The sequence below is a fragment of the Sphaeramia orbicularis genome, chromosome 5 (genome assembly GCF_902148855.1).
Source record: "Sphaeramia orbicularis chromosome 5, fSphaOr1.1, whole genome shotgun sequence".
Classification (NCBI taxonomy): Eukaryota; Metazoa; Chordata; class Actinopteri; order Kurtiformes; family Apogonidae; genus Sphaeramia; species Sphaeramia orbicularis.
The window spans coordinates 52,526,769-53,008,737 of NC_043961.1; the positions used below are offsets into that span (position 1 = coordinate 52,526,769).

The window sequence follows — 481,969 nt, forward strand, 5'->3', positions numbered from 1 at the left end:
CAGTAGACTTGGCTTTATATGATTATATTAAACACATACCCTTTTATTTTTATTTTGCGTTAGTATTTTGTTTGTTTTTTTTTGGACCTAATTTTGCTTCTCTGATACTGCTTTTAACACTTATTGCTTTATTGTTTCTTAGGCCCCTTCCACTTTTTTAATGGTGCAATGGGTTAATTAATGGATTCCTTCCATATTAGACTTATAAAGCAAACATGTAGTATGTGTTGAGATGAAAAAACTGAAGGCTTTAACATTCACCATGTTGTCATGGTAGCCTAATTATTTCCAAGGCTGTATGTAATATCTACATATATATTCAAAGACGCACTTCCATTTAACTATTGTAGTGTTTTTACTGAATACAATTAAATTACACTTGTAAAACATCCAGAGTAAAACAAGCTTTGAAACACTAATTAAGAAACAATAAGTCAAAAATACTTATTGGTTATGCTTTCCAAGATACAGTCTTGGGTTAAAATGTGAAATTCTGAGACTTAATAAGAGAATTGGTTTTACTCAAAAAGAATGTTTGTCTCAAAGCTATCAGATCTACTTCAAAACACTGTCTTCACATGAAAATATATTCATTTTTCAGGTTATTTCTAGTGGAAGATTTATAATTTTATTGTATAAATGTAAATAAGCTAATATCACTGTCAGTCATATGCATTGAAACCATCAGCTAATTAGCACTTTTGTCATTTGTTTTCCAGTTCATTTTATTAAAGTATCGATCTCTGAGGTTGATCATTTGTGGGGAAAAAAGTCTTTAAAAGTTAAACAGGACACAAAAAAGTACATTTACAAAGTAGACATCAGCATGTAGAAGTGGATGTTAAATGATTAGGTAGTGAGTCGGACAGGAATTAGTCAAATTGTCGTAGAACTGCTGTAATTTCTCATTACATAGCCTGTATTTGTATCATTACACTGTTTCAAATACATTTATTATCAACATGAGCTCACAGCATATTCAACTGTATAGATATTGTATTATTTATTTATTTAAGAGATTGTAGATTTGTAGTTATAAAACGATCCTGATTTACTTTGATATGAGAACTCTCTTTGGCTGTTTGATGTTTTAACTCAGGGGTGTCAAACATAAGGCCCGTGGACCAAAACCAGTCCTCCAGAGGGTCCGATCTGGCCCACAGGAGGAATTTGCAGAGAAACTGGCAGTCAAGTTGCATTGATCATAAATTTAAATGTTTTATATTTCAGTTCCAGATGCTGGTTATTAAATGTGTTGTGCATTTGTAGATCCACTGTGATTTGGAAGTTGTAACGCACATGTAAATTATATAAATTATATGGCACAATGTTGTTAAAATTCACTTATTTTCCTTAATAAATCTCAGTTTGTTTATGAATTTTCAGGTTATTCACATTTTTTGTTAAAGGATAGTTTGTAAAGGTTAACATTTTCATACTGTAATTTTACTTTTTGCACTAATACACTAAAAAAAATTGTTGCCATTTTTTAAAAGTTATTACGCTATTATTTCATTGGTCCAGCCCATTTGAGGTCAGCCTGGGATAAATGTGGCCCCTGATGAGTTTGACACCTATGTTTTAATGTAATATATGTATGTAATGCAGGAATTATACTGATTTTTCTCTTACTTTGCTAGATTGTAAAATAACTTCTCTAAATAAAAATAGATAGATAGATAGATAGATAGATAGATAGATAGATAGATAGATAGATAGATAGATAGATAGATAGATAGATAGATAGATAGATAGATAGATAGATAGATACTTTATTGATCCTGAGGGAAATTCAAGTATTCAGCAGCTTTACATACAGCATAAGAAGACAAAAAACAGAGCAGAAGACTATATATCCGTGATTTTCAACCTTGGGATCGGGACCCCACATGGGGTCACCTGAAATTTCTAGAGATTGATAAAAAATTAAAACTTACTAATAAAAATGTACATAATATAGGCTAAAAGTGCCTAAAATTAACAATTATTTGCAACATAGTATAGCAAACAATTACACGATCAAAACCAAATTTATTTTAGCAAATAAAATGTCTCTGTTTTGAATGTCTGGGGTCGCCAGAAATTTCTAATAATTTATTTTAAAAAATTAAAACTTACTAATAAAATTGTACATTATATAACCTAAATGTTGCCTAAAATTAACATTTATTTGCAACATAGTATAGCAAACTATTACATGATAAAAAACAAATTCATTTTAGCCAAAAAAAAAAAGTCTTTGTTTTGAATGTCTTGGGTCACCAGAAATTTGTGATTTTAAAATGGGGTCATGAGCCAAAAAAGGTTGGAAACCACTGGTATATATACTCTAAAAGACACTTGCTAAAGAACTACTCTAAAAAGGCTTCCTGTACAATACTGTAATAAAGACTTCTGATTGTATTTACACATTTCAGGGCATTGATATAAAGTGAAACAGTGATTTAACCTTCTGGTATCCGGGTGCGCTCTTTAGGCACACTTTTCACTTTGTTTTAAAAAACTTCATATTATTTTTCACAATTTAAATAAGGTCAGAATTCAAAAGTTGTTCATTTTTGCATGATCTTTAAAATTCTGGCCACCAACTAAAATTTGCACATTGTAAACAAAAGAAAATTACAAGACTAGCATCTGTCTCCCAAGTGTGCCTAAAATGCACTATTTTTTCCATTTGATATGTATGATTAAGGCTGACCTTGATTTGCAAAAATAAAATCAAATTAGAGCAGAAAAATAAATCAATATGTAATATTTAATAGTTTGATTTGTAGGTGTGCCTTTTTGGCACACTTGGTGACAGATGCTAGTATTTTCGAACATTTGACCTAGCACCAAAAATAATCATGCAAATTAACCAGTGTTGGAGTTAATCATTGACATATGCCAGGCTGCAAAAATCAAATAATATGTGATCCACTTTTTATGTAGTATATTGACAAAAAATAATTTTTTGGGTTTTTTACATCTAAAAAAATTGGTTTGTTTACATTACAAACACGGCATTGAAAGGGTTAAAAAATGTGACAATTATTGAGTATTTGGTATTTTTATTTATGGCTCAAGTTGATGAAATAGAAAAAAGTGTAAAAGAATTAAAAACTAACTATGAAATTTTTTTTGACATTATTCCACAAGTGTGCCAAAAAGGCACACTTGGTTAGTACGTGGTTAGTACGGACCTTGCTGGACGGGATACCGGAGGGTTAAGAGTAACAGTTATTTAAGTGATCTATGGTGGTTTGAGAAATAGGTGTAGTCCAATTACATAAGACGCTTGGATTATTTTCTTGTATTAGCACATATTTGTGATGTTGCAACTCCCTATGTTCTTCTTCTAATGTGTAAATCCTCTTTACCTTGTGGTTTCTATCAGATTTCTCAGCTTGTTTCCTGAAATACTCGGTGTCAGCAGGTCTGGTGTGGGGCCGTTCTCCTTCAGCTGTGATGGATGCTCTCATCCCGCCGTGGTCACAGAATCACAGGTCAAGTTCCGGTTTTAATTCTGCTCTCCGTTACAGGCGTGTGTGAGAAAACATGGTATCTGTCTGATCTGCTGCCACTCGTTGCTTCACGTTGTCACGCAACCGTTGTCCCAGCGACAGCACGTGTACAGCGATGGCTCAGTTTTCTCCAAATTCCTTGACCCACATGCCAACGGGCTCCTTCCAACTGTCTGCCTCTGTTTCTAATGGACTGTCTCATAATTCACACTCCACCTCCTCCAACTGCCTGTTGCCACCCTTCCACTTCATTTACCATCCGTATCTACCTGTTCTTTGATACTACAGTCTGTCCTTTGAGTCAGCTCCCTCAAGCAAAGTCTTATCTATCTGGGTTTGTATAGTATTTTACCGCTACATTACTGTCAGTCACGGGTGTTTTTCTTTGATATCACACTGCAAAGCATTCACGGGTTCGTTACTTGAAATCCGCGTAATAATTAACCTGCTTAGCACAAAATAGTTGAGGAAAATTATAGCGTAATGACAGCTTTTTGTTCAGGCAAGTGACAATTTTTGGTCATTTCCACATGCATTACAAGACAATGACAGCAACAGTTCCAGTGAGGACAGTGAGTCAGCAATCCCAGGTCAAATATACCGGGTCTCCAGGGTCTGTAAGGTCCACCTCTGCATGAACAGTGAGTGTACCTGCTTTGTTCGGTACCATGAAGTAATGGTACTAATGTAAGGAATGATGTTCAAAGGGATAATGTGGATGTGGACAGGGGTCTAGATCAGCACTTGTGTTGTAATGTTCTAAAAGGGATGTTCTAATGTTCTAAAATACATGTTCCTAGCACTTTACATGTGTTTTTCCTGTATTTTGTATATGTACTTCTTGGATTTTTTTTTTTTTTTTTTTTTGCCATTTATGGGCAAGGAACCAGATATGGTAACTTCATTAACCTTGATGTTCTACATAACAAGAAACTAGAAAAAAAAAATCACAAAAGTAATAAAGTCCTGTTATGTCCTCCAATAACACACTAAGGTTGAAATTTTGAATTTCAGAGTATTTCTGAGTGCCCTATAAAGGGTTAAAGTGGCTTTTAATGGTGCAAAGAATGTAGAATGTAGCCAGAAAGTAAACAAATGTAGCCTATGGCCATACTGTAGCAGTCAGCCTGAATCTATCTGCCCTGTTATATCAATACTATCAACCTGGAAGTTCACCTTTTGTTGTTGATGTTTACAGGTGTCTGGATCAGCACTTATGTTGTTGTAATAAACTAAAAATGATGTTGTAATATTATAAAAATACATGTTCCTTGCACCTCACATGTGTTTTTCTTGTTTTGTTTTTTTTTTTATATATACTTGATGGATATATATATATATATATATATATATATATATATATATATATATACAGGGTGTCCCATAAGTCTCCATACATAGGAGACATAATACATATGGTTCTAACATGTATTTCTTTATATTTCTTCTTTATAGTTCTTCAGCAGTGGATGACACGCATTGAAATGTGTTCCCGACAAAATGGCAGTCATACAGAGCATATTATATAAAGAAAAATGGTTTATGTCAAGAAACGTTTATTTTTCCTATGTATGGAGACTTATGGGACACCCTGTATGTATGTATATATATATATATATATATATATATATATATATATATATATAAAATTAGTTCATAAACTTTGATTTTCTACGTAGCAATAAAACATTTTGAAAATTTTCAAAAAAGTAACAAAGTCTTGTTATGTCCTTCAATAACACACTAAGGTTGAAATTTTTAATTTCAGAGTTTGTATGAGTGGCCTATAAAGTAGGAATGCACCAATGCTGATACCAGTATCGGGTATCTGTCCAATACTGAGCGTGTTTACTTGTACTTGTACTCGTACTTGTAAAGTAATAATACAAAATACTCCAATGCGACCGCACTGATACCACTTACAGCAGCGTAATATTCACAGTTAAGTGCAGCAGGTACACAGCGGAGGAGTAATGTCAGCAGTGTGGAGATTTAACTAAATAAATGATGGTGACAAAAGTAACGCTGACTGCAAGTAATGTTAAAGAATACGAATACGGATGGAGTGTTCTGTCTGTCCTCTGCGTACATTCCATCTGTTTTCCAGATACTTGCGGATGCGTACCCAGATGGAGAATACCACCGGGAACCGTGGAGGTAGAAGATATTTTCAAAAAGCGACTGTGTGAGTTAGTGACAAACTACTGACATATTTTTGACAACTACCCAGGGCTGAGCCGGTTTCTGTTCTACTTACAGTACTGTGGGGGTAAGGAACGGTGCTGCCAGCGGAAGTGAAAATGAAATGTAATGCTCATTTATCTTTTCCCTACCTACTAAAACTTCACTTGTAAGGTTTTGCCAAAAACCTTACCAGCGGAAACACTGCAACATTAGTATCCACATTAGTGTTACCTCTGTCGTGTTTGTTATTACTGACTTCTTCTTCTTCTCTAAAAACTTTTTCTTCTTGGTATTTGTCCAGTATGGTTAATTCAGAGCGGCGCCCCCTGGAGGATTGATTGAGAAACGCTCATTCCAACACATTAAATGTCAGTAGCAGCACTTTGTTCCAGTCAGACTAATGACAACGACAATAAAACACATTTACAAAAGGAACTAAGAACTGGAATGGGATTATTAAGTACTCAAGTACTCATATTGGTACTCCATATCAGCAAGTACTCAAATGTAAGTGCTTGTGCTCAGCCTGGAAAAAAGTGGTATCGGTGCATCCCTCCTATAAAGGTTTAAGAAGATGGGGTGTTTTCTTCAGACTACCCCCCTCCTCCTCTCTCTCTTCTTTTTCCTCCTCCTCTTGCCCCATTTTTATCTGCGTAATTTTAATAATGTCAGATTCAGTAACATTTTTATCAGCTATGGACAATGTTTGGAGCTTCAGGGAATGCATCATGGGATCAGACAAAGTAAAGCCCACCCTCCTCTCACACAGCTGTTTGATTTACTACAGTCACATCTCACCGCAGCGTATAGAAATATGGATGGATACATAACTAAAAAATGAAAGTCTGTTATCACACATTTGCTGAGTTCATACTGGGTTCATTTATGATCCTCTGAGGGACTATAGTTTGTTTGTTTTTTTTCCTTTACCTTTTTCCTTTACCTGCAAACTCTTGCAAAATATACATACTGATAGTATCACAAGAAAAGGATATATGTTACCACAATTATTCCCATCATTAGGGAGATAAAATGACTTACATATATGTAAATTACAGTTGTGATCATTTTAAAAGCTACGGTGCAGTAATGACATTTTGCATGTGAAGGAACTACATCAGTGACCGCATTTTTATCTACATTTTTAATAATGTCACATATGATGGTGGACAGTGGACAGCTCTTATTAGGATGCTCAATGTGACTAGGAAACAGCCTTTTCAGAACCTGGAAGCTGATGAAGTCTCACCATGTGTCTGATTTACTGCCCTGCCAGTTCATCCGCCTTGGATAGAACCCATCTCACAGCAGCACACATAAATAAGGACATATTTTTCATACTTCTGGTTGTAATAGTTCAGAAATGAAAGGTTGTTACCACACAATGACTGAGTTCAAACTAGGTTCATAGCTTTCCAGGCCTCTCGGGAACTGCTTTTTATTCCAGTTTTCTCTATTTTTGGCATGCAAAGTTACACACATGTTTTTTCCCCAGTAGTATGAAAAAAAAAAAGTTTCATCATTTACCGCACTTGTGTGTTGAGCGTCAGCCCCCATTTGACCTCTGGACCAGAAAAGTTCAAGTAAACAAAACCTTTTTATCCTTTCACATAATCCAGTGAAGTAGAAGAAACATCTAAACTTCTTACTTTACCTCCAGAGTAAGTGACTGCTGGCTGTTCACACCTCCCTGACTCTAAAGTGGTGTTCCCACATCCGTCATGGACTCAGCAGCATGGAAAAGTCATTTTTGGCTGGATTATACTTTCAAAGGAAGACTGTTCTGGAAACCAAATACAGACAGACATTGACCAGAGGTGAGCCTTCCACTGGATCCAAGGAAAACCTGTGGCCTGGTGTCAATCAGATGTTAACCAATTAATCAGCACCAATAGGATTTTTCACAGACTACAGGGATTATTTTGGACAATATTACTAGCTTCGAGGTAAAAAACAAACGAACAAAAAAAAGAAAACAAATGAAAAAATAAATAAATAAATGAATGAATAGAAAACCTACTTAGATTTATTGCACTTACTTTGCTTTTCATGTCAATATTCATTGATAAATTGCAATTTATCAATGACTGTTGAATGAATGTTTATTTTAGTTCAACAGTTATTTGGTTTCTAATTAATGTAAAGTTACTTCCAGACCAGTGGCGGCTGCTTGTCTTTCAGACAGGGGAAGCTCATTGTCGGCTTACATCAAAAAAAAAAAAAAAAAATCAAGTTATTTAAACATACATTCGGCTTTCCGTTCCTTTTTAAGAAAATGGTCAGTGACCTTATCAAACCAAGTAGGCGTCTTTTCCAGGGACTGGACCAGTGTCCTCTGAATGTCCAGCAGAGCTGGGCTGCTTAGACTGCCTTGGCCCATTGTGTTGTGGGTGTCAGACTTCAGCCTTTTTAAACAAGAGATGCTCCTTTCACTCCGACCTAGCAGACATTAGGATTGATTTAACTATCTACAAAACGATATTAAACTCAAACAAGAAATGATTAAATTATGTAACTGAAACAAGAAAACGCTGAAATTATGTTAAATTGAAACAAGGAAGTACAATGAGTGTGTTTTATTTACAGTGCAAGAAATGAACGAGTAATTTCGTAGTGGTTTCTCTCTTGATTTCACAGCAGAATGTGCGACGGTATTAAACTGAACTGTGTCAGTGAAGGAGGAGATCTGAAAATAGCTGTCAATCAAATGGGATTCAGCCTTTCTACTGATCCTCCAATCAGCACGTGGGATTCTGGCGTCCAGCCTGGCCGAGCTCCGCCCACAGCTCCATTCACCCCCAGAGACGCCCGGCGTCCGGGGGCGGGACAACATCGTGGCATTTATCCAATTACCATCCAATTTTGAGGCAATGAAAAAAACTGTTCCACTCAGTCCCATTGAAGCCCAGAGACGCCTGCAGTCTACAGACAAATGCACTGAGCAGAGATGGAGGAGAAAACAGCGCAACGGGAATGGATGAGAAGTGAACAACATCGCGTCCATTGATTTGTGATAAAGCTGATTCTGAACGAACTCATCTTTGAGATGAACGTGTTCTAACACATTTGTAGTCAATGAAATGTCAACACAACCGAACATATTTAACCATTTAATTTTCATAATTGTATGGGAAGCTGGGCTTCCCTTGCAGTCTGTGAGAAATCGCCACTGTTCCAGACCTGAAAGAATGTTCGTGTCAACATCTGGGGAGGGGGATTGTTGGGAGAGATGATAGTTGAATGAGTCATTCTCTTTTGGCTTTTTCCTTCTGCAAACTATCTATCCATCCGTCTGTCTGTCTGTCTGTCTGTCCATCTGTCCATCCGTCCATCATTCAGTCATCCATCCATCTGTCCTTCCATCCATCCATATCCATCCCTCCATCTGTCTGTCCATCCATCCATCCATTCATTCATCCATCCATCTGTCTTTTTGTCCATCCATCTCTCTATTCATCCATCCATCCATCCATCCATCTTTCCATACGTCCATTCATCTGTTCATCCATCTAACGCTCCATCCATCCATCTGTCTGTCCGGCCATCCATCCCTCCATCTGTTTGTCCATCCATCCATCCGTTCATCTATCCATCTGTCCGTCTGTCCATCCATCCATCCATCTGCCCTTTTGTCCATCTGTATGTCCATCCATCCATCTGTTCATCTATCCATCCATCCATCCATCCATCCATCCATACATACATACATATGTCCATCCATCTAACGCTCCATCCCTCCATCCGTCCGTCCGTCCGTCCGTCCATCCATCCTGGATCTGTCCATTACCATTCAACCTCTAGATCAAACACAGTCTGTGTTTATTGCTTCCACATATTCTTTTATGATGAACACTCTCAGAACTGACAGCTGTAAATTCTACTGTCTCTCTCACAAACCATGGAGTCAGAAACATACCGTCCACTACTTCAGAGCATCTGTTCCCTAAAGACTGGATAGGTAGGTAGGTAGGAAGGTAGGTAGAGCACAAGGCATGTTGGATACAAAATATATGTCAGGGCTTCAACAAGAAGCAGGGAAGAATGTGAACAGTATTTCCACATAAAGCTTTTATGCGTACATCATCTTGTTAATGAGAGGAAATAAAGCCAATGAGCTAACATGTCACCCCCAACTAATTGAATTTATATAGCCTCATTTCATGTCTAAATGTTTTCAATAACATTTGCATAAAGTAAAGTTGTTATGCCAAAATGACTGTCAATAGTTCACATTAATGCTTTTTTGCATCACTTTATATGTATATGTGACAGTTGTTATTAGAATAAATCATGCAAATATGGTAAATACTGAACTTATAGACAGTAAGTAGGCTTAATCTTCATCTTTCTTGAGGTCCCAGGGTGAAAAAACTAATTAGACCCTTGAGTTATGTGAAAAAAGCAATACTGTGCTCCATTACAAAGGAAAGCACCATGTATTATTTTGTCTCGTAGAAGTATTTTTCTTCTTTCTGGCACCTGAAAGAAGAGAAAATGGCCTTCAATCACAACAGGTGATAACTTAAAGGAAAAACCTAATGGAAGTGGTGTCCTCCAAGATGACAGTGACCCCATATAGTGCATGAAGTCTGAATTACCAGATCTCAAACTATAAAAACAGCTGTGGCGCATGTTGTCCTTTTGTGTTAGTGCTCTCCACCACCTTCATCCAAAGGCCAAATGAGGAATCTGTTTTGGAGGAATGGTGTTAATTTGTCACCAGTCTGTTCATTATGCATTGTAAAGCTGTCCCATGTTGTAAATAGTCTGCAATGTAACTTCTGACGTCAGTAGGGTGTGTATGTAGGACAACAAAAAGTCTAAGTCGAAACCTAAAGTTGCACAAAATATGAAAAATAAAAATCTTCTAATTATTTAAATCTCTGCCCTCTGCTAACTATATGTACAACTGATGAAGATATAAGAGGCTGCAGTATATTCACATGCATACATGATAGGACATTTTAGAAGGTGATAATTATATAACACTATTAAAATAAGTTAGTGTAAAGAGGAAAGATTTCCGAGCTGTGAATCTTGAGATCATAGTCTCTGACTCTGAGTGTAATGAGGGCTCTGTTTGCACAACAGAACCTGAGCGCTCTGTTTGTGTGGCTATAACGTATATAACAGATGGTCGAGCAGCCGCGCACAGTCGTTTAAGAGACGGTATCGTTCTCATACATGTTAATTGACAATTTAGCAGGACTGTGAAGTGGTCATGTCTTGGCTCAGTGCCACTTCATGAGGAGGGGCTGGTGTCAAGCTCTCAACATGGGACACGTTTTCAAGGGTCATCGTTCAAAGATGGCATTTGAAGTCGGTATTAATTAGATACTTTGTTATGTAGATTTGAACTGGTGATGTGCAGTCTGTTCCTCGAATGCATCCATGCTGACCTCAATACTTTGAACTGCAACATAAAACACTGACTTATACACACGCCTGCTGTATGTGACCTATATTTGATGCTTCAGGTGCACGTTTAGTCCACAAAGCAATAATAAACAGGTGCAAAATGGGGTCCTTGCACATTGACCATGTATATCTGATGACTGGGAGTAATCAGATAATCCTCATAGTCAGATCTAATGCATATACACCAAGGCTATTATCGTTAACGAAAACAAACGAAATGACGAAAACTAGAATTGAAAAAAACATTTTTGTTAACTGAAATAAATAAAAACTAGAATTAAAAGGGAAAAAAAAATAAAACTAACTGAAACTGTATTGTGTGCTTACAAAACTAACTAAAACAGATTAAAAATTATGGATAAAATTCCCTTAGTTTTCGGCTTTGTCAATATGGGATTGATATGAAATCGATTTATTTCGCTTGAGTAATTTTATCTAGCGGCACCACACGACACTTCACAGTCCGTCACTTGTGGTTTACAGTCTTCTTCTGGTTCCCACTCTACCTGGAAACATGGAGACTAAAGTTGGCAGAAAGCAGCAGAGTCCTGTCTGGGATTTATTTGAATACGACAGAAAAGAAATGAAAAGATATAAAAAAAAAAACTAAAACTAAACTAAAACTAAGCATTTAGAAAAAACCAAAAAACTAATAAAAACTAGCAAACCTGCTCTAAAAACTAATTAAAACTAATTGAATTAGAGGGGAAAAAAGTCAAAACTAAATAAAACTAAACTATAATGAAAAATCCAAAACTATTAGAACCTTAGTTTACACTTCAGAAATGTGATGATATAAAAAAAAAAAAAAAAAAGGTTTACATGTTTTGATCCACTGTTGAATTTCTTTTGAAGCATGTATCTCCATAGTGACGGTAGACTCAATCTTCCTGTTATTGTCCTCAGTTCACATTGTAACTACATCACCCAGGCTTTTTTTTGTACACACACACACAGTAATAAAATACTAAAATAAATCACATTAGCGTGTATAAATACACAAAGGCATCAAAGTGCTGGAAGTTGTTAATCCGATTTCTCACAAACAGATAACTGCCAGTGTCTTTTAGAGCATATCATATTATGCTGTTTATGATCACTTGAATAATCTGATAACTCCAAAAACTGGATAATAATCAGATCTTTAGTGTGCATATAAATGGGCTAATTCTGTAATTTCTTCATTTTCCCTGAGTTTTTCTAAATATTCTTATTAGAAAGCATTTTTAACCCTTTCATTCATGAATTCTTAGAACCTTGATCAAGATTTTTTTTCCTCTTCCTCTTCAGGCATAAAAATAAACAATTTGATTGATTTTTTATGAACATATTTTTCATGAAGTTACAAAAATGTCCACTCAGCTGGACACCATGTGTTTAATTCTAGAAGCAAAGAAACATGTATTTACTGAAATACTATGTGAAAACTATGAAATTAAAATGCTGCTAATCTGATGTATTCTCACATTACAGCATTCCTGCATGGAGCTAACATGCATAAAAAAAAAACTTTTTGTTTAAAAAAAAAAACAAAACAAAACACTATCTATTACAGTCTAATAACAATTAGCTTTTTTTTTTTTTTTTTACACTCAAACATGTTACTGTAGATCAGGTTTATCTAGAACAGCACAGTTACAGTAATGGTATGAATTTCAGTGTGTGGGATGATGTATAAGCATCCACTATGTTGGCTGATATGGAACTAAAACAACAAAATCCATGATTATTCAAGAGAGCCTCTTTGAACAGCTGTCTACTGTAGTGACCACTGTGCATGAACGGGTTAAAAATCTCCATTTTAGTGACATAAAACCCTGTGTATGTGGACGAGAGTGAAAAATATCTGTTTTTCTAAGTATCTGCGGTGGTGTGGACAGAACAATAGATGATGTCTAACTAATGCTTTAAAAACATTCCTTTTGCTACATTTACACCTAGAATCTGAAGAAATGCTATTAACCCTGTTTTAGACAACACATTCCAGGGTTGTGCTGTAATGTGGACAAGTGATACATGATCTAGCTCACGGTTGAAATCAATGGATTTCATTTTAATATGTTTGATTTAAAGACTAAGTGACTTATGGTGACCTGCCTGAGCATTTGGATATTTTACATTTAATATTTTTCAATGTTGATTTACAGTCACTGGGGTTGGATTGGACCATTGTACCATTTGTAACCAGGGTGTGATTTGTCAAAAAAACAAAGGGTTTTTTTTTTTTTTTTTTTTCTTCATTGGAGCGGGGGAGTTATTATCAAGGTTATAATAGTTTTGGATTTTTCATTATAGTTTAGTTTTATTTAGTTTTGACTTTTTTTTTCTCTAATTCAGTTAGTTTTGATTCGTTTTTAGAGCAGGATTGATGGTTTTTATTAGTTTTCGTTATTTTCTAAATACTTAGTTTTAGTTTAGTTTTAGTTTTTTTTTTTTTTTTTATATCTTTTCTCTTCTTCACCATCAAATTCAAATAAATCCCAGACAGGACTCTGCTGCTTTCTCCCAACTTTAGTCTCCATGTTTCCAGGTAGAGTGGGGACCAGAAGGCGACTCTAAACCACAAGTGACGAGAAATGACAGACCGTTAAATATCATATGGTGCCGCTAGCTAAAATTGCTTGAGGGAAATAAATCGATTTCGTATCAATCTGACGTTGACAAAGACGAAAACGAAGGGAATTTTATCCATAATTTTTATATGTTTTAGTTAGTTTTGTAAGCACACAAAACAGTTTCAGTTAGTTATCTTTTTTTTCTTTTAATTATAGTTTTTATTTATTTCAGTTAATGAAAAGGTTTTTACAATTCTAGGTTTTGTCATTTTGTTAGTTTAACCTCGGTTATTATACAGTGGATCTTACACGACATTTTCACAACTTCTAACCTGTATCCACTGGACCCCCTCCACTGCTCTATGCCTCCCCCCCAAATGCTGGGCCCCATGAATTTGTCACATTTACCCCCCCTTTACAGTGCCCCAGCGCATGGGAAAGTTCGCAAATCCTGAGACTGCCGACAGTTCGGTCTAGGTGAACGTTAGTGCCGGTAATGTAGGATATAGGTGTCAGAAAACCAGTCACAACCTGCCTGTTATTTCAGTTGGTTGGTTACCCCCCCCCCCCCCCCCCCAAGGATGGAGTTTGTTGAGCAGAAGTAGGGATGTAAAAACCAGAGGGGGGGTGTTGTTTCTAACTGTATATAACAGTTTATCGTAGAATCCTTTTTTTTTTTTTTTTTAGATGTGTGATTGGCTTTGGTTTGTTTGGGGTCACTGCCCGGTCGGAGTCCTGATCAGAGGTTCTTGAACACTCATGGGTCAGGGGTCGAGGTTACTGTGGCCTCCCTGGAATTCTCTGTCCATCATGTGATTTGGCTGCTGAGAAATGTTAACTGAGATGTCTCTATTTACAGCCAAGCAACAATCTGCCTCTTTTTTTCACACCGAAACAAGAGAGAAAAAAACTGCGTCGAAACATCTCATTTATCGTCATCTGGGGGTTTGTTTTTCCTCAGACTCCATTCACTTTCAGGCATTTCGTGCACCTTTACTCTGTGGCCCGCTGACATTCAGCTCCTGTTCCTTCTCCCCTCCACCATAGTGATAAACCCATGGCTGTCACTGTCATGCAACACCCACGGCACTCGTAAAGGCGCCACCTGTTGCGTATGCATGCCGGGACGCTTTACTTGGAATACTGCAAACTTGGCACTACACAGTCATTTAGGCTCCGCCCCCGTATCTTTTTCCTCGTGACATGTGTCCAATTAATGCTGCTCAATCCACTGCTAACAGAAGCTCGACATATATAACAAACAAAAAATGGAGTCACTAGGCAGTTTAGGATCAAAACAGTGCACCTTTAATGTTATGTACTGCTGATTTCAAGCTTAAACTAGATTATAACAACAATACTAATGCTTTGCTACTGCACTAAGGTGCAGGACTGTGTTGCAACAGCTTTCTACTTACAAAGCAATGTATCTCATACTATTTAGGAGCAGTATAAGAAGATATCACAGTATTTAGGAAATCTAGGGGATTCCTTGTGTCTGGGTTAATTCAAAGTAGCACTAGCAGGAAGTCTTTATGTATTAAAACTTGAAATTTGCTGATATTATTTTACTTCATGCAAACACTTAGAGCAGGGGTGTCAAACTCATTTTAGTTCAGGGGCCACATACAGCCTAATATGATATAAAGTGGGCCGGACCAGTGAAATACTATCATAATAACATATAAATAATGACAACTCCAAATTTTTCTGTTTGTAAATGCAAATATTTTCATGTATTTACACCAAAACAAAGCATAATTTTGAAAAAAAAAAAAAAGGTGAATAAAAGGATAAGAACTTAGAAATAATATCAACTCCAAAGTTTTCGCTATGTTTTTTAATGAAAAAAGGAAAATTAAAATGTTTACATCTACGAACTGTACTTGAACGTAACATGAACAAATATGAACAACCTGAAAATTCTTCAGAAAAATAAGTGCAATTTTAGCAATATTACACTTTAGTTTATCATTTATACATGTGCATCACAACTTACAGATCACAGTGGATCTACAAATACACAAAACATTTGATAATAGAATATTGTTAAAGTACTACAAACTTCTCTTAAGACATTTCAGGTTGTTCATATTTTTGGGAAAAGCCAGTCTATAAATGTAAACATTTTTGTGTAATTTTACTTTTTTGACACTAAAAAGTAAAGAAAAAATTAGGTTTTTTTCATTATTTATAGGTTATTATGATAGTATTTTACTGGTCTGACCCACTTTAGATTGAATATCCTTGATTGTTCGTATCTTCAGTTTAATTTTGTATTTCACAAATTCATCCCAGGAACCGGATTGGAGCCTTTGGCGGGCCGGATTTGGCCCCCGGGCCACATGTTTGACACCTGTGACTTGGAGTCAAAAACATGTTTACGTTGTGGTAACATAAAGCAGACGATGTCCTTAAGTGACTCTGAATTATGACAGTGATACAGATAGAAGCAGTTGTTTATTAGTCCAGCCAGTCTTCATAATATATTTAAAAAGGTCAGTGTGAGTTCTTTTACAGAGTGCTTTTAATGCTCACACTTCTAGTAAATTCATTTGCACAAGCTGCATGTTTGTTCACAACTACTCTAAAAAAAAGTTTGGTGTCAAATCATTTGGCTGCACAGCTGTTATGAAGTTATTATTGTCATTTTACGTCAGTTAAATATGATCACAGATAATGACGCTCTTAACAGCTTTGCCCCATGTCACCGTTTCCTGTGACATCCAACAGTTTTACCACATGTATTCAATGTTACATAATGAAGCATGAGTGCACATGAAAACTGAAAGTTAAAATCTTCTACCCCAGCTTTAATGGCAAGCTCTGTTGGCCAGCCTTAGTGATAATTACAGTGCTTTTTTGTTGTAATTACATGTATGGTGTCTGGGACCTGACAAATAAAAGTCATACAAGCCTTGAATTAAAAAGCCAACATCCTACTGTTTAATAATACAGTCGTGTTCACAGGTTGTTGCAATGACACAAACTGACTGCGTAAATGGGATTTGTTTGCCGATAAAAGACTTTAAACTAGGGCTGTCAAAATTCATGCGTTAACATGGATTAATCCATTGTTATGATTAATGTGATTAAAAGTTTTAATGCAATTAACCCATCTGGAGTGCAGAATGACTCTGAACGTCTCAGGGAAAGCATTTGGGTCAGTTTGTCCAAGTAGAGTTAACGTCACACATGTGCAAATGGGCAGTTGATCCGATACTGACAGGCAGCAGAACCAACCCATAAAGATGGAAGACACTAAACAGCACGTTGGCCCTCTAGATGGAAATATGAGAACAAAAAAACCTGAGGCGGAATAGTTGTTTCAAGTTGTTTTGTTTCAAGTTGCTTTGTTGAAACTGTTGAAGGTGTTTAATAAACACTTTAAGTGCTGTTACGACCCATAGGTGGGTCGTAGTGTCACTCTGTGGGTGTGTCCTTTGTGAGTGGATAATATGTTGCAGGTGCCGAGCCAAATGCACCCCCGTGATTGGAGCAGCAACGGGAGGTGGACCTTTAAAGACCGCGGAGCTGGGCCGGACCTGTGTCGCTCTTCCTCCACTCCCAACCCTGCCTCCATTCCGCCAGAAGTCCTGTTCAGAAGTAGGGGTGGGCTGCCCTGTTTGTTTTATCTCGTTTTCTCCTGTTTTTTGGTAGGAAGGTCAGACCTTGTATTTTGGTTTCTTTTGTTTTGCAGGTCAGCCTAATTTCTTGTTAGTGCAGTTTTGTTTGTTGTTTTGGCCAGAGCCCACCCTGAAGTTTCAGTTACCTTTCTGTCTAGTTTTCAATATCCTTATGTTGCACCTTGTAAAATAAATCACCTTTTTGTTAAACTTGCAAAACCCGTGTCCAGGGTTTCCTTCTCTATGGCTTGGGAGTGAGGAAAAGTGATCACAAACTTCGTGTTGCACCCTGGGTCCCCTAGCCGGGGCGTAACAGTGCATATATATTCCCTTCTTTCTTGAGTCTGTTTGCTCATGCAAAATGAAACATGATTAATATAGATTAAAAATGAATGATTTTTAATCGTGATTAATCAGAATTAATCCCGTGAATAATCTGATTAAAAATTTTAATGCAATTAAACCATCTGCAGCGCAGAATGACTCTGAACATCACTGGCAACACATTTAGGTCAGTTTGTCCAAGTAGCGTTAGCGTCACAAATGTGCAAATGGGCAGTTGATCCGGTAGTGACAGGCAGCAGAACCAACCAGTAAAGATGGAAGACACTAAACAGCATGTTGTTGATGGGAAATTAGAATACCAAAAAAAACCCCCCAAAAAAAACAAGGACCAAGGTGTTTCAAGTTGTTTTGTTGAAACTGTTGAAGGTGTTGAATAAATACATTATATATATATTCCCTTCTTTCTTGAGTCTGTTTGCTCATGTTACATGAAACGCAATTAATATGGATTAAAAATGAATGATATTTAATTGTTATTAATTTAAAATAATCCACGGCAACCCTGTGATTAATCTGATTAAAAATTTGGACAGCACTACTTTAAACATATAAAATGCTTATAATTGTTGTAGAAACAAGGGGGAAAAACCAGAGCAGCAAAACTTAGGAAACAAAAAATTGCCAAGACTTTTGGCTCCAACTGAACACATAGTCTCTGTTAAATATTCAAGCAGATGTGGCGTTACTTTTAAAGTTACAGTATGGCTATGACAGAAATTGGGATTGGGTTAAAAGTTCCAGAAGAGTTGACTATAAGTTAAGGTATAGTCAACGCTTTTATTTGTAAGGTTCAGAGTGAATATAAGCAAGGAAATATAACACATAATCAACTTATTTATAGTATAAATGTTACATTGTTTTGCGTCCGACTGCTGCCTCTTGGCCAGGTTGTCATTTATGAGAAATGCATCTCAACTGACCTGTCTAGTTAAATATATGAAAAATAAAATAATAAATGACATAAAGAATTTCATTAATCACTGAGACAAACACCAGAAGGTGTCTTTATGTATGAAGTCAAATTGTTATTATTTAGAGACTTGAGTGACAAACAATCCATACATAATGAACATCCCATTGTTGTATTTTGATTGTTTGTGAGCTTAGTGTCTCAGAAAATATAACAATTGAAAGATAATAACAAGTGAGCCTCAAACTTGCTGAACTTTATTTATTTAATACTACTGTGTGTATTTTCCACACAGTAGTATTAATGCAAGAATTAAAGCAAATCTTGCCATTCAACACTTATTTTTATAAAAAATCAACCACTTCACACACCCACTACAGTTCAGCCAAGTTTTGGACAGTTTTTAATTTTAAAACACTAGCCGTGTTCTCATATAATATCAGGTGAATTTGAAATGAGCTTTTGAAAAGTCACGAAAAAAGAAAATGGGAGTTCAAAGTGTTAACATAAATCAGTTTGGAGCCAGTTTAGTAAGTATCATATGGTGGCTCTGTGGGCTGTTACACATGGCTCTGATAAACAATAGACTGTCGATATTAAAGGCCTCTCCAGATTACCACTCTACCTTTTGTACTACATGTTTTCACACTTGATCAAATTATCTTTGAAGATGCCACTGACAGCTGATCAGTCACATTAACTCATATAGATCCAGCGCTACTTTTATGTCAGTGTGGCAGGAGGATTTGCTCCTCCCTTCTCCCCGTGTGCCAAATCGGCATTGATTGAAGGGAGGCGCTACCTGCCATATATATACGCAGGTGAAACTACTTTCTCTCCTTTCGCTCTTCCTCATCAGCAGCAGCGTTGGCTGTGTGGCGTTTCTTTTTAAAATCCAGTGCAACGCTGGTGGCTGGTCGGCGAGGCTGAAAAGGTAAGCCGCTTTCAATCCACCGTTGGTCGGTTGCGCGAAAGCATTCTAGTACCTCCTCATTTATTATGTTACCATTCGTTGTAGTGCGACTGACTTCCTGAACAGCGTGTGGAAGCGTGTTTCCTTGTTGGCGTCTCATCGGGTGTGTGTATACCGGTAGGTCGCCGTTGTCCGTCTGTCGGTGCAGTTTTGTCTTTGTTGCCTGGCTCCCGGAGCTAATTATGTTCTTGTTTATGCCGCAGTGTGGTGAAGCCGGGTTTAAGAAAAAGAGTTCCACTCTGCACGTAACGTGACTGTGGAGCCGGCGGACATTCCCAGAGTCCACCACCGCCATTTCCTTCACCCTCCGAAGCACTGCTGTTCTGGCTGTTTTGACCGATTTTATGATTTTATTTTAATCTCGCATCCGTGGCCCCTGTGCGGAGCGACACGGATGCGCCATCCCCCTCTTCGGCGGTTCCTTTTCATTTGGTTAATTTGTATTCCGTTGTGTTAAGTGTTTGTTTGTTTGTTTGTTTGTTTGTTTGTTTGTGTTATATTGAATTGGTTTTGTTGAATCTTTTGTTACAATATCTTTTGTTTTGTGTTAGTGTATTATTGGGTTGTGTTTTATTATAATTGTATGCATTCCATTTGTGTTTCATTGAATCTTGGTTTATTGAGTTTGTCTATTCTTAGTTTGTTATTGTGCTGTTTAATTTTGTGTATTATAGTCTGATTAATTGTTTTTTTTCTTTACTTTAGTTGAGGGGTTGGGGGCAGCACGTGGCCTTTTTTTTAATTGTTCTCTCTTTTCTTTTGAACAGGTGCCGTGGGCCTAGGGTGGCAGCGTGATCCCTGGTGGTGGAATTTTCTTCACAAAGCTTCCAGTTTTGTTGGTGTGCAGTTCACGGGTGTTGGTTTGCGGTTCCCTTCTTTTATATTTTGTTGGATCCCTGCCATAGTGGTAAGCCCCGGCCCTGTTCACCCGTATGGGCCACGTGCTAGCTTTTTAATTACTTGTTTTTTTAATAGCAGTCTTTTTAATAATAATTCATTCAATAAATTGTTTTAAATCGAAACCGTCTACACCCCTGTGGTATTGTTGTCAATTCGAACCTGTGAGCCTCCTACTAATTTCCTGGGGTGTAATTCCCCAGGTGGCGTTGTCACCAGACTTCATCCTCCAACTCTCTCTCTCTTGCCACATTCTGGCGTTGTCGGCAGGATACCACAGTTAAAGGGGCAGAGACGTGTTTCATTTCTTTTTTTTTTACTTTTTGTGTGTGTGTGTGTGTGTGTGGTACACATTTGTGAGCCAGAACAGCAGTGTTTCTTTCCAAATCAGAAAACAAACCATTCCTTAGGCTTCTTACGGTTCTTCTGATCAGTATGGAGGAAGAGATGCAGCAGCTCCGGGAGCTGGTGTTGCAGCTGAAGGCGGACAACGAGCGGCTTCGCCAGGAATGTGCTGCACCCCGGGGAGACGTTGCTGGGCCTTCTTCCGCTGGCCCCGCCACACCGGTTGGTGTCACCGCTGTTACTGAACGGTTGGTCGTCATTCCTCGGGACCGTAAGTGCCCCATGTTCAATGGTAAGACAGGTATGGGGATAGTTGAATGGGTAGAGGAGGTACAGGCGTGTATGCGCGCCCGCCATGTTTCAGTCGCCGACCAAGCCCTTTTTATTTTTGACCACTTAGAGGGAGAAGCAAGGGAAGAGATTAAGTATCGCCCTGGTATAGAGCGGGGGGATGCGGCCCGGGTTCTCACTATCTTAAAGGAGCTGTATAGCTGCCCCAAAGCATATGTCACCTTACAGCAGGCCTTTTTTTCCCGACACCAGCTTGAGGGTGAGACTCTGCAGGAGTTCTCTTTGGCCCTGATGGCTTTAATGGAAGAGATTAAGCAGAGTGCACCTGATGGTATGCCAAATGCTGATGTGCTTCTTCGCGATCAGTTTATGGAGCACGTTAGTGATGGTTCTCTTCGCCGTGAGCTCAAGCAGCTAGTGCGGCGTCAGCCCACCATTAGTTTGTTGGAGCTCCGCAGTGAGGCTATTAGGTGGGAAAGGGAGGGTTTACCTGGGGGTGCTAGGGGACGTAGCTTTTCATTGCCATCAGCTTATGGCCTTCAGTGTGGTATGCAGGGTAGCTCTCAACCTGCCCCTTTGGCTCCTTCACCGGAGCCGGGTCTGAGTGAGCTGATGAACCTCCTGAAGCGTCAGCAGGAACAAATGAACCAGCTCACCCAGACAGTTGCCTCCCTGCAGGCACCTCGCCCCCAGGGCCGGACTCCCTTTAGGGGACCTATAATCTATAGAAGGTGTCAGCAGCCTGGCCATTTTGCCCGTGAGTGTGAGGGAGAACGTGCCCCTCGGCAGGGCCGTGCTAACACTTCTGCTGCGGCGAACTGTGTTACAGCCATAGTGTCCCATCAGAGTCACCAGTCGGAAAACTGAAGCCCACTGAGTTGCTGAGCCACAGCTCAGATGGGGGACCCATAGGCTCACAGAAAGTTGCAACCCCTGAGTTAATTGCCCCGTGTCCAAACACTGATGTCTTGATGGGTGGTGTTGTTGTCCCTTGTTTGGTGGACACCGGTTCCATGGTGTCCACTATTACTGAGAGTTGTTTTCGTATGCAGTTTGTACCTCAGGGTAAGGATCACCTTCGCTCTTGTAACTGGTTAGAGCTGCGGGCAGCTAATGGCCTAGTAATTCCATATATTGGCTATTTAGAACTTGATGTAGTGTTATGTGGCAAGGTGGTGCCCCGCTGTGGAATCCTGGTTGTTAGGGACCCCCCTGGTGCTGTGTCTTCTGTCCCGGGGATCCTGGGAATGAATGTCATCCGTAGATGTTATCAGGAGCTCTTTAGTGCATTTGGCATGTCGCTGTTTGACTCACCCTCAGTGTTACAGGCGCCTGGTTCAGTCATTACAGCTTTGCAGATGTGTCAGCAGTCTGCTACTCAGACTTCAGAGAACCTAAATAACAAGGTGAGGGTTAGGGGTAGGCGACCAGTGCGCATACCGGGTGGGGTGATACAGCTGGTGGCTAGTACCTGTCCAGAACAGCTTTCAGGGCAGAATGTATTATTTGAGCCCCCTGAGTCAGGGCTGCCTGCTGGGCTTTTGGCATCACCATGTCTTGTGCAGGTTGTTCGGGGTACTGCGTATATCCCAGTGGTTAATGTCGGGACGTCTGAGGTGCTGCTCCACCCACGGACCGATCTTGGTATTGTGAGTACCGCCCTGATTGTTAGCCTACCCACAGGGGTGACTGAAGTCAGGCCCACTGCAGCAACCGTTTCTACCCAGACAGCTGCCACCTCTGTGGCTGATAGGGTGGAGGCCTTGGGCCTGCCTGCGTTGTCAGAGCAGGGACAGGCCCAAGTTAAGTCTTTGCTGCAGGAGTATCAATCAGTCTTTTCAGCCCATGATGGTGACTTGGGCTGTACTAATTTAATTTCTCACGACATCCCATTGTTAGATGACGTCCCTGTTCGACAGAGGTATCGTCGTATTCCCCCCTCAGAGTATGAGGCAGTGAAGGCCCACATTAATCAGCTGTTAGAGTCCCAGGTCTTTCAGGAGAGCAGTAGTCCATACGCATCACCTATTGTGTTGGTGCGGAAAAAAGATGGCAGCCTGCGCTTGTGCGTGGACTACCGCCTCCTTAACAGCAAGACCAGAAAGGACGCCTTTCCTCTTCCTCGAATTGAGGAGAGTTTAGATGCCCTTTCAGGGGCTCAATGGTTTTCCACCATTGACCTGGCCAGTGGCTACAACCAAGTTCCTGTAACAGAGCAGGATCGGCCCAAAACTGCCTTTTGCACCCCATTTGGTCTTTTTGAGTTTAATCGCATGCCTTTTGGTTTATGTAATGCTCCAAGCACTTTCCAGCGTCTGATGCAGAGGATGTTTGGTGATCAGCAGTATCAGACCTTGCTGCTTTACCTTGACGATATTATCGTCTTTTCATCCTCCATCGAGGAACATCTCCAGAGGCTGGAAATTGTGCTTGGTCGGCTTCAAAAGGAAGGTCTAAAGGCCAAATTGGAAAAGTGTGCATTTTTCCAGCAGGAAGTCGGTTATTTGGGCCATGTCATTTCAAGCCAGGGTGTCTCCACTGACCCTAAGAAGATTGAGGCCGTGGCCAGTTGGCAGCGACCCGCTCATGTTTCAGACTTGCGTTCATTTTTGGGTTTCGCCAGCTACTACCGTCGCTTTGTGGAGGGCTTTGCCAAACTTGCAGCCCCGTTGCATCGGTTGGTGGCTGAGCTAGTGGGAACCAAGTCAAAGAGGGGGTCAGGTCGAATTTTTAGTGAAGCATGGACGCCTCAGTGTGAGGACAGCTTTCAGGGCTTAAAGGCCAAATTGGTATCAGCCCCGGTGCTGGCCTATGCAGACTTTTCGCGTCCATTTATTTTGGAGGTTGATGCCAGCTACGGTGGCCTTGGGGCTGTCCTCTCACAAGAGACGGGTAGTGGGGTTAGACCAGTGGCCTATGCCAGCAGAAGCCTGCGGCCCACCGAGCGCAACATGACAAACTATAGCTCTATGAAGCTAGAATTTCTTGCGTTGAAGTGGGCCATGACAGAAAAGTTTTGTGAATATTTGTTGGGGCACAAATGCATTGTCTACACAGACAATAACCCCCTTAGCCATTTGCAGTCAGCTAAACTTGGTGCCACAGAGCATCGTTGGGCTGCTCAACTCGCTGCGTTTGATTTTGAAATCAGGTATCGCTCTGGCCGTAGCAACAGGAATGCTGACGCACTCTCACGTCAGCGTGTATCTGGCACCCAGCTGATTGCTGGTGCTTTGCCTGGAACCATGGTTCCTGAAGACCTGCAGCAAGGCTCTCAGCTGGGTTCTTTAGTGCCTGTAACTCAGTCTCTGGTTTCTGTTCTTCCAGGTCACTCTGTGTCTGCTCTCTGCTCCTTACAGGAGGATGATCCTCTCCTGAAGGTTGTGTTGGGGTTTTGGCGACGGCGGGTTCTGCCCACTGCCAACGAGAGGCAGCAGCTCCCCCAGCCAGTTAAGACCATTCTGCGCCACTGGGACCGTCTAGTGGAAAAGGATGGGGTTCTTTTCCGCAGGGTCTTTCGTTCAGATGGGGGAGAAGAGTTTCTCCAGCTCATCCTGCCTGTAGCCCTGAAACGGGAGACGTTGACCCAGCTCCACCAAGAGCACGGCCATCAGGGTATTGAGCGGACCATGGAGTTGGTCAGGCAGCGCTGTTACTGGCCTGGGATGTCCACTGACATTAAGAAGTGGGTCCAAGAGTGCGAGCGTTGCCAAGTCTCTAAAGATTCTGGGCATGTGTCTCATAGTTTTATGGGTCATTTGCTTGCCTCCCGACCCAATGAAATCTTGGCCATTGATTTCACTCTGTTGGAACCATCCTGTGGTGGTTTTGAAAATGTACTAGTGATGACTGATGTGTTTAGTAAGTTCACAGTGGCAATACCTACCCGGGACCAGCGTGCTGCTACGGTAGCCCAGGCCTTGGTCTCAGAGTGGTTTTATAAGTACGGGGTCCCGAGCCGACTCCACTCAGACCAGGGAAGGAGTTTTGAGAGCGCATTAATTCACCAGCTCTGCTCCTTGTATGGTGTCACCAAATCCCGGACCACCCCATACCATCCTGAGGGAAATGGTCAATGTGAACGGTTCAACCGAACCCTCCACAACCTCCTTCGTACTCTGCCGCCATCCCGAAAGAGGGACTGGGCCTCATGTTTACCTCAGGTGTTATTTTGTTATAACACTACACCCCACCAAACCACCGGTGAGTCACCCTTTTATTTGATGTTTGGGCAGGAGCCTCAGCTCCCTGTTGACTTTCTCTTAGGCCGTGTCCATGAACCACTGCCTGGTGAGGTACAGAACTGGGTGGTTGAGCATCAGGCCAGGCTTAGAGTTGCATTCGAGGGGGCCCGTGAGCGGTTGGTGGCTGCGGCCGGTCGGCGTAAGGAGCAGCACGACCAGCAGGTCCGAAATGCACCTCTATCAGTGGGTCAGTTGGTTTATCTGAGAGACCATGGAGTTCGGGGTCGGCATAAGATCCAAGACCTCTGGAGCCCCGTGGTCTACCAGATTATTAGAGTACCATCTGGAGAAGGTTCAGTGTACACTGTTGCCCCTGCAGATGATTTGTCTAAGGTGCGGAATGTGCATCGGGGCATGCTGAAGGCAGTGGTTCGTCCTGAGGCAATCATTGCCCCACCTAGACTACCATCTTCATCTCATTCTGCAGCATTGGCCGACTCCTCCAGTGACAGTGACCTTTGGTTGTTTGTCCCTGAGACCTGCGGTCCAACCCAAACCACTGGTCCAACCGCTGCCTGCTCAGCGGGTTCTTCAGTCGCCTCGACTTCACAGGATAGGCCGGCACCCATAACTCCTGTACAAGTAGGTCCCTTGGCACCAACTCTTTCTGTGCCCCCAGCTAATCAGCCAGGTACGAGCCATCAAGCCTCTCGCCGTACAGCGCGTTCAACAGCTGGCCACCATTCCAATGTTCACCACCTTCCACGGTCTGCTGGTCATAAAGATGTGGCAGCTACAGGGATCCAAAGTTGTGTGTCAGGTTCCCAATCTGCCATTTTTAGACCCTGGTGCTAGTTAGGACATGTTTATTTATCGTCGGGACGACGATGCAAAAAGGGGGGGTAGATGTGGCAGGAGGATTTGCTCCTCCCTTCTCCCCGTGTGCCAAATCGGCATTGATTGAAGGGAGGCGCTACCTGCCATATATATACGCAGGTGAAACTACTTTCTCTCCTTTCGCTCTTCCTCATCAGCAGCAGCGTTGGCTGTGTGGCGTTTCTTTTTAAAATCCAGTGCAACGCTGGTGGCTGGTCGGCGAGGCTGAAAAGGTAAGCCGCTTTCAATCCACCGTTGGTCGGTTGCGCGAAAGCATTCTAGTACCTCCTCATTTATTATGTTACCATTCGTTGTAGTGCGACTGACTTCCTGAACAGCGTGTGGAAGCGTGTTTCCTTGTTGGCGTCTCATCGGGTGTGTGTATACCGGTAGGTCGCCGTTGTCCGTCTGTCGGTGCATTTTTGTCTTTGTTGCCTGGCTCCCGGAGCTAATTATGTTCTTGTTTATGCCGCAGTGTGGTGAAGCCGGGTTTAAGAAAAAGAGTTCCACTCTGCACGTAACGTGACTGTGGAGCCGGCGGACATTCCCAGAGTCCACCACCGCCATTTCCTTCACCCTCCGAAGCACTGCTGTTCTGGCTGTTTTGACCGATTTTATGATTTTATTTTAATCTCGCATCCGTGGCCCCTGTGCGGAGCGACACGGATGCGCCATCCCCCTCTTCGGCGGTTCCTTTTCATTTGGTTAATTTGTATTCCGTTGTGTTAAGTGTTTGTTTGTTTGTTTGTTTGTTTGTGTTATATTGAATTGGTTTTGTTGAATCTTTTGTTACAATATCTTTTGTTTTGTGTTAGTGTATTATTGGGTTGTGTTTTATTATAATTGTATGCATTCCATTTGTGTTTCATTGAATCTTGGTTTATTGAGTTTGTCTATTCTTAGTTTGTTGTTGTGCTGTTTAATTTTGTGTATTATAGTCTGATTAATTGTTTTTTTTCTTTACTTTAGTTGAGGGGTTGGGGGCAGCACGTGGCCTTTTTTTTAATTGTTCTCTTTTCTTTTGAACAGGTGCCGTGGGCCTAGGGTGGCAGCGTGATCCCTGGTGGTGGAATTTTCTTCACAAAGCTTCCAGTTTTGTTGGTGTGCAGTTCACGGGTGTTGGTTTGCGGTTCCCTTCTTTTATATTTTGTTGGATCCCTGCCATAGTGGTAAGCCCCGGCCCTGTTCACCCGTATGGGCCACGTGCTAGCTTTTTAATTACTTGTTTTTTTAATAGCAGTCTTTTTAATAATAATTCATTCAATAAATTGTTTTAAATCGAAACCGTCTACGCCCCTGTGGTATTGTTGTCAATTCGAACCTGTGAGCCTCCTACTAATTTCCTGGGGTGTAATTCCCCAGGTGGCGTTGTCACCAGACTTCATCCTCCAACTCTCTCTCTCTTGCCACATCAGTTCCAAAACAGATTTTTCACTCTATTTATCCTTTCTTTAGTGATTTATCACCATTTTATTGTAATATTACCCTCTTTATATTGCATATTTTCAGTGTAAATCAGGTATTTTCCTATGTTTTAATTGACTGGTTATGTAGATGTTCATAAAAGCTCACATTAAAGTTGAGGGTTAGTGTATTAGAAACAAAATAAACTTAAGAAAAAGTGGCTTTTTAAGGAAAAATATCAATAACTGAACATAAACACAACTGTCTCCATCCACTCTCATTTATCAAACTCAATGTGTTTTACTGGTGAATCAATGTTGTAGAAGATGACGGAGCCTCTGAACATCCAAATGGGTCATATCTGATGACCATGAACAGACAACAAACTGTATTTTACCTGAATTATTTCAAAGTATTGATAAGTTTAGTAGGTCAGAAGTTATTAAACATTTTAGATCAGTAGATGCTTTTGATTGCCAGTGGCTGTTTGGGTCTTTATGGGTTAAATGATCATTATTTAGAGTTAAATTATCACTGTGTGAGAATTTATTTCCCCATAATGTGTTTTTACAGTCTCTCCTTCAAACAAATGAAATTCATGATGATTTTTTTTCACATTTTCCACCAACATTTGTTCATGCAAAACGTCGAGGTTTTATGGGTGAAGACAACTATTCTCAAAGAGTCATAGCCTTTTTATTCAGACAGTGCACAGAATCTCACACAACACAAGAACTGTGGTGGAGGAGCTTCCTGAGCGGAGAAAAACATCAGTATTTAAACTCAATACATGTTACACCCATAAGGTCATGGTTTGTGTGCAGCTATAGACAAGTTATCTCCTAACTGAGATTGAAGTGACCTTGGTCAACAACGAACTTTTACTGGGTGCAGTTTTGAGTGTGGAATACCAATAAGGCAACAGTTCTTTGTTTTACTCCCATTGGCTTTCAGACTTATGTGAGTTAAAACACATAATCCTTACAGACATACTCAGCTAACGTCAAGTCATTCTAAATTCCACAATTCTCCTTGTCTAAGTTGATACTTAAACATGTAATTCACAACATTTGCGGTATCCTCTAAAGTTTTGGCCATAGGAGTTGCTTTACGTGCATTTAATGGTTATTGCAGCCTTTCTCGCAGAATGACAACATTTATATAAAATGATGAAACCAACACAGTGTAAACTTTTTAAGTGTCCTCCTTTTGGAACCACTCGGCCCACATGCTGTAATCATTATTGCGTCAGTCCAGCAGTTTTATAGCAATCATTTAGAGTTCAGTCTTTTGGGATTGTGATGATTTTTTATCATCTGCCATTATATTGTCACCAGTTTCCCCCCGTCTTACGGTGCCCTGCTGATGATGGATGATGCGCCGGTCCAAAGTGTCTGACCCATTTCAACCTAACTCCTCTGCAACAGTAAACACAGGCGCCTTTCGACATTTGAGCTGCCAGCACATTCTCACATGAACAGCCTCTATTTTTTTCTATAGCTCTAGAATTTCTTGAAGATGCAGCATCTTTCCAGAACATCTTTGACATGGAATGATAATCCTCTATTTAAATTCCTCATTATGTGTATTCTGTCATTTTCACACACTGGAGAACATACAGTGTGTATTAAGGTCATAAATGCTGTTACAATTGCTGTTAAACATTTTCACCTGTATTATAGAACATCTACTTGCAACAAGTAATTATCCAAACATTTCTGGGGAAACAATAAATATAAGTATGAATTAGTGAGGCATTATTTACCAGTTAGGTTGAGCAGAGTCACAAATTTCATTAAAAGACAATCCATTTAAAATGGTACACAGTGCAGATCTGGAAAAAAAAAAAAAAACTTCAACAGAGTTGTGCAATTAACTGCACTGATTATCCTGTAAAAACACCAGGGCATGTAATCTGTAGAAATAATACACAATAAATCAAAATGACCATTGTAAATAAAAGGGTATCCAATAGAAGACCCTAGCTAGACCTGTGGGATATGGCCATAAAACTCTACATTCATTATGATCATATTCCAAGAATCCAACAGGTTATTAGAATTTTGCAGATCAAGAAATGCCTCCATTGGAATGATCTAAATTTGGCAACCTTTTCAATATTTTCATAAAATAAAACTTTCATTAATCAAATGAACTTAATATATTTCCTTTACCTAGCCCAAGGGTTCCCAAAGTGGGGTACGTGTACCCCCAGGGGTACTTGGAAGAAGCCCAAAGGGTACTTGATTTTTTTTTATTTTTTTTTTTAATAAATTAAATAAGTCATCATGTACCTAATACAAAACAAAAATAATGAGAATTAATGCTGAAATATAAAACACAATAAATACATTCATATAATAGTTTTATTGTCAATCATCTTGTTTAAGATTTGGTAACATTTTAAGAACATTTCTATTTTAAATTATTCAAACTGAGTTTATTTGAGTAGCTAAGTAATTATTTTTTGTTGATGAAAGGTTCATGTATTAATTAATGACCAATTTATTTATTTTTCTTATCAGTGAAAGAGCACACAAAATGTACTTTAAAAATGTGTTATTTTTTTATATATTACAGTCAAATACATGTTGTTTGTTCACAAAGTTGTGAAAATATGAACAGACACCTTTGGCACAGGAACTAATTTTGTTTAATTTTTTTCAATCAAAAATGCTGAAGCAAGAGTTGGGGGTACTGGTGCTAAAAAAGCGTATTCCAGGGGGTACTCCACTGTAAAAAGTTTGAGAACCACTGACCTAGCCCAACCCCAAACATAGTGTAGTATGACAAATAATCAAGAGAGTCGTGATTATTATACAGTTGTAGTCGGCCAAAGCAGTACTTAACATGATGTAAAGTCTTGTAGATCATGGACTAGATGATCCTGAATGATCACTACGTCAGTACTTCTGTGTGTCACCCATTGCAACGTGGGAAACTGTCCAAAAATATCACAGTTTAGGAGACAACAGTTGTATTTTGGCTTGAAGAAATCTGAGTAAAACCTTTTCCGGATGTGTCCTTGTCCCGCTCTTAGCTGCAGTCACGCTGCAAACAACATCACAATAGTTTATGTTGCGTTCCCATGACGACCAGCCACAATGAAGGAATACTTCTTCCACAGTGGAAATGCAAAGTGCATGGAGCCAAACTAAGCCCAGCTGAGTCAAGCTGATGCCTTCAGTGGAAAAGCAGCACTCGATGTTATGCTACGTCTGTCTTTACACTAGAGCTGCAAATAAGGATTCTGTTCATTGTCTGTTAATCTGATGACTAATTTCTTGATTAACTGATTAATTGATTGTCTGATAAAATGGCAGAAAAATGATCATGGTTTCAAGAGGACTTGCTCTTAATCCTTGGTTACTGTGCAGTATTGTAGTATAGTTGAACATGACAACATTATACTACAGTGTTTTTCAACCTTGGGGTCGGGACCCCCTATGGGGTCACCTGGAATTCAAATGGGGTCGCCTGAAATTTCTAGTAATTGATAAAAATAAAAATTAAAAACTTACGAATGAAAAATATATGTGAGTTGACAGAGACAATCCCAATCCATAAAAGACATGACAAACTGTGAAGCTGAAACTGAAGCGCTGTGGTTCTGTTTATCTGTCAAATGTTCATTGTGGTCGGTTTCAGATGTTGCAGCTCTTTCATAATTCATATTTTTGAGTTCTTGTTTGTTCAGTATTAATTATCAGCCTTGTAATTAACAGCTGGACTGACTGTACATATCCTGACCAAGGAAAATAAAATTCTCACTTTGTGCAGTAATCTACACCTGGCTTTTCTGCCTCCGTCCATAATAATATACATTAAATAGACTAAATGTAATCAAAAATTAATGTTTATTTGCAACATAGTATAGCAAACTATTATATGATCAAAAACAAATTAATTTCAGCCAAAAAAAAAAGCCTCCGTTTTGAATGTCAGGGGTCACCAGAAATTTGTGATGTTAAAATGGGGTCACAAACCAAAAAGGGTTGGGAACCACTGTTATAGTATGTCTATAATTATTATGACTTTTTTTTTTTTTTGCATACTGTCAAAGGTTTGTTTAATGAAGTCCTGGTAGAGTTTGAGAAGATTAAATCAATATTTTTCATTCACATGTTGAATACATTATACAGTTAATGTTGATACCTGTGGTTTTCATTGTCATAAATGTAATTACCAGTTTCTCTCATGTTATGATTGAAAATAAAAAATGGAAACAGTAGTCGGGTTAACCTTGCTTTTCATGTTTACAACCAGATGTTCTGTCTTAACCCATATTGACTCAGTGTTACTTTTGTGGCAGTTCCCAAATTATTTTTTCTTTATTTTTAACCTTTACTAAGGGATTTATCACTTTTGAAAGGTTATGCTTATGCTCTGTATTTTGCATTTGTAAGTGTAAATCATGTATTTCCTACATTTAATTCACTGATCACGTCGACGTTCATTAAAACTCATCTTAAAGTTGAGGATTATTATATCAAAAACAAAGGAAACTGAAGAAAACGTGACTTTTTCGACAAAATATACAGTTAACCCAGTGTGTCCGTCCACTGTCACTGATCCAACTCCATGGGTTTTACTGGTGAATCAGTGTTGTAGAAGATGACAGTGTTTCTATGATAACAGAGCCTCTGAACGTCCAAATGGGTCATATCTGATGACCATGAAAAGACAACGAACTGCCCAAAGTGACTCGATAGCTTTTTGTACACTATTAGCCCGTTGTATGATTCTGTTTAAGTAGAAGGATCCTCTGCCACCTACTTTTGCACAATGGGTGCATGATTTACTTTTCTTTTTAAAGTTGGAAAAGAGTAAGTTTTCTGTTCGTGGACAAATTAATTTGTTTTATCAACAATGGAATCCTTTCTTCTCTTCTGTCAACAAGAGTGTCCTGCTGTCTCCTATGTCCTTTTGACGGAGAAATGTGTTGTTGGTTTGTATTGTATTGACTCGGCCCTGAGTATTGTAAAGAGGAGGTGATAACGTTATTTATCTTGTTTTTTTTTTGTTTTGTTTTGTTTTTTTTGGGGGGGGGTAGGTTTGTTGTATAATTTGTTTGTATATGTTGTGTCTGTGTGGTTCCCTATGTATGGGTGCACGTTTGTGTAAATGTATAATTTGAAATAATAAAAAATATTAAAAAAACAAAAAAAAACAAAACCACAACAACAAACTGTTTTACACCAATCATTTACATGTATTGATAGGATTAGTGGATCAACATGTATTAAACAGTTTAGATCAGTAGATGGTTTTGGTTGCCGGTGGAGGTTTGGGTCTTTATGGGTTAAAATAGCACAGATTTCTCCTCTGAGTGACTCTGTATGATCCCTGTAATTCTCCGTGGTATCCATGGCTACAAGACAGGTGATCCTTTTTGTTTTCTTCTCTTTTCTCTTGATATGATTAGAGCAACAGTTTGGTACAGATAGACAGATTTTCTACAGATGTGGTTTTGTTTTTCGAGGGGATGGGAAGAGATCACAGATCAGGGTGGATTAAAGTTGTTTTGGTAGCCTACATGATGGCTCTCATTGACCAGGAAACTTTATTTCACCTTAAATCTCTCAGTGGAAATGATAGGGCTGTGGCTGTGAGTCATCGCATTGCGGTGGGTCTGGAAGAAATGGAATATGACCTCTTGTGGCATGTTGGGATTAACTCCTGAGGAACATTTAGGAAAAACCTCATCTCGGTTTGACCTCATCCTCCATGTACATACATCAGTTTAAGCTGTTGAAGTGACAGAATGGTGGTGCGGTTGGTAAATTCTGTGTGTGTGTATATATAAAGAAGGGAGACACGTTAAATGAAAATCACAACATAATAGTAAAGCATCTGGGGGCCGTGTGCTGCCAACACAACTTGGTGTTGACTCTATAAGTCAGGGATGTCAAACTCATTTTGGTTCAGGGGCTATATTTAGCCCAATTTGATCTGAAGCAGGCCAGACCAGTAAAATAATGACTGAATAACCTATAAATAATGGGAAATCCAAGTTTTCTTTTTATTTTAGTGCAAAAAACCCTCAATTACATTATGAAAAATATTTACATTTTACAAAAAAGATGTGAATAACCTGAAAAAACAGAAATTTCATTTGAAAAATTAGTGCAATTTTAAGAATATTATGCCTCAACTTATTATTTATACATGGACATTAAACACAATGTTACATAAACATTTGGTAACAGGCAGAATATTGTTGAAATTTTGGATTTTGGAACTAAAATTTGCACAATTTCTACAATATTCCATCTCTTATTATTAACACAACTCCAGACCACAGTGGATCCATAAATGCACCAAACATTTAGTAACAGGCAGAATATTGTTAAAATTGCACATTTCAGGTTGTTTATCTTTGTTTTTATTTATGTATTTATTTGCATTTTATTGTGAAAGAATAGTTTAGTAAATGTTAATATTTTCACAGTGTAGTGTTATTTTTTTTTCACATTTTTTTCCACATAATTTTTCACAAAGAAAATTTGTAGTTGTCATTATTTATGGGTTTTTGTGTTGTTATTTTTACTGTAGATCACATTGGTCTGTTTGTGGAACCTGAACCAAAATGATTCTGACAACCTTGCCTGTTCAGGTTCATTTTTGCACTTTCATCCCGCGGGCCGGAATGGAACTTTTGGCAGGCCAGATTTGGCCCCCGGGCCGCATGTTTAACACCTGTGCTATAAGTCTACTGAAACCATACTACCAAATAGCATTTAGTATTTTGATGATGGTGGTGAGGACTGTTGAGAGCATCTCCTGAAATCTGCCGCTCCTTTTCATACTCACCAGACCTTTAATCGACCCCTGGTGCCCTTTGACTGGGGCCACTCTGAAAGAGACCACTCCCATCACGTGTTTCCTTTAATGCGTCCCTCATCTGTACATAATGTAGTGCTGATGATCAGACCTTGTTGACAAGGTGCATCGCTGCTTTTATCCCAAACACACTCTGCCGCTTGAACCATTGGAGTTAATATCTTTCAGCACTAGAAATGGGCCAGAGGCATGTTCTGGCGTCTGTGTGTGGCCAGCGGGGTTTAAAATAGTTCCTGGGAAAGCACGATCGTCAGCGCTGAGCAGCAGTGAAAACCACATAGATCAGATTTCCTATGAGTGTTGGAATGAGCGCATTAGACATAAAGGGCCCTGTCAGCATTTTGAAACAACATTATGGATTACCTGTTGAAACAGAGTCATTTTTAAGATGATAAATTTCACTTACTTCCACTCATGATCTCACCAAACAGGGTAAACAGGCTGTGGCTGCTCTGCACAGTGTGTAAGTGCTATCGGCCTCACCACTAGATGGCATTGTTACACTTTAGTGTGTTGCTGTTGCCCTTTGAGGACAGGCCTCCCTTAAAGCAGGACAAGAGCTTAATCATAAAAAAAAAAAAAAATCAAAAGTTGTAAATGAAAATTGCTCACTGGTCAGAATTTATAGACCCAGAACTACAAAGCAGTTTTGTCACTGGGCTCATATTGTGTTGATGCAGTCAGTGGGACCATGAGGTATTGACTGCATTATGAAATCCACTTTGATGAAGAGTGGTGTCTTGGAGGAGTCTATGTATATTCATATACAGAAAGACTTCCATTTGTAAATGGCCATCCATTTCCAGGCATAAAGCAGTGTGTTGGATCAGAGGTAAAATTGGATTGCTTTCTTAGCCAATCCCTTTTTTCCGTAATGTACTAAGCCCTCTTCAGAGGAAACACCAGCACATTCGGTTAATTAATGAATTTATTTCATGTTATATCAAGCATTTCTAATCAGAATAACATAGTGGACGTGTCCTTGAATGACAGTGTTACTAGTGCTTGTTTATAAGGGAAATGTGGAGATTACCAGCTGTCACTCAGCAAATGTGTCTGAATCAGAAAAAGATATTTAAAGGAGTTTCTGACTCAAGGATACAGATATTTTATTGATGCACTGAGAACACAATCTGGTTGTAATTAACTGTGATATTATTATGTGTTTGTGTAGAAGCTGATGATGTAATAATGACTGATAACATGATAACAGCCGATAACGTCATAAATTTGCCATTTTTAAAATGTAAAATGCCAATAATGTAATAACTGGCCAATAATGTAATAAAAGTCCTGAACCGATAATGTAATAGCTTTTGGCCAGTAATGTAATAACTTATTACGTTATTGGCCTGGTAAAAAAAAAATTCTTTGTGAATGTAATAACTGAGCCAATAATGTAATAATAAATTAATATCACTGTATTTAAGTTTCATTTATCAGATATAATTGTGATAAAATCTCATTGTCTATGTTTGTAAACATGTGTGTTTCCATTTCGTTTGGAGATAGCTTGAAAGGCTAAGGAGCAGCAGACAGGGCTAGAGATCATTTTAACCGTCAAGTTAAATAGACAAATACATGGAGAGAGAGAGAGAGAGAGATTTTATCAATTACATCTAATAAATGAAACTTAAATACAGTGATGTATAAGCCAATAATCTAATAACAACCGATAATGTAATAATGGCCGATAATGTCATAAATTTGCCGTTTTTAAAATGTATCAGGCCAATAACGTAATAAAAGTCCTGAACCGATAACGTAATAGCTTTTGGCCAATAACATTATAACTTATTACGTTATTGGCTCAGTTATTACATTTGCAAAGAATTTTTTTTTTTACCAGGTCAATAACGTAATAACCAGCCAATAAGTTACAATGTTATTGACCAAAAGTTATTACATTATCAGTTCAGGATTTTTATTACGTTATTGGCCAAATATTACCTTATTGGCTTACTACATTTTAAAATTGGCAAATTTATTATGTTATCAGCCGTTATTACATTATCAGCTGTTATTACATTATTGGCTTCTATAAGTGATATTAATATATTATTACATTATTGGCTCAGTTATTACATTTGCAAATATTTTTTTTTTACCAGGCAAATAACGTAACAACCAGCCAATAACGTAATGAGTTATTACATAATTGGTTCAGGACATTTATTACGTTATTGGCCAGTTATTACGTCATTGGCCTATTATATTTAAAAATGGCAAATGTATTATGTTGTCGGCCGTTATTTGTGTTATTGGCTTCTACAGTTTGTGATCTGTATGTTCCTCAGAAACATCTCTTCCAACTGCTGAAAAGACTTCGATTTCTACTGGGTGAGAGGATTATTGTCTGTTTGGGTCTGCAGGCAATATTTCGAAGCATGCAGCTTCAAAGCACAGGGTCATCCAGGGACATGTAGGCTTTACAGTAAAGAGGTTCTGAAATGTCCTCCAATGAATTCACTTTAATGTGTGATCAAACAATAGGGAGATTTATGACCGCATCATGAATTACCCCAGAGCACAGCAAAGAAAAGAGATTAGCTCTCTCTGTCTGTTACTTTGTTTTATTTGAAGCAACCAACTCCAAAATTTCTTTTGCTTAACAGTGAGTACATTTACTGTACAGTTGAAGAGTTTGAAACTTTTATTGGTGTAACTGCGGACCTTTCTACAGTTATTTATCATTCTGATTATTACATTCTTTATCAAGCAAATGCTGAGTCTATACATGGAGACTCTAAAAAAGGATGAATTTTCCACCTAATGGCAGTGCACTATATGTGTGCACACATCTGTCAGAATTCTTTTGTGCTGGTCTAACATTTTCTGCAATTAACTGGATTCTGTGAAACCAAACCACTGACTTACTTTCACTTCCACAGTACAGTTTAATTTTGCCTACGGTTAAAATTTTATATGGCTGCACCATTGTTAAAGAGTACATTTGAATGCTGTGGATACACACTGTTTAAGATGGATGATGCAACAGCGCTGCCAAAGTCTAATTTGTACGATCACAGGAAGTGCTTATAATAGAATTCTGTCTGTGCGGCAGAAATACTGATTTAATTCTTCCAACTCATCTGGCAAATTCTTCATAGTGATTAGTCATTATGGTCATTATACCTGTCAATCAGCAGTTTGACATCAAAAAATAAACTGAAAAGATGGCAACTGACAATTATGACGACCTGATCACAACAATGACAATCACACCTTGAGATCGGTTGGGTTTCTGCTAAAGTTTTTTATGGCCTTAATTGAATTTGTGAAGTGCCTTGAGATAATTGCGTCTTATGATTGGCTCTGCAGAAATAAAACTTGAACTAGAACTAGACTTGAACTGAAGTGAACTGAAATGCACTGGGGTGGCGTCATGGTGCAGTGGATAACGCTGTCGCCTCACAGCAAGAAGGTCCTGGGCTGGATTTGTGGAGTTTGCATGTGGGTGTTCCTATGAAACTGGTCCCTTAAAACAGGACATGGGGGCTAAAAATGCAAACCAGATGTAGACTAATGTTATGAAGCAAGTTTGGAAGCACTATTTTAAAGATACATACTTACTGAGATAAAAGAGAAACTATTTTTCAGATAAAACACATTTTTAGATTATTTTACATTGTATTTAACACAAAAATCTCTATGTAACACAGTCAAAATGACACAAAAATCAGGCACTACTATTTTTTTGAATGTCTCTATTTTCTCACAGCTACATTTTGGGAATTGAACTAATTATGCAAGGCAGGGTGTTTCACAAAAATGACCGCTGTTGCAAAATCATTCGCGATTTATATGTGTTTAACTGGGCAGGTTCTGCATGTAACACCAGTGGACACGATGGGTTACATACAAAACCTGGAATGAGACTGCCAATTCATGACAAACCTGCATGTCTGGGTTAGAAAAACCACTAAGATCATCAAATTTAACGCAGTGTCTTTATTTATAGTGGTATATAAGACCATTTACAGCCATGTTTTCAGGATAAAATGCACTGACACTTAGGTAGTTTATCATGTCCCAATTTTGGTCCTATTTTTGGCCCAGATATTTGATCAAAAATTCATTAATTTTGGGGTGGCTCAGAGCAAGAGTATAATTTTTTTTTTGCATTTATTTGAGGTCATCATTAGGTACATCCTGGGGGGATATATGTCTAAATTTCTCTTTTATTATTGGGTCTAAAAAGCTGGCAAAGTGCCAGGTACCAAAATGTAGCCAGTTCATAGAAGCCCCCATGTTCTTCCTGTGTTTGCATGGGTTCTCTCTGGGTACTCCTGCTTCCTCCCACCATCCAAAGACATACACCAGTAGGTTAATTGGTTAAGCTAAAATTGCCCATAGGTGTAAATGTGGGAGTGATTGGTTGTGCATCATCCCTGCGATGAGTGTGGACCCCACCATCACCCATAGGTAGCTGGGATAGGCTCCAGCAACCGGAGAATAAAGTGGATCCGAAGATGACTGAGTGACTGATGGAACTGAATCAATCTAAGAAGACACGGATCACCTTTGGGAAAAAAGAATATTCAGGTTTTCCGAGTTTGTTTGACTGCAGCAGCCAGCGGGAGGCGAATAACCTGGAATAGTTTCACTGTGGGGGAGCCATCACTACTTTCTGTCTTTGTCGTCAATTGATCTGTTGATTATTTTCTTCATGAATTGAGTGGTTGTTTTTATTGATAAAATGTTAGAAAATGGAGAAAAATGTCAACTCTTGATTGTTTCAGAAATTCTAAACCTTCCTCAAATGTCTTGTTTGGTCCACAGCCCTAACTTATTCATTTCCTGCCACAGAGGAGCAAAGACAAAAGAAAATGAAATGAAATTTAAGAGACTTTTTTTCCCCCCTCAAAACATCACAGGTTAATAGATCATCGAAATACTTCTCAGTTCATTTTGTAAGATTTAATGTCTGATCCATCTTGAGTTCAAAATTCAAACTGCAACCAAATAAATACCTCTCAGCTCACCCTCCCCTACGGTGGCCACAGAAAACACTACACCGTCCATCCAGTGGTTCACCTACTTTTTAGTTCAGGGGACGTTAACTCTGGTCCAGACTGAAAGTGGGGACAGTAAGATATGTGTGTATGACTGTTCTGAGCTCCTGCAGAAACATGGTGACTCTCCCTCTGTACATATAAATGACTCAGAAAGACTCCTGAGGTGAAGACACACCACTCCGACTGCTGATTTTTGCTAGAAAAGGCAGCCTGACTGATCAGTCGGCTCCTGTCTCCCCGACACTATCAAAAAAGTGAGAAGAACACACCAAATTGACTACTGACTTCACCGTACGTTCTGGGCTTGCACGAGACGTAAAACCGGAAATGACAGAACATCTCTCTAGACCAAAACACAGAGCGCTGTTGTTAGTCATTGTTGTCAGCAGGGAGTGTTGAGTAGTCAAGAAGGGTTGTAATTGTACTCGTTGAATGGATGGCTAGTAATAAGAAGATACTGGCGTTGTCAGCTCTCAGGCTTCTTCTTGGGGAAGAAGAAAAACGTCGCAGGTAAAAACTAAGGAGAACTCACACTATGCTAACAATGCTAACAGTGTTCACTTCACAGAATGAATGAAGTCCATAGTCAGCACTGACTGGCACTCATTCAGATACAATATGAGCAGTGAATGGCCGATTATAGAAGACAGTAATAGTGTGAAGTACCTTGGCAGACCTGTGTTCACATGGAAACTTCTCCTTCACTGATTGACTTGTCAGGGGCTATCCCTCCCCCAATCAGATTGGTCCGACTGAATGATGGGTAGTCACAGATTACACATGTTGTATTGGCTGAAAAGACTGGCAACGGCATTAACGATGGCCGATCGCACGGAACACACCAAACACACTCATGTCACCGACTTTGCCGGACTGCCCAAAGACGTCTGAGACAACATTACATATTTTTGCGAAATGTTACACCAATAAAAACATAATTCTGAATTCTATATTCTATTTCTACAATTAAAGCCTTTCAAATCTCCCTGAAACTCACTGGAACGTTTACAACTTTTACAGTAGTTACCACTAATTATATGTATACCTTATATACAGGGTGTCCCATAAGTCTCCATACATAGGAAAAATAAACTTTTCTTAACATAAACCATTTTTATTTATATAATATGCTCTATATGACTGCCATTTTGTCGGGAACACATTTCAATGCGTGTCTGCTGAAGAACTATAAAGAAGAAATATAAAGAAATACATGTTAGAACCATATGTGTATGGAATATATTATGTCTCCTATGTATGGAGACTTATGGGACACCCTGTATAATCTAGGATAAAGGCTATAGGGGTCAGATATAGTGAAAATGCCTAAAACATATTGCACATGATAATGCATTTTAATATTGTGCATGTTGTACATATACATGTTGGTGTATCATATTCACTATATTTATTACTATATCATATTTACCTCTGCCAGGAGGTATTGTGATCACTTTGCTTTGTGTGTTTGTTTGCGTGTTTGTTTGTTAGCAACTTTACGGGAAAACTATTATAGCCATCTTTACCAAATCGTACCCACAGATAGGCCTCGGCCCTGGGACCAACCCATTAAATTTTGGGCCAAGTAGGCCAAAGTTCAAGGTCACAGCAAGGTCACAAAATCTCAAATTTTCCTATCTCTCATCATTGAGCAATTTTCAAAAATTCATAAAAAATTCAAAACGACTCCGATTAGCCTCCAATTTCATACACCCGTAGCTTATAACAATATCTTGTATCTGGCACAAAATTGTTCACATCCACTGTGGAATGTGAACTCTGTGGACATTTCAACTTTACATTGAAAATCCCACACATTTTTCATTATAACTCAACAAATATTGATTGGAATTTAATATAATTTGACATACACATGACTGGTACCAAGCTTCAACTTCTTCTGCTGTATGGAACAACCTTGAAACTGTTTAATTTAAAAATTACTTGTCCATCCACACATGCACACCATTAGGGGTGCTTGGCGGAGGTTTGCATTCTCTGAACACTTGTTATTGCTTGTATTTTTTGTGTCTGCTTGCTGATTTATTCCACAATAATTGATGCATTTAATAATGATATACTTAATTAAAATATCATCATCAGTGTACTGTAGATGGAAAATATATTTGAAGTCCTGAAATAGAACGGTGTTATTTATAGCTCTACTAAAGGTTTGTACAGACTTTTTTCATGGTGCAGTGATGGATGATGGTATAATAAATAGGGCGCACCTTACATGTTACAACCAAAAATAATCTCAGTGTTATGCGTTGTGTTTTTTGCACCTCTGCCTCCCCTTTACAGTCTCCTTGCTGGCCTGTGTGATACCAAACTACTCTGACAGACTACCTTAAGTCACCTCTGTATCATGCCTCAGCTTTTTGGTATATATATCACAGCTGACCCTAAGTACCAACAAATAAGCCTAGGCAAAGCAGTAATTCATCATGTGATGCTTGGCTGTTATATATCTCTCTGTCTTGGTCACCATAACTCTTCCTTATGGTAGCTGTTTGAGTACTGCAGTGTAACCAGGGACAGGAATGATAACTCTGCACAACCATGATGATAGACGAGCCCCCCTTGTACTGATATATTTTTTAATAAAACACGCTTCTTTAATAACGGTCCTTTTCTTGTTCGAAGTCTCATTTGGGGGGGGTGAAGAAAACTCAGGAGACTGAAATCCCCACACGAATACACATAATGAGTGTCTATGTCTGAGCTGCCCAAGGTTGTCACTGTGTGGATAATTTGTTGTCCAATGGCACCGGAGGAAACTCTGTAAATGTGTTTTATTCTGCTGTGTGGGACAACTCTGAGCCCGGCAATGCCAGAGGTCAACTTAATGAATCGGAGACATTTTTATTTTTAATAGAAGTGTGCTGTCTACTGAAATTTCAGGGCTCATCTCTGAGCAAATAATTTGGAAAATGTAAGCCCACTTTTTTTATATTATATTATGCACATTATAAAAGATGGCTCCAAAAAGATCTTTTCATTAGTAAATGAAAAAGTCCATCATAGTTAGTCAGATTTTATCTTTGTATTCCATTCAAATGATAAGGCATTTCATTAACAACTTATATGAGGAGTCCATGGACTGAATACTTCTGCCAAGGCCAGGCAGTCCTTTCATGCAATCAGATATCTTGCAATGTTAGAGTGAAAAGGAAAGAGTTTGATTAAAACTTCTGCAGTGGTTTTGTGCGATCCTACTGACAGATAACACAAAAAAGATGAAAACATCGGCTTCCTAATGAAGGTAGTGATATAACATCACACTGCTCCACTTTCCAGATGCTGCAACAAAGGTGTGAAGGTGACGGTGTGGTATTTTTGTTTGTGATTTGAACATTTAAAGCAGTTCTATGTAGTACTGATATTCCAAACTCTGGAACTCACTGCCATCAGAAATAAAATCTATCTCAGAGTTTAAGATGTTCACCACCAGAACCAAAACCTGGTTAAAGACAAAACACAACTGTTCTCATCTGTAAATATTGTGTATGTTGTATGGAAGAGTGAGTGAGTGAGTGAGTGAGTGAGTGAGTGAGTGAGTGAGTGAGTGAGTGAATTAGAGCCCGACCGATATGGGATTTTTGGGGCTGATGCCGATACCGATATTGGGGGATAAAAAAAAGCCGATATCCAATACATTGGCTGATATCCAATATTGGCCAATAACTGATATATTGGCTGATATATGAAATAAGAACACTGATCTACACAGGATATAATAATCTTATATTAGATAATTGTGGACAGGTGGATAAACAGTTGCATAAATCTTTGTTTATCTCACAAATATAATTTACACAACTTTCAAATGAAAACTATGCAATCACAAAAATAATTAGAGCAAAAAATATTCCATACCACACAATTATGTTTTCACTCACAAATTTTGATGTGTCTGCCTCACGGCACTACAACTTCTTATGTGGACTAAGGACTAAACTGAGCATGTGCAGGATGAATTAGGTGAGTCCTAAGTTGTTCTTGATTGGAGCAATTGCAAGAGTTACAACTGACCAGTGTTACAACTGTCCCCAGTCTCCCCTACACTATTAACACCCAGGCCTGCCGGGAGAATGAAACTGTGAGGTAGACAGGAAGTGCACAGACATGGGGGTGTGTGTGGGGGGCCAATACTTCATAAGACAAGGGGGGGTCTGTGATTTTCGGAGCAGCAGGGGGGGGCGGTGTTATAGCTCCGGGATTATGTGATTGTGTGTGTGTGTGTGTGGGGTAATAGAGTCATTGTCCGAGCAGGAGTGAAAGTGAAACTAACTCACTTTACAATTCCTCTTATTCTCCAGGCAGCACACACACACACACACACACGCACACACACATGCACACAAGAGTAGTGAGTGACAGAATCTCCGCGCAGCAAAAAAAGTTAATACATCGGCTACATATTGGCCGATGTTGATTAACTGGTGATACGCTATAATCGGCCCTATTAATCGGCTGGCCGATTAATTGGTTGGGCTCTGGAATGAATGCCTCATATCATATAAATACAACACTGGATTACTGAATTGTATGGTATGATTGTTTTGACGGATGTGTATTTTAGACTGTACCGCAATGTTGTGGAAGAGCCCAACCGGGGACTGGAGCAAGGTTATTATCGTAAATGAAAACTAATGAAATGACGAAAACTAGAATTGAAAAAACATTTTTGTTAACTGAAATAAATAAAAACTACAATTAAAAGAAAAAAACGATAACTAATTGAAACTGTATTATGTGCTTACAAAACTAACAAAAAAAACGTATAAAAATTATGGACAAAATTCCCTTTGTTTTCGTCTTTGTAAAGCTCGCAATGATACGAAAGCGATTTATTTCGCTCTAGCAATGTTAGCTAGCGGCACCATACGGAACTTCACAGTCCATCACTTCTTGTCACTTGTCATTTAGAGTCATCTTCTGGTTCCCACGCTATCTGGAAACATGGAGACTAAAGTTGGGAGAAAGCAGCAGAGTCCTGTCTGGGATTTATTTAAATATTACAGCGAGGAAGATAAAATATATGACAAAACTAAAATTAATACTAAAACTAAACTAAAACTAAGCATTTAGAAAAAAATGAAAATAAAAACTAGCAAACCTGCCCTAAAAACGAATTAAAACTAACTGAATTAGACAAAAAAAAAAAAAAAAAGTCAAAACTAAATAAAACTAAACTATAATGAAAAATCCAAAACTATTAGAACCTTGGACTGGAGTTGAGAATTAGCACTAGCTATAAACTTTATATGTGTCACATCAGCTGCAGTTATGTTTGACTGCATTGTCCCTGTCAAATAGATAGATAGATAGATAGATAGATAGATAGATAGATAGATAGATAGATAGATAGATAGATAGATAGATAGATAGATAGATAGATAGATAGATAGATAGATAGATAGATAAAAAAAATCTAACCAGAACACACTTAGAACAACTAAAATCATCCATAACTAATCCCTATGCATCCACAGATGTATCAATCACTGAATAAAGTATAAAGCTCACTGTTTACACACATCTGTATTATTATCATCCAGTTTTCTTCTTTAAACTAAAACTCATCGCGGGCTATTTTGACAGTCGGTCAATAACTGTGTCTTATCATATTCAATTCTGCGGCAACAATAATCCCCCTCTGTTTTCTGTACAGTGTGTCTTGTCAATAAAGATCTGTTTGGAATCATCCAAACAAGGTCAGAACAGTCACAGTTCAGTCTGAACCCCAGGTTAACGAACAGTGAACTTAGTGTATAGAAGAAACGCTGTTATTTCAGCATCAAACTCCATTCTTTTCAGAAGAGCTGTGTCCAGTGGAGAAAACAACAGTAATTCTAACTTTTATCACTTTGTCACTTTTTTCTACACGTTGTATTTTAGCGCTTCCTGACACTTTGGTGAAAGGTCCTGTAGTGTTCATTTCCTGCACCATGGGAGACAGGCAGACTGACTCATTACTCCCTCTAGTGGTCACAGAAATCACACAGACCATCAGCATAAATATATGCAGGTCAGAACTCTGCAATTTAATTCACTAGTGTCTTTACACTGCGAAAAACAAAATCTTACCAAGTGTATTTTTCTCATTTCTAATCAAAATATCTCATCACACTTAGAATAAGACATAATCACCTAAAGCAGGGGTGTCAAACTCATTTTGGTTCAGGAGCCACATTTAGCTCAATTTGATCTGAAGCGGGCCAGACCAGTAAAATAATGACTTAATAACCTATAAATAATGACAAATTCAAGTTTTTCTTTTTGTTTTACTACAAAAAAACCCCAATTGAATTATGAAAATATTTATGTTTTACAAAAAAAGATGTGAATAACCTGAAAAAACAGAAATTTAATTTGAAATATTAGTGCAGTTTTAACAACATTATGCCTTGACTTATTATTTATACATGTACATTACACACAATGTTACATAAACATTTGGTAACAGGCAGAATATTGTTAAAATTTTGGAGTTTGGAACTAAAATAAGAACAATTACTAGATCACAGTGCATCCATAAATGCACCAAACATTTAGTAACAGGCAGAATATTGTTCAAATTGCACATTTCGGGTTGTGCATTTTGTTCACTTTATTTTTATTTATGTATTTATTTGCATTTTATTTTGAAAGAATAGTTTTGTAAATGTAAATATTTTCAGTGTAATGTTTTTTGTTTTTTTTTTCACTTACATTTTTTCCACATAATTTTTCACAAAGGAAAATTTGTAGTTGTCATTATTTATGGGTTATTGTGTTGTTATTTTTACTGTAGATCACATTGGTCTGTATGTGGAACCTGAACCAAAATGATTTTGACAACATTGATTGTTCAGGTTCATTTTTGCACTTTCATCCTGCGGGCCGGAATGGAAGCCGCATGTTTGACACCTGTGACCTAAAGAGTAACTTGTTAGTGACATATAAAGAATTTATTTTTAGACAATAGATCTTTAAAATCTTATTTCAAGAAATCTTACCAAGATAATTTTCACTTGTTCTATTGGCAGATTTTTTTTTTTTGATTAATTCAAGATTTTTTTTTGCTTAATTCAAGATTTTTTTTTGCTTAATTCAAGCAAAAAAAATCTCCTCCTCAGGCACAGAGACTCCAGGGAAGAAGTAAGGTCAGAAACATGTATTCACTGGGGCGTAAATAGAAGTGAAAATTAGGAGAGAAAAGGTCAGGGAGAAAGAAGAGCAGAGAGGAGGTCATAGAGGAGGAGGAGCAGAGAAGAGCTCAGTGTATCCAGATGTCACTTATGATACCGTACTAACGAAACCAAACTTAACGTGCATTCACTGTTCACCTCCTGACTTGTACACCTCTCTTCTACAGCGGATCTTATATGAAATTTTCACTACTTCTATACCCACTGGGCCCCTCCACAAACACTGGGCCCCATGAATTTGTCATGTTTACCCCCCCACCCCCCCGAGTCTTAAAGTAGAAATAGTAGAATTACACTATGACTGTTCTTGTTTCGGTTTCTGTTACTGTTTAAATTTTTACTCTCTTACCAAAGTGCCTTATTCTCTGCAGAAGCAAAATGGTGTTCATGGTTTAGGGCTAATATTGGAAGGTCCCTATCTCAGACATGGCTTACACTGAATGCCATTCATCTGCCTGCAGGTGATGAGCTGCACAATAAGTCTTAAGTGGCAGAATGGAGGTGGATCAGGTGGAGAAAAGGGCAACTGGAATCTGAATGAGAAATCACATGGCCTTTTGTTACATGACCTGTGAACTCCATTAAACAATTCAAGCATGCAAATCATTTTTTTTTGCTGGTTACAGAGTTTTGATTCTTGCTATCACCCAAACCACTGACTGTATGGTGAAGGTAGGCCCACAGGAACAGCACATGTACATTTATTCAGCAAAAATGACCCAAACCTGAAGTGAATCCAGACTATTGGCCCGGCACTGTGGGCCTCTGCTCAGACAAAACTGGGACAACCTACTATGGGAACAACATTTCTCAGTGTCTTGCATAACCAGACTATACCTCCACACTTTTACTCTGTGCTTGCTCTGGAAATAGAGGAAAAAAAACCTCCCAGAATTGCTTCGCTAGTTTGTATTTCTTTAAATGATTGACTCTTGGTGATAAGGCTTGTGGAATCAGTGACGTCTTTTAAATCACTTCTTAAAACACATTTTTATAGACTTGCCTTTATGCACAGGTGTCAAACATGCGGCCTGGGGGCCAAATCTGGCCCACCAAAGGTTCCATTCCAGCCTGCTTGATGAAAGTGCAAAAAAGAACCTGAACAGTCAAGGTTGTCAAAATCCAAAAACCAATGTGATCTCAAGTAAAAATAACACAATAACCTATAATTAATGACAACCACAAATTTTCTTTGTGAAAAATTATGTATGAAATATTTAAGTGGAAAAAAAAATAACAGTTACACTGTGAAAATATTTATATTTACAAAACTATTCTTTCACAATAAAATGCCAATAAATACATAAATAAAAACAAAGATGAACAACCCAAAATGTGCAATTTGAACAATATTCTGCCTGTTACTAAATGTTTGGTGCATTTATGGATCCACTGTGATCTGGAGTTGTGTTAATAATAAGAGATGGAATATTGTAGAAACTGTTCAAATTTTAGTTCCAAACTCCAAAATTTTAACAATATTCTGCCTGTTCCCAAATGTTTATGTAACATTGTGTGTAAATGTACATGTATAAATAATAAGTTGAGGCATAATATTGTTAAAATTGCACTAATATTTCAAATGAAATTTCTGTTTTTTCAGGTTATTCACATCTTTTTTTGTAAAACGTAAATATTTTCATAATTTAATTGGGGTTTTTTGTACTAAAACAAAAAGAAAAACTTAAATTTGCCATTATTTATAGGTTATACACTGAAAATATTTACATTTACAAAACTATTTTTTCACAATAGAATGCAAATAAATACATAAATAAAAACAAAGTGAACAAAATGAACAACCCGAAATGTGCAATTTTACCAATATTCTGCCTGTTACTAAATGTTTTGTGCATTTATGGATCCACTGTGATCTGTAGTTGTGTTAATAATAAGAGATGGAATATTGTAGAAATTGTTCAAATTTTAGTTCCAAACTCCAAAATTTTAACAATATTCTGCCTGTTACCAAATGTTTATGTAACACTGTGTGTAAATGTACATGTATAAATAATAAGTCGAGGCATAATATTGTTAAAATTGCACTAATATTTCAAATGAAATTTCTGTTTTTTCAGGTTATTCACATCTTTTTTTGGAAAACGCAAATATTTTCATAATTTAATTGGGGTGTTTTTTGTACTAAAACAAAAAGAAAACCTTGAATTTGTCATTATTTATAGGTTATACACTGAAAATATTTACATTTACAAAACTATTTTTTCACAATAGAATGCAAATAAATACATAAATAAAAACAAAGTGGAAAAAAATGAACAACCCGAAATGTGCAGTTTTAACAATATTCTGCTTATTGCTAAATATTTTGTGCATTTATGGATCCACTGTGATCTGTAGTTGCGTTAATAATAAGAGATGTATAAATTGTTCACATTTTAGTTCCAAACTCCAAAATTTTAACAATATTATGCCTTTTACCAGATGTTTATGTAACATTGTGTTCAATGTATATGTATAAATAATAAGTCGAGGCATAATACTGTTAAAATTGCACAAATTTTTCAAGTGAAATTTCAGTATTTTCAGGTTATTCACATCTTTTTTGTAAAATGTAAATATTTTCACAATGGATTCATCATTATTTATAGATTATTAAGTCATTATTTTACTGGTGTGGCCCACTTGAGATCAAATTGGGCTAAATATGGCCCCTGAACCAAAATGAGTTTGACACCCCCGCCTTTATGTGATGTCTGTCCTTTTTTAATTTTAATTTTAATTGTTTAAATTTGAATTTTATCCTGTTTTGTTATTAATTTATATTGTCATACATGATACATACATGTTTTATCTCACTCCTTCATTTTCACATTGAATTGACATCACCCTGCCCTCTTTACTTGCATTCACCTAATTTATTCAAAGTGTCATGTTTTTGCATTTGCTGTCCATATCTCTTTTATTGTGTCGCTTCTGTTTTAGTGTTTTTACTTGCTTCTTGTATCCTGCTGTTGTGCCCTTTGCTTTGTCCGTTAAAGCACTTTGTAAACTTCATTTTTAAAGGTGGTATAGAAATAAAGCTGTTATTACTCTTTTGCTGGATACAGTAACACTGTTTTTGCCGAATTAAGTCTGGGAGAAGTTGTCTCGGTGAAAATTTGGATATGGAAACAAAAGTCATGGTAGTAAAATGCCTAAATTCTGCATAAGAAATGTTGCATCAAAAGAATTTTTCTCTCAAAACCTGTCATTTTCAGTGTGTACTTGCAGCTCAGAGGTTGTTGTTCTGTCATGTAACAAGGAGGACTTTGAAAACATATCATGCAGATAAGACGGGAGGACAATACCCACTGAAACAGTCGCCCAATGGCAAGATTATTCCATCAGAGTAGATCCTGTGACTCAGACTCCATTTCTTCAGCAGGAATGTAAGCAGGAGGTAAGTTATGCTGTGGGCTATAACTGAGGCCACTACTGAAAATCCAGCGTGAACTAGTAGCTGGTAATCAGCTTGGCCATTTTGAGTTAGGTTTTTGACAGCTCCCAGCTCCTATTCTTACCAGCTGCCAGCTCAATCTGGATTTTCCAGTAGGGGTGTCTTTGCCTTATATTATTTTTGAGTTTGAAGTTGGTGTGCAGATTGCTGTCAACACTGAAATGCCATTATAGTTTATACTTGATTAAATTTTCAGATTTTATTTTGATAAAGTTGATCAAATGTGGTTTCAGAATTATGTTTCAGTTCAATACAGGAACTCTTATTTATATGTATCAGATCAGTTCTTAGCATAGAGGTGATTTATAGGAGTTCAAACCTACACATCTGCAGCAGTAAAATGCCACATATACATTTAAGCAGCAGCAATATGAATCCAAAACCATCATATATAATTGTAAAGCACAGCCAAGGACCATTTTACTGTACAATGTATTCTTCTTATAATAATAATAATAATAATAATAATAATAATAATAATAATAATAATAATAATAATTATTATTATTATTATTATGATCATTATTATTATTATTATTATTATTATTATTATTATTATTATTATTATTATTATTATTTATTTATTTATTTATTTATTTATTTATTTATTTATTTATTTTTCCAACCTAACACACAGCATGATTATTGTAGTTGATGAAAACTAACACTACATCCAACAGTGAGAAAATGCTCCAAAAAATTAAACTAAAGTAGAAATGACAGTTTTCAGAAACATTCATACATTCAATTATTTAAACCCTATTAAAACACACTGAGGAAAACCATTATTTTCAATGATGTTGAGGTAAATAAAAATAAAATAAAATAAATACAGAATGTGATGCATTAAAAAGCATGAAACATAACATGGAAAGAACAGCAAAAATAACCGTGGTTAAAGTAAGGTTAAAAAAACTTATAAGAAGTTAAAATACTAAAACTTAAGAGTAAAAACAAGCAGCTGAATGTTAAAAATGGGAAAACCAAATAAAAATGGACAAAACCAAGACAGAACTGTGGGTATAGGGTATTCCTGTTTCTCTAAATAACAGCCAGTGTAGTATTAATATTCTTACTTTTACACTGGTAGGTGAGGTCACACAATGACTAAAATTCCAAACAGTGCCACATTGGCAGGCTTGCATGTAACAGATGTGCTCAGCCTGCAAGATCTGCAAATGTGCAACCCCGAGCCCAGCAGGCTGAGCACATCTGGCACCTAAAACGCTGCTAGCAGTTTGTTACAGTGTTGTGCTCCATGCCTGAGGTGCTGCCCCAGTGTGATTTTTCAGCAGGCCAGTGACATGAATGTAAATTCATACAAGTGTATATAACATATGGTCACAATGCGGTTCTACTGAAACATCACACTAGAACAAGCTTCAAATCTCAGCTGGTCATGAGCTGGTTTTGCTGGATGTACTCGCTGGGTGTGAATGCCTGTGCTGGTTTCATTAACTGGTCAAAGGGTGACCTTCCAGGTTGATAGTATCAGGTCAGATAGATTCAGGCTGACTGCTACAGTATGGCCATAGGCTAGATTTGTTTACATTCAGGCCACATTCTACATTCTTTGCACCATTAAAAGCCACTTTAACCCTTTATGGGGCATTCAGAAATACTCTGAAATTCAAAATTTCAACCTTAGTGTGTTATTAGAGGACATTAAAGGGCTTTATTAGTTTTGTGAAATTTTTCAAAATTGTGTGTTGTTATGTAGAACTTCAAGGTTAATGAAGTTACTATATTTGGTTCTGATAGAAAAATTCTGAGATACCATCTAAGAATCAAGACAGAGTCACTGGATTCTGGAATCAGAAAACTTTGCTTGCAGCAAAGAGTCAAGTACATACAATAAGATGCAGCAGTTGACTGACTAACACCAGGATGTCTAAGTTCTTCTGAAAGAATATGGATATTACAACCATTGGTCCAAATATCCAAACATAATGATGTTGATCAAGTTCACCATTGGCTTAGGTATCCAAAACATGGTGATGCATGGGTTCAGTAACCGCGTTTGCACTCTTCCCCCACCTACCCTATGGCCTGATCTCCCCAAGGCCAACATGGCGCTCTGGCCCGAACTGGCACCACGAGACAGAAAACATGTGGATAGAGCAGAAATGGTCGACATATCCTGGGTGTTTTCTCATAGGATATGTCATCATGACCCATCCATGACTCTTACGCATAAGTGTCAAAAAAAAAAAAAAAAAGCCAAGACGTAAACAAAAATAATGCAGGACAAACACATGTAAGGTGCAAGGAACATGTGTTTTAGAACACTGGAACATCACTTATAGAACATTACAACAACATAAGTGCTGATCCAAACACCTGTCCACATCCACATAATCCCTTTGAACATCAGTCCTTACATTACTACCATTACTTCATGGTGCCTAATGCCACGTTTCCACTACATGGAACCAGCTCGGCTCGACTCGGTATTCCTGGAGACCATTTCCATTACAGGGTACTACTGACTTTACAGTACCTGGACGTCATAGAGATGCGGTGCGTTATTTCCGTGTTGTCTGCTCAGAGAGTTGCTGAAAACTCGCTCATTGCGTGTTGTCTCATCTGAATTTTTACGTCGGCCACCAAAGACTGAACCTCCTTGACCGACCATGGTGTAATTTTTGGCTGTCATCATGTGGATTAATGTACTGCTATATTTACTGTCAACTTCCACATCTGTTTTTTGTAAAATGGCGGGTCACAGAGAAAACTGTCTGACCAATCAGTGGTCTGCAGTGTTATACGTCACGGTTTAGTTTTGATTGGAACCTCGGCGGAAGTGATCCCAAAAAACTAGTACCGGGTACCAGATTCCAGGTCCTTTTTCGTAATGGAAACACAAAAAGGCCGAGCCGGTACCATGCAGTGGAAACACGGTATAACAAAGCGGGTACACTCACTGTTCATGCAGAGGTGGACCTTACAGTCCCTGTAGACCACATTGGACCTGAGATTGTTGACTCACTGGAGTTGGTGCTCTTACTGTCTTATGATAGATAGATAGATAGATAGATAGATAGATAGATAGATAGATAGATAGATAGATAGATAGATAGATAGATAGATAGATAGATAGATAGATAGATAGATAGATAGATAGATAGATAGATAGATAGATAGATAGATAGATAGATAGATAGATAGATACTTTATTAATCCCAAGGGAAATTCAGCAGCTTTACATACAGCACAAGAAGACAAAAAAGACAGACCAAAACAAAACAAAACAGTGGGTTAGTAACCAGGTTGACATAAAGGTTAGTATATATACTCTAAAAGACACTTGCTAAAGAACTACCTCTAAAAGAGCTTCCTGTACAATACTATAAATAAAGACTTCTGATTGTATTTACACATTTCAGGGCAGTGATATAAAGTGTAGCAGTGATATAAAGTGTAGCAGTGATATAAAGTGAAACAGTGATATAAGTGATCTACGGTGGTCTGAAAAGTCGGTGTAGTCCAACTATATAAGGTACTTGGGTGTTTTACAGTCTCATTGGACCAGTACTAATGTGGTCCTGACTGGGATAGAGACACCCCCCCCCCCCCGACCACTCAGTGATGAGTTGTACAATCTGATGGCCAGGGGGATGAAAGAGTTCCTGATCCTGTTTATGGAGCAGGTCGGAGACAGCAACCTGGAGCTGAACACACTTCTCTGCATGATCACTGTCCTGTGCAGAGGATGCTGGGAGTTGTCCAGGATGGACATGTGGAAATGACCAAAAATACTTGCCCAATAAAGGATTAAAAAGGAGCAGTTTTCATTTTTACAACATTCCTGTTCCTACACAGTTGCTGTCACTGCATTATGCTGGAATTAAAGAGTTATAAGTGACTTGTTTATGTAGAGGTTTAGATGCTAATTTGTAGACTGTAATATTCATGGATTCTATCAAATCACAGTAGATCTATGTGTCAAGTCTGTGATGTTACATTTGATCAATATACAACCCTGATCTGATGCATAAGATATTGGAATTCATACATAAGATCAATATTTTAATTGCCTCCAATTCTGTAACCACTACTGCTGCTTCAACTTATATTATCTGCCTCCACTTCCACACACTCGCTCCTTTCTGATGTTGACTATTTTTCCTGTAAAGCACAGGTGTCAAACGTGCGGCCCAGGGGCCAAATCTGGCCCGCCAAATGATCCAATCTGGCCCGCAGGATGAAAGTGCAAAAATTAACCTGAACAGTCCAGGTTGTCCATCATTTTGGTTCAGGTTCCACATACAGACCAATGTGATATCCAGTAAAAATAACAACACAATAACCCATAAATAATGAAAACTAAAAATTTTCTTTGTGAAAAATTATGTGGAAAAAATTTCAGTGAAAAAAATAAGATTGCACTGTGAAAATATTAACATTTACAAAACTATTCTTTCACAATAAAATGCAAATAAATACATAAATAAAAACAAAGATGAACAACCCAAAATGTGCAATTTTACCAATATTCTGCCTGTTACTAAATGTTTGGTGCATTTATGGATCCACTGTGATCTGTAGTTGTGTTAATAATAAGAGATGGAATATTGTAGAAACTGTTCAAATTTTAGTTCCAAACTCCAACATTTTAACAATATTCTGCCTGTTACCAAATATTTATGTAACATTGTGTGTAATGTACATGCATAAATAATAAGTTGAGGCATAATATTGTTAAAATTGCACTAATTTTTCAAATGAAATTTCTGTTTTGTCAGGTTATTCACATCTTTTTTGTGAAATGTAATTATTTTCATAATTTAATTGTTTTTTTTTTGTACTAAAACAAAAAGAAAAACTTGTATTTGTCATTATTTATCAGTTATTAAGTCATTGTTTTACTGGTCTGGCCCGCTTGAGATCAAATTGGGCTGAATATGGCCCCTGAACCAAAATGAGTTTGACAGCCCTGCTGTAAAGCTAGCCTCTTTTATTCTGAAACATGATGGATTACCAGTAAAGGAAAATACATGTGAAAAACTCTGATAAAAGTTTTTATATGATGAGAAGAATTACCAGTTTAGTGTTTTCTGCTGTGTGGGCAGTTTGTGACCTCGGAAACAACAAATAAACAGGAAAAACCAGCTGTGTTTGTTAGGTCTATCACCTTCCATCATCATAAGCATTCATCAGCAGTCTAGTCAGTCCAACAGTAAACTCACCCAGTATATTTGAGAAAAAGCATGTCAGAAAAAAATGCAGTGTAATCAAGCACAGTCTGTTATCAATGATGGTGACACACTGATAACAGATTTTTAGTGTGTGTCTCTTCACTGTGAGTAGGTGAGATTGACAAGTGCAGCCTCGAGGTTGAAGCTACAGTTATGCATTATTGTAGACAGCAGAGAAAAAGAAATCTCTGCAGGCTCTCTCCTCTTGTCACACTATGCGAGCAGCAGAGCTTTACTGATTTTAAGCTCCTTGAGCTAAAAAGAAAAGGGAGAAAAAAAAAGGAACATTAATAAAGAAACTCCCCTAAATCCAGGATTGTAAAGGATGATCCTCCCCTCAAAGAATGTGATTTGGATACATCATTCAGCTAAGATATCGGTGGTTTGACTAAAACCGATACTCAGCATTTAAGCGGAAGGCTGAACTACATCAGTGTCAGTCCCATCCGCTTTTACTGGCATTTCCTGTGCATTACCTTGTTATCAGGATGCAGGCATCATGTTACTAACTGGCAGTGTGTGCACTTAGTAAAGTGTTTGTCTGTTTTTTATGTTCCTTCAGCCTTAGTATTCAGCTCTTGAAGCAGTTGTTGTAAAACACAATTCCACTATTTGCATAAGACATGAGACAACACATAAGGAGCTATGGGTTTGTATAATCTGAATGAGGAGCAGTCTTGTGAGACCTTTTAACAGGTTTGTGGCGCAGGGAATTACAATGTATTTTGCATAATAAATCATCCAAACTAATAAGGTGTAAAAACAGTTACGTTTTGTTTCTCTGAGTCATCCTGCCTCATTCTAACATCATTATTTGATTATTGTGCTTATTTAGCGAAGCTGTTCTTTAACAAACGCATTTACTGCATCGCTAATTAACACCACAGTGATACAAGTAGGACGTGTTGTTTTGCACTTCAACTTATTTGTAATTTTATACAACAGAAAAAACACGATTGCCTAAGGGACGCTGCCAAAGCACATAGGTACTGTGCACTCCTCCATGGTGAATAGGAACTTAAGTGGCTTCATCATCATCAAGAGTATTTGACAGTAATATCCAGCAGATGTGACAGTATTACTCCTTCTGTTCGTCAACTGCTTGTGAATCACGGGTCCGTCTGACGAGGTTCATTCATTTCCGTGACACGCAACACGTAGGTGTGCTCTCGTCTTGAGCTGTTTGTTTCTGTGTCACTGTCGTCAGTCGTCAGAGCAGGAGGGAAGCAGTTTGTCTGCTTGGAGGACTCATGATTGTAATGAAACAAAAGCAGCATGGGGGCCTTCCAGAGAGCTGACAGGCGGCGCGGTGAATTACTGGAGCACCTGCAGGCTGTTAAAGTGATATACTCCACCTATGATGTACAGTATCTATAACTAAGTATGAAACACCGGAACACTGTGGACGTGACAGGTGGCTGTAAAAAGTTTGCGGTTTGCTTCCTCATGGAGAACGGAGGTGGTCGTCAGCATGTATCCACAGTGTGTAATGGATTACCAGTTAATCCATCTTCTGAACGGCTTTGTCCTCAGGAGAGTCGTGGGGGTGCTGCAGCCAATCCCAGCTACCTATGAGCGGAGGCGGGGTACACCCTGGATGTGTCACCAGTTCATTGCAGGGTCGACATTTAGAAATGAACAACCAAACACTCTCACATTCACACCTATGGGCAATTTAGATGAACCAATTAACCAATCAGTGCATGTGTTTGGATGGTGGGAGGAGCCAGTAGACCCAGAGAGAACGCAGGTGTTGGAGTGTCGGAATCAAATCCAGGACCTTCTTGATGCGAAGCAACAGTGCTAACCACTGCACCACTGTGCCACCTATTATACATACCATATATTATAATTTCCACATGCATACATACGTATCAGCTGAAATTTACTTAGGGAGTCAAATCAGTGACCATTTTTGTAAAAAAAAAAAAAAAAAAAAAAAAAAGTTGTAAGAAATGCATAGAACTGTGTTGAAATAATGCTAATACATTTGTGCACAGACTACTGATATTATTTGACAGTGGAAGCTATATTTTCAGAAATATTGGATTTTGAATAGCACGTGTATGTGAAATCTTTTGCTGGTGGACGGACGTGACATTACCCATGATGATCTGGTCAGTACCAGTACTTTATTAGTAATAAACTCATATACTTACTATTGCTAATTATCCTCTTATTCATAAATGTTAGTATTGTGGATCTAAAACAATAACAGCTGACACAAAAACACAAAATGTGGCAGTGGACGGATGTGACATGGTTGTTACAGATCCCATCATACTGATGCTCGGCAGCCATGTCACCGTTTCCACAAATGATCCCTGTGCAAAAACTAGAATCAGAATTATTTATGGTATAGTTTATCATCATACTAAAGAGTAAATAACAATATAGAATTGTTATTTCTTTATAAAAATGCTTATTATTAGAAAACTGTTGATTTAAAAAGTGACGTGTGACATTCTTAATGTATGTATTGGTGTAACATAAGCAGGATGGATCAGCACCATACTCCATATTACAACCTATAAAAATAAAACATGTGATATGTAGTATGGAATCTTGTAAGAAAAACTGGGGAATCTAAAAGAATAGAATATTTGTTTCTCAGGTAAATTCAGTTAAAATATAACTTGGCCATTTGTGACATGAAAATATAGCATTAATTGTGATGAAATTGGACATTTTTGACCTGAAAACATAGTTCATATGACCATCAACATGTTGCAACAGAACTGAAATCCTGTAGATTTGCATAACTTGCATTTACCAACACAAAGTTCCTTTGGGGATTCACTTAGATTGATTTCTTATGCACAAAGACATAAATAAGACCTCTAAGAAAATTTTTATATATTAGTGCTGTCAAATGTTTAAAAATTTTAATCAGATTAATCACAGGGTTGCTATGGATTAATTTCGATTAATCACAAGTAAATAGCATTCATTTTTAATCTATATTAGTCGCATTTCATTTTGTATGAGCAAACAGACTCAAGAAAGAAGGGAATATATATGCACTTAACGCGTTTCTTACAAGCTGGGTGACACATTAGCCAAAGTGCTAGCAGAATCCCTGACTAACATATGCTTCACATTAATTACCTCCACGAAGGAACAGCAGAGGTTATATTTTCATCGGGGTTTGTTTGTCTGTCTCTGTATGGACAGATTTAGATGAAATTTTCAGGGAATATAATGGCACAATGAACAAATAATTAAATTTTGGTGGTGATCGGCGGGGCTGATCTGTCTTGGCGGAGGTCTGCGCTCTCCGAGTGCTTTTCTAGTTTATTTACTTGTTTATTTGATGAGTACAGTGCATATTAACCCTTTCATGCATAGTGGTCACTACAGTGGACAGCTATTCAAAGGTGTTGTTCTCTTGTATATGTATGGATTTTGTTGGTTTATTTCCATATCAGCCAACACAGTGAACACTTATGCATCATCCCATACATTGTAATTCACACCATTACTATAAATTTGCTGTTCTAGATAAACCTGATCTGCAGAAACATGTTTGAGTGTAAAAAAAATTCTAATTGTTATTAGACTGTAATTAAATGTTTTTTTTTTTTTTTTTTTTTTTAACAAAAAGTTTTTTTGTTTTTTTTCGGCAAATTATCTCCATGCAGGTAAGTTAAAATGTGAGCAAACATCAGATTAGCAGTATTGTTTTTATTTCATAGTTTTTATGCAGTATATCAGTAAATACATGTTTCTTTGCTTCTAAAATTAAACGCATGGTGTCCAGCTGAGTGGATATTTTTGTAACACCCTGAAAAATAGTTTCATAAAAAATTCAATCACATTGTTTGTTTTTTTCATGCCTAAAAAGGAATAAAAAAAAAACAAGGAAAAAAAATCTTGATTAAGCTTCTCATAATTAATGTATGAAAGGGTTAATGAACACTCACACAGTACAAATAAAAACAGTACTATGTGTAAATATGCCGGGTTTAGCTGAGAGCTATTTTCCATCCGTACTCCTCAACATTTAAAAACAAACTAAACATACAAACAAGGCAATACAGTGTATACAACACATTACTATATAAAAGTGTACATCATATAATACGGTATTAATACAATAAATACAGTATGGTATTTTAAGCTGGAAGTGCTTCGGTGAAAAGAAAACTCCTTCCTGTGGAGTGTGTATTATACTTTATGGGCCGGATCTATCAAAGGTTTGCGTGTATTAAAACATGTGCAAACTCATTCACGCAAAAAAATGTACAAACTGATTTACTAACTGCACAATAAGGGCTGCATCTTTCAAAGGTGCAAAATAGTGCGTCTGCATCCAGTTTGTACGTTTGACACAATGAATATGCAATTTGGGGCATTTATACGCAATTGTGTGTGTGCTGGGAGGAGAAAATATAAATATAATAATTTAGCACACGCAAAGTGATTTATCAAACTCAAAAGCAATTCTGCTGATAGAAACTGCGTCTATATTTATCACGTCTCAAAAGGAGGAGCAAACGGTTTGGATGCATAATTGTGCACATATGAAGGGTTAGGAGGCACTGAAATGATGAAACGAGATGCAGAGAACATTTTTGGAGTGACGGAAGAAAAAATAATTGAGACGTATGCCCCCCCCCACACACACACACACACACACACTTTACAGGACCTTTACGCACCGACATTAGGTTACAGTGTGACAAAATTATGTGCGCCTTACAGTCATTCAATCCAACTACCCCCCCCCCCCCCCCCCCCCCCACACACACACACACACAGACACACCTTTAAAATGAAAAAAAAAAAAAAAGAATGAATGAATGAGCCATCAATACCTTCTATAACTCCTCCAACACTACATTTCCGTGCATCTGGATCATTCTCTCCAGGTACTCCGGCTTCCTCCCACAATCCAAAAACATGCACCAATAGGTTAATTGGTTAATCTAAATTGCCCATAGGTGTGAATGTGAGAGTGATTGTTTGTCTCTATATGTTCAGCCCTGCGATGAACTGGCGACTTGTCCAGGGTGTACCCCGCCTTCACCCCTATGTAGCTGGGATAGGCTCCAAGCGACCCCCGTGACCCTAGTGAGGATAAAGCGGGTTCAGAAAATGAATGAAAATTGGGATCTTAGTAGATCTGGCCCTATGTCGGTCGACTGTTCCGTCTTGGGTTTTTTTTTAACTCATATTTCCCATCCAGAGGGCCAACGGGCTGTTTAGTGTCTTCCATTTTTAGCTTACTGGCCGACAGGTCATAAGCTATTGTCGTCATGCAGCGTCTGTCGTTGTCTGTTGTCGTCGTCCGTTACAAAAATTTCAATCGTCTTCTTCTCCGAAACTACAATTTCGATTGACTTCAAACTTGGTATACAGCTTCTTTATGATGATGTCAACAAAAGTTAGTGAAATTATTTGGATCTGGATCTGATTCTGGATTTGGTGCGACTTTGAAAAATTTCCCCATTATAAGAGATAGGAAGTGGATGGATGCAATAACTCAGTAAATATAAATGATATCCAGTGTAAATTTCTACAGTCCAGCCCTGATGGGGAGATGACCAAAACATAATGTCCACATGCTGATCAGGATCTTCCTCTGGATCCGAGAACTTACGGAAAATTTAACATGGGCTCTTATGGGGAAAAAATTTCAATCATCTTTTTCTCCGAAACTCCAGTTCTGATTGACTTCAAACTTGGTATACAGCTTCTGTATGATGATGTCAACACAAGTTATTGAAATTATTTCGATCCGGATCTGATTCTGGATTTGGTGCGACTTTGAAAAATGTCCCATTATAACAGATAGGAAGTGGATTGATCCAATAAATCAGTAAGTATCAATGATATCAAGTTGGAATTTGAATTTTTGACAGATCTGAACGGAATATGACCAAATCATGGGCTATTTCTGTAATAGAATACATACACATAACTGGGTGATAAGAAATGGCATCTGGATACATTGCCCAAAGCTCTTCATTTGGCTTGTAAGCTACAGGGCCATTGGTCCTATTTTTATCGGTTGGGTTAGTTTTGACCAATTAAACAAGTACAAATACAGAGAGAACATGTAAACTCTGCACTGAAAGGTCCCCCTGAGGAATCGTGCCCAGGATCTTGTTGCTGAGGCGACACTGCTAACCACTGCACCGCCATTACCAGTTTATAAGGTGTTAAAACATAAAGACAAACTTCTACTTACAGCACACACATCTCCATCATCCATCCATGTGTGTTAGATTTAGAATACTCATATCTTTGCAAATTAAAAACACATTTTATCGCACTTCAATGTCAAACTAACTTTCTTTACTGTGCTTTGCTTTGTTGTTGTATGGTTTTAATGACCTGCTACTGAGCTGCGAGACAAACATGTACCGTGTCCCTGACCCGACATGTTTCCCCCCCCCCCCCTTTTTTTTTTCCCCCTATACTGTACATGTACAGTAACCCTACAGTCACCTTCAAGTGCCCATCATGAGAAGTGCACACAGTAAACAGCACATGGCAGCTTCATTATATTTCGCCCAGAGCTACAGATACTCACCACTCTTATTTTGATGAAAAGTGGCCCTGGGTAATTTTGTGCCAAATTAGTGGAAACATTGTTAAACAGATACATATGGGAATTAGTGTGTAGTCTATCAACATGACAACAACTGCAAAAATTGACTCTGTATTACTGAACAAATGTGTCCATATTTTATCACTTTTTTTCCCATGATAAGCAGCGTCCCTCTTCCTAAATAAGATGCAGAAAATGTCACACTTAACCAAACTTAACCAAGTGTTTTAATTATAAAACAGATCAGAAATCACTTTACTTTGTATAATAATGGTCTTTTAATTATTTTGTGGTTTACGTGTGAAGATATTAGTGCCAAAAAGTTGAGTGAGCATGATGGTTTGAAAAACAACTTAAAAGTTTAGATTAAAGTCTTAAACTGCAAGAAAAAAACTGCAGCAAACCATGTCCAGTAAAAATGTCGGTAAAGTTCTAAAATGATGGTCATTCGAGTTTGGCTGAGAGGGTTGTGTGTTGGGAAACTGGGGTTTGCTTCTCTCAGAAGATCATTTTTAAGGTTTTCACTTTTTATGGGTTTGGCAACAAAATTCCTGCACATCAGACAACTGACACACACCTTCTCCCACCCTTACCACGGCCTTCCATCTCACAACCTCCCTGGGTATCAGATACACTGGGAAAAGATATTTCAGGGCATCCTTGGAAAGCAAACTCAACGATGTGTCAAGAAAACAAACTGATCTGTGTAGGGCTCTAAAACAGATGGTGATCTCTGTGAACCTGAGCTGTGTGCACAAACACTTCACCAAAATTTAACAAAAGTGGGAGATCTGAAAATGAACTTCTTAGCAATACAAACCCCAGTGTCCTGCACATAACCCACCCACTCAGTCAGAATTTGCAGGCCTGGATCTACCACAATTTCCTATTTTACTTTTTTTCTTTTTTTTTTTTTTTTTTTTTACAATTTATTTTTTTTCTAAAGTGTATCTATAATGGTGTTGTGGAAGACACTGTGCAGATTGGAAATTATATATATATTAGGGATATAACGATTACAGTATAACGATAAACCGCAGCAAAATTCCCTATGGTTAGTATTACCGTTTAAATTCTGATTATCATTAAAACTGTGTTTGATTACCGCACTTTGAAAACTCAGGGTGATACTGCTCATTTCCTGGAGAAGCAGCAGCGCTCCAGATGCGCATGCATAGTTTGCAATGTTTGGCCTGCGAAAACATGGCATCTGGGATAGCAGGCTCCCATACAGACCCAGTCTGCTCATTGTGACATTATGAATGATTTGATATGGAAAATGGTCAAACAAGCTCCACTATGACCTGTCCAACTAATTTTTTTTTCCCACTCAAAACCACTCAAGAATCAATTGAGGTTTTGCACATACATCACATGATCACATGGTTTTCTGTTTACGACGCCATATTGGTAGGCAAGCTTTCCTTGGATCGTACAACGTGTTAAATGATGGACCTGCTAAACTCCTGAGTGCCGTTTATTACTTAGCTTTCACCAAGTATAAGTTAGGCAGAAAGACCGCTCGCTTCCATTGGTGGCAGCGGTGGTTCTGTTCTGCCGACCGCTGTTTATAGTTATTACCGCGATTAGCGTAGCTTCTCAGTATAGTTAGCCTGCGTGCCTGTTGTGCTTAGCGGCGTGGAAAAAAAAGAATTGTCATCATGTGGTATGATGATGAAGCCCCCTTTAAACCTATCAGGAGGGCTTCCCCTGGCCTATCACCCTGTAGAGAGAGCGTGAATGTGGATCTATCTCTATCTCTATCTCTATCTCTATCTCTATCTCTATCTCTCTCTCTCTGTCTCTCTCTCTCTCTCTATATATATATATATATATATATATTTATATACATATATATATATATATATATTTATATATATATATATATATATATATATATATATATATATATATATATATATATATATATATGTATACAGGGTGGGGAAGCAAAATTTACAATGAACATTTAGTTGTTTTTTCTCAGCAGGCACTACGTCAATTGTTTTGAAACCAAACATATATGGATGTCATAATCATACCTAACACTATTATCCATACCTTTTCAGAAACTTTCGCCCATATGAGTAATCAGGAAAGCAAATGTCAAAGAGTGTGTGATTTGCTGAATGCACTCGTCACACCAAAGGAGATTTCAAAAATAGTTGGAGTGTCCATAAAGACTGTTTATAATGGAAAGAAAAGAATGACTATGAGCAAAACTATTACGAGAAAGTCTGGAAGATACTATTAAAGAAGAATGGGAGAAGTTGTCACCCGAATATTTGAGGAACACTTGCGCAAGTTTCAGGAAGTGTGTGAAGGCAGTTATTGAGAAAGAAGGAGGACACATAGAATAAAAACATTTTCTATTATGTAAATTTTCTTGTGGCAAATAAATTCTCATGACTTTCAATAAACTAATTGGTCATACACTGTCTTTCAATCCCTGCCTCAAAATATTGTAAATTTTACTTCCCCATCCTGTATATATATATGGAATTTTTATATTTTCAGATATTCTGACATATATTTCATATATTTCAGTTCTTTACCGTTGTAAAAGTTGTAATACATCACAGCTGCAACAAAGTTATTACTTATGAATGATAAAAATTCATCAGGTTTCTTTTTGTTCATTAGTCAGAAAATACTCCAGTTTAGCAGACTCCCTGATTTTTACATCTTTTTTTCTTTTTAATTCTTTAGCTTTAAATAAAATGACAGTTATTATTGCAGTATCAATAGTGCATGTATAGATAGTGAACTTACTGAAACTTGCTATATTTAACTTGTAAAAACAGTTTCTAGTTGTTTCATTTAGGATGACAGGTTTAAAATATACAGACACAAACAGTATTGATCACCTAATCTATTTACAGGCAGAGCTGGTTTCCGTGTTGTGAGTTATTTGTAATCCATAGCCTCTAATTGGACAGTGACGATGCAGGTTTAATCTATCCTCCATCCTCTCAGTGGTGAGCTTACATGTTGTAGTAGCAAACTGACACACAGTTTATCACTTGTCCATTAATGACTGTATCAGTCAACAGGATGGACGTGTCTGCCTTTAGAGGACAGATCCTGGTTAATAGAGAGCATGGTGTAGACAGAGAAAGAGAAAGAGATGCAGCAACAGGAACCGAACGTCAGGAAAACAGGAGTGAAAACCATTTATTTTCTTCAGCCTCAGAATGGATGCATGTGGGCCTCAATGACATGTATTTCCTGTAACTGTTAAGTAGATCTACGGGTGGTAATCAGGTTTAATTTCAGGTTGAAAGCAGAAATGTGTAGCCTGTCACTCCATGTAGGACTGAGTGGAGTGAGTTTCACTGATTTTTGATGCTGTTGAAACTCTGGTGCACATGCAGAGCAGGCCCATGGACTCTGTTTTTACTGCTCACAGAAATTCTGTCAGATTCGTTTGACTTTGCCGGTTACATGATGTGTGTTTAGACTTGTTTACATGAAGTAAGAGTTTGACTCCTTTGAAATACTGAAGATTATTGTCAGAAACATTGTATTCACAAGGGAAATTTTTCAGGGTAATTTTACATCTGCAAATCATGCTGCTCAGTGCGTATCTTAGTCATTTTTTAAAAATAGAAAACAGTTCAGTGAGACAGCATTAAAATCCGTTTGTCATGTTTCTGCTGTTCACATCCTCATAGAGAGCTATCCGCCTCTTTTAGCAAAATGCTCCTTTATGTTCATCCAATCCAATCCAACTTTATTTGTAAAGCATTTTAAAACAACCACAGTGGACCAAAGTGCTGTACAGAAAAATAAATTCAACCAAAATAGCAGAGTAAAATACAAGGATAGATTAAAAGACATAAAACAACTGTAAAAAAAATAAATAAATAAAAAATAATAATAAAGAATAACTAAGTAAATAAAATACAGAAGAATAGATAAAACCTAAATAAAAGAATAAAATATAAAAATAGATTAAAACATAAAAAGCTGTACATCTAGTAACTACCTGTCTGTCTGCCATTTGGTGCTGTATGTACAGTAGGTTTTTAGAGCCTTTTTGCAGATAACAGCTGCCTGCTTTGGCTCAAAATTGTTGCTAGGAAAGCAGTGGGAATAAGCCAAAACAGTAATATTGCAGTCCAGGGTGCTAAAAAACTAAAAATCACTATAATATGTGTATACTGTATATACAGTGTATGTTTTAACAAGGTATAGCGCTGACTGAAGCCAGTTCCATTTTGACTTATTGCATTCTTCAAATACTGTGAGGTCATTAAACATTAGCAAAGGTCTTAATGGTAGCAAATATTGTTTCATTTTAAATAACCAAAACATCAAGTGCTAATACATATCTGAAGTAAATTATTGTTTTTCTTTGTTCCACAGTTAGTTTACTGTGCCTTGCTGCTCAGGATTCCCCTAACAAATCATCATAATCCCTGAGACACCATGCAGATGGTGGTTGATAATTAGGAGGCTGAAATATGTCACTTTTATGAGCATTGTGTTTGGCTCTGCTGTAGAAAGCAGACTGCACCCTCTTATTCCTCAGACTTAATTGACACATCAGAGAGGGCTAGTGTGGTTAAGATCTTGGTGAAGGATACAGTAAGTGTGCCCTTTACCTCTACAGTGGATTTCTCTTCAGCTTATGGCACGATCAGCTGTTAGAATCGGAATTTAATTGGTGCAAAGGCACTTCACCCACTGCTCCCATTGTTGTATTCTGTCCCCACATGTGACAGGAAAGAGACACATTGGCATTTGTGTCTGTAATTCTTTATTTTAGTCACAGTGACGTCGGAGCTCAGAGTGTGGCTCCGAGGAGAAGAAAAGAGGAGCATTTGTACATTCATCAGGACCTAAAATTCTGGTGATTGAATGGAGAAGGTTTCATCACAGGAAGTTTGTGACTAATAGCATTTGTCACAGGCTGTTGAACATACATTTAGTTTTTAGGAGGCTCTAGTCAGACCCAGTGGTGAATTTAAAATTTACCTCCAGGCAAAAAGCAACAGTGTCATGTTTCTTCACTGAACAGAAAGAAAATGCAGTATAAATTGTGGAATTGGAGTTAAGATGTGAAAGGTTACAACTAAGTTGTCAGATTTCTGAATGTTTTAACAGCTCAACTAAACTTTTGACTCAACCTGAAGTTCAAAACATCCCAAAGAAACCAGGTGGGAGTCTGCCTATCATGTAGACTGCAGCTGAATAAAACATCAAATTATTTATTTCTCGTCTGTCAGATATTCTTTTAGGTTTTAAAAAATACGAATGTGGTTTTACTTGAATCAGCTTTCTGACTCGTAAACTAACAAAGTACAAGATATGACGACAAAGAAAAGCTATGTGTATTAATCCTTTCATGCGTGAATTATGAGAACCTTAATCACGATTTTTTTCCTGAGTATTTTTATCCCTCTTAAGGCATAAAAATAACAATTCTGTTGATCTTTGTTAACCTATTTTTATGGAGTTACAAAAATGTCCACTCAGCTGGACACCATGCATTTAGTTTTAGAACCAAAGAAACATGTATTTACTGATATACTGTGTGAAAACTATGAAATAAAAACATTTTTAATGCTGCTAATCTGACGTTTTCTCACATTTTAACATACCTTCATGGAGATAAGATGCAAAAAAAAAAACAAAAACCTGGTAATAACAATTAGCAGTTTTTTTACTCTCAAACATCTTATGGCAGATCAGGTTTATCTAGACCAGCAAAGTTACAGTAATGGTATGAATTGCAGCGTATGGGATGATGCATAAGCATCCACTGTGTTGGCTGATATGGAACTAAAACAACAAAATCCATGAATATACAAGAGAACACTTTTGAACAGCTGTCCACTGTAGTGACCAGTGTGCATGAAAGGGTTAATATTGTGATCATATTATACGTGTTAAATTAATATTGACGTGTGCATATTTGCTAAACTCATCTTTGGTTCGGTACAACACCTGGAAGAGCAGAGCAGTCATAAGCCCCATAACATAAAATCAACTATTTGGAACATGCTTTCCACCAATCAGTCAATCAGAACATTCATTTAACATTAACAGTTACAAGTTCTTTAAGTGAGTAGCTTCTTATTTCTTTAACAACCATCAGTTTGATATAAAGAACAAAGACTGGACTGTGTTTGAATGGAAAAGGTCATATGGTCTCATGCACAGGTGTCAAACATGCGGCCCGGGGGCCAATTCCGGCCCGCCAAAGGATCCAGTCCGGCCCTTGGGATGAATTTGTGAAATGCAAAAATTACACTAAGATGTTAATCATTTTAGTTCAGGTTCCACATTCAGACCAATTCAATCTCAGGTGGGTCATAATAACCTATAAATACTCACAACTCCAATTTTTTCTCCTTGTAAATGTAAATGTTTTCATGTATTTACACTAAAACAAAGTATAATATTGCAAAAATATCTGAATAACTTGAACAAATATGAACAACCTGAAATGTCTTAAGAGAATAAAGTGCAATTTTAATAATATTCCAGCTGTTACTAAATGTTTTGTGTGTCTGTAGATCCACCGTGATCTGTAAGTTACAATGTACATGCGTAAATGAAGCATAATATTGTTAAAATTACACTTATTTTTCCAGTTTGTTCATATTATTCACATAGTGTAGTATGTGTGTAGTAGTGTAGTGCATTTCACATGTAGTGAAAGATTTATAAATCTATAGTATAAATACTCATAAACCAATATACGTATATGGGTGCTTTAATGAAACTGGTCCCTCAAAACAGGACAGAGCCTGGGCTAAAAATTCGAACCAGATGTAGACTAATGTTATGAAGCAAGTTTGGAAGCACTTGGGTCTATTTTAAAAATGCATCGTTACTGAGATAAAAGAGAAACTATTCTTCAGATAAAACACATTTTTATATTATTTTTATACAAGAATCCGCATGTAACACGGTAAAATAGACACAAAAATTACGCGTTACTATTTTTTCAAATATCTTTTTATCCTCTCACAAGTACATTTTGGGAATCGAACCAGTTATACAAGGCAGAGCGTTTTACAAAAATGACCACTGTTGCAAAATCACTTGCGATTTATATGTGTTTAAATGGGCAGGTTCCGCATGTAACACGAGTGGATATTATGGGTTACACATGAAACCTGGAATGAGACTGAGATTCATGAAAAACCCACGTCTGGATTAGAAAAACCACTAGGATTGTCACATTTAACACAGTGTCTTTGTTTATAGCACTACATAGGACCCATTTCAAGCACTGTTTTCCAGATCAAATGCACTGACACCTAGGTAGCTTTTTCTGTCCCAATTTTGGTCCTATTTTTGGCTCCAATATTTTATTAAAAATTCATTAATTTTGGGATGGCTCAGAGTAAGACTATAATTTTTTTGCATTTATCTGAGGTCATCATTAGGTACATCCTGGAGGGAAATATGTCTAAATTTCTCTTTTATTATCGAGTCGAAAAAGCTGCAAAGTGCCAGGTACCAAAATGAACCCAGTTTCATAGAAACACCCATTTGTGTAAAAACACTTCATCATATACCTTGAAAACATCAGCAAACCAGCACTTTTGTCATTTGTTTTCCAATTCATCTTATTAAAATATATAACATTTAGCACATTTAATCTCTGAAGCTGATAATTTCAAAAAAAATTGCCGACAAGGGAATGTGTCCTGTAATCAAAGGTAAAGATGATCCAACGAAATATTATAAAAAGTCATAAACCTATTTTCTTACTTTCTGTGGGACAGTTGCCACAACTCAGCATATTCTACCTGTGTTTGTAACATGTCAGCTCTCCTAAATCCAAACTAATAACAATCTCTTGGTTTACCACAGTTTCCTCATTGTCCTCTCCTTCCCCAGACACTGTGTTAGCTAAGATTGCAGTCACCATCGAGTTGACACCAATTAACCTGAGTGTAAGTGACAGCTAGCAGAGGCTTCATCTGATTTTCTATATGTGGATTCATGGCTTATATCAGTGTTTTTCAACCTTGGAGTCGGGACCCCACGTGGGATCGCCTGGAATTCAAATGGGGTCACCTGAAATTCCTAGTAATTGATGAAAAAAAAAAAAAATACTAATAAAAAAATATATGGTGAGTTGAGTGAGACAATCACAATCCATAAACGACATGACAAACTGTGAAGCTGAAACTGAAGCACTGTGGTTCTGTTTATCTTTCAAATGTTCATTGTGGTCGGTTTCAGATGCTGCAGCTCTTTCATAATTCATAATTTGAGTTCTTGTTTGTTCAGTATTAATTGTCAGCCTTGTAAATCCAAGCTGGTCTGACTGTACATATCCTTACCAAGGAAAATAAAATTCTCACTTTGTGCAGTAATCTACACCTGGCTTTTCTGCCTCCATCCATAGTAATATACATTATAAAGACTAAACGTCATCTAAAATTTATTTTCATTTGCAACGTAGTATAGTAAACTATTACGTGATCAAAAACAAATTACTTTTCGCAAAAAATGTCTTTGTTTTGAATGTTGCCAGAAATTTGTGATATTAAAATGGGGTCACGGGCCAAAAGACGTTGGGAACCTTTGGCTTATATATAAGGGTTCTATCTGATAGGTGACATGTTGAGTGATACATGTAAATAAAACACATTGTCTCAGTCATTTTACTGCAGTCTGTTGATGATGATAAAAACACAAACATATGGTTAGTCACTGTTTGTAGAGCAATAGCCTTATTTAGACAAAGCCAGTTCTTTTTGGCCACAAGTCCAGTTTTGGAAAGTCATTTTAAGCAGACTTTTATTTATGGTTCTACAGTATCCCAGTCCAGAAAATCTGTGGCTTATATATTAATCTCAATATAAGGTTTAACAGCCCAATCAATCCAGAGAAAAGTGAGTCTCAGAGAAATACATGTTGCCTAGAAGCTCCACGTATTTATGGTTTGTTGCCAACCGACCGCACTTCAGAGACAGATACAGTATCTTTGTCATTAATTCTTTTTCATGACAAGAACAAAGTCTTAAGACGGTAATCAAGTCGAGCACTGAAGTGTTTACATTAGAAGTGCCAGGCTGAATATTTTTGAGATTAAAAACAGTGAGCAATTTCTCCCTTCACATCTCCGCTTTTCTGCGTGGTTATGTTTCTGTGTGTACAGAAGCAGCGCGGCGCTCATCTTCTTCGTGACCAGACAGCCATCTGTGCTCATAAAAGTAGAAGGCTTTTTTAGCCTATGCATCACTTTTACCTACAGTGTCATCCACGGTGTCACTGTGGTGAGAGGCTTTGAATTGCTCCTCATAAATCATGATTTTTAACAGCTTCAGGGATTGAGTTCACCTCTATCTAGACTTGACCTACTTCTTAGAAAAGTCCACAAAAACTAAGTTGTTAGAGATTCCCTCGTGGGAAAAGACAAATGTGGATCTTAACTGTGTACTCATTGTCCGCTACTTCATTTGTCTTTAAAACTCATATTGCACCTTGTAAACCAGTTCACCTATCTACACCGTCTAGTGTCACTCTGCCTTTTACTCATCAGAACTGCTGCTACTGAGCTTTAAAGGAGGATAAAAAGGAGGATATTTTGCTTTTTTAATGGAATTATACATTTGAAAACATTTCCCTGTGGTCTACATAAACTGTATATGCTTTGCTTGGGTCTGAATTCTTCAATAACCCTATGACGCCAAACACGTCATATTTGATACATGAGTTTTGAAGCCCTTTACATGATCAATGTCATATTTGTTTTCTTGAAAAACCTGATGTATACAATTAGATAGAAGCAAGCTGGTTTTTGGGGAAGCAAAGCAGGTCTGTGGCAGGATTCTACTCATTTTTCACGTAACTATTGACTCATCCTTAAAGCGCTAAGAGCAACAATATAATCAACAAAATGAACCTGTCTTCTGTGATTCTCTTAACCCTATAAAGCCGCACGCATCACATTTGATACATGAGTTTTGAAGCCCTCTACATGATCAGTGTGATATTTTTTTTTCTTGAAAAACCTGATGTATACAATTAGATACAAGCAATACACAGATAATCCACCAGGGGGGTGGAATTCATTCACCAGAGGCCTTTCCAGTGACACTACAAGACTGACATTAATGAGGAAGGAGGCAGAACTTTGCCAATTTTGGAAAGGAATTACCAATTTATTTGACATGTTTACCTCCGCCAAGGAGGTTATGTTTTTGCCAGGGTTTGTTTGTTTGTTTGTCTGTCCGTTAGTGTGCAACATAACTCAAAAAGTTATGGACAGATTTGGATGAAATTTTCAGGGTTTGTTGGAAATGGGATGAGGAAGAAATGATTAAATTTTGGTGGTGATCGGGGGTGGGGGGGGCCCACGAGGGGGAGCCACTGATCGTTAGTGTGCAACATAACTCAAAAAGTTATGGACAGATTTGGATGAAATTTTCAGGGTTTGTTGGAAATGGGATAAGGAAGAAATGATTAAATTTTGGTGGTGATCGGGGGGGGGGGGGGGGGGGCCCACGGGGGGGGGGGGGGGGGCACTGATCGTTAGTGTGCAACATAACTCAAAAAGTTATGGACAGATTTGGATGAAATTTTCAGGGTTTGTTGGAAATGGGATGAGGAAGAAATGATTAAATTTTGGTGGTGATCAGGGGTGGGGGGGGCCCACGAGGGGGAGCCACTGATCGTTAGTGTGCAACATAACTCAAAAAGTTATGGACAGATTTGGATGAAATTTTCAGGGTTTGTTGGAAATGGGATAAGGAAGAAATGATTAAATTTTGGTGGTGATCGGGGGTGGGGGGGCCCACGGGGGGGGCCACAGATCAGCCTTGGCGGAGGTCTGCGCTCTCCGAGTGCTTCTAGTTGTGTTATATTATGTTTTTGTTTGTTCAAAAATAATAATATTTGAGCATTGAGACCCGACGTATCAAATATGATACAAAATTGAAACTCATACATGAAGACTGATATTTAAAAAAACATTTTTTGGTTGTTCAGAAGGACCAATAAAGGCTCCAGTTTCAGAGAACTGGAATTTTCTGTCAGTGATTTAATGGTTCAAGCTTTACATGGTTAATTTAAGTCCACAGACCCATTTTTGTTTTTTTCAGTTTATGCTGGTGAGTTGTTACCTCTGCCAGGATTGTGATCACTTTGCATTGTGTGTTTGCGTGTTTTTTTATTTGTTTGTTTGCGTGTTTGTTTGTTTGTTTGTTAGCAAGATAACTCAAAAAGTTATGGATGGATTTTCATGCAATGTTCAGGAAATGTTGATACTGGCGCAAGGAACAACTGAGTAAATTTTGGTGGCGATTGGGGAGGGGGGGCAGATCTGTCTTGGCAGAGGCGCTTTTCTTGTTTTTTTTTTTGTTTTGTTTTTAAAACCTTTATTTCAAAGATTGCAGTTAACAAAGATCAAACATACAATCGAAAAAACCACAAGAACTTACAACAATCTTAACATACAAACAAAAACAAACAAATACAAAGGGATTCTTAGACATTAGTTCTCTGCTAAAAGTTTTTTTTTTTATAGTTTGACAGTCTTATCACATTTGGGGGAGTCTATAAGCTTAATACTGCATATGCACTGTTCAGATTCAGCTAGGAGTCTGTGTAAACCGGGGTCATTTTCAACACTTTACATTTATGGATATGAAATTTACCAAACAATATTATTAAGTTTACAATGTAATCAATGCTGCGCAACTCCACAGGTCCACCTTCACACCTATTTTGAGTAATGACATGAAAAAGGTTGTTTTGAGCACTGGCCCTTTAAATGCACATGGCCCCACCCGCTTCTGGGTTGTTCTGTCCCATTCAACCAACAACTTAACATTTTAGGTCATCGGTTTGAAGTTTGGACATATTGTCAGTTTTTACTACAACCACTGCTGCTGATAAACAATAATGGTGTACACGGAGAAATGTTCATTGGAAGTCTTGACCTTATATGTGCAATTGTTGCGACGTAACTAGTTATAGATGTAACAAATTAATAAGGAATTAAAACAAGTTGTTTAAATCCACTTGATTTTTGCCGGAATGAATATAAAGATACACTATATTACCAAAAGTATTCGCTCACCTGCCTTGACTCGCATATGAATTTGAGTGCCATCCCATTCCTAGTCTATGGGGTTCAATATGACGTGGGTCCACCCTTTGCAGCTATAACAGCTTCAACTCTTCTGGGAAGGCTGTCCACAAGGTTTAGGAGTGTGTTCATGGGAATTTTGGACCATTCTTCCAGAAGTGCATTTGTGAGGTCACACACTGATGTTGGACAGAAGGCCTGGCTCTCAGTCTCAGCTCTAATTCATCCCAAACGTGTTCTATGGGGTTGAGGTCAGGACTCTGTGCAGGCCAGTCCAGTTCATCCACACCAGACTCTGTCATCCATGTCTTTATGGACCTTGCTTTGTGCACTGGTGCACAGTCATGTTGGAAGAGGAAGGGGCCAGCTCCAAACTGTTCCCACAAAGCTAGGAGCATGGAATTGTCCAACATGTCTTGTTATGCTGAAGCATTCCCAGTTCCTTTCACTGGAACTAAGGGGCCAAGCCCAGCTCCTGAAAAACAACCCCACACCATAATCCCCCCTCCACCAACCTTTACACTTGGCACAATGCGGTCCGACAAGTATCGTTCTCCTGGCAACCGCCAAACCCAGACCCGTCCATCAGATTGCCAGATGGAGAAGCGCGATTGGTCACTCCAGAGAAGGCGCCTCCACTGCTCTAGAGTCCAGTGGCGGCGTGCTTTACACCACTGCATCAGGCGCTTTGCATTGCACTTGGTGATGTATGGCTTGGATGCAGCTGCTCGGCCATGGAAACCCATTCTATGAAGCTCTCTGCGCACTGTTCTGGAGCTAATCTGAAGGCCACATGAAATTTGGAGGTCTGTAGCGATTGACTCTGCAGAAAGTTGGCGACCTCTTTGCACTATGTGCCTCAGCATCCGCTGACCCCGCTCCGTCAGTTTACATGGCCTACCACTTCGTGGCTGAGTTGCTGTCGTTCCCAAACACTTCCACTTTCTTATAATACAGCTGACAGTTGACTGTGGAATATTTAGGAGCCAGGAAATTTCACCACTGGATTTGTTGCACTGGTGGCATCCTATCACAGTTCCACGCTGGAATTCACTGAGCTCCTGAGAGCGACCCATTCTTTCACAAATGTTTGTAAAAGCAGTCTGCATGCCTAGGTGCTTGATTTTATACACCTGTGGCCATGGAAGGGATTGGAACACCTGATTCTGATTATTTGGATGGGTGAACCAATACTTTTGGTAATATAGTGTAACTTTGCAGCACCTGGGGGGTTTAAATTCAAACTTTATGAGCTATAAGGGTCCAAATACACAAATAAATGAACCAAACCCTAATAAAAGTGGGTTTAGCAAAATATGACCCCTTTAAATTTGTCATTCTTTAACATATTAGGATCACACAAAGCTTTGATTATGGGTAATGGTTATAATGTAAGTAGTAGTAGTAGTAGTAGTAGTAGTAATTTTATTTATTCATTTAACAGAACAGGATATATACATACATACAGTTTGGATTTCTACATTAAACATGGGCGTAGAAGGCGTAGGCTGAGGCAACAGCTTATTTATGCCTACCCTATTTACAAAAAGGAAAGTTGCAGAAACAAAACAAGAAAACAAGATGGTGCAGTTTTAAACAATAATATAAATAAAACAAATTATATAATCTAAGCAAAATCTTAGACTTATTCTGATAATTGGCTTACTTTATCCTAATATTTTATATTTATGTGAAGCCTGTTACCGGACGCTAGTCTGGGGTTGTCTGTCTTTTATGTTTGTCTGTCACTTCCTGTTTTATTTTGTTAAGTTTTCCTCATGTGTCTTGTCTGTGGTCTTTACTTCCCTTCCTGGTTCGCGTTCACCTTTTCCCTGATTACCTGACTCCGCCCTAATGTGTTCCACCTGTGTCTCGTTGTCTTCCCTCCCTTTTGTGTATTTATACCCTGTCCTTTCCCCTGATCAGACGCCAGTTCGTTTTCTCTTGTAGATAACTTACCAGCGTTTTTGATCCTGTCTGTTCGTTTGCCTTACTATGTTTCGACCTGTTTTGTCATCCTGTTTTGCCTGTTTTTTGCCTGCTCCCTGTCGGTTTTGTCAGCCTCCATCTGCCTTCCTGGTTTTTTGACGTCTTCGCCTGATTTTTCGGTACGTGAGTTTGCCTTTTCCCTATGTCCTGTCGCCTGTCTGATTGCCTCTTTGTGCATGACCTGTTTCCGTCCCTGACCTCCCTCTGCTTTCCCCTAGTCGGCGAGCCGGCACTTAATCCGGAGCCGAACCGTGGGTTCGCGTCCGAAACCCGGAGGACGGTTCAGACGAGGACTTCCTTGGCCGCTGTCCTCAAGATCCTGCTCATTATCATAATCTTCCTAACTGTATACAATAAACTCTGTAAACTTTTACATCCGCTTCCGTGTTCTGCATTTGGGTTCTGGGTCTGTGCTATCAGCATAACAATTTATTGAATATCTGAGTTTAAAACATCCTTTTAAATGTAGTGACTGATGTGCATGTTATTCCATAATTTTACTCCAATTACAGATATACATTTGTCTTTTGTGTTGGTCCTTGTCTTTGTTGGAAGTGATCGGCATATAAGCCTAGGTTTTTTGTGCCATAGGTTTTTGCATTAATTAGAATAATGTTATCGTTCACAGCCCTGTATGAACAACACTACCCCCTGTATCTAAATGAATAAGTAAATGCAGGACACATGAGGTTTCTGAAAGACAAGTACCATTTGTGACTCCATTTAAATAATGTAGTATAATAACGTTCTCCATTCATTGTTGCATCAGCTACATCTAACATAACACCCTCTATCTCCTTTAATTTCCTGTCTCTCTCTGTCATCACCATCAAATAAAGGCGAGAACCCTGACAGTTATCTTATAAAAGGAGAATATAAATGCATTATATGTTAAAAAAAAAAAAAAACCTAGATAAAATCAGTGAGTAACATGTCAGCGCTGACTCACAGAGCTCTCCTTTTGCATGTCATTATTTCAGTAATCAAGTACCAGACACTTGAAGGGAAACAATTTCTGGACAGACTACCTGAGGGAAGATACTGTATTTACCATAAAACATTGTAATGCATTTGCGGCCAGCAGAGCTTAAAGGAGAGAGTGAAATGGTGCATAGCAAATGAAAACAATATTGGCAGTGAATATGAGAGTCCCTGGCTGCGGCACACTAGACTCTGTATTCCACTGTCACAGTCTTTCCCAATCCTTGTTAGGATGGCCTAGTTTCATTGTGGGCTTTACCCACCTCCTCACACTTGTTTTCCCCCCCTGAGGGAAACATGTTACCACAGTATCTCTCTTTAACCTGGGATCTCTTCATATAGCACTCTTACCAGCGCCCCTTTCTCCCGGGGGCTCAATTAGATCCGTTGTTCAGCGGACTCCACACTCGAGATGATCGGCAACAATGTGCTGCAGACGAAACGAGTGTGTTCGCTTTAATATCGCAGCCTTGGTGATAAGAGGACTGGTGACATCCTCATCTGCCACGGACAACATTTACATATTGTTCGTAATGACACAGACAAGTATGGTAGAAGAGTCCGTGACATAATCGTATCTTTATCAACTGTAATGTTAATGTGAGTAGAGAGCGCAAAACAGAACTATAGCATTTCATACACGCTTCAGATCATTGTTTATATATTTCATTTCATATTATTTATTCATTCCAATCTAAATGATTGGAAAGGAGCAGGATGAAGAAAACTTATAATTTATTTTATTTTACCTTTATTTAACCAGGAAGTCCCATTGAGATTAGGAATCTCTTTTGCAAGGGAGACCTGGCCAAGGGAGCAGCCATACAAAGTCCAAACAACATAAAACACATACATGATACACAATGAATAAAACGTAACAACAACTATTCAGTGGCAGCTGCTCGTCTTTCAGAGAGGGGAAGCTCATTGTCGGCTTACATAAAAAAAAGAAAAAGTCACGTTATTTAAACATAAATTTGGCCCTCAATTCCTTTTTAAGAAAATGGTCAGTGACCTTATCGTACCAAGTAAAAAAGAAAACGTTGAAATTATGTTAAATTGAAACACGGAAGTACAATGAGTGTGTTTTATTTACAGTGCAAGAAATGAACAAGTAATTTTGTAGTTGTTTCTCTGTCCATTTCCCAGCAGAATGTGCGACAGTATTAAACTGAACTCTGTCAGTGAAGGAGTAGATCTCAAAATAGCTGTCAGTCAAACAGGATTCATCCTTTTGACTGATCCTCCAATCAGCACGTGGAAGCCTGGTGTCCAGCCCAGCCGAGCTCCGCCCACAGCTCCATTCACCCCCAGAGATGCCAAGTGTCTGGGTGGGACAACATCGTGGCATTTATCCAATTACCGTCCAGTTTTGAGGCAATGAAAAAAACTGTTCCACTCAGTCCCATTGAAGTGCATGGACGCTGAGCGTCTACGGACAAATGCACTGAGCAGAGATCGTATGAGAAAACAGCGCAACAGGAATGTATGAGAAGTGAACGACATCGAGTCCAATGATTTGTGTTAAAGCTGATTCTGAACGAACTCGTCTTTGAGATGAACGTGTTCTAACACATTTGTAGTCAATGAATTGTCAACACAACCGAACATATTTAACCATTTAATTTTCATAATCTTAGGGGAAGTCAAGCTTCCCTTGCAGTCTATGAGAAATCACCTCTGCAATTATTTAACCATAATGGCATCAAGAAAAACAGACATTCTTCCTTCACTGCATTCTCCATATTCATATAGAAATGAATGTGTGCAGTTTTACAGTTTTTTCAGGATTATTCCACGACCATGGTGCATAGTAGAGCTGCAATCGATTAATCGACTCAAAGTGTTCCAAAAAATCATTCAACCACAATTCTCCTGAATCAAAGCTTTGTTTCCTTCATTTCTCTGCTGTTGAACATTGGTTCCACTGTTGTGTTTCACACGGACGCTTATTGTGATGCACAAAGAAGCTTCAATTCAGGAAAACTGCAATAGAATATCTCTCTTCAATCAATTCGAGTCGATTAATCAAATCGGGACTTTTTGCATTGACCTCAAGCACCTAGTCGATTAATCGGTTGCAGCTCTAGTGCATACCTGCCCCTTTCTTGAAACATCTGCTTACATCAGATAACTTGCAGTTATTACAGTAAACAGTTTACATGATAGTCAATGAAAATAAACAAATCCATAAATCCATAAGTAAAATTATTTCATTACATGCTTTTATAAAGCTTCTTTATTCTCTCTTTATATAACTTCTTAAACTGAAAAAATATTTGTACAACTCTGCTCTTCCATTACCAAAGAATTACACATTCTGACACCCACAACAGAAATACACATTTGCTTCAAATTATGTATATGGAACTTTAATCATTTTCATCTGTTTATGTCCACGATATTCTTGTATACATGTATAATTAAAATGCCTACAGGAAATTTAAATAAAATACATATAGAATAGTAAAAGTCATTAATTATATATTTTTGTAATTCAGACTGTAGTGAATGATAAATTACACTGCAATAAAAAATGAAATTTCAGGTCATAATGACAGAACACCTCATGACATTAAGCTTTTTTTTTTTTTTTTTTTTTTTTTTTTTTACAGTGTTGTTCTGCTTCTGTATATTAACCCTGTAAAGCCTGAACCATTAAATCATTGACAGAAAATTCCAGTTCTTTGAAACCGGAGCCGTTATTGGTCCTTCTGAACAACCAAAAAACTTTTTTTTTTTCAAATTTCAATTTTTATGTATGATTTTCAATTTTGTATCATATTTGATACATCGGGTCTCAATGCTCAAATATTATTATTTTTGAATAAACAAAAACATAATATAACACAAACATGTCTAACAAATTGGTAATTCCTTTTCAAAATTGGCAAAGTTCTGCCTCCTGACAATGTCGTAGTGTCAAAAAATTTTCATGGGAGAGAATGCTTCTCAGACCAAAAAAAGAGATTGTTCGAGGTGCTCTTTGGAAAAAGGCATTCAGAAAGTAGATATCAACTGAAAGAAAAATCCACGGCACTCTCTTTAAACATTAAAATGCCTTTATTGACATGGCACGGTCATATCTAGACCCAAAAACACTTCAACGCGTTTTGGCTTCAAGCCTTCATCAGGAAGTTAAAAAAAAAAAGCCTTCCTGATGAAGGCTTGAAGCCAAAACACGTTGAAGTGTTTTTGAGTCTAGATACGACCGTGCCATGTCAATAAAGGCATTTTAATGTTTAAAGAGAGTGCCGTGGATTTTTCTTTCAGTTGATATCTAATGTTGTAGTATCACTGGAAAGGCCTCTGGTGAACAAATTCCTCCCCTCTGATGGATTATCCATGATTTGCATGTATTTAATTGTATACATCAGGTTTTTCAAGACAAAAAATATCAAACTGATCATGTTGAGGGCTTCAAAACTTGTTTATCAAATATATGTTTGGCTTTATAGGGTTAAGAGAATCCCAGAAGACAGGCTCATTTTGTCGATTATATTGTTGCTCTTAGCACTTTAAGGGTGAGTCAATAGTTACGTGAAAAATGAGAGGAAGCTTGACACAGACCTGCTTTTTTTTTTTTTTTTACAGTGTAATTCTGCCTCTGTATGTTAACCCTGTAAAGCCTGAACCATTAAATCACTGACAGAAAATTCCAGTTCTTTGTAACTGGAGCCTTTATTGGTCCTTCTAAACAACCAAAAAATATTTTTTAAAATATCACTCCATGTATGAGTTTCAATTTTGTATCATATTTGATACATCGGGTCTCAATGCTCAAATATTATTATTTTTGAAAAAAAAAAACAAAAAACAAAAACATAACACAAACATGTCTAACAAAGTGGTAATTCCGTTTCAAAATTGGCAAAGTTCTGCCTCCTTCCTCATTAATGACAGTCTTGTAGTGTCACTGGAAAGGCCTCTGGTGAATGAATTCCTCCCCTCTGGTGGATTATCCATGATTTGCATGTATCTAATTGTATACATCAGGTTTTTCAAGACAAAAAATATCAAACTGATCATGTAGAGGGCTTCAAAACTCATGTATTAAATATGATACATTCAGCGTTATAGGGTTAAGAGAATCACAGAAGACAGGTTCATTTTGTCGATTATATTGTTGCTCTTAGCGCTTTAAGGATGAGTCAATAGTTACGTGAAAAATGAACAGAAGCCTGCCACAAACCTGCTTTGCTTCCCAAAAAATCCCGCTCTAGGAGCAACTATTCTGTCATAAAAACAGTCAGCTTTGTTACAGCTCACTCTGCATGTGTGCACTGTCAATGTGTTCAGTAGCACCAGGGCACCACAGATACACATGAACTTTATTGATCTTCAGGGGGAAATTCAGTTTTGTTTTGTTTTTTTTTTTCTTCCATCAGCTCAAGAAAAACAAAGAGAGAAAAGCAAACAAAAAATTGAATTAATAAACAAGCAATCACCAGTCCATGAGTCATCAGAATGAGGTGTAGAATCTGAGGGCAGTGAGCATCTGTACCTCTCAGAATATAGAAAACCTGACCTCTCAGTGTGACACAAAGTATTACAAGCTCCTTTTACAAGAAAAACACAAAGATGTGAACAGAACTGGAAAATTTACTGAACTGTATTCTCATGCTACAGCTGAATAATTAACCATGGTCATAATCGTTAACAACCCTGCATTCCAATATTAGTGCATATTTAATAAACAGGATAAAACAGAATGGAATGAAAGGAGACGTTAATAAATGAACAGAGATGCAAAGTGCAAATGATGCAACAGATAAGTTACAGCGAGTGTTCTGATTATAATGAACTTAAGCAGAATGTAGTAAACAAATTGATCTGTATTTACTGTATGTAGAAGTGTATACACATTATATTTCTATAATTTTTCCTTTTCTCTTCCAATGTTGTCATCTTAACATTTCGGTTTCTGACGCAGTCGCTGAGCTGTCAGAACATTACTCCTTTGATTGTGCAATAACTGCAGGATATTCATGAGGTACTGTTTCCTAGCAACATAGCGTATGCACTGCGTATAAGCTACAGTACCATGTGTCTGATCGCTCCTCTCTATCAAAGACAAAAGGTGAATACAATATTAGAGAAAATGGGATGATTTTTGAAACTTCCATTAATGAGCCCCCCTCATTTTCTGTCATTTGCAGTTTTTTTTTTTTTTTTTTAATTATTTGTATGTATTTATTAATTTTTGCTTTGTGCCTCCTATACATACATCCCAAGTTACCCCCCCCCCGCCACCCCAACCATCCACCCCCTTAAGCTTGCTTTTCTGCCGCTTGTCCACAATGAATCGTTGAGCCTCTGCATTTCTGCTACAAAATCATGCCTGTACTGTAAACCAGCCTTTTACAGCGTGGCAGCATTGTGTGTGTGTTTATGATGGTACACAATAGCACTACTGCACAGCTGAGAGAGCTCAGTCAAAGGGCCCCTGAGAGAGAGAAACATCACTGCATTGCATCTTTCAATCCTACTGTAAATTGGTGCCCGATTCTATATAAATGTGCTCCTGTGCTCATTCTGTCACCTGAGGGCAGTTGTGTTGTATTATCTTCAGGTGCACACATGGGAAGGGGTTACTGAATGTACTGAGCGGATACACATTTTATCTGCTCAGCTATTCATATATGCTTGAGAACTGGCTCAGCGTTGCGCATTGTGCTCTGACCCATTCCTCATCCGTTGCAGTTGGATATAGTCTAAGTGGTTAATGAAATTAAATTGGTTCTTGATGACTAAAATCAAATTAAATTACTTACTGAGAACTTTCTTGCGAGAAAATACACTTTTTTATGGACTTTGACATGCTTCAATTGTCTTAGGAAAGTGTGCCAAGACCATTTCAAGAACATGTGAAAGGATTAATAATTGTACAAATGAAGAATGGATTACTAAGGCAAATCCAGTCCATGTGATGGGTTTTATGTGTATATCCTGTTAATAGTTCTCAAAGATGTGTGAGCAGAGTTTGAATTAATGTAGTTGAGTAATCTGAACCAGATGTCATTGTCACTGTGGTCACGTCGCGAAAGGGATGGTCTCAGACAACTGGATTCACACCATCACAGTGTAGTTGTAGTTAATGTAGTCTATACACGGTAAAAGACAGTTGTTGTGCTAACACAGGGGTGTCAAACTCATTTTCTTCCAGGGGCCACATTTAGTCCAATTTATTAATATTATATTATAATAGCATGATCGCCAATAAATAATGACAACTACAAATTGTTTTAGTGCAAAAAATAACATTCAGTTATGCCAGTTTTTACATTTACAAACTATCCAAACAAAAAGGATGGGAATAACCCAAAAAAAAAGAAATTTGTTACGAAAGGTAAGTGCAATTTTATCAATATTATGCCTCGATTTATCATTTATACATGTGCATTATATATGAGATCTACAAAGGCACAAAACATTTAGTAACAGGCAGAAAATTGTTAAAATTGCACTTCATTTTCTTTAGACATTTCAGGTTGTTCATATTTGTTCAGGTTATTCGCATTACATTGTTAAAGGGTAGTTTCTTAATGTTAATATTTTCATAATTGAATGTTTTTTGCACTAAATCAAAGGCAAAAAAAATGGTGTTGTCATTATTTATAGGTTATTATGATATTATTTTTGAGTTTGATGCCCAAACTTGCACTTTGCAAATTCATCCCGCAGGCCGGATTGAATCTTTGGTGGGTCGGTTTTGGCCCCCGGGCCGCATGTTTGACACCCGTGTGCTAACATATTACTCTGTGTTAGAACAACAACTGACTACGTGACTTGTTGTAATAATGCAAAAATGCTAGTTACAAGTTTCTCAAATCTTAACTTGAAAATCCTTGTCTAACTAACTTAATAAATTATGTCGACTTAACTTCAGTGACAGTTCAGGAGAGTGGGCGGAGTTAAGCCTTGTGTCATCACGGTTTGGTGGTCCAAATGCATCATGAGTTGCTTTTCCATTGGACATCTGCGCAAAACTTTACCAATATTTACTAAATGTCGAAAAAACAGAAGTGCATAATGTCAGTTTTTCCATTAAATCACAAATAATTTGTTTATTTATTATCATGAGATGACACAAGAAGTCATTCCATAAACATGGCGACAATTGTAAATATCATGTTGATTTATAGATATAGTCATTATTATTACATATTACCCTTCTATCCCATACTAAATTTAAAAATTATTCAGTTTCCTGGTGTGTTCACACATATCGTACCATGTTTCTTTTAAAACTCTTCTTTTTCGCTTGTTGTAACGTCCGTCAACATCTGTTATTTTTATTCATATGACTCTACACTGTAATACCGGGTAAGTTGAGTTTACTTTAAAAATTTGAGTGAACCGGTTACCTTAAAAAAATTAAGTAATGAGTAATGAAAACTTGAGTGTATTAAACTTAAATGCTTGATTTGAATGGAAATGCTATTTTAAGTACAAAACACTAAATGCCAAGTTAATTTAACTTAAAATTTGTTGCAATGTCAGTTGCTTCAGATAATCACTAACTTAATATCATCAGTGCATTGGACTCATTCCGAGTTGATTTAGACTAAAATCTTTTGCGATATAAATTGCTTTATGAAACTGTTCAACTTTGCAGCGTGTATGGAAATTAAGCAGGAAGATAGCTCAGTGTAATTTACCAGTACAGGAAGTGCTTTTATTTTGATGAGGCATAAAGATTTTCAATTAACAATATCTATCTCAGATGAACAGTAAAGCCATAGTTCTTCCTATGGCTCTGACTCATGGTGCAGCTTTACAAAAATACAAAAACAAACACAAAAAGGCCAATAAACACTGACACATTAAGTCCACATTAATACTAACACTACAACCCCGCTGAACCCCTGCAAAGAAAAAGAACACATTTTCAACAACATGCCCAATACCCACAATGCAATGCAGAGATAAAAAGGTGTTGCCATGACTAAAACTTAGTGATTTAAATCCATTCAACTTAAACTTTTTCGTACTTTTGACTATGTCTACAAATTAGTAGAATATACTTAACATTTTATAGTAATGTAATAAAACTTAAATCATTCAAGTACATGGTAATTAAAGCATTTTAGTAAATACAAAGTCCGGGCTTACAGTGTAGTTGCGGAAATAGGTCTTTCCATTGCAGTTTTGCATGATATACCAATTGCGCTATGCCCAAAGAACTACCTCTTGCCAGTGCAAAAACTTTTAATTGAAAATTGAGAGTTTTGGCGAAATAGTCATTTTTCCATTCGGTTAATTTTTATGCACAAGTTATATTCGAGGGTCAATGGAAAAGCGACTATAGACAATTGGCAGGTGACTTTTTCAGTCTTTTCAGTGAACTTTTTGTGACTCTTTTGTGCCTTGTTTCGAAGCTGGGAATACATTTTATAACACACATTAACCTTTTTTTTTTTTAAAGAAAGTGCCTCAACTGTGTGCTCTTCCATTGTTTGACATTATGGTGGGAGAAGAGAGTGCAGCGGTAAGTACAGTTTCCTCATAATAAAAAGGTCCCTGGTTTGAGTCTAGTACCACCCCCTGAACCAAACTGGTGTCTACACAGTTATATTTTTACACCAGCTGAATTAAATTTTTCAGTTTGAACGACTACCCCGAGAATTCAACTAACAAACAAATCTGTGTCCAACAAACAAAGACAGAGGAACACAACAAGGGATATTTCACTGAGACAACATGATGTATGTTAGGAGAATGAGCTGTGTTTGTTCCAAGGTTATAATAGTTTTGGATTTTTCATTATAGTTTAGTTTTATTTAGTTTGGACTTTTTTTTTTTCTCTAATTCAGTTAGTTTTAATTCGTTTTTAGAGCAGGTTTGCTAGTTTTTATTAGTTTTCGTTGTTTTCTAAATGCTTTGTTTTAGTTTAGTTTTAGTTTATTTAATATCTTTTATCTTCTTTGCTTTTGTATTAACACAAATCCCAGACAGGACTCTGCTGCTTTCTCCCACCTTTAGTTTCCACGTTTCCAGCTAGAATGGGGACGAGAAGGCTAATCTAAAACACAAGTGACCAGAAGTGACGGACCGTTAAATATCATATGGTGCCAGCAGCTAAAATTGCTTGAGGGAAATAAATCAATTTCGTATGAATCCGACATTGACAAAGACGAAAACTAAGGGAATTTTATCCATAATTTTTATATGTTTTAGTTTTGTAAACACACAATACAGTTTCAGTTAGTTATCGTTTTTTTCTTTTAATTATAGTTTTTATTTATTTCAGTTAACGAAAATGTTTTTACAATTCTAGTTTTCGTCATTTCGTTAGTTTTCGTTAATGATAATAACCTTGGTTTGTTCATTTGACATAAAAATTTAAGGCAGCCCTTTGAAACAACATGTTATATTTTACAGCATAGGAGTCATTAGTTTGTGTAGATCAAACTCTCAGCCTCTTTTTTTTACCATTTGTATCAGTCTATCTCTAATTACGCAGTTGAGTAGATTCCACTGAACCCCTCAATAATTGTGTCATTATGGCTGCTCACAGAAATTTGTTCCTGAATGCGTTTTGCCATACGCTGCCTGAGAGCATCTTCAGTTGTCCAAAATATTCCTCAAGTTTGTTGGAAATTGCTGGCACTCATTCTTGGACTCATTGAAGTGAGGAGAGACCAGCTGTTGGAGAGATGGTAGACCGGCCTGACTTGTACAGCTTGAGAAGGAAGTCTTTAGTTATAGTCGTACCTGGAGTCTGAGCTGGCAGAGAACTGTGGTGCTGCCATTGTTTCCAAAAGTCATTTTAGGAAAGGGTTTTCCTTCCTGTTTTCAGTTATATCTGGTTTTCTGCTGTAATCCAGTCATTTAGCTGTCTCATAAATCCATTCACACATTTTTTTTTTTTTTCAATCTTTTATCCCACATAATGCAGGAGAATATAGTGTTCAGCAGGTCTGCCTTCCCATTATCATTTTGTCTCTAGAATAGGTCTAGAAAAAAAAACATCCTTTTTTTTCACCCAATTTGTTCAAATTTATGTTTTTTTTTTCTTTTGCTATTTTGTCTGTTGCCTATCTGCCTTTTCCATCATGCTGCTTTTCATCTGCAGTCTGCTCTGCTGTTTTTTAGGGGCAGAATAGAGCTACAAATCCATTAGTTAATTTTACATTAAACTAGTCATAAACTAGTTAACAAACTACATGATTTGTCTGTTACCAATAGGGAAGGTCAGGCACTAAAATATGAGTTTGTAGTATTAATGTTCTGTTATGCTTAAAAGGTTCATTTAAGTGTTAAAAATGTGTGGATCATTTAGTCTTGGTTTCATACATCTTCCACATGTCTTTAGTTCCACATAGTGGTTAAATCCGGTAGCCCTAGCTAATGTGCATCCTACTATATAATGCATGTTTCGGCCCCACCCCGCCCCGTGTCCGTGCCATCGATGTCCGTCCGATCAATGTTGCAAAACGGGAGGGCGTTTGGGTGCAGTGCCACTGTTGGACCACAGGAGGGCATTTTAGCCACGGGTACAATGCTGCTAGTTGTTTTAAATAAAGTTTATTTGAACAGTAAGTAACAGCAGAAGAGAAAATGATGTTAGCCTATGTTACCCGCGAGACCATGGTGTCTTGTATTTTGAGAATGCATCGCCGGTACGTATTATTTCTGTGTGTTGTACAACTTAACTTTTATTTTGTACATGAACTTTAGTTCTAAACAAGATATTTGACTGTACCTGTGGCGATGTAATATGCTAATTAACCTCATACGGCGTGGTCAAAATGGCGTACATAGCGCGGGACATGTTGTTCTGATATTTCATGTGTTTAGCATTAGCAGTGCAGAATGTACATTATGCATCAAAAAGAGTATTTTGTCATTGTGATATTTGTATGCCATTTCCAGTTTCACCCTTTTGAGTGTCAATAAACCTGATGAGACACACTTCAGAGGCTTTGATATGAGAAAGGTGTTATAAACCATAATAACCAAAATGGCACAATTAATGCTGCGAACACTGGTCACTACCTACTAGTAGGGCATTAGTGACTTCAGATTTTTTCAGATCGATTTTTTTATCAATAAAGTCGAAGTCAAGTCGACTAGTCGTTTGATGACATCATCACATTGACAGCGGAGGAACAACACAGACATCAAGCAGTTCAACAATGAGTAACTTGTACTAATGTTCACTGTAACATTAACAATGTACAGTAAAGAGAAGAATAAAAAACCTGAAAGACACAAGCATCAACAGTCCTTCTCAGCCATTTAACCAAACAAAACATAGGCTAACATCTTGAATTTTCTTTTAAATGTAAGTGAACAACATGAAGTGGGAAAAGGTTAAGACGGCGGCAGCCAAGACGCACAGCATGTTTAAGAAAAGAACGCATGAAATCAATGAACAGATTAATCCAAACACACTGGCTGTTCACATTATTATCGAAGTGGCTATTGACACAGTACTGTGACACAAAATATCAGTTTGTCTGTTACCACAGAACTAATCAGTGCCCTTGTTATATCATGTCTAAACTGGTAACTTGCATCCCAAAAAGTACCAAGATAACAAATAGGTCAATCCAAAACACAGTAGATATTTAGCACACTTGGTAACGCATCAGACTGCAGTGCAGAAGGCCTGAGATCAATTCCCTATTGGACTAGTATTTCTTTCTTTTTCTTTTTGTTTTTCTAAAGATTTTCACGACGCCGGTTGGTAAATCTGACATTGATATAAATCAGCCACTGGGACAACGTTCAGATTGTGGAATTCTACCTCTAGAACCACAACACTCAATTGACACAGATCTGACACAGAACTGAGAAGTCACACTGCACACTACCGCATTTATCAAACATGTAGCTACGCCCACCTTCTCCATCCTCCAGAGCAAAGAATGCCAAAAAACAGCATATAGAGTATTTATAACAATAATTCCTGTTCTATACTATATACTATCACTAATTTGTTGTTTCTTCCATCAATTGCCACAGTACTGTGGTAGCAAAATGCACAACAGAATGCACTGAAGCATACGCCATATTTCATCACAGTACTGTGGCAACAAGAGGATAATGAGTTCATGGAACAGTATCCATGATTAGCTCTAGTACAAATGCTAACATTTGATTAGTCTGTGGCAATAGACAAACCAATATTTTGTGCCACAGTACTGTGGCAGTAGCCATTGGCAATTATTATTCAGTACTGGCCGTGCTTGCATGTTTCACAGAACACTACTTAGATGGTAGTTTTTCTTGATCACAGTCAGCTTAGTTCCTACTCAGAGTCATCTTTTTCCTTCAGTCTTGGCCTTGCGCTAGTGATGCGTGGTTTTTATTTTTTATGGAATTATTCGACCCGCCCCGCAAATAAAGCAAAATTTTTTGGACCAGCACCAACCCAACCAGGGTCCACTGATCTGCACATTGTGCTCCATGTTTTCATGTAGAAAGATGAGAGTATTAACATGTGCTGAATGAAGGCTCGCGTGCTGTCCGGTGATGGAAGGGAGAGAGAGAATAATGCACAACAAGTCAACTTCTCCAAAGTAATTTCAACTTGTGCCGCAGACGTTGACGTGTCAACAAACCGGCTTTTCTGTTAATGTCCTACCTACTAGTGTGTTTTTTTGTTCTGCTCATAATGCTACTTGAGCATATGCCTGCACTAAAAGGATCAGGTTCAGTCTGCATTAACCTGCAGAGTTTTTTAATGTGCTGTTGCTGCTGTTGAAGAAATAATGGCAAAGAATAACTATTAGTTCTTGAGCTATGGATCTGACTTCTGAACTTGTGTAGTTACACAGATGCTTTAGTTACGTCACAGTGGAAACATTATTGATTCGTTACAAAACTCCATTGGGGTAAAACAGGCTGCTTCCATCTTGGTAATTAATGTAAACACTGCAGTTATATGCATGCAAAAATGTGGACTCAAGTTGACTTCATCGAGATATTGTCAAACTACTGTAATACATCTGTTCAAAATGACGCAAAACTTGATCATTTCTAGTCAGATACAACAACAAAAACTCACCCGACAGAATAAACCAAAAGAAAGCTACAGGAAAACGTAGGGCCAGATTAACTCAAATTTTGCAGCAGCCTTTATTTGCATTTGCAGTGGTGATCGAGATGTACCTTTATGAACACTGTGATTTTAAAGTATTTTTAACACTATTTTAGACTATATTACATTGATCCAATAACTTTTAACAGTTTTACTACATGTGTAAAACCTTCACTGTGTTGTTAGTAGAATCTGTGTATGTGCAATCTGGCAATCTGCAATCAGCGCAGGTCATTATTGAAATGAACTGGCTGCATCTGCGTTCATAATTGTGCAAGTTCTTAGTAAATCACAACCCAGTCTCATCAAAATGTGAAATGGCTACAATTGTCCACAGTATAAAACATATCAGTCTCACAATTAGGGCCTGAAAATTGTAAAATGTTCATGTTTTTTTTATCCTATTCTCTTTCCCTTGGTCTGCATCCCTTTGGTATTAATTAATTATTGTGTTTCTCCTCCTTCTCCATGGGGCCGTGATGCGTCAAAACCCATCGAGATTGCACCGCACAGGAAGTCAAATGTGGAGGATCTGGTCGATTTAAAAAATAAAACACAGCGGACAAACATCTGATCATAACTAATCACTTTGTCAACATTAGTTTCTCCCACTGCCACGGAATAATGTGTTGATGCGTCTCTTATCACATGTTTAAGGGCCCCCCTTCATAAACTGAGGGCTGCTTCTGGGGTGTCCTATTACAAAGTGTATCTTGTAAATGAATTGTCGATTTTGACTATTTGTAATAATTTTGTAATAAAACTGACTGACTGATTGATTGATCACCAAATCAACCTCAGACATAACACATGCAGTAGTTAAAGGAGGGTTTGATCCATCAAATGGAGCGAAATCGCTAGGGAGTCCTGTGTGGAAATGTGCGACCACAGCTATGCTAAGTGATAGCAGCATCCTTAGCAACCGACTACGTTAGTTTCACGTTATTCTGGCGAGATCTGAAAAATCTTTGCAATAACAAGCAAGCGAGTGACTATGTACATTCATAAAGTGAATATTATGAAAAAAATGTATATTTCTCTCGCTAGAAATGTTAATAAAACTAAACCAAAACTTCATTAAATATCAGGGAAATTTCTGCCATGTTTTTTGTTCTTTGTTCTCATGGCCTGAATCTTGAAAGTTGTGTGACTCGGACGCAGGCCAATGGAAAAGAATATGATAAAAAAAGTGAACATTTTACAATTTTCAGGCCCTAATTGTGAGACTGACACATTTTGTACTGTGAACAAATGTAGCTATTTCACATTTTGATATCAGACTGTCTTGTAAATCTCCAGCAAAAATTGTCCACTCCCTTAGGTGCTTTTTGTGTTTTGCACCCTCACTGCCTGAGTGAATCTGGGCCTTAGTTTGGATGTAACTCACTTGTATTTTTTTGAGAGGTGAGAACATTGTGATCCAGATTAAGACTGTCATATGATTTTTTGAACAGATCACCGAGCCCTAGTAACGAGTCACACTTATCAGTTTTGCAGGGGCTTGTGGGATATGCCATCCTCTGAAGACTGAACCTCACCAATGAACCCTTTCACATCTGCAACAAATTTAGCTGATATCAAATGTGAGTTATGCAGCGTTTTGCAACAAAAGTTTACTTTTATCATCTTCACCAACATGGCAGATTGCAGATTTGTTTCTCAAAAATAATAACAATTAAATCTGCAAGTGGTGTTAAGGCCCTCCCGCCCACCCGCCTCCCGACGCGACCGCCGAGGCCACCGACAGTGAGAGGACACCGTATCGTGGGCTTGAGCCGACATTCTGCGAGATGAGCACAGTTTTATACTTCTGAAAATGGCCGGTTTGTTGTGAGCTCATCACAGCCACGCCCAACATTTGATCAAAAATGTAGGTGATCACTTTTGATCACACATGTGTGTAGGTGATTTTTACCACGTTTGGTCCAAATTGGATGTAAACCCTAAGAGGAGATGATGAAAGTATGAGGGGTGTGATTATATAGGTCCACACTTCCACCCAATATGGCTGACTTCCTGTTGGGTTTAGGGCGGGGCCATAATGTAATTTTGCTCCCATCCACGTAATGTATTTTGTGATTTTTTTTTTTTTTTGGCGACTTCAAATAAAAAAAAAATTTGCCGGGCTTGAATTTTTGACCAAATAAAATTGACTTTTTGTTAACGTTCAGGGGGTCAAATTTGCATTCAAAGTGGCAAAAGTAAAATAATAATAATGGAACCATGTGATTTTAATAGGCCCTCACCGACATGTGTGTCTGGGCTCGGGCCTAATAAATAATAAAGAATTGTAAACTGCAATAATGACGTCATTGTTTAGATGGATATGTAGAGTTTGGGTATGACACCATAACATGTATCCATGTCGTCGCTCTTGGTATGGGGTACCGATAAGGGGGGTAAATATGACAAATTCATGGGGCCCAGTATTTGTGGGGGGGCCCATAGAGCAGTGGATGGGGCCCAGTGGATATAGAAGTTGTGGAAATGTCATGTAAGATCCTTAAGTAGTCTGTCCAGGCGAACGTTGAAAGCATGTTAAGTTTCATTTTCGTTTTCACAATATCATAAGTGACGTAGTCTATGGACTGCACCTCCACATATATACCCCGCCCCACCCCCCCACCAGTCCAACAGATTGAAAAGATAGTCAGTTGTTGTAGGGTCCACAACGATTATGTTTTCATGGGGTCCATAATTGGTAGCGGCGCCCCTGCTCTTGGTCATAAAATACCCTAATGTTGAGTATCTTAAGCGTAGATATTTAATGTACTTTCTATTGTGGCTGTTTGGTGTGGTATTTTTGTTTGAATAATACAGTAAAAGCATGAGAAATGTGATGGAATGGTACAAATCTGTATTTCAGCACATAAACTGCCATTAACTTTGTTTATTCCATTGTTTGTATGTTGACGTTTTCATTTCCTACTAGTGCAGGGGTGTTAAACTCATTTTCTTTCAGGGGCCACATTAAGCCCAAATGGATCTCCAGTGGGCCGGACCAGTAAAACAGCGGCATAATAACCTGTAAATAATGACAACTCCAAATTTTTCCTCTTTGTTTTAGTGCAATCAAAATTGGATTATAAAAATATGTACATTTGCAAACTATCCAAACAAAAATGATGTGAATAACCTGAAAAAACTGAAATTTCTTGAGAAAAATAAGTGCAATTTTAACAATATTACACCTCAACTTACCATTTATACATGCATATTACGGATTGGATCCACAAAGGCGCAAAATATTTAATAACAGGAAGAAAAATGCTACAATTTCACTTTCAAAATTTCAGGTTTTTAGCATTTTATTGTTAAAGGATAGTTTGTAAATGTTAATATTTTCATCATTTATTGTAAGTTTTCCAGAATGCTGCTGCTTGAGTCCTCACTAAGACCAAAAGAGTGGACCACATCAGTCCAGTTCTGAGGTCTCTACACTGGCTCACTGTCTCTCAGAGAATAGAATTCAAAATTCTGTTGCTAGCATATAAAGCACTGAATGGTTCAGGCCCAAAATACATCAGAGACCTTCTAGTCCAGTATGAACCATCCAGACCACTCAGGTGGTCTGGTGCAGGTCTGCTCTGTGTTTCCAAAGTCAGAACTAAACATGGAGAATCAGCGTTCAGTTTCTATGCTCCATATATCTGGAACAAACTACCAGAAAATATCAGGTCTGCTGAGAGTCTGAGTTCTTTTAAATCAAGGTTAAAGACTCACCTGTTCACTGCTGCCTTTGACTAAAAGGCTTTGGACTTTTTAATTAAATTTTATATTCTCTTTCGAAACTCTGCACTGCAATTCTTACTTTAATGTGTGTGCTTTTATTTTATTTTATTTTATTTGGATTTTATGTCATGTTTTCTTACTTGCTGTTTTTAATCACCTTTTACATGTTTCTTTTATAATGTTTTAAATGTGTTTCTTTTTTCCTGTCATTGTATTTCAATGTCCTGTGTGAAGCACCTTGAATTGTCTTGTTGGTGAAATATTCTATACAAATAAACTTGCCTTGCCTTTACACTAAAACAAGGAGAAAAATTTGGAGTTGTCATTACTTATTTATAGACGTAATGTAATATTATGTTTTTCACATTGAAGGAAGAAAATTTGGAGTCATTATTTATAGGTTATTATGCTATTATTATTTCAGTTGAGCTCACATTGTGGAACCTGAACAAAAACAACTTCGACATCCTTGATTGTTCATATCTTAAGTGTAATTTTTGCGCTTTGCAAATTCATCCCGTAGGCCGGATTGGACCCGCATGTTGCATGGCCGCATGTTTCACACTTGTGTACTAGCGAGTAGAGGTTAGAAATAAACTCTCCAGTCTTTCGCATTACGCCTGGACTACAAGCACTGTGCTTTTCAACAGATGTGAAGGAGTGAAATCCTAAGAGCCACTGTGCTCTTAAAGCAGACACATGTACGAGAAGCTAATTCTCAGTGCATCTTATCGACTTTGTAGATGTGGTCCAGACCCAGTTTGAGTCACACTGGTCTCAGTACTCTGTGGGGGTGTGATGCAACTCATTATGGCAGTTTGTAGGTTCTGATGAGCATTACAGATATCTGCAGCCCGTGCTGGACTCAGCGAAGTGTTATTTATTAATAATGTATGGATTTTACTGATTTATTTAGTTAGTGTCCTACAGCTGTGTCCTGCAATGTTTCCCATAGGTGGGTCTTAATTGGCAGACACCCAACATGCCTGTATTAATTATTTCTTCATCTAGAAATCATTGTGGAGATTCAGCTGGAAAGACAGATGAACTGAATATTCTAACAGTGTGGTGCATTCATGTGAGTATCATGTATTTTAGAGAGAAAAGGAGAATGAAGGATAAAGAACTATGACACTCAGATTATTTTTGGTATTAATCCTCCTGTGTGCAGCATTTTTCTGGTTCCTAAATGTTGCTGCCAAAAGAAAGAAATCAAACCTGAGTACTGTATACATGATGTATAAAGCGGTGGTCTCATGGGAGTAAATTCAGTCTCATCTGTATGGAGCTGATACGCACTGTGCTTTGCATATGCAGTTATCTACTACTTGGGTATGCATTTAACACACTCGCATTGCAACAACTGTAATTTTCTAGCCTTTTGTGTTGTGGGCTAAGGATCAGGGAGGCGTGGGGAAGATGATACATTCTGAGAGTTTACACATGCAAAGGCCTTGGATTCAAGTACTGGCTAACCATCCATTTCAAATAATTTCATGTTTCCCTCCACCAATTCTCTGTTCTTCCATTGCAATTATCAGAGCAATTGTGGCAACATATTATTCAGAGGATGGCATCCATTGTCTTTCTTTCTTCAAGGCTGACAAAGTTGTTTTTAATCTGTATTATTTCTTACAGCAGGAGTAAAATACACACACTCACACAGAAACGCTGTCAATAATTTAGCATATGATCATTTGCCAATGCGTCTTCTTGTTTTTTGTCTTTCATGTAAAGAAAAATACATTGTGATAATAACAAACTGTTAGAAAGCTTATGTCTTTTTCTTAACACACAGGTGTCAAACATGTGGCCCGGGGGCCAAATCCGGCCTGCCAAAGGGTCCAGTCCGGCCCTTTCGATAAATTTGTAAAATGCAAAAATAAGTTCAGGTTGGACATTCAGACCAATTCAAAATTATCATAATAACATATAAATAATGACAACTCCAATTTTTTCCCTTTGTAAATGTAAATATTTGCATGTATTTACACTAAAACAAAGAATAATTTCACAAAAAAATTTGAATAACCCGAACAAATATGAACCTGAAACGTCTTAAGAGAAGTACAATTTTAACAATATTCCATCTGTTATTAAATGTTTTGTGTGTTTGTAGATCCACTGTGATCTGTAAGTTATAATGAACATGAGTAAATGATAAACTGAGGCATAATATTGCTAAAATTACACTTATTTTTTTCAGTTTGTTCACGTTATTCACATGTTTTGAAAGGATAGTTTGTAGATGTAAACCTTTTCATAATGTAAAATTACTTTTTTCGCTCTAAAACACAGAAAAAAGTTTGGAGTTGACATTATTTATATAATATTGTGTTATTATTTTACTGGTTCGGCCCACTTCAGCTCAAATTAAGCTGAATGTGGCCCCCGAATTAAAATGAGTTTGACACCCCTGTCTTAACAACAATGGGATCAAATTAAAAAAAAAAAAAAAAAAAAAAAAAAAAGGAAATAATATGTTTTTGTAATTCACACAAAACGTGTATAGTTTGAAAACATTTTTAATAGAAATAAAATTTTGTATAAAAAAAATTAACATGCTTCACACACTTGAATTTTTCATGAGATTTTACAAATACATAGTCAGATAGCCAGGCACTGTATCTTTTTGTACATTTTCCCCCAATTTTAGGATATGTCAGGACAAAAAGCAGACATCATCAATCTATTTAATAACATACATTAACTTGCCATTTAATTTGGTCAGCACTCACATTTTATTCTGCAACACAAATGGTGTTGAAATTAATACAGAGGGAGGCATGAAAAGCAGCATTGAATTCACAACACAAATGACCCCACAATGTTTTTTTCCCCAAGACATTAGAAGGCTTTTATACTGCACAAAGCCAGCTATAAATCTGTTCAGCGAGCTGAGGGTGATTGATAAAGATATTGTATACTTCTGCAATTAGATTTTCATTTGTTGAAAAGCCTTACAACTTCCTAACACCTCCTGCTTATCATGAAAGTGCCTGAGGAGGATACGTATAGTAATGAATTATTTTTCAGTCGCTGGTCCATTATGGATATCACCTTCAGGGCATACCGCACAATCCTCTCAAGGGCATACTTCATCTTAATTCCCCTCCTAATGGATCTGTACAGCTAAGCTTTACCCTTAACACCATGAGTGACCAAGAGAAAAGCTGGTGGCAGTGATGGGAGGGTCATCCTGGACGACAGCCTGCAGTAAGATCTCCTGACTAAAACACAGCTGGTTTTAGCCAGGAGCGACCGTTTCAAAGCACATACAGGTATGCAGTGGGCAGTGGCAGCCTTGGGCTAGCTGGTAATACAAATCATGGCCTCATTTAAGCACAGATACACACTCACTAGACCTTCACCATTTGAGAACAGTTTTTTTAACGTACAATAGGCTTAGGCCCAAACAATTGTAACAACGCTGCAACAGAGTTTAAACGCATTCCAAAGTTACTATTTTTTTCTTTTTCTTAATTATTTTAACAACACAACACAGGATGTTGAAACTGGCATGCGCAAAATTGGCAGAGACCATCTTATAGGTGAAGTCATTGTCATTCTCATTGACCCAGTGGAATCCTGGAGAAGGAAAAAATACATGGAGTCTGAGACAGACCGGTTGCATTGTTGAGATGATCTTCGATTCCTCGTGGGACTGAAACATATGTAGAAATAAAAACAAACACAAACCCCTCTTAGAAATCCATGAACCATGTGTTTGTCTTTTTGGTGTTGGATACTCCTTTTGCGATGCCTTGAGGATTTTAAGATTGATTATAGTTCATAAAACTTGTGGACAACATTAAGAACACCTGAACATATTCTGGACTTGAGTTCAGTTTTTTATCAGCGCTGCTCAGGATGACAGAGAAGTCTTTGAAAGAGGGCATAGCTGAAATGTAAACTCTCAAAAGAAAAGCCCCATCCCTTAGTCTCCAGGCCTCTGCCATGCAAGTTTTCTTCTTTTTCTTCTTTTTTTTTTGTATTAGAGTGAGGCAGACAGAAGATGAAACCTTAAAACTGTACTTTTAGTGGTTCTGTTTGTCCATCCCTGCACCTCTTCGTGGTCTCTCCTCATCATGTCACGTCTTTGGGTAATGCTTCTATCATCTCTACCCGTACAATGACTCATCCATTAATTTTTTTTTTCCCATCTGTGAAATTCCTGTCCGTGTATTAACCATCAGGTGGGAATCCTGAATGATGAACCTTTGTCCCTTTAGATTGCATGGTTGCTGTAGCTGATGTACGTTTGCTTTGTCGAGAAACCTGAAAGAGAAGAATGAGAAGGCAGAGGTAAACTGGTGGGAACTGAAGAAGAATCAGCGATATGGGCATTTTTTTAGGCTCTAAAATATCTGAAATCCAGTTCAGACCATAGATCAGGGGTGTCAAACTCATGTTAGTTCAGGGGCCACATACAGTCTAATATGACCAGTAAAATAATTTCAAAGAAAAAAGTAATATCACTTTATAAAAATGTTCACAACACAACCGGAAATGCCAATATAAATAATTACAATTTTAACAATATTATGTCTCAGTTGATCATTTACACATGTGCATTACAACTTACAGATCACAGTGGATCCATAAAATACACAAAACCTTTAACAATAGGCAGAATAATTGTTAAAATTGCACTTACGACTCTTCAGACATTTCAGTTTTTTCATATTTGTTGAGGTTATTCACATTTTTTGTCAAAGAATAGTTTGTTAATGTAAAAATTTTCATGTAATTTGTACTTTCTTTTTTTATTCTTTTACACTACTTCTACTCAGAGGTGTGACTAGAATGTCATGTGCAGGTGGGTATTTTGTTTGTTTGGGGGTGCAGAAAAATATTGTCGGACAAATGGGTGGGGGGTCCATGACTGTCAGACCGGGGTTGGGGGGCATCCGTGACTGTCGAGCGGGGTCCGTTCAGCTCTGGCAGGCTGGACAGGGCATTTTACAAGGGGCAGAGCTTGTCCCTGTGGGGGGCAGAGCTTGCCCCCCTGGCCATGCCCCTGCTGCTACCACTGTTATGATAGTGTTTTAGTGAACCAACCAATTTGAGATTGAATTGGTCTGTAATGTGACCCCTGAAATGTGAAAATGATTTTGATATCCTTGATTGTTTATTACCTCCGCCAGGAAGTATTGTGATCGCTTTGCTTTGTGTGTTTGCATGTGTGTTTGTTTGTTTGTTTGTTTGTTTGTTTGTTAGCAAGATAATTCAAAAAGTTATGGACAGATTTTCATGAAATTTTCAGGAAATGTTGATACTGGCACAAGGAAGAAATGATTAAATTTTGGTGGTGATTGAGGATGGGGGGCCCACGGGGGGGAAGCACTGATCTGCCTTGGTGGAGGTCTGCGTTCTCAGAGGTCTTTTGTAGTTTAACCCTTTCATGCATGAATTATGAGAACCTTTATCAATATTTTTTTCCTGAATGTTTTTATTCCTCTTTAGGCATGAAAAAAAAACCAATGTGACTGAATTTTTTTTTAAAATCAACCTGTTTTTCATGGAGTTACAAAAATTTCCACTCAGCTACACCATGAATTTTATTCTTGAAGTAAAAAAACATGTATTTAAAACCCAATATCATAAAGTGATATGAAAACAGTGAAATGAAGCCATGTTTAATGCAGCTAATCTGATGTTTTCTCACATTTTAACACATTCTTATACTAGTTATTACTCACTTCATGGAGATAATATGCAAAAAATAAATATTAACGATTGATTTCCACTCAAGAACCAATCAAGAACAGCAAAGTTACAATAATGGTATGAATTGCAGTTTATGAGATGATGCATAAGTGTCCACTGTGTTGGTTGATATGGAACTAAAACAACAAAACCCATGAATATACAAGATTAAAGCTGTAGAGTAACTGTCCGCTGTAGTGACCACTATGCATGAAAGGGTTAAATAATATCATCCTCTGTATTTTGCATTTTTAGGTGTAAATCATGTATTTTCCTATGTTTAATTCACAGATCATGTAAATGTTCATGAAAACTCAGAGTAGATTCAAAGTTAACAAGAAAAGTACTTGGAGTGTCATACCCGCAGCCAGACGATAGTCTGGTCTCGTCTGTCTTTTATGTTTTGTTTGTCACTTCCTGTTTTATTTTGTTAAGTTATCCCTCATGTGTCTTGTCTGTCGTCTTTACTTCCTGTTCCCCGTTCATCCTGACCTCTGTCCTGATTACCTGTCTCTGCCCTGATTTGCTCCACCTGTGTCTAGTTGTCTTCCCTCCCTTTTGTGTATTTAAACCCTGTCTCTTCCCCCTGTCAGACGCCAGTTTGTAACTCTCGTAGTTCTTACCAGCGTCTTGACCTTGTTTGTTCGTTTTGTTTGCCTGTTGTGACCCTTTTTGGATTCCTCGGTTTTTTGCCTACTGCCTGCTCCCTGTCGGTTTTTGTCTGCCTCTTTGGATTTCCTGGTTTCGATCTTCTCGCCCTGACTTTCTGGTACGTGAGTATTTGTCTTGCCCTTATGTCCTGTTGCCTGAGTGATAGCCTGCCTGTGCATGACCTGTTTCCGTCCCTGACCTCCCTTTGCTTTTCCCCAGTCGGGGAAAATACCCCAAACGCCGCACGGGGAGACGGGCTGCCGCCCTCGAACCGGAGGACGAATCGGAGGAGGATACCTCCCACCTTTATCCTCAAGATTCTGTCATTATTATTATTCTTCCACCTGTGTGTGAATAATAAATCCATTGAACCTTATTTTTGTGTCCGAGTTACTGCATTTGGATTCAGTGTTTGTACTAGCCGCATTACATGGAGAGCGCAGACCTCCACCAAGACAGATCTGCCCCCCCCCCCCCCCCCGATCACCATCAAAATTTAACCATTTCTTCCTTGTGCCAGTATCAACATTTCCTGAAAATTTCATGAAAATCCATCCATAACTTTTTGAGTTATCTTGCTAACAAACAAACAAACATACAAACAAACACGGGGGGGGGGCAGATCTGTCTTGGTGGAGATCTGTGCTCTCCGAGTGCTTTTCTTGTTTTTATTTAATTTTATTTAACCACGAAAAAAGATCCCATTGAGATTAAGAACCTCTTTTCCAAAGGAGTCCTGGCCAAGAGGCAGCATAAAATACAACACACAGTTACAACATACAATAATTTAGAGGACAAATCCAACTATGAAAAACAAGTGTGAGTCATTGAGTTATTCTGTACCACTTTGAGTTTGGATTTAAATGCATTCAAGGAGATCAATTCAGTCAATTTCCACTCTTTTAGCAACATATTCCATGTGCAATGAGCAGAGCAGACAAATGCCCTTTTACACAGCTCTGTATGGGCAAATGGCACAAAAAGGAACAAATGCTCATTTGATCACAGACAATAAGAATCAACACTTCTTCTTGTTATTAAACTACAGATATAGGAAGGTAATAGTCCAAGTATGGCCTTATAAATAAAGGTGTACCAGTGTCCCAGCCTCCTAATGGACGCAAGTAGCGGTTAACATTTTTTGTAATTTTGTATTTCACAAATTCATCCCATGGGCCGGATTGGGCCCTTTGGCAGGCCGGTTTTGGCCCACGGACCATATGTTTGACACCTGTGCCATAGATGCAAAGAGAAGAAACAGTTTTAGAAAGACACAGTGAAAAGTGGCATAAAACGTCCTTCTACTCCTTGAACATGAAAGCCTGGTCAGAGCAATAATTCCCTTTGAAATGAAATGAACTACTGGCATTACTTTGGTTTACAGCAGGGGTCTCAAATATGTGGCCCGGGCGCCAAATGCGGCCCGCCAAAGGTTCCAGTCCGGCCCTTGGGATGAATTTGCAAAGTGCTAAAATTACACAGTCAAGGCCATCAAACTCATTTTAGTTCAAGTTCTACATAAAGACCAATGTGATCTACAGTCAAATAATAACAGAAGAATAACCTACAACAAAGAATGACTCCATATTTTCTTCTTGCTTTGATGTGAGAAAAATAATCTTACATTATATGCCGATAAATAATACAAACTTCATTTTTTTTTTCTTTGTTTTAGTGCAAAAAAATAACATTAAATTATGGAAATATTTACATTTACAAACTATCCTGTAACAATAAAAATGTGAATAACCTCAACAAATATGAACAACCTGAAATGTCTAAAGAAAATTAAGAACAATTTTAACTATTTTCTGCCTGTTACTAAGTGTTTAGCGTCTTTGTAGATCCAATCCATTATGCACATATCGAAATGATAAGTTGAGGGATAATACTGTTAAAATTGCCCTTATTTTATTTTATTTTTTAAGTTTTTTGATTTAAATTTCAGTTTTTTTAGGTTATTCGCTTTTTTTTCTTTTGATAGTTTTTAAAAGTAAGTCTTTTCATAATTTAATTGGGGTTTTTTTGCACGAAAACACAGACAAAAATTTGGAGTTGTCATTATTTATAGGTTATTACACTATTATTTGACTGGTCTGGCCCACTTGAGATCAAATCGGGCTGAATGTGGCCCCTGAAAGAAAATGAGTTTGAGAGCCCTGGTTTACAGTGATCTGAAAACCTGCCACCTACCCTCACACTAGTACAATGAAACAAGATGATATACTGTTTCCATTGCACTAACTCTGCTGGCTTTTCAGGTTTATTCACTTGATATAATTTGTGGATTTGTAGAGTCTTAAAACCTGATCTGTGGATAGTGGTAGTTACTTTGTACGGTTGCATTTCTTGTATTGATTCGGTAGTTATAATATAAAAAAAACCAAGATCTCTCAGAATTTTCTCTCTCTGTTCATGGAGCAATTCAGATGTTTTAAAAAGTCGATACCATCTTACAACCACAGGATTTCTTTGGGGTACCTAGTTACATAATAAGAAGTGGTCCATTTTTCTTGAAAGACTCCATTCTGTGTCTTTTCTACGTTTTGGCATTTTGGGTAGTGAAGATTTGACAGAGGGGCATTTTGACAGTAATAGAGAATGTAGGGTAGATATTTTAACAGTAAGACAAAATTGGTCTACCATCATCAATCGTGCCTCTCCTGTTTATTTCTGGGTCTCACTGTTGTATTAGATACTCTTACTATTGAAAAAACCCATGTGGCCGCCACACATTTGTACTAAAAACACATGCATTAAAAAAAAAAAAAAAAAAAAAAAATCAGTCCATCATTGTTTTGTGTAGAAGATGTTGGTCTAATCTGTGGTGAATTTTGAGATTTACAGAGCTTCTGGTCAGTCCCTGAAGGCAACATACCCCCCTCCTCCTCTTTGAGTCTCTGTTGGTTACAGTTTTCTATGTACAAATAAAAGAGTAAAAGTAAAAAAAATATATTTCACTCCAAAAAAAATATTTATTTTAGGCACTGCTTATTTATTAATATGGCTATTTTTATATGTTACACTTCTAAATCAATCTGTTGTTTCCAAATTTACATTTACACATAGTAAAAGTGTGTTTTTACAAGTTGTTTCATCTTTTTTTTTTTTTTTTTCAAAATCAGAACTCTAATTTTTCGGCCTCAGTGCCCAACGTTTTCATCACAGTGTTCCAAAAACAGATGAGTCTTTATTCTACTAAAAGCTGAAAGCGTTCTGCACATTTTGATATGTAACACAGGGGGTATCAGGTTGCATAAAGTGCCTAAAAAGGTGATTATAAGCAGATATGACAGAAACAGACATTTATATTACAGACTCCTGAGGGTTAATGTTCATTTTACAGTTTCACAAATTCATCCCGCGGGCCATATGTTTGATGTCCCTGCTTTCTGACCTACAACAGAGATGTATAGAGTAAAGATGAAAGCCGTTAACCTCCAGGTGTAACCACATCACAGCTTTGGGGTCTATGGAGGGAGACCAGAGTCTGTTCTGTTTGAGTGGAGTCCTATGGGAGACGTGGCTCACAACACTGAATAAGCAACTACTTCATATAAACTGATATCTATGATCTTTAACATCTTTTCCACAGACTAGAAAATGACAGTGCCACCTGATAACATCTAAGATTTACTAACATTTTGTGAGACGAGTTCAGGGTGTTTCGACAGCTGAGCCCGTTCACAGCAGCTCTACAGTCAGTCATGAAGCTGAAGCATGGACCAAACACGTATTTTTATATTTCCACTGAAGAAATCCACTCTGCTGAATCATAAAATGATCATAAATATTAGAGAATGGTGATGTCAGGGATTGGGTAATGATTGCATCTTACAGTTTAATTATCCAGTTTTTCTTTTTAATCCTATCTATCTATCTATCTATCTATCTATCTATCTATCTATCTATCTATCTATCTATCTATCTATCTATCTATCTATCTATCTATCTATCTATCTATCTATCTATCTATCTATCTATCTATCTATCTATCTATCTATCTATCTATCTATCTATTTTCGCTATCGGCCATCAGCCTTCTTCTTTTTTTTTTACAGCTGATATTTGATCAGTAGTAAAAATGCTATAAGATATTTGATCAGGCACCTGAGTGGGCAGCATGTGAACTTCAATAAATATTAAAAGAGTACTACGTGCACGTGTATTAATAATTTCATTTATATTGTTGCATTAAAATCTTAATTATCTGAGTGTTTCAATTGAATTTTATGATTAGTGTGTTTTAAAAAAACAAAAAATCGGCCTCAAAAATTGGTTGTAGATATCGGTCATCAGCTGACCAAATGTTAAACATTTGGCATCGGCCTTAGAACAAGCCATATCAGTCGACCTCTACTATCTATCTATCTATCTGTCTGTCTGTCTGTCTGTTGATTTTTTTTTACAATATTGAACTTAATTTTTTTTTTAAAGCTGATATTTTATCAGTAGTAAAAATGTTATAAGATATTTGATCAGGCACCTGAATCGGCAGCACTTGAAGTTCAATAAATGTTAAAAGAGTACTACGTCCATGTGTATTAATAATTTCATTGATATTGCTGCATAAAAATTCATAATTAATTAATAATAATAATTAATTATCTAAGTGTTTCAATTGAATTTTATGACCAATGTGTTTTAAAAAACAAAAAATCGGCCTCAAAAATTGGTTGTTGATATCGGTCATCAGCTGACCAAATGTTAAACAATTGGTATCGGCCTAAGAACAACCCATATCAGTCGACCTCTACTGTCTATCTATCTATCTATCTATCTATGAATACACATGATCAAAGTGTAAGCTAATTAATCAAACATCACTTGTTACATTTTCATCAAAAGTAAAACAGGCCAAATTGGACTCTTTCATCCTTGTTCTGAGTTGTAGTTGACACCATCTGCAGACGAGCTGAAATGGGCCAGTTCACAGCACTGAAACTTTTCCCTGTAACTTCTTAAAGCAGTTTTGTCCCATTGGGAGTCCCTGGTCTAAACAGGACTTAAGGTATGGGGGTGACACTAAGTCCTCTAAACCACGAAACTCAACTGGGAATAGACGAGAGAACCTGACACAGGAGGGGAGATATCCTGTGTCAGCATAAATCTACATAAGCTCCCTGGGTATTCCTGGGTTAGAGCACCCATGGATGACTCCAAAAATCAAAACCCTCATGGTTTTTATTTATGTTTTTGACATTTTATCAATACTAGAAATACAACTGTATCAAGTAACTCCCTAGCACTACTGTCATTCATATTTAAACACGCTATAAACTCCATCCAGCTGCAAAAAGACCAAAAAAAGCTGACATTTGGAATGCAAATAAAAGGAGTCATAGCTGTGGAAACAATACACGTCACCTTATTATACTGTTGTGAACTGGCAGGTTTTCAGTGCGTTGCTGACTGGTTCATGCTTCGGCTTATCTCATCACGATGGTTTGGTCTGAACAGGGCTTTAGATAAAACGTCACATAAGAGCAGAATAGTTTTATCTTCTTTGCTGCAGTGTAGCGCAGTCATTCCTTCCCAACTTCCTTAGCTCTCAAGCCATATATTAACCCAAATTCATAGGCTGCATTACCTACAGCAGATGGGGCTTTAAGCTAAGTCTGTTGTCCACCACCACCTCCTTTCCCTTCAGCTATTAGCCCTCAGCGTTTCAGTTGTCTCCCCGGACCGTGTAGGCTGATTCGCTGAGGTGAAGCAGATAAATCCTGACATATCGCCACTAGATCCAGGCTGTTGGGGGAGCTGGCCCAGACAGGAATTTTTCAATTTCATCAAGCCATATATCCACACTGGCGATGACAATGACAAATGGTGCTTATTCAAATAGCCATGCTCTGTATGGCCCCTGTAAATGGTAACCCTATCAGGATAAATTGCTGCTGGCTATCAATTCTGCGTCTTAGCCTTCTCACCACTCACTCGAACAAAAGGCCCCATTAACCCTCAACAGAAACTTAAAGCTTAAGTTAGGAATTAATGCTGCATTGGTTGTTTACATGTGGCTATTGTGATGGGCCTCACTGCAGTGGGCTATTTTTACTACAGCGCATTGTCATACGGGCTGTATTGATTTAGTTTTTGTGTGAACAGTAAACACAATGTCAGCTCTTTTCTACATCCATGAAGGTAAACATTACTCACGACCGTTCCTGTGGAAAGAAGGAATACATGCAGCTTTCAAGCTCGTGACAATAGGCCCATTCTTATTCCCATTATTAGCGGACGGTAGACAGAAGGAACGCATCTGCAGACAGACGTGACAGATTAAAACCTTTTCGGGCCCGAGGCAAGCCACAGAGGAGAGTTCAGGCCGTCATATGAGTAATTTCCGCTGACTCGATTGCTGGAGTCATTATTTACTTCACTTAGTATAAATCCAGAGTATGCCACTGATACAGTAGAGTAGAGCGTTTTATCGATATTGAGTTTAGGGGGAAGACCACGGTGAGAGAGTTGGATACTGAAAAAAGGGAAGTCAGTACCAGTAAAAATAATCTGAGGACTCAAGATGGATGAGGTGGTTTTTCCTGCTAACTGTCCATGAGAACGTGTAGAATGATAATGATTGATACATTCACTGCACGGCCAAAAAAAAAAAAAGTCACATATACAATATTTGACTAGCCTACCTTTGGTTTCGATTCCAGGAGACATTCTCTGTAACATTTTTTTGTCACATAATGCTGATGTAGTATCACAAGAAGGTTCATAATATTTGTTGCCATCCTTAGTTGCATTAAAGGTCCCATATTGTGCAAATCTCACTTTGTAAAAGTTTTCTTATAGTAGTGTGTGTTGCAGTAGCCTCATTATGAGGTTCGAATTTGAAAACTGTCTGTTTCCTCCCTGCCTTGCTACACCACATTTTGTGAAAATGCCTGCACAAACGGCCGAGTTTGAGTTGGGTCCGCTTATGACGAAATAAGCGGATTTAACTCCTCCCCCTGACTGTGCCCCCACCCTGCATGAAAAGGTGAGCCCCACCCTGGCAAAGTACCTCTTGGACAACAAACATGGCGAAGGCGAGACATGCAAGTTGTGGTGTTTTTGGCTGCATACACCAACACGAAAGTTTATTTTTGCTCCCCACTTCTGAGCCTCTCCGAAAAAAGTGGCTGGATTATATCTTTGATGGTCATGTACCAAACAACATTCCGAAACGCTTGTATGTGTGTGCCCGGCATTTCACGGACGAGTGTTTTTCGAACATGGGCCCATACAGCTCCGGCTTAGCACAAAGACTCCGAATCAAGAAGGACGCAGTACCAACACTTCGTGACCCAAGTACAAGTGTGGGAGATGTAAGTTCTTATCATTTTTTTGTATCTTTACTGCATAACCCTACATTACGGATAAGCTGGTGGTTGTTGATGTGTACGTCTAACATTAGCATGGCAGCTAACATAGCTCGGTTACTGCTGCTAACGTTTGCGTCCCTGTTAACATGCGAGAGCTGATAATATCAAGAGACATTCAACAGAACTACTTTGAACACGGGCCTTTTGTGGTTGGCATCAGTATAGTTAGCATCAAGCTTGTTAGTAGCTGCCTGCATTAGTGGCGGCAGGCGTCTTTCTGTGTCAGGTCCACGAACCCGACACAACACCGCCGTTTTCCGTCGGGGCTCAATCACACCTCAAGGCAAAGAAAGCCAGTGTTTGGAAAGACGTTCTGTCTGAGACATGTGTATTGTAGACGAGAGAGGGGCATTTCAGCAACATTAGCGCGTAGTACCGCTAGCGTAAGCCGCGTCCTCTCCCAGAGAGGGGAGGGGGAGTGGGCGTGGACAGATGCGTTCATTTGCATACCCGGAAGCAGGCCCAGAAACAGCCTGTTCTGAGGAGGGCTGGGGAGAGGGACTTTTTCGACCGCTGAAACTCCAAACAAAGGATGATTTTGGGGCGAACAAACTTAAATACTATGTTTTTGGGCTTCTGAGACCTATATGACGTGACTGAAAAATAGCATAGTATGGGACCTTTAATTTTTGATTATTGATGATGAAGAATTGGACCACTGCATCGAGTCTTCATCGCATCCCAAATTAGAGTCTGGACTTTATGGAGGCTAATCCATGTGTGAAAATGATGTCTCAGGGCGCTTTCACACAGCGTACTCGAGTCCGTACCGTACTTGGATACAGATGTTGTGCTCACAAGCACGTACCGCAGCCCGTGCCTGAGTACGAATGGGCGTTACAGGGCCAAAACAGTAAATGGTGGTGTGGAAGGAATTCTGTCGCTATCCTGCAAACGCAGAAGTCAGAAGAAGACAAACCCTTACCAATCTGTTAGCCTGTTTGAGGCAAAGAGAAGCAGCATGACCTGTGTTGTCCCTGTTATATCACCAAGTGGTTCGGTTGATAAGGGGAGCCTAGGCCGCGTGGATCCGAGGCTTTTTCAGGAGACAACAGGAGTGCCATTTATGGTCTTGTGGTGCTTAACCCACTTCTGTTGTTGGAGTGGTGATTAGGTCACTTCCGGTCTCGGGGAGGGATCGCATTCACACGGCAACATACTGTGGTGGAGTACGGGCAGTCTGAACCCAGGACTACCTTCTCAACTGGACTCAGGTACGGTACAGTTACATTCACATGGATAAAATTAAGCAGACTTTGGGGTCCAGCGTACTCAGATACAGGCTCAAGTACGCTGTGTGAAAATGCCCTCATTCTCCCTGAACCATTCTGTCACAAGCCTGATGGTCTTGGTCAGTCCTGGCATTGTCCAATCTTTACCTCCGCCAGGAGGTATTGTGATCGCTTTGCTTTGTGTGTTTGCGTGTTTGTTTGCATGTTTGTTTGTTTGTGTGTTTGTTAGCAGGATAACTCAAAAAGTTATGGACAGATTTTCATAAAATTTTCAGGAAATGTTGATACTGGCACAAGGAAGAAATGATGAAATTTTGGTGGTGATCGGGGGGGGGGCAGATCTGTCTTGGTGGAGGTCTGTGCTCTCCGAGTGCTTTTCGTGTTTTTTATGTTAAAGGGGTCATATTTTGTTAAAATCCACTTTTATTAGTCTTTGGTTCATTACCTCTGCCAGGAGGCATTGTGATCACTTTGCTTTGTGTGTTTGCGTACGTGTTTGTTTGTTTGCGTGTTTGTTTGTTAGCAAGATAACTCAAAAAGTTATGGACAGATTTTCATGAAATTTTCAGGAAATGTTGATACTGGCACAAGGAAGAAATGATAATGAAGTGGTGATGGGGGGGAGGGGGGGTTTAGATCTGTCTGTCTCTGTGCTCTCCGAGGGCTTTTCTTGTTTATTTGTGTATTTGGACCCTAATGGTTCAAAAAGTTTGAATTTGAACCCTCACAGGGCCGCAAAGCTATCTTTATATTAATTCTTTATATTAATTCTTATGTGTGTATGTGAAGTGACTCAATTGCATTTAAAGGGCCAGCACTCAAAACGACCTTTCTCGTGTCATTACTCAGAAATATTGTTGATGATGGACCTGTGGAGTTGAATTAATGAAGAATTCAGATCCAAGCCTAGCATTTACAGTTTATGTAGACCACAGGGAAATGTTTTAAAATGCATAATTCCATTTAAAAAAGCCAAATATCACTGCTTTAAAGAAATGAGAGGCTACTTACTGCATCAGTTAGAGTTAAATAAACAGCCTGGACAAAAAAAAAAAGTAACTGCTTGGATTTAACTGAGCAAATAGTTCCGATCCTTCTATGGGTCAGTACTGCAGTGATTAATAATGTTTCAGCTCTAGCAGGTTATTTAACTCTAACTGATGCAGTAAGTGTCCTCACATGTCTCTAATGTCAAAAAGATTGGACAATGCCAGGATTGATCAGAATCATCAGGCTTGTGACAGAATGTTTCAGGGAGAATGAGACATCATTTTCACACATGGATTAGCCTCCATAAAATCCAGACATTAATTTGGGATGTGATGAAGACTCGATGCAGCAGTCCGATTCTCCATCATCAATAATCAGGACGAGGATGATGGAAGGTTGACTCTCTGTGAAGGGAATGAATTTATGGAACAACTTAAATGATAAAACAAAGGTAATTAAATCAAATAACACATTTAAAAAGACTATCAATTCCAAAATACTGAGTAAATATGATGAAAAGGACAGAGTTTATTTTCGATAAGTATATTACTGCTAAGAAATGGACAGTTTATTCTGATTTGTGTATTATTGTTATAAAATGGACAGAGTTTATTTTTGTTTTGATATGGGTATTATTACTGTTATGGAAGGGAGAGAGTTTGTTTTGATGTAAAATGCTGTTGCAAAATGGACAAAGTCTATCCTTGGTATGTATAGCATTTTTGTGTTTTGTGCTTAGTCAGAATTTAGTCTGATATGTGTAGGATTTTTTAGTTACTTATGGGATCTGACAGAGGAATTTAGGATAGGTAGAAGGATGGGGTAAGGGGGTGGGAGATTATAAATTAAACTTCATCCCACTCCTTTTCGAATGTTTTCCATTCTTTTTATACAAATCTTTTTGCAGTTTGATTTTAATGCTATATTCAGAATAAATTAAAAAAAAAAAACAATCAAAAATTTATGCAACTATGGATGGAAAAAATATTATGAACCTATGTTGCTATGTTTCTTATTTTGCAATTTTCTTGAAATTTTCAAGAAAAAAAACTGAAGCATTGACACATACAGTACCCCAAATGAAGAATAAGAGGTGTTTCTGCAGATTCTGTGGATGTTGATGATGGGCTGCCTTTTGGCTCTGCTGTTTGTTTCTATAGGATGATGTTGAGGGACTCCTGGGTAGTGGGGGTTTGGAGAAATGAGTGGGTAGTGTGGGGGCTGCGGCTGATGCTTGCTTTTTTCCTGGATTTGGGGGTTTGATGTCTCTGTCTGCTTTCACCACCATGGTTCGTCATTCTGTGGTGGAAAATGTGCGGCAGGTCAAAATGTAGAGCTTTTTTTTTTTTTTTATCTTTTGCTGAATGAGGAGAAGAAAGAGTGGAGCAATTTATCGGCATGGAACATTAAGATCTTTTTGAACTTTTAGCTTTGGAAACAAAACCTGCACAGGACAGATATGACCTAAAAAAATAACTTAAATATGCAGAGAAATTACTGTAATGACAGGGAGTGTGAAAACCTTGAGATAAACAGTTTGTTGTTCTAATTCTTTGTTCAAACAGAATTAAACTGTATCAGAATGACAAGAAACAATGAAACGATGTCCTTAAAAGATGGCACTCATAACTCAAATTATAGGGAAAACAGGGGAAATGTGCCATCGCTGTTTAGGAAATGGAGTGCAAAAATGATGTTAGCTTGAGTAATTGTGATCAAACCTATACTTAAATAGACTGTTCAGTGTTGGCTTAAAAAAAAACAAAACAAAAAACTATAGCTCAGACAGAGATTGGAACCACAAAGAGAGAGAGAGAGGCAATAAGAGTGAGGAAGTGTAACAATAAATGTGTCACATGTAAATCAATACCAATATGGCGAGCAACAGTGTAAAGGAAAATGTGAAATTAATCTGTCGTTATATGTATGTATGCATGTGTGTGTGTTAGGCCTGTAACGGTACACGTACCGAACCGAACCGTTTCGGTACACACCTGTTCGGTTCGGCACACAGCTGTACCGAAACGGCACAGTATGTTGACAAAAAGAAAAAGGAACGAAAGATGTCGTTTAATGCGGAACTTTAAATCCGCGCAAGTTTCACACGGACATATTAAAGGACACGCACATTGACCCAAAATACCAAATAGCAGCTGACATAAGGTAAAAAAACAAAACAAAACAAAAAAAACAAATATGATGTGAACCTGGAAGGAAGAGACTGAAGACCCTCCAACATCAGTACAGTCCAGTTTGGATCACTTCAGGTCCCGGTGAAAGACAACAACGAGGAAAGAGACGGAGATAAGACGGACGTTGTTTGGCCCCTAGGAACTACGGTAGTTCTAAAACACACTAGCTCTCTCTCTCTCTCTCTCTCTCTCTCTCTCTCTCTCTCTCTCTCTCTCTCATGCACGCTGTATAACAGAGGAATAAAACTCGGAGTTGGCCACTGACAGTATATAAAAATAAAGTTTCACTTTCGTTTCACGCCAGCGTTAGTTACGTTAGTTATGGACCGGACCGCACTCCCCCACCCCCCGGCTCCGACCAAAAAAAACAAAACAAAAAAACAACAAACAAACCATCCCCCAGACAAATCGTACATTCCATGCGCGCGCACACTCAAACACACACACACACATACACACAAGTACACACAGTGTCCTAAACAATTTATTCTCTGTCCTAAAATAAATAATTTGGTTCAGTTTGTTGTCAATGTTGCTCTTCAGTTTGTTTAAACAGAATACCAGTTTACCCTCCTGTTGATGTTGAACTTCATGCAGAATTTTTTTGCTGATATTTTTCTGCAGATTGTGAACTGACAGAACTGTGATTAGATTTTTCTTGTTTGTTCAAAACTACCTGTCAGAGAAAAGTGCAATACTAATGTTTAAAATACATTTAGTCATATTAATAATTTATTTTATTTTCCATTTGATTTATAGCAGCAGAATTATATTATTCCTGTTTTTCTATATTCTATTGTGTCCAAAAATTGGGGGAAAAATGTTAAAAAATTCATAAATGTATTAAAGACATTTTGAGGGGTTTTCTTTCTTCCCGTACCGAACCGAAAAAAACTGAACCGTGGCTTTGAAAACCGAAAACGTACCGAACCGAAAATTTTGTGTACCGTTACAGGCCTAGTGTGTGTGTATATATATAAATATATATATAAAGAGAGAAAGAGAGAGAGAGAGAGAGAGAGAGAGAGAGAGATAATGGAAAATCCTTTAATGCCTCCGGCTGACTTAGAAACAATATCCACTTCTTTTTCTCCCCTAAACGAACAACAGGGGAAAATTTACTGGAATTAATGAGGTGTTAAATAACGTGCTACACCTCTTAATAATTAGTAATTTTTTTTTTTTTTTAATTCTGCTTCCTATCTCTGCATCAATTTGTCTGATTTACAAGCACAGACGGACAAAACATGCCAGTGGGGGGAAAAATGGTTTCTTAGTGACTTCCTCATTAGTATTCATGTTATGTTCTTACTTTGTGTTTCGAGGCTTTCGCACAGCTCCGTCTTGGCTTCTCCATTAGGTCTGAGTCCAGCCTTGGGGTTGAACTTGTTGGACATGGTGGCGGCGGTAACCACGGCCTTGAGGCTGCGTGTTCGCTTGGGCACGTTTTGCTCTGGGTGGAAGAGAACCACGTAGACCTTGGGCATGTAGAGCAATCCCAGGGACACTGAAGCGCTCAGGCTCACGGAGATAGTCAGGGTGGTTGTTTGGATGTACATCTGCAAGAGGGAAGTAACAAGAGAGCTCAACACCAGTAATATAGACGGCCTGATCACAATCAAGGTGTACAAGTATATTTGCATCAGTTATTAATCAGTATCGGAAAAAGATACCCCCAAAATGTTTCTTTGGCCATCTTATTACTAGATCTTGCAATCCTCCAAATTGAAGAAAATCGGATAAAAACTGATAAAATGGCGACCCAATGAGCGTGAAAACATGTGCACAATTTTATTGTTATAAGAGAGCAAAATTATTGTACATAATGTTTTGTAACACAATAAGTAATTACTACTCAACTCCTGTGTCTTTTTTATGACAAAATACACACATCACATTGCTTTTCATTTATTGATCATTTTTGTTGAACAGCTGTTTGATTATCAATTCTTATTTTCAGTTTTAAGACAATCAACCATTTTGTTCTGAAAACCCTTCTTTTACAGCCCTTTAATGATAATAATAGAATGGAAACCTGTTATTTAAGTATTATTATGACTAAATATGCACAACTAGACAGATTTTGGTCTACTCCCTGGCTGCAGAAAATTTGGTAACAATGTGGCAAACGGATGTTTACGTCGAACCGCATGTTTTCAATGGCGCGTTGTTCACCAAAATTCATGTAGTGTCCATACACCAATATACTTCCATCAATAATATGGCACATATGCCTTATAGATATATTGTTATAACTTGTTCACAAATGTTTATTTACTCCTGTACCAGGAAGACTTAGTTACAGATCTAACAGAGATGCGAGCATGTGCTAAACCAGATTTCTATTCCAATCTTGTAGAGTCCGTACACCAAGTAGTGTCCGTACCAAGGTTCTAATAGTTTTGGATTTTTCATTATAGTTTAGTTTTATTTAGTTTTGACTTTTTTTTCTTTAATTCAGTTAGTTTTAATTAGCTTTCAGAGCAGGTTTACTAGTTTTTATTTGTTTTCATTTTCTTCTAAATGCTTAGTTTTCGTTTAGTTTTAGTTTTGTTATATCTTTTCTCTTCTTCTCCGTCATATTCAAATAAATCCCAGACAGGACTCTGCTGCTTTCTCCCAACTTTAGTCTCCGTGTTTCCAGGTAGAGTGGGGACCAGAAGAAGACTCTAAATGACAAGTGACCACAAGTGACAAACCCTTAAATATCATATGGTGCCAGCAGATAAAATTGCTAGAGCGAAATAAATTTCTTTCATATCGATCCGATATTGACAAAGACGAAAACAAAGGGAATTTTATCCATAATTTTAATACGTCTTAGTTAGGTTTATAAGCATACAGTACAGTTTCAGTTAGTTGTCGTTATTTTCTTTTAATTATAGTTTTTATTTTTTTCAGTTAACAAAAATGTTTTTTTCAATTCTAGTTTTCGTCATTTCGTTAGTTTTCGTTAACGATAATAACCTTGGTCTGTACACCATATCAAAATATGTGGGTCTAATTTTATTGTTTCTGTCAATATATGGAATTTTTCAGCACACATGTTTTGGACATGACATCTATGCAACAAACAATGCATGATTATCCTGAGTGCTGAAACATTTGTATATCTTTGTAGGCAAATAAATTAATTATTAATTAAATATGCAGGCTATTAGGCTGTAGTGTCCGTACACCGAATATTTTCTGATTTGACAGGGGCAAGCCTGCGAAATTTTTAGTAGACACCATAATACAAAAATATTTTGGACTTCAAAAGAGAAATATCAGACAAATAAAATGGCCCGTCTGATCTTTTGATAGAGCATTATTATTTTTTTATCTATATGTGCACCCTTTCTGGTACCCTTGATTGTGATCAGGCCGAGAACTTTTCATCAGTGGATAATCCATATTTTTTCTATATGGGCAGTGGCCTGTACAGTGCAAGTGACATCTGCTGTGTATCATTCTAATTAGTGCATCCAATGACCCGTTAGTTGGCCGAGCTGCTGTTGAAATAGTTTGTACTGTGTCCAACAGAGGCTTCAAAACTATTTATGCAAGTGATGTGATAAAAATTAGTATTAAATCAGCGGCTCATCTTCTTTTACAGTGCATGAGCCTAATAAGCCACGGCCACCTTGTTTGTTTAATTTTCTGCTGTACTAGTTTTAATATCTCCATCACATCAACCTGAACATACATTTGATAACACCAGCCGATTGAATTCCATTCTGACTCACAAACAGAGGGCCAATATAACAAAAGAAACAACCTCATGAAAATTTTACACATGGTCGAACTATCATTGTGGCTCAGCTTCATTCTCCCTCTCAATTAGTGAGTCATCTTCAGGGAAGCATTAATATAGAAGGGCAGCTTGTGTAGGTTGAATACATCAGATTATATTGTGACAGCATGACTGGACACCGGAGACAAATTCAATCTTAAGTTATGTTGAATAGGTTACAAATGAATGACACTGCAGAAGGAAATGTATCCCATCATCATTGTTATGATGAGAGGTGTTGTATGGGCTTAACAGAAATAAAAAAAAGGTCAAATGTTGCATTTTAAAACACGTGTCGGACCTTTTAGCTCTCCTACCACCTCCGCAGAAACCATTTAACTCTCTGAAACTCTGTGTTTATGCTTTTTACTCATAACCATATTGTTACAACTCATGTCAGTGCACCATGTTGAGATCGAGTAGATTAACCCATAGAGACCCAAGCGGCTATCGGTGACACACACCACCTACAGATATGAACTGTTTCATTCCTGTTGATCCATTAATCCTAGCAATATATGTAAATAATTGATGTTAAATGTAGTTTGTCATCTTTTCATGGTCATCAGATATGACCCATTTGGACATTCAGAGGCTCCGTAGTTACCGTGGAAACACAGTCATCTTGTACAACATGGATTCACCAGTAAAACCCATGGCATTGGATCAATGACAGTGGATGGAGACACTTGTTTTTACATTCAGTTAGCAATATCTTTGCTGAAAAAGTAACTTGTTTTTCATTTTTCTCTTCTCTTCCTCCGCCAAGGAGATTATATTTTCATCAGGGTTTGTTTGTTTGTCTGTTAGTGAGATAACTCAAAACAGTTATGGACAGATTTGGATGAAATTTTCAGGAAATGTTGCTACTGGCACAAGGAACAAATGATTCAATTTTGGTGGTGACGGGGGGGGGGGGTGATCTGCCTTGGTGGAGGTCTGTGCGCTCCAAGTACTTTTCTAGTTAACTCTGAATTTACTCTGAGTTTTCATGAACATTTACATGATCTGTGAATTAAATATAGGAAAATCCATGATTTACACCTAAAAATGCAAAATACAGAGGATAATATTATAACATAATATGGACGGATTTTAAGGAAATTTTCAGGAAATGTTGATACTGACACAAGGAACAAATGATAAAATTTTTGTGGTGATGGTGGGGGGGCTGCTCTGCCTTGGCGGAGGTCTGCGCTCTCAGAGTGCTTTTCTAGTTTAAATAATATTATCCTCTGTATTTTGCATTTTTAGGTGTAAATCATGTATTTTCCTATATTTAATTCATAGATCATGTAAATGTTCATGAAAACTCAGAGTAGATTCAAAGCTAACTAGAAAAGTACTTGGAGAGCACAGACCTCCGCCAAGGCAGATCAACCCCCCCCCTTCAATCACCACCAAAATTTAATCATTTGTTCCTTGTGCCAGTATAAACATTTCCTGAAAATTTCATCTAAATCTGCCCATAACTTTTTGAGTTATCTTGCTAACAGACAGACAGACAGACAAACCCCGATGAAAATGGTAAAAATTGGTGATAAATCAGTTAAGAAAGGTAGAAATAGAGAAAAAATCATTTGGGAACTGCTGCAAAAGTGGCAGTGGGTCTTTATGGGATAAGTCAGGGATGTCAAACTGATTTTAGTTCAGGGGCCACACTCACCCCAATTTGATCTCAAATGGGCCGGACCAGAAAAAAATAACTCTGAAAAAAGTAAACTTACATTATGATATGGTTTACATCTACAAAGTTTCTTTAAAAATGTGAATAACATGAACAACTTCAATTGTCTTAAGGAAAACAAGTGCAATTTTAACAGTATTATGCTTCAGTTTATCAGTTTATCATTTACACATGTGCATTACAATCACAGAAAGATTTAGTAACGGGCAGAATATTGGTAAAATTGCATTTACTTTTCTTAAGACATTTCCATTTGTTCATATTCGTTCAGGTTATTCACATTTTTTTGTAAACGTATAGTTTGGTAATGTAAACGTTTTCATGCAATTTTACTTTTTTACACCAAAAAAAAAAAAAAAAAAACAGAGAAAATGTAGGGTTGTCATTATTTATAGGTTATTATGATAATATTTTACTGGTTCTGACCCACTTGAAATCTAATTGGACTGCATGTGTCTGTATGTGGACCCTGAATTAAAATTATTTTGACACCATTGATTGTTAATATCTTCAGTGTAATTTTTGCATTTCACAAATTCATCCTGTGGGCCGGATTGGACCCTTTGGCAGGCTGGATTTGGCCCCCAGGCCGCATGTTTTACACCTGTGGGCTAAGTGGATGATGACAAACTGATGATTTCTGTACAGATCAGCTATTTCAGGTACAGCTTGGATTTTACAGTAACTGCAGCACAAAAGCCTCAGCTTCTAAAAAGAAAATGATAACGCACAGTCAGTTTTTAGTGTTCGCTGTCTCTTTATTCTCTGCTCTCCATTCATTCCAACTGGATCAAAGCTGATGCCCATTCTAAATGCGGTTCTGTCTGAGGTTTCCTCCATTGAAAGGAGTTTTTCTTTCCCGCAGTCACCGAGTGTTTACTATTTAAAACTTGTTTGGATTGGACCAGTCATCGATTTATACACACGAGCTATAGTAGGCTTATTATACAATCACCCAACACATACTAGAAGGCAGAGTAGAGTGAGTGCCTCTCAAGGCCCAAAGCCCTGTATAATTTAATCAAACACACTCTATCTCCAGGGACCTTTTCACAGATTTACCCCAGAGTTTGAGGGGTTGATATGGCAAAAAAAAAATTAATTCTGATTTTTTTTTTCAGTTGCAGATTATTCACTTTTCAGTTCTTGATTTTCCTGCCTACATGAACTCTAGACAAAACATGATGCAAAGACAGTCTTATTTATGAAAAGTGTATGAAAATATGGGCAACACCAATAAACAACAAGAATCGTTTCACAAAACCGGACCTATCTACACACCAGTGGCGGCTGCTTGTCTTTCAGAGAGGGGAAGCTCATTGTCGGCTTACATCAAAAAAAAAAAACAAGTCAGGTTATTTAAACATAAATTCAGCCCTCTGTTCCTTTTTAAGAAAATGGTCTGTGACCTTATCATACCAAGTAAAAAAGAAAACGTTGAAATTATGTTCAATTGAAACAAGGAAGTACAATGAGTGTGTTTTATTTACAGTGCAAGAAATGAACAAGTAATTTCGTAGTGGTTTCTCTCTCGATTTCACAAGCAGAACGTGCGACGGTATTAAACTGAACTCTGTCAGGTGAAGGACTAGATCTCAAAATAGCTGTCAATCAAATGGGATTCAGCCTTTTGACTGATCCTCCAATCAGCATGTGGAAGCCCGGCGTCCACCCCAGCCGAGCTCCGCCCACAGCTCCATTCACCCCCAGAGATGCCGAGCGTCCGGGGGCGGGACAACATCATGGCATTTATCCAATTACCGTCCAGTTTTGAGGCAATGACAAAAACTGTTCCACTCAGTCCCATTGAAGTGCATGGATGCTGAGCGTCTACAGGCAAATGCACTGAACAGAGATCGAATGAGAAAACAGCGCAACGGGAATGTATGAGAAGTGAATAACATCGAGTCCGCTGATTTGTGATAAAGCTGATTCTAAACAAACTCATCTGTGAGATGAACATGTTCTAACACATTTGTAGTCAATGAAATGTCAACACAACCGAACATATTTAACCATTTAATTTTCGTAATTTTGGGGGAAGCCAAGCTTCCCTTGCAGTCTGTGAGAAATCGCCTCCGCTACACACTTTGTAAACCCTGTGCCAACGCTGTAGATAGATCTGGCACCCCACTATTGTTCTGGAACAGGGATAGAGTCTGCAAGTTATAATTTATGGGTGGGTGGGTGAGGGCAGGATGCTGCATTTCCAAAACAGTGTTGGGAAAGAAGTTGTTTTTACGGAACGTGCAAATCAGGAAGCATGTCGTGGTATGAAAGACTAAATCCCACAACAAAAGAAAACTACATGTAAAAAGACGTGTCTTTGTCAATCTTTCCATATTCAAAATGCAGTTGCAGTTCAGTCAGATATTGTTGTTCTTTCACAGAACAAAGGAGAACTTCAAAGTGATAACACACAGATAAAAAAGGGAGGGAGAATGACATTCCTGACACGATACAATGTTTGTATTCACTCTTATTCTGGCTGAGTACTTTTAGAGAGCCGGACTACAACAACAACAACACAAAGCAGCACTCGGACAGGTAACAACATGTACTTTTAGTCAAAAAATTAAAATAATTTCAAATAAAATAAAGCACCAGTGATAGGCTGAACATATGCACAATGGATATATTATAAGTACATTGTATTTTGAGGTTTTTTTTCTTCTTTTTTTTTTTGAGCAAGAATCAGAATCAGAAGACTTGTCAGTTTTCCAATAAACCTACAAGTGTCCTCCACAAAAGTTCGTCTTCTCAGATTTATTGAACAAAATACAAAATATAAAAAATGAAATACATACAGGAATTCACTGCCTATGTTTTCTGTCCAAAACACAGTTTAAATATGTACGAATTCATTCACTCGGTCCGAGTAAACACCCCCAAGCTCACCGGACCGTCTTAAAGCTACAGGCTCTTATTTTCATCCTTAGCAACTTGTCAGTACATTGACATGAAATAACCAAAATACCATGACCGTGCAAATAATAATGCAAATATTAAATTACAATCATGTAAGACCTTTTTAAATACAGTTAAATTATACAATTACTAATCACTAATTAATAACAGAACTGAAATTGCCATCAATTACACAAACTATGCATACGGCACCTATAACTCTATTAATCCCCAGAGGGAAATTATGTGGTCATAGCAGCTAACAACAGGGATTAAAAACAGCACGTGAAAAATAAATACAATAAATTAAAGTGCAAAGTAATGTACACTATTATTTACAGGTAAGGCAGCTGTTGACTTAAGTAGTGTTACAAGTAATCCTCCAGAAGAAGCACTCATTTTGATTTTGTGATATAAGGATTTTTCCTGATTTTTAGAAAGCAAAAACTTGATTCATTACATTAATTCTTATACTATGCCCTGGATCCATCCTTGGCCCGTCCCTCACAATTCACTAAGTCAAATGAAAATCATTGCCGTAAGTTTGTGTTATCAAGCTGAGAGAAAAAAATACATTCTTTGTACAAGTAACAAAACATGGAAATCCTGTATATATGTAAATATTATTGTGTACAGACAACCAAAACAGCTGCTTTACAGTGATATTTTTTGTCATCTTTATGAGCAAATAAAAACGACTTGTCAACACGTGCATATGTAACTTTAGAATCAACTACTTAAGTCTAATTCACATAGATTTTATACCTTAACCTGAATATTTTACATTATATTAGAGCTACGACATATGGCCAACAACTTTAATGCTTTTTTTTTTTTTTTTTTTCCCATCTTTTTGTTTTTTTTTCAATGTTATGTATGATTTACAATTTTAATCAATTAATTTCTGGCTACATGAACCAAACACAAAACATTACTCAAGACTACACTATATCAAATCTAGATGCTGTACATGATTGAATAAACATTCACAATGAATATATTACAAGAAACAATGTGCATTTTTGTCGGGAAAAAAGGTCTCCAGTAGAATAATCCCCAGTTTCACAATTTGGGTGATAATTTTTAGGCATTTTCTGAAACCAAAACTTCATTTAATCAAATTATTTTAATATATTGATCAGCACTTTGTTGTATTTTACAGTTCCTTCAGTGTATTCCCTTCTCTGATCTACCTCTGTAGGTTCCTGCTGGTTTTCTCATCAACACAGAATAACATTCAACATCCCAGATGTGGCCTCTGCATAAATATCTGGTTTGTTTTTATTATTTGTGACTCTTCACAGTGCTTTGCCTCAAGACTGGCTGTGTTTCATGTCAGTGAATCCTCATACCATGTGGGATGTGCTGGCTGGAGTGAAGAATGGCGAACGGGGGGGCTATATGATAGAGGGACAGCTGCAGTGGTCCCCTCCCAGCTGTAGGGTGTGTTAACCAGTGAACTACTCTCGGCTTGGTCAGAGCCGCCTTAGGGACTGACTGTTGAAACCAAGCTGTTACTCACATAAACAGAAAAAAAAAATGTTCTTTTCCTTTTCACCCAAGAATAGCCATTTCCAAAGTCACAAAGCCAGACACTGAGTAAAAGAATGAAAAATGGAGCTGAATTAATATAATGTGAAACATGGCTGAGTGAGCTGAAATCAATATAATAATATATCAAGTAGTACAGCAGTGTGAATATATGCAAAATGGTTGGTTTTTAAATTCTGATAGATTTCAGTTCTGGCCGGTGTGGAGGTGCTTGCAGTTAAATGCTGCAGAGTTCTGTTTGAAAATGACAATTTTATTGATTACTGGACACTGAAAACACACTTATATCAGCTACTGTGTCAGAAATACAATAAGACATGAGTGACTGGTATTGCTGTTGAAACATGGGACAGTCACACCTAAATGATGCTGGGCTATTATTTCATAGACGTTTTGTGGCATACTGATATGTTTTTAAACAAAACACAGAATGAGACAGCAGGCTTGTTATCATTGTAGTCACCTTATACAACTTAAAGGGCATAAACTGGGGTGCCAATAAGGGGGTGTAAATATGACAAATTCATGGGGCCCAGTATTTGTGGGGGGTCCATAGAGCAGCGGAAGGAGCCCAGTGGAATTAGAAGTTGTGAAAATTTGGTGTAAGATCCGCTGTACAAGTTGGGAGGCAAACGTCAAAAGCATATTAAGTTTCATTTTCATTTTGACAGTATTGTAAGTTAGGTTCTTTATGGAGCACACCCCCACGTACATACCCCCCACACACCGGTCTGACAGACTGAGAAGATAGTCAGTTTTTGTAGGGTCCACAGCGATTATGCTTCCATGCAGCACAAAATTGGTAGCAGCGCCCTTGGGTATAAATATAATAATATCATAATATAATATAAAATATTTTTATTAGACTCTGAAGAATCATTATAACTGGGCCCAGCAACATTAACCCTTTCATGCATGAATTATGAGAACCTTAATCAACATTTATTTCCTGAGTGTTTTTATTCCTCTTTAGGCATGAAAAAAACAATGCGACTATAAATTTTCTTATGAACCTATTTTTCATGGCGTTCCAAAAATGTCCGCTTGACACCATACGTTTAATTTTGGAAGCAAAAAACATGGATTTACTGATATATTGCGTGAAAACTATGAAATAAAAACACTTTTAATGCTGCTAACCTGCTGTTTTCTCACATTTTAACAAACTCAAATACAAGTCACTACTCACTTCATGGAAATAATATGCATAAAAACCCCAACTTTTAAAAAAAAAAAAAAAGTTAATTGCAGTTTAGTAACAATAACAAGCAATTGATTTTATTTTATTTTTTTAGTTTAGTTTATTTCGAATATGCAGCAAGACAAAGTAATCTTACTTAGTCTTTCGAAATTAAACAGAAAGTAAGAGGTCATGGAAGACAACAAAAAAACAAAAACAAAACTTATACATATACATGACCTCATTTGCACATTCGAAAAGGAGTGGGAGAAAGTATAATTTATTTAAACCCCCCCCCTTCAACACTCAAACATGTTACTGCAGATCCGGTTTATCTAGAACAGCAAAGTTACAGTAATGGTATGAATGGTATGGGATGATGCAGAAGTGTCCAGTGTGTTGGCTGATATGGAACTAAAACAACAAAATCCATGAATATACAAGAGAAGAGCTTTGAACAGCTGTCCACTGTAGTGACCACTATGCATGAAAGGGTTAGTTAATTAATTAATTAATTAGGGATTGTGCATATTGATGAACATCTACAACAACTGCAGCTGTAAATATGCCAGATTGTTGCAACAGTGCTAATTTCCACCTATAGTCCCTAGGCAGGTGACAAGAAAGACAATGCTAAATCAAAACAAAAATAATATATATAGACACAAACTACCTGTTGTATCTGAAGTAAAAATATTTCAATTATTAAGTATAGTACTTGTCCTCTATCCTGTAGTTTATTTCAGCTTTTATTAATTTAGTTCATTTCTATCTGAATATGTTCACTATGTTCTTCTCATTGGAGGACTGACAAACCGGCCCTGGCCAATCTGAATTGTTTTATTTTTCTTGTCCTTATGTGATTGGATAAATTTTCACTGGGTTGCCGAGTTGCCTCGAGTGAAATACAGACACTTTCAAGACTCCACAATGAATGTAAAGCAGAGGATTAACCTGCTCCAGATGTCACAGGTAGTAAAATCTTGCCCTGTTTAGCCCATTATGCACATTTATCCCCCACCTCTGTTTTACACAAGGACTTCAGGTCAATTTGGCTACATAGGTAACATAGGACCCAACAACAGCACCTGACTGGTAATTAATCTAGTGGATAAATTGTGGGCTTGCTGTGTGAGGTACACAAGACACAAAACTAATATTTTCTTCTTTGTAGCTTCATATTCATACCAGAATACAGATGAGATGTACTTGTTTCGCACATTAATATCAAGGGTTTATGAGAAGCATTATCACTAGGGATGCACCGATACCACTTTATTCCAGACCGAGTACAAGTACAAGTACTTACATTTGAGTACTTGCCAATACCGAGTACCGATATGAGTACTTAATACTCCCGTTCGAGTTCTTAGTTCCTTTTGTAAATGTGCTTTATTGTCATTGTCATTAGTCTGACTGGAACAAAGTACTGCTACTGACATTTATTGTGTTGGAATGAGTGTTTCTCAATTAATCCACCAGGGGGCGCCACTCTAAATTAACCATACTGGACAAATACCACGAAGAAGAGTAAAGTTTTTTGAGACGAAGAAAGTCAGTAATAATAAACATGGAGACGACAAAGGCAACACTAATGTGATACTAATGTTGCAGTGTTTTCGCTGGTAAGGTTTAAAAGCTTAGTTTCAGTAGGTAGAGAAAAGATAAATGAGCGATAAGTTTCGTTTTCACTTCCGCTGGTGGTGGTCCGCACCGCTCCGTACCCCCATAGTATTATACGTAGGATGGAAATTGGCCGAGCCCTGGGAAGTTGTCATTAATCTATCAGTAGTTTTTCTGTAACTCACACAATGGCTCTTTGAACAGATCCTCTACCTCCATGGTTCCCACTGGTAGCACCTGGAAAACGGATGGAACGTACACAGAGGACGGACAGAACGCTGCGTCCATATCCGTCTGTGTCTTTGACGTTACTTGCAATCAGCGTTACTTTTGTCACTGTCATGTATTTTGAAAAATCTCCACACTCTTCACACTCCCCACACATTCATCCGCCTCATACCTGCTGCACTTAACTGTGAATGTCACGCAGCTGTAAGTGGTATCGCTGCAGTTGTATTGGATTACTTTATGAGTACGAGTACATGTACACACACTGAATATCGAAGCCGATGCCCGATACTTGTATTGGAATTGGTGCATCCATAATTATCACCTGACTTAAACAATAAAAGTTTGACCCTGCACACAAATTCATAACTGCCTCCCTTGTGCCTGCCCCCCCCCCTTTAATACCAGCCACCACACACCATCTTCTTTGGTTCATATAACCTTCCACTCAAACATACCACAGCATAAGGAGAGTGATGCGCAGTATATTTCCAGCCACTTTCCTCTTCCAATAGCTGCAACATGTTTACATCCAGACTACGTCATTTTGTCAAGATGTAAATGCAACATACATGTGTACCAGGTGAGTATTTGTCACATATTTAACCTACAACATGCCTGAAAACGGTTAAACCTCCTTTACACAGGGGTGGCGATCATTGAGAAATCGTTGAGCGATGAAAAAAATGGCCAGATCTTTCAATAATCTCTCAATTATCTTCCAGTGATCTCCACGGTCGCCACAGTCTCCTCAAAGTTTTGACTTGGTCCAAAACAATCTCTCAACGATGGCCAAGGGAAGCGATCTCTCAACGACTGCTCAAGGAGCCCTCAATGATCTCATCGATCTCCCAATGATCTCTTGGCAATCTTTCAATGAACGCCAAATTTTGCCACCCCAAAGGTAGAGATGGTTGAGAGATCAATGAGGGAATGTGTACGACAATCTCGATGCCCCCCCCCCGCCTGATCCGACTGACCAGACAGGTTAAAGTAGGGGGCCAAAGACACAATGAGCGTACAAGGACCTCCCAAACATTTACACAGAAACGGCTTTTTCGAGGCTTAGGAGATCGTTGACAGATCAGGACAATTTTTGATCGCTCAATGGTCACCCAACAATCTCCGTGCTGTGTAAAGGGGCCCTTAGTATTGATCAGTTAAATCAATATAAGTTTCTGTGGTATACTTAAGCAGATATCCAAGGCTCTACTGGGACAAAACAAACTCCTTTTCTACTGTGCTGCACCATGGATTCGCTTATCAACACAGTCCTGTTTTCTGTGTCAGAACCACTTCAGCGTCCAGGCCGTTTATTTATTTATTTATTTATTTATTCTTGACTATTGCACCTGACTGTGCACAAATGAAGCTCATAAAAACATGCCGCTCTATAACCCTGCATACCTATCATCATGTTGCCATCGACAGAGCCTGCCTGACGGAAAATATCACAGAGGAAGCAACGTGTGAGAGCTTTAATGACTAAATTGGATGCACAGGTATAGCAGTGTGTATACAGCATGATTAAAAAAAGAAACATCCCATGTCACCGCATGCAGAGTGCACAACAACTGAGCAATGGCATCTGTGATAACTGTTAAGATCAATATGAGGGTTAATAAATGTAAACAGATTCTATTTTCAATCAAGACTCTAGAGAGATTGTGCTCCAGGATGTAAACGATCATATTCATTGAAACTGTATAATTCCCCTTTCTCAGCGGGCTAAGGAAACATTCAGCAGAGCGGCTTGCTGCATGTGAATTGCACTATAATTGCAAACTAATTAAGCTAATAAACAAACAGAAGCCTTAGGGGACACAATAATGTAGCCTCATGGGAGACTGTCATTTATAAAGATCACACTCTTTTGGCCTTGATTAGCTTTACTGCCTGTTCAACCATTATTGGAGTACCCAGAGGTCAACAACCGAGACCTAGACCGCTGCAGTGCTGTAGGCCTAATGAACGCAGCAACTGCTCTCTGAAGTCCAAGATGTTGCCTAGCTCCCTTTGCAATGTAGCATCAATCTTCATTATGTATTATTGAGCCTGCGGGACACTACTGTGAATAATGCTGTTTGTCTTAGAACTGAAAGGAGAGAGACAAAGAGAGAAATGGAAAGGACTTGGGGGTGGTAACAGGTAATAGGTATAAACACAGAGCAGACACCATCACAAGCACACTCCTGTCTGACATCTGGTCTCGTTGAACTCCCACTTTGTCTGACTAGCGCAGTAACAACAGTTTTTTTTTGTTGTTGTTGAGTTGACAGCATCAATAGTGTGATGGAGACTTCATAGAGAAATAAACAACACCGTTCAATTCATCAGCCCATTCAAGCATTATAATGGCAGGACTTCTTTGTGTGGGCTGATTGAATTTGAACCCAGTCTATTGTGCTGAAGTCTCATTGCCATGCATGCTATTGTCCAGGATCCCTCCTCCTGCTTCTGTCTTTGAGACAGCCCCTGATTTAGACTGTTTCTTCAGGTAAGCAGGTGTCACATCTATTCCTGAAGCTAGCATAAAGCTGGGTGATCATGCTCTATAGATAGACCAGATGTCCCTGTTTGAATGATAGAGAGAGCCTCCCATGGCATTTGTTACATTTATCCTGGCACCAGATGACAAATAAATGACTGTGCCTGTACTGCTGAGGCAGAGGCCCGCTGTAAACTGGTGATGAGCGCATAGGCGGCTAGATAAGGTAAATCAAGACCCGGGGAAGTGGAGCATTTAATTGCTCTGAAAGACGTGTCAGCGTGGGCTATGAGGCTTTATGAGGCCTTGTCATTTACAGTACGATGATTATGAGGTGTGTTTGCTTTGACATGTTAATTCCTTAAATAAGAACATTGTTTATGTAACAGCTCACAGAATAAGTCAGGTTTTTTTTTTACATGAGGTCTAACACTGTAAAACAACCCACTTAAGTAGTGAAGGCAGTCTACTGCTGCTTAGTGTCTGCACCCAAACTGGGTCACAGGTTGGGCTCAGATGTTGTGTGCTGTGCTCTAGGACCTGACAACATGATCAGTCATGATTTGTCATCCTCTCTCTCTGGATAGAGTTATCAGATTTACAAACCAGTTCAGAAAAGTTGGAACATGTAGTACTTTGGAAACCACTTACAATTAAAACAGTCAGTTGTTGTGTCTATATAAATGCCCCTTAATCCCAGATGGACCAAGAAAGTGTGTTGAATCAGGTGAGACCACATTCTTGCTTGCACATGTTTTTTTTTTCATCTTCTGAGCTGTTTAGTCCTCCAGAGGGTTGCAGGGGTGCTGGAGCCTATCCCTGCTCCCTATGGGCAAAGGCGGGGTACACTCTGGATGTGTCGCCAGTTCGTTGCAATCACAGGGTTGACATGTAGAAACGAACAACCAATCACTCACATTCACACCTATGAGCAATTTAGATTAACCAATTAACCATCATATAACAAAAACGAAAAAGACCATCAAGATCAGCTTAAGATGCAAAAGCAGCATCTGTGATGGTCTGGGGCTGCATCAGTGCCCACATGGCAGACATGTGATGGTACCATAGGTGTGACTGCATAGACTGAATTTTACAGAGGCATATACTGTCATTACATTGACATCCTGGGAAGTCTGTGGTTCTTTCAGCAGGACAATACCAGGCCTTAAGTATGTTCTATTAAATACATATTATTTTATGTATTATTAAATATTTGCCACAGTGGGGAAAGTTGCAGTGCAACAGCAGCATAGGGATGGTAATATTAAAAATAAGGATTAAAGTTAGAAATATAGAGTATATATAATATTTAAAGGGGAAAAAAAAAGTAGCACACACTCAGTAGGTGTGTAGATGTGTGTGTTCTACTGGACGCAGTGCTGGTAAAGTCTGACCACAGCAGGACAGAAGATCCTGTGGTACCACTCGTTCACACACTTATGGTGATGCAGTCTGTCACTGAAGGAGCTTCCCAGTGACTTCAGAACGTCATGCACGGGGTGAGGCACATTGTTCAACAGGGAGGATAGTTCAGCTATCATCCTTCTATCTCCCACTACCTGCACTGTGTCAAGGGGCTACCCAGGACAGAACTGGTCTTCCTGATCTGTCTGTCAAGTCTCCTCCTGTCTGCAATTTTAAACCTCTGGTCCAATTCTTTAACATTTTTCATCTGGCAATGCTGACCCTAAATCTTGTGAATGACATTGAGATAAAAATACAATAAACACTTTCTAGATATTGGCTTCACCAAAGGATTTAAAAATTCAGTGGAGAGTCCTTGTGTGTTTTATGTGGAGAGGTGTTCAGTAATGAAAGCATGAAAAGTCTCAAAGAAGGAAGTTTTCTTGTGCAAAGATGACATTTTACAGGAACTGTTTTTTACTATCTTTTTCTTTTTTTTAAACATATGTCGGTTCGCATTAGAATAGACTGTCTGGTAGTTGTTGACTACATATACTACATTACAACTAATATTAGACTATGTGACTCAATGGCTTGTTTCCACTGTGTACTAGGCTGCTCAGTGCATTTAGTCAACATTAACTGTGGAATAGTCTGTACAAAATTCAGATGTTATGGCAATTTATAATGCATTTCATGTAACTTTGGGCCCCAGGGAGAATTGTTGAACTGAAATCGTTTGGAAAGTCCTGGTCTGCAGCAACAAAAAAACAAAACAAAACAGAAGCACAGTCTAACTAGACCAAGCCATAAGAATGTGAGCTAAATTAAGAGTTTGTTATATATTATATATGATTATTCTCAATTAAATGAGGAATGAAAAATGTAGGACACTTCCCTGAAGCAAAATTTCCATTTTGTGTTCCATTTTATGTCTTACCTTAACATAGCTCAGGGTAATGATAAAACTTTTCTAAATGATGAAAGAGGAACTATCTTTCAGCTGTTGTGTGTTTAGTGTTCTACAGAAGAAAGTAACAACACTTGTGCAAAAGAGCCTTATGAGAGAGTAGTTACTTAGGGTTTGTAAATTGCATTCATCTTAGGTATGGAGAGGGGAACTAAAGTAGGACTTTGCTCTTCTGTTTTACTATTCAGAGCCATGCTAGATAATGGATTACCTCATCCTCCAAAAAAGCTGTTCAATCGCTGCTTGATTGTATAATTCTCTTTCATCTTCAGAGAGAGGAGATAGAGTGATTAAACAAAGAACCCGCTGATATCCTTGGCTGATGTTGACATGTGACTTAAGACATGCAACACTCTCATTTAAAAATAATGTAGATTTTACACTTGAACTGTTTTTTTTTCTCCTCATCAAGATCAGAAGTGTGTAGTGGTACTGGTTGACATTTCAGTAAGTGTTACATAAAACAAGCGGTAACCACTGTTTATGGTGTAACAGTTACTTTAAATGTCAATGTGTATCTGTATGTATATGTACACACACGTGTGTAAACTCATAATGACATATTCGTAGCAGTTTCAGTTTTCCTCATTGTGCTGTTGGTGGCATAGTGCATTATTAATGTAGGTCAATTGGCTGCACAGTCATATGCAGAAAATCTGCAACACTGTAGACTATAGAAATTATTTTTGGATGCTGAGCGCGACACAATGCACACAGTCGGTCTCTCAAGAATGTGTTCCACAAAGGTAACTATCACAGCCAGTTTTCCAGGCCAGCATTTTGATGAATTGTTTAGTTTAATCCCAAAGGGAAGGAGGTAAGGATTAATTTGTTGCATCTGTCAGACTCACACTGGCACTGCTTGATAATGTCCATGCCAGCATGAGGCTTTTCCCTCACCGCTGTCCTCTCTTGTAGCCACTGAGCTCCTTTTGTTACACAGCCAAAGACCTCTTTCAACTGGATCTACACATTTCCACTTTGTCATTGTTGTACCTTTTGGCCTTGTACCCATACTGTCTCTTCTGAATCTGTGTTTCAAGCCCAGCCATTTCCATTGTCCCTGTTGGAACAGCCCTTGACCTGTAGCCTCCCAGTGCTCCCACTGGATGTGATCCAGGTCTATGGTTCATGAGGTCGGGCACATTGATTTGACATGGGAATATGACTGTGAGCTTTGTGTTTGTGTAAACAGTTCATTGGACTGTAATACTTTGTGGCATACAGCCGTCATATACATGTGAGTCACAGACTTGGATGCTGCCTGCAGTTATTACAGAATGCACTCATAAAAGTCAGTGTGCAAAGTTGTTGGAGCATCAGTGAGTTTGAATTATTTCAATACAATATTTTTGTGGGTAAAAACCTGCATTAACTTGATTTTCAGAACCAAAAAAATCAAACAAAAAAAAATGTAAGTGTAAAAGCGGACCTAAATATTTGAATCTCCTCTTGAGAAATGCCTCTACAGGGTGTTGAACTGCATTGTTAAAGTCTGACTAATGAAGAAAAGAAGTAAGCAAGTAGAATTAATATCACAATATGCATCAATCCTGTATTCAAAATTGATTATCATATGTGATGAAATTGTCTCAAATTTTCAAATGGTGAAAAATTCTTTATATATAATGGCTTCTAGTGAATGTTTCTATGTAAAATGCGTATCTATAAATGATTAATCACTATTGTATCTGATGGATAAATAATTGCCAAAGCAGATATACTTGAAACAGCTAAGTGAAAACATACATACAGTATTTAACTGAATAGTTTCTTTTTCTCCTCTGCATCGCTAATGTTTTGCTTTTAGAGTCATGCTGTGAGGATTTTCTAGAAACATTGCCATGAGTTACGTGCAAAATGGCAGACAAAATGAATTTTAAAGCAACAACTGTAGGCTTACCTTTTCTGTGGACTGTGAAGTGCCAAAGAAGATCGGGATGAATGCTAACCAAATAATGCAGGTGGTGTACATAGTAAAGCCAATGGGCTTGGCCTCGTTGAAGGTCTCCGGAACCCCTCTGGTTTTAATAGCGTAGACAGTGCAGGTGACCATGAGCAGCATGCTGTATCCCAGCAGGCAAATGAGAGACAGATCAGAGATATCACACTTGAGCAGACCTCGAGCCAGCACAGGGTTAGATGTCCTCTGGTCCTCATAATCTATGATGGCCTTGGAGGGATCAACGACAAACCAGATGCACACGCCCAGCAGCTGCACCGAAGCCAGCGTGAATGTGATAACTAACTGAGATGCTGGAGAAATGAACCTGGGTGCACTCACAGACATGGTGCCCTGATCAAAGATGCGGTAAATACGGTTGGTTTTGGTGAGCAGGGCAGCGTAGCTAATGCTCATGCCCAGACCTAAGAAGATCCTCCTCAGGGAACAGATTCCTACGTCGGGGGTAGAAATCATCAGAAATGTTGTGGCGTAGCAGAGGAAGATGCCAGTTAGAAGCACATAGCTCAGCTCTCGCCCCGATGCTTTCACAATTGGAGTGTCATTGTACCGTATGAATGTAACCACCACAAACAAAGTGGCCATGATGCCAACAACGGCAATGAGCACAGGGATGACTGCCCATGGAGAGCTCCACTCCAGTTTAACAATGGGGATTGGAACGCAGCCGGTGTGATTCTCATTGGGCCGCAAATCAAAGCGGCACATCTTGCATGTGTAGGTGTCTGCCTGGTACTGGTAGCCGTCGCACCGCTCACAGAGCCAACAGCAGGAGATGCCCTTTACGATCTTCTTTCGCTCTCCGGGTTGACAGGGCTGACTGCAGATTGACGAAGGGATCTGTCGGACACCGCCGGGCCACTGCATCGAACGAACCTGAGAGACAAAGACAGCGGTCAAGGTTATTATCGTTAACGAAAATGAACAAAATGACGAAAACTAGAATTGAAAACACATTTTCGTTAACTGAAATGAATAAAAACTACAATTAAAAGAAAAAACGATCACTAACTGAAACTGCATTGTGTGCTTACAAAACTAACTAAAACATATAAAAATGATGGATAAAATTCCCTTCGTTTTTGTCTTTGGCAATGTCGGATTGAAATGAAAGCGATTTATTTTGCTCTAGTAATTTTAGCTAGCAGCACCGTACGACACATCACGATCCATCACTTCTCGTCACTTGTCATTTATAGTTGTCTTCTCGTCCTCACTCTACCTAGAAACATGGAGACTAAAGTTGGGAGAAAGCAGAGTCCTGGATGGGATTTATGGGAATATGACGGCGAAGAAGATAAAAGATTTGACAAAACTAATACTAAAACTAAGCATTTAAAAAAAAAAAGAAAACTAATAAAAACTAGCAAACCTGCTCTAAAAACAAATTAAAACTAACTGAATTAGAGAAAAAAAAAGTCAAAACTAAAACTATAATGACAAATCCATAAACTATTATAACCTTGGGACAGGTACTTTTAAAATGTATTTCACTACATATTACTGAATATATGCCCCAAAATGTAAAGTGGAATGTATCCTATTGGATTCTTTGGATTGTAACTGTGAGAATCCGATACCCATCCTCCCACTCATACAACTATATCCTTTAGTATTCCAGAAAAAAAGACTAATTATGTCCCATAGATATTACTCAAATTGCAGTGTGACAAAATTACCCGGATGTCCTGCTGCATCCGATTACATTTTGCAGTCTGAAATGTGAATCCAGGAGTCACTGTCTGTAGCTATAGACACGTGAGCTCTAACTATATGAAAACCCCAAAATAGTGTGAAGACCTGTTTTTTCCTTGACCTTTCCACAGTTTGAAGTTTAGAGAGAAAACAAGTAAACAAAGATGAAAATAAACCTCTACTACTCTATTATGAATTTATGTTCAGCAAAAGCAAACCTTTGCCTTCACTGGTTTTATTAGCTTGTGAGGTGCAGTTTGTTGGAGTTAGTAGATCTTTTTGCAACTTCTGTTTAAATAATGCAAACTATAATGCCTACAGAACATAGACTGGACATAATCAGTGTATAGGGGAACTATGACATGGTTTCTAAACTGTTGTTTTGGAGCCTGTAGTTTGCAATTTGGTCCCAGAAGTGACCATATTTGGACAAAAGGAGTAAAACTACAGGAAGCCCATGGGTCAGAGGTGAGCAAATGATAAATAATAGCTAACTAATTTTAGTTCAGGGGCCACATCCAACTCAATATAATCTCAACTGGGCTGGACCAGTAAAATAAACAACGAAAAAAGTAAAATTACATTATGAAAATATTTACAGCTACATAATTACCTTGAACGTCTGAATAACACAAACAACCTGAAATGTCTAAAGAAAAATAAGTGCAGTTTTAACAATATTATGCCTTCGTATATCATTTACACATGTATATTACAATTTACATATCAAAGTGAATCTACAAAGACACAAAACATATAAAAAATAACACAACATTGTTAAAATTGCACTTATTTCTCTTAAGACATTGTAAGGTGTTCATATTTGTTTGGGTTATTCACTTTTTTTTGTGAAAGGTTAGTTTGTAAATGCCACGATTTGTATGTAAATTTCCTTTTGTTGCACTAAAACAAACAGAAACATTTGGGATTGTCATTATTTATAGGTTGTTATGATAGTATTTCACGAGTCCTACCCACTTGAGATCGAATTGGGCTAAATGTGGAACCTGAACTAAAATGACTGTTAGTACATTTAGTGTAATTGTGTCACAAATTTTGTCCATGGACCAGATTGGACTTTTGGCCCACAGGCCTTACGTTTGACACCTGTGCAGTAAAACAATACATTTCATTCAGGATTTGCCAAATAAAGTCATTTAACAGTGTTGTTAATGGAATCTAATAACCACAACTACAATGGAGATATACTTTACTAATTTAACCAGAAATCCTGAAAGTGGACTCGGCAGGTGAGTAAGCTGTCGATTAATAAATAAAAGCCTGACACAGTAGGTATTAAAGCCTTCGATTTGCCCTGAGATCTTATTAATAGAAGAACACTCTACAGATGGACTTCCAGATCAGCTTTTAGTGGGTCAAAACAAAATGGAAGGGACTGGAATGAGTCCTGGAAAAAAAGATTTTTGAGTTAAGGTAGAAGTTCAGTGTAAGTCTATGAGACTCAGGGATGTTTTGGGCTGAATCCCAATTCGCCCCTTGGCCCCTCCCCCTTACCCCTACCCCTTGGTTTTGTGTGTAAAGGGTAGTGTTCTCCCGATTGTCAATTAGATGGAGGGGAAGGGCTAAGGCGGAGATTTTCCAGGACCACATTATGAATGGAGGGGTAGGAGAAATTTCCCATAATTCTGTTTGAATCATTGGCAAGATGGAAGTAAACACAGCCAAAAAGTGCAGCAGTGTGATGAAAGAAACACACAAATCTATGTGTTTTCTTCGTAAACAACTTAATCATTTGATGCCGTTTCAATGTGTTATAGATCACATTTGTGAGGTTTATAGTTGATAGCTGCAAAAAGATGACCAAAACCCATGCAACAGAGATGATTCCGGCTACTGATGGCATGGTGGATACTTTCGGAAACAAATTTTTCACATATGTTAATAGCGGCATCGATGAGTACTGATGATGAAGGGTCAAAACACAGTAATGTCCCGTCAGAGAGCGAACTTTAATTGATTGCCATTCCAACATTTAAGTCAATATAAAGTAGCTCCTTGTTTTGGATAATCCCTTATGGTCCAACTGAAGCAAAAATGAATTTGAAAGTAAAAATGTGGGTCATTTAACAACACTAAACTGTCAGATTGTCTCTAAAATGTCCCGTCAGAGAGATTTCAAATACTGTGTTTTGACCCTGTAACACAGTGGTTCCCAACCTTTTTTGGCTTGTGACCCCATTTTAACATCACAAATTTCTAGTGACCCCAGACATTCAAAATGGAGCCTTTTTTTTTTTTTTTTTTGCTAAAATTATTATTATTATTATTTTTTATCATGTAATAGTGTGCTATACTACATTGCAAATAAACATTAATTTTATAAAAAATGTATGCTATATAATGTATATTGCTCTTTGATCAGGCTGCATTTGTAAATAAGAATCTGTTCTTAATTGCTTGCCTGGGCAAATAAAGGTTAAATAAATAAATAAATAAATAAATAAATAAATAAATAAATAAATAAAATTATGGATGGAGGCAGAAAAGCCAGGTGTAGATTACTGCACAAAGTGAGAATTTTATTTTCCTTGGTCAGGATATGTACAGTCAGTCCAGCTTGTATTTACAAGGCTGACAATTAATACTGAACAAACAATAACTCAAAGTATGAATTATGAAAGAGCTGCAGCATCTGAAACCGACCACAATGAACATTTGACAGATAAACAGTACCACAGTGCTTCAGTTTCAGCTTCAGAGTTTGTCATGTCATTTATGTATTGTGATTATCTGTCTCAACTCACCATATATTTTTTATTAGTAAGTTTTTTATTTTTATTTTTGTCCATTACTAGAAATTTCAGGCCACCCCATTTGAATTCCAGGCGACCCCACGTGGGGTCCCGACCCCAAGGTTGAAAAACACTGCTGTAACAGGTCGCGAATGGTTGTCCCATTTCATAGGGGAATGTTTCATCCCCTACCCCTACCCCTTGTAGCTCCGTTTCAAGGGGTAGGGGTAAGAGATGAATTGGGATTGAGCCTTGGAGTCCCCCCCATCCCCCCCTACTGACCATCAGTGGTATTACAACTTAAACATACTTCAGTATTGGCTTCATTTTGGAGACGAGGTCCTTGTCACTGTGCAAACATACATGAATGGACGTAGAGTGAAAGATGACACAAACACCAACATGAGTATGTAGTGAACTAAGCTTCCTGTATCCTGTGGGAGGGGGCCATGTAGAGGCGGTGATGCTTATTGATCCCTGAAGATACCCTACACCCGTAAAGCTCAAGGACAGTCTAAACGGTGGTTACTTTTTGTGTCGTGTTTGTGTTTGAACCTGGACTGAAGCACAAATCTGTGTGCTCCCATGCTATTTGATGCTATATATTTTGTTTAGTTGGGTGGGGGGTAGTTAAGGGTAAGCTCAGGGTCAGGTGAAGTATTCCTGCAAGATACTGAAGAATTTTCCAGAGAGAGGTCATATTATGTGAAGGGCAAGACACACGGAATAAATGCCAACCCTTTGTTTGCTCTGCAGGGGATTCACACCGTGTTTCTCATTTTTTGCTTCGGTAAATAGCTGTTTATGTTCAAGAATCAATACTTCGCTGTCAAAGATCAAAGCGAAAAATAAACACATTTTCAGGGTACCACTTTCCATTGAGGATTTTTCCATTTTCTAAACACACTTGTAAAGATAAATTAAATTTGTCATTTCAAACGGGTCTGCTTTCTTTAATGTTATGTTATCAATTTTCCTCAATTGTGGTTGTTCATCCAAAGCCTGTAAATTTGTGTTTAAATGTGCATTTAATTAACAACTCAAAGAACACTAATTAAATACAGCCCAGCTTAAGACTCAGATGTGGCACGTTCCACAGCAGGTGCCCAGTAGAAATCGCACTTTTTTTTTTTTTTAACGTTTTTTCCTACCAGCGCATGTTGTTGAAAGTAGTAAAGAAGACAAAGCTGCTCTCAAGCTGCTTCATGTGTTCAGTCGTTATGTCTTATGCTTGCCCAAGGCCTACTCTTCATTTTCTCACAACATAATTTGTTTGGTCCTTTATGTAATTTACTGTTATTATACCGTTACTTCATCACACCCCCTGCCCACAATATTGTTTTTGGAATTCAGTGATGCTGTCTGGAGAGATGATATTAAATACGTCTGTCCTTAAGCTTTCATTGGATTCTTTTCATCACAGTCCACCCTGTTAATCATTTAAAGTACCCTCTGGATATTTACACCTTTGAAGATGGCACAAACCACCATCAAATGCTTTTAGAGACTTTAGTGAGCAGACACACAGCAGTGCAGAAAGATTTGGATTGTAAAAATGAAATACAACACGGACGCCATAATCCTTTCTACATGTGGAATAGAAAAAGTGACGCTTACGTTGAGATGGAGCTGATCAGTCCAGTGTCCGATGACTTTGTATTCAGCTGTCCGGTTTCTTATCTGGTATTGGTAGATTTCATAGCGTCCAGGGGCGTCTCCATTTTCATTGAAGAGCACTGGGTTTCCTGCGATGCCTAAATGAGAGAATAATAGTCATCATCAGCTTTGTCATTATCATTTAATGCATATAATTGAGCTATTTTCTGTGATGTGAGCATGAATCTGTGAGACAGAAACTAATGTCACTGTTGTTATTGCAGTTATTACAGTTTTCATTTGGGAGAAACCAAAATGATTTTTGTAAATGTGAATCATTTCATCTTGACAATCGGGCTTAACAACATTATGACTACTGTGTAGGGAGACATATTTAGAACCCACAGAGGACAATCTATCACTTAGCCCATGGGCCAAAACCAGCCCCCCAAAGGGTCCCATGGGATGAATTTGTGAAATGCAAAAATTACACTGATATTAGCATTCAAGGATGTTAAAATTATTTCAGTTCAGGTTACACATACAGACCAATTCAATCTCAAGTGGGTAGGACCAGTAAAATACTAGGTGTAAAACACAACAACCCATAAATAATGACGACCTGAGAAAAAACTGAATAACCTGAACAAAAATGAATAACCTACAATGTCGTAAGATAAGTCAGTGTAATTTTACCAATATTCTGTCCATTACTAAAAGTTTTGTGTATTTGTAGATCCATTATGATATGTTGTAATGCACATGTGTAAATGATAAACTGAGGCATTCATTCATTCATTAATTATCTGAACCTGCTTTATCCTCATTAGGGTCCAAAGTTCTAATCGTTTTGGATTTTTCATTATAGTTTAGTTTTATTTAGTTTGACTTTTTTTCTCTTATTCAGTTAGTTTTAATTAGTTTTTAGAGCAGTTTTCCTAGTTTTTTTAATAGTTTTCATTTTTTTCTAAATGCTTAGTTTTCGTTTAGTTTTAGTATTAATTTTTGTTTTGTCGTATCTTTTCTCTTCTTCTTTGTCGTATTCAAATAAATCCCAGACAGGACTCTGCTGCTTTCTCCCAACTTTAGTCTCCATGTTTCCAGGTAGAGTGGGAACCAGAAGATGTCTCTAATCCACAAGTGACGGACCGTGAAGTGTCGTATGGTGCCGCTAGCTAAAATTGCTAGAGCAAAATAAATCAATTTCATATCAATCCAACACTGACAAAAACGAAAACGAAGGGAATTTTATACATAATTGTTATACGTTTTAGTTAGTTTTGTAAACACACAATACAGTTTCAGTTAGTTATAATTTTTTTCTTTTATTCATAGTTTTTATTTATTTCAGTTAACGAAAATGTTTTTTTCAATTCTAGTTTTCATCATTTCGTTAGTTTTCGTTAACGATAATAACCTTGCTAGGGTCGCAGGAGTCGCTGGAACCTGTCCCACCTCCATGAGTGAAGGGAGGGTTAACATACAGATAAATAGAGACAAACAACCCATCACTCTCACATTCACATCTATAGATACAGTCGGCAACAACGGGAATGCCCACAAATGTCACGTCCGGTTAGAGCCGAGAGGGAACATAAACCGGTCTCTGTCATTAGCCATAATGCCAAAGAGTTGCTGTGTGCCCTTTTGCACTGCAAATAAACAATAAAATGACCAATTAAAGTTTTACAAATTGCCAAATAATAAAACAGAACCACAAAGGAGGACAAAATGGCTTCAAGCTATCAGAAGAGAGGAGTTTGGCAGATTATGGGACCCAACAATAACATGTTTATGTCTGCAGTCCGCACTTCATTTAGGTCAGTTTAATGTAATGTGAACCATTTCCAAACAATCGTAGACTATGTCAGGGGTGTCAGGAATATTAGATTAATTGTTTAAGCGCTAGTGAACTTTGTACTACATTTGTAATTTATGTAGATTTCCTCACAACACGTACAAAAGTACATATTCAGTACCTAAGTAGAAGTACAGATACTTGTGTACAAAAGTCTGGTAAAAGTAGAAGTACTGATTCAAGTTCTTTACTGAGCATGGTATATGTAAAAAAAAAAAAAAAAAGTGCTGGCTCTAATATATTCCAAGCATAAAATCAAATATGGCCCTCTGAAGGACATTTCTATTGCTTGTTTCTGAACAAAGCTAAAAGAATCTCATGTCATATTGGACCAACAACAACATTAATTCAAATTAATTTGTCTATTTAATGTCAGGTACTGAAATTATGTTAAATTTAATTAATCATGTCTATAGCAAAAGTGCTATAGTCCCTTAGCAGGTGACTAAATTAAGTAGCAGAAGATGTGTGTAAATGACACTTCAGGCCAGAGTCAGATCATTGACCCAGTCTTTTAAAATGTATGGACAACAATCCAACCTCTTATTTAATTTTTTAATATACTGACCCTTGTCAGAAGGCAATAGTGACTCAAAGTATGTCATGACAACTTATTAGCATTAGCAAAACAAGCTGAAACTTTGCATTTTTACACTATAGTGGAGGGGGGTTGGGATTGTTTTCCCCATCCCCAGCTGTGACGTCGTTGCCAGAAGGGTCCCATCCCCATCGACTGGCGTTGGAATCGAACCCAGGACCTTCTTGCTGTGAGTCACAAGTGCTACCCACCATGTAGCCCCAACTGAGGCACAATACTGTTAAAATTACACTTGTTTTTCTCAAGACATTTCAGCTTGTTTTTTGTTATTCAGATTTTTAAGGTAACTTTGTAGATGTTCACATTTTCATAATGTACTTTTACTTTTTTCATTATTATTGAAGTGCTGGGCAGTGATTAAAATTTTTAATTGCAATTAATCGTGTGGGTTTCTGCGATTAATCACGATTAATTGCATAGTTATGGGGGGGGGCGTTGCCGGCATCAACAGCGCGTATTGCCTTTAAGTGATATTTCAGACTCGAAGTACTCGGATGATAAAAAAAATAATTCCACATTGCAGTGCTTGCAAACAACTTTGTCCTTCTCAACCCCACCATTTGAAGACATTTAAAATGAAAATGTCCATGTAAAAGACCGGTACTTTTCTCCATGTTTATGTCCCCACTAGTTTATTTCTGGTTGTGAGTGACTGACAGGAGTCTTAAGCCCACCCCAAATGCTGTCATTGGTTGAAAGGCATGATGATGCTGATTGGCAAACCAACCCTGTTCAACATCCCCCTCTTCCTGTGACCCATGATGTTCAGTTGTTCAAAGCAAGCAAAGGGGGCCCTGTAGTGGTTGGAATAAATTACACTAACGTATGTTTTTTACTTGCGGTGTTCCCGTAGCCAGTTCGGACATAAGAAGGAACTAACAGACATGTTTCTTTCACTCTGTTTGTATGGCCTGAAAAACATTTGCCTGTGAGTATTTTATGTTCAGTTCTTGTAAGAATGAATAGTATAAAATATCCTTGATGTGAACCTTTGTTGCTGGATAAAAAAACGTAAATCTTAAATTAATCTGTAAATGCTAATCGTTAGTGTGTCTATGGATTTTCCCTTTCAAGTTAGCATCGAGCTAGTGATCTTTTTCCCATTCATTTAAATGTATAATACCATGTAAATGTACTAAGGCAATGAACAGAACTGACACATATTTTGTATGTATGTTGCAGTTTTACAGTGAGTCTCAAGTAAAAGATTTGGAGAGAAGTTTTGGGTGTCCGGCTTTTCTTGGGAAACCTGTTGTCTATCTGCCAAGCTAATCTCTACACGCACACAAGCAGGAGCAGAATAGTAGGAGTTATAATAAAACGGCATTAACGTGAGATTAAAAAAAAATTGTCAGCGTTATTTAATGAATGCGTTAATGCTGTAATAACGCGTTAACATGCCTAGCCCTATATTATTGTTTTACTGGTTCGGCCCATTTCAGATCGCGGCCCCTGAACTAAAATGAGTTTGACATCCCTGGATTGAAAAAATACTACATGGCTACATCCAGATAGAGCAACAGGAATGCTGATTAAGTGGTTGGAATAAATTGATTCAGCTAATTTTAGTCGTTTTTTTTTTAGTTCTGACAAACTTCTTCCTGACCTCTAACACACTTCTCACTTTTCAGTCTGCCTGAGATGTCCTCTGTTTTATTACAGTGCTAACAATGTTTAACAATGTATTCCTGTGTGTCGTATTAAGACAAGCTTCAGCAATATGTCACAAAGAAAGCACACCAAAGACTTTGCTGTATCCCCAATGGAAAGTAAACGGGCCACGCTTCCAGTCCGGCGATCCATTTAATCGGCAGAACGTGAAAGATTCTCCTTAGAGGGAGTGAATGACGGAGCTTCATATCTAATTGCTTCTCGCATCAACTTTCACAGATGTCTTTAACTTCATACGCCGATGAAAGCTGTAAGCCCCTGTGTTTCTTGTCATAGCTGGACTCCCACAGCACAGCCAGCATCCCAGTTCATAACAAAAAAGGGGTGAAGTAAATAAATAAATAAATAAAAAACGTGGCCAATTGACTCTGATGGATTTCTGCTGATGAGTATTTTCTTTCCGCGCTCTTTGTTTCAGCGCTGTAGGATGTTGCGTGCTAATCCACATCGCAGTGAGTCAGCCGCCCTGGATTACGGCATTACCCGTTTTACTTAGCCGTCCTTGTGTGACAATGCCGCCCACATCACAAAGCAGTTAGTGATCATGGGAGGATTACATTGACTACATGAGGCAGAGAGGCTTTATGTTTGTTATATAAATAAAATTAAGCACATCAACACTCCTAGTAGATATTAATCATGCTAGGCTTTATTTTTCTTTGCTGCTTTCATTCTTTTAACACAGGCTTTGATGCTGTCTGCCTTCAGCTGTCACAGTCAGGGTTATGGGCTTCGGTTTGTAAGTGCTCACATGGACTTCACTGTAAATGAAAGAGGAAAATGGACACTGAATGCCACACGGGTGGTTTTGAAGGAATATTATAGTGACATTACCAGCATGACACTGCTGATATGATTATATTTAACAGCCTTATGGGTCTTTTGGCCATGCTGTCTTTTTTACATTTTCATAGATTGACAGCTCTTTCACCAGGAGTCCGAGCTCTTGCACACATGCTTACTACGCTGTTTTTTTGTTTTTTGTCAAACATTCAGTTTCAAGCCTGAACATTGAATGTTGACATTAACTTTTTTGTTTTATTTTGACTTTTCATAAAGCAAGACGAGTTTTCCATTCACAGTGTCACATCAGGTGCTTCATGACAAATTCAGATCTAAAAAAAAAAAAAATCACAAGCACTATGAGTAAACACAACACTGATCACTGTGGGAGTTTAATTGGTAGTTCATAAACAGAGCAAATGCTTATTACAAGGTCTTTAATTAAACAGGTTATTGATTTACAATAATAATAATAATAATAATAATAATAATAATAATGATAATGATAATAGTTTTTCATTTGTCTATAAAAGTATTTTAATATTTTAACTGTTTTTAAAAAATGTCCATACCTAAATAGGAAAAAACTGTTCTGTTTTCTAAATGATTTTAAGCTCTTTCTAAAAAGTACAAATAAAAATAATTTGTCTATAAAAGTATTTCAATATTTTAACTGTTTTTAAAAATGTCCATACCTAAACAGGAAAAAACTGTTCTGTTTTCTAAATGATTTTAAGCTTTCTAAAAAGTACAAATAAAAATCATTTGTCTGTAAAAGTATTTCAATATTTTAACTTTTAAAAATGTCCATACCTAAATACAAAAAAAATGGTTCTGTTTACCATATGATTTTAAGCTCTTCCTAAAAAGTACAAATAAAAATCATTTGTCTATAAAAGTATTTTAATATTTTAACTGTTTTTAAAAATGCCCATACCTAAATAGGAAAAAAAACTGTTCTGTTTTCTAAATTATTTTAAGCTCTTTCTAAAAAGTACAAACAAAAATCATTGAATTTTAATAATGAGGCATTTCTGTTTTTAAAGCCTGCAGCACAATATTGTCATTACTTTGTCTCATTACAGCAAATTGTCTAATTTTAGTCTGGTTATTTTATTTTATTTTTTTCTTTTTTAAGAATTTGTTTCAACATTAGTTGCAGTCTAATGGTTGCACAACATCATACGTCTACAACTGTGGGAGTAATGTTGAAACAAATGGGAAAGACAAATCTATCCCTGTCTTCCTCTTCTTTATAAAATGACACATTAAGCGACTGGAAACGCTGAGTGGCTGTCAGTCTTCTGGAGACAGTGTCATGTTCTCTTTCATTAAAACTGGTGCATTTTGGGGCAGTATGCTGGATGTTTGAGTTGCAGAGGGAGGTATTAGGCCTGTCATGTGGCCTGTCACAAACTGCTTGACTAAATAGTCCACTCACTCGTCAGGGACATAATGAGTTCCACTGAGGCCTCTGACACGGCAGCGTCGCACTTGGCACTAATGTGACGTCTCGCCCCGGGTCACACATGTCTGAACCACTGCCTCCTTGTTTGCTCATTGTTTGTTTTAATGGACCGCTTGTAATTATATGTAATGTTTAATAACTATAACACTGAGCCTCTCTACTCCACGTACACACCTTAAGAATAACTCGACTATAACCATTAATTCAACATGTGCTGGTTCCACATGGATGCACATGCGGGACACCTTGGTGAATGGCAGCACAGCTTGCTGCCCTCTACACTGGTCATTAACTCTTAATGACCTGTATGCAGGGACGTCATGCAGAATTGAACACAGATGCACTTCACTCTTGAAGTGTGTATGTTTCCTGCCCCTCTGTCACTGTCATTGCTTTTGAATGATTACTTAATTATCACGTACAAGCTTCTGCTTACTTAGCTGTATCCTGGCACCAAAGGATTGATTTGTTGGGGATATGAAATATACCAAAGAGAAAACAGAGCCTCAAATTAAAAAAAAAAACAAAAAAAAACAGCTTAAATAATTAGCAAAATAATTATAGATTTATGGCCTTTACAAATGAAAAAAATAAATCAATAAAAACACAGGAAGACAACATTGAGAAACTTATTGATGTACATGTACTTCTATCCTACATTGCCAGAAGTAGTGGAATAGATGTGTTTAGAATGAATTTAGTTTAGAATTTTGTTCCATTCTTCAAATCAAAAGATCCCTAAAAGAGGATTATGTGTTAAATTTTTCGTTATTAGTCATGAAATTTAAAAGACAAGACTAAATTCCTAAAGCTGTAATTGGTTGCTTCCATCAGGTCACAGAGACAGTGTTCCTAAATGTAGGACCAATAGGATGAGGAGTTCTTTGGTTCCGGTAGCCATTGTTCTGCTGAATAATTCTTTGTAATGTTGGTGCTATTGTCTTTAATGGATTATTTATTGTATTTATTGTCGGTTTGTTGTCTGTGTGATACTGCTGGCTGTAGAATAAATTGCCCCTCTGGGATAATAAAGTTTACCTTGAACCTTGAAAAAAATCAGTTGTGTGTCCACACATCACACAGAGTTACAACAAAGAGTTACAAAAAGTTGGGACGTGGAGTAAAATGTTAAACAATGTGGCATAATATTCTGACCACTGACAGGAGAAGTGACAATAATACTGATTATTGTCATTACAATGGGATCTTTCACTGTGTTGGATGTATTAAGGAGAAAGTGAACATTTAGTCATCAAAGCTGAATGTGTTGGATGCAGAAAAATGAGCAACAAAAGGAACTGACTGACTTTGACCAGATCCATATCAGAGCATCTCCACAACTACAGGTCTTGTTGGGTGTTCCTGGTCTGCAGTGGCTAGTACCGACCAAAAAATGGACTAAAGAAGGACATCCTAAGCTCAGGACAATTGACAATCTGTGGGAAGTGTTGGACAAATAAATCTGATGGAGGTCCACCTCTCTACTTCCAGGACTTCAATTCAGGACTGATCTGATGCTAATATCTTGGTCCAGATACCACAGCTGACCTTCAGAGGTCTGGTGGAGTCTGAGCTTGTTTTTGTGGTAAAAGGGAAACCTACACAATATTAGACAGATGGTAATAGTGCTAAATTGGTTGAGATCTGATTGTTGTTCTTTAGATACTTTTGGTTGGTTCTAAACACTTTACACTGGGAATGAACAAGATCTGGGGATGTTCTGACCCAGTGATTAGGATAGAATAGAATAGAATAGAATAGAATAGAATAGAATAGAATAGAATAGAATAGAATAGAATAGAATGCCTTTATTGTCACTATGCACATGTACAATGAAATTTAATAAGCACCTCCTTTCAGTGCAAACATATGCATAGAATAAGCAACATATGCACAGAATAAAAAAAAATATAGATTTCAATAATAAATAAATGTACCCTGAGATAAAATAGTTAAAATAAGTTATATATACAGTACGAAGTATTAAAAAAATGCACAGTATTATGCCCAGAATGATATGATATTGTACAGAAGTAGTAAATATTGGCATCACAATTTCTCCCTTGTCAAAGTTACTCAGATTCACTCTCTTTCCTATTTTTCTATTTTCTAACACATCAACTCTGCGGTCTAAATGTTCACTTGCTGACTAATATATCCGCCCACTGAGAGGTCCCATTGGAATAAGATAATCAAAATTAATACCATGTTTCCTGTCAGTGGTCATAATGTGATGGCTGATTGGTGTAAATCCAAATAGAGCATGCAGAAAATCAGATGTTTAATTGACTGATTGGTGAAACTCTGCCCATCTTTACTTCTAAAAGACTCCACTTTTCTGCCAAATTATGTCACTAACCTGTTGCCACTTAACATCAATATTTACAAAATGCTTTTACTTTTTCACCATTGTGTTGCCCTTGTCCTAATGTTGAGACATGTTGCTGCCATCAAACTCAACATTACGTTTTTTTTTGTCTTGAAATGCTTTGTTTTCTCAGCTTTTGATATGTTTTCTATGTCTGTGTATGAGATCATTGTATTCTGTTTTTATTTACATGTTACATTGCATCCCAACTACTTTGAAATGGAAGTAAAGAAACAGTAAAGCTGTACACTTGATTGAGCAGAAAATGTATGATACTGTTATTTATATCCGTACTTTTCACCCGTTTTATGCAGTAAGACAACCGAGAAACAGCCTTTTCTGGTGCCATTTATACCTGAGGAGGATTAGTTTCACAGCCACAAAACGCACATCAGAAACTAACTGAAAATAAAACGTTGTACTCCGGAGCTATAAATTGTTTTATTTTCATCTTTATTTAGAGGTTCTCACTCTAACTTGATGCTGTGGAAAATAGAAGGTCAAAGAAAAAGTGTATGTTTTAAACATCACACTGCTTTTATGCTTCCATACCGTCTCAAACTACGCATTCACGGTGACTCCTGAGGTCAGTCCTCATTAGTAGCATTGTGTGAATGCCACATTCATCCACAAAGTTACATGAAATAGTAGTATAGGGAATTTATTCTCCCATATGTATTTAAAGGATATCAGAGAATGGAACAGAATATGTGACAATTGACATTTAAGTGCCTGTGGTCTATGATCTGCAGTAAAAAATAACCCATTCAACACCTTCTAGACCAGTGGTTCCCAACCTTTTTTTGGCTCATGACCCCATTTTAACATCACAAATTTCTGGCAACCCCAGACAGTCAAAATGGAGACTTTTGTTTTTTTTTGCTACAATTAATTTGTTTTTGATCATGTAATAGTTTGCTATGCTACATTGCAAATAAAGGATAATTTTAGAGGACATTTAGGCTATATAATGTATATTATTATGGACGGTGTGCAGAATAGCCAGCTGTAGATTACTGCACAAAGTGAGAATTTTATTTTCTTTGGTCAGGATATGTACAGTCAGTCCAGCTTGGATTTACAAGGCTGACAATTAATACTGAACAAACAATAACTCACACTACGAATTATGAAGGAGCTGCAGCATCTGAAACCGACCACAATGAACATTTGACAGATAAACAATACCTCAGTGCTTCAGTTTCAGCTTCAGAGTTTGTCATGTCTTTGATGGATTGTGATTGTCTCTCTCAACTCACCATATATTTTTTATTTGTATGTTTTTTGTATTTATTTTTATCAATTACTAGAAATTTCAGGTGACCCCATTTGAATTCCAGGCGACCCCACGTGGGGTCCCGACCCCAAGGTTGAAAAACACTGTTCTAGAACATGCATACAGTAGATGTACACCTTAGATTTGTCCTTAAATGTGACAAAAGCTAGTCCTACTCTTATGCTGCCTTCTTATTGTGACCCATACAGCTGGGTGTCACACCAGCGATAGAAAAACAGACATTTTTACATTAAGCAAAAGAGTATCCTTTCATTGAAGAGTTCACACATCCTTGAGAAGAGCAATCGGTGTGAAGCAGTGGAAAGACCCTTAGAGCTCGGTTTTGTTCTACGCTCAGAACTAACGTCCCTGGTGAGAATGTGGCAGAAAGGCCACTGCTCTTTGTCTGCAGTGAAGCAAAAAAAACACTTTTCCCTGACGCGATGGCGAGAGACATGATACACTGAAGGAAGGCTTTATTCAACAGCGGTCCACTGAAGTCTAGGATGGCATATTGAATGTAAAGGTGGGCTACAAGAAAGGAGGACCCTTTAAAGAATGTCAAACTGTGTGTAAAGACAGACGGCTTACATTTGATTCGTCTGCTTTTGTCAGCTGTTACTGAATGAACCAAAAAAATGAGCAAGTGAAAAGTTGATCATTCGGAACAAAGAAAGTACTTCAACTTTAAATCAATATATGAGAAACTAAAATGAGGTGAGAAAATGTGAAATGTTCTTCAGAAAGTGCATATTGTTCGACCAGCAAAAACCTTTGTCAGATTACTTTTCATCTTCTCTAAAGGTTATCTGTCATCAGCTGGCATACTGTGTCCCCTGTTGAGATGCTGACAGTCCTCAGACATATTCTACAGAAAAAAACAGTACTGATGTCTGTACTGTGACCAGCCTCTCAGTTTGGTTAACAGGTTTTTTTTTTTATCATTTGTCCTCTATCGTCTGTGCTTTCTTTTGTACGTAACCAAGAAAAGATACACAACATATAATCATGGGCATGTCCTTACTGAACTCTGAGACAAAGAGCAGAGATACGTCCCCTAAAAACTGCTGATAACAAACAAAAATATTCAACAATAGATTCTTGCTGGCTCAGTCTCAAGAATGAATCATCACAACAAACAATATGACCTACTTTTACATACAATCACGTCGATTGCTATTTGTAAGGAAACGGGGTTGCTGCCTTTGTGTGTTCACTGACGCATAACATGCTCCTATCACAATGCAAGATAAATATTGTGTCTGAAAATTTAATACACACTCCTCTAAGTCCAGTCTCAGCACTTATGTTGTTTTATGTATCTGGACAAGTTCAATATAATGCTGCGTGCTGATGCAATTAGATGTAGTGCAGTGTAACCTCAAGGCAACCCCTCTGGTCAGATGATGTTGTAACAGTAATACTGTTTGCCGGGTTAGACTGAAACTCAGCTCAAAAGGCTCTGTTTTACACAGTATCCTAATTCCATGGCTTACATTCATATAGGCGGAGTAATTACCTTCTATACAAATCATATTTTTGTCACATTTGCTAAAACTGTCATTATATCCTGAGTGGACTACATGAAATGCATATTCTGTGAAAAATCTGGTTGATATGACTCCCACTCTCCTAATGGCCTATGCAAAAATCCTGTGGCCAAAAAAACAACCAATTAGCGCAAAGAAAGACAAAAGTGAAAAAGAAACAAAGACAGAAAGGAAAGACTCGACCTCTGAAACCGGCGTACTGCATGTTGTGAGCAGAGCTTGTTTTTCTGCAACAAACTATTGGATTCTGAGAAGCTCAGCTGGTTCAGTTGGGGGTTAAGAGCATCTTAATGGCTGCTGCCGCTGAAGCAGACTGTTGATTTGCTCCATCACTTTATCCACAAACCCTGCACCTCTAATCATAAACACAACACTGATATACATACTGATTTTCACTTCAGATTATTCATTATCACTAGTATTGTTAACATGAAACCGCCTGTGATACAGGTGGGACTGGATGATGATGATGCACACTGCTGTTCCTAAGCATCATGATTTATGGATCATGCTAATTAGGGCTGGGCGTATCGATCTAAATATATGTAGTATCAATACCAAGGTGAGTTTCAGTATCGGATCGATACTAATGTGATAAGATCGATACTTTTGTTTGCAGTTTCTCTTCTATACATCTCTGTCTCTCTCTTGTTGTTGACATTGTTATATTTTTGTTACATTTTTGCTTTTTTGTTATTTTGCACCAGTGATGTTTTCTTAAACAATTATTTTGTATTGTAGTTAGTTAATAAAAAAAAAAAAAACATGTTTATTTGCCTAAAATCTTTGTCCTGTGTTTTCTCATAATCAACTAACTAAAGACAACACTATATATATATATATATATATATATATATATATATATATATATATACTGATTTTCACTTCAGATTTTTCATTATCACTAGTATCTCTGACATGAAACCGCCTGTGACACAGGTGTGATTGGAAGGTTCACTAAAATCTTCAACAGATGATGGTGCACACTGATGTTCTCAAGCATCACGATTTATGGATCATGCTAATCAGGACTGGGCGTATCAATCTAAATATAGGTAGTATCTATACCAAGGTGACTATCGGTATCGGATCGATACTAGCATGATGAGATCGATACTTTTGTTTCAGTTTCTCTTCTATACATCTCTGTCTCTTGTTATTGACATTGTTATATTGTTGCTTTTTCATTATTTTGCAGTTTGACTTATTCTTAAACAATTATTATAGTTAATTTAAAAAAACATGTTTATTTGCCTAAAATCTTTGTCCTGTGTTTTATCATAATCATAATCGACTAACTAAAGGCAAAATCACGAAATTATTAATGATCATGACATTTCAAATAAAAAGTATTGGTATCTGTATCGACAATACTAGCCCTGTATTCACTTGGTATCAGATCGATACCAAAATTCCCAGTTTCGCCCACCCTTAATGCTAATGTTTGAACCCCTCTCTCTCTCGTTGTTGACGTCATTATATTTTTGTTACATTGTTCCTTTTTTGTTATTTTGCACTAGTAACTTTTTCTTAAACAATTATTTTATATTTTAAGTTAATAAAAAACAAAACAAAACATGTTTATTTGTCTAAAATCTTTGTCCTGTGTTTTCTCATGATCAACTAACTAAAGACAACACTGATAAATATATATATATATATATATATACAGTATACTGATTTTCACTTCAAATTATTCATTATCGCTGGTATCTCTGACATGAAACCGCCTGTGACATAGGTGTGATTGGAAAGTTCACTAAAATCTTCAACAGATGATGGTGCACACTGATGTTCTGAAGCATCATGATTCATGGAACATGCTAATTAGGGCTGGGCGTACCGATCTAAATATAGGTAGTATCGATACCAAGGTGAGTATCAGTGTTGGATCGATACTAGCATGATGAGATCGATACTTTTGTTGCAGTTTGTCTTCTATACATCTCTGTCTCTTGTTGTTGACATTGTTATATTTTTGCTCCATTGTTGCTTTTTTGTTATTTTGTACTAGTGACTTTTTCTTAAACAATTATTTTATATTGTAGTTAGTTAATAAAAAAACATGTTTATTTGCCTAAAATCTCTGTGCTGTATTTTCTCATAATCAACTAACTATAGGTAAAATCACAAAATTATTAATTATCATGACATTTCAAATAAAAAGTATCACTATCTGTATTGACAATACTAGCGCTGTATTTACTTGGTATCAGATCGATAACAAAATTCCCAGTTTCACCCACCCTTAATGTCATTGTTTGAACCCCTCCTGGACTCATCCCCCAGGCTTTCATCAAGTATGAAATATTAGCATGATCAATAAAATGTGACATGTAGCAAAAGCAGTGTGTGCAGTCGTATATTTAAGATTTTGGTGGTAAAAATAAGAAAAAGAAGTTAAAAAGGAAAACAGCTATGAGCATTAATACAAGTTTGCTTAAATCACTAGCCATATGCTGCCGCTCAGAAGACATAATAGGACCTAATTTAGGATATTGGTGTAAATTGATGAATTCATTGTACATCTGAGAGGTGTAAGATTGGAAAAACAGGATGTATTTGAAGACAGTTGAGCTCAGGTGTTCAGAAGAGCCAGGGTCACCAGGCAAAAGGGCTGTGACTGGGGATGGCAGGTGTGGTGGAGAACATGATGTCAAGAGTTATTCATTTCAGGCAGGACAAAGGATGAGACGACCTGAGCATTTTCAATGACCAGAAGGTGAATATAGTAGCTCTCTTCGTGGGCATTTTCTCTCTGCAACTAATGCGCATATTAATATTTTTCCCCAACTGTTGTTTTTATTTTCCTCCACACCAAAACCAAAATAACATAATAAAAGAACAATGTTGTATTTTTTCCAAACAAGTTCAATTTATCCATCGACAAACCGAGTTGGATATCGAATAATGCCAACGATGGTGCACCTGCTGATTTCTGTTCGCTCTGTTTTGTAACAACGATGGTATGAAACACAATGAATAGAAGGAAAGCACATGTAGCATCAAAGCAATGAAGGTGTGGTGCTTTCATATGGATAATGTCGGATAAATTAGTTGCACTGTGCAGTTTGTGTCTTTTTACCTGGATGCTGCACAAAGACTAAGCAAAGTATCACAAGACAACAGAATAGACAGATCGGAGACGCTCAGGCTGGTTCTGAGAGACACCAAATGACATTCAATCCATTATTATTTCTGAAGATCGAGCTGGTACAAATCCATTCAGAGTTTTTATTACCAAAGTGTCACCCCTGTTACAAATCTGCTTCTGCACTGGTATGAATAATTTTAATGTGAAATATCTGTGGACAATAATTCCCACTTTTGTATCATTTGTTCATGCTCCTGCTGTGTTATTAAAGACTTTCAGCAAAAACTACAGCATTGATTTTTATTGAACCAGTTGGAATGACAGGGGGGCTTTGGCCAAGACGGAACCTAACATTTCTGGGGATAAAACAAAAAGGGTGAATGTCCTAGATTTTTTTGGGATTTGGAGAGGTTTACAGAGCCCTCCGCCTTTCTCCTTAATGATGTAACAGCCTGCAGAATCACCCATTTAGTTTTTTCAAAGAAGAATATTTTCTTTTACTTCTCGGATATATTAAACATTGATTTGACATTCTGTCAGTGCAACAAGTAGATATTAGAATGACAAATTAGCTTGAATAGCAGGAGTTCAAATGAATGATTTATCTCTACAAACACTGCACACTCAGAATTCTATGAAAGAATTTTAATTGTCTTGAATTACTTTGCTTTAAAACAACTGTGTCTATATAATGAAACTCTGGATCGCTGATCTTTGTGTGAAAGAAGTTAATAATTAATATGCCATGCATGGATGCGAACTTGAATGATAGCTCTGTATAATGCAAGGCCTCATGGAAGGAATGAAAAATAGGTCATACAACTAAAGAGGGTCACTAAGGTGCTGGATGGGATGAGAAGTTCAAGAGACATTTATAGGGAGGAAATGTTTACACAGCGGCTGGTGTGCACCACGGGTGTCCCACCAGTACCTTTAGATTAGATGAGATGAGGTGAGATGAGATGAGATGAGATTAGATTGCACACGAGAAACCGCACAAGAAAAAAAAGCAATACAATAACATAACAAGAAAAGCACTCGGAGAGTGCAGACCTCCGCCAAGGCAGATCACCACCACCACCTCCGATCCCCACCAAACCTCCTTGGCAGACGTAACTATAAAAACAGTAGTGATGTAATTGCACATTGGAAAGTACTAGCAGAAACAAGTGGCAAAGTAGTAGTGATTATAATAATATAACAAGAAACACACTTGGAGAGCGCAGACCTCTGCCAAGGCAGATCAGCCCCCCGCCCCCATTACCACCAAAATGTAATCATTTGTTCCTTGTGCCAGTATCAACATTTCCTCAAAATTTCTTCAGTATCCACTCCCCCCGATCACCACCAAAATTTAATTATTTGTTCCTTGTGCCAGTATCAACATTTCTGGAAAATTTTGTGAAAATTTGTCCATAGTTTTTTGAGTTATCTTGCAAACAGACAGACAGACAGACAGACAGACAGACAGACAAACCCCAATGAAAACATAACCTCAGCTGTAACACTTGGTGGAGGTAATAATAATAATTAGGTTATTATGTTATAATATATTATAGTATGCAGAATATGTATATATGTATGTAGTGTATATATGTATGTAGTGTGTATGTAGTGTGTGTGTGTGTGTATATATATATATATATATATATATATATATATATATATATATATATATATATATATATATATATATATACAGGGGTTGGACGAAATAATGGAAACACCTTCACCTCAAGATGATAATGCCCCAATCCATACAGCTAGACTTGTTAAAGAATGGCATGAGGAACATTCTAATGAAGTTGAGCATCTCGTATGGCTGGCACAGTCCCCAGACCTCAACATTATTGAGCATTTATGGTCAGTTTTAGAGATTCAAGTAAGACATTGATTTCCACCGCCATCGTCTCTAAAAGAATTGGAGGGTATTCTAACTGAAGAATGGCTTAAAATTCCTTTGGAAACAATTCACAAGTTGTATGAATCAATACCTCGGAGAATTGAGGCTGTAATTGCCACAAAAGGCGGACCTACACCATATTAAATTATATTTTGTTGATTTTTTAAGGTGTTTCCATTATTTTGTCCAACCCCTGTATATATATATATATATATATATATATATATATATATATATATATATATATATATATATATATATATATAAAAATCACAGATTAAAAGTACTAGTAGAGACAATAGTGGCAAAGTAGTAAAGAAATAAATAATGATAATAATAAGGGTAAGACGTATCATGAAATATATGAAGGAGGTGCATTTATATATATTTTCCACCACAGCAAATAAACCACTGACCTGCAAAGTTAAGGCGGCGAATATGCTTGAGCAGATGAGTGCCGTTGATGGGATCCATTCTGGCGCAGAGGCCGACCTTCCCTGGACACAGCTCCTGGTGCATGTTGTGCAGTGCATGAGCCATCGAGTACACCGCATCAATAACAAACTGCACTTTTCCTTCCTGCTCATAATTTGAGTCCTTTCCAATTCGTTCCTGATCTGTAACGACAAAACATACATCCATAAATTACATCAGATACGACACAAAGGTGAGCCAGAAATTAACAGTGTAGTTATGCAACAGCAAAAGACACTGAAAAGGACTTTATGAGTGGATGTTAAATACTCAATCAGGAAGAAGATGTGGAGCAACGAGTTACGTCATCCAATCAACAAAATTCAGTCACTTGAAGACTTAAGTGGTTCCTATGAGTGTGTCCAGCTTAAAGAATTATCTACTTGTGTTTCTCCACTTGTGTTTCTGCCCTTTTAGCAGAGTAGCATGATTATAAGGGAGCATATTTAGTACTTTTTCCTGGAAAATAATATGAATAAAATACTGCCAGATAGAGCCTTTTTGAATTAATCATAGAAACCTTGAATGTACCACTTTGGTTAGCCAGCGGTATCGTTTCAGCACTTGTCACAAAGTGTTATCCCCACTTTTTGAGATAGCTCAGGTTGGATGGGGCAACTTACCACTTGGAATGAGCTGAACCTTTTAACTCGGAGGGGTGGCATCAGTCCAAAAAGGCAAAGAGGAAAATGCATTGCTCCTCACTGAGTCTTACTCTTTCCGTACTGAATGACTCTTGCCTCTTGCAATTAGCTAGAAGGTAAATATCTGGATCGCTGCAGAGGAGCAAATCAATTCCAATATCTGGAGTGCAAGGTTTTTCTCCTCTGGGAAATCTCATCAGTTAAAAACAAAAACTCTTTCTCGTCTCCCCAACAGGAACACATGGATTTCCTTCTGAGTGATTTTGTAAACATTAGGTCCTGGACTTACATGGCTAACTACGTACATTTTTCACTGCATGACTTACAGCATCAGCTACAAAGTACAGCGAGGAAGTGTGTACAGAGAAAATGGAAATGTAGACGTCACTCAAAGGACAGGGATAATCCTCTCACAGGCTCAGGGTAGTAATTTGAGATAGGAGATTATTAATCCTGGCCCAGGTTGGTCCATAGCATTTTGTGATTGCTAATTGGTACGAGGAGGATTGGACTGGGCAGGAGATACAACACGGCAATCCGAACTTCTAATTCCTCCTCACAAGCTTCTTTTCCTCATAAGTCTCCTTGCAGAAAAGAGATTACAAAAAAAGCAGGTGTGTTCAATTCAGATTAACAACGAGTAATTACCAAGGCAGAGTAATAATAGACCAACATATATTAATATACCTGCAAATGGAAATCAATTAAGCTTTGCAAGTTATTAACAGCACAGTGGGTGGTTGGACAGCTGACTTTAACATTAAAGAGTCTAATTTCTAAAATAATTATTATGCTGCAGTGTGCTCAATAACCTAGTGGTCTCTGGAGTCATATTACTAGATTGTTTGCTACCACATTAAAAAAACAAACAAACAAACAAAAAAAAAAAAACATAATGACCTGCTCTCTTCATTATTTAACTGGGTACAAAGTGACAAATGTACTTCAGTGTAAAAATGTTCTACTTCTAATGAGGGATAATTTTACTTTTCTGAAAACTCTCTAAATGGGCTGAAAATATATATTGCAATTCTGTGATGGGAACAGTTTGCAAATTCATTTTTGCAGATCTAATGTTTTGACTATTTTGTACATGTAATGTGACACTGGTGACCAACTACATAATGAAACCAGAGACAACTTCAGACAGAACCCTTGAAATATTATTTTAATTCAGATATTGAAGTATTAGGAGGAATTGTTTTATTAGTTAGTAGTTAATGTTTTAACAGAAGATTCATTTGTTTAATCTGTTTTATTTCAATAACGTTAGTGATGAGTTCTTTGTGACCAAGATTTATGTTTTACCCTGTTCTAGTTTAAATATTTTGGTCCCTATGTAAAGCTTGTTAAGATATGAAACATCTGTATGTATAGGAGTTAATGACCTCTGCCAAGGAGGTTATGTTTTTGTTGGCGCTGGTTTGTCTGTTTGTGTGCAGGGTAACTCAAAAAGTTATGGACGAAATTGGATGAAAATTTCATGAAATGTTGATACTGGCACAAGGAACAAATGATTAAATTTTTGGTGGTGATCAGGTGGGTGTGTGGGGGGGGGCTACAGGGGCCCACTGATCGGCCTTGGCGGAGGTCTGCGCTCTATGAGTGCTTTTCTAGTCAAGACAGCGCAGACCTCCGCCAAGGCCGATCAGTGGGCCCCCGTGGCCCCCCCACCCCTGATCACCACCAGAATTTAATAATTTGTTCCTTGTGCTAGTATCAACATTTCCTGAAATTTTCATCCAAATCCAGGGCACTGATCTGCCTTGGCGGAGGTCTGTGCTCTCTGAGTGCTTATAGTTATCCTCTGTTCTTCCTTTAGATACACGTCTAAACACACACACATATTCACTCACATAGTATTGTCAAACATAGGTGATAAGAGGTAAACTTATTGTTGGCGTAAGTTTACTTATCCCATGTTTCCACTTCGTGGAATCGGCCCAGCTTGACTTGGATGCCAGGTAATATTCCTGGAGACCATTTCTATTACAGGATACTGCTGACTTTAGAGTACCTGGACGTCATAGCGATGCGGCACATTACTTCTGAGTCGTCTACTCAGAGAGTTGCTGATAAACTTGCTCATTGCTGTTGTTTCGTCAGTCAAGCTCATGCTGAATTTTTACATCTGAATCTCCTCGACAAACCATGGTGTAGTTTTGTGGGATGTGATCATGTGCATCAACCTACCGCTATATTTACTGTCAACTTCGCATCTGTTTTTTGGGAAATGGCGGGACACAAAGACAACTCTAGGACCAACCAGTGGTCTGCAGTTTTTACATGTCACGTTTTAGAATCTATTCCCCAGTCTTGGAACCTCGGTGGAGGTGATACCAAAAAACTAGTACCGGGTACCAGATTCCAGGTCCTTTTTCATAATGGAAACAAAAAGGTTGAGTCGAGTCAAGTCGAGCCGGTACCACATAGTGGAAACGCGGCATTAGAGTTGAGGCCCCACCTCTGCTTGACCTATTTAGATAACGCTAAATTAAAGATGCTGAGTATCCATCTTATTTGTGATCAGAATAAATTTTGTCAACTTTGAGACTGAAACAAGTCTAGACGCATCCCTGGAGCTTCCAACAAAAGAACATGTTAATACCCTGATTTAGGTTTAACAAACATAAATGTTTGATCAGGAAAGTATGTTGCAGCCATATTACATATATCCATAACTACTGAACTTCCCACTATGGCTACATCCAGGGTGCGATTTGCTGGGGGGGGGGGGGGGGGGGGTTACAGAAAATTAAATGTTGCAGGCATTTTTAGTTTGCATTAAAGATAAATGTTCAACTGTTCGACATGTAACAGGGCCTACCGTTAACTTAAAAAAGAATTAAGCCTGTTTATTACTTGTTTTTGCATGATTTAAAAAACAAACCCCCCCCCCAGTTTTTTTGACAAATCACACCCTGGCTACATCCATCCACACACTAATAAAAATGATCTCCACTGACACATGCATTTTATTAAAAAAGTTTCACAATCCATCTCTATTCATTCTAACCGAACGGAAATATGTATCACAAGACCAAAGAGGCTGATTAAACATGGAAATTGTCCCAAATTGCTTTAATAACAGCTCGCCTGTTGTGAATGTAGACAGTTGTAGCACGATAAAAAGCAAAATTTAACTGCACAAAAGCTAATGTCTCCATTTCTTTGTGACAGGGTTTGATTAACAAGTGGGTATCAAATGTGCCTGCACCATTGTTTCCAAAAGTTAGTCCGTTTTTGTCCATTCACTTTTCGCAACTCCAGAGTTTGTTAGGGTCAGGATCCCTAACAAATACCTATGGTAGAGCTCTGGTATGAGCATGGAAATAGTTAAAACAAAAGTGTGTTAGCATGGATGTATAGTAGCCTCATTAGGATGTGTAGACTGTAATCTGGACGGAGGAATTGTGATGTTACCCATTGTTTTGTGAACTGCTGATTTTGAACCCAGTAGTTTGCAATTTGCCCAAAACCATATTGCTTTTTGGATCGAATGTGACCATATCTGGACAAAAGGGAGGGAACCACAGGAGCTAGAAAGGGTGATTGGTGAGCTAATGCTAAATGCTAACTTACTGCCTCTGTAAAACTATGAACTTCACCAAGTACTTCACAACAAAGTCTTTTTTAGAGTCTTTTGAGTGGAAACTATTTGCTACAACTAAAGTGGAAATATGTGTTTTTTTGTTTTAAAGCAAATTAAAATATGGAAGTAGTGAGCAAGCTGTCACACCAATATGTCAATCAAAGCCTAATATGGCAGACAGCCGAGCCTCTGTTTGACCTGAGAACTGATTAAAAATGTTAAGAGAGACCACCAGACCAGAAACATAAATGAGTTTTGGAAAGAAGAAAAAAACAAAACAAAATAAAACTAGTCTTTGTAGTTGTAGAGAGTACTTCAAAGTAGGTCTTTATGATCCAGGGCTTTTTGAAGCCACCTTCAGCAGTCCTCAGCTGTACTACAAACTTTAAGATACTTTAGCGGTGGATTCATGTTGCAGACAAAGTCCTTTCCCCTTGTCTACATCACAATGCAAATGCACTCTAAAAGTAGAACATCATTAGAAACACATCACCATACTATATATCAGTGTATACAGGATGGGGAAGCAAAATTTACAATGAACATTTAGTTGTTTTTTCTCAGCAGGCACTACGTCAGTTGTTTTGAAACCAAACATATATTGATGTCATAATCATACCTAACACTATTATCCATACCTTTTCAGAAACTTTTGCCCATATGAGTAATCAGGAAAGCAAACGTCAAAGAGTGTGTGATTTGCTGAATGCACTCGTCACACCAAAGGAGATTTCAAAAATAGTTGGAGTGTCCATAAAGACTGTTTATAATGGAAAGAAAAGAATGACTATGAGCAAAACTATTACGAGAAAGTCTGGAAGATACTATTAAAGAAGAATGGGAGAAGTTGTCACTCGAATATTTGAGGAACACTTGCGCAAGTTTCAGGAAGCGTGTGAAGGCAGTTATTGAGAAAGAAGGAGGACACATAGAATAAAAACATTTTCTATTATGTCAATTTTCTTGTGGCAAATAAATTCTCATGACTTTCAATAAACTAATTGGTCATACACTGTCTTTCAATCCCTGCCTCAAAATATTGTAAATTTTGCTTCCCCACCCTGTACAGATAGCACAGTAGCAATGGAGAGAAGTAGGCCTTTCACAGACAGTAGCAGAAAATGCTTTAAAAACTAAATTTCACTTCATAAACAAAATGACTACACTCAATCCATGGTCTGAAACTGCTCTTAGGACCTGGGCAAAACTGATAAAAGAAAGCAATGAATCATGTTTGATGATTAGGTGGATAGCATTTGATGAAGATTTTATCCCAAATAAGACTGACAAGAATTTTAAGACGTGGATCGAGAAAGGATTAGTGAAATACAGTGACCTTTTTCATGAAGGTTGTCTTTGACGCTTTCAAAAAATAAAACAGATTTACCATCTTGACAACTCAGATTTCTGTAGGTTTTTCCGTCATTATTTGGACAAAATGAACAAATTAGATTTAGACAGACCACTTATAAATCATATAAATCATACCCAAACAACAAAGTAATATCAAGACTGTACACCGAGTTACAAAACATTAGGGCTGAAAGTACGGTTTATTTCAAAGAAAAGTGGGAAAAGGAGGGTAATTTTGAATTGACTATGGAAGAATGGACTTAAATACAAGAAAATATATGGAAAAGTACATCTTCACTTAGTTGGAGAGAATTTGCAAGGAAAAGTGTGATTCGCTTTTTTTAGAACACCTGCACAAAAAGGTACAAATGTAGATGCATCATGCTGGAGACAGTGTGGGATGAAAAAAACTCATCACCATCATATTTTTTGGAGCTGTCCCAAATTATCTCCCTTTTGGGAAAAAAATCAGGAATAGTATTGACAAAGTCATGAAAATAAAAACACCTTTAAATTTTGAGAACATGTTCTTGGGTAAACGATCAGGTTGTATAAAAGGATTTTGTAAAACATATGTGTGGAATATCATGTTGATTGCCAGCAAAACAGTGATCACTAGGAAATGGTTGACAGACAAAACACCCTCATTGGACGAATGGAAGGACCTTGTTAAAGAAATCGCTCAAATGGAAGAACTCACCTTTACACTAAGACTCGACCATGACAAATTTAAGGAATGCTGGAGACCGTGGACAGACATTGTAAACACTTAAAAAGAACATACTTGACGCCCATTGTTCAATTGCTACTCAGTTGTTCTCTTTATTTTTTGTTTGTTTCTTGTCTTGTTTTATAAAAAACAAAACTGTCACTGTATAAAATATGTAAATTTTGCATTGTAAACCAAATAAAAACTTGAACTAGAAGCACTCGGAGAGCGCAGACCTCTGCCAAGGCTGATCAGTGCCCCCCCCCCCCGTGGGCCCCCCCACGCCAAGGAGGTTATGTTTTTGCCAGGAATTGTTTGTCTGTCTGTCTGTTTGTCTGTCCATTAGTGTTCAACATAACTCAAAAAGTTATGGACAGATTTTGCTGAAATTTTCGGTCTGCGCCCCCCCCCCCCCCCCCCCCCCCCGGTCCCCCCACCCCCGATCACCACCAAAATTTAATCATTTCTTCCTTATCCCATTTCCAACAAACCCTGAAAATTTCATCAAAATCTGTCCATAACTTTTTGAGTTATGTTGCACACTAATGGACAGACAAACAGACAAACAAACAAACCCTGGCAAAAACATAACCTCCTTGGCGGAGGTAATAAAAAAAACAAAAACAAAACTAAATGTCACATTCACCTACAGAAACACTCAAAAAATATATATATATGTATGTTGTATGACTTCTAAGTAATAACATATCCTGTTACTCCAGGCAGTCATGTTATATTGAAGGAACAGTTTGACACCAGGAAATGTCTAACAGCATGTTTCACTCAACCCTACTGATGCGTCCAAAAATACTACTTTATAATTACTACCATTACTTCTAATCCTATTTGTGAAGTGTTGGTAAGTCGTAGTAAATATACAGTCACAATTTTCTGGCAAAGAACCCTGAACAAATTTGCATGTGTAAAAGTTTCATACTTAAGCTATGGAATTTTCTTTAAGACTGTCAGTGCAGCAGCCAGCACTGACTCATTGTTTTGTTTCGGGCCCCGAGGAACAACAATTTAGACAAATGCAGAGTAGAATAAAGCCTGTCTGGAACCGTAATGTAATAACATCAGCATTACTTTAAGACCATTAAAACAATAACCGTGTTGTCTTTGTGGCTTATCATCCCGTTAGCATTTTTGGATTTGAATAGTAGTGAACCCCGCTCAAACATTTCAGAACAGATAGTGATTTATCATGCAACATCTGTCCTCTTACGGTTCAAGCAATTTTCAATGGCACTTCAATCTGAAAGAGTGCCAGCCCCCAAATCAGTGGAGGTCTCCTTCTGTCAGCCATCTTTCATTTGCTCCTTCTCCACCTCCTCACTGCAGACCACAGGCATTTTAATGTCCCTGATTATCTCATGGGCTTTTGAAATGCATGAATTATTGTTGGAGGTTACGGCTCAGTAATTAAGGGCCACAGGGCCTTGATTGGACAGAGATTGTCACAGTTTGGCCAACATGCTTATGCCACAGGGAATCCCGCGAGCCAGAGTGGGTGTAAGAGTGATATTTCTCTTGCAGGCTTGGCAGGCCACCCACATTAACTTTGTATTGTCTGTTCTCCATAAGACCATTTCCTTTTTGCCTCTCTCTCTTTTTAGCACCCTCCTCATTGGCATTTTGGCTCTCTCTCACACACTTTGCAGGCTGCCATTTTGCTTTCAGAGAAATCCATTTAGATTAAGCTAAGCGGCAACAAAGAGTGGGTGTCTTTCACTATGAGGTGTCACACAAGGCATTTTGTGTGTGGGCACAGACCTTTGACCTTTTTCCAGCTTTTGACTGGCTATAGGCCATCCACCCATTTTCTGCCAAACTAGTCTGACTGCCTCGAATCTGACAATGGAGCGACGTGTCCTGCTCTTCTCGCCGCTTCCCACACACACTTTTACTGAATATGCTATATCTGAATTTACAGCTTTTGAACACTGCAAATTAATTAGTGATGCCAGAAGAGAGGAGACAAATGCCTTTTGCAGTTTTATCATTTACAGCCTGTTACTCAAATTTTGCCAAAACCATTTGCTGATATATAAAGTCTTCGTACTCAAATTGGCAGACAGATAATGCAAGTAAATGATCACCTTCTGTTTTCGTTGGTTATGTGCAGAAATTTGTCTGCTACTGTTTTCCCTAATATTGATGTACTCCTGGGCTATTATTACAAGTATCTGAAAGACACACTTATTCCCTCCCATAATTTGGACCACCCATAACCCATAAAGACCCAAACATCCACGGTCAACCAAAACCATCTACTGATCTAAGTTGTTTAATACCTGTCGATCTACTAATCCAATCAACACATATAAATAATTGGTGTGAATTCAGTTTGTAATCTTTTCATGGTCATCAGATATGACCCATTTGGACATTCAGCGGCTGCGCAGTTACCATGGAAACACTGTCATCTTCTACAACACTGATTCACCAGTCAAACCCATGGAGTTTGATCAATGACAGTGGAGGGAGACACTTGTTTTTATGTTCAGTTAATGATAGATTTTATTGAAAAAGTCACATTTTCTTAATTTTTCTCTGTTTCTGATATAATAACCCTCAACTTTAATCTGAGCTGTTATGAACATCTACATGACCAGTGAATTAATTATAGAAAAATACATGATTTACACTGAAAAAAATCAGAATAAAGAGAATAATATTAGAATAAATGGTGATAAATCACTTAAGAAAGGTTACATATAGAGAGAAATTAATTTGGGAACTGCCACTTTATGGGTATTTCAGCTTTGTACAGTGGAGGTGCTCTCAAAACTCTAATGTCAAGAAGAAAGGCTAATATCCCTTTCTAGTTTTGTAGTTTTATTGAATGCATCCACATTTTCTAATATTGTCTAACTACTGGTTCAGTGTGACAGCTGACATAAAAAGACAGTGAATGGATTATTCTTTTTAACATTTTACCATTTACCACTTTTTTTTTTTTTTTTTTTTTTTATATTTTACCATTGTAGAGGTTTGATCCAGAAACCAAATATAAATTCATGCTTTGTTACAGTCAGTTACACAAAGCAGAAGCACCCGAAAGCAAGAAACCACCAAGGTCACAGTTATTGTTCACGGATGTTGTAGAATAAGATGAAGAGGGGACTACTAGCCTTGGCACAGGTCTATTCTCTCTAGATGACTTTCTACTTAAGATATAAGAAAGAAAAAGGTGCAATGTGAAACAGTATAAAGAAATATACATTGCTCATTGCTTTTCTATGTCTAGTTGGATCAGAGCATCTCAAGACATGAGACCATCTGGGTTACGTATAAGTAGTTTTACCAACTAGTAGGTCGTGGACTCATTGGTACTGGACTGTGAAGCATGACATTTAAATAATAAATACTTTAAGTGTCTTTTTATTGTTTTAATATATATATATATTTTTTTTTTGTTAGGGCTTTGTTTTGACAGATGTATCAATACATACAGTCCTGGGGATTTCCCAAGGTGAAGGAAATATTTGATTAAAAATTTATAGGTAAGATGCAGCGAATACGATCCTGAGTGTTTTATTAATTTACAAACACTGCCAATAAAAAAAAGACTGAAACCCAAGTATATGATATGTCAGAACTGATTTAGATCCAAACCAAACACTATTTTCAAGATAATATGTGCTAAAAATAGTCAATTACATATTTTGTGTGTAAATTCATTTGTTCATTCATGGTATTTACTCAGTTTGTTGTAGAGAGCCAAAGTCCTGACCCTCCTACTTATGCACTGTGGGGCCTTATTTTGGAAAAAAAAAAAAAATTGTATTACATGTAGTGATGAGAGGAAAAATGTACCACCAAAATTTAATCATTTGTTCTTTGTGCCAGTGTCAACATTTCCCAAAAATTTCATCCAAATCCATGCATAACTTTTTAACCCTTTCATGCATGAATTATGAGCACCTTAAATAAGTTTTTTTTTTTTCCCCAGGTGTTTTTATTCCTCTTTAGGCATGAAAAAAACAATACAATTGAATTTTTAAATTCTTTTTAAAAATATTTCTATTTTATTTTTCTTGTTCTTATTTCTTTACCTTATTCTTAATTTTATTTTTTTATATTTTACTTTTCATGGAGTTGCAAAAATGTCCACTCGGCTGGAGACCATGCGTTTCATTTTTGAATCAAAGGAACCTGCATTTACTGATGTACTGTTTGGAAATCTATTAAATAAAATCACTTTTAATGCTGCTAATCTGATGTTATCTCACACTTTCACATACACTAATACTAGTCGTTACTCACTTCATGGAGATAATATGTTAAAAAAGAAAAAACCTTTTTGGTTTAAAAAAAAACAAAACAAAACTGTTAATTCTTTTCTATTCTATCTAGTCTATTAACAATTACAATAACATGGTCAAGGTTTACTTATATGGCACACTTAAAAACAGACACTACTGTCCTTAAGTGCTGTACATAATCATGAAACAGGATAGGAGTAAAAGACAATAAATAGAATAAAACAACACTGGCACATAGTTCATGCATTAACCTGTTAAACCCTGACCATATTTTCAGGGGAGAAACGGCTAAAAAGACATACCCAAAGTAAATGAAGAATTACTTCACAATAATAAGGTTCATATGGATGTTCTTGGTGTCTATGGACATTTAGAGACCTCACAGAATCTATTCCCATTGTCTAAAATATTGTATCTATTACTATGCCTGAGTAAACTGTAACAAACTAAAAGAGAAATTAGAATTTTTTATCCTCGCCTGTTTTTTTCGGCTGGATTGACGATGATATGCATAAATTAATTGTTCGTGTCGGAGATTTTTAATAGCGTATATTTCACCCCACAAAGATTAAAAATCATGTTTGAACATTAAAGGTTGCACTAAAATACACTTTTGATGTACTTTTATTAACATTAGGGTCTAAACTTTGAACAAAAGTTGAAAAAAACAATCATTGTCCTAATTTATTAAATTTTTTATAGTAGATGAATATTTATATAATTTTTTTGGCCCACGGGCAGACCAATAGGGCTAAAGGGGTTATTAAAAACAAGCAATTGATTTACACTCAAACATGTTACTGCAGATCAGGTTCATCAAAAACAGCAAAGTAACAGTAACTATATGAATTTCAGTGTATGGGATGGTGCATGAGCATCCACTGTGTCGGCTGATATGGAACTAAAACAACAAAACCCATGAATATACAAGAGAACAGCCGTAGAATACCTGTCCACTGTAGTGACCACTGTGCATGAAAGGGTTAAGTTATCTTGCTAACAGACAAACCCCGATGAAAACATAACCTCTTTGGCAGAGGTAATAATTTCACAGTGGCATTGAACATGTGTTTACAAGCCTGTGTTTTTCAAATACTTTCATTTGGTTTGAATTCCAGAAAGTAGGCCACAACTTGATGAACATGAGAAAAAGTATTTCCTAAGGCCAGACCAGATGAAAACCACCGGCCTATAACACCCTTAAGACCAGTTTTTATGCAGAGAACTGAGAGGACACACATTCCAGAGACAGAGGATGCGACTTTATCCTTATTCTCTAGTGCCTCAGTGACTCTGTGAACAACAACAGCCACAGTATTCAACATTTACTACTGCTCACATACAAGTAACTCAAGCTCGCATCCACTAATGTCAATATTAGACGGTCCACAAGTACATACATGAGCATGGGTATTTCAATTAACCACCTCCGACTGGCGTTAAGAACATGGGTTTTCAGAGTGTTACGTGTCGTGCCTTGAAGATAGTTGGAACCCGTCTGGGATGTATTTCCAGAAGATGATTAAACAGTGACTCATGAAACTGTTTCTTGATTGACTAATTGAGCAGGATAAGTAGTTTAAAAAATAGATGGCTGAATGGAATAAAAATCACATGCTTCACTTATCTGCATTAGCCCGTTGCTTCCTCTAAATCATTAATAAGCAGGAAAATAAGGAGCCTGTGAGACGGGTCCCTGCTGTACCTCACATCTCCTTTCCACATTAATCAATATCAGTTTTACATCTCCTTCATTCACAGATAAAAGACAAGTCCCCCTTTTTTTTTTCCCCCAGTCACTCATGCACTCCATGTACTTTGATCACGCTGAGCAGTCCTACCCTCTCAGGACAGATAATTCTGCAGCGTGCCCCATGTGGTCCTCTCACAGTTGCCACAGAGACAGCTCAAAGCCTTTTTCCACCAGTGAAAAGGCAGCAGGACTATTGCACTTTAACCTCAAACAAATGTTGTAAGACCCAAGATCCACCCTAAGAAGTAAAGATAATATTGAAGCTAACACGAAAATGTCTGAAGAAGCAAGACAAGTGAAAGGACGACTGGCTGATGTATGGTGAGGCCTAGTGCACACATTTAAAAAAAAAAAAAAAAAAAACAATAAATCTCTATTTTTACATTGTGGGGATGATGAGTTTGGTTTTTTTGGTTGGTTGCTTGCTGTAGGATTTTACAACCGTATGAATTTTTTTTTTGTACATTTTCTTTTATAGTTTTTAATTATTTACCATGGGGAAATAATGTTGGGGAAAACTATTGTACTCTTTAACTTTCACACGTTTTTTGTTTTGTAGAATTAGGCCTAGAAGGTGAGGTAGAAAGAGTGAATATTTTCATGTTTTTAATTACCATTTTTTTTATGAATTTGTCCATAATATGAACAGTATCATAAAATACAAAAATGTAAGGTTGTATTTTGTAGATGCATGAATAACCGATTAGTCAATGAGTCAAAATGGTAAGTATAGTTGTCGACTAATTTTCACTTTGGATGGGTAGATTTATGCTTTACTTAAAGACACAGAGCTAATGTTTATGGATATTATGAACATTGCTGTATAAAAAATACACCTACTGTATGTAAATATGCCAGAATTAGTAAAAATAACTACTTTTCATCTGCAGTCCCTAGGCAGGTGACAGAAACAAGACATAAAACAACAAACATAAATAAATCACTCGTTTGCTATAAATTAGAAAAAAATTAAAATACAAATAATGATGACATAGGCATCATCAAAACAAACAAACAAACAAACAAACATAGTATGATCACAGGGGCATTAGCCTATATATGCACCACTATACTTACATACAACTAAATAAAGTGTATGGGTGATAAAATGTATGTCAATTAAAAATGAGTGCACTCTGGTTTTCAGTGTATATCTATCTATCTATCTATCTATCTATCTATCTATCTATCTATCTATCTATCTATATATATATATATATATATATATATATATATATGTATATATATATATATTTATCATGCAGACATTCTCTTGTGTTTTTCCTTGTGTAAATACTTAATTTTGCATGTTCGCTAAAATGTTTGCTAAAACATTCCAACATAATGGCCAGATATAAGACCTAAGCCTATGTATTTATGACAGTACAAATAAACAGAACTCTTACAGAACATTTTTCTGTTCTCTCTAGTGTGTTTAGTAAATTTGGAGTGTTTCATCTGTATCTAACCCCGACAACCCTCTTTACTCAGTCAATAAATTAATATCATGCTTCTGACTTTAGACTTGTCTGCACTGGGGTCCATCTCGTACCACTGAGTGTCATTACAAACATCAAGATCATACAGTGGCTGACAAAGGCCAAACACATTGCAATGGCCCAATGTGTCTCAGCTGCAAATACAGAAACGCTGCAAATTCACAAACTCAAACACAAGTCTATAGGAGGTACAAAAAGAGGAACGTGGTGCAAATGAAAAAGTGTGCCGCAAGACACAAAAACACATGCGTAATCATCGAATGCTCTGCAAGTAAAGAAACAACGCAAAGCACAAAACGATTCAAACCAAAAAAACATCTGCAAATGAAAAGCACTGCATAACCAGTCACTACAACGGAAGTGCTCCAAACCTGTAGGGGGCGCTGTCAGCAGAACAGCTCAATACAGAGACACACAGGATGGAGAGAGAGAGAGACGGAGAACAGCTGACTGACAGTGTTTCAAACTACAGTGGGAACAAATTGTAGCACGGTAATGTGACTTTTATTTGATTCTATTTGACACTAGTCTGATGTCTATAAACGCTGCCCCCTACAGGTTTGGAGCACTACCGTTGTAGTGACTGGTTCTGCAGAGGTTTTTGTTTGCAGATATCTTCTTGGTTTGCATTGTTTCTTTATTTGCAGAGCATTTGATGGTTATGCATTTGTTTTTGTTTCTTGCGACCTATTTTTTCATTTGCACCACACTCCTCTTTTTGTACCTCCTTTGCACTTGTGTTTGAGTTGGTGAATTTGCATCGTTTCTGTACTTGCAGCTGTTTTCTCTTAACTGAGATGCATTGGACCGTTGCAATGTGTTTGGCCCTTGTCGGCCACCGTAGGATCACACATACACAAAAACAACATGTTAACACAACCACTTTAAACTTAGCGTAGAAAAGAATCATAATGTTGTGTCTGCCAGTAGTAACTTACTCAGTGGGCAGTCTTTGCTTTTCACAGTAGGTGCGGGTGACACACTCCACTGCCACTGTACTCTCAATTTTTCATTGTGATATGAGACATTGTCTAGAACCTAAACCGAGAAATAGGAATATCTAGATGAGAGGGATCGGTTGAACTGTCTACTAAACAAATGCAACAGATTTGTATCACTTGAGGATTAACATGCCATAAATTCTCTATTGCAGTTGTTCAGTACCAGCCACAGATAGAAACTGCACAGTGTATCTCTGATCTAGACTATACTAGATTATAACACACCACAGTTACTGATGCACTTTATTAGCTAACTATAGCTAAAACTAAAGCACAACAGCTCTGCGATAAATCTTGTCTTCAGGAATAAATTCATTTCCACTTATGTTTTTTTTCCCTCTCACCTAGAAAAGTGTTATTTTATTTGATGCTGTTCATCGTTGAAAGCCGTGGTAAAGATGTGATGCCCATTAGTCTTGATTTTAGAATCCACCTGTGTAATTTAGATGTAAATATGACAGGGCTGTACGTGCAGAAAGACGTATGGTAATACATACATATCTATAAACTCTGCTGTTTATACGTCTTGAAACCAGCGATGCAGTGAAAAAATAAAATGGTTCCTATTCTTGTCCTTTCCTCAGCGACACTGCTATAGTTTGAGAAACTCAGCTCAGCCATAAAGCTCTGTTTAACTGCTGTGTAAAGCCTTTGTGGACAAACTATATATGCTGTCAAGATGTGTTCTCGTTTGTTAACAGAGCATTGTTTTTGTCGAAAGTGAAGATTGTGCATAGACTCCTCTGGCTTCAGGGCAGGATGGTGGCTCAGTGGTTAGCCCTGTCACCTCTCAGTGAAAAGGTCGTTCCTTTGATTCCCTGAAGTCTGTGTGGTTTCTGCCCTAAGACACATAATTCAACAGACGCTTGACAGGACAACACACTGACAGTGGGAGAGCCTCCAATCCTGCATCACATCTCAAAGTATTTTACATAAAATAATGCAGTAATATTTTTTATGTATCTTTATCTGAGTCTGAGATATTTTCATAAATTCATTCTCATATGAGAGTCTGGGGATAACCGCATTAAATCTGAATCCATTAAATCAAACTGGATTTTCATTTTACATTCATGTGTTGGATTCTTTCATGTAACATGCAGAATATGCTTCAAAATACAATCTAGACAGATTTAAAACTAATCTGAAAATGGAGTTGTTGTTTTTTTGTTTTGTTTTTTGTGAATATGCTTTCAGATTTAATCAAATCTTGCATCTTCTCGTTTGAATCAACTGCTCCATCTTTATCCTCATTGAAGTAATGCCCACACAAACAGAAAGCAGATTCAATGAAAATAATAAAAGTTTTTGCTCCAAAATGCCACCGAGTTGCATATATTTTAACTCATTAAGCTCATTGTTGCATGTCTGAGATGTTACTTTTAATGAAATATGTTTCTAGCTTATTTGTTGGCACATTATATCCTCTGCTGTCAGCAGTCGGGGGTAGATTACATTTTTCTTTTCTTTGTAATTTCACCTTTGTTTCCAATTTTAATGTGTGCTTTTACTCTATACATAACAGACCTATAACCATAGTTCTGAACACATGGGGAAAGATTCCATATCCCCCTAATGACACTGAATCCTCATCAACATCACCAGAGAACCCATGTGTAACTCGACACCATGTTTAAATATAACTGTGCAAATAGACTTTTGTAGACTCTTTTATAATCATGAAACAGGAAATTAAGATAACAAAGACTACAGGGAAGGAAACTCCAGATAAGACTACTTTGACCCTCATCTTTTAAATATATGTTGTACTACTTAATTGCTGTGTAAAAATTATTAATAAATCTTAATATGCTGTGCAGTGTTTTCACCCTCCAGACAGATTGTGCTACAGCTGCATAACGTATGGCACAGAGCCTAAAGCTGTTAACCATGCAGCTAAGCCACTCTCTTGTTATAGCCATGCGCATGAACACACTAGACTCAGCAGAAATGTGGTGCACAATGAAATAACCTGAGAGATGAACTATGATTCTGAAAATTCAATGAATAGCTGTTGCGCAAGCTATGGGCAATACTGTCAAAACACCTCCAGCATGAGCCAAATGTGTCGCCTCCCTCAAGGCATCCAAATATTGTTTTCAAGTTGGTTAAAAGTTTTAACAAAGAGAACACTAAATAGGTTTTCTCCACAGGAGAATGTCTTACTTGTGCACTTTTTGAGTCCGGACCCCTTCTTCACGGCATGACGGCTGAGTTTGCAGCTGAAGTTGTTCTCCCAGAACTCAGCAAACCAGATATTCCTTCTGTTGTTTTCCAGCGTTCGGCTGATGAAGTAACGATCAAACCCTAGACAGATCAGTAGGTTCATTGTCAATGACTCAGACAGTGACAGCGTAAACACAAGCCTCTCATGTCTCAAACAGGATCACTTATGAAATAGTTATGCTTTTCTTTTGATGATCAAAACCTGGGGGATAAACATGATTAAATGACTTTCATTCTGATCAAATCCCTTCACATTAAAAGATCACTTATACAGTATTTACTGGAGGGGTCAAACATGCGGCCTGTGGGCCAAAACTGGCCCGCCATAGGTTCCAGTCCGGCCCAAGGGATGAATGTGTCAAGTCTAAAAATCCCACTTGAAGATATCAACAGTCAAGAGTGTTGAACTTGTTTTAGTTCAGGTTCCACATTCAGACCAACATGATCTCAGGTAAAATAACAGCACAAGAATTGATAAATAAGGTCAACTATTTTTGGCTTAATTTAAGAAAAAAAAAAACATTACACTATGAAAATTTTTACATTTACAAACTATCCCTTAACGATAACATATGAACAACCTGAAATGTCGAAAGAAAATTATGTGCAATTTTAACAATATTACACCTGTTACCAAATGATTGCGTAACACTGTGCATAATGCACATGCATAAATGGTAAGTTAAATTAAATTAAATTGCAGTTATTTTTCTTATGAAATGTCTGTTTTTTCAGGTTATTAACACCTTTTATTGTAAAACGATAGCTTGCAAATTTAAATTTAACTACATTTTGTATTTGTTTTTGCATCTTGTGACATATTTTTATACTTATTTTTGTCTGGTATCATAATTGTTTTGCATCATTGTGTCAGGTATATATATCATATACTTGGGTATACATATGTTTTGTTTGCTTTGTACTTCCTGTATATATAGTTTTGCACTTGGTTTTGTATTCATTTTGTATTATCTTTGGATGTATTTTGTTCGGTTTGTCTGACTTTATACAGTATGACTTTATACCTAGTTGTGTATAGCTAACCATTAAGGCTATTATTATTTAGAAGGGGGCAGGAAATATAAGATTTTCTTCATCTTGCTCCTTTTCAAACATGGGTGTGTACATGTTTGTTCACCTGACGATTATTGAGTGTCTGCTGATGAAATGCACATCCATGAATGAATTAGATGAAAAAAAAAAGTTTTTTTATTGCACTAAAACAAAGACAAAAAGTCGTCATCATTTCTAGGTTATTATGTGATTATTTTACTGGTCTGGCCCACTTGAGATCAAATTGGGCTTAATGTGGAAGAAAACACCACCCCTGGTTTATACAGTAGTGTTGTAATGCCCCGTCTGTTGTGTGGATGCTTTATTTCTCATGTACCTTTGATAGACTGGCGTTTAGGCAGGATGGTGACTGCTCCTTCAGCCATCTCCTCCTGGTGCAGAACTGGAGAGATCTTTGAGCCCCAGCTGTCTGAGCCCACCCAGATAAAATGACCTGTCTGGTTGGCCTTTTTAGCTGCTTGGAGTAGCCGCCTGCAAAGGTGAAGAAACAGATGTTCCATTGGATAAGGTCAGCATCCCTACCAGCTCCACTTTGATTTTGTTTTGCAATTCATTACACAGAAGTCTGGCAGAGGCAGACTGAAATGGCTGTGTTCTCGGGTCGTCTGTGCTTTCACTTTCACACTGGACTGTGTTTTTTTCTAATCATCAAAGCTGTGTGTGTGGTAGCGATTTCCACGCCTTACCTGATATCATCCTCATTGGCGAAAATGATGACGACTCTTGCGTTTGGGTTTTCTCGGAGGCGGCGAATGACCTTGTCAAACTCCGTGGGCTTGGGCTCCCTGGGAATCTTGACTGACTGGGAGATGCACACCACCCCTGAAACACACAGGTTTAAAGAAAAACGGTGATCATCTGAGGAAGTAAAAGACTCACTGTATCCAGGAAACCTACAAAAACCAGCATCACCACAGCTGTGTCAGTAGAGGCAGATGAACAATTATGAGTAAAGTTATGAAACCAAGGGCTTTGAAGGTGCTGTCAGTTTATCCAGGGAGTGCTCGAAAACTGAAACTCACAGTAAAATGCAGAATCTCCTTGAAGAATAACTGACCAGCAGAAGGCTAGTAGAAGAAAGCATTGTCTCTGTTTATTTGTTTTCTTCACCCATAGTTAGGGATGTAATGATTACCGGTATAACGATAAACCGCGGTAAAATTGCAGACGGTTAGTATTACCTTTTAAATTTTAATTATCATGATAACCGTGTTTGAGTACTGCACTTTTATGTAGGAAACACCTATGTAAAGATCTGCTTTTATGTCAAATATTTGAGTATAGTTTTAATTTATTACAATTTTGATTTTATATACCTAATATTTGGAACCAATATTCACTTTAAAAGTCTTTGAAAAGGTTTGTTAAGCATCTTTGTGTCATTTATACAATAAATTATATACATCTTTCAAATCGGATTTTATATATTTTTTTGTGTTTTCTGGCCTTTTGTATTTTTATAGTAGGTTAAAATGAAAAAAATAATAGGCAGATGATATAAATGAAGTTGTGCTGAAAAAAAAAAAAAAAAAACATACCATACATGGGTAGAGTAAACATTTGTTTATATAGTATGTAAAGGCAAAATCAAAAGGACTGAAAAACGGACAAAATAGGCTCAGACCACTAAGGGTTAATATTTGAATGTTTCTGCAACAGAAGGTACATTGTGCCTATTATTTTATTTATGTATTTATTTTTAAAAATGCAACTTGATTAAATTATTTCAGTGTGTGTATTAGTACTTTTTGAACATTTTGAGCACAATTTCTACAATACCGCAATAATAATGATAAACGTGATAATTTTGGTCACAATAACCGTGATATAAAATTTTCATATTGTTACATCCCTGCCCACAGTAGGGATGAATGATATGCCCAAAGAACAATCATATTCCATTTATTTTTGATTGTATTATCTCTGATGATTTTGGTTTATTTCCATTCAAAAAGTAAAAGATGGTTTTGTGAGTTTTGCTGAAGTCCAGACCAAACCAACTTACATCCCCTTACATCCAGAGAAAAACTATTTATATGCCTAAGACAATGTTTCTTTTTTCTTTCTTTTTTTTTTTTTCAATAATATATTTATTGAGCTTTTAACAGGCTATATATACAAAATAGTAACATGTAAAAAATCGAAAAAAAAAAAACCAGACAAAAGGCACATTTAACCCTTTCATGCATGACGTCCACATTTATGGACACATAGTTTAAGCTCACTTTCCAAAGGGTTATAAAGGCAATATTCTCCGAACCACATGGGGGCAGTGTCTATAGACCTTAAGCAATACAATGAAAAAAAGGATCATCTTAGTTTTAGAATTTGGACGGCTCCGTGATCTCATAAAGTTAACCTTCTACGACTTCACGTTTGTGGACAGGAGTTTCACAGCTTTATAAAAAAACAAAAACCTTCCATCGCAAAGGATATTCTATAAAAAAAAAAAAAAAAAACTTAAAAAACTGTTGCATCATGATGTTTCCAATATAGGCAAATATTTGATAAAAAAAAGAAAAGCCCAAACTTGTACTTTCCTAGGTCTCAGGAGGTTAAATAGCTTCTCAATAAAACCATATTTTAAAAATAAAACAAACAAATAAACAAAAAAAATTCAAAATGCATTTCAACTTTAACCTAATTTTGACTAATAAAAAAAATCTAGATACTTTTTTTTTCATAATTCATGAATGAAAGGGTTAAAATCAATGCTTGAATCCATGACAGTCCTTCCAGATGATGAGTATCATTGTTAGAATACAGCATATGACTGTGGACCTGTACAGGGAATAATCATGATATCCAGATATCTGCAACTGATAAGTTAAATCTTTGTTCTTAAAAAAAAAAAATAATAATTAAACAGCCCCAGACTTTTTCAAAAGTATTTTATTTGTCTTTTAAAGTGTATGTGATTTTTTTTCAAGTGGTAAACAAAACGACAATTCTCTGAGTCATTTTGCTCCGCTCGGTTTGCCAGTTTCTTTCCATGACAGAGCGATCACTCTCTTTGCTTGTAATATTCCCAGATTTATGAGGATTTTTTCGTAGCGATTTATGTGAATTTCTTCAGGGTATAATCCTAAAATAAAAAACAGGTTCAACACTAGTTTCACTGATAAAATCTCCTGAAACATAACTCTAACTTCTCCCCAAAATTCCTTGATTTTTGGACATAACCATAGACAATGGAACAAAGTGCCCTCATCTATTACAGAGCTGTGGGGTCTGTTTGTTGAATTTAAGTTTTTCTGGTGTAAAATAAAGTCTCATTAGCCAATTAAACTGCAGCATTTTTAGACATGTCTGTGTTTGGGCTAACTCACAGGCTTTCCTTCATTGTTCCATAGTTTCCTCCTCCTGTAAATCTGTATTAAGTTTAGAAACAGAAGATTCAGACGAAGATGTCAATGTTTCATTTATTGTGATATGACATTGCACTTATTGCCATATATGTGATATCAGTACTGTTTGTACTATTCTGATTATTTAACACTAATATACCTGATATAACCCGCAAATAAAAGACGGACTGTATAATTAATCATATTATTATACACAATATGCTATTCATGTAATTATTAGTGTGCTTATCTATCTATCTATCTATCTATCTATCTATCTATCTATCTATCTATCTATCTATCTATCTATCTATCTATCTATCTATCTATCTATCTATCTTTCTCTCTCTTTCTATCTATCTATCTATCTATCTATCTATCTATCTATCTATCTATCTATCTATCTATCTATCTATCTATCTATCTATCTATCTATCTATCTATCTATCTATCTATCTCTTTCTCTCTCTATCTCTCTATCTATCTCTCTATCTATCTATCTATCTATCTATCTATCTATCTATCTATCTATCTATCTGTCTGTCTGTCTGTCTGTCTATCTATCTATTATCTATCTATCTATCTATCTATCTATCTATCTATCTATCTATCTATCTATCTATCTATCTATCTATCTATCTATCTATCTATCTATCTATCTATCTATCTATCTATCTATCTATCTATCTATCTATCTATCTATCTATCTATCTATCTTTCTCTCTCTTTCTCTCCCTCTATCTTTCTATCTATTTCTCTTTCTCTCTCTTTCTCTCTTTCTCTCTCTCTCTCTCTCTCTATCTATCTATCTATCTATCTATCTATCTATCTATCTATCTGCCTTGCTTCTTTTTCTTATACTTCCATGGTACAACTTTAACACACAGTTTCCTCTTAGAACAATAAAATATTCTGAATGTGATTCTGTATCTGAACCTGAAAACCCTACATCACACCTTTGTAACATGTATACAGGTATAGTTTTTACAGGATATGATGTGACCACATAAAAGGAAGACCACTCTGAGTTGATGGGAGAGCATATTACAATCACAGATAAAAGAAGCCAGACCATGTGCTGATGTGCTTTATACAGACAAAGCAAAGTTTCTACAGCCTAAAAGGATTTGTTATGTGAGACTTAGAGGACTTCAGTGTATCGTGTTTGTCCTCAGGTTGCTTCTGAGCTTCCTGCAGCTCACAGCATAGATGAGACATCCAGGACATGCCTCAGTACATGCAGAGCTGTAGATTCAACTCTATACCCTCAATTACTGTGAGAAGAAGTGTTTACAGTCAATATTTGTGTGCCTCCATGCTGGCGACAGCTGTTACTGGAGGTGCTACGCTGTCATATAGTCTGTCTGTGTGTTCGTCTCGTTCCCATGACCACAGTATTTCAGGAAAACCTTTCAGAAACGTCTTCAAGTTTGTTTTGTACCTGAAAGGATCATTAATTTTGACACAGTTTTACACAAATACAACTGGATACAGATGATAATATAATGACTTTATATCAAAAAGGTCCAAAGACATCACAATATTTGTGTGGGAACTGATACTGATAACTTCCAATAATCCACTTAATACTTTAATACATTAATGACCGTCATAATACAAGGTTTTGGGAAATACATCCTTAGTACAGGACTGGTGGTTGAAATTAACACATGGGCCATTAATTCAGAAATCTGTAATTACTTGGCAGCGAGAGTTGCTTAACCTCCTAAGACCCAGGAAATGTCAGCAAAGTACAAGCTTTTTTTGTTTTTATTAAATAAGTGCCTATATTGGAAACATCATGATGCAACAGTTTTTTCAGATGCGGGTTTTTAAATTTTTATGGAATGTCCTTTGTGGTGGACAGTTTTCTTTTCTTTTCTTTTCTTTTCTTTTCTTTTTTTTTTTTTTTGTATAAAGTTGTGAAAGTCCCATAGCTGGGTCTTTGGAGGTAAAAACTGAAAATTTGTAAGCATTTTTATGGATATAGGTCTACATCTGGCAGTCCTTTCTTGTTTTTTTATCTACAAGATTGTCAATAATTAGACATTGAATCATATTACATCCCTCATTATTATTAAAAAAAAAAAGATTAAACAATGTGTGAAAAACATTTTAAGATTATTTTCACCAGGTACATCAGATTTTTAAGTCGCATTTTCTTTTACATTTTACCCCATATGCACACATTACAATAGTTTGGTTGATAATATGATGACTTTATGTCCAAAAGGTTCAAAGACATCATAATATTTGTGTGGGAAATATTTACCGTCAGCATACTGATAACTACCAATATTCCCCTTAATACTTTAATACATTAATGACCGTCATAATACAAGGTTTTGGGAAATACATCCTTAGTACAGGACTGGTGGTTGAAATTAATACATGGGCCATTCATTCAGAAATCTGTAATTACTTGGCAGCGAGGGTTGCTTAACCTCCTAAGACCCAGGAAATCTCAGCAAAGTACAAGCTTTATATGTTTTTTTATTAAATAAGTGCCTATATTGGAAACATCATGATGCAACAGTTTTTTCAGATGCAGTTTTTAAAATTTTTTATAGAATGTGCTTTGTGGTGGACAGTTTTTTTTTTTTTTTTTTTTTTTTTTTTTTGTATAAAGTTGTGAAACTCTTGTCCACAAATGTGGACAGAAAACCCACAGCTGGATCTTAGGAGGCTAAAACGGAAAATTTGTAAACATTTGTGTGGATATAAGTCTACATCTGGCAGTACTTTTTTGTTTTTTATCTACAACATTGTCAATAATTAGACATTGAATCATATTATATCCCTCAATATTATAAAAAAAAAAAAAAAGATTTAAAAAAATGTGTGAAAAACATTTTAAGATTATTTTCACCAGGTACATCAGATTTTTAAGTTGCATTTTATTTTACATCTTACCCCATATGCACAGATTACGATAGTTTGGTTGATAATATGATGACTTTATATCCAAAAGGTCCAAGGACATCAAAATATTTGTGTGGGAAATATTCAGCGTCACCATACTGATAACTACCGACAATCCACTTAATACTTTTACATTCACTTTACATGGGTCTATTAATGACCGTCATAATACAAGGTTTTGGGAAATACATCTTTAGTACAGGACTGGTGGTTGAAATTAATACAGGGGCCATTCATTCAGAAATCTGTAATTACTTGGCAGCGAGGGTTGCTTAACCTCCTAAAACCCAGGAAATGTCAGCAAAGTACAAGCTTTTTTTGTTTTTTTATTAAATAAGTGCCTATATTGGAAACATCATGATGCAACAGTTTTTTCAGATGCAGTTTTTAAAATATTTATGGAATGTCCTTTGTGGTGGACAGTTTTCTTTTCTTTTTTTTTTTGTATAAAGTTGTGAAACTCTTGTCAACAAATGTGGACAGAAAACCCACAGCTGGGTCTTAGGAGGTTAAAACTGAAAATTTGTAAACATTTGTGTGGATATAAGTCTACATCTGGCAGTACTTTTTTTGTTTTTTTATCTACAACATTGTCAATAATTAGACATTGAATCATATTATATCCCTCAATATTATATATAAAAAAAAAAAAAAAAGATTTAAAAAAATGTGTGAAAAACATTTTAAGATTATTTTCACCAGGTACATCAGATTTTTAAGTTGCATTTTATTTTACATCTTACCCCATATGCACAGATTACGATAGTTTGGTTGATAATATGATGACTTTATATCCAAAAGGTCCAAGGACATCATAATATTTGTGTGGGAAATATTTACCGTCAGCATACTGATAACTTCCAATAATCCACTTAATACTTTAATACATTAATGACCGTCATAATACAAGGTTTTGGGAAATACATCCTTAGTACAGGACCGGTGGTTGAAATTAATACATGGGCCATTCATTCAGAAATCTATAATTACTTGGCAGCGAGGGTTGCTTAACCTCCTAAGACCCAGGAAATGTCAGCAAAGTACAAGCTTTTTTTGTTTTTTTATTAAATAAGTGCCTATATTGGAAACATCATGATGCAACAGTTTTTTCAGATGCAGTTTTTAAAATTTTTTATAGAATGTCCTTTGTGGTGGACAGCTTTTTTTGTTTTTTTTTTTGTTTTTTTGGATAAAGTTGTGAAACTCTTGTCCACAAATGTGGACAGAAAACCCACAGCTGGATCTTAGGAGGCTAAAACGGAAAATTTGTAAACATTTGTGTGGATATAAGTCTACATCTGGCAGTACTTTTTTTGTTTTTTTATCTACAACATTGTCAATAATTAGACATTGAATCATATTATATCCCTCAATATTATATAAAAAAAAAAAAAAAGATTTAAAAAAATGTGTGAAAAACATTTTAAGATTATTTTCACCAGGTACATCAGATTTTTAAGTCGCATTTTCTTTTACATTTTACCCCATATGCACACATTACAATAGTTTGGTTGATAATATGATGACTTTATGTCCAAAAGGTTCAAAGACATCATAATATTTGTGTGGGAAATATTTACCGTCAGCATACTGATAACTACCAATATTCCCCTTAATACTTTAATACATTAATGACCGTCATAATACAAGGTTTTGGGAAATACATCCTTAGTACAGGACTGGTGGTTGAAATTAATACATGGGCCATTCATTCAGAAATCTGTAATTACTTGGCAGCGAGGGTTGCTTAACCTCCTAAGACCCAGGAAATCTCAGCAAAGTACAAGCTTTATATGTTTTTTTATTAAATAAGTGCCTATATTGGAAACATCATGATGCAACAGTTTTTTCAGATGCAGTTTTTAAAATTTTTTATAGAATGTGCTTTGTGGTGGACAGTTTTTTTTGTTTTGTTTTTTTTTTTTTTTTGTATAAAGTTGTGAAACTCTTGTCCACAAATGTGGACAGAAAACCCACAACTGGGTCTTAGGAGGTTAAAACTGAAAATTTGTAAGCATTTTTATAGATATAGGTCTACATCTGGCAGTCCTTTCTTGTTTTTCATCTGCAACATTGTCAATAATTAGACATTGAATCATATTATAGCCCTCATTATTATAAAACAAAAGATAAAAAAATGTGTGAAAAACATTTTAAGATTATTTTCACCAGGTACATCAGATTTTTAAGTTGCATTTTCTTTTACATTTTACCCCATATGCACAGATTACGATAGTTTGGTTGATAATATGATGACTTTATATCCAAAAGGTCCAAGGACATCAAAATATTTGTGTGGGAAATATTCAGCGTCACCATACTGATAACTACCGACAATCCACTTAATACTTTTACATTCACTTTACATGGGTCTATTAATGACCGTCATAATACAAAGTTTTGGGAAATACATCCTTAGTACAGGACTGGTGGTTGAAATTAATACATGGGCCATTAATTCAGAAATCTATAATTAACTGGCAGTGAGGGTTGCTTAAAACTGAAAATGTGTATGCATTTGTATGAATATATCCTCCTGAGACCCAGGAAAGTGAAAGTTTTGGCTTTTTTACATTAAACAGTAATCTTGATGAGAAACTGCATACTGCAACAGTTTTTTTTAGATACATTTCTTAAGTTATTTTTATTTATCTATTTATAATGGAATGTCCTTTGCAACAAACAGCATTTTTTAAGTTAAACTGTCAAACTTTTGTCCCCTACAGAGGACAAAAATGCATTGCTGGGTCTTAGGAGGATATACATAGGTCTACATCTGGCAGTCCTTTTTTGTTTTGTAGCTACAACATTGTCAATAATTAGACACTGAATCATATGATATCCCTCATTATTACAAAAAAAGATTTTAAAAAATGTGTGGAAAAACATTGTAAGATTATTTTCACCAGGTACATCAGATTTTCAAGTTGCATTTTCTTATATACCTTTCCCCATATGCACAGGTTACGATAGTTTGGTTGTAAAATATAGTTTGTAGACATAAATTTTGGACACTGCCAGAAAGTAATCGGATACATTTTGGCTTAGGACAAATGGGGTTGATGACCCCTGAAGTACAATAACAAATGAACAGGTAATCTATAGAAAAGGACAACATACCAACACATGGGCACAAATCCAGTTTTCCTTCAACTATTGTTTAACCTTAAAGACCTTTAACATTTTTTTAGGTCACTTCTAAATTCATTTTCCTCTGCATTTTCACCTTTCCTAAGTCATTTATCACCATTTATCATGACATTTTCCTCTACATTGTTTATTTTCCAGAGAAAATCAGAAATTATATATAATTATATATATTTTCCAACATTTAATTTATTGATCATGCAGATTTTGATAAAAGCTTGGGCTCAATTCAAATGTTCAGATCAAAATAGAAAAAAACTGAAGAAAAAATTACTTTTTCAGCTCACACATTTATTTTGATTGTATCTTTTAATCTTTTATAGTTATACACTGAGAGACCTCTGCATAATAATTTCTATGTACCTGAATGTGTACAAATGGCAAATAAAACAATCTTATCTTATCTTGTCATCTTATCTTATGTTATCTTATGTTATCTTATTTTATTTTATCTTATGTTATCTTTCCTTATCTTATCTTATCTTATCTTATCTTATCTTATCTTATCTTATCTTATCTTATCTTATCTTATCTTATCCTACCTTATCTTATCTTATTTTGTCTTGTAAAGTGGATTAAACCTGTGTATCTGTGACTTTCCAAACTCTGCACTCTATTCCACTGTCATTTTTTGTTCTTCCACCTCGGTGCCCAGCCCGGTGAGGAGGCAGTTTAATGTGTCCTCCTGTCTGGGGAAGTCTGGAGCTCTGAGACAGAGTCCTGGTGTTGGATGGATCTGTCCTGATCCTGCACAGCTGTCACTGAACCTCATTAAGTTTGAGAAGGTCAGACAGATTTTCTGACCCAGTTCTTAAACACGCAAAGATTTAAAAATTGTGTCAGCAGAAAAAAAGAAAGAAAAAGAGACAATATCCCTGCAATATAAGAAGAGACATTTTGAGAATTTTATGACAAAAAAAAAAAACAAAAAACATTGATTTGTATCTTTTCTCCAATTTTGTCCCAATTCTGTACGTCATGCAGCCGGAAGCCAGTTCACTATATTTCTAAATATATTCACCCAACTCTTTACTTCTTTTTTGATTACCTCTGCCAAGGAGGTTATGTTTTTGCCGGCGCTGGTTTGTCTGTCTGTCTGTTTGTTTGTCTGTCCGTGTGCAAGATAACTCAAAAAAGTTATGGACGGATTTGGATGAAAATTTCAGGAAATGTTGATACTGGCACAAGGAACAAATGATTAAATTTTGGTGGTGATCGGAGGAGGAGGTGGGGAGGCTACGGGGGCCCAATGATCTGCCTTGGCGGAGGTCTGCGCTCTCCGAGTGCTTTTCTAGTTTGAGTCTGCATATATATTAGTTTCTGTTTCCTCTGAAGCTAAACTTAAACAAATATTAATTAAAAACAACAGGTTGACAGCAAGGCAAGCACATCAACATCCCAAACAATGCACAAACTCTCTTACCCCTGTATTATGTTGTGTACATTGCTGCATCAACAAGATAAAAAGTAAATAACTACACACTATATCCTAGACTGTCCTCCAACTACAGCTGAGCAGACTTTTTAAGAAAAGCTTTGTACGCTGCCTTTCCATCTCAAGGGTTTGTCTAGACCTGATGAATAAACTGTTACTAGGGCACATTCTTAACCCTATAACGCCAAATGTATCATATTTGATACATGAGTTTTCAATCAATCAATCAATCAAATTTTATTTGTATAGCTCTAAATCATAACAAAAGTTATCTCATGACTAGGGATGGGAATTGAGAACCGGTTCTTTTTGAGAACCGGATCCCAGCAGCTCGATTCCTTGGAATCATTTGCCTGCCTGCTTAACGATTCTGCTTATCGATTCCGCCTTCAATGCGCATGTGCGATGACGTCACGTGTACGCTGCATTATTTTGGTCAGAACGTAGCCAACATGGCGTTGAGGCAGAAACAGTCCAAACAGATGGCACCAGGTCCCCTTGTAAAACTTGCAAAGCTTCCATTTCTTCAACAGGGTGGAATCCCTCCACAGCATTCATTCAATATGATACTTAGCGGTGCTTGTGAATCTAGTGGCACAGTGAACACCAGGACGTCATCTGGGCCCAGTTCCGGTTCTGGTGCGGGCAAAAAACGTCGTACCTCCTCAAATACAAGTTTCCGCAGGTAGGGGAAAGGAAATGAGGTGCACAACAATGGGAAATGGGCAGAGTCAAACCGGTTAGGCAATACGGCAATAGAGGAACTAGTAAAGCATCTTTAGTTTCACTTTCATTGCAACCCCCCCCCCCCCCCCGAAACCGGGCCCAGCATCATCTGTTCTCATTATTTGTACATACATATTGTATATGTTATATCATCTGTGCAGAGATGGAAATATAAAAGACAGTTAATGTAAACGCACCTATTTGTACTCTTTTATTTTCTCACCCAATGAGAATCAATAAGAGAACTGATAAGGAATCGGATCGATAAGCAAAATCAATGATGGAATCGGAATCATTCAATTCTTATCAGTTCCCATCCCTACTCATGACACTCTGCATATCGACTTGGTCGAAACCAGACTTTCAGCCAATTTACAGAAACCAACAGAATCCTCCAGCACCAAACATTTGTGACTGGTGACAGTGGAAGGAAAAACTTTCTTTTAACAGCAGAAACCTGGAGCAGACCCAGACTCCTGGAGGATGGACGTCTGCCATAACCAGTTGGGGTTAGAGATAGAGGGTTAAGGAGTAGGAGAAGAGAGAGAGAGAGAGAGAGAGAGAGAGAGAGAGAGAGAGAGAGAGAGAGAGGGGGGGGGGGGGGGGGGGGGGGCACATGGATGCAGTTGATGCGCAGATAATTGAACTAGAACTGTCAAAAATAGATCAGCTGGTCTAGGTATAATTACTAAAAACCAGAACAAAGGTCCATGACTGTTAATACTACTACTACAAATACAAGTATTAACAATGGATGTACTACTACTACAACAGTTAGTACAAATAATAGAAACCTCTACCATCTATGGAACTATATAATAAACACTAACATAATTATATGGGTAAGTGAGTGAAGCCCTCTATATGATCAGTGCGATATTTTTTTTCTTGAAAAACCTGATGTATACAATTAGATACATGCAATACACAGATAATCCACCAGGGGGGAAGAATTTGTTCACCAGAGGCCTTTCCAGTGGCAATATAAGATTGTCATTCATGAGGAAGGAGGCAGAACTTTGCCAGTTTTGAAAATTAATTACCAATTTGTTAGACATGTTTGTGTTATATTATATTTTTGTTTGTTCAAAAATAATAATATTTTTGCATTGAGACCCGATGTATCAAAGATGATACAAAATTGAAACTCATTCATAGAAATTGATACTTGAAAAAAAAAAAAAAAGGGGGTTGTTCAGAAGGACCAATAAAGCCTCAGGTTTTAAAGAACTGGAATTTTCTGTCAATGATTTAATGGCTCAGGCTTTAAAGGGTTAATATATGACACATCCACAGACATGTGGAATTAGAAAGACACACAATGAAGTGCTTTCACTCTTTACTGTTGTCAGGGTGGAAAACATGTATGTTTCAGTTCAATAAGTGGATACATGATAGTTTTAGTCAGTGGAGTCTTTACTGGGTTTAGTGCTCCACACACAGTGCATAAACCGAGGCACCAAAACAACCTGTCTAAAGGCTGGAGGATGGTTTCATCAGACTGCACTGCTCTGATGTTACATAATATTCACTGACTCTGATACAGGAGGTTATTTTTGTTATGTTTCACCCTCCACCAATAGACGCTTTTTATTGCAGATACATTTGCTTGGCTCGCAGCGGGAAAAACGCAGGTGATCCTAATAACATTGATGATGGATCTGTTCCATTTAAGTGTCCCAGAAAGCCAAGCGAGTGAGCACACATGAACAAACCAAAACCCTGCAGCTGATGCACCTACATGGAACGCAGGCACTGGGAATTAAAGCAGGAACAAGGAAACATGTTTATCACTGAGGCTGTTTATATGACCATCAAAATCTGATAACTGGGAGTAATCAGATAATTGCAATAATCAGATCTGACATGTGTACATGCACTTAAGAAATACCCAGTCCATGATCGGATTTCTTTTGTAGTTCATATGTACATAGTGACTGTAGACTCAAACTTCCTGTTATTGTTTTTCGCTCACGTTTGACTTCATAGCTTCCATTTCCTGTGATTTTTTTTTTCTTTTTTTAATACTCTCCTTTTATTGGACATTTTTCATTTTAACACAGAGAAACAATAACGCAGTAACAACAGACCGACTAAAGCAGTGTTTCCCAACCAGTGTGCTGCAGCACGTAAGTGTGTCGTGACAAATCATCACATGTGCTGTGGAAGATTATCCAATTTCACCTGACTGGTACTAGGGATGTAACAATTACCGGTATAACAATAAACCGCAGTAAAATTGACAATGGTTAGTATTACCATTTGAATTTTAATTATCAAGATAACCGTGTTTGATTATCGCACTTTTCCGGAGAAAACGCCTATGTAAAGATCTGCTTTTATGTCAAGTATTTGAGTATAGTTTTAATTTATTACAATTTTAATTTTATATACTTAATATTTGGAACCAATATTCACTTATAAAGTCTTTGAAAAGGTTCTTTAAGCATCTTTGTGTTATTTATGCAATAAATTCTGTACATTTTTCAAATCGGATTTTATATATTTTTTGGGTTTTTTTTTTTGTCCTTTCGTGTTGATAGAGTAGGTTAATAGCCAGATGAGATTGAGGAAGTTGTGCTGAAAAAAAAAAAAAGATACCAAACATGGGTATAGTAAATATTTCTGTATATAATATATAAAGGCAAAATCAAAAGCACTGAAAAAAGGCCAAAATAGGCTCAGACCACTAAGGGTTAATACTTCAATGTTTCTGCTGAGAGAAACTGCATTGTACCAATTATTTTATTTATTTGTATTGATTTATTTATTTATTTTTAAATACAACTTGATTAAATTATTTCAGTGTGAGTATAAGTACTTTTTGAACATTTTGAGCACAATTTCAACAATACCGCGATAATAATGATAACTGTGATAATTTTGGTCACAATAACCAAGATATGAAATTGTCATATTGTTACATCCCTAATTGTTACTGTAAGTGAGCAGCGTGATACAGATACATACGACTGTATGCACCAATAATCCACTCTACAACAACAGTCTCCTCTTTTCCTTTGCAAAATAAAAGTGAAAGTGAAGCGGCCCCAATGCGGTGCATTTTATTGATAAAGCCCCCCTCACTAGTGATGCATAGATTAGCGGGTTACACACGAACCATGGGTATCTGGGGGGGTATGCCTCCCATACTATTATATGATGGACCACAATCTATAAACTGACACACCCCACCCAGCTTTCTTGTTCCAAACACCCCATGACAATGTTGCCCCCGCACTCCCAATGTGCTCGCCCCCCTCTACCCTCCACCCTCCACCCTCCACCCCCACCCTGGGAAAGTGTCCAGTGACTGCTGCCAAGGAGTTCCCCATTCTGGAAAACAAAGCTATTTCAGTTCTATTCCCTTTTTCCACAGCCTATCTATGCGAGGTGGGCTTTTCAAGCATGACTGATAAAAAAAAAAAATGAAAAAAGAGAGAGACTCAGAGCTGTTGAGGAAGATTTGTGTATGTCTTTCTTCAATTCCTGCAAGAACATCAGCTTTGTGTTCTACTAAACAGGCCCAGGTTTCACACTGAGTAAGTAAATTGTGACTAGATTTGCATTATATTTCAATAAATGTACTTTTTGTGACATTTTTGTTTGGTGGTGTGTCTTGTGATTTTTCTAATGTAAAATATGTGCCATGGCTCAAAAAGGTTGGGAAACACTAGACTAAAGCATCGGGGGAAAAAAAGGTAAACAGGCCATCTTGTTAGAGGTGAGACAGTTTTCACTAGATCTTTTATAAGATTTTAAAATATTTTAGATTTGCCATCAGGAGTAGAAAAGGAAGGCGACCAGTAGTTACTGTAAACCCTGATTCAGGAACTGTTTCCAGTTTTTCCAATACATTTCACATTTTTCAGAAGAATGCCTCAAAAGAAAAAGTTATACTCTCCCTAATATAAACTTCATGTATTATTTCTGTCCTTTCAGAAAGTGTTGGTGATTCTTCATTCCGTTTTCTACTATTTTAGTTGTGTTTACTTGTGCGCCGATGTAAAAGAACTAAATAAATCAGATTAACCTGTATACATGCAGGAAGACATCAGAGTATTGAGAAGGAATCCAGCTGTATTAATCTGATTTCTCATAATCAGATTACTGCTGTTATCTGACCGAGCATATCCGATTATGATGTTTACATAATCACTTGAATAATCTGATAACTCCAGAAATTGGATAATGATCATTGTATTAGAGTGCATATAAACGGGCTCACTGTTTACAACACACTTTCCTGTCAAAATAAAACCTGTCTGCTGAGTCACTACAGTCGTTTCAGGTATTTTGACTTAACCTTCAAAGACCTATTCAGCTGCCAGTGACCACATGCACCTACTGAACCACTAATCCTGTCAATACATGTTAATAATTCAGGTAAAATACAGTTTCTCAGTTTTTAATCTGCATCAGATATGACCCATTTGGACATTCAGAAGCTTCATGGTGAATGTGGAAACACCGTCATCTTCTGCAGCAATGATTCACCAGTAAAACCCATGGAGTTGGATTAATGACAGTAGATGGATACATTTGTTTTATATTCAGTTAATGATATATTTTTGCTGAAAAAGCCACATTTTTAACAGTTTTCTGATTTTGATATTATAACCTTTGAATTTATTCTGAGCATTTATGAACATCATGATCCGGTAAATTAAATTTAATAGGAAAATACAGTTAATCATGTGTTACAATTTTACCTGTGTTACAATTTTCTGTGACAGATGTAAGACAATGTAATCCTGGTTCACACTGCAATGTGTTGCATTCTGGTATACACAAGTAATCACACACCATTGATAGAAACTGGTATTAATGACATCATACTACACATAATGGGGACAATTTCATTTAATCTATAACTGTAAGGCTAATTGTACTTGTCTATATCGAACACGGTATATTCAATGCAAACCAGAAGTGATTGCCCAACATCTATAATCTCTATAGAGGTGCAAAAACAAAAAAATGCAATTCTGGGGGTCATAAGGGAATTTTCCTGGTAATAGCACCTGTCAGGTTTTTCGCCCTTACTTGCATTGAAATAGATTTAAATAAGATTATTAATTTGGATTACTTTTGTTGTGGGATTGAATCCCACAAAGGGACGAGATATTGTGAATTTTGGTAAAGTCTTAAGTATGTGTATCTTATTTCATGAAGTTGAGTAACTTCTGGTAAATTGTGTGTGTGTGTCCTGTTTCCTGGAATGGCTAGGGGTAGGTCGCAATGATCTGGCACAAGGCAGAGGGATTGGTGTGTGAATGGAAAGGAAAGGATGTTCCCACCAATCCTTTCCAAAACATTCTAAGATGGTCATTAATAACATAACATCATATTTGGCTAAAGGGTCTATCACGTACGCATCAGATTGTGATACAAATCGTATTAAATGGGAGTTGAATGTGTGACTTTAAATCTGGCTCTAAAAAATGTTGGATGAACATCATAAATCATACATCATGAACCAAAATGGAGAAGAGGAAATGTAATGTTATAAGTTGTCTGCTTAATATTCACATTACAAAGTTGTTTTGCTTGAACGGTCTTTTTATTTTTGCAAGTCTACATAATATTCTGAGTAATATTCTTATATAATAGTAATATTGTTTTTATTTTAGAGGTACAGTCAGTGTCAGGTTGGATTCGTGTGTGTGTGTGTGGTTTTGATGAACTCACTCCTGTCTGTGCTGAACTTAGAGGAGAGGTCAGATTCTACCTAAAAGATCTAATTTTACATCTTTAGAAAGTAGTTGTGGTAAAGAGCATAGAGCAGAAAAACCAGCATAATAACTTGGGGAATTTTTGTGGTCAAGAAATGCTAGCCTAATAGTGCAGGTGTTAAGCAAAAGCTGTGCACATGCAAAAGCATGTGCTTTTCTTAGAATTAGCTTATGGAGTGACTGACATGTTCTGCCCAGTAACTACCATTAACCAATAATAAGCATACGTATGACAAATGACTTCACTGAATAATGGGAGTCTCCAAGAGTCACTAAAGACTATAAAAAGTAATAAAGGAAACTTTTTTTGGTGTTTTTTTTCTTTTTGTCTCTCTGACGAAATGTGAGTGTGATGCTAGATTCTTTTTGTAACTTTTTAAGCAATAAATCAAGCTATTGTTTTTAACTTTTTAAAACCTCAAACCTTTTTTTTGGTGAGTTCTTCCATTTCTCCTGGTTTGGTCCGTCCATCTGAAATGTAACTGGTAAGTTAATTTAACTTATGTGACCCCCCCTCTGGTAAGCAGCCTAAGTGGAGTAGTCCAGAGCCATACAACTGTTGGTCTAAAAATCTCTAGAACACGCAGCTTTTTGTCCAGATAACCAGAGATTTTTGGTACCGAGGTGGTTTAAAGTTAAAAGAAACTGGGGCAATAGTTCATTAACCGTAATAAATTGTAGTTTTTGAGATTTACTGCTCGCTGCATGTTTACAAGATGGTTGATTCCTTTTATGGTAACACTGATGTCAGATCACCCCTGTATAAAACCCCTGTTGAATAAAAAATAGGAGATTCCCTGAGAGCATCCCGAAGTCGTGGTTTCTTTGTTATTTTAGCCACAACACTTGGTTTTTGGAAAATGTGGAGGATAACATGATGCTAAATGGTGGTGAATCACATATGTCTTTAAGAGCCTCTATGGATGTGCTTGACCTCCTTACATTTGTTGCCATTTCATTCAATTTGTCATTACTAGTTCCTGTAAGTATCTATAGGTATGTAGTCGGCAAGGTCACTCTAATAGATATAGAAGCAATAGAAGAATAACAACAACAACAACAGTTCTCTTTATCTCACCTATAAAGCTTGATTGTTCAGCCTTGTGCCATGATTTCAACAGGCTATAGGTTTATTTTTTCACTCATCTGCTCTCCCATAGTTACATGTTACATTGAGTGCATTCTTCACATGAGCAAAAGCCTTGTTCATTGTGATCTACAGATGATCTCAAAACAAAATAGATTTGTATCCAATTTGAGGGAACTTACTCTGATGTCTTAAGAATGTTAAAGCAGCGATAACCTCACCCAGACACTGCAGTGCTTTTCCAGTGGATGCAAGGGCTCATGATGCATGATGGGAAACATCTGCCTGTTCCCTAAACAAACAGCTGAGTATCTCAGATTTTCATCAGAAACACCATATTTTCTTTTGCATATTTTGAAAGCTCGTATTTTTCCCCCTTTTTTTTCTGTAGATCAGAGGATTTGTGTAAGGATTTGGATGTAATGAGTGTGACCGGTGCTTATTCCCCAAATGAGTAAATGTGTGTGCGATGAAAAACTGTTTATAGACTCAAAATGGCAACAACTTAAATTATTTCTACAATAAACACCTGTAAATATTGTTGTGTTCAGACACTCAGCCTAGATCACTTAAGAAAATTTGAATTTAGCCTTGTATATTTGACACACTGATGGAAAATATAGTGGTTGCAGTACATTTTAACATATAGCCCATTTGAATGTGGAATTATTTTTTATTTCTCTTGGTGCTGATATGAATATGTTTGAATATTTTACACATTCGCTTTTTTAACACTGCATCAGAGTAAAGGATAAAACCTATGAATACCCTGAGGTCTTGCATAACAAACACAATATCTCCAATCGTAGTCTGTGTGATCCATCAGCTCTGGATGGTAAACTCTGCTGCTGCTGCTGTTGCCTGTTGTCCTCTTTCCGGGCAAAGAAGATGGGAGCAATTACAGAAAATTGTACAGTAGTGTACTCATAACGGTGTGGATTTCTAGACACGTCTCACTCTCAGTAGTCACCATCTTGTCCATGGAGCAAGAAGGTGGAGTAATTTTAATGACAAAATGGTTACAAAAGTGAAAGCAGCTTCATTTTTGCTGAAACTGAAGTCAAAGGGGAAACAAGATGTTTTAGTGGGAAACAAAGACATTTAAATGTTGGTGATGAGTGAATTGGTTCCAGATAGAGAAAAAACATTAGAAAACTGTTGTGAAATGTTGAGCAGAATGGTCATATTCTACTGCATTTGAGACGACAAAACCTGTGAAATATGCACGATAGAAGGGTTTATATAAAACGTCGAACAAATTTGAAGCAAATTTTTTGAAAATCCTAAAAACAAAAATGTAAATGTGCATTTCCATAAACTTTTGTTTTGTGTCACCAACAGGTGGCGCTGTGGGCGATAATGCACATGGCTTTAATAAACAGCAGAAGCACAGTGTTCTATTGTTGTTTTCCATCGAATATGATTGTGATGCTTTTTTTCACAGATGAAACAGTCCTCGTCAGTAATGTCATCATGTAATGTTATATGTTCATTATGTAAAATGTATATGAAGAAGGTGTTTCCATTTCCTCTATGTTCATGTAACATTGGGTTCAAGCAAACGGAAAAACTGTTTCATAAGTTTTTTGTTTTTGTTTTTTTAATTATGAATTTTCAGTAAACATGTTCTGATACAAAACCTACAACTGAATTACACTGAAGATCCATCCATGCTCGCTGTACGTACGTAAATATGTACGTCCATTTCAAACGGTGTCAAGCGTCACTGCCTTCATACTTAGACGTGTCCATTGTGTTGGAATGAGCGTTTGTCAATCAATCCACCACAGGGCTACGCTCTTAACTAATATACTGGTCAAATACCATGAAGAAAAGTCAAGTTTTTTGAGAACACAGACTGATCTCAAGAAATCACGTTGTATGTCACACCAGTTCCTATGGCATTCAGCGTGCTATACATACGCATTTTCATCCTTATTCAACGCCATTTGATTGCGTGTCAATGTACGCCAAGATGTCTGGTTTACATATCCGTAACTGCTAACTGCTAACCCTAACCCTAGCCCAGGGGTGGCCAACCCTATCCTGCATGTTTTAGATGTATCCCTCTTCCAACACACCTGATTCAAATTATAAGCCTATCATCAAGCTCTGCAAAAGCCTGATAAGGACCATCAGGTGTGCTGGAAGAGGGAAACATCTAAAACATGCAGGATAGTGGCTCTCCAGGACCAGGGTTGGCCACCCCTGCCCTAACCGCTAACCCTAACCTTACCCGCTAATCGTGTGGTATTTTACATGGCGTGAACATACACGAGGAAAGCTTATAATGCAAACAGATACCACGCCAGTTAAAAGTGGCATGTTATCTGTGTGCAATTCATGATATCACGTTGAAGAAGAAAGTCAATAATAACAAACATGGTGACAACAGAAGAAGTATTACTGAAGTGGATACTAATGTTGATATTGAGAAGGGTGGTTGTCATATATATGCTGGTAGTTTTTCACTAACTCACACAGTCACTCTTCGAAAAGTTCTGCAATTTCTGGAAATTATTGTCTTCGAATCTCAACACTGCCTACACGGTACTGCTCCGTATTCTTCGTTTGGGTTCACAACCACAAGCTCCCGGAGGACGGGCAGACAGTAATGAATGTAGAGGACAGACAGAACGCTTCGTCTGTGTATGTTTCCATCTTTAATGTGGGCCTTTAACTGAAACACCTGCAATGAGAGACCCTCTGAGAATGGACAGATTCCAGAGCAGGACTAAAAAGTCTGGGCCCGTATTCCTAAAAATTCTTAGTGCAAAGAGTTGCTCCTATTGGCCAAATTCTAAGAAAATTCTTAGAATCATGATGTTGTCTTAGAATTTCCACTAAAAATTAAGAGTAGATTCTAGTAAAGATAAAAGCTATTCCTAAAGAATCCTAGCCCTCAAGAGAGCTCCTAAGGTGAGAACTGTTAAGAGCAGGGGCTTAAGAGTTCCCTAAGCAGAGGACAAAATGGAGGAGGAGGCAGGAGGGATATTCTCCAAACACTGGATGACAGAGAATTAATTAAACACTACAGATTGCACTGTAAAAAAATAAATAAATAAATAAAAAATGGTATTATTCAGCAGGGGTGCTGAAAAAATACTGTTAAAAAAGAAAAAATAACCATCTCATAAAAATACAGTAATTTTCCGTGATTGAAATACAGTTTTTTGCCCTAACTTTACATGAGATTTTGCAAATTTTTTTTTGACTTTTTAATGTTTAATAAAGAATATTTACATGTATTCAAACAATCAAATTACCTATATATATATGTGTATATATATATATATATATATATAATTTTCAGTGAGACTAAGTTGTACAATCCACTGATAAAAACTGTATTTGGACAGTTTATCAGTGCTTATACATGTTATACATTCACAAAAATACATTTATTCAACATTTTTGTTGTGAAACCTCCCGTAATTATGCAAGATATTTGGCAATTAACAAACAAGTCTTGTTAAACTTACAGAACAAATACTTCTTTTACGGTTAATTGTCAGTAATTTTATCTCGTTTTTTTTTTTTTTTTTTTACAGTATTAAAGTTTAAATTAACAGTTTAATCTCATAAATAGAAAAGAAATATTTGTGAAATTATGGTACATTTGCAAATGCATTTTAACTGTATTTTTCTGTGAAAAAAGAAAAAAAAATTCTTTAAAAAAATGGAAATTTTCTGGTTATTCACAGTTACAGTTTTTTCATGTTATTTTACATTTGACATGTAAAATCACAGTCTATTTTTGTCATTTCATTGATATTTTCCTGTATCTTAAAAATACTGGAAAAATCTATAAAATAAACAGTGACAATTCTGTTAAATTACAAATTTTTTATACAGTGTGGATCGTACAGGAATCATGTTTGTGGTTGATCTCATTAGAGATGCGCTTACTTCTCCAACCCAATGCCACAATGCAGTACCACCCAAAATGAAAGTCATCACAACACTGAGGTATTTGGCAACAGAGGAAATGCAACAATGCAGCAGTGATGACTTAGGTCTGTCACACCCCTCCATCAGCAGGGTCACAACCTCCTGAGGCCGGTCAGCAATCACAGACACTGATGAAAGCTGAGCCAGTTTACTCTCGCTAATACCAAATTGAGTTGAAATGTTGAAAGTTGAAAGTGCAAAAATTACCAGCATGCCAATTAATATGAGCAAATAAATATAACTATCACTATGTGAATACTGTGCAAGTGGGCCTGAGTTTTTTCACACATTTTGTAGGATAATTTTAAAGTATAGCGTACTCTTCATTTAACAGATATTTTCTTTTATGTGAAATATTATTTACAATTACACAGTCTTCATAAGATTCTATTCTGTGATTAAGTTTGTCGATTTGAGGGTCCATCCCTTGCCCATTATCACCAAAAGTATATTTTTTTCTAACTTTTAGGATCAACCAATTACAGCTTTTGAAATGATGACTCATACCTAGCAACGGGGTCAACCACACCTCCTCACTAAGATACGAATTTCTGTCCACTCCTTGCTCAGAGTTCTCTGAGAGCGTTCTGGAATCACTCCTAAGCTAAGACTCCTTGCTGGGAATTTTTAGGTTAAGGTAGGAGTTCTGTGAGAGGATTCTCAGAATCTTTAGGAATACGGGCCCTGATGTTCAGACAGCTGTGATGAAACCTGATTTTAAACTGTTGCTCCTCTGTTCTTCAACTTCCTCAGACACATGAACTGAGTGCATAAATAGAAATGATCCTAAGAGTGATGTGTGGTATCCCTGCAAATTGCACTTAACACCTCCAATCATGTTTTAGTTTCTTTACACTGCTGTGCTCTGTGTGTTTGTGCGTCTTGACAGGTTTCGTGGGAGCATTTCATCACTGCAGTGATTTGTGTGTGATGACCCACTTGTCCAGTTGCCTCAAACCGGCTCCATTATCAGTCATTTTGGGTGTTTACTTAAATGGATGATGGCTTTAGATAAGTGAGAAACATGCCAACCGCACCATCACTCTCAGTTTCCCACATGCCACAGGAAAGGCCTTTTCTAGTGTTTTCTCAACATCTCATCTCAAATTAATGGAAACTAATAGTGACAAACAGGAAGCATAGTATCAAGAAACTGACAATGAAGCTGTCTGTTTTTGTTACAGAGGACAAGGGACTCAATCTCCACTCTTATTTTTCTATTTCTTTTTTATATTAAGGTGCCTCTTCGACAGACAGATAAATCAGACACGATATATGTGAGATATACACTATCTCATGTTCAAGTCAGCACATTTTTGGTTTGATTTATGTGAATTCGAGTACCACAAATCAGATTATGCTGCGGCAGCACTTAGTGGACACAACACTTTTATGTTTGCGCATGAACAAATAAGCCGATGATTAGGTTTAGACTGCAGAGGGAAGACATGACTGTTTGGAAAAGAAGATGAGAAGCAGAGATCATGTGAATGGATTTGAGTTTTAATGGGTTGAATTTATCTGAAGCCAAATTCAGGAAATCAGGGCGACCTCTCTCCTCAAAGAGTGAAACCATCAGTCTGTTTAGTATGGAGCTGCAACTGTGTTGACTGTAACTGCAAAGACAAAATGTACCGCATCTGGACATGTCTGTGTTCACCCAATATTGAATTTCCACATTTTAATTAAGTAGTGCATGTCATTCTTCCAGCTGCGCGGTCTGTGTTTTTCAGTATTTCCTCTGTGCCTCCAGTATATTTCTTACATTTCCTTCTACAGGCTCCAACAGACTGCGAGACGTCTGCGGTCTTATAAGTTTATTCCCAGCCAGACTGTGCCACATGGATCTAATAAACCTGGGTACGACATGTACAGATTGTGTGATAATAGAAACCTATTCGATCGCAGGCTGTGACGCAGGTCAAAAAAGAAGAATTAAACTAATCATGAGGGCACGTCTTCTAGCTGCGCTGCTATAGTTGTAAACAATAACACTAAGATAATGATCATGCTGTTACAATGACTCTGGAAAAGACAACAAGACTGAGGTTAGTTTAGCAACATAAACTAAATCAATACATCATTTCATGTGGGTCGTCTGTGAGCTTGTCTCATCATGTGTTTTCTTAGCCATAATTAAAAATATCACTATATTATTTGACCTTTAACCTGGAATGGCCCAAAATCGCACATATACCTGTCTTAACTAAACACAGTGACACATTGGGTATGGTTACATGATGCTTTTTAAATCCGATTTATTTTTCCAGAAGAAATTAATTCAGAACAAACAAACCCTGGCAAAAACATAACCTCCTTGGCGGAGGTAATTATTTGTCAGTCCTGTGCATCTAGTGATCTGACAACTGCGCTGCACTGGGAACAAACTGCGATGATCTGCCCCTCAGTAATTTGACCAGCACATCTGCATTTTTTTTTTTTTTTACCTCCGCCAAGGAGGTTATGTTTTTGCCAGGGTTTGTTTGTTTGTCTGTTTGTTTGTTTGTTTGTTTGTCTGTCCATTAGTGTGCAACATAACTCAAAAAGTTATGGACAGATTTGGATGAAATTTTCAGGGTTTGTTGGAAATGGGATAAGGAAGAAATGATTAAATTTTGGTGGTGATCGGGGGTGGGGGGGCCCACAGGGGGTGCCACTGATCAACCTTGGCGGAGGTCTGCGCTCTCCGAGTGCTTCTAGTTTTTTTTTTTTTTTACATTTAAACATGCATCATTTTTATGTGACACCTGCAAATATCTGTGACATTGTGACATGTGCACATATCCTTTGCATGTTTGTACAACATATGCAATATTTGCACATTCTGAATCTCTTACCACTGCGAAAGTATTGCACAAGTAATTGAATTTTAGATTTTTGATTGCACTCTACCCTTTTTTTAATTTTCTCTAGTTGTTTCCGTTTGTGTGAAGGGAACTCATCTAAGTAAGAGTTTCATTACTCACTGTGTTTCTGCTGTGCATGTGACAATAAACCTCTTGAATCTTGAAGAGGTTATGCGAAGTTTATATGGGATCCGCGTTGGAGGCATCTGTTGACATTATCTGACCCCACTTTTAAACTAACAGTGCCTTGTGTTGCACAATTTTGCCGCTGTAGAAAAGCAGAGGTTGCTGAGGTTCTTATGATAAAGCATAAGCATAACAGAGATTTTGGCAGCCCAGATATCAGCAGCAAAAAGTTGGTTCTCAGCCAAAACAGACCCCAACTCCAAACTCCTTGTAAGTGCATGCAAACTAGGGCACCGCTACCATTAGTGGACCTCATGGAAGGCAAACATTGTGGGCCCTTCAGAAAAGAAATGATCTGTAAATCTGTTGTCAGATGCACCGATACCACTTTTTTCCAGACCGAGTACAAGTGCAAGTACTTACATTTGAGTACTTACCAATACCGAGTACCAATATGAGTACTTAATACCATTACAGTTCTTAGTTCCTTTTGAAAATGTGCTTTATTGTCGTTGTCGTTAGTCTGACTGTAACGAAGTGCTGCTACTGACATTTAATGTGTTGGAATGATTGTTTTTCAGTCAATCCACCAGAGGGCACCGCTCTTAATTAACCATACTGGACAAATACCATGAAGAAAAATAAAGTTTTTTGAGAAGAAGAAAGTCAGTAATAGCAAACATGGGGACGACAGAGGTAACACTAATGTGGATACTAATGTTGCAGCTATTCTGCTGGTAAGGTTTAAAAGCGAAGATTCAGGAGGTAGGGAAAAAATAAATAAGCGTTAAGTTTCATTTTCACTCCCGCCAGCAGCATTGCTCCTTACCCCCATAGTATTATAAGTAGGATGGAAACCGGTCTAGCCCTGGGTAGCTGTAAATATGTCAGTAGTTTTTCAGTAACTCAAACAGTCGCTCTTTGAACAGATCCGCTACCTCCACGGTTCCCGGTGGTATTCTCCATCTGGGTACGCATCCGCAAGCACCTGGAAAACGGACAGAATTGCATACGTAGAGGATGGACAGAACGCTCCGTCCATATCCATCTGTGTTTTAACATTACTTGCAGTTAGCATTACTTTTGTCACCATCGTTTATTTTGAAAAATCTCCACACTGCTGATATTACTCCTTTGCCGCGTCCCTGCTGTACTTAACTGCAAATGTTAAGTGGTAAGTGGTATTGGTGCAGTTGTATCGGAGTACTTTTACGAGTAATAGTACACACACTGAGTATGGGACCCGATACTGCGGTGTTTTTCAACCTTGGGGTCGGGACCCCACATGGGGTCGCCTGAATTCAAATGGGGTCACCTGAAATTTCTAACAATTGATAAAAATAATAAAAATAAACTTACTAATAAAAAATATATGAGTTGACAGAGACAATCACAATACATAGAAGACATGACAAACTGTGAAGCTGAAACTGAAGCACTGTGGTACTGTTTATCTTTCAAATGTTCATTGTGGCCGGTTTAAGATGCTGCAGCTCTTTCATAATTCATAGTTTGAGTTACTGTTTGTTCAGTATTAATTGTCAGCCTTGTAAATACAAGCTGGACTGACTGTACATATCCTGACCAGGGAAAATAAAATTCCCACTTTGTGCAGTAATCTACACCTGGCTTTTCTGCCTCCGTCCATAATAATATACATTATATAGATTAAATGTCATCTAAAATTGATGTTTTTTTGCAACATAGTAAAGCAAACTACCCAGCCAGCATGTCCATGTGGGCCCAAGAAGGGTTACAATTGGGCTGCATATAAGGGTCCCATGTGGGTTTGTCCATAGTTTCCACGGTGGCCCCACATGTGTTTCCCCACATGGACATGCTGGCTGGGTACTACATGATCAAAAAAAAAAAAAAAAATTGATCTTAGCAAAAAAAAAAAGTTTCCATTTTGAATGTCTGGGGTCGCCAGAAATTAGTGATGTTAAAATGGGGTCAAGAGCCCAAAAAGGTTGGGAACCACTGCGATACTGGTATCGGTATTGGTGCATCCCAAGTATAAAAGTCATGTAACAACTGAAAGTAAAGGGTTGCTTTTCATAAGTGTTGATAAAACTGCTACAGTCGTGAAAAATGTAAGTGAAACTTAACTTTGAACATCCGACCCCCAGCTTCTATGCTTCTCCTTTACTGCGGAGCTTACACAGAATTTTCACAACTTCTTACCTGTATCCACTGGGCCCCCTGGGAATGCTGGGCCCCATGAATTTGTCTTGTTTACCCCCCCTTTATGGTGCCTCAGCATGCAGATGTTACATATTGAACCTTTAATGCATCACAACAAGAAAGCAGCCAAAAACTACAAACCATTCTTACTCTACACAATGACATGTTCTATTTTTGATGCTGTTAGTGGTGAAAAATAATTTAATAATCCTGCAGCAGCTGTTTAAGTCACTGAACTCCACATGAGCTGACAAGAGTCCTCTACTTATACATATAAGTTTGTCACTTCCCTTTTTCTGCCTGTATTTTACATTAACTTTAGCCTGTTTCCTGCATCATGGTTTTAATATCATAATTTGAGGTAAAATGTAGTAAATCAGCAGTTATTTCCCTAAATTTACAGGAGTCCACAATAAAAAAAAGCAGTCTCTTTTGAATCTGCAGCATTCCTACTCTGTACTCTAATTTGAATGCATTATGCAGGAAAGTCTTTTAAATGAGTGAAGTAACAAAGACTAAATGAGTCCCCATGCTGAATGCCAATAGGAAAAAATCACCAATAATACTAAGTTACCGGTTGACTAATGAGGGTCTGTTGACGTGTAATCTAGTCCGTAACTGGATGTGGTCCTTCTTCCAATGTGTTGATCTGAGCTGCACAGTGTTCCCTAATAACATTTAAAATGATGGAAGTCAACTATTTAATTCTAATACTGTTGTGAGCAGTTGCTCTGTGGTTTTTCAAGTGAAAAGTGAAGTGCGGAAAGGTCAGCAAAGTTCATGAAGGAGTTTAAGAGTGAACTAACAACACATTCACTGAGGGAAGAAACAAAAAAAAACCTGGATCATGATAAAACAGTGTGATGCTAGAAAGAAACTTGCCTGGGCTGCCTTTGCCTTCCCGCTGCATTTACAATACAAAGACGAATCTTCTAGGTTTGCTGTTGGCTTGCTTTGCATCAGGAGGTTGTTTTGTGGATATGTGAGGAGATTTGAAATAATCTCTTCTTGCAAATTATTCTCTTTTCTTGCCAAGTGCACTGAGTGTAACTTTAACTGCATTCTGACGTGCCAGGGAAAAAAATATCTTTCAAAGATAGTATTTATTTTCACAAATAAATTTCTGAGACATGCAAGTCCCATCAGTGTGGCTGGTGGTGTATTTGTAATCTGTTATGCAGTGTCCATATTCATGTTCAATTAAACCAAGGAAATACAACAGTATTAGGTCTGGAAACACAATTTGTTGTTTCTCTGCTCCACTGAATTTCATAATTGTACATCTTTCCCTTGTTATTTGTACGCCACATGTTTTTCATGTGTTTAGTCTGTGGGGCTGCTCAACTGAATAATTAACATGTGGAACTCATCTTGAATGTCTGTAAAATCTAACTGCTGCTGACTTTAATATCAGTAATAACTGGCCTGCTTTTCTTTTGCCCAGTTGCAGAATGAGTTTCACATCCCAATTAAGACCAATGTCCAAACATCAAACAGTTTAAAAACAAATACAAACAAATTATTTTTATAAAACTTTGGAGGGGATCCGGTTGATTTTCAGAGTGGGGCTTTGCCACACATGTGTTGATAATATCTAGTTTAAATATGGATATATGAATATATTATTACTATATTACTATATAGGACAATATGTATTGTTTGTTTCTCAGTTTTTATTAATATCTGAGAGTGCTGATACTGGTATGATAATTTGTAAATGGGTATTATTATATTTGTGCATATAGGAATAAGGATGTGTTATTATTATTATTATTATTATTATTATTATTATTATTATTATTATTATTAGAGGTGAAATAAGCCTCTGGCTTCAGCTTCTTCCTTTTTCAGTTAACAATTGTGTTAATTTTATGTTTGTTTGTTTTTTTAAATATGTATGTGTTTTGTACATAACTGAAATTATTATTATATTAATATTCATAAAAAATAATAATTGCTATATAAAGATCATAAGGAATAGGGATTGGGGGTAGGAGCATATAAGTTTTTATTTCTTCCTACCCTTTTTCGAGCATGTTTAATTAAATTAAATTTCATTTCATTTATTTTTATTTTTTTTTATTAAAAAAAAAAAGTTTACTTATTAACCTTTTATGTGTCATTACTGATATTTTGTTGATTGATTTTGTTTTGATTTTACTGTCTACATGTTCGAAATAAAGATTTCAATTAAAAAAAAGAAAAAGACAACATATCGAGTCAAACTGAAATATGAGCGTTGAATGTTGTCAATTTACTGCGAACTAATGACAGGAAAATCATCATTTAAGAAAGTAAAAAAGATAACTGTAGGTAACATTTGAAATATGTGCTGCAGACAATGCTTAGAGATGGGAAATATTGTTTTTTTTTCCGTTTAAGTCTTCTTGAAACATTCATTTATTTCTGTATTAACTCAGTCTTCATCTTTCAACAAGTTATTAAAAACAATTCTTTTTATTGCTGTCCCACCGATATTTGTGACATGTTTACATCAGAGTCCAATGACCCTGCACTAGAAATATAAGCCAGGACTAAAAATCAATGCCATTTTTCTGTCTGCCAGGGAGGTTATGTTTTGTTTGCTGGCAGGACATCTCAGGAACTTATTAACAGATTTCAGAAAACCTTGGTTCAGACAACAGCCAAGGGCCAAAGAACTGGTGATTAGTTTTTGCCGCAAATATACAGGCGGCAGAAATTCTTTAAGACGATTGCTCACCCCTGTTAGTTGGACACTTTGAGACATTCTTATTATTGTCTCACATCTCACAATGCAGGAAAAACAACCTTTGCATTACTTAACACACTTATCACTGGTTCTAGCTTTTGTTGCTTTTGTACCTTATGTATCTAAGTGTGAATATACTGTAAAAGCTGCAGTAAACAATGTTTTTATAACAGCGGATTACGAAAATAATAATACTAATAAAAACTTATTTATTAGATAGGAATAGTTATCAGTCTACTTCAGTGCAAAGCTCTTCTAAACCCACAGTACACAGTGTGCCCTGAACCAGATAACATATACAGACAAAATTAGTCAATATTGGACTCATTCATCACACCTTCAAGTAAATGCTAATGTCATTCTGTGTCGACTTAGTGCATAAATAGGACGTGTTTTCTCGCTCTTAAACCATGACAACTTCATAAGATAAAAATATCATTAACGTGTTGCATCTTCTTTCAGTGTCATGAAAGTGCTGATAAGAAGTTAATGTCAGTCAGTGCTGCTTTTAAAACAGTTTAGAAAAAGACTGTTTTATTTAAAAATGAAGTTTCTCATCATGTCAGAACTCAACATTAAATGCACTCATAACTTTAATTTGCATTTATAAAGTGTTACCTATGGGATATTTGTTTACACTGTGCAACAAGTGTTCAGAGAACGCAAACATCCGCCAAGCACCCTGAACAGTGTGCATGTGTGGATCGACTATTTCTTTTTAAATTAAACAGTTTCAAGGTTGTTCCATACAGCAGAAAAAGCTGAAGCTTGGTACCAGTCATGTGTATGTCAAATTATATTAAATTCCAGTCAATATTTGTTGAGTTATAATAAAAAAAAATGTCGTAAATGGGATTTTCAGTGTTAAATTGAAATGTCCACAGAGTCCACATTCCACAGTGGATGTGGACAATTTTGTGCCAGATACAAGATATTGTTATAAGCTACAGGTGGATCAAATTGGAGGCTAATTGGAGTCGTTTTGATTTTTTTTAGGAATTTTCAAAAATTGCTCAATGATGAGAGATAGGAAAATTGTAGATTTTGTGACCTTGCTGTGACCTTGAACTTCGGTCTACTTGGCCCAAAATTTAATGGGTTCATCCCAGGGCCTAGGCCTATCTGTGGGTACAATTTGGTAAAGATGGTTGTAATAGTTTTCCCGTAAAGTTGCTAACAAACAAATAAACAAACACACAAACAAACAAACGCACAAGGCAAAGTGATCACAATAAGTCCTGGTGGAGATAATAAGGGTCCAAAAAAGCATTCACTAATGGTTACCTATGGTTTAGTAATGCTTCTGAGGTAGAGCCCGACCGATATAGGATTTTTGAGGCCGATGCCGATACCGATATTGGGGGCTAAAAAAAGCCGATTTCCAATACATCGGCCGATATCCGATATTGGCCAATAACCGATATTGGCCGATATATGAAATAAGAACACTGACCTACACAGGATATAATAATCTTATATTAGATAATTGTGGACAGGTGGATAAACAGTTGCATCTTTGTTTATCTCACAAATATAATTTACACAACTTTCAAATGCAAACTATGCAATCACAAAAATAATTAGAGCAAAAAATATTGCTGACCACACAATTCTGTTTTCACTCACAAATTTTGATGTGTCTGCCTCATGGCACTACAACTTCTTATGTGGACTAAGGACTAAACTGAGCATGTGCAGAGTGAATTAGGTGAGTCCTAAGCTGTTTCTGATTGGAGCAATTGCAAGAGTTACAACTGACCGGTGTTACAACTGTCCCCAGTCTCCCCTACACTATTAACACCCAGGCCTGCTGGCAGAATGAAACTGTGAGGTAGACAGGAAGTGCACGGACATGTGTGTGTGTGGGAGGGTGAATACTTCATAAGACGAGGGGGGGGTCCGTGATTTTTGGAGTGGCGGGGGGGGTTTAGCGGTCCATCCTCGTCAGAGCGCGCAGTAGCGGTCTGTGATTTTCGCTGGGGTGGGGGGTCGGAGCGCACATTGACCCGAAATATGAAATAGCAGCTGATATAAGATAAAAAAACAAAAAAAACAAAACAAATATGATGTCAACCTGGAAGGAAGACCTTCCTCCATCATTACAGTCCAAGGAAAGAGTACAGGGAAAGAGACATTAATAAGACAGACGTCGTTTACCGCCTATGAACTACGCCAGCGTTAGTTATGTTAATTATGGACTGCACTCCCAGCTATTAATTAATTTTGTTGTCATTGTCGTTCTTAAGTTTGTTAAAAGAGAATATCAGTTTGCCGTCTTGTTAATTTTGTACTTCATGTGGATTTTTTGTTGTTATTTTTATGCAGAGTGTGAACTGACAAAACTGTGATTAGATTTTTGTTGTTCGTTCAAAACTACCTTTCAGGGGAAAGTGCAATACTAATGTTTAAAATACATTTAGTAATATTAATAATTTATTTTATTTTCTATTTAAAGCAGCAGAATTATATTATTCCTGTTTTTCTATATTCTATTGTCTCCAAAAATTGGGGGAAAAATTTTCAAAAATTCATAAATGGATTAAAAACATTTTGAGGGGTTTTCTTTCTTCCTGTACCGAACCAAAAAAACAAAAACAAACCGTGGCTTTCAAAACCGAAAATATACCAAACTGAAAATTTTGTGTACCGTTGCAGGCTTACTAAGTAATGATTGTTATTAAACTATTAATTAATGCTTAATAATGCACTAACTAACGTTAATTAAGGACTCTTAATAATCATTACTTAACTGCTTATGAATATATTAAGTTATATGTTACGTAATGCTAAATAATGCATAACAATGATTGTTAATATATGTTGTTAAACCTTTAATTAATGCATAATAATGTACTAACTAATGTTAATTAAGCGACCCTTATTGTAAAGTGTTACCTTTTTTTAAATTTATTTTTATTTTTTTATTTCTACAGGGTTATATAAAAAGCATGGTGTTTGTTATTGATTATATTTTCTTCCACCATGTAGAAAGGAATATCTAGTTAAATTTAAGCTATTTCTCTGTTCTCACTGCTGTTCTCACTTTACTTACATGGATAATCTCTGCTGTTTTTCAGAGGTCAGTGTCAGATTTCTGCAGCCGCAACAACCGAGGCATAAAAAATTTTCTGCAATGGTTAAATTTTTAAAGCACAAAGGAGGGAGCACAACTCACTTCAGTCCTTTTGACATGTCATGTGTGAAAACTGTTGAAAGCAAACAGCGGCATTTGTTTGCTTTCTGTTTTGTCTCATTTAATGGCATCTCATTATTTTGATTTCATAAGAATGAACAGACTTGCATAGAAACCATCATAGAAATAACATTAAAAACATTTACAAGTTAATGTGCACATGGCTTAATGTTGTCAGTCAAAAAAATCACAGTTTACAGGTAAATACAGCTGTGGATTAGGTAATTAAAAATATGTAAAGATGCTAGTTATCTGCTTCTACTTATCTACAGGAGATTTGGATGTTTTTTTTGAAATATAAATTGACTTGCTGTCAGATTTCTGGCCATAATACGTTGATAGTTGTTCTGTTATTTACACAGATACTGTCCTTACTTTACCCATAAAGACCCAAACAGCCACTGGCAACCATAACCATCTACTGATGTAAACTGTTTAATAGCTGTTGCTCCATTAATCCTATCAATACATGTAAATAATTAGTGTAAAATACAGTTTGTTATCTTTTCATGATCATCAGATATGACCCATTTGGACGTTCAGAGGCTCCGTAGTGAACATGGAAACACTGACATTTTCTACAACATTAATTCACCTGTAAAATACATGGAGTTTGATTAATGACAGCGGATGGAGACACTTGGTTTATGTTCAGTTAATGATAGATTTTGGTGGAAAAAGTCACTTTTTCTTCATTTTTCTCCATTTCCGATATTATGACAATCAACTTTAATCTCAGCTTTTTATGAACATCGACATTATCAGTATATTAAATTTGGGAAAATACCTGATCTTAACTTGTGGAATAATGTAAAAAAAAAAATTCATCCAGTTTGTTTTTGATTCTTTTACACTTTTTTTTCTATTTCATTAACTTGAGCCGTAAATAAAAATACCAAATACTCAATAACTGTCACATTTTTTAACTATTTAAATGCCGTGTTTGTAATGTAAACAAACCATTTTTATGGATGCAAAAAACACACACACAAAAAAAAAAAAAAAAATTCAATATACTACATAAAAAGTGGATCACATATCATTTGATTTTTGCAGCCTGGCATATGTCAATGATTAACTCTAACATCAGTTAATTTGCATTATTTTTGGCGCTAGGTCAAATGTTCAAAAATACTAGCATCTGTCACCAAGTGTGCGTAAAATGCACACCTATAAATCAAACTATTAAATATTATATATTGATTTATTGTTCTGCTCTAATTTGATTTTATTTTTGTAAATCAAGGTCAGCCCTAATCATATATATCAAATGGAAGAAATAGTGCATTTTAGGCACACTTGGGAGACAGATGCTAGTCTTGTAATTTTGTTTACAATGTGCACATTTTAGTTGGTGGCCAGAATTTTAAAGATCATGCAAAAATGAACAACTTTTGAATTCTAACCTTATTTAAATTGTAAAAAAAAAAAAAAAAAAAATGAAGTGTTTTAAAACAAAGTGCAAAGTGTGCCTAAAAGGCACACCCAGATACCGGAGGGTTAATAAATCTAAGCTCTTTTTACTTTTCCCATTAATACTTCATACTGCACATTCATTCACATACACATTCACAATAAACCAGTCTGTAGTCAAAAGGACAAAGACTTTCACCTTTTTACTGTTTATGCTGATGTTTATGTCCATCTTTTCCCTCGTGTTTGTTTTGATAGCACTTGAAGGCACCCTATGCACGGTTTTCATCAAAAATGCATAGACCCATACAATAATAATCCCTCTCGACAATCACTTATGGCCCAGTTGATATGCACAGACATGTACGCAGAGCAGAGAATCCACAGTGGACAGGGTGAAACGCAGTGCGGTATCTCTCTCCACAGGGCTGGGAAAAAAATGTAGGTGTGTTTATTTGCGCTGAAGGACGTATAAATGTGAATGAAAGAGAAAGTAATGTTTTATGTCATATTTTATTAATCTTTATTCACTTATTTTGTTTTCACACGCTCCTCTGTCTTATTTGTTGCACTACAGAGGAGGAGCCAGTTTGGAGTTAGCGTTCTGAGATGACAACCAACAAATTCTGCATATTATTCCATCATGAATAGTTCATGGCCACCATTCATGGCAGTTAGATGAACAGGCCCCTGAGTACTGCAATTCAATCAAATGCCCCTAAACATCAACATGGAACATAAAAATTATCTATCAGAAACAGACAACATGCAAAAAGCATCTTGTGTATTCTATTTTCAGCTCTAGCAGCAGTCAAAATGAAGAATGACAGAGTTGGTTAGCAATGATAGACAGCTCTCATAAAATGTAAAATGACCTATTTTTGATTTATTTATTTATTTTTACGCCTTGGATCCAGTTTTGATGGACGAGTCACAACCTGTCAGCGTTTAAAATTGTGACCTTTAGTTAGTCTCGCCCCCATCAAGCTAATTGCTATAATGTTTTTAAACACCAGAACGCCATGCCAGAATGAATCATCCTTCAAAGTTTTAGCACCGCTGGACGGAGGATGTGTCTGGCATGCTACATTTACGCAAAAAGAAATGTGTTTTTTAATTACAGAGGACTCCATCAAACTAATTAGCCTCCTTCTCTGATATTACCTGAGATGTCCCATTAACAGATGAAGTGACACAGGCCTTTCGCTGCAATCCTTTAGAACTACATGACAAAAAAAAATGGAGAAAAGGAATGACAATGCAGCATAATGCCGTATTTTATTTTTCATGTCCTTTCTATAGCAAGGGCAATGGTTTCAATCAAACCAATTGACTTGTGCCTGACCTCTCTCTTACGACTACAGTCCAGAAATGCCTTAGGCTGAGCTGAATCCACACACTAAGCCCTAAGAACAGGAACGCTTTCGACTGCAGCCTACCTAATTGACTCTGTAATAGTGTCATAGTTCAGTGCCACCGAATTGACTGAATTTTCAAGCATGCTTTGGCAACAGAGACACCCTGAAAAATGACAAAAAAGGGCTCCCAATGCAACTCAAGTTTATCACCCTTGATACCAGTAGAAGCAACAAACCAGTATGTTGTAATACTTGATAACAATTGATTACTCTAGGCCAGGGCCGTAGCACCAAATTCTGGATCCCCACACACACACACACACACACACACACACACACACACACACATACACACGTCCACCCATCTGCCAAGGGCCTTACCCACCAACACAATGGCTATATCACAGGGCTAACATTATGATTTAACCATAATTTGCAAGTCTGCTTAAGCTATTGTATGAGAAAACACAACCACGCAAGACTGTATTTACCCATTATATGTTCTGAGTGAACAAGAATGGGCCAAATTTTTCAATAGCCTATAATAATATGTCATAAAATGTAACCAAACAAAACATGACTCAATAGTCATTTTCCTGTAAAGATGCAAAAAAGGCAAAAACAAAAAGATTTGACCAAGTATTCCAAAAATAAAAACATTCCAGTTAATCTACAGAAAATGCCCACTGACAGGTCTTCTTGCTGGCAAAATCCCTGATGAGGTCTTTAAAGTCCAATGCTCTTGCCAATGTGCTTTCAATGGAGAGCCAAACAAGCAAAGTGTGTTTCTCAAACTCTGTGTGGAGTGAACCATTTTGCGCTTTTCTCAAGGGGGGTTCACAGAGTAGTGACAGCAGTCTTTACTTTTTTGGAATACAATAATATACCAATTTATAAAATCTAATGCGTGAAGCTTGCATATAGGTCGATATTTATCATGTAATTTAGTTGAACAACAGGAAAAAAAAAAAAAATCTTAAGTTTCCCATGGGCCCCCCTCTCCTTTGGGCCCCCCCACAGCTGTGTAGGTTAACACCCCTGATCAACAGCCGTGCTCCAGGCTGTTTTACTAACATGGGAAATGTTACGTATACTTGTCTATTTCACCACGATTTGCAGCTGTAATCAGTATTTTATCACAAAACTGGGTCAAAATGATCATGTGTAAATCCAAATAGACTCCCCTCCCACAGAGAATTAGAACTTAAAGCTGGATTTTTGCATCTTCCCTGAGCTCTGCAAAAATATTTCAGTATTTTACACCTCGTTGTTTCTGTTTCATGGCTCGATGCCAACAATACCTGCCCAGCACCAAACAACAAACAGACAGAGCCGGTGCATAGTGAACAGAGCAAAAGGGAGAGAAAATATTGAGCTAATATTCACCAGGTGGACAAAAACCATCCCTGAATGTATGATCTTATTGCCCTGATGTGTAAATAGCCAAATGCTTGCTGAGATGATGATAGGCTGTCAGTGCCGCTCAGACTGAGAGTAGAAAAATACAAAGGGAAAAATGTTGCTATAAATACTCATAACAGTGTGTGCATGTTCTCGTGATAGTCAACATTTTAAAAGTTTTATTCCCTAATATAGATATTTGATAATCCTTCCAATATTGTTCCATAAGTCGGTCTGCACCGTCGCTTCCACAGAGACTTTTTTTTTTCACACTACTGACCTGTCCTTCTGAAGGTGCTAATTAAAAGGTGGAAAAAATCCAGGCGACATATGGACAAGGCTACTTAACAGCAGATTCCCACTGTTGTAGAGTTCCACTTTGCTGCTCCTCTCTGTGTTTCTGTGGTGATGAGGTCATCTGGAGTGACAGGTTGACAATGATTGGGTAATAGGTCTTCACAAGCTGCTGGTGATTTATAAATCTACTCTGTTGGATCACACATGGCTGATAAACGACATTTGGCTTTTTGTACTCTGAAAATTTATTTCTCTTCAGATAAAAGAAAGGATGAAAATCAGGCGTGAACATAAGCCAGACATAAACCTTACTAAACTAAATTTATTCATAGATCAACTAGGGAAAACACTTTTTTTTTGCGTAAGCTTTTATTTGTTTTGTCACATTTTCAGAGGTTGAAATGTTTACATACCAGGTTGTCTGATTCTTTAAAGAACACGAAAGCTTCTGGTAATAGATGTCACAACTTCATAACTGTTATTATTAGAAAAATGGAATATATTTTCTGACAGCTCCACTATGGGTGTGATGAATTTTGACCTCTCCAGTAGTTCCACCCCTTTTGTCTAAATATGGTTACCTCTGGCTCCAAAAAAGAAAAAAAGAAAAAAACAAGATGGCAATGGCCTAATCGGAACACATGACTTTAAAACAGCAATTTGGAAATCAATGTGTGATGTCACAAGGTGCTTTTCCATTGGACATCTGCGCAAAATTTTAACGATATTTACTAAATGTTGAAAAAACAGAAGTGCGTAATGTCAGTTTTCCCATTAAATCACAAATGCGATGATTTGTTTATTTATTATTGCAACATGACACGAGAAGTCATTCAATAAACATGGTGACGAATATAAATATGGTGCTGATTTACAGATATATTCATTATTATAATATATTACCCCTCTATCTCGTACTAAATTAAAAAATGACCTGGTTTCCTGGTGCGTCCACACATACTGCGACATGTTTCTTCTTCTTCTTCCCTTGTTGTAACGTCTGTCAACATCCGTTTTTTTAATTCACCTGACTCTTGTTTTGAAAAAAGGTCTTTCCATTGCAGTTTTGCGCGATATACCATTTGCACTATGCCTGAAAAACCACCTCTTGCCAGCGGAAAAACTTTCAATCAAAAAATTAGACATTTGGCAAAATTGTTGTTTTTCCATTAGGTAAATTTTTATGCTCAAGTTATATTTGCGCAATTTGAGCATCAATGGAAAAGCAACTAGTGTTCCCCTGTCCACTGGTGTTTTAGATGAGACCCAGGGCCTTTAACTCAGCCAAGACCTTAGAGGGAAAAAAGTCATTTCAGTCAGATGTGTCCACTGTCCTAGCATCATTATCTTCTCCTACAATTCTTTCAACTAGCAGCAGTTGTGGACAAAAATCAGATTTCTGAGGTCACAACCACTTTGACCTTTGGCCACCAAAGTCCTTTCAGTTTCATCCAGGTGAACTTTTGAACTAAATGCTCTAGTTCTGTCAGGCCACATCTGAGATATTGTGTTTTTAAGTATACTGGTGATGGATGGACCAGCTATTGAGATGAGAAAGATAGAGAAAGGATTAAAAATGATTGACTTCCATGTGTGTTTTCTCAGGAGTAAAATCATTTGAAGATACAAAGTTTGTCTGTACAAACAGCAGTATACAAATAGAAACACCACACACAGCCATCAAATCATTCAGGGAGGAGACAGAAACGGATGGAGAGGGTTTTTTTGGTGTGACAAGTTCGAAAGCATCCCAGGACAACAGTGTTTGAACTGTTAACTGGCAAAAAAAAAGTATCTACAGCAAAGAGAGGTTTGTTTGGTCAGAGCCTGAAAGACTCTTCCCCAAGGAAGGCCGTCACCACTCCAAAAGATAACAGCCGAAAAAAGCAAGACTATTGTTTGCAAATAGGCACTGTGACAAATATCCGATTTTTTACGGGAATGCTTTTCAGTCCCAATGAGAAATAATATCTAATTGTCCATATAATGTACAGAGGAAGAGGGTTTGTAACCTAAAGAATATGATTTTTGCTGCAGTTGCACTGATGTACTTGATATAATCATGTCATGTGACTTTAGTGAAACATCTAAAGCAGTGGTGTAGTCCAGGGTACACGCCGGTATACTATTATTTTTCAGTTAGCATTGGGTATACCCACTTCTAAATCCCCCTGATGTGCACCATTCAATAATATCTGCAGTCCAATTGCCCATTTTTTCCCCTCAGATGGTGAAGCCAGGACCCGCCCTACTCTACCTCTAGTTGGCTAGTACTCACTGCCTTCACTGATTAGACTGGTTAACTTTAGGCATGAGGACTGATGAGCCAATCAGAGGCAGAGTAGGGCGGGTCATGCAGAGGAAAATAGTGCTAACTAGCACTGGCCAGCTCTGGAACCTGATTGGACACCTCAGGTGCAAGTGCCACCCCAGTTGATTGACAAGTCACTGCACATCTCGTTGAAAGATGCGCGATTATTGGAAATGTGAACGAGAAGGGAAGAATAAACATCTTTCAAGTGAGTGACACATATTGAGAGAACCTCCTTTCACGGAATACATAATTCTGAGGTAAGTGTTAAGGTGGTTTCAGAATGAGTCACTGTTAAATTACTGGTCATATGACTGCACATTTAGAGGAGAAGAGATTTTGTCACCAATAGTTAAACTGTGTGAGTAGGCTAACATTATGAAAGGCTAACGTTATGAAAGGCTAACGTTTTCCTATGTTTGCCTCATGTTGAATACATTTACATTCATACAGCTGGTTGTGTGACCAGTAATATCTACAAGCTGCTCCTGATCAAGTCATGATAATTTTATAAAAGTGAGCAAATATTACTGATGGATTTTTGGGTAAACTAAATAGAGTAGTCTTACGTGTCATTGTTTCTAAAACAGGGCATTTTTCTGGACTACTTAAAAAAAAGGCAAAAATTGAGAGTATACCCACTTCTCGAGGGACCACGACACTACTGATCTAAAGCCAAAATATGGACAAAAATGAATCTTTGAGCAGGACAACGATCCCAAGCAGAACATTACCAGTGTGGCTTAAGGCCAACAAAGTAAACATTTTGGACAGCCTATCACAAAACTCTGAGCTTCATCCAATATTTGTGGATTGAAAAAAAAAAACACCAGGTTCATGCAAGGAGATCCACTAACCTGACCTGGAGTCAGGATTTCTGCTGATGGAAGGAGTGTTGTTACTTATGAAGGAGAACCCTGAGAGTTTGACCGAAGTTAGATAAATTAACCCATAAAAACCCAACTATTCCCCAGTGATTGAAATCATTTACTGATATAAAAAGGTAAATCACTGTTGATACACTAGTTATATCAATACATAATTGGTGTAAAATGCAGTTTGTCATTTTTTCATGGTCATCAGATATGACCCATTTGGATGTTCAGAGGCTCCGTAGTTACCATGGAAACACTGTCATCTTCTACAACATTAATTCACCAGTAAAACCCATCGAGTTGGATCAATGACAGTGGATGGAGACATTTTGTGTGTGTTCAGTTAGTGATATACTTTAGTACACAGGTGTCAAACATGCGGCCCGAGAGTGAAATCCGGCCCGCCAAAGGTTCCATTTTGGCCCTTGGGATGAAAGTGCAAAAATTAACCTGAACAGTCCAGGTTGTCCAAATCCTTTTATTTCAGGTTCCACATTCAGACCAGTGGGATCTCCAGTAAAAATAACAACACAATAACCCATAAATAATGACAAGGACAAAATTTCTTCGTGAAAAATTATGTGGAAAAAATTTCAGTGAAAAAAATAACATTACTGTGAAAATATTTACATGTACAAAACTATTCTTTCACAATAAAATGCAAATAAATACATAAATAAAAACAAAGGTGAACCCAAAATGTGTAATTTTAACAATATTCTGCCTGTTACTAAATGTTTTGTGCATTTATGGATCCACTGTGATCTGTAGTTGTGTTAATAATAAGAGATGTAATATTGCAAAAATTGTTAAAATTTTAGTTCCAAACTCCAAAAGTTTAACAATATTCTGCCTGTTACCAAATGTTTATGTAACATTGTGTGTAATGTACATGTATAAATAATAAGTCGAGGCATAACATTGTTAAAATTGCACTAATTTTTCAAATGAAATTTCTGTTTTTTCAGGTTATTCAAATGTAAATATTTTCACAATTTAACTAGGTTTTTTTGTACTAAAACAAAAAGAAAAACTTGGATTTGTCATTATTTATAGGCTATTAAGTCATTATATTACTGGTCCGGCCCGCTTGAGATCAAATTGGGCTAAATATGGCCCCTGAACCAAAATAAGTTTGACGCCCCTGCTTTAGTATATCGCACAAGTCACATTTTCTTAAGTTTTCTCTGTTTTTGGTAATAATAACCCTCAAATGTAATTTCAGCATGATGATGATTAAAGTACATGATCAGTGAATTAAATGTCAGAAAATACCAGATTTTTACTGAAAAAAATGCAAAATAGAGAGGATAATATGATAAATGGAGATAAATCACTTAAGAAAGGTTAAATTTAGAGGAAAAATTTATTTGGAAATTATTATGGGTCTTTATGGGTTAAAGGCAAGACCAGCAAATATTCACAAAGTGTATGCAAACTTTTGACTATCTAGAAGTGTGATCAAATAAATATATGTTTGAATGTTGTTAGCCTATGTAATTTTTCTCTCAGCTGCATGTTCATATAAAGAGTAGTGCTTGTAGAGTGCACTCCTACAGAACATTTGCTGGTGTATTTTCTGCTTTAGATTTTATTGGTGCTATTGTGAGAGATACAGTGAGTGGGAAGCAACCTGAAGCAGCAGAGAAAACCTCTTATGAGAGAACTGCTAAGCCTCAAAAAATGATACACAGCTGCTTGGAAGTATTTTTGCACCATAATTGACGTGCCACTAGCATAATTTCCCATCATTAGAGGAACCTGTTGCCTGGGAGTAGAGGAGCTTCCAAGGAGGAAAATTCAAGCCCTTAAGCTGCCAGGCCTGAGATAACAGGGCTGCACAATCACAACTACAGATACTATATAGGCAAAAATATACAGGCAACAAACAAGTCCATTTTGCCCATTCATTATGCCTGACTGTAGAAATCATATCAAGCATTCTGTTATACATAATGAATGCAGACCTTGAGGGATATTTTCATAAAACCTCTGCAAAGGAGTGCAACCTCAAGAATGATGTGAGAAGCTAAGTGTTTCCAGAGCGGCTGAATAATGTACCCAGGCATTTTTTCTCCAAAACTCTTCAAATCTCTAGCTGTCTTTGTCTTTTTGTCATCACCAGTGGAAATGGATGACCTCTGTGCATGTCATCATCTCCTCTGACCAATTAAATGGCAACAGAACAGTGTAGAGGAAGCGGCTGCTTTCATCTTCTAATTGACTGATTGATCCGGCTCCTATAAGATGTTTTTATGATGCAACAGTATTTCATTTGATTTATAGGAAGCAGCCTTAGCAGGCGCACTGATGTGGCAAGGTGATATAAACACTATTTGTGAATTCATAGGGTCTAAAACCTCAGCCTGCCATGAAAACAAAGCAGAAAAGTCAAGAGCTTTGTTTTGCTAATTTGTTTCAGTGGAGTCTCTGCAGAATAGACAGAAATCATGTGAAACTGAGAACATTTTCAGTGTTTATACATACCCTAAGTCTGAGGCTCCATATAACTGTCCAATGTGGGTGTTCTTTGGCAGATTCTGTTGGTATTGTTGTTGTCTGGTTCATGTTTATATGTGGAAGATGAGGATGTGAGCCCTGAGGATGATCTATTGTTTAGGCACTTTCCATTCATCTGGATGCTATATCCGCCCCACCCTTCAGGATCAGGACTGAGGATAAAGTAATCTTGGCTTTGAATATTTTTTCATTAGAGTGCCTCTTGTCATTCTGAAATGATTTCCTAAAAAGGATTTGAGGCATGACTGTTCCCAGTTTTGGCACAATGCATGTGGATACAAATGGCTTTGTTTTTTTTCACTGCCCCCCTTTAATGCAAACAGATCACAAACATGGAAGACGTAGATTTGGGATTAGGGTTTGACTAAGGTTGCTGACACTATGATCAATATGTAGGTCTTATCTGTAGCATCTTTGTCTTCTGCACCTTTTTTTTTTCTTGTCACTGCAATAACTCTGAACCCAAAATATAAATCTGTCTTGATTATGGTCTGCATGCACTGGTCAAAATCTCAAGCCAGTTGAGTAGAAACATTTTTCCATTGCATGTTTCTGCAGACACGAATATGAACTCATATCACTATTTCCTCACACATTGATAATTTACCTTTTACCCTTTCAGATTAGATCAGTTTAGATTAGATCCTAAATGTTATAAATTATAAGTAATGAACATTATAGATGTAAGTAATTAACATTATAAACAATGTAACCATGACAACATCAGACAGACCTTGTTTCATCATTAATTCATGATTTAAAAAGTGAATACAGAAACATATCTACCATGTCTAAACATTTTACCTGCTCTGCAACATTTGTCTGTGCTCCAGAGGTGGGAGGTGGTTGTGTTGGATAATATGTCCACAAACTCCAGGACTTTGGACACCAGAGACTGGAGTTTGAATCCTAACTCCTTTGGAATTTTTATATTCCGCAATAAAAACACTTTGGTTAGGATAAGAAAAAGACTGTGGCTTAGTTAAAATATTAAGAAGTACATTGTAAGTCTCTTTTTTTGTATCATATTACATTTTTTTAAAAAAATAGTTAAATTATACATGAGCACCATTTTTGATATAGCCTAATGAACTAAAACTTTATAAAAGTAACATATGTGGCTCTACAAATATTGAATGTATTTTTCCTGACATGTTGTTCCTGTGGGTTTCAGAAATTGCCTTTTTCTATTTCAGTGATGGTTTTGTTAAAAAAAAAAAAAAAAAAAAAATCAGCATTAGGGAAAAATTAAATGATTAATTCATGATGCTAATCAGGTGTCTGTGATAAAAGTTGGAAGCTGTCAGAAAAGGTGCTTTTTCATTTGTATATGTTTGGATTTGCACAACTTTTGCATACTTATAAAAAAAAAAAAAAAAAAGCTGTAAAATGTGCCAGAAGGAAACCAGCAGGACAGACTGCCGACACCCATTTGAGCACAGAATACCCACAAAGCATATTGGCAGCTCCCTTATTCCACGATGAAAAGAGCTTAACAGTGATGATGCCACCAACAGACAGGAGTCTGGAACGCAAACAGGGCTCAGGCTGTCTCTGTATTCTGGGGTTATCATGGCTCAACAGAGCCAGCTGGAATCCAGCTCTGTGGGACACACACCTTCCAGGTGACCAGAGATGTTTATGAAACACTAGGAAGACGAGATGAATTGTGAATAGTTTAAGAACAGTCTTATTTATGAATCATAAAATAGCCATCATACATTTGGTTCTTAACACTGCACTCAAATGATTTATTAAACAAAGATGTTGTAACTCACAAAACAATCCCAAACCAATATTCTTGGATTGGATGTTTTTTGTTTGTTTGTTTTTTGTTTGTTTGTTTTTTGTTGTTGTTTCTTTTAGAAGGAAAAATATCTCACACACTCTGTGATGTTGTTAAGTGCTGTGCTCTACCAAACCAATTTTGCATCAAAGAAGCAAGATGAAAAGAATTTGAAGCGGCAGTGATATAATTTTCCCTGAAATCTCATGCAGCAACCTTTTTTTTTTTTTTTCTTTTTTGTGAAAATGCAACATTCTTTATTTTGACACAGTTCATACATGTTTTTTTTCCCCTGCTCACAGCTCAAAAAATGTCAATAAATCACAGTGTTAAAGCCATAAGCCTTTTTGGAAACACTGTGTTCTTTATCTCAACCCAAGACTGATCTTAACATAATAAAACTAGATGAATCATACTGATTATGCATGGATTTTCATTTTTATTTTCACTAACTACTACATATCTTGTAACATCTTATCACATTGCCTGTGAGCTTAAAGACAGGAAACCTTTGTAGTATTTGCAAACATGGCCACTGACCCTTCAACAAAAATCATGCTTTTGTGTCTAAGCGCTTTTTAACTCTGGGGGTATTTTTGGAGAACAGGACACTTGAAAACTGTACACATTTGGTGTATACTTATGAATGGCTACAGATGTGAACAACTACCACCTATTGTAGCTGCTGCACATGTACAGCTTTGACACATATAAGGCTGTGTTATAGTTCAACACTGCCATTGTCAGTATGTACAGTATGTCAGTATTGTTTCTTTTCCCCACAAACAAAATTAAAGTCAGCTGTGAAACCTTGCAATGATATCTTTGGACTGCAAAGTAACTAAGGGTTTAGACTGGTTCCTTTGTTCTTTAATGTCTCTTTTGTTGTTGTTCTTTCAGTCACTTTTATATTGGATCCATTTTGTGCATTTGTCCGTTAAGGCGAAGACACACCAACCCGATTTTAGGCGGTCAGACATCATCGGGCAGTCTGGCGAGGTCAGTGACATGAGTCTGGTTGGTGTGTTCTCTGTGATCGGCCATCATTAATGCTGTCACCAGTCTTTTCAGCCAATTCAACATGTGTAATCGGCCACTAACCGTCATTCAGTTTGACCAATCTGATAGGCGGAGGGATAGCCCTTGGCTAGTGAATCAGTGAATGAGAAGTTTCCATGTAAATACAGCTATGCCAGTTACTTCACACTATTATTGTCCTCTATAATAGACCATGAACTGCTCATATTGTATCTGAATGAGTGCCAGTCAATGTTGCCAATGGACTTCATTCATTTCATGAAGTGAACACTGTTAGCATTGTTAGCATTGTTGGCGTTTTCTCCTCAGTTTTCACCTGCGACATCTTTGTTCTTCCACAAGAAGAAGCCCTAGAGCTGACAACGCCAGTATCTTCTTGTTAGTCATCCGTTCAACGAGTACAACAACCCTTCTAGACTCCTCAACACTCTCTGCTGACAACAATGACTGATGACAGCACTCTGTGTTTTGGTCTAGAGAGATGTTCCGTCATTTTCCGGTTTTACGTCTCATGCACGCGCAGAACATACGCTGAAGTCGGTAGTTGATTTGGTTTGTTCTTCACACTTTTTTGACTACGTCGGGGAGATGCGAGCCGACTGTCGGGCTACCTTTGTGGTGACGATCGGCCGTCAGGTTGGTGTGTCTTTGCCTTCAGATGTGAAACAGTCTTACAGGAGTCGACCCTTTTTAAATATATTTTTAAAAATATTTTCTTAATTTCCCTAACAATACAAAATCCACAAATCTGTGTGTGTGGATGAAGTGATTACCCATCATGCCTAGTGCCTACAGTACAGGCATGTGGGGGCAGTGTTAAGATATGTGTTCCTTCAGTTGTTCAGTGATGTTATATGTCCATAAAATTAGTTCAGATGAACCTGAATAAACTGAATGACAAGGTCTGAACATCAGTGGATTTTTCTCTTCTGATGACACAGACATATTCCAAGAAAACAAAACTAGGATTCATCAGGATCAGATTGTGGAAGTCTGGTTCAGGGGGACATCATTTTCACATATACTGGCCACCACAGAGTCCAGACCTGAACCCCACTGAGAATGTTTGGGGTGTAGTGTAAAATATTTGACCATCTCTCCCACCATCAATACAAGATCTGGGTGAAAAATGAATTCATTATGGACAAAAATAAATGTGTAAATATGTATTTTGTTTGTATAAAAATTGATGGGATGAACAATGGCCTGATGAATAAAAGCTAAAGATAGGCAAACTAAGCAACTCTTGGAACAAAGTATTGGCAAACATTGTCTGTAAATAAAAATGATACCATATGTTGTTATTCCCAGTCATTCATGCTGGATGCACACATTGCCTGTGTATTAAAATTGTCCTCATTGCCTAAGATTATTGTTTTGTTTTGTTTTTTTCTGTACAGCCCAGGGGCCTCATGTACAAAGCGTGCGTACGCACAAAAACCCGGCGTACGCCCTTTTCCACGCTCACGTTCAGATGTATAAAGACTGAAATGACCGTGGAAATGTGCGGTCCTTCACGCCAAGTCCATAGCTGGCGTACGCACGTTTCTAGTGCTTTGGAACCATTGGTGACACTTAGAGGTGACACTGAGAAACTGTTAATAATGTGGAAAAGGTCATTCCTCCGATTGATGTGCACATCAGAGATACACAGATGAACAATAAACACACCGGCACGTCATCCTACTGTCAGAGCAGCACATCCACCACCAGAACCAGAACCAATTAGACCCTGTATCCATCAATGCCAATCCTGTCCGGATGGACATTCAGCAACAGCAAAGAGACAAGGACATAAAATTCATTGGTTGATAAATATAGTGTTCATGTCTGTGAGAACATTTATTAGTCGGTCCAGTCGCTCACTGACTCCGTCGATTGTCCTCACGATGTCCTCTGGTGATTCGGGTCAGTACAGACCCATGCCGGTCGGACGGGCATCAGCAGCGGACTGTGGCGGACCGGAGGACCGGCTAACGCTGGGGAGGCAACAGAAGCCTCTGTGACAGGAGGATGACACTGGGTCTGACTGTCTTCTGTGTCATTGTTGGAAAATAACAATTTAAGTGATTAAACATGAGTCAAAGTCTTTGATTTCCTCTTTGATATCCTGACATGATTACGCATGAACCTTTATCCTGTTTGGCTGTGATCAGACTGTGTATGACCCCTAGAATGAACTTATGTGTGACTTACACAAATACTAAATATATATTTATCTTGGGGGTGATCCGCATCAGCCCTGTAAGAAAAGTGTCACAATATCGGCGACTCTTTCCTCAAACGGTCTCAGTTCGTCTCTTTTCTCCTTCTGCCTGTTTCGGCCTCCGCTTCGCGTCCACCTTGACGTCATCGTCTGATCCTGCAGACAGGGGAATCCCAGAGGGAATCCCACCTGCAGACCCCGTTTATGCTGATTTGCATATTTAAATGTGGGCGTGGAGAGGGAGGAGTCAGGTACTCCAACATATGCGCTCAATTCCACGCTGATTGGGATGTATAAAGGAAATGTACTTGGATTCGGGCGTACGCACAGTTTCATACATCTGGATTTTTTTGTGCGTTCGGACTTTTCTGGATTTGGGCGTACGGCAGGTTTCAGTATGAAATCCACGCAAGTCTTTGTACATGAGGCCCCAGGTTCCCAAATTTTCTAACTTTATAATTTTGTTCTTTAGTCCAGCTTAAGACGCACCTGTTTAGACTTGCTTCTTCTCAGTTTTTGCACTTTTAATTATTTGCATGCATATTTTCTATCTTTGTCTCTTTATTGTGAATCACATTGCATGAGAATGATGCTGTATACGAATATTAGGAGCATAAATTACTTTCTGCAACTACTTTTTTTAATACAAGCACTCCCTCACTGTTTGACCATCCGAATTTAATTGAAATGAATATGTTCTTACCAGCAGAAAGCTCTGGGATGAAATGCATAATTAAAGACTGGAATACATTCATATATTTGCACAAGGGAGCGGTCCAGTTCACCCACAGTGAATCTTCACTTGGACAAGTGCAGAAGTACTGAACTGACTGCACAGTGCCACGAGGGCATACATGCATATATTCCCTCTGTAGTAATGTCACTGGTCCAGCCTTCGGGGCTAAAGGATAGAGTTCAGTGCTTTACTCGGGTACATGTTGACAGTAGTTACAAAGTCAATTTAACCCCCTGCAGCCAGCTTCAACCAGCCAGAGTGAATCTTCAGACTGGGAAACTTTCTTTTACGTGCCAGATTCTATAACCTTAAGGCTACCGCTGTGCCCCAGTTCGTTTACTTATATATTTATTTTCCACTGAATGCAATTCAGGCACATTAACTGGAGCCCTCAGCGAGAAGCATCTCGTCTGTTCCCCACGGATGCAGTTCCACTCATTTCATATGGAATAAACAATATGAGTAAAGTCAGATAAAGATGAGGCTTTAATTTGCTGTTGGCCTGAGGGACTGCTACAGGAAGATTTCTGATGTTCTCCTAAAGACATGGCATATCAACTAGTCGGCAAGCCCTGTTCATTTCCATGTGCTAATTTTTATTAAGAGTGGATCATGTAGAAAATATCCAATATTACAACTCACAGAAAAGACTTTCGAGTCGAGACGAGAATTAGATTTAAGGACATTTTGGATAAGCAATTGTTCAAAATAGCTTTGCTATGCCTTGATTAACCCTTTCATGCATAGTGGTCACTACAGTGGACAGTTATTCTACAGCTGTTCTCTTGTATATTCATGGATTTTGTTGTTTTAGTTCCATATCAGCCAACACAGTGGACATTTATCCATCATCCCATACACTGTAATTCATACCATTACTGTAACTTTGCTGTTCTAGATAAACCTGATCTGCAGTAACATGTTTGAGTGTAAAAAAAAAAACCCTGCTAATTGTTATTAGACTGTAATTAACAGGTTTTTTTTTTTTTTGTTGTGGCTTTTTTAAACAAAAAGTTGGAGTTTTTTTTTGCATATTATCTCCATGAAGTGAGTAATAACTAGTATTATAGTGTGTTACAATGTGAGAAAACATCAGATTAGCAGCAGTAAACATGTTTTTATTTCATAGTTTTCACACAGTATATCAGTAAATACATGTTTTTTTGTTTCTAAAATTAAACACATGGTGTCCAGGTGAGTGGACATTTTTGTAACTCCATGAAATATAGGTTCATAAAAAAAAAAATCAATTGCATTGTTTTTTGTTTGTTTGTTTGTTTGTTTGTTTGTTTTCTTTTTTCGGGGGGGGGGGGGGGGGGGGGTCATACCCTAAGAGGAATGAAAATCACTTGGGGGAAAAAAAAAATCTTGATTAAGGTTCTCATAATTCATGCATGGGGGGTTTCAGCATGTGTATCACCTATTTCAGTGTGTAACTGACTACTTTCTAAAGCAGTGCTGTGAGCTCTAATAAATATCTAACTATTGAATATACTGCTCTACTCAGCAAACTCCTTATTTTCATTCATTTGCAGATTGATCCATCTGACTCCTGCAGTGGATAGACTCATAGACTCGCAGGTACATCTCCAACTTTACTGTTACAAATAAATGGAAATTTGAGCAAGGTATCCTCATTTGCATGCAGAGACAGGTATCCTGCTTTCACAATGAAACACATGGAGATATAACTATCTGATGCCTACTTTATCTTTCAAGCCTTGTCAAGAATTCTGCGGAGAATTCACAGCAGAGTGCACACATTGTTCATTTCCCAGTTCTACAATAAAAGAACACTTGATGGAGGAATACAGGCCAAACATAAAATGAATAACTGATGACTCCATGACATCCATGTCCTATGGCAAAGAACTCTATAGAGGAGGTTGGAAATGCCTTGAAAGATACATGAACCGATGTGCCACAGTTTGTATGAGGAGTTGTTTTTAATTAAACCCTTTTGTCTTGTGTGACTCAGAAGAGCAGAGACTGCAGAAACAACCATACAGAAAATATGTGCACTGTATATGTTACAGAACACATAGTTACAGTCCTTGATTATAAAGCTTTGGTAAAATACTCCACTGTACGAGTGTTACTACAGAAAACAAAATTTAGGCATATGTTAAATTAATGTCAGGGAAAGTGAAGGACTGGAAAGGCAAGAGATGATGCCATAGGAGGTAAAAAGACTGTGTATGTTAGTGCAGTGTGTCCCAACCAGGGTGCCGTGGCACATAAATGTTCCACGAGAAATCATCAGGTGTTCCGTGGAAGATTATCCAATTTCACCTGACTGGTACTTTAAGTGAGAAGCGTGATATAGATACATACGACTGCACGCACCAGTGATCCACTCTACAACAACTGCCTCCTGTTTCCCTTTGCAAAATAAAAGTGAAAGTGAAGTGGCTCCAGTGCGGTGTGTTCTGTTGAAAAAGCCCCCCTCACTAGTGGTGTGTGGATTAGCAGGTTACCCACGAACTCTTAGTATCAGGTTGGTGCAGGGGGGGGTATGCCGGGGGTTCGTCTGAGGTGTCGCTCACGCATCCCTCTCAGCTTTCTTGTTCCAAATGCGATGCAACAGTGTTGCCAGAGCACCCCCAATGCCCCCCCAACCCCCCCCCCCCCCCCCCCCTCCTTAAAAAAAACCCCAGAGACTTAGAGCTGTTGAGGAAGATTTATGTGTGTCTTTATTCATTTCCTGCAAGAATATCAGCTTTTTGTTCAACTAAAAAGGCCCAGGTTTCACACTGAGTTAGTAAATTGAGACTAAATTTGAATTATATTTCAATAAATATCCTTTTTGTGACATTTTTGTTTGGCGGTGTGCCTTGTGATTTTTCTAATGTGAAATATGTGCCATGGCTCAAATAGGTTGGGAAACACTGTGTTAGTGTATGTGTATGTGTAAGTGTTCTAAAACCCAGGGTCTGGAGAGCAGACCAAAAGTTCTGATGCACCTCCAAAGAAAGAGGAAGAATGAATGTGAATGACCTTTTGATATCAGTGACGACGTTTACATTCATACTGATATTCCAGTTTTTCAGTCATTTTAAACCAGAGCATACTAAGACCCACTCGGCCTGAAAAAATGTCAAAATTACAGTGCAGATTCTTTCTCTGACCGTCACAGTTTTTAACCCATAAAGACCCAAACGATCATCATCAACCAAAACCATCTACTGATCTAAACTGTTTAATACCTGTTGATCCACTAATCCTAACAATCCATGTAAATAATTGGTGTAAAATACAATTTGTCGTCTTTTCGTGGTCATCAGATATGACCCATTTGGACGTTCAGACGCTGTGTAGTGAATGTGGAAACACCATCTTCTTCTACAACGTTGATTCATCAGTAAAATCCATGGAGTTGGATCAATGACAGTGGATGGACACACTGTGTTTATGTTCAGTTAATGATAGATTTGACTGAAAAAGTCACATTTTCTTCAGTTTTCTCTGTTTTTGATATAATAACCTTCAACTTTAATCTGAGCTCATATGAAAATCTACATGATCAGTAAATTACATATAGGAAAATACATGATTTACAGTGAAAAATGCAAAACACAGAGGATAATATTAAAATAAATGGCAATAAATCATTTAAGAAAGGTTAAATAGAGAGAAAGATTAATTTGCAAACTGCCACAAAAGTAGCACTGGATCTTTGTGGGTTAAAAGTGTCCTCACTGCCTAAGAATATTGTTTTTTTCTGTACAGCCCAGGTTCTCAAATTTTCTAACTATAATTTTGTTTTCCAGTCCAGCTTAAGACCCACCTGTTTAGACTTGCTTCTTCTCAGTTTTTGCACTTTTAATTATTTGCATGCAGATTTAGTATATTTGTCTCTTTATTGTGAATCACATTGCATCAAGAATGATGCTGTATACGAATATTAGGAGCATAAATTACTTTCTACATCTACTTTTTTTTTAATACAAGTGCTCCCTCGCTGTTGGACGTTCAGATGCTGTGTAGTGAACGTGGAAACACCATCATCTTCTACAACGTTGATTCATCAGTAAAATCCATGGAGTTGGATCAATGACAGTGGATGGACACACTGGGTTTATGTTCAGTTAATGATAGATTTGACTGAAAAAGTCACATTTTCTTCAGTTTTCTCTGTTTCTGATGTAATAACCTTTGAATTTACTCTGAGCTTTTATGAACATTTACATGATCAGTGAATTAAATACAAAAAATACCAGATTTTTTACTGAAGAAACACAAAATAAAGAGTATAATATTATTATGAATGGTGATAAATCACTTAAGAAAGGGTACATATAGAGAAAAATTCATTTGTGAACTGCCACAAAAGTAGCACTGGGTCTTTATGGGTAAAGTACCTTTTGTTGACATAAAAGCATTAGTGATGTGGGAATTCCAGTTCTTTTCAGAGAGCCGGTTCTTTTGGCTCGGACACACAAACACCATCACACATCTTGACTAATCACATGCTACTTTAACAGAAAAAAGAGCCGGCTCCTGTAGTTCACTTCAAAGAGCCGTCTCATAACCGACTCATCACTAAAAATCATACTCCTCCTCCTGGGCTCTTCCTGGTGGATTCAGGTGACTGGTCCAGATGGAGCCGGTCCCAAACCCTCTTACTGACAGGGTCTCCTCCTAGTCCAATTAGCTGAGCCAGGATCTCCATGAACGGCAGCAGACACAATTCTTCTATTTCTCAAAATCCACACCAAACCACTGGGTCGCACGCAGCCCTCCTGAGTTATGGTGTTTCCAGACATTAGACTTTAGAAAAGTAGGTCACAAAATAGGTCAAGGTCACCCATTTCAGAACTTGTCCAACCTCTGTATGTGATGTACATAAGGTTAAAAAAAAAAAAAAAAAAAAAAAAAAACTAGAAAAGCACTCGGAGAGTGCAGACCTCTGCCAAGGCAGATCAGTTACCCCCCGATCACCACCAAAATTTAATCATTTGTTCCTTGTTTCAGTATCAACATTTCCTGAAATTTTCATCCAAATCCATCCATAACTTTTTGAGTTATCTTGCACAGAGACAGACAGACAGACAGACAAACCAACACTGGAAAAAACATAACCTCCTTGGCGGAGGTAATAAATAAACAACAATGCCCCCCTTGGCAGGCCAAGAGAGTGTAGCCGGATGACGGTGGAGTGAGTGAACAGACTCAAAAACAGAATTATAAATTATATTATCTTCCTCTCCGTGTCAAACCAAATTCCTGAACAACCATGCTGATTGGTTGTTTAGCAGGTCAATGCTGGGACATCCTTTGCAAATGACATTTACGAAGACAGATGATCTTAAGGAATGAGCCTAATGGACTCGGTTTTGACACTAAGCTGACCTTTTGCCTCTCAACATCTGTGTTCCATCATTCTTGCTTATCCAAAGGTGAAGATGAACCCAGAGACGAACAAAAGACTGAATGACAAAATCACTATATGTGCCATATTAATGATGTATTACATTATGTGTTAATGTTGATTAACTCAGCACGTTAACTCTTTTATGCACGTAATACTTAAGCCATTCGCCTGACCTGTGGTTTCACATATGTGTGTCCTGATCATGTTCACGGTGAATTATGTGAAAGTAAGAGTATCACTGCTTATAGCCTGTCTGAATAATCATGCTATTATTTTACTGATGCTTAAGTGAGGTTACAGGTGATGTATAAAGTTTAAGTGATCTTATTTAAGGATCTTATTTAAGGATGGAAAGTTTTCTTACAAGGTTGCCCACAGTCCTCTCCCCCTCTGTCTTCCCAAGAGGGAAGAGAAACGTGATACTTTTGAATATTCACGAGGAGGCGTTTTCCCGCCGAAAACAGACAAAGAAGGCAACGCCCCAAGGCATCGATGACTCATCTATATTCAAAAGGAAGGTGTGGCAAGTTGGTTTTTGGACAGAACTATAAAGGTGAATGAAACCAACTTTTCAACAGAGTCCTGTCCATCTTCTGGGCCCTCACCTACGCAAAGAGCTTTCTCCACCTCTTCAGAGTCTTTACCATCTCCAGGGCTCTCACCTACGCAAAGAGAAGAGTCTTTTCCAGAGCTTTCTCCACCTCTTCTGAGCTCTCACCTACACAGAGAGTCCTGTCCATCTTCTGGGCTCTCACCTAAGAGCAGAGAGCTTTCTCCAAGGAGTCTTGACCATCTCCTTGGCTCTCAGAGCTGTTCTATCTTCTAAGCTCTCCAAAGAGCTTTACCATCTTCGCTGTTCTCCATTTCTCCTGGCGAGCTTTCCGGAACCAGCCGCCAGAGCCAGCTGTGAACCTCCTCCAGCCAGCAGAACTTCAGAACTTCAAACCTTCAGGCCTCCAGCGCAAGCACGTCGCTTCACAGCCTGTTCCTGCTTCGAACCACGTCAGAAGACTTCATCCATCCTCTGTCAAGGCCTCTCCAACCTGCCTCCTTCAGAAGGCCTCTAACTTGTAAGAAAACTTGCTCCTGATTTATCTGAGTTGGTGTTATTCCAACTTAAGTAGGTTTACCTCAACGTAACCTCACTAACATTATAATATCTTGGATATAGCTATCTGCCAACTTAATCTACATATTCTCCCGTCCATAATCTCCTGCTCCTTTGTTGTATTTGTCTCTTGTCTTTCTGTTATTTGTGTGTCTTAGTTTAGTTAATAAATTATTTATATGTATATAAATCCATTGCCTCGGTTGTGCTTTGTGTACTGTATATTTTACACATGGGTTCACTGTGCAGTCCACGAACTATCACCTATGCAAGATTTCTAAATTATTGTTTTGAGTTGATTTAAGTTTAAGCTTAGTTATAAATCTATAATTAAATTAATCAATGAATCAACACTCAATTAATCAATAATTTAGTATCCTATTCTTGCTACAAGAGTAAAAAAGATGCAACACTAAAAACCAATGAAAATCTATATTCCTTTAATATATCATGTTTACATGCAAAATATTGTTTTGTTTTTTTTTTTCACTGGTGGCAGACATTCCACTGTATTAACTCAGACTCCCTCTTTGTTCCTTTAACCCAGGGGTGTCAAACTCCGGTCCTCACAGGCCGGTATCCTGCATGATTTAGATATTTCCCTCTTCCAGCCACACCTGGTTCAGTTAATGATCAGCTCATCCTCATGCTCTGCAGAAGCCTGATAATGATGTAATGGCTTCCAGGTGTGATGGAAGAGGGAAACATCTAAAACATGCAGGATACCGGCCCTCGAGGATCTGAGTTTGACACCCCTGCTTTAACCCATAAAGTCCCATTGCTACTTTTGTCAGTCCACATAATGAAATGTCCTCTATATTTAACATTTCTTAAATGATTTATCACCATTTATTATAATATTATCTTCTGTATTTTGCATTGTATCAGTATAAATGAGGTATTTTCCTGTATTTAATTTATTGACCATGTAGATGTTCATAAAAGGTCAGATTAAAGTTGAAGGTTATTATATAAAAAACAGAAAACTGCAGAAAAAGTGACTTATTCAGTAAAATATATCATTAACTGAACATAAACCAAATATGTCCATCCACTGTCATTGATCCAATTCCATGGTTATTACCGGTGAATCAGTGTTGTAGAAGATGACGGTGTTTTCACGTTCACTTCAGAGCCTCTGAATGTGCAAATGAGTCATATCTGATGACCATGAAAAGATGATAAACTTTATTTACACAGATTGATAGGATTAGTGGATGAACAGGTATGAAACAGTTTAGATCAGTAGATGGTTTTGGTCAATGATGATTGTCTGGGTCTCTATGGGTTAAACCTGTAGCGGTCAGTTAAAGAATCTGCACTGCAATTTTGACATTTTTTCAGGCCGAGCGGGTCTTACTGTGCTCTGGTTTAAAATGACAGAAAAACTGGAATATCAGTATGAATGTAAACATAGTCACTGACGTCAAAAGGTCATTCACATTTATGCTTCTTCTGTCTTTGGAGGTGCATCAGAGCTTTTGGTCTGCTCTCCAGAACCTGGGCTTTAGAACACTGAAGAGACTACACATACACATACATTAGCATAGTGTTGAAAAGATGATAAATGCATTTTACACCAATTATTTACATGTATTGATAGGATTATTAGCTCAACAGATTTATTAAACAGTTTAGATCAGTCAGATGCTTTTGGTCAGTGATGGATGTTTGGGTCTTTATGGGTTAAACATCTGGAATATGATACACTTTTTGATATATGGTTTAGTCTATAAACCTGTGGATATCCTATGTCTTAATGTGTAACAGTTGGTGAGTTTTCTTTCCCAACCAGAAATGTGGACTTTTCTTTGGAGCATCCATCTTCACCAGAGATGGTGTTTTTCTAAACTCCAGATGACAGATGAGTGTAAAATAGGGGAAATCTGCAGTAAAACGCACAAATTACATTCATTTTCTGAATGCACTGTATGCATAACCACAGAATCCTCATACATCCAGAACAATATCAGCATATCCCATATGTCTGCATCAGAAAATGCTGTATTTGAAACAGGGGCCTAATTTGGAATGTCCGAGCAGAATATGCTGTTTAGGTGACACCTGTCAAATTCAGAATAATAGTGGAATTTTAGTGTGCACTTAAATATATTCACTTGTCATCAGATCAATGAGAAATGATGTTGGAACAATACCCGTTTCTGACATGACACAATTAAAACACATCTTACTGGAGTCAAACAGCCTGTTTCAACAATTCAACAGTTAGTTGTGTCTCCCTGAACCCCTCAGCTGTTCGAAAATCCTCCAGTATGTTCCAAATATGACAGTATTTTGACTTTGACAGATGTCATGTAAACAGCATATTCTGAATCAGCTCTGACTAAGGAATCTGGGACATGTTGGTTTTATTCTTTTTACGATGATTCTAAAGACATGTTAACATTGGGAAACACTACTTCTACTTTTACAGACTATGAAACAGGACATCAACAGGGTCTTAAAAAGAACACGTATTGAAAATCTGACCTTTTCAGGAAAGTGTTCGAAGAAATGAAAGAAAAAAACTGTGTTCACACATTTCCCTCGAATAGAAAACTCTATTTTTCTGCAGGGTTTGCAAAGCGCGAAGTGATGTGGAATATTAGTGGAATATTTATTTTCATTCACCAAATAAATAGCTGACTGGGAACTGTATCATTTGTCAGAATAAAAGTCAAAGCTGGAATATTTTGAGCATGTAAATGTATTTGCTCTAAACCTCGACCTCTCTGGGCTTATTGCTTTATTCCAACCGTTCATTTCAGACCATGCAACTGCCTGTTCCTTCGTTACACCTCTGCAGGTACTGCGGATGCAGATTTTATTCAGCCTTGTGCCGCAGCATAATGACGATAGTGAAGGAAGGAGACAAGAGGATCACACTGGGTCCATATTGAGGTTTTGCACATACGTTACATGATCACGTGGTTTTCTGTTTACGATGCCATATTGGTAGGCAAGCTTTCCTTGGATCATACAACGTGTTCAACAATGGACCTGCTAAACTCCTGTGTGCCGTTTATTACTTAGCTTTCACCAATTATAAGTTAGGCATAAAGACCACTCGGTTCCATTGGTGGCAGTGGTGGTTCTGTTCTGCCGACCACTGTTTATAGTTATTACCGCGGTTAGCATAGCTTCTCAGTATAGTTAGCCTGCGTGCTTGTTGCACTTAGTGGCATGGAAAAAAAGAAAGTCATCATGTGGTACGGTGATGCAGATCCCCTTTAAATCTACCAGGAGGGCTTCCCCTGGCCTATCACCCTATAGAGAGAGAGTGATTCCGTGCGTTTACATGACAGCTTTTATTCCTGGTTTAATCTGAATAAACGTTAGATCCTATTTCAGATGCCCATGTAAACACCTTATTCCAGTTGAAAAAGAATAGTTTGGATTAAATTTAAATCTGAATAAAGTCACTGGTTTAATCCCCTTTTAATTCCGAACTAAATTATTCCTCGGACATGTAAACCCTCTATTCCGTTTGGACTTTATTCCTGCCATTCTGCACATGCTCGTTGTCTTGTCCCGTCGCAATGACGCACACATTCTGCGCTGGCGAAAGAATATGCAATGCAGTCTAGTCAACCCAAACCGTTCTTTTCTGATGGGATCTACCAGCCTCTAAAACCCTGAAGGAAGAGTTCATCACCTGTTTTTTTTTTATTAATTCATTTGTCATGCACTAATGAGTTCAATAAGTGGGCAAATCAGTTTGCACTGCAGTGCACTGATTGCTTTATTCTCACAGCCCTTCCATTAGCTTAGCTTAGCCTAGCTTAGCATAATCGCTTCATTCCTATGGTCAGACGTAGCCAGGCTTTTGTGGGTGATCCGTAGTATTTTATGAGTGATTTTGTGAAATTCAGTTCTCCCTAATCATTACTTTGGTCCGGTGGGGTCAATACGATCACAAATTGAGGCTCAAATCATGGTGATGTGACTTACTACAGGAATAAAATCTTGGGAAATAAAAACTAATGCAAAGCTAAAACAGTAAAGGAAGGGCTGCGAGAAGAAGGCAACGTTAGCACTGCAGCGCAAACCCTTTTGCTCACTTATCTACCTCATTAATACCTCATGTAAACCTTTATTCAGGTTTAACATTTCCATGTAAACAGAAGAGAAAATACTTTAGTCCCGAATTAATTTTTTCTGGAAAAATAAATCGGATTTAAAAAACATCATGTAACCGTACCCATTGTGGATCTACCAGCTCCCTTTGCCAGCAATGGCAGCCAGAGTTTCCTCAGCTGGGTGAAGCAGCTGGAAGTGGCAGTTGGAGCTACGGTGGGCGACACCGGTGAGTTCAGCTGGAGCTGGTGACAATACTCCCCACCTGTCTGTGCAAGTCTGCTTTTCTACTATGGGACAGCCTTCCTGATGCGGTCAGGTCAAATTATGCGGCCGTGAAAGAGAAGATGGGATCGGCTTTTGTACAGAGACAGTTAATAGACCGTTTTAGAGCTAACATATCAGCTCGTTCACGAGTTCCGGGGCAGAGCCTGGAGGTGTACGCAGCTGATGTGAGCTGGTAGCTGGTACTCATGTTTTTGCCTCTGAGTTGCCCGTGCATCACTGTTGTTAGTAACCATTGAAACTCATCTATGGTGCCTTTATCACAAGCAGATATACTCACAAAAAACAAAACACGCAAACACAAGTCCAAAGAAAAACACGATATAAAGCAACAGTTCTGACTTTCTGGATCCAGATAGCGTGCCTACCAATATGGCGGTGTAAACAACAATCACATGACCAGTGACATCAGCTGCAAGTCCTCAATATGATAATCCTGGATCTAGTTTCCTGGTGTGTGGCCCAGACCTTGTCCAACAGGCCTAAAAGGCTCTGTTAAAGTGAATTAATCCCATGCGTATTGTACCTCCAGGCCACCACGGAAGTCTTTTCTGGACAACGCTGAGCTGCACAGGGAGAAATGACAGTTTACAGTTTTAATACAAGTTTGCATCGTCAGCCGAATTCATCAGTGAACACTTTTACAGGGCAGAAGAACTCATAATCCTCTTTTCTTTATTGTTTTGAAATTCCCATATAAATAATGTAAAGGTTTTGCCGTATCTTTCGTTTTATAGTTTAAGAATCAAATAATACTCAGTCTGAATAAAGTTTTCCATCATGCCTGTCTATTTTCATCATAAATTCCCTACGTTTTTTTACTTGAGTTCACAAAAGGCAGACCTTTACGTCTTCATTTTTTTTTTTTTTTTTGTACATCTATCATGCAGTGTTCGACAGTTTTATTTTGACAGTCAGAAAAATGGATTTGTTCTTTTTATTTTCACTGCCATGATATTTGACTGAACAGCCCCCCCTCCCCCTTATTCTTCAAGCTGCCACATGCTGTAGAAACAATTCAAGTGCCATAAAAAGCGCTGTGTCTTTTTCTTCTGCTGTCTTATGTAGTAGATGACACACTAAGTAGGAAAGCGTTTTACCAATGGGAAATTTCCCGGCTTCCCCGGCGTTATAGGCGGCACCTGTTAGTGGAAACACTGGTTGCCTCGTGGCTGAATTCCGGGTGACTGATGCTGTTGTCAGGAGTGAACAGGTGGATATACCTTTTAAAATTCATGAAAACTCAATAGAGCTGCAGCGAGGAACACGGTGAGAGGAAGTGAATTAAACTGAGACCTGCTCAGTCACTCGGGCTCGCCTTTCGACTTTGACCCATTCTGAATCATTTGTATATCTTGGCAGCTCGGCCACATAATTGATGCCATTCATTACATGATTGAGGGGGTGTTTTTGTGAGGTGAGTGGAGGTAGCCGGACCACTGCTGAGAGCAACTTGCAATGATTGATAGGAAGAAAACTCCATAAATGCTGGAGTGTCGGTTGCCTAAATGCAAGTGAGTGTTACTCTGTATGCCGGCTTGGAGCGAGGCCATTAATAACGGCTGCAAATGATGATAACTGTTGTATTGATTCTGGTTTGCGCCTTCCATTCCACCAGCCACTCTTGCTCCAATACTTTGCCTCAGTAAACACAGGCATTGAAATTGTTGACCCGGGCTGTCTCTGTCATTGATCATGCAGCTGATGTTGGGACACCACATTCTCTTTGTTTGCCCGGTAGCTTAATCCATTCACACAGCCTGCTGATGCTACATAACCGATCGATACGGCACATACGAGAGAAAATGGGTTTATGAGATTAAAAGTTATATATATTCCAGAAAAAAATGTAGCAATACCACGCCCCGCTTTGGTGAAACTGATTGATCCGCAAACCCCGAGGAAAAATTATGAAATGCAGTTTTGGTTAACAAGACACCTGCGGAAAAACACTGCCTTTAGATTGACGTTAAAGAATGAGTTCCGGATCTAAGTGATATCGAACAAGGAATGAAATAATAGTGTTATAGCAGCGGAGTCACTTATTGTGAATCACAGTTTTTGTTCATTTTGTTGTTTATTATGTATTCGCTTTTTGTTTTTGATTTTGCTTTGGTTAATTTGTTGTTTATTTGCTGATTATTTAATTCATTTTTTGTTGATTAGTTTGTTCCTTTTGTTGCATATTTGCAGTTTCTTCTGTAAATTTTTGTTGCTTTAGAGCATTTGTTGTTTATTTGTTGATTATTTTCTTTACTTTTTGTTCATTTTGATTAATTACTTTTTAAAATTAATATTTTATTTACAGATTATTATGTAATTTTTTCCATTTTTTGAATTATTTGTTGATTATTTTGTTCCTTTTGTTGCATATTTATAGTTTATTCTGTAAATTTTTCTTACTTTAGAGCATTTGTTTATTTGTTGATTATTTTCTTTACTTTTTGTTCATTTTGATTAATTACCTTTTAATTTTTTTTTATTTACAGATTATTATGTTTTTGTCTTTTTTTTTCCACTTTGTGAATTATTTGTTGATTATTTTGTTAATTTTGTTGCATATCAATAGTTTATCCTGTAAACTTTTGTTACTTTAGGGCATTTGTTTATTTGTTGATTATTTTCTTTACTTTTTGTTAATTTTGATTAATTACTTTTTAATTAATATTTTCTATACAGATTATGTAAATTTTTTCCATTTTGTGAATTATTTGTTGATTATTTTGTTCATTTTGTTGCATATTTATAGTTTCTTCTGTAATTTTTTGTTGCTTTAGAACATTTGTTGTTTATTTGTTGATTATTTTCTTTACTTTTTGTTAATTTGGTTAATTACTTTTTAAAATTAATATTTTATTTACAGATTATTATGTAATTTTTTTCCATTTTTTGAATTATTTGTTGATTATTTTGTTCATTTTGTTGCATATTTATTGTTTATTCTGTACATTTTTGTTGCTATTGGAGCATTTGTTTATTTGTTGACTATTTTCATTATTTTTTTGTTAATTTTGATTAATCACTTTTGAATCAATACTTTATTTACAGATTATTATGTAATTTTTTCCATTTTGTGAATTATTTGTTGATTGTTTGGTTCATTTTGTTGCATATCAATAGTTTATTCTGTAATTTTTTTGTTGCTTTTAGAGCATTTGTTGTTTATTTGCTGATTATTTTCTTTACTTTTTTAAAATTTTGATTAATTACTTTTTAATTAGTATTTTATTTACAGATTATTATGTACATTTTTTTTTCCGATTTTGTGAATTATTTGTTGATTATTTTGTTCATTTTGTTGCATATTTATAGTTTATTCTGTAAATTGTTGTTGCTTTAGAGCATTTGTTGTTTATTTGTTGATTATTTTTGATTAATTACTTTTGAATTAACATTTTATTTACAGATTATTACTTTTTTTTTCCATTTTGTGAATTATTTGTTGATTATTTTGTTCATTTCTATTCTTTTTGTAGGTTATTTTGCTGCTGTAGTTCATTTGTTGTTTATGTACTCATTATTATGTAAATGTTTTGTCCATTTTTATTGATTATAGGACTTTTGTTAATTTATTTTTAAGTTTGTTGATTATTTTGTTGACTTTATGTATATTACTTTTTAATTAGAATACTGATTATTTTGTTGGTTTTTTTTCCAATTTTGTTGATTATTTATTGATTATTTTGTTCATTTTATCTTTTATAGATTATTTTGCTGCTTCACTTTATTTGTTGTTTATTTACTCATTGTATACATTTTTTTGTCCATATTTGTTGATTATAGGCCTTTTCTATTTTTTTATTTCATTTTATTTTTTTTAAGTTTGTTAATTAATTTGTTCACTATGGTTCATTTTGATAATTATTTGTTCAATATTTTGTTCATTTCAGGTCATGTAGTTCATTTGTTGTCTATTTGTTGATTATTTTGTTAACTTTTTGTTAATTTTGATAAATAACTTAATTAATATTTTATTTACAGATTATTATGTAATTTTTTTTTTCCATTTTGTGAATTATTTATTGATTATTTTATTGATTTCTATTCTTTTTTGCAGATTATTTTGCTGCTTTAGTTCATTTGTTGTTTATTTACTCATTATGTAAATTGTTTTGTCCATTTTTGTTAATTATAGGCCTTTTGCATTTTTTTTTTTTTTTTTAAGTTTGTTCATTATTTTGTTCACTATGGGTCACTTTGATAATTATTTGTTCAATATTCTGTCCATTTCTGCTTATGTAGTTCATTTGTTGTGTATTTGTTGATTATTTTGTCTATTTTCTATTCAATAATGTTAATTTGGTTGGTTATTTATTCACTTGTGTTTTATATGCAGGTCATGTTCATTTTTGTTCCATTTTGTTAATGATCTGTTTGATTATTTTCTTTTATTATTATAATTTTCTTCAGCTTGTTGAATATTATTTCCTTTGTTGATTATTTTCTTTGTTTTACGTTCATTTTGTTGAACATTTTTTTCAATTCTGCACAGAAACACCTCCCATGTGTTTTTTTCCCCCTTTTCATTAACATTACAGAATGAGCAGTTTCATTTTGATCATATTTTGATCAAACTGAGAACAAACGAGCAATGAAATTCCACAGTTAACAGCAGCTGACTCACTACTGCCTGATCAAACCATTGTTTCCTTACATTCTGCAAACACTTTCTTATTTTTTTTTTTTCCAGGCTTCAAATCCGATCATGCTTTGTCGCTCCCATCAGCCTCGACCCTCCTTCGCTCTGTTCCAGCTGAATGTTAAACACCAAGTCATTTGTAATGGAAATGACACGCCCTGAGTCAAAGTGACATTATGTCAAAATTTTATCCTTTGATTCCTGCCAGGCTAAATCACTCCCCCTTTCTTCCACATTCAAAATAAAGTTAGAGCCACTTTCACAAAGCCTCTGTAACTTTAAAAAGACTCCTGTGTAATGTCTTCAATAACACTTGAAAACCTGAACGCTATCTCATCTTGCAGAGTTATGCCTTAAGACTCTGCAATCTTCCTCAGAAGATATAGGCTTATGTTTAACTTTTAAATGACAACAAACAAACTAAAGGTTGTTTGTTTTTTGCTCCTCTTACCTGACATGGCAGCACATACCACAGGTGTCAAGCATGCAGCCCGGGGGCCAAAGGGTCCAATCCGGGCCGCGGGATGAATTTGTGAAATGCAAAAATGACACTTAAGATATTAATGATCAGTGGTGTCAGAATCATTTCAGGTTCCACAAACAGACACATACAGTCCAAATAGATTTCAAGTGCATCAGACCAGTAAAATAAAAAATAACCTATAAATAATGACAACCCCAAATTTTCTTTTTGTTTTTTACATTACCAAACTATTCTTTTACAAAAAACGTGAATAACCTGAACAAATATGAACAAATGGAAATGTTTTAAGAAAAGTAAATGCAATTTGATCAATATTCTGCTTGTTACTAAATGTTTTGTGCGATTGTAATGCACATGTGTAAATGATAAACTGAAAAACAGAGGCAAAATATTGTTAAAATTGCACTTGTTTTTCTCAAGACAATTCAAGTTGTTCATGTTATTTAGATTTTTAAGGAAACTTTGTAGATGTAAACCTGATCATAATATAATTTTACTTTTTTCACTGTTATTATTTTACTGGTCCGGCCCATTGGAGATCATATTGGGGTGAAAGTGTCCCCTGAACTAAAATGAGTTTGACACTCTTGAGTTTGACACACTTTTGACACTGCCCTATACTTACACAAACTGACTTTTATGGTATTGCCTCAGCTTGTTGTTTGTCTTTGAAACTGATGGGCAGCATGTAAATATACTTTGTGATAAATCTCCAACCCTTGCACAAATCACAAAACAACACAAACAACAAAACCTGTTATGATCAGAAATGATCAGGAATAAATACTGACATTCCCTTCAATTGATTCTGGATGCTTATCCTATCCCAGGCATTTTCTTGATTTCATCAAGGCTAATGGGACGATTGGAATCCTATTTGTGTCTCACTGTGCATTCCATTACCATATGGAAATCTTGTTCAAAATATGGCATGACTCTTATTTTTCGCTAAATCACATTCGTTTTCCATCAAGGTTATTTGCGCGTACCACGTGTGGAGATGCTCGTCCCTGACAGCGGTTTGCTCATGCCGGTGTTTTCAGCGCTAAGGGGCTGCAAAGCACGGGCTCATCCGACGCTCGTGACAGTGGTTCCCCTGCCTCGCCATCTCAAGGGTGCCTTCTCCATCCCTTTCAAATTGACCTTTCAAGGTCCCATGCAAGGATGAAATCACATTTGTGTCCTATTAGAGGAAGCACAGGGTTTTAAGAAGTTGTGAAGGTGCTGAACACCGTAGAGATATCAAATTATTATGGAAACAAGACAAAAGTCTGGTTATCATTGCAAGGGACCAAGGACTCTCTAAACCTGAGAATATTCTGCTAGTGAAAATATTACTCCAGTCACTTGCATTAAACGTTAAACACCGGCTCAGGAATCTATTAATCACAAGTAAACATTACTTTCAGTTTCAGTTCTTTCACACAGTACAAGACTTACACAAGGCTAAATGCATGAACAGAAAAAGGACAGGAATATTCTTCATTTTATTTAATGAAAGTGCATATAAAGAAAGAAATGGAGTGTGGGTATCCAGTGGGTGCAAATGATTTAATTTTCAGTGTGCAAAGCTTTCCAGACTTTAATGTGCTTTGCGTCTCAGGCTGCATAAGGGCTGTGCTTTATTGCTGCAGGTTGATGTGGTTACTTTTGGTCTGATAAGTGGATCTACAGATACTAGTGAGGAATAGTTCCCTGTTTGCAGGTAAAAGGCCAATTCTATATCTGTCATACTCTCACCCTATTAGAAATGAGGCCTTGATTAAAGAAAGCATATTTAGTTAAACTAGCATTTATAGACAAACCACAACAGTTAAGTTAAAGTTTGTCATTTCCTATATAGAGGGTATACACATACATCCCTTCCACCTGGGCCATGCCCCTCTTCAGGGTGGGGAAGCAAAATTTACAATATTTTGAGGCAGGGATTGAAAGACAGTGTATGACCAATTAGTTTATTGAAAGTCATGAGAATTTATTTGCCACAAGAAAATTGACATAATAGAAAATGTTTTTATTCTATGTGTCCTCCTTCTTTCTCAATAACTGCCTTCACACGCTTCCTGAAACTTGCGCAAGTGTTCCTCAAATATTCGGGTGACAACTTCTCCCATCCTTTTTTAATAGTATCTTCCAGACTTTTTCGTAATAGTTTTGCTCATAGTCATTCTCTTCTTTCCATTATAAACAGTCTGTATGGACACTCCAACTATTTTTGAAATCTCCTTTGGTGTGACGAGTGCATTCAGAAAATCACACACTCTTTGATGTTTGCTTTCCTGATTACTCATATGGGCAAAAGTTTCTGAAAAGGTATGGATAATCGTGTTAGGTATGATTATGACATCAATATATGTTTGGTTTCAAAACAATTGACGTAGTGCCTGCTGAGAAAAAACAACTAAATATTCATTGTAAATTTTGCTTCCCCACCCTGTAAGTCAGACTGAGTGGCAAAAACCAACCTGCTCAACATGATGGAGTATAGCAGTAAACACAGCGAGATCGGGAAAATGTGAAATATGAAATTAAATTAATAACACTTGGACTTGACATGGATCCCTACGAGCTACCAAAGAACAAGTGGCCCATGAACACTGACATCTGGACATCCAGGGTGTAGGGAATCATCGCTATTTTTACCTCAAACAAATATACGTGGTTTCATCATCACTGACAACCAGGGTCCAAAACTAGGGCCCAGAACCAGCTGATCCAAAGTGCATTTACAGTAGACCGTGTACTGACCCCAGTGAATATATGCATGATCTACTGGTACTGAGGAGATTTACTGACTCTAGTTCAGATCCAGTACTTTATACAACACAGATACTACTGCTGTGGACCAGCAGGGTATGACTTTATTCTTGTAAATTATGATATTTTTCTCACCTGTTTTTAAATTACAACATTGTTCTTGTAATGTTATGGCTTTATTGTTGGAATAGGATGACTTTAATCTCGTAAACGAACAACATTTTTGTTCAATTATGATTTTTTTTTGTAACTACAACTTTATTCTCAGAACATTGTGATTATATTTGTATTCGACTTTATTATCATAAAATTAAGGGTTTTATATTAATATTTTATGACTTTATACTCGTGGTGACAAGTGTTTTTATTTTGTCATGTGGCCCTAATGGGCCGTCGTAGCTTTATGCTGGAGTACCCCCATGTTTGAAAAACTAGGTTAGCCTCAGTTTAAGTTAGTTTACTAATCATGTTCAGAATCACAAAGACAAAAACCATGAAAGATCTGATCAGGAAACCAAGAGCTTTACCAAGAAGTAACGTTAGCCAAAACAATAAGTAATTTAAGGTATAATTTTACACAAAATACAGCATAAATTAATGTTACCTGACACCAAACGGGATCCACAGATCTAGGTTTGGTTTCTTGGATTTGTGGATCCATCTACTTATCTTTTCTTTGTCTTTTGGCGCCTGTAAAATGATAGCTCTGACTGCTGTTCAAACCTGTTCATACAATCAATCGCACAACAGCTCTTCCCCATTTTTTTATTAAATATTGTTCTTAAGTTTAGACAGTATTGAACCCAACGCTGTCACTCATCTCCCTCTTTCTGCCACACAGTGGGTGTAACCGCGGTGACTTCCGCCAGCGGTGACGTCACATGCATACCCTCTATTAATGTAATTGTCTTTGCACTGTACTGGAGAGAGAGGCCTTGGTATGGGTAATTATTTAAGTAAATTAAAAACAAAATGGAATCTGTTAAACTCTCAAATTAAAATAGTACAATACTATTACTCCTACTGGTCTGTATGTGGGGTGAAACTGTGGAACAGTCTGGATCTTCCCCACAAGCAATGCCCATATATATTTTAAATCACTTTATGAATGGATGGTCTGGTCACAGTACAGAGGGAGGGGCTTATTGTTAACTGCAGGGCCATTCCATTTTTGGCTCTATCTTACCTTTGTTGGCATGTTCGTGTTGTTGTTGTTAGATAGTTACTTAGTGTAATATACTTCAGTTTTCCTAATCTGTTTACTGTTATTTACATTATTAGGACTCTAAACAGATGTTACTATATCATTAAGGAAGCAAAAGTAATGTTTTATGTTGTATAAATGTGAGAGGGGGGTGGGATTTAATATGTTTTCTTCTTCCCACTCCTTTTTGAGCAGTACATATTTAATTTATTTGTTATTACTAGTGTACATGGCAATTGGAGGATTCTGTTGGGTTTCTGTAAATTGGCTTAGAGTCTGGTTTTGACCAACTCCATATGTAAAGTGTCATGAGATAACTTTAGATATGATTTGGCGCTATATGAATAAAATTTGATTTGATTTGTTATTTTGTCTTGTTACCTTTATTTATTAATGTATTTGCTCAGATATTAGTTCCTTGTACACAAAAAAATGTTTAATTTTTTCTTCTGCTCAAAACAAATAAATGAAAATGAAAAAATTTACCTGTTTGGATCCAGTCGTACTGCAATGAATGTCATTTGAGATCTATTTGAACACACACTGCAGCCTACTGACTGATCCTATTTTCATTACGTAAAGGTGAATTTGGTGATGCAGTATGGCGGCACAGTGTTTGCATGTTCTTCTCGTGTCTGCGTGGGCTCTCTCCAAGTACTAAGGATTCTCCCTCCGTCCAAAGACACACACCATGACAGGTTAAGCGGGTCAGTCTACAGTAAATCACCTGATGGTGTGAATGTGAGAGTGAATGATTATTCGTCTGTATGTGTCAGTTCTGTGATAAACTGGTGACATGTCCGGGGTGAACTCTGACCTTACCTGATGGTAGCTGGGATAGACTCCAGTACTGTACGACCCTCCTGAGGATTAGGTGGTGTGGAAAATGAATGAACGTGCTACATGATTACATAGGACTATATTCTTTTAACATATAGAGTCGACCATGCCAAGGCAGGTGGCCATGGCTCTGGAGAACAACACCTTTTAAGTGCAGGAAATTCAATAAATTTACAATGAATTCTAAACAGGGTTCTTTTATAACTCGACAGTAATGGAGTTAACCCTATAATGCCAAATGTATCATATTTGATACATGAGTTTTGAAGCCTTCTACACCAGTGGTCCCCAACCTTTTTTGTACACAGACCGGTTTCATGCATGAAAATTTTTTTCGTGGACTGGGTAGAGGCGCGGGGGTTCCAAAAACAAAAACCTTTGTCAGTTCAGAGCATGTGATCTGAAACACTTACACTGTATATCAGCCAATTCCACTGATTCTACAGTATAATATCAACTCACCCTAATGCACAGTCAGTCCCATCTGGGGCTGATGGGAGACACACACTCCAGTTGTGTTCCGTATATCCAGTCTACTGTGTATTCTTGTCTTGGTAGCGGTCATCGCAGAAAACCCAGCCACACAATGATATGAGGTTGGAAACAGAAGAAGGACTTTCAGGGCTTTTGTGGTGATATCCGCATATTCTGCTTTGACTTTAATCAAGAATGCAAAGAGGTTTGAAGTTGTCTCAAACATGGATTGATGTGCCGGAGCAGTTTGGAGGCACTTGTGTGTCACCTGTTGCGATGAACCTGTAACTTAGGCAGGAATCCTGATATTTCCTTATAAATGCAGTAGGATGGTCCAAAAATTTTTTTTTTAAAGATTCTCTGGATTAGAACCCTGCATTTGGTTCCATATCTGGCCAAATTACTTCGGTCTAAATTTTATGCAAATTACTTTATATTTAGAGGTTGCACAAGACATCTATATACTATAACATAACAAGCCAAATGAATAAGGCATATTAGAATAATTTGTAATTTTATTCTCAAAATCAAACTGCAACTCGCATAAAAATGTTACTTAGAAAGTCCAGCAACCACTGTTGCTTTATTGAAATTACAAAAAATATTCCTGTGTTCTTTGACAACTTGGAGCCAGTACTGTTTCTGATCTTCATTTTTTGTTCGGCTACAGTTGAAGTCTTGAATAAACTCCACCCCTCTTTCAGCGACATCATTGACAACTTTTCTGGAATGCACAATTTTCGCAGCCTTCCGAAAGTCTGCATCATCAGCCCAGCCTTCTGGAGGAATTCTGAAGAATGTTTGTGGCAGATCCAAAGTTTCAAAGAAACGCATGGTGCTGGTGGTGACAAAACCACTGATCTGCTTCCCTTCATAATCTGATGGATTAAGGGCATCCCAACGCTTTAGTGCAACCAAAAGAACCTTCATTTTCCATCATGTTGTGAACCATCAGCTGCTTCTGCTCTGGTGTCACACTGGAGTTGAAGAATTCCAGACCAACCAATTCTTCACTCAAGTACCAAAGATGTCGGCCGAAAGCTGTTAAGGCTGCTTTCTTGACAACTGAATTTTCATACTGTGACAGCTTTTTAAGGAATGCCAAATCATTTGCAGGGGCTTTCGCTGGTGATGGGGCTTCAAACCATGCTCTGATGTAGAGACTTTGTGCAACCTCTAAAACGTCTGCTTTTTCTTCCAAATTTTTTCCTAAGTCATCTTTTGAATGCCACAACCTAATGCAGGGTTGTAATTGAGGTTATCTGAAACTTTATTTTTTACCATGATTATCGGACCACCCTAAAATGCAGCTTTCTGTTTGCAGGCTGTCTGTGACCCTTCTGCAGCCTCATTGTTTCCTTATTTCTTCCCGAAAAAGTTCACCAGTGAATTTTGTTTTTGGCTCATTTCTTTAGCTTGTGTTACTACTGATTCATGAAATGGCGCGCCAGAGTCAAGAGCAGTTGTGAGGCAAGGGCGGAAACAGTCGCTTTTCAAAACAAAATCTCTGCAAAACTAATGGAAAAAATTGCTTTAATATTGACCATAATTTTTTTTCTTTCTTTGCGGCCTGGTACCAAATGATCCACAGACCGGTACAGGTCCGGGGACCCGGGGTTGGGGACCGCTGCTCTACATGATCAGTGTGATATTTGTATACAATTAGATACATGCAGTACATCACAATCCACCAGAGGGGAGGAATTCATTCACCAGAAGCCTTACCAGTGACACTGCAAGATTGACATTAATGAGGAAGGGGGCAGAACTTTGCCAGTTTTGAAAAGGAATTACCAGTTTGTTAGAAATGTTTGTGTTATTCCTTCATTCATTTTCTGAACCCACTTTATCCTAAATAGGGTCACAGGGGTTACTGGAGCCTATCCCAGGTACTTATAGGTGAGGGCGGGGTATGGACATGTCTCTAGTTCATGGCAGGGCTGATGTATAGAGACAAACAATCACTCTCACATTCACACCTATGGGCAATTTAGATTAACCAAATAGTGCATGTCTTTGGTGGTGGGAGGAAGCCAGGGCTCCCAGAAAGAACCCACGCAGACAAGGGGAGAACATGCAAACTCCACACAGAAAGGTCCCACCCCCATCGACTGGTGTTGGAATCGAACCCAGGACCTTCTTACTGTGAGTGTTTTATTATGTTTTTGTTTGGTCAAAAATAATAATATTTGAGCATTCAGACCCAATGTATCAAATATGACACAAAATTAAAACTCATACATGGAAATTTATATTTGAAAACAAATTTTTTTGTCATACCTGCAGCCAGACGCTAGTCTGGTTTTGTCTGTCCTTCATGTTTTGTTTGTCACTTCCTGTTTTATTTTGTTAAGTTTCCCCTCATGTGTCTTGTCTGTCATCTCTACTTCCCTTCCTTGATCGTGTTCACCTTGCCCCTGATTACCTGTCTCCGCCCTGATTTGTGCCACCTGTGTCCAGTTGTCTTCCCTCCCTTTTGTGTATTTAAAGTCAGTCTCTTCCCCTGGTCAGACGCCAGTTTGTTATTCTCGCAGTACTTACCAGCGTTTTGATCTTGTCTGTCTGTTTTTGATTCCTGTTTTTGACCCGTTTTGCTTACCCGGTTTTTGCCTACTGCCTGCTCCCTGTCGGTTTTGTCTGCCTCATCTGATACCCGGTTCTGATCGCCTTGCCTGACTTCTGGTAGGTGAGTTTTTGTCCAACCCTTATGTCCTGTCGCCTGTTTGATAGCTTGCCTGTGTATGACCTGTTTCCATCCCTGACCTCCCTCTGCTTTTCCCTAGTCAGGAAAAAGGCCCCGGTAACCGTACGGAGAAAGGGATTAACGTCCTCAGTCCGGAGGACGAATCCGAAGAGGAAACCCCCATCAATTATCCTCAAGATTGTGTCACTCATTATTATCTTCTATCTGTTTGTGACAAATAAATCCTTTAAACTTTATATTCCGCCTCTGAGTTCTGCATTTGGATTCTGTGCCTGTACTAACGTCATTACATTTTTGGTTGTTCAGAAGGATCAGTAAAGGCTCCAGTTTCAAAGAACTGTAATTTTCTGTCAGTGATTTAATGGTTCAGGCTTTACAGGGTTAATAGTAGTAGTTAATAATACGTTCACTTTTTGCACCGGATATTTTTCTTATGGTTCAAGTCAGGCTCTATACATGTACATGTATAATGTCTGTCTGTGTGTGTGTGTGTGTGTGTAAGCCCAACATTTAAATGCATGACCATGTTCACATAGTCACATTACTGATGACGTTCTTATCTGACTAACTACTAAATGCATATGATATAAATTATTACCTTTCAAATGTAAGTTTCCCAACACAATGTGCACCCATAATATGTAAGTTTGATTTGACAAATGGTATTTTGTATTAAAGTGTACCAGTACCGGTCATGCTTATGACATTAATTGTCCTTTATGTATTACTTATACACAATACAGGCTCAAATTCAGTGAAAAAATTGCCATAAATGCACCACACTGGACCTTTTGTCATGTAAGTTAAATGTGTGGGCAGAACCTATGGGGAGCAGCCATTGCTATAAGTTACATATCTGCGTCATTTCCAGGTGACTAACCCTTAGGGGTCTGAGCCTATTTTGGCCGTTTCTGAGTACTTTTGATTTTGCCTTTATATACTATATAAAGACATGTTTATTATACCCATGTTTGGTATCTTTTTTTTTTCAGCACAACTTCATTTTTTCACTTTAACCTACTATATTAACATAAAAGGCCAAAAAACACACAAAAAATATAAAATCTGATTTGAAAAATTTCTATAATTTATTGCATAAATAACACAAAGATGCTTAATGAACCTTTTCAAAGACTTTAAAGTGAATATTGGTTCAAAATATTAGGTATATAAAATCAAAATTGTAATAAATTAAAAGTGTACTCAAATATTTGACATAAAAGCATAGCTTTACATAGGCGTTTTCTCCGGTTTTCTCACCCACACCCCCGGTCCTCCTGGGATCCGGATCTGGTTCAGGTGGGGGTCATTCTCACCCTTACCTGCTATGCTAATGCAGTCTGTGGATCAGAATCTGCAGATTCTGCCAATTTTTTCTGTTTTGAAAAAGGACAAAAAATGATGAAGATATGGTAAGAAATATAACGCTTGCTTTATATCACTATAATAATGCTATATCGCTTGTTTGCTCCAGGTTTTAAACGTTATATCTCCGGCTGTGTTTGCTCTATTAACATCAAATAAAAAGTGGGAGAGAGTTTCAAGTCCGCACTTTCCAATGCAATTATCCCCAGTGGTCTACGTGACTGACATCTGATGCTACGACGTGTAGAAAATGTCATGTGATTCAGTCTCGGAGCCGTGACCGTGGACCCCTATTAAGTACAAGTAAACAAGCAGCAGTCAGTGAGTGAGATTGAGTGGAAAACACAAGTTTGTGTTTGTTGTGTGTGCAGTCGTAAGCTTTGCATTCCGCCATTCTCCTAGCAACACGACCCAGCACTGGTCAATAATGTGTCATCTTAGACTGGCGTCTGCTGTACGGGGTCAGTGACCAGTCCATCACAACCCAGGTAATCGGATAATACAATGAGTCTGCATCACTACTGGTCCTGGAACAGCCCATGAAAGAGGAAACACGCCGGTGACCATGACTGACTGACAGAACAGTGACTTAGTACTCAAATGTACTTGGCAATATATATATATATATATATATATATATATATATATATATATATATATATATATATATATATACACACATAACATAAGTTACTGGACGGAACTGCTAGTACAGTGTTTCAACCTTTGGGCTGGGACCCCATGTGGGGCCACCTGAAATTCAAATGGGGTCACCTGAAATTTCTACTAATTAATTAAAAAAACAAAAACAAAAAAAAACTTACTAATAAACCATTTATGGTGAGTTGAGAGAGACAATCCCAATCCATAAAAGACATGACAAACTGTGAAGCTGAAACTGCAGCACTGTGGTTCTGTTTATCTGTCAAATGTTCATTGTGGTCAGGTTCAGATGCTGCAGCTCTTTCATAATTCATAGTTTGAGTTCTTGTTTGTTCAGTATTAATTGTCAGCCTTGGAAATCCAAGCTGGACTGACTGTACATATCCTGACCAAGGAAAATAAAATTCTCACTTTGTGCAGTAATCTACACCTGGCTTTACTGCCTCCGTCCATAATAATATACATTTTATGGCCTAAACGTCACCTAAAATTAACATTTATTTACAACATAGAATAGCGAACTACTACATGATCAAAAACAAATAAATTGTAGCCAAAAAAAAAGTCTTTGTTTTGAATGTCTGGGGGTCGCCAGAAATTTGTGATGTTAAAATGGGTTCATGAGCCAACAAAGGTTGGAAACCACAGCGCTAGTATTATACGTGATCTTTTCAAATACTGTAGCTAGCAATGAAAATTCACTACAGGTACCTTTTAAGTCAATATATTAAGTATTCTTTAAATTAAATATCGTAACTTTGATTTTGATCTCAAGCTGCTGTAGTAAAGTTTGGGAGATATTCAGTCAATAAAACATGAAGAAAGCTAAGGTAAGGTGAGGTAAAAGTAGACTTTCTGATTCAAGTACAATAGAAAGTACTCTGATATGTACTCAATGATTAAAAGTAACAAAACAAATATTTCAGTATTTCTATGCTTCGCAGTGTTTCTGTGCATAGTTACTGAACCTCATGTCATCCATGTCAGTATTAATTCTCCCAGACTGTGACATCTCATTAAATAGTATCTTTTCTACACAGTCGTCACCCACTGTCATCTGTTTTGTCTTGTCTTTTATGTTGTTACATCTGACATGTGTGGTATGTGCTGCTCTATACACCCAGGTGTTATTATTTCTATGTGCTACTGTCTCATCCATGTAGGCTGAAATCAGTCTTGAGAAAGGAAAATGTAAATAATTACCGATAATCCCACTCAGATGCTTTAACCCTTTCATGCATGAATTATGAGATCCTTAGTTGAGATTTTTTTTTATTTATTTATTTATTTTTTTACTGTTTTTATTCCTCTTTAGGCATGAAAAAACGATGTGATTGAATTTTTTTTAATGAACTTATTTTTCATAGAGTTACAAAAATATCCACTCAGCTGAACACCATACGTTTAATTTTTGATGCAAAGAAACATGTATTGAAAACCCATCATCAGAAAGTGATATACTGTGTGAAAACTATGAAATAAAAACATTTTTAATGTAGCTGATGTTTTCTCACATTTTAACATACTCTAATACTAGTTATTACTCACTTCATGGAGATGATATGCAAAAAAACCAACTTTTTGATTAAGAAAACTTTTATTAATTGTCTTATAACAATTAACAATTGATTTACACTAAAACATGTTACTGCAGATCAGGTTTATCAAGAACAGCAAAGTTACAGTAATGGTGTGAATTACAGTGTATGGTATGATGCATAAGTGTCCACTGTGTTGGATGATATAAAACTAAAACAACAGAACCCAGGAATTTAGCAAGAGAAGAATAGCTGTCCACTGTAGTGACCAGTATGCATGAAAGGGTTAAAATCTATGTAATGAGTCTTTTTTTCGAGCACAGGTGTCAAACATACAGCTCGTGAGCCAAATACGGCCCTGAATTTTTGAAAGGCAAAAATTATTTTGAAGATATTAACAATCAGTGGTAAAATCTTTTGAGTTCATATTCCAAATACAGACCAATATGATCTAAACTGAATCAGACCTGTAAAATACTATCATAAAACCTATAAATAATGACAACTTCAATTTTTTTTAGTGTAAAAAGTACAATTCCATAAAAATGTTTATATTTACAAACTATTCTTCTAAACAAAATGTAAATGACATGAATAAATATGAACAACCTGAAATGTCTTAAGAGAATAAGTGCAATTTTAACTATGTTTTGCCTGTTGTTAAATGTTTTGTGTATTTGTAGATCCACTGTGGTCTGTAAGTTGTAATGCCCATGTGTCAATGATAAACTGAGGCAGAATATTGTTAAAATTGCACTTATTTTTCTTGATAAATCCCAGGTTCTTTATGTTATTCACATTTTTAGGGAAACTTTGTAAATGTAAACACTTTCAAAATATCATTTTGCTTTTTTTTTTTTTTTTTTTTTTTACTGTTATTTTACTGGTCCGGCCCACTTCAGATCATATTGGACTGAATGTGGCCCCTCAACTAAAATGACTTTGACACCCCTGTTTTAAAATGTAGATGTTATTGCTAAAATGTAGAGACTCCAGAACTTTTTTTTTTTTTTTTCAGAATTTTTTTATGTCGGCTTCTGTTATTCACAATTATCCTACACGATACTCAAGCAAATTTTATCTTCCATACGGTCGAACTTCTGTCAGTCAGTATTCTTTAAAATATCGTGCACCACATCTTTGGAATAATCTACGTCCTGAACTTCAATCAACATCCTCTTTATCATTATTTAAAAAGCATCTGAAAAGGACTCTAATTTAGGAAAAAATGTAAGGCTTTTTATCATTACCTCCGCCAAGGAGGTTATGTTTTTGCCAGGGTTTGTTTGTTTGTCTGTTTGTTTGTTTGTTTGTCTGTCCGTTAGTGTGCAACATAACTCAAAAAGTTATGGACAGATTTGGATGAAATTTTCAGGGTTTGTTGGAAATGGGATAAGGAAGAAATGATTAAATTTTGGTGGTGATCGGGGGTGGGGGGGCCCACGGGGGTGGGGGGGGGGCGGCACTGATCAGCCTTGGCGGAGGTCTGCGCTCTCCGAGTGCTTCTATGTTTATGTTTATGTTTACGCATTTGGCAGACGCTTTTTTCCAAAGCGACTTACAGGGGAAACCAATTAAATCACTCAATCAATCAAATTTTATTTATATAGCGCCAGATCACAAAGTTATCTCTTGACATTTTATATATCGAGTTGGTCAAAACCAGACTCTAAGTCAATTCTACAGAAACCCAACAGAATCCTCCAGGAGCAAACACTTGTGACTGGTGACAGTGGCGAGGAAAAACTTCCCTTTAACAGGCAGAAACCTCGAGCAGACCCAGACTCCTGGAGGATGGCCGTCTGCCTTGACCAGTTGGGGTTAAAGAGAGAGGGTAGAGAAGGGGAAAAAGAGAGAGCGATAGAGATAGGGACTGGGGGAGAGGGGGAGAAGGGGGGAGTAGGGGGAGACACATGGAGGCGGTTGAGGATAAGTGAGTGGTGATGATGAGGGCAGGGAAGAGGCCGGACCACCGCAGCAGGTCCAGAGATAATCGTGAAAGAATCTGTGGTTGTCCTGGGAAAAACCTTATTAGAATATTTAAAATGGAATGTTTGAAAGTGCTAGGATAGGAGGTGCTCTCGGAAGAGCTGGGTCTTCAGGAGCTTCTTGAAGATAGGCAGGGATGACTCTGTTCTTGTAGCACTTGGTAGAGCGTTCCACCAACGTGGAACGACCCATGAAAAGAGCCTGGATTGTCTTGTACAAGGTCTGTACAAGGCTTCTAGTTTCATTTGTATTTGGTTTTTTTTTTTAACTATTTTTTTACTGTTGATAAACAGCTCTGGGCATGAAGACAGGATTTCCATAAGATACCGATGACTGGTCTGCAGTTTTATTTATTTATTTATTTATTTATTTATTTATTTATTTATTTATTTATTCATTTATTTATTTAGATTTAATGTCTTGTTTTCTTGATGTTTTTAATCACCTTTTACATGTTTCTTTTATAATGTTTTAAATGTGTTTCTTTTTCCCTGTTGCATTTCAATGTCCTGTGTGAAGCACCTTGAATTGCCTTGTTGCTGAAATGTGCTATACAAATAAACTTGCCTTGCCTTGCCTACTATTAATTATTATTTCAGTTATATTGTATTTTTATTGTTTTTTTTTTGTGTGTGTATTGTTTATTTCCTGGGAGGCATTTATATAAGCATTTTTTGGCTTCTGTCCTCTCCCGCACAATGGTGTTACTTGCATGATTTTTTTTTTTTTTTTATTGTTTGTGATGTGTAAATAAATAAATACTAAATAAATACTAATACTAAGTAAAGTATGGATATCCGATAAAAACAAAATATTCTATGTTCTTCCATACATGTCACATCTGGATGTTGAAATACACTTCAGACTGAACACTCGATTAAAATATGAAGCAAAGCAAGACGCATCTTTAAGCAAAATTTGCTTTAGAGCTGCAGTTTGTGGATTTTATCCCACCACTAACTTAGAATAGAGATGTTAGAATGTTTATCAGAATAAAGATTCAGGCTGACAAAACAATATTATCTTCCACCTGCTCATTAGCTGGAACTGTCTTGAAAGGAACAATAGTTCTGAAGGAAAAAAAGTACTGACAGATGTGTTTGCCTTCTTTTTGGACTTTGTCATACAAGGCTTCGTGCTGTGCGGCGCTACACTCCAGACACTTTACAACTCACTTGTGAGGCTAAGACTCTAACGCAGATACAGCACATGACAGAAAGTTAGCTTCATTACCAAAAATAATGATTCAGTGTAAACCAAGGTCATACAAAGCCTGATAAACCTTTTTCAGTGCACTAATAAATGAGCAAAATGTCAAGATATCAGTGTCAAGAAAAAAGGCCGGATTTGTGAAAGCAGAACATTTATTAATTTCAACTACTTACTCTATTTCTCACATTTCTTGTCGACCAAAATGCTTAAATCCACTTTGAACCTTGTTTAAGTAGATTTTTGTGATAATGTTCTCATTTTGTTCACATTCCTACACTTCATCTCCTCACAAACATCAACGTTGCTACCAGATCTAAAGCCTAACTCTACTCTGTTTTAGCGAATGGCTCCACATACTGTTGTGTCAGAGCTAAATTTAAACAGATTACTGGTGGAGTTTCAACAGTAGAAGTAGAATGAGATAGTAGCCGCCTCATACTTTATCACGGCAACAATGGACCAATTATTTTCTAGATATATTTCTGATGGAGAGGTCAGTGGCCCAGATGCATGCAGCCAGTCGAAAAACCTTTAGTACACAAGTGTCAAACATGAGCAGGATGAATTTACAAAGTGCAAAATGCAAAAATTACCCTGAAGATATTAACAGTCAAGGGCATCAAACTCCAAAATAACAGCATAATAACCTAGAAATAATGACTCCAAATGTTCTTCTTGGTTTAATGTGAGACAAATAATATAACATTATGCCTCTAAATAATGGCAACACCATTTTTTTCTCTTTGATTTATTGCAAAGAACATTAAATTCTGATATCCTTTAATAATAAAATGCCAATAACCTGAACAAATATGAACAACCTGGAATGTCTAAAGAAAAGTAAGTGCAATTTTAACAATATTTTGCCTGTTTTGTGCTTTGGTAGATCTGATCTGTAATGCACATGTATAAATCATAAGTTGAGGCATAATATTGATCAAATTGTACTTGTTTTTCTTCAGAAATTTCAGTTTTTTTCCAGTTATTCACATTTTTTTGGTTTTGGATAGAAATAGTTTCATCATTTAATGTTATTTTTTGCACTAAAAAATTTGAAGTTGTCATTATTTATAGGCTATTATGCTATTATTTGACCGGTCCAGCTCACTGGAGATCAAACTGGGCTGAATATGGCCCCTGAAAGGATATGAGTTTGACACCCCTGCTTTAGTATGTGGGATGGTGTTTACATTATGATTAAAGAAGGAGTAAAACATAGTTGTCTGTGACTTTACTGATCACCTATCTGTTTATATCTGTAAATTATATTCATTTTCTTCTGTATACATGTATTTGTTTTTAATAGCGGTTTATGCATTTTGAGATCCAGGTTGGATTTAGTATGGGGGTCGCCATCAGCTCTGGGGGGGTGGGGTGGGGGGAGTAATATTTTGTGTGTCCCAAAATCTTGTATCATAAAATGTGAATTTCTTTTTTTTTTTTACTTTTGGAGATCCAAAATGAAAATAAATAAAAAATTGATTAAAAAAAAAACAGTAGAAAGCAGATATTATAACAATCCACATTTATTTCTGCAAATTCTAAGAATAAGCACCAGCCACAAGTCACTGAGTAACAGAATCTGAAAAGACAATTTGTGGAAATATGAAAACATGTCTTTAACTGTTTTGATATTGGGCTCATGTTTTGGTGCTCCAAGAATCAAAATCTTACCAAGTGTATTTTTCTCATTTCTAGTCAAAATATCTCATCCCACTTAAAATAAGACATAATCACCTAAAGAGTAACTTTTCAGTGAGATATAAGAACTTATTTGTAGACAATAGATCTTGAAAATCGTATTTCAAGAAATCTAACCAAGATTATTTTCACTTGTTCCACTGGCAGATTTTTTTGCTTGAATTAAGCAAAAAAAAAAAAAAAAAAAAAAAAAAAAAAAAAAAATTAAAAATTCAATTAAACAAAAATCTGCAAATGGAACAAGTGAAAATCATTGACTATAAGATAAGACAAGACAAGACAAGACAAGACAAGATAAGATAAGATAAGATAAGATAAGATAAGATAAGATAAGATAAGATAAGATAAGCACTGGAAAAAATCAAAATCTTACCAATCTTACTTGTTCCATTGGCAGATTTTTAATTTTTTTTTTTTTTTTTTTGCTTAATTCAAGCAAAAAAATTTGCCAATGGAACAAGTGAAAATTATCTGGGTAAGATTTCTTGAAATAAGATTTTCCAGATCTCTTGTGTAAAAATAAGTTCTTATACCTCACTATTTTAAGTGTGATTGTGACTAGAAATGACAAAAATACACTTGGTAAGACTTTGATTTTTGCAGTGAATTAATACAATTCAAATTTTAGTATCTTGATGCATTAGCAGTGTAGATTCAGTGAAGAAACACTGTATTAGAGCTTCACTAACCTACATGCAGAACACTCATAGATGGGAAAATGTAGAGACAAACTGCACTAGTTGCCTCCTATGGGAAATCAGTGTCCCATGATCAGAACTCAGGAGTATATTACACTATTATATTACATACCATATAATCCATTCAGGGGAAGATGGATGAAATAACATGATCTTCTTTTGTAGTGCATTTACTTCATATACAGTTTATACAGGGAGGTTGTTTCTTATGTGAAGGACAAATTTATAAGGATATCTGCAAAGCATTTTATGAAATTAATTAGTAGTATGGGATTTTCTTGCTCAGGACTATCAAGAAGGATATCATTAAAGCTTCAGGCGTGGAAAAACACCAGAATTGGACAGTCTACACCAGTGGTTCCCAAACTTTTTTGGCTCGTGACTCTATTTCAGGGGTCTGCAACCTTTATTATCAAAAGAGCCATTTTTCCCCCTCTTCCACCAAAAAAAATAGCCTGGAAAATATAGCCCGCGAAAAATAACAGAACTTCTAAACTTTTAAAAGTTTTAGTCTTCTTTTTCTTTTTTTCTTTTTTTTTATTTTTACATTTTATCTGTTACAACCACTGAATACAACATACAGAAGTGCAGTGTGGAATGGATTCTGGATTATGATTACTCTGAAAGCACACAGTAAGTAGTGCATAGTATTTGTGCTAATAGTATATGGAGTACTAATACCAAAAATAGCAAATTCACGAGGTACTCATTGGAAAAATTAATTTTATTCATCATTGAATTTAGTCTTAAAGCCTATTTCAGATGAAAAAACACACTTTTGTAGCTTGGAAAGGAATCTGTTGTAGGATTACCCCAAAAGTACACAGTACTCATACTCATACAGTTGCTCTATGAAAAGTATCGCTATTTATGGAAATGATTCTCTTCAAAACTCAACACTGCCTCTACAGTTCCCAGCTGTACTGCTCCATATTCTCCATCTGGGTTCATATCCGCAAGCTCCCAGAAAATGGACAGAATTACGTGAGTAATATACAAAGGACGGACAGAACCCTCCGTCTGTATTCGTCTGCGTTTTTAACGTAGAGCATAAATGAGCCCTTACTTTTGTTGCACATTCACTCCATGCAGCTCATCTACCGTAACTGTCGAATGAGTAGCACACAAAAAAAATGCTAGCGGCTGGCTTGACCATGCAGAGGAGAATCGCGGCTGGCTTGACCGCAGTAAAGGGAGGAGCCACTACAAGGAGCCTGAAGAGCCGCATGTGGCTCTGGAGCCACAGGTTGCCAACCCCTGCCCTATTTTAATATCACAAATTTCTGGCAACCCCAGACATTTAAAATGGAGACTTTTTCTTTTTTTTTTTTTTTTTTTTTTGGCTAAAATTAATTTGTTTTGGATCGTGTACTAGATTGCTATACTATGTTACAAATTAATATTCATTTTAGTCAACGTTCAGGCTATACAATGTATATTATTATGGACAGAGGCAGAAAAGTCAGTTTGAGATTACTGCACAAAGTGAGAATTTTATTTTCTTGGTCAGGGCATGTACAGTCAGTCCAGCTTGGATTTACAAGGCTGACAATTAATACTGAACAAACAATAACTCAAAAATATGAATTATGAAAGAGCTGCAGCATCTGAAACAGACACAACAGCACCACAGTGCTTCAGTTTCAGCTTCACAGTTTGTCATGTCTTTTATGTATTGGGATTTTCTCTCTCAACTCACCATATATTTTTTATAAGTAAGTTTTTTTTTTATTTATTTCTATCAATTGCTAGAAATTTCAGGTGATCCCCTTTGAATTCCAGGTGACCCCACGTGGGGTCCCGACCCCAAGGTTGAAAAACACCAGTTTACACCTTCTCTCTGCAGCTTCTTTTCTCGGTTTAAATAAAAATACTATAACCTTTTCTAACTTTTCCCAGCTCTTGTCTCGAGACACAAACCAGCACGATGACAGAATCTGATCAACAATCAGTAATTACAGCTGTCCAACACATACTTAACCTCTAACCTGTCTGAAAACGTCTGTGATTAGTCTATATTACAGGGTAGGTTTTCTACAGTTCAGAGATGTTAGAAGAATCCTTGTTTTCTCTCTCAGACCACTTGAATTACAGTGTGCTGAAAAGTAATTATGGAATTTTTTGCTCAATAACGTCAAAAACTATCAACGCTGCAGTTTTAGTTTCATGCTTGGTGCTGCTCATAAAATATTCACTTGACTATAATGTTTTAGGAGCTTAATGTCAAAACACCAATTAAAATGTACATCCTTACATTGCATGTAATTGATGTATCATAAGGATGATATTCATATCTGGGGGTCCAAGTGGTTAAAAGCTTTCATTTAGTATCTATGTTATAAGTTAATTTTCAGTTCAAGACATCAGGCTGTAAAACATGCGATCATATGCGAAATACGGGATAGGAACGTCTAATCCTTGTCTGATGATAAAACTATAAAGCTCTTTTATGAAGTGCTTAGTAGACGCTGAGTAAAATCTTATCCCTGACAAAAATGATCTTCATATGTTACAGTGGAGACAATGTATGGATTAGTTACAGAACTGTAATCCAGATTAGTTGCATGAGCTGGCTAATTTACATTACAGTCTTATATGTTGTTTAATTAAAAGCCTTTCTTTTCTTTTTTACCAGTTGGGAAAAAGAATGGCTTAGTTAAGTATATTTTAAAACCCTTCTTCCCAACACTGTCCAAACCTACTTTCTGCACAATTTAACAACGCATAAAGCCATCACACGTCTGGATTAAGTTTGTCATATCATTTTCTGTCCCTTGTCGTAATATCCCAAATTCTATTTGCCGTATTATTAATACTTAACTCAATTCATTTCACTTGTGGATGCAGTTTGTCACCTAATTAACGTCATCTGAGCTCTGTTTTAACACACATGACAGCGCCGCAGCCTGGTGATTGGATGCACCTTTGGCGTTTTAGTGTCTTCTTTTTATATTTATTTTAGTGTCTGCATAATTATTCATATACTGTATTACCTTAGCAACCACTAACCATATCTGTTGCGATTCACATTGCTTTTTGTGGCCAATTTGTGCAGCATCCCTTGGGTACTTGAGGATAAATTAAACTGCAGCATCCCTGTAACCTCCCCCACACCAAAATCCATTACTTTGGTTTTCAGTTCATTGATTGGATCTGCAACATTTCACTGTTTGTTTTCATATTTCCCAATGTTTATTTACATGATAAAGAACATTTTGCCATACAGGCAGATGATGTCGTGTTGTGCACAGTACGTCGATGTTACCCAGAATGCTGTGCTTACCATTTCTATTGGGTACATAATACTTAAGATCAAAGCCTGAGCCTTGGTACTTGCTTTTATAAAATTGGCTTTTTCACTACTTTGGCATTAAAAAGATCCATGACCATTATGTCAGTGACAGGAAGCCCCTGGGTGAGAGAGAGAACAGCGACAGGACATGAGTGATGATTATTCAGCCATTCGCTTTGCCCAATTAAGCAATGACAAGTAATTGTTTAAACAAATTGCAACAGGACGTATCTGAGGCACTCAGGGGTCATTTGTGTGATGTCAAATAATAAATAAAGACATAACTGGCTGACACGCGACACACTGGTGTGAACTGGAGATTAAAAGGCCATATGGATAGAAGCAGGAACATTGCTGAGTGTGCTGTGATCTCTTCCCTGGGTGACTGCAGTCATTTACTATACAGATGTTCAAATGTCGCCCTGTTGCTCTTGGGGGGAAGTGATGCATTTCTCTAATCAAATCACCACATCCTATGACGGCTTGCCCTCTATTTACCATGCAGCTTAAGTCGTCATTATTAATCTGAAACAAACAATGTCTGTTGAGCCAAAAATAACAGTTTGCTTAGAGGTCTTATTTATGTCTTTGTGCATAAGAAGTCAATATAAGTCAGCGTTTTTCAACCTTGGGGTCGGGACCCCACGTGGGGTCGCCTGGAATTCAAATGGGGTCGCCTGAAATTTCTAGTAATTGATTATAAAAAATAAATAAAAATTAAAAAGAATAAAAAAATATATGGTGAGTTGAGCAAGACAATCACAATGCATAAAAGACATGACAAACTGAAGCTGAAACTGAAGTACTGTGGTACTGTTTATCTTTCAAATGTTCATTGTTAATTATATACACTTTTCAAATCGGATTTTAATATTTTTTGTGTGTTTTTGTCCTTTTGTGTTGATCAAGTATGTTAAAGTGAAAAAATGATATGCAGATGTTATAGATGAAGTTATGCTAAAAAAAAAAAAAAAGATAAAAAACATGGGTATAGTAAACATTTCTTTACATAGTATGTAAAGGCAAAAATCAAAAGTACTCAAAAATGGCCAAAATAGGCACAGACCCCTAAGGGTTAAGATGCTGCAACTCTTTCATAATTCATTGTAAATATAAGCTGGACTGACTGTACATATCCTGACCAAGGAAAATAAAGTTCTCACTTTGTGCAGTAATCTACACCTGACTTTTCTGCCTCCATCCAAAATAATATACATTATATAGACTAAATGTCATCTAACATTTACATTTATTTGCAACATATTATAGCAAACTATTACAGGATCAAAAACAAATTAAATTTAACAAAAAAAAAGTCTCCATTTTGAATGTCTGGGGTCGGCAGACATTTGTGATATTAAAATGGGGTCACAAACCAAAAAAGGTTGGGAACCGCTGATGTAAGTGAATCCCCAAAGGAACTTTGTGTTGGTAAATGCAAGTTATGCAAATTTACAGGATTTCAGTTCTGTTGCAACATGTTGATGGTCATATGAACTATGTTTTCAGGTCAAAAATGTCCAACTTCATCACAATTAATGCTATATTTTCATGTCACAAATGGCCAAGTTATATTTGAACTGAATTTACCTGAAAAACAAATATTCTATTCTTTTAGATTCCCCAATTTTTCTTACAAGATTCTACACTACATATCACATGTTTTATTTTTACAGGTTGCAGTATGGAGTATGGTGCTGATCCATCCTGCTTATGTTACACCAATACATACATTAAGAATGTCACACGTCACTTTTTAAATCAACAGTTTTCTAATAATAAGCATTTTTATAAAGAAATAACAATTCTATATTGTTATTTACTCTTTAGTATGATGATAAACTATACAATAAATAATTCTGATCCTAGTTTTTGCACAGGGATCATTTCTGGAAACAGTGACATGGCTGCCGAGCATCGGTATGATGGGATCCGTAACAACCATGTCAAATCCCTCCACTGCCACTGCTTTTGTGTTTTTGTGTCAGCTGTTATTGTTTTAGATCCACAATACTAACATTTATGAATAAGAGGATAATTAGCAATAGTAAGTATATAAGTTTATTACTAATAAAGTACTGGTACTGACCAGAGCATCATGGGTAATGTCATGTCCGTCCACCAGCAAAAGTTTTCACATACATGTGCTATTCAAAATCCAATATTTCTGAAAATATAGCTTCCACTGTCAAATAATATCAGTAGTCTGTGCACAAATGTATTAGCATTATTTCAACACAGTTCTATGCATTTCTTACAACTTTTTTTTTTTTTTTTTTTTTTTTTACAAAAATGGCCACTGATTTGACCCCCTAAGCAAATTTTAGCAGCAATACAAATTCCTCCATATTTAGGCTTCATCCTCCTCTGCCACAGTTTGTATCTTCATGTTACAAGGCAAGAGCTCAACCCAGTCTGGGCTAATATTTTCCTCTGCTCTGTATCTATAAATAAATCACATAGGAGTATTGCAGAGCTGCTTGTGCTCCCCTTTTCCTCTTCATTTTACATTCCCCACATGCTCTTATTCCATCCAAACTCTGTGTCTAATGCTTCTAATCCTCCTCGTCAAACAGGGACGGCAGTTACTCCATTAGCAGGGTTTCTCATGTTGATGTCAGGCAGGCCATTCGTTTGTAAGGGAATCTTGTTAGGGTTCTTATTGACATTGTGTTTCATTAACTTGATTAATGACATCTATTGGGGCGTGCTCCACAGTAATCAACATCTCTGCAGAGAGAGGTTGTCTGCAGTCAAACATGGCACTCTCAGGGCTTCTTCCACCCAGTAGCAACCACTTGACCGGCCTCTTGTCTCTTGTTTGCTCCCGGCAGGCTATACTAAAAAAGAATCTTATATTTATAAACACCAAAGTAGCATGCTATAAGAAACCATGAAGGAGACCCCAGATAGCCATTTCAGAAACTCTTTATTGCTGAAAAGGCCTTTTAAAATTAAAGAAATAAAACAAAAATGTGTTTCAATAGCTGGGTTTCCATTACTCTCAGCAATGTGCAAAATGTAAATTGCGCAATAGAAAACTGGTAATGGAAACAGCGAAATGTCACAAGAACTGCCAAAGATTGCAAAGAAGTTTTTATGCTCTCATGAGGTGGTTTTACCTCCGCCAAGGAGGTTATGTTTTCTGTTTGTCTGCTTGTTCGTCTGTTAGCAAGATAACCCAAAACGTTATGGACTAATTTTCATGACATTTTCAGGAAACGTTGATACTGGCACAAGGAACAAATGATTACATTTTGGTGGTGATCGGGGGGGCGGGGGTGGGGGTGATTTGCCTTGGTGGAGGTCTGTGCTTTCCAAGTGCTTTTCTAGTTTGAGATGTTTTGATATAGAAGTACAGTGCAAAAGTATAATGGAAACACATTTTGCACATTTTCACACATCTGTGGACGATGGTTTTGCTCAGGCCAAACGTCCCCCCTATGACCCTGTACTCAGAACAGGTGGTTCTAGTTTGTATCAGGCAATATCCACTCACTTTTGTGTAAGAACTGCTTCCCAAGGGCAGGACAAGTCTGGTGTCACGAGAGGTTCAATAACATCACACAGTTCATTAAACATTGCCCTGGTCATTCGGAAATCTGGATCCACAACTCGTTGGTGAATTCCTGACATACAGTTCTCTCCCAGTAATCCATTCCATGTGGCTGCTGGCATGAATAAGGACTTTGCCTTGGGATGATTGTACGTTCCCTTCTTCTTTAATTTAAGACAGTCACTGCAATAGCAGTCGATAAACCGACACTACAGTGCCAATACCATGGAGGTTTTGCATAAAAAAAGTGTGTTCATGTTCCTTAAATGAGCATCTTGTGAGAACTATACAATATTTTCCGAGAATTACGACATGTCATGACTTTACTAGAATCATGCATCATAGGCCAAACACTCTTCAGTGGAAACACTAACAAGTACTTTGTCAAAATTGTAGAAATATTGCTTTTATTTTGTGGAAAACTCTAATGGAAACCAAGCTAATGAGCGAGGCATCATGTAAAATGCTCCTAACAAATTTTATGCTGTTATAAGATCTTATTCAGAGATTAATCGCCTCACTGTTCACCGTTTCTTTACTGTTAAATGTAACAACATAACGTACTTTGTACTTTTCAGAGCGAAACCCTAATTTTAGGCTTGTGCAAAATAGATGTCAAAAGAAGATTTTTATTAAGGGTTGTCAGAATGTCCAAACATTGTTTGGCCCAGTGAATGGAAATTTTATATTTTAGACAAAACATAAAGATGGAAGTGTTGATAGAAACTGTGAAATCTGTTTTATACTAACATAAACTCATTCATTTGAAATAGCATGTAATTACTCTACAGACAACACTTGGTTGTCAGTTATTTGTAGCTACTGATTTCCTGAGTTTGAGAGGAAATTTAAATACATTTAGAGCTACTCTTTATCATTTGCAGTTTCAAGGTGTTTACTTAGTCCACTTTAACTTGCTGGAGTTTGTGTAACATGTTTTGCTGTGACGGAGTAAATAAAGACATAATAATTTCAGAGAGTGAAGAACAACTCAAACATGCATAAAGTCTGGTTTTCCGCAGACACTTTTCCAACAGTGCAAAATATAATGTTAGAGACCCCTTTTATTACCAACGGAAGTGTAAAAACAAATACTGGACCATGGTGGCACACGACAGTCTAGGTTATTACTGGAAAACACCACAGATGTACAGTCTGGAAATGTGGACGTACACACACATCGAGATGGTTTGTGTTATTCTCTGTCTCTAAATATTCTAATGACGTCTGCCTCTGAATGACGCTCTGTACAACCCTTTACCCTTTTCTCATGGTCACTGAGAACTCTCTGTTTGCAACCTTGTCCACTGCATGTGTCTGTCTGTGGGCTTGTTATAAATCCTTCATAGACTTGAAAAACATATCCCTAACGTTACCACTGGTAACAAGACAAGGAAAGGCATTCTAACAGCTGTTCTATACCACCACAGTTGCAAAACATTTCCCTTTATGTGCACGATGGTAGTTGTAAGACAGCTATTTGTTGAGACATTTTTTTTCTTGATCTTGGTGTTAGCTTGTGCTTCGCTAACTTCTGTCCTTGAAGCTTCGATTAAAAGCTTTCTCACATAAACCTATGGACTCTGGTCCTCCTCATTCCATCCCATGACAACATTAGGAATCAGTTTTTCCCTCTACTTGTCCATTCAGCCTCCGTCATTTTATATTTTCAAATGCAAATTAATAATAAGTTGGTTAGAAATGCAATCTTAAACTCACCAAATTTCACGACCGCTGACATTTCATGTACAATTCAAATGTATGTCTTGGTTTTTAGTTTATAAATGTCAATTCTATACGAATTCATTGTATTGTTGTAAGTTTTTGTCACCAGGATGATACCAATTTTATCCTCTGGTTGTCAAGATGACAAAGTTTCTAGAATCACTGCTGTGTATAAATGAAAACATTTCCACCATAGAGTATTAGATAAAAGCCACAAATTGGTGCATACAAATTCACCAGTGCAGAAAATGAAGTGTTTAATGCGCCAAACGTCCTGTGGGAGAAACCACAGACCCCCCATGAGGTGCAAAAACAAAACCTTCACCCAAATCATGAACCACCAGCCTCATCAACAATATCGGCATCATCTGGCACAACCTGTAAAGATGTACTTATCTGTGAAGTGATTGAAAAAACATCCAGACAAACTGAAAATATTGACGTTGGTGGTTAATTTAGATTATCGCAAAGCATGTTAGGAATTAGACTGATTTGACTTGACAGCCCTAGCTTTTTATCCAATTTTAGTTGTTAAATCCTATATATTATACTGCCAATATGTATATATATATATATATATATATATATATATATATATATATATATATATATATATATATATATATATAGGTGTACATGTATTACAATTCTAATCATGTGCACACGGTGGCAACCCTGTGTTAACATTTAGTACAAAACAGACACTTTCACATTTACTCACATCAGGTGTTTTATGAAGTGATCTCCCTCTGTATTTCTTGGAATCCTACATCTGCTCTTGCATCTCTCCCTTTAGGGCGGGTCATATCCAGGGTCAGCGAATGGGAGATGAGAAGCTTCTCACCTCAAACACCCCATGAAGGGGAACACTGAAGGCCATTGATTCTCAGCTCAAGGCATTGTTTGCCAAGGAAGAGAGATACAAAAGCAGAGTTCAAAACCCCCCACCTGGAATTCATATTTACCTTTCATCATCTACTTCATACCCACATTGTACTCAGGTTTATTTGCTGGATTTCTTAAGGGATAGAGGGAGCGCTGGACTGGTGCAGCTCTAAGCAGGTGGCTGCTGTGCTGCCAGGGTTAGTGCTATGGGAGCTGACTCAGATAATTTGCCTTTTCAGCTTATTTTCTTGGTGCATTCATCTCAAAACAACAATATCTGGCAAAGTGAAAGTGGAGGAGCAGCAGTGAGCAAACAGTATATTTGCAAAATACTTCATCAACCTGAACTCTTTCAATAGTCAAGGGATTTACTAGTGAATACTGTAAATACTGTAGCAACTATGGAGAATTCAATTAGAAAGTCAAACTGAATACTGATCATCTGGGAGAATATATATATATATATATATATATATATATATATATATATATATATATATATATATATATATATACACACTACCAGGCAAAAGTTTGGACTCACCTGGTTTTTCTTTATTCTTATGACTATTTCCATTGTAGATTCTCACTGAAGGCATCAAAACTATGAATGAACACATATGGAATTATGTAGTTTAAAAAGGTGGGACAAAACTCAAAGCATGTTTTATATTTTAGATTCTTCAAAATAGCCACATTTTGCTTTTATTACTGCTTTGTGCATTCTTGGCATTCTCTTGATGAGCTTCTTGAGGTAATCACCTGAAATGTTTTCCAAAAGTCTGGAAGGAATTCCAAATGATGCTGAACACTTGTTGGCCATCTGTATTCCATCTCATGTCATTTAAATAAGAAGGTGAGTCCAAACTTTTGCCTGGTAGTGTATACACATACATATATATATATATACATATATATATATATATATATATATATATATATATATATATATATATATATATATATATATGTAAACCAGTGGTGTAGTCCAGGGTATACGGAGTATACTTATTTTTCTGTCAGCATTGCGTACACCCACTTCTAAATCCCTCTGATGCGCACCATTCAGTTGTATCTGAGCCAAATTGCCCATTATCTCCCCTAGGATGGTGAAGCCATGACCCGCCCTACTCTGTCTATCCCTACTATTGGCTAGTACTTGGTACCTTGACTGATTAGATTGGTTAACTTTAGGCATGAGGACTGATGAGCCAATCAGAGGCAGAGTAGGGCGGGTCATGCTGAGGAAAATATTGCTAATTTAACACCAGAGCCAGGGCTCTGCTTAGTGCTGGCCACCTCTGAAACCTTATTGGACACCTCAGGTGCCAGTGCTACCCCAGCTGATTGACAGGTCACTGCATGTTTCATTGAAATTATTGGAAATGTGAACAAGAAAGGCAGAAAAATCATCTTTCAAATGAGTGACACATATTGAGAGAACCTACTTTCATGGAATACATAATTCTGAGTTAAGTTTTGTGGTGGTTTCAGAATGAGTCACTGTTTTAAACTACCGGTCACATGACTGCACATTTAGAGAAGAGATTTTGTCGCCAATAGTTAAACTGTGTGAGTAGGCTAACGTTATCCTGTGTTTACCTCATGTTGAATCCATTTGACATTCATGCAGCTGCTTGTGTGACCAGTAATACCTACAAACTGCTCCTGATCAAGTCATGATGATTTTATAATAGTGAGCAAATATTACTGATGGATTTTTGGGTAAACTAAATAGAGTAGTCTTACATGTCACTGTTTCTAAAACTGTTTTTCTGGACTGCTTAAAAAATAAATAAAAATAAAAGTGACAAAAACTGAGAGTACCCACTTCTCCAGGGACCACTACACCACTGATACAAACAATATCTGTTGATTTTTCACAGCTTACATTTGGTTAGTGACTGACTGACTGAGGAACAAACAACCAGCAAGATAAAGCATAAAAATGTGTATTTGTTCCAGTTATTTACATAATGACCGGAATGGTTTTCATCATTGAATTGTTTTAGTCAGAAGTAAAGTAAAGGCAACACATTTAATTGCTAGAAAAAAAAAGTAAACGCCTTGTTTCTCATTTTAACATCCTTAGCCTGATGATGTTGGGATTATTATCACTTGAAAAGCAGTCATTTCAGAATCTCAGCAGCTGGAGAATATCTGATGTTCATGTTTACATAAATTACTTAAATGGTTTCTGGAATCATTTCAGCTCAGTTTCAGGGGTACGTAATAATTGTGTTAATGTCAATATGGCCCTAAAAAGAATTTCAGTTAATTAACAAGTCTGATATTGAACAAAGATAGACATTTAAATCAAAATTAAGTTGTGAGCTGTATATCAAACAGTACTGCGAGGACAAAGGTCTAAAGTTCAGGCTCAACATGACATTAAATCCTTGTTGTATCTATCCTGAAAACCAGGGACACTTCCTGATTAGATTAAATGTGCTAATCGGTTGGTATTTTTAAAAGATTTTAGATCCAGCTGGGACGAGATGCCGTTTATTTTTTTAAAAAAGTTATGACTTGGACTGTTTTCAGGCATAACTTTTGCAGTGATGTTGGTTTCCACTATCTGTGCACACTGTTCCCGTTCCGACAGATTTATTCTGAGAGCTGGACAGAAAAGCATCTTAAGCACCAGGGACGCTAGGAACAAAATTAGTTCTTCTGCTTCTCCAGAAACTGAAAGCTTGCATTAGTAGGTAGGCACACTGGACTTATTTGTTACAGGTTATGTTTGATTCCAAAGGTAAATCACTAGTATGGATAATGCAGAGTTGTTTCTTTTGGATGCACAAGTAAAAGCGGTCCAGTGTGTGTGTTTTCACCAGACGAGGCCCCATTAAGACTCTTACAGACTTTGGAACAATTTAAAGAGATGTGCATTTCCAGATTTTTCAGCACTGTGAAAATTATGTTACCCATTTTACCCATTATCACGTTTTTCTCCATCTCGCTTCTGGCTCTGACTTGTTGAAATGAAATGTTCAGGGTGACCACAGCCAAGTCAGCCGCATTCTGCCCAGAGACAGTACACGCCAGAGACATGATCAGAGGACCTTAAACTCTCATCCTTTTAATTACACTCCCACTTAGTCAACCAAAGCACTCATACTCCTTGGGATATCCTTGAATGGAATATAATTTGTTGGATGGGTATAAACGTCAGCGAAAGTGCATCCAAAGACTCATGGACAAGGCCAAATGGGAAACCTTTTCATATGTAATATTTATGGCAGACAGTGTGTTTATTTTTTTCCCGTTGGTACAAAATGCTAATTGACCGTGTGCGCTTGGACTCAAGTTGACTTTCAAAACACATTGGTATCTGGACATTCTTATTTTTATTTAATTTTTTATGATGCATTTTAGAAAACTGCGTACAAATCTAGCGGACACAGAGTAGCATGAGTTTTTTGCAGAAAACCTCTGCTCAGTGCTCAGCTTTCTTTACCCAACATTGCTTGAATTTGACTCCACTCTTCTTCTGGCAGACAGTGTGTACTTGGCTTGTCCACAAATGTTTTCTATTGGTAGTTTTTAGGTAATGAGAGCCAAGAAAGTCAAGGGTTCTTTGGCCAGAGAATCAAACAATGGCTGTAATGGAGAGTGAAACTAGACACACACTTAAAGACCGGCAAAAACATGCTCAGACACAGCTTGTTTTGACAGACTAGAGCAGATTTTAGGTGTTGACTTTCAGAGAGTTGTACAAATCTAAAATCTGAGTCATTCTACCACACATTGATTCAACATTCAGCGAATAAAAGGCCAAATAACCCAATAACTCTGAGATTCTGAGTAAATATGAAGTGTGGACAGAATTGAAAGATGTGTGAACTTGGAAAAGCTGTCGGTCTTTGGTGGACGACCTGGTGCGGTGTGTCTTCAGTGCAGTATCGTAGAGGCATTTATTCTCCTGTCTTAAAGTCAGTGCTGTCTTTTACAATTTCAGTTCAAGCCACATTTAATTTTCGTCTTTGTCTTGTGTTTCTGTACCGCCTCTTGTATGGCAGTGATCGATTTCTGGCATCAGTCTATCTAACATTACTTTAAGAAATATAGCAATGACTGGTTCTTGAGACTTGAGAATACCCCACACGCAACATAATTTTGACTGCCTGTAAACAGAAATTGGAACAAACACAGCTAATATTGATCTGTTGTCACATACAAATCACTTTCCAAAGCAGCCTGGCTGTCATTTAAGGCCTTGAATATCTAACTCTGAATTTAACCTTGGTCAGACTTTAAAGAGAATTGCTTTTAAAATAAACTCTGTGACCGGCTGAGCATCACTCTGTCAGTCTGTTTAGACTTTGAGATATTTCTGAGATACATTTAACACAGACTCCAGGGAAGGCGGTGTCTGTCAGTCAGCTGGTCAGTCTACCACTATGCACCGAACTGAAATGTCTCAAAGACTACCAGACAGACTGCCAGACATTCATGGTAACCTGGGGACTCCCTGACTTTTCATGTAGAGCCAACATAGAGTCAAGATTTAGGGTTTTAATAAGAAGGCTGTCAACTATTGGCAGGATTGTTTGAGGGTAGTGCCAACACCATATTGTCAAAAACAGATATTTGGTAATGCAGATATTGTTTGGATGTGCTTCCAAAGTTGTGTTTTGCAGCAGTATTGCATTTTAACACATAAAGACCCAGTGCTACTTTTGTGGCAGTTCCCAAATGATTTTTTCTTTCTATTTTACCTTTCACAAGTGATTTATCACCATTTATTATAATATTATCCTCTGTATTTGGCATTTTTTCAGTGAAAATCAGGCATTTTTCTATATTTAATTTACTGATCATATACTTTAATCATCATTCTCATAATACATAATCTCATATTTTTTCTATATTTAATTTACTGATCATATACTTTAATCATCATTCTCATAATACATTTGATGGTTATTATATCAAAAACAGAGAAAACTTAGGAAAACATGACTTTTCCAGTAAAATACACTACCAGGCAAAAGTTTGGACTCACCTTCTTATTTAAATGACATGAGATGGACCACAGATGGCCAACAAGTGCTCAGCATCATTTGGAATTCCTTCCAGACTTTTGGAAAACATTTCAGGTGATTACCTCATGAAGCTCATCAAGAGAATGCCAAGAATGCACAAAGCAGTAATAAAAGCAAAATGTGGCTATTTTGAAGAATCTAAAATATAAAACATGCTTTGAGTTTTGTCCCACCTTTTTAAACTACATAATTCTATATGTGTTCATTCAAAGTTTTGATGCCTTCAGTGAGAATCTACAATGGAAATAGTCATAAAAATAAAGAAAAACCAGGTGAGTCCAAACTTTTGCCTGGTAGTGTATATCATTAGCTGAACGTAAAAACAAGCGTCTTCAACATTGCAGTACATGGATTTTACTGGTGAATTGATGTTGTAGAACACAGGTGTCAAACATGTGGCCTAGGGGCCCATGGGATGAATTTGTGAAATGCAAAAATTACACTAAGATATTAACAATTCTTTTAGTTCAGATTCCACATTCAGACCAATTCAATCTCAAGTGGGCAGGACCAGTCAAATACTATCGTAATAACACAGAAATAATGACAACTTCAAATGTTTCTCTTTGTAAATATAAATATTTTCATGTATTTACACTGAAACAACGTGTAATTTAGCAAAAAATGTGAATAACCTGAACAAATATGAACAACCTGAAATGTCTTCAGAGAAATAAGTTCAATTTTAACAATATTCTGCTTGTTACTCAATGTTTTGTGTATTTGTAGATCCACAGGGATCTGTGAGTTATAATGTAAATGTGTAAATGATAAACTGAGGCAGAATATTGTTAAAATTACACATATTTTTTCAGTTTGTTCATGTTATTCACATCTTTTGAAAGGATAGTTTGTAGATATAAACCTTTTCATAATGTAAATTAACTTTTTTTGCTCTAAAACATGGAGAAAAGTTTGGAGTTGACATTATTTATATATTATTATGTTATTCTTTTGCTGGTTCGGCCCACTGCAGATCAAATTTAACGGAATCTGGCCCCTGAACTAAAATGAGTTTGACACCACTGTTGTAGAAGATGACAGTGTTTCTACATTCACTACGTAGTCTCTGAACATCCAAATGGGTCTTATCTGATGACCATGAAAAGATGACAAACTGTATTTTACAACAGTTATTTACATGTATTGATAGGATTAGTGAATCGACAGGTATTAAACATTTTACATCAGTTTATGATTTGAGTCACCAGTGTTGTTTGGGTCTTTATGGGTTAATTCTTAGTGGATTCATGTCATTCAATTGAAAGTTCAGAAAATCAACTTTAGTCAGACTTCAAGGCTGTTCACCTCATAAACATCTGTGCAAGAGCGAGACATCCAGTGTTAATGTTAAACCTCTGAATGCGGAGCAACATCAGACATAAATAAATCTGCCATCGACCTCATCATGTTCAAGGTATCTAACATTTGACCTGACTAATTGATTTTAGCTCAGATGTCTCCAAGCTTCACCTATTATCAACCCTAGAGTATGCTGATATGGATAACATCTTCCCACGCTCGCTGCTAGACACTTGATAGATGAGGGCTGATATAAGTGTGCTCACCGTCCTCCCGAGACCTCTGGATGAACGCGTCAACGCCGCTCTCTCCATAGTTTCCCTCTGAGGCCACTGTGGAGACATAGTTCCACCGCATGGCCTTGACAATGTCCACCATGGCCTGGGCCTGGTAGGTGTCTGGAGGCACCACACGGGAGAAGAAGTCGTAGCGGGTGTTGTCGCTGAGTTCTGGAGCGGTCGAAGCGTAGCTCACTTGGGGTATCTGCAATGAAACAAATATTAGAAACATTAAAGCTTCTTGTAGTTTCCATTTTGTCCACAACACCCTGGTAGAGGAGATCCTGTATCTAAAGCACAGGGGTTAAACATACGGCACGTGGGCCAAAACTGGCCCCCCACCAGGGTCTAATCCAGCCCATGGGATGAATTTGTGAAATGCAAAAATTTCACTGAAGATATTAACCCTTTCATGCATTAATTATGAGAACCTTAGTTGAGTTTTTTTTTTTTTTTTTTTTGTGAGTGTTTTTATTCCTCCTTAGGCATGAAAAAAACAATACAATTGAGTTGTTTTTTTTTTTTTTTCATGAGTTTACAAAAATGTCCACTCAGCTACTCCATGGATTATATTCTTGAAGCAAAGAAACATGTATTTAAAACCCAATATCAGAAAATGATATGAAAACAATGAAATAAAAACATGTTTAATGCTGCTAATCTAATATTTTCTCACATTTTAACCCCTTTAGCTCTATCAGCCCGCCCGCAGGCCGAAAAAATTATATCAATATTCATCTACTATAAAAATATAAGAAATCAGGACAATGAATGTTTTTTTCAACTTTTGCTCAAAGTTTAGACCCTAATGTTAATAAAAGTACATCAAAAGTGTATTTTAGTGCAAACTTTAATGTTCAAACATGATTTTGAATCTTTGTTGGGTGAAATATACACTATTAAAAATCTCTGACACGAACAATTAATTTATGCATATCATCGTCAATCCAGCCGAAAAAAACAGGCGAGGATAAAAAATTCCAATTCTCTTTTAGTTTGTTACAGTTTACTCAGGCATAGTAATAGATACAATATTTTAGACAATGGGAATAGATTCTGCGAGGTCTCTAAATGTCCATAGACACCAAGAACATCCATATGAACCTTATTATTGTGAAGTAATTCTTCATTTACTTCGGGTATGTCTTTTTAGGCGTTTTTCCCCTGAAAATATGGTCAAGGTTAGACAGGTTAACATATTCTAATACTAGTTATTACTCATTTCATGGAGATAATATACAAAACAAATAAAAAACTTTTTGTCTAAAAATAACCCCAAAACTGTTTTTTTTACAGTCTAACAATTAACCGTTGTTTAAACTCAAACATGTTAGTGCAGATCAGGTTTATGAAGAACAGCAAAGTTACAGTAATGGTATGAATTCCAGTGTTTGGGATGATTGCATAAGTGTCCACTGTGTTGGCTGATATGGAACTAAAACAACAAAATATAAAAATATAATATACATGTAAAATGTACATAAAATAGAACATACAAGAGAACAGCTGTAGAATAGTTGTCCACTGTAGTAACCATTATGCATGAAAGGGTTAATAATCCTTTTAGTTAAGGAGCCAAAATCAGCCCAAATCAATCTCAGGTAGGTCAGACTAGTAAAATACTATCACAATGACCTATAGATAATTACAACTCCAAATCTTTCTCTTTGTTTTAGTGTAAAAAAAAACAAAAAACAAGTAAAATTACATGAAAATGTTTACATTTACAAACTATCCTTTCACAAAAAATATGAATATTCTGAACAAATATGAACAACAAGAAATGTCTTAAGAGAAATAAGAGCATTTTACTGAATGTGTTGTGCCTTTGTAGATCCACTGTGATCTGTAAGTTGTAATAAACATGTGCAAATGAGAAGCTGAGGCATAATATTGTTAAAATTGTACTTATTTTTCTTCATAAATTTTAGTTCATGGTTGCTCATGTTCTTCACATTGTTTAAAGCAGGGGTCTCAAACATGTGGCCCGGGGGCCAAATGCGGCCCGCCAAACGTTCCAATCCGGCCCGTAGGATGAATTTGCAAAGTGCTGTCGAACTAATTTTAGTTCAGGTTCGACATACAGACCAATATGATCTTCAGTAAAATAATAGCATAATAACCTACAAAAAATAATCACTCCATATTTTCTTCTCAATTTGATGTGAAAAAAACAACATTACATTATGTCTGTAAATAATGACAACTTCAAATGTTTGTTTTAGTGCAAAAAATAACATTAAATTATGACAATATTTACATTTACAATCTCTCCTGTAACAATAAAATGTGAATAACCTGTACAAATATGAAAAACCTGAAATGTCTAAAGAAAATTAAGCACAATTTTAACAATTTCTGCCCGTTACTATGTGTTTATTGTCTTTGTAGATCCGATCCATAATACACATGTAGAAATGATAAGTTGAGGCCTAATATTGTTAAAATTCCACTTATTTTTGTCAGGAAATTTCAGTTTTTTCAGGTTATTCACATCTTTTTTGTTTGGATAGTTCATAAAAGTAAGTATTTTCATAATTTAAGGGGTTTTTTTTGCACTAAAACAAAGGCAAAAATTTGGAGTTGTCATTATTTATAGGTTATTATGTTATTATTTTACTGGTCCGGCCCACTGGAGATCAAATCAGGCTGAATGTGGCCCCTGAAAGAAAGTGAGTTTGAGACCCTTGGTTTAAAGGATAGTATGTAGATGTAGACATTTTCTTCGTGTAATTTTATTTTTATAACATTATAAAAAGTTTGGAGTTCACATTTTTTAAATATATATTAATATGTTATATTATTTTAATGGTCCGGCCTACTTCAGATCATATTGTGCTAAATGTTGCCCCTGAATTAAATGAGTTTGACACCTCTGATCTAAAGAAAGGATCAATAAAAGGGGATGGGATAGGACAACATACCTAAAGGAAGTGGAAATTATAAACAGACACTACGGAGATCTGATATGAGATGATGGCACTTGACAAACTGCATATTTTTTCTGAAATAGAGTTGGAAATACTGGACCCCCACTGAGTATTTATGCAAACAGCACCCATGTTCCCCCACAGCATGCTGCAGGATGCTGGCCTGCTGACACGAGAACCATATCCCACTCATGAGCAGAGGGGAGGGGCTAAACATAAACATGCCTCAATGACTTATAGCATCGTAGAACAACATGATTTATGCTCAAGAGCATGTTTCTACTTTTTAGGAGTTGCTTCATCCATAAAAATAGGATTAAAAAAGCAATGAGTACTTTGATTTTCCATGTTTCTATGTGAAACTCTTAAAGTATATACTGTATCAGCTGTAGTAGGAGCGCTTTAAAAATACAACAAGTTGCATCATGGTGGGTTTATGTTTGTCCCACTGCTTCAAAGGTTTTACTGATGCCTAAGAAAGAAAAACATTACGTAAGACTCATAAATATAAAAACAAAAATCAAGTGAAAATCAACATGGAGTCTGTGTTGAGTGGAAAATAATATATGTATAATTTTGGTTGTTTTGTTCCTCCATGCAGGGGACTCTTTTAGGGACTGTGCCGTGTCACTTTTTGTAATGGGTAAACTGTGTTCGTGTAAGTGGTGTACATTTTTTATTCTTATGGTGCACTGCGATTCACAAAACAGAAGGCAGGGGTGTTTCCTGGTAATGATACACAGCGCGGCTTTTTGATGAGGATCTGTCGTCATGTTTTTATGTCTCAAAACAAAATGAGGAGAAGGAGCACTGGGTGAATCATGACACTAATGAAAAACAGCCCTGTTTTTTTTTTTTTTTTCTGGAGATGTGTCTTTGCCACACACAGCGTTTCATTATTACAGACAGCAGAACCTGTGGGCTTGGGGACACATACACAGATAACCCTTGATATTAAACATCTGACTTCAAGGCAACAACCTTCCACCATGATGAATACCACTGTGGTCTAACTGCTTATTTGGGTAGTAACAAAAGAAAACAGATGTGACTTTAATTTGGGCCACTGTTCTACTGATATACAGATTCGACATGGAGTTAAAGCAATGTCCAAGCATGAAACAATTTAAAAGGAGGTACAAAGACACAATTTTTCAGAGGTACAGGGATGAGGGAGGTGTTGGATATCACTGGGGGTTATAAGGATGGACAAGTATGTGTATGTGTGTGTGTACGTATGTATATTGGTGTGTATGTGTGTATATATATATATATATGTGTGATATATATGTGTGTGTATGTATGTACAGGGTGGGGAAGCAAAATTTACAATATTTTGAGGCAGGGATTGAAAGACAGTGTATGACCAATTAGTTTATTGAAAGTCATGAGAATTTATTTGCCACAAGAAAATTGACATAATAGAAAATGTTTTTATTCTATGTGTCCTCCTTCTTTCTCAATAACTGCCTTCACACGCTTCCTGAAACTTGCGCAAGTGTTCCTCAAATATTACCGGTCGGTCCTTCAGTGTGTCCTGGCTAGGGCACACATCAGCAGTTCACCGCCTCACCACGGGGGTCCCCCAAGGCTCTGTGTTGGGCCCCCTCCTTTTTGCCATATACACCACCTCACTCGGTCAGATCATCCACTCACACGGCTTCTCATATCATTGCTATGCTGATGATACCCAGCTCTATCTGTCATTCCCACCTGATGACTCCACAGTCTCAGCGCGGATCTCAGATTGTCTCTCTGACATATCTGCATGGATGAAAGCCCATCACCTTCAGCTGAACCTGTCCAAAACTGAACTGCTGGTCTTCCCAGCTAAGCCAACCATACAGCAGGACATCTCCATCACTATTGACTCCATACCTCTGGCTCCTACCAGTGTAGTACGTAACTTGGGAGTCATGATTGATAATCAGTTGACCTTCACGGATCACGTTGCCTCTGTCACCCGATCATGCCGTTTCACTCTGTTCAACCTAAGAAAGATCAGGCCATACCTAACCGAACAGGCCACCCAGCTCCTGGTGCAGACTATGGTTATCTCCCGTCTTGACTACAGCAATGCTCTTCTAACGGGCCTCCCAGCTTGTGTTGTCAGACCACTACAGATGGTCCAGAATGCAGCAGCGCGTCTGGTCTTCAATCAGCCTAAAAGGGCACATGTCACCCCCTTACTCACTGAGTTACACTGGCTACCCATAGCTGCCCGCATCAAATTCAAATCTTTAATCCTAGCCTACAAAATTCTCAGTGGGTCTGCTCCTACCTACTTAGGTGCACTAATAAAAGCTTATGTCGCCCCACGGCCACTCCGCTCGTCTGGGGAACGTAGTCTGGTGGTCCCCAGACCTTGTACAAGACAATCCAGGCTCTTTTCATGGGTCGTTCCACGTTGGTGGAACGCTCTACCAAGTGCTACAAGAACAGAGTCATCCCTGCCTATCTTCAAGAAGCTCCTGAAGACCCAGCTCTTCCGAGAGCACCTCCTATCCTAGCACTTTCAAACATTCCATTTTAAATATTCTAATAAGGTTTTTCCCAGGACAACCACAGATTCTTTCACGATTATCTCTGGACCTGCTGCGGTGGTCCGGCCTCTTCCCTGCCCTCATCATCACCACTCACTTATCCTCAACCGCCTCCATGTGTCTCCCCCTACTCCCCCCTTCTCCCCCTCTCCCCCAGTCTCTATCTCTATCGCTCTCTCTTTTTCTCTTTCTTTACCCTCTCTCTTTAACCCCAAATGGTCAAGGCAGACGGCCATCCTCCAGGAGTCTGGGTCTGCTCGAGGTTTCTGCTGTTAAAGGGAAGTTTTTCCTCGCCACTGTCACCAGTCACAAGTGTTTGCTCCAGGAGGATTCTGTTGGGTTTCTGTAAATTGACTTAGAGTCTGGTTTTGACCAACTCTATATATAAAATGTCAAGAGATCACTTTTTTTGTGATCTGGCACTATATAAATAAAATTTTGATTGATTGAGTGATTTAATTGGTTTTCCCCTGTAAGTCGCTTTGGAAAAAAGCGTCTGCCAAATGCGTAAACATAAACATAAATATTGGGGTGACAACTTCTCCCATTCTTCTTTAATAGTATCTTCCAGACTTTCTCGTAATAGTTTTGCTCATAGTCATTCTCTTCTTTACATTATAAACAGTCTTTATGGACACTCCAACTATTTTTGAAATCTCCTTTGGTGTGACGAGTGCATTCAGCAAATCGCACACTCTTTGACGTTTGCTTTCCTGATTATTCATATGGGCAAAAGTTTCTGAAAAGGTATGGATAATAGTGTTAGGTATGATTATGACATCAATATATGTTTGGTTTCAAAACAATTGACGTAGTGCCTGCTGAGAATAAACAACTAAATGTTCATTGAAAATTTTGCTTCCCCACCCTGTATATGTATATATCTGTGTATGAATATGTATTTACATATATGTGTTATTGTATTATGTGTTTATGTAAATAATATTATATTTGTTCATAATAATATTAAGCCAGAAACCAAATTATTTAATAATAGGTATCAGTCATATTATAGTATATAGTATAGATATGCTTAGACTAGGAAGATTTTTATCGTTTTAAATTATATAAGGAGAAGGGGTGGGAGTTTATAAGTTATGCTTGTTCTCACTTCTTTTTGAATATGTATTATATGTCTTATGTGTAAGTGTTTTGTTCATTTATTTTCTTCTGTTTTGACATGAATTTTCAAAATAAATACATCAATCAATCAATCAATAATTTTTCATCAAACATTTTAGTAAGAAATAAATAGATACCAAATGTGTCTATTGATGTAAAATGTTAAATACCTGTAGATCCACTAATCCTATCAATACATGTAAATAACTGAAGTAAAATGTAGTTTCTCATCTTTTCATGGTCATAAGATAAGATAAGATAAGATAAGATAAGATAAGATATTCCTTTATTGATCCCACAATGAGGAAATTCACAGTGTTGTCAGCAGCAAACATACACATGCACGTAAAACAAACAGTCATATAAATTTGAATCAATTTATAATAAATAAATACATTTGAATGATCCATTCGGATGTTCAGAGGCTCTAGTGAACACAGAAACACAGTCATCTTCTACAACATTGATTCATCAGTAAAGCCCATGGAATTTGACAAATGACAATGGATGGAGACACTTGATTTTATGTTCAATTAATGACATATTTTGTTTGAAAAAGTAACTTTTTCCTCTTTTATTTCCTGATTTGATGTAATAACCTTAGAACTGACTCTGAGCTTTTATAAACATCTACAGGGTGTATCAGAAAAAGTAGGCTCAGAAAAAAACATCAAACCAAAATGTGAAGATATTTTGAAAACCTCATCATATGTGTTTATTGACCATGTAATTCTCACTTGATTGACACCAGTGTCCTGGGTCAGTTTTCATGCTTCAGTGAACAACACTAATTTGAATTGTGCAAAATAAAAGTCTTTTGTGCATGGAAGTGTAAGGGTTCATATGAGATCTAACATCATGGATGACAAGTTCCATTAGTCTTTTATTTGCATGCATAAAACAGGAAAAAAAAAAAACATGTTAACGTCCTACCATCGATACAAAGATTTCACATTAATGACAGGTTTGAGTCTATCAGGCCAAATGCAAGGGGTTCATGCTGTTAAGTGAGGATTCTTTAAGCTTGTTTTGCGCTGACCATTTGAAATTTGGAACATTTCAGTCAGGAACGGGGCCCATGTGGAAGATTAAACATGCTGGAATCCTTCGACTAACAGAAATGTGTGCTTTCAGTTCAAATCCTGAAGTGTAAAACCCAAATCTGGACTCACTGAACAAATTTTGATGTTAATTTTCAGTTTCTCACCAATGTGTGAAATCTTTGTATCGATGGCAGGGGGTCAACATGTCATTATTTTTTTTCCTGTTTTAAGCATGCAAGGAATGGAACCAATGGAACTTGTCATCCATGGTGTCAGATCTCATATGAACCCTTTCACTTCCAAGTGCAACAGACTTTTATTTTGCACAATTCAAATTAGCGTTGTTCACTGAAGCATGAAAACTGACCCAGGACACTGGTGTCAATCAAGGGAGAATTACATGGTCAATAAACACATATGACCAGATTTTCAGGTTTTATGTAGTTTTTTTTTTTGAGTCTACTTTTTTTCTAATACACCCTGTATATGACAAACAAATGAAATATTGGAAAATACCTGATTTTTGATGAAAAATGCAAAATTCAGATGATAATATTCTAATAAATGGTGATAAATCACTGAAGACAGGTTAAATAGATATGAAAATTCATTTGGGAACTGCCACAAAAGTAGCTCTGGGTCTTTATGGATTAAGGGAAGAATATTAAGCACGAGACAAGTTATACACATTTATGTATTATTGAAATGTATCGTTTTTTTTGCTGTTTATTCTATGTATATGTTTGCACTGAAGGAGCAGCTCTTAAATCTCATTGTGCATGTCTATAGTGACAATAAAGGCATTCTATCTATTCTATCTATTAATATAAAAGCCTCAAATGATTATAAATAAATGTGGGATGAAATAAGCTGATTTAGTTTGACCATGAAATAAAACATGAAAAGCAGGTATTTTTTGTATGGGAAGTGGGGTTTGTTTGTGGTATTTTCAGAACCCATGCTTGTCCGAGCTTCTCCGGCTTAGTTTGAGATGCATTCACAGAGACAGGTCGGAAGCCAGACTCACTGAGGTACAAGACTTGACTTCAGGACATAAGATGATTCCCCGAGTGAGCATCAGTGAGGCGAAACCAATGAAATAATGATATAGAAAACATAAAGGATATTCATGAGGAGAATTTTTTAAAAGCTCATGTAGCAAAGACTCAACGAGGACAGATACCTAGAACTTCATGTACATGTTCCGTCTGTAGCAGATGGTGGTTTAATATAAAGGTCAGTGAAGTTTAGAGGCTCACAGTACACAAAGCTGTTTAAAGACGAAGCTACTTTAATAAAACTTTCAGAAATTCTTTGTATAGTAGAATTAACCCCATGCTACAGAGTCTGTGTCCTTGTAAATAGAGTTTTTGTTGCTATGATACATTGATTAAAAAAGCTCATCCTAATTATGTTGTGTTGTTTTATACATTTACTGTTATTCCATCAACCTGCTATTTTTATTCCTTTCCATAATAGATGTCAGACAAGCAGATACTTTTATTAGCACATAAAAAGTGGTCTTATCATAGGTATGTGCAGAATAAATTGCAGAGCATCTTGATATTTACCTTGTTTTAGATGTTGACGTGAAGGTGTCACGGCTGAGTGAAGCGCGAACATGTACTTCATGTTTTTCACATGGCTTGTGACTTTGCCTGCTATGACGCCAATAACAGTCTTTGCTGAGGATTTAACAGGGTGCAAAGCTGTTTAATTGTTGTGACTGTTATCAGGTGCAGTTTCAGGCCCAAAATAGAGGCTTTCTGTAACACCATGTCAGTCTGACAATCTGTCAGTTGCTGCGAAGGCGTTGGTGTTTGCTGAGAAGGAAGCGAATTTTCAATTTTGACCAGAATGTTGAATAAGCTCACTAGGTGATCTCTGCTTTTCACATCTGAGTTAATGAATGCAGAAACAGATATGCTTGTTATAAGGTCACATTAAATTCAGATTCAGAAAACTTTATTTATACCACACGGGCAATTCATTTGCAGCTTACCACAGACATCAGCCCACATCTAAAGTGCAATGTGACAAACATAACTAAATCAGTGCACAAATACAAGATCATTGAAAGCAACTACAAATAAATGCATTTAAATAATCAACAATAAAAAAATCAGTAAATACCAATGCAGACTAAAAGACTGAAACACCCTATTGCAGTGGTTCCCAACCTTTTTAGGCTCATGACCCCATTTTAACATCATAAATTTCTGGCAACCCCACGACTTTTTTTTCCCTAGAATTAGTTTGTTTTTGATCATGTAATAGTTTGCTATACTATGTTGCAAATAAACATTAATTTTAGTCGACATTTAGTCTATATGATGTATATTATTACAGATGGAGGCAGAAAAGCCAGGTGTAGATTACTGCACAAAGTGAGAATTTTATTTTCCTCGGTCAGGATATGTACAGTCAGTCCAGTTTGGATTTACAAGACTGACAATTATGTATGTGTGCAATCACTATGGAAATATGTAAATACTTTAAAAACTTTATACTTAAATTTTTATATTTTGAAGAACGTTTATTTCTACATGCCTTTTCTTTTGCATTGGTGTGTTGCATATCGCTGTTGTATACTGTTAAATTTCCCCATGGTGGGATCAGTAAAGTCTTATCTTATCTTATCTTATCTGAATATTGAACAAACAATAACTTAAACCATGAATTATGAAATAGCTGCAGGATCTTAAACTGGCCACAATGAACATTTGAAAGATAAACAGAACCACAGTGCTTCAGTTTCAGCTCCAGTTTGTCATGTCTTTTATGTATTGTGATTGTCTCTCTCAACTCACCATATTTTTTTTATTAGTAAGATTTTTTTTTTTTTTTTTCATCAATTACTAGAAATTTCAGGCGACCCCATTTGAATTCTAGGCAACCCCATGTGGGGTCCTGACCCCAAGGTTGAAAAACACCGCCCTATTGGTTCTACTAACATAAAAAAATATATAATATAAAATGACTAAAATGGCTGCTGTCTGAGTTTAAAAGTGTGATAGCTGAAGGAATAGGAAAAGCAGCGTGTGACTTTCATCACAAATTTTTCCTCAACTTTGTAAAACCCAAGTGACAGCCTACTTATCACTGATTCATTAGTCTTTCCGTACTTAAGCAGTTGTTCACCGTGAGGGAAATGATTTAGAGACAAAAGAATGGAAAGGCTATTGATAATTAGGCTTTCACTGGGGTTTTACAAATCTGAAGAAAAATTAGTGATGAAAGTCATACGCTGCTTTAAATATAAAGGACTTGTTTAATGTCCAAGAGGCAAGGACCTCAGCTTCACAGTGGACGTCTCAAAGTGTAATACTGCTGATGGCCACTAGATGCTGGCACCAAAAGTCTATGATACGGCTGAAAGCTATGGTGGCCAACAAGGGCCAAACACATTGCAACAGCCCAATGCATCTCAGTTATGCTGCATTTCCACTACATGGAACTGACTCGACTCGGCTTGGCTCAACTCGACTCGGGTACCAGGTTCTATTCCTGGAGACCATTTCCATTACAGCAGGGGTGTCAAACTCGTTTTGGTTCAGGGTCCATATTTAGCCCAATTTGATCTCAAGCGCGCCAGACCAGAAAAATAATGACTTAATAACTTCCAAATAATGACAAATCGTTTAGTACAAAAAAAAAACAAAAAACAATTACATTATGAAAATATTTACATTCTACAAAAAAGATGTGAATAACCTGAAAAAAACAGAAATTTCATTTGAAAAAATAATGCAATTTTAACAATATTATGCCTCGACTTATTATTTTATACATGTACATTACACGCAATGCTACATATGCATTTGGTAACAGGCAGAATATTGTTAAAATTTTGGAGTTTGGAACTAAAATTTGAACAATTTCTACAATGTTCCATCTCCTATTATTAACACAACTACAGATCACAGTGGATCCATAAATGCACAAAACATTTAGTAACAGGCAGAATATTGTTAAAATTGCACATTTCAGGTTGGTCATCTTTGTTTTTAATTTATGTATTTATTTGCATTTTATTGCGAAAGAATAGTTTTGAAAATGTTAATATTTTCACAGTGTAATCTTATTTTTTTCACTTAAATTTTTTCCATGTAATTTTTCACAAAGAAAATTTGTAGTTGTCATTATTTATGGGTTATTGTGTTGTTATTTTTACTGTAGATCACATTGGTCTGTATGTGGAACCTGAACCAAAATGATTTGGACAACCTTGACTGTTCAGGTGAATTTTTGCACTTTCATCCCACAGGCCAGATTTGGCTCCCGGGCCGCATGTTTGACACTTGTGCATTACAGCATACTACCGACTTTACAGTACCTGGATGTCATAGTGATGTGATAAGTTACTTCTGCGTTGTCTGCTCAGAGAGTTGCTGATAAACTCGCTCGTTGTGTGTTGTCTCATCAAGCTCATGCTGAACTTGTACGTCTGAACCTCCTCGACAAACCTTGGTGCAGTTTTGCATGTGGATTATGTGACAGTGGATCATGTGGATTAACCTACCGCTATATTTACTGTAAACTTCCACATCTGTTTTTTGGTTTTTTTTCACAGAGACAACTCTCTGACCAATCAGTGGTCTGCAGTGTTTACACGTCACATTTTAATATCTGTTCCCCAGTATAGGAACCTCAGCGGAGGTGATACCAAAAAACTAGTACCGGGTACCAGATTCCAGGTCTGTTTTCATAATGGAAATGCAAAAAGGTGGAGTCGAGTTGAGCCGATACCATGTTGTGGAAATGCGACATTAGAGAAAACAGCTGCAAGTACAGAAACGATGCAAATTCACAAACTCAAACACAAGTCTAAATAAGGTACAAACAGAGGAACGTGGTGCAAATAAAAAAATGCACCACAAGACACAAAAACACATGCATAATCATCAAATGCTCTGCAAATAGAGAAACGATGCAAACCAAGAAAACATCTGCAAATGAAAAACGCTGCATAACCAGTCACTGCGACAGAAGTGCTCCAAACCTGTAGGGGGCGCTGTCAGCAGAACAGTTCAATGGACAGACACACAGGATGGAGAGAGAGACGGAGAACAGCTGACTGACAGTGTTTCAAACTATAGTGGGAACGAATTGAAGTTATGTCATAGTGCGGTAATGTGACTTTTATTTGATTCTATTTGACACTAGTCTGTTGTCTGTAAATGCTGCCCCCTGCAGGTTTGGAGCACTTCTGTTGTAGTAACTGGTTCTGCAGCGTTTTATGTTTGCAGATGTTTTCTTGGTTTGCATTGTTTCTGTATTTGCAGAGCTTTTGATGATTATGCATGTGTTTTTGTTTCTTGCAGCACATTTTTTCATTTGCACCACGTTCCTCTTTTTGTCCCTCATTTACACTTGTGTTTGAGTTGGTGAATTTGCGTTGTTTCTGTACTTGCAGCTGTTTTCTCTTAACTGAGATGAATTGGGCTGTTGCAATGTGTTTGGCCCTTGTCAGCCACCGCACAAAGCCACATGGCAGGACTGAAATAGTTTTTTACACATTAAGCTGTAATGACAATAACTGCAAAAATAAACAGCACATATTAAATATGTTGTATTTTGTGGAACAAAAACTCTGAAATGTGTGATTTAAACATTAAATTTATTTTATACTGATTTTAAAAACTAACTGTCAAATATCCTTAGTTCGAGCCATCTGAGCAAAATGATATTGTGTTTTTTGAAGCATGAGTTAATTCTTTTTTTCAATGATATTCTGGTGCCACATTTATCTCAAATGTTGTTTGAGCTTTTGTCTGGCGCCCTGTTGTGATGAAAAGAAACTTAATGGTGATAATGTTGGGACTTGGTGTGTAGGTGCAGCACTTTCTGTGCAAATTATGCTGCCATGCAAAATAGCTGACTACATTTGCATCTGTAATTCAGACACCTGACAGATCCTTGCAACCCGCAGTGCAGTCCAAATAGGGAGCATCTGCCTTAATCGAGTTGCATATGGAAAACATGGATGGGTAAACATAGTTTATCCTCAGTATTTATTTTACCATAAAAGAACACTGCCTTTCAACACAACACAAGCCAAGCAGAGCTGCAATCCAACTGTGTATTATAGAGAGAGAGATAATGTGACACAGGAGAAATATTGAATCTCCATCCTTGGGATGAATAGACTATATTTACCTCTTATAAGTATTTTAGTTTTAAGTATGAAAGAAGAAATTTGCATCAGCTGAATCAACAGAAAATAATCAACATCAGTTTTTATAATTAGCTAGAATGTCTTTTTTTTTTCATGCAAATATAATGAAAATAATTATTAGTAAAATACTTACCTGAACATCTTTCTACATTTAGTAGATTTAAGTTTGAGATAGGTACAATGGTGATTTATTAAGCAGAGTTAAATCATCCAATATGTGTTTGGAAATAAACGCACATACAGTAACAATTTCTTTCACCTGATTATAGTTTTTCATGTTATAATGTGTATTTTTTTCTTATGATAGCCATTTATGTTTAGTCAAATTGCTGTGAGTCAGGATCATCCCTCCTGGATCCTCATTAGATCCGGATGTATTTTCACACAATCCTACACAAAAAGTAAAAGGTCTGCTAGACACAATAGACTAAACAGTTCGAGGTCTGCTTTTCCCATCCATAAACAGTAGGTTGATGCATTGCTTCGCTCGATGTTGGAGAGCTACTGCACAGCAGAGCTCACAGTGTAAAAAGCTCCTCATTCTCACTCAGCAGGAGCTTAGAGTGTTGGCTGCAGTACAGCAGAGGCTGCATTACACCTAAGTGTCGGTGCGTAAAATGGCAGTATGCTCACTATACTCAGGCACAGATTCTGCCTGCACATTTCGACTCTTGCTTCATGCAGATTGAATTTACTGGAATTACAGCATCTAATTTATGCTGTTTAACTACAGTATATAATGGCCACTTACTATGTGACTAGGATCTGAAATCAAACAACAATAACCATCATATTTGGTTTGTGCATGCTCAACATCTGCACAAACACAGCCAATAGACAAACGCATAATTAGTTGATTCGCATAGCTCTTCAATTTAATTTAGGTTGCGAGAATAAATTTGGGTTTGGACAACCTCTACAAACAGAAACAGAAGTAGTTTAAATTTTGCAGTGAGGGATGAGGGTGAAGTCTTTGAGTCAAACGCACCACTTCAGTATCGAGGCTTTCTCCTTAATTGCTATCAGCTGCTGTTGACACTGAGGGGAGATTAAAGTTTCACTTTGTTACTGTCAGGGTAAGTGGAGCAGCAAATAGCTGAGCCTCCTGAATAGAAAACCAATTCCTGCATAATGATATAACAAAACAGATTCTCGCTGCTCTGGGAATGAACAACAACGTACCCACGAACACAATGGGGACATTTGGCTATGATTCAGGCGGATGCATTATTATATAAAGAACCCATATAGTAGGGAAAATTAATTCATTATCTCCATTATTTCCCTGGACTTTCACAAAAGTACAGCATGATTTCATTTCATTCCCTCTGTCCTGTGTGTGTATCTGTTTATTTTGATAAACAGTACAGTTATATTAGGCTCAGGTCAACGATTGAACTTAAAATGCAAACAGTCACTCCAGATCATGCTGCCTAATTTCTGTGCATCAGGATAGAGCCGTGCAGCAGGGCCATAGTGGTCACTGTCAAATGTTCAGCCACAAGAGGCTGGTGATAAAATCTCTGAGCATGCTTTAGACCTTTTCATAATATGTCCATCTCTCAGATTTGACCTTCAGTATTTTGACACTCGATTGATGAGGGGAGGCGAGGCGAGAATGAGTATGCTTACAACATATCTTTTGTACTGAACTGAATTTACTGCTAGGACGATCATCCTAAGTTAGTCATATTATGCAAAATGTGAAGTCAAACTGAAATGCCAATGTTCAGAATGAACCCAGTCTCACAGAAAATATGTTCATATCCAATTAAAGTCTGAATCCTATTGCAATTTGTAACAAAAATTGACTGTGGATTCATTTTGTTGCAAGGAAAAATAATGTGTCACTTACGAATTCACAACTTATTCAACTTTTCTTAATGAGCAGGAGGTGTTTGAGGTCAATGGTGGATTTACAAAACCAAGGACTTTGCCACAAGATACTGGAGTTTACATCCTGACTCCAGTGTTTTTTGGTTTGGGTAATAAAAGTGATTAAGGTTCAGAAAAGATGGTTTGTTTTAAATATTAATGAATTCATTAGGAGACATTTTTTACACATATTTGTGGATTTTTTTTTCTAAATTAAAGCGAGTCCTAGTGTCTTTGTTTCAGCCAGACCATTAGAAGTTAAATAATACTGCGTAGCTGATACTGTGGACTAGGGATGGGAATCGATAAGAATTTAATGATTCCGATTCCATTATTGATTTTGCTTATCGATTCTCTTATCAATTCTCTTATCGATTCTCATTGGGTGAGGGAATAAAAGAGTACAAATGGGTTTGTTTGCATTAACTGTCTTTTATATTTCCATCTCTACACAGAAAATATAACATACAGTATGCACAAATTATAATAACATAAGACATGGGGGGGGGTGGCGGTCCACAACATATGACCATACAAACTGAAACTTAAGACGCTTTACTAATTCCTCTGTGTCTCCCACTATTGTGCACCTCATTTTCCTTTTCCCTACATTCGGAAACTTTTATTTGAGGGGGCAGGATGTTTGTTGCCACCCCTGCCGCTAGATTCAAAAGTGTCGCTAAGTAGCGTATCAAACATGTGACATTCCTGAAAATGAATTGCATGCTGTGTGGACAAATGTTTGAGCATATTGGAGGGATTTCCCCCCTTTGAAGAAATGGAAGCTTTGACAGTGTTACAAGTGGCCCGGTTGTCGTTTTTTCACATGAAATATAGCCATATTTTGGAGCGTTTCTGCCTTGACGCCATGTTGGCTACGTTCTAAACCAAAAGAATGCAGGGTACGTGTGATGTCACCACGCGTGCGCAATGTAGGCAGAATCGATAAGCAAAATCATTAAGAAAGGAGGCAAACGATTCCAAAGAATTGAGCCACCGGGAGCTACTTGGTTCCCTTCCCTACTGTAGACTGAGTGGGAAAACACATAGTCCAGCAATTTACACATATATTTAGTAGCAAGATTTTTACACTTCAAATGCCGTTAACTATCAGCCTTTAGTTATTATGTTTGCGACAGAGGCTGTACGTAAAGATGGATGCGATGACAGCTCCCCTGAAGTGAACATCGTGCTCTCCCCCTGGTGGCCTGCTATAGTATAGGTCATAAACCCCGCCCCCTCCATATTACCCAATGGAGCCAAAGTAAAGATTCAAAGTACACATTTGCGATATCAGATAGATCACACTACACCGATTTGTGCTGAAATCATAATTTTTTCTGACTAGTTTGATACCGATAAGTTATCGGATGAAATGAAGACAGGTAATCAATAATATGTAATGATCAAACCACAGATGTACTGGTGGCCAACCAGCAGGTGGATTTCACCTAATGCATCTCTACTGCACAGACACTGGTTTTAAAGGGTGTCACAGAAGCAAAACGGTTGGTCCTGTAAATGCAGGATCTTGGTTTGACTGTTACACAGCAGAGTGACATAGCACCAACCTTAATAAACAAACATTTTGTTAAAATAAGTAGTATTACATTTTAAACAAAATATAACTGCAATCGCTGTTTAGTTGCATATGTATATCATTGTGCAAGGGTCTTAAAATTACCTTTCATCCCTTCTTTTCTTTAATTGATGAGGGAAATAACACTATTCAAAGTGACTGAAAACATGAAATAAAATTGACACAAACTGGTGTGAGGTGTGAAAAAAAATGTGTGATGCAACATGACACAGTTGAAAACTAACTTGGACAAATTTCATGTGTTATTTAAACCTGTGGCAGAATCCTGCAGACCTTTTAATGAGCTATTTACTATTCCTTGTCACTGAAGGAGGAAGTCAATTAATCCTCACAATAATGACAGATAAAGTGTGTTGTTACAGTGCATTCACTTTTGACAGTTTATTGTAATGCGTTTCTGTTTCTGCAGTCAGCGATAATGTGGAAAGAACTCAGTCTAACAATGTTCTCTGTTGAAAGTAAGTAATTACAGGTGCTTTTGTGTCAGCTACTCGTACACTTTTAGTGCTCCCTAGGTATGAAACTATTTTTTGACTGTTGTTAAATGTGTGCAACAGTTATTAAAGTCCAATCAGCAACACATTTCACTGATATTCAGCCTGTTTTCACTCTATCAAAAAGTTTTTTTCTGAACAGAAGACATGTGCAACACTTCGACAGCTTTGAAAGTGTCTGCTGTGATGTTCACCATATGTTACCTGAAAGACTAACTCAAAAAAGACACTTCTGTAACATGAGTAACTTAACTTGACTAATATTATGGTAAATGCCAGGTGTTCCACTGTTGGCAGATCTTTCACTTTCATTTGGATTAATCTACAGAAATATCTACATCTACTGAACATTATGAAAGCCAACAACTGGATATTATTCTGTGCAATCAGCAGAAATATCACAGATATATGATGAACATTATCACATTCTATGTAAATTAAAGGTTCATTGATTGAGAGTTAAAAAAAAAAAAAAAAGAGTGAGAAATACAGGGTGTCCACAAAGTCCCTTTACAATTTTAAAAATGTATTGCAAAAGCAATTAATGAGATGTTAAACAGATTTGTTCTATGTACTCAGTGGTTTTGAATCACATTGTATTTGTGTATTTCAGGTACCCTGCTGATGAAATAGGTTCTGTTAAATAAACCCCTAAAAAACATGGCTGCTTCTCAAGAAAAGGCACAATGTGTATCGTGGTTCATTGAAACAAAATTGGATATGTAGATGGTGCACCACCACATTGGAGACGGCATGTTTATGGGTTCCTAAATCAAACATTTCTCAGACTGGTGGATTGGAAACAATGACCCAATCCCCTGGACACACCGTTCACCAGATATCACTCCCTTGGACTTTTTTCTGTGGGGTTATGTTAAAGATATTGTGTATGGAACAAAGATACGGGACACCTTTCCCACAATAACTACCACCTGAGGTCCAGCAATTTCATTACTCTATCTTTTCCAAAAGCCCGCACTGTCTTCGGCCAGAATTCCTTTCGTTTTGCTGCAGCAAATAATTGGAACTCCCTTCAAAACTCCCTTAAACTTCCAGCTCTCCCATCACTTTGTATGTTTAAACAGAAACTACAACATTCCCTAGTTGACTGTTGCACGTGTTGATTCTCCCTTTCTGCTCTCTCCCCCTACACTCTTGTAGTTATTACCTCCGCCAAGGAGGTTATGTTTTTGCTGGTGTTGGTTTGTCTGTCTGTCTGTCTGTCTGTCCGTGTGCAAGATAACTCAAAAAGTTAGGGGCGGATTTGGATGAAAATTTCAGGAAATGTTGATACTGGCACAAGGAACAAATTATTAAATTTTGGTGGTGATCGGGGAGGGGCACTGATCTGACTTGGCAGAAGTCTGAGCTGCCTTTTCTAGAAAAGCACTCATAGAGCACAGACCTCTGCCAAGGCAGATCAGTGCCCACCCCCCCACTCCTGATCACCACCAAAATTTAATCATTTGTTCCTTGTGCCAGTATCAACATTTCCTGAAATTTTCATCCAAATCCGTCCATAACTTTTTGAGTTATCTTGCACACAGACAGACAAACTGACAAACGAACGCTGACAAAAACATAACCTCCTGGGCAGAGGTAATAATAATAATCAACGACCTGAAGCCAAAGATCCCTGATGCCATTGACACCATTGATGAGGCTATGATACAGCCAACATGGAAACAAATCCGGTACCATCTTGATGTGCTTTTCATACAACTAATGATGCCCATGTACAGGTGTAATAAATGAGGCAAAAAAACCCCTTGAAACTCTGAAAGTGATAATATAGTCTGTCATCACATGCTTTTGCAGTTTTTAATCATCAATAGGTGCCAAACCTGATTCACACAACCAGGAAAAGTGTCATATAACTTTTGAAACTGTAGCTGGGAGGTTCTTAAATTTTGATTGACTAAATGTTCCATATATCTCTAGTTAACAATTTTTTTTTTTGTTTGTTTTTTTTTGTTTTTTTAACACATGCAGTTCAGATTAATCTGTCCAACTGGTCTTGACTAATAACTTGAGTATCACACAGTTCTAATACTTCTTCAAATCCTGCTTAAATGTTGAAAAATCCTTTGCATTAAATCTGCATTACAAGCAAGAAAGTCACATTATATATTCAGTGTAATTACATTACAAACACCTTCCCACCTGGCCTCTGTAAGGCGAAATACAATGCAGGCACATTTAAGTTAAATTCTGTGACACAGGTTCTTTCAGGCACTTCTCATCTGTGCTAAACATAGCATCCCCATCTGTTAAAGACCTTATGACACAGTGTGAGAGGAATCGACTCTCTGCTATCTGGGTCTCTATCTCTAAGCTCTCCACTCTGCTTCACTCTGTGCACCAAAGACAGCACCTCCACTGACCCTTCCTTAAAGCTGCTGAAGACAGCTGCAGAACACAGAGCAGAGTTTATCAATGACACATAAAACCCGCTGCTGTTTCAGTGAAATCAAGCCAAGTTACAGTAACACTGCCGGTTACAGCTGAGTCAAGGAATGATTCTCCCTAATGTATGCAGTATGATCTCTATAATGAACACATTCTGCTCAAATGTCTTTAGATAACGTCTGTATTTGCCTTCAACTGTATGGAAGTATCCCCAATCCGGCCAAAATTCACAGAGGATGTTACTCAAGCCTCGTTTTTTGGCAGCTTAGTGTGTCACAGTCAGACTTGGTCCACTCCCACAGATTCATCATTGAAAGGATCCTCATGCCATCCATCACAGTCTGATATGGCTTGTGCCTCCCGCCGCTCCGAGGGAAGCGTGTCATTCAAACCTCCAAGGGGGTTATCGAGCGCTGGCTGCACTGCATCACACACACCTGCACAATAACAAAGCTGGGAAAAAGGCAAAGAAGATTTCCGCCGACCCTGCCAACTTGGACAAACACCTGTTTGACCTGTTGAGCCTGTAGAAATTAGCTACCATCACAACAGATCCACTTTTTTTGCCATAAAAGTGTACTCTAGTGTTATACGGTTGTAGGAAAACCAGTTCATGTTCTGCTAACACATACAGTAATTGCAGGTGATAATTCTCCATAATGTGTAAACCCGACAGCTGTCAACTCACAGGATTCTCATTTCACTTTATGCTATACCATTTCATAAAGCAATGTGCTGAGGCAATTTGTGGATATTTCACATAACTAATGCTCAGGGTGATCTTACAAAATGAGATTAACAGCAAAAAGAAATGTAATTCTGGGGTGATTTCATTAAGATGCTGTCAGCCCCATTTATACAATGGATGTAGGCTAATTAGATACACTTTACAGTGTAATCCAATATTAAACAGAACCACAATAGAAGTTAGAATTACCATAAATTTAAAGTGTTTAACAAAAAAGTGAACACCAAAGTATTTAGAGATGGCGAGCTTTTTTATAGTATAGTATAGTATAGTATAGTATAGTATAGTATAGTATAGTATAGTACAGTACAGTACAGAACAGAATAGTATAGTATAGTATAGTACAGTACAGTATGGAATAGTATACTACAGTACAGTACAGTACAGTATAGTATAGTATAGTATAGTATAGTATAGTATAGTATAGTCCTGTACAGTATAGAATAGTATAGTACAGTATGGAATAGTATACTACAGTACAGTACAGTACAGTCTGGAATAGTATGCTACAGTACAGTACAGTGTAGAATATTATACTATAGTACAGTACAGTATAGTATAGTACAGCACAATACTGTATAGTATAGTATAGTATAGTACAGTAAAGTACAGAATAGTATAGTATAGTATAGAACAGTATAGTGTAGTACAATACTGTATAGTATAGTATAGCATAGCATAGCATAGAATAGAATAGAATAGAATAGTACATTATAGTATAGTGCAGCACAGAATGGTACAGTAGAGTAGAGTAGAGTAGAGTAGAGTAGAGTGTAGTACAGTACTGTATACAGTATAGTATAGTATAGTATAGTATAGTATAGTATAGTATAGTATAGTTCATTTCAACCGTTTGAGAAAAAAAAAGGAGTGAAAAAGAAACCTGTTTTTGACATACTGAATGTTCCCATTGTTCAGATAATGGTACTTCATTGAGCAGAAAAACTAGATTCATTTATTTTGTGTTATTTACACTATAATCAGAACGTGCATTATGCTTTCAATAACAGAAGCATAAAATGAAAATGTGATTTATGAAACATTTATCTCTTTGACTACATCAGTTTTTTACTCAAGATAATTTTATAAGGTGATGCAGAATTGGCAGTAAAATTGTGTATACACAAATTTGTTCTTCTCATATGTTTTTATTGGTGCAGTGTGTTGAGTTCTTATGGTTTGTCACTTTTACAAAGAAGCACTCAAGGAAAAAAACAAAACAAAATAAAAAAAACGATGGGGAATACTGAGAGAATACTGTGTTGATTCCCTTCCTCCTTACTCCTCCTCTTTATGGGAGTGAAACCTCATAAACACCACCAGACTCACCAGTGCTCACACAAATACACTGGACTACATTCATCTACACAGAACTGGGCACAATGTGAGCCACTGTGTTATCAACAATTTATTATAAACACCACAAGACTTCAACAGCCAGTGACATTTACGGCTGACATGTCAAGGAGACATTGCACAGATAGTGTCGGAAAAAAACAAATGATCCAAATGAGGCTCAAACCCAAGATATTCACATGAACAGCATGGCCATGTGAGCCCGACACACTTAACCAGTGAGATAGCCTTTGTTTTGTAGTGGTGTCCTCAGGAATGCTCTCTATAAATCACAAACATACATTCCACACTTCATAATGCAACCACTGCACAAGATGAATTTTATGCACGGAATTCAATGCAGGGCATACACTCGCTTGCAAAAGTTTATTTTCCTGTTGTATTACACACTGAAAAGCAAGAAGTAAAAATTATGGCACAAAACTATAACTATATTGTTATGTGTCCTTGTATGGTTTAATGTGTCTATACAGATTTTTCTTGTGTTTAACTGTGTATCAAATTATACCACTAAAATAAATCAACCATCAAATACACTTTCTTTACATATTATTCATGAGCTGCGCTTTCATGAGACTGCTACTGTTTTAATACAAAGGAAAGATAAATGAGTATAAATGCCAACAATCTTTGAGACAATAGTACATATTTTCAGAGTAAACAATGGAACATGGCATCAATAGTGATTTTCAGGTCTATTCAAGTGTCTTGCGAAGGCATAAAAACACTGTAAGTGTCAGAGGATGCAAGAAGTGGCTTATCTAAATCACCAGCCAGCAATGTTACTGCAATGATCAGTCAAAATGTCCACCATAAAACAATGTGCTGTAAAGATTCTCAGCGCAAATGATACCTAATACAAAATGATACATAAATCAAATGGAATAGTAACACTTGTGCTGCAGTCAGCCATTTTACTGTAAATAAATCAACATCCACAAGTGCCTGTTTGATTTTATTTACTGGACGGCCTGATCACAATCAAGGGGACGAGAAAGGGTGCACATATAGATAAAAAATAATAATGCTCTATCAAAAAATCAGACAGGCCCCCCCATAGCCATATTAATTTAAATTGATTAGTTACAGATAGTAACTGATGCAAATACATTGTTAGAAATATTAAATTATTTAACTAGTAGTATTGTGACTGCCTCCGCCGCTACCACTGCCACAATAATTCTAGCAAATTAGGCAACTGGTATTATTAAATATTTTTGTATTATCATAACAGTTATCATTTTCCCCCTCACTCCCCCCTCTTCCCCTTTTCCCTATCACCCCTAACCAAGCTATATGGTTTAGTTGCTATTTACATTTATGATCTTTTTCTTTGTAATATGACGCTGTTGTTGTTTGTCAATACTCTGTCATTGTTGTTGTTTTTGGCTTGTTTATTTGTTTGAGTTTCCCTTTGTTTATGTGTTGTTGTTGTTGTTTTTCTGTCCACATTGTCTTGTTAACTATCAATAATAAAAAATAAATAAATAAATCAGACAGGCCATTTTATTTGTCTGACATTTCTCTTTTAAAGCCCAAAATATTTTTGTATTATGGTGTCTACTAAAAATTTACCTGTCAAATCAGAAATTATTGGGTGTACGGACACTACAGCCTAATAGCCTCCATATTTAATGCCTACAACGATATACAAATGTTTCAGCACTCAGGATAATCATGCATTGTTTATTGCATAGATGTTGTGACCAAAGCATGCGTGCTGAAAAATTCCATATATTGACAGAAACAATAAAATTAGACCCACATATTTTGATATGGTGTACGGACACTACTTGGTGTACGGACTCTTCAAGATTGGAATGGAAATCTGGCTTACCACATGGTCGCATCTCTGTTAGATCTGTAACTAAGTCTTCCTGGTGCAGGAGTAAATAAACATTTGTGAACAAGTTATAACAATATATCTATAAGGCATATACACCATATTATTGATGGAAGTACATTGGTGTACGGACACTACATGAATTTTGGTGAAAAACGCACCATTGAGAGGCAACCCCCCCCCCCCCCCCCCCCCCCCCCTTATGTTTTGTTTTGCTTAATTTTGAATTTTGAAATTTTTATGTCTTCCTTTTTTTTTCCTTTCTTATTATGGTTACCTTTCTATTTTCTTATCTGTGATTATTATGTCATATTTTGCGCACCTCTTTTGTAAACCTTTCATAATTAAGAGAATTAAGTCCTCCTTGTAGATTCGAACTCGGTAGTACTAGTGGGATAATTGGGAGGGTATGACGGGGTGGTTGGGTGGGTGGGAAAAGGGCACATTCTCCTTATACTTGTCCTCATTTAACCTGTTTAACCCTGACCATATTTTCAGGGGAAAAACGCCTAAAAAGACATACCCAAGACATTTAGAGACCTCACAGAATCTATTCCCATTGTCTAAAATATTGTATCTATTACTGTGCCTGAGTAAACTGTAACAAACTAAAAGAGAAATTAGAATGTTTTATCCTTGCCTGGATTGACGATGGTATGCAATAAATTAATTGTTCATGTCGGAGATTTTTAATAGCGTATATTTCACCCCACAAAGATTAAAAATCATGTTTGATCCTTAAAGTTTGCACTAAAATACACTTTTGATGTACTTTTATTAAAATTAGGGTCTAAATTTTCAGCAAAAGTTGAAAAAAACATCCATTGTCCTGATTTAGTATATTTTTATAGTAGATGAATATCAATATAATTTTTTTCAGCCCGCAGGCGGGCTGATCGAGCTAAAGAGGTTCCATAATGTATGTATCCTTTTTTTTACAGAAACATTGTTTGTTACTGTATGTGTTCATTGAAAACTTTAATAAAAATTGTTAAAAAAAAAACAAAAAAAAAAAACGCGCCATTGAAAACATGCGGTTCGATGTAAACATCCATTTGCCACATTGCTACCAAATTTTCTGCAGCCAGAGAGCAGACCAAAATCTGTCTAGTTGTGCATATTTAGTCATAATAATACTTAAATAACAGGTTCCCATTCTATTATTACAATTAAAGGGCTGTAAAAGAAGGGTTTTCAGAAAAAAATGGTTGATTGTCTTAATACTCAAAAAAAAGAACTGATAATCAAACAGCTGTTCAACAAAAATGATCAATAAATGAAAAGCAATGTGATGTGTGTATTTTGTAATAAAAAAGACACAGGAGTTGAGTAGTAATTATTTATTGCAGGGATGTCAAACTCATTTTGGTTCAGGGGCCATATTCAGCCCAGTTTGATCTCAAGTGGGCCAGACCAGTAAAATAATGACTGAATACCTATAAATAATGACAAATCCAAGTTTTTCCTTTTTGTTTTAGTACAAAAAAACAAAACAAAAAAACAATTGCATTATGAAAACATTTACGTTTTTAAAAAAAGATGTGAATTACCTGAAAAAACAGACATTTCATTTGAAAAGTTAGTGCAATTTTAACAACATTATGCCTCAACTAATTATTTATACATGTACATTACATAAACATTTGGTAACAGGTATAATATTGTTAAAACGTTGGAGTTTGGAACTAAAATTTGAACAATTACTACAACAGTCCATCTCTTATTATTAACACAACTACAGATCACAGTGGATCCATAAATGGACAAAATATTTAGTACCAGACAGAATATTGTTAAAACTGCACATTTCGGGTTGTTCATCTCTGTTTTTACTTATATATTTATTTGCATTTTATTGTGAAAGAATAGTTTTGTAAATGTAAATATTTTCACAGTGTAATCTTGTTTTTTTTTTACACTTAAATTTTTTCCCACATAATTTTTCACAAAGAACATTTGTAGTTGTCATTATTTTTGGTTTGTTGTGTTGTTATTTTTTACTGTAGATCACATTGGTCTGTTTGTGGAACCTGAACCAAAATGATTTGGACAACCTTGACTGTTCAGGTTCATTTTGCACTTTCATCCAGCGGGCCGGAATGGAACATTTGGTGGGCCAGATTTGGCCCCTGGGCCGCATGTTTAACACCTGTGATTTATTGTGTAACAGAGCATTATGTACAATAATTTTGCTCTCTTATAACAATAAAATTGTGCATATTTTCACGCTCGCTGGGTAACCATTTTATCAGTTTTTATCCGATTTTCTTCAAATTTGGAGGATTGCAAGATCTAGTAATAAGATGGCTAAAGAAGCATTTTGGGAATGGTTTTGGGGGTATCTTTTTGCAGTACTGATTAATAACTGATGCAAATATACATGTACACCTTGACTGTGATCAGGCTGTGGAGTAAAAAAAAACAAACAAAAAAAAAAAAAAAACAGAAGAAGCAATGTCCAGGCAAGCTTGAATTCCTTTCAGTATTTCTGCAACAAATCAAAACAAGAACAAGCAGTTATGGTAGAAAATGGACACCAGCCACGTCCTTGTGTTCTGTTCAGCAACATGCAGCACATGGGGGGATTCCTTTGCTGCGCATGGTTGATCATCTGTCTCTAACACTGATGCAACGAGCAACACTTCAGTGTGCATGATGAAAAATAGACACAAGGACAAATGACAGCATACCACCCCACACCACAGTCAAGGTTGACGTCCACGGAGGCTTGCAGCACATCACTGCTTAGACACACATGGTAGAGGAAAAATGAAAAACTCAACACATAACATCCTCTGCCAAGCCATCTACCTGGTAGCTAATGAGGAGGAAAGTTTAGGAGCGCTTTGAGCCGGATAAAAGATGAAACTAAAACTTCAAGACCGCCACGGCTTTGAAGATAAATCCTCAAGACAGAATTTTATCCACTCTCATTTGGCTTCTAAAGACCAACCAGCTTCCAACAAAACGTTAAATCATGTAGTGTGATGACACTCCAAACTTGAAGAAAAGTGGCAGATACATCAAAACAATAGGAAGAAATGATTAATCATGGTTAGAAGGCAAAAGTTCAATAGGGAAAGTTTGTTTCTGCCAAGTCATCCTCTGTTGTAAACCTTAACCCATAAAGACCCAAACAGCTACAGTCGACCAAAACCATCTACTGATATAAACTGTTTAATATCTGTTGGTCCATTAATCCTATCAATACATGTGAATAATTAGTGTAAAATGTAGTATTTCATCTTTTCATGGTCATCACACTGCAAAAATCTAAATCTTACCAAGTGTATTTTTCTCATTTCTAATCAAAATATCTTATCACACTTAAAATAAGACATAATCGCCTAAAGAGTAACTTTTCAGTGAGATATAAGAACTTATTTTTAGACAACAGATCGTCAAAATCTTATTTCAAGAAATCTTACCAAGATCATTTTCACTTGTTCCATTTCAGATTTTTTTTTTTTTTTGCTTAATTTAAGATTTTTTTGCGTAATTCAAACCAAAAATGGCACAGGATTGGCCCACATTTAATGTTTGTGGAAATGACCAAAAATAGTCACTTGCCTGATAAAGGATTAACTGAACCTAAAACAAGCATCTCCAACAACTGTCATTTATCAAAGTACATGGGTTTTACTGGTGAATCAGTGTTGTAGAAGATGACGGTGTTTCCACGTTCACTATGGAGCCTCTGAACGTCCAAATGGGTCATATGTGTACTGCAAAAATCTTATTTTTAGACAACAAATCTTGAAAATCTTATTTCAAGAAATCTTACCAAGATCATTTTCACTTGTTCCATTGGCAGATTTTTTTTTTTTTTGCTATAATTAGGCAAAAAAAATCTTGAATTAAGCAAAAAAAAATTAAATAATAATCTGCCAATGGAACAGCTGAAAATTATCTTGGTAAGATTTCCTGAAATAAGATTTTCAAGATCTATTGTCTAAAAATAAATTCTCAACTCACCATATATTTTGTTATCAATACTTTTTTTTTTTTTTTGGTTTTTTTTTTTAATCAATTATTAGAAATTTCAGGTGACCCCATTTGAATTCCAGGTGACCCCATGTGGGGTCCTGACCCGAACGTTGAAACACACTGGGTTAATGATACATTTAGCATAAAAAGTCAAGTTCTCTTCATTTTTCTGCATTACTGATATGACAACTTTAACCTGAGCTTTTATGAACATCTATATCACAGGTGTCAAACATGCGGCCCAGGGGCCAAAACCGGCCCGCCAAAGGTTCCAGTCTGGCCCCTGGGATGAATTTGCAAAGTGCAAGTTAGGGCATCAAACTCAATATCATAATAACCTATAAATAATGACAACACCAATTTTTTTTGTCTTTCATTTAGTGCAAAAAACATTAAATTATTAAAATATTTACATTAACAAACTATCCTTTAACAATAACATGTGAATAACCTGAACAAAATGAAGAAATTAAGAAAATTCAGTGCAATTTTAACAATTTTCTGCTTGTTACTAAATGTTTTTGTGCATATGTATAAATGATAAGTCCAGGCATAATATTGATAAAATTGTACTTATATTTCTCAACAAATTCCGTTTTTTTCAGGTTATTCACATCCTTTTTGTTTGGATAGTTTGTAAATGTAAATATTGGCATAATTGAAAGCTATTTTTTGCACTAAAACAATTTGGAGTTGTCATTATTTATTGGCTATCATGTTATTATTTTATTAGTCTGGCCCACTTCAGATTAAATTGCGCTGAATGTGGCCCTCGGAAGAAAATGAGTTTGACACCCCTGATCTACATGATCAGTAAATTAAATATTTGAAAATACCTGATTTTCCACTAATTCCTATCGATACATGTAAATAATTGGTGTAAAATGCAGTTTGTCATCTTTTCATGGTCATCAGATATGACCCACTTAGATGTTCAGAGGCTCCATAGTGAATGAAGGAAACACCGTCATCTTCTACAACATTGATTCACCAGTAAAACCCATGGAGTTGGATCAATGACAGTGGATGGAGACACTTGGTTTATGTTCAGTTAATGATATATTTAGCATAAAAAGTCATGTTTTCTTCATTGTCCTCTGTTTCTGATATTACGATAATCAAGTTTAACCTGAGCTTTTATAAACATTATTTACATGATCAGTAAATTAAATATGGCCAAATACCTGCTTTTCATTGAAAAAAAAATGCAAAATACAGAGGATAATATTATATTAACTCTTTCATGCACAGTGGTCACTACAGTGGACAGCTATTCTACAGCTGTTCTCTTGTATATTCATGGATTTTGTGGTTCTTTTTTTTTTTTAACACCTATCTGTATTAAAGTTTTAAGACACTACATATCTTTTCTGACATGAATTGGTAACATTTTGTAAATCTCTCCTGAGGATAAACCCCCAGAACCCTCCCCATAGTTTACACACAATTTTTCAGTAAATACATGTTTCTGTTCGTCAAAAATTAAACGTGTGGTGTCCAGCTGAGTGGATATTTTTGCAACTTCATGAAAAATAGGTTCATAAGAATTTTTTTTTTTCATTATTGTTTTTTTTTTAATGTATTTTTAAAATTAAAAAAATATTTTTTTTTTTCATTTATTTTTTTGATTTATTTTTCAGAAGAAAATTTTCAATCGCATTGTTTTTTTCATGTCTAAAGAGGAATAAAAACACACAGTAAAATATTTTGATGAAGGTTCTCATAATTCGTGCATGAAAGGGTTAAATGGTGAAAAATCCCTTAAGAAAGGTTAGATATAGAGAAAGATTTATTTGCGAACTGACACAAAAGTAACACTGGGTCTTTATGAGTTAAAATGCCCCAAGATACAAGCTCCCCAACCAATAAAATGCCACTTAATAACACAGGTAGAGACTGTCCTCATAAAGACCCCAAGATATCATCAATACCATCAAAGTTATTGCACTGCAGGGGTTGGAGTGGCAGGAAGAAGCAGGATGTTTGCCTTGGCCTAAAATGATATTTGTACAACTGTGCAGACCACAAAGCACTACAGAGTCACGCTCACTGACCCCTGAAAAGAGGCCATTGCTTGTATGTCATCCTTTAAGCCACTCGACTTTAAACACAGAATCTTGAGTGAATCTAGAGCCTTATCAGCCTTGGCAGGTTATGTTCTGAGGTTATTGCATTTGAGTGGGATTAGATCTGAACATCTATAGTGTTCGTTTCTACCTTCACCTATCCAGTCGGCAGAAGGAACAAAAAAGCAGCAGCTGCATTTGAGGGTTTATTTAAAATTCTGTGTGATTTTTTTTTTTTTTTTTTGCTCTTTAATGTTCATACAATGTGTTCCTGAGCAAATATAAAATACCACCATCTTCCTCGGTTTCAAACACAAAAAGGGCAAAACGACGCAACACAGTCCTCAAAATGTCTCTGCAAAAATATTTCCAGAAAGTGTTAGTGCAGCACACGTAGAAAAAAGCATGTGTTTATAGATTTTCAAATAACTCCAAGCTCATTATTTTTGAAATAAAAAATACAGGACTGCTGGTAAAGTTGATGCAGACAGACTCCAATTATAAATGCCTTCATAGCAACATCAGTCTCACTTCACTGTTGGTCAATAACCTATTATGGTCCTCGACTAAAATGACTGGATATGCACAGTTGGTCATGAATCATTACTTCAGCCTGTTCTTTAGAGTGAGTTTCTTAAATTATCAGACTGTGTCTTTATTCAGAGGTTATTGATAAATAGCTGTCAAATGATGATAAAATGAAGGCTATTTCTGAATTAAAAGTCCTCATACAGACCTAACAAATGTCACCATCAACTGCTTCACTTATTGTAGCAAAAAAAGACTCATTTTGATGTTTTGGGAAAAAAAAAGCAGAAATTCCATCAGTTACATTATGGTTGGAATAAATAGCTAAACTCTCATCTGGAGAGAATACAGTTCTCACTATTAAATAAACTGCATGAGTTCAATTATACATTAACCCATAAAGACTCAGAGCTACTTTTCTGTCCATTCTCAAATGAATTTTTGTCTCTATTTAACCTTTCCTAAGTGATTTATCATCATTTATAATGATATTACCCTCTGTATTTTGCATTTTCACTGTGAATCATGCATTTCCCTAATTTCCTATATAAATAAATCTATCTATCTATCTATCTATCTATCTATCTATCTATCTATCTATCTATCTATCTATCTATCTATCTATCTATCTATCTATCTATCTATCTATCTATCTATCTGTCTATCTTTCTGTCTGTCTGTCTGTCTGTCTGTCTATCTATCTATCTATCCAATATTTTTTTTCTTTTTTTGTATTTTTATTCAACATAAAGATTACATAAAACATATAAACACAAATCAGATATTAAAACAAAGTCACACTGAAGCTGACCATAAAAAAAGTAAACATGAATCATATATCACTGCAGCAAAAAGCAGGTCTAAAACCCAAATAAAAAAACAACATTTTTATGAAAATAGACAAAGAAAAGATATATTTATATATTACAACCCCCTCGCTTCAGGAACCCTTTCCCACCCGTCTTTGTAGGTGGCTTTAAATAAATTAAATTAAAAAAAAAAAAGATTCCACCAAAATAACCAGATTAATAATAGCACCCGATTTTTCAGAGAAAAAAATTCAGATTTAAAACTTGGATTCAATGTGGTGCACATCTTTTGAAAGTCATCCCAAAATGCAGAAACTACCTGACAAAACCAAAATAAACGAACTGCTGACTCTATATGACAAAACAGAACCTTGTTTGATTGACTAATTCTACAAATCTTGAACATTTTTTTCAGCTTTCCCAAACGGTATTTTGTTTTTTGTTTTTTATTTATTCAAGTTTTATGACAACTTTACAAATAATAAACAAACAATTTTTAAATTACAATGATGCTACAAGACTGGTTTATGTAATATATGCTTGTGCAACATCAGTAGCACACTAACATAGTACATAATGCTGGAACAATAGCTCATATCGTATAGTAAAATATAACACATATGTAAATCAACAATGTTATTTCTTTACTATCTAATTTCCTATTTTTAATTTAGATGTTCATGAAAACCCACAGTAAATTCAAAGGTTATCATATCAAAACAGAGAAAATTGAAGAAAAAGTTACTTTTCCAGCAAATATATCCTTAACTGAGCATAAACCAAATGTCTCCATCCACTGTCTTTGATCCAACTCCATGGGTTTTACTGGTGAATCAATGTTGTAGAAGATGACAGTGTTTCCACGTTCACTACGGAGCCTCTGAACGTCCAAATGGGTCATATCTGATGACCATGAAAACATGAGAAACTGTATTTTACATCAATTATTCACATGTATTTATAAGATTAGTGGATTAACAGGTATTGAACATTTTAGATCAGTAGATGTTTTTGGTTGCTAGTGGACTTAGGTAACTGCCAGTGTTGTGACAAGATATAAGCCCTTGGGGGCGGGGGGGTATCTTTGCATTTACTTTTGTGTATCTTTGTTTTGTGCATTCTATGTTTAATTCTAGAAGCAAGGAAAATATGGAATAATTATTATTTTTTATGAATTCCTCAATAAAAAATTGAAAAATAAAATACATCACAGTGTCACACATTTAGCTCCATTGGACAGATTTAAATCCATAGTCATCTAAATGCCAGTGGATCTTACAGAATCTTCTGAGTCTTGAGAGAATAAGTACATTAAAGTCACTTTATAAAAAATATAGTTACAGTTCCTAATTATGATTCACTAAGTCACCATAAAATACTCCATAAAAACACCTTGGACTGAATTAAATCAGTTTTATGCTACTTTTCCACAGTTGGTATCAGCTCAACTTGCCTCAACTTCTGTACCAGAAAATTGAATGTCCACTGTGGGTATAGTACCTTCTGGGTATGGCTGGTCGTCATAGCAACACAATGTAAACTATTGTTACCTTCAGTGTGACTGCAGTAATGAGCAAAATAACAATGGAAGATGGTGAGAATATAGTTGTTCAGACTCAAATATGAGATCAGTTTATCAAGACAGAGCCAACACGGAAATTTGCTCTGGTGTTTTTGGAGATTTCACACTAGCTCAGTGTTGGCACCCAACACTGTAACATGGGAACACACATACATATTGACTGAGCGACAATTCCGGATTGCTGTGATCTGCGTGATATTACGTCACATTTATATCACTTTGCCTCTGGGTATATAAATGAAGTTAATACTAAAAATAGTATCTGATGGTGTCCACTATCATGCAGTGGAAATGCCCAAAATAATCTGTGCTGAGTGGAGTTGAGCTGCTACCATTAATGGAGAAGCAGATTACAGTTTTAGGAGATTCTTTAAAAATATCTGATGACCTAGATGTAGATGAACAAGACAGAAGAGGAAAACAAAATAAACAAACCAGGAAAAGAAATTAATGAGAGGAAATGAAGAGGTGGAACAGTCAATATATACCGCTATGACAGTTACACAGTGTGGTCTGTTCACAGAGTTCAGACCTTATGTATCAAGTGCTGTAAAAAAAACAAAAAAAAAAAAAACTGTGTTACGCTGGTCTGGAAGCAGAGGAATCATGGAAGTGACAGGGCATGAATTTGAATCACTATAATCTAATGCCCAAACTGTACTCAGAGAAGATGCTGGAGCAACATCCCTGCATCTACTGCACAATTAAAACACACTTTTCCAGAGTTAAACAGCCCACTTGTGTTGTTCAGAAGTAGACTGAATCCAGCTCTTCTAAAGTAACTGTTAATTATGGCCTCCTAGGGCTTATTGCTTCATTTCAATACCAAATGTCTTCAGGTGGAACACACTTAATGTTGGAAATCCACTGAGCTACTCTGTTGTAATTTAGACACATTGACCCGTCTTTCCGTTGTTGGATAGTTGTATAAATCCTCTGTACCTTGTCCATAGAAAATGTGTTAAATAACAGTGCACAAGCAATCAAATATCCACTCGAATCCAATACACGAGTAAGAAAAGGCAGATCGGCTTTCACAGTTGATTTTTCCATGGTAAAAGATGAAAATATATAGCTTAGGATGAATCTTATGAAACCATTCAGTAGGCCTCTTTGTCATGATGTCTGTATGTGTAGCTGTGTTTCAGAAAGTGCTTTTTCCGGCAGAAAAGAAATACTTGCCTGTTTTTGTCAGGAGGTGACACTAAAGACAATAAAAGGACAATCCAAAGTGCCATTGGCCCAAACATTTCCCATTTCAGAAGACAGTTGGATTTAATCTCACAAAAATTGTGGAGGATAGCTGGATGCCCGTTGTGAGACACCACTTCTCTATTTGAGCACAGTCTCTTAAAGGAGGGATATTTTGCTTTTTACCCTCTGCCACACTGACTGCAGGGTATTGTCATCACTTGGTTGTCCGTCCGTCCGTCCATCCAAAAACTTTGCCATGCAGTGATAAGTCAGGCCACTAGGGGCAGACCCCAAAGAGTCGGCCGTTTACACTCAACAGATATCTGCGTGCACTCACATACACACTCACTCAGACGTGACAGTGCATAGTTAAGAAAAAAAGAGCAATTAATGAAAACGCCTCTGTAAACCATCATTTGGAATCATTTGGAAAAAGGAACACTGGAGTCTCCACTTCTGGTCCAGCTTCACTGCGGTTTGACAGTGTAGACACAATAGAGTGGAGGAAGGGGTGAAAGAAATGGAACTGAACAACAATAACTTTCACTAATATTTAGGCCAAGCCTGTGAACATGACCATAATGTTAACGTGAATGTTAAAGGTGGGGTCTGAGATGTTTTTCTGGAGCATTTTTTATTATATTCCTTAAAATCCCCTTCACACCCCGATTACAACTAATTAATTAAATGCTCTAACACAAAAATTTAAAAAAATCAGTCACCTGTGGAACGGGTAGGACTGAAAAAACACCATCTAATCATTTTGAGCGCTCACTCAAAATGATTGAACGGTGATATGTCAGCCGGGGCCTCAGTCCGCTTTGGAGCCCGAGGTGTACTGGAGCGAAGCAGGGGATGGAGCCTCAGCTGGTGTCGGAGACGGTTCGGCCGGACCGGACCGGACCGTATACGGCGTCTGAGCCGAACTCGGGTACAGAGCAGAGCAGAGCCTCAGCCGGCAAATTGTTGCTGTGCAGCGCTCGTGAACCCTCGGGAACAAGCATTGCGCGTGCCACTACTCTGGAGGCGTGGCTTCGGAGGGATGTCTGAAGAAAGGGGTTTGGACTTTTGAACTGAGTATTTTCAAAATGTAGCTTGCTCGAACCGTTTTTCTAAGATCTCAGACCCCACCTTTAATAATGCAGTGTTAGAGTCCAGCCTGGCTCTGGTTATAGGCGACACAGGCAGCTGCCTAGGGTGCCTTCTGCTATAGGGGGTGACAAATTACAGACAAAAAAATACAATAAAATAAATAAATTAAATTATTTGTATAATAAACTTCAAACACACCCTTTACACTTCCTTGAAATGTTTTCTCTTAAATAAATCATAATCAGGCCTCAGTATGACAAATCTTAACTCCACTTTTCCCACTTTGTGGATTCTGTCATTCACATTTATTTCTTATTCACAGTTAAAAGGCATGACACCAACTCACATGAACTCTGAAACATGCTAAGTATCTAAACAGTTTAAATTATTTCTCATTATATATTTATTTCTCTTAGACTTATTTTTTTTATACTTCATTTTACATTAAATCTTCACCGCTGTATGTACTGTTTTAGATCAGTCTTGGATTCCTTTATACATCTATTGCACAAACCAATTCCAGTATTAATTCACAGTCTCAAACATTTTACATATTGCAAATCAACATATCAGTGACAGTGAATTTTTTGAAGATTTTCATAAGTCAGGCCGAGGGTTCTGTTGTTCTGTTCAACCACTAACTGAAAATTTTAGGTAATCGGCTCGAAGTTTGGACATATTTTCAGTTTTTACTACAACCGCTGCTACTGACAAACGATTATGGCATATTTGGAGGAATGTTAGTCAGAAGTCTTGACCTTATATGTGCAAATATCATGATGTAACTAGTTACAGACATAACAAATTAAGCAAGAATTAAAATGTATTGTAGTCCACATGATTTTTGGAGGGTTCAAATTCAAACTTTTTGAACTATTAGGGTTCCCAAATACACAATTAATTGTACCAAAGACTAATCAAAGTGGGTCTAGCTAAATATGACCCTTTAACACTCCACTGACAAAATCTAAATTTGATGGAATAAAAAATGTAGGAGGACTTTGTTAAAATAGAGGGAGAGTAAATCAAATGAAGCTCACAAAATTCAAAATGATAGGTAATCGGCTCGAAGTTTGGACATATTTTCAGTTTTTACTACAACTAAACAATTATGGTGTACTCGGAGAATTGTTCGTCTTGACCTTATATGTGCAAATGTTGTGACGTAACTAGTCATAGACGTAACAAATTAAGCAGGAATTATCTGTTGTTATCTGTTTTTAATGTTTGGTTTCTGTTTTTAGTGTCTTTGAGTTCCATGAAAACCGCTATACAAATAAAATGTATTATTATTATTATTATTATTATTATTATTATTATTATTATTATTATTAAAACAGGTCCACTCAATTTTTGGAGGGTTCAAATTCAAATTTTTTGAACTATTAGGGTTCCCAAATACACAAATAAATGTACCAAAGACTAACAAAAGTGGGTTTAGCAAAATACGATCCTTTTAAACAAAGCTGCCCGCCATGGATTCACCACTGAATGGACGGTGCATTGATTAATTCACAACACCTGCCAGTATTACCCTCAAATGTAAGTATCATTTGTGAAAGCAGGTGCAGGGAAAGCCTCAAGTAGGAGAGGCTGCTTTCTTTATTATTATTTTCTCTTTGTGGCATGAGTAGCTGCTCGCACTTAATAGTGAATAAATCTGGAGAACAACAATAAAAATTCTCCCCATGATTTTCATTAGTATGCAAGATGCTGATGGCAGCAGGTCTGCATTTGTTAACAATATCCACACAGAATTTGCAAAGGCAAGGAAAAATGCAGTAAAAACACTTGAAAAACTCAGACTAATAGGAAGATAATACCAGACTTTCATGGTACAGCTATGAAATCATAAAAAAGCCTTTGTTTCAATTGCGATCAAAAGTAGAATTAGGAAACAGGAAGCACTATAGCGTCTATCTTTCACACACAAAAAAAAGAAAATGATCCCAAAAGCAGCTTAAATCTTTGGCACTGTGGACATTCTTGGTGAGTAAAGATACATTTTAAAATATCAAACTGTATATATTTTATGCAGCATTTGACAGCAGGATCCCTGATGCATTTATTTAAGATATGTAGGGAGAGTTTTTAAAAAAAGATAGCTGTAACTGAGCTGTCAAACTCAAAGCTGATTATCATCATTATGTGTCCAGATGACAGTTTATCACCAGCCCAATTATCTATACCACATATCTGTCATCCTACTGGAGAAACTGTCTGCAAACCACAAGAGACTGAACTCTCCTCCTCCTGTAATTCATAAACTTCTTTAATCCAATTTCCTGCCTAAAAGATCAGACTTCCCTGTCAGCATGGGGTAAGACACAGAGAGTTTTCTCTACCACCTCTGCCCCTGTTGCTTTCCTTTTGTTGTTTAATGAATAAACGGCTCCATTATTGATGATGCTGGAATTCCTTAATTATTTAAAGGCCTTTAGTTGAAAGCAGGTTAATGCAGGTGACACAGTGAACTGGGAAAACATTACATCCTGTGTATAATGGTAATAATTAACACCAAGAACCCCAGATTATGTGGTTCAGGGTATAATGAAAATGGATTTACAAACGCCCACCAACTGTATGGACGTAGGCTGGTGGAAGGTGCTGATATAGGTTTTAGTTTTTGATCAGTGTTTTACTTCATCACTATCACCTATTTAATGTTAATTTGTATTAGAATGGATATAATGCATTAATACCACACACCAGAGCACTTTAACCCTCTCAGGCATGAATTATGAGAACCTTAGTCAATATTTTTTTTCTTGAGTGATTTTAATCCTTTATACTTTTCTTTTTTTTCTTTTGTTCTGAAAAAAAAAAAAAAAAAAAAGAAAGAAAATGTAATTACATCAACAGAAGACAAAATGAACGTCATTGTCTGTGTTGTCTCTTTTGTCTATTTTTAACGTGAATATTTAATTTTACCCTGTTTGGTTATTCATTTAAATTGACATACAGTACATGATGTTGTTTTATTCCACTCCTTCATTTCGCATTTGATAGCATCATGTTATGTTATTTCTGCCTTCTCCACTAAGATACATTTACTCATCTCTTTTATTGTGTTGTGTTGTTTGCTATGTTTTTATTCTGCTGTTATGCACTTTTGCTTTGTCTGTCAAAGCACTTTGTAAACTCAGTTTTTAAAGGTGCTATATAAATAAAGTTATTATTATTATTATTATTATTATTATTATTATTATTATTATTAATAACAATAATAATAATAATAATAATAATAATAATAATAATAATAATAATAATAATAATAGATTGAGTTTATTCCTCTTTAGGCTTAAAAAAACAATGCAACTGATTTTTTTTTTTTTAATGAACCTTTTTTTTTCGTGGAGTTACAAAAATGTTCACTCAGCTGGACGCTATGCATTTAATTTCTGAAAAAAAAGAAACATATTTAAAACCCATCATCAGAAAGTAATATACTGTGTGAAAACTATAAAATAAAAACCTTTTTAATGCCACTAATCTGATGTTTTCTCACATTTTAACATACTCTAATACTAGTTATTACCCACTTGGAGATAATATGCAAAAAAAAAAAAAAAACTTTTTAAGAAAACTGTTTATTACAGTCTAATAACAATTAGCAATTGATTTATAGTAAAACATGTTACTGCAGATCAGGTTTATCAAGAACAGCAAAGTTACAGGAATGTTATGAATTGCAGTGTTTGGGATGGTGCATAAGTGTCCACTGTTTTGGCTGATATGCAACTAAAACACCAAACCCATGAATATACAAGAGAACAGCTGTAGAATAGATGTAAGTAAGTAAGTAAAGCTTTATTTATATAGCACTTTTAAAACAACATGTTACAAAGTGCTTCACATAAAGGGGAGATAGATCAAATCAAATCAAATTTTAAGCCAATTTACAGAAACCCAACAGAATCCTCCAGGAGCAAACACTTATGACTGGTGACAGTGGCGAGGAAAAACTTCCCTTTAACTACAGAAACCTGGAGCAGACCCAGACTCCTGAAGGATGGCATGTCCACTGTAGTGACCACTGTGCATGAAAGGGTTAAATATATATAACTCAACAACACATACATTAGGGCGTTACAAAACACAAACTCTGCAATGAATACATACACAAAATTCATCAACTTGACAAGACAACGCACACAAACAGTACACAAACTCCAGTACAATCAAACCAGTAGAAGCAGCACATCATTCATGACAACATGACTGATCATCATGTGACTAAACTACAGTATGTCAGTCTGATACTTCTATGTACTGGCCCATGAATAGAAAAAGCTGAGGATTTACATAAGGGAACCTTACAGTTCCCAGTGGATAACCCTTCACGTTACTGAGCAAAACTCTGAGAGGAACCATGTCGTCCGAAGCCCCTGAGGAGTCTGATTATATAAGCAATGACAGCTGAAGGCTGTTTTAGACTGTTTTAAGGAAACTTTTAATACACAAATAATGGATTGCATCCACTAATAGCACAGGGAATTGCACAGCATTTGTGTTCACAATCTGCTCAATTTTATGTACCTATGCACAGGAGATTTATTTATTTATTTATTTTACTAATTATATGATGGCACAAACACATCCAGAAAGTTTTGCACCTGAGTGCAATTTGCTCTTGTTTGCATCAGAGCTTTTAGAGTTTCAGATGTTTCTCTGTATTTCACCACTGAATTGGTCCACAATGAAAAAAACAAACAAAAAACCCCCAAACTTTAGATTCTATGACTTTAATGAGAACAGCCTTGTACACACAGAACTCTTCACAATCACAAACCAACTTTCATGCTTTTGAAGTATTTCACATCTGTAACACAATCTACTAAAATGTCCATCAAAATAGGATACGGCTGTTACTGTAATTAAGACAGGTCTGAAACGTGTTTGGTTAATATGACTCTTAAAGTCATGTTATGTATCACTAAATAAATCAAGATTTTGCAGAAATATTAGCACTTATGTTCTGTTTGGTGACACATTTTGGAACTCCAAAAGGAGACTGTGCACATTTATGCATGGTGCAGAAATTGTACTTCCATTAACCAATAAAAACCCAAACAGCCACCGGTGATCAAAACCATCTACTGATGTAAACTGTTTAATACCTGTTGATCCACTAATCCTATCAATACATGTACATAATTAGTGTAAAATGCAGTTTGTCATCTTCTCATGCTCATCAGATATGACCCATTTGGACGTTTAGAGGCTCCGTAGTGAACTTGGAAACACCGTCATCTTCTACAACATTGATTCACCAGTAAAACCCATGGAGTTGGATCAAAGACAGTGGATGGAGACACTTGGTTTATGTTCAGTTAATGATCGATTTAGCATAAAAAGTCACGTTTTCTTCATTTTTCTCTGTTTCTGATATTATGACAATCAAGTTTAATCGAGGTTTTATGAACATCTACATGATCAGTAAATTGTATATGAGAAAATACCTGATTTTCTTTGAAAAAAATGCAAAAGACCGAGGATAATATTATAATAAATGGTCATAAATCACTTAAGAAAAGTTAGATATAGAGAAAAATTTATTTGGGGACTGACACAAAAGTAGCGCTGGGTCTTTACGGCTTAGGAGCAGATCATTCAGAATGTCACTGTCATTTATGTTACACTCTGGGATCACAGGAAAATTATATATAGATATGTAAATAAAGCAGTACGTTTATCAGTGGGTTTTTTTATATATATATTTAAGTGCCAGAAACACAGATAACACTCTTAACAACCTGATTCCTCCAACATCTGACTGAATATGTCACATTTGATATCAGTAAACGTTTATTCAGTATCATTCAAGCCTCATAAACTTGAAGATTTCGAGAAAAAACGATATAAAGCAAGACAGTGACTTAAAATGAGGAGGTATTTGTGCTCTCTGAATTGCATGCTGGTCTTTTGTGGAGTAGATGGTTTGTATCAAGGGATATTTGCATAGAAAATTTCAGATTGTGTGACGAATGTATGAATATTCCATCATCTACATCCATGCAAACATGTTTACAGTGCATTTTGCAGTGAATTCTACCCTTTGCGGGTGCGCTGTGTGTTACATAGAATACTTTTTTAAAATTTATTTATCATGCTTTTTCATACAGTCCCATGTTGGATCTGGCCTCAGTGCAGTCCATTAAATATTATCACATAATTCAAACAAACCATTGCGTGAAGTATCTTTTAGACTTTTGAAAAGCACTATTTAAATAGGCAGTTTGTGATGATCCTAGATTTAACTTCACTAAATGGCTCCTGTATCAGTTGTGTTTTTCGTACTGTGATGTAACAGAGAATACAAATTGCAAAAGCTTATGTTTTTCTAACAGAAATATACAATTGACCAGAAAACAGGACTGTCTTTTTGTATTTACTGTCTTAATCCCACTAGAGAAACATCAATAAACTGAGCGAATGTTGCCTATGATTTGCAGTGATGCGTTTGTTTGGATTTTTCACAAACTCATCAAATGATTCAGAACAGACAAAGATGAGCAAATGTAAGAAAATACTCAAATCTTAACATGGTAGTGATGTGACCTCATAAGCTACTTGTCCAAACATTTATTTTCTCATCTATCTATCTATCTATCTATCTATCTATCTATCTATCTATCTATCTATCTATCTATCTATCTATCTATCTATCTATCTATCTATCTATCTATCTATCTATCTATCTATCTATCTATCTATCTATCTATTTAACTTAGTCCTGAGAAATAAGGAACAGATAGTAAAAAATCATGAAAAAAAAATTATGCATGTACTTGAAAACCAAGCGTAACTTCATTTGCACATTCAAGAAGGAGTGGGAGGAAGTATAACTTATTTAATCCCACCCCATCTCCACACAACCGTCTATCCTTTAGCCTCCTATCAGAAAAATATATGAAAAATCAAGTCCCTTAGATCTTTTGTAAGTAATTAGCCTCACTTATCATCTTCACATACACACCCATATTGATGTACTAGAAAGTAAAATAAAATAAATAGACTCATACATATATATATACATAAATCCTTGAAGACAACACAGATGAATTCACAATAAAATAAGCAATGAGCCAAAGTAAGCAACAACAGCAATCAAACAAAACATAAACAACAAACACAAAAAAACAAGGAACAAATTAAATAAAACAAGACAGAATATTAATGTAATAAAAGTATTAGGACCATCTATCTTTACACTGGGACCAGACCATCTGTTTATATACCAGTTTAAATCGGTGGATATTTTGGCATTGCTTGTGTTGGATGTCCAGACTGCTCCATTGTTTACTCTATAATGGGTTTAACTGATGTAGAATAAATGCATTTGAAGAAGGGGTTGTGAAAACCTGAAAAGATCACAGAGCACATTTGATTATGAAATACATCATAGTCTCTGTAAGTTTGCTTTTGCAGTCATTTTCACTATTTTAATGTTCTTCTCACATTCTAGTCCTCTGGTGAGCACACAATTCTGCTCTAAACCCATTGCAGTACTTGTACCAATGTTCATTTTTTTGGGTGAAATAAGCAGGTGTGGGTGCTTCTGCTGTTTTCTTAGCGACAATCCAAACCAACAGACGGTCTCTCAGTTACTGGGTGGGTTCTCCCATGTATTGGCCACTATGGCACCTCAGTGTAATCAATTCAATATGTGCTAACTTAAATCATCAGGAGATTATTTAAAAACGTTAGTTCAGAAAATTGAGAATGAGATGGTTAAACTCAAAAAATGGTTTGATATAAACAAAATAGATAGATAGATAGATAGATAGATAGATAGATAGATAGATAGATAGATAGATAGATAGATAGATAGATAGATAGATAGATAGATAGATAGATAGATAGATAGATAGATAGATAGATAGATAGATAGATAGATAGATAGATAGATAGATTTATATAGGAAATTAGGGAAATGCATGATTCACAGTGAAAATGCAAAATACAGAGGGTAATATCATTATAAATGGTGATAAATCACTTAGGAAAGGTTAAATAGAGACAAAAATTCATTTGGGAATGGACAGAAAAGTAGCTCTGAGTCTTTATGGGTTAATATATAATTGAACTCATGCAGTTTATTTAATAGTGAGAACTGCATTCTCTCCAGATGAGAGTTTAGCTATTTATTCCAACCATAATTTAACTGATGGAATTTCTGCTTTTTTTTCCCCAAAACATCAAAATGAGTCTTTTTTTGCTACAATAAGTGAAGCAGTTGACGGTGAAATTTGTTAGGTCTGTATGAGGACTTTTAATTCAGAAATAGCCTTCATTTTATCATCATCTGACAGCTATTTATCAATAACCTCTGAATAAAGACACAGTCTGATAATTTAAGAAACTCACACTAAAGAACAGGCTGAAGTAATGATTCATAACCAACTGTGCATATCCAGTCATTTTAGTCTTTATTGTCACTGCACAATCATACAAAGTATAAAATGCAACGAAATTAGGGCTCAATACTTTTTGGTGCAGAGGAAGATAAAAAAAAAAAAAATTTTAAATGTATACATAAATATACACAGGGCAATTAAAATGTGCAAAGATGTAAAAATATATTAAAATATGTTAAAAAGGTACTAAAAAGTGCAAGAGCGATTCAAACTGTGCAAAATACTACAACTTATTGCACATGGCCCACTATATGACTTTATAGGTCAGGTGTTATTGTTGAGTATGTCTATTGCCCTGTTGAAAAAACTATCCCTAAGTCTATTAGCCCGTGATTAAATTATCTGTGAGCTGGAATAAAACTAAGTTCATAGTGTTCACAAATAGAAAAAGGAAGAACATGTTTCATTGTCTATTAATAGTGTTGTGATTGAAAAGGTTTCAGAAATTTGTTTTTTGGGTGTAATAGTAGATGATAAATTAACATGGAAGCCACATATTGCTTATGTAAAAAAACAAAAAAGTCTAAAAATATTTCTGTATTGAGTAAAGCAAAATATGTGTTAGATTATAAAGCAATGAGATTTTTATATTGTTCACTTATTCTGCCATAATATATGAGTTATTGTATTGACGTGCGGAGCAACACATATATGAATAACATAAAGCCAATGTTTTTGTTTCAGGAAAGAGCAATAAGAATCATGTACAATGTTAATTTTAGGGAACATACAAATGAGTTGTTTATTAAATCAGGATTGTTTGCGGAATTAAGGACATTGTTGGTAGTATTTAGCTCGAGAAACACGCTTTGGCTTGCAAATCTGCAGAAATGATTACTTCTGCCAAGTGTAACGGCAGAGGTTATGTTTTCATCAGGGTTTGCCTGTCTGTCTGTTATCAAATAATTCAAAAAGTTATTGACGAATTTTGATGAAATTATCAGGAAATGTTAATAATGGCACAAGGAACAAATGATTAAATCTGGTGGTAAATGGGGGATGGGGGGGGGTGGGGTGGCTGATGTGCCTTGGCGGAGGTCTGTGCTCTCTGACTGCTTTTCTACTTTGTTTTAGTATCACAGGATAAAAAACATAGAAGGAGGTTTAATTTTAAACAGCAAAGGGTTCAGACTAAAGTGAAGTAAATGTGTATTTCTGTTGTGGGTGTCAGAATGTGGAATTCTTTGACAATGAAAGAGAAGAGCTGTACAAATATTTTTCAGTTGAAGAGGTTATATAAGGAGAGAATATAGAAGCTTTATAAAAGCATGTAATGAAATAATTTTATTTATGGATTTTATATTTCTTTTATTTTCATTGACTATCATGTAAACTGTCTACTGCGGAGGTGTCAAACATGCGGCCCAGGGGCCAAATCCGGCCCGCCAACGGGTCCAATCTGGCCCACGGGATGAATTTGTGAAATGCAAAAATTACACTGAAGATATTGACAATCAGTGGTGTCAAAATCATTTTAATTCAGGTTCCACATACAGATACAGTCCAATTAGATTTCAAGTGGGTCAGAACCGGTAAAATATTATCATTATAACCTATAAAAAGGACGACCCCAAATTTTCTCTGTGTTTTTTTTGGTGTAAAAAAGTAAAATTACCTGAAAATATTTATAAAACGTGAATAGCCTGAACAAATATGAACTAACAGAAAAGTCTAAAGAAAAGTAAATGCAATTTTACTAATATTCTGCCTGTTACTAAATGTTTTGTGCAATTGTAATGCATATGTGTAAATGATAAACTGATAAACCGAGGCAGAATATTGTTAAAATTACACTTGTTTTTCTTAAGACAATTCAAGTTGTTCTTGTTATTCAGATTTTTAAGGAAACTTTGTAGATGTAAACCTGATCATAATGTAATTTTCCTTTTTTCATTGTTATCATTTTACAGTTACAGCCCACTTGAGATCAAATTGGTCTGAATGTGGCCCCTGAACTAAAATGAGTTTGACACCCCTGGTCTACTGTAATAGCTATAATGGCAACTTATCGAATGTAAGCAGATGTTTCAAGAAAGGGACAGGTATTATAAGTTTTCTTTATCCTGCTCCTTTCAAATCATTTAGATTGGAATGAATAAATAAAATGAAAAAAAAAAAAAAAAAAGAAAAAAATTGCAACTGATTGTTCCTTCAGATAATTTAATTTATGCTGTTAAATATAACAGCCTAAAAGTCTGACTAATGAAGCTAAGTGCCACAAAAGAAATAACACAAACACTCAGACATCTTGATAATAAACTGTTGTACATCAAAGGTAGATAGAGAGACAATATTTTAGAGACTCCAACGAGAAAACAACTACCTCTGAACGGTGGATCACAATGGCGGATTTATCATGCTCTCAACATGGCCGCTTTCAACTTGAAATACACAAGTCCTTTGATTGCTTCATTCTTCCTGACATGAGCTTTCAATCAGACCTTTGGAGAGCAGCTCCCCGACCAGGCTTTGTCATCTATTTTTCCACCACTGTTTGGAGTCCTGATTTTGAGGAGCACTCAGCGGCCAATCTGTTTTACCTCCACTGACGTCACCTCTTGTCTCCACAGATAAAGACTTATCCAGTCCTTGCCACATGCTGCTGGCCCACTCAATTATAAGACTGTTGATCTTTAGAAAAGAGGTTTCAAACCTCTCATATTAAATAAAAGGCTAAGTAAAAATAAAATAAAATAAAATAAAATAAAATAAAAGACACAGTAAGGGTTGATTGTTTGAGACCCACATACAGATACAGATTATTAGTTATCAAAGAAGCCAAAATATCAGGTATTTGGACCTGGTTTACATTAACAATAAAGGCAGATTTTAGAGTCCAGCATAAAGCATTTAGTAAAGTACCGTTTAATACAATTTCTACAATATTTCTTTACAATAATACTTTTTTCCCCCTTTTGTTCAGACAAGGTATATTTTTTTAGATCTTACCTGCTTGACAGTTTCGACTGTGACACAAAAAAACTATACTTTGTCTGAACAAAAGAAAAAAAAAAAAGAAAAGAAAAGCATAATTGCATTAACAGAAGACAAAATGAACGTCAGTAGCCTCATATTTCTTTACAGATTTTACCTTGAACAAAGGAGATTCTATATAAACGGGTACCCATAAATCAATAATGTTCTTTGAAAATGCAAAAATGCTGAATACGCTGATGTAAATGCTGAAGTAATAAACAATGCTTTGGATTGTAAATTAATCATTTTAGAAAACTTTGATATTTGAGAAAGTATTGTAACACTATTATCGTATGCCTTTCACTTTAGAGTCATGACCACGCTTCCTCATTTTAGCGTCAACTGGATAATATATTTTCAGTGATTGACTAATTTTCTTTATGAGAATGTATGGGGGCGGGGTGGGTGGGTGTTTAGGACTGCGAAAAAAAAAAAACAATGAAAAACTGCAATGAAGAAGAAATGGGAGGAAGCATGAAGTCAGCAGAGGCATGTTTAAGGTAGATAAGGTGAAACCAATTGACAGTTTCCGCACTTTCCCAGTGGCAACAGACATTTTATTGGCAAGTCAGTAGATAGTCTCCCTGGCCCCAAGAATAAGCCAGAGAATTGCAACAGCTGGAGAAAATGCTATTGGTCACAGCAAGTCATTGAAAATGAAAGTCTCAGAGCTGAGCTTCGCCCATGAAATCCTGCTTTTCCTCTGTGGTAAGGTGTGGCGTATTTCTAATGAGATCCCTCTATCGCAGTTCGAGTCAGAATTCACAAAGTAATTAACACATTCAGTACGACATTCGTTCGCTTCTGCGCAGCCTGCACAGACTTGTCAAGATATCAGAGTTTGCAATCCCTTCTGTTCATCTTTGATTGTGAAGATTGCTTAGTAGAACAGTTGCATTCTTTCCAAGTGTATCAAACTGTAAAGCCCCCGCCCATCATCATGACATATAAGATGAAAGCAGGCTAAATGCAAATTGCTGCACACCAGTATGTGCCTCTCTGCATCTCTCTGCACCAGACCTCAGATTATGTAAGGAAACATCATATCATGCATGTGGTAGGAGTTAGAACAGACACTTTAGTGAAGGGTGGTTAAGGAAATGTGTCAGAGCAACCCTCAAATAGCCCTGAGATGGCGTCCCTGGACACTCAATTTCTGACATGTGTTCCTTGATCAGTGGGCTAGGACTGCCTGGCACATAGTGGGAGGGATTGGCAGTTCACAGCTTGCTTTCAGGACTGGTTGGATAAATGATTAAAACAGCATGATGGGCAGCTTTATAACACAGACAGGGTCAGAGAGGTCTGGCGAGTCACACTCTGACAGGAGGAAAACGAGGGGGGGTAAAATCTTTCAGACTTAGCCATGGCTAATTAGATCTGATGGGCAGTCGAAATCATGACATTAACATGAATATTGGACCCGACAATGGATTCAACCTCGACTACATGGTACGAATTAAGGTCAGAGTGGCTTGTAAAGACAGAAGTCACAGCATATGATTAGTGTAAATAGTGGTACATCATCAACGTGTTGTTTTAAACATCTGTTCGTGTTCAGTCATCAGCCCTCAGAAGCTCATGAACTCTCCAGAGCATTTTCTTTATTTTTGTGTTATGTCCTTCATCTTAACTGGTTTTGTTCACCTCCATTGCTCTCATTAGAATAAGGACTGAACAATGTGATTAATGATGATGAATGATATAAAAAATAATGGTGTGATTCCTGCTGGAGCATGTCCCCTTATGTCTGGTGAGTACAATTTGCATCTCTGGAGCACCACAATACTTCATTTATAATCCCCACAGCTTCTGGAATTTGGATATTGAACAAGTCCATATTGCAACATATTGCAGATGGAAAACAATGTATTCATTGTTCAGTGCAAATTTGATCAATTACGAAGGCTAAATTTTACAAACTTGCCTGATAAATTCATTGCACTGTTCTTGTGCAATAAATAAATAAAATATATTTAGCATCTACATATCCAGATAGTGTAATCAATTGACTTAAATACCTATAAAGCTGGAATAATTTTGCTTTCAGATTAGTTTTCAGATCAGATTAGATTCTCTACACTGGCTCCCTGTCTCTCAGAAAACAGACTTTAAAATTCTCTTGCTAGCACATAATGCACTGAATGGTTTAGGCCCAAAATACATCAGAGACTTTCTAGTCCAGTATGAACCATCCAGACCACTCAGGTGGTCTGGAGCAGGTCTGCTCTGTGTTCCAAAAGTCAGAACTAAACATGGAGAATCAGCGTTCAGTTTCTATGGTCTGTATATCTGGAACAAACTACCAGAAAATATCAGGTCTGCTGAGAGTCTGAGTTCTTTTAAATCAAGGTTAAAGACTCACCTGTTCACTGCTGCCTTTGACTAAAAGGCTTTTTACTTTTTAAATTTTATATTCTCTTTCGAAACTCTGCACTGCAACTCTTACTTTATTATGTGTGAGTTTTTATATTTTTGGGTCTTATGTGTTGTTTTCTTACTTGCTGTTTTTAATCACCTTTTACATGTTTCTTTTATAATGTTTTAAATGTGTTTCTTTTCCCCTTGTTGTATTTCAATGTCCTGTGTGAAGCCCCTTGAATAGCCTTGTTGTTGAAATGCGCTATACAAATAAACTTGCCTTGCCTTGCGGTGGGACCCAATTAAAGAAAATAGTCTAATTAGTTAGTGACCTTGTAATTTATGTTGCGTTCCAGGCTGGTTTTTGAGCCCTTAAGTCACGACTTCAAACCACAGCTCACAACTTCATAGCATTCCAGGCAAGTCACGCCAAACTGCCTAACCCCAAGGAATTGCGGTGGTTAGATGTAAACAAACCAGCATGGCTGACCATACGTCGTGCACATGTACAATTATTTCTATTGCCAAAAGTGCTCGCTCCTTGCTTATTTGAGAGAAACAGAGGAGTAAAAATATGGCAAAAATATGGTAAAAATATGTAAAAACATGGCGCATATGGCAAGATAAGCTGTTATACCTTATATATTATGTTATTTGTATATTTGCACACGTATTTGGTATTAATTTATTCTTGCACTCAATGGACTGAAAACTAGCTAACGCCAGAGTAGCTACCGATTATGCAGAACATTTGCGGATAAATAACGTCAGAGCAATACCTGGTTTAAATAAACAATTTGCATAAACACCGCATCCATAGGGGCCACCATTGTTGTTTCACAGACTACGCAAAGTCAGAGCTTGTAACTGTGAGTACATCGATCTAGTACGAGTTCACGGGTGGGAAGTCACGGGTTTGACTGCCATTCCAGTGCATTTTCACCGATAGAAGGTTAGAAAAACAGGAGTTACAGGTGGCTTGGAACGCAGCATAATTAATCATAATTAATTGTATTTTAATTGCATTTCAATATTTGACACCAGAAGCAACATCTTCCAATTCAAACAGTAGATGACTTGGTTTTGACCCATGTCTTAAATCAGCTGAAAATTCCCACTAAAAACAATTATCTCTCATCCAATTTGTTTCTCATCTCTTGGTTTACCCCTTGATGTGCACTCTGCAAGTCACCAACTCTGTACTAAATTGATCTCACATGTCTGGACATGCCCATGTTTGCTTGTTTTGTTTTATTGCGCAGGTATACTGGACAGCAAAATGAGAATCCTCAAAAGCTCACATGATTGGGAGAGGAGCTGTCTGCCTGTGTGTTGGCTGACAATGCACTTATGATTTCAGTTTTGGCTGTAACTATTCATCCATTCATAATCTGAACCCACTTTATTCTCACTAGGGTCGCTGGATCCTATCCCAGCAACTTATGGGTGAAGGCGGGGTACACCCTGGACATGTCATCAGTTCATCACACGGCTGACATATCTCTAATTATTAGGGCTCTAATTATTGCTCTATAATCTTCTTTTTATAACTGGGTCAAAACCAACCCTAACAACACAAAGGTCATAATTTCAACCAGAGCATTTAATAATTTAGTGAATTTTATTATTATTTTTATTATTATTTTGTTGAAATAGAGCTTCCTGATAAAGTCAAAAGGCCTTGATGCAATACACAAATTTTATGTGTTTCATTTATGCATTTAAAACCTAAAATGGGTCAGTGCTGACCCTAACACAAGAGGAAGGCTAAACAACCAAATCCTGTTCATTACTTTATATAATCTACTGAACATGTTTGTTTTGTAAATAAACAGTACTTTCAAGTACATTTCAGAAAAGTGGTAAAGTAAAAAATAAATATCCTTGGCCCAAAATAAACAGACCAACAGTTAAAGTGCCATAACACACTAAGTGCCATAAAATTGTAAATTAATGTAAAATGATGAATAAAAAGAAAAACAAAAAATGGTCCCTTAACTGACCTTAGTCCCTCTTTTCCTTCTTGCTTTTCAGTGTCATAAAGATGCTGTATTTTGTTTAATCCTTTATAGGGCACTCATTGCAGTACTCTGAAATTCAAAATTTCAACCTCAGTGAGTTCTTGGACATAGTCATCTACATCCTTTTGCCTTAAAATGTTTAATGTTAAATTAAAAATTTGTAATGTTGATATTGAAAGAGTTTCTGAGACTAAATTCCTTGGAGTTGTCGTTGATCAAAAGCTAACATGGAAACAACACATTGAATACATTAAAGGGAAAATCTCAAAATCACTTGCAATCCTGTAGAAATGTAGAAATGTATTAAATTCCAAGGCCTTGCATTTAATCTATTACTCATTGATTGTTCCTTATATAACTTACTGTGTGGAATTGTGGGGATCCACCTTCAAAACCACCATAAATTCAATAATAAAACTGCAAAAATGAGTTATACGTTTTATCAATAAGGCTGATTATTATGCTCACACGGAGCCACTTTTTCTAAATTCTTATGTGATGAAATTTTATGATCTCTTTTATTATAAAATAATGCAAATTATGTTCAGAGCAAAATCAAAAATGCTCCCTGACCCAATACAGAGGTTCTTTTCAATTCAGAACATTCCATGTAATCTCAGAGGTGTTTGCAAATTTACTGTACAAAAAGCTAAAAAAGGTATGAAAAGGAGATGTGTGTCCATTATTGGAGTTAAATTTTGGAATGATGCCAACATAAATTTAAAAACATGTAATTCTTTTTTGGTTTTTAAGAAAATGGTTTGTAAAGCTATTTTTGAAGCTTATAAATGTGATTAATTATCTGTTGTTGTTGTTTCTTTGGAGGTTGGTAGCCTAAAAAGTTGTAATATAGGATAGGCCTTGATAAGCAGTCTGCTTCTGCCTATACCTTTTCAGTCATTATTCAACGTATTATTCAACACATGATTCTTGATTTTGTGATTCTGTGATTTTTTTTTCTTTCTTTTACGTGAAATGTCAATACTGTGTACAATATTTGGTGTTGTCATGACTGAATAAACTACTACTACTACTACTACTACTACTACTACTACTAAAACAGCCGAGCAGACACTTGCTAAAAAGTAAACACATCCAATAAAACAACTGTCAAGGTCATAAACTGACTAAAATCACTCATATTCAATATTTACAGCTTCAAAATTGTTATGAAATCTATATAAATCATTGTATCGTTTTATGAAAAACCAACATGCTTCTTGAATTCACTGAGTAACAGGGTTGGCCACATATTTAATGTTTGTGGAAATTACCAAAAACAGTCACTTGCCCAATAAAGGGTTAAAATTGTCTTTCTGCCTAGTAGTTCCTGAGTGGGGGCAGATGATGCTATCTGTAACACCTTTTCCAACCCCTGGTCTTCTAAAGTGGTCTACAGTCCACCGGAATCCATGTCACCAGTGAGTTTGTTCATTTATCAGACATGGACTCACTCATCTTAGCTCTAAATCCATTATATGGAGGAGGGTCAGTTGGCGGCTCTGCTTGGTGGTAAGAGGAGCATTGGTGTTAGTGTTAGCTTCAGTGTTCGTACTACCCGTAATGTGTTTGTCATTTAGGTGCGAGTGTAGGCTTGAATAACTGCAGTGGTATCCAAACTCTTTGTGTCATAGTTTGAACACAACAGGGCTCTTATCTAGGCTTCCGTCATCTTTAATTTATTCATCATTCATTTATATTTTGTCTATATATATGTTAAATTTTATTTATTCTTGTAGTTTTTTTTTTAAATTCTTTTTTAGTGTTATTATTAGTTTATGATTATTATGGTGTGGAACGTCTAATGTTTTGTATGTTCTTGTTATATTCTATTTTTTTGTATGTTCTGTCGATGAACGATAAATAAATTACTGGGGGAAAAAAATGTAGGCTTCCATCTCCACTTGGCCAAGCAATGCCATCTCATCCTTGCCATCTTTCTGTTATTTATTGCCCTAATGTTGCCTCTTCCACTTGTTCAGCATTGGAATGCTAGAAACCTGTGCACTGACAAACATTCTGTGTTGACTGGTGTGCAAAAATAAAATGCAATTAAATGCGTTATTTTTTTAATCGTGTTATTTATCTTGTAATTAATTAATCGAAACTAACGTGTTAAAGTCCCAGCCCTATTTCAGACACATTCCCATTTTTATTCCTATTTACATCAGTAATAACCTTTGACCAGGTACATTGATTACATACTGAATCCATTACATTTTATCCATCGAGAATAAATCACATTGTCAAAACGAAGTGCTAAAAATATTTTACTCCAACTTCATGGTCAACAGTGTATTATATTATAGAGCAGAGTTTTTCAACCTTGGGGTCGGGACCCCACGTGGGGTCGCCTGGAATTCAAATGGGGTTGCCTGAAATTTCTAGTAATTGATAAAAATAATAATAAAAAACTTTCTATTAAAAAATATATGGTGAGTTGAAAGAGACAATCCCAATACATAAAAGACATGACAAACTCTGAAGCTGAAACTGAAGCACTGTGGTACTGTTTATCTTTCAAATGTTCATTGTGGTCAGTTTCAGATGCTGCAGCTCTTTCATAATTCATAGTTTGAATTATTGTTTGTTCAGTATTAATTGTCAGCCTTGTAAATCCAAGCTGGACTGACTGTACATATCCTGACCAAGGAAAATAAAATTCTACCTTTGTCCAGTAATCTACACCTGGCTTTTCTGCCTCTATCCATAATAATATACATTATATAGACTACATGCCGTCTAAAATTAACGTTTATTTGTAAAATAGTATAGCAAACTATTACATGATCAAAAACAAATTAATTTAGAAAAAAAAAAAAAACAACAACTCTATTTTGAATGTCTGGGGTTGCCAGAAATGTGTGATGTTATAATGGGATCACAAGCCAAAAAAGGTTGGGAACCACTGTTATAGAGCTAAATACATGACACATATCTAAAATAAATTCTCACATTTAAAAAGAAACAACCGGCAAAAAAAAAAAAAAGCCTTTCATTTATTAATAAATAGCCTTTTTTAGAAGTTAATCCAATAATTGTGTAATGATCAACTCATTGATTAAATACCTCCACTGACACCACTAAGCTATTATTTCAATTAAAATCAGCAAAACGCATTATGGTAATAACACTGGTGCAATTTTGTCCGACAAAATTCAGGAGATGCTTCCAAGGCTCCGTATGTTGTGCGGGTGATTAATACAACCTAATTACACCACCTAATTACACAGGCTGCCTCTCAATCTTTCTGCTGTTGACCCTCCCCCTACGATGTCTCTCACTTTCTCTCCATGTTGTCTGACCCTGCCCCTGTTCTTTCTGCTATTGTCTTTTTGTCTGTTTGTAACGCTGTGAAGGTGGGGACGAGCTCTGCATTAGCCGTCAGCTATAACAAAAGGCAAAGAATAAAAAAATAAAAAAATAAATAATCTCGGTGCAGTTTATCCTCATATTTAATTTGATATCCTAAATCTGCTCGGGTTGGTTCATTAATATTGAGCACTGTTCCTGCCAGGAACTTACGATTTTCATAAGCTCATTAGTGACTGCACCACAGATCATCAGGGTCGGGGTGAGCAATTATTATGCTACGAGTAGAGAAGCCAGCTTATGAAAAATATGTTAATCAATAATGGCTTTGAGCAAACTAGTTCAAGCTGTAAAGGCTTAATAATGTACCAGTTTTAGTTACATTTTACCAAATTAATTAAATCAGGATACAGAATATAGATGCTGTAAGCCCACCCTAGATTTCCCATCATTTAGCTTCACTCGAAGAACAATTGTCAAAAAAAAAAGAACATTGTAAAGTGGCCGTGAAGTCCAAATTATAGCCGGTGAGGGCATTCCCATTCCTTTTTCATCCATTTAGATTAACATGACCCAGAGAACAGTTTAGATGAAGCACAGCAGCAACAAGAAGGGCCATGAGGATTTCTCCTGGTCGACCTGTCTGAATGATTAGTGTAGGTGGTCGGGGAAACACTAAAGGTCCTTGTGGAGGTTCGGCCTGATTAGAGGGTAAACAATATCATTTGCGATAAGTGGGCGCTTTTCACAGTGTCACTAATGACCAGAAAATTAATTCATGACCGTTTTGCCGTGTGCAATGCATCCCTTGTAAGGATTTTCATTTTCATCATTTTTGTGATTGATTCTGTACTTAACGGTATGTGTTTACTGTTTAGACTAATGGAATAAAGGTTGGCTTAACTGCTGTTTTTCTTTCCTTTTACCCTTGTTTTACAACATTAAAGCAGGCCGAGGAGAATATGTTGCTTGTTTCCCTTCATCCGCTGCTGATCTTTTCACAGCATGTATATGAGAATACATTAACGTTTCATGAGAGTAAAAAGCATGCACCATGTGAACTATGGTATTTTGTTATTTCAAATCAAACCAAAAATGTTAGAACTAAATTTTGTCTGTAAGGCAGGATGTTTAGACAGATTTAGACTGACAGCAAACTGATACTGAGCTTGCAGTATGTATTTTGTTCTTGACATTAAACTTGCATGTTGAAAATTATCCTCGCTGGGGTTTTTTTTTTAGACACAATCTGTTCAGTAAATGCATTTCCTCAGCTGGTTTGGCGGGTCTGAAACCTGTAACCTGAATTTAGAGATACACTGAAAATGGAACGGATGGTCTGTTCTTTGCTTTTAAAATTGTATTTGATTTTTGCCTGAATTCAGAATCTAATCAGACAAATATTCCTCTGTGTGTGTGAAATATTGAAATAGTGGAGTGAGAGTGATATATTTATGCAAGATAAATTGGTTACCATAACAGCACTAGTGTGAACGGTTTCACTGATCAGGCAAAGAGCGACATACCTCTAAAACAGAGGTGTGCTGTGTTTTTTTTTTTTTTTTTTTTTTTTAAATCTAACTAGTAGTTTGTTTTTCTTCAAAAGCTTAAATGTATTATTCTTAGTCTGGTCTGGATAAAATAAAACTAAACAAAGTGCACCAGAAAAAATTGCGACGCATTTCAATGTGCTCTTTTTCAGTCTCTTTTGAGGCATCTAAATGCATTTCACTGAACAGATTGTGCGTGCATACAAATGACAAATATATCGCGCCTGATCACAGGATCTGCAGAAGATAAAACTGTCAGTGATAACCTCTCACTGTAAAAAAGGACTGCAGAATTAACACCAAAAAGTTGTAAAATTGCAACATAAAAAAAAACACTGTAAGTGACAATACGATGCAAAGTTGTTTATGTGAAAAGATTTTTGTGTTACCGATTCAATCAAATATAGCTGTAGTTTTTACAGGAAGAGCATGTGAACAAAACCAGATTTGTATGTAGAAATTATGTATTTCTATTGTTTTTAGAAAATAAAACTGTAAATTGAAAAACAATGTAGTGTTGTTAAACTGCAAGAGCATAATGTTGAAATAACGGCATATTTGCCTTTTTTTTTTTTATAAAGAAGTTATGAAAACGTAAACATTTAACAATGTAACATTTAATTTGTAAATTAATGGGTTGGTAGAGTTGGTAGAGTGGCTCGTCCAATAACCAAAGGGTTGGTGGTTCGAATCCTGGCTCCGACTGTCCATATGTCAAAGTATCCATGGAAGACACTGAACCCTAAACTGCTCCAAGCTGGACCTGGTGGATTTGGAAAGAGCTTTGGACACCATGAAGGTGGAGAAAATGTGCTAAATAAGTGCAGTCCATTTACCATTTAAATCCAATGTTAAATATACAGGTTTAAAATGTTAAATCTACATGTTACTCTGTAAATATGTTTACAGTTGGATGTGTCTTTTACAGTATTGTTCTGGAAACCACAGCTGCCAGTTTTTTTCCATAAAAACAACAGGATTTTTTTTGACAGTGCATGTTTAACACTGGAAACACCAACATCACAAAACCTGCTACAACTACCAGGCAGATGTTTGTACCCCATGTGCAAAGGTGTCATTAACTGGCTAATTTTCACCTTTTTTCGTTTTAATTATTTTTTTCTTTTATTATAATAACCAACATGTGATCAAAATACTCTTTAAAATTTGGGTTATTAATTATACAAATACTTTAGGCCATTTATTGCATATATAATCAAATAACCTGCATTAAAATGAATAATTGTGTGTTGTGCTAACACACAAAAAAATATGTTTAAATAATTTAATCACTGAACGATTAAATAATATTTTGAAAAATTTGATTTTCAGTCAATTTTTACAATAAGTGTTGTTTCTTTTATTCATGCTACTGAGTACAAATTAATAGCACACTCCCTCTTAATTATTTTTTACCATAGTTCTAAAAGGTTAAATATCTCAAAATTTATCAAGATACAACAATGAAACAAACACTGGTATAAATAATTAGTTGATTAATAAAACCAATGATGAATGGAAAGAAACATCATACTCCACTTGCCCACCAACAATGAATGAAATGAATAGTTATCAAGCTGGTGATGCAGATATTTCCCTTCAGAGTTAAACGGGGCTCAGACAAGAGTCAATATTGGAATTACAAATTTTATCTTAGTTCATGGTCGTGAGGCGTCTCCGTTGCTAGGCAACTAGGCAGGATGCAAATGATGAGTAACGCAGTGACCTGCTCATTCTGTGAGAGGTGAAAATGACTTCTTGGCACAGTTATAAATGATAATATTGTTTTTTTTTTATATATATTTATATTCTTAGAGTATCATTATTAAACTCATTGTAGGAAAAGTAATGTGATGAGTGAGTGAGATGTTTTAACAGATATACATAATTCTGAACATGCTTGGGGGGTGGGGGATATCATTACACCCCCCCGGCTGTAATGATTACATTTTCTTAAAGTACAGACACCGAAGCTGAGCTCAACAGCAGGACCTGCACAAAGAGGATATTTTACACCAGCCATGCAGCCCCATAAAATGGTTGTTCCTGTGTACTGTAGTTACTAATCTCATTACAGTTCATTCAAGCCTTTGGCTCATATAGATACTCCCAAGCAGCTCTAGTAGTACCACAAAAGATTGGGACTGAGAGAATTAGAGAGGAGCACTTAGCTCTGCATGCTTACTTACTCCTCTCCCTTCACTGTCAAATCCCAGTTCTTTAAAAAATAAACAGCGGCAAAGATTAGACGCCATGAAGAGTGGAAGTGTGGAATGGTCTTTTTGACAGATATTTAAGAGTCAACAACTTTTTAATTTCATAATTATTCTGAATGGAGAATAAAGAAACACTGACAGAAGACTGGCTTATATTTGACCCTTTGAGGTAAATAACTAAATAATGACATCGACTGCGAGGGCTGTTAAAAGGCGACTGTGCTGTGCTTGTCCTGTGTCACAACAATTCTCAAGACACAAATTTACTTGAGTCTCAGAATGACCATGTCTGTTTTTCCTGACCGGCTATGGCTTTGACAGTCGTGGCTGCAGGGCAGAACCATTGATCCGAGGCCTGACTGTTTGAAATGGAAAAGATCAATCAAAAGCAAAAGGGTTATCAGATTGTATGAAATCTAATAATATGACTCTCACAAGGAGAGCTTTCTGCACCAGTGTAACCATCGATCCCTTTCTAAACTTGCTGTTTCAATTAGACAGCTCTTATCAATTGCATGCCCATATGGAATAATTCCATCTTAAATAGATCAGTATCTTTTATGTTCCGTCCAATATTACAGATATGTTCAATGTCAGAAACACAGCCATCTGGGATGTAAATCTTTATGTAGTGTTGTCATCTGTGTGTCAAACACTGATACAAACAGCTTTCTCAATAAGGAAGAACAAACATAAATATTGACAAGTAATCCTGTACACTGTAAAAAAAATTCTGTTGTTTTTACAGAAAAAAACTGGCAGCTGTAGTTTCCAGAACAATACTGTAAAAAACACATCCAACTGTAAACATATTTACAGAGTAACATGTAGATTTAACATTTTAAACATGTAGCTTTAACACTGGATACTGGTAAACACTGGTAAATGGACTGCACTTATTTATTCGTTTTCTACACCTTCATGGTGTCCAAAGCTCTTTCCAAAACCACCAGGCCCTACTGGAAGCAGTTTAGGGTGTCATGTCGGCTTCCAGACTTTGTCTGGATTTGTCTGTCTTTTATGTTGTCTGTCATTTTTTGTCACTTCCTGTTTTATTTTGTTAAGTTTCCCTCATGTGTCTTGTCTGGTGTCTTTACTTCCTTTTCCTGATTGTTTCACCTGCGTTGATTACCTGACTCCACCCTGATTGTTGCCACCTGTGTCCAATTGTCTTCCCTCCCTCTTGTGTATTTAAACCCTGTGTCTTCCCCTGTTTGTTTGCCAGTTTGTGTTCTACACTCGTTGTGCTCACTAACCAGCGTTTTGGATCCTGTCAGTCTGTCTGCCTGTTTTGACCCGTTTCGTCTCTCGACCACCGATTCTGCCCGTTCCTGTTTTTGCCTGCACGTCTTCGACCTGGTTCGTAAACCCGACTCTGATTCTGCCTACTCCCCTTGTTACCTCAGCCTCGACCGATTACCTGTGTTTCGACCCTACGCCTGGATTACGGACTGTTAGTTTTGCCTGTTCCCTCATGTACCGTTGCCCTGTGTTCTGCTTTCCTGTGTTTAACCTGGCTTGTTTTCTGACCTCCCTCTGTTTGTCCCTAGTCAGGGTTTCGTTGGGTTATTCATGGTTCGGCCTCGCTGGTCGCCAGTGGCTCCCACTCTCGGCCCAGACACCAAGCCTCGGACCCTGCGGCTTTACAGTCTCTTTAATTGTTCTGTGTTGTGCATTTCCCTCTGTAAAAGTGTTTAATAAACACACTAAACTTCACGTTGGTCTCTTGGTTCTGCTTTTGGGTTCAGCCTCAGTACTAGTGGCATTACATAGGGTTCAGTGTCTTCCATGGACACTTGGACATATGGACAGTCGGAGCCAGGATTTGAACCACTAACCTTTTGGTTATTGGACGAGCTGCTCTACCAACCCATTCATTTACAAGTCTAAAATGTTAAATTGGTAAGTGTTTACTTTTTTATTTCTTTTTTTTTTTATTAAAAAAAGAAAAGCAAATACGCCGTTATTTCAACAATAAAACAATAGAAATGCATAATTTCTACATACAAATCTGGTTTTGTTCACATACTCTTCCTGTGAAAACCACAGCTATATTTGATTCAATCATTGACACAATTTTTTTTTTTTTTTTTTCAAATAAACAACTTTGCATTGTATTGTCACTTGCAGTTTTTTTTTATGTTGCAATTTTACAACTTTTTGGTATTAATTCTACAGTCATTTTTTACAGTGTACCATCCCCTGCTGTAACATCACAGATCTTTTTTTTTTTAAAATTTCTCAGACTGATGGGAACCCTTACAGATTTTGTCGGTTACAGAAATGGGCTCAGGTTGCAGGACGGATTTATTTCCTGCACAGAAATTTGTCTTATTGTTTTATTTGAGCCTTTTTTTTTCTTTTTTAAGCAGAAGCTTTCATTTGTTAAAGGTTTTATGGGGACATTTTGAAAGCAGTGCTCCCTGAAGATGCAACAACATCATCACTTTAACCGCATGACAAAATGGTGAGCACTTTCCAAACAGCACCGTGATAAGACGGGATAGCGTCTTGACACACATTCCTCAATCACTTTGTCTCCGATGAATTGTGCGGTTTCTCCAAAAACATTTATGCGCCTTTTGAAATCCATCATAATAGCGTGGGAATTCACAGTTGTGTAGATAGCCTTATGTAAATCCCCATTTAATGTGACCTTCTTTTCCTTTCATGGAACAAGGATGAGTCACCAAAAAAGGGCGGCTCAAATTCCATTACTAGTGAGGCTTTGGGCATGAGCTAAAAGTGAAAGCATGGCAACACCCAGCCAAAAATGAGTCCCAAAATAATTAGGTTGACTTGAATTACAAAAATGTGAAAATGAGGTACTTCTGTGGAAAATGAAATTATTATATTCATGACACTTTTGCCAGCTGATTAAGGAGACATAGCCAACAGCTGTTTTTTCTGCCTTTGGTGAAATACGCTTTTGCTGACATTTGGCAGAATTTTAATGTTGCGTTTGACTCTGCTAAATAATAACTCTCTTTATCTGTTCTCGTCCCCTTTCATCATTTCAAGTTAATTTTGCTCTTCACACCTAACTAACTTGCTATTGTTCTTTTGATGCTCTGTTGTGTTTCATTTCCTCCTCTTTCATAGATAATGTCTGCCACAGCAGCCCCTCTACACCTCCCAGTGAGCTTCTCTCACCTCCTGTAGCTACTGCTTGTGTCGGTGCAGGACCAAACATGTAACAGCGACATTATCAGCTCAGCGCGGTCTGGTTAAAATAGACCATGACTATCAGTGTTAAGGGAGAAATAGGCTTAACATCGAGCTGTTAGCTGTTCATGTCTTTCATGTGAGCGTGACTCTGGCTTATCAGAACCTATACCGTGTCACCCCTGTGATGACTGTGACCACAGAACGGCATTAAAGGAAGACATTACAAGAATTAATTTATTACCTTGTTCCATAGTTCAGTTGCACTGTGTTATATAGAGGCTCTTGTTTTGGGGAATTGAGGTAAAGGTTCAAGAATGAAAGGTCTTATTTCATAAAGCCCCTATAGTTTAAATCAGCTGTGGTTCAGTGGACACCTACAAAGCAAAAGATGCTGTTAAGGAAAATGAATTACACCACAATCTGCCGTCACTGACAAATGGTCAAACACTTTCCTAATTTACTTTCTTCATCCGTAAAATTATCCAAACTTATCTTATGTTCAAAGAACAGATAAGAGGGTTTGTATTGGCGTCACTTTCTTTCTGGACCACTCCCCTTTCATAAAATTGACAAAACATGCAACCACACTGATATCATTAGAAGAGGAAGACAAGTTAGAAAGAAAAAAAAAAAGAAGAGGAAGCCATGACATGATAATTAACACCGTTAGCTGCTTAACCCTTTAATGCATGAATTGTGAGAACGTTAGTCAAGATTTTTTTCCTGAGTGTTTTTATTCCTCGTCAGGCATGAAAAACAATAATTGAATTTTTTTTTTTTTTAATTAATCTATTTTTCATGGAGTTACAAAAATGTCCACTCATTTGGACACCATGTATTTAATTTTGGAAGCAAAGAAACATGTATTTAAAACGCAATATCAGAAAGTGATATAGGGTCAAAACACGGTATTTGAAATCTCTCTGATGGGACATTTTTAGAAACAATGTGACAGATTAGTGTTGCTTAATGACCCACATTTTTACTTTTAAATTCATTTTTACTTTAGTTGGTCCATGAGGGATTATCCAAAACAAGGAGCTACTTTAAATTGAAATAAATGTTGGAATGGCAATCAATTAAAGTTTGCTCTCTGATGGGACATTACTGTGTTTTGACCCTATACTGTCTGAAAACTATGAAACAAAAGCATTTTTGATGCAGCTAATCTGATGTTTTCTCACCTTTTATCATACTCTAATACTAGTTGTTACTCATGTCATGGAGATAATTTGCAAAAAAAAAAAAAAAAAAAACCTTTTTGTTTAAGAAAATTGTTAATTACAGTCTAATAACAATTAGCAATTGATTTACACTCAGTCATGTTACTGCAGATCAGGTTTATCCAGAACACAGTTACAGTAATGGTATGAATGTAAATGTATGGGATGGTGCTGATATGCAACTAAAATAACAAAACCCATTAATATACAAGAGAACATCTGTAGAACAAGAAAAGCACTCGGAGAGCGCAGACCTCTGCCAAAACAGATCTGCCCCCCCACCCCCACCCCCGATCACCACCAAAACTTAATTATTTCTTCCTTGTGCCAGTATCAACTTTTCCTGAAAATTTCATGAAAATCTGTCCATAACTTTTTGAGTTATCTTGCTAACAAACAAACAAACAAACAAACAAACAAACAAACAAACAAACAAACAAACAAACAAACAAACAAACAAACAAACAAACAAACAAACAAACAAACAAACAAACAAACAAACAAACAAACAAACACGCACGCACGCACGCACACAAAGCAAAGCGATCACAATACCTCCTGGCGGAGGTAATAACTGTCCACTGTAGTGACCAGCATGCATGAAAGGGTTAAATCAAAGTCACCCCAGCATCAAACTGTGTTCTGAGTAAAACATAGTATATATAGCCTACCTTACTACACTGTGTATTTATGTCCTTGACAACATGATGTGAGCAGTTGCTGGTGACACGGTTAAAACACAGGTGATAAAATGTTCTTCCCAACCCTGGTAAAAATCATACATCATATAGATTTAGTGAAGACAGGAACCATGATGTCAACCATGGGTTTGTGAGCATCAGTTTTGAAGTGAGTTGTTTGCAATTTGGCTGTTGGTACTATGTGTTGACTTATTTGAGCTGGAAGTGATCATATTTGGACAAAAGGGGCAAAGCTGTTGGAGCGTAAGGGTTCAGAGGCTTCTGCAAAGTGTTGAGTGCAGTGCTGCTGAATGCTAGATTACTGACTGTGAAAAAAACTGCATCTACAATTGTATAGCCAAGTCATTTTAACCCATAAAGACCCAAACGACCACTGGCGACCAAAACCATTTACTGATCAAAAATGTTTAATACCTGTTGATCCACCAGTTCTATCAATACACGTAAATAATTGGTGTAAAATACAGTTTGTCATCTTTTCATGGTCATCAGATATGACCCATTTGGACGTTCACAGGCCAGTTATCATGGAAACACTGTCAGCTTCTACAACATTGATTCACCAGTAAAAAACATGGAGTTGGATCAATGACAGTGGATGGAGACACTTGATTTATGTTCGGTTAATGATATATTTTACTGAAAAAGTCACTTTTTTTTTTTCCAGTTTTCTCCGTTTTGATATAATAACTTGTAAATTTACTCTGAGCTTTTATGAACATCTGCATGATCAGTAAATTAAATATAAGAAAATGCATGATTTACGCTGGAAAAATGCAAAATAAATAGGATAATATTATGATAAATGGTGATAAATCACTTAAGAAAATGAAAATATGGGAAAAAAAAAATTCATTTGGGAACTGCCACAAAAGTCGCACTGGGTCTTTATGGGTTAATGTCATGTCTGTATAACCAATCAACAAAAACAACGCTTAAGCTGTTTTTTGGGTTTTTTTTTTTTTGGGGGGGGGGGGGGGTTTAAATAAACCACAACTCTGAAAGTCTGATTTGGCAGGTGAGCAGGCTGTTATCTGTTATCTGTCTATTTATCTGAGTATTTTTAGACAGTCGTCTAATGAGTGTATGCGAGTCAGGGCATTTTGACGCTAAACTGGCTGTGAGAGGGATTACAACTTAAGCAATGATTTCATTTTGGAGCCAAGGTCTTTGCCGTTTGGCCAAAACAAAGAAAGTGACAAAGAATTTGTCACTAGTTAAATAAGGAATATGTAAAGGTGTCTGCGTCTCACTGCGACACACTGACATTAGTTATTGTGTATTTGCCTGTTAGCCATTAGCTTACATGCAGTAGGCTAACAGCTACCACTGAGATACATTGAATAAACATATTTAGCCTGTTAGCTGTTACTTTACTGGCAAACTGATAGCTAATATTACACAGTCATGTCTACCAATGGTTCAGTCTGAAATCTAACAGGTTGTAAAGTGTCTCTCAGTTCCTGACCCACTGACATTAGTTACTGTAAAAGTACTTGTCTGTTAGCTTTTGCCTCATTAGTAATAAGCAAATAGCTAACAAGCTAATAGTAGGCTAATGTAGGTATGTAAGCACTGTAGCCTAAGTATCGGCTAAAATTTACTTAGGGGGTCAAATGTGTGGCCATTTTTGTAAAACAAACAAAAAAAAAATGTAGGAAATGCATAGAACTGCGTTGAAATAATGCTAATACATTTGTGCACAGACTACTGATATTATTTGACAGTGGAAGCTATATTTTCAGAAATATTGGATTTTGAATAGCACGTGTATGTGAAAACTTTTGCTGGTGGACGGACGTGACATTACCCATGATGATCTGGTCAGTACCAGTACTTTATTAGTAATAAACTTATATACTTACTATTACTAATTCTCCTCTTATTCATAAATGTTAGTATTGTGGATCTAAAACACTAACAGCTGACACAAAAACACAAAATGTGGCAGTGGACGGATGTGACATGGTTGTTACCGATCCCATCATACTGATGCTCGGCAGCCATGTCACCGTTTCCACAAATGATCCCTGTGCAAAAACTAGTATCATAATTATTTATTGTATAGTTTATCATCATACTAAAGAGTAAATAACACTATAGAATTATTATTTCTTCATAAAAATGCTTATTATTAGAAAACTGTTGATTTAAAAAGTGACGTGTGACACTCATAATGTATGTATTGGTGTAACATAAGCAGGATGGATCAGCACCATACTCCATATTGCAACCTGTAAAAATAAAACGTGATATGTAGTATATAATCTTGTAAGAAAAACTGGGGAATCTAAAAGAATAGAATATTTTTCAGGTAAATTCAGTTAAAATATAACTAGGCTATTTGTGACATGAAAATATATCATTCATTTTGATGAAATTGGACATTTTTGACCTGAAAACATAATTCATGTCACCATCAACATGTTGCAACAGAACTGAAATCCTGTAAATTTGCATAACTTGCATTTACCAACACAAAGTTCCTTTGGGGATTCACTTATATTGATTTCTTATGCACAAAGACATAAATAAGTCCTCTAAGCAAATTTTAGCCAGTATATGTTACACTACTGTGAAGATGAAGGTCATTTACAGCTAATCCACTTTAACAGACCAAGGACATGTTTCTTTAATTGCACAACACCTCTTGCCCATTTTATATGTACGGTGTGTTTTCATGGCAACTCAAACGAAACAGTAATTCAGTATACTTTCTTTCATTGTTCACCAACTGTGACCTCACAAACTATACCCTCTGTAATAATTTCATCCTGCTCAATGCATATCTATATTGGTCTGTTTCTTTTCGACCATACACTGTATGATAAAAAATGCAGCTTTAAAACCAATTTAACACTGAAGTAGAACAAGAGGCAGCGTGACTTCTTTCTTCTCATAGAACTTTTAGGGTGACAGTGGCCTACCCGTGGCAAACGAAATACCTCTGAGGTTTCCGGATACAACAGCAGGGCCTGAGGGACTATGACCGTCCCCGCTGAGCCTGTAATAAACATATAAGGAACTGTGCACCCACACATTCTCGCAGACACTCCTCTTTGTAGTAGTAACGCTGACATATCAGACCATTGTTTGTCACTGTCATATTTTCCAAGCCTCAGCTTAAGGGAGCATCCATGTGCAGTCGGCACTCATGCATTTTTCATGAATACCCACTGGAGTTCCTTTGAAAGACTACATTCTATAGTCGCCATCAGAGTTTGGTCTCTGTGCCTGTGATACGTGGTAGAGAGGAGAAAATTGCATCGCCCCCTGATAAAGGGCACAGAAGAAGAGTATGCCTGATGGAAGAGGACCCTTTCAAAGTAGGGCAGATTAATTAGAATAACTATGACCAAGTCCCCCAACTTATCAGAAATTGAGAGAAATCATTGTCGGAGGTTCATCTTCTTCTTTGAATATAATCACTCACCGTCTTTTAGTGGTTTATGTGAAATAAAACCCTCGCTGACACACCAGAGTTTTATTATTTCACAGGAGAAGCAATGGTTCAACAAATGCTATCAATCTCTATAATATGGAGGCCTGCATCTCCGCAACTCCTGCTTTGGCCCCTGAGAGACTCCTGAGTTGAATAAAAGGACTTAATCAGAGGAAGAAAGAACGGACGAGAGTGAAGTCATTCAGCCGCCAAAAGCACTATCATACACAAGATGAAAAATACAATAAAGCATAAAGGAGGGGTTGAGTTAAATGGACAAGGGATATGGCAAATTCTCAAGTAAAGTAAAGACAACATGAGGATAACAGAAAAAATAGAGTAAAAAAATGAGACAGAGATAATGTTGAAGTAGAAAAGAGTTTTTGAAACATTTCTTCATCCCTTACTCCCACAGGTTTAGATACACGCTGTAAGGAAGGGACGGTTAATTAACTTGAGCTTGTTCACCTCTGAGCTCAATTTTTAAAAGAAAAAATAATAAAAAAAAGCTCTCTCTGCAAAAACGTCAAAAATACAATTATATGCTACACTTATTCCTGACAATTCAATTATCATCAAACATAAAAAAAAGTCTTAATTTCACCACACATAACATTTTCCACAGCTCTATCGGTTAAAAGCTATATAAAAATGGCCAAATTAGGATTGTAAGAGTCGTAGCCATCAGCAAAATATTCGATGAAGTTTTTGCTCTGACTCTTACAGCCTTTATTTGACAGACTTACGGTGCGCAGGCTTTGAGGGCTGTAAGGGACAGATAGCATTCCCACCTCAGATCATTTTCACGAATGTCAGAGGTAGCCAGTGTTAGGAGCAACTAGAGGAAAATCTCCCTACGCGGCATCACATCACAGGCAGATTTGACTTACTGTTGCATGTATCTGCAGGAACGTGATAAACACATCGTTTTCGAGCTATTCAGAGGTTGGCTTCTCTTGTCCTTACGGTGGTGAATTGAAGAGGGATAGGGAGAATGAGTAAACAGCTCACAACTGTGGCAAAATCTTTTAAACTGGGTTGGGTTCGAGTGATGCTCCATAATACCTGTGAAGCTGACATATCTGTGCTGACTTACACAGAAAAGTTTACATGTTTATCCCGAGCTCACATTTAAATACAGAGTAAAATAAAACTACGCTGCAGCTCATTAAAGTTACATTTGTTCACAGGGAAAACAAACAAACAAAATTAGAATTTAAATTTAATGTTTCATTTTATCAGCATAACATGCCTTCTGTCCTAATTAAAGTTACTTTATGGTAATTAACATGAAAAAAAACAAATTAAAGTATTAACCCTTAAAGGCCCACAATTATTTTTGTCTTTCCTCAATTATTTATCACCATTTATTATATTATCCTCTGCATTTTGCTTTTTTCAGTGTAATTCAGGTATTTTCCTATAATTAATTCACTGATCATGTAGATGTTTAACGCTATAATGCCAAATGTATCATATTTGATACACGAGTTTTGAAGCCCTCTACATGATCAGTGTGATATTTTTTTCTTGAAAAACCTGATGTATACAATTAGATACATGCAATTCACAGATAATCCACCAGGAGGGATGGATTCGTTCACCAGAGGCCTTTCCAGTGACACTACAAGATTGTCATTAATGAGGAAGGAGGCAGAACTTTGCCAATTTTGAAAACAAAAAAAATACTAATTTGTTAGACATGTTTGTGTTATATTATGTTTTTGTTTGTTCAAAAATAATAATATTTGAGCATTGAGACCCAATTTATCAAATATGATACAAAATTGAAACTCATACATGGAAATTGATATTAAAAAAAAAAAAAAAGGGTTGTTCAGAAGGACCAATAAAGGCTTCAGTTTCAAAGAACTGGAATTTTCTGTCAATTATTTAATGGTTCAGGCTTTATAGGGTTAAAAAAAAAGGCTCAGAGTTGCTTTAAATGTAATTATATTAAAACACAAAAAATGAGGAAAAGTGACTTTTTCAACAAAATATATCCTTAACTGAACATTAACACAGTGTCTTCATCCACTGTCATTTGTCAAACCACATGTTTTACTGGAGAATCCATGTTGTAGAAGATGACGGTGTTTTCACTTTCACTACAGAGCCTCTGAACGTCCAAATGGGTCATATCTGATGACCATGAAAAGATGACAGACTGTATTTTATCTAAGTTATTTACATGTTTTGATAGGATTAGTGGATCAACAGGTATGAAACATTTTAGATCAACAGATGCTTTCAGTCGGCGATGAATGTTAGGGTCATTGTGGGTTAAAAAATTAACTCTTATCCTTAAAGGTTAATTTAGTGTTTATTTGTATTGGGATAAGTATGTACCACAGAGTATTGACATAGACTAAAGCATTTATTTATATATAGCATAGGTGAATTTGCAAAGCCGATCCCTAGCTACGCTGTTAAGGCACATAAAACACAACATAAAAATTGTACAAAATACATACACAATCAAAGCCATGTGCGCACACACATTGATTATTGGTTCCTTTCAGTCTAACATCACATCCTTGGCTGGAAACCCTGGCATTATGTTCAACCATCATCTACCCATTGATCATCATATTAATAAGCTTGCCCAGTCTGGTTTTCTTCAGAAATATAAGAAATATGGTGAAAATCAGACGCATACTTTCTCACTCTGATCTTACATATTTAATTCATACCTTCATCATTTCCTGTTTAGGTTACTATAATTCTCTGTACACCTGTCTAAGTCACTCTGCTGTTCATTATTTACAGTTGATCCAAAATTCAGATGCATGCTTATTAGCCAGAACAAGTCGTCAGTCCAACCCCTAAAGACCCAAACATCCACCGACCATAACCATCTACTGATTTAAAATATTTAATACCTGTTGATCCACTAATCCTGTCAATCCGTGTAATTAATTAGTGTAAAATACAGTTTTTCATCTTTTCATGGTCATCAGATATGACCCATTTGGACGTTCAGAGGTTCCATAGTGAACTTGGAAACACTGTCATCTTCTACAACATTGATTCACCAGTAAAAAACATGGAGTTGGATCAATGACAGTGGATGGAGACACTTGATTTATGTTCAGTTAATGATATATTTTACTGAAAAAGTCTTTTTTTTTTCCAGTTTTCTCTGTTTTGATATAATAACTTGTAAATTTACTCTGAGCTTTTATGAACATCTACATGATCGGTGAATTATATTTATGAAAATGCATGATTTACACTGGAAAACTGCAAAATAAATAGGATAATATTACAATAAATGGTGATAAATCACTTAAGAAAATGTAAATATGGGGAAAAAATTCATTTGGGAACTGCCACAAAAGTAGCTCTGGATCTTTATGGGTTAATGTCGTGTCAGTATAACCTATTAACAAAGGCAACACTTAAGCTGTTTTTAGGGGGAAAAAAGTGTTTTTTTTTTTTTTTTTAAATAAACCACAACTCTGAAAGACTGATTTGGCAGGCGAGCAGGCTGTCATCTGTTATCTGTCTATTTATCTGAGTATTTTTAGACAAAAGTCAAATGCAAATGTATGGGAGTCAGGGCATTTTGAAGCTAAACTGGTTGTGAGCGGGATTACAATTTAAGCACTGACTTCATTTTGGAGCCAAGGTCTTTGTCATCCACCGACCAAAACCATCTACTGATTTAAAATATTTAATACCTGTTGATCCACTAATCCTATCAATGTAAATAATTGGTGTAAAATACAGTTTTTCATCCTTTATGATCCATTTGGACATTCAGAGGCTCTGTAGTTAATGCGGAAACACCGTCATCTTCTACAACATTGATTCACCAATAAACCCATGGAGCTGGATCAATGACAGTGGATGGAGACACTTGATTTATGTTCAGTTAATGATATATTTTACTGAAAAAGTCATTTTTTTCCCCAGTTTTCTCTGTTTTGATATAATAACTTGTAAATTTACTCTGAGCTTTTATGAACATCTACATGATCGGTGAATTATATTTATGAAAATGCATGATTTACACTGGAAAACTGCAAAATAAATAGGATAATATTACAATAAATGGTGATAAATCACTTAAGAAAATGTAAATATGGGGAAAAAATTCATTTGGGAACTGCCACAAAAGTAGCTCTGGATCTTTATGGGTTAATGTTGTGTCAGTATAACCAATTAACAAAGGCAACACTTAAGCTGTTTTTAGGGGGAAAAAAGTGTTTTTTGTTTTTTTTTTTAAAATAAACCACAACTCTGAAAGTCTGATTTGGCAGGCGAGCAGGCTGTCATCTGTTATCTGTCTATTTATCTGAGTATTTTTAGACAAAAGTCAAATGCAAATGCATGGGAGTCAGGGCATTTTGGAGCTAAACTGGTTGTGAGCGGGATTACAATTTAAGCACTGACTTCATTTTGGAGCCAAGGTCTTTGTCATCCACTGACCAAAACCATCTACTGATTTAAAATATTTAATACCTGTTGATCCACTAATCCTATCAATGTAAATAATTGGTGTAAAATACAGTTTTTCATCCTTTATGATCCATTTGGACATTCAGAGGCTCTGTAGTTAATGTGGAAACACCGTCATCTTCTACAACATTGATTCACCAATAAACCCATGGAGCTGGATCAATGACAGTGAATGGAAATGCTTGGTTAATGTTCAGTTAATGATATGTTTTTCTGAAAAAGTCACCTTCTCTGCAGTTTTTTTCTTTTTCTGACATAATAACTGTCAACTTTATCTGAGCTTTTAAGAACATATTCATGATCAGTAAATTAAATACAAGAAAATACCCGATTTATACTGATAAAATACAAAATACTGAGGATGTTATAAGTAAATGGTGATAAATCACTTAAGAAAGGTTAAATATTGAGAAAATTTCATTTGGGAGCTGACATAAAAGTGACACTGAGTCTTTATGTTCTAGTATTCTCATATTAGATAAAGTGTAGACATTTACTGTTAATCACTTTTAAAGTACTGCACATTCTCACCACTGAATAGATTTCTGACCTTCTCACCTTGTATTCACTGCTTGACAGTTCCACTCCTTGAACACAGGTTTCTTATGTATTCCCCTCTCTACAAAGGATGATTGTGCCTTTGCTGTTTTTGTGCCAATTTTCTGAGCTGTACCGAGACTGTGTATTATTTCAAAAAGCTTTTGTAAACTCACCTTTTCTTTCAAGCGTTTTTATATGTGCAGCGTGTGTATATGTGAGTGCATATGTGTGGGTGGGTGTACACCTGTATGTGTATGTAGATTTTTCCTTGCATGTGGTAAAGTTTTTTCATGTATATTTCCTATAACTGCTGCCTGGTTGCTGCATTCCTTTTTTTTATTTTTTTTTTTATCTTTTTTTATGTGTGTACAGCACTTTAACCAAAAAAAGTACTATATAAGTAAATTTTACTTACTTACAATGCAAACTAATTCACAATAAACAACCACAAAACAGGAAATAGTGAGTTATTCATGACAACATGTCTGTTCCCTCTGAAAAACGTGTTTCAGACACAGTTTAAAATTATTCTTGTGTGTATGTAGTTAGAGTTCAGAAGGAAAAGAGGCCATTTTATATGTTCTTCTCTTGGTTTTAACTGACCATTCAATATTAAAATCACCCAGTATTAACAATTCAGATTTATATGGAGTAAATTGTTGCTTAGTAGTTTTTTTTTTTTTTTTTTTTTAATATCATAAAATAATAATCTTATCATAAAATGCAGTACCACAGTGTATTCAAAGTGAGAAAGAAATATCAGACAGAGATATTCAGTTTGCATAGTTATACCAATAGTGTTTCTAATATACATAACAACTTCCTCCTTTACATTGAGACATGCCATAATTAATAATTGCATTTTAAAATTATAGGAGAGGGCCTTGGTTTTTGTATATTTTGTATAACCTCCCTCCTTTACCAGGTTTTAGGTGCATTTCCACCACAGGAACTTTGGGTAGTTTTACAGGGCCAGGGCCGTTGATGTGTGTCTCCACTGCAGGAAGCACCTTCAAACTAAAAGAACTTTACGTACTTTTCCAAATGGCCAAGGAAACTCCTGGGCGGAGCTTAAAAGGAGGTACAAAGACACAATTTTTCAGAGGTACAGGAATGAGGGAGGTGTTGGGCATCACTGGGTGTTATAAAGATGTACAAGTATGTGGTTTGTGTATGTATATGTATGTGTGTGTGTGTGTTTGTGTGTGTGTGTGTGTGTGTATATATATATATATATATATATATATATACATATATACATATATATATGTAGGTAGGTGTATGTGTATGTATGTGTGTATGCGTGTATGTATAGATCTGTGTATGAATATGTATTTACATATATGCGTTATTGTATTATGTGTTTATGTAAATCCTATTATATTTGTTCATAATAATATAAAGCTGGAAACCAAATTATTTAATAATAAGTATCAGTCATATTATAGTAAATAGCACAGGTGTCAAACATGCAGCCCTGGGGCCAAAATCACCTGCCAAAGAGTCCAATCCGGCCCCTGGGATGAATTTGTGAAATGCAAAAATTACACTAAAGATATTAATAATCAAGGATGTTAAAATCATTTTAGGTCAATTCAATCTAAGGTGGGTCAGACCAGTAAAATACCATCAGAATGTATATCTATATCTAAGCTATAAATAATGAAAAACACAAATTTTCCTATTTGGTTTAGTGTTAAAAAAAAAAAAAAAAAAAAAAAAAAAAAGGGAAAATTACACAAAAATGTTTACATTTACAGACTAGCCTTTTACAAAAAATGTGAATGACCTGAATAAATATGAACAACCTGAAATGTCTTAAGACACGTATGTGGAATTTTACCAGTATTCTGCCTGTTATTAAATGTTTTGTGTATTTGTAGATCCACTGTGATCTGTAAGTTGTAATGCACATGTATAAATGATAAACTGAGATGTAATATTGTTAAAATTGTACTTATTTTTCTTAAGAATTTTCAGGTTGTTCATATTTGTTCATGTTATGTTCAAGTACAGTTTGTAGATGTAAACATTTTCATTATGGAATTGTACTTTTTTCACTCAAAAACATAGAGAAAAGTTTGGGGATGACATTATTTATAAGTTCTTATTCTATTATTTATATTATTTTACTGGTCCGGCCCACTTTATATTGTATTAGGCTGTATGTGGACCCTGAACTAAAATGAGTTTGACACCCCAGGCATATAGTATAGATATGCTTGGACTAGGAAGGTTATTATTGTTATTAATTATATAAGGAGAAGGAGTGGGAGTTTATAAGTTATACTTCTTCTCACTCCTTTTTGAATATGTATTATATGTCTTATGTCCTATGTTTAAGTGTTTTGTATATTTATTTTCCTCTGTTTTGACATTCATTTTGAAATAAATACATCCATCTATCAAAATAAAGTATTACTCCATGCTGATTGGGTAGCCCCAGAGCAGGATATGAAACAAGCAGCATTTTTAAGCCCCGCTGAATACAAGTAGTAAATGGTAGGATTTGGGACAATTGACAGATTTTGCAATCAAAAGAGTAATGTAGTATTATATCATACCAGTGGAGCAATGCTGATGTGCAGGCGCTGCTTGCATTCTCTGACCAAATTGGTCACAGAACGATCGCAACTGATTAAGTCATCGGAGGGTCCTACTCTGCAGTAGAGACACAGCAGCCTAGAGGGCTGAGTGAGAGGAGGTTCCTGTAAATTACCCTCCTCCCCGCTTGTATCCCAGAGTTCCTGCAGTGGAAACGCACCTTCTGTGCCTCTCCTGAAGCATGTGTTGCCCAGAACATCAATTAAACTGGTCCAAATCTCACTATGAAGCCAAGTTTCACTGAGGCAAAGAAGTGCAAATTGGAATTTATCAGCAGTGTTTTAATTTCATCATGTTTAGAAAGCAAAGTACTTCTACATTCCCACGCTGTTCACCAGTTAAGTTGGTCACCTTGGATGTCAAATCCTTTCCACTTGAATGTAAACATTGTGAAGTAGCCAAAGTTCTTAATTTGGCTTTCCCATCCTCATCCAGTGAAGCAGGAGTTATTTACCCCACAGCTACATTTTTCTTGATCAGATACAGTTCGTACTGACACAGGGTCATCCAGGGACCCCTACTCTCCAGCCAGGACTCAGTGCTTTGTCTCCCGTGCCAAGACGTCCTGCATAGCCATGCTGGGAGCCAATGTCAGTTCTGATGCACCTGCAGCAGCAATGAACTCCATATCTGTAATAACCTGAGCGATTACACTGATCACCGACTTTGGTTTATCAACTGTGTGCACCTGATTAGCCTTTCCAATCACTGGCTCCACAAACATTTGGTCTGAAGCAGTCACCTAGCCATCACGGTCATCTCCTCATCTTTATATCCCAGCACAGCCGGGAGTATTCAGCCTGCACTGTGGGCCAGGATTCAGATGGATGTCACTCACAAGAATTATCAGAAAGAAGTCAATTGTAAATGTTTTGGATTATTTGTGCTGGTTAGTATTACCATCTTATCGTTTGCAAAACTACTGCCCAAACATCCTGTGAAAATTGTGTAGTATCCTTAACCAGGTGCGATTTGTCAAAAAATACGGTTATATAAGTTGGGGTGCGGTCCATAACTAATGTAACTAACGTAACTAACGCTGGCGTGAAACTTTACATACTTTCACCGCCAACTCCTGGGTTCTATTCTTCTATTATGCAGCAGATCTTACACAAAATTTTTACAACTTCTAACCCAGTGTTTTTCAACCTAGGGGTCGGGACCCCATGTGGAGTCGCCTAGTAATTCTTCTAGTAACTGATAAAAATAAAAAACCTACAAAAAAAAAAAAAACATATATTGAGTTGAGAGAGACAATCACTATACAAAAATTGTGATACTAAAATGTTCATTGTCGTCAGTTTCAGATGCTGCAGCTCTTTCATAATTCATAGTTTGAGTTATTGTTTGTTTAGTATTAATTGTCAGCTCTACACCTGGCTTTTCTGCCTCTGTCCATAAAAATATACATTATATAGCCTAAATGTCATCTAAAATTCATGTTTATTTGCAACATAGTATGGCAAACTATTACATGATCAAAAAAATAATAATTTTAGCAACAAAATGTCTGGGGTCACCAGAAATTTGTGATGTTAAAGTGGGGTCACAAGCCAATAAAGGCTGGGAACCACTGTTCTAACCTGTATCCACTGGACTCCCTCCACTGCTCTATGGCCCCCCCACAAATGCTGGGCCCCATGAATTTATCTCGTGCCCCCCCCCATAAACGGCACCCCAGTGCATGGGGATGTTCATGAATTCTGAGGCTGCTGACAGCTCAGTTCAGATGAACATTAGTGCCAGTAATATAGGATATAGGTGGAAGAAAACTGTCACAATCTGCCTGTTATTTCAATTGGTTGGTTGCCCACCCCCCCACCCCCGAGGATGAAATTCACTGAGTAGAAGAAGGGATGTAAAAACCAGAGGGGGGTTGAACAACAAATCGCATCATGTCCGTAACTAAACTTCTGTACACATCCTGAAAAGTGTGGCTGAAATCCTACCACTGTATGTATTTGATTTTTCTTGGAGTATAAAAACACCACTAGGAGGATCAGTAGACCACTGCAGAACATAGTGTGTATATGTTACATATAACTAGTGCATTGACCTGTGGTTCCCCATGGGTTCCAGATCCTGGACTTTGACACTGTCAATACCGAGGCTGGGATGCGAAAAGGGGGGGTGTTTTTAAAATCCACATTCCAATCCTGAGGTGCAAAAACCTGGTCCTCCTGCGCAGATGTTTGTTGTGTATTCACACATGCTGTACCAAATTTTTCCAACAGGTAACGCCAAAACTTTCATGTGATTTTTCAACATGATTATAAGGCTATAGTATTCCAAAATTCCTAATATCTCCCAAAATATTGGTACTATCCACTTGCTGTTTTTGCTAGTCTCTTCCTTGACCAAAAAGTCTGCCTAACTGCAGCAGTCAGCTCTGTCCAGATTTTTTATGATACCCGAGACACACACACAAACACACACACAAACAGAGTCCACTTCCCTTTTATAATACAGATAATATAATATATACATACTGAGTATTTGTCAGATGGGGGCAACTTTTGTTTGTCACAATCATTCCTTTTATTCCTCCTTTGGTGCTTGAATGGGCATCTAATGCACCAGAGGTTGGAAACTTTTAACAAGTTATAAACTACAGCCGACACATCTACGGTGGAGCTAATAAACCATGCTGCTCTGCTGCTGCTCTACCTCTGTACAAACACACATGGTGTGACAGTCATAGTTCTTTAACATACATTACAAATCATGGTTTTAGGTCAGTCTTTAATCAGAAAAATAGAATATAGTTGAGTTTCATAAGGTCACAGTTGCACTTCTCAAAATAAAGCCTGCTTATAATTTTATAACGAGTTAATCATTAAGCTCAGGGCTGTTAGTAACGTGTTGTATCAAACATGTTTCAACTGTATAGCAAACATGTTTTTTTTTTGTTTGTTTTTTAGCATTTTTCACTTGTTTGTGGATTTTCTCTACCTGTCTTTTTCTCTGCTTGTTGTATGTTGCTGCTGTTACTTGTGAAATTTCCCCGTGGTGGGATAAATAAAGTCTTATCTTATCTTATCTTATCTTATCTCTTTGTATCTTATTTTATCTTATCTTTATTGCAATTTGCATGTTTAATCCACTAGTCAATAATTCAGTAGAATGTGCAGTTCTGAATAATACAATAAGGAAAAGAGATTTAATTTGAAGCACAACTACTATGAATATTTTTGATATTGATAGGAAAGCATGTTGTAACATGTTGTATCAAACATGTTTTAACTGTATAGCAAAGATGTGCTTGTTTTGTTTTTGTTTTTTTTGTTTGTTTTTTAGCATTTTTCACTTGTTTGTGGTTTTTCTCTACCTGTCTTTTTCTCTGCTTGTCGTATGTTGCTGCTGTTACTTGTGAAGTTTCCCCATGGTGGGATAAATAAAGTCTTATCTTATCTTATCTTATCTTATCTTATCTTATCTTATCTTATCTTATCTTATCTTATCTTATCTTATCTTATCTTATCTTATCTTCATTGCAGTTTGCATGTTTAATCCTCTGCCAAGTCAATAATGTGTAGAATGTGCAATTATGAATAATACTAACAGGAAAAGAGATTTAATATGAAGCACAACTACTATAAATATTTTTGATATTGATAGGAAAACTGCTGCCACCACCCTAACACCATCTGTCAAAAGAGGGAAACTGATTTTCCAAGTGGAAAACAAACCAATGTAACCATGATGATATACTGGATTTTAATGATACAATATATCAAGAGTGTCTGTTTGCATCAGGTGGAAATAGCCACAAACACACACACATTTCATAATGTAATGCGTTGTAAGTCTCTGGGAGGATGAAGTTGCAGAAAATGAATGGATCAAATTCAGGATTTTCAGTATACAATTATTAAGTGGGAATCGAGTGTTTCTTTGGTTTAGAAACATGATTTAATTTTTCAGCAGAGTTTGGTTAGGTTTAGGCAAAGATCACGGTTTGGATTTAAATAGATCCTTTGAAAACATGTTAAAAAAAAACCTTTCTGACAGGAAATTTCTCACCAGGGGTAATTAGCATACACAAGTACACAAGACCTGGGTGTAAATAGCACAGTTGGCTACAGACTCAAAGGAACATCCTGTGTCTCCCATCACACCATTACACCTGGCTCGGAGTAAATAATCACATGGGTTGTTTCACCCTGGGTGTAAACAGGATGCTTGGCTACAGACACCTGCAAATAGTATCTGCCTAAAACATTTCATCTACTAGCCTTAAGGCAGCAGATACAAGCGGAAGAGGGACAGGGACAGGGACAAGGACTTATGGGATTTTGTGTTTTCAGTCTAGCAAAAGAGATACTTCAGACTGACAGCTTAGGATGCTCTGAGCCCAAAATGAATACAGGTAAAGCCCGAAACAAGTTGAACAGGCACACAAAAGTACAGATATCTTAATACAGCATCTGTCTACAAGCCTGTGTAAATGCATCCGACACATACTGTAAGTACATCTGTTGTTCTGTAAACACTGTTTTATGTCAGAACACCTGTTGTGTTTTTGTCATAAAATCCTTCAATTCTCTAAATGGCTGGTGTGTTGTTATCTGTGTGCTCAAAGCCAAACAGACACACAGTAAAACACTCCTATATCTTTCAAAATCATCTCCAATATTCGGCTAATTTACAGTGATCTCAGTTTAGAAGTGTGTACGCTAGCGCACCTCATTGCATCACCTCACAGCTTCCTGCCAGGAGCCTTACAGCTTGTCGAGCTGCTTTCTAAGCTGCTCCATGTGCGAGGTGTTTGACAGTGCTCAAACTAGGAAACCAAAACATCACTGACACACAAGTCTTCGTACTCTTCATTAACACTTGAAAGAGTCAGAATGCTTTTTGCTTTTTACCAGTACAGGCAGAAAAGTCTGCATTATCAGCATGTCTAGACTCAATACTTAAGATTTTATCAGGCTGTTTCCATTTTTATTCCAGACTTTATCTTGTGTTCAACTGAGGGCCCATCATTCCACTGATAAAATATATTAGAAGCAGAAATTGAAATCAAACTGTACAATTATTACCCAAACCTAAGATTAAAGCATATACTTTACAGATTTAATGCTTCAGTCTCAAATAAAAACACCACAGTTGTGTGTGACTAACTTACATAAACAACAGGCAAAATTTATAAATGTTAATTATTAGGCAAGGCAAGTTTAGTTGTACAGCACATTTCAGCAACAAGGCAATTCAAGGTGTTTCACACAGGACATTGAAATACAACGACAGGGAAAAATGAAATACATTTAAAACATTATAAAAGAAACATGTAAAAGGTAATTAAAAACAGCAAGTAAGAAAACAACACATAAAATCCAAAAATATAAAAACACACACATAATAAAGTAAGAGTTGCAGTGCAGAGTTTCGAAAGAGAATAATAATAATAAAATTTAAAAAGAAAAAATCCTTTTAGTCAAAGGCAGCAGTGAACAGGTGAGTCTTTAACCTGGACTTAAAAGAACTCAGACTCTCAGCAGACCTGATATTTTCTGGTAGTTTGTTCCAGATATACAGAGCATAGAAACTGAACGCTGATTCTCCATGTTTAGATCTGACTTTAGGAACACAGAGTAGACCTGCACCAGACGACCTGAGTGGTCTGGATGGTTCATACTGGACTAGAAGGTCTCTGATGTATTTTGGGCCTAAACCATTCAGTGCTTTATATGATAGCAAGAGAATTTTAAAGTCTATTCTCTGAGAGAATAGGCCTGTAATGGTACACAACATTTTCAGTTCGGTACGTTTTCGGCTTTGAAAGCCACGGTTCAATTTTTTTTGGTTTGATACGGGAAGAAAGAAAACCCCTCAAAATGTCTTCAGTGCATTTAGACATTTTTGAACATTTTTTCCCCCAATTTTTGGAGACAATAGAGTGTAGAAAAACAGGAATGATACAGTTATATACCTGGGGGTGCGGTCCATAACTAATGTAACTAACGTTGGCATGAAACGAAAATGAAACTTTACATACTTTCAACGTCCAACTCCTGGGTTCTATTCCTCTATTATACAGCATGCATGAGAGAGAGACAGAGAGAGAGAGAGAGAAACAGACAGACAGACAGAGTTAGTGTATGTGTTTTAGAACTACCGTAGTTCATAGGCGGCAAACAACGTCTGTCCTCGTTGTTGTCTTACACCTGAACCCGTAGTGATCCCAAACAGGACTGTAATGATTGCGGAGGGTCTTCAGTCTCTTCCCTCCAGGTTCACATCATATTTGTTGTTTTTTTTTAACCTTATGGCAGCTGCTATTTCGTATGTCGGGTCAATGTGCGCTCCTTCAATATGTCCGTGTGGAACTTGCATGGATTTAAGGTTCCGCATCAAACGACGTCTTGCGTTCCTTTTTCTTTTTCTCAACATACTGTGCTGTTTCGGTACAGCTGTGTCCCAAATCGAACAGGTGTGTACTGAAACGGTTTGGTTTGGTATGTGTACTGTTATAGGCCTATTAGTTATATGATCTATTTGCAATAACCCCCTTTTATTCTTTCATCAAATTAAAATTGCAAAAACACTACATATAGCTCTCATTATTATTGGGAAAAAATACCTTCATTTCTTTGCAGTTTCTTGGTTTTCTGTATCTGATCATTGTGAAATGAAATTAAAATGAACCCCTTTTTTAATCTTCACTTTTGTGCAGACACTAGCAGTTCTTTCCCCCCACAGTTTTAGGTTAGGTTGGTATTTGGAAAGCAGCCTTTATCTCCTGTGATGAGAAGCCCACACCTCCTTTACCACTTTCCTATTAAGTTCTTTGGATTTAAAGGAGGAGAAGTGATGTACCTTTTGTGGTTTAGTCACAGACTAACAATGCACTCATGGGGAACATACCCAATATAGATCTACTGTTAAAGAATTTTATTACATTATAAGAAATGTTCCTTTATGGTTTAATAGAATCAACAGAATCTTCGTGTTCAATTAAGGCTGGACCACCCACCACGTTTCCATCTTAGAATTGAACCTCAAGTACTTAAAATAGCCTTTGTTTGTGCATAGGGGCCAGTGTCTATGCGTTGCTCTGTCCTTGGTTTCTGTGGCCTCTTGGCTTCCCTGATGAGCCTACTTCCTGCGCTATCATCCATCTTGGAGGGACAGGCTGATAGGTGAGGTCCTAGTGTGACATATTTCCTCTGGCTTTTGCTCACTGTGTTCTCAGGGTTTATTTATAGTCTTTAAAATCTTCTTTGAATCCTTCTGATTGGAAGCTCTCTCCAATAAGGTGTCATGGATGCCGTTTCAGTGGTTGGCACTCAGCAATATGTATATTTGAATCATTCAGTTAAGAATTAGACTGGCTGGTGTCAAAATGTGTAGCTTTCACATTTTGTGTGTGTAATAGGATTGTAAAATGCAGGAACTGAATTTCCCTACAGGAACAAGTTAACCTTTAACCATTATTTTAATAAGATTTACAGTACTGCTAAAGGCCTATTGCACATGTGTGTATATATATGTATATACACACACACACACACACATACACACACACACACACACACACCTACACATAAACATTGTTATGCCCAACTCCTCTAGGCCACAACAGCACATAGGTGAGACCACACGGTTGTCTTGCCATCAAAGAATGAACATGGTTTAACCCTTTCATGCATAGTGGTCACTACAATGGACAGTTATTCTACAGCTGTTCTATCATTTATTCATGGGTTTTGTTGTTTTAGTTCCATATCAGCCAACATAGTGGAGCTTATGCATCATCCCAAACACTGCAATTCATACAATTATTGTAACTTTGCTCTTCTTGATAAACCTGCAGTAAATCTGCAGTAAAATGCTTTAGTGTAAATCAATTGCTAATTGTTATCAGACTGTAATTAACAGTTTTCTGAAACAAAAAGTTTATTTATTTATTTATTTATTTATTTAGCATATCTTCCTGAGACACAGCAATGCATTTTGTCCTCTGTAGGGGACAAAAGTTTGACAGTTTAACTTAAAAAATACTGTCCATTGCAAAGGACATTCCATTAAAAAAAAAAAAAAAAAAATCAATCAATAAATAAAAATAATTTTTAAAATGTATCTGAAAAAAACGTTGCATTATGCAGTTTCCAGTCAAGACAATTTTTTTTTTTATGTAAAAAAGCAAAAATTGACAATTTCCTGGGTGTCAGGAGGATATTATCTCCATGAAATGAGTAATAACTACAGTCTACTCTCGTTAAACCGCCCGCCGTTATACCGCCATTTTCGCTCACCGCCGACTAAAACCATTGCACAAAAATCCCCAATGCATTATTCCATTAGCTACCGCCATTTCCGCCTATTGCCATCCGCCAGCCTAGTTCCATGCACAAACAACACTTATACCATTGATTTCCCGACCGTTATACCGCCAGTGTGATTGCCATCGAGTACACGTAAATTTTAACAATGCACTGAAACAAACGCACCAGATGCTGATCGCGACAAGCTACGAGTAGGTCTATGGAACGGCCACCGTTCATTTATCGCAGAACACTCAGTAGGTCAGGATGTCGGGAAGAGGACGTGGGATTAAGCCAAAGCCTCAAGATGATGGGGTGTCATTTCCCGACACGGTATAATAATGCTTAAAATGTTTCCCCACTTTAAATGATCCCTTACAACATAACAGAATCAAGATTTATTTAGAAACGCAATTAGAACGGGTTAACGGAGGCAGCATAGACATCATATAGTAAAGACATGCACATTATGGACGCAACCCGTTCTAACGCCATTTTCCCTATACCGCCAATTTGGCCGTGAACGGAAGCTGGCGGTATAACGAGAGTAGACTGTAGTATTACAGTATGAAAAAAATGTGAGAAAACATATGATTAGCACTCATTAAAAATGTTTTTATGTCATAGTTTTCACACAGTATATCACTTTCTGATGATGAGTTTTAAATGCCCTGCGATGAACTGGCGACTTGTCCAGGGTGTACCCCGCCTTCGCCCCTATGTAGCTGGGATAGGCTACAAGCGACCCCCGTGACCCTAGTGAGGATAAAGCGGGTTCAGAAAATGAATGAATGAATGAATGAGTTTTAAATGCATGTTTCTTTGCTTCAAAAATTAAATGCATGGTGTCCAGCTGAGTGGACATTTTTGTAACTCCATGAAAAATAGATTCATAAAAAAAATTTCAATTACATTGCTTTTTTCATGCTTAAAGAGGAATAAAAACACTCATGAAAAAATATTGACCAAGGTTCTCATCATTCATGCATGAAAAGGTTAATTTGCTATATGACTGAAGACTACAATTTCTTTTTTTGTCATTATGACCATTATGATAATGTGAGCTTTTTCCTCTTTTTTTTTTTCTTTAATGGATTGTGAGAAGACAAATCAGTAAAAGGACAGTTGATACTTGGCTTAATAAGGGTCTGCCCCTAAAATAGCACTGAATATATAGCTCATTATTAGGTGATCCCATCTAAACAAGGTTCAGAAAACACCAGTTTATGAGGAGCGTGTAGAGGCTCTAATTTGCTGTCTTATTTCTTACTCATGAAAAAACAGAAAGCAAAACTACAATGAAATGCAGTTTTGAAGTTAACATTTTGCAGCTGAAGCAAAACTGTTCAGAGCTGCAGTTCACAAAAAGAGCATTAAACAATCACACACTCTCACCATTCCCTCTGTTTATTTTCCACTGTGGCAAACTGATGGCAGGGTTTTGTAATTAGAGCAGAGCCTAGAGCGAGTCTGAAGCTATTTTGTCAGACTGAAACTGAGTTAGAAAATTGGGTTGGACTGAAGTCAGTCCAGGCTGTGTCCTGTCCATGTGAGTACATGTATGTACATGACGCAGTGCAGCGGTGTCATGACAGCTGAGCTCTGACTGCCTCTGTGGGGGAGACAGCGAGAAAAGCAGTGAGTGATGAAGGCAAAACAGCTTGTTGAAAAGTAAGTTCATTCTGTTTTCAGGTAACGGCTGGGCTGTTCAGGGCCCAAAGCACCAACACTCAGTGCAAGGACATATAGTTTTTTCAAGTATTTTTTTTGTCATTATCCTCGTTTCTTTGTATTTTCAAAGGACATGCACAAAACCTCCCTAAGACATAAAAATCGTAATGTGTTGCTACTTTCACTGAACTGCACATAAGTTTGTACAGATGTGTCTCAAACAGAGATTGAGAAAAAAGTCCATTAGGCCCATGATGCCAGATCAACAGGTAGTCGACCATTTTGAATTTTGTGAGCTTCATTTAACCCTTTCATGCATACTGGTCATTACAGTGGACAGCTATTCTATAGCTGTTCTCTTGTATATTCATGGATTTTGTTGTTCTTTTTGTTGTTGTTGTTGTTTTTTTTTTACACATATCTTTATTAAAGTTTTAAGAAACTACATATCTTTTCTGACATGAATTGGTAACATTATGCAGATCTCTCCTGAGCATAAACCCCCAGAATCACAAGCCCTCCCCATAGTTTTCATACAATTTATCACTAAATTCATATTTCTGTGCATCAAAAATTAAACGTGTGGTGTCCAGCTGAGAGGACATTTTTGCAACTTAATGAAAAATAGGTTCATAAGAATTGTTTTTTTTTTATTATTATTTTTTAATGTATTTTTAAAAATATTTTTAAATTATTTTTGTTTTATTTTAATTTATTTTTCTGAAGAATTTTTTTCAATCGCATTGTTTTTTTCATGCCTGAAGAGGAATAAAAACACTCAGGAAAAAAAAATTTGATTAAGGTTCTCATAATTTGTGCATGAAAGGGTTAATTTACTCTCCCTCTACTTTAACAAAGTCCTCCTACAGTTTTTATTCGGTCGAATTTAGATTTTGTCAGTGCAGTTTTAAAGGGGTCATATTTTGCTAAACCCACTTTTATTAGTCTTTGGTTCATTTATTTGTGTATTTGGACCCTAATAGTTCAAAAAGATTGAATTTGAACCCTCCAGGTGCTGAAAAGCTATCTTTATATTAATTTTGGCAAAAATTGAGTGGATGTCTACAACCCGTTTCAATTCTTTCCATCTTCTAATTACATCCTGACATTTGCACATTTAAGGTCAGGACTTCTGATTAACATTTTCTCTGAGTACGACGTAATTGTTTGTCAGCAGCAGCGGTTGTAGTCCATACTGAAAATATGTCCAAACTTTGAGCCGATCACCGAAAATGTTCAGTTGTTGGTTGAACGGGACAGAGCAGCACAGTCAACAACCTGGAGGGGACGGGGTGTGAAGTGTCTCATTTGCATTTAAAGGGCCAGCGCTCAAAACAATCTTTCTGGTGTCATTACTCAGAAATAGGGTTGAAGATGGACCTGTGGAGTTGAATGAATGAAGAATTCAGATCCGAGCATAGCATTTACAGTTTATGTAGACCACAGGGAAATGTTTGAAAATGCATAATTCCATTTAAAAAAAGCAAAATATCCCTCCTTTAACATGTTGAAGATGAAAAGTTATTTAACCAGAGCGTTTTCATGACACTACATAGGAAATTCTTCTAACTCATCTCCCATCCACATCTACCATCTCATGTCCTGCCCTGAACTCAATGACTTGAACATACAGTATCTGACTCATAGCGCCATCTAGTGGCAACAGGAAATGACATGTTTTACCTTTGGATTTGACCCCCCCAACATGTTCAACATTTCCAACTCAAATTTGACAAAATGAGATAACAGGTGGTGATACAATACGGTGAAGTTGGTCAGTTTTCATGACACTTTATGTTTGTGTGATGTTTTGCGATGTTTTGTGACGAAATACAAAAATTATTTAACTCAACTCTACTTCATCAGTCTGACACAAAACTTCACATGTGGGCTAAGCACCCTGAACCAAGGTTATTATCGTTAACGAAAACTAACGAAATGACGAAAACTAGAATTGTAAAAACATTTTCATTAACTGAAATAAATAAAAACTAGAATTAAAAGAAAAAAACGATAGCTAACTGAAACTGTATTGTCTGTTTACAAAACTAACTAAAACCTATAAAAATTATGGATAAAATTCAATTCGTTTTTGTCTTTGTCAATATCGGATTGATACGAAAGCGATTTATTTCGCTGTAGCAATTTTATCTGCTGGCACCATACGACACTTGACAGTCCGTCACTTGTGGTCACTTGTGGTTTACAGTCATCTTCTGGTTCCCATTCTACCTGGAAACATGGAGACTAAAGTTGGGAGAAAGCAGCAGAGTCCTGTCTGGGATTTATTTGAATTCGACGGAGAAGAAGAGAAAAGACATAAAAAAAAAAAAAAAAAAAAACCTAAAACTAAGCATTTAGAAACTAACAAAAACTAATAAAAACTAGCAAACCTGCTCTAAAAACGAATTAAAACTGACTGAATTAGAGAAAAAAAAAGTCAGAACTCAATAAAACTAAACTATAATGAAAAATCCAAAACTATTATAACCTTTCCCTGAATGCAATGACATGAAAATATTTAATTTAAGTCATAGCGCCACCTATCAACAAAAGGAACTAATAGGTCCCAAACCTTTACTACTCTTCCTTTTACTTTTCCCATATCCAACTGAAATTTCATCAGCAGTTGTAGAACCTTGATGAGGCTACAATGTGAGGCTTTTGACCTTTCTTCAAATACTGTTCCCATGGTGACACATCACCCGCCATGAAACCCAAAGCTTTTTTGGGGGGGCATTAAAAAAATAAAAAAACATATTTTTTACTTGTGAATTACTTTTTTTTTTGCTTTTGACTGCGCTCTAATTTTTTCAGTGCCAAAAGGGTGATGATTTAATGATTTAATTTTCCTGTTGGTTAGAATAAAAAAGACAAACAGACAAAAAAAAAAAAAAAAACTTTTGTGATATCAGGATGTACAGTTTTTGTTTAGTTTTGTTTCGGGAAATCTAAAATTACTCTTTTTATTCAGTTCATCAAACGAATACACACACCACATTTTATTTAGATCTTCACATGTTCACACTGACAAATCATTAAAAGGTTGGCTCAGAGGTTTGTTTGTACTCGTGACGTGAGCTGACTGCATTTCTACACTAATAACTGCTTGTGTGTGTGCACTGTTGAAGCTGGCGAATCAGGCTTCATGATTCATCTTCATCTTCTCTCTCTGCTTTTCCTGCTGACAGTCCCGCTCCACCTAAGCCACTCCCTCTGTTTGCAGCTCTTATTCCCTTAAACCAGTTCAGCTCATCTGCTACTGGGCATCAGCACAAAGTCCAGCTCTACATTATTCACTTCTGCCAGACCTGTTTGGTGCCTCAGTGTACGACTCTCCAGCTTCTCTTTCTCTGCCTCATCTCACCATTATTGAATTCTTGTTTTGCCTGATTACCTGCCTGTTTTGACATTGGTGCAGAGTTCTCCAAGGTACCAGCTCCTTTGGTTTATGTGGAGGCCAATGTAGCAGGTGTGTTTGCTCCACTGCCTCCATACCTGTGCACTGACCTTCACAATGACCTGACCTAACTCTAGTTTCCCTGACTTCTTTTTCCTGCTTCATTGCTTCACTCAAAACTCAAACTCCAGTTCTGCACAACATATCATCTATTTTCATCTTCCTGGTGTATCTGCTCTTTAAGTCATTTTATTACTTTACTTTACCAACTCACTGTCCTACTTGTCCACCCTACCTTCAGTCGTCTGCCAACCTGGTGGTCATCACATCACCTCATCCACAGTGATGATGCCAGTTCTGTCAGTCATCAGATTAGAACATTGTCACTGTTTCACCTCAGTGATGTTCAAAGTAATTGTAAGTTCTATGTATTGTAGTCCAGGATGTATATAGGATGCAGTGGCACCTACTCAACCAGGAAACCAACTCTGGAGCACAGACCGGACCAAACAGATAGTCTTTGGTTTAACCATGAGGTGGTCACTGGACAGATCAAACTGAACCACAGTTTGGTTCATGTCAGAATCAGAATCAGCTTTATTGGCCAAGTGTGTGAACACATACAAGGAATTTGGCTTCGGTTGGTTTTTCTTAGCTCATGTCGTACAATTTCAACATAAACATGAACACACTTAAACATAGACCTAATATAAACAAACATTCAGCTAGAAACAAGGACAACAATAGGTTGAAGAATGGTATAAAAATAAATATAAATAAATTAGTAGATGTGTACGGAGATCTAGTCTATTTAAAATGTATGTTTATGTAAATATTATTTGGCAATGGCTACTGCCACAATACTGTGTCACAAAACATCAGTTTGTTTATTGCCACAGAGCCAATCAAATATTAGCATTTGTACTAGAGCCAATCATGAATTCTGTTCTATAAATTCATTAGCCTCTTGTTGCCACAGTACTGGCGTGATGTATGGCATATACTTCAATGTATTCTTTTGTGCATTTTACTACCACAGTACTGTGGTGATTGATGGAAGAAATGACAAATTAGTGATGGTATACAGTATAGAATAGGAATTATTGTTCTAAATACTCTATATGTTGTTTTATGGTGTCCTTTGCTCTGTGCAGTCAGTGAGGCTGGAGAAGGTGGGCGGAGCTACATGTTAGATGCAGCAGTGTGTCATGTGACTTCTCAGTCCTGTGTCAGTTGTGTCAGTGCTGTGCTCCGAATTCTGCATTGTGAACATTGTCTCAGTGCCTGATTTATATCAATGTCGGATTTCACCCACTAGCACCCTTAGTACAGTGCCCCCCCATTTGAAAATCTGCTGGAAAAAAAAAAGCTACCTCAACCAGAAATCGAAACCAAGGCTCTTGCGTTGCAGTCCGAAACTTTACCTACTGAGCTAAATCTCCACTGTCTTTAAGTCTGACCTATTTGCTGTCTGATTGCCTTTGTACTTTTCAGGCTGTAACAAGTTACCAGTCTAGACATGATGTAACGAGGGTGCTGATTGGCTCTGTGGTAATAGACAAACCGATATTTCATGCCACAGTACTGTGTCCGTAGCCACTTCGCTATTTCTTTACAGAAATAGCATAGTGTAAAAACACTTTTTGGATATTTCAAACTTTGAGGTAAACTGCAGGACGATATGCAAGGCTATCTTTCCAAAAGTAAAACAAGAAAAAAAAATCTGCATACAAGAGTTTCTCATGAAAAATGTATCCCAGCCATAAGGTTTCAAGTGGCATTGTAAGAAACATATTCAGAAAAGCCATTTTAAATAACCAAAATCCAAACTATTATAAATCAGTTATCTTACAAAATATACAGAATATACAGAGGAAATGGTGCTATATTAAGTATTTATGATGCTATGTAACTTAATTTACCACTAAATATTGGGTCTATTCCTTCTTTTTTGTAGCAATTTATTTTGTTTTTCTAAACTTGTCTTCTACATATTATAAAAAAATATTCCTCTTTTTTGCTCAAATTATTCTCTCTGTGTAGTATTTCAGTAATATAAGATTTGTGAGGGATTTGGGGTATTTAGGTTTGCTTCCCTGTATGTTTTCTCTAGAAGTCTGAAGAAATGCAATGCTGCTTAAAATGTTGCAGCTGAAATATATTTTGTACAGGAGCTCCAATGGCGTGCTTTTTTTTTTTTTTTGTTCCAGTTTTGCTGTATAATTTCATTATCATTACAACAAATGGTTATAGGAGTAAAACAAGCAAAAATAAAAAATGAGGCAAAACAACAACATGTCGAACTCAGACACATGTTTCCATTCTAAACATGAAGATGCAGCACGTGAAGATGACATACAAATACGCCGCCAAACCAAAGTGTGTAAGCAAAATGAAGTGGACCAAATCAGTACAAATCTATGTAGTGTAACAAAAACCCAAACTTTGGTTTGGCCAGAAACCAACCAGGAAACCAACTAGGCAGCCTACAGCCTAATGTCTTTACATAAAAACCATTACCAGTGTATCAAAGTAGCCTTAACAAAAATCAGTCAGATTTTGAACAACAGTGGATAATTCAGACACAGAACACATGTTACCTCTAATGCAACTGACCAGATAATGATCAGAATTGATCAGACAGACTATGTGACTGCGCAACCTTCCCTAAGAATCACACTTCTAATTGCTTCATTGACTCTGTTCTCTCACACAGAACAGAAACCTGGCATTTAATACAACCAGTAAAGTAATAACACATGAGAATGCTAAAATAGGTAGTAATATGAAATAGGTATATCATATAAAAGAATGCACAATGTTAAATGAGAGAGAATCCCCTTGTCTTTGGACGATGCACTTTTCTCCTGCTGTCCCACTGTTATAATAAATCTCCCTTTTACTGTAGCTTTGAAATGCAAAGACAGCCTTTTGTTTTATTTATTTATTTTTGGGGGGATTTCCATATCCTCTCGCAAGAAAGACATTCATTTAATTATATTATTAAGGCATGAGTTTGATACAAGGCCGTCCCCAGGGTCACTTCCTCTACTATGTATATGTTTCGTCTGTAGAACCAGGCTTGTCTCTGGCCCCGTACACCTTCCATGCAGCATCTCTGCCAGAGGCAGTTTCCATGGGAGGACAGGGTCCCAGATCTCTTCATCATCTAGTGCTTGCTAGACGTGTGTGTAATGGTCTCTCTCATGCCTCACTGCAGACTGTCTTCAGTCTGCAAAAACTACACACAGAATTAGACAGCGGGAGGTTGACAAACGCTGCTCGCAATTCCCGACAGGTCCAGTGGCCTTTTCACAAATAGACACATGCATTCCACGCACAGCCTTGACACACTTAAACACAAATATAAGCACGCCCGCATCATCAATATGTGCATGTTTGTGCAACCTTGTGCATATCCAGAAAAGGAAAATACAGGAGTGGGGTTTGTTTGCAGTCTCTCTGCAAGGTCTGACATTTGTAGATTCCAGTGTCAGACTGACAATCATTATAGGTCAGTCTAAATTGCCGAGGTGTCTTGAAAACAAGCTTGCCTAAATAATTTACTGACTCAACCATACACCACCAGACTCTGGAGGAAGACTCGGTTGTAATATTCAGAGGATATATTCTGTGGGATGTTTTGAGATCAGATGTCACTGTAAAAAAAAAAAAGTGCAGCTGCAGGACATAATTTCTGTCTCTACCTAGGTCAATCTGACATTACAGCTTCTACACAACTGATCTGAGCTCCGCATCCAAGCTGTGTGATAAGACGAGCTCAGACTTCACATAGACTGCTGATTATGTTTTGTGGGCACGACCTGGCCTTTTCCAAGTCTGACACTAGTCTATTACAGAAGTGATCAGTAGGCAGCTGTAATCACCTGTATAGGTGTTGTGGGAGTGATAAGGATTAAAAGAGCACAGCTGAAACCACCAAACGACGGCTCTGACCATTAAAGATCAATACATCATCTTGGCTGATAATAAACCACATTGACCTTTTTCCTGTCAACAGATATATCAGGGCTTGTGTAGCTGAGTATCAAATCAGTGCTTTGCTATTCATTCAGCCATATTAGCAAATGGCAAAGACCACTCTGGCTACAGGCCGGGCATCAAATGGCATTATTTGTATTCAATTCAGTGTCATTCTTCAGTTTAAGAGTCAGCCGATATAGTTCATTTCCATTTTTTTTCTATGGTTCACTTCTCTGCGATTGATTGGCTATTACAAACTCATTGCAGACCTCAGTTACAAAGAGTTCTCCAAATACATTCTAATCTACTTCGAGCACCATGTTGCAAACGATAATATGGTGATACCCCGAAAGGTTAAACAGCCTGTTTGTGAAGAGTCTTATGAAAGCAGTACTCAGTACAAGCAAACTCTTATGGTGCATTTTCTACAATATCATACTTTTTACAACCCCCTTTCAAACACTCTCACATTTTTCATCATAAATAATGTATGATGATCAGTACAGTGTCATGATGAAGTGCAGTAATTTACTTTTTTTGGCAGTCCAGTTCTCAGGATACTGCCTATTCTACTCTAGCCTCATTTCTAATACCAACTGTGGTATCACAGATTAGAAAATACAAGATCTCCAGTACTTGATGTAGAGGAGGAATTACAGTGAAGAGGGATAATGTGTTTTGTTTACTGTAGTTTCACTAGTGGGAAGCAGACAATGCCATGTTGCATTGCTGCTGATTGTTCAGATTACAAAAAAGCCACTAATAGTTTGGTATCATTGATAAATTTGCCAATTATTTACCTCACATTAATGGCCAGTCTTTGGGGAAGAAGCAACAATTTATGAAGATGTTCCTTGTTTGTGTGCTGAGCCAACATTTTTCTGTTCATTTCATTTTTCTGTTTTACATACAAAACACAGAATTACTCCTATTCACTACCTCCGCCCAAAGAGGTTATGTTTTCATTGGGGTTTGTCTGTTTGTTTTTTAGCAAGATAACTCGAAAATTTATGGGCAGATTTTGATGAAATTTTCAGGAAATGTTGATACTGACATAAGGAACAAATGAATAAAATTTGGATGGTGATCAGGTGGGGGGCTGATCTGCCTTGGCGGAGCTCTGTGCTCTCCGAGTGCTTTTATAATTTTCATTATTATGCCAACATGGTTATGTTTTCATAGGGGTTTGTCTGTTTGTTTGTTTGTCTATCTGTTAGTAAGATAACTCAAAAAGTTATGGAAGGATTTTGATGAAATCTTCAGGAAATGTTGATACCGGCCAATATTATTATCGTCAACAAAAACTAATGAAATGCTAGACTAGAATTGTAAAAACATTTGCGTTAAATGAAATAAATAAAAACTATAATTAAAAGAAAAAAACGATAACTGAAACTGTATTGTGTGTTTACAAAACTAACTAAAACGCATAAAAATTATGGATAATATTCCCTTCGTTTTCGTCTTTGTCAACGTCGGATTGATATAAAATCGATTTATTTCCCTCTAGCAATTTTAGCTGCTGGCACAATATGATATTTAACGGTCCGTTACTTCTTGTCACTTGTGGTTTACAGTCGTCTTCTGGTCCCCACTCTACCTGGAAACATGGAGACTAAAATTGGGAGAAAGCAGCAGAGTCCTGTCTGGGATTTATTTGAATACGACGGTGAAGAAGATAAAATATATAAAGAAACTAAAACTAAACTAAAACTAAGCATTTAGAAAATAACAAAAACTAATAAAAACTAGCAAACCTACTCTAAAAGCTAATTTAAACTAACCGAATTAAAGAAAAAAAAAAAAAAAGTCAAAACTAAACTATAATGAAAAATCCCAAACTATTGTAACCTTAATACTGGCACAAGGAACAAATGATTACATTTTGGTCGTGATGGGGGGGGGGGGGGGGGGGGGCGCTCTCTGAGTGCTTTTCTAGTTATTATTAAATTCATTTTGCATGAAGTTGGGGTAGGTGCAAGTTTCCATGCACCTTGGCTGAATGTATCCAGACTCAGACAAGCATTTAATTGCATCATATCTTGACTCTGTTAGTTACGTTAGGTTGTTCTAGTGTTGACCTAATGCATTCTTGTCTTAGATGGCCGAAGGTTATTCATAGGTTATCTACCAGTTTATTGTTATTTATTCGCAATATTATTTACACCAAGTATCCCACAGCTCTTGCTACTCAAACTGGATATACCGTAATTTCCGGTCTATAAGCCGCTACTTTTTTCCACACACTGTGAACGCACGGCTCTAAAATGATGCAGCTAATTTATGTTTTCTGGGCTAACGATCGATCCGGCTGACGAAGAAGGAAATAGAGCTGCTGCACGTAAGCTTGGCATCAATGAAGCGATGGTGAGACGTTGGAGACGGGGTGAGTGCGGTTTATAGTCAGGTGCGGCTTATAGTCTGGAAAGTACAGTAATTCTGGGGGATTTGTTTGTCTGTCAGTAAGATAACTCAAAAAGTTATGGATAGATTTTGATGAAATTTTCAAGAAATGTTGATACTGGCACAAGGAACAAATGATTACATTTTGGTGGTGATCGACTAATCTGTCTTGGTGGAGGTCTACGCTCTCCAAGTGCTTTTCTAGTTGAAACTGAGATATTTGGAGCTGTAGAAAACTGAGTTCAACTGCATTTAGATGTGAAGTTGTTTAGCTCCAGCAGTATGTCCACTACCAGTATCTGTTCAGCATTTTTTTTTTTTTTTTTTTTATTGCAGAACAACTGTGCTTAAACATTACGCAAGAAAATCAGTCTGTGATATATTAAAGACACACTCTCACACCTTAAGGCGATTTAGAGTCTCCAGACAGACTTGACCTACTAGACATGTCTCTGGACAGTGGGAGGAAATCCACATCAGGGCAACGGAATCATACAGACAAGAAACGACAGGGAAAGAGGATTGAAATTATAATTCCACACAGTGAAAGAGATTGGGCGCACAGTCTGTTCTTTCTGCCTGAAATGAAAGCCTGTTTAGTCTCCAATGTTTACAAGAAACTCTGTTGCTGCCATGGATTTAAGTTTTAATTTTCAGGTTTTTTTTAAAAATATGTTTCTAAGCCTTGAAGGGCACTGGTGCTACAGTTTATTATTTGTGTCTGAAACTATCTGCCCCCCCACCCCCAGGACTGTCACTTTTGCATATATATAAAAAGAAATAGAAAAGTGAACTTTAAAGGTACAGGTACACAGTAATATTTTTTTTTTTTTTTACATATTGGGTATTTTTTTCCTTTGACCACATGCAGCACAATCTGTCAAATGCTGCTCACAGTCAGCTGGAAATGAATTTGTGCATGTTATTCTGATGAATACTCTAAGCATATTCAGTGATTTACAAAAACTAAACTGATGGGAAGGCTGTTGATGCTGTGTTTTCTGTCATTTCATAAGGGTAAAGTTTAAGATCTTTGTGAGAGGAGGTTGTCTAATAATCACATACAAGATCTAATGTGCTAAAAAAATGAAGAAAGGTTAAGTGAAGTGTCAAAGTTTCCCACTGTCTGCTATATTTGGACTTTGAAGTCAACTTCATTTTTAGCTGTTTTTTACCTTTTCCCTTGTGTTTATCGTGGTTGTGTTTGCTGAGGGGAGTTATCACCCTGTTAATGGGTTCAGCGCTCACACAGATGTTGCCAAAAACAACAGCCTACCGAGTGAAATAAAAAGTCAAATATAACAACTTATCCGGTAAATGTGTCAGTATAATTGAATTTGACACACAAGCTTCACTTAGACAACCCTGCAATCCCAACCACACACACCCCCTATCATTTCCCAATCTTGCAAGACAATATTACATGGTGAAATTTACATACAGGAGTTAAGTGTGTGTTGTTTAGGTTACCAGCTCCTAATTAATGCAGTCACAGGAATAAATGCATCAAGATTAGGTGGCTCACTACCTTGGCTTATTAACTTCCTGGGAAGATTCTGTGTAGTTAAAAGCATTCCCATGAGGCAGCATGGATGGGTTTCATTAAAGGTTTTTGCTCTCTCTCTCTCTCTCTCTCTCTCTCTCTCTCTCTCTCTCTCTCTCTCTTTCTCTCTCTTTCTTTCTCCATGTGTTGACAAAAAACATATTGGCTAAAATTTACTTAGGGGGTCAAATGAGTGGCCATTTTCGTCAAAAAAAAAAGTTGTAAGAAATGCATAGAACTATGTTGAAATAATGCTAATCCATTTGTGCACAGACTACTCATATTATTTGACAGTGGAAGCTATATTTTCAGAAATACTGGATTTTGAATAGCACGTGTCTGTGAAAACTTTTGCTGGTGGACGGACGTGACATTACCCATGATGCTCTGGTCAGTACCAGTACTTTATTAGTAATAAACTTATAGACTTGTTATTGCTAATACTCCTCTTATTCATAAATGTTAGTATTGTGGATCTAAAACAATAACAGCTGACACAAAAACACAAAATGTGGCAGTGGACGGATGTGACATGGTTGTTACAGATCCCATCATACAGATGCTCGGAAGCCATGTCACTGTTTCCACAAATGATCCCTGTGCAAAAACTAGGATCATAATTATTTATTGTGTAGTTTATCATCATACTAAAGAGTAAATAATAATATAGAATTATTATTTCTTTATAAAAATGCTTATTATTAGAAAACTGTTGATTTAAAAAGTGACGTGTGACATTCTTAATGTATGTATTGGCGTAACATAAGCAGGATGGATCAGCACCATACTCCATACTGCAACCTGTAAAAATAAAACGTGATATGTAGTATATAATCTTGTAAGAAAAATTGGGGAATCTAAAAGAATAGAATATTTGCTTTTCAGGTAAATTCAGTTAATATATAACTTGGCCATTTGTGACATGAAAATATAGCATTAATTGAGATGAAATTGGACATTTTTGAGCTGAAAACATAGTTCATATGACTATCAACATGTTGCAACAGAACTGAAATCCTGTAAATTTGCATAACTTGCATTTACCAACACAAAGTTCCTTTGGGGATTCACGTATATTGATTTCTTATGCACAAAGACATAAATAAGACCACTAAACAAATTTTAGCCGATGTCATTTACAATAGAAAATGTCATTAAACTAAACAGAAACACTAAATACAGATGTACACAAACTTGTCCCCCCACCCATGTACACACAGTCCACAGACAAACACAAAGGGGTCCTGGCATTTGAGGAAAAGCAGCAGATGGTGAAAGGTCTGGATCTGAAATGTGGATGGACATTTGTCAGCTCTTGAAGATGCTGCAATGTTGTTATGCCTGATTTACATGGAGGAACACTTGCTGGAATCTGGTGAGATGAGATCACAATGAAGATGAAATATAATTATAGAGAAAAACAATATAATTATCTTACGATACACAGCACACAGCTCTGAGAGATCCTGCAGAGAGCCTAACCTTCAGTAATTTGCCTCTATAATGCAAGCAAAACAAACAGAGTGAATATAAAGTAAACACCTACCATAAAGGATCACAAAAAATATAATCATGAATTGCTCCTGATTTAAAAATAATTTTAGTCCCTTAAAATATTTCTATGTTTTGAAGCTGTAGAAACAGTGTTTTTCCCCATGTTTATATTTCTTTCTTTCTTTCTTTCTTTACAACTGTTATGATAAAATGTCTGTCTTCTGGCCTTGTGTGTTGTCAAAACTTCCTTTTTTTAGACAAATGAGTCATCATGAATCAACACTTACTCACCCGGCAGCAAAATATCACAAGTAGAAAATCAAGCATTGCCATTCTCCTGCAGCACATGGGTTGGATTTTTATTCATCCGTTGTAAGTGTTGAATGAGTGACAAAAATTACGACTTTTTAACCTCAAAAACTAGCTCAGGAAAAAAAGCCTTGTATATGTCAGCATTAGACAAAATTACCATAACTTTTATTCAATTTACTGACAAGTGAAAGAAAACTGCAGTTTAGAAAACACTGAGATTTATTTTAATATCAATCTGTCATAACTTCTAAGGCCTACAAAAAGAAAAGGGTTTGGTTAGAGAACCATTCATTCAAAAGCATTGAGAGAAGTGTTATTTTTCACAGGCAAGTTGAGAAGGAAGGGGGTCTTGTTCAGGATTTAGCAATTTGAGGAAAAACAACTTCCACAAAATGCCCCTCTCATGTCTTGAGACAGTCTGAGCCTTGCACTGTAGGTGCAGACACTGTGTGCATGAGCAGAATAAAATGGCACAGATCATGATGACAGATGAGATTCTGGCAGACGAAGAACAACAGTTTACCAAAATATATTGATCTGTCCCTGATCAAAACCAAAATGGTCACAGATCAGTATATGTTATAGCAAGAGATTTCATATCATCACTGTGTGAGGAGGGAAAAAGAAAATATTGCCTTAATAACCGGACCATCAGACAGTCAGCATTGTGTTAATGGAGTAGCTGGAAAGAATGGAAAAGGTGAAAGGGAAAAAAAAAAAGAAGTGCACAGAAAACAGAAAAATGTCACCTCCCTTAAACTGAGCAGGATTATTATCTGTGGCTCCCACAATGACTTGCACTACTCTGGCCAAAATGACTCTCATTTCAAAATTATAAAGTAACAAGGGCCTTTACTATCTTGCTATTTGTGCTGCAGCTTCCCCTTTCAAAGCAATAATGATAGAGTCCAGTCTCCTGTCTGTTAAAAAAAAGGGGAAAAAAATATAATATATTCTTATGTGAAATTTATTCACTAGGGATGGGAATCGAGAACCAGTTCTTTTTGAGAACCGGTTCACAGTAGCTCGATTCCTTGGAATCGTTTGCCTGCCTGCTTAACGATTCTGCTTATCAATTCCGCCTTCGTTGTGCATGTGCGATGACGTCACATGTACGCTGCATTGCTTTGGTCAGAACGTGGCCAACATGGCGTTAAGGCAGAAACGGTCTAAAAAGATGACACCAGGTCCACTTACTTGGAACACTGTCAAAACTTCCATGTCTTCTAAAGGGTGGAATCCCTCCAATATCTCAAACATTTGTCCACAGCATGTGAATCATTTACAGGAATGTCACGTATTTGATACTCTACTTAGCGGCGCTCATGAATGTAGCGGCAGAGTGAACGCTGGGCCGGTTCCGGTCCCGGTGTGGGCAACAAACGTCGTAACTCCTCAAATACAAGTTTCCGAAGGTAAGAAGGGAAATGAAATGAGGTGCACAACAACGGGAGACAAGCCGAGCCGAGTCGAACCGGTTCCACGTTGTAGAAATGTGGCAATAGAAGAATTAGTAAAGCGTCTTCAGTTTCACTTTCACTGTACCCCCCCCCAAACTGGCCCGGCGTCATCTGTTCTTATCATTTGTACATACTGTATATGTTATATTTTCTGTGCAGAGATGGAAATATAAAAGACAGTTAATACAAACACACCCGTTTGTACTCTTTTATTCGCTCACCCAATGAGAATCGATAAGAGAATCGATAAGGAATCGGATCGATAAGCAATATCGATAATGGAATCGGAATCGTTAAATTCTTAACGATTCCCATCCCTAGTGTTCACACTAAAACGTCACTAAAATACTGCACGTCATTGCATTTCTTTTTTTTCATGTCATATTTAATACATGCCAAAAATAGTTTAATATTAATGTAAATGCTGCAGTCAAATTGCATAAAATCAAATTATATGAAGGAGGAAAACGTTCTTTAATTGTCTCGTCGAGTGCTCTGTGTGAACAATCATATTGTCAGAAGCTCAGTGAATGAAAGGGTTGAAGTGAGATGCCTCGATGGGCTGATACTAGTTTATCTTGATTTAGCTGTCATTCCCGTAAATGAGGTGCTAAATCAAATGTGACACAGGGCCGTCATTCCACTGTGTCACTGGAAGGTTTACAGGGAATAAAAACCATAAGGACAAGGTGAGATGAAGCATGAAATTTTATTGCACAATGCTGTTTTTCTTGGTGCCATAACAGGCTTAAAGTGAGAGGAATGCTGTATATTAGATAATGGAGCGCTGACTACTGTAAGAGAAAGCCTACAATCTCGTATATGATATATATCAAGTTCCCTCACGGTTTTTAACAGTGTGGGCAACCACAATGATGAAATGCAATAAATGAGGTAACCAGGCTTCAACCAAACAGTGATGAAATTCAGTGGAAAGAAAATGTTCAAGTACCATATAAAATCAAACCTCTGATTTGGACTGTCAAATACACAAAAGGCACAAACAGAAATAGCACGCAATTCAGAAGCAATTTTCAATGTTGTTATGAGCGTAGGTATAATTTCCGTCCGAGTTCAAATGTAAATTAAGACAAAAATAAGTATTCATTTTTGTCAACTTGATTATTTTTTGCTACGGAAGCACGACTCAGGTTACTGATTCATTCCAGATGAGTATGAGCCCAGTCGCTAAAGATAAAACGCAGCTGAAATAGGGTTTTAGAAAGCTGACAAGGATGAGATGATTCTAACAGACCCGTTATAATCACAATGTTGGCTAAAATACAACCGAAAATGAGGAGATAACACCAGGTTGGAGAAGTAAGTGTCAAAGATTTGTTCCTTTTTTAAGCTAAAGTTAATGATTAAATAAAATAGGTAAGAAATCTGAGACATTTCACCAGTCAAAAGGAGAAGGAGGAATATTTTTTTTTTTTTTATCTTTTACTGACTTGTTTGATTTTACTGTTCTACAATTGAAACGTTTACAGAGACAGAAAATCAGCAGGTGGGATATAAGCATTGACTTGCTAAAAGAGGATGCAACAAAGCAGATGGTGAGCACCTCTGAGAAAAGGGGGATGCGGGGGAGCTCTGACCACAAACCAGCTGCAAAATGGATCGGTTCGCTCATTCAAACATTCCTGAAACAAACCCGAGAGATAAACGGCTAAAAATATCTCTGCTGCTTGGTTTTCTCCATGAGTTAGTTTCCATTCCATCCATCAGAAGCATATTATGAAATTGTGGCATTACTACAAGTTTTTTTTTTTTTTCTTCTTTTCCTCCTCGCAGACACCTACTCCAAAATTAGTCACTGTAACACATCGCGTCAAAAGCATAAACACAAGTGACTTCTTAGTATGAAATGTATCTAAAAGCCATGTCTTTCTCTCATCCAAGAAAACTAAAAATGTGTTTGCCAAATGTTTACAGTACAACTGTGTCTTGGAACCCAGAACTTGACAAACAGACAGTAAATATCATGGGTAAGATCCATGAAAAGGAGGGTGCAGCTTGTGCAGGTGCAAAACTGGTGCAAATGAGACAAGAATAAAGTGTGTAGTCTGCAAATCACCCTCAAAGGGCGGAATACATCGCAAAGTGTGTTGCCAATTGTGCACTGATGTCATTATGTTCCTACATCCAACCATTCATTTTCTGAACTGCTTAGACCTGAGGGTTACAGGCGTGCCAGTGGGTTATGTTGGTACATTTGGTTGAAAATCAGATCCTTTCTATGCAAACAGGCCCTGTTACAAAAACTGTCAAATTCACAAAAGACAAGTGGGAAGTGCACTGCTGTTTGTTTGTTTGTTTATTTATTTATTTATTTATTTAATTTGCACATCATAAAACAGCAAGAGAAAAAAAAAAACAAAAAACAACAACATTCAAACAAGTAACATCATTGAGCAGGAGAGGACTGAAGCCAAAAAAGGCTGATGTGAAAACCTCCCTGGAAATAAATAATACACAGGAAGAAGAAAAGAAAGAAAAAAAAAGAATTAAAATTGCGATATAACTGAAATAATAATCTAAAGTTAAAACAATCAAAATACAAATCATCAAATACAGATGATATACAGCACAGGTGTTAAACATGGGGGCCAAATCTGGCCCGCCAAAGGTTCCATTCCGGCCCGAGGGATGAAAGTGCAAAAATTAACCTGAACAGTCAAAGTTGTCAAAATCATTTTGGTTCAGGTTCCACAAACAGACCAATGTGATCTATAGTAAAAAATAACAACACAATAACCCATAAATAATGATGACCACAAATTTTCTTTGTGAAAAATTATGTGGAAATATTTAAGTGAAAAAAATAACATTACACTGTGAAAATATTGACATTTACAAAATTATTCTTTCACAATAAAATGCAAATAAATACATAAATAAAAACAAAGATGAACAACCTGAAATGTGCAATTTTAACAATATTCTGCCTGTTACTAAATGTTTTGTGCATTTATGGATCCACTGTGATCAGTAGTTGTGTTAATAATAATAAGAGATGTAATATTGTAGAAACTGTTCAAATTTTAGTTCCAAATTCCAAAATTTTAACAATATTCTGCCTGTTATCAAATGTTTATGTAACATTGTGTGTAATGTACAAGTATAAATAATAAGTCGAGGCATAATATTGTTAAAATTGCACTAATTTTTCAAATGAAATTTCAGGTTTGTCCAAGTTATTCACATTTTTTTTTTGTATAAAGTAAATATTTTCATAATTTAACTGGGGTTTTTTTGTCCTAAAACAGAAAGAAAAACTTGGATTTGTCATTATTTATAGGTTATTAAGTCATTATTTTACTGGTCTGGCCCGCTTCAGATCAAATTGGGCTAAATATGGCCCCTGAACCAAAATGAGTTTGACACCCCTGATATACAGCCTTACATTTTTTTATGAATTAGCGTCCTTTTCAGATGCTTTTTAAATAATGACAAAGAAGATCAATTAGATTATAAAGAAAATAAAAATGATAATTCAGTTCAATTCAGTTTTAGTTTTAGAGCCCTATATCACAACAAGATTGCCTCACAGGGCTTTACAGAATTAGTTGGATATGAAAACAGGCAACAGTCAATAAACAGTAGTTGAATAAAATGGATTAATGTAGGAATACACCGATGTCGATACCAGTATCGGGTATCGGTCCGACACTGAGCACGTGTACATCTACTTGTACTCGTAAAAGTACTCTAATACAAACACACTGATACCCCTTTACGGCAGCGTGACATTTACAGTTAAGTGCAGCAGGTACGTGGCAGGGGAGTAACGTCAGTGTGGAGATTTTTCAAAATTAATGATGGTGATAAAAGTAAAGGCTGTTAGCTCCACGCGGCTTCGTGTAGCCAATTGACATCATTTTCACACCCACGTCCCTTCGCGTGGCTCATTTTAAGCAGAAACTTTCCACTTTGCGCACCTCAGAAAATTTGTAAGAGACGCGCAGACAACATGGCCGACATTCAGGAGCTCCTGGTGGTAGAAGTACAGAAGTACAGGCACTTGTATGATTGGTCACACTGGGACCACCATGACAGCCGTGTGGTGAACAGTTCATGGAAGGAAATTGCAGCTACAGTCAGCAAAGAGGAGGAATGGGCAAAAAAAAACGGGAAAAACATTCAGGACAGATATGTGAAGGTAAAAAAGACCGTCAAAGGGAGACGTGGAGACCCAGGGGGGAGCCCAAACGTCCCACGGATTCTGAGAGAGTTGAGCTGGCTCTGGAATTTTATTAAACACAGGGAAACTGACACAAATTGAATCAAGAAGATGCATGAGACTCACCATGTTTGGTTTGTTATGACAATTTTCTTCTCTAGTTTTTTACCGTGATAGACGTGTGTTAGTGGCACACCGCCCCCTGCAGTTTGGGAATAGACGCCGCGCGGAGCCGCCCGGAGTATAAAAGCAACACACGTACTCTTGTGCCGACTCCCCACGTCTATTTTCTGCACGTCACGTTTGTGCGGCAAGCATAAACCAGCCTTTACGGTGACTGAAAGTTACGTTAAAGACACTGAAAGATACGGATGGAGCATTCTGTCCGTCCTCTGCCTACATTCTGTACATAATTCTGTCCGTTTTCTGGGTGCTCACGGATGCATACCCAGATGGAGAATATGTAGCAGTACCACCAGGAACCATGGAGGTAGTGGATCTTTTCAAAGAGCAACTGTGTGACTTAGTGAAAAACTATTATGATATTTATGACAACTACCCTCATCAATATCAACATTAGTATCCACATTAGTATTACCTCCTCTGTTGTTGCCATGTTTGTTATTATTGACTTTCTTCTTCTTCGTCTCAAAAAACTTTACTCTCCTTTGTGATATTTGTCCAGTATGGTTAATTAAGAGCTGCGCCCCCTGGTGGATTGATTGAGAAACGCTCATTCCAATGCATTAAATGTCTGTAGCAGCACTTTGTTACAGTCAGACTAATGACAATGTCAATAAAGCACATTTTCAAAAGTAACTAAGAACTGTAATGGTATTATTAAGTACTCATATCGGTACTCGGTATCAGCAAGTAATCAAATGTAAGTGCTTGTACTTGTACTCGGTCTGGAAAAAGTGGTATCGGTGCATCCCTAGATTGATCTCCCGGCATCCCCCATCCTTAGACCCTCCTTCTCGGCAAGGAGAAACTCCAAAAACCCAGTGGGAAAAGAGAAACCACAGTGAAGGAGAGATCCACTCCCATGGACAGACAAACTGTAGATGCACCAGGACTGATGGAGGTTCATTAGCGGATATAGTTCCAGTCTGCAAAGATGCAGTAGGGTGGGGGCACATGAGGGGGTCCATCGAATCAGATAAGACAGATGAGGGTGAGGAAGTCTGTCCAGAAAGGTGAGGATGGGGGAGGAGGTCCGGGGTCAAAGGTCAGGACAGGGCACAGATGAGTCACCTCAGATCCTGTCGTCATTGGGCCCCATGCAGCTACAACTGAAACAGTAACCCCTCCCCCAAATACCTTCTGTAAACAGTTGGTGTACACATAAACACACCTCTGACTCACTAACTCTCTGCTGATTTGCTGTCTTTCTCCAAATCTTCCACTTTGTGAGGTTTGATTGACTCTGAATTGATGTCTAACCCTTTAACCCCTGTGGTGAGCATTCTGAATGCATGATTTATTTTAAATATTCATAAAAATTCAACTATTTGCTCAATAGGAAAAATTTCAAAATGTGCTGATAAAATAGGCCTTGTTCATGCTCAGTGCATAACTCTAACCCTCCTGTGTAATGGGGGTCAGAACATAGAGCAGTGAGCGAGACCGACTCGCTATAAAAATAGATGGTTTGGGCTTTTTTTTTTTTTTTTACACCGTTTTCCTTGTTGTTTTTTTGTTTTTACTGTTGGTTGCAGTGTTGGTGTGATAATCCCTTATTTTTTGTACTGTCTTTTCACTGAGTTTTGACTGTGTAACTTTAACTGTAACAACCAGGTGCCAAAATGCAGATGGACTGATTTAGAAAAAAAGAAGAGCCCCAAAACAAAAACTAAACAGTAAAAAAACTGTGTCAATTTAAGTCTTAGAGAGTTGAATTTAACTCTGTTTCAGATAACAATTGGTCCCACAAAAAATTAGAGTAAAATTCACTCTCTGGCCAGTGTCAGTTTTTTAGAGTTAATTCTACTCAATTCAGTGTCAAAATTAACAATGAAATGTATAAAAATATTTAACACTGTGGTGTTTTCACACTGTTAGAGTATGACTTTTTACCTCCGCCAAGGAGGTTAGGTTTTTGCTGGCGTTGGTTTGTCTGCCTGTCTGTCTGTCTGTCTGTCTGTCTATCTGTCTGTCTGTCCGTGTGTAAGATAACTCAAAAAGTTATGGACGGATTTGGATGAAAATTTCAGGCACAAGGAACAAATGATTAAATTTTGGTGGTGATCAGGGGAGGGGGGGACTGATCTGCCTTGGCGAAGGTCTGCATTATCTGAGTGCTTTTCTAGTTAGAGTTATTTTTACTCCAAATTTAGTTTAAAATTGACTCTATAATATGTTATCATTGAAACAATGTAGAATTGCAGGGGTTCCCAAGGTGGGGGTCCTGAGATGATTTTCAGCAACTTGTTGATGTAGCTCTTTGACTTCTAATCACAGTAAAAATGTATAATTATTATTACATTTTTAATTTGAAAAGAGATCAAATGCTCCATGGGTTTCATTCATCTCAGGGACTAAACGCACTTGGAATGAACTATGTTTACTTATTAGTAACTTCTTGCAACTGTATTCCAACTATTAGGTTGGGGATTGTTCTGCTGACAGGTTTGGCTAATGGTGTCAAATTAATGAAAAAAAAAAAAAAAGAAAAAGGCCAATAAATGTTGTAAAACAGACACATGAACCTAAATAAACATTAACACAAAACCCCCCTTGAACCCCTGCACATAAAATAGAACACAATGAGTAAAATATCCATCACCCACAATGCAATGCGGCAGACTGGCACTAATCCTCATTCTGTAGAGTTGAATTTTACACTGCATCAGTGCAGAACTTTACACTGACTTTAAACTCTACTGTTAGAGCTGGTTTACTCTCCATTGAGCTAAAAATACTCTGGGTTAAAATAGTTTTACTCTGAAATATTGACACTGCATTTTTTACAGTGTACTGGGCCAAAATTCAAATACTTGTTGTTCAGTGTGTTTTAATTCAAAGTTCATGTTCAACATCTGAAATATCTTATTGATGTACATTTTGATTGTCTTATTTAGTAAAAACCTGCCAAACCTCAATTCCTCTTTTTGTCTTTTCCTGTTATTCCACCTGTTTTAAGACTAAAACACACAGTAAAACAAAACCACTGAAGAAAAGGAACACAAGCACATACTCACAGCAGCTTTTATGAACCTGAAACAGATACAAATTAACAGCAGTACGTTTACCTGGAATAATGTCTCAGGGGTTAAAGGGTTAATGATGTTAAGGCAAGGCAGGTTTATTTATATAGCACATTTCATGTACAAGACAATTCAAAGTGCTTTACATAAAACATTAAAAGCATCACAGCAGGGAAGCAATAAAAAGTATAGGCATGAGAAAAGGTAAAAAAAAAACAAAACAAAACAGATGAATAGATAAAACAGATAAAAACTTTAAGCTTAAAAGAAACAGTGCAGATCTGAACTGATGAATAAAAACTCTATTCAAATGCAGCTGAGAACTGGTGGGTCTGTAACCTGGATTTAAATAAACTGAGTGTTCCAGCTGATCTGAGGCATCCTTTGAATTTGTTCCAGACATGTGGAGCATAGAAGCTGAACGCAGCTTCTCCATGTCTGGTTCTGACTCTGTGATCTGACAACAGACCGGATCCAGATGAGCTGAGGGGTCTGGTGGGTTCATACTGGGTCAGGAGGTCACTGATGTATTTAAGTCCTAAACCATTCAGAGCTTTATAGACCAGCAACAGAACTTTAAAGTCTATCCTCTGACGGACAGGCAGCCAGTGTAAGGACCTCAGAGGTGGACTAATGTGGTCCGCTTTTTTTGTCTTAGTGAGGACTCTAGCAGCAGAGTTCTGAATGAGCTGAAGCTGTCTAATTGATTTTTTAGTTAGACCTGTAAAGACACTTACAATAATCAAGCACAAAGTCTTCAGTCGGATATTGAGGAGATCGACTTGGTAAATGTGTTATCTCAGGGTATATTCACACCTACTTTGTTTGGTCCGTTTAAAATGGACCAAAGTTCGTTTCCCCAGAAAGTCCGGACTTTTTTTTTAGGTGTGAATACAAACATGTGTAGCCGGATGACGGTGGAGTGAGTGAACAGACTCAAAAACAGAATTATAAATTATATTATCTTCCTCTCCGTGTCAAACCAAATTCCTGAACAACCATGCTGATTGGTCCGTCACCAGGTCAGTGCTGGGACATCCTTTGCAAATGACATTTACAAAGACAGATGATCTTAAAGAATGAGCCTAATGGACTCGGTTTTGACACTAAGCTGACCTTTTGCCTCTCAACATCTGTGTCCCATTATTCTTGCTTATCCCGAGGTGAAGATGAACCCAGAAACGAACAAAGGACTGAATGACAAAAATCCCTATATGTGCCATGTTAATAATGTATTACATTATGTGTTAATGTTGATTAACTCAGCACGTTAACTCTTTTATGCACGTAATACTTAAGCCATTCGCCTGACCTGTGGTTTCACATATGTGTGTCCTGATCATGTTCACGGTGAATTATGTGAAAGTAAGAGCATCACTGCTTATAGCATTTCTGAATAATCATGCTATTATTTTACTGATGCTTAAGTGAGGTTACAGGTGATGTATAAAGTTTAAGAGGATCTTATTTGAGGATGCAAAGTTTTCTTACAAGGCTAAGCCACAGTCCTCTCCCCCTCTGTCTTCCCAAGAGGGAAGAGAAACGTGATATTATTGAATATTCACGAGGAGGCGTTTTCCCGCCGAAAACAGACAAAGAAGGCAACGCCCCAAGGCATCGATGACTCATCTATATTCATGAGGAAGGCGTTCCAAGCTGATTTTTGGACAGAACTATAAAAATGAATGAAACCAACTTTTCAGCAGAGCTTTTTCCACCCTCGCTGCTCTCACCTCCGCAAAGAGCTTTTTCCACCCTTGCTGCTCTCACCTACGCAAAGAGCTTTCTCCACCTCTTCTGAGCTCTCACCTAAGAACAAAGAGCTTTCTCCAAGGAGTCTTGACCATCTCCTTGGCTCTCAGAGCTGTTCCATCTTCTCCTGGCGAGCTTTCCAGAACCAGCCACCAGAGCCAGCTGTGAACCTCCTCCAGCCAGCAGAACTTCAGAACTCCAGACCTTCAGGCCTCCAGCGCAAGCACGTCGCTTCACAGCCTGTTCCTGCTTCGAACTACGTCAGAAGACTTCATCCATCCGCCGTCAAGGCCATGCCAGTTGCTGCATCCGCACCGCAACAACTTGTAAGAAAACTTGCTCCTGATTTATCTGAGTTGGTGTTATTCCAATTTAAGTAGGTTTACCTCAACGTAACCTCACTAACATTATAATCTCTTGAATATAGCTATCTGCCAACTTAATTTACATATTCTCCTGTCCATAATCTCCTGCTCCTTTTGTTGTATTTGTCTCTTGTCTTTATGTTATTTGTGTGTCTTAGTTTAGTTAATAAAGTATTTATATGTATATAAATCCATTGCCTCAGTTGTGCTTTGTGTACTGTTATTCACACATGGGTTCATCTGTGCAGTCAACGAACTATCAACCTATGCAAGATTTCCAAATTATTGTTTTGAGTTGATTTAAGTTTAAGTTTGGTTATAAATCTATAATTAAATTAATCAATAAATCAACACTCAATTAATAAATAATTTGGTATCCTATTCTTGTTACACATGCAAACTCTGATTCGAACCAAACAAGCTTCCAAATGGACTCTGGGCCGGTTCACTTCTGGTGTGAATATAACCAACCTCAAACCGAACCAAATCAAGGAATCTTGCGCCTTTTTGAGCTAGATGAGCTACTGTAGCCGCTGGAAGTAGCCAAGGTTTACGGGTAGTCAAAGCTAATAACAGCAGCCATGAGCCGTGGACAGACATGGAGCAATGAGGAAACTGAATGTGCCATTGACATTTGGTCAGATGCCTATATTATGAAACTGACTCTGAATGAGCTTTTCTTGAGTGTTAACATTATTTTCATAAATTTGTGTCTGTAAAAATACAATAAATATTCCGAAAATGATAACTGTATGTAGGACCACCACGTCTATTTTTATCAACACCTGCCGTCTCTGATTCAGCCCACCCCCGACTTTTCTGTCCAATGCCAGTGCAGTTCGTCACATGCGTGCTTCTGTTCAAGCATTTTGGTCCACTAGCAAAAAGTGCAATGAGAATGCGATCCGACCCAAATGAAAAAAATAAAGTTTGCATTCGATCCGAATCAAATAAGCAGACCAAAGGACTTTTCAGGTGTGAATACACCCTCAGAGTTCCCGGACTACAGAGCGCACCTGAATATAAGCCACACGTGAATATAAGCCGTACCCACCAAATTTTAAAAGAAAAAAAAAAATTGTACATATATAGGCCGTGCCTGTCTATAAGCTGCAGGTGTCCACGTTGTAACATAAGATATTTACACAGAAAGATGGTAAACCAAAAGATTATTTAAATATTTATTTCCATACCTTAACCACTTTTTTCCAAACAGTGCCTGTAACGTGGCAGTAAAATTGCAGTAACACAGCTGGTTAAAAAACCCAGAAAAGTCATTGATTGTTATCTTCATCTTCCTCCTGCGCATTCAAACCACTAAAGTCTTCTTCAGTGTCGGAGTTGAACAGCCTCAGAAAGGCTCCGTCACACACCTTCTCAGTCTCTTTTCCATTGTCTGTCTCAATGGCACTTACGTGCAGCAGCTCTATTTCCTTTCATGGACAAACAGATCGATTGCTTTTAACCTAAAAGCTGCATCATATGCATTTCTTCGTGTGTTTTCCATGATGACAGTTTGTGTATGACACGCAAAATGATTGTTAAAAGTTAAGCTTAAACTTCTCCTCTTCATCACCTCTTCCACCTGTCTGTCTCACTTTTGTGTTTCCTGCTAGAGCCCCCCCTGGAGGCCGTAAGCCCGTAAAAATCTATACTTGAACTGCATCGTTGTATAAGCTGCAGGGTTCAAAGTGTGAGAAAAAAGTAGTGGCTTATAGTCCAGAAAATATGGTACATGTAATGCTAATGATCAAACTCTTTACATCAGTGGTTCCCAACCTTTTTTGGCCCGTGACCCCATTTTAACATCACAAATTTCTGGCGACCCCAGACATTGAAAACTGAGACATTTTTTTGCTAAAATTAATTTGTTTTTGATCATGTAACAGTTTGCTATATTGTGTTGCAAATAAACATTAATTTTAGATGAAATTTAGTTTACATAATATATATTATTATGGATGGAGGCACAAAGCGAGAATTTTATTTTCTTTGGTCAGGATATGTACAGTCAGTCCACCTTGGATTTACAAGGCTGACAATTAATACTGAACGAACAATAACTCAAATTATGAATTATGGAAGAGCTGCAGCATCTGAAACTGACCACAATGAACATTTGAAAGATAAACAGTACCACAGTGCTTCAGTTTCAGCTTCACAGGTTGTCATGTCTTTTATGGATTGGGATTGTCTCTGTCAACTCAACATATATTTTTTATCAGTAAGCTTTTTTTTTCTTTTTTTTTTATCAATTACTAGAAATTTCAGGTGACCCCATGAGGGGTCCCGACCCCAAGGTTGAAAAACACTGCCTTACTCCTTACACTCCTTACATACACCCTCACATGCTGTACCCTAATTATCCCACAATGCATAACTGTAACTGTTGCAGAATGCACTACATTAATGACTGTCAGACCCTTAATGATTTGCTGTAAATGAAGTTACACCTGCTGTGATGTGCATAAATATGCACAGTCTCTTTTGGAGTTCACAGATGTTGTGAATATCATTGCAAATGCTTCTGCAAAATCCCATATATATGTATACATACATATATATATATACATATATATATATATATATATATATATATATATATATATATATATATATATATATATATACTGACATAAAGCATTATGTTAATAGTCAGATCTCAGTCAAACACATTCCAGACCTGCCTGTGTTATACTAATAGATGGCTTTTAATGGACATTGTAGTTGATCTCATTTCTACAGAGGTGTGAAAATTAGTCTGTGATCATGGTGAGCTATCCTGTGTGAATATGTCCAAAAAAATGAGATTATAGCTGAAAACATTGCATAATCAGCAGGTGCAGTCCATTCTTTGTTGATTTGACCCCATGTCCAGTGAAATGCATTATTCAACAGTGTATTTTATTATTTGAATGCTTTTATCAGCAACATTACTGCATATGAAATCCCTGAAGTATTCATTAGAAAATAAGGATCAGAATAGGCGGTTCTGGGCAATGTCTGATCAGCAAATCATAAGCTATGTATTTATCTAAGATTTAAGGGATTGTAGGATTTAGAGGATGTATTTGCACAAATACATTTTCATTACAGTATAATCAGCTGAGAATAGAATTTTGCTTTGTTGCTTTACACTTTCAACTATACCCCAGAATGGACATACCACATACAAGGGTTTTCAGGTTATTTCACATTTTTAGAGGGCACCACTGGATTCCACTAAACCACCGCACCGTTGCTATGTTTGGTGCAATTTTAAGGAAAACTTTTAGAGATCAAAACAGGTAAACACATACTACATGTTTTTAAAACTTTTAAAACTTCCCACTTTGATGCTGACAAAGAGTCAGTCTTATGGGATTTCTCACCTTCATGCAATGTGTAGTCAAAATCAATACAAACACCCTCCAGTCAGAGCCCACCAGTCCATCAAACCTCAACATTTTCCAACAGCGAACTAAAGTTATGTTGTTCTGTTCAAAATAAAGTTCATTTGGAAGAAAAAAACATAAAAACACAATTTTATATCTTTAATGCATTTGGATGTGAACTACCATGTTTACCCACCGGCGACCAGAAGTATCTACTGATCTAAATTGTTTAATAACTGTTGATTCACTCATTCTGTCAATACATGTAAATAATTGGTGTAAAACACAGTTTGTTATCTTTTCATGGTCATCAGATATGACCCATTTGGACCTTCAGAGGCTCCACAGTGAACGTGGAAACACCGTCATCTTCTACAAAATTCACCAGTAAAACCCATGGAGTTTGATAAATAACAGTGGATGCAGACACTTAGTTTATGTTGAGTTAATGATAAATTTTGTTTAAAAAAAGTGCCTCTTTTCTTCAGTTTTCTCATTTTTTTTTTTTTTTTATATTATAACTACCAACTTCAATTTGAGCTTTTACCAACATCTACATGATCAGTAAATTAAATGTAGGAAAATACATGATTTTTACTGAAACGAGGCAAAACACAGTATGACAATAAATGGTGATAAATATCTTCAGAAAGGACAAATTTAGAGGAAGAAATCATATGGGAACTGCCACAAAAGTAGTACTGGGTGTTTATGGGCTAAAACAGCTACGGTACATAGCAAGCACAAGCACAAGCAGACTGGTCCATCCTTTGAATGAAAAATGAACTGAAAATTTGCTAAAAGATGAAAGTGTTTTGTTTTTTTTGTTTTTTTATCATCAATTGAGGCTTTCGGTTTTTCACCAGAAAGGACCGTATGATGAGAAGGTAAAGCATACATTTACTCTAATGTGGAGATTCTTTGTCCTGTAGCTGTCCCTCAACAACTTCACACAAATGTCCACACTTGACCATTCAGCTTCTCTCTCTTCTCCTTAGTCTTTTTTTTTTTTTTTTTTTTCAACTTTGCTGTGTTGCATCCAGAGACACAGATTTACCTTCAGGCGAACAAAAGTTTTATTTCTGCCTCAAGACTCAAAAACAGCCTGTCTTTCAGTGGCTAATCTGAGTGCATTGCATCTGCTGCGTGATGTCCGTGGTGCATTGGAAAAGACAGTACAAAAACATAGAAAATATACTCTAAACAGAAGAAAATACTTTCTTCTTCCCCTGTTTTTGTGCAAAACAGTGTAAACAGTGTATAACCCTGCTTAATGGTATACAGTAATACTGCAATATATCAGTAACGTAAAAACTATAAATAAAGAAGTGGTCACGGTTAGACTAATGACAGTGAAGTTGAGCTTAAATAATATATGACTTTTTATTGATAGTTTGGGGCTGTTAACCCATGAGGTTAGAGATCAACCCACCTGCTTAATGCTTATTACAGCACAGCCATTCAATAGAATCTACTGTCAGAATGTGTCTGGATCAAATATGCTAGTTGTTCTTATAAATAATAATGTAATGTTTTCTTGACCTTTATAAAACACTGGTAAATGATTTGCCACTGTGAGGTAGTTGTAATGTTTCCAGCACAATGTGTAAATGAAAAATATCAGGCTAGGTCTGATTCTGTGACTCCAGTGTGAAACTTAGAAACAAGAGCATGAACTAAGGGTGGAGGAAAATGTTAGAGTGAGTGGGATGCTGTGTTCGCTTGCATGAAAAAACCATTTTCTTCTACTTTTCTTCCTCTAAATGGATCATTTTTTCTTCTTCTGTGGTCCATTTACTACTCAAACTAGCCACTTCAGTGAAAGAGAGACGCTTTGTCTACACAGCAGTAAAATGTACTGTTTGAACAAGAATCCCCTAAAATGCTTTCCAGTGAACAGTAAAGGCCAGAGCATTCTATACTTATTTCTGGGTCACTGCTTGTCTATTGTGGCGCTCATGTGCACCACACAATGATCAAATGAAATCTACAATGATGCCTTTTCTTTTCAGTGAACAATAACTAAATTTTTCTATCGTTACAAAGAAAATGAGATGAACATGCAATGAAGAGGGACAAATCTGGCAGCAGAAACCATGATGTGCGTCAGCTTTACAATTTGCACAAATGAGCAAAGAAGTCATCTGACATAGCTTGTCTGTGATCATGAATTATATTTTCCCCAGATGTACGTCACAGTAAGTCCCACGTCTTCAGTGAACTACACTGAAATGTTCTTGAGCTGCAGCTCCTGGTCCCTATGTTAGTGTTATGTAAGGCTTGAGTAAAATATTCATCAAGCTGCTCTGGACTGCATCTGTATGCAGCTGAGTGCTGAGGAAACACTTTTCTGTAAACCTGCTAACTACACCAGGGAGCAGCTGAGTTTAAAGTGGTTTGCGTGCAAATGTGCTTGATTGCTTTTGTGTAGTACCGTAGGTGTGTTTGAGTGGCGTAAATATACACGGCGTGTGCAGTTGTACAAGCGTATATAGGCCACTAATGCATGTGTCGACGAGTCCAAGGGTGTGCCTGTCTTCATCAGTATGCCAAGTTTGTGCCTATGTACTTGCATTGCATCCGTTGAAAGCAAACATTTATGTCTACCCATGGCGCAGAGAGACACTGTCTCGGTCTATCTGCCGTCCTGCTTCTCTCTGCCTGATAGATCATGCACCAAATGAAGTGGAGCTGGTGTTGGGCATGTTATGAGAAGGCTGTAATGATAGATCCTGCTGGGGCAGCGAATCAGCCGGTCAACCCAGTGTTGACATTTTACATCTCTGTAAACCGTATAATCGAGATCTTGTTTACAAAGATGGTGCAGCATACACTTTGTTGTACAAATGACAAGAAATTATGCATTGAATGATTTAATACGAAATGGTATATTTCCTGTTTACTGAGAGGACAGGGTCAGAAGGATTGAGAACATTAAAGTGGATTAACCCATAAAGACCCAGTGCAACTTTGATGGCAGCTCCTAAATGGATTTTTCTCTTATTAACCTTTCTTAAGTGATTCATCACCATTTATTATAATATCATCCTATGTACTTTGCATTTTTCAATGTAAATAATGTATTTTTCCTTATATTTAATTAACTGACCATGTAGATCACAGGTGTCAAACATGCAGCCCGGGGGCCACATCTGGCCCGCCAAAGGGTCCAATCTGGCCCGCAAGATGAATTTGTGAAATGCAAAAATTACACTGAAGATATTAACAATCAATGATGTCAAAATCATTTTAATTTAGGTTCCACGTACAGACACATACAGTCCAATTAAATTTCAAGTTTGTCAGACCAGTAAAATATTATCATTATAACTTACAAATAATGACAACCCCAAATTTTCTCTTTGTTTTTTTGGTGTAAAAAAAGTAAAATTACATGAAAATGTTTACCTTACCAAACTATACTTTTACAAAAAATGTGAATAACCTGAGCAAATATGAACAAACGGAAATGTCTTAAGAAAAATAAATACAATTTTACCAATGTTCTGCATGTTACTAAATGTTTTGTGCGATTGTAACGAACGTGTGTAAATGATAAACTGATAAACAGAGACGGAATATTGTTAAAATTGCACTTGTTTTTCTTAAGATAATTCAAGTTTTTCATGTTATTCAGATTTTTAAGGAAACTTTGTAGATATAAACCTGATCATAATATAATTTTACTTTTTTCACTGTTATTATTTTACTGGTCTGGCCCACTGGAGATCAAATTGGGGCGAATGTGGAACTGAACTAAAATGAGTTTGACACCCCTGATATAGATGTTCCTGAAAACTAAGAGTAGATATAAAGATTATTATATAAAACTGAGAAAAGTGAAGAAAAAGTGACTTTTTCAGCCAAATATATCATGAACTGAACATAAAAACAAGCCCCAAAAACCACTGTCATTTGTCAAACTCCATGGGTTTTACTGGTGAATCAATGCTGTAGAAGATGACAGTGTTTCCACATTCACCATGGAGCCTCTGAACGTCCAAATGGGTCATATCTGATGACCATGAAAAGATGACAAATTGTATTTTACACCAATTATTTACATGTATTGATAGGATTAGTGAATCAGCAAGTATTAAACATTAGAGATGAGTAGATGCTTTTGGTCACCAGTGGCTTTGTGGGTCTTTATGAGTTAATATAATCCAATAATAATAATAATAATAATAATAATAATAATGTCACATTTTACTTGCATTTAACATTATTTCATCACAATTGTCCCTCACTTTAATTTCCCCTCTCTTTTTTTATTATTCTCACTTCCTATAGATGAGATTAGTGCTGCCAGATTTGGTGAGAGTTTGCTGCTGGGACAGAAACAAGCCTCAGACAAAGTCAAACAAAGTTTATTCTGGTGTATGTGTGTGCAAAATGTGTTCAATATTTACTTGGGTGACTTTGGAATGAAAGAATCTCTCCAAATCTGGAGCTCACGAAAGAATTGGACAGAATGTACTTTTAGGACAGTGGAGAAAACATGTGACACCAAAACAGGAAATCACACTCTCCAGTCAACTGTCTAGTTCTTAACACTCTTTAGTTATCTCTGCCAAGGAGGTTATGTTTTCACCCGGGTTTGTCTGTTTGTTTGTTTGTTTGTCTGTCTTTTAGCAAGATAACTCAAAAAGTTATGGATGGATTTGGATGAAATTTTCAGGAAATGTTGATACTGGCTGGGCTGATCTGCCTTGGTGGAGGTCTGTGCTCTCCCAGTGCTTTTCTAGTTTCTGTATAACTTCTATGGAAAGACACTGCTATACAGGGTGGGGAAGCAAAATTTACAATGAACATTTAGTTGTTTTTTCTCAGCAGGCACTACGTCAGTTGTTTTGAAACCAAACATATATTGATGTCATAATCATACCTAACACTATTATCCATACCTTTTCAGAAACTTTTGTCCATATGAGTAATCAGGAAAGCAAACGTCAAAGAGTGTGTGATTTGCTGAATGCACTCGTCACACCCAAGGAGATTTCAAAAATAGTTGGAGTGTCCATAAAGACTGTTTATAATGGAAAGAAGAGAATGACTATGAGCAAAACTATTACGAGAAAGTCTGGAAGATACTATTAAAGAAGAATGGGAGAAGTTGTCATCCGAATATTTGAGGAACACTTGCGCAAGTTTCAGGAAGCGTGTGAAGGCAGTTATTGAGAAAGAAGGAGGACACATAGAATAAAAACATTTTCTATTATGTCAATTTTCTTGTGGCAAATAAATTCTCATGACTTTCAATAAACTAATTGGTCATACACTGTCTTTCAATCCCTGCCTCAAAATATTGTAAATTTTGCTTCCCCACCCTGTATATTACGGCTAAAATTTGCTTAGAGGTCTTTTTTATGTCTTTGTGCATAAGAAATCAATATAAGTGAATCCCCAAAGGAACTATGTGTTGGTAAATCCAAGTTATGCAAATTTACAGGATTTCAGTTCTGTTGCACATGTTGATGGTCATATGAACTATGTTTTCAGGTCAAAAATGTCCAATTTCATCACAACTAATGCTACATTTTCATGTCACAAATGGGCAAGTTATATTTTAACTGAATTTACCTGAAAAACAAATATTCTATGCTTTTAGATTCCCCAATTTTTCTTACAAGATTCTATCCTACATATCACATGTTTTATTTTTACAGGTTGCAATATGGAGTATGGTGCTGATCCATCCTGCTTATGTTACGCCAATACATACATTAAGAATGTCAAACGTCACTTTTTAAATCAACAGTTTTCTAATAATAAGCAACAATTCTATATTGTTATTTACTCTTTAGTATGATGATAAACTATACAATAAATAATTATGATCCTAGTTTTTGCACAGGGATCATTTGTGGAAACGGTGACATGGCTGCCGAGCATCAGTATGATGGGATCTGTAACAACCATGTCACATCCGTCCACTGCCACATTTTGTGTTTTTGTGTCAGCTGTTATTGTTTTAGATCCACAATACTAACATTTATGAATAAGAGGAGAATTAGCAATAGTAAGTGTATAAGTTTATTACTAATAAAGTACTGGTACTGACCAGATCATCATGGGTAATGTTACGTCCGTCCACTGTCACCAGCAAAAGTTTTCACATACATGTGCTATTCAAAATCCAATATTTCTGAAAATATAGCTTCCACTGTCAAATAATATCAGTAGTCTGTGCACAAATGTATTAGCATTATTTCAACACAGTTCTATGCATTTCCTACAATTTTTTTTTTTTTTTTTGACAAAAATGGCCACTCATTTGACCCCTTAAGTAAATTTTAGCCATTCATAGAAATCATGTGAACATTTCTGAAAGACAAAGAAACGCACAAGCACATATTTCACTGATGTTGAAATACACATATCAACATAATTATCTGAAATGTATTTATATATTTTTCTTTTTTAGTCTTTACTTAACCAGATAATGACCAACTGAGATCTGTTTTACTAGGGCGACCTGGCCAAGAGGTCAGCAGCACACACCATGTATGTTCAAAAATCAAACCTTACACATGTTACAGGGGACGGGGGGGTCAGACACATCCATCAGGGTCAGGAGAACCAGCTGGTTTCTGGGTGACCCGTGGATCCCTGTGAGGCTGTAACTGAAGACCCTGACCTAAATGACCACACAGCGCTCACATTTCATGTTTAGTGTTTAATCTATATAACCGACCAGACTGCTTTACATCATGTCAAGAGCGTACTTTCTTTTTTTGATCATTGTAATGATTGTTATTCGATTGGTAGGTGCTGACTGACTGGAGCTGGAGAGTGTTTCTCAATAGTACAGTGATTTTCAATACTATGACTCTGGAGCCCAGGTAACCGAAGACGAGCCGGAAAAACCCCTCTGGTCGACCTGCTGTCTGAGTGCAGCTGCTTTCTTAACCCCCAGCTGTTTAAATGTAAGAAGGCAGGAGAGTGGAATGTTAATATATACATTGAGGATCAAGAGAAGGGAGATCAGAGAAATCCAAATTAAATATGCAAGGACACCATTTGCGTGCATTAATGAAGAGGGAATGAGCAGTGTGTTAATGATGAAGGATTTGAGGCTTCCTGCTGGAGAGGCTCATTACTGTAGCCTGCGTTGACTCTCACCTGTGTGAGTGCACATACACACATATTTGATGAGCGCGAGGCAGAAAGAAAGATAAAAGTTCATGGACAGAGCTGTGCATTTTTCCACAGATACAGTAGCTGTATAGAGCTCATATACTGTAGAATACATCTGAGTGAAGGAGCCTTATGCACGGATTCAAACATTTATAGGATCCACAAAACTGAATGTGCATGAACAGGCCTCAACAAGCTAGATATAGCCATCCATCCATCCATCCACCCATCCATCATTCTGTCTGTTTGTCCATCCATCCGTCCGTCCGTCCGTCTGTCCATCCACCCATCCATCCATCATTCTGTCTGTCTGTCCATCCATACATCTATCATTCTGTCTGTCCATCTGTCTGTCCATCTGTCCATCCATCCATCCATCCATCCATCCATCATTCTGTCTGTCCATCCATCCAGCCATCCATCCATCATTCTGTCTGTCAGTCCATCCATCCGTCCGTCCGTCCATCCATCCATACATCATTCTGTCTGTCTGTCCATCCATCCATCCATACATCCATCATTCTGTCTGTCCATCCATCCATCCATCATTCTGTCTGTCTGTCTGTCCGTCCATCCATCCATCCATCATTCTGTCTGTCCGTCCATCCATCCATCCATCCATCCATCATTCTGTCTGTCTGTCCATCCATACATCTATCATTCTGTCTGTCCATCCATCCATCCATCCATCATTCTGTCTGTCCATCCATGCATCCATCCATCCTTCCGTCCGTCCATCCATCCATCCATCCATCCATCCATCCATCATTCTGTCTGTCCATCCATCCATCCATCCACCCATCCATCCATCCATCCATCATTCTGTCTGTCCATCTATGCATCCATCCATCCGTCCGTCCATCCATCCATCCATCCATTTTCTGAACCACTAAATGCAGGTGCCAGAGCTTATTCCAACTACCCTCAGGCAAAGGCCAGGTACACACTGGATGTGTCACTAGTTCATACCAGGGTTGACATATACAGAAAAAAAACAACCATTCACTCTCACATTGTATCTTAAATTAACACTTACAACAAATACATGGTATCTGCTTCACCGATGTCAAGGTCTATGCCAATGTCCAGAGAACCAGCATATCAGCAATTCTACATTTAGCTAAATAAAGTACAAGTAGTAAAAGCAGTTCTAATAGTAAGGTTGGTCATGCCACTTGGCATTAAAGGAATGATCAGTTCTGAAAAATTTTGCACTGATAATTAAATTTTTTTTAACATTTACAATTGTTTCATGAGCATATACCCAGCAGAAATAAGATTTGCTGTCTTGTTTCAATACTTTAGGAGCTTCCATCACAGTTAGAGGGTTTCCTCTTGTACAGCATGTGCCCCAAAGCACCACCATGTTTCCACAGTGGATTAGAATATAAACCACACACTATTTTTATCCAGATCCTTACCTGTCACATGTTCTACCTGTTTTGAGGTTGACGGGTAATCATTGATTGGATTCTGTAACTTAACCGCTAGACGCTATTAAATCCTACACAATGCACCTTTAATTAAACTCATCCCCCCGGGTTTCCATTTAGTCAGGTTTTCAGTTGCATAATGCTCAGACAAAGCTGAGTTGTTTCACAACAGTGTACCATATTGTGCCATTCTGTTACTGAGATCCAGTTTGAGTTGAGAGGACAAACAGTCTGCTTGATCAGCATATATGCCTTTAAATATCACCTATTTCTTGTGAAAGTTGCACATTCCATTGCAAATTAAACTGCAGTTAAACAGTGTGGTTTTGCTCACCAGAGTCATATGAATGTCTTCTTTCAGATCTATTTCTAGACTGTGTTCATGTAATAACGCAGTTGTGTTGATGCTGAAAACATATGTAGGCGTATTTTAATTCCACACAGAAAATTGATCAGGAATCAATAAGGGAATCAACTGACTCAGACCAACCAACAGAATCGATACTTGATGTCACTGAAATATTACAAATACCCTTCTGTTATAGTTACCCGTAAATCGGTCTCTGTATCCAAATTACAATGAAACGGATAAAATTACAAAGCTAAATTGTTATGTTCGCAGGAGCTGCCATGTTGATTGAAGAACTGATTGAAAACAAACTGAGAAAAAGAAAAGTAATGATATGAATGCAGATCAGATTCATGAAACCTACCAAAATAGTCGCTTTGGGGAAATTTTTTTAGATGTTGAATTTGAGTTTTTGTTTGTCTAAAGCAGTGTTTTTCAACCTTGCGGTCGGGACCCCACGTGGGGACGCCTGGAATTCAAAGGGGGTCGCCTGAAATTTCTAGTCACTGATAAAATAAAAAGTGACTAATAAAAAATATATGGTGAGTTGAGAGAGACAATTACAATACATAAGACATGACAAAGTGTGAAGCCGAAACTGAAGCACTGTGGTACTGTTTATCTTTCAAATGTTCATTGGGGTCAGTTTCAGATGCTGCAGCTCTTTCATAATTCATAGTTTGAGTTCTTGTTTGTTCAGTATTAACCCTTTCATGCATACTGGTCACTACAGTGGACAGTTCTTCTCCAGCTGTTCTCTTATATCCATGGGTTTTGTTGTTTTAGTTCCATATCAGCCAACACAGTGGACACTTATGCATATGTAACTTTGCTGTTCTTGATAAACCTCATCTGCAGTAACATGTTTGAGTGTAAATCAATTGCTATAAGACTGTAATTATCATTTTTTTCTTTAACAAAATGGGTTTTTTGTATATTATTTCCATGAAGTGAGTAAGGACTAGTATTAGAGTATGTTTAAATATGAGAAAACATCAGATTAGCAGCATTAAAAGTGTTTATATTTCATAGTTTTCACTGTATATCAGTAAATACATGTTTCTTTGCTTCAAAAATTAAATGCGTCATATCCATTTGAGTGGACATTTTTGCACCTCCATGAAAAATAGGTTCATAAAAAGCTGTCAGTTGCATTTTTTTTTTTTTTCATGCCTAAAGAGGAATAAAAACGGGAGAAAAATCATGATTAAGGTTCTCATAATTCATGCATGAAAGGGGTTAATTGTCAGCTTTGTAAATCCAAGCTGGACTGACTGTACATATCCTGACCAAGGAAAAGAAAATTCTCACTTTGTGCAGTAATCTACACCTGGCTTTTCTGCCTCAGTCCATAATAATATACACTATATAGACTAAATGTCGTCTAAAATTAACATTTATTTGCAACATAGAATAGCAAACTATTACAAATTAATTTTAGCAAAAAAAAAAAAAAAAGTCTGTTTTGACTGTCTGGGGTTGCCAGAAATTTGTGATGTTAAAATGGGGTCACGAGCCAAAAAAGGTTGGGAACCACTGGTCTAAAGTCTCTTTGAATAATGTTGAGGGGTCAGGATTTATGATGACGCATTTGGTGTCACTTCTGAGGAGCTGTCACATTGTTCATCCTTATACGAGCTGTGATTCATAACCTTAAAGCTTTGTGCAAACCAAAGAAACATAATGCAACTAGTTCTTCCTCTTTGTTAGATAAGACAGTGTCGTTTCCATAGCAATCACAGACTGTTCTTCTGCTCTAACTGGCTTCTGAAGCTTTTTTTTGCTGCTGGATGTAATTTGTAGCATATTAAAATATGAATGAGAATACCAATAGTGACTTATTTGCTACAGTGGCATTTCTAATATTGATGAAATGCCAACCAGAAATTGAAATTCTGGACTTGTCCATGTACCACATCAAGAGCGCTTATAGGAATTCATGTTGTGAACTTGATACAGGAGATCTCCCCTCTTTTGTCAGCACCTCTTGTTTATTCCCAGAACAGCTCCATTATTCACAGAAGTTTTTGTCCCCACCTATAAACAAAGAAAACACTAACCATGAAGACATCATTTCACCAGAGGAACAACGCTGCGAGATACAGAGAGAAGCACACAATCTATAACCCTGCTCGGTATGAGATATCCCATCACACAAGGGAAGTAAGAAGTGCTTTATGTTCTACAACTAGTCACTGGTGACTTGACAAGCTGACTCGCAGATGATCCCATTGAGTCAGGCTGAGAAAGGTCAGTTCACAGGGCTCCAACTTTTCCCTGTAACATTCGGAACAGTCTTATGCGGTCATATAACATTCTGTCTCTGTTCAGCCCTTTGCAAAAAAGGCCAGAACTCTGCCAGTAAAAACAAAACCTCACTTGCAGTCTGAAGGTGCCTACAAGCTTTAGGATTTCATCACAATGTGTAACATGGATCTAATAAACAGAGATACGACATCAAATTTGTTGGGTGTAGACCAGTGATTTTCAACCTTGGGGTTGGGACCCCACGTGGGGTCGCCTGGAATTCAAATGGAGTCTCCTGAAATTTCTAGTAATTGATAAAAAAATAAAACTTACTAATAAAAATTTACATTATGTAGTCTAAATGTTGTCTAAAATTAACGTTTATTTGCAGCATAGTATAGCAAACTACAACACGATCAAAAAAAAATTAATTTTAGCACATAAAATGTCTCTGTTTTGAATGTCTAGGGTTGCCTGAAATTTCGAGTAATTGATAAAAAATTTAAACTTTCTAATAAAAATTGACATTATATAGCCTAAATGTTGCCTAAAATTACCGTTTATTTGCAACATATTATAGCAAACTATTACACAATCAAAAACAAATTAATTTTAGCCAAAAAAAGTCTCTGTTTTGAATGTCTGGGGTTGCCAGAAATTTCTAATAATTTATTTTTAAAGAATTGTAAATTAAAACTTACCAATAAAAATTTACATTGTATAGTCTAAATGTTGTCTAAAATTAACATTTATTTGCAACATATTATAGCAAACTATTACATGATCAAAAACAAATCAGTTTTAGCCAAAAAAGTCTATGTTTTGAATGTCTGGGGTCACCTGAAATTTTGAGCAATTGATAAAAAATTAAAACTTACTAAAAAAATTTATATTATATAGCCTAAATGTTGTCTAAAATTAACGTTTATTTGCAACATAGTATAGCAAACTATTACATGATCAAAAACAAATTAATTTTAGCAAATAAAATGTCTCCGTTTTGCATGTCTGGGGTTGCCTGAAATTTCGAGTAACTGATAAAAAATTAAAACTTACTAATAAAAATGTACATTATATAGCCTAAATGTTGCCTAAAATTAACGTTTATTTGCAACATATTATAGCAAACTATTACACGATCAAAAACAAATCAATTTTAGCCAAAAAAGTCTATGTTTTGAATGTCTGGGGTCGCCAGAAATTTCTAATAATTTATTGAAAAATTTTTAAAAATTAAAACTTACTAATAAAAATTTACATTATATAGCCTAAATGTTGCCTAAAATTACCATTTATTTGCAACATAGTATAGCAAACTATTACACGATCAAAAACAAATTAATTTTAGCAAATAAAATGTCTCTGTTTTGAATGTCTGGGGTCGCCTGAAAATTTTAATTTGAGATGTTAAAATGGGGTCACGAGCCAAAAAAGGTTGGAAACTGCTGGCGTAGACTATATGATAATTCCTGGATAACAAGTCTGCACCAATAAAGTCTGAAATAATGAGTAATAATGCCAAGCAAAATGCTGTAGTAGTCCAGTCCCTTCCAATTGTGTCCATTTGGACCTTATTTCACCCATAAGGACCCAAATATCCACTGGCATCCCGAAGCATCTACTGATCTAAAATGTTTAATAACTTTGGATCCACTAATACCATCAATACATGTAAATAACTGATGTAAAATGCAGTTATTAAAGTGAGTGGCAAATGTGATGAAATAATGTTAAATGCAAATGTGACTTTTCTATTATTATTTTTATCATTATCATTATTATTATTATTATTATTATTATTATTATTATTATTATTATTAGTTATGGATTATATTAATTCATAAAGACCCATAAAGACTCACAAAGCTGCTGGTGACCAAAAGCATCTACTTATCTCTGATGTTTAATACCTGTTGATAAACTAATCCTATCAATACATGGAAATAATTGGTGGAAAATGCAGTTTGACATCTTTTCATGGTCATCAGATATGACCCATTTGGACGTTCAGAGGCTCTGTAGTTACCGTGGAGTACAGTCATCTTCTACAACATTGATTCACCAGTAAAACCCATGGAGTTTAGTCAATGATAGTGGTTGGAGATATTTTGTGTATGTACAGTTAATGATATATTTTACTGAAAAAGTCGCTTTCTCTTAAATTTTCTCTATTTTTAATATAATGACCCTCAATTGTAATCTCAGCAGGATGATTGAAGTACATGATCAGTGAATTAAATGTTGGAAAATACCTGATTTTCACTGAAAAAATGCAAAATAGAGAGGATAATATTATGATAATTGGTGATAAATCCCTTAAGAATGGTTAAATCTAGTGAAAAATTCATTTGGAAACTGTCACAAAAGTAACACTGGGTTTTTATGGTTTAAGTTAATTTTAGATCCTCTTTGAACTATTCTGTCAATCTGTTGTGTGGGGGGTTGATGGTGTCCTCCCCTCCTCGGGCTCTGTGTGCTTGGCTCCACCCCCTATAGCCATATTAATTTAAATTAATTAATATAAACTCAAACTGATAGTAGCTAATATAAATTCTTATACATATTTAATGATTTAACCCATTTTTGCATTGTAGCTGCCTCCACTGCTACCGCCACCACAATAATACTCACAAATTAGACTATTGGTATTATTACTGTAGATCGTTGTGTTGTTGTTATTAACATTATCATTATTATAATAATTATCTCCCCTCTTCCCCTTTTTCCTTATCGCCCCTAATCAATCTATATTGTTTAGTTGCTGTTTACATTTATTATATTTTTCATTGTAATATGATGTTGTCATTGCTGTTGTTTGTCATTATTTTGTTGTTGTTGGTTTGTTTGTTTATTTGCTTGATTTTTATTTTTGTTTATTTGTTGTTGTTTTTCTGTCCACTCTGTCTTGTTAGCTGTATCACTAATAAAAAAAAAAAAAAAAAAGAATTGGTCTGTCATTTACACATGATGTTTCATTAGTCAAGAAAATCAGAATCTGATGTAAAACTATCAGTGTGAAAAAATGTAAACAGAAAGAATACACATCTGAAAGTCAGGGAAGTGACATCATTGTAACTATCTCTATTTATGATCTATTCAGAGTTTGAAGACTTTAGTGATTTTCACCTACTTTAATACTTTTTCATTTTACTCTGGAAGATTGAGGTAAAACGTGTCAGGGCAGTTGTTCTGGTGTTTATAATGATGCATCGAGTCAATTTACTTGTTAAATAAAACTCGCTGATTTTTTTTACTCCACTACAAACAAAAAGTTAAGAATATTTCAAATTTTTTTGTATTTTTTTGTCATTTGTAAATAAAACTATGTGTAGTCATTCAAAAAATGTATTTCAATTCACACACAAAAAAGTAAAAAGCACTGTGCAAGAATCCTAACTGAAAAAAATGGCCAAAAAATTAAAAATATCCTTAACTTTTTGTTTGTAATGCATCTTTGGCACAAGCTGCAGTTTTCTTGACTTTTAAAATGATTTTTGAAACTGATAAACATGTGTAAACGGTGGCAAAATCCAAGCAGGTTCCAAAGACTATTTGTATGTTCACATTGACCTCCACTGATTTTTTCTATTGGGAGTCCCCATGTTAGGACCTCAGCTTTCTATTATGGAATTTATGAGCAGGGAGGAAAAAATAAAGGAGAGGAAGTAAAGACTGTAGAAGGCAGAATGTAGACAGAACTATGTAGACAATGTTGTGCATATTGGGGCTAAAATGGGATCTCAATTTCCTAAAAAAAAAGCTTTTGGGGTTAGTATCTATGCAGTGTTGTCAGGGTCAAATCAGTGTCATTCATTCACTGCTCCTGTTTTGTTTTTGTTTTGTTTTTTTTAGTTTATTTTGAATATGCAACAAGACAATGTAATCTTACTTAGTCCTTAGAAATAAAACAGGTAGTAAGAAGTCATGAGAAAAAAAACCAAAACTTATACATACATATATACATGACTTCATTTGCACATTCGAAAAGGAGTGGGAGGAAGTAAAACTTATTTAATCCCACCCCTTCTCCACACAGCAGTCTATCCTTTAGCCTCCTATCAGCATAATATATGAAAAGTCAAGTCCCTTAGATCTTTTGTAAGTAATTAACCTCACTTATCATCCTCACATACACATACAACACACCCATATTAACATACCAGAAAAGTAAATAAATAAAAAAGTACATACATACATACATAAGTCCTTGAAGGCAATACAAATGAATACACAGTAAAGTAAACAATAAAAAAGTAAACAACAGCAATCAACAAAACATAAAAATCAATAAACACACAAAAAACAAGGAACAAACAAATAAGACTTGTAATAGATAGATAGATAGATAGATAGATAGATAGATAGATAGATATTTTATTGATCCTGAAGGAAATTCTTTGAACTCCATTGTTCGCATACATACATACAAATGACACAATTAACAAACATATGTACAATAGTGCAAATACGTGTACAAATAATAATAATAATAATAATAATAATAATAATAATAATAATAATAATAATAATAATAATAATAATAATAATAGATCCTTTGCAGGATATTATTTGGTTACGACAGCAGTAAAAAAACACACTGACCCATCCCTACAGACAACCAACAACGGAAGGTAAGAAGTGATAAAAACAGAATAAAAGATATATAAATAAATATATAATATGTACAGTAAAAGTAAGGTAAAATAATAGGATAAAACACCTGTAGTATGCACAATATACAATAATTTATCGCTCAGAACTATTAAAAAGGTTATGAAGTAAATATATTTTGTAGCAGATAGTCACCTTAAATTCAGTCTATCTGTGGTCAGACTAGCATGACTATGATGGAAAAGCACTGTTTTTAAGACACAAAAATATCATAGCATTTAGTCATTTTTCATCTGGGACAGCCTAATTGCATCAGGTATTCCCATCTTAACCATAATATCATCAAGAAATTGAGGGAAACTAATGGAAATACAAACAGGTCATACATTATTTTCAGTCTGTTGCCTCCACACTGTGCACACTGAGACGCTTTCCACACACAAACTCTTCATGTTCTATTTATAGTCCTCACATGACATCACACACTCATTGGAATGCCCACCTGGGGGGCAAAACAAGGCAGTCACCCGCTACCCGCCTGTTACTTTACCAGGAGCATTTGGCTAAAATGTTGCATAGTTTTGTTTAATTGGATACATTAAGTGACGAGGAGATGGTCTCGGTATACACTTTCAGACACAAAAATACATTTGTCTTAACGCTGTCATACAAGTGGATACAAATGGCACCAGTCCATCATATCAGTGGCAGACTGTCAATGGAGACTCATTTTAACTGTACAAACTGTTGACTGCTGACACTGGAAACAGATTTACATCAGATTTATGTCATAAGACTGACCTGACCAGAATACTTCTGTTTTCCCTACTACCATAAATAGCTTAATTTAACACATTTTCCGTCCATCCATCCATATGTAAAATCTATAGCTATAAATGTCTGTTTTCTACACTTTCCTTCTGAAATGTTACAGAAGGAATTCTCCACAAATATATGCCACATCCACAGTGATACACATATTTTCTCCAGAAATCAATTTCCCCTTCTGTCTATACTAGGGCTGCACAATATTGGAAAAAACTGACATTGGGTACGGTTACATGATGTGTTTTTAAATCTGATTTATTTTTCCAGAAGAAATTAATTTGGAACTAAAGTATTTTCTCTTCTGTTTACATGGAAGTGTTAAACCCGAATAAAGGTTTACATGAGGTATTAATGAGGTAGATAAGTGAGAAAAAGGGTTCTCGCAGCCCTTCTGTTAGCTTAGCTTAGCATAGTCACTGCATTTCCATAGTCACACATAGCCAGTTTTTTAAAGGTGATTTGTTGTCTTTTGTAAGTGATTTTCTGAAATCCGATTCTCCCTAATTATTTCTTTAGATCTGCGACTTACTGCACTCATACAATCTTGGGACTGTTGTGTTGACAGAAGTTGGAAAATCTTTTTGTTGGAAGGGATGCATGCGCTAAATTAGCTTTGCTTTACCATTTTAGCTTTGCATTAGTTTTTGTTTCCCGAGATTTTATTCCTGCAGTAAGTTACATCACCATGATTTGAGCCTCAATTTGTGATCATATTGACCCCACCGGACTAAAGTAATGATTAGGGAGAATTGAATTTCACAAAATCACTCATAAAATACTACAAATCACCTATAAAAGCCTGGCTACATCTGACCATAGGAATGAAGCCGTTATGCTAAGCTAGGCTAAACAAAGCTAACAGAAGGGCTGCGAGAACAAGGCATGAATGAATGAATGTTTTTATAATTGTGTCTTGCATAAAAAAAAAAAAAAAAAAAAAAAAACATGCCCAGCCCTTATATGGGCTTATAAGACACCAAAAATACACACCAAAAATCAAACACCAGACAATAGGCACAATAGATATGAACAAAACAAAATACTGACCTATTTAAACAAACACATCTGCCGCTTTTTCCAGGCTTTACAAACAAATAATGCTAATTTATATACATTAGAACTAAACAACCATTTCATCTTGTCATCATCAGTGCTCCAGAACACATCAGGATTTCAGATACACATATCATCACACAAAGGGGCTCTCAGTTCATCATATAGGCAGTTGGTGCACTGCAGTGCAAACTGTTTTCCCCACTTATCTAAGTCATTAGTGCATGACAAATGAATTAATAAAAAACAAGTGGTGAACTCTTCCTTCAGGGTTTTCCAGGCTGGTAGATCCCATCAGAATAGCCCACTGGAACGGTTTGGGTTGACTATTCTGCATTGCATATTCTTCCACCAGCGCAGAATGTGTGCGTCATCGTGACAGGACAAGACAACGAGCATGCGCAGAATGGCAGGAATAAAGTCCAAACGGAATACATGTCCGAGGAATAATTTAGATTGGAAATAAAAGGGGATTAAACCAGTGACTTTAATCGGGTTTAAATTTAATCCGAACTTTTCTTTTTCAACTGGAATAAGGTGTTTACATGGGCATCTGAAATAGGATCTAAGCTTTAATCAGATTAAACCAGGAATAAAAGTCGTCATGTAAACGCATGGATTGTGATTTTTTGTATCCCTACGATACATATTGCGATGTGGAAAAAATACTCAGGAGGGTATAATAGCTGTGTGATGCCGATGTAAATGGTCCAACAAATTAGTTGTGTTTCCTCTCATTGTGGCAACACAGAACACGTGTTTCGGTATCATCCTTCTTGTAGCTGAAATAATTCCAGATAACTGAAGTTGCTTGTGTTTTTGGCACCAAGTCTTCATTTTCAGTGATTTTCTCTTGTTCGTTTCTCATTTTTCAATGCTGTTACCAGCGATTCACTCCACCTGCAGGGGCATGGTCTGCTTTGGCAAACTGATTAAGAACGATTGTGATTGGTGGATTGCTGTGCGCAGTGTGTGTCAGGTACCCAGGTTGAAATTAGAGGAGAGCACGTTGAGTTCATTTGCCTCCTACATTGCAGAACGTGCGATGTGATTATTACGTACACGAACATTGCGATGGCGATGCTCAAACAATATATTGTGCAGCTCTAGTCTACACGACAGTTTACAAAATATCTCTGTGCTAACTAGATGAAATAAATGACTACAAACCGGTACAAACACTCAGAAAACCATTGTTTCTGTCAGACTTTAACCCAGGATGCCATGGATATATTTGACATAACTGACGAAGAGGCTTTAGTCTAGATTCTTTTGGGTTTCTGTGAATTGGTTTAGAGTCTGGTTTTGTCCAACTCTATATAAAGTGTCATGAGATAACTTTTTTGTTGTGATCTGGTGCTATATAAATAAAATTTGATTGATTGAGAGATTTGATTGGTTTTCCCCTGTAAGTCGCTTTGGAAAAAAGCATCTGCCAAATGCATAAACATAAACATAGTCTGTCAAAGTTACAACCTTACTGTAAGTTAACCCTTTAACTCCTGATATATTATTTCAGATAAATGTGCTGCTGTGAATTTGCATCTGTTTCAGTGTCATAAAAGCTGCTGTGAGTATGTGCTTGTGTTCCTTTTCTTCAGTGGTTTTGCTTTACTGTGTTTTTTAGGGTCAAAACAGGTTGAAATAACAGAAAAAGATAAAGAGAGGAATTGAAGTTTGACAGGTTTTTACTAAATAAGGCACTCATAACATACATCAATAAGAGATTTAGGATGTTAAATGTGAACTGTGAGCTGGAACACACTGAACAACAAGTATTTTAATTTTTACCCAGTAGTTTTTGTTTTGGGGCTCTTTTTTTTTTTGCACCTGGTTTAACTCCAAAAAGCAGTTACACAGTCAAAACTCAGTCAAAACGCAATAAAAAAAAAAAATTAAGGAAAATCATGATAACACTGCAAGCAACAGTTACAGCAAGAAAAGTTGTGTAAAATCAAAACCCCAAACCATCAATTTTTTTATAACAAATGTGTCTCACTCACTGCTCTGTGTTTTTCCCCCCATTCCACAGGCAGCGGGGGATGCACTGAGCATGCTCTGTGGAAAGCACAAGGTCTATTCTATCAGCTCGTTTTGAAATTTGTAGGAATATTTCAAATAAATCGTATCATCAGAATGCTCACCACAGATGTGTCACGGGTTGAAGGGTTAACTTAAAAATGTTGGTTTTCATACTTTTTCACTAGTTTGCATGTCTGTTTCCAAATGTATCAGGGCTGACTGTGATCTACAGCAAGTAACACACTGACACTTAACACCTGTATGGTGTTTGGGTCTGTCGGACCTGTTTTCATTTTTTGATAAAAGAAAAATGATGAGTGATTATTTTTTTTCTGAATTTTTTCTTCTCATATCTTGATTATATTACATTTTATTAAAAAAAAACTAACTAAAAACGAGAGGCACTTTAATTCATAAATGTGATCTAGCAAAGGCAAAAGGCAAATATTAAATATATACAGGGTGGGGAAGCAAAATTTACAATATTTTGAGGCAGGGATTGAAAGACAGTGTATGACCAATTAGTTTATTGAAAGTCATGAGAATTTATTTGCCACAAGAAAATTGACATAATAGAAAATGTTTTTATTCTATGTGTCCTCCTTCTTTCTCAATAACTGCCTTCACACGCTTCCTGAAACTTGCGCAAGTGTTCCTCAAATATTCCGGTGACAACTTCTCCCATTCTTCTTTAATAGTATCTTCCAGACTTTCTCGTAATAGTTTTGCTCATAGTCATTCTCTTCTTTCCATTATAAACAGTCTTTATGGACACTCCAACTATTTTTGAAATCTCCTTTGGTGTGACGAGTGCATTCAGCAAATCACACACTCTTTGACGTTTGCTTTCCTGATTACTCATATGGGCAAAAGTTTCTGAAAAGGTATGGATAATAGTGTTAGGTATGATTATGACATCATTATATGTTTGGTTTCAAAACAATTGACGTAGTGCCTGCTGAGAAAAAACAACTAAATGTTCATTGTAAATTTTGCTTCCCCACCCTGTATGCTTTTTATGTTGCTTGTAATTGGGATGAAGTAAACATCTATTGAGTATTTTAACATAAAATTGTTTGATTATGTTGAATTAAAAACCCATAGATACAGCAGGTCCACCACACCCACAAACACTGGCTGAATAATAAAAATATGTACGCCACACAAGGGTTAAACACTTGTATTAACTATATTAGACGTTTCAGGTTCATTACACAAAGCAACAATAGACAGATCTGTATGGTACACATACACAATTTAACTATGAGTCATTTTATAAAACCTCTTAAATGACCTAAAACACTGTTTATTTGAGTAGAGGCTCAAATGTAAAGGAAAATATTTATTTTGCTACATATCTGTGTCAGAGTGGACAGAACACTAAGATACTAAATGTAAATAGTCATAAGTGGAGCTCTGACAGTTTTTAGGGATTGAATACAGCAGATATGATCACAAGTGTCCATCTTTAGGGTCTTCTGAGGCGGTTGTAGAAATAGATGATAAATTGACAGGAGTGCAGGTGTCCAGTGCTGATCATCATGTTAGAACGATGTTTTTCATGTCACTGAAAACTATGAAATTACATCTTCACTTCATTGCAATGCCTAGATTTTTTATTAATCACTTCTTTTGTTTATATGTAATATAATATGTAACTTTGAGGCTTTCAGAGGGATGTTGTTAACCCACCATCACTTTCTGAAAGGCTTTTTTTCCGCATCTGAATGAGCCTGTATCTATTTTAGCACATGAATGTAAAACAGATGATAGTAATCACTGCGTACTGAATCAGCAACAGGACTTTTTCTCTGTATGAGCCTCTGATGAACTTCTCTGTGCTTTTAGACTGAACAAGAGGAAAGTTTTTCTGTATTATCAGTTAATTTAAATGTAAGATCGAGGTGATGTTAGCGTGTTCTTTTGTTGGAAGCTCCAAGAATCAGTCGGGATTCGTCTCGGTCTCATTTTTATGAATTTAATTTGACTTGATCTGATCACAAACAAAGCATTACTTAGTACTAAGGATCCACAGCAAAGGAGGAAATGGATCCAGACATTCCAACGCACATCACTTTTATAATCCTTGTAAACTGATCTTCAAACTATGGGCTAACCCCCTGTGGGCTAAGTGGGTTGGGTCACCAAAAATGGGGTGGTGTCATCTGACTCTTAAGTCAAGCAGACATGATACCTCAATTCTACACTGTAAGCCCGGAATTTGTATTTACTAAAATGCTTTAATTACAATGCACTTAAATGATTTAAGTTTTATGATGTTACTATAAAATGTTCAGTATATTTTACTAATTTGTAGTCATAGATGAAAGTACGAAAAAGTTTAAGTTGAATGGATTTAAATCACTAAGTTTTAGTCATGACCACACCTTTTTATCTTCGCATTGCATTGTGGGTATTGGGCATGTTGTTGAAAATGTGTTATTTTTCTGTGCAGGGGTTCAGCGGGGTTGTGGTGTTAGTGTTAATTTGGATTTAATGTGTGTATGGCAGTGTTTATTGGCCTTTTTGTGTTTGTTTTTGTATTTTTGTAGAGCTGCACCATGAGTCAGAGCCATAGGAAGAACAATGGGTTTACTGTTCATCTAAGACTTCCATTGTAAAAACGGAAACCCTGAGAATTTGTCAAAGTGAAAGTACTTATCATACTGGCAAATGACACAGAGCTTACTTCCATTCATGTTACAGTATATTAAATTGGATGACTTCATAACTGTGATGGTCAGGAATAGGGTTTTGAGTTTGATTATCTTAAAAAAAGTTGTTTAATCAATGATAAAATAATCTGGCTGCAATTGAGAAAATGTCAGTGTAACCTAAAATGCTGAGTTGAGTGATTGGATAGTGGGGTTGATTTTACAACAGATTTAAAGTGCAAATAACTTGTCTTTTAGTGTTTTCTACTTAATAGCTTAAGTTCAATACTTTTAGCATTAAAGTTGAACCTACTTAAACCAATTGATAAGTCGATCATTACTCAAATCATTTAAGTGCAATCATTTGCCTCAAATTTTTTGAGCAAACTCTACTTATCTGGGCTTACAGTGTATGTAAAACCCATGCTGCAGTGTTTTTCAGCCTTGGGGTCAGGGGCCCACGTGGGGTCGCCTGGAATTCAAATGGGGTCACCAAAAATTTCTAGTAATTGATTAAAAAAAAAACAAAAAAAAAACAAAACTTACTAATAAAACATATATGGCAAGTTGAGAGACAATCCCAATACATAAAAAACATGACAAACTGTGAAGCTGAAACTGAAGCACTGTGGTTCTGTTTATCTTTCAAATGTTCATTGTGGTCAGTTTAAGATGCTGCAGCTCTTTCATAATTCATAATTTGAGTTATTGTTTGTTCAGTATTAATTGTCAGCCTTGTAAATACAAGCTGGACTGACTGTACATATCCTGACCAAGGAAAATAAAATTCTCACTTTGTACAGGAAGCTACACTTGGCTTTTCTGCCTCCGTCCACAATAATATACATTATATAACCTAAATGTGTCTAAAATTAATGTTTATTTGCAACATAGTATAGCAAATTATTACATGATCAAAAACAAATGAATTTTAGCAAAAAAAAAAAAAAAAAAAAAAGAAGTCTCTGGTTTGAATGTCTGGAGTTGCCAGAAATTTGTGATGTTAAAATGGGGTCATGAGCCAAAAAAGGTTGGGAACCACTGCTATACTGACAGTATGTTTACAGCTTATCTCCTGTGATTAACAATCCTATGTGGAAATGTGTATTTAAAAGTGATTCTAAGGTAAAACCTAAGTCCCATGTTCATAAATCTGTCAGCTTGGTATGCTGACCAAGATGTTACAACCAACCCATACTATCTTAAAAACATATTAAGTCAAACAAAGGAATCCTATCTTAAAACATTAACCTCTGACTAATATGTGATTAAACTTAAGACTTCAACTATCTACATTAAAATAATATTTTAGTGAAGTTAAGCATTTCATTCAGGATTTCAATCACAGCAGATCACAGAACCTGAAATATACCTGACTGTTTTTACAACAGGTTTTTATCAGAAGAATAATGTTTTATTTAAATTATTACAAATTTTAAACAAGCCAGCACCTAGTTCATCCAAGTGAGAGGAAATTTTAGCAGTAACAGCATGTAATTGCCCATTAATCAATCCCAACCACAATCAGACTTTGTAAAAAATACTCTGTAATGTTACAAAAATGAGCATTATTTTTCCAGTGAGCCAGGCACTAAATAGCAGTCACAACATTAGTGGAGTAGAAATAGCAACTACGCCTGACATGGCTGAGTGGATAAGAAGTACAATTCACGCTAAATAATTTAACAAATGTCCTAGAACAGAATACATTTTTCCATATTTTAAGCAGATGCAAACATCAAACTGACTCAATGAAAAGTGAAATCAAGTATTATCTTATTAATCACTGTAGTGCTATGACAGGTAATACCTTTCATTGCTTAGCAACCAACTCCCTGAGGGCAACAGTCAGACTGATGAGATTTACCAAAGCATCTTCTGTCTAAAGCTATGAAATCCCTGTCCATTGTGTGGCAGCAGATATCAAACACATTCTGTTGTCTCATTTTGTTCAGCAGCTCCTGTTGTTCTTCTGTGTGTGCTATTTATTATTTAGACCGACATTAAAACAGATCAATAAATCAGTTTTTCAATATCATATGCTGTTCAATAGCAGGCTAAAGTAATCTATGCACATCTGTTCATCCATTTATATCATCAGTAATTTCACGTCAGTGTATAAAAACAAAGAGCTGAAGTAACTGGAGGCATTAAAATGTAATTTAGTTACAAATGGAATTTAATTTCTGAGGAACAGGGTTGTTGCAAGCATCATCTGGGAGTAACAGTTATAAAACTGAGCCGTTATAGAAGGTAAGGTAAGGTAAGGTAAGGTAAGGTAAGGTAAGGTAAGGTAAGATAAGATAAGATAAGATAAGATAAGATAAGATAAGATAAGATAAGATAAGATAAGATAAGATAAAATTAAATCAGATAAGATAAAATAAAATAAGACAAGATAAGATAAGATAAAATAAGATAAAATTAAATCAGATAAGATGAAATAAAATAAGATAAGACAAGATAAGATAACATAAGATAAATAAGATATACTTTATTGATAGAAATTTTTATTTATTTATTTAGATTTTAAGTTTATCCCATAAAGACCCAAACCTCCACTGGTGACCAACAGCATCTACTGATCTAAAATGTTTAATACCTGTTGATCTACTAATCCTATCAGTACATATAAATACTTGGTGTAAAATACAGTTATTCATCTTTTCATGGTCATCAGATATGACCCATTTGGACATTCAGAGGCTCTGTAGTTACCGTGGAAACACTGTCATCTTCTGCAACATTGATTCACCAGTAAAACCCATAGAGTTGAATCAATGACAATGGATGGACACACTGGGTTTATGTTCAGTTAATGATATCTTTGTTGAGAAACTTTTTTTTTTTTTCTGTTTTTTCTGTTTTGATATAATAACTTCTGGAATAACTTTGAGTTTTCATGAACATCTAAATCCCATATAAGAAGTTAAATATAAGAAAATGCATGATTTACAGTGAAAAATGCTAAATATAGAGGTAAATATTATAATAAATGGTGATAAATCACTTGAGAAAGGTGAAATAGAGAGAAAAATGTATCTGGGAACTGCCACAAAAGTAGCACTGGGTCTTTATGGGTTAATTTGGATAAAAATGAATAAATGATACAAAAGACTGATGGTGACTCAAATGTCTGTTCTTTGTGTATTTCACACAGAGCATTATAGAGGAAGGAATCATATATGATCAGTAGCTACAATAAACATTCTGTGATACTACTGATATATTGTACATACAGTGGCAGAAATATTATTATTAAACCATCTAAAGTCATCAAAAACAATGGTTATGCAATCAAGTACTGACTTCTGTGTGTATCATGTGACTAAAACAGACAGAAAAGAAAACATGGAATGCCTAAAAGCATGTTTTTGGCAGTACAGCGCCATAGATATTGATGTTAGAACTGAAGTGATTTTTGTTATTATAAAAAAAAAAACAAAAAAAAAAACATGGAAAATGGACTGATATCAGCTCTGAAATTAAACTCTTATGAACTACTTGTGTTGTTATCATTATATTTGTCCAAACAAATGTACCTTTAGTTGTACCAGGCATTAAAATGAACAAGGAACTGAAGAAAACCAGGGTGGTTTTTGTATATTTTGTATAATTTGTATAATTTTTGTTGTATATTATATGATCAGTTTCAATATCTGCCTAAATAAAGAATTAAAATCACCCCCCAAAAAGGCCAAAAGCAGGAATTATGTATTTATTGACTGGACTGTGATGTCAGTTTCATTCATTGACCTCTTATTCTTCCCCTTCACCATGTGGTGCCAGCTTAACTCGACTCTTCTCACTTTTAGTATGTGGTATTTTGTTTGTTTTCCACTGCAGATATACAGTAGTGGCCCTCAATGAAACTGGTTGTCATAGCAACACAACATGAAACTGTCACATCGTCTTTTTCAATGCAACACTAAACTTCTTTTTCATCAAAATACATGCATCTCCTCATTTGACCGTGATGTAGTTATGTAGTTTGTCATATAATCAGTGATCTAATACATAGGCTACAGTGAAGTGAATACAATGAACAGGAGCTTGGATTTAAAGCAGATTGGAAAGTCCTGTCATGCACATCATTGTCCTAGTGACTGTTTTCTTTGAGCAATGAGTAGTCTGCAGTGTTTTCAACTTTTTTTTATGACCTCAGCTCAACTGGATGTAATACCAGGTACTATCCACAACTTTTGCCTGATGCAAAAAACAAACAGGTGAATAGATCTGAGTCCAGTTTAGTGGAATCAATCCACTGCCACGACGTGAAAAATGGGTCGCTGTGTCTGATTAACGCACAAAGGAGCAGTGTTTCCTTAAAATGTCAAGCAAAATTGAAACAAACTTTTTAAATGCCACCAAAAAGAGAAAAAAAATATGAGAATCACGTGCTTACATAAACAGGTTAGTGTCATCAGAAGCTGGTGCTAAAGGCTGTGTTCAGACAGAGAGAACAAAAAGTAGGACATTCATCATTTCATGGAGGAAACCGAGGAAAGATTTGGTCTCTCATCAGACTACACTTACCTGTTGCTTTAGTCAGCCACGTTTTAATACTTTATGGGAATATCCTGAAAGTGTAAAATCCACCTCAAGTGAGCTTTTAAAGAGTCTTATCACTTCCATAAACACTTCCATATAAAACGGTTAATGAAACAGGGCTCCTGAGTGCAACATGTCCATGTGTTGATCATTCCAAAAAGTGACTCATGTAAGTCAAACTGGCGGCGGAAACACAGCATGCACAATGATATTTGGTACCACTATTATATGATCATCTACATCTGGGGTGTCAAACTCATTTTCTTCCGGGGGCCACATTCAGTCCAATTTTATCTGAAGTGGGCTGGACCAGTAAAATAATAGTATGATAGCCAATAAATAATGACAACTTCAAATTGTTTTAGAGCAAATAATAACATTCAGTTATATCAATATTTACATTTACAAACTATCCAAACAAAAAGGATTTGAATAACCTGAAAAAATGAAATTTGTTAAGAAATATAAGTGCAATTTTATCAATATTATGCCTGGACTAATCATTTATACATGTGCATTACATATGAGATCTACAAAGGCACAAAACATTTAGTAACAGGCGGAAAATTGTTAAAATTGTGCTTAATTTTCTTTAGACGTTTCAGGTTGTTCATATTTGTTCAGGTTATTCACATTTTATTGTTACAGGATAGTTTGTAAATGTGAATATTTTCATAATTTAATTTTTTTTGCAGTAAATCAAAGAGGAAAACAATTCGTGTTGTCATTGTTTATAGGTTATTATGATATTATTTTTGAGTTCGATGCCCTAACTTGCACTTTGCAAATTCATCCCGTGGGCTGGATTGGAAACTTTGGTGGGCCGGTTTTGGCCCCCGGGCCGCATGTTTGACACCTGTGATCTATATTATAAGATTCAATATAGTGCTGTGTCTATTTGATGTTCCACTCCTTTAACACTCCAGTGGGTGCATATATAGCAGGCAGACCCACATAAACCTAACTTTAATGCTTTAATGATGTCTGGTCTTACCTTAAACAGTCGGAGTATGTTGGCGACCATGATTGAAACAGAGCTGGAAGAGGCACCAATGACACCAACCACCCTCTCAGGTTTGGTGATGATGGGTGCTCCCCCACCCAGACATTTGACATCTGTTCCGTCCTTCTCAATCAAAGCCTGTACGAAGGTGAGTGACTGCTCCAAGGCGTGAGTGTCCCTGGAACAAGTGTCCAGGATACGTGCCCCCAGTGTGATGTTAGGCAGCAGATTATTGTCATTATTGATGCGGTCAAGGGCGAAGAGCATAGCCTCTAATCTGTGTATACCCTTCTCCTTCTTCAGCTCCCCACACGGCTTGCCATCGTGGCCCCTAGCATGTACTGGGAAGAGCCCACCTAGGGAGATATCCCCGTCAATGCGGATGGAGTTCAAATGTGTGTGTCCTGGCCCTTTGGGCTTGGCAGCCTGCGCAGCCTTGAGGGAGCTGTGAAGAAGCAGCAGCAGCAGCAGTGGCAGAATCAGGCTGTTTCGTTGACAGCCAGTCCGATTCGGTCTGTACGCCAGGGACTGAAACATGACCACGGCCTGAGCACACATCTGCGCTGTACAGCCCAGCAATCAGGGAACAACAAAAGCCAGGTATTATTTTATGATGGCCAGAGGGTTAATTGCAATACCTCTTGAAGCAGTTGGCACAGAAAAGGTTTTCTCTCATGTCTCTCCACTTTCCCAGGCATTCAATTAATGTAGAATATGAGCTTGGCTCTTTCACAGGATGTAATCCTGTTCTTTTCTGCTTTTTGCTTCCTCACTCCATCATCTGACCACAGTGGTGGGCAGCTGTTCTTGCGTCTGCTCTTATTCACAGACGTGCCTATGGAGATCCTTCACTTGGGGCATTAGAAAGAACAAAGGTGAGCGATAAGCTTTTTCTCTCTGTCTCTCTTCCTCGGTCTCTCTTTCCACTCCACCTCAATCAGAAGTTTTTAATCTCCCCTGTTCCCCTGGGCAGGGATTTGGTATATGTCAGAGCCCTCAGGCCTGCTTAGGTCCACAGGCTTCAGAGTGAATTCCTGAAAGATGAAAAAGAGAAGAGGAGTAAGACAGAGTAAACAGTAAAAAGCATAGGATTTGTATTGGTATGCGCCTTTCAATACCTCTTTTTTCTTGACCTTTTTACTGCAGCATTATATGGAATGAAGAGACAGTTCTGCACTCAAACTCATTTCTTTCGCTTACATAGTCTCCTTATTTCTACCATTTGGCATTGAAAAGGTTGCCACGGACTCTCAAGGTTGACGGGACTTAAAGTCAGATCTCCCATTATTCATTTCCATCTACCAGCCCTCTAAATGACACACTCAGTCTGTATATATTATGACATTCATAGACTTGGATGGTTCTAATGTTTGTCTTTTACCTTTTGACATTACAGGTACTGTGGTGAGGTCCAAAATACCTTAATAAAATATCAAAAAGCAGGTATTTATATACCACCAACATTGTCTTTGTATTTGTACTTAGAATTACCCACATATAATGGAATTCATGCAGGTCTCAGAGTCTCTCAATCTTAAGTATGTTTGAGTCTGTGTCATACAGGTTAGAAAACTACATCAAAACACAGCGGTAGGTCTGAGGAACGTGTAATGCTATTACAGATAAACAGCTTTTAAAACACAGTGGATGAGAAAAAGGGAAAAAAGTCCACCTTGATGGATCACTACACAGAGGTAGGTAACCGTTTATTGTAGGAATTATCACAGCAGGACGTACGTCCTGTATGGTTTCAATATCCAAGAAAATGTCATCCAGGTTATTGAATCTTACAAAGTGTCTTATATTGATCCCATTAAAAAACAAACCTTTATGTCACTGAGAATGTAAAGGGGCGATATGCACTATTACTTCTTCCAAATACTAAACATAACGTGCGCACACTTGAAAACCCCATGCCAAAGTTTTTGCACATACAGACGGACAGAAGGACGGACGATGTGCCGGATGCCCCCCACCCACAGACCTCAATCCGGACCGCTGTACATAATTCTACAAGTAATGCAACTGACCTGTATAGGGCTGCATATCATGGCCAATTTCCGTAATTGATTCATAAGGTTCTGAATCGATCAATCACGATTTGATTTGATCCAATATCAATTAAATTTGTATTAATTGATTGATTGAGCTGTAACCTGATTATTTGGCTGGGGGCGTGATTGTTTGTTGGAGTGAGGGACAGTGGTCTGTGATTATCACTTTACTGTTCCTCTAACTCCACTGTAACTGATGGTATCACCTATGGCTGAGTGTGGATACGACTGGCTTCCATGTTCTGCCTCAGAGAGACTCCGCCCACCAGACAGTCCGGCCAGTCAGTTCGTCCACACTGCGGGTTCGAGTTTGAGGCCTGGAGGACCTCCCACAGAGGTGTTTTCCCCACCCTTGATCCGTGCCCCTCCTGCGCCAGAAATGTCACAAGCAAGACCAAGGGGCTCGAAACTGAGCCGGCCACGCCTCCACATTGGCCGGCAGTCCTGCTCTCAAAAATCGATCTCATCCACTATTACTCGATTACGCAAAATTAAAATAAGATCGGTCTAAGATGAGAAGTTGAGAACCACTGGTGCGTGCCAAAGTTTTGTAATTACATGGACAGACAGACGACCAACTGATGACAGTACCCTGCAGCCAGTGTGGCCGAGGATAAAAACCTAAAATTATCATTAGAGTGTTTACAATAAAGAGCTATAAAGTTTTGCCAAAGATGCCAATGTAGAGATATAAACTGAATATAATCACACACACACTGGGGGATTTATGTGACCACTAGAGGGAGTAGTGAGCCACTCTGCTGGTCTCTTGTGAGGAAAACTATTGCCACGGGGCCTTTGACAAAAGCATGAGGAAGAGACCAGATGGGATGAAAACCACTAAAGAACAGCTTTTAGGGTCAAAGAAAGTGACAATATGATCAAAGCTAGAAGCACAGTCAAAAACAATGGAGTTTGATGATGACTTCACAGCATTTCTTCTACATGGGTGAGTTTGATCATAAGGCTTATGAAGGTATGAAGGTATTTTGTGATTGTATTATCTTTGGCCATTTGTTAATCCACAGTTCACATAAACTGTGACAGTTTTGACCATGTTTGGACGATTCCTAACAGACCTTTAGTGCAGTTATTGACAACACAAGCAGATCTGTACAAAAGAAATCTGTACAGTAAACAGAGGTGATTTTTGTTTTTACTGTGTTTGTTTTCTGTCTAAAAACTAGAGCTACGCTAACAGAGCTATAATGTAAACTATCAGCTGATTTAACATGTATTGATTATAAGACACATTGTAATTTTGACCAACTGTCAAAACAACCAGTTATGAGTTTCAGTTTGAAGAAGAAAACTTGATGGTACCATCATACAGATGAGTGTAAACCAGTGGTTCCCAACCTTTTTTGTCTCGTGACCTCATTTTAACATCACAAATTTCTGCCGACCCCAGACATTCAAAACATTTTTTTGCTAAAAATTAATTTGTTTTTGATTATGCAATAGTTTGCTATACTATGTTGCAAATAAATGTTAATTTTAGAGGACATTTAGTCTATATAGTGTATATTATTGTGGATGGAGGCAGAAAAGCCAGGTGTAGATTACTGCACAAAGTGAGAATTTGATTTTCCTTGGTCAGGATATGTACAGTCAGTCCAGCTTGGATTTACAAGGCTGACAATTAATACTGAACAAACAAGAACTCAAACTATGAATTATGAAAGAGCTGCAGCATCTGAAACCAAACACAATGAACATTTGACAGAGAAACAGAACCACAGTGCTTCAGTTTCAGAGTTTGTCATGTCTTTCATGTATTGTGATTGTCTCTCTCAACTCAACATATATTATAGTAAGTTTTTATTTTTTATTTTTATCAATTACTAGAAATTTCAGGCGACCCCATTTGAATTCCAGGCAACCCCACGTGGGGTCCCGACCTGGAGTTGAAAAACACTGGTGTAAACAATGGGCTTTATACTTTATTCAGTTTGTGGATTCATAGCTTTGATTTGTTAGTGGTTTTGATAGTCCTTATGGTGTGCAACTTCCAACCTGCTGTTGAGAGTTTGGAATATCAAAACCATATAGAACCCCTTTAAAACATTAAATCCTTATTCTGCGCTCTGTGGTAGCAGCTGTACCAAACTGTTTCTGTTTGCCATGTTTTTTTTTTTTATTGTTTCACTATACTGAGCTTTATTAGATGGAGGAATTATGCAGATTAAAGTGTTGGAAACAAGCACACAAGGTCCATAATGTCGTTTTCAAATCGTATTTTGATTTTAAGTGGTCCCTGCTGTAATGTGTATCTATGCACAAATGCAGAATTCCGTCCTGTTTCTCATTTCTTTTTGTGACACAAACACTCTCACACAAAACATGTACGCAAGACAGAGGCTGATATATGGTTTATTCCACTACAGCCCATCTTGTATGTACATATATGCTACCAGAGCTATAATGTAAACTATCAGCTGATTTAACATGTGATGATTATAAGACACAGTGTAATTTTGACCGACTGTCAAAACAACCAGTTATGAGTTTTAGTTTGAAGAAGAAAACTTGATGGTATCGTTATACAGATGAGTGTAAACAATGAACTGTATGCTTTTTTCAGTCTGTGGATTCATAGCTTTGATTTATTAGTGGTTTTGATAGTCCTTATGGTGTGCAACTTCCAACCTGCTGTTGAGAGTTTGGAATATCAAATCCATATAGAACCCCTTTAAAGCATTAAATCCTTATTCTCCGCTCTGTGGTAGCAGCTGTACCAAACTGTTTCTGTTTGCCGTGGGGTTTTTTTATTGTTTCACTATACTGAGCTTTATTAGATGGAGATCTTATGCAGATTAAAGTGTTGGAAACAAGCACATGAGGTCCATAATGTCGTTTTCAAATCGTATTTTGATTTTAAGTGGTCCCTGCTGTAATGTGTATCTATGCACAAATGCAGAACTCCATCCTGTTTCTCATTTCTTTTTGTGACACAAACACTCTCACACAAAACATGTACGCAAGACAGAAGCTGATATATGGTTTATTCCACTATAGCCCATCTTGTATGTACATATATGCTACCAGAGCTATAATGTAAACTATCAGCTGATTTAACATGATGATTATAAGACAGTGTAATTTTAGCGACTGTCAGAACAACCAGTTATGAGTTTTAGTTTGAAAAAGAAAACTTGATGGTACCATTATACAGATGAGTATAAACAATGAGCCGTATGCTTTTTTCAGTCTGTGGATTCATAGCTTTGATTTGTTAGTGGTTTTGATAGTCCTTATGGTGTGCAACTTCCAACCTGCTGTTGAGAGTTTGGAATATCAAAACCATATAGAACCCCTTTAAAGCATTAAATCCTTATTCTGCGCTCTGTGGTAGCAGCTGTACCAAACTGTTTCTGTTTGCCATGTTTTCTTTTTATTTTATTGTTTCACTATACTGAGCTTTATTAGATGGAGGAATTATGCAGATTAAAGTGTTGGAAACAAGCACACAAGGTCCACAATGTCGTTTTCAAATCATATTTTGATTTTAAGTGGTCCCTGCTGTAATGTGTATCTATGCACAAATGCAGAATTCCGTCCTGTTTCTCATTTCTTTTTGTGACACAAACACTCTCACACAAAACATGTACGCAAGACAGAAGCTGATAAATGGTTTATTCCACTACAGCCCATCTTGTATGTACATATATGCTAGCAGAGCTATAATGTAAACTATCAGCTGATTTAACATGTGATGATTATAAGACAGTGTAATTTTGACCGACTGTCAAAACAACCAGTTATGAGTTTTAGTTTGAAGAAGAAAACTTGATGGTATCGTTATACAGATGAGTGTAAACAATGAACTGTATGCTTTTTTCAGTCTGTGGATTCATAGCTTTGATTTGTTAGTGGTTTTGATAGTCCTTATGGTGTGCAACTTCCAACCTGCTGTTGAGAGTTTGGAATATCAAATCCATATAGAACCCCTTTAAAGCATTAAATCCTTATTCTCCGCTCTGTGGTAGCAGCTGTACCAAACTGTTTCTGTTTGCCGTGGGGTTTTTTTATTGTTTCACTATACTGAGCTTTATTAGATGGAGATCTTATGCAGATTAAAGTGTTGGAAACAAGCACATGAGGTCCATAATGTCGTTTTCAAATCGTATTTTGATTTTAAGTGGTCCCTGCTGTAATGTGTATCTATGCACAAATGCAGAATTCCGTCCTGTTTCTCATTTCTTTTTGTGACACAAACACTCTCACACAAAACATGTACGCAAGACAGAGGCTGATATATGGTTTATTCCACTACAGCCCATCTTGTATGTACATATCTACGCCCAACTCATTCCTGCGGCTGTAATAGGCTCTGAAGGAACAATCTCCGTGCACACAGCGACAGAATAGAGCTGTAGACATTGGTTTTTCAAGAGACTGGGTTGAAGCTTTGGATCAGCAAAGGCTGAGATTCATTGAAAGCATATTGAAAGTGACAAGGTCCTTTGAATACACCCAACTATCTCCTACTGAGTGAGAAGTAATTTTTCAGGGTTGATTCACCGCAGGTTCACTTTAACTGCTGCAGAACAGATGACAACTAGAAAGCCAGCCAATTCACCTTAGCCCTATAACCACATACGTACCATGCACCAGCGTATCTAGCATCAGAGCAAACGCTGTAGCAAAGCCAGAGAGAGCTGCTGCTGCCAAAATACCTTCATATATATATAGTGTAGAGGCGAGAAAAACAAGTACAGCTGTAAACACACAGGAGTTGAAATAAGGAACTGTTCTGCAAGACTGCAGATTTGAAGACAGATGTCATCAAACTACAATTTGATGAAATACTACAAAAGAAGAGCTTGTGGGGAGACTGCTCGTATGTCTTCAGTGAAAAACAGGCAATCTGGGGGATTGTTCATGCAGCTGAAGGCAAGAGATTTTGCAACATCACAAGATTGTATCAACCATATATCAATCATATTAATCTACATGTTTTGTCTTTGGATGCATATCATATTTGGTTTCCTCTGGGTGAAGATTTCCGTAAATCATTCTGTAATCTAACAGATCTGAGTGCAGCTGTGGGTGGGTTATGTGTATCCACTGAATAAATAATTTCAGAATCTACCATTACTTCAAGTGAAACATACAGCGTGAATCCCATTTTAATCATTTAGAGTAGGCCACCTTTTAGAGCTCTGTCATGTGGCGACCAAATTGAAAGCACATTATTAACATCCTCAGTTACACATTAATAATGTTTTCACTATACATCTTCTATAAACCACTTAGCTGTAATATACTGCATGTAAGTCAGATTTGATGCAGTGGCTCATCTTACGCACTGTAAACTTACCTCTGTTTTGGTTTGCTTTTATGTCGTTATGAAAACAGTGTTCATATTGAAAACAGCTTAGAAAGGCACTGAATGAGAATACACACTGTGTGTATATTTACAGATTAGGAGGTAATGGCATACCTCAATAAACACATACAAGAGAACAACAACCAAACTGATTATGAGCTACAAAATGTCAAAGACAGCTGCAGGAATTACTGGAGATTCATATCAGGAGAACAACCTTTCCTCAGGTGCAAAAGCATATTTCGGAATAGACTACGCATTCATTTCAAAAGGCCATACCATAACCTTCAGGCAAAAAAGTGTGTGCCGCTACATGGCCTTGCAAACTACAGCAGCAGCCACAAAATCAACAGTAACACCTCAATTTAGGATACACCAAAATCAGCAAGTGTGTGTTCTATATATTGATGATAAATTAACCATTTCATGCATAGTGGTCACTACAGTGGACAGTTCTTCTACAGCTGTTCTCTTGTATATTCATGGGTTTTGTTGTTTTAGTTCCATATCAGCCAACACAGTGGACGCTCATGCACCATCCCATACACTGACATTCATCCCATTACTGTAATTTTCCTGTTCTTGATAAACCTGATCTGCAGTAAGATATTTGAGTGTAAATCAATTGCTAATTGCTATGAGACTGTAATTAACAGTGATTTATTTATTTATTTATTTTTTTGGCATATCTGGGTGAGTAATAACTAGTGTTATCCTCCTGAGACCTAGGAAAGGAAAAGTTTTGACTTTTTTACATTGAATAATTGTCTTGATTGGAAACAGCATGTTGCAACACTTTTTTCAGATAGATTTTTTTTTTTTTAATTTATGGATTGTCCTTTGCATTGGACAACATTTTGGTTCTTTTTTTGTTTTTTTCATAATAAAGCTGTAAAACTCTTGTCCCCTACAGAGGACAAAAATGCATTGCTGGGTCGTAGGAGGTTCTAGTTAAAATGTGAGAACAGATTAGCAGTATTTTAAAAAATGTATTTCATAGTTTTCACACAGTATGTCAGCAAATGCATGGTGTCCAGCTGACTGGACATTTTTGTAACCCCGTGAAAAATAGGTTAATTTTTTTTTTTTTTTTTTTTTAATTCAATCACATTGCTTTTTTCATGCCTAAAGGGGAATAAAAACACTCAGGAAAAAAATCTTGATTAAGGTTCTCATAATTCATGCATGAAAGGGTTAAAGACATCTATTGTTTAATGTCTGCACATTCTTTTGGACATTTTCTGTATAGAATATTAGTTTAATGAGAGCCCTAATCGAAATATTATCCCATTAAAACATGCACAAGAAGACGTTGAGTAGGTGTTTTTTTACATTGCGCACTGCCTCACATCGCCTACACATCTGTCATCAAGTCTCATATTCAAGTGAACACATTATTTGATATTTAGGAAGTGCTGCAACAGTTTGTTGATGTTTGTAGGAGGTCTAGCGACAGCTTGTATTTTACCAGAACATAAATAGTAAAGTCATTTGGGAGGATGTGATCCAGAAAGATCTGCAAACTTACTATGGAGTCTGAGTTGCTAAGAGATACAATTCTACAGAATTAATCTCTGTTCTCTGAAAAGAACTATGCATGTTTTCTATTCTCCTCCACCTGGCTGCCCTTACAAATGCACTTCAGCTCAAAAGGATGTGTTTTCTTTGAAGCTGAAGAATGTGTTTCTCACACCCACCCTTACACCTTCAAACTCCTTTGTGTTTTTTTACAACTTCATATTAGAAAGTTTACAGCTCTGGTGTTGGCCCCTGGTCGAGTGGGTGCAACATCTCAATTCCATCCTTGTTCCAGAAGTCACTCATCATTCTCCTCTCTCTGTCCTTTTTTTCCTGTCTTCTCTCTGCTGGGAAACCTCGAATAAAGACACAATAAGGCCAGAAAGTAATATGCAAAAAACACATAAAATTTTACAGCCCCAGTGGAAGCCTTTTACAGCCGTATCAGGACTGGAAAAAGGACATTATAAATATAAACAAGGTTACAGTGGAAAGTAGAAGGACACTCCCACAGCGTATACCACCATCTAGGCACCAGGGTCCCGTAATTTAATCAAATACTCCACTGGAGCCAAAACGATGATACTGATATTAACTTTTATATTGATGAATTATGCTTAATTGTGGTAAAATATGTGTCAATGAAAGCATCGTTACTGTGTTGTTATGAAACAGTCGATCAGCTATTTGAGGAATTGTATCAGAGGTGTCATGGGGCTCTATTCTTTGTAGCCACACATATACTGAGTAACAGTAAATATGAGTTTTTTATTTGTCACTTATGTTCCTACTTTTATATCTAGTTGTATCATTTGGTTAAAGGTGTTGAGTAGTTTGTGAGGAAAAAATATCAATAGCAGACAGAAGTTAAAATAAGAAAATAAAATATGGCAAAATAATAAAAAGAGTGAACTGGAGGGTGTTTGCTGGAACAATTTTTATTTGTTGAAATAAACCTACTTCGTGTTGAGCACAAGTCGACTGAAATATGTGTTTGCACCATGGATTCAAAACACTAAGCTTCTGTATTGTCGCCTTCGTGGATGAATGAAGTTCTTCCCCTGGATGCACTTCAACAACTCACCATGTCAGAAACAATGAAAAAAGGATCCAGGATCACTCATTTTTTCTGGATTCGCTCCAAAAATACAATGGGCTTGTCTTTGGCCAATGCCCTACTGTTCCACCAAGTTTCATCACAATCTGAGGAATACTCTTTAATCCTGCTAACAGGCAAACAAACATACTAACACTGACAAAAAAAAATAACCTCTCTGGTGGAGGAGGTAATAAATGTATATTTATTTTCAGCAGATCATTCCACTTTATCTTCAGGGACCTGAGCACCTGCCGGATGGGAAAGCCAGCCAGGGAAACTTTTAGAGATGTGCAGTAGCTCTCTTCTCACAGATGGGCAGGAGGGGCACTCTAATTGACACTCCGGCATGTTGATGCTGCACAGCAGATCAATAGCGAGGTAGAGGAAGACTGCCCTGAGGAAAATGCACGGCGAGATCAGGGCTAAGCTGCACACAAACACCAGTGGGCTTAGAAGAGTCTGACACAATGCTTCTAGTACTAAACAAAACAAAAAAAGACTACAACAAGAAAAGCACTCAGAGAGCGCAGACCTCCGCCAAGGCAGATCAGTGCCACCGCCCCCTCCCAATCACCACCAAAATTTAATCATTTGTTCCTTGTGCCAGTATCAACATTTCCTAAAATTTTCATCCAAATCCGTCCATAACTGTTTGGGTTATCTTGCACACAGACAGACAGACAAACAGACAAACCAATGCCGGCAAAAACATAACCTCTTTGGCAGAGGTAACGAGTGATAAAATGATGGATCGATACAGGTGAATCAAACATGCCATGATTCTCTTAAATTGTAGCAAAACCAGAAAATACTAATAATTTCTAGAATAGAGTAAATTGAGCTTTTTAGCTTTGACTGTGTGCTTTACCAGCTTGTCAAACTCAGCAACTGCCAGTAAAAATTCTACCAGTGGTGTAACACAAAACTCTTAATGCTTACTTTAGAGGCAATTTTTGTGTATTTGTATTGTACTGTGCTGTATTTTCAGTATCATATCATACAGCATTGCTTTTAATGTCTGTGCCAATTTATAATCTACTACATAGTTACATAACATCAAAAGGGGCTGTCATGGAAAAAGGAAATTATTTTAAAGAATGAGCATTTAAATTACTGCACAGCTGCATTAATAAGTTAGTATGATTTTGACAGAGTACATCCTGTGCTTTAATACGCCTCCGTACAGCAAAACAGAAAAGGTCTTGATGAACAGAGTCTTTATTGCCAGCTGCTGTCACACACTCTGTGTTTGAGACAAGGGGGAATCTTGATACCAGTTTGAGTCACCCTTCACAATAGGCATTCACACACTCAGATCTGTGCAGCCTGAATGGATTCTCTCTCTCCCCCTCCCTCTCTCTCTCTCTCTCTCTCTCTGTCTCTCTCTCATCTCTTATGTGCTTTAAGCTGCAGCTCCACAGCAAAGCCCTGCAGCAGCTGAGCCGTATTTCTCACGATTTTTTGAAAAATTCTCAATAATAACTGATCATAGCTGTCAGAGTAAACAGTTGAAAAAGAGAGGAAACACCTCTCAAAGCAGAGACAGCTGCCGTGTAAACTGCAATAAACGAAGTCAAATTACAGGAAAAAACATCTGATATTTGTTTTGTATTTATTACATTAAATGTCAATTGATTTTATCTTTAATTACAGCACTTGTTTGGCTCAGTTTGGCTCCATATTTAGTCTACTTTAAAGCAGTTCTATTTAGTATTGGTATTGTGATCTCTGACCAGGAGAGGGAGTCATGTACCAGAACACACATTGTTCTACCAAAACCTCCAATGAATCAACGCAATGCATTCACTGAACTAGAAGAGCACTCGGAGAGCACAGACCTCCGCCAAGGCAGATCAGTGCCCCCCCCCAGATCACCACCAAAATTTTATCATTTGACCCTTGTGCCAGTAACAACACTTCCTGAAATTTTCATCCAAATCCATCAATAACTTTTGGAGTTATCTTGCACACAGACAGACAGACAGACAAACCAACGCTGGCAAAAACGTAACCTCCTTGGCGGAAGTAATAAAGTATAAAGCTAATTGTTTACACACGTCAATGATGTGGTAGTTTGGGCTAGTTTTCTTCTTCAAAACTCACAGTCAGTTATTTTGAGTCGGTCAAAATGTGTCTTATAATCTTCCCGTTACATTAGCTGATAGTTTGCATAATAGCTCTTTTAGCTTAACTCTGTTTTCAGACAGAAAACAGTCATGCTGCCGCGATTAGTCGACTTAGTCAACGTAATCATCCATGAAAATTAGTCGACGGCAATTTTTTTAGTCAATGAGTTTTTTTTAATATTGACCACCTATTTATTTATGGCCGAGGCACCTGGGGAATACATACTGCATTGGCACCTGCAGTACATCAGAGAGAGAGAGAGAGACCCCCATCTTATAAGCGTCTTCAGTTTCATTACCCCACTCTTACGGTTCACCCCACCATGGTCCGTGGATCTGTGCACACCTGTTCAGCCCCCCCCCCAGCCCCTGCTCTTACGTGGAAAACATCCCAATGTGTAATTTTTTGTTTGGTAATATTTAAATTATTTATATAGTTTACATTTGTCATGGTACAGGTGACATTTTATGTTTTAGCCCTTGAGTTGTATTCAAAATAAAATGGGCACAACAAAATAACAAACACTTCATTTTTTTCTTGTAATTAGTCGTTTAGATTAGTCGACTTATCAAAAAATTAGTCAGAAGATTCATCGTTAGAATATTAGTCATTAGAGGCAGCACTAAAAAATAAACACAGAAAAACAACAAATCACCTCAGTTTTCGTATGGTTTGATCAGATCTGAGTGGAATCATCCAAATAAGGTCAGAACTATGACAGTTTAGGATGAACCATGGATCCGCAAACAGCAACTTAGCAAAGAAAATAACATCCCATCATAAATTAACACCTTCATAAGCCTTATAATCAAACTCACACATTTCAGCATCAAACTCCATTCTTTTCATGTGGAGCTGTGTCCAGTGGTGAAAACACCCACAGAGCTTGTAGCTTTTATCGTTTTGTCACTTTCTTTGACTCTAAAACTCATTTATTAGCTGTTCTCATCCCATCTCGTCACCTTCTGATACGTTTCAAGTCCATCCTGTGGTGTTAGTTTTCCTCACCATGGTAGACCAGCAGAGTGACTCACTACTCCCTCTAGTCGTCACATAAATCCACCAGGCCCAGCCGTTGAATAGATTCAGTTTATATCTCTGCTATCTAGTAAACTCGCATCTTTGACATTCTTTCAAATCTCTTTTTTTCTACATACTCTAATGATAATCTTATGGCATATTTCACAGTAGAAATACTACATACAACACCTTTAAGTATGTTCAAAGATGTAAATACTATCACAGTTTTTCTTAGTGGCTTTGGTACATTTCTCAGATCAGAATTTGTATTTTCATAACTACGTGTTCAGTCTTCACATCACTGTGTCACTTGAGCACATTTAAAAAGCAGTTTCTCATTTCTTTGAACAAGTTGCAAATGCTTTGGTACAACCATGTAAATGCTTATGTACAATTCTCTGCTGTTTCCTGCATTATCAATTGCTTATGTCATGTTGATCAAACTGTATTATAATGGGTCTCTGTTGAATAGTCTCACCCCCCACAACATTTAGGCATTAGTTCATCACATAAGTCTTTACATGCAAAATGGTTGAACAAGTTGTCATAATATGTCAAGTATATTTCTATACATTTTTATTAGACTTTTTTTTTCTAAATCTGTCCTGAATTGGTAAGTTGCTCCCAGGTGAGTCTTAACTTCCTCTAACAAAGGGAAGATTTTTGTTGTGATGTGGATGAGAATTTGTGTCCCAACAGACATGAACATCAGCAGGTGTAGGAAGACTGCACTATAGTTCCTACACCACTGCATGTACAGTTTTCCCTTAGGAGATGGTCCTATGTTCACATTTCTACTTTTGTTTTTGTCTTTGTGCTATGCAGTGCTGTCTTTTCTTTTCTATATCACAGTGACATGGTCTGTCAACAAATTACAGTACAAACAGTAAGAGTGTAAATGTGAATCTTGTTCTGTCTCTTCCAAACAATCTCCCAAATACACTAAGGTGTAACTTACAATTTACAATATTATTATCATCCAAACTTTAGCCATAGTTTACATCAGAACATCCCTCCAGAGTACACTGTTATAGGGATGCACCGATACCGATACGAGTATCAGCATCGGCTCCGATACTCAGTGTGTGTACTCGTACTCATAAAAGATATCCAATACAAATGCACCGATACCACTTACAGCAGTGTGACATTCCCAGTTCGGTGCAGCAGGTACGCGGCGGTGGAATAATGTGTGGGGAGTGTGAAGAGTGTGGAGATTTTTCAAAATAAATGATGGTGATAAAAGTAACGCTGACTGCAAGTAACGTTAAAGACACAGACAGATACGGACGCAGCGTTCTGTCCGTCCTCTGCATACATTCCATCCGTTTTCCAGGTGCTGGTGGATGCATAAACAGAATGAGAATACCAGCGGGAGTACGGAGCGGTGCGGACCACCGCCAACAGAAGTGAAAACGAAGCTTATGGCTCATTTTTCTTTTCTCTTCCTGCTGAAGCTAAGCTTTTAATCCTTATCAGGGAAAACGCTGCAATATTAGTATCACATTAGTGTTACCTCTGTCGTCTCCATGTTTGTTATTTCTGACTTTCTTCTTCTTCTTCTCAAAAAACTTTACTTTTCTTTGTGGTATTTGTAATTCAGAGCGGTGCCCCCTGGTGGATTAATTGAGAAACGCTCATTCCAACACATTAAATGTCAGTAGCAGCACTTTTTTTTTCCAGTCAGACTAATGACAACGACAATAAAGCACATTTACAAAAGGAACTAAGAACTGGAATGGGATTATTAAGTACTCGTATCGGTACTCGGTATCGGCAAGTACTCAAATGTAAGTACTTGTACTTGGTCTGGAAAAAGTGGTATCGGTGCATCCCTACACTGTTATATTGACAACATGACTAAGCCATTGGACTGTCTTATCTGTACACAGTGACTTGTCATTCTGATGGTACTGACATGTTCATTGAAACAATTCATGACAATAAATTTGTTTCCTATTTCAATTAAAGAATACAACTCTGTATTCAAAGCAATCCCTAATGGTATTTCCTTCTTATGAAGAGTCATCTTAGTTATCAAACACTACAGACAGATAAACCTGGTTTAATGATCAATGGCATTAACGTTTTTAGTTCAAGTTGTAATAACAAGCATATACGCAATGCACTGTATGAAAAGAAAAAAATTTCCTCAAGAGATAATACATTCTGGAGCTCAACTTTCTGTAAATCTGAGTGGTCAAAAGCATGGACATTACCATACAAATACTGTATTATGAACTGTATAAGAATAATACATCTCAAGATTTTACTCAACATATATCCCTCCAACACTATTTTATCTAGATTTTCTGACATTGAAGAATTATGTAACTTTTGTCATTCTTATCCTGAAACTACTTTACACTAATTCTTTCTTTGTGTGCACTCTTCTGACGTCTGGTCTAAAATGGAAAACTAAAAGTATTGAATGTCTAAAAGCAATGAAAATATAGCTATAGCATCTCAAAATGTATTTACATATTTTGAACATGACATTCATAATTTAGAATTTATTGTTAACCTTATCATTTTATTTGGAAAATTTCATATACACAAAAATAAATATGCCAAACCACGCCCAAATTTTAAAGTCCAATTGAATTTGAAAAATATTTTAAATCAATAGAATTTATCTTTAACAAAAAAAAAAAAGCATTAACATTCTGGCAATTTATAAAGAATTCTTTAAAATGGACTGAACTTACTCCCTGATGTATTTATTTATTTATTTTTCTTTCTGACATCTTGATGTTTGTTCAAAATTTCTCTGTTTTATATACCTATATATTTTCAATAAAGTTTGGGGGACAAAAAAAAAAAAAGACATGTTCATTGACACATATATTTACTTATGAGGGATGAACTAAGGATTTTGATTAAGAGACTGACTTTTACAGGTAATCCATGGTGTTTTTCTTTTTGTATAAATTATTTTGAGAAATGCACTTACTGTTTTGCAAATGTCAATGATGATTCGAGAAATGTACCAAAGCGACTGAGAAAAACTATGAAGTACCAAGATTCAAGCAATCTTAATGAACTTTCAGTGAAACTCTGCATAATTCACCTTCAGTCCCACGGGAAATCAGCAGAAATATGCCTCTACAGCAATAACAATTAGTAGATCAGGTTAGATTTTAATCAATTTTTACATCACACAACTTAAGACTGTTTGATTTTCTAATCTTTAATTATTGTTTAGAGATGCTTTCATCACTAAATTTTTATAAACAGAAAGGTACATTATGTCTAGTGTTAAAATTAAAGCTCAAGGTGTAGATTGTGTTCCTATGTGAGCGATGCAATTACTTGGTGTGTTAATATGTAAGCTACTTGCGTATTAGAATATGTCATGACGAAGTGGTAAATAACTGAAGAGAACCAGTTTATGGAAATAGCATGTATATTAGGATGTATATATTGTGCAGATCAATGCTGGGGAAGCCCAAAGGGAAATCCATTTTAACAGAAATGAAAGTAAGCAAAATCATCCTAATCTCTTTCCCTTGACATCTGATGGGTTTTGTCAGAGTACGATATTAAGAAAGATGGGAATGGGAAGCCTGAATATTTTAACTCCAGGCCACATTAATTACAGAAGTAGCAAAATGCAGTTGACAGTCGTGATTTATTTAGAACCCTCAGATATGTGGTAAATCTTGCTAGGATGTGAAATTATGCAATAGCTGACTGTGGCCGTTTGATTTCCCTTCACTAAGAACCCTGAGGATACACGGGTGCAATTTATCTCTTGAAATATCAACTTTCTGACAACCACACCAGAGAGCCGCTCCATTTCTGTGCTAGGTACAGAAATTTTAGGACATGCAAAAAAAAGAAAGAAAAGAAAAGAAAAGAAAAGAAAGTGAGTTAAATACAAGGCCAGCACTGTGCTTTTTCAACACGGTAAATGTAACATACTGTTTTGAGGATACCGTAAGTCATTTAGATGACAAGCTGGAAAACAGAGGGGAAGAAGAAATGGACCGTCGCTAAATTTTTTTGTTTACTTGCACTTGGATGCTTTCCTGTGCAGACTAATGGAGGCTAAGATCATTGAGCTGCATCTAGCAGGAGATAAATGGACTGAAATGTGAGAACAAGCTCTGATTCTCCTGCCCTGGAAAGAGCAGAGGGAGAAATATCATGCTGCTTTAAAAAGGATGAAGATGGTATGAAGGGAAAGCATCGGGGAGTCAAGACAGCATACAAAAAAAAAAAAAAAATGTTGACTTCCTGTTTAGTGATTCAATGACTTACATCTTTCGACAACGATGAAAAACACACCCCCGCATTCCTCAGTTTTCTCCCTTCGTCTTATTCTTTATTCATCAAGTCTCCTATACTCTAGTTTAGGCTGTTCTTGTGGGAAAAAAGGCAACGCTACTTGACATTCATCGCTGTTACCTGGTTTCTTTCCTATAAAGCTTTCAATTCCTACCTATCATCACATGCATACCTCAGGGCTGGGATTGAATATGATTCACAAGGGCAGGCTTGAATCTTGAATCTACAGGTTAAAATATATCCAAAAGTCCCGGTCGGTCAAAGCCTCTGGCACAGAGGGCTGCTCTCTGCTGTGCTTACGCTGTGAGCCTGGTTAATGGTCCAGAGAAAAGATGGTATGAGGTGAACCATCTCCTGCCTCCTGTGGACTCTAAGTGGCGCTCGGTAATGACGCCTGACATACTTTGTCTTATGGGTCAAATACGCCTTTTTATTAACTTTGTTTTTTTTTTTTTAGGATAGACGCTATTACGTGTCAGTTTGCACGGTTCTGGAAAGGCAAAGACAGACTTTATCGCACAGGTGTCAAACATGCGGCCTGGGGGCCAAATCTGGCCCGCCAAAGGTTCCATTCCGGCCCGCAAGATGAAAGTACAAAACTTAACCTGAACAGCCAATGTTGTCAAAATCATTTTGGTTCAGGTTCCACATACAGACCAATGTGATCTCAAGTAAAAATAACAACACAATAGCCCATAAATAATGACAACTACAAATTTTCTTTGTGAAAAATTATGTGGAAAAAATTTCAGGGAAAAAAATAACATTACACTGAAAATATTTACATTTACAAAACTATTCTTTCACAATAAAATGCAAATAAATACATAAATAAAAACAAAGATTAACAACCCAAAATGAGCAATTTTAACAATATTCTGCCTGTTACTAAATGTTTTTGTGCATTTATGGATGCACTGTGATCTGGAGTTGTGTTAATAACAAGAGATGGAATATTGTAGAAATTGTTCAAATTTTAATTCCAAACTCCAAAATTTTAACAATATTCTGCCTGTTACCAAATGTTTATGTAACATTGTGTGTAATGTACATGTATAAATAATAAGTTGAGACATAATATTGTTAAAATTGCACGAATTTTTCAAATGAAATTTCTGTTTTTTCAAGTTATTCACATCTTTTTTGTAAAATGTAAACATTTTCGTAATTTCATTGGGGATTTTTTGTACTAAACAAAAAGAAAAACTTGGATCTGTCATTATTTATTGTTTATTAAGTTATTATTTTACTGGTCTGGCCCGCTTGAGATCAAATTGGGCTAAATATGGCCCCTGAACCAAAATGAGTTTGACACCACTGCTTTATCGCGTGTCATCGCTGTCCTAGGAAGTGTCTGTAGATTCAGGAAAAGGGGGCATCACAGTCGATACAGATGGCTGCTACTTCTCAGACACATTGATTGATTTACTGTATCTGTTGACTCCGACTGTATCTGGACCTACCTGTCTGTCAGGATTAAGGAATTTATGTCTTATCAGACCATGCACCTGAGAGACACATTTCCAACAGAATAACTCGCTGCAACATATGGAGAACTAGGTCATATCACCGAGAATCAGTGGTTTGGATGTATAGTCTGTGTTTCTGAGATTTTTTTTTTTTTTTTTTTTTTTAGATAATCGGGTTTGTACTCTCAAACAATCATCCAAGAACCTGAGTGAAAGCAGCAGGTGAGTTCGGTCAGAATCTCAATTTAGTCTGGCCTCAATCTCTTTGTTGAATCAATATTCTACTTTAACCCTGTCATGCATGAATTCTGAAAAAAGTATCAAGATTTTTTTTTTGGATTGATTTTATTACTCAAAATTAGGCTAAAGTTGAAATGCATTTTGAATTATTATTATTATTTTATTTTTTTTTAAATAGGGTTTTATTAAGAAGATTTTTGAGCTCCTGAGACCCAGGAAATTTTTAGCTATTTTTAATCAAATAATTGCCTATATTGGATTGGAAACATCATAATGCAACTGTTTTTTCAGATGCAATTTTTTTTTTTAATTTTATGGAATGTTCTTTGAGGTGAACAGTTTTTTTTTTCTTTGTTTGTTTGTTTTTTGTATAAAGCTGTGAAACTCAAAACCCATAGCTGGGTCTTTTTTTCACTGTATTTCTTAGGGTCTATAGACACTGCCCCCATGTGGTTTGGAGAATATTGCCTTTATAACCCTTTGGAAAGTGACGTTAAACTATAATGTCCACAAATGTAGACATCATGCATGAAATGGTTCAGGCATAAGGTAGGATAATGAAAGAAATACCTGCTCAAACCACAGAAATCACCTGCACAAAAACATACACGCATTAATCTCCTGCAGGCAGCTGATGCAAAATGCATCAAATCCAGAGCCTCGTGCCTTAGAGAAGACACAGAATGCGTTAGTTATATGAAACATTCTCCTGTAGGATCATTTAAGACTGTGCTTAACACTTATTTAAGAAGCTCTCAACTAAGCCTAATCAGAGAGGAGGATGGCTCAGCCTCTCATATTAAAGTGGAACCATCTCAAAGACAAAAACAACATATATAGCAAGCTTTGGGTATTCCCACCAACGTAGGCTTTAAGGAGAAAATAAATCAAAAAATAAGTGTGGAAAAAAAAAAAAAAGCTCCAACTCAATGCTTTCAATAAAGATGCCACATAATGGATACCGGCTTAAGTTCCACTCATTCTGACACAGTGAGCTTTTGTGCTTCTCCCAGTGATTTATATAAATATACGACAACATTTTAAGATTAATTCATGGCTCTTCATCTACGCCTGATAAACATAACATGACTAAATGCTGACATCACAAAATGAACAGATGAAAAAATATAAAAGATTATTTATAAATGTCAGATGGGAGGTTTTACGCAGCTGTGTGAAAAGAAAAACAACAACACAGTGTTCTGCCACCCCACTTAAAGTTCAGAATAACTGTTTTAGTTATTATAGCAAAAATGTCTCTGAAAAAAATATGTTGAAATTATTATGTAACACTCACCCTGTGTCCTGTAATTCATATCAACATTTACTGAAACTGTATTTACTTCTTTTCTGTGTGAATGTCTTTACTATCCTGGCCAGCCATCCGGTTTTCTCAGTGTATTCAATACTGAGAAAACAGTTTGGAATTTATGATGGCATATTACAGCCACATAAGAAAACTAAAAAAGCACTTGGAGAGCACAGACCTCGGCCAAGGCAGATCTGCCCCCCGATCACCATCAAAATTTAATCATTCGTTCCTTGTGCCAGTATCAACATTTCCTGAAAATTTCATGAAAATCTGTCCATAACTTTTTGAGTTATCTTGCTAACTAACCAACAAACAAACCCTGGCAAAAACATAACCTCCTTGGCGGAGGTAATAAAAACACTAGTCACTACGAAAATAAAGTCATAATATTTTGAAAAGTAGTAGTTTAAAAAAAAAAACTCATTATTTAATGAGAATAAAGTCATAATATTTTGAGAATAAAGCCATTATATAATGAGAATAAAGTAGTTGTTTTAAAAAAAATCCTTATTTAATGAGAATAAAATTGTAATATTTTGATAATAAAGTCATAACATAATGAGAATAAAGTTGTAGTTAAAAAAAAAAAACCTCATTATTTAGCGAGAATAAAGTCGTACTTTTATGAGATTAAAGTCGTAATATTTTGAAAATTCGACAGAGTTTCTGGATTTACAGTGAAGCCAACAAGCGAAGCAGCAACTTTCACTTCTGTTGGACTCCTAAACTTGGAGTAGAATCCTCACAGTTTCTTGAGAAACAACAAACCCTCTCTGTATAGTTTTCTGGTGTAACCACTGACAGCCCTGCAGATGGCCACTTTGTCAGTTTCTCCTCTACAAAAGAGGCAATTTGCTCCAAATCAGTTCGGTTCTTACCACGAAACAAACCCAAACATGTGCAAACTCACTTCAAAGTCCTCAGACTAATGATAAGGTGTCGATGGGAGGATAGACTCAGTATTTGGCCTTTGTGTGTAAACCCCAAATGAAAGTATAACTTCACAAAATGTTCCAAGTTCTACATTAGGCGATGAGTGGGTACAACTTTATTCTCATTATATTATGACTTTACTCTCGAAATATTATGACTTTATTCTTGTTAAATTATGATTTTTTTTTTTAAACTATGACTTTATTCTCATTATATTATAACTTTATTCTCGACATGTTATGACTTTATTCTTGTTAAATAATGATTTTTTTTTTAAACTATGACTTTTTTCTCCTTATATTATGACTTTATTCTCGACATATTATGACTTTATTCTTGTTAAATAATTAATTTTTTTTTAAACTACAACTTTATTCTCATTATATTATGACTATATTCTCAAAATATTACGACTTTATTCTCATAGTGACAAGCGTTTCTATTTTCTTACGTGGCCCTAATACGCCGTCGTAGGAATTGTGTCAGTCGCTGTGAAATATGCACGGTCAACTCTACACTGAACCAATCACAAGTCTGGGGGGGCGGGTGTTTAGCAACGCATCATACGCACCAGCTTCTTTTTGTCACAAGTCAAAGTCAGTTCCAAGTCTGCAAATCTCTTTACAACTGTTATTGGTTGTTTACTTGATTCAAACATAAGGACTGAATTACAGATTACACCCTGTATTCTGAGGTTTCTCTGACAAAAGCGTCCCGTCCATCTTATCTGTGATTGGTTTACTCGGCGCCTGTTAGTCCCGCCTTCATGTTTGGATTCAAGCCCCAGGATTCCAGACGGATTCCTCATTGAGAAAGACAGATGGCTGGCCAGGTCTATGTCTTTACATCCTATAAAACTAAATGAGGCTGTGCTCTCATTGGAGGATTAAAGATTGGGCACATGTCTTTATATCCTGGAGCCAACCAGTATTGTGTTTATTTTCCTCGTCCTTATGTGAGCGGATGGTTTTCGTTGGGTTACCAATTCAGTCGGACTCTAGAATGAGCCAAAGTAGATGATTAATCTCACATCTCCAAGCATCACAAGTGACAAAGTTCTGTCTGTTCAACCCAGTACACCAGTGTTTAGTCTCCTCCACCTCTGGGTTTTACTCTGTGACTACACTGTAGGTCAGGGGTGTCAAACTCATTTTAGTTCAGGGGCCACATTCACCCCAATTAGATCTCAAGTGGGCCGGATTGCTAAAATATACTCAGTGCCAATGAAAACGCAACACTTGAAGATTCTTATATTTTTTTAAATTGATGAGGATTTTTATTCCATAAGCTCTTTGGAATTAATCATAGGCCATTTCTATACAGTAAAAATTAAAAATCACATCCAAATTTGCTGACAAAAGACAAGGATAAAGAAAGAAACTCAAGGACCCCCAAAACCAAAAGTCACAAAGCGGTCCCGGAGGTGCTGCAGCTCAATGTAGCGATCCTGCTGTGGCGTGGTCACACGTGCTCGTCCAAGGCGAGGTCTGTCTGCAGTTGAGCCACTTTCTTCATGCCTCTGTTGCATCCTGACTATGGTGGACACATTGCATCCAAAACGGCGCGCCACCTGCCGAGCAGAGATTCCGGCCTCCAGGAGCCCCACAGCATGGCATCTTTGGTCACGTGTCAGTCTAGGCATCGCTGAGTTATTGCAAATGATTTTCCTGCTTTTCATCTTGCCTTTATATACAGAACATGACCACTCCTTAACTGACCACAATTCCTTAAGTTGAGCAGTTCATTGCTGAACAATGAGAAAAACAAGTCTTATGAATGCAGACAAGTTCATTCAAGCGTGACAATAGCTCAGCCCGTCTCAGGTTGCTAAGAAATTGTCTGGGATTATCTTATACAGGTGAAACTTAAACATATTGATGCAGCTCAGGAACAATAAAACACATTCAAGAGTTGCGTTTTCATTGGCACTGAGTATAATAACAGTGACAAAAGTAAAATTAAATGATGTCAATGTTTACATCTATAACATTTCCTTAAAAATCTGAATAACATGGACAATTTGAAATGTCTTAAGAAAAACAGGTGCAATTTTAACAATATTCTGCCTCAGTTTATCATTTACACATGTGCATTACAACTTACTTTACAATTACAAAAACATAAAATATTTACTAACAGGCACATTATTGGTAAAATTGCACTTAAATCTCTTAAGACATTTCAGATTGTACATATTTATTCAGGTTATTCACATTTTTTAGAAGAAGGAAAGCTTGTTGATGTAAACATTTTCATGTAATTTTCCTTTTTTAGACTAAAACAACGAGAAAATTTGCGGTTGTCATTATTTATAAGTTACTACAATAGTATTTTACTGGATCGACCCACTTGAGATTATATTTGTCTGAATGTGGAACTTGAATTAAAATGATTTTGACACCATTGATTGTTAATATCGTCAGTGTAATTTTTGCATTTCACAAATTCGTCCCAAGGGCCGGACTGGACCCTTTCTAGAGTGTGATGCCAGTGGGTAAACCAGGACCATAAAATAGCAGTTGAATTGTGGGAAAAGGGTTAAGTTGTAGGTTTGCCATGTGACATAAAGGAGTTTGGATCCCACAGGTAATCCTTTTTTATTTCACTCAGCACTGAAATGCCAGTAAACTTTAGTCAAACACTAAAATCAATGGCCTATGACAAGTATTATCTTTATTAAAAATTCGGCTCTGCACACAAATTAATACCTGCTGTGCTCATATTCTCTTGTACACCCCCTATAGTGATAATATCTGAAGGGAGGGAAGCATTGAATGGGGTTGTAATTTTCCCAGCGACATTTCCAACAACTTATGATCTTCAGACACTTTTTCTACCTGGATTTCCACCTGTTTCTGACCCAGTTTCTTAACACTTTCATCAGCATGTAGTTGCAGAACAGCTGTGCTTGATGTTTTAGTACCATTATCTGAAGATCTTGAATTAATTACTAAAGTAGTTAATGTTATTGATATAATTTCAGAAATTACCTGACTATGACAAGCATTGTTATTTGGAGAAAATGGAAAATCAACCTGCTACCACAAAAAAAAAAAAAAAAAAAAAAAAATATCCTTATTACTTATTAATGTTTTATATATGATGTCTCTAATCCGATTCCTGCCTCTGAGTACAGTCTCATGCCTTCATCAATAATGGGTGCTCATGGTTTCCATCTGAATGGAATCCTGACAACTGCAGCAAATGATTTAAGCTGAAAATGCCAGATCATCTTAAAATCCAGTGTGATCGAATGAAATTACCATCATCTTCTCCAGATAATCAAATAACCTTTACTTATGATCTCAAGTTGGTGGCATTAAAAATAATTGGGAGTGAGGCTGTTTTTGGCATCCAGCCATCAGGTCAAGAGTGATCAAAAGTAGTTTTGCAATGTTTTTTTTTTTTCTTTTTTGTTTTTGCTTTTTTCACCTCAGTATTACTTGACCATCCTTCACTGCTACTACTCCACCGGTTTCATGGAAGGATAGGGCATGGGCCAAGGATGAACTCATAACATGTCAAAGAAACAGCCCATAAACACCTCCATAAGACCGTTATTTCCATGGTAAGGTTCTTTTTAATAAACCAGTGGCACAAGGAAAACACAGATCATGCAGTTTGGTCATGCTTTAATAATATTATGGGAAGAAAACAAGAGTGGATGGTTGAACTTGGCGGAGGTCTGCGCTTTCAGAGCATCAGGTTTTATTTATATTTAAAGAACAATATAGTGAACAATATGGGACCTACCATCCCTCAGCTCCCATAAAAAACACTGACTGTGTGCCAACGTCCAAGTTAATTGATTACTCAACCAGCTATAATCCAAATAAAATGATCCTACTCCTCAGAAGGTTGATTTAGGAGCCATAAAAACTCTTAAAAGGTCCAGTGTGTATGACTTAGGGGGATATAACTAGAAATGGAATATAATATGTGATCAAGTTTTCATTTGTGTATAATCTCACAAGTATGAATCGTGTTTTTGCTAACTTAGAATGACACGTTTATATCTATAGAGGGAGGAAGTGACCATGTCCTGTCACCATTTTTTTATTAGTAGCTCAGACCAGACTTTCTTAACTTCTCTCATTTCATACTGGGTCCAATGTTAAGGTGCATTACTGTCATCTACAATGTTTATAGTGCGGACTAGACTTATTATCCTTGGTACTGTAAAGCCCAGAACCAAGAGGCAAGGAAACAAGCTCAGAAGGAAAAAAAAAAAAAAGATTCAGATGTAAGTTAAAGTTGTAATACAGCTGACGGCCACTAGGGGGTGACCTCAAAAACCTAACCTCCCACAGACTTACATTAAACTCCTCTCTAAAAATGTTAGTTACCTCCGCCAAGGAGGTTATGTTTTTGCCAGCGTTGGTTTGTCTGTCTGTCTGTCCATGTGCAAGATAACTCAAAAAGTTATGGATGGATTTGAATGAAAATTTCAGGAAATGTTGATACTGGCACAAGGAACAAATTATTAAATTTTGGTGGTGATGGGGGGGGGGGGGTGTCTGCACTCTCCGAGTGCTTTTCTTGTTAATAATTTTTTCCAGCCTTACTCTCAGTGTTGGGAGTAATGTGTTACAAAAGTAATGCATTACAGTAACTGATTTCTTTTTGCTGTAACACAATAGTGTAAGGCATTACTAATCAATTTTTAGTCATATTTTACTCAGTACATGTTCAATGTTTCAACACACTTTTCACCCAGAATTTAATCGTGCAAATGAAAAAAAAAGCAAAAAAAAAAAAACAAAAACAGCAAGACCATGAGACCCTGAGGAGTGAAAAATGTGGCAGGAAAGTTCTATTTCCTGTTGGTGTTCAGCCAATGGGTGAAGATGGTAGAAGACAGTACGTTGGCGACATGAACATATGCTCATTACTAACCCTAACCCTGTTTTCAAGAAGCTAGTTAGCATGATCCCTGTGATTAGCAATGTTTCTATGACTAGTTAGAATTCTTTATCGATTGCAGATTTATCTACCAGCATCCTCAGTGCCATGCCCACTGTTTGGAGATGTAAAATGTTGAAAAAAATGCAAGCGTTCCTGCTGGGATTCAAACATCATAAACTGTAGCAGGACTTATTGAGCTATCCATCCACATGTACTTCAGGGATTTATGCATCCCAAGGCTCCTCTATCTCACAGGAAGGGCATGAACCATTTATGACGAGAGTCTGTGTTTAACTCAAAAGTAATACAGGAGTCATGTAATGCACTACAATTCTGAGACAGTAATATTGTAAGGTAAGGAATTACTTTTAAATACCAGTAACAAGTAATCTGTAATTGATTACAGTTTGCTTATTCTAGTCTGATCTGTTTTATTTGGAGCCTCTATTAAGTGATCCTGTAAATTTTTCCTGTGTTGTATCATATTTCGGGGTGAATAGAAGCTCTGGCGTCTGCTGTGTCGGGCCCTTGTTCACTGTTTTAGAGTCAGTGTGCTAACTCTTACTATTAACTTACTTCTGACCACTCAGGCTCCCATAGTACCGCCCCTTTTGTCCAAATATGGTTACTTCTGGCTCCCACAGCCAACATAATGACAAGCAAGTCATACACTACTGGCTTCAAAACAGCAGCTCAGACACCATTAATTAAATACAGTTCATGGTCAGAATGGACTAAACAGAGTCCAACAGTGTAGGCATGTTCACTTTCTTGCAATCTGCTACTTCACCTCTAGATGCCACTAAATATCCCACACTGAAGCTTTAAGTCCTTGAATGTGTGCGTCAGCATTTCAGCCCCCCTAGAGAACAGAGTCATTTGATGCAGCTGTAAAAGAGTACAAACATCTGATTAGTCACAGGAAGGATGTGCCATATGAGGGCTGCTTCTTTACTTCCATCACATCCCTTTCATTAAATGAAGACTGAATTTTAAGCATCACACTGACCTTCAATTTTCTTCAGTTGGATTTGAAGGGAAGGTTGTCAGGTGTAAAGCCTATGTTCAGCTGTGTAATATCTATTTAATATGAGTCACAGACAAATGAAATCTGTGACTGCAATGTCCTTGCAATTAAAACACTTTAATGTTAGTAGTTAAACCATTTAGAACAAAATGCATTCATTGGTGGTGGTGGCCACTGATAACCGGTGTCCCCAGTGCTTCATCTCTTTTCAGTATATTTTAAAGCAATACCATCCTGTTGTCTAATATTTACTGCGTATATGCGTGTAAAAATGTGTGTATTTTTTGTCTGTGCTGTGGCCTTGTCCTCACATGCGGTAGCAGATGTTTGCTATTCTGATGTTGAGAGACTTTCATGCATGTAGGGAATGTTATTTATGCATAATTGATTAAATTATACTGCCTACTCATGAATGTGAACACCTGTTCTTTAACCTATAAACGTACATTCCACATACGTTCAGGATGAACACTGAGTAGAGTAAATATTTTTTTTTAAGTTGAGAGTGAGTGTAGATTTTTTATTTTTGTTTTTGCTCTTCAGGAACAAGGCTATCATTATTCTTCTGTGGCCCATATGTCCAAAGAAACCTGCAGCAGATGCCAGCAATGCAAGGCCTTTTTCCAAAGCTGCAGGTGGGCTGAAGCACCCACATGTAACAATGGTCATGTTGTAGGCTAGATGCCTTCTGTTCACTGTCTTTAGCACAACACAGCCGCAGTACATTCATAACCCTTTGAAACATAGCTGATGTCTTTGGTAGAGTGGAGAATCTGAGCATGTCAGCGAGGAGTCCAAATCATGTCGGTGATTTGTGACAGTGATAGTGCAATCAGCTGTAAGAGTACGGGGGTTGGAGGAAAAATGCGGCTAGTTAGGGCAGGTGAGGTGGAGAAAACCAACACTCAGAGATCCTCAGTGTGGACTGTTGATAAAGGTTTGACATTTGTTCTGTAGAAGCAGGTAATTCAGTGGTTTCCAACCTTTTTTGACTCGTGATCCCATTTTAACATCACAAATTTCAGGCGACCCCAGACATTCAAAACAGAGACATTTTTTTGCTAAAATTAATTTGTTTTTGATCATGTAATAGTTTGCTATACTATGTTGCAAATAAACGTTAACCCTTTCATGCATGAACTATGACAACCTCCGTCAAGATTTTTTTTCTTGAGTGTTTTTATTCCTCCTGAGGCATGAAAAAAACAATGTGATTGAAGTTTTTTTTTTTCTTTTCATGGAGTTACATAATGTCCATGCATTTAATTTTTGAAGTAAAGAAACGTGTTTAAAACCCAATATCAGAAAGTGAGATGAAAACAATGAAATAAAAACATTTTTAATGCAGCTAATCTGATGTTTTCTCACATTTGAACATATTCTAATGCTAGTTATTACTCACTTCATGGAGATAATATGCAAAAAAAAAAAACTTTTTGTCTAACAAATAACAATTGATTTACACTCAAACATGTTAGTGCAGATCAGGTTTATCAAGAACAGCAAAGTTATAGTAACGGTATGAATGTCAGTGTATGAGATGGTGCATAAGCATCCACTGTGTTGGCTGATATGGAACTAAAACAACAAAACCCATAAATATACAAGAGAACAGCTGGAGAAGAACTGTCCACTGGAGTGACCACTGCGCATGAAAGGGTTAATTTTATGGTGCGTTTCCACTACGTAGTACCGGCTCGGCTTGACTCGACTCGACTCGGCTCAGCCTTTTTGCATTTCCATTACGAAAATGGACCTGGAATCTGGTACCCGGTACTGGTTTTTTGGTATCACCTCCTCCGAGGTTCCAAGACTGGGGACCAGATACTAAAACATGATGTATAAACACTGCAGACCACTGATTGGTCAGAGGGTTGTCTCTGTGACCCACCGTTTTACAAAAAACAGATGTGGAAGTTTACAGTAAATGTAGCAGTAGGCTAATCCACATGATGACAGCCCGAAAACTACACCATTCAGTCAGGAGAATCAGTCTTTGGTGACCGACGAAAAAATTCAGCATGAGTTTGACGAGACAACACGCAACGAGTGAGTTTATCAGTGACTCTGAGCAGATGACACGGATGTAACGCGCCACATCGCTATGACGTCCAGGTACTGTAAAGTCTGTAGTATCCTGCAATGGAAATGGTCTCCAGGAATAGTATCTGGTACCTGAGTTGAGTCGAGCCGAGTCGAGTCGAGCCGGTTCCACATAGTGGAAACGTAGCATTAGATGACATTTAGTCTATATAATGTATATTATTATGGACAGAGGCAGAAAGGCCAGGTGTAGATTACTGCACAAAGTGAGAATTTTCCTTGGTCAGGATATGTACAGTTAGTCCAGCTTGTATTTACAAAACTGACAGTTCATACTGAACAAACAATAACTCAAACTATGAATTATAAAAGAGCTGCAGCATCTGAAACTGACCACAATGAACATTTGAAAGATAAACAGTGCCACAGTGCTTCAGTTTCAGCTTCACAGTTTGTCATGTATTGTATGTATTGGGATTGTCTCTCTCAACTCACCATATATTTTTTATTAGTAACTTTTGTTTTTCTCTCAATTACTAGAAATTTCAGGCAACCCCATTTGAATTCCAGACAACCCCACTTGGGGTCCTGATGCCAAGGTTGAAAAACACTGAGGTAATTGAAGGGTTACATTGGCTTGAATAGAAAGTACCCTAAGTTCCTGGGCCATAGTAATCAGAAAGAATAAAATTAAAAGTTAATTAAAATTGAAGTGAAATAAAAATAAAAGCAACATTTTTCAAAAGTAAAAAGTTATTTTATGTCTCCAAAGTTTAATTGTTCACGATGTTCAAGGGTAAAAAAAAAAAACCCTGTGCATTTAAAAAACAATAGCTTAGTAAGTTCAACGCATTCTTTTACTCTGTTTTTCCAGCTTCTATAAATAAAGTCTTCTTCATAATCCAAAAATAAATCTAATAAAAGCTAAGATAAAACCAGTCAGTTCTTCAAAATAAATGTCAAATTATTTATGCATGTACTAAACTAAACCAAAGCTAGACTGAAATAAGATCAAAGTTTAAATAAAATCTCATGAAAATCTAGACACTGAGCAATAATTTAGCATGTCTAAATAAATTAGTGTTACAGCCTACTTCATATGATTTCAGCAAACTCCACCTTAATTGAACAAATAATATTGGATCACATAGACATAGTAAAAAATATCTTATTACATGATCCATATCTAATCCGGAAAAGAAAACAATTGAATGTTTTTGCCTGACTTAGCACAGTAAATATAAAATACACTAATGTGATAAAATGTCTTCAGTATGTGCTGCCTTGTTAGATATATTATGTCATTCGTGTTGATTGGTTTGGAAATGTGGGTCATTGGAGTGATTATCGTGAGAAGTTGGTTCTAAATTAACAGTGACACAGCCAGATATTCAGCACCATCTTTGGTCAATAAAGCACTTACTCTAAACTAAAGATGTCTCCGTCTTTCTCGCATGACTGACAGCTTCCCTCTGGAGTCACTCACCCAAAATCATATCGTATCAGTACAATTCCAAAAATCAGCCATAGGTTAACCCTTTATAGTTCACTCATAGAAATACTCTGAAATTCAAAATTTCAGCCTTAGTGTGTTATTGGAGGACATAAGACTGTATTAGTTTTGTGAAATAAAAAAAAATTATGTAGAAAATCAAGTTACTATATTTGGTTCCTTACCCATAAGTGGGAAAAAAAAAAAAAAAAATCTGAGAAGTAAATGCTTAGTCGGAGGCCAAGACAAGCAATTCCATTTTATCTCCTGAAAGAGTAGAAGGGGGCAAAGACGAGCTAAATATCAGAAATTCCCAACATAACAGTCATCGAGAAATTAAAAAAAAAAAAAAAAAATTGTTATGTTGAAAATCAAGTTACCATATTTGGTTCCTTACTCATAAGTGGCAAAAAAAAGGAAAAAAAAAAATCCAAGAAGTAAATATAAAAAATATGATAAAAACGCATGTAAGGTGAAAGGAACATGTATTTTAAAACATTACAACAACACAAGTGCTGATCCAGACTCCTGTCCACATCCACATTCTCCCTTTGAACATCATTCCTTACATTAGTACCATTACTTCATGGTACCTAACAAAGCAGGTACACCCACTGTACATGCAGAGATGGACCTTACAGACCCTGTAGATCACATTGGACATGAGATTGTTGACTCACTGTCCTCACTTTAACTGCTGCTGTCATTGTCTTGTAATGTGTGTGGAAATGACTAAAAATAGTCACTTTCTTGATAAAGGGTTACCTGCACAAACACAGTCGGGACAGTGTAATCCTGGAGACTAGACTGACGAACTGCATAGTCGGAGGCCAAGACAAGCAATTCCATTTTATCTCCTGAAAGATTAGAAAGGGGCAAAGACGAGCTAAATATCAGAAATTCCCAACATAACAGTCTTTGAGAAATTTAAAAAATAATAATAATTTTTATGTAGAAAATCAAGTTACCATATTTGGTTCCTTACCCATAAGTGGCAAAAAAAAAAATCCAAGAAGTAAATGTAAAAAATATGATAAAAACACATGTTAGGTGAAAGGAACATGTCTTTTAGAACATTACAACAATTGTAAGTGCTGATCCAGACTCCTGTCCACATCCACATTCTCCCTTTGAACATCATTCCTTACATTAGTACCATTACTTCATGGTACCTAACAAAGCAGGTACACCCACTGTTCATGCAGAGGTGGACCTTACAGACCCTGTGGATCACAGGTGTCAAACATGCTGCCTGGGGACCAAAACCGGCCCGCCAAAGGTTCCAATCCAGCCCGTGGGATGAATTTGCAAAGTGCAAGTTATGGCATCAAACGCAAAAATAATATCATAGTAACCTATAAATAATGACAACACCATTTTTTTTCTCTTTGATTTAGTGCAAAAAACATTAAATTATGGAAATGTTTACATTAACAAACTATCCTTTAACAATAAAATGTGAATAACCTGAACAAATATGAACAACCTGAAATGTCTAAAGAAAATTAGGTGCAATTTTAACAATATTCTGCCTGTTACTAAATGTTTTGTGCCTTTGTAGATCTGATCTGTAATGCACATGTAAAAATGAGAAGTCGAGGCATAATATTGATAAAAGTGTACTTACATTTCTTAACTAATTTAATTTTTTTTTACAGGTTATTCACATCCTTTTTGTTTGGATAGTTTGTAAATGTAAATACTGGCATAACTGAATGTTATTTTTTGCACTAAAATAATTTGGAGTTGTCGTTATTTATTGGCTGTCATGCTATTATTTTACTGGTCTGGCCCACTTCAGATTAAAGTGGGCTGAATGTGGCCCCTGAAAGAAAATGACTTTGACGCCCCTGCTGTAGACCACATTGGACCTGAGATTGTTGACTCACTGTCCTCACTATAACTGTTGCTGTCACTGTCTTGTAATGTCTGTAGAAATTACTAAAAATGGTCACTTTCTCGATAAAGGGTTAACTGCACAAACACAATCGGGACAGTGTAATACTAGAGACTAGACTGATGAACTGCATAGTCAGAGGCCAAGACAAGCAATTCCATTTTATCTCCTGAAAGACTAGAAAGGGGCAAAGACGAGCTAAATATCAGAAATTCCCAACATGACAGTCATTGAGAAATAACAAAAATCGAGCACACTTGTCCGCGTTCCACAGTCAAACACAGGTCTTTACAAGTGTGTAATTGCTATGTGACACTTTGGAAGACAGCACAACAATGCAATCTCAAATGAGATTATCTGAATGAGAAAGAAAGGGACATTGTTAGAGGAGAAAGATGTCTCTTCCAGAAAATAATACAGCCTCTCTGTCTGCATTCATGTCACAATTGGAACATCAGTTTACACAGCCATGCCTCCCTATGAGTTGCCCTGAACACTATAACAAGTCTTCAGGGGCAGGAGAGAAGGATGTCACTGACAATTTTATAGAGTGCAAAGCATGACTGCTAATGAGTTTTTGTTTTTTTGTTGTTTTTTTTTTTCCGGTAGCAAACGTAACAGCTTATTTCAGGGACAGAAATCATTTATATAAAAACAAATAACAATAAAAAAAATTAAAAAAATTAAAAAAAACTATTCCATTTGTTTATCACTAAAAAGTATTTGGGACATTGTTTAGTCAGACATTGTGCTTCATTGTCACTTCTGAATGCACTGTCAAACAATTTTAATAATTTGCCGGCGTGGTCTCAACAAGGAGACCAATGGTGTGAGGGCAGCTTCCCTGACCGCTTAATCAGGTGCTAATTAACCGAGACTATTATTTTCTCATCCATAGCCCATTATGTCAAACAAGTCTATTTGGAGGATGGTGCTGTTTGGTCCGTACTGGAGGTAATAACTAAACAAGGAAATGACTGTCTGGAAATCAATTTACTTAAACTAAAAAAAAGTTTATGCCACAAATTAAACTGCCATCCAATTTGGTATTATAAGCATTAAGCATCAGCAGTTATAAAAAAAACAAAAAACAAGCCCTGGATCTACATACAGAATAATAAATACTAAATATCAACGCGATATCATGAATCGCACACAGAAAACATGACACTTTTAATTGGCATGTTATCTGTACACAATATAAGCTTTCAGTGTGCATATTTATGCTGTGTAAAATAACACGCCGTTAGCGCCATTAGCAGCTAGCATGATTAGTGGTTAGGTTTCGGGTTAAGGTTAGTGGTTAGCAATTAGTATGATTAGCGGGTAGCGCACTGACATGCTATCAAATGGCACTAAATAACACACGAAAGGATGAAAATGCGTACATATAGCATGCCAAATGCAATAAACTGGCGTCACATACTACGTGATTTCATGAGATCAGTCTGCAAATATAAAAAAAAAATTCTACTCAACAACTCAAGTGTGTTCATTGGTCGAATGTGACTGAAACCTTTAATCAAACACTATTAATAAGTTGAAATTTCAACTTGTCGTGCTGAGTCTTGAGTGTTTTCACTTACATCTCTAAAGCCAATGTTTAACTTTTCAGATTAAGAAATCATAACCAGATCAAAAACATTACACTGCTGAATAATATTTTCCTGTACATGATGAGGAAATTGTCATTCTCTCTATTTTGTAACATAAAAAATATGTATATATTAAAAAAAAAAAAAAACAAACAAACAGATAGCAACAAATATAACTTAAGTTCTGAGCTCTTGAATGTGGCAGCAGCATGAATCCAAAAACAGTGCAAAGTCTATAATAATAAAACATATTTTACTGCACAAATGTCTACTTTGACCTTTCAAGTATTGCTGATAATACATTTTATACAACATGAATGAATGAATGCAGAACTTTTAGAGTGTTTTTAACAGTTTGGTGTTGGTACTTTACCTTAAATAAAGGATATGAATACTTCCAGTGTGTGGGCAGAATGATATATGCATAAATTCATGAACAGATGTAATGGTTCCCTAAAAACTTTAAATGTGCCTTTCAGCAAAAAGTGAGAGTGATTCCACAGTCACACTAACAACTGTAGTACAAAACCTTGAACCTGGAATAACAGATGTAACAGGCTGAAAGAAGCCCTGTAGTCATAGCCTAATAATAAATATCACATGGAGACTTGCAGCCTATATGACCAACATAAATGATCACATAAGCTCTATAATTTAAACAGGCTATGTGTCATATCTGTACTTTCAAATACTAAAAATTGTCTAAAATAGATTTTCATTGAGTTCTGAAGTTATGCTAAAGATGCCAGTGTACTGGATCATACAGATATTTTTCAGTTTATTTTTGACGTATAATACTGTCATGAAATGGACAGTTTATTTTGATATGCAACAATGTTAAGTAATGGACAAAGTTTATTTTTTTTATGTATAATACTGGTATGAAATGGACAGAGTTGACTTCTGATGTGTTATACTGTTATGAAATAGACATTTTATTTTGATATCTAACAATGTTAAGAAATGCACAAAGTTTATTTTTTATGTGTAGTTCAGTAATGAAATGGACAGAGTTTACTTTTGATCTGTGTAATACTGTTATGAAATGCAGAAAGTTGTTGTTTTGTTTTTTGTTTTGTTTTTTTTGATGTGTAATGCTGTTATGAAATGGACAGAGTTTATTTTTGATATGTGTATGACTGTTATGAAATGAACAGAGTTTATTTTTGATGTGAAATACTGTTATGAAACGGACAGAGTTTATTTTTGATGTGAAATACTGTTATGAAATGAACAAAGTTTATTTTTGACATGTATAAGATTTGTTAAGTTACTTATAGGAGCTGACATGGAAATTTATGGTCAGTAAAAAGATAGGGTATGGGGATGGGAGTAAATAAGTTGACTTTCATCCTGCTCCTTTTTGAATATGTTTTCTTTTATTTTTTATTACCTCCGCCAAGGAGGTTATGTTTTTGCCAGGGTTTGTTTGTTTGTTTGTTTGTTTGTCTGTTTGTTTGTTTGTTTGTCTGTCCATTAGTGTGCAACATAACTCAAAAAGTTATGGACAGATTTGGATGAAATTTTCAGGGTTTGTTGGAAATGGGATAAGGAAGAAATGATTAAATTTTGGTGGTGATCGGGAGTGGGGGGGGGCAAGGGGGGGGCCACTGATCAGCCTTGGTGGAGGTCTGCGCTCTCCGAGTGCTTCTAGTTTAGTTTTACCTTTGTTGTATTGGTTTTAAATGTTGATATTCGAAATAAACAAACAAACAAACAAACAAATATGACATGAATATATATTTACACTGATGATCAGGGGATTGATGTAACCACTCTAGAGGGGGTAGTGAGTCACTTTGCTGGTCTCATATGGTGAGAAAAACTAATGCCACAAGGCCTTTGTGATCAGAAGTGATAAAACCTAGAATCACTGTTGTTATTATCACCACTGGACACAGCTCTAAATGAAAACAATGAAGTTTGACGCTGAAATTACAGTGTTTCATCTACACAGCTAAGTTTTGTTATGAGGCGTGTGGAGGTATAAAGTTATTATGTGATGTTATCTTTCTTAAGTTCTGTGTTTGTTGATCTATGGTTCAGAATAAACTATGCTTGAACAATTTGAACGACATTTTTGAATTTACCGTAGCTGTTTTCAGTCTAAAATCAGAACTAAACTAGTACAGCTATAACACTAGGTTACAAAAAAATGTTTTTTGCAAGTTGTCTAGGTTTTTTCAACTGAATTAGGACCATTTTGCACCGCTAAATCCAAAAATGACATCCGTTTTTCTCAATCAGGTCAGGTTTTTTTTGCTAATTTGATTTTGAAAATTTTGATCTTCTCAAAAAATTGATTACATTTTTGTGACTTTATCAGTTGATTTTTTATATAGTTCTCACCCAAAATAGGTTTTAAGACAAAAAAAATCATTTTCTAACAGGATTCCTGTTAGGTACAATGGTGTATTCACCGCAGATGTAGCAGAACACGTCAGGCTTATTTTTGCAAGATCTTCTAGTCGAAGCCATTTCATTCACCTGTAATATTAAAAAAAAACATTAATCATAAATTGGCAAAAGTAAAATCTTCAGAACTCGTTTATTGCAAGAAATATGAAAGAATTTTGTATCATATGATGTGAAAATGCCCATAAATGTAAGCAAAAATGTTAAAAAGCCAATATGTAGCATAATTCAGAAAGTTGACCTGATTGAGCAAAATTAATGTGATTTTTGGATTCAGCACACCAAATTATCCTAAATCAGCTCAGAAAACTTAAACAATAAATTTGTTGTTGACCAGTGTAATGTAAACTATCAGCTGAGACAGCACATGAAGAATATGCGAAACACATACTTTGACCTATAGTCAAAATAAGCAGGACTTTTAGCTTGAAGAAGAAAACTTGATGATACCATAATTTATACAAAGACGTATAAACAATGAGCTTTATACAATATTCAGTGAGTGATACAGTCTGTGTTGTTTTGTTGGTGGTTTTGGTAGAACTAAGTGTGTTCTGGTACATGACTCCCCCCTGCTGGTGAGAGTTTGGAATGTCAATACTACATAAAACCCCTTTAAAACACCCAGTGCTATAATTTTTGTTAATCTAAACACATGACAATAACAAAAGCCCTGCGAACAACAGTTTAATTTATGTTTCTACGTGTCGCATCACGCAATAATTCAGTCTGAAGCGGAAATTGATCAGTTTCCATTAGGACGATGACATGCTTTAAGTGATCTCTGTGAATGCCAATAAAAGATCAATACTTGACATACTTCATTGCCGCTGTGCTTCCTGTCTCACTAAATTTGTCGTCTTACAGCATTTACAGCAACACTCAGGCTACTTGAAGCTCACTTTAATCACATTTCTGTGTTTATCACATGACACTTGTGTTTTCTATATAAATGTCAGCAGGACCTTTGACCTCTGAGTCACCGTGCAGGAAAATACAGTGACTGCACAAGGTCACCTTTTCAGCTCTTCTGTCGTCTGTTTAATTACTGATGCAGCATAAAGAAAAATCATTATTAACACAGTAAATAACACCAGAAGCAGAGCTATGAGGACCTTTTGTTATTGCATAAATGAACCCTATTTTTCACTGCATAGAGAGTCTTACCTCTACCAGTGTGACCACGGTGCTATTAAAACAGGAAACAAAGACATCACATGTTTTCTTTGACAACCACGTATTTATGAACTCAATCTGAAAGGGTGTAATTTTCCAAGAGCCACAAAGTCATTCACTTTAAATATTAGTATCAGTAAAATGTTAATTTGGTCAATTACACTTTTTGTCATGGTGTTTCTTTAGTTACGTTTTTAAATTACCTGATAAAATCACAAAGAGGTACAACAGTTGTTTTCCTCCACCTGTCATCTCAGGGAACTTCCAAGCTTTTAAAATACCCAGCAGGAGAACAAAGACGAGTAAGAAATCAATGTAATTGAATGCTGTGTGGTCACAGTGATTGTGACTGTGAATACTAGTCTTTAATGTCCTAAAAGCATAGCATACAGCAGCAGCAACAGCAACACCCTGTACCTACATAAACCAGGGGCTGCAGAGCTGGACCAAGACCAGGTCTAGATCACCAAAATCTGATGATAAAAGGTTTTTGAGACAAAACGTATGATGTGGAAAACGGCAGGGGAGATAAAGAGACGAATAGCTCATTGTGAAACTATAGTCAGTGTAATGTCAGGGTTTGATGTTGCTCATTAGGCCAGTAATGATTTGTGGATGGATTGTAGGTGTGGGAGCTGCGTCTCATTCGGAACCATACGCTGGCAGCCCGAGTACTTCAGACACTTGTGTTTACTGAGAGCTGCTTTATTGCTCCTAATGTCATAATTTACATTCTGCTAGTGGACCCTAATGGATCCAACATTCCGTATTTTTCATTCTTGTTTGGCTGCATAATCAGTGGAAATGTAGGTGTCCTTGTTTTGATCATATAGCAGTGTGTGACTGTATTATCTATGACTGTATCACTAATAATTCTCACTAATACTCTCATGATGTCATGGCTGTTGTATGGTTTAGATTCATAATGGAACATTTTTAGCAGGTGGCTCATAAACGCTTTGCCTGGATGTGTCATTGTGAGGATGTGATTTTCTGCCACACAGTTTGATTTCCAAACAGATACTGAACATCTGTCACAAATTCTCAGCAGCATGACAGCACGATTACAAAATCTGTCAATATCTCAGTAACAGTTTGCAGTATTTATAAGTCACGTCACATTTTGGCGCTGCAGCGTGCAAGATTTCCATTTAAAAACACATTTGTTTTATCAGTGAAAATCAGGCTTCCATCCAGGGTTACTGAGACCACACTGATTAACTCCATTCACACTGCTTAAATTCTGGTGTTGTCACAGAATTAACAAATCAAAATTTGAGTAAAAAGACTTTGCTAATCAGCAGCAGCACTTCAACGAGACAAACTACAATGTCTCTTATGCCAGCAGTGATTTTTTTTTTACCCCTCTTGTTGCTTTAAAGCAATCACAGACAGGCCAATATTGACATGTATAGTTTAATGACTTCTTAAGCCATGATTTCCTGGTAGTGAACTTTAAATTGTCAAAATACTTACCTGTTGTTACCATTTGGATTCATCCTCACTGCCAAATATAGCTCTGAGCAATATGAATCCTTGTATTATATGTTTACTGCAGCATCTGCAGAGTTGTCAGCTTATGACAAGATTCAAACAATTTCCAGGGGAGCAGAAGTCCAAGAAGGGACGTATCTCTTATTTTGCCTCTTATTGTACAGCCTATGAATTTTTGAGTGTGCATCATGGTGACGTGACGGAGTCCTTGGCATATGAAATCATATGGAGTTTAAGCCCCAAGGCTTCCTGCTCTAGTCCTAGTCCTTTTCCCTTTGACATTAAGACCGGAACATGCTCTCTCAGAGGAGAAGCCTGGCTTTTGCTTTTTAATGAAAGGTGTTCATCATCACCTTGTCAGCAACAGTGTGTGACTACGACAGGTTGACGCCACTTAGTCTCCCCAAGGGAAGCTTCTACTGTCAGCTAGAATTTGCAATCCTGCCATTTTACCTTGACACACGAAACAACCAGGACAGGACAAGAGTGCGAGGCCACATAATGGGCCCTCCAGTTCTTCTCCTTAAAAAGAGAATTGGATGGCATTTGTGTCTTAGTGAGTCCTTAGTTGCATCTTGTTCCTCGGTGCTAGTCACTCTGTTTTTACACCAACACATGAATCACAGCATTACATTCACCGTCATTCATCACATCACGATCCTCGAAAGGCCCTCAAAGGTCAGTTTAGCGGAGATGACCGGTCTCTCCCTTGGCTGCTACGAGCGAGTGCCTTTGCTTTGCCCCAGTTCCTCTGCATGGCTGCGCCCTGATCGCAGGCGTAAGGGGGGGTTACGGTAATGCTAGCTGACATCCTGAGAAGCTGTGATTGCTTAGAGGGCTTTGTAGGCGGGCTGGGTTGAGGGTGTGGGCGGCAGTGGCGATGGAGGGATAGGGGCCATGTCTCACAAGGACCTTTAACAGCCTTTTAAAAGCTCTGAGAGGGCCGGCCTGACGCCAGCCACTCACAGGAGTAAAACTGCTGACAGAGCTAAAAAGAAGGGAGGGTGGCGGGGAGGAGGCAGACGGGAGTACGCAGTTCCTGGAATGTCTTTGAGTTTATTCCGTAGTCCTGTGATCCCTGCGATGCTTGAGACACACCGTAACCTTAATCGCCCTCACTGTAGTCACTGTGTAATTACAACCATTCGCACTAAATAATTCACCAAAAGCAACCGCTGAAATAACATCCAGTACTCATGGAATGCACTTCTCTGAGCTGTTCCACTGGAGCCTATTACACTACTTTAGCCTCAGTCAGGTCAGCCTGGCCTCTGAGATTGAAACATTCTGCATTACAATCATATGACCTGCTACTACTCATAGGAAGCTCACAGAGAGAGAGCTGTGGAGCTGTACAGGTTTGACTAAATTGGTTAATATCATGCTCTGTACCATTGAATTATGTGTTTCTATGGACAAATCATCACCAGATGGAGAGAAGACATTAATACCCGAAAAGAACACTAAAGTCCTGGGAAGCTTTATTACACTCATTTCTTCAGTAACTCTCTCAGACTTCCAGTTGTGTGCTATATTTCATCTCTCCAATGAAGAATGAGTTTTCTGACAGTGAACATGAGAAATGCAAGAGACTCAATGGGCACGGCTGGAGGGGGCCAGCCAACCCACAGAAGATCACAGCAGTGGCAATGAATGCATCAGAAAACACTGCTGTAGGCGAGCATAAGTCAACAGTGCCTAATGTGAGCCTTTGGTATGCATGATGTTAAATAGATTGTGAAAATGCTCTTTTCATGACTAAGATGGAGCTTTTCATTAATCCCAGAGCTGAACCTGCCTCCGCAAAACAACGAGCATCCCTCGCGGGAAAGACAAAACACCCACGGTGGGCTAGAGGGATCTCAGAAGAGCTCTTATACAGCTCATGGACTCGCTCGCTTTGCATCTGCCCCCTTAGTTGTAGCTGTGTATGCATTATGTGATTTGAATGTTTGTAGATATATGTTATACGTCATACATATAGTGTGCTGTAATAAGTGTCTGTCTTCTTTAGCGTTTACCATTTTGTGCGCGTGCCTTTCATCACCATGTACATATGCTTTTGTAATCTGTGTGTAGGTGGATGTGCTTGAGACAGATATTCACAGAACTTAAATCATATTCTGCCTTTTTATATGTAGCAGTTGGTCAGAGGAGATATTGTAGCTCTCTGATTTTATTTTAGGATGATCCTGATAATTATAACCACATGTTGAGGATTAAAGCAATCGCGTGAAGATTCAGGAAATATTCACATGTGTTTACGTCGATAAGTATTCTCAAGCTACTTTGAACATACAACAATGTGTGAAAAAGCTACGGAAATAACTCACGCTTCTCAGTTTAGCATAGATTCCTCTCTATTTGTTCCTTATACCATGTCTTTTACCATCCTTTCTTCCTTAGCTCTATTTTCCAGAAATAAAGTCAACATAAAAAAAAAAAAAAAAATGTAATAGGTGCTAAAAACAAATAAACTTTCATTTTCAGAGTTGCAGTTCAGAACGATTATGAAATAAATTGGGCAACGTCAGCATGCGTTTACGCTTCTGCATGTATGACTGCACAGATGATTGCAGGTTCTGCAGCTCACTTTAATAAGCCAGTGCCACTAGTAGCTGTAAACAGAGTACCATGGCTTCAAAATAAAACAGGTTTCACTGTCAAACTGTCATTCTGTCATGCTTTGTTAAAAAGAAACGAGAGACAGTTTAATCAGCCGTTGCGAAGTTAAATGAATCACCGCAGGACACCAGAGGATTCAGACTTTGCTTTGGTGCCCATGGACGTTAATACTAGGGCACATCAGCCGTATAGCAACTATAAAGCTCCCCTCATGTTCTGTCGATTCTCCAGAACCGGCACCACACTAATCTCCTCACGGCAACCCGTGCAATCTATTTCCAAGCAGAGCCATTTTTCGAATCATTCCTCCCAGACTGCAGTGTGTGTCTATGGGAACCACAGTCCTCCCCAGGTAACAGCCCGGGCATCCATTTGTAATGCTGGCGTCTGAGCCAATAATTGAGCCCCTTTTCACACCTATGTTGATAAGTGATGGGTGTGTAGGAGTCTTATCTGCTACAGGAAGAGTCACCGTGCAAACGAAACTAAATCCTGCATGTGCTGTAATTAAAAACAAAGGTGGAGACAACAATTCCGATCCAATACAGTTTTTGTTAAATTCAGCAAATATCTTCTCACTATCGACCAGCTGTCTGTTCTGTGTGTGCGCGCTGAAAAAAATACAGTAACTATAGACAACCCCGGCTCTATAAATAGGAAAAAGTGGGTTGGACCAAACCGGTATCGATGTATCTCTTATAAATTGCTAATTCTACCTTTAACCCTTTCATGCATGAATTATGAGAACCTCAGTGGGTCAAAACACAGTAATGTCCCGTCAGAGAGCAAACTTTAATTGATTGCCATTCCAACATTCATGTCAATATAAAGTAGCTCCTTTTTTTGGATAATCCCTTATGGTCCAACTAAAGCAAAAAAAAATATTTAAAAATAAAAATGTGGGTCAAATTGTCTCTAAAATGTCTCTTCAGAGAGATTTTGAATACCGTTTTTTGACCCTAATCAAGTTATTTTTCCTGAGTGTTTTTATTCTTCTTTAGGCATGAAAAAAAAACCAATGCGATCGGAAATTTTTTAATGAACCTATTTTTCATGGAGTTGCAAAAATATCCACTCAGCTGGACATCATGCATTTAATTTTTGAAGCAAAAAGAAACATGCATTTACTGATATACTGTGTGAAAACTTTGAAATATTTTTTTTTTAAAGCTGCTAATCTGATGTTTTGTCACATTTTAACATAGTCTAATATTAGTTATTACTCCTTTTATGGAGATAATATGCAAAAAAAAAAAACAAACTTTTAAATGGTTAATTACAGTCTATTAACAATAACAAGCAATCGATTTACACTCAAACTTGTTACTGCAGATCAGGTTTATCAAGAAAAGCAAAGTTACAGTAATGGTATGAATTACAATGTATGGGGATGATGCGTAGGCGTCCACTGTTTTGGCTGATATGGAACTAAAACAACAAAATCCATGAATAAACAAGAGAAAAGCTGTAGAATACCACTATGCATGAAAGGGTTAAAGTGTTTTTCATGGTGTAACAATTGTGAGTGAAGCAAGATAACTGAAAGTAGAGCATCTCCACTATTTTATTACACTGTGAATTTGACAACCCAAATTGAGATCCACACAACGAGCATGTCACCTTATATTTAATGCACCACAGGTATCCTGACTTCTCTGCTCGCATTGGGTCCACAAATAAAACGTCTGTATTGATACATGGACTATCAAGACTGATGAAAATCCAACTAAAGCATGCATTCACACAGACATAATAAAAAAAATATACACTTTAGATCATAAAATACAATCTGAATTTGACAAGAAGCATAGTGACAGAAATGCTAAACTGCCTTTCTAGATTATATTTGAGAAGAAGCTCACCTGAGAAGAGATTTCAAGAGAAAGTGAGCACAAACGTTGAAGGGATATATAGTGTTTAATGCAGCGTGAGCACAGTGGACTCGTGCCTCTGTCCGGCTACACCCACATTCAGAGGTGGAAAGAACATCGAAGCAGAAACATTGCCACGATGTTAAATTTTCCTCAAGAAGCCTGCTCCTCCACTGATCTGAACTGAAGTTTTGTGTTAATTACTTAAAAGCACCATATTTTTTGCAGTGTGGAAAGGTGGCAAAAAGGGGGAGAAAATATATCTAAATATGTTTTTGCAATAGCTCCTACTTAACAGCCGCTTGTTTTTTTGTTTTTTTTTTATTATTTCATTATGCAGGTGCTAAACAGCGGGAGCAATGAAATCAGCAAACATTACACAACAGTCCATGAATAGCAGGGAAAGAAATCACAGGTGATGGTTGGGGAATAGGAGGCGACACTTAGCGGTAACATCAACACTGTCACCGTGCTTATCAGTCAAACTTCTCATCTCGTCGATCATTCGTAATTGTCGCACTTTGGATGGCGAACGAGAGGAAATAAGCTCAACACAAGAGTCTGCAGCTCCCCCTTTATAACAGCTAGAATTTCATGCCAAGAAATTAATCCTATAGCAGGCACTGCCATATGCAATATATTGTCTTGGAACTGTCCATGTCTATATGTTAATGCAGTTTATTAATGTAAAAGATGTGAGGGGAGGAATTGAGTCACTTTAAGGGAAGCTGAGGATTGTGGGTGGAATGAAACATGGGATATTGGTAAAAGACCAATGTATATTCTATGCACTAAATAGGTCATAGCCAGCCCATTTGTTAACTCACTTGTGGTTTAATGAATTCCTGGCTCTACTTTTATTGTGTCTGACTTAAAATTAGATTTCGCTTTGATTACAAAAAGGTCAAATCTCTGGTAACATTTTATAGTAAGTACACACTATGAAGCATTAGTTAAGCATTAACAAATACTGAATTTGTCATTTATAAAGGATATTTCTGACATGAATACTCAATAATATATGGTTTATAAACACAGATATAATGGTTTTACTCATCATTAATAACACTGGTCTACAAGGAAAATGCTTCCAGAATAAAAGTAATGAAATTTTACCACATGAGAGTCACTGATAAAGAAAAATCAAGTCAAAAATGCTGGTTGGCTGAACTTTCTAAGATACAGCCTTGGGTCAAAATGTGAAATTCAAGAATTAACAAGAGAATGGGTTTGACTCAAAAGGCATATTTGTCTCAGAGCTAAAAGATCTACCTCAAAACATTGTCTGCACATTAGAATACATTCACTTTACAGGTTCTATTTAGTGGAAGATTTTTAAAACTATTATATAAATGTACATAAACCAATTTATATGTGGAATAACACTTAATCATATACCTTGAAAACATCAGCAAACCGGCACTTTTGTCATTTATTTTCCAATTAATCTTATTAAAATACGTAACATTTAGCACATTTAATCTCTGAAGCAAATCATTTCTAAAAAATTGTAGACCAGTGTAAGAACATTAGTTATGGATTAACAAATACTGAATTCATCATTTATAAAGGATATTTCTGATATGAATACTCAATAATATATGGTTTATAAACACAGATATAATGGTTTTACTCATCATGAATAAGAACATTAGTTATGGATTACAAATACTGAATTCATCATTTATAAAGGATATTTCTGACATGAATACTCAATAATATATGGTTTATAAACACAGATATAATGGTTTTACTCATCATTAATAAGAACATTAGTTATGGATTACAAATACTGAATTCATCATTTATAAAGGATATTTCTGACATGAATACTCAATAATATATGGTTTATAAACACAGATATAATGGTTTTACTCATCATTAATAACACTGGTCTACAAGGAAAATGCTTCCAGAGTAAAAGTAATGAAATTTTACCACATGAGTGTCACTGATAAAGAAAAATCAAGTCAAAAATGCTGGTTGGCTGAACTTTCTAAGATACAGCCTTGGGTCAAAATGTGAAATTCAAGAATTAACAAGAGAATGGGTTTGACTCAAAAGGCATATTTGTCTCAGAGCTAAAAGATCTACCTCAAAACATTGTCTGCACATTAGAATACATTCACTTTACAGGTTCTATTTAGTGGAAGATTTATAAAACTATTATATAAATGTACATAAACCAATATATATGTGGAATAACACTTAATCATATACCTTGAAAACATCAGCAAACCGGCACTTTTGTCATTTATTTTCCAATTAATCTTATTAAAATACGTAACATTTAGCACATTTAATCTCTGAAGCAAATCATTTCTAAAAAATTGTAGACCAGTGCAAGAACATTAGTTATGGATTAACAAATACTGAATTCATCATTTATAAAGGATATTTCTGATATGAATACTCAATAATATATGGTTTATAAACACAGATATAATGGTTTTACTCATCATTAATAAGAACATTAGTTATGGATTACAAATACTGAATTCATCATTTATAAAGGATTTTTCTGACATGAATACTCATTAATATATGGTTTATAAGCACAGTTATAATGGTTTTACTCATCATGAATAAGCTCATCTACAATGTGCTCAATGACTGTATTTTCACACTTTTTAAATTATGGATTCAGCATTTAAAAATATAGTATTGCATCACTTACAAACCAGTTATGATGTGTATTTATGCTTGAAAATACACTATTCAGACATTTACTAATGGTTAGTGAATATATTAGTGGGTATTTTAAACTAACTCACACATTTATTTTCCAATAGATGTCCTATAAACAATACTTAATACATGAATTCATCATTTCAGGTCGTTATAAAGCACTTACTACTCATTACTTAAGTATATGCTGTGAGCTCATCTAAAGTGTGCGCTATCTTTGCCATATAAAGCATTTACAAATGAGATTTAAAGGTTGACAACGCCTAAAGACTCACAAAAGTCTGAGTTATTCTAACAAAGGAAAGACAAAACACATGGGATTATTAAAAGAAACTGCATGACTGAATGATGAATGATTATGATTATGAATGATTAGCAAAACATTTATAACTGTGCTTATAAATTATATACTAATGAGTATTCGTGTAAGAAATATGCTTTAAAAATAATGAATTCAGTGTTTGTTAATGCTTAACTAATGCTTCATAGTGTGTACTTATTATAAAGAGGATTGAGGGTGGAGTGAAACATGGGAAACTGGTAAAAGACCAATGTATATTCTATGCACTAAATAGGTCATAGCCAGCCCATTTGTTAACTCACTTGTGGTTTAATGAATTCCTGGCTCTACTTTTATTGTGTCTGACTTAAAATTAGATTTCGCTTTGATTACAAAAAGGTCAAATCTCTGGTAACATTTTATAATAAGTACAGACTATGAAGCATTAGTTAAACATTAACAAATACTGAATTCATCATTTATGAAGGATATTTCTGACATGAATATTCATTAATATATGGTTTATAAGCACAGTTATAATGGTTTTACTCATCATGAATAAGCTCATCTACAATGTGCTCAATGATTGTATTTTCATACTTTTTAAATTATGGATTCAGCATTTAAAAATGTAGTATTGCATCACTTACAAACCAGTTATGATGTGCATTTATGCTTGAAAATACACTATTCAGACATTTACTAATGGTTAGTGAATATATTAGTGGGTATTTTAAATTAACTCACACATTTATTTTCCAATAGATGTCTGATAAACAATACTTAATACATGAATTCATTATTTTAGGTCGTTATAAAGCACTTACTACTCATTACTTAAGTATATGCTGTGAGCTCATCTAAAGTGTGCACTATCTTTGCCATATAAAGCATTTACAAATGAGATTTAAAGGTTGACAATGCATAAAGACTCACAAAAGTCTGAGTTATTCTAACAAAGGAAAGACAAAACACATGGGATTATTAAAAGAAACTGCATGATTGAATGATGAATGATTATGATTATGAATGATTAGTAAAACATTTATAACTGTGCTTATAAACCATATACTAATGAGTATTCGTGTCAGAAATATGCTTTAAAAATAATGAATTCAGTGTTTGTTAATGCTTAACTAATGCTTCATAGTGTGTACTTGTTATAAAGTGTTACCAAATCTCTTAATAAAGCAAAATCATGCATGGAGGAGCACATGCATGTAAATGGTAGTTGATGCTGAATATGAGTCACCATGTCTCGTGTCTGACTCCTGGTTCATGTGGCCGTTGTTGCATGTCATTTCCTTCAGCCATTCCCTGCCCTTGTTTCTTGCCTCTTTCTACTGTCCATTTACAGTAAATAAAGCCACTAAAATGAAAAATAATAATAATTTTAAAAAAAGATTCATCTGTCTAGTCTACTTTTCTTCTATAATTAGTGGCTCCCTAGGCAGGATTCTACAAAATGTTGTTTGACAGCCACTAGAGAAGACACGTGACTGTTAATTTCCAGCAAATATGGGCTTGTGGGTTCTTCAATTCAACTAAAGCACTCACTCAAAATGCTGCAGTGTTTTTGTTTTATTTTTTGGCAGCAATGCATGTTAGTCTGTTGAGGCTGATGCAAAGGCGATACTTGCCTTAACTTGTTCTACAATTTAAAACATGTTGCAGTATTTGTCTGTGAAGGATGTGCTTTTTTTTTTTGCCTTTTTCAACAGACAGGAGGTGTTTTGGGAGAAACTGGAGCTCTCATCCTGACTCCTGTAGGTTTTTAGGATTTGGAAATAAATGCAACGTGGTTAGAGCGGGTTGTGGTTTGGCTTAAGTATAACTAAAAACATTATGAGTCATTTTTTATCACATCTTTGCAGATTTTTTTCTGTATTAACCCATAAAGACCCAGGGCTACTTTAGTGGCAGTTCACAAATGAATTTCTCCTCTATATTTAACCATTTTTAAGTGATTTATCACCATTTATGATAATTTTATCCTCTGTATTTTTGCATTTTTCAATGTAAATCATGTATTTTCTTATATTTAATTCACTGATCATGTAAATGTTAACGAAAACTTAAAGTAAATTCAAAGAATATTATATGAGAAACAGAAAAAATTAAGAAAAAGTGACTTTTTCAGCAAAGATATCAATAACTGAATGTAAAAACAAGTGTGTCCATCCACTGTTATTTATCAAAATCCATGGATTTTTCTGGTGAATTAGTGTTGTAGAAGATGATGGTGTTTGTATGTTCAATATGAAGCCTCTAAACGTCCAAATGGGTCACATCTGATTAAAATAAAAAGCTGAGAAACTCTATTTTACACCAATTATTTACATGTATTTATAGAATCAGTGGATCAACAGGTATTAAACAATTTAGATCAGTAAATGCTTTTGGTCTCCAGTGGCTGTTTGGGTCTTTATGGGTTAAACCAAGCTGTGGTATCATAAACTAATCCTAATCAGACTGAGAATCAGCTTTATTGGACAAGTTCGTGCACACAAACCAGAAATTTGTATATATCCTTACCTCTGTGTATTATAGAATAAATATATTTACGAAAATCTAGAATAAAAGCAAAAAAAAAAAAAAAAAAATGGAACAAAAACACATGATAAAAAAGAAGTAATTTTTCCACAAAAACAGTACAAATCATGTGAGACCAAATAGCCTACAGGCAATAGTGGAAATATAAAAACTAATAGTGCAATATTAAAGGACAATAGTGCAAGTGCAGGACTGGGGCAAATTTACGTGAGGTATATAGTGGTATATGGGTGCTTCTAAAAAACTGGGTACATTTTGGCACTTTGCCAGCTTTTTTAGTTGTTTAGTTTAGCTTTTTAATAATAAAAGAGAAATTTAGACATATTTTCCCCCAGGATGTACCTAATGATGACCTCAGATAAATGCAAAAAAAATATACTCTTGCTCTGAGCCATCCCATAATTAATGATTTTTTAATAAAATATTGGGGCCAAAATAGGACCAAAATTTGGACATGAAAAACTACCTAGGCGTCAGTGCATTTTATTCTGAAAACATTGCTTGAAATGGTCTTATATTCCGCTATAAATAAAGACACTGTGCTAAATTTGATGATCCTACTGGTTTTTCTAATCCAGACATGCAGGTTTTTCATAAATCTCAGTCCAGGTTTTGTGTGTAACTCATCGTGTCCACTTGCATTACATGCAGAACCTGCTCAGTTAAACGCATATAAATCGCAAATGATTCATTTTTGTGAAACACTCTGCCTTGCATAATTAGTTTAATTCCCAAAATGTACCTGTGAGAGAATAAAGAGATACTGGAAAAAAAAAAAAGTGGTGCATAATTTTGGTGTCCTTTTGACTGTGTTACATGCAGATTTTTGTATTAAATATAATGTGAAATAATCTAACAATGTGTTTTATCTGAAAAATAGCTTCTCTTTTCTCTCAGTAAGTATTTATTTTTAAAATAGACCCAAAGCGCTTCCAAACTTGCTTCATAACTTTAGTCTACATCTGGTTTGAATTTTTAGCCCCTCTGTCCTGTTTTAGGGACCAGTTTCATAGAAGCACCCATATACTGTAACCAAGTCCTGTTACTGCTTAACACAAAAAAATCCCTTGCATATTGAAATAATTTCTGACACATAGTTAAAAGTAGTTATAACACTGTATCACTGATATACACATATATGTAAAAGTTGATTGAAACTTATATTTGTGTCAGAACACACATATGTAGTGTTGATATAAATGTATTTTTGGTTGAAAAATGTTGCTTTTGTATGTATCTACAGTCTGCAGAAATGCACTTTGCAACATTTTATTTTGGTGAATGGGTTATGTTCCTTTCATATTTCAGTCAAGTATGAGTGCACTCCAGAAGCAGCCAGTTCTTTTACACACAAAGTCACAAAAGCCCATATATTTTTCTGCTATTTGATGTTAGGACTTTATTTCCTCCCTGTCAATACATATTATTGTGATTTGCTTATTTTAATACGAATATATGTGTATATATAATACATGTATTTCAGTTTCCAGCTTCTGCAATCTTGTGCGATTTTTCTTGTAAATCCCAATAAAATCTCTTTATTTTTCTCAGCAGATATTCTTGTACTCGCTGAATGAATAAATGGACACAAGCGTGGATGGACCATTAAATGGGTTTGAGCACATTTGAATGGAACTTTGTGACAGACTCACAGGCAAGAGGCAAGATGCTCTCGGACCCTAGTGTAAGATAATGTGTATAATCCACTGCAGAGATGTTAAGTGCACTCATTTCACACTCCATTTCACACAACGCTGCCCTAGGTAGAATCTGTGTGTATGATGACTCAGGAAATGCACTACATCACTCTTCTGGACCCTTCTGTTGTTGTTTTCCTCCATTGTTAATAATTTGAAATCCAATGGTTTCTCTACACTGTTTCAAAGATAATGAATGTGAGCAGAGTCTGTGTTATGTATGAAATTCATACTAGTCAGTGCACGTCAATATTTTGCTGCAAATGACACCGAAAGATGTATTAGCGACATTAAAATGCAATTTGAGAGTCTAATTGTTACCTGTTGCTTTGTTCTAAATTTAAACCTAACACACAAGACTAGAAATAGTATAACCACATGAAATAATAGAGTCTGTTTATATGTAGTATTATCTTACAAGGACAAACTTTACATTTCCATCCATCAATCTAAAAATAGGACATCCTCAGTGAGTGGTAGGGTTAGATTTCAGTACATACTATATGATATTGAATTAATTCATTGGCGTTGCATATTGAAGCTTGTGGAAAGTCATAAGATAATATCGAAATACTATAAACATATACAAAGCATATTTCAGCGTCAGAGAAAACTCTAGTCCAGGGGTGTCAAACTCATTTTAGTTCAGGGGCCACATTCAGCTAAATTTGATCTGCAGTGGGCTGAACCAGTAAAATAATAACATAATAATATATAAATAATGTCAACTCCAAACTTTTCTCTATGTTTTAGAGCAAAAAAAGTGAATTTACGTTATGAAAAGGTTTACATCTACGAACTATGCTTTCAAAAGATGTGAATAACATGAACAAACTGAAAAAATAAGTGTAATTTTAACAATATTCTGCTTCAGTTTATCATTTACACATGTACGTTATAACTTACAGATCACAGTGGATCTACAAATACACAAAACATTTAATAACAGGCAGAATATCGGTAGAGTTACACTTCAGACGTTTCAAAATGTTCATATTTGTTCAGGTTATTCACATTTTTTGTGAAACTAAACTTTGTTTTAGTGTAAATGCATGAAAATATTTATGTTTACAAAGAGAAAAATTTGGAGTTGTCCTTATTTATATGTTATTATGATAGTATTTTACTGGTCCTGCCCACTTGAGATTGAATTAGTCTGAATGTGGAACCTGAACTAAAGATTCTTAATATATTAGTGTAATTTTTGCATTTCATAAATTCATCCCAAGGGCCAGAATGGACCCTTTGGCGGGCTGGATTTGGCCCCTGGGCCACATGTTTGACACCTGTGCTCTAATCTATTAATTGCTGAACTGTAAAAGGCTGAGAAATAATTTGTTGGCGTTGCATATTGAAGTTTGTGGAAAGTCATAAGATAATATTGAAATACAATAAACATATACAATAAACAAACAGCATATATTTCAGCATCAGAGAAAACTCTAGTCCACTGGTGTCAAACATGCGGCCCAGGGGCCAAATCTGGCCCGCCAAAGGGTCCAGTCCGGCCCTTGGGATGAATTTGTGAAATGCAAAAATTACACTAAAATATTAACAATTCTTTTAGTTCAGGTTCCACATTCAGACCAATTCAATCTCAAGTGGGCAGGACCAGTAAAATACTATCATAATAACATATAAATAAGGACAACTCCAAATTTTTCTCTCTGTAAATGTAAATATTTTCATGTATTTACACTAAAATAAAGTATAATTTTGCAAAAAATGTGAATAACCTGAAATGTCTTAAGAGAAGTAAGTACAATTTGAACAATATTCTGCCTGTTACTTAATGTTTAGTGTGTATTTGTAGATCCACTGCGATCTGTAAGTTATAATGTACATAAATGATAAACTGAAGCATAATATTGTTAAAATTATACTATTTTTTCAGTTTGTTCATGTTATTCAGATCTTTTAAAAGGATAGTTTTTAGATGTAAACATTTTCATGATGTAAATTAACATTTTTCGCTCTAAAACACAGGTGTCAAACATGCAGCCCAAGGGCCAAAACCGGCCCGCCAAAGGTTCCAATCCGGCCCATGGGATGACTTTGTGAAGTGCAGAAGATTTTAACAGTCAAGGGCGTCAAACTTAAAAATAACAGTATAAAAACCTAAAAATAATGACTCCAAATGTTCCTCTTGATTTAATGAGAAAAAAGTAACATGACATCATGCCTGTAAATAATGGCAACACCAATTTTTCTCTTTGATTTACTGCAAAGAACATTAAATTCTGATGTCTTTTAATAATAAAATGTAATAATGTGAACAAATATGAACAACCTGGAATGTCTAAAGAAAAATAAGTGTAATTTTAATTATTTTCTGCCTGTTTTGTGCCTTGGTAGATCTGACCTGTAATGCACACATAGAAATCATAAGTTGAGGCATAATATTGATCAAATTTTTCTTACTTCTTCTTATTTTTCTTCAGAAATTTCAGTTTTTTCAGGTTATTCAGATCTTTTCTGTTTTGGATAGTTTGTAAAGTGTAAATGATTTCATAATTTAATGTTATTTTTGCATATAAAAAATTTGGAGTTATCATTATTTATAGGTTATTATGTTATTATTTTACTGGTCTGGCCCACTGGAGATTAAACTGGGCTGAATGTGGCCCCTGAAAGAAAATGGGTTTGACACCCCTGCTCTAAAACATAGAGAAAAGTTGGAGTTGACATTATTTATATATTATTATATTATTATTTTACTGGTTCAGCCCACTGCAGATCAAATTTAGCTGAATGTGGCCCTTGAACTAAAATGAGTTTGACACCTGTGCTCTAGTCTATTAATTGCTGAACTGTAAAAGGCTGAGAAATGTTTATAAAGTAATGGGTACTCACAGATGAACAGAGAGAGTGTATGTTGCATATCTTTTTATGTGTCTTCATATATAGGTGTGGGTGGGCTTGTCTGTTGCATTCAAATGCAAATCCATAAGAGCTGGGGATTTATATCCATTTAGGTATTTACCCAATTATTTCCTTTCAGATTTAACGACCTGATTTTTTATTTTTATTTTGGAATGTTGTGTTTGTAGTGTAGCCATGTTTTTCGTTTCCCCTTTACTATGGGATTGTTTGGAAAACCTCCCCTGTGAGCAGATGGCGTCTGCTGGGAGGAGAAAGAAGCTGGAACCTGAGCTCTGTACACTGCACACACATTTCCCATTTCCAGCAAAAGCCTTTGTAAAGGGAACAACAGAGGTCTATTGGGAATTTCGCCACGGGTCTGTTTTGGGAAACAGTGCACACGTTTGTTTATTGCAGTCTTGCTCTCGGATCCACGCAAGCAGCTACAGTAAGAGATGTGGAGTGCCTGATATCTCTCTGCAGACTGGAAAACAGGATCAAGCTTTCCCTCTCATGGAGTGATTTCAATCACTTTGATCACTGTGGTTTTCTTCAAGTGAATGTGATGTGTTCATTATACCGCACCGCTAACAGAATGAAACGTAAAGAAGCATTTGTCTCCTTTGAGGGCACTAATCTACAGTACACTGGTGTGTCCTCGTGTATTATTAAGCATGAGGCAGTGCTCCAGTATATCCAGTGATTAAACTCTGGCCCATGACATATTAAAGAGAACTTAGCAGCAGGCAAACCAGGGGTCTTATGCTGAGTTTGCACTTGCTAAACTAACTCAGAGGACAAGATAAGCCAGCCAAAGCTCAGGAAAGTAAATCTAAGGCTGTTTGAATAAGCTCTGCACCTTTCTGCCAACTACAATCTACACTCCGCCTATTCCACCCGATCTCTCTCTGGGGGAGATTTCTTAAGCATGCTTTGTAGCTAGATCCAGGTAGGCTATCAGTCATTGCAGTTGTGAAGAACATGCCAACAAGAATAACCCAACATAAGACATAAAATCTATCTCCCGGGAGCTCAGAGGCTGGACAAGATTGAATTAAAATCTCTCTTTTGCTGAGTCAGACTCTTTAGATAATTACCCACTGATATGAGGAACATTTCCCCTCTTGGCTGTAAGTTCAGAGGGAATGCAGACAATGGCATATTTGGCTGCAATCATACCAGCCCCCCCACTATGAATTGAAGCTATGAGAGTAAGATACCACAAAGCTAATCTTTAGGCCTGCAAAAAAAAAAAAAAAAAAGAAAGAAAAGGCCTCAGGGAGCACACCAATATGGAAGCAGTGTTAATACCGTGGCTTCTTTGTGTGTTAGGTATCTGTGCTTGTTTATAATCCTTGACCACTACCTCCAGCCCTGTTTTAAATGCCAACAAATAGCACTCATGCAAATGAAGCATAATATACATTCCTGTCAACACAATAATGGCCTTGAAGTAACAACCATGCATGCCTAAGTAACCTATTAAAGTTTGCTCCTGGGTACACAGTAGCAGTCTCACATCAGCAGTTCTAACACTGTCTCCAATCTTGCTTCCACTGCCAGGAGGCTGCACATCTGCACAGCACAGTGACTGACAATCGATGGTTCACACACCGCTTGCCCCCCCGCCCCCCCGCCAAGCCCCTCTTCCTCACACACAAACACACACATCCGTACACCCACACACCCACCCGCCCCACGCTCTCAAAGCACCACCCAGCCAGGGTGCTCCCGTACGTGACTCAACTTGTTTTAGGGCTGAGAGGGAGACACGAAGAGAAGAGGTAGAAGGGGGGAGATAAATCTGCGGAGCCGTGGATAAAGACGCGGCTGTGGGTACGGTTCATAGTCAGAGTGGATGTACTTAAATGGAAGAAAAAGCCTGTCTATAGTTTTACCTAATCTGTTCTTTCACAGCTGCAACTACAATTACGTTTAAACCCCATTGCTGCAACAGTTTTCATCATGAGTCATTCTTTTATCATATTTGGTCAGACTTCAGGCACCTCTGCAACGCTTCCAGCGCAGCGAGGCACAGAGTTCCGCACAAAAACGCTGCGCCTTAACGCGTAAAAACAATCAATGCACCTTCAGTCCTGGGCGTTGCACTCCTTTCAGTAAGCACAACAAATATCTACTTTCAGAGACTGCCATAAAATGATGAATGATCAAATTCAAGTATTAAACAATATTTAAACAAGCGAGTAGAAAAAGGTATGTACATGCATGCATCCTAAGATTTGGAACATTGGCGCTGATTTTCGGGATTTGTCCAATATTCCCCTCAGGATAAATGGAAAATTTAAAACATCATGTTAATAATAAAAGAAAAAAAGAAAAAAGAAAAACATTTGTCACAGCTGGGGAGCCTTTTTTTGCCGCTCGGCGCTTGGGTGGCTGCACTTACCGCTTTCTAATGCCCACGAAGAATCCTTTTTCTAAGAAGTGACCCATATCCAAAGCAAAATCGCATTTTGTTTGATCTGTGAGTGCATGAATGGGGTTTCCTGAACAACTCTGGCTCTTGATCAGCATCTAAACATTGTTTCTGAATAGTATCCAACAAGGAATCCACGTGAATTTTCGAGGCTGCGTCGAGCTTCCAAATAGAATCGCGAGCGCTGTCCACAGAAAAGTGGTGCTGAAAAGTCTTAAGTCCCAACTTTAGGCTGCGTGAGAGAGAGAGGAGGGAAAATGGCACGGCCAGTGGGGCTACTGACTAATAACAGCTCCTGCGAAGAGAGGGTGAGATTTTTACGGGATATTAAAGAGGAGAAGCGCATATCCCACACCCGAGGCGAGAGCACTTTCCAGCTGATAGACGTAAGACTCATGCGCTCCATGCACAGGATGTGATTGATGTGAGATGCATCACGGCACACCGCCTTTATCAGGGAAAAGAATGCACCATCAATGGAAGAGGGGGAAAAGGTGTGAATGCCAGATTACAGCATGTTACAGCATCAGCGCAAAGTGTGACACGGAGCCTTTTCTTCCATTTGTTAAATATTAACGTCGACTTGGCTCCGTGACATATTCCCGGCAGACTTTAGTGTCGAGGTTTTTGAAGATTATGTTTCCTCTCTGTGAAGTGACAAGCACAGAAAACCACACCACCTGTCTTTGTGCTTGACAGTAAACTCTAATTAAAGTCGTGGTTTGGGGAAAATGCATCACAATTAAGCCACGGTTTTTTCTTTCATGAGAGATTTTTTTTTATTTTAACTGGGAAAATGTATTTGTCAAGTCATATTTCAACGACGATGATTTTTCTGTCGCTATCAAAATCATCTTCTGGGGTCATAAAAGATGGGAATTAATTCAGCTTTCATGGTGGTAATAGAGGATACTGTGTTATCAGCTGGGATTGTCTGGTGCGTTACAGGTTGTGCGGGTGATGCAGTGTGTTTGGGATGCTGTGCGTAAACCATGACGAACACATCAAGTCCAATCATCGAGTGCTTAAAGTCAATCTTTGCTGCCCCCCCCCCCCCCCCCCAAACCCCGTCTTTGGCTTCAGAGTGACTGACAGATTTTTGCTCCATTCTGCAACAGAGTGGGCTATGTAGGAAATCATATCCAAGGGCATGTCTGTGTGTCCACCATAATTCAGCAAAAAGGCGAGAAATTAGTTTTAAACCATAGCGTGGGATGTTATTATTTGAGACTTTAATGCGATTGATGGAGTTCATCTTTAAGCTATTAACCTTCAAAAGTCTACGAGGTGTGTTGCAGACAGACAAAGAACTTCTCCATTTGTCAGTTAAAGAGTGACATCGGTGCGACCACTTTTCTGGAGAAAAGAGGGTGGGAGTGGGGATGGGGATGGGGAGGGGGTTGATGAATTTATTCCATTTTCAGTAGTAAAGCGCATGGATGGAGTGTAGCCGATGAGTGCGCCTCTGCCTCCCTACGTGTGCGCAGCTGTTCTTTCTGCCCTCCTGATCATAGGACCGAGTGGTGTGTGGGGCCTTTCACAGGTCTGAGTGGGTCACACCTGTGGAGTGTTGGACAGACTCCACCACATCAAGGGAAAGTGGAGGGGTGTGTGTGTGTGTGTGGAGAAAAGGCAGGGACAGGGGGATGGAAGGATATAGAGGGAGGAGGGTCCTTTGTGTGTGTGTGTTTGTGTGTGTGTGTGCACTGTAAAAAAAAAAAAAATCATGTTGTTTTTACAGAAAAAAACTGGCAGCTGTGGTTTTCAGAACAATACTGTAAAAAACACATCCAACTGTAAACATATTTGCGGAGTAACATGTAGATTTAACATTTTAAACATGTAGATTTAAATGGTCTGCACTTATTCAGCACATTTTCTCCACCTTCATGGTGTCCAAAGCGCTTTCCAAAGCCATCAGGTCCAACTGGGAGCAATTTAAGGTTCAGTGTCTTCCATGGACACTTGGACATATGGACAGTCAGAGCCAGGATTCGAACCACCAACCCTTTGGTTAATGGACGAGCCACTCTACCAACTCTACCAACCCATTCATTTACAAATTTAAAATGTTACATTGTTAAATGTTTACTTTTTGTTGTCAATCTTTTTATTCAGAATCAGTTACAAAAACATCCACCATTACAATTCATCCATATTTTGAAAAATACACACAGAGTGAGCAAACCAAAAATACGACAAAGGAAAGCAAACATAGCAAACACACAATCCAGCAACCCTCATCTCTCTCCCCACCATCCCAGGACTTATGACGTATCACACCAAGGGAGGCCACGGTGTAAATTGTAATTATATTCAGGTTGAGTTATCACTATATTGTTGAAGGGGATGCCAAATCTGAATAAACTGGTGGAGTTTATTTAATAATGAGAACCGGATTCTCTCTAAGTGAGAGAGTTTAACCATTTCTTCCAACCATAATTTAACAGAAGGAACTTCTGATTTTTTCCAGAACAACAAAATAAGCTTTTTTGCTACAATAAGTGCATAAGATAGCAGTTGACGGTGGTGTTTGTTAAGTTGTGAAAATGGATGAGAGGCTCCAAGTGCAATCAGAAGCGAGTCAGGTTTCATCTCTATATGAAGCATATCTGTTAGTTTTAAATATGTTAGTCCAGTATGGAATTAATTTAGAACACAAAACATAACTATGGAGAAAAGTGGCTTCTTCAGTAAGGCATTTATCAAATAATGGGGAAACAGTTGGAAACAGTTTGTGTAAAAAATGTTTACTTTTTTATAACTTTTTTATATATATATAAAAGCAAATACGCCGTTAGTTCAACATTATGGTCTTGCAATTTAAACGGCACCACATTGTATTTCAATTTACAGTTTTATTTTCTAAAAACAATAGAAATACATCATTTCTACACACAAATCTGGTTTTGTTCATGTACTCTTCCTGTAAAAACTACAGCTATATTTGATTCAATCGTTAACACAAAAATCTTTTCAAATAAACAACTTTGCATTGTATTGTCACTTACAGTTTTTTTATGTTGCAATTTTACTGCTTTTTGGTGTTAATTCTACGGTCATTTTTTACAGTGTGTGTGTGTGTGTGTGTGTGTGTGTGTGTGTGTGTGTGTGTGTGTGTGTGTGTGTGTGTGTGTGTGTGTGTGTATTACGTCTCTGTAGCCCTTGGAGGCAGCTGAGCCTCTGAATATTCATCTCCACCTCTGCTGGAGCAAATTCCAGCTACACGACTAGACTGACTGACAGTATTGTGTGTCGTCAGGGGACTGTATAAGTCAGGCAAAAAAGAAATCACAGAGATAACTTGTGCACATTATTGAACAGAGTGTTTTACATCACTTTATTACCCTCGAAAGTACAAGTTTGTCTTCCATCAGTCAGCTCTTCAAACCGCAGCTCTATTTCTGTCGAGCATATTTAGCATAATAAGTGAATTATTTAGCTGTGGAGAATGGATACAAAAGTTATTTCCACCAGGAGACCCATTCCTGCTTTGCTGTCTACTGCAGTGCACCCAGACACATCTTGTTGAACGTGTCTGCTCTGAGGATAACACGCCACGGTGCTGAATCCTCTTCGTCCCCCTGTGGAAGGCAAACTCTGGAGATTACTTGTTTCAATTAGCTATGGGGCGGAGAGAATTTAAGCCATGTTAATTCCAGTCACTAGTGAAAATCCCAGTGAAAAAGCCTAACCATAGAGGCCTAATCGCCTGCCCCCAGACGTCTCTTATTTCATGGATACATTGGGAGAATTATTCAACATGTAAATTCCGAGGTCAAAAGATTTTTATTTATTTATTTTTTTTAATTCTGAGAGACATTAATGAACGGCACCAGCTCCAGAGGCAGTGTTTTGATTGACAGTGACAGCTCCGACCTGTTTGGCGTCTACTCCACCCACTCATTTAACAAGCCTTTTGCCTCTGTAGAAACTTAATTTTTTTTTTCTTCACTAAATAAATGTTGATCTTAACTAAGTTTGGCTGAACACCTTGAGAGGAAAGCACCCATTAAGTAAAGTAAATGACAAGGAGAGGAAAACAAAAGGAAAGAAGAGATATGGAAGTCTCTCATCAAACAAATAGCAATCAAATACTTGGAACCAAATATGATGTTTTGCATTTCCCAGCTTTTCATCAGGGTCATTGAGTATTGAAATCTTGGGGTATGCAGTCTATCTCCTGACATTTGATTATATAAAATTGAGCTTCTGACTGTCTAACACTCCCACAAGTTGGAAGAAACAGAAATGAGTCAGTTTGTCACTGTCTGTTTGAAGCAATATTTTACAAAGATGAAACAGGCCAGTCGGGGCAGACAGACCTTCCATATGCTCCATGTGCAGGCAATATGTTTCTGAGCGACTCTGGCAAGCTAAGAGTTGTCATAGGTGTAGTCTCTGAACCCAGTGCTTTTATATATATATATATATATATATATATATATATATATATATATATATATATATATATATATATATATATATATATATATAAGAAAGCAGCTCCAGTATAAAATGGTACAATACAGAAGAGTTATAAACACTGAGGAAGATTTCCTTTGAGTTAAAGACGCCAAATCTTCGTCGTCATCACCGCCATTATAGCCGTGGGATCATTTCACCGAGAGAGATTTCGTAAATGCATATTAAAGATACACCCATGCATCTGATTCAAAAGGGCCGTGACAAATTTCTTCATTTTAGATCAGATCAGCAATTAATTTGTGATGTGACTTGATTTATATGAAAACAAGCAGCTTAATTTCGTCCCTGTGAGTTTATCTGATTTATCTGGGCATTAAAAATTGTGTATCACTGCTGAAAAAGTCAGCCAAGATACATTTCAGGGTAATAGCCAGATATGCTTCTACTTTATTTACTTTGGGGTAATAATAAAGATTTTTAGGGACAGGATTCGATGTGACTGTCAAACATAAATGCTTTTATGTAAAAATTAACAACAGTACAAACTCTATGGCAAAGATTATGAAAGAAAACAATAGACTGTATGTGGTAGTAACAAAACAAGCAGCATAATTCAATGTTTGTGACAAAGTTCATCTATTTTAACACAAGTGTCAAACATGCAGCCCGGGGGCCAAATTTGGCCCGCCAAAGGGTCCAATCTGGTCCCTGGAATGAATTTGCGAAATGCAAAAATTACACTGAAGATATTAACAATCCAGGATGTTAAAATCATTTTAGGTCAATTTAATCTAAAGTGAATCAGACCAGTAAAATACTATCAGAATAACCTGTAAATAATGAAAACTGTAAATTTGGCTCTTTATTTTAGTGTAAAAAAAAAAAAGTAAAATTACACAAAAATGTTTACATTTACAGACTAGCCTTTAACAAAAAATGTGAATACCTGAAATGTCCTTAGAGAAGTATGTGGAATTTTAATAATATTCTCCCTGTTATTTAGTGTTGTGTGTATTTGTAGATCCACTGTGATCTCTAAGTTGTGATTCACATGTATAAATGATAAACTAAGGCGTAATATTGTTAACATTGCACTTATTTTACTAAAGAATTTTCAGGTTGTTCATATTTGTTCTGTTATTTCTTCTGTTATGTTCAAGCACAATTTGTAGATATAAACACTTTCAATACAGAATTTACTTTTTTCACTGAAAAGTTCTTATCCTATTATTTATATTATGTTACTGGTCTGGCCCACTTTATATCATATTAGGCTGGATGTGGCCCCTGAACTAAAATGAGTTTGACACCCTTGTATTATAAAATCAAAACTGCATCCCAGCAAATATACCAATAGCCATTACAGCCGATTATAATCCTATTAGTGTTCAACAATGACAAAAAGGGAAAATAAAGTACAAGTATGTGGATGTTGAATGTAACTTTGCCCCAAAAATAGACATTTTAGTGGGACAGTTGCATGAAATATACGACTGAAACAGTGAAGATGGACAACAACATCCACAAAATATCCACAAACAATGAGGCATCCATAAAACAAGCAGCATATTTTTGTGCTTATAACATAGTTCATTTCATTTTAACTGCCATATGGGTTTTAAAATTGTGCACACCACCTGTAAAAGACAACAGACTTGCTTTTATGACTAATGATTATCCCTTAAGTCTTTTCAGTAAGCCATAGCATTAGGTTGCATTTCAGAGTGACAGCCAAGTGGGCTTCTATTAGCATGCCAAGATTGGTGGGGGGTGGGGTGGGGTGGGGGACATAAAGTACGGTATATGGATGTTAAATGTAACTTTGGTCTAAAAATAGTCTTTTTTCAGTGGGTGTCTACTCTGCAGAGTAGAGACATGCTCATTCCACTTTATCTCACAAAAAGCTTTGTGTGCTTTTTGACTCTGTGGACATTGTGTGCAGCATGTGGTTAACACAATATACTGAAGTGAGCCTGAAATGAACAAGGACAAGTGTAGTTATTCAATGACAAGTTTTACTGAGAGAGACAGTTGTGACCACATATTTTTCCAAACCGTGACCCAAAAATATAGACTTATGTGTGTTGCTTTTTCCAGCGTTGTCCTGCATCACTGATAATTAGTCAGTGAAATGCATTGAGTTGGTTATATTTCATGAATATACCCTACACAATATCTCTTTACTGTAAGGTTATTAAATAAATAATATGTTTGGTGGTTGCATGTTACGTATAAAAAAAAAAAAAAAAGAGGAGAGGTAGAATATTGGCCCAGTTATCTGGCATGACAGCAGCCCCTGGTGGCCGTTTAACATCCCCGGTGAAGTATAAGGATATCAAAATGCCCAAATAAGCAAGATAATAGTTTTCAATTCTTACAAACCCACAGTATAATAACAGCTTTTCAGTCTTATAAAAAGTTATTTCATGCACAGTTTTAATATAGGGAGGCAAATAATATGTAATGATGCCAGCTCACTGAGACATTTCCACTGTAATACTATACAGAGGGAGGGCAATGTCACTTTAAGCCCAGAAAAAACACAACAGAGTAAATTGCTTCTCTTGTGTTAAGCCAAGCACAATCTATTCTGGCCTTGGGCAGAACAACACAATCTCCTGCTTATTTAGTCATTAACGTGCATATTTACCTGGAGAAAAAAAGGTGCTCTAAAGGTTAATGTTCCCAATATCTTTGCAGTCTTCGATTAAACAAACCAGAGCCGCTGCATAGCCTTTAGCTGTATGTCATACATCTTCACAGGGATTTCAATAATAAGAGATGACTCTATGGCTGCATTTTGCTCATAGTTTTCCTCAGAGTGGTGCGTAAAGTTCTGGTTATGATTGCCGGCATATCTAGTGCTCCCACATTAAATATAACTGCCAGCACTTTCACAAACACATTACCCTAAACCACAAGTGTCAAACATGCAGCCCGGGGGCCAAATCCGGCCCCCCCAAAGGGTTCAATCTGGCCCGCGGGATGAATTTGTGAAATGTAAAAATTACACTGAGGATATTAACAATCAATGGTGTCAAAATCATTTTAATTCAGGTTCAGCATACAGACACATACAGTCCAATTAGATTCAGACCAGTAAAATATTTTCATAATAACCTATAAATAATCACAACCCCAAATTTTCTCTTTGTGTTTTTGGTGTAAAAAAATTACAATTACATGAAAATGTTCACGTTACCAAACTATACTTTTACAAAAAAAACTGTGAATAACCTGAACAAATATGAACAAACGGAAATGTCCTAAGAAAAGTAAATGCAGTTTTACTAATATTCCGCCTGTTACTAAATGTTTTGTGTGATTGTAACGCACGTGTAAATGATAAACTGATAAACCGAGGCAGAATATCATTAAAATTGCACTTGTCCTTCCCAAGACAATTCAAGTTGTTCTTGTTATTCAGATTTTCAGGAAACTTTATAGATGTAAACCTGATCATAATATAATTTTACATTTTTCACTATTATTATTATACTGGTCCGGCCCACTTGAGATCAAATTGGGTTGAATGTGGCCCCTGAACCAAAATGAGTCCGACACCCTTTGCCCTAAACTGTGACTGAATGGTGAGATCTCCCAGTAATGATTCAAGACAGTAGACATGTGATTTCACAGCCCTCCTGTTAGACCCATGACTCCCAGGCCAGTCAACATGAACTAGTTTCTTTTCCAAAGCCAGTAAAACTATATTTGAATAATTTAGATGTCCTGTCAAGTCGAATTTTATTAATTTTAGGGTTGTAACTAACAAGCCTCATTATCTTCTTAACTTGCGTGGTTGCTTCTTTACTCATTATACTGACAGACATCTCCCCACAAACTCAATGACAGCTCACAAGTCTCAATCAGCTCTGAGCTCTTTTGTCTATGAACTGACGCCGAAACACACACAGATACAGCATTCAACTTAAAACCAGTCAAGTACTTGTGAACAATTATGGGCACTACGTGTTAAAAATGCTACACTGGATGGACAGTTTCTCTCTGCAGCGATGTAAACCTACTTGAAACATGCATAGAACAAGCACTCGTTACTGTACTTCAACTTTAATGCCCTGAACTGCAGACCATAACAGTAGCTGTCCAAACACTTACAATCGAGACTGCTTATAGCGCTACATAAACCCAAAAATGTGCCTGAGGATGCTTAACAATCTGTAATGTGTTCAACTAAATCATCATTTCAAAAGGGAAAATGCTGTTTTTTTCTCCACCCTCTAAAAAAAAGACAATAGTAATAAAAGAAACGAAAAGGGGTTGGTTGATGAAAGTGAATATACAATAAGTATTTCAGTCTCAGTGAAAGGAGTGAAAAGAAACTGTTCAAACAAAGCATTGCTAAATAATTGAAAAGAAATGTACATTAGAGTACATTAAAGAAATGTGATGTTTTCTGAAACGGGTGAGCGCCCTCTGTTGGACATGACGAGGCCTGCAGCTGCTGTTTCTGCTCCTCTGTGTGTGAATGGTTCACCAGAGACTTGTGAAGAGAACAGGGTTGCCTTAGCAACTGCAGATAGTAAAAGTGCAACCTCTTCAGTGTGACCCTATAGATATGTCTAATTGCGTAAAGCCTCCTCGATCCTTCTAAAAGAAGCACAAAGCACACAGGACAGAATTGTTTTGTCTCTTGTCACATTCAAGCCTTTTGTTATTTGAGGATTGTGTCCATTTTCAGCATGTGTCTTTGTAGTACATAGAAAAACCTGAAAATATAAATAATAATGAGGTTTGTTTTTTATTTGCTTGGCTTTTAGTTTAAATCCAGTCTGTATAGAAAATAATCTGTAGAAAGAAACTGATATGATCAGTACATCACAAAATACACATGTATGTGTTTAATGCATGTTTTTCACCCAATAGACTGTCAACTGTTTTTTATGACACTTGTGTTCTGTGTTTTTACTGCTCTGTCACTGACAGTGATAATCTTTTTGTTGATTGTGGGTATGGACTCTGTCCTCTTAAATGCTTTTTTACTGTTATCTGTAGTTTAATTACAGGTGAATTTACATGTTTAAGCCTGGAGAAACATATCTGACTAATTACATAAAGGTCCATGACTGCTGTATTGTTACAATTAAAAAATGGAAAAGAAAATTACATTGGATTGATTCTTTATACTGTTTTTTTATGTAATGGCGCTTAAAGCAACATATTAATGCAGCATTATTTCCACAATGAACACTAGCACTATTATCTGTACAAAATTATCAGAATGCTAGTTATAATTCCTTTCAAAATTACCATAATGTGTTAAATATTTCATTTATCTGGTTGGTCAATCAATCAAATCTTGATGAAAAAGTTAGAATCTAGATAAGAACCAATACAAACACCAAAATGTTCAAGATATAAAGAAGACAATAGATAGATAGATAGATAGATAGATAGATAGATAGATAGATAGATAGATAGATAGATAGATAGATAGATAGATAGATAGATAGATAGATAGATAGATAGATAGATAGATAGATAGATAGATAGATAGATAGATAGATAGATAGATAGATAGATAGATAGATAGATAGATAGATAGATAGATAGATAGATAGATATTTTATTGATCCTGAGGGAAATTCTTTGAATTCCATTGTTCACATACATACATACAAATGACACAATTAACAAGCATATGTACAATAGTGCAAATATGTGTAAGAGTTAAGTACAAAGAATAATAATAATAATATTAAGAATAAAAATCTACAAAGTTTCTTTATAAATCTGAATAACACCAACAACTTCAAATGTCTTTTTAAAAAAAATTAAGTACAATTTTAACAATATTATGCCTCAGTTTATAATTTACACATGTGCATTAAAGCTTACATTACAAATACACAAAACATTTAGTAACAGGTAGAATATTGTTTCAGGCTGTTCATATTTGTTCTGGTTATTCACATATTTTGTAAAACTATAGTTTAGAAATGTAAACATTTTCATGTAATTTTACTTTTTTTTTTTTTTACACCAAAACAAAGCAAAAATTTCATGTTTTCCTTATTTATAAGTTATTATGATAGTATTTTACTGGCCCAACCCAGTTGACATCAAATTGGTCTGTATATGGAACCTAAATTAAAATGATTTTTGACATCATTGATTGTTAATATCTTCAGTATAACTTTTGCATTTCGTAAATTCATCCCACGGGCTGTATTGGACCCTTTGGTGGGCCAGTTTTGGGCCATGGGCCACATGTTTGACACCTGTGATTCAACTCTTCCACTTCTTATCACACCAATTCATTGCTGGCAGAAATATAACTTATTTCTGAACAGAGTTGCATTCACTCTTGAAGAGGAGGACAGCTAGATAGCTAACTAGATAGCTTACTAGATAGATAGATAGATAGATAGATAGATAGACAGACAGACAGACAGACAGACAGACAGACAGACAGACAGACAGACAGACAGACAGACAGACAGACAGACAGACAGACAGACAGACAGACAGACAGACAGACAGACAGACAGACAGACAGACAGACAGACAGATAGATAGATAGATAGATAGATAGATAGATAGATAGATAGATAGATAGATAGATAGATAGATAGATAGATAGATAGATAGATAGATAGATAGATAGATAGATAGATAGATAGATAGATAGATAGATAGATAGATAGATAGATAGATAGATAGAGAAGGTGAACTTGTAATCTAAGTATCTGTGGGAATAAACTTGAACGTGATTACAGGTAAATAAGATAAGAAGAAAACTGTATTGATTACTTGTGGGAAATTGGATTTTTGTGACAGTAAAAGCGATGAGACTTCAGTAGAGAAAGACAAATGGAATATATGAGATGGAAAAGAAGCAATAAAATGCCACAGATAACATAAGGAATCAATAGAAAAGAGTGGGATAGTTTAAAGGAACATAATTGCTATTTCTAGTGCATTTTAACTAGATGTTAGTGTCAGGAAAATCAACCTGAAAATATAATGTAAGTCATCATTAATGCGTCAGAGTACGCCAGTCATTACATTTATGATGAGAAGCATCATGGCTGACGCTGATGTTTTCTGCTTACTTATGCACTCTGTAATTAGTAAGTCAGTAAGGATGTGTGGTGTCCCTGGACAGAGCTGTGAACGAACTCCCTTTGGTGCTTTGAGCTCTAAAAAATACAAGCTATCTGCAAAACCGCACCTTTGTTTTTGGTCCCATACACCATCAAAGTGCTGTGAACTGAAGCTGCTTGTTTTTCTCAGTGGTTACTTATCTGATAGCCAACATTTCCAAAACATCTAATTATTATTTTTTTTTTTTTTTTTCGTATTCTATGTCTGTGAAGTTTTAAAAGTCCCACACACAGAGAGAGGACTTTTTTCTCAACTGTTCAAGATGCTCAATCATCCTTTTTCGTTTTTACTGCAAAGCCAAATATCATTAGTCTGTGAGGAGTCTTGTTGTGCTTGTCTATTAGACTTTATTAATCAGCACCATAGGTCAAATTATGGAATGTTGTTTGCCCATCTATAATTATAAGAAAGTAATATAAATAGTATGTTTTTAATACTGTGTTTTAAATAATCCCATACTTGGATTCATATTGTCTGAAAAGAGATTAAATCAGTTCTTTGAGTTGTCATGCATTTATTTTGTGTAATTAACATGTTTTAAAATTAGTTGACTTTTTGGAGCTTTAGATAAGAACAAGCAGAGACAAATTTTTAGAACTGAATCTATTTTTGCAATATTTGCTTCCAAACACATCAAATAAACTCTTATATCATACTTTGGGAAGCGGATCATATGAATAGAATATTACTGGACACATACTGTCACGGAAAAAATTATTAGACTGTCAAAAGCTATAAAAAACAATGGTTATGCAATCAAGTACTAACTCCTGTGTGTATCATGTGACTAAAACAGACAGAAAAGAAAACATGGAATGCCTAAAAGCACTGTTTTTGTCAGTACAGTGCCATAGTTATTGATGTAAGAACTGAAGTGATTTTGGTTATTATCAAGAAAACATTGAAAATGGATAGATATCAGCTCTGAAATTAAACTCTTATGAGCTATTTTTGTTGTTACCATTATATTTGTCCAAACAAATGGACCTTTAGTTGTTCCAGGCATTAAAATGAACAAGAAATTATAGAAAACAAGGAATGGTCTAATAATTTTTTTCCACGACTGTACAGTCAAATCAGCCAAAAGATGGGACTAAAAGCTGCAGGTAATGTAGACACCACCTTTTTAAAAAAATATATGTTCAGGGTTTCTGTTTTAGTCAACTCCCAGAAAAAATATTCAGATATGTCCTGTAAGGCCATGAAAGAGGGTTGTATGTAGGAGAAGGAATGAAGAAACTGAGTTAAACCACAGAAAAAGAGGATTCTGTGGATTTCTACTGTGTGAAATAGAAACCAACTTCATCTCTCATTCTTAGTTTTAAAGTTTGTTGATTCATGCTTCAGTTTACCTAGAGCAACAGTGAGTTCTAAAGTCATGTACAATTCTGTTATTTAGGTATCTCAAGAGAACGCTTTGTTAACACCTACACACTTTCAGCTTAACACATCTAAGACCAAAGACATGGCCATTGATTTAAAAAACAATGCCAATACACCTAGATGTACTATTATTAAGGGACAAACTGTTGAGCAAGTGCAATTGTACAAATATCTCGGGACTGTCACTGACTCCACATTGAATTTTAACCTCCTGAGATCCAGGAAAGTGAAAGTTTTGGCTTTTTTTATATTAAATAATTGTTCTGATTGGAAAAAGCCTAATGCAATACTTTTTTTCAGGCACATTTGTTATTATTGTTATTATTTTTTTATGGAATGTTCTTTTCAGCGAACAGTGTCATTTTCTTTTTTTTATTTTTTTATTACACCCTTACAGAGGACAAAAATGCATTGCTACGTCTCAAGAGGTTAAGAAAAATTGTATCCAAAATACCATTTATGTTGTCAATACTGGTCATTTCAATGATGCTGATTTTAGGCTGGTTTTCTCTTGAAATTATACTTGAGGTTGTTTTTATAGATCAGTGAAATCTTACTGAACAAAGCAGCTCTGAAAATCACACTGTTCCAGATAGTTTTAGTTCAGCGCACTGAATTATCATATTTATATACATTGTATGTTGAAACAAAATATCATCAGTAAATAACACAGCTACTTCCGCTTAGTAAATTATTTCCTGCATCACCAATAATTAAAACAACGTAAAAAAGATTATGTTTGTCTACACAAGTTGTCCTGTTTCCACACTAATGAGACCATGACAACACTCTATTATCGTGCTTTTATTGACTCGATTTTATCTTTTTCACTTGTGTTAGGGTTTGGAAACCTGCCCTTGAAAGAGAGGAACTCAATCAGATCATCAAATAGTCTAGTCGGCTGATTGGGGAGTCACAGCTGTGCCTGGAGTCCCTGTATACCAAACAGTCCTAGCAACTCGCCAGCACCATCTTTAATGATGACTCCCATCCTGTAGTGACTGACTTTCAGCTCCTGCCAAACAAATGGAGATTCACAGTCCTGAGAGACAAGACCACGCACTACAGGAATAGTTGTGTTCCTGCTGCAGTTTCTCTTTTAAACAAGTCTAAGTGCACTTTTATTATATTATCTATTTCTATTTATTGGAAGACTGACCTAGTATTAACTTAAAGTTGCAATCAGAATTATTACTCTGCAAATTAGGTTCATTGGCAAAATGTACAGCAAACTAGCAGCTATTTGTAATAAGATTTAATATTCAAGATTTAAAGATTTTTCATTGTCAATTCACTAGATACATAGGACATACAGAGAACTGAGATACTGTTTCTCTTTCACATTGTTATTAACCTCCTGAGACCCAGGAAACGTCAGCAAAGTACAACCTTTTTTTTTATTATTATTATTATTATTATTATTATTAAATATGTGCCTATATTGGAAACATCATGATGCAACAGTTTTTTCAGATGCAGTTTTTAAAATTTTTATGGAATGTCCTTTGTGATGGACAGTTTTCTTTTCTTTTCTTTTTTTTTTTTTGTATAAAGTTGTGAAACTCTTGTCCACAAAT

At 36.8% G+C, this 481,969-nt stretch overlaps 1 protein-coding gene and 1 long non-coding RNA gene across 2 annotated transcripts; both read right to left on the reverse strand.

Annotated features, from left to right (window-relative positions):
- Nucleotides 1-96,727: 96,727 nt before the first annotated feature.
- Nucleotides 96,728-467,863, reverse strand: LOC115419066 (metabotropic glutamate receptor 4-like). Its single transcript, XM_030133682.1, has 11 exons — nt 467,424-467,863; nt 410,994-412,036; nt 271,289-271,505; nt 173,418-173,553; nt 173,048-173,202; nt 171,598-171,738; nt 154,555-154,755; nt 137,591-137,727; nt 131,466-132,401; nt 113,059-113,305; nt 96,728-97,874 (listed from the first exon to the last, which is right to left on the reverse strand). The coding sequence occupies exons 2-11, from the start codon at nt 411,558-411,560 to the stop codon at nt 97,825-97,827; spliced, it is 2,787 nt and encodes a 928-aa protein (XP_029989542.1). The 5' UTR covers nt 411,561-412,036; nt 467,424-467,863; the 3' UTR covers nt 96,728-97,824.
- Nucleotides 107,969-108,696, reverse strand: LOC115419083 (uncharacterized). The gene is made up of 3 exons (XR_003935398.1): nt 108,657-108,696; nt 108,423-108,424; nt 107,969-108,065 (listed from the first exon to the last, which is right to left on the reverse strand). It is a non-coding gene; the product is annotated as an uncharacterized LOC115419083 (long non-coding RNA).
- Nucleotides 467,864-481,969: the final 14,106 nt, after the last annotated feature.

Bases quoted from the DNA above. Each gene is read 5' to 3' on its own strand.
- LOC115419066 (XM_030133682.1), bottom strand. From the start codon at position 411,560: ATGTGTGCTCAGGCCGTGGTCATGTTTCAGTCCCTGGCGTACAGACCG. The intron at 173,203-173,417 runs GTAAGGCGTGGA...TCACCTTTGCAG, and splicing joins GCCAATGAGGATGATATCAG to GCGGCTACTCCAAGCAGCTA. The intron at 97,875-113,058 runs GTAAGAACATAA...CTTCTCTTTCAG, and splicing joins CGAAAGCCTCGAAACACAAA to GTTTCTCGACAAAGCAAACG.